This window comes from Nesoenas mayeri (assembly GCF_963082525.1).
Source record: "Nesoenas mayeri genome assembly, chromosome: 2".
In the NCBI taxonomy this organism is placed as follows: domain Eukaryota; kingdom Metazoa; phylum Chordata; class Aves; order Columbiformes; family Columbidae; genus Nesoenas; species Nesoenas mayeri.
In genome coordinates, this window is record NC_137543.1 from 127897298 (window position 1) to 128474013 (window position 576716).

The window sequence follows — 576716 nt, forward strand, 5'->3', positions numbered from 1 at the left end:
GCGGGGGGACGGGGGGGGGCCGGGCGCACTGGGCGGGGGTGCGGCCTGGCTCGGTCCCGCCCCCGGCGGAGTGGGGCGGGGGGCGGAGCGGGGGTGAGTCAGGCTGGAAATAACGTCCCGCCCCCCTCGGCGGGGTCCGGCAGCGCCCGGCCGGGGATCGCCCCGCGGCGGGGAGGGTGGCTCGGGGACTGGGATCTGTGCATTTGGGACCGTTCAGGCCGGGAGAGAGCTCCGGAACTTGGCTGCGTGTCCGTCAGTCCCGGCGGGAGGGGATGGGGTCGTGCAGGGGCTGCCAGTCCCGTCTCCCTCCCCCGGGCCAGCAGCTTAACCTGGCGCAGCGGGGTGGTACGGAGGGCCGGGGGGAGCCGGTGCTCCGGTGAGCCGGGGGGATGCTCTCGCTGCCCGGCAGCGGCAGGGGAGACCCGCGCTCAACGGGGACTCTGTCCTGCAGCTCCGAATTCATTTGTTTGGTTGGTTTTTTTACCTAGAAAATGGCTCATAAATAACGCAATGTCCGAGAAGGGGGGGAAGCCTCCATCCCGAGCTGCAGCCCTGCGAGGTGTCGCCTCCGCCTGCCCAGGTGTGCCCGGTCCACGCGTATCCTCCCGGCGGGGCTCGGGTGCCGGGCAGGACCAGGGCGCTGTAGCAACGCAATAATAGAGTCTTAACTTATGTAGTTAGGTGTTTCACTGCTTTTCAACACTTAACATTCAGTGTGTCTGTAATTATCTGGGACGATGACCAGTGACAAGTTTATTATGCCACCCTGTAACTACTTCAGTGCCTCGTTTTCTGGGTTTTCTTGCATTAAGAATAACTCTCAGCCTAATGCTCCCTGGTAGTGCATCTAGCACTTAGGCTTGGAGGTTCTTCTGGCACCGAACTACCCATGATGGAGTTACCCAAGAGATGCTCTTACCCAAGATACACGTGATAATTAACTGGATTTAGCTGCTGATTCATGCCAGAAGGTATGACTTAATTTCGATGCAGTGTTTTAACACCTAATGCTGGGATGTCTTCTCAGGAAACCTCAGTGTTTCGAGGCAGGATCTTAGAATCTGCAACGTATTGCTCAGCTTAGTTTTTCTCTGGTACTCAACAGAGGAGTAATATAACATGTACTGCCAAAATCAGGAACTACTTTACAAATCGCAATAATACAGCACTTTACTCCCAGTAATACCATTCTTTTGCAGGCTTATATTAGGCTATCTAATAGTCATCCTCAGCTTTTAACAATTCACTGGTGCTTTATGCAGGATTTAAAGCAGATAGAAGCGGATCCTATCAGTGACTGATGATAGGTTTTGAACTCATTTAACTGCTTAGGATAAGGCTCACTGATGCTGTCACTGTAAGCCTTGGTTTTGTCAGGTATTATCCTTGGAAATTGCATACCAAGTGCAAAGTGCCTTACCTCTAAACGTCCTGAAATTATAAACTACAGAGATGACTGAACTAATAATTGCAGTTACTTCTGTCACACAGGAAGGGTTTTAACACACAGAAACACCGCAGTTTTTTTAAGGCCATGACAAAAAGATTTAAGCACAGGAAGCAGCTCTGCATCTCTTATTGAGATTTCATCATACAATTTATGTACTCACACTTCTTGCAAATGCACAGCTAGGACTGTGGCTGATTGATGGGTTTTCCTGGGGTAGGCACAGCGGTTTTTTCTCCAGGTTTCTCAATGAGACCAAATCAGAACTGGCAATTGAGAATTCAGATGCCAGTCAAGGATAACAGGGCCCAAATCCTTCAGGTACCTGGTGTAGTAAGAATCAGTTACGGCAAATTTCACACAAACAAAATGCTATGTGAAGTATTAGCCATAGTTTTATGTTATCAGTCTAGTGGTGATGCTTTCTTATGAATGATATTGTAGACAAACTGTGACTTGTACACATATTATTAGTGAGTAAAAAAATGGACCTACTTCGGGTATGCACTGTGCTTTAATAACTTTTGTTTGAAGTTCCTGACTTGGACATTCTGCATGTCCTTCTGTCTTTTCCAGAATGTTGTGCAAAAAGAATCTTAAAACAAATAGGACTGCCACATTAGTCAGATCAGTGACTCTATGTGCCACATACCTAACTGACCAGATCTCTACCACTTAAAGAGACGGGCAGCTTGCAGCAGCGGTTTGTGTGTGTGCCTGCCGCTGGGAAGGTGGTGACAAATGCTTTGATAAGTGGTTACGTTGTTTTTTGCTGACAGCAGAGCAGAGAGATTCTGGATTCCTGAAATGAGTCTCAAGTCCTGAGGGAAGTCTCTTGACTCTTGAAATGAGCTGTAGTCCTGGCGGGGAATGAGTATAGAATAAAGTCAACGGTTCCTCTCGAGTTTAAATCTGCTGTAATATAAGTCACATATTGTTGCTTCCCCCCCTGCACAGCTTCTGCTTCACTTGTTACCCTCACGTCCTGTTGCTTTCCTCCCTTTTCCAGCTCTTTACTTGCCCATTTCTGCTTTCGCCTTGCTCTTGCCAACCTCCTCTCCATCCTAAGGCAACTACTCTGATCTCTGAATGGGGATGTGAAAAGGAGCACTGAGAGAGGCAGCTTTATTTTGTTAAACATTCACTTTAACACCCGGTTGCGGAGCAGTTCACGGAGGAGAAAATGTGTTGATCCCTCCAGCCTGAGGACAGCGAGCAGAGAAGGGACATAGAGAAAACATAATGTTCGAGTCCTTTCTTGATGCAAACTGCAGGGTGGTCACAGGAGGAGACAAACTCCCCTGCCTGCAAAGCTGCTGCATTCCCACTGAGCTGATGTCTGCTTGCGTGTTGTCACTGTGAAGAACAACTCCTTAATACGAACTCCTATAAAGGTGGTTTAAATTAGCATATTTTACTCAGCAAGTGAGGAATGTATGTGGAGTCAGTTACCACAGCTCAGCTGACAAGCTGTAACTTGAGAACATGCTCTGTATGGGGGACAAATTTGGGCAAATCTTAGAGGCTAATGAAAGGCATCTCCTGCGACAGTGAGACGATCATTCTGCAGAGCTTCAAGTTCCTGCTCGAAAAGCACAAAATGTTCCCAGCAGAAATAAACAAGCAAACAAACAAAAACCCACCTTGTGAGATTTGGGATAATGTTAGCCAAGGAAACTCAACTTTTCTGGAATTTTGTTTCTGGAACGATTGCATTTTGGAAGCAGCTTTCCAAATGACTGCTGCCTAAGGCAGGCCCCTGGCATGGAAAACTCCATCCTGAATGGTTCAAAACTTGGCAATGTTTTTAAGTGATTGAAGAAACATATAATGAAAAATACTGAGCAATCAACTACGTGAGGCACTACGTGTTTATCTGTAATCTTGTTTCATAACTAATTTAAAGGTAGAAAGTCATATGCTGCTTTTCTATTTTTATACTCGAGCTTTTATAAAGCTGTTTTCTTCTGAAGGCAAAACCCCTACTTAAATACTTTTCTGTGTTATAGTTCTAATAAATGTTTTCCAGATAGGTCTTTGTAAGTTTTATTCTTCAATTATAAAACCCCAAAAGAAGAATATACTCTTTACAGCAGTAGCTTAATTGGTGTGAAAACTACTCAGAATTTTGCAGTGAAATTAGTTAGAATGACATTTTGTTTGATTGATAATAAATGACAGTACTGCTGTTTCAGCAAACACCTCAAATCTTTGTCATATCATTAAAATCATTGAGATGTAAAGATGTTAAAATAATTATAGGAGTTTTGTATGTCAAATATCAGTCTCAGTAAGACACTATTGCTGTCGCATAAAATTAATATTTACTGCTGGCACAGTTGAATATTTTACATACCCATTCTCCCTGTAACATCATTAACCACATGTTTAACTAAGCTGCTGCCAGCGTTGAGTGTTACTCTCAGCTTTGGCACTTGCAATTATCTTGTTGCAAGTACTTTTCAGCAATGTCTTTTAGCCTAATCGAACAGTAATTTATTCATCTCCTTACATGCTACTAAACACTTTGGATCTTCTCATTTATCACATGAAACTACCCACCAAAAAAAGTAAAATAAAAGTCATTCATCACTCTTTTCTCTTTACTGAAGATCCATACTAGTCACACAGAAGTGAAGCCTTAGAAATAAAACAGTAAGGAGAAAAATTGATATCCACATTCTAACATATGCCTTAATCCTTGGTCATAGTAAAATCCATTTCAAAAGGAGGTACAAATTATGCTATGTAATGTATAATAATCCTGAACAAATGTAAATCTGATGTTTGTATGCAACACAATTCCTTCATTATTACTTCTCTGTTTGGATCTCATCTCTACTTAGTTTAGTAACATACTGAAAGGGATATGAGCAAAGGGAACCAAGTATTCTCTATGGTTACAGGGGCTCACTAGGAAGTACCATATTAGTCTTAAAGCTGAGACAGAAGTTGGAGAATAAGTAGAGTTAACCAGAAGTTAAGTAGTATTCAAGAGTAATAAAAATAAAATAAAATTTTTAAAAGACCCAAAACACTTCTGTTAGCTGAAATATAAATGGTAAGCAATGTTCCTGTTCAACTGTGTCATTTCTGCAGTGGCCTGGGGAGGAAAGGAAGTGTGATACATCACTGGGATGTGAAACAGCCCTGTGGGATACCAAGCAAGTCGTATCTGTGTTTCTTTGCTCTAAGCACATCTCCTCACCCATCCATATGGCAGTGCCAACTTTCCTTAATGACATTCCTCTGTCTTAAGCAAGTGACAGAAAATAAAGGGAGCTGGGTCTCAGTAGGAACACATGCAATGCAAAAAAAATGCTTTGCGAGTGAAAGGTAAAGGGTCTACAGCACGGGTTTACGTGGGAGAATATTTGGTCCCATAATACTATTAATTGCCACAGTTCTGTGTTTCTGGAAATACAGATGCCTAGTGGTACCTCCTGGTTTTACAACATAAAATTGAAATCTTAGTTCTCTCCTGCTTCTTGAATGATGTCCTAAACTCTGTCTCTCCTACAGATACTGTGTGACACTGAAAATTGATCTAATCAAGGATTCACATTCTCTTTGACAGTGTTTAGCTGTAAAGGCAAAGTAATTTGAATATGGATGAGCCAAGCCAGAGCTATCTGCGTTTCACCACTTGTACACTGCAGAAGGCCACAGCCCAGAAATGTTGCCCTTTCTTTTCCATTTCCTGGAAGGTTCCCTATGAAGTATCAAATCACTTAATGCCAAACTCCCTTGTCTGAACTGAACTGAGTGTGTGTAGGACAAAACCAATGTGCATCACTACTGAGAAGCAACAGAGCTATCAGGTGGAAGGAAGCTTGTTGTAGATCTGCAGGCTTTTAACCAGTGTTAAAGATGTGTTGATCAGGTATATCTTTAAGCAACACTTAAAATTATGGCTTTTAGTTCTTCCCAAATTACCCCAAATCAGTCTTATTCAATGTTTCTCCTTACTCTTGGTAAATTTAAAAGAAGCCATGAGTTATGCTTGTGCCATATAAAAAGAATGGGCAGGAGAACAGAAAGGCACAGTCCTTCCCGCAGATGGAAGCTAATCCATGTGGAAAGGTGTGTGCTGGCCTCCCCAACACGGTGAGAACAGCTAGGGTGCACACAAGGTCCAGAACTGCAAGAAGGAGAGTTGTCTCTCCTTTTCATTCATGGTTTCTCTTACCCCACTCGTGAGGGACCCCAGTATGTCAGGAAGAGCACTGTGTGTGTCCAACCTCCTCTCCTTCGGATCTGAGCGTACGTTTGTTCCTGACGCCTGTGCTGAGCACATGTGTTCTCTCAGCTCTGACATGCGATGCCATGTAACTCTTCACCTTCTTGTGCACCAGTGGGTATGCAATGGTTCTCCACGTGGGTCTGGCCTCAAATACCCAAATGACCTCTTCTTCATAGCTCTGTAGGATGTGGTCTATTCCAGAGAGATAGAAAAGGCATACTTTGTATTCCCTTTTATATTCACAATCGTTCAAGGAACACTTTGTTTCCTCCATACTCGGACACCATTATTTCATGCTTTTTAGGGATGAGGTCACAAAATTATTCTCATTATTATTCCCCCACAGAGCTCCCTCATAAAAATCATGGGGTCATGTGGCAAAAAGATCCTATAGGTATTATTAAGTGCAATTAACTTTTTTTTTTTTAACAGACTTGACTTGTCTCTTTCCAGTTCCCTTCTTGGGCACATATTGGAGATATGAAGGTTGCTCTTCCTCCTTTAATTGTGCTATAAAGATGGCTCATTCACACCTTCATATGACTCACTTTGAGTTTTTTGCTGCTTGAAACAGAGGGGGGAAAATATTTTGCGCGAGATTCTGCAGGTAGTCTATTTGAAATGCTTCTACTAACACTGTCATTTACATCAATAGTCTTAAAAATGCAAAAGATGAGGAGAAATACATGAACTGTCCTAACAGAGATGTCCCACAGAAATTCAAGTTATGTTGATCAAGGCTAAAGGTGTAGAGTGTCAGGGACTCATTTTCTAGCCCACAGATGAGGGCTGCAGAGGGGTTGTAATGGACCTTCCCCACCGTTATTGGGTCTATAACCTTTCTTCAAGTCCTCTGCATAGTCTGCTTGGTAAGACTTGGTGCAGGAAGAGTCAAATTTCTGCCTTATGTTCTAGCCAAAAAGCTGAGGGAGTGACGAGGCATAACTTCAGTGGTTCCCTTGCAATTGCGAAATTCATAATTGTGATGCAGCAGGAGAAGTAAAAGTGTTTGGTACCACGCAGCACTGCCGGTGTTTCACACAAACCTCAGTACAGAAAGTTAATAATGCCTTTTTAGTGTGATTTGGTTTAGACACATGTGAAGAGCTGCCCTATCAGAAAGAAAGAAAAAGGCATAGCGATCCAAGGATTAAAATAATTTTTTGAGAACAAAATTACTAAAAATCACACAAAGTAAACCAAAAATCCATTTGTGCTACTAAACCTCATCTGCCACCAAGAACTTAAACTATATGTAACATGCGGATGTAACAATATGCAGACATCATGACTATATAAAGGACACAGTGCTTTCACATGTGACATAGAGATTATATTACTAGTGTATGAAAAACAAACAAACAAAAAACTTTAACTCCCAGTGTTTTAATTTAGGATTAACTACTGCAGTACCTGTTATAAAATCAGATACACGTATCAAAACAATGACTGCAATGTTTGATTTTTTATTACTTTTAGCCCAACAGGTGCAAAACCATTCATTTAATCAAAAGTTTATGGATGCACAAAACCATTTTTAGAAAGGGTATAGCTTTGCTTTTGCTCTTGTAACACAGAATGTGGCATGGCTTTCATTTTAGCTGAAGTACAGAATCAGGTTTGTCGGGTTTTGCTGCTCTAAATCCATGGGTAAAATCCCAGCTTCACTGAAGTCAATAGGAAAACTCCCATGGATTCAGAGGGCCAACATTTCATCCCATGTCTGTAATCAATCACTAAAATGTAGCAGGGTCCAATGAGTGACTACACTGGAAAAAAATTACAACAAAATACTTGGAGTAGTTTGTAAATATTTTGGAGACTTGGGACTCGGGCATTAATGCCTCTCCTAGTTACTGCTAGAAAAACATTTACAAAACTTGTACGTAGGTGACTTCCAGATTAGATTTTCAAAGCATGTTGCATATTTGACGTTAAAAAGTATGTAAGTTTTAACTTCATCTCTTTCTCAGTTAGTTGCTTGTTACTTTTGCAAGTTTCTTTTGCACATTTTGTTCTTTGGTTGAAAAGGAGAAACATTTGAATATATTTACTTCTGAAATGGAGATATTAATTAACCTTAGATGATAATGCAAGAAAACAGGACAGATAAATATTTGCAAATCATGTATTTTATTTTGCAATGCATTAAATTTGTCCCCAAACTTCAGCATAGTAGTATGAAAAAGAAGAAATGACACACGAAACTGACAGAAAATTGAGAAGTATGCCAACAGACACAGTACACGGCATGAACCCTGATTTCCTCTTCTCCTCCCCCTCCTATCATGGCTCTGCATGTGCCGATGACTGTTCTACTTTCAATGTAATATTCAAGATGAGAAAATTTTGAAGGGTTTCTAAACTACAAGGTATATGAAATGAAGTGAAAGCTCAGAGGAGAGGTTTTTCTTATATATTACACAGAGTTACAAATAAGACACTTACTCAGACATAGCTGAACTTTAGCTAGTAGCAACTCTAGCAACCAAATTCATGTTATGTAAATGAAAAAGAAGTTCCAATTCAGACTTACCTGATACCAAATGACACAGTAAATTAACTTCTTCTTCTGAAAGTGATGTTTTTCATTCATAAGAGCAACAATGAAGGCAAATTCCCAGTACATTTGTCATCATAAAAGTCTCTCAAGGCCCTGTCAATAAATTACAAAGAAGCATGGGTGAATGGGGGCTCTATATGAGCAAATAACAGGGAAGCATAAAAATTCAATCTCATCCTTCTGGCTTAACAAAGGCCAGCTTAAATTCAAGGGAATTTTACCTGAATAGCTGCCAGGCACAGAGTACCCTTCGTCCCCACTTGTATATCTGGAATGGACATATCACAGCTTGAAGAGAAATCAGAATGGGGAATATACAGCTTTCCATATTCACTGCTGCTAGAAAAGATGAATGCACTTAAATATCCAAGATGGATTACCTAGCTCCTTTAAGCAAACAGCACCACTAAAATAATTCAACTATAGCAAGGTTGACTAGAAAAACCTTTAGGAAATACAGGTGCATCGTGGAAAAAGAGAGAACTTGTTTTTCTGAAGCTGTAATTCAAAACGGTTTCAAGTATTGTTTTAGTAGCAAAGATAAATAGCTAATGTCAGGGGAGAAAACCGACACAACTCTTGCCAGAAGATCCAATGACACTCAGCACAAGGTAGCATGTAACAAACAGTGCTGTAAAGATCACAGGTTAAGAATGGAAATTAAATGGCCATACCCTGATAGAGCTGGTTTTCCTTAGCAAAACTACCTGGGAAAATAGAAAGATGTAACAGCTTAATTGTGTGCAGGAGAGTAGAACAAAAGAATGCAATTGCAACTGATTGAGACATCAATTTGTTTGTGGAAAGCCCGAAGAGATGGCAAAAAGCCTGCTGGAAACGCAAGGGGAAAAAGGCTTACTCTGAAATCCTAGACTCGGTGATGCTCATACAAATTGTACTATGAACTGCTGACTCAGTGTTTACATCCCAGTTTTTCCCCACTGGGGAGGACATACAGGACACACCAGGCAAGACGATCAGAGACAGTGAAGAAGTGCAGTGATTTACTAAAATATATACGCAGATGAATGCCGAGGCCGTCAATGACTCAGGAATGAAATTACAAAGAGAAAGTTTGTCTAGAGCTCTGTCGCTGGGAAATATTTCTAGAAGAGAGAGACTCCGGACAAGAGTAATTTTGGAACAGGGAGCTAAGCATTTCCTAAGGAGTTTATTAATAATTTCTTTTGGAAGTACTGGGCTTGAAAGTGGAGCAGAAAATAGCCAGGCAAACAACGAGATGTAGCATGTGGGGACATCTTCAGGGAATCAGAGAAGAAATACAACTGATCAAAGCTTACTTGGATATTATTAGATACTTGGCCATACCAAAGTCATCCTTCTTCAAAGATGGCAAATGCTAGCATCTAATTACATTTTTTTTTACTGTATATAAACACATGACAATTTTTCACACTCTGTACCTGGGAACTTTTTCACTGTATATAAGCACTAGTTTGTATTTTGTTAGAGTGTGTTTTAAAAGCAATATAGAAATTAAACAAAATATACTAAGTTATTGAATTTGAGATAAGTTTTAAAGACTACTGTAAACTGAAGGAAAACATCTTTATTTTTTTTGTTTTAAAAGTGCTCTTAAAAACTACTATCTCATCATGCAGGTTGGTTTGGGTTTTTTTTAAAAACATCTGGTAGTTCTTAAAAGTATCTATAGACTCTGCCTGCACAGACACAGCCTGTATGGGGTAATGCAAACTCTGAGCCAAGCCTACAATCAGAGATATTAACACAACTGATTACGCTGATGGAGTGAAGCCACTATTTTTATCTCACCTGAGATAAGGCCCACAGGATATAAATTGCCTTTTGAAAGGCAAGTGGTAAAATTTAAAAAATGAAAAAAAAAAAAAAAAAAGAAATAAACGTTTTCTTTTAAAGGTGCAGCAGCAGTAAAGACTAAAAGGGAGGGAAAATTATATTAGTCATATTCTCTGTCCCCACAGAGGTCCAGAAGGCCACAGCAGGAGGGAGACACAGCAGCTCCATTGGGGCTGGGAGCTGCAGAACCAGCTGCAGCTGCACAGCTACGCGTGGGGCTGCCTGTGGCCGAGAGCACCCTGGACAAACCAGTCTCCACCTTAAAACAATAAATAAAACCACTTAATCCCCTTACTCTACAGAGCACTCAAGACACATATTCAAAAGACGCCTTAAAAATAGCCCCCCAGCACCACTCCTGCCCTCGTGGCTGGTGCTGCAACACTCCAGGTCCTGCACCCTGCAGGGAGGCACCACCAAAGCCTGGCAGCTGGAACAGAATTAAAGTTCGAGAGTTGAAGGATTTTTGATCAAAAATTACTTTCCTTTGTCTTTGGTGCCTTCCTGTGTGGTGAGCATTAGCCAACATATGTGTCTAGAGACCAAGAGCCAGATCAGTTTGCTGCACCGAGTTTTTGTCGTAAGGGTTGTGCTTAACTTCCACAGAGTCTGCATTTTCAAGACATGATTTCTCCTCCTGTTGTTTCAGAGCTTGTGAGGCTCTGGATCAAAAGCAGGGTTTGAGTTTCTCTGCCTCTGGCTTATCTGGGATTGATGGCGAAAATGTGCAAAAGTTTGTGTATGATACAGGAATTTCTGGGATAATATAATGTTTTAAAGCGAAGTTCTGGCTCCTCTGAAAACAGTAGTAAAATTTACCTCTGAGCTTGACGGTGGGAATACCCACTGACCTGTCTCAGCTGCCGAACCAAGCACACAAACCTGCAGGCAAGAGTTTTGTTCTCAGCTACTGATAGAGTGACATAAGGCAGACACTTCGGCCATGAAACTTTAGCTTTATTGCAGCTTTCAGAGCAAAATGTGACTCCCAGATTTTGTATTAGCTTTTCCAAACTAATTCCTTCAAAGACAGGAAACAATGATGAAATAAACAGAAGTAGTAGATATAAATGTCAAACAAAACCACCCAAATAAATCTGCTAGGAACTGCAGAGTAATGCTGTATCTGATTGTTATGTGGTTTTGGGTTTTAATCTGGTATATGTAAATGAGCTTCCCTTTTAATTGTTAGCCTAGTTGCAACATCTTGTTGCTGACATTTTCAGAAATTTCACTAACCAGATTAGTTAAAATAACTGCTGTTTTTAAGCTAAAATGTTAATAATGCTTGTATTAGAGCCTCAACTACAGAAGTCAGAGTAGGTCCATTGATTTCAGCAAAGTTTAAACTACTACCCCAGATGAAAGTACTGAATTCACAAAATAGTTTTCATTAGATAACTTCTCAAAGTAGGTCTTACAGACTTGCCTTCACCTAGGACAGAGGACAGTGGTAAAAACTTCACAATTTAAAATGTTCATTTTTCTTTTAATAAATAAAATCTGCTGTGCTTTAAGCACACACTCCATCCCAGAATTATTTCACAAGTACAAGGTATTCTAGAAGGTGAGCCCTCCTCAGCTTCTCCAGTAAAGCTGTACAACATACATGATTTATCACCAGGTTATTTGGGTATGTCTTTAATAGGTGCATCTTACCATTTTCAAGATACAGGTTAAGACTGAGGCTCTGTTTAATCTCCAGTGGTAACAAGTTCTGTAGCTCCAGGCCTTCTGTTAAGAATGCTTGTGCTGTTCCCCACCAGTTACATCACCCCGTTCATCCCAATTACATATACTGCAGCTGATGTAGTACTTTAATAATTTGTTTTATTTGTGCACTGATTAAAAATTTTTAGATCAAACATTTAATGAAAAGCTCTCCAACCTGACAGGTTTGCTGCTGAATGCAGTCATTTACAACTCAAACCTTATAATAACCAGAGCAAGTGTTGGAAAAGCTGTTCATGCCAAATGCTCAGCAACTGACACATATAATCTTATATCTTTTCATTCAGACCTTTAAAAAAAAAAAAATCTGAGACCTAATTATATTGGTTGTAACTGTTCTGAAATGAATGGTGGCAGGAACTAACACTTGTTTATTTTCTTTCCTGACAAGTGCTCTGAATAAAAACAGTTTCTAGACATGATGGAATGACTTTTCCTATGACTCAGACACGTTCAACGAAATAAGGTTTGAAGAAACTGAAGCTTGTTTTCTGTCTAACAATAGTAATTGAAAATACCCAGAACTTTTAAGTATTTATACCATCTAGAAATGTCGGACTAAAAACTACATAGTGAGGCCAAAAAGTCTCCAGCAAACAAACTCTTGCCCTATGCTTTTTCATTTGAGTGAGATATTGCGCTTATTTACTCAGGCTTATTTCAATTTAATTAATTTCTCTTTTCAGTTTGATTTTCTTTTTCATTTTTAATTTACAGGTGCTACTTAAAGTAAACAGTCATATTTCCAGTTGGCAACATATTTAATATTCTTCACAACTCCAGGGCAAACTGGTGTTTTAAATATACTACTCAATAATATAGGAAAGGCACATAAAACTTTGTGTTTATTTCCATGTTGCAGAGCTCTAACTAGCACACTTTTTGCAAGCTGCTTAGCTCTCAGTACTTCAGTTATTTCAGCTTTTCTAAGAGTAAGCTACCTAGTTTGTCTCTGGTTTGTAATAAAGTTATCTTAAAATTTTGTTATTGCTCTGCACTAAGTAGTTTAAAAGAAAATAAATATCAGTAAATATTATATGAAAACTTAGTAAAGTGTCTGCTGAAAAGAGAGATATATCTGGTAATTTAAGTACAGTAATTACAAAGGCATGAAAACCCACTTAGAATACAGATTTACTTCTTCTAGAGTAACTTATGAAATATCATTGTCTATATTCTTCCCTTATGCATAATTATACAAGCATATTTTCTGATACCAGGAAAGAACTCAGTCTGCTAACTGTATTCATGCAGTTGTAATTAAAGCCATGTGGCCTCTCACCTTACAGCTCATGCTGAAAATGTGGGAGATGCAGGACCTGCAATGCACACTCTGTCGCATTTCGTTGCTAAGGCTGCCCGTGGCCCATCTGCTATAGCAATGAAATCCCACAATCAAGATTTCCACACCAATGCCATCTCCGAGCAGCCTTTTTGTGGCTAGCACTAAAGTATCAAACTCTGGCAAGGAGCTATGTCCATAGGCCCAGTTTTGGGACGGTTAGGATGCACCGGCCACACCGCTCCTTGGCAAATACGGGCTCACAACGCTGCATATTTACATGAGGTAGGGGTAGGTTTTGCCGCGGGGCTCGGGCGCGTTTCGTTTCCAAAAGGGCGAGAGGAAAGCCGAGCGAACGTGCGCTTGGCTCTGCCCGGCCTCCCGGGCCATTCCGCATCGGAGGGCTCCCTCTAGAGGGGACCGGGCCCGCTGCCGCCGGCCCGCACCGCCGGGTCCCGCACCGCCGCCTTCCGCACTGCGCTCCCCGCATCCACTGCTCCCGCACCGCCGGACCACGGCACCGCCGGGCCCTCCGCACTGCCGCTCTTTGCACCTCCGTGCCCCGCACCGCAGCCCCGCCGGCACCACCGCTTCCATACTGGCGGGCCCGGCACGATCGCTCCCTGCAGCTGCACTCCTCGGCACATCTGGCCATGCTCCACCAATGGCCTCCCCGACCCTCCTCAGCCAGGTTTGGGGCTCAGCTCCTCAGTGCAAGGCAAAGGGGAAATAACCACAGCAGATGTGATGGGATGTGGGCAGAAAGGAAAAGCTGAGGGAAAGTGAATTGGTACAGTTGTCCGCAGTGGCGTCAGCAGCACAGTTGTGCTGTTACTGAAGTTACCACTGACACAAATACAACCTGTGAAAATACCCATATCATTGGAGTTCGTGCCATTTACAAGAGAGCAGTGACAGTATGTTGCCCCAAATTATTAAAATACAGCTTGGCCTATAGGATGGGTTTTGAAATAAAAGAACACATTAAAACCACCCTGGATAAATCAGCCACTGAGGTAGACTGCAAAAATCTCAGAAATGCAGCCCAAAGCCACCTTTTTTCACACTCCTAAAATCCATGGTGTTGAAGAATCCCACTGCCTGCTAACATGCTTCTTCACCACCACCACAGAGATCAGCAGGTGGATTTTGAAAGCACAGGGAACTGAGAGGTGGATCTGAGAGGCAGGTGTTTCACAGCAGACTGGAATAAACATTTCTCTAGTAGTTGCAAGAAATGGTTCAAGATCAGACTTTCAAGGCTGAATAGGAGCAGCATCCCTGTTCCCCCACTCCACATTTGGATGATAAAACATTTGCTTCATGGGCAAATTCCAACCTGCTCTATGAGTACTTACGCTGTGCTCAGCACTGTGGTGGCTCAGCACCTGCCAGGGGAGACTCATTCACCACCCTGACCTCTGCTGCATGCATTGCTCTCTCTCATCCCAAACAGACTTCACCTATACAAAACACATATTCCCAATCACAAACCAGAACAACTTTAGGTTGTTTCTTTGTTTCTACATTCATACTCAGTATGGTAGTACCCAAAGTATTGTTTGCACTGAAGTACCTGAAAAATATTAAGGCCTGATGTTGAAACGGTGTGTCAGGTAATGAAGAAGCTTGCTGTAGCTACAATACTTGAGGCATTCTGAAGTAACTAAAAAACTGTTCTGCAATAGCAACACGAGATAGTATAGCTGTCTACTACTCATGTGGTAACTCATCCTCTGGAAGAGCACCAGTCCCTCCGCCAGCTACAGGAAGGTCTGGATGAACAGCATAAATGGGCTTCCCACAGATTTCAAACACACTGAATGGTGAAGATGAATCTCACCTGTAGTTTATACAATACTTGCAATTAACTACTCTGTTCCTGAAAGTCTGATCTCTCTGTACCAATACACATCTATACTTGTCCACTCTTACTTCCTGAGTAAGAATGCAATATTGCTCAACACACGTCTCCCCCATGCAATGGAAAGGCAAAGGGAAGGCAAATCCAGCCAGCATTAAATAGCTGCTGTGTCTGCATGGAGGGGTACAGACCCCAGCTCTGTCTTGAAAGCACATGGAAGCCGTGAATTCAGCCTCTTACTAACGTGTATCAGCTCAGGCACAACATAATTACTTTGTTGCCTGTAATTTTGGTAATCATTAGCCCAAGCATCTGCACCGTACCTGTAGCCAGGCTAAAGCAGACCTAACAGTTTTGGACCAAAATTGCTACTTCGAGTCTATAAAGCTGACTAGCTTGGATCAATGCATAGTTGATGCTGTATCTGTTACGCTACAGAATGCCCCAGGTGAAGGTACTCCAAAGACCATGTCAATAGCATTGTTGAAAGAAAAAACAGAGCCTCAAATATAAGCTGAAGTGGTCCTAACTTTTCTTATCTGTGTTCAGTTATTTTCTGTTTATTTATAGATGACATTTTTGTTATACCAGAGCTTTATTACACGTTGTCCAGCTTCCAGAGAACAAAGGAGTGTGTTTATTGAGCTCTTACCTATAATTAGTGTCACCCAGTTAAACAAGGCACCTCTGTTTTATAACTTCCAAAGCTGTCATGCTTTTTTTTTTCAGAGTGAATTTCAGTGATGGACTACTTGAGCCACAGTTTCTTTAAAAAGTAGCATAAAAATGTGTTAGTACTCTAGACCTGCTATTCTAACCAACCATATCATGTGGCAGGCTCTGCCACAGTGCCAGAGCACAGAAAATGCTTCCTCTATTATATTTCCACTTAATTATTCTTGTACTTTTCAATAACTTCGTGTCATAAAATCATGGCATATAGTCGATTTGGATTAGCTTTATCCTACTAGGTTATGACAGACTTTCAACTTAGTCATTAATCTGTCATCAAAAGTTTTGGAATCACATAGACATGAGAGCCAGCCATATTTAAATTGGGAAGGTATAGTTTTTATGAGTCTACATTTAATTAGAATTCCAATAAAAGTGACATATCCATTTGAGGCAGGCTTAATATGCTGAGTTTAACATTTCTTCGAAACACCTTTCTCTGAAAGAGAAATGTCTGCAAAGAAAAGCAGTATTTTCTCCAGACATAACAATCTTCTTGGCCTGTCCCAAGGAAATACATCCCCCCAAGGCCAAGGCCCCAACTGATACTGAGGCTCAAGAGGAGACTGGGAGGTTGTTGAACAACTCGAGTCTGTCTTTGTCTTGGCCATTTACTCACCTGCTGTTGCACTAAGAAATGAATCCAAGCTTCATGGGGACAAATGCAACAGAGCCGTGTTAGGTGTTACCAGAGTTGCTTCTGCTGTGTAAGGATTTCTCAGTGCTGTTTTAACCAAAACCAGGACTCACCTCTGCTTCACACAGATCTGAGACATCCCCTGGCTGCTGCTGCTGCATCACCTGCTGCCCAGGCTGCTCCTTGCAGATGAAGGAGCAGGGAGAAGGTGTTGAGGATGAGTTTGGATGGCAGAGGGCACAAGCAGAAGGGGCAAGCCACAGTTACGGAAACATTGCACAGGTAGGCTCTGTGCCTATCTGCTTCCACAAGCCACCGGGACTCTCAAAGGCATTTCCCTGTTCTCCTTCAAATGAGGATGGGGGTGGGTTTCCAATCTGATCAACCACCCCCTACCAAGCAAATGGGATTCTGGTCCCCTGCTTTTCATGGCCAGTCTATCAGCTCCCATAGCACTTTCTTATTTTCCTGGCCAAGGCAACAAATGGCCTCTCTGTCTAAGGACTTCAACTTGATCAGTCTCCAAGCTTGAAACACCCACACCAAACTCACTGTCTGGCTACCGTATCTTAAGTCCCTTGGACACAGGCTGTCAGCAACACCAGCCTCAGCCAGTCAGATAAATTTTAATTTACATGAGCCAAAATAACCTATAAAACTGATGCATTTTTAAACAATTCTAACAGGATGGATAACATTTGCTGCTTTATAGCAGCTAGTATTTTTTCCCATTTAAACATATTTTTATTATTAAAAATAGGCCTGCTCAAAGTTACATTTGATTTTATAACACTCTCCATTAAGGCCAAGATTTAATACCTGAAAACTGTTTACGTACATTTTAAAAATATTCTGAATCAATGAGCTCTCCTTAAACTCCAATGAGATAAAAGGTGCTATTCTTTGGTTATATGTAGTTAAGAAAACTTCTGAGGTCAGCTCACCTTATAAATATGTTGCAAAGTTATGCACTATATTAAATATTTACATTATTTTCAGTCTTTGCAATTGAGCAAGTTCTGATATTTACATTTCTCATGACTGAAAGCACTTTCAGACTCTGCTGTACCTTAAAAAAAAAGTTTGCCTGAATGTGCCCTGAGCATTTAAGTTAGCTCACAGGAGCGGGAAGAATCTTTACTTCATTTGCACTGCTGAGAAATGCATGAGAAAGTTGGGGTAAAAAAAGAAAAAAAGTAAGAACATTTATTTCCCTATTGAAATCATTGAACAGAGTATATCCTTCATTGGGATTAGACCTTGGAGAAAAGGCACCCACTTTTCACAGGCATGAGAAGACACGAGAGTTCCAGAGGGTGTGATTCCCTTTGGCTTCATCCCTCGTTGATGGCTGTGAGCACAGCTGGGCACTGAGCTCGCTGAGCACCTCCAGAAATCTTTTCAAGAATGGAGGGTGACTTACATGACTCTTGGACACCACACCTGTGGTGCACGGACCTGGTCTGTGATATAATTACCTGTAGCTGCTGCTTCTTTCATAGAGGCATTAGCCTTATTCATTCCACAGGCAAAGCTATTATTTCATTAATTATCTTGTTATTTACACCATACTTTCTGACAAGGAAATGACTAAAATTAATACCATTGGCTTTTGACCATTAACGGTCAAGTTACAATTTTCACCTAAATGCAGCTTGATAAAATCTCCTTTAAAAATTACAATGCTGTAAATAAGAAAATCTTCACTTTCTGTTTCTTGAGATGGAAAAAAAAAAAAAAAAAAAAGAAGTAAACATGGAGAATCCGGATAAACAGTACACTATTTAATTGCTTAAATACATTTTTCTATATGTATTGTGTCCTTTATGGCTAAAAGCCCCACAAGTACCAAATTGAGTATGAAGTGTTCGTTTGTTTAAATTGCTTTTCTAACCAATGAAAATGAACCTTTTATAGGAAAAGCAGTAAGGAAAACAAAAAAAAAAAAACCAAAACAAAAAAAAAAGAGGGCAGAACAAGTTTAAGCATCGCTATTTTAAAAATAGAAGCTTGCTGCTTATATCATTGTTAAAACTGGTGATTCAAATTACCAAGTATGGGATTCCTCTGATCAACCCTGATATGTATCTACATCTGAGTTTAAAGGGCTCTAGCTTTCACTGGGAATAAAGAGGTACTTTTAGGGCACAATTCTTCTCATCTGAAAGTAAACATCTTAAATCAGATGAGATGTACAGTACTAGATATAGAATAGATTAAGTCCAGCTTGAAGGGACCTACAACAATCATCAAGTCCAACTGCCTGACCCCTTCAGGGCTGACCAACAATTAAACCATGTTATTAAGGGCATTTCCCACATGCCTCTTAAATACCAACAGGCTTGGGGCATCGACCACCTCTCCAGGAAGTCTATTGAAGTGTTTGAATTTATTTATCAAGAGCATGCTAATGTCCAGTCTGAACCTCCCCTAGTGCAGCTTTGAGCTGTTCCCACACGTCCTGTCACTGGATCTCAGGCAGAAGAGCTCAGCATCTCCCGCTCCGCCTCACCTCCTCAGGAAGCTGCAGAGAGCCATGAGGTCACCCATCCCAGGACATGTCTTCCAGCCCTTTCACCAGCTTTGTTGCCCTCCTCTGGATGAATTCAAGGACCTTCGCATCCTTCTTAAATGATGGAGCCCAGAACTGCACACAGCATTCAAGGTGAGGCCGCTCCAATAGACTAGACTAGACTAGACTAGACTAGACTAGACTAGTTATACACACAGTATTCTATTCTATTCTATTCTATTCTATTCTATTCTATTCTATTCTATTCTATTCTATTCTATTCTATTCCCTGCAGTCACTATGGAGTTGAATAATGATGAGACCATTATTTGTCTGAAATGTCAGGGTTTTTCTGCTCCAAAAACATTTTCAGGGACAGAAATCAGAAAGGTTACAAGTGATAACAGGATTTTATTTTATTTTCTGAATCTGTTTCAGAGATGATGCTCCCAAGCATTAACACAATGCACCTGTGTAGCCAGGAGCAGGCTCATATTTACATTCAATTTAACTTGAAAAAAGCATCCCTTGCAGTTTGGTGAAGGAAGGCCACAGAGCTACAGAAAGCAGCAGCAGGAACACAGGCCAAGCAGCCTCTGTTTCCTGAAGAGTAAAAATTTGAAGAAGGAGGATTGGTACCAATCACACACAAAAGAAGAAGTGTGTGGTACTGTGGGGTATTTTCAAAAGTATTACACCTATTGAGGACAATCATACTTTTTGACTTCAAGAAATTCCTCCACTGTGCTTCTTGGCCAGCAATGCATGAGAAGTTCTCTCATGCCTGCCTGGAACTTGTATTGGATGCAGGGAGAGCTGGAAAGTGGCAGTTCCTAATGGTGCAGCAAGCCTGGACCCCTTTTGCTCAAGCCAGAACCCCTGGGGAAATGGAGACAAGCTCGGTTCCACTACAAACTTGCGACTAGAAAGAGCCCAAGAGAGCCAGGGCACAACTGGTGCCATGGTGGTGCAAGAGCAGCAGGCAAGAACCGAGCCAACATGGCCCAGGGAAGCCCTGACAGGGGCTGTGCTCAGTGCACAGGTTGGTCATTTTCAGACCTAGAATATTTGGATCTGTGCCCCAAGCACAGCCAGGCAAAGATGATTCTTCCAAACTACAAAAATAGCCCATTGCTGCTATCACCGTCACATCAGCTTGTCCAACTGGAGCCAAGTTGCACAGCTCCTCTGTTAAACATGCCAATGAGCTGTGGTTTATGAGGGATACAAAATGCACTTCAGCCATGAGGTAAAACTTTCACAGCTCACTGGTGACTTTAACCTTTCCCAGTGATATTTGCTTACCTCGTTTTGTGGGAGGGTGCTCAGATCTTATCTAAAACCCTGGCAAATATTTCTTTTTTCCTTTAGGATTTAGTGGTTTTAATACTGAAAGAGTAAGGGAGGTACTATTATTGTAATTTTGTATGGTTTAATCATAATTACCTGGGCCAAAATGTTCAGTGTCCTTTGATTTAGCCTGAATAAAGAAATATTTTTTTAAAAAATGGTTTTAAACACACATATTCCACTAGGTTTGGTGTTTGGTTTTTGTTGTTTTGTTTTGTACTTCCACTGCACTGAATTGGTATCTATTGAAGCCATCTCTGCCACCAGCTTCTTAAAGATATTCTAGCAGGCATGCTCATTTTAGGCTGGTCTTCCTAATTTGCAGTAATTACTGAGTAACCTCAAGAAGCTCACCTCAACTCAGGCGAAAGCCACTGGTTAATCAGCAGCATGCTGAGAGGAAGATTTCTCAAAGCCACCTCTGCTAAAGAGCTATGCAGAAGATTGCACAGACTCAATCACTCGACAGATACACATATAATAAAAGAAAGAGAATAAGGTCAGGAAATACAACTCTGGAGGACTTTTGGGTAGGTAATGATGTGCTTTTGGCACTAAAGAGAGTCACTTTTATCTGCATTATCAGGTAAAAGAGCTGCAGCCCAAACTGCAACCTGGATTCTGACTGTCACTCCCAAACAAGGAAGTGAATATGCCCTCAAACAGCTTCAAACCCACGGGTTATCAGACTACCACATCCTGCAATGAAAACACCTGGGAATACTTTGATACTTCACAGACATACCCAGAAAACCTTCCTGCTTTGCCGCCAACACAAACATTTACCGTCTAATACTATACTATTCCTATATGTAGCTCTCTTTCTGCAGCCTGACTCAATGGCCTTAAATGTCCATTTTTGTTTGGAACTGAATGTTCTGCCAACCAGTTACCTGTATTCATGTGATTTATTTCCTTGCAAAATGTAAGCCTCCTCAACGGGGTGTAGGAACTTTTGACTCGTCAGGATGCTCTTCATTTTGCATGAAACCTCAGGTGAGTTATACAGCTCTGCCCAGACCTCACAGGCCATGGTGATGAGGTGCTCTGTCCATCCCACCACGCAGTTCCTTAGCTCATTACACTAGAAGTTTCATCCCAAGTGATTAGGCAGCAGTGACACCTAATGCACAAATGGGTAATTCCTTTTAATACAAAAATACTGAAGGCCCCTCTGCCTGCCCATTTCTAGAATCAGGCTGTACCCTCATGGACAGTCTGCAAGATTTAGTGAGTTTCCAAGCGGCTGGTGCATGCAAGAACATTGGCACAATTTCTGAGCACTTGCTTATTGTCAAAGTCAATAAAAACTTCGGAAAAAATAGCAAACATGCTTCTGCCATATATATATATAAATTTTTTTTTTTTTTTTTTTAGTACTCTCCTTTTAAACCTTTAACTGCTTAATTTGAAATTATAGTCATCTACTTATCTCCTTTAACTTCAGATTAAAAAAATTAAAATATTCATAATAAATAAATACATATTTGCTGATGAAACTTTTATTTCCACAGATACCAAGTACTGAGTTGCAGGAGTCTTTCCCACACCCTACGGAAACAGAGTATGTTAAGGGATAAACTTATGACCAATATAGGCATTTTTACAGCTCCAGAGAGAACATCCTCCTCATTTCTATCCAGTTTGGCCAAGTCAATAATGAGTTCATTCAAACCGAGAAACTGATTTGGATTTGAATAGTAGGGAAATTTGTTTTCCTTTTCCAAGCTACAAATAAAAGGTCTGAAGAGCCTGAATGTGGTGTTTCTAAAATTCTGAAGGGTTGAATGGCCAGAAATAAAAAGTTGACCATTTATTGGTAAAATTTCTTTAAAAGAAATCAGGTTTGAATGAATCATATTTTTTCTATGCATCCAGCACATTCCACATCTTTTTCTTTTGGCAGATCAGATGGTTTTCGAAAAGCCATTTTTATGCACTGTTACTTGAATTTCTCTTTTTATCCAAAGGCATTTCTAACCAACAGTGAATAAAAACAAGTATTCCAATAAATAAGATATATCATTTACTGTTTTATAACATTAAGGAGTTTTCCTTCACATTTAAAAGGAAAGTTCTATTTGCACTTATATGTGAAAATGAAACACTCTGCTGGTTAGCAAAAAGAAATACTAGATGAAGCATAAAAGCAATCTTTAATTGTAAATAAATATATACTAATATTTACCTATCAAATACCTAACTTTCTTAGGAAAAGGACTAAATTGTGCAAAAGCAAAACAGGATGAATGTTGCTTATTAAAACCATGGTCTTCTGAAGTTTAAAATCTGTTATTTAAAACAACGAGTTCTGCTTATTACAGATAAGCTCTTTGGGAATAAAGGTATTTCTCTGGGCATTGCTGTATCCGTTTCTGTGGTTCTTTATATTTAGTTTGGAATTTTGAAGGCTGATGGTGATTTTGAAGGTTGATCACGATACAAGGCTTTCCTCCATTACGAACTATTATGTAAACCTAGCTTGAATAAGCTACATAATTTTGCCAAATGATTCCTGAACCTTAGCCAATAATCTGATTAAAGAGAGCAAGAACTCACTTTTTATATTTAAAAAGTGTTTTTGGAGAAACTCCACTGGTCATTCAGATTTCATTAACTTCCAAGTTAATAATTCACATTCTGTCCATTATATTACATTCTGTCTTCAGGCCAAATTCACCCCTGGTATGTTCAAACTTCAGAAAAAAAGTCACTCAGAACAACTCTATTTGCTCAGAAACAAGTAAAACTAGAACAAAAAGAATGAAAACATTACATTTCAGGGCCTTCCCTTACACTGCCACAAACATGCTTTGCTGCTGCAAGTCTCCTCTGGAAGGTAACATAGCAGCAGCTCTCAGATGAGAAGAATAATGTAAAACAAAGATGCCCAAGACAGCAGAGCGGGAGCTGTAGGAAATAGCTTTGTTACCTAATGTGTACCCAAAGTGTTACCAGCTATGCTGCACTGAATCCTAACACTGTTAGAGGAGCAATGATGATTCATAGAAAGATAATACACTGAGCTATATCCAACGGAGCCTGTAGCAGATCTTAACAGATGGGACAGCTCTCCCAGCGTGCTCCCCCGCCAGCATCCATTACCTCTCCTGTAAATACAGAGCCAAAACATTACTCAGTGCATGACCTGTCCATTCACAGAAGTCATATGCTCCTTTGAGAAGACCCAGGGAGTAGAAGCAGGAGGGAAGGCAGATTTTACATAAGTCTTGCTTTCTTTTTTTTTAATGCTGTCCACAGTTTCCCTTGCCCTGAATCCCAAAATGTGTCACTTCCATGTTCCACTTCTTCACAGTGCAATAAGTATCCGGCCTTAAAAACATGCTGAGCCTTTTGCAGAAGAACAGATTCCCTTATGCTCAGCTACCTGTGTGAATAAGATAAAAGTCCAAAGCGCTTCAGGACTATTCTGCAGAAAAATCTAAGTATTTATATGTATTCCCAAAGTTTCAAACTGAAATATTGTGCCTTATCCCCAAGGTTTCCTTGTTCTTACCTGTCCCCATCAGGAATGGGGATCAAATAGATCCTACACAATCTTTGAATGACTCTCAGAAATAGGGTATTCCCTACCACCTAACAAAAGAAAAAGCAGTTCCTTGCTTATTTTTGTTGACTAGATCACAAAAATCCAAGACACTATTTCAATGCAGAAAATAAACCAAGTAATCTTCAGCCAGCATTTCTGAGAGCAGGCTAGACTGGAAATGGGTAACATATAGTTTGAGGCTTGCAATTTTTTTCACTTGTCCACTCCCTGCCCAAACATTCAAAATCAAATGCATCCATATAATCTACTTATAAATGTTTCCAGACTTCCAGACAATGCAAAATGATATTCATACCCAGCTCTGACAGCCTTTTTCAAAGACATTGCAGAACATTGTCCAAAAAGTGCTGATCTGCAGACACTTTTCGTATTCAAATCTAAGCAATTTCACATCAAATATTTCTTGCAGGTCTAATTTTAGAAAAATTCCTGAAGACTATTATAGTGTAACAAAATCTAAAGTGAATTAATATGACCCAGCAAAGTGAAGTACAAAAAGCCTATATTGATATTCAAAAGCCTGGATATTCAATTCTTAGAGGTCTTGGCTTCCCATCAACTTTTGCGATGCTTTAAAAAGTGAAAGTAGGACCTATAGCCAAAAATTAGAAGGTTGGGGTTTTTTTAATGAGCTAATGTGTGGAAAAAAATTAATAGATACCTAATACACCTGGATGAAGTATTCATACACATGGCTGCCTTATGTTTCTGTGAAAGTGCTGCTCTCATAGGAGTCTGTTTTAAGGCATTTTGGTATCTGGCTGTTAACAACATTTAGTATCAGAGCAAGTCTGATTGACATTTTAGTGCTAAAGACCTTAAGAAACCATCAACGAAAACAAAATAGTATGTTTGATATCTACCAACCATAAGAAATTAGTGTTATGCTGCCATTTTTCCCGTGAGGATGCAGTGTAACGTAGCACTCACAAGAGTAAACTGTCCAGAATATTGTTTATTGGGAATTTGTACTAGAAGTTATCTGATTTGGATCTAACAACATGATTATAAATACAAAAGCATGATGATTTGACAATATAAGACCATTGACAGAAACCAGCAAGTCAGTCATGAGCAGCTTTCAAAGATATTCCCCATCCTTTCATTTAAAATTCCTGACTATGGTATATATACTGTAAACCAAACAAAAATGTCATTTCCATATTGTCAAGGTAAGCAGACAGTGTTTGTTTGGAAATTGTTTTATTATGGAAAGGCATGTATATATTTTGTAATACTTGTGTTTCATAAAGAGCTGGATACTGGTCCTTTCCTTATAAAACTGAAGAAAAAACTGACAGACCTTTTACTACAAGAAGTCAGGAAAATATTCCTGAAAGGGGAAGAGGACTTAAAACATGGGCATCACCTGAAAAGCTGCCTTTTCAAGCAGGAGGAAGCAGGTGAAGATGCTTCACAACCCTTCAGACTCACGTAGTCGACACCGAATATATTTTCTCAGAATATAGGGATGCAAAGTGCAAACACAAAAAAGAAAATAAAATTTAAAAGGGAAAAGCAAGCAAAAACAACAGAGTTGCACAGCAGCCCTGCTGAGTCAATTCTCACAGGCTGGAAACAGGACCCTATGCATTAAATGAGAACTGACAGATTACCCGCTAATTAGACAAGAATTTAGAGCGTTGGAGGATTTGAAGATCAATTCACAATAAGAGAGCCGGTGCACATCACCAAAGCTGTGGGTGCCCCTGTGGCTGGGATTATCAGTCTCCGAACGGATCAGCATGAGCAGAGGCTGATGTGCAACTCCTGCTGTTGTTGGGCAGGGACTAGAAATCACAGTCTGAAAGGTTGCTGGGCACTCCAGCCAGACGGCTGCCAGCATTCGGAACGTGTGTAACTCTTCCTAGTTTCCCAGTTTTGTACTTTGAACACAAGGATTCTTCAGCTGCTTTTCAACATCTGGACTGTCTGCCTTTTGAAAGGGGTTGGGGTATTTGTCTTGGCAGATGTTTATACGATCGATAATTTCAGCCAGTCTCAGGAAAAGGATAAATCTGATATTGAGGAAGTACTCAGATGTAGGATTGACTGAATGGATGAAGGACAATAACAGAAGTGGATTATCCCAACGGTGGAATGGGAAAAAATCAACTCTGAGCTAGAAATGAAAAAAAGGCCTTTCATTTAGCCGTATGTTCATGTATTATCAAAAACGGTGTACTAACATGTTATGTTTTTGACTGCATACACCCTGCAACAAAACACACAATAATGAAAAAATTGTAGTAAGTGGACCTCACTAAATGGTAAAGCTTTTGTAAGACCTAACAGAAGCTCTGAGAAATGTTCTGTTAAGTGTACACAAACATTTTCCCATTATGAAAGTCATCCGAAGACAGCAGCACTTGACTAGGGATGAAGAGCCAGGAATTCCCTAAAGAACCAACCCCACTGTTCTTTTGGCTGCCCTTAGCTAAGTGTGTATGCAGATAACTAGATCTATGGCAGAAAAAATAATTATTCCAACTCAATCAATTATTTCGACAATGAACATGGGTAGGCCTAGAGGAGGACCAGGTTTAACATGCATTCTGCTACCTCTAGTACCTGTAACCATTGTGAATTTCAGGACTGTCTTAGAATTTACCTGGTGTCACAGCAAATTATTAACAGATAGACAGAATGTGCATATATACATATGGAGATATATATATTTATATATCTGTATGTAGCAATCATAGTCTACCTGTCTCATACATATTATGCTTCATAAAGGTGTTTCTTGCTTGTGATTCACAGATCACCGAGGTGTCAAAAGCTTCTGAAGGAAATTAGTGCTGGAATTGTACAGGGGTCTCCATGTTCATTAGCAACATTTGCAGGTCTACAAATCAAAAAAGTTGAAACCTCTCCACTTAGAAGCAACAAACAAGAAGCAACTTGTCTTACTTTGTAAACACAAACAGGTCGAATTCACCATGGCATAACTGTTTCATTTTTATCTTTTTACTCTTTGTTGTTCTTTCCAGAGAATAAATCAAAATACTTGAATAAAATTGGTTGAAAGAAAATGGGTACTCAAAAAAAGAAAAAGAGTAGCCCAACTTAGTCATAGAGCTCCAACTTTAATTCATTGATTATTGTCTATGCCTTAGGTTCAGAAAAAAACTCTATCAAGAGTGTCCTTGATAGGATTTGGGTTATTAGGGAGAAAGGGAACTGCAGTTACAATACAGGACACACAAAAGACTTCGGTTTGTACTCCACAGAAATACAGAGGCTGTTTGCTCAATATTTATACTCTCCCAAAATGGTAACATCCTCCCTCCAGTATAGGAACTGGTTAATCGTGACAAGATAAGTTGATCAAAGGTCTGCAGATCCAAGTCACTGGGAGCAGCTGGTGTTTAGCAGCCTGTGTGTTAGATACCAAGGAAACCTTAAAAACAGGAAATATCAGACACAACTCAAGAGAGTAGAACTGTTGTGAATTTGTACTTTTCTGATTCGTTCAATGATTTGCAGATGTCCTCCAAAACCTATGGCCAAGTTACAAGAAGCTAGGCAAGCCTAGTCTTTAAATGAAGCTGATCCATCGGTCCCTAAGAGCAGATCCAAGCTAAAATGCTACGGATTTTTTTCTGGCAGATAAGACAATTAGTTTCTAAGAAGTTTCAAGTTATTTTTTTCTTAAAAAAAACTGTCCCCCAAAATCTACTGGTTAAAGAAATGGTGAAGCATCTGTCACTATTTTTAGAATTTCAGTAACTAATTACATTACAGAACATCAGCCAAATTCAGACCTGCAGCCAAAATCTGCTCTGCTGCATTGGTGTAAATCCAAAATAGCTGACCTGCCTTCGAGGAAAATTTAAACTAATTTCACTGAGATCAGAATTTGCCCCCTAAAATCAGCAAACACAACCCTTTGTCAGCCTAGTTTGACCCCATGCTGTTGGAAAGGTTGCAGCAATCTACTCTTGCTTTGTCGTCAGGAAATGTTCAATAATTTTAAAGAAATCAAAGGACATTACCAAACATCAATGGTATCAAGAAAAGTCTCACTATTAGCACTGGCAAGGGTTGCTAGTCCTTAAAGGAACTGAGTAAGCAATACATACATGACAGAGGAGTTGGTTCCTGTCTGCCAAAAAAAAAGTTAATGATAAAATTCCTGCCTCAGGAGAGGGAATTTGTGTGTTACTTCAATATTAAGCACTGGGAATAGAAAATCGCTCCAGGAATGCAATTTGTTTACTATGCTTTCAGCTGGACAGAATTTGTTTCCTCCAAATTCGGAAGGTGGGGGTCGGGGGGGAGGAAACAGACACCCACCTTTGTTCTATTTTAATCAGAGATATGTGCACACACATGAAGATCTGCAAATCCAGGTCTTTTCTTCTTCCCTTCCCCCATTGCAAGAAACTTAAAAAAAAAGAAAAAATCATAATTTTGTAATTAACAACTACACAGGAAAGCAATAACCTCAATATCTTACTTTGCAAATGAGCTATTGTTGACCTAAAGCAACCTTTAATGTCTGAGAGAACAGTATACTGAATTAGAGCCGAGTACAGCACTACCACCCTCATATATAATGCTGTTAGAGATCTACTTACCCTACAGGGAATCAAACATTCTTCCTTTCTCTAGAGAAAGTTCTTCCTACCAGCTCAGGAGGTTTTTTGACTAGTTATTGTGAGAAACATTAAAACTATTATGAAGCCTCTTAAGCAGTAAATAAAAGAACAATCAAGGAGTTTTGGAAGAGACCCCACCATTCATGGGCAGACAGATTTAAAAACAATTCCCTAAAGACTACTGGGTTCTAAATAGATGGTTTTATTTAAAGAGAGGACCCAGACATCGCCCTGGACAGCCAAGTCACTTCAATGCCCAGATAAGGTCAAAAAAAACCCAAACAAAAGGTAGGAGGGCACAAAAAAGGGGAGAGTTGAGAAATGTTGCCATATGAATTATGCCATTATTTGTATCAGGAGTTCATGCTCCTCTCAAATGCAGTTGGTACTATGAATGCTATCTCAGTAAAGGTACCACAAAACCAGATGGAATGAAGAACTGGAAGCAAGAAAGGACATGAAGAAAGATCTCATAGAAAAAGAACTGGAAAATGTTGGAGTTGTTTGCTTCAAAGGAAAAACTAACTGTGAACTGTCATATCAGTCATCTAGGAAAAAAAATACAGACATTAATTTACATTATACATAACTAAGTAGCAATCAGAGAAAAACCAAAATGCAGTAAATGTGAAACTGCTGAAGTGGACTTTCTCCATGCACATTTCATCTGCAGAACCTTTCAAAGCCAATAATTCAGAAAGCAAATGGAAAGACAAATGCAAGACAAAAGATTCATAGAAATATTTTAAAGCATAAATGCTACATTGATACTCCAAAGAACACAGTACAAGTCCTGATTCAAAACCTTCTGAAGTCAATGGAATGTTTTTCCATTTGTCTTGAACTCAGATGAGCCTATTGTTATGAATTTCCATTATTTGTGAGAGAGGGTATAAATCTCGACTTTAAAAGAATACAAATATAGTTTGTGTCATTATTATTATTTCAAAAGTACTTGTCTTTGTTTCTCCCTTGAGATAGATAACGGAAATGGTACAAAAAGAAACATAATGAAAATGAAATTTGGAAATAAATTTACCAGAAAAAGAAGATATATCAAATAACAGCACTCCCAAAATTGAATACAGTTATGGAAAGTTGCCATCTGAAGAGCTGACTTGTTCACATCCATTACTCAGAAGGCACTTCGAAGATGGCAGATGCCTAAACGTGTGATACTTATTACTTCATAGAAATCTACAGTAGACTCAGACACATGTAAGAAGTATTTCAGCTGTTTAAACAATCTGTTTTGCACAGAAAAGCTTTTGATCTTTTGGCTGGTAGTTTTCATGAAATATGGGGAAAGAACTCAAATGTAATACCACCATTAGTGAAAACAGTACTTGGAGGCACCTGAAACAAAAACAGATTGGTAAAATTAACCCACACACCAACAAACACAGAGAAAACCTGAAACAGAAAATAAAATAAAGATAATTATGCAGCTCAGTTCACACAGCAACTGGACCAAAACCTTCATTCTTTCAAATACTCGCAGCACGGTCCTCCAGTGAGTTGGATGTGTGAAAACTGTCTTCATGACAACTGAAATCTGTTTTTACCTTAGTGACTAATAACAAAATCAGTCCTGCTTTGTGCTGGTAGCAAGCGTGATGTGGGCCTTCATCTCAACCCCTGATCAGCCAAGAGAGCAAGGTGGAGAAAGACAGCAGGTGGAACAAAGGAGCAAACAGCACAAGAAATAGGAAATGGAAGAAAGTGGGAAGAAATGAAGGCGACAGCAACATAAGCAAAAGACATTAAAAAAATGAGAAGCTAATATAATGTCTACAGATGAAACGACGTTTCACCTCACCCTCCATTTTTTGAAGTCAGAAATGGATTTCCATGGCCCCTTGACCTTGTGCTCACCCTTCCCAAAGGGCTCAGTTTCATTCACGGTGCTCTACAGCTACAAGGACTCTGAAGTTTGCTTAACAAAATTTTGCAACAATGATGTTAATTACTTTGCAACTACTTTCACCAAGTACTGAAACCATTTTTTGTACAGAAGCTGTTCCCCACCCTTATTTCTTTTCCTAATGTACTATTGAGAGGAAGGAAACAAAACAAAAAATATTTGCAGAAGAATTAATACACATATACTCAATGAAAACTAGGTGAATAGAAATAAATTAAGATTATGGGAGGGAAATCAGTCCTGCATAGAAAGCAAAATATAGGAAAAAGACTCAAAGGGTTGTGGAAACTAAAAGAAAAATAAAATATGACACAATAAAAGACAGAAGGCAACAACAGATGATTTCATGAGTGTCTAGAAATACGATAAATATTGTAGTAGCTACTGAAATCTGAGATAATCCTGAATCTGACTCCATAAATTTTCCAGCTTGATTTAGGAAAATGCTTTAAAATGGGGGCTTAGGCATTTAAAAAACATTTTCAATCAATGCAAGGCATACAATCTTGAGTTACCATGCAGTTACAGAGGGATACAAGCGAGCAGCCTGAGGGGTAAGCTATGGCAACATGGTTACTTCCATGCCACCACCCCAGCCAGGAGCAGGACAGCTGGGGGGCCGTGGGGACAGCCCCAGCCCTGGGCATGAGACCTCTCTGGGGATAGGGACAGGCTGAGGCTGGACCAGGATGTACACCCAGGGGTGGGGATCAGAATAAGCAGGGTCTGTGGCCTGGCAGGGCTACTGGGGCTTTTCCAGACCCTCAGCAAGGGCTTGAAACACAAGACTTACTCCCCCTTAGTGTCTTTCCTGGCCTTCTTCCCATGCCGGAGAAGAAGTGGTGCCTGTGCTTGGAGCATTAGAGGAGAGAAGAAACAGTCCATGATCCCTGCAGAAGATGGACTCTAGAGAAGAAAGCTTTATGCTCATGAAACAAAACTGAAAGGGGGTCCCAGAAGTAGAGACACAAAGAGAAATCTTCTTTCAAATCCCCAAATCTGTCATCTCTCTAATTGACTCCTCCACTCAAAATACTACTAACTTCACCAAGTCCATTCCCTCCACAAAATCATAATACAAAACTTTGTAGCCCCCCCATGAACAGCACTTCAAAAACCCCAGTAACTGCCCCAAATCCCCCTTCCCTCCCTCACTCTCCTTTACCTACTCCAAAATTTCTCAGCCACCCCTGCAAGACTGAGTCATTATGCTGCTGAGAAACTTCGAGCCAGCTCTGGGACCAGGTCCAGCAGCAGCACAGCTGCTCTCACACGATGCTGAACCTGAATCATTAAGCTCTGCCAGACACGAGCCACAAGGGTACCTCGGCATGCAGATCCCCAGTGCTCTCACTTGTCAGAGAGTTTATTAGCCCAGGCAAAGTGCCAGACCTTGGCAGACCCAGGGGTCTGTGGGGTGCAAAGCTTCAAGGTGTGGGAGCACTTCATGCTTTTCCAGGTTTTCCATTAATTGAGGTTAAACTGATTTGCCAAAGGGGTGACTGATCTTGAGCTTTTTTTCCCTTTTGGTTATTTTCTCTATTAAAAAGTTGACTTAGCTGAGCACCTATTATAATTCTTCCCGTAAAAGGTTAGAATAGAGAATTCATGGATTATCACTGAAAATTTTTGTGTTGGTCTTTCCACCTGTTGCTCTGGTACCTGGTTCAGCCATGCTTTTTATCAAACTGGTAGTCTAGCTGGCATCTCCGGTTCAAACCCCTGCACTTATGTGAGCAATTCAGTTGTTCAAAGAAAATCTTGAGAGCTCAAAAGCGATTAATGCAAAGGATCCAGTGCACAGATCTCCTTCAACCCAGTGATCATAGGCTCAGTGTCCACTCTCCAACCACACTCCTAAAAGAAGAGCCTGGAGCAAGTTAATGACCTGTACAGGTCTGATATAGTAAGTACTGAAGTTACCGAGCTGTGGTGGTCCTCCACCCTTTTATTCAATTTCTGTATCGGTCCAGTTGTATATTATTTGGATTAATTTGTTTGCAACACACCTAGATCTAAAGGAAAACAACATAATCATCAGAGAATGAGCTGTCAGTGTGCTTTCAGAGGTTAGTCGGAGAGAGGTCTTTCAATTCAGAGGATAAACACAAGACATGTTTTGCTTCCTTCAACAGACAGAAAAGTGGAGGACAAACTCAAAGTATAATGTGAAGCTACATAAATAATAAACACAATTGAAGTTACATGCTTCTATGTTATGTCAGGGGAAGACTATACGAGCAACAACGAGCCCTTAACCCCTGGAAAGTTTAAGAAAACTATGTATTTTTTTATTTTATGAACTAGGCTTAATTAGACAAAATGGGGCTTGCCTAGGATTTCACTATGGATTCACAGATGTAGCTTTACCTCGAGTGTTAGAGACTAAACTGACACATCTTTGGAAAAGGAGACAACAAGGCAGCATGTCCACCTGGTGAATGAAAATCTACTGGATAACAGGGTTCGTGCTTTCAAATTAGTTCTGCAGTGACAAAATATACATCTTGTTATCATTTCTAGAACTTCCCCCTCATGTCCCTACCAAAAGCATATAGTTGCAAGTAACTACCATTACCATCACAGAATAGAATTCCTCCATTCTCAATGTGGAAAGCATTTTATTAATGGTAAGATTACTCAGTCAGAATGGTAATGATTGTAATGAGATCTACAGTACATCAATTTAGTCTAGAAAAGTGGTTTTACCACCCCTGTGTATAGAAACTACAATTTATGTTGTTGGTACCTTAAAAAAAACCATCAATCCCTAACTTTTAGAAACTTAGCACTCTTTCCCTCACTGAAATTTTATATTACTTTTATCACCATGGTATCCAAACACAAAAGGCTTTTAAAGTCTCTCTGTAGGAGCTTTCAGTGTTCTGCAGAGAACAAAACAGATGCCTTGTGAGTAGAGGAAGGGTAAGAACCACAACACTACCGACAGCACCAAGGAAAGGTGGAATTTCAGGGCAGCATGTCAGAAGACAGACCCCTCCCTGTGCCAGCTTTTCCACATGCATAAAGAGCTTACAGAGCACAAACATGTTTCTAGAGTGCTTTGAGCTTTACAGAGGAGAATTATTATAGAAACAGATAAATTATTACCCTACCAATAACAAGTCAATGACAGGAAAATGTGTAAGACCCCTTCTTTGTTGCTCTTGAGCTGCATTTCTAGTTTTCAGAGTGTTGCCCATAGTGAATCTCCAGGTATCTGTTTGAAGAAGGCACACCAGCCCTCTCAACCTACTCGTTCTCTCTCATTTTTACTGTTTACAGTGAAATAACTGCTGCTGCCCATACTTTACATCAGACAAAACAACAAATCAAACTAACTTTTCTATCTCAGGTTTCTCCTAAACATTATACTTTTGATGACTACTGACTATCGAGTACAGACTAGAGTTCCAAAGTTTTCTGAACACCTTATATTCTCTGACTCACTCCCTACCAACTGTCTTCCCCAAAATCAATACAGTGCAGAAGGTAGACTTTCCCAGACACTTCAGGGAAAGCATATTAAAAAGCTTTTGCATGCCAGAGGGGGAAAAAAATAAAAAGTGTTTTATAAATTAAAAAAAAAGGAGGAAATGTGACTACTGGAAAATGTGCTGGAACTTGTCTCTCTCAAAGTAACCCTTGTGGCATCCTTACTTTTGGTGCTATAATCCAGATATCCACTTTTCAGTGGCACTGTGCCATCTTCTGTGAAGTCACAAGAGGGTTTATGTTTTAAGCTATATAAATAGTGGGCTCTTGGAACGCAGGAGGATGTCATTACACATAATTATCATTAAATAAGATGATCTTACTCTTTTAAGTTAGGACACAACATAAGCTAACACCCAATATTGTCAGAAAGCTAAGGAACATAGCAGACTGAACAAAAAAAGTGATTTATTCCTGAAGGGAAGAACGAAGACAAAAAGAAGTAGGTAAGTGGATGGGTGCACTTTGTTTATCCTCTCTAGGAGTACTTCCATCTACCTTCATCTAGTTAGCTGCAGAATTCTAGCAGTTTCTTATTCTCTTATTTAGCAATCCTGAAGACAGATCCATTTTCTTTTCAGCTTGGTTTATTTAAGAGACATTCCTGCTCTGATTGACTACCAGTCACCGTGTACAGTCACTAAGCAGCAGCATACAAGCTTTCTTAACAACACTATCCCAAAACTGTTCCACAACAGTGACTTTCAAGAGAAAAAGACAGTGTAATTCTAGTCTTCCGTCTTTGCTGAGACTTGTAAAAGAGCAATTACTGAATGGAACAGCTGCTGTCTGAGAAATGGAACTACAAAAGTGTATGACACACTATCCATACAGACAGAAATAATTTCATTCCAGAGAATTAAGATATGGTTTCCAGGACAGACGTGAACTGCTGATCTAGAGGTTAAAAGCTTTGAAGCTCTATTGGGTTTGCGTGGCAAGGTTTTGGTAGGGGGGGGGGGTTGGGCTACAGGGGTGGCCATAAAGGACTGTGGAGGGCTGACAGTGGCTGGATGCCAGGTGCCCACCAAAGCCTCTCTGTCACTCCCCTCCTCAGCTGGACAGGAGAGAAAATGTAACGAAAGGCTCTTGTGTCAAGATAAGAACAGAGACAACACTCATCAGTTTCTGTCATGGGAAAAACAGACTCAACTTGGGGAAATTAGTTCAATTTATTACCAATCAAATCAGAGTAGGGTAATGAGAAATGAAACCAAATCTTTAAACACCTCCTCCCTGCTTCCCAGGCTTAACTTTACTCCTAAATTCTGTATCTTAGTGGCACAGGGGGAATGGAAATGGGGGTTGTGGTCAGTTCATCCCACATTGTCTCTGCCACTCCTTCCTCCTCAGGGGAGGAGTCCTTACACCCTTCCCCTGCTCCAGTGTGGGGGTCCTTCCCCAGGAGACAATCCTACAGGAGCTTCTCCAACGTGAGTCCTTCCCACAGACTGCAGCTCTTCATGAACTGCTCCAGCGTGAGTCCTTTCCACGAGGTGCAGTCTGTCAGGAACAGGCTGCTCCAGCATGGATCCCTCATGGGGTCACAAGTCCTGCCAGCAAAGCTGCTCCAGCCTGGGCTCATCTCTCCATGGGGGCACAGGTCCTGCCAGAAGCCTGCTCTAGAATCGGCTTCCTATAGGGTCACAGCCTCCTTCAGACATCCATCTGCTCCAGCCTGGGGTCCTCCAAGGGCTGCAGGTGGGTCTCTGTTCTACTGTGGACCTCCATGGGCTGCAGGAGGACAGCTCAGCCAGGCTTATCATGGTCTGCACCATGGGCTGCAGAGGAACCTCTGCTCCAGCACCTGGAGCACCTCCTGCCCTCCTCCTTCCCTGACCTAGGTGTCTGCAGAGCTGTTTCTCTCACATATTCTCACTCCTATCTCTTCAGCTGCAGCTGTTCAACTGGGGTTTTTTCCCATTCTTAACTATGTTATCCTAGAGCTGCTACCACCGTCACTGATGGGCTCAGCCTTGGACAGTGGTGGGTCCATCTTGAAGCCATTGGCATTGGCTCTATCTGACATATAGAAGTTTCCAGCAGCTTCCCATAGAAACCACCCCCTTCTACCAAAACCTTGCATACAAACCAAATACAGGAGCTTATTATGCACCTTCTTGCTGCACAAGTAATAAACTATACATTGGGGATGTCTCTGACCTCTGGAGGAAGAACCAAAAGTATATCAGCATGTTTTGAACAAATACAAAATGCAGCTAATAGGAATACACAATTCATCCCTCTGTCGTAGTTTGGGGCTTACAAGCATTTCAGGTTAACTCTCTCTGTATACAATGCGATCAAAGGTAGAATAATTCTTTCTGGGAAAACCAGAGATATCACTATATTAATTTGGTTTTTTTGCTAAGTGCATACACATATCAGCTGATATTTTGTTATTATCAGATCCCACAGTTATCCAGAAAGGGTAATTGCAAAACATTCAAACTATTTATTTTTTTTCAATGAGTAAGGGTTGACTTGTTTCAATTTGCTAATGAAAAAAATTATTTAAAAAATCTAAATATATTTTTTTCCTTACTGATTCTGCTTTATAGGTGAAATGATGCAACAAATATTATTATCCCTATGTATTTCAGTTGTTGCTTTTCACACAATTTGCAATCCAGGCTCTGAGATTTTGCAGTTGTCTTCCTCAAGGCAACATCTGCAAAAACTGTATGTTACTATAACTCTGTGTAAAATCAAAGTCAATGATAAAATGGAAAGTGGAGAGGGAGGAGGAAGTAACTAGAGTAGATCAAGCCTGCTAAACCATTGATTTATTAGCATATAATACTGAAAACCTTCTTTAAAAAAAAAAATGTCCCACAAGGTCTGTTTTTGATAATTTCGCCTAGAAAAGAAAATTGACATATAGGGATACATTTTCAAAGCACCACACAAAGTTTTAACAACATGATTCCCATTGACATTAATGAGTCACATGGCTGAAATCCTGCACAGCGCTTTGAAAAATATACCCTTCAGCCTTTCAAGCCTGCTTTTGCAAAACCAGAGCACTTGCCTCCTAAGTAACCTTTTGGTTGCAAGTCCAGATTCTAACTACAGGCTCTGTTCTTCACCCGCTGGGGAAAGCTTCCTCCCATGCTGTGTGACCAAGGCCACAGCAGAAGTGTTTCGGGGGTGTCCATGGAGCTGCTCCAGTGACAACCTCTCTCCTCCATGACCAGGAGGGGGTGTGTGTAGGGAGAGGAACGGGGTCTGATGGCAGCTGCCATAATTGGAAACAGCTTCCAAAATGGTTTTAATTACGGTGAGATTTGGCCTGGCATCTACTCTAGCCAGAATCAAGATTGCCCAGGCCTCTGTCTTGAGCTATTCTCTCACCTTTGCAGTGCAAGGTCTTCAGATCGGTCAACAGGCTCAATAACTGAGATTTTTTTTTCCCCTTTTCTATACCAGATGGGAAGAAAATGTGGAAGTTTGCAGGGAAATGTGGCAATTGTATTGTACCACCTGCTAATTTACCCCTTCACACAACCTTGCCTGTGTGATAGCCTTAGTCCACCACAGCAACAACTTAACTAATTTCTTACCAATAAAATGAATACTTGAATTGAAACAACTCCTATCTAGTAGAAATAGGAAGAAGGAGTTTTGTCTCCTCCTTGGGGAAAAATAAATAAATAAATAAAATAATAAATAACTAGATAAATAAATAATGGAAGGCTTAACATCTTCAAATTAAGAAACGGACAATGCCAGTAACAGAGCAAGTCTATTTGCAATGTGCCTTTCCTGATGTTAGTTAAACTGGATGCTACTTACGTCCTCTCAGACACAAGGAGAGGATCTTGCAAACCTTTGAAACGTTAGACTTGGATAATCTATGGACATGACAGAGGAGTGTGGGCTTTGTTAAGCCTGAAAATATTTGGTCGTGCAAAAACTGTAAATACTTCAGGCATATACCAAAAGATGATGTAGTTAATGACTAAAAAGGATGCAGACTTTGGCTAAGCTCCATGGAAAAAGTACAGAGCATTTTTGGTGAGCTGCTTAGTTAGATGCCTTAGCATACCAGCTATGCAGAGAGGTGATATTGTCTTTGTGTGGGACATGGGCACCTTTCAAAGGCTGTCCCAGGATTGCTTTCTGTGAAAGGCACAGGATGGGTTAAAGCAAGAAACACAAATGGAGGTTTGGATTTTTGCTGTATTCTCTTTCCAGCAGATGGATGACTGGTGCTGCTCAGGTATTAAAAGTCTATTTTCTTTATTCAAAGAAATAACATTAAGCTTGCACAATTAGTTATAGACAAAAAAATTACAGAATCAGTAAGCAACACTGATGCCACCTTTCTGTATGTTAACTATAAAACTTATACTTTGAAGACAGGTTAATGTTGATATGTTATATAGTTACACATAGATAGTTTAAAAGTGCAGCATTCATCTTCCTAAATGCTCATGAAACAACAACAGAAAAATAAGGTATGTTCACTCTTAGTCCACAGTCCATGTAGCATAATGCAGCTTAGCTTGGTTCTCAATAGGCCTGTTCCCTTGCACCTGCTGGGGACGTGTAGCACACCTGAGGACAATCACTGAAACTCAACTGGGGCTTGACAACAGGTTACCTTGGTCATACGTTTGAGAAATTGTAGAATAAATAGCAAGGTATGTGCACAATAGGCTAGAGGTTAGCAACAAGCATTCAACCTTACTTCTTTGTCTTTCAGGGTAATCTGTACAGGTAAAGTAATGACATGTAATTTTTACAGGGCAGTGGCATTTGCTTGCATTGCAAGTGTTAATTCTTCCTGTATGAACTTGTTTCAATAAACCGCAATAAATACCAAGTAGAATGTTCAAATTAAAGCACTACTTCCTTCTACAAGAGTATTTTTCCTACTTTTTCCAGTTTTCGTGTGAGTGTGGTTTTGTTTCTTCAATACACTCACTGATACATGACATGGGCACCTCATTACAAGGAGCTTTATTTAAAGAAAACAACAAAAAAGCCCCTTTATTTTTATTAATATTTTTTTTTAGAAAAGGTCCTACAATGTAATAGTCCATTTCTTACTTTACATGTTGGCAACACCATATTCCCCAGCAAGCTGCGGTCAGCAAATTGCAAAGCAGACTAGGAGACCTGTGATATGACTTGGAACAATGTATGAGGTTACCTGCATTTACCTGCTAATTACTGCCTCTCAGCAGAAGGTTACTGATTCCACAGACACAGGACCTGACAGCATGAATGCTCAGTCTTCTCAGTGGAGAGTAAACCACGTTAATTTGGGTCATCATCTGTGGAGGAAACCATAATATTCCTACAAGTTCTGTTTCTGCTTTGGAGATAAGCTTCATCTAAGGTAACAGTGCCTGTCAGTTTTAATAGCAACTTTATAGCAGTACTGTGTTTAAGACCTCTGTGACACAGACACATTTAATTAACAAATAAGATAAGTAATAATTCTTCTGGAATAATATTTTCTTTAACATTTGTCTGAAATTTTCCATGTTTTGGCAAAACCTGGATGTGAATGTTCCTTCTACTTTAAGAATTTTTTGTTCAGTATTCTGGGTTGACTTTCAGAAACAAAGGAGAAAGGGAAAGACAAAAAAATCTGCTTCTGGCTTCAGACTTGCAAATGTAAGCACAAACAAACAAACAAATTTGGTGCTTTGCTTTACACAGAGGACAACACCACAAAACAGATTTTGCGAATCATTTTTGTCAATATTTTGAGGAGAGTCAAGGACTTAGCCCAAAGTCATAATTTTGTAACAATCCTATAGCCTTGTGTAACAAAATGTTCAATTTAGATGTTTTAAGTACAGGGAAACAATATTCAAAATTGTGGATGTTCCTAAGATGCATTCATTCTGTCTATTTTGAAATAGCATAACAAACTTAATAAGCTGTTAAATGTAATAAGGACTTCATATTAAACAGCTGAGAAAGCAGGGAGAAAACAGCAAGCTCAGACTTTATCATCTGAAGAAAGTTGCAACACATAGTCCTGGTGAGCAATCTTCACAACCCTTTCTAGCAGCATTAACATATAACAGTGTAATTTTCTCATTTCTAGAGTCCCTTAAACAACAGCAGATGCAATCAAGAGAACTGGCCATTGAGTAAGGCCTCATATTCTAGAATTTCATTAAAAAGATCATGTCCAAGGATGATGTTACTGTGTCTGTCAGTGCAAATCAAGTTACAGAACTACTAACAGTTGAAAGTAGTAGCACAAAGCAAAGAAAATTCACACACCTCTAGAGATGGCCAGTTCAGAGCTTTGTCTTGCAAAAAATCCTCAGGAATAAAAAAAAATACATTGTTTTGTCTTTCCTACAAGACATTGGTTTGGACTACCCTGCAGTCCAAGCACTGGTTCATAGATCCCTTACAAAGCCTTGGGAAAAGGAAAACCCTGTGAGTACCAAATACAATGCCTGTGCAAAATGAATGTCCAGCATACTACATGCACAGAGCAACTACAGCAAGCAAATGTAGGCTGACACTGCTACCAACAGCTCTGCTGACTTTAGATATCCACGTCCTTGTGCACATCCTAAACCCATGCATGGGCTCGAGCTTTTTCATGAAGCTGAAATGTGTTGTACCTGGTAAATCTGCCGCTGCTTTGAACAGCAGCTTCATCTGAAATATTTTATTAAATGTCTGTGCTTACCAGGCCTTCTAACAAAAGGTGCAGCCATGGGTGGACACCAGCTCATTCAATTTGACCCAAGCTTGTCCAACTCTGAGTCTGCTCTAAATCATTTGCAATACAAATGATCTGCTGTAAAGTCAGACCTTTTGTCATTGCCCATCTACCATAACCTGTGGCCCACCCAGATTTCTGTTCCTAGCTAGGCAACTGTTTCCAATGGCAAAGTTACAACATTATAATGTACTGAATAACACATTTCACTTGTCTCAGGTGATTTATGACACTAATACTTTTGAATCCCTCCTCTCATAAATAGTGGAAATGGAAACTTCTTACTCTATTTTTCTTTTCTACCAGACTTAACAACACTAGTATGTACAAAACCATCTGAACTGGTAAATAACTAGGACCTATTCAGAACAGCACGCATTTTTGGTTCAGACTATAAAACTTTTTATTTTAATTAAAATAGAAAGCAGGCAGTTAACTGTGTAGGTCCTGCCTGATTAGATGCAGACATCACTGAATAATTATGATTAAACTAGGGCTATGTTACGAGAGGTTGAGAAGACAGTGGTCATTTTCCACTGAGTGTGGTTTCAAGGAGATGCCAACTATTATTTTTTCCTGGAACACCAAATATAAATAGAGCAATATTTTTTGCTATATTATATGGATATTTGAATACTTTTCCCCACAGTCCAAAGCACTGCCTCAGAGCTATACAAAAGAGAAGAGAATGAGCAAGAGTGCACAAGTAACCTGAGAAACCTGTGGATGGTTTCCCTTTGGCCAGATTCCCTGCATACAGAACAGAATTCAGCAATATGTCCCATCGAAAGCTTCATGCAACACTCATGAAACAACCTACTATCAGATGTAGACAAGAGGTGGCTCCATAACTTCGATAACTGTTCCAAATCACAATGAAGATTCAAGTCTTATTTGCTGTATAAGCAGAAAATAGAAGACACTTTCTACCCCAAAGAGATCAGTTGGTGCTGCAGTTCCCAACTGTGTTAGGAAAACATAACTATTATTCTTGCCTAAGCTTTTGTCTATCTTGTCTACTGAAATGGTGATCTCTCCTAAAATACTATTCACATTACAACATACACCAGCTCAAAACTTTAAAGTAGGTTGCTTATGTTGTGGTGCACAACACTTAAATACTGTGGTGCACACACTTAAATCACACTGTTACCTACTAAATGTCTGTTCACAGACCCAAAGGGATTACAGCAATGCACTAAAGTTCATGCTGCCATTCTCAACAGTTATGACTGACTGAGCTAATTTAAAGTTAGCCCACATAAGTAAATCCAAGCTGCAATTACACCTCCAGATAGAAGTATACCTATTCTCAGTGACTTGCCCAATGTAGGAAATAAAAAGACTGCAATAAAGCTAAGATCTGAACAAGGATATTTGAGTTCTGATCCAGTGTCTTGCAAGTCTACCCTTACTCTCTACTGTCTTTTTAGGTGCAAAAGTTCATTTCTATATCTGTAAAATTCGGAATGCACTAATATCTCTGACTGTGGTGTATGGGATGTAGGAAGTGCATGAACTCAACAGCAGGGGAAACTCTTTTCCCTCACTCGACACTCATGACAAAAACAGTTTCAGTGTCAAGAAAGCCACATGACACACGTATGAATGCCTGTATAATTTGGGTGCCGTGTTCCATGTTAGACCCTCCTCTGGAAGGCATTGAAATGGGAAGAGGGGAAGGACAACACAAATTAATTTAGGTTGTCAGTGAATGTTCTGTGCACTTGTACTCTTTATAGTTTGCTGTTACTTATAGATATATTTTTTTAAGTTAATACACTCCATAAAAAGGCATGCCTTTTAAACATTATTATAGCTTCCTTTAAAATAAATTAAATCTCATGGATTCTTGTTGATTAAACCTTTAGCTTTGTGGAACACTTGAGCAAACAATTGCAGCAAATTTCTGGCAGCACTATAGGCAAATTTCTGCATAATTGCTGCTGAACTACACTGGGTGATAAATTCCGTCTCTCCAGTGATGGCAACGAAGGCATTTTCCTGCACATCACAAGGTATGCCACCTGGCAGCAATCCTCTTCTGTTGGGACTCCAGGCCCCTGGCCTCCTCCCTGATGGACACTGGAGCAGGAAAGATGCTCTGAGATGCTGGAGCAGGAAAGATGTCTGAGATGCTGTTCTCAGGTAGAGCTCCCTGACACTCAGTGAGAGCCGTGTTGAAGAAATATTAACTTTTAACTATTTATAGCACTGCCATTTAGTTGCAACATTTTTTCTTCCCAACAGGGAACAGGGGGTCAGTATCCCTCATCACTATTTCGACAGCTTGTGAGACATGAATAGAACTGGATGACACATTACAATTCTAAAGTCCTACACAAAGGGTGGTGATTTCACATTCAGAAAACTGCATGATGCTTTACACTGGTGGCCAAAGGATTAACAGTAACATTACATTTTGATAAAGAAGGAAAATTATCTTTTTCAAGACTTCCCATCTTCCAATTTCAGCAAATTCAAATTTTCTCTTTGTATTTCTTTTTCTACTTTTCCTAAAGTAAAATATTTTTTTTTTAATCATACTTAGAAGATTTCTTCAATCATTATGATTCCTTAAAATATGTAAGATGAGCTCTTTAAAGATATCCACAGTTCTTTAACTTTAGTTAATTTCTTTCTCATCTCCAACCCACTAAGGTAAGTCACTAACAAAAAGCTTAACTTTAGGTCACACTTTTGTCAAAATCCTCCATTAAATCAGCAGGAGACAGATCATCTACTCAACATGTGGTTCAAAGAATTCGACATGGATATCTTCAGTTATGCAAAAAACAAGTTCTTGAGAGGCAAGAGCCATCTTCTTTCTGTGCCCAGAGGGCTCTGGCGGGGAGTGTTCTTCAACCACCTTCACAAAACAGCTCTCCAAGGGTGGCCATTAGGTCCCTGCATCTGAACTTCTCTCCAGAGCCACTTCTGATCTTCCATCCAAGTGAGCTGCATATTGTCTTCTCGGCTTGCCTGCGAATGTTGCCTCGTGTTATTCTACATTCATGCCCCACACCTTCCACCTCTTTGCTCACACTTTTCATCGTGATGCCAAGTGGTGGGATGGGATTCTACCACAGAGAGCAAGCAGCTCCAGCAGGCTTGGCCATACACCTCCCAGGGTGAGGCTTTCCCATTCACCAGGAATGGCAAAATTCACCGAGGCCGAACATTCATTCGTCCTCTCAGGGACACTGGGGCATATTCAATTTAGGATGCACCTGTGATAGCCAGGAAAAATGCTGTCCATGTTTCTGGAGGGAACTGCACACGGGCAGAAGGGAGGGCACCAAGTGGACCTGGAGGCACAGGGGCTGTGTTATGTTCTCTCTCCATCTTTCCACAGGCACATGAATCATAGCAAAAGCTTGTATTATAGAGGGACCTGCCAATTGTAGCAGAAATCTTCTTTCAGGCATTTTTGTAGGGAGAGAGGAAGAGCCCAGTCAAATTGGACTGAGACTGGTTCAGGAGGCAGACTTAGATAATTCAAAATCATAACTGTATTTGATATTCAAGACCAGTCCATAGATTAACTTTATTGAAGAAGCACCAATTCCAGCTGGAGGTATGACAAATAGTGACCAGGCCACTGAAGATTTACATGCTTAGTTTTGAAGGCTATTATGCTTTGGGTATATTGCACAGTCTGACTCAAATGGGTGTTAGTAAACACATACAATCGAGACCTCTGTATCAATTTTGCAAAGCTGTTAAAAAGCACTAGTATCTGTTTTTTTCTAAAAATACATTGTTAAGGTAAAATGACTTAATAAATGATAAATATGCTCAGTGTCTTAGATCACACTCGCATTCAGCCAGGAGCGACAGACACCTTTTTATCTTCTTGTAAACTCTCGTGTGAAAGATATTCGACTGTCTCTGATGTAGGAAGACAGAAGATAAATACAGTAAACCCAAAGATAAATACAGTAAACCCAAAGATTTTTCAGGTAGAATTTCCTTCAGTGGTTTCCAAACTGTGGCCAATTTGTGCCACAATTGTGCCTCTTTTGCCTGGAACATCAGCCTGTACTTTAATGTTTCTGGGTACAACTGACAGAAAAGAGCAATTGGGAACTACCCATGTTTAGATATGTAGCTGCAGTGATCTGAAGCTTATGCTGTATGCACTACCTGAGAGGTACTACAGTGCCCCTGCTCCTCCTATTTGAATGACTCACACTGAAGCAATACTTTCATTCAGATGTGAACTTCTGTGGCTGCCACACTGTTCTGTGGATTAGTCAAAATCTGTCCCTTTCCATAACAAAACACCCCTGTGTGCTGATGCACCATTCGTGAGTGGTGTTGGAAGTTCAACCATACCTCTCATGATGGAAAAAAAAGCTGTCCTGTAAGGGCTGATGAATGAGGTATGCAACACTGTACCGGGATGTTCAGTTTGACCACACTGAAGCATGCATGAGCAGATTTTGGAAATCAGTATGGTGATTTAGTTAAATGTTCAGTTTGACCACAATAAAGCATACATGAGCAGGTTTTGGAAATCAGTATGGTGATTTAGTTGAATAGCAATGAGTTGACGACATGTTCCTCAAGGAAACTGAGGTGTGCCTACACAAGCATATCCACTCCCAACCCGACCTGTCTGAAGTGCTGCACAGGGATTATGGGACTCCTGGGTGAAGACAAGGCAAGGAGGCTAATGGTTGTAAGACAAGTTGTTAGATTGGGCTCCTTCATCCAGGTTGCCCTTTCTTCTTACTTAGCACTGAATTTGGCACTGAGATGGCCTTTGGCTGAATGACTTCACTACTGGGCAAAGAGTGGCCAAAGGACATCCACAAGAGTGAGAACTCAGATCTTGATAGGAAGTGTGAAAAAATAATTTGGAGTCAGCCTAAGTGAAAGAGGTGTACCAGTTTTCCCCACTGGAGGTGGTGGCAGAATATCAAATACAGAAAGGGGTGCATGTTTATAAAAATCAGGACATTTTTGATGTAGCTAGTTCAGTTGGTATTAAGCTACTTGTCTTTATCTATTCAAAACTGTGGCATTTACAGTGGTAAACATTAAAAATACAATACTCAATAGTGACCAATGTTTGTGCCCCATAGTATTCAGAGGACAGAAGCTCCTTCAGAAGGTCTGATGATTGGCAGCAATAACGCTTTCATTTATACTGCTTCTTTGTGTGAATGTAGCAGCTGGAGAAAGTCTTTGACTGGTGTTCTTGAGACTACAGATGCCAGAAGTGAAAAGCATGCTCATATAAGGAGATTTGTTTTGCTGCATTGCCAATATGACCACATTTTACTAAAAGAATTAAAATTGTTTATAGAAAAATAAATATCATTCTCATTCCTTTGTGTGAGACAGGTGCATGCTCCTCACCCTCCCTCTGAAGGCCAGGCTTTCCAGTGGTTCCTCTTGGGAAGGCACAAGGAAAACTCTCCCTTTTTTCTCAATCTGCTCAAGCCATAACCTGACCTCAAACTGCAATGAAAGAACAGTGTTTTTATGAGGCCCATTCTGTGTTTGGTTTCTGTGCTGAAATCACCAGCAGCCACACTGCCCTTCAGGATGGCTTTTCCAAGGACACCTCTACACTCTAGAACTTGCAAGACTAGCGTTCTCTGCTGTTCTTTAGTTTGCTCTTGCCTGTTTGGTGGTTTTAGGCTTTTTTGGGGGTCTTATCAACTTAGTCAACCTGACGTAGCAGGTGTTGTATCAGCCTGTAACTTGGGTGACCTCAAACAAGGCTGGAAAGCAAAAGGAACGTGGTAGAGGTTACATTGCCTATGTAGATGAGACATGGATCTTTCAACAGCCCTGGCCATGCATTTGGGAAAGGCTACAGAGACGGAACCTGCTTTACTGGTTTAAGTTACTAGGACCACAAGTGTTATTGCCAAAGGTGCTGCACCCAGCCTAACCTGTGAGGTTAGGGTGCAAGGGCAAGTTTTTCATATTTCTCTTCAATATTCTGACCACTTGAAAAGAACAAACTAGCAACACTGTAACAGAGATGCTTTACTTAGCACTGAAGATGTTATTTCTCAATTGGACAAGGTTAGATAATACCATTTTAATTGTTTTACCTATATTTTTATGGCACTCAGAAGAAGCCCGACTGCCAACCTTTTACATCTCTGAGCAGAAGAGGGGAAACCAAAACACTACAGTGGTAGTGAAAAAGCTATTGCAGAAATGCAATTCCACCAGCTTGGCTGTTGCATACCTGTGCATCTTCAAACGGTGAGATTTAAAAATTACCTTGATTTTAAAAATTGGTTTCAATAGGCCCCTTGTTCTAAAGCTAATTGAAAATAGACTAAGTATAATTTAACTGTTCCACTGCCAATCTTCTGGAATTGTTCCAGGACCATCTGAGTAGGTATCACAGAGCTGAACTGAAAATATTAAATATCCTAATAACTTGATCTGCCCATCCAGATGGGTCTAGAAAATCCATCTTTGTCCTTCAGCCTCAGACTTTAGAAGGAACAAGTCATTTAGGAGAACTAAAAAGTTACAAGGAGGTGGGATGGAAGAACAAACTTCTGAGAAGCACTGGGAGTTAGGAAGTGTCTCAAAGAAATGGAAAAGGGTGACATTTGGGAACCTTTTTGGTTTTATTACAGGCCACCATCTGCAGTAACATTTGTATCCACCTCCGTGCAAGACGAACTCAAACCACAAGCAAAAGGCTCACCTGGTTGTTACACTAGGTGTACAGCTTGGCTCCTCTCAGCTACCAGAGCTATTTTTTATACCATTGGAAATGACACAAAACTCTCAAAAATACAATACATTTTGTTTTTAAGCTCCTTGTCTTTTGACAATTTTCTTCAAGGTGTTTTTGAATCTTAATAAACAAAAAACCCCACAAAACCACAGCTCGTACTTTCTACCATTAGTATCAGCTGTTTTTTAATTTCCATATATTATTAAAAAATGCATACAACTACCCTGAACATGGGCACTGATGTAGTCCAGTTCCTGCTAAAAATAACAGGCTTTTTCAGCATTTGGTTAGTTTACAATTTCACATTAGCATGTTTAAAGTACAGTACTTGACACAGATTAGATGCCAGCTAAATTTAAAGGTCTGCTGATGTAAATTATTGCAGTCCTGCCAAAGTCAGACGTACCAATTTAGGCTATCAGATGATGCAGCCATCAATATTCTTAATAGTGCAGGCTGATGAAAACTGACCTACAGATACCTGTTTTTAATTTTGCTGTTCTAAAATCGCTCTAACTTCACTGATATGCATAATATGAATGAGACAGGTCCTGACAACATCACACTTGGCTGCTTCTTGGGGTGCCCATGGACTGACACCGCTGCTGGTGATTAGGCTGTTGCTGGTTTTCTGACCTCAAGGTCAGCTAAACTCCAGGTATACTGGTCCAGCCAGGCTTCTGAAGCAGGACTTCTTGTGTCCGTACGGATGTCTTACGAGGGCAAGGCTTCTGCTGTGACTAGATCATATTAATTCTGTAATAATCCTAATGCTAATAGTGAGTACTGACACTGGTGTACGTTAACTCAACACAACCATTTCTGTACACCAGAATCAACTGTTTGTATCAGCAGTCAGAAAAGCAGCAGAAATATAACTCTAATCTATCTTGAACTGTAATATTATGATGTCATAATATTTGTGACGTCATACAAGTATAATAAGCAACACGAGAGAACCATTTGCCACTTGCATTTTCTTAGTAAATATTACTTCTGCTTGGACTCAGAAATATTGCAATTGAGAACCAAAGCCATAGTATAAATAGTTCAAAAGCCTTTTATCTTTCATACACAGTCCCAAGCACAATGCAGAACAATAAATGGTCCTGCTTTATTGTATTTGTTTTTTGTTTGTTTATTGTATTTGTTGTTTGTTTGTTTGTTTATTGTATTTGTTGTTTGTTTGTTTGTTTTCCCTCAGGCATTTCTTTAAAAAGCACAGCCTATACCTGAAATGCTGGTTTAGTCCTCTGCAATGACTTAAGAAAAACAGCCTTTTAGTTACTAAATTTAAGTGTTATACAATCTACATAACCACAGGCCTAGCCAAAGACTGCCAAAGGACAAATTAAATTTTACTACCATTCACTTCTGCTTAGAAAAAAAGTGTTACATTTCACAGAAGCCACATGAAGATTGTTGTTTAAAAAAAAATCAGGATAGGGTTTCATGGTAGTAACCACTGGTGAGTTTTCACAGGAGCTACTAGAACTGTGCCAGTTACTTCATCACAGAATACAGCCTAGAATTTCTAATTATTACATTAACTTTTGGGTAGCATTAAGTAACACATGATAATTAAATTTATTCTCATGAATGCTGAAATCTCTGCAGGCTTCTAATATTCTGGTTAAGTGTAAAATTTCATTATTAGAAAAGGTTTAGAATATCAACTGACGTCTCATTTTGGAGGCAAGATCTGGGACATAAGCCTAGAGTTTTGTCCTAAAATGAACAGAAAAATCTTCTACTTCTTTCAAAAGGTAAGTTACACAGGCTTTCAGAATAGACTGAAAAAATGAAATCACTTTTGATTCCCTTTAGCCTCTAACTTCTGAGGGAAACAACTGAGCTTTAATATAACAATTAACTTCTGAGAGTCCACAGGATAGGATTTTGGTTTGGTTCTGTTTGTTTGTTCCACAGGTAGGACACTTCTTTCCCTACACCTACACAATTCAAGCATCTGTCTGTAGATAGAATTGGCTGCATTTCATAGCTCATGCCAGAGGAGTTCCATTTAGAAGGGTGTATCTTCCCAATGCCATAAGTTTATTTTCGTGTTGTGGAAGAAGGGCAAGAGTAATAATTATGTGCTCTCCTTCTGAGTCTCAATATACAAGTCCTCATCCTGAACAATACACAATCACAGATAGCAGAAACCTACAATTTACTAAAGTTAAACTAAATTTGAGGTGTGGTAGTATACGTCTGCTAGTGCTCATGCCAGTCCTTGCAAAGCGGGGCACCATATTTTGGGGAACTGTTCTTTGTTTGGTTGACAAGAATTTGACTTTATTAAGAGAGCAAGCAATAAATGTAAATGCAATACAATTATTTCTTTATTATTTCTCTGGTTCCAGAACTTCTGTGTTAAATCACAATTCAACACTCAAATAGCCTGGTGAGTGAGAAATTCTGCAGTAAGTAAACTTCCTATTCGAATGAAGAAGAGATTCTACTCTTCTGTTATCAGACATACCCTTTGAGATATGCTTAGTGAAGCCAGAGTGATTTTCAGTGTGTGAGCAATCGGTAGTGAAGAGCTCTTGCGGTCTCGCTTTCTGTCACACTCTTAAATAAGTCAGAATTATATTTTTACTGCACTTACTACAAATTCTGAGAAGGAAAGAAAGGCTTTGGATTTGTGACACAGTAATGAATGGTGAGAATTTCGTTTTCAGTGGCTGTGAGAGCAGCAACTCAAACTGAGGAACTTCTGAAAAGACACAGTTCTCTCTTGACACGAGAGCCTGTTGTCCCAGCAGCAGGCAGCATGCCAGCTGAAGCCCAGGACTGTGTTGAATTAGCTGTACCTGGTCCTTGCTCATAGCTGGCTTGCAGCCAGTAAACCTGAGTGTGGGATGAGCATCCCTCTGTCTGTCTGCAAGTCTCTATATAGAAATACCCTGAGGCTCCCTGGAAGCAGCTTCCAGCTTCTTCAATTTTCAGAGCTCATATAGGCTTAGAAATGCCTATGGGGTACTTTCGGTGATGATATTTAGTTATTCTTTCCAAGCTAAGGAATATCAAAATGCAGCAGTAGTCCATTCTTATTTATCTCACTTTCTGTGCTCCAACTCAGGAACCTTTGACAAACACTGCTTTTTCATCACTGAGTTTTCCACACACACACTTAATGAGTCTCATTGAGATAACAGGGTTACTTTGCCTCCCTGCCAATCTCAAAGGAGCCGTAAAGAATAGGAGGGGCTCATGGCATTGTGCATGTTTTTTGTGGAATGGGGGTTCAGAAGTAGATCACAATGAAACACTCCTGGAAACTAAAATACCAAGAAAATAAACATCAAATTAGTTAAGTCTTAGTATGTCATTCAGAAAATTCTAGCACACACCTCAGCCAGCTCTAGTGGTCTTGAGAAAGTTTGTACAATGCAGTGTTTGGAAGAGAACCAGTGAGAGACCTTGTCCCTTCTGAAGAGCTGCAGAACAAGCCCTGGCTGCCTCCTGCCAGCCACCTCCTTTTCTTCTCAAATACATCCATTTGTCACAATGGTAGGACTTGAGAATTAGTAATTACTTGATAGAATAACAAAGAACAATGAGGAAGAAAGCATTTCTTCCCCCTTATCACCAACTGATATGATGAGCATCCCTGCATCACATGATGTAATCACACACCACAAAGTACTCCTCCTGTTGCCCTACAGAGTTTCATTTGCCAGGGTAAATGTAAAGCCACTCTTAAAAGGCATTTTTTAGCAAATAACATTATTGACATCAATAATGTTAATGCATAGGATTTAGTGCTCAACAGGCTAAGAGTAAGGCAGGCTAAGAGATCATTACATCTATTACTTAGTTGAAGTCTCTGTTTCCAATAGAAAGTGCTAGGACTGCAGTGCATCTGATGTGCATCTTTCTCTAATTCCATCATTTCACCTCTCTTGGAGTTGCACCCTCAAAACTCATTTGCCATCCCCCAAAATAGGTAAGTCAGCTGAGAAACACCTTAAAAATCCACTTGGAACAGAGAACTTGTAGAATTAGGAGAAAGGACTTTCCCTTCAGACTGTTAAAACAACTGAGGAAACTCCTAAGAACTGACCATGTTGTTCATGACACTAAGATGTCTTTCCAGGGCTGCAACTAATTCTCAGCCTCATCTAACACTAAAAATAGATTTCAGAATTACTCATACTAGGAAAATACATTCTGAAGTGAAACTTGACTCGTGACCTTATCCCACATTTAGATAACAGGAAATACAAATAGTCAAGAAGTCTCTGAAAAAATGCAAAGTAAAAGTGGAAAGATCAAAAAGGAAACCACAAGAGGGCAGATGGACTACATAATGGATGATGAAATGATTAAATACAGAAGGAAAGAAAGCAAAGGTGTCCTATCTCTTAAGAGAAACTTCATCTGGGGAAACAAGTATTTTATGCAGAAGAAGACAAGTTAGGAGCATGAAGGAAATTCTGTTTTTTCCCACTTAAAGACTCTGGAATTTTTAGTAGCTGAATAGTGTTATATCAATGGTTAGGGAGATTTTAAGGTCCTCCAGTTATCCATGGAAATGACTGACACATACACCTTTGCTCCCACACTCTTAAACCTCTCTGGAGGGACTGGCAAGCAAAGTGACAATTAAATCCTTGGTCTTATGACAGGGACTTTTAAATACTCACCAGCTATGAAATCAGAGGTCAAATGATAGGCCAAGTCTTTATTCACACAGAAAGTCACAGGAACCTAACCATTTAGAAGGAGACTAGGAAAGGGATTACTTGCAGGAATAAGACATAGGTGGCCAGGTTAGCATTCACCGATATTTGTTTTACTCCTAGAGAGATAGTCAACCGCTGTACAGGAAATTTTTAGCATCTTTTTCCTTTCCTTAATGTGCTTGAGCTCTGGATCAGGCCTTTTCAGATTTTGAATCCTCTAGGGGACGTGCAGCTTTGGGGCACTCTGCAGCAGGGATTGTGCCAGTTGCCACCAGCACTTTGCTCAGGGAAATAGTCTGGACCTGCAGCTTTCCTGCCAAGGCAATCTGGCAGTTCTGAAGCTTTCTTTAAAAGGATACTAGCAATGTTGCGAAATTGGGTGATACTATGATGTGGAGAATAAAGAGAAGGCTCCATTTATAACTTGGATGATGTAGGTTAGAGACCTGCTTAGCTATTTCCAGGGTCCTTGACTAGAAAAGCCTAAAACCACCAGCTCCCACTTCTACCAAATGTGAACTGTTCATCTTTTGTTAAGCACGGCTATGTTCTCTGCATTAAAATATTACAAAAATCTCACAATCACATTTCCTATCTGCTATGTATCTCACTGTAGATGTATTTGAGTAATCTGTAAAATGTCTGACTTCAAAGGTTCTTCTTTTGTTTTTTTGAATGGTCACTCTTGTCTTTTTATTCTTATACTTATTTCCCTTTTAATCTTAAAGTCATACAATAAAAAAGAAACACATGCCTATGCTAAAGCTTCCGTCCAAGTTTTGCTTTCATTCACAAGAGTCTTCCTCTGGCTTCAGAGGGAAGGGATCCAACCCCAAAAGAGAAAACAATGGTTAAGAAAAGAAAAAAAAAGTCAGATTAAACCCCACATTTCTTTATATCAGTTCACATTGCTACACAGATGATAATGTGAAGGTCGTGTGCTCTGAACTACACAAATATTCTCAGCATAACACAGTGTATGGCAGCAACTGTACTAATATCAAAAGCTGCAATCAAATTATTTGGAACTGCTTGTACCAGGTGTAAAAATGGGAAGTATCCTCCACAATGCGTGGTGTCTGTTACATATATAGATATAAAAATGAAATTGCCAACACAGTAGGAGCAGAAGGCTGGATTCTTCCCTGGTTTACAATGTTTTAAATCAAGAGTTTTCATTTCATTAAGTATATACTGGCTTAATCAGGAGTCAAATTTGACACAGAGAATTTCAGAATGTAATGCAGCTTAGTCCTTCAAAAAAAAGACACTTATACAATGTATTACTATTGTCACACACAAAAGCACAGCAACCAGTGGAATGAAAGCTTTACATTACAAGCGGTGGGACTTGAGACACTTAGGCTCTCAGCTGCTTGTTCCAATCTAGCCCAGGTAGATGTGATCAAACTACTTACTAGCCAACGACTGTCTCACTATCTCTGTAAAAAGAGCCTCTTGTTAGCTCAGCTGCTAGGGGATATCTGAAAAACACCACCACACCTTAAGTTTTTATCGTTAAGTTTCAGGTGAGCACTTCTAAACTTCAGAGACAGCTTCTCCAGATAAGGTTTGAGATACAGTCATGGAGCAAAATAGAAAACCCTGGACTGCTGATTTCCAAATTCATATGATCCATGCCAGTGAATGTGAAATTTCAGGGGCTGTCAGAGTGGCATGTCTGATGGAACTGATGGAAAAAGGTAGATTAAATAATCATATATATCCCAGGGTAATGGAGGAGCTAAGGAATCTGAGATAGTTGAGCTTGCCTAAATGTTAGCAGAATGTTAGTAAGAGCTCCTGGGATGTTGTTCCTCATATCCTGCTGACACACAATCTTTCCACGAGTTAGCAGAGTGCTCGTGAATCCCAGCCGCTGTGCTCTGCTCCCACACAGACCACTTCCTCAGGGGGAAGGATCCATAGAGGGATATCTCTCTCTCTCTCTCTCTCTCAAGCAGTACAGAAAAGCCATCATAACTTCTGATCCTCTGTCCAAAGCTGGAGGAAAAGGAAAGATGGGGAGAAGACTGCATGTGGTCATGTCTTAGTTGATGGCACATGATTCAGTTTAGGTCACGAACTGAGATTCAGGTCCAAGTTACAGGGTATCAGTTGGATATCCCCTGTATAAATGTGGTTTACTAACTGAACAGCTACGTTTGGTACTTTTTAAAATATATATATTTTTATTGTAGGGCTGTGACAAACAAGCTTATACATAGCTCTAATACTCTGTTTCAAATTTCTGCTTTCAGTTGTTCACAATTTTGATGCAGTCAAAACAATGTTAATTAAGTTGCCTGTGTAATAAATACTAAAAATGTCACAATTAACTCTGACCCTCTGTGTATAGCAGAAAACAGGACATCACATAATATTTTGTTTTGTAATTCATTTATTGCATTGAGCAAACAGTAAGATACTGTTTCTAGGGCACTGGACTGGTTCCAGGAGATCTGTTTCTCTCCCTAATTCTGCCATAAATGTGTTATAAACAATATCATAATGAAGGTGCTTTTCCATGGAGTCAAAGCACCACTTCAGATTCTTGACAAAATCCTGAGACCATCTTTTGCAGCACTTCCATGATTGTTTTATCTAAGTAAATAGCTGAACACTCAAAGTTTGATTTTGGCCATTTTGCTTGCTTTGTTTTATGTACAGGAAGGAACATGGGTGAACAGTTTTGCAAGCTTTATAGTCCATCAGTAGTTAACAGACCAAAGTTAAAAAGCATGGTACTTCATGATTGACTTCAGCTTTTTGTAGCCTTAATTTTGACATTTACTGAATGAGGCAAACTTGACTTTGAAAGCTTAACATTTTAATGTTTCTTTGCATGTTGTCAGGGGTTTTGCCTACAAGTTTTGTAGATGGCTGGTCTTGACCCCAAGACATAATCTCTTTAGCTGCTTCACCTCTGAAGATATCAAGGCAGCCATTTCCCTCAAATTCTTACATACAGATAGGACTAGTTTAGCTTTGTACAGTACGGCAGCTATTCACAGAGAGCATCATCAAAGAAAAAAAAACAACTATTGCTGCTTTCCTATAATTTCCTGTATTCCTATAATTTGCCTTCTTTTTCTGTATGTGATACAACTGGAGAAGATTCTTTTACCCCAAGCAGAGGTAAAACAGGAACGAATGACTGAGATTCTGCATTGTCTCTCACTTCAAGACTCCTTGAAGTCCCTCATCCAGGAGGTGAAGAAATCTTGCTCTAAGGGGTAGATTGTACCCCTTGGCCCACCAATCACAGAAAATCCTTCCATCTTGGGGAGTTTTCTTAGTACATAGGTAGCATCCACGCAAGATCCTGCTGAGAAAAAAAAATGTTATGCAATTTGTAGTGCAATCACTTATTGATGGACACCTCACGGGCTCCATACAACTTACATACAAAAGCCCTCGAGCAATGGTCATGGGACACACCACCCTCTCCCTCACCATCCATGAATTTTAATTCTCATTCCCCTGTGATTAAAGGCAAGTATCTTGCCTGTAGGAATCCAATCTTCTATTTGACATACAAAACTATGGCAAATTACTTCATGACTATCAGAAGACTATTCAGCTCAGGTTGGAAGTGTAACTTAAAACAATTTATAACAACCTTACCCAGAGTGTTAAAAATGGTCTTCTTCTATCATGTATCTTATGAAAGAACATCTTCAGGAATTAGAAAGCCCTACAAAAGCCATGATGCTTTTTAGAAGCTTATAAATTATTACTTATATTGAGTTGTGAGACAAAGTAAAAATCGGAATTGAAGTGCATGATCTCTCATGTCAGACAGCTTATACTCTTGATGTGTGAATAAAAGGAAAAATAAGATGATGCTGTGTTTTCCGTTGATTCTAAAGGAGATTCCAGCAGAGCTAGAGTCAGAATCAAATGGAATGTACTCCTGTCATTATACTGTTTCTGTGTACCTGGGTTAGCAATTTTTCCATGGAAACTTTCAGTTTAAATTTCTATTTTTTTTATGTAACCTTCCTTTTTGAAGTTACAGTGAGGCATGTACTGAATGTACTCACTCCAACAGGCTCATGTCCTTCTTATGCTGGAGGCCCCAGTGCTGCAGCACTCCAGGTCTCACAACAGTGAAGCAGAGGGGAAGAATTACCTCCCTGGACCTGCTGGTCGTGCTTCATTTGATGCAGCCCAGGATACAGTTGGCTTTCTGGGCTGTGAGTGCACATTGATGAGTCATGTTGAGGTTTTCATCAATCACCACCCTAAGTCCTTCTCCTCAGGGCTGCTCTCAATCCATTCTCCACCCAGTCTGTATTTGTGCTTGGGACTGCTCCAACCCATGTACAGGACCTTGCACTTGGCCTTGTTGAACTTCATGAGGTTTGCGGGGGCCCACCTCTCAAGCTTGTCAAGGTCCCTCTGGGTGGCATCACTTCTCCCAGGTGCGCCAACCGCACCCCACAGCTTGGTGTTGTCAGCAAAGCTGCTGAGGGTGCGCTCAGTCCCACTGTCCATGTCACAACAACAATGTTAAATAGTGCCAGTCACAATACTGACCCCTGAGGAACGTCACTTGTCACTGATCTCCACTTGGACATCGAGCTGTTGACCACAACCCTTTAGTGCGACGATTACAGCCAATTCCTTAACCACCAAGTGGTCCATCTGTTGAATCCATGTCTCTCCAATTTTGAGACAAGGATGTCATGCAGGACAGTGTCAGATGCTTTGCACAATAATTAATGTGCAAATTAATTCATTGAATACTGAATATACTATCTAGTTCAGCTTATAATTTTATTTTTTTTATGAGTAATTTCATACCACATATATGCAATCCATGTCTTTAAGAAAAACATGAGACACTTGATTGTACAAACCATTTGCAGAATTGTTTTAGAATGTCTTGGTTGTGTATCCACAAGGTGGATTTTGTAAACACAAATAAAAAGGCAAGTCTTGATTTAATAAACCTTCATTTCATGAAAGCAATACAGAGAGAATAAAGTTAGCATTTCCTTGTGGCTGTTGCATGTTAAGTACTGCAAGTGAGGTAGAACAAGCCTACTTTATTCATTTGGTGCTTTCTGTTCCACCCAGGAAATATGATAGCTGGAGAAGCCAAAACAGAGACTTAACATACAAAGGTTTGAACTCTCAGACATATTGAGCAAAGAGGCCAAAGTTCTGCAGAGATTAAACTGTTCCCATAGAAGGGTGAGGCATGCTGTCAAGGCAGCCAGTATAGGAAGTTTAGTGCAACAGCTGTCCTGTAAATAAATAGAGGACAATATTTTCCAGAGATCTGATATCTTCACCAACACTTGTCAAGACTTAAGGCCATGGAAAAGCAGTCCTCTGTAACAATGACTTTTTTTTTGCTCTGGGCCATGTATATTTATTCACCCAGACATGTTTGAGTTTGCAGTACCCCCTGCTTTCTTGCACAAATCCACTGAATAATGGTTGTTCCTGTATCATCTGCTGGTGCCCCTCAAACACTGAATATGCTTGTCTCACATGCATATATGGCATCGGCCCATTTTCCTGATCTATTCTTTTCACCTATCTCAAAGCAAAAATGGGCTATCTTCCTCAGCAGTAAACCTGGAGTCTTTTAAAAGTGAAGACTATGTTTACTTTATGCAGTTTATTTGCAAATCCACAAAACAGCAATGAAATGGTTCATAGCAAAATATATGGATCAACCCTCTGGCACAAAAATTAAGCCACATTTAAGCCCCAGCGAAAAAACAAAACAAAGTCAAAAACATAAGACCCTAAAAATCTAAAACGCACATAGCACATAGGCTGAAAACTTCCATGGGCCTTGAATGCGTTGAAAAAGTTATATACCTTATTTACAGTAAATTACAGTTTTTGCTTCAGTCATATTGTCATTCCCAGGTGAAGAAATGAGGGAGGTAAAAGGTAAAGGTCTACAAACTCCAGCATAGCCGTTTGGCATATACTGAAGATCAATAGGTCCTTATTCAACACATTTAAAGTCCAATTTCCATATTCTAGAAGCTCATACAAATATACATATGTCACAAGAAAGGCTTTTAACTTCTTTAGAAAACCTGCCAGGATTTTAGTTTTAACTGGTACTGGCAGCGAAAATATAAAAGCCAAGAATCTCTGCTTACAAAATGTTCAAACTGATATTCTTAGGCCATACTGCAACCCAAACTCCCATGGTTTCCAGGGACTCCAAGCATGAACAACACTTAAGGAATGTGAAGTATACTGAATGTACTATTTCAGCAGACATCTCAAATAAAATTCCATAGTCCAACTTTTCCATCGGAAGGAAAAAAAAACTATTTCTCTGAAAGAAAACAGTACTTTGTGAAATAACCCTTAAAAGATGCCACCACCTGTCTCAGTAACAGACTGTTACTTCAGTAGTTGCAACTTAAACAGGATTTTTAAAAATACTAACTAGACTTTTAAAAATAATAACCAGACTTTTAAAAATAATAACTCCATGCTGTATGTTGCAAACTATTGTTCGTAATTTTTCCTGTGTCACCTTTACTGTATAGAGAAGAATTGCGATCTTCTTCGCAGTTTGAGATTTTAAAAAACTTTTCAAGAAGAGAGGAGGTGGGTAGGACTTCCTAAGTGCTGAGGCTTAGAATTTGCTTAGAGCAGCATGTCATGCATCATTAAAATCACAAAATCATAGAATAATTTGGATGGGAAAGGATTTCTGCCAACACAATGCTCTCCTGAGAACAGGTTTCTTGGAGCACTGTCCAGTCTCTCTCCAAGGACAGAGGTTGCTCACCCATTCCAATGTTTGACCACCCTTGCGGTGAACAAGATTTTCCTAATACCTGAGGGGCATTTGCACTATCTGACATGTGTCTGTGGTCATTTTGTGAGAGATGTGAGGTCCTCTCTTCTGCAGGCTGAAGAAAGACTCTCCCTGCACATCATATGCACCATAACTGGGCATCTTGGTGGCCCTCCACTGGACTCACTGTCCTTACATTGGAGAGTCCAAAACTCACAAGTAACGGCTATTATATATTCTATATAACACATGTACTGCATATTAATATATATATGTGCAGAGAGAGAGAGGAAAGGCAAAAATACATTCAGAAGTAGTGCTGTCTTTTGATTAGGCTTTCATTTTTAGGCCCTCATCACTTAAAATATTTTCACTGTAAATTTAAATTTAATGACATTTAATTTTCATTTAAATAATTGTATCTGAGAGGAAAAAAAATCAATATCTATGGGTCTTAAACTGCAGGCACATTTAATTCTGGGTGAAAAATCACACACACTGTAGTTGCTTTTCCCAGTTGCAGGCAGAAAGCTTGAAGTCAAACTCTGGAAGTGCTCAAATTATATAAAAAACCATTAAGTGGTTGGGAAATTAGCATTAACCACACCATTATTCCAGAACACACAGAGTGAATGTTCATACAGTCACCACACATAACAAACGAAACCAAAAAACCACCGATGTTCAGCCATGTGGGCTGGCAGTCACAAGCGAGAGCGTTCCCCCATAGAGAGAAGGCCCTTTCTGAAGCTCCGTTCCTTCTCAGATAGGATGGCTCCTCGCCCCTGCTGGCAGCACATGAGGTCTGTCCAAAGAGCTTGCTGTCAGTTTTGTGGTTAATATACTTCCAAGAGTTATTAGCCTGACTGTGAGGGGGAACACTTTGCTTGAGTGATGTAAATTACCTTTTGCAAAAAGTGGTGAGGATGGTCTTATTCCGGACCAGGCCAGGCTTATTTCAGTTTGTGGTACATCAAGTGGTTTAACCAAATGGAGACCAAGCCATCCCTAAACTGAATAAAGTGCCTTTGTAGAGGTTTATGACTGCATAAACTAAGCAGAACAGTTTGGGGTGGATATAATACAGCAAGCTATAATACACCATTTCAGCATAGCAATGAATTGGGATACTATTGACACTGCCTTTTTGAAAAGTCAAAAGCTTCCAGAGCTTTTTATTTGAAAAGACAACTTTATCCTTTTTTGTTTATTATCCATGTATCACTTCAAGTGATTCAAATGAGTCCAGAATAATACTGTAGGTATTTGCAGAGATGCTTGAGATAGTACTGTAAGAATTTTCTGTAGGCAGAATTCTGTCTTCTGCATGTATTCATGATTTTACTTCTCTAATACCTTTTTCTCTCTCTGATCACATCGGTAATCTAGCCTCTGTTCATTTTAGAAGGAAAAGGCTCCTAAAGCACATTGCACCTTGCCTGGGTACTTGTTAATGCCTGTTCTTGTTCAGTGGTTATACAAAGATTGTTTGTACAAAGAAGTTGCATTGGCTTGAGTTAAACAGGGTTTTTTTTTTTTAAAGAAAAGAATAAACACAATGTATTTAGGTCAGTACAAATTCCTGGTTGGAAACTGCTAGATAATCTTAAATCTTTAGCTATATAAACTTTCAATACCTTACTGGAAAAAAAAAAAAAAAAAAAAGCAGTATCAACAAAAATCTTGTGATAAAATAACAAAAGTTCATTTTAAGAAACCCAGTTGCATTTCTCAGTAAATCAGGCCTGGCAAGTTCCCCCACTCAATTTTATTTTCAGAGAAGGAAGCATCTCTTCCCGCTACTAGAGTTGTACAGCTGTAACCAATTGCTTCATGAGCGTGCAACCTGAATGCTTTTCTTTTGTTTGAGATGGTGTTGAAAGGAACGGCTTCAGCTGTAGGTAAACTAAATTCCTGCTTATAGAGATTTAGTGATTTTTGCTTCTTGTTTAAAAGGTTTTGGGATCTTGCTGAAGGAATTCTTTAATTACTACAGGAAAAAATAGGTTATTAGTGAGACAATGACTAAGATGTGTTTCATCTGTGTTAGGCAACATATAAGCCTAACTCAACAAATTGCATTTGTAGTGTTTTATACAGATTTGTTTAAAATTATGTAGTTTATAAGTTTTACCCCTACACTTTTTGCTGTATAGAGCCACTGCATCGTTTTTTTTTTTCTCCAAGTTCTTCTAGACTCTGGCCTTATTGAGGCCTTCTAATAGGATTATTTCTTGACTCCCCAGTTACCTCTGTGAGAAGGAGCAAGGCATTGTTCTGCAGTCTGGAATTACAAACTATGATCTTCTCCCCCTGTTACGTTAAATGGCAGTTTGACCATTCTGTCAAAAAATCCAGGCACCCCACCAAAGAAATAAGCAGACTTATCAAAACCGTATCACAAAAAAAATTTTAGCATATATGTGTGTATATATGCATACTTTTACAGATATATCTATATGCATATATATATATATGACCAATATTAAAAACCTGACCTTGCAAACAATTCCCAGAATCCCAAACCTTAAATCCCTGCTTAAGCAACATTCAGCTCCTACAGGCAAGGGAGAAAAGGTAGTCCTGAAATAGAACAAGCTTGGTCTACTATAAACCAAGGAAAGAAGATCCAGGGCCCTGTGGGAGTCTGGCTTGTCAGAACTCCTTCCTTAGACCAGTCATTCTCAAACTACCTTAAATTTAGGGACACCAGGGATTCCTTATGCTGAGTATGATGAGTCCAAAGAAAACTAAGAAAAAACAAGCCCTTGGTCTGTCTCTCTGCTTAAAAAAGATGTAAAGGATCTGAAAACAGAAAAAAATGATGGGTTTTAAGCTGGGCCCCTCAGCTGGCCTCAGGTGCATCATAGAGTTGGAGTAAATATCTCAGATAAGTAGAACTTGGGTCATTTATGGTTTTACAGGTCACAACCAACAGCTAAAAATGAATCCATAAACCAGAAGGCTGACAATCCAGGACATAAGGAAGACTCATAATGTAGCTGGGAAAGAGATAGTGCTTAATAAGCAAACTTCTGACTTTTTCTGCAGTGGCTCAAATTTGTCTGAGATGAAGTTTTCTAATGGAGCAGTCTACAGGAAAATGACCCGTGTGTATAGCAGATTACAGAAATGCACTGTCTTACTGATTTATGACACCCTCACAATCTTTGTATTACTTATGTGCTCCCCTTTGCATTGGGTTCTCTGTCCCGTGAGCTCATGTCTCAAGATGGAATGAGATTGATCACCCCCAAAAAAGAGTACAGCCTAGCCATCCATGAGCAGACAGGTTCTGTCCCTTCTGACAAGAGAGGAAAGAATGAGCAGATGGGTGTCTAATGAGGTTATCCAAACCTCCTGAAATCAATGAGATGGAAACCATCATTATCTCTTCCAGTTGTTGTACCACCTTGCTCTTGCCTTGACTATGTCACAACTGCTGGTCCATGTCCATCCCAACCACCCCTGCTAGTAATAGAGCCAGCGTGGTTGCCAAGTGTGAAAATGGGGTACACTGAATGTCTACTCTCAAGTGACCACTTACATGCATTAAATGAGGGGAAACAAGCAGCTACTGTAAGGAACTAGTGAGGAGACAATCTTTGGCCACTGGAAATGCTCAGCAAGGTGAGAATACCACCACACCTCATCCATTTTTAGTAGCAAATGAGATAAAACTATTTTGTGATTCAAGGCAGTGAGAGGCTTAACACCATCAGCACAGATGTTAATCCATCTCCAGGGGGAGGTGCCAGTGTACCCCTATTCTATTCACCACTCAGCAAACAAACAACATGAGTGAGGCAGCACTGTGGCCAGAAGATAGCGTGCTTTCTCCATGCAGTCTCAGAACCGAAATGGAAAAACAGTAGGTAACATCTGGTAATAAGAAAAGTATTAGGCAATAATTAGCAACAAATTATCACTAGACAGTGAGAAAATTCTTTGCTTCTTCAGGTCAAGGGTTTATGGTCATTGAAGACACACTGACAACTACTAAAACTACAGGACCCAGCACTTCCAGAAGTAAAAAGGAGATGAGTCTGAAACATAAGAGGGAATTAGAAGTGCTCCCAAAACTTTTACTCCAGTGAAAACTGCTGGCAATGAGGAGTGGCTCTCTGCACTTCCACTCCTCCCCTGCAAACAAACAGCTCTGACAGAATTGAGCAGCATCACTCACAAAGTAAGAGGCAGTTTTCTTGCAGTAAAGCATATTCAAGCAATGCTGGTCTGGACTTACTTAGCCTGTCCAGCAAAATCCAATCTGCTGATTATGATTATGCACATGCTGTGGTGAGAACATAAACTTCCCCGTTTGTTAAGCATGAGAAGGCTGGCCTGATGACTCCAGAAATAGATTTAGCCTGGAGCTTACTATGAAATAGACCTCTCACCTGAAAATAGCCTGCACAAGCAAAAGTCTACTTGGTAAAATGAAGAGGTGCACTGGAAACATGCTTAAATGAATAATAACGGTAGTTTTCAGAAATAAATAGTCCTTGGATTCACTAAGATCCTTGAAACAGGTCCTTAAAACTCACTACTATGTGAAATGCTCCCACCTGGAACAGTGGTGGAAAAAATAAAGGCCATTTTCTTCCACTTGACCAAACTGTTAGAGAAATACTGTCACCTACACTAGCCTTCTATGGTTCTCCAGAGATGATTCTTTTTTCCCTCAGACACACTGCTGGGAAGTGGGGGAATCCAGTGTGCAGACCCTTCTCTGGGCTTATTGCCACCCTTCACCAAGGAAATCATGCTCTCAGGAGTCAGGTTGACCCATCATCATTGCTGGTCTGTAACATCAAAGGTGCACAAGACAGATACTGCAGAGTCAAGAATATTGCCCGAGTACTAGTGGTCTTTTAATATGGTTATCAAACAGACCAACATCCTAGAGGAAAGAGGATAAAGTATTTGGCTCCTGCCTTCCCATACAGTAGAAACAAAAGAAAACCAGCACAAAACCGAAACAAAGTGAATCATAAACTCCCCGCTGCCATCTTGTTAGTTTGACACTGCAGATCAGACAGAGAACTGTACTGAGAAAACATGAATGCTGCAAAGCAGCTGTGAACTGCCTGTAAACTCATGTAGGTGTGGAACCCCTCTGACTTCAGCTGGGGTTCGTTAAGGGACGGGGGAAAGGAATCCATCTGCTTTCCATGAGCAGGGCCTAAATCAGCAGTGGAAAGCTTGCAGCATGGAAGTTACGGTATGGCCAGAGCTCCACATTGCATTGTCTGATCTACTCTTTTCTCTGAAATCCTACTCCAAATGAAAGCTCCAACAACTTTTATGGATCTATGACAGTTTACTTCAGCTGAAAGAGTCCTCATAATCTACATAGTACACTAAGTTTAAAGATTTAATTATTTTTTTATCCATATATAAAATTACTGCGACAACGCTCAAAGGACAAAGCAATTACCAAAAAAGGCTAATCAAGCAACATCTATTAATCCAGTGAGGAGGTAGAAAGACAGTATTGTTACACATGAAGAGTTTTTAATTAAATTATTTTTCCACGATTGTACATCAAAGAATAATTTCAGGTTTAAAATTTAAGAGGCAATATTTGCATGTACTTCCAAGATAACACAATGTGAACATGCAGTTTCTCAAGCTACAGTTAAGCTGAAAATTTGCCACATAAACCAACTGAAGGCAAAGTGTGAACCTGCCAGTGCTTCTGAGTACATTTTTACTGTCATCACAAGGAGTCATATCTGTTAAACACGTAAAAAGCCTCTAATTCTATTATTCAATTGATTCATACATCTGTATACTCCCAAACTGTACAAAATCAAGTAATAAAAATAGATGTAGAACAAAATAAATCATCACATGTATGCATTGGTGAACTTCTTTTAAATAAAAGCTAAGAAAGTGGTTTTGTTTATTAAGATCCCCAAGTCTTTTTTCTGGTACCATATTGGTTTTTCAAATTATATGCTGGGAGATGAATTGGTACAGAGAATGAATTAAGCACAAGCAATCTGAACTCCAAACAAGAGCAAAATGAAGTGAGTGAGCTTTTGCAAATAAATAGTATCTATTCTGTTTGATCCATGTATGGGAAAAAAGCAGGGATAAGGATTTCTTTTTCACTACATCCTTTGATACTTTTGTGAGGCTGGCTATGGTCTAGTTACAATATGAACATGAAGAAGTAGGAAAAATAACCGAAGATGTTGGGACTGTTATCTGTAGATATACACAGACACTATTACTAAGATATGGGCTTAAACTCTGCCAGGGGAAATTTAGGCTGGATATTGGAAAGAAATTCTTTACAGAGAGAGTGATCAGGCATTGGAATGGCCTGCCCAGGGAGGTGGTGGACTCACCGTCCCTGGAGGTTTTTAAACTGAGATTGGACATGGCACTTAGTGCCATGATCTAGTAAACAGACTAGAGTTGGACCAAGGGTTGGACTTGATGATCTCTGAGGTCTTTTCCAAACCAGTCGATTCTGTGATTCTGTGATATACTTCCATTAAGATTTTTGTAAGAAAGAAACTGAAAATTAATAGGGCTTAGGATGCGCCTTTTTTTCTTTTCCTTCTGAAAGATTAAGTATCTCTATGCCCACAGAACATTGTTTTTTATCTTTTACACGCTGTAGTCTGAGAAAGTGGTTGGACAGTCAGTAATTTGTTTAGGCTGAAATATGGTCAATTCGCAGGATGCAGATATAAAAGCTGGAACTAACTGATGAGACACTTCAACATTCTGCCAGTGCTTTATAATACCTCATTAAAATACCACAAATCTATCGTCTTTTATTTCACGCCTTCCCTCACTAGGAGCTCCTGGCATCTAATGTAGAAGCCTATTGGCTCCTCTTGTTTCATGTGAGATGATAACTAAATCAGGAGATGTTCTGAGGAGTGAGTAATGTCCAAGTTTGTTTCCAAATACTGCATTATGTATAGGCATTTTGGGTTTTGTGATTGTTTGTTTATGAAGCAGACCCATGACTTTCTGAGACTATGATGAGTATTTTTTTATGTAAAGCAGGAGCTTCCACAGCTGTTTACAGATGAAATTCTGCGAAGCGCTGAATACCTAATACCACACTGAAGACAGTGGTTATATACAAGTCAGAATCTATACAAAATGAGTGAGGGTTTGAAGTCATTAATTACCTTACAGCTTCCAACCCTTATACACTGTTATGCAGACAAGGTCAAAGATAATTTTTATTGAAACATGCCAAGTTTTTCTTTTTTAACATAAGATTTATGATATAATACTTATCACAAGGTATCAGAATGATGCTTAAAGACAATCAGACAGGAAACACTGTCTTTGTGGAAGTGTTAGATCTCCATTCTTGATAATTTGTCCTTTCCTATGTTTCTCTCAGAAAACTTTTCACATAGTTTCTCCCCTTTTTATTTTTAGTTAGTACTGTACAATTCACTTGTGAATTTCTCCATTTTGGATTTTTTGCATGGCACCATTTTAATAGTTCATTTTAGTATTCCAGAGATTTGCTTCTTTTATGCCTGTCCAATATCTACCTTCAGCGACGCAATGTATTTACAGATTTGAACAAGTGATTCTAAGTAAAGTCTGTGTAGCCATCTACTCAGTGGACCCTTGAGTCTCTTCAGACGTCCTCAGCTGCTACTGGAGAACTACACAAATTTTCACTAGCGTATGTTCTTCTGTTGTTTTTTTTTCAGAACTTAGTGGCCATATTCAGTCCTCATGGTCTGTGTGATGATAACAGGCATGTCATTTGTATCTCCAATTTAAGCTGTGACAAGAAATGCATGTTTATTTGACAAACCACCCTCAGTAGTGATTGCAAGTGACTGGCAATATTCCTGCAGCCGAGCTTCTGACAGCTCCTTCGCCAGAGATCATTTGAAAGGTTTAGTAAGATGGGGGTTTCTTTCATTTGAAAACTGATTTTACTCTGAACTGTGGATCTCCTTTCCAACAATGTCAGGCTCCACAGTCAATGATTGTCAAGCCTCCTGTTAACAAAGTTACCTGATTTCCGTTTCTTAGAGACTGCAAACCATTCCTCGTGCTGTACGTTAACTTTATGCCAAAGCCACCCCCTCCCTAACCTAAGAATGTAAGAACAGCATGTATTTTAAGAACAGGAAGAATTCTCTGTGTAATTACCTGCTGGAGCACCCGGGATTCTCTGACCCTACGTATGATTTAGCGAGTGGATTTTTGCTGGTATCTATGCCTCAATGCAGAATTCTCCCTGTCACCAGTATTCTTGGCTCAATGAAGAATTTTTAAATGGGAAATTCTCAGGCTAAACAGAAGAGAGTCTGTTCTCAATTTGCAGGCTCTAAAATACACAGCTCCCTGAGACTAGGAGATCCAGAAAAGAAGGACCTAGATTTCCCCAGGTAAATTTTTATTTAGGGCAAAGGAACAGGCAAGTAGGAAGGAAAACATGAGATGGCACTTAACCATGTAGGAGTTGTGTCCCATGTCCTTGCATTTGGGACCACTGACATATGCTAGAGCCTTAGGATTGCTTTCAATCATCCTGTAACTATAGCATCCTAAATGATCTTCAGGGTCAGAGGATAAGAGAGTTTGACATGTCAGTTGTGATGACACTTCAACTCCAAACAAAGAAAACTAGGAAGTTCTTGTTCTAATTTAGGATTTATTTTTATTTGTGAAAATGATAGCATAATCTCAATACATTTTGTAACAAAATTGCCTTTTAAAAATTGACTCCATGAATTATTATGTCAGTAGATGCCATGAAATCTGATTACAAGTTGGATATTCAATTTAGGAAGTGAAAGTGGAAAAGGCAAAAAATTCAGAATTATAGACTCCTGCATTTTTGAGATGCTGTAAAAGCTACTAAACTGAAAGTTTCACTCTATACTATTAACCTTCATTAAAGAACAAGTTTACCATTCATTGAGATAAATTTACCATATTGTGTTATTTTTCTAGCCAGTTATTTTAAAAAGTATATGCTAATCATCTCCAATTGTCTGAGTGAACCAGCATAAAAGGTTTTAGTAAAGTGTTCCACTACAACCCATAGTAAGAACAGAGTAGGTTATTCAATACCTGTGTAATTGTGGGTTCTTACAAGAGACCACTGAAATAGCTTAGATTTTATAATTCCAAGGCAGACTAACACTGTAACAGTGGTTTTATGCTATAACATCATGTTAGCTCAAAACTTACTGAAGTAGTCAAAAGAAGACAAGAAAATTCCTTTTTCCTGGATTACAGGTAACTGGAAATAGAGAGGCAGCTTTGATCTCCTGTTTATCTGAAGCTTTGTCCTTCTGAAAACGTGGAAATCACTCAGAAAGTTCAGCTATGCAGGATTTCTATCTATTGTTTTGGGGCATCTGGAACTAGTGGTGAATACAGTGCTTTCCCAGCTTAACATTTTTGTTTTCCACTGCACCCTGAAGCTACACAGTGCACTGCCAAGAGAAAACTAATTCAGCAGTATAAATTAAAAATAGGATTCTCGTGACACAAACTGCATAAATATGTTTTACTTGTATAATGATTATGCAGCAGTGATAAGTCTTTGTTACGAAATCTTCCCAAATTTTAAGATATTTCTTATATGACCAGTATGCAGAGGCAAACAGAAATAAAATTATTAGAACTGTTATTGAAAAATGAATTAGTAATTTTTTAGGGGAAGGTGTTACCAACCATTTCTTTGTAAGAGCCAATTATCCTTGGTTTATTTTTTCTTTAGCACAAACATAAGTAGATATTTTTAAGTATGACTTCTATAGTGTAAAAATTGGAACTGTCATAAGACTGTAATTTGTAAAAGTTTCACTGATTCATGTTGTCCTTATGCAAGACTCATAATAATCTTCTCAGTGATGGCCCACTATTATAAATGCAGCTGAAAAGAAGTACTTAAACTATGCTTCAAATAAGACTTTGAAGCAAGTGTTAGCTTTTCCTTACTATTTGACAGAGAAGTGCTGTCTTCAATAAAAGCCTTATCACCTTCAAAGCACCAAGGGCAGCGACTACCAAGTTTTTCAAATTCAAACCTCTAGCCTTCCAGAGAGCATTAGGACAGGATAATGAGCTTTCGGGAATCCAGAACAGTGTGAGTGGCTGGTAGAAAGCTATCCTCAGCTAAGGTCCAGCAATTACAGCAGTTAATTACCACGGTATAACTACTAAGTTACTAGCGAAAATTAGCTACTAGAAAGACCAGGAGTCAGAAGTAATTGAAAAAGGTCTAACAGCCAGACCATCTAAGGAGACAAAGGATGCAAGACCCTAAACCATCAGTTTAAGGAAGAAATGAAACAAAGTTACTTTAAACACGTTTCTTCCTTTACCAAAATAGACTTAAAATGAGGCACAAAGATGTGACGTTAGTGAAGAAAAGATGTAGCTGTAATATATGCATTTAGAAGCAGATAATCAGATCATCTAGAAATCTACTCCATCAGCCCTCAGCCTTGTACGCAGGTCTGAATAGCAGCTCATCTTTCTCACGCGAGCCCTGCTGTAAGTTGCACCTAAGAAACTACCTAAGCTGAAATAATGGTTAAACTAAGGGTCCTTCAAAATAACTTCAAAACCAAATAAAACAGGGCCAAACAGCCATTTGAGCTTTTTCTCAGCTTCATTTATTTGAAGTATCCTTTGAGATAGTTATTATCACCTCTGAAATGGACCTACTCAGCAATTAGCCTTGGCTTGACAAATCACTTGGGTCTAATTTCCATTTATTTCTCCCACAGGAAAAAATGGGGCATCTTCTGAGCACTTTCTCTTAGTTTGCCCGTTTGTTGTATGGATATTCCAGTTCTCCATCCTAGTAAAGCTTGAATAAGAAAATAATAATTTGAAATAAAGAACTTTAAAATATATTGGATCAGATAACTCCTGAAAAGAAGTTTGATAAAACTACTCTGTCTCCCAGATATTTGAGGAAAGAACAACAAGTACATGGGAAAGAGTATACGTTCTCTCTATAAACACTACTTATTATCAGGACATAATGTATTTTGACTGTAATACATAGATGATAATATGGCCACAATGGTGAATCAGGAATGTGAAGAGTTAAGTTCAGGGCATTCTTCACTGGGTTTGTTCATGCCTGTCTGGCACAGCTTGGTCCCTTGCCTTGACACTGAAACCAGGGGCAGAAGGCCCTTAACTGTGCTGGGCAGAAAACCCTCCTGGCTTTATGGAAGAAACAAACAGAGAAACAAAACCAGGGAGACTGTTCCAAGTCCATAGGGAAAAAATATGAAGTGGCTTAAGTATTTTAACTTCTAGTGAAGCCAGGAAAGCTGAATAACTACAAAATCTGGCCCTACAGAGTAGGAGGAGTACTTGCATAAAAGATACTGACCTGAATCCTTACCCTGTGGGATACTGAACAACTCCTGAGTTTTCAGCTCTTCTCAACTGCTGCAAGTGTTAAGTGCTCTCCCTAGCTCAAAAGGTCTCAAAAATCCAGAGAACTTAGCAAACAATGAATGAAAAGAGACCCACAGCTAACTGAACAAGTTCACACATCAGAAAGCAATCATTACATTGTCTGTTACTAGCAAGTGGTTAACCATGAATGTTTATTAGTTGACAGCTACAAAACTACTTCTATTTCTTTGTAGGTGACACATGTTCTTTTTTAATAGCTATTAAAAGTTATTGATACCAACCCCATGTCCATCACAGTTTTGTTTCATAATGAATAGATTGAATCACACATCTGTTGACCTTGATAGATCAGCCACATTATATTTTTGTATTTAACAACTCATTCTGATTAATCTTGATTTTCTGCCTTAGAAATTCTGTTTGAATTATGATGGTGATCAATGCTGAGCGTGCCTACTCATATGCAAACAAAAATGTAAAATCTACAGTCCTGATATTGTTAACAGTGCTGAGGATCCACGCTTACCAAAACCACCAGGGTCTGAAAAAGGCCCATCTGTCTGACTGTACAGATAAGTTTCCAAAACTGCAACCTATTAGGGAAGATGCTTATCTTACCATTTTACTCCTCTTTCACACTCACTATTTCTTGCTTTATGTCTTGATCCACACAGGCTCTTGCACATATGTGATTTTGCAGTATTATTCATGACAGCACCTTGTGTGGCATGAGTTTCCAGGATCATGGTCTCAAGCAGGAGCGACTCCTCCTTCGTTGAGTCAACTCATAGTGAGCAATTTCCTTCAATAACATCAGAAAGGCAGGCGAGAAATTACAATAGTAACCTGTGAAGCAGCTACGCTTGAAACAGGTGGATCAAACAACAGATGCCTGATACCAAACTCTTTTGTACTATTCAAAAGAATTAGACATTTTCATGAAATGCCTAACAGCAGCAGTGCCCCAGCCCTCTAAACTACAGGCTGACCACGGTGAATCTTGGAAAGGTACTGTGGGCTACCATGTGTCCATGTTATGGGTTTTTTTAAAGTGCAAACACTACAGTATTGTTACAGTTCTATGGTTCAGCATCACATGGCTGTACAAACTCCGCTTATTCTGGGTTTATGCTTGCTTTTCTTCCATATAAACTAAACGGAGTGGATTCATACATCAAGAAAAATGCAACTGGAAGAAAGACAAGATAAAAAAATATTAATGTGAACGTGCTAGATAATGACTAAAATAAGCCACAAGATAAAGCTTGTTTTGTTTCCATGAATGACAGGTTCTCTGGTATACAGGACACCAGGAACCAGCATCAGGATTTTTCATACTTTAAATAAATGAGCAAATGCTTATCTTTCCATTCACTAGCCATTCTCTGCAGTTTTAGGTATTGCTGTTCCTTGGCTCCCAGAGCAATGCTAGGAACATCCCTACCTGCAATAGTTACTAAAATGGGCAAAGACTCTGCTTATTCTTATGCACACACTTAATTTCACAGAGATGAGAACAGCCTGGGACTGTTACCCATCAGCAGGATCAGTGGAATCACTTATATCTGTACAATTAATAGAATCATATGTAGATTCTGAGGCTTTTTTTTAGTCACACTTTTGCTCAAAACTAATAATATTGTAGAACCATATAAAAACAGAAAAAAAGAGAGAGGTGATTATAAAACAGAAATGGGGGGGAGATCCTTCCTGACAAGTAATTTTTTTTCTCTCTCTCTTTTAATTTTAAATAAAACTGTCTGCAAATTTGAGCCTAGGGAGACCTTCATTAAAATCAATTAATCAGTCAGCCTCTCTGCTGAATAGCTTTCTGGAGACAAGAAGTCAAACAGGGTTTGGGAGCGAGGGGTGTGCGACTCCTGCCAACTTTCCCCCGCAGGTCCGCAGCGTCGCACCCCTGCTTCGCCCCAGCGGGCTCGTTAGCGGCCGCCGGCGGGAGGGATCCGGCCCGCGGGCTGTAACCGGCTGCTCGGGGGGCGCCGGAGCCCACCCAGCGGCGGGGAGACCCCGAGCCCGGCCGGCCGCAGGGCGCGCAGGTGCCCCGGGCCTCCGGTTCGCCGCCGGGCAGGTGAGGGCTGGGTCTGGCGGCCTGGGCTCCCCTCAGGGAAGGCGCGACCACCTCTCGGTTCAGTGATCTGGGCGAGGGTTGGCTGTATCCCCACAATGCGGAGGAGGTGACAGCTGTGCCAGGAGCCAACTCCCGGCGGCCGGGACAGCCCCTCGGGGCGGGCACCACCTTCCAGCCCTAGCCCCAGCTCCCCTCACCCCGCCGGCCGCTGCAGCAGCCCCCGGCCCCGCCGTCGCCGGCGAGAGGCAGAGGGGGAAAGTTAGCGGCGGGGCGCGCCCTCCTGCCCTCCCCACCCCCGCTCGGTGCCGGACGGCGGCTTCCGCCGCCCCTGCGGCGAGGAGGCGCGGGTGCTCCCCGGCGGCGGCGGGCGTGGAGGGCGGCCCGGGTGCCCTGCTCCTCCCGCTGCCGGCGGCCGCCGCCGGGGCAGCACAGCTGTTACAGAGCCGCGCTGGTCCCTCCTCCCAGCTGCGGCTGCCTCATCTCCCCCCACCCAGCCCGTCCCTCCCCTCCGCCGCTCCCGACGCTGCTGCTGCTGCTGCTGCCGCCGCCGCCGCCACCTCCTCCTCCTCCCCACCCCCACCCCCACCCTCTCTCTCTCGCTCCCCATCTCTCTCTCTCTCCGTCCCGTTCCCCCCTGCCCCCGCCTCTCCCCGCCCTGCCGCCGCCGGCCCTGGCAGAGCAGGCACCGCAGGGGGATCTCGATGTAACACCATGACAGGCATCGCCGCCGCCTCCTTCTTCTCCAACGCCTGCAGGTTCGGGGGCTGCGGGCTCCACTTCCCAACCCTGGCGGAGCTCATCGAGCACATCGAAGACAACCACATCGGTGAGTGCCCCGCGGGGCAGGGGCCGCGGCCAGGGCAGGGCGGGCGTGGGGGGCGTGGGGGCCGCGTGTGCGGCGGCGGCGGGGCGAGGGGGGGCACAAGGTGCAGTGGGAGCCGGGGCGCGGCGGCGGCAGCCGGGGAGGGAGGCAAGGAGGGTGGCTGGCGAGGAGTGGCAGGAGGGGTCCTGCGGGCGACGTGGAGGGCTCCTCGGGGAGGCGGCGTGTGGCGCGGCGGCGGCGGCATGGGTGGGTGCGGGGGTGGCGTGCAGCCTGCCGGCCCTGGCGAGGGGGAGTTAGTTTGCATTGGCAGGAGGGAGCGCAGAAGCCCGGAGGAGGCGGTGGAGGAGGGAGGAGGACGGGCACAGCACGCCGCCTGCTGCTTCCGCCCCGGCTCTGGCTGTCAGGGCTCCGGGGAGGGAGGGAGCCGCCGCGGCGGCAGCCATTCCGCTTCCTCCTCCTCCTCCTCCTCCTCCCGCCGCCGCCACTGCGTCCTGTCAGCGCTGTTGCTAGGTGTGGTGGGGAGGACGGGTCGCGCTCCGGCCGCACCGGCCGCCGCAGCGCGGGAGGCGCCTCTCGGCGGAGAGACGGCGTGAGGGAGGCCGGGGCCGCCGGCGCGGTGGGCGTGGAGGGAGGGCTGGCGGCGGGGGACGGGCGGGAGGCCCGGCGGCGGCAACGGGGGGGGGCAGCGGCCCGCGCCGCCGGTGCAGCCCCCGGGGCCGGTCAGGCGGGAGGCGAAGGTGGCCGTGCTGGCACTCACTGCCGTTAGCCGCGAAGCCCATGCCAGGCCGCGGAGGACGGGCCGGGCAGCGCCGCGCTGGATCATCACCTGTGGGCTCCCCCTGCGCCGCGACACGGCCGCTGCCCGGGCGGCCGCCGCCCCCCGCTCCGTTCGGCCGCCCGTCCCGCCGGGGCTGCGGGGGCGGGGAGGCCGCCGGGCCTGCGGGCGGCGGGGCGATGACTCGTCAGTGCCTTCCCGGCGAGGGCGCCTCATGGGCGGCGGGCGGGAGCGTGCGCAGGGGCCGCCGGGGCCGCCCCTCGGCAGCGCGGGCGGCGCCCGGGGGAGGAGGGGGCGGTGCGGCGGCCGGCCGGCCCTGGGCGCCAACTTTCTCTCTCCCTTTTCCGAGGGGACCGGCCTGCGTGCTCCCGGCCGGGCCTGAGGCGTGTCGGCGGGGGCAGAGGGTCTGCCGGCCGGCAGCGTGCCTCCGCTCCGGCTTCTGGGCAAAGCATCTCGTTCCCAGCCGGGCACGGCACCGCCGCCCCGCAGCTCTGCTCTCTTGCCTCGGCAGGTGTGCTGCCCTGGCTTCTAGGCGACTTCCCCTCTGAAACTTCCCAACTTTCTCTTGTTGCTAATAAAATACAGAGCTTAAGCTGTCAAAAACGGAGCTAATTCTTTGAAAGAGACCCAAGTTCGAAAATCTGGGGAATATATAGAAGTTTTAAGTACCCCTAGACTGAAAGCTCATGTGTTTCGCTGGAAGTGTAAGGAAGCCACATGCTGCTACAAAATGATGAACCTACCGTGCATTTCAGTTTAATAAGTTTTAATACCTGAATACCTGAAAAAAAATCACTGAAGTTTAAATTGCAAATGTAACGTTACATTAATGTAATGTTACAGGTCAGCGAGATGAAAGGTGTGGTTCTCATAATTATCACAATGCCTAGTATGAGGTAACAAAACCACATACCACAAAACTCTGTAATTTATGACTCGACGTGGTGCGAGCATACTGTTGTGATATTGTTGGGTTTTTTTTAATCTCCGAATCTTAGCTTTTCCTACACTGTGCATCACATTACACCCAAAATTAAAGTTTGTAAGTCATCTTGAGTGTCCCCCAAGTGGATTATCAGTCCCTAGGTGCCACAGCCCACAGGGTGTCAGAAAAGATACAGTCCAGCCTGGGTGGTCTGTGTGTTGCTCTTTAATCCCTAGTCAGCGGTTCTTCTCCACAGAGAGGAGAACTATATACTGAAATACTGTAATTTCTTAATAACTGCATGTTTATAGCCAGTGTTCATTACTTTTTTTCCTATCTCAAAATTAAGAAACTGTTACAGATCCAGCACACGTATACACTTAATTGAGTGTAATTTGCCAATACTTGCAGGACACAGAACTGAAACTTTGCACGTATGATGTCACACATGCAGCTGATTGAGCATGAACTGGTGGAGAATGACATAAGGTTGCTTATGCTTCGTCTTTAATGTTTCACCTCAGGCAGGTGACGTCAGGTTAAGCTTCACCTGCTTGTGAATACAAGATGTGGGTATGTTGCTCACCTGTATCAAACACTGGAAAAATCAGCAGGGAGTTGTACCAGACACCGAGTATGGACCCCAGTTCTCTTGTGGAGGCTCAACTGTGTGGTTTGGTGCATGTGGGGGGCTCCTGGCACAGCCTGAATGAGGAGGATCTATGAAAACTCACCAGATAAGCACTCATTCAAAAAGTGATTAACCTTTCTGGAGGCAGCTGGGAAATAAAGGAATAAACGTCTGAATAGGAGCTTATGTTGGAAGTACTTTCTCAGTCTGATGCAAAGTGTCCGATGTGTGCCGTCATACAGGTCTAGAAATGTGCACTGAAATTTGTCATGTTAAAAATTGACTGTAGTTTTTGGCATACAGAGCAAAGAGTAAAATGCCATGTAAAACATACATTGCTTTGGGCATCCAGTGTGTGCTGCAGCAATATAGAAAACTTGATTGAGTTATTTTCCGTTATTAGTTTAAACTGAAGTGGGCAATTGCTGGGCAGACGGTGTTACAGCACAGATAACAAACTTCATGCTGCAAACAGCTCTGTGTGGGGAGGTGCATGTGGCACGGGCTCTTGATGGTCTGCATGCTGCAGTGCTGCTGCTCTGCCACATTTCATGAGATGGGTTCATAATCCTTCACATTATCAGTGGAGAGATGGAAAGAATTTGGTTGTTTTTCAGAGCTGTATTGCATCTCTGAAAAAGTGGGAACAAGTACTTATCAAGGGATCTTTTTTTGGTCAACCTTTCAAAAAAGGCTAAATTTAGTATAAGGAAACACTTTTGTAGCATTCTGGGGACAGAACATATTTGGTTTCTGAGGGCTTCAGTAGTTGGTTTCCTTACTCATAACATAAATTCATAATCACATGGTAATGAAATAATTTGGTGTACAGTGGTTTGTTTGGTGTTTTTTTTTTTTTTTCTTTCCCTCTCTCCTGTTTCTTAGTGGCCACCTAATAAATTGCCAGTTACTTGAAAAACTATCAGTGTGGATAACCTTAGGAGAGTTGTGCTCGTTGGATGAAATATTCAGCTCTGAGATGGTGCTGCTTGCCCATCAGCATATCATTTGCTTTCTGGGTCTTGCATTTATGTATTGAAGACTTCTGAAGAGTTAGGCTAGCTCAGCAGCGCTGCTCTAGGATCTTCTGGAAGGCCTTACCTGTGTCCTCTGCAACGCAGTCATGTTCGGCAGGAGGAGCTCTTTTAAGTCTGTAAAATAGACATTGGTTTAAAACTGCTGATTAGTGAGCCTTCCCTAGTAGCGTGTTGTTACCTTCTCTGCCAGTGTGCTGAGAAGGGGGCTTTTAGTCTGCCTTGCTAGGCTGTCTCCCTGCCTCTTGGTTTTGGCTGCTCTGATCCCTTACAGGTGGTTTGGTTGACTTTCCTGATGTCTCTAGTCTGTGAGCAAAAGGCCTAATTTACTGCCAGTTGCCAGATTCACACTGTACAATGGAAGGGACTTAATCCAGTCAGTTCCCCAGAATACTGTCAAGAGAGGAATAAAAAACCCCAAACCACCAACCCTCAACTGCTGAGTATTCAGCTGTGGCAACATGGCAAATTTTATTGCATTTCTGCAGTCTTAGTAGTGTCTTCAGCTGTGATGTTAGGAACGGTACCTCTGGTTCCACAGAGCATTTCTGAAATTACATTTAAGCCTTAACTTGGTATAAGTAATCTTGGGCATTCTTCCCCAATCTACTCATAGTCAAATTGCATCCTTCAGAGTGGGGGTCAAGTAGCTCCCTATAGCTAGTTACCAATACAATACAAAGTTTACTCTGATGCTGAAGAGACATTATTTAAATGGAATCTCTTAAGCAGATTTTGACAACATCAGCTTATTTTAATATTTGTTTTGTATTTATAGTCAAATAATATTTTTAATCATGTGTGCAGATGAGGTTGTTGCCTCTGTGAGCCACTGTGTGTTCACTTGGTTCATGATGAGTACTGACATGCCCTATGCACCTGTGTAGCTGTATGGTTTGTTGGAGCAGTCCTGCTTCTCTGAAACTCATCGAGCATAGAGGAAATGGATGTGAATAAAATGAGTTGTCTGAACATGGGCCCAAAGAGATGGAAGAGTGGATAGGAAGAGATACAAAGAATAAATCTGAAGACACTCTTAACCTTAGTGGATGTAGAGTTTGTTAATTGCATCACACTGAAACTGCTAGAAGAACTTGAAGACAATAAAAAAAAAAATGCCATCTTCTTATACAGTATTTACCTAGACTAATAGGATCTACTGTCACTGAACATTTCATCATAACTTTGTGAGAAGTCCTGGTGTTGGATAGTTTCCAGTGAAGTATTTGTGTTGTATCACTGTCGGAACTGAGAGCTGTGATGCTTCTCATCAAAGTCGACCAATTCTCAAATATGAGGATGGGACCTGCAGCATAACAGCACAGCACTTGCAGTGGGAGCAGAGGCACCTGCTTTTCTAAGTGTTAGGATGAGTGGAAAAAATAAGACTTCTTCAATAAAAGAATAGTTGCAGAAGACAGACCAAAATCTTATGTATAAAATACTACCCATCTGGAAAGTTCAGGTCATATGGGGGAAAAGAGGCTTCTGAAGTTCTGTGTCTGGTGGTAACTTTGGCATCTGCTACCTTCAGAGACTTTCAGTTCTTATTTAATATTAGGCAGTCAAGGGGCCAAATTCCTCAGCAAGGACGTCAAGTGGTTTCATAATCCATTGGCTGAATGTATGCAGCTTGCTTAAAGTTGGCCCTTTCTATATTTTCTCAGAAATGCTAATAAGGTTGGGCTGTGTCCTCACTTTGATAGTAAAGGGTGTTGGGTTACAAGCTGGCTGTGAGCACATGCGAAAATGGCATTTGGTATTGCTAAAATGTTTGCTGTGCTCCCTTCTCTTGGGTTGCCCAAACTTCCACCAGCATATTGGGTAAAGTGCAATAAATATAGATGACAGGCTCTGTATTGGAGGTCATAGTATGTCATGTAAAACAAACATTAAAAGATAGAACCTTTTTATGTTGCTGGTGATGAGGACGAGGGGCTTCAGTAGTCATGGAAGGCCTAGTAAACTTAAGTCTGTATGAAAGATTTCATTCACTTAAAGCTGAGCTTTTTAGAAGAGTGTGAACATCGTCTAAGTGGCTACTGTGATGTACCTCTTTTTTAGCATTTTGCTTAACGTGTAAATTAATGTTCAGAGTTGAGATGGGTTTTTTTTAAGAAGTGGTAGATCTTAAACCAAGGTTTTTTACACTGAGAGTGTATATGGGATGTTCTGCTCAGTGTCTGGAAATCAGATGACAGACCTATGCCTAGTTGCCATGCTATGTACTATGCATAAACCTGCGGCCTTGCAAAATGAATGAAGAATTACGTGTATTTACCTAAGCAGTAGTACTAATTGTTGTTCATGGAAAGCAACTAGAAAAACCTAATTGTGGCTATGTTGATTTAATGTTCATCCTCTGCCCAGTACTTCTACAACTGTAGGTTTTGTTGTTATGCAAAAAGCCTTTCACAGTGATATGGAAGGATGTATATTCCAAGGATGTTGCTCGTTCACTTCGCAAGTTGGTGTGGTGAGGAAAGCTCTTCTACTTCAGGAAGGCTTTTCTGTCAGAGTCTTTTTTGACTAACAGTTCTGTAGATTTTCCCCTACTCATAATCTTGAGCAGAGCAGGAGTTTGGATTATTTTGCAGTTCCAGGTATGGTTTCCTTTGTTGTTGGAGTTTTAATTTAAATAATGATAAAATGTAGGTGCAATGTTTGTAAGAAATTCTAGGAGGTAAATGGAATTGCCATTTAACTTGAACTAAAACATTATTTTTGATACTTTTGTGACATTAAATACATTCTTGTTCTGAGGTTACAAAGTGCACTTAGGCTAAAGCAGAAAGAGTTTTAATGGCGTAAAGTTTGAATGGTGTATTTCCTGGGAAGACAAGGCTGAAAACAAACATCTGTGAACATGCTGCAAACTGAATTTTCCTTTCTAAGACTGAAGGCCTCACATAAAGCCAGCAGAGATCTTGTCTTTTTCGTCTGTTGGCTTGAGTGGCTTTGGGTGAGGCCCTTTGCAGGGCTGCATCCCTGCCCTCGGCAGGGATCGCTCGTCTTGGACACCAGCAGACCTAAACAAATTCCAGTTAGAAAATGAAAAACTGGAAGAACATCAGACAACTTGTAGCAGTTATGTTATACCTCATGTGTGTAGGGCATACTTACCTTTGGGGGGAAGTTTATGGTGATTATCATGTCTGCTCTTCAGAACATGAGAGGGTGTTTTCATAGCTAACCTGCAGTCCTTACGAGAAATGTAAAATAATCAGGTGGCTGCCAGTCAAATGATCTTTTTTTCACTTCTTAGTTTCTTGAGGAATGTTAAAAGAACAGGGATTGTATAACAAAAAATAATTTGAGGAAGAGATGATGCAAGAAGATGAAGAAACATACCTGTTCAATCTGGAGGCAATCTTACCTACCATTCCTTCCTGCAAAGCCAAGCAAGTAATCAAAAATATTTTGTGTCAAGCTGCAGAATACTTTTAATGCAAAAGAAATAAGCACTGGTGGCCAGCTGCTTCCAGTGTACTCTCTGTGTTGCTCATGAATGGGCTTTCCTTTATTTATCATTATTTTTTCTTGAATAAGCCGTATTTCACTGAGAATTAATTTTCTTCGTCTCTGGTAAGCACAAGTAATTCAAAGTTTAGATGTTAAACATCTAAGTAGCAACTATATACACTTTGAAAAAGGCGGAGACAAAGACTTTAATGTTAATTTGAAATGGTGGCAATTAGAGAATTGATTTGATAAGTCAGCTGTATTTAACAAAAAAAGTCCTTGGTTTTAAGGAAATGTCTCTGAATAATTTCACAATTAAAATTAAACAAATGATTCCTGTTACTCAGTGTCTAATTCTATCCTGAGACTTCTGCAAATACTTCAGGGAACTACATATGGTTTATTAAACTCATCTTTAGTTACAGGAGGCTGGAGCAATATTCTGGTCTGTAGAAGAAATACTCTGATTCATGGTTTAATGATTTTCTTTTATTTTAATTTTTGTGGTTTTCACCCCAAATTCTTAGGAGGCTTCTTCTTAGCTTAGTGCCATGACAAACAAGGGGAATAGATTTCTTCATCAAAGATGCTGATGACACCATGGTGCTGTTTGTGTCTCCAATGAGTGCCCAAGATAGAGTACATTACTACTGTGCAGTTTAATTTAAGATACTGTAACTCATTAAAGAATGAATTGACTTAAATACAGGTGTTAGTTATATCTTTTTAATGTTCTGTCTTGTGTTACAAAGGATGGAGTAGAAATTGAAGAAATTGTTGTTTAATAGAAATTTTAAATTTAGAAGAAAATCAGTTTTAATGGAAAAAAAAGGTGTGGGATATTGAAGCCAATCTGGTCAGTTCTCTGTGGCTAAAAAGCTTAGAATTTAATTGTGGATGAATTTTGAAGTACTTCTTCTGATTTTGAGAAAGACTTTACTGCATGGTAATAGAGGCCATCTTATGTTTTAAGATTTTTTTTGTGAAAAACTGAGCACTTTCATTTTGAAACGTTGGCATTGATGAAACTGCTCTTTTTCTTCTTCTTCCTTTTTTAAATTTTGGAAATATTTGGACACTTCTGAGATTCCCTCTTGCTTTTTTTTTTTTCTTCTTTTTTTCCTTTTTTTTGTTTCTTTTTTTCTTTCTTTCCCCAAGACTACTCTGTCAAACTTGAGTAAGCTACATACATTTATTTTCCTTCTGGAAATACTTTTTTTTCCCCCAACATATTTTGACAGATAGTAAATATTCATCAAAAGAAAATAGAACTGCTGAATAGAATATACTTTCTCTGTTGGAAAGGACCTATAATGATTATCTGCTCCAACTGCAAATATCTGAGTATGCCCTGGAAAAGAGAAATAGATGTAAAGTATCACTTATTTCTTCAGGAGTGTGAAATGTAGTCACCATCTTATTATACTTTCTGGGAATTATCCCCACAGCAGCAAGTGAAGTTGTAGACCAGAAGCCAGGAGGTGGAACATTTGAGACGCAGGATCCAGTTTCATTGCTAGATGAGATTGGTGTGGGTACAAAATGTGAACTCAGCCCCTTTTGTGGTTGATGGCAATAACATTCAGTGGAGAAAACAATACCGTGTCATTTTTTCAGTCATCTGTTTTGATGCAGTCCTGCTTTGTAGCTTCATCAGGAAGTGTGCGTGTATTAGCTTTATGGGAGCAACCTCCAAATGCATTGAAAGGCTCCTGTAGACTTCAGGTGCTCGCCTGCTTGAAGGTGAAAGCTGCACACCAAATTACTGAGGTCTACCCTTGCTTTCTTTGTCAGCAGACCAAAGGACTGACATTGATACAAGTAAATTTGGTGACAAAGTTACAGGGAAACCCTGCATTGCAGAGAGGGACCTGGGAGTTCTGGTTGATAGCATGTTGACCATGAGCCAGCAATGTGCCCTTGTGGCCAAGAAGGCGAATGCTATCCTGAGGTGCATTAGGAAAAGTGTGACCAGCAGGTCAAGGGAGGCCACATCTGGAGTGCTGTGTCCAGTTCTGGGCTCCCCAGTGTAAGAAGGACAAGGAATTACTGGAGGGAGTCCAGCAGCAGGCTACAAAGATGATTAGGAGTTTGGAGCATCTTTCTTATGAGGAGAGACTGAGAGAGCTGGGTCTGTTCAGCCTGGAGAAGAGAAGGCTGAGAGGGGATCTCATCAACATTTATAAATATCTCAAGAGTGGGTGTCCAGAAGATGGGACCAGACTCCTTTCAGTGGTGCTCAACGATAGGATGAGGGGCAACAGGCACACACTGAAGCATAGGAGGTTCCATCTGAATATGAGGAGAAATTTCTTTACTTTGAGGAAACTGGAACAGGCTGCCCAGAGACACTGTGGAGTGTCTTTCTTTGGAGACATTCAAAATCCATCTGGACACATTCCTGTGCAATCTACTCTAGGTGAACCTGCTTTAGCAGGTGGGTTGAACTAGATGATCTCCAGAGGTCCCTTCCAACCCCAGCCATTCTGTGATTATGTGAATTGTACATATTTTTTTCTAGGAATCTGTTGGAGAGGTGTTGCAGCTTCTGTTACTTGCTGTTGAGGAGTGTTAGCTACCTCGCAGGCATTACTGATGGTTGTTTAACTGGGTGATGTGAGAGTTATTAGACTCCCAGCTTTGATGCAGAAAAAAAAAAATAAAAACAAACAAGCTCTCAACCAAACAAAACCAAGCAAAACAAACAAAAACTCTGCTTGTATACCAGTCTGTATTTCAGTTTGGGGCCATGGAGCTTTTCTTTCTGTTTGTCCCGTTAAGCTCTTGGGATGCCTGCAGAGGCTTCCTAAGGAAGCCCCAGGTCTTCATTATGTCAACTTTGGTTTTGCATAGGGGGAGGGAAAAGATATGTGGATTTCTGAGGAAAATCTCAAATAACTGCTTTTCTCCGTAAATTTGTTTGGGCTGTATTGCAAGAGTGTCCTGACTCACTTAATGACTATGCTAATGTGGAAAAGATGGATCTGTGGAAGGGGAGCGAACAGTCTCCGCAGCAGCAACAGCACAGTAAGGGGAAGAGGCTCAGGAGCTGCTGCTTTGTGCTCTCATGTTGGGGGTTATTCACCCAAATGCAGAGTACCATGGATGTGGCAGAGTGGACCAGGCAGTTGACAGCTTCGTTGACAGTAACAAATTCTGTAAAAATTGCTGAGAACTACTGTGAAATGTGAAGGGAAAAGGAAAGCTAAAAAGTATTTAAAATCCCATGGTCACATGGCCTTCCAGGGAGGAACTAGGATGGTCTGGGGTCCTCTGCTGTAGTTTTAAGTGCTCTGTGCTCCTGGTAAGACACAGGGGGAGGTAGTGGTGTGGTTGTGGAGGGTGGGAACCCTCCACATTACTTGGGTTTTTCTATATGCACTTTGATTTCACAAGACTATGCTAGGGAGTCTTCCTTTTTCCGTGCTCAGTGTAAGCACTTGCTGTATTTTAGAGTGACTTTCTAGCTGTGCTGCAGGACTCCTTCCACACAGTCCTAGCATAGTTAATAGTTGCATTTTCCTTACACCTCAGAAAATCTCTTAAATTGACTAAGTACTCCTGAACTGTGTGAATGCTCTCACAGATGCGAAATGCCAACACTGTAGCTGTATTAGTCCTCATGCTTTATATTCAGCAGCCAAGCTTAACAGCGGTTCCAGATCTTGGTCTCTGTTCTAGTGCAGCTATCCGTAGAGTTAGCAACCTGTACCTAACATCTTGTTCTCATTTCAGCTCTCCAGAATAACCCCTTTCTCGCTGGCGAGTTTTTCGTGAGGTTGTGAAGAGCCTGTCTTCAGAACAGAGCAAATACCCCGTCTTTGCTGACAGGTACCTTGGGGCAATTACCCAGGGCTCTCTTTAGACCAGATTCAGCGGGGAGACAAAGTCTGTGTTGGACACCGTGATCTGGAACATAGTTATACACCAAGGAGTTTTACTGGCTTGCTCAACCCGCTTCCAGAGCCAGGGTAAATAATGAGAGCTTGTTCAGGTGTGCAACAATAACTGGATGCCTAGGATGGAGAGAAGGTATTTGTTGCCATTACCTTGCGTGGCTATTTTTAGTTGCATTCTTGTATTTTAATATTAAGTGGTTGGGTTTTAATTAAAATTGCCTTTGAACGGTCTTTCCTGATTAATTTTAGTTTTGTAGCCATTTTTGTACCTTCACGTTAGAAATCACTGTGAAAGAGGTGGGTGAGAAATTCTATATCTGCTTTTGCTACACCTGAACTGTACATACAGCCTCCAATGCATTTCACAGGGTTGCTCACTACCACTAAGTATCGTGGAGATGAAGAAATGCCTCTTCCCTGAACCTGCCTATATGGAAGCCATAGCATTCGCATTATTCTCCCCTGACTCCCCGAAGCCCAAACCCCTGAATATTGGAAAGGACTTTTGGCTGCAATGGTATGAGTGGCTGCTAAAGGATGCTTGGTACCTCATGAATTCAAGTTTGAGCCCAAACACATAATTTGTAATTGCTTATTCTGTAGTAGCAGGTGTACATAAATATTGAAGGTGTGTTAGTATTTGTTTATATTAGGTTGGTGCAAAAGTAATTGCGGTTTTTGCATTGTTGAAATTTGCCATTTGATATTGGAATACATTCTTAAAAAAATACGGCTATGCTATACATCATTTTAATGCGCCTTTCTCGCTTTCTGTTTTTTGGCCACTGACTTATTACATGCTATTTATTTTATATTTCAGACTATGGAAATGATGTTAGACAAAAATCAAATTTGAGCTGTTTTCTTATTCGAGTTCAAAATGGGTGGTAAAGCAGCAGAGACAACTCGCAACATCAACAGCGCATTTGGCCCAGGAACTGCTAATGAATGTACAGCGCGGTGGCGGTTCACGAAGTTTGGCAAAGGAGAAAGCGTTGAAGGTGAGGAGCGTAGTGGCCAGCCATCCAAAGTTGATAATGACCGAGAGCAACCATCAAAGCCGATCCTCTCAGACCTATACAAGAAGTTGCCAAAGAACTCAACATCGACTGTTCTACAGTTGTTTGGCATTTGAAGCAAATTGGAGAGGTGAAAAAGCTTGAAGTAGATGCCTCGTGAGCTGACCAAAAATAAAAAAAATCGTCATTTTGAAGTGTCATGTTCTCTTATTCCGCGCAACAACAATGAACCATTTCTTGATCTGATTGTGACATGCAATGAAAAGTGGATTTTATATGTCAACCAACGACGAGCAGCTCAGTAGTTGAACCAAGAAGAACCTCCAAAGCCAGACTTGCACCAAAAAAGGTCATGGTTACTGTTTGGTGGTCTGCTGCTGGTCTGATCCACTCCACTTTTCTGAATCCTGGTAAAACCATTACATCTGAGAAGTCTGCTCAGCAAATTGATGAGATTGCACCAAAAACTGCAATGCCTGCAGCTGACATTAGTCAATAGAAAGGGCCAAATTCTTCTCCATGAAAACACCCAACTGCACCAGTGCTTCAAAAGTGGAACGCATTGGGCTACAAAGTTTTGCCTCATCTGCCATATTCACCTGGCCTCTCAGTAACTGACTGCCATTTCTTCAAGCATCTCGTCAACTTTTTGCAGGGAAAATGCTTTCACAACCAGCAGGATGCAGAAACTGCTTTCCAAGAGTTCATCAAATCCCGAAGTACAGATTTTTACGCCACAGGAATAAACAAACTTATTTCTCAGTGGCAAAAATGTGTTGATTGTAATGGTTCCTATTTTGATTAATAAAGATGTGTTTGAACCTTATAATGATTTAAAATTCACAGTCCAAAACCGCAATTACTTTTGAACCAACTTAATCTCTGGTGGTGGTGTGTGGCTAGAACCGTGGCATGGAATTGAGTATACAGTTTTCTAGAAAGTATTGTTAGCTTATGTGTTGTGATAATTTAAAATTTGTTATGCAGTCATTGTATTCCATTAGACTTGTTATATCAATAATTAGGGACAATAATTCACAGTGATCTTTCTGCATGTGTAATTTTAAAATATTAGTTGTAATTGAAGACCAAGTAAATGTTTCTTTCAGAATCCTGCAGGTATGCAGGTGGTTAAGATAAAAGGTGAGAACTGAAGAGAGGTGGTTAGGAAGAGCCCACATATGTAGTTTGGTTTTGGCAAATTGACACAAGGTAGTAAGCTGCAGTGGCGAGAAGAAAAACCTTCCAGTACCTGTAATTTGGGATGACAGTTGCGTGGGATTAATCATCCTTTCATGACTGAAAAAACACCATATATACTGGGGGTGGAATGAAAAAAAAATAGTTGTTTTCTATTCTATGATGACCTGTGGAACAAAGGCAGACTTTTACATCTTCCCTCTGTTCTCTCCTAGCTTTGCTTCCTAAACCAGGAAAATTCAACTCCTCTCTCATCCCCTGCCACTGTTCTCATCTGCCAAGCTCTGACTGGTGGTGGAAGGAAAGAGATTATAAATTCTATACCTAGCTGTTACTGTCTGTGGAGGAAACTCTGCTCAGGCATTGTTTAACTATTGATAAGCAGTTATGTTCAGCAGAGCATTCTGCTGTGTGTACACACAGACCACAGACTTTTGTTCAGGGTGTCCCCAAGTGGTTTGCCCTTTGCATAGTAATTATCCACCTGGAAAGGCATTCTGTATTAATTCTGTGGTAGGAGTTGGTGAGTACCTGGTTTAGAGTTTTTAGGCAAATCAGAAATTGCCTACTGTTCTGTTACTGCTTAAAAAAATAATAACTCTTCAGGCAGTGTCTGTGCTCACCTGCTGCTGTGCTCACTTCCAACTGTTCATTCCGTTCTCTCCTCCCGTTGCTCCACAGATGAGTGGTTTATTGAAGCCTTTACCACAGTGGCTGCTGCTGTTCCCCTGTCCCGGAACCGCTGAACCACTGCATCCTGTAAAATCTCAAAGCCTTCTTGTGAATACTGATTGCTTCAATTTGTTTGTCTTTGGTGCTCTCTAGGACAGGTGTGTCTTAGGAACAGGACACTTACACTGGCATAATAGTATGATATACTGTACTTGTACTGTTTAGGCCTCTGTGTTAGTACTTTAACCCTATAAGCACTGAAGGTACCTTTCTCATCTTCACCACCTGTGTGATGTTTGTCTTTACACCTGAAGAACTAATGCTGAAACCAGAGGTTTTGGGGTTGAGGAGACTCCGATCTGCACATATTGGCTCTGTTCTTTACTAATGACTGATATATTTTTTTCCTAATTTTCACTTGCCTCCTTCTAGAGAAAACAAACAGAACATAGCAAGGTGTAAAGATGAAGAAATCTGAACTTGAAGCAAGGAAGGAAAGGTGTTTGTGAAAGACAAAGAGTCTGCTCTTTTAATGAGCTCTCTAACAGGTGGTCCTGGTTGGAGTTTTTGAATCTCAGAGGCTGGGTAGAGTTACCTGCCTGAATAGAAACTATGTTTTTTTTTCTTGCTAGTTAGAGACATCCCTAATTAAGGAGCAATTACACAGGTCACCCACTTTCTCCTGACTCATTTTGGGGTTGGATGCTCAGGGCTGTTCATGCAGTCTGCTTGAGGCATGTACTTGAATGAGATTTGGAGCTCTTAATAGATGCTAAAAGTATCCTCAGTGCACTGGCCTCGAAGTCCTTATCTAATTTATGTTGAAAACACCTCTTGTTCATACTACTAAACACTTCCTCATGTTGGATCATTTCCATAGGTTATTGTAGCTGTCGTTTCAAGCTGTCTGGATTCCTCATAGTATTTGGAATTCCCCTCCTCTGCAGGTGACCTGTCGTGGTCCTATTTAAATTCATTTCATGTAGATTACACTCCTGAAGAGCAGCATTAATGATCTGGACGTAGATTACTCTCCTCCATATTTTCATTTTGAAGCAGAATTTTACATACCTGAGACTTGAAATGTTTTGCTTGGCTTTGCTGCTCAGGATGCTCAGAACCAAATGCTCTACCCAAAGGGGAGGGTTAAAAGCTGGTTCTCTGCTACTGACTGTGTATGCTGAAGCAGTCCTGGTGAAGAAATAAGCAATGTCCTTCTCAGATATGATATATCCTCTTGCTGCTCTTCTGAGACTACAGTAGACTTTCTCTTAAGGTCAGTTTTAAATCCATTCTCATTTGGATTTGTTAAACATTGGACTTGTGGCCTGCTCCTCCTCAAAAAACACTGTTTTGTTGCTGTTGTAGCAAAACTGCTTTTTGTCATGGTGTTTTTTCGTTGTTTGGTTGGTTTTGTTTTTTTACCTCCTTCCCTTTTGCCTCCCAGTGGTTCCACAGCAGAACAGATCTTGAGATTATAAAGGCCCTCCCTTCTGGGTATCCTTTAGTTGCTTTCTACCTTGTTCTCCTGGGTAGGTGGCTTAGTAGAACAGATTTCTTAATAATAGCTTCTCGGGCAGGCAGTCTGCAGCTAATTTTGAGACTGTTTTTGTGGACCTCCTCTCCAGGCTCACCATGAGCCCATTGCAGCTTCCCACCTTTCAACTCCTGAAGTTAAGCAATCACACAATCACACATTTTGCATGATGAGAGTTTTTAGAATCCAGTAGGCAGAGCTAATGACAAGCACTCAAGAAAGCAAGGTTTCTGTGTTTTCTTTCTGGTTTTTTTTTGGTGTGTGGGGTTTTTCTTGGTTTTTTTTTTTTTTGTTTATTTGTTTGTTTGTTTTAAATTTTTTTAACTTTCTACTGAGAGCAGAACATAAGCATGAAGACCATTACCAGAAGGTTTTATGTTTGTATTTTGGTAGGTACAAATCTGATTTGGTTTCCTTTTCAAGACTTCTATCTCACAAGCATTTGAGACAACAAATTTTGCTGTCCCTTGTTTTAAAACAGTACACCAAGTTGAACTGCTCTGTGTTGTGTGTTTTGAGCCCCAAAGTGTCTTACAACGTGGCAAAAGGAGACCAGCTTTCTCTGTCGGTATCCTTACTGTGCAGTGGAGTGTCGGATGTTGGTGATCATTAGGTTGATAAAGCTGAAGTCTTGTAGTCCCATCTCCTTGTTTTCTTTTAGTTGATGCTATGGAGTCATGGCTGTGCAGTAGGATATGGAAAAGGATTCCCACCAAAAAAAACCAGCTAGTGAGTAATTATGTCTTAAGGAGTATGCGTTTATCTGGGCAGAACAACATACCGCCACTTCCAGTTGAGCATTTGTCTGTGTGAGTTTTACACAACAGGAGCTTGCCTGTGTTGATGAGGCCTTCTATAGATAGCTGAGAGCAGCCTCACATTCACAGGCCCTGGTTGTGGTGGGGGATTTTAACTTCCCTGATGTTTGTTGGAAGGACTATTCGGCCGCCAGCCACAGTCCAGGAGGTTCCTCCAGTGCCTTGACGATAACTTTCTGATGCAAAGGGTGGAGAAGCCGACTAGGAGAGGTGCACTGCTGGACCTCATCCTCACTAACAAGGAGGTCTTGTTGAAGCGGTAAAGGTTGAGGGCTGCCTTGGTTACAGCAACCGTGAGATGGTGGAGTTTAGGATCTCATGTGGCAGGAACAGGACGGCAAGCAGAACTGCAACCCTGGACTTCAGCAGGGCAAACTTTGGCCTTTTCAGGCAATTGCTAAGGAAAACCCATGGGCAAGGCTGCTTGAAGGTAAAGGGGCCCAAGATAGTTGGTTAGTGTTCAGGGACTGTTTCTACTGCGCACAAGATTAGAGCATCCCGACACATAGGAAGAATGTATCCATAGATACATTCTGAGTTCTCTTTATTTTGAGAGAACTAGTGATTTGGGGGATGACAGCACACATCTTACGTTTTTTTTGCATAATCAGCATAAGACACTTTCCTGGAAGGGCTAATGTTTAGGAAGCGCTGAGCTTTTCACCCTCTGCAAACTGATGGTCTTTTGCGGTGTCTACTTTTGGTACTGGGTGCTTTTTAAAACTGATGTGTATGGTTTAGTTAAACAAATCTGATCAATTGTTACGTGGAAAACCCCTAGTACTTATATAGACTAAACTGAGCTTGGCAGCTCCTCCTTCCTGATGGTCCCGAGTAAAGAGAAGACATGGCAGCAAGAGGCAGATCTGCATAGGGGCAGCTCCATCCTCCATTCTTGGATTCTGTTTCTGGAGATGGCACAGGGGAGAGCACTGAGCTGTTCTGTGCTGTCACACAGATTTGGAAACATTGCATTTCTAGTGATTTGATGGACTTGTTAATATAGTAGGAACTTGTTTAGCTGTAGCTTTGTTTCTGTTGCTTAGAATGTGTTGTAATATGAAAGACATCCAGTAATGATGACGTGACCTTATGAGAATGGCTTGAATAACACATTAGCTGGCTTGGGGGGATGCAGACTTGAGCAGATATCTTGGTTGCAGGAGAACAGAGAAAAGCCTGTATGTTTGACTGCCACAAAAATGTAGTAATAATCGGATATGTTGCTAGTGCATGTTCGTCAGTTGTGTTCAAGTGCACAGATAACCGCAGTGATGGTCACAGTTTAAGGAGTTAGATAAATGGCATAGCGGCTTGCGGTATTTTAATGTTTGTTTGAGGCTTGAATTTGAGGATCGATTGTAGGCATTTCCTTAGAAGGAACAAGTTCCTACACATTTTGAGATCTGTGAATCTCAAGCTGAGTGAGCGTGCGTATGCAGTTGGCTGATTTTTATCAGTTCCAGTTTTGAGGGAGCAGCTACACAAAGGTCTTCTGATGAGAAGTAAAGATTTTCAGATAAATACAACCTTTTCCTGCTGATGTACACTTGTGAGCTTAGTGGTACTGTTCTGAACTGGATATAGGAAAGCAAAAACAGTGCCCCTTGCTTCTTGTGCCTGGGTTACCAGCACCGCACTGTGCTCCATAGCTTGCTGTGAATACAAGGGGTCACTGAAGACTGAGTTTTCCTTTTCAGCATATATCCAGTGTTTTCAAATAACTTAACACACCAAAGATGACTTCTAAAAATCTTACCTTAGCATTACATAAAGATTTTTGTATTGTTTCTGGCTTCCATTGTTTCTTCTGTGCACCCTGCTTGAAAGGTAGTTGATTTGGATTGAGGATTTGGAGTCCTGTATTTGTCTCTGCCATCTCCCACTGCTTTAGCTTACTATAAGTGAACAGATAAAGCATTGCCTGTAAGAGGTAGCCAACATCTTTCGGTGTACGTATGGACCACAGAGGAAGTGAATCTGTTATTAAATACAGTGTAGAACTGGAATTTGCATGTTTTTGTCTTTACGTAACTGTGAACCAGCATTACTGGTGTAGATTCTGTCTTAGTGGAGAAGTAGGAAGGCTCTTTGCAAAGTAGATTGGAATAAGATCCAAAGTACTTTTGTCTGCACAGTTCTAATAGGCCTGTCTTTTTATAAGATTTGTGTTACTTGTTTTGCCATCTGATCTCCTCCTTCATGGCTATTTCATTTGGTGTAACAGATCTCAAACTTTTCCTTCAGCAGTAATACTGTAAAAGAGAAAAGAATAAAATGCCAGCTCTGTGTGGTGGTGTAGGGTGTTGTGTTTGAGGGTGTGTAGGTTTTTTTTTCGTTGGTTCGTTTTTTGAAAGCTGTGCCACCTTCCTCTTTGCGAAATCTTTCAACAGCTCTTAAAACTGGTAAAAATCCTAATTCTCAGCTTTCCTGCATCTGGCCATGTCACTGTAGGAGTGAAAACATTGTTCCAGACCTTGATCTGATTCATGAGCATTCACCTTGATTTAGGTGGGAGGAGGAGGGGAATACTTGATTATAAAAGAAAACGTTTGAGCTCCTCAGTAATAAAGTAAACATACCTTGCACTTAAGCAGGAAAAGTGTTGGTGGATAACAATGGTAGAATTATAGTTCAGTTGATTGACTGTAATAATAAACATTAATGTTTGGCAACGTGTCTTTTCCATTAGAAGTGACTGCAAGGATTACATCGCTCAGCAAACTATGGAGGAGGAGAACCAGCCCGAGGAGGTGGAACCAGTCCTGGGCTGGTGGCTGGGCTGGGTCTTCTCCTTACAGGAATTGTGGTGAGATGCCAGGGAGGTGTGTGGGCAGGAAGGATTTGTGCATCTAGGACATAAGGAGGTAATTTGCACCTCTCAAAAGCAAAACCTTTGGATGATTCCTGGCACTTTTGGATTGCACATGAATGATTTCTTTGCCAGAAAGACCCAATGAGCATATCAGGGGATGTAGGCTCATAAATAAGCCTATACATAAATACATAAAAATGAACATATACATATATGAAGGATGTTTATCCTTCCTTTGTCTACATGTAAATATGTTACGTGTAAATAAATACTGGGGTTTTTTTGGGGTTAGGAAACTGAAGTCCGATTTCCCTTTCAAGGAAGTGAGATCACAGAATTCTAAATGGGTTTTACTTCAGAGGGAATAGATAAATACTTTCTGATTGACTTTGTTGTTAAACAGATGTTTATAATAACTGTACTCTTGCCATTGTTTTTCTCTATCACACAAATTGTGCTGCTGAGGCTTTGATTACTATCTCCTCTCATTTGTGAAGGAGAAAATCTTACATGGTCCAAATATGTGGGCAGGTGAGGTGAACTATAAATACTTAGCTCAACAGCCAAGTATTTTAACTTCTAAGCTTCATGTTGTGTCTGTGAGCTTTATTTTCAGAGCATGTCTGTGAGATCATTTCTGAATACAAAGTTTATTAAATACTCCAAGGACTTATTTTTATTAGATGCTGTATTTATTTCTTGCTGTCTTTTGAATTTTCTGTTTAATTTCTTTGTTGTTGATTTATTGATTTATTTTTTAATCTTTATTTATTCTAAAGTTTATCCGGTTAGAGCTTTTGATGTGGCAAATGTTGAATAACTTTACTATACATCATCTGACTATGGATAGGACTTGATGACTCTTACATGCTCTCACTTGTGGCTCCAGAATTGGGCAGTCTTTCATTGACATTTTGACATTGGTAACCAGAAGCTGCTGTAGGATGTGTATTAGTAGTATGCAAGCCTGGCTTGAAAAAAAAAATAATAATAGTAGGAAAAAAATGAAAAAAAATCATAGCCTTAAGGAGATGGTGGGTGCGAGAGAGAAGTGACAGCACATCAGCGCTGTGGAGACCAGCAGAGCATTGTGTGGTAGAGCTGCTGGGGCAGCAGAGTGGGCCGGGGAGCACTGAGGCAGCAATGCGCAAGTTCGAGGGGATGGTGGCTTCTCAGAGGACTGCAAATTTGGCAATGAGCTGGAGGTCAGCAAAGGGGAAACCACCTCTCTGCCTCCGTTTTTCGTTCAGTGAAGTGGTGGAACAGTGTTTCTGTTCTGTGTGCCTGGACCAGAAGAGCACGCCAAAAATAGCCCCAGGAAAGTGAGGGAGAGATGGAGACCCTAGATGGATAACAGGGTGCTGTTTCTGACTCTCTTACTAGAGTAGCTGTTGGAGGAGGACTTTATCTCATTTTCAGTGATTTAGAATTATATTGGACTTTTTACTGATTAACAAAAGTATGATGCTGCAAGGTAGTCTTCGCAGAGAAACTGGAAGAAGAAAGAATCGATGTAAGCAGTGGTTGGGCTGAGACTATAGAAGGAATGCTCTTTCCTGCAGTTAGCAAACTATTTTATTTTATTTTATTTTATTTTTTTTATTTTATTTTATTTTATTTTATTTTATTTTATTTTATTTTATTTTATTTTATTTTATTTATTTTTTGTGACTCAGGTATCCTCTCTATTCCTTATAAACTACAAGAATTCAGCTAAACAGAGTCTTCAATGCTGAGGTAAAGGATTACATTTGTTAGTAAGAACAAATTAGCTAGTCTTTTAAAACAAAGCCATGTTAAAAGATTCCCAAATGATTGTTTTTTCACCCAGAAATCAGTGATGAGTTGTGAAGTTATCAAGCATCAGAGTGGGTGCTGATGAGCAGCTTGTCCTTTAATGAGTGTCGCTTGCCACAGCTTTATACTCTTAGTGTCCTTATCCCACATTTGCCTTTCTTAGACAAGTGACAGTCTGGTATGTGGTTATTTTTCTCCAAAGTTGCTTGTGTAGTTGTGTGTGGTATTACTGTAGTGCCAATGATGGGGTAGCTGGAAAGGAGTGTGCCCATGATACTCAGTTAATTTAAAGATGCTTATTGAAGCTATATGTTCTTAAATCACAAAGTTTAGCTACTGGCCATTAAAATAAGCTATAGCAGAAATGACAGGCTATGGACATACCGTAGTTTCTCTTTTTGTGAATCAAAACCATATCGTGGTCTGGTTTAAGGCCACCTTGTAGAGTCTGACACTGCTGTGAAGTGTGCCCATATTTATTTTCTCTTCTGCCTTCTCCCCCCCGGCAACACACACACACTCTTGCCTTCTGTCGAGAGCGTGGATGGTGACAGGCTGAGGCCTTCTCCACCATGAGGCAGGGCAGTGCTTCTGGGTCACCACACTGTTCTTCAGCAGCACACACAGTCCCACCTGGTTTGCCTGTAAGAGAAGAGATTAAAGTGCTTGCCAGGGTCATTTAAAAATCTGTGTGGTTACAACCAAGTTTTTATATAAACACCAGTCATGCCCTTCCTCAACCTGTGTCACTTCTTTCACATGAGCACTAATATCCAAAGAGCAAAAGAGGGTTTTCTAGTAACTCATAGGTCACGTTAAAGGTAAATGTTGCCCTTGGTGTTACAGGTGAGAGTTATGTTACCTTGATCATATTTACCTCCCAGATGAGAACAGGGGTTTGGGTTGATTCTGTTGGCTATAGGTGCTTACAGTTGAACTATTTTCTCCTACAGTGCACTAAGAGAGTTAGGAACTTGCGTTAATTTTTTGCAGTTGTTTTATTTTTCCTTCAGTCTGTTCTCTCCTCTGACTTTGCTGCTCGTCACCCTTAGCTGCTCTTGCATTGATCTGCCCTTAATCCTTTTGTGCCTTGGATTGCGCTTTTCTCTGCACAGGACTGAATGAGATCTTCTGGATAAAGTGCACAGGCAGTTGTGTCTCATAGTCCTGTTTATAAGTGTTTTGGCTTCTATTTTGAAACATTCTGATATGGCCTCCCATTGAAAATAAAAGGTGTTAAGAACTAATTTGCTATGATGATTACAAATCTTATTCAAATTTCCAGTCCAAATCTGGTTAGTTCTTCTTGTCTGTGTTTTTATAGTTTTCCTATTTTATCATCCAGCTTACCAAGTTTTGCGTTCTTCTCTGTTGCATATGAAACTCAAGAAGGAACATTTAACTTGACCTGCTCTGTTCTTTAAGAGTGCAAGTAGTAAAAAACCTTTTTCAAATGAACTTTGACGTTCTTTGTTGTAAGTATCCTGAATTGAATGCTGGCACCAAGTATATGTGAATGGCAGTTATATGTACATCAGGTGTGTTTTAGTTGGGCCACTGGTTAATTTAAGGAATGTTAATTGTCTCTAAACTGGGGACCGTAGTATATAATACAGTTTGAATAAGTATACTTTGAATTTTTAGGAGTCCTGCAGCACCTCACCTAAGGTTGAACAATTCATTTGAGATTATTTCTATGAGATTGTTGCTTTCTGTTAAGGTGTCTGTACAGAAGTAAAGGTCAGTGGTTGGTTCACTGTCTGCATTCTACTAATTTCTGCTCATTTTTAAGTTCCAGTTGTTTAAAATCTTTGTCCCTGGAACTTCTTTGGCAGTGATGGACCATATGGTGTTTGTGCATGTCTTGCCTTTGTTTTGTTTACATAGTTTTGTTCTTCAGCAAATGTTTCTCATGTTACTTGTAAATGTGCCTTTTCTCCAGGAAATTTGTATGCTGTGTAAGAGTTAATTATTTTAGTTCTCAACCGCAAATGTCCTGCTGGTTCAACAGCTACTGCTCCATCTCCTTCAGTCACTTTGTGGGTATGAGTTTCTGACCTGTTGTTTTATGTTCTTGAGGTGAGAGTCCAGTTAGCCACTAAATCACACGCTAATGGTCTTCCCATGCATAGCTGTCGTATCATGTACACTGATAATATATTTAATGGTAAATAATGCATTCCATCATGTAGGTCTTTCAGATTTTTTGGGTGAGGCTTCTAGCTAAAAACATAGTTTGGAAGAATCTGGTTGTTAGCCATCTATTCAGAGAGAGTCATAAGATCAGAGAGTATTTTGCTGTGTGTTTAATTATAGTACCATATGGTCAAAGTTACTTTTTCAGTGCAGTGGATTGTTGGAACCCAGTGCGACTGACCTTTGCTCTTAGACTGTAGAAGTCACTTGAAAAAATTTATTAATAAGGAGAGAACAGTATTAATTTTCATGTGTATATACTATGCTAAAAGGGTTTCTGGAAAATTTCCAAACAAAAATAAAATAGAGTATCTCAATGTTTTCACAAAAGTTGACATAACTCTGCCTGTTTCTCCTACCAGAAGTTAGATTTGGATGGAACAATAATTGTGCTGCATAAGGGTGAAGGATCAGTGAAGTAAGGTCTAGAGATCCTGCTGCTTCAGACTTTGCTGAAGAAGACCAGCTCATATGAGATCAGGATCCATCTCCAGACATGAGCTGTGTCTTTGAAACCGGACTCTGACTAATCATTGCCTGGCACATGTAAGAAGCAGTGGAGAAGCAGGCAGGAGTTGGCACAGGAAGATGAAATATTCTTGTGTGTGTTATCCTGGGTTTCCCTCCCTTCCCAGCTCTTGGTAAAGCCCAAAACTCGCCTTCCACTCTGTCCCAAATCCATGGTTTTGAGGCTGGATTGGCTTTTTGAGAAGGGGATGATTTGTGTTTAATGTGGATGTAAATGTTTTTACTGATCGTGCCTTCTCTATACTCGTCTGTTGTGCTCAGCTGTTTCTAAGAAAGTCTTCTACTTCAGCTTTTAGGATCTGATATTGCTAAAGTTTGCAGCCTAGGGCTGTGGAGGCAGGGGATTATGTCCTGTCTGAAGTACTTAAAGTAGCAACTCTAATGTGGGATAGAAAAGATAATCCTAACAGGCTTGTTATATTTAAAAACTGTGCAGTGGAGCAAGAAAGTGCTCCTACTTTTCTCTAGAAATGTAGCACCATAAAACATTAAAGGGTGGCTGATGTATGCTAAATGATCCATTTTGCACTGGTGTAGCTGATGCTGGTCAAATCCTGGTTGTGTAAATGTGCTGGACTAGCACATGCATGTCACAGGGCCATCAAGACACCTGCACACATCATTATGGAAACCAAAATTCACCCTATTGCCAGACCTGTGTAATGTTTGTAGATGTTAATCTTGTTTAAGCCTGGTGTCCTTCTTGAGATGATTAAGAAGAGAGGGTGGTGTTTTCTACTAGAAAATATTCTAACCTGAAGAGGTTAATTCTGAATACTTGCATTATGCTGAAGGTTCGCTGCATCTGTTCTCAGCTTCCTGCTGACTTCTGGTTAAGTAGCGGTAATGTGCATATTGTAAATCAATATATTATATTATAATGCCCTTATTGTGGAATGCTGCAACAAGAAGGAATGTTATAACATTCTCTTTGAAGCATCTTCTGTGTGTTTTATGCAAAAAATAATCTGGTCCTGAATGAATGCATACCTAAGGTGTTTGAGTCCCATAGCTGATTAACTGCACAAAGAATAAACTTTTAGACTTTGGGAGTAACATATGTTCATTTTCTCCCCTACCTCCTGTTGTTTTTTCATGCAACAATTGCAGCTGAAAGAGGCAAGAAAACTTGCAAGCTTCCAATGGCTACTTGGCATGATAAGTTATAAATTCTGTGACTGAGAAATAGAACAGAATTTTTCTCTTCATTGTATTTATTAACAACACAACATTCAGATACAGCTCATGCTTTGCACTCTTAAACTGTTGGAATTTTGCATGCAATCCAAAGGGCTTTATATTTTTGTCTGTTTTGCTCATAAACAAAGCGGGAAGGAAGGAGGTGATGGAGAAGGTGATTCTCTATCCAGTTTCCATTTTCTTCTGTCTTTAGAAGGTTTGTAATAATGTTGCTGTGTACATGCAAATGATGTTAATCAGGAGATTTTCGTATCAGCTTTGTCAACGTTTACATTCACTTTACACATTGAATTTGCATTTGAAAAGGGCTGTTATAATCAACATTTAAGGGATAACATAGTCAAATTTACATTTGATTGAGTCGAAATGTTAAGTAATTTTAGCTGAGCTGTTGCTAGGAAACAAGCCAATGTTTTTGTATTTTTTTTCTTAATCCATACTGTCTTTCTATTTAATCAGCGATTCATCTGATAATACAAGAATACCAACACTCAAACAGTATAACTAATGTATTTACTATAATACATTTCTAGGTGCATAGTTTCCCTACTCGTCAGAACTTAACCTTAAGTTTTGGAGAAATGCTTGTAAATGGTCTAATAATCATCCAGGACTACCTTTTGTGTATGTGATCATGGGTCAGATCAGCTGTTTGACTTGTTTAAAAAAACCATAAATTCTGGATGTTTTTATGATAAGCTATCTTTTTGCAAGTATACTAACGCATTTCCTTTTTTCGTGGTCGATGTTTATAATGTTAGTCACCACTCACAGAACATCACGCAGCTGCCCAAGAATTCAGCTGAGTTTTGTGTATGACTCCACAGGGTTTGTGTGGTACACAGTTCTTGTCCTTATCTCGAGTGATCATTTTGGCAATGGCATTATTTTCATTCAAGTGGGCAAAACGAATCGTAGCTGCAAAAGGAAATCTTCTGAATTTGGGTATATTCTGGCCATGGGTTTTGTATCGCTTGGAACTTGCAGGAGGACTCCACAGCTTGGCACTTCGTAACAGTGTTCATCTGGCAAAAATGCTAATTAAAGGGAAGAATAGTTCCTATTCATATCAGTCCCAAAGCATTTCAAGTGCATTATCTGTGTGGTGCATATAAATGTGGCTATCCCCTGAAACTTGGTACAAGGCAGTTGAAGGAATGTAGCTCCTTACAAGGCCAAGTAGAGACTCTTTTGCCTCCCCATCCTGCTGAACCAAACTGAACACAATTTTGCTGTAGATATAATGTCCCCCTTGCTTCGTGTACTCCAGGGCTTTTTATAAGGCTGACTACTCAGAAGCTGGTGGTCCTGTGACTCTGTAATTCACACATCAATAGCTCACAGGCAACCCTGGGCATCCAAACTTCTGCAAACCCAGGAAGAGGGCTGGCCTGATAGGATCCCATTTTAATCCCTTCCAAAAGCAGTGGTAATTCTTACCTTTCCACCTTTGTGGCCAAGTGAAGTAGGAAGATGGGCTTCTACCTTGCATGCAGAACTAAGGTTTCAAATTTCAGTGTGATGTGTAAACCTTTCTGCTTTCTTGCTGGGGCTAGGAGTGCTAGTAGCTTTAATCACGTTGACAGTAATTTTGGGACTACTGTTATTGTAAAACTGCATAAACAGTACTGGCATTCCAGATTAAATGCTGCAGGAAAGACCGTGGGCTCCTTATATTTTTATGGTCTCCCAGCGGTATGGGTTGCATTCCTCAGGTTCTGAGTAATCCATGCATGTGCAAAATATGTATTATAAAACCTGATCATGCAGGGCCTACCATTGCCATGGAGCAGATGTGGGTTTCCTTCTGCTTTTAGCACCTGTTGCATTCCTTGCTGGAAAATACTGATTAAATTAGCTTTTTCTCACTACTCATTTTATTTGTCTTAAAAAAAAAAAAAAGTCTTCTGTGGTGCAATGTGGTTGGAAAGAAAGCTCAGGCAGCTAATTCCCGATTGTGTACTTTTAATTTTCACATCTTGGTAGCTGTGAACATGCAGTTCTTGGGCGGCTTTCAGAGCTTTTGAGTCTGGGAAGAAAGGTGTACAAGCTGTGTAGCTTGAGCCCCACTATGGAGCAACTGCAAGCTGAATTTACCAAGGGAAAATGAATTAACTTGGTGGAAGAAGGTGGAGAAAGAACAGAGGAGGAGTATATCTGTACGTTGACGTAACAGAAAGAGTTCTTTTTCACACAACAGCGATAGGAAGAACAAAACCCTATGCTTACACGTAGTGAAGCCCAGTAACTTTAAATAGCCGGGAGAATTCAGATGCTCTATGTAGCTTTTTAACACAGTCTTGTAACATGTTCAGACTGAGTACAGAAAACTAAGGGAGCAAACTTGAACAGAATGTTGAGGACTTTGGTGTGGAGAGCAGCGTGTAGTGTGTGTGTACACAAGTGGGAGCTCACATGTCTCACTCCTCATGTGTCTTACTTTTGCCTCCTCTCTCTTCAAGACATAACTTCATTTGGCTTTCTCAATATGAAATCTTGGTGAAGACAAAATGCACTTAAAAATGTCAACTGCATCTACATAAAACTTCATGTAAATGGCTATCTTCATGTACCTTTTTTTTCCACACTGAAGCCTTACAGCTTCAAGGTATGAACAGGATCTCAGGTGGGATGCACAACAGCTATCACTTAGCAAAAGTGTCTAATAGTTTGTTTAAATACTTCAGGTGACTGTTAGAAACGTTAATACCTTCCACTGCTCCCTTGTTTTAGGTGAACCTTTCAAATAACGTATGCAGTTGCCTTTTGGGACTCTTGGTCATTGATAATTTATCTATGTTAAATAGTGCAAGATCACTGTGTACTGCTAGCTCATGCTAACTGGATGCTTACAACTCCTTTAGGACTTATGGTATTGACTGGTTGTGGCTTTTTTTCCCTTGAACAGTGACTGCAATACAGAACAGAGTTTCCTGGACCATTTTGTACTAGAGATTGAAACACTATCTGATTTTACAGGCATGAAGATGCACAGAAAATGTTCTTATCTGACTACTCTATGCTAAACTTTTATCATGTGTGCTGGATTGATATTTTTGTCATACTTGAACTTGTCTGTTGCCCACCCTGTTTCTGGAAAGGGGGAAGGTAACCTCAAGATGGATGCACAAATGCAGCTTGTGTTGTACTCTTGTTATTTAGAAAGATTTCTTGACCTAGCAAAGTCTCTTTAAGTAGATGAACTTACTTGTTCAACACTTAATTTTCATTATTAATAATAAAATATTCCTGCTCAATTTTTTTTCAATCGATCTTAGTGCCATATCTGAACCTCTTTATAGTTATTTTCCTGAGTCTGAAGCAGTGCTTATCTGCTCGTGCATTCACTGTGTTTTATCTTAATCTCCAGAAGCCCAGGACTTGGTATGTGTTTTAGTTGTGCTGATCCTTCAGTGGTTTACTGGCTATATATTGTTGCAGTCTTGTAGAGCCATTCATATTATTACTTGTTGCTTTGTTTTAGCTTCGAAGAACTCTCATTGTTATTCCTCTATCTCACCTATGAGCTTCCATTGTTATAGTTAATAGAGGTTGCTTACTGTCAGGTGATGCTACTGGTTTTACTTTCTCCCTGTGCTTACTGTGTAGTTGTTTCAATGTGTGACATTTCCAGCTGTTTGTATGCACTTCCTTCATGGGAGTTTCCAGTGATGGTACTATTGCTAGCTGCTGGCTGGTAGAAGTTTACATGATTTTAGTAAGGCCAATTTCTTTGTGGGTATCCTGCAGAATGACTAAGGGCACAGCAGCAATGGACAGCCAAGGGGGACTCCTAATACAATTGAAAAAAATGACATATAGAGTCTTGAATGTTTACTGCAGTAGTCAGGTGTTTAAGGCTAATGACCTACTGGATTTATTGTAACAGTACTTCAAATCTTCAAATGTGGAGGAAGCAAATATATATATATATATATATATGTGTATATATATATATATATTTTTAATGACTGTTCAATCTTTGTGCCTCATCAGTGTATTCCTTTGTGTTAAGCCTCCTCACAGGAGGTAAGCATGATTGCATAGCCTGAAAAAGAGGATATTCATTCTTCTAGGTGACAGATTAATTAATTGTTAACAGCAATTTAAATACATCATTGAACTGTGTACAGCTTGAGATATCCAGCATATTTTGTTTGAATGGCTGCACTGTAGAAAGTATACTCTAACATGAAACTAAAAGGATTTCCAACCTGCTTCCTCATAAAATGTTGCAGCTTAATGGGTATAAAAGGCACAGTCTACTCTTTCTAACTCTGATGAAGTGTCAGTATTTCTGTTTGAAATAGAAGTCTGTACATTTCAGCTCAATGGGTACTTAAGGGAGCACAGAAAGAAAAGAAAAAACTTTAAATCTCATTAAAGTCTGTTGCTGATTCTTGATTGGAGTCAACCTCTCCAAAGCTCTCATGCATACTGTTAATATTATGGGCAGGTTGTGTTTGGCCGAAGTCTGTAATGTAGGGGAGAGGGATTTCATTGCTACTTTTATTCTGGTCTCGTGCACTCATCTGGGTTGTCATTGAGAAGGACCACTGCAAATTGCATCTAGAATATCAAAACCCTGCTTTTTCTGTGTGTCTTTCAACAGCATATAAGCTTTTTTTTTTTCCTTTAAGTTAATTGCAGAATATTGTCAGTAGAAATCTGTTAAAAGAAACCGTAAAAACAATAAAAAAATCCTAAATTTAAGAGCTAGGGGATTCTCCTACTGTTTGCTGTGGCTCCCTGGCTGCCTGGACTGTTGGTCTTGTTGCAGGTGCCCAGTAAACCAAGTGCGAGGCCCCCACTGTAAACCAGTTGCTGAGGCAGAGCTGGCTTGGCCGTCTCCAGGGTTACAATGATACTCCTGAGAAATGAGGAACACCTTCAAATTACTGGTGGGATCCGAAACCCATTCAGGCTGGTTTTTTTTTTTCCATTCTCTCCTCATTTACTTTCCATTGTTTTCTTCTGAGCCTCTGTGCCCAGTGGGGAGCATGGAAAGCCATGAGTCTGTGCTCGGAACAACATTTCAGTGCACTTGTGGCACCTTTATTCCTAGATGTGAAGAAACTGAGGTCTCCTTCATTCTGGGGAGGTGAAGAGTCTGCCTTTTTGCTTGAGTACCTGCCCTCTCAGATCTTTTGGGCAGGAACCATTATTTTGTGTCTTTTAAATACAATACAAACAAACTCTTTTATTTGCAGCTTACATTATTTAGCTTGTAAAGATGCATAACTGCATTCTCTCCTGCAGCACATGGTGCCAAAGATGCTGCTTGACACTTCATTGGCAGCATCTGAACTGTTTTTGGGAGGTGGGGAAGAGGATGGAGGTGAAGCCTCTTTTCAAGCAAAACATTCCTAAAGCAGATAGCTTTATGGAGGAAGAAGCTTGTCTTCCAGTCTGCTCCTGACACAAGTGGTCAACACCATGACTTAGTAAGGCACTGAGCTAAAACGTCATGACAGCAAGCAGATTTTTTTGTGGATGAGATTTTGGCATTTGGTTTTCTCTAGAGGTGTTAGGAGGTGATCATTGTCCCCTGTGTGCCATGCTCTTGCCTATGGGTGTCGCTGTGCCTTACTTTTCAAAAGTGAAGTTCTATGAGTTTTGATCAGAATCACAGAATGTTAGGGATTGGAAGGGACCTCAAAAGATCACCAAGTCCAATCCCCCTGCTGGAGCAGGAACACCTAGATGAGGTTACACAGGAATGTGACCAGGCGGGTTTTGAATGTCTGCAGAGAAGGAGACTCCACAACCCCCTGGGCAGCCTGAACCAGTGCTCTGTTACCCTTATTGAGAAGAAGTTTCTTCCCATATTTAAGTGGAACCTGTTGTGTTCCAGTTTGCACCCATTACCCCTTATCCTATTATTGTTTGTCTCTGAGAAAAGCCTGGCTCCATCCTCACCCTTCACATATTTATAAATGTTAATGAGGTCACCCCTCAATCTCCTCCACTCTAAAGAGCCCCAGCTCCCTCAGCCTTTCCTCATACAGGAGATGCTCCACTCCCTTCATCATCTTCGTTGCCCTGCGCTGGACTCTCTCCAGCAGTTCCCTGTCCTTCTTGAACTGAGGGGCCCAGAACTGGACACAATATTCCAGATGTGGTCTCACCAGGGCGGAGTAGAGGGGGAAGGAGAACCTCTCTGGACCTATCAGAAGTACTTGGTTCCCCTCTCTTTCATTTGATTTGATGGATTATTACTTTTCAGCTTGGATACAGATTATTGAACTTCTTTTTTCCCCTTTTTTTCTTTTTTTTTTTTTCCCCCCCCTATCATTGATGCCCAACTCTCTCTCGTGTTTCAAGGAGAAGAGTTGGAAGCTGGCAGTGGGAGCCTTAATTTTTATTTGAACCAAATCCGCGTCGCTGGGCCGCGGGCTGGCGGTGCCGACACACGGCAGCCGTGCTGGCGCCGCTCCCCGTGAGCAGCGGTCAGAGCGGGGACAGTCACGCGTGGCCCTTCGGGAACCCACCGTTCCGCGGGGTCACGGCGCCTTTAAAACCGCCGGTCGCGATTATCACGCGGCGCGGGCGGCCGGCGCCCCCTGCTGGCGGCCTGGGGGTGGAGCAGCGCCCCGTGTCCGCCGGCGGCCGCCCGGCCCGCTCCGCTTCGGTTCGACCCGGTTCGGTTTGGCCCCATTCAGTTTGGGCCATCCCGGCCCCGGCACCGGCTGCCGCTCCACGCTCGGTGCCCTCCTGCCCAGCGGGAGGTTGGTCTGCCAGCATTTAGCTGTTGCTGCTAATAATTTGGGTTATTTTTCGTGTTTTTTCTCTTAGCATGGTAGTTCACGGTATAGCAGGTGAAGAAAAACATCATTAAGCCATTGTGAGATTTATTCGCTTTGCTTTCCAAACAAACTGGTTTTACAAAGCGAGAGCGTGTAATTTCTTTACTTCAGAATGCTCGTTATATTTTGCCTTTGTCTGATTTATTACAGCGCCTGTACTAGGTATAAATATTAAAACAATTTATCACAAGTGGAGTGTTGTGAAGCCAACATCTGGTTTACATAATGCTTTTTTGAGGCTAAACTTTCACTTTAATCTGCACAGTTCATAAACTACACACAGATTTTAAATCCCTTTCTTTAAACTCAGGTCTTTCATTCTGTTGTTGAGTGGACTGACACTTGCAACATTTATTAGCACATTCGTATCCTCTGTCATGGTGTTAGTGTATATTTTTGGAGCTGAAATGTTAAAATTCCCTAGCTAATGTGTGTGTGGGAGGATGCACTTTATGATGGGATTCCCTGGTCCATTACTGCTTTCTGTCTGCTGTGGCTCCGATGCTGTTTTGTGCAAAGTGTTTCTCTCCTGCACACTTGGTCAGGACGCCAAGTACCAGTGTTGTGGTAGGGTTTATGTACTACCATCAAAATTGACACTGCCACGTGACCCCTACTTCCAAATTCTTCAGTTACACTGATAACATCCTAAGGATAAAGACAGCATGTAGTTTTCCATTTATATGTTGTGGATCTGTTTGCTTCTATTTTTAAGTTCTTAAAGGCTCTGCTTTCCTGTTTCCTGTTGGATTGACAGTTCAGTATGCTCTAATGGGTTCTTCCCCAGATTTGAACTTCTGTAATAGAACAAGTGTTTCTGTCATACACTGTAATGCTGCTCTGAGATATCCTGAGAAACCTCAGAAATGGCATATCAAAATTGTAAACCACAAAGCATAACCCCTAATATAGCCCTGGGGCAAACCTCTGTCTTCTGAATTGTGTGGCACAACCAAGATCATAGAATAAAAGAATGTTCTGCCTTGGAGGGTTTTCCCTTCCTTTTCCCAAGCCAGTTCTAGTATTTACAGTATCTCTGTTCTCTGCAGATTTAATTGAGTCAATTAAGATTCTTAGGCTCAATTCCCCCAGGTGTAGGTTGAAAGTTTCTTTTTCTTTTTTTTTTTTTTTTTCCCCTTCTTTCCTTCCCCCTCCTTCTTACCAGCTGCTGCTGCTTCTTGTTGCCTGGTTGTTGAGGAAGCAGCTTTGCTGGGATTTTGATACGATTTGAAAAGCTCCGTCAATTGCAACGCGCTGATCTGCTTCACATGCAAGCATGAGTAACGGCTGACTTCATTTGCCTTTATTTCTGCTTCCTTTTCTGCCCTTTGCAGTGTTTCAGCTCTTTGAACTGTGTCTTCCCAATTTATTTTTTCTACATAGAGTCTCTGTGTTTTTCATTAATTAGTCTTATCACCTTAAACAGTTGCTGATTTCTTGTGCCTTGCTGCAAGAACTGGCAGTGGGCATGCCGATATTTCAGCCCGTCCCATGTTCACTTCTGTTCCTATCAACACCATTACCAAAGAGCTAAGTTGGTAAAGTCATATAGCTGTTGATGACCATTGATGGTGGAGCAGCAAACCTTTCTTGGGTCTGTACTTTGTAAGCCAGGTAGTCCTTTTAGATATTTATCTTCTCTGCTAGCAATGTGACATCTCTCACTTCTCACTTGGCTTCTTGCTCTGCTTTTGGGCTAACTGAAAAGACCCAGGTACCCCCACAGGTTGCATTTTCTTGTGCTTCCAAGCATGTGCTGCGCTCCTGTTGAAGTGTAGCTGTCAGAGGTTTCAGTTTAGTTGCTTTCAGGATGTTTGGTTGCCATCCATGTCTTGTACATCAAATGAGATGCTGCTAATGAGCACTTCCTTGGAAGCCCAGGGTAAAAAGTGTTGTGACTGTGGGTACTAGGAGAGTTTTGCACACAAAATAGCACTTTCTCTTTTCTAAGATTAGTCTTCTTCATTTGGGACAAAGAATAATGTTGTTCTTGGTGTTGTACTTTGCACGTGACTTGGTTTGTTGTATTTGGATTACTCTTTTCTTTTTTCCCCAGTTGTGATATTTTAAATATGTGTTCTCAGAACTCCATAATCACTTGTTTGGGGAAAAGTGAAATCACATACGGTTTTCAAGAAAGTATCACTCTAGGTATTGATGCTCATTAAGATTACCTCAACTAATTGTCAGTATGACAAACTGAGCTGGCAATAATGTAAATTCAAGGGAATATTGGTGGCAGTCTGTGTTATGGCTTTAATTCCAAGAAGAGCATCTTAAAGCAAACCTTGGTGGTGGTCTTAGTTTATCCAGTAGGTCCAGGCAATAATAAAAAGTCTATTCTTAACTTGGAGCCCTGTTTCTGAGGCCAAGTTAGTGCCTTGTTTTCTGTTACTCTGTCTTTGGCTAAAGATTTGAGAACAGCTTGCTCCTCCTGAGTTTCTTGCAGAAGCAAGGTTACTGAAGATACTTGGTAAGTTTGTTACTGGATTGGCTAGAGGAGCAGATGATAACTCTGCTCTAAACAGGAATACGGGAAGAGTCAGGGCCCAGAAGACCCCTGGATGTGGTTACAGTGTGTATAAAGATGCCAGGTTTGCCGTGTTCAGGGTTGGAGGGGTCTTCTTTACAGAGAAGGAGGACATGGACCTGTTGGAGCGAGTCCAGACATGGGCAATGAAGATGATCAGAGGGCTGGAGCACCACTTCCATGAAGACAGGCTGAGAGAGTTGGGGTTGTTCAACCTGGAGGAGAGAAGGCTCCAGGGAGACTTCATAGCAGGCTTCCAGTACCTAACGGGGACCTACATGAAAGCTGGAGAGGGAGTTCTGACAAGGGCATATAGTGACAGGACAAAGGGTAATGGCTTTAAACTGAGAGAGGGTAGATTTAGGTTGGATTATAAGGAAGAAATTCTTCACCTTGAGGGTGGTAAGGCACTGGAGCAGGTTGCCCAGGGAAGTTGTGGATGCTCCATCCCTGGAAGTGTTCAAGGCCAGGGTGGACGGGGCTTTGAGCAACCTGGCCTAGTGGAAGATGTCCCTGCCCATGGCAGTGGGATTGGAACTAGATGATCCTTAAGGTCCTTGCCAGCCCACACCATTCTATGATTCTATGAAATGTTAGCTTGACTGCAAACTTTGCTAGGGATTAGATGCTGCTTTGGGACTTTCTTCCTGTTGTAACCTGGTATGGAAATCAGCAAAGTTCCCACCTCCAGCTTCTGTACTGTTAAATACTGTTACAAATGACAGCTGTCAAAAACCAGCCAGCAAAGGTATGTTTGTAGTGGACTTATTTGTAATGGTTTGGGTGTTTCACTTGGACAAAAGTGGGCTACTAGGAATCTTATCCTGCCCATAACATTGAAAGTTGGCAAAACTGTACAGCATATTAAAAAAAAAAACAACAACACAACAACTTGATTTTGAACAAATGGTAGGATTGAATATCTTTATGTCAGGCGGCAAAATCTGTATGTTATATCTAGAACTTGAATTTCTTTCAAAGGACCAGATTTATGAGAGTGGGATGATTTCTAGGGAAGGGCAAGAGAGGTATAAACACTATGCAGACAGCTTGGGTATATGTGGGAATGTACAAGCGGAAAAAAAAACATTTGCAATGGGGTTTCACCCCAATGAAGTACTTGCTCTGTCCTGTGCAAACATTCATGTCTCATCAGTGACATGGGAAGCGTCCAGAAGTGTGGTGAGGTTGGGTGGGTTTGGCCTGCGTAGAGTGAGGGAGGAAGAGGTTCATGCCTGTGTGATGTGGGTTCTTCTGACTGTTTTTGTTGTGGTGACGTCTCAGATCGAGAAAAAACATTGCACGTTGCAGCTGGTTGACAAGTAATATTGCGCTATTCAAGCAGAATTCCCCAGTCTATCAGGTTTGCTTGAAAATTGCAAACTAGTTATTCATTTATTTGTTTGCCTATTTATTTAATGGTTTTGGATTCCTGTTGCATAAGAGAAGTCTCAGCTGTTCCAAGGCTGACCCCATGCTCCAGAGAAATGAGTAGTGAGGTAGGAATTTTCTGGGCTTAATAGTGTGTTTGAGCAGCAGGAGTTTTAGCTTTGCTCAACGTGCTTCTGTAGATAATCCTGGCTCAGAGGCACAGATAAAAGTGACTGTGTACAACTGCGATTTATGTTTAGTCTTCAAGACCAAGTATTAGACAGCTGTCTGTTCTTCCCTAGGGTGCAGTGGCTGTTTCAAGTTTGAAAGTTTAATTTTTAAAAAGACCAACAGAACACTCTTATCAGATGTTGGTTTACAGACCAGGAAACTTGGCTGTGTTGATCTGCTCTGAGACTCTTGCACAGCATTGATGACAGGGCTTCTTTGCTCTAATACTTTTCAGAAAGTGTGGATCTTCTGATCTTAGCTTAACATTTCTAGCACCCAGTCATCTTAATACATGGTAGGCTCTTCTAGTGGTTTATTTTCACTATTAAAAATGTGCTTTATTAAGAATTTGGACTCCTGTGAATTAAAATTGAAATCCCAGTAGCTATCCACCTCGATTCCCCCAGTCTTTCCAAAACATGTTTCTCGGACAGACATCCCCTCTCCATCATGCTGTTAATGTTGCCAGCATTCTCAAAGGGACTTCTCACACATGGACCGGTTTTGGTTTCCTTCACCCTGATTCCCCTGAGCAACATTCTGCAATTTCTCTCAGTATCTGAGGATTTGTGTCTTTGGCAAACATGTCAGTAGTAACTTGCTTAATAACATAAACTTTAAAAAGTTGCATACTAAGGGTCTGAGAACTAGTGTAGCAAAGATACAGCTCATCTGCTTGTGATGACCTCTCAGTTACAAGAACCTTTTCAGACTTTTAACTAGTACTCAGTTTGTTCAGTTAGTAAAGGGGGGATTTGAGTTTAAAACTCTCTTTAAAAATTTATGTAATACCGTGGCAAGTTGTTAGCTGAGTAACCAGCACCCTCACCTGTTAGGGAGCAACAGAAGTGTTAAGACTTCATGATGGGCAATTAGTTCTTTTGAGGGTGGTCATGTGAGAGAATGAAGAATCACGGACTCCTACCAGCACAGGTGAAGCGAGTGGTTTTTGGCACCTCACTTCTGCTCGACAGAGAAATAACGTGGTTTCAGTTCCTCACCCAAGAAGGGCTCCGTTCTCCTTGTCTCTGTGCTAGAGTGTGGAGCAGAGCCCTCGGGGGCTGTGTCCTGCCGTGGTGACAGTGACCAGGAGCTTGTGGCTGTGTTGCACATCTATGCCTGCCTTGGCCATGGCAAGTCAAGGGTAAGCAGGCAGGGTAGTCAGCCCTGTGGCTCAGGGTGTCCATCCCTGCTTGGGTTGGTGCCAAGGAGAGCAGCCACCGTGCTGCATGCACAAAAAGGGAATCAGTGAGCCAGGTCTTGTGGGTTCTTCATGCAGTTCATCCCAGCTATCCCATGGTGAGGAGGAAGGGACATGCCAGTTTGAGCTATGGGAAAGATTGTATTTCGTGTTCAGGCACTTATCTAACAGGCCAGTGCATTCTGGTGGTGCTGTTCTGGTACTGCTTCTATGGAGGAAGACTTTATTTTGCCTGCTGTAATGATCACTATGTCTGGCTTAGGACAGTCACTCTGCCACCAGCTCTCTTCTGTTTGCCCAGCCAGAGACCTGTGGGAGATGTGCTCCTTTCAGTCTACAGCCTTCAGTGCCAAGGCTGTGGTTGGAGAATACTCTTTTGGAGTTGCAGGTTTTCTTTTTGTCCTCCCTTTCTTCCACTCTTGTGCATCCCTGGATATCAGAAACACTTACTGTGGAGTTTCATTTGTGACTTAAATGCTACTGACTTTGTAAACAAGGCGTTTAACTTTGTCAAAGCAATGAGAAAGCTATTCAGTATCTGGACTTGATCTTCTCTCTGTAAGTCTTTAGTGATTTGCATTAATTATTTTCTCTCTCTTTAAATCTTTTACGTATAGAATCCTGCTTCAGTCATTGTTGGTGTCAACTGAATATGTTAATGACATGTGTTACCGTTCTTTAAATGTTTTATTTCAAATTTTCCAAAACTTTTTGCTATGTTCTTTGACTTGTTGAAAATAAACTTAATGGGTGGATGCTGAAAAAAGGCTTGGGATGCTGCTGCAGTCTGATTCATTCCATGTCTCCAATGAATACAGCTACCGTATTGGTAGCAATTAGGAGATTTTTCCAAAAGAAATTTACTCAAGACTACATTGGGGAGGAATATTTCTAAAATGGCTTTCCATAGCTTTTAGCAGAGTTTCCACCACACCATTTATTGGCAATACCCATGTGTGCTGATATGACAGGAAAAGGCTCACAGTTGGGCGAGGGGCTGCATGGGGTGGTCAGTGCTCCCTAATTTCAGGTTTAATACCTGATACAGCGTGGCATCCTGGTTTGAACAGGAATTGGCTGTCTCTCTGCAGCCTGTGCACTTCTGTCTGTGCTTGGTGCTTTCTCTCTAACGTGAAAGAAATCCTGCTTTCTCACTGCAAGTTAGTAATGAAGAATAATGCTTTCAGTGTTCCTTGTGCAGCATTAAAGACCAAAGAGAACTATTACTGCATTTGTCAACTTTAAGAAGGCGTGCTTTTAAAATCGGTTCACATTTATAAAGGCAAAATTAAGAGCAGCCACGTGTCCTATTGGCAGAACTTTATCATGGCTGTGAAAATGAAGCAGGTAGTCAAAACCTTTCTCCTTGACCTGCCAGAGGGAATAAATGTTCTTTACACCAACACAGGTCATATTCTGAAAATACTTGAAGATTATTTATTATTCAACTAAATTAGGATGAATGTCTTTTTAATTTATTTCTACTAACAGATGTCATGCATACTAAAGACCTGTGAAATGGCTTGGCTAGCCCTAACGTTATGTTTTAAAACCAGACTTCAAAATACTATCCCTAGTGGTATTTTATTACTAATAGTAACACTAATTTCTGTGTCGCTGTGAAATGTTGTTAATCCTTAAGAAACCCACATGCATTTTTTAAAAACAAATGAACACATACACACACACAACAAAACCCCAACTACACCACCAAAAAAACCAGCACCAAAACGGAACAGAAAAAACCACTGAGATTTATTCTAGTGAAATTCCTGCTCTAATGGTTGTGGTTATCAGCATGAATTTTGTTCACTTAAAAGTTTGACAACACTGCTTGCAGCTCTTACTTTTGAGATTATTATTCTTCATGTGTAATGTTGTACTGTCTTTGCGTGCAGCTTACAGCCTCAGCTTTGCAGGAGGGAAGAAAAGGAATTACTGTGCAGGGCTGCTTTCCCACATTTATTATTCTCTGAAGAAGAAGCAGAAAAATCTCTTCCTGTACTTCTTGGGAAAACGGGTTTCAGTGAAGTATGACTGTCTCTTCGATCATTGCCTTCCTCTCCAGGCTACTGCTCTGCTTAGCCAGAGCTGGTGGCCCCTACCTATAAGCTGGATGTTGTGCTTTGTTGCTCAAAAGGGGAACTTTTTACAGAGTTCTGTAAAGTGGCATCTTAAAAACATGCATTTTAGCTCCTGGTGTGTTAAAATATTTGTGCTCTGTGACATAAATGGTGGATTCTTGTATTTTATTCTTGTATTTTACCTACTAACTACTCGACCTACTAACCACCCCTTTTCTAATACACCCCAGGATGCCATTGGCCTTCCTGGTCACAAGGGCACAGTGCTGGCTCATGGTCATCCTCGTTAATGATCATTTTAGAAAGTGATCCATTTTTTTATTTGGGGTTTTTCTTTTTTCAATTTTTTCTTCCATTATTGAACTACCTGGATTTTCACAGTTGTAAAATAGGAATACAGTGACTGCAATTCATCCAACATTACCAGCAGTTTTATTGTCTGTTTTACAAAGATTCTGTCATGTTTTTGCTGTCTGGAATTCTGAAGAAATACTGAAATAATGCAATTGAAAAGAATTATTGTAAGAGGAAGAAACATTTGAAAATACTGAACATCTTTCACTGAAGTGGAAGAGGCGTTTAATGGAAATACTTGTGGCAGTAATTGAAAGACATGTTTCACTAGATGCACACACAAAGGAAGTAGGTTTTTGTTCAATGTAGGAAGAGAACTAATATTAAGAGAACTTAATAATTCCAATTCAGGAGTTTGTTTATTCCTGAAACCTTAAGATACCTCTGCCTGATGCTGCTTGCAGCTTCAAGTGCATATAATTTGTGATTTGAGAATCTTCTGGCATAACTAAATTTAGAAATACTATTCTTTAAATGCTTTTTTGATGCGATAAGCTTAGCTTCTGAAGTAATTTGTAGCAACAGTTGATGATTAGTGGCTAAGACCTCTGCTGCAGCATTGCTAGCAAAACTGTTGGAAAAAATATATGACCTTCCCATATGGCTGCAGAAAACTTGAGATGCACAGGAAGAAAGTTGTGTTAGGCCATTTATATATATTATTTTTTTTTTTAATAGTTGCTTTAAATGTTCATAGAATCATTTAGTTTGGAAAAGACTCTTAAGATCGAGTCCAACTGTTAACCTAACACTGCCAAGTCCAGCACTAAACCATGTCCCTAAGTGCCACCCTGACAGGTCTTTTAAACACCTCCAGGGATGGTGACTCCAACACTTCCCTGGGCAGCCTGTTCCAATGCCTGACAGCCTTCTCCATGAATCCATTTTTCCTAATACCCAACCTAAACCTCCCCTGGTGGAACTTGAGGCTGTTTCCTCCCATCCTATCAGTTGCTACTAGGGAGAAAAGACCAGCACCCTCCATGCTACAACCTCCTTTCAGGTGGTTATAGACAGCGATAAGGTCTCCCCTCAGCCTCCTTTTCTCCAGGCTGAATAGCCCCAGTTCCCTCAGTGCTCCAGATCCTTCACCAGCTATTCTTTGGACACACACCAGCTCTTCAGTGTCTTTCTTTCAGTGAGGGTCACCAAATATTTCTGACATTCTGTGTGTTAAGGAGGGCAGAGAAGCCCAATAGAAACGCTGAGCCAAAGCTTTGGCTGGCTGGATGTGTTGTCACGAGCACTTGGGCTGACTTCATCTCATCTGCAGGATCTGGGGATTGTACAGCTCTGCATCCTTGAGCTAGTGATAATATTGCCCGTGAGTTTAAGGATGGAGGCATCAGTGCTGCCTGCTTCCAAATTTTGCCGTGGAGGTGCTGAGCTTACTCAAAAAATCCACCTCTATTTATCTGCTGAACTGGTGCCTTCCTCCTGGGGAGCTGGAGGTGCTTCCACTGGGAAACTGGGCACCTGGGGCTCTTGAGCTGCATCTGGATTTTTACCTCCTGATGTGGCATGTGCCCGTGGAGTAAAAAGGTGAAGCAAACCAAAGCAGGATAGCCCCCATACTGCATGCGGACTGCTTGATTAAGTCTTTCCAAAGTACTCTGAAGGGTCTTCAGGAGAAGGAGCTTTAATAATGTTTTTAATTTGGAGCTAAGGGCAGGTTCTTATTGGCCCTTTGTGTTGTTTCAAAAGCATCTCTTGTCATCGTGAAAGTATCCTCTTGAAAGCATCCATCTGCATCGTTTGTTTAATTTTCTTTTTATTTGTGGAAAAAAAATCACAACATGACTGGCATTGAAATAAAGCATTACTGAATTTCTGTGGTTAAAGTTATGGAGGTTTATCAGCTGGGAGAAAGCGGATTGTGTTCTTTGTAGATCCCCAAAACCAAAAGAAGTATGTGACCTGGAGTGTTGTGAACAGGTGGAAATATAATTCTGACCTTCCCTCATTGCATATTTTTATATTCAGGGATAATTTGCTGGATGCTCCTTTTCCAGGCAACAGTTGTGTTGTAGGTTTATATTTCCTTGTGGAATTTTGTTCAAGCGGCGCCCTGTGCGATTTGCAGCGGTTTTCCCACAGTTACGCTCTTCGCATTAAACGTCTGCATGTGTGACTGTGCAGAGGCCGCAGAGTTTTTGGCGGGGGGGTTTATGACACCCGTGTTTAGTGCTGTGGCCGGGGCGGGGGGGTGGCGGTGGGTGCTCTCTGGCGCTGCGCTGGGCGCGACAGCAGGGGGCGCTGCGAGGCCGTGCGCCGCTCCCCTTGGCTGCCAGCTCTGCAATTAGCTGGTTGAAACGCTGTGATTCACTTCTGCAGCGCTTTGTGAAGCTTCAAGAATCATTTGTAATCAATTATTAAAAAAAAAAAAAACCAAACCAAACAACCCACCTCTATTTATAGGCCGGTTTTATTTATCATCTCCAAAGATCATCCTGAGGTCACTGAGGAAAATAGGGCTGGTAGGAAAAGACAGACAGACAGACAGGGCAGTTATGATGCCGTATTAAAGCCTTAAAAACACTGCCTCCAGTTTTATTTGTGAACAGAGCAACTGTGTGGTGTGTTTGTCTGTTATCTTGCTTTCTCTCAGCATTTTGAGAACCTTTATAACAGGAAACCGTATTTCTTCCTGTAACGTTTGAAACAACATCATTCAACTGGAGATTTAGTTAAGTAATTGAGGAAACTATGTGGAAACTGATACCTTTGATTTATTTTTAAAAATGATTTTAAACTTATTTTCATGAAATTTACTGATCGTCAGACTAAGCACTGGAGTTTTTAAGTGTACAGAGTTTCGAGGGGAGGGTTTTTTGGGATCACATGTGTTATCACTTGTGTTATTCAACTGTCTTACTCAAAACCTAATTATAATTGTTTTAAAATTGGATCCTATTTAAAAATAGATATATTTTTTGAGATTTTGATCATTGTTGCCATTTCTCTTGTGTAATCAATACTAGATGACCTGTTTCTTGAACCTCTTGATTTAGTTAAGCACATTAAAGCATTGCCAGTCTAATTTTAAGAGTGAAGAAATTCTGAGATATTACAGATACTAAGAATATGTTCCTGTTGATACTCATGAAATCGAAGGATTTGTCGATTTTAGTGATCTTTGGTTTAATATCTTGCTGTCTTTCTACCTTCATTTTATGATGATGTTTGACTGTGCGTGTGGTACTTCACTAATCCATTGAAAGGTGCAGCAGTTTTAGCAAAGCGTGTGATCCAGCACAGTTTTCTGTGTATTTAAATATGTGCCTACATGCTGCCCTCCTCAGGGCACTACTCACTTGCGGGAAAGCAAAGCAGGTAATTTTCTTTAGGCTCCCTGTATGCCCGTACCCACAAGCTGCACTACTGTTTCATTTTGCCTGCAAAGTAGCGCCTTCAAAAAAGTAAATGTATGCCATGTTTAATTTCAGATTATAGAGTTTTAGGAATTAATGATGGCTTTTTAAATTGGCACACAGAATTATAGTTCTGGTTTCAAACATCTATGATCTTTCTCTGACCCGCCCCCCCGGCTCAAATCTGTGCAAAAGCCACAGAACGAGCAGAGGCTGGAGTTTAGTCGTGGCTAAATCCTATCCATTTCAGTGGTGCCTTCCTGTTAATGATGTTGGACTGTCATAGATTTGCAAAGTTAAATTTCTGATCGGGGCTTTGAAAGAGTTCAGAATACAAATCTGTGTGTTGAAGAGCGTGTCAGGCTGAACCTGGGGCATTGGGCAGGAGAAGAATGCGGTGTGATGTGTCCTTAGCACAGCCGCTTTGCTGTGAGCTTTCCTGCAGAGGAGGCTGTAGTTGGCCAGACCTGAAGTCTCCATTAAGCAGCGTTTTGGCACAGGCTTCATTGAGGGTTCCTTTCTGGACAACAGGAATGGGGGAAGCTTGTGCTAATCCTGCTGGAGAATGTTCTCCCAGTCACCTGCAAATTGTGGCCCAAGGCCTTCCTGAGCAAAGGTGGCATCTCTGTATGGTTTACAAGTAGGAAATGAAAATTAACAAATGCTGCTGTGAGCACCTAAAAAGAATCCATGTCTCTGTTTTCCATTTTCCAGAAGTAAAGCCTCATGTGAGAGGATGACTTTACAATGTAGTGGAGAAGCTCAGGGCCATACAAGGCCTTAGGTCTCATCCATGGGGAACTGGACAGCTCTTCTGTCCCTGAGCTCCTCAGGTCCCTGGCGGTAGCTTTGCCTCCTGAGAAAATTCTGTGAGAGGAAGTGTGGGGAGGTTTTCTGATGCCTCTGGCCACGGGCTGTGTGGTGCTCTCCATGCTCGACTTCATGCTGTGTTGGAGTAAGATTCACACGTGAAAATGTGTGTGAGAGCAGGAAGATGTATGTACGTGTGTGTGTGTACACATGCAGAAGACCCTTGCAGGCTGATGACAGTGGTGTCACTTCAGAAAACCTTCCTCTTGTGACCTAAACCACAGGCACTGGGCATTGGCAGCACTTTGCCCAGTCTACATATGCTTCAATAAAACACAGCTTTTAAAATCAGTGTAAATGGTGTTAAGTCAGCTTGATTTAAAAAAAAAAAAAAAAAAGTTTTCAAGTAATTAAAAAAAATTAGCATTTTATGGAACACACATTCACAACAGTCTGGACTTTCAGAGTAATGACATGATTGCATTCAATTCTTATTCTGCATTTATATATAAAGACTTTGAAAACCAGCCCAGATTTTCTGTTTTCAGACAAGTTTCACTCAAGCCCAGCGAACCCTGTGACTGAACTGAAAACTCTTTCTGCGAACTTATATAATAGTTTCTTATTTCCCTGTTGTGCTGCTCTGACAAGTTGAGAAATAAAGACATCGGGTCCTGTGAGTGAGAGCATGTGTGTGTAAGCAAAAAAAATCTACACGGGTTATCAGTCAGTAATAGTCAGACCATGGAACAACTGAAAACATGGAAACAATTTCCTCCCTAATTTGGGCAGATTGGAATGCATCCCCAAAATCCAAACGGAAATAGTAAAATTTAAAAACTTTTTATTAGTACCTAACCCAGCTGCACCTGGCTGGCCTAATTGCCTTCAACCTGGTCATTACTCAAAGGCATGAAGTTTAGCCACCAACAGCACTTATTAATGTATAATAGGAATTTACTTGTAAAACAGAATTATTGGAACGGTGTGATATCATAAAGACTGAGGTGCTGACATTTTAGATTGTTTTATATAGGGATGTTGAGTTATAATTTAGGAGCTGGATATTCTTTGGGTGATTAATCATTCTTAGGTATAATTTTAAATGTCTGGTGGATATATGTAGAATTAATGTTTGTAATGACCACCTCATGAAGCATACTTACATGAATAAGGTCACATTTGGTTTCTGGACAATCTACTTCTCTAGCATTTTGCGAAAGGTTGGTACAAAATGTGGAAATGCTGAGGCTGCAAATTAATGAAATGTTTCAGCAGGACAGCCCCTCGCTGATTTCTGTAAAGATGTCAAAGCCTAAGCCCATAAAAGTGCCTGCAAATCGTCCCCTTCATATCGATGGTGTGAGAAGCTGAATACATTAATTCTGTTGGACCTCAAACTTAGAATCTGTCAATATGATTCCAGTGATTGATGGTTACAGACTTTTACCTACCTCATAAATATAATGTGCCTTGATTACACAGGCACGGCTAGTGCTGCTATAGTTAGTTATGTCAGCACTTCCATTGTAAACCCTGTTTCTTTAGGGGTTTATAACTCCCATCATAAAAATTCACTCTGGGATGAAATTTATACCATAGGCTTCTAGAGTGTAAGCAAGTAATTTGAAGTACGATAACACTAAAAAAAAAATCAGTTGAACAAAGTAAAAAACCCGAGACTTGCTAATTTTGTCATCTATACGTTGTATTTCTGGAGCTGAGAAATTACTTTGGTTTTAGGATGAAAGGTTGCTACCTTTTGCTCCCTGGTGGAAGCTGGGCTCTGTGTGGGTGTCTGCGTATATACACATACATCTACATGTATGCTTCTGTCATAAATATTTTAAAACACAGTATGTGTGCAATAGCTTTAAAAAAAAAATTCTTGTAGTGTTAAGTCCTTGAAGTTTTTATCCACAACATAAACCAACACTAAACACCAATTTATAGATAAAATATAATTGCTGCAACAGAGTGTGAAGGTCAAGGGGAGAAGCATTAAAAACATATTCAGTTAAATAGAGGGATTTGGGTGTGATCCTCACCTGGGCTAAGTTAACTTCAGTAAACCACCTACTTCTACTAGCAAAATATCACTGACCCCATGTGTGATCTTTTTTTGAAAGGATTAATTTTTTTAAAAGCTTATTTTAAGCAGGCTCTAATGTGTTATCTTAAAAGCACAATTTTAAAAAATATTTTATGATTCCCTACTAGAGGTTTTACATTAGTTATGTTTTATGTTCCTCATGTCTAATGCAGTAGAGCAAACCTAAAGAGGTTTCTGTGCTGTTGGTGGTAAACAGCACTGTATGATGTGAACTTTCTTAAATTATAGTAGAATTTTAAATGCTTTTTAATGGTGTTCAATATTACATTTTTTAATTTTTTATTTTTAAAATAGGCATTTGTGGTTTGATTGGTTTGTGATGTAATTTATTTGTTTGGTTGGCTTTTTTTTCGCCCTTTCTTTTACACTTTGTAAAGCTAGTCTTCAGATTTCAAAGAAAACTGTGAACTGGGTACATATATCAGAAGGGTATTTCCATATTCAAGCCTGGTGATATGGTAAATTATGATTGGACTTTAATATGTGATACATCTTCCCAATGGGGATGTTTTTACAAGTAGTATAAAATTGGTCTATTACAATATAATTAGTTAATTAGTCTTAAGTTTTATTAATCTTTTCTTACGGTGCATGTAACTGCTTTTCAAAGACTACTGAAAAAGGGAAAAGGAAAACTTCATTACTACTTTTACCCATTCTTTCCCATTACTGGTTAAAACAAAATGTCTAGCCAGCTATTCATTTTTATGGATTAAAGATAGAAATCGCTGAAGAGGAATCCATTAAAAGATACTTCTTTCTCGAAATACCTTTAAAAAAAAAAATCTAGGTGATTCTGAGATGATGGTTGTTTCCATTACTAGAAGTCCCGCTGCTTTGAAATATCACAGCTTTTGATAAAGAATTGAGCTTAGCCTTTTTGTTTGTTTGTTTTAAAGCTAAAAGTTAAGCTCAAGATGGATGCCTTCATTTCTTTCACTGACATTAGCTCTATAGTGTGTTCACTCTTGGCTTTTTGGCATATAGTTTCCAGGAGCCTACAATTTTTCCATTTGTAGTACGAATTGAAGCAGCGTAGCTATGATTCCCTCCTCGCGCACCCTCCCTCCTCCCCCTACCCCCACCCTATCTGCAAATAAAAAGACCAATCCTCCCCAAAAGCAGCTTGCATGTATCAAAGAAGGAACCTGGAATCTCAAATAACTTTATTTATGAAAGAAGAAGGAGTGGGTGGTGAGACGCCAGCACTAAACCTTTTGAGGGCGGGCATCCGGCTCTTGCAGTTTACTTGGCTGGTTGGATATCTTGAAAGCCTTAATTTAAAAGTCATCTTACAATCCTTTTTAATTGGCTCCAAAGTAAGTAGTTGAGCATTCGCTCTGATAAGGAGGTTTTTGGTTCTATGTGTGCCATAAAATCAGCAAAAAGAGGGATCTGTTTAATACAACAGTGATGCTGGGCTTTTTTGTTTCTAGGGCTTGCCCGGAACAGGATTTACCCCTTAAGGCAGCAGTAGCACACCATAAAAAGGCCATTCTTTCACTCCACAGCAACAAGGCTTTAACTTTGTGGTTTTCAGATTTCTTTTTTTAATAGGCAGCAATAACAAGACTTCCACAGGGTGGTTGCTGTAAGTACTGTACATGGTGTCTAAGATCAGAATGCTTTGCCTACAATGTTTTATTGCTTTTGGTTTATAAAGGCCTGGGAAAGAGCATCGAGCAAACTTCAAGGTTCAGCTCGTGTTTCTGGAACTTTTTCTGGGTGGGGAAAGCTTGTAGACGGAATAAAGCCAGCCTGGTTTTGCTGACTTACACTTAGGTTATTGCTTTAGAGTTCTCAAATCTGTGTACTCCCACGCCCTGATAAATATCCTAAGTAGTTTGCATTGTAACTAAAAATCAAACAGTGAAAGCTAGAGAATTTAATTGAAAATGTAGAAGTAAATACTTCCACGCACCATTAATTCTGTTGCTATAGAAATGTCAGCCTTTCTTTGCTCCCACATATCTATTCATTAGAGTAGATGTGGTTTTTATCTGAGGATTTGTTCCTTCTTCCCCAGGAACTTGAAATCTAGTTTACAGCTGTGGAGAGTGTTTATTTGAAAAAGCTAGTTACTTTGTACCACCCTCTCAGTTCCATTTATCATCTCTATTTCCCTAAGGTTTTTAAAGTGTCCTGATGATGCTGTAGGCAGCTTTAACAATATGTGTGTAGACCCAATACATGTATGCACCGCTGTCTGCTTCATGTGTTCAGTGTGCACGATGTGAAATTTCATGCAAGCCCTATGATGTTATAATTTCCTTGTTTGCATAAGAAGATTTTTATGTTGCTTGCCTACCAGGTTGGTCGAGATTGTTCATTACCTGCTCATTAAAATTCCATTGGTAAGCCCTTTGTCTAATAGCAAATTAATGTTATGAACTGTATGGCTCTCAGAAGTCTCCATCTGGAATTTCATGTTTTTCTAACACAATTTTAGTGTGATGAGCATCCTGTAATGTTGATGCTAGTCAGGTGAGCTATCCTCATGTGCCACTGAAGCACGTTTGAAGGTGCAGCCATGCTCCGGAGGACAGGGAGACTTTTTCCTCTCTTGCCGTGTAAGCCCATGGTCCTGAGTGCTCATGGTGCACTAGGTCATGCTGGTAAAAAGACAACAATTTCAAAGGGAAAAGGGTCATGTACTAGAAAGCAGTTCTGACCCAAGGTTTCCTACTCTTCAAGTAGGATTCTTGGAAATATTTCAGTTTTCTGGAAGTTACTAGGACCTCCTGTTACTGAAAATTGTTCTTGTCTGTCCCTGTGAAGTTGAAGCTGTATGAGCTCCTGTCTTTTTAGTGCTTGTTCGCTTATTCACATCCAGTTTCTCTTAGTTTTGATTTGCACTGACTGATTCAGAAAACGTGGCAGACTTTTTCTGATGTTCATTTGAACTGGATCATCTTATTGCCATGGAGTTCTTGGAAAGGCTAGCAAATCAAAAGGACGCTCAGACTGGTACAGGTGAAGTTATGCATCTTTCCCCTTCTCCAATAAAAATGGGTTAATTGACCTTCCCTGTGCCTTCCCTAAACCTCTTGAAGGATTGGTGTGTCTGCATTCTTTGCACCTAGAGGTGCAGCAGGCCTGCAGGAAGGAGGGGTTATATTCATTCTGGCAATGTGGGTTATCTTGGAGCACTACATGGCATGTGTCCTATTTTTGGCTCATGTGATGGGCTGTAAGCTGAGCCTGTTTCTCGGAAGAGGCAAGACTATTCAGTGGCCATAGGCCAAAGTACGTGTGAGATCTGCGAAAACGCTCTATGAGTCTACATTCGTTGAAACTGGTCACTCTGAGAAAAGCTGGCATTGTTTGGGAACCCAGGTGGTATTTAAGACTGGGGGACTGCCCTCTAATGCAGCCCATGCTGCCTGTTTTCTCCAGCTACCCTGATGTCTTTAAAATGCCCAGTGTAACAGAGGGTGCCAGGAGCCTTGAGCTACTTGGAGCAGTGGCCTTTCCTTCCTCCATAAGGCTCTGTGTAAATGCTGACAACTTGGCAAGATACCAGAAGTAATGGCATACCTGACTATGGAAGAGATGCTTTTTCTGTCTTTCAGTCCCCCACCCCTAGCATAACATAATTCTGTTGCTGTACCTAGCAACAAAATGGCCTGTCAAAATGTCTTCTGGTGACACTTCAAAAAATTTTGGTGACATTTGGCATGAAGTGTTAACAGTGAGAACCTGAAGGGCATATCTGAAAGGTCATTTAGATATATGAGAACAATGTGTCAGAATCTAATGATCTTTCAGATGACTGTGAGGGCCTCAAAGAGCCTATAGGAAGGTAGTCTGGGTGCTAATGAACTTTACAAACTGTCCAGCATTGCAGAGGTTGCTTCAACCTCCCACTTAACTGGTGCATTTCTTTTCATCCTGAAGTATGGATGTCATTTGAATGCTGACAAAATGCAGGGGAGAAAAATGCAGTGCTTTTGAAGCTTTTCTCTATTATTTTTGTGAAATCAGGAACTTTTTTTTACAGCAGGCAAGTCCTTCATTAGCTTGATGGACTATTCCGACATTTTTAACTCAAGAATAACTGTGTCCTTTTCCCCTCTCAAAACTGGTTCATATGCAGTAGATTCACCGTGACTTTTCAAGCTAGGTATTTTTTTGGAAGGCCTTAGGATGTGGAATTCTAGAGATGGTGAAAGAATTAAATACACTGATCATCTATCCTTTACTTTAAAAGAAGTAAAAATGTTTGTGTGTGTTTATGTACATGCATGTATACATACATTGTCTCCCATATGAAAACTGATTTTCAGATCATTTAGAATATGGAAAATACTTATTTGGTGACTGTAAAGTGCACATAAAAATTTTGAAGCTTCTTCTACAGAATCACAGAGTGGTTGAGGTTGGAAGAGCCCCATGGAGGTCATCTGGTCCAAGTCTCCTGCTCAAGAAGGGCCACCTAGAGCAGGTTGGCCAGATGGCTTTTGAATATCTGCAAGGATGGAGACTCCACAACTCCCTGAGCAACCTGTGCCAATGCTCGGTCACTCTCACAGTGAAAAAGTGTTTCAGACAGAGCCTCTTGCCTTTCATTTTTGTGCCCATTGCTTCTGGTCGTGTCACGGGGCACCACTGAAAAAAGCCTGGCTGCATCCTCTTGACAGCCTCTCCTCATGTGTTTATACATTTTGATGAGACCCTCCTGAGCCTTCTCTTCTCTGGGCTAAACTGTTCCAGCTCTCTCAGCCTTTTCTCACTAGAGAGATGCTCCAGTCCCTTCATCATCTCAGTGACCCTTTGTAGGACTCTCTCCAGCATGTCCATGTCTCTCTTATATGGGGGAGCTCAGAACTGGACACAGTACCCTAGGTGTGGCCTCACCAGTGCTGAGCAGAGGGGAATGTATTGGCTATAAATACTTTGTCTAATGCAGCCCAGAATACTATTTGTCGTCTTGGCCACAAGGGCACGTTGCTGGCTCATGTTCGGCTTGGTGTCCACCAGGACCCTTAGGTTCTTTGCTGTCCATCTGCTTTCCAGCTGGGTGGCCCCCAGCATATACTGGTGCCTGGAGTTGTTCTCCACATGCAGGACTTTGCACTTCTACTTGTTGAACTTCATGAGGTTAAGGATTCTGGGAGTGACCTACATAAGTTTCATAAGCTGAAAATAATTTCCAGGCTCAGCTATAAAGTATGCTTTATGTGGCTTCATTTTAGTACGTCCAAATGTTAAACCAGTTTAAATTTTTCAGTTTTTCTGGGGGGTGAAGGGGAAGGCATGAACTTTTTCGTTGTTAACTACTGCTATTATGGAAGTTTTAGCAAGTCAGAAATGTGTGCTGTAATTTTTTTTTCCTCATCCAAGCAGTCTGTACAAAAATAAATCCCGTAGAGTCTGGCTATAAATGTTTGCTTTTGAACTGATACAGCTTAATATTTTAAAGCAGAGTAGACATGCTGTTGTGACTGGATTATCCTCTAGATTTAATTATTTTACCTTTGAGTTCAGTGTTGGATTTTGCTCTGTTGTCATCCATCATGCACAAGATGATGGCAAGACTCTTGCAAGTAGCTTGTGATCCAGAGATCTGCTCAAAACTCAGGCTGAAGAGGACCAGGTGGAACTGCTGAAGCTGGGGGTTAAAATGTGGCATTCATGCTTTTTTCTAAAAATTATCGATGCTTTTTAAGAATTCAGAAGACGGAACGCTTCATTAAAAACACATCAAACGTATAGGTATTATACTGCAACAATTTGTTAATGTGTCTTTTTCAGGTACTGTGGCCCATAAGGATGTTCCGTGCAATTCTGAAGCGCATTACTGTTCGTGGCACTTTTAGGAGTCAAACATAGTAGCTACTTAAATCAGGATAATAATTTAGAGTGTCAAAAGGGTAGTGTACCTTCTCAGCATTTCCATTTGGTATTATTTTACTCCTTTAATAGTATTTTATAGTTCCCAACCTTACCTCAATTAGCAATACTGACAGATGCTAGTTCAGCACTTTACCTCTACCCAGTAGGGCTTTCTTTAGAATAAATGTCAGTAATTTTATGTTGCTAATTTGAGGTGATATACCTACATGTAAAATTACGTTTTAACTTTCTTGTTATACTTGCAGTGAGAGATGGCAGCATAAAGAAATATAAGTGAATGCGCCTGAGAGATACTTCAGGACTAGAAGGTTCATTATGGAACTTTTATAGCTCATTTTGAGGTGTACTGCAGTTTTTGTTAACTCTTTCTTCCGCTATCCATCTATGTCCCCTGACACATCTTTCCTCATGAGATTTTTCTATTTTAAAAACTGTTTATTTCATGAGAGGCTTTGGGGGAAATGTGGGGTTGGGATTTTGATTTTTAAAGATCTTTAAATGCTGTTAAATGCTGCTTCTTAATGACAATCATTGCTTGTTCAGTGAAAGCAAGACATTTGTTGGAACACTAAAAATTTGTATCTGAAAAAAATTCAATGTAAGTGCTATGTAGGTAAAATAACGAAAAGTGATGTTTCCTGAAGTCAGGCTGTTCTTGAGAAAGACCTTCAGGAAACTTGTCCCGATTAATAGGAAGAAAGCAGAAGGAAAATATTTCTGAGAAGCGTGCTGCTATCAAGAAAAGTCTGTGTGTGGGCATTGTTCTCTTAATTCACCATACAGAGATGAAATAGAGGAAAAAATAGAGGGAGAATGGCATGAGAAGGCAGAGCTGCAGTTTAAGATTAAAAGAAATGGCAGTGTTAGCTATTCCATAAGTTACTTGGGATTCATTTTTAAAGGTGGTGTATTTTTACCAGTATAGTTATGTATTTCAGTCTTTCTTTAATGAGGTCTTTTTTTAGTAGTTTAGATTGTACTGCAGATTCTCTCAGTCAGTTACTAAATTACACTTTTATCTGTTTGATAAAGAAAAATACCATATGTGTGCATGCTAACAACTTTGTATGAGGCAGCAAATCTGGCCATATATACTGATTGTTAAAGTAAGCTGGTAATTGCCAAGTAGGAGGAAATAGATGCTTTCTACTGCAGTACAAAAGCCAGCATACTGATTAAAGAATTTACTTTTTCTTTTTTCAATATATTCTTATACCTAAGTAGGAATTTCCAAGGCACAGAACTCAGATCTTTATTATAGGTAATATGGAATTGCTTAATGTAGAATAATTAGTTTATTGTTTGTGCAACATACATTTGAAATTGTTCCTAAATGTGGTTATTTATAGTTAATTGACACTTCCTATGTCATTGCATAGTTGTGAGTTTTTCTTAGTCTTTGCTTTACTGTGTGGAAATGCACTGATTATTGTGAAGCAATTTCAGTGTTTCAGTTTCTAAAATAAAATAACTTAGTGTACTGTCTAATCTTCAGTCATTCTGTACATCAAGTATCTTCTATAAATGTACATAATGACTGTAATTTTAATTTAGTTGTAGCTGCAGAAATAAACTTGGCCTAATTTTGAGTTGAACGGGAGTGTCATGTCCATAAAGGTTTGATTTTAAAAAAGCAATAGTATTTTTCAAAGAAATTGAGAAATGTTATTAAAGCCTCTTTAACACTAGAATAAATTTCTCAATAATTGTTCACTCATCTCCCAGTACCGATCTGAAAATTTTATAGTATAAGCCTATGTGCATCTCTTCCTGCCGCCCTAGTTAATCTGATGTTTAACGGGGCGGGATGGGGGGAGAAACGGGTACAAACCAGACAAGTTAACATAAAAAGTAGAAAAGATTTTCAGTTCATATCATTTATCGTTATTCTGCTAAAGCTGAAATGTGCCACCATTTTAGGGTGCAATGAGTGGTGGTCATCTAACAGGATGAAATATGTCATTTTTAGTAAAAGGTCAGCATTTCTTTCAAAAAGTTACAGATTTTCTTTTTTCTTCTAAGTTAGCTGCACAGATTTCTTCCTTTCTCTGCCTTGAACTTTTGGCCTTGCCCTCAAGAATATGGGTGGTATATGTTTTAAAATTGATATATTAACGTTGAATTTTTATTGTCACCGTTTCTGCTCGTGCGCCTTTCAAAATCCTTCATTTGTTTGTTTCTGAACTTTGGGCATATCGTAAAAATGTCACCATTGTAGCTGAACATTAAGCACCTTCCCATTTTGCTCTGGGCCGTTGAAATAAATTTGGACCAGGTGCTCCTCTCATAACAGAAGTCCTTGATGTGCCTTGATAGCGAGTGGGAGAGCGGAAGCCGTCAGCCCTCAGCTGGCTTGAAGAATGCAATTAGAGCCGTTTTAATACTGCTGAGGGACTCCATCCAATCAAAGCTGTTTGACTTAAGCCAAGTCTAGGATCCTAAACGTGTACTTTAAGCACGTCTACTTTGCCTTTTTAGCTGGAGCGGATCTGTTATTCCCACACATTGTGTGAGGGTGTTGTTCTTCTGGTTGGGGTTTTTTGTTTGTTTGTTGTTTGGTTTTGTTTGGTTTGGGTTGGGTTCTTTTTTGTACTAGGAGAGATACTCCCATTCCTTACCAACTTGCTTTTGTTTTATCTGTTAGCTTTGTCTTTATGGCATTGTTAATACTCATGGTTCAAAGCATTTATTGTCAAATTAAGGTTTAAAATGCATTTTTAAATGTCTAGAGTGCCTATGTGTTTACATAAACCCTAGATTATGTAAATTCATAAGAAGTTCACTACTGGGTTTTCCAGATTTGGTCAGGGAAATAAAAGGGAAGAACATTAGTACAGATCAGAACACACAAAGTATGTAGAAAAAACCTAGAAAGCAGTACTACAATTATGTACCGTTTTTACTGAAGACTTAGTTTGAGTTTGTTTTGAAACTGAGTGTGATTCACTGATACCAAAAGCAAAGGGTTGGAAAACTTGCAGGCTCATCCTTTTTTCTTTTTTCCCCCCCGCTTCTCCTCTGTTTAATTAGAATTTTCAAGTTTGCTTGATGCTTTCTCCATTGCTCAGTGTTAGGGTTGACTTCACTGCAATTAATACTTCCCTGAGGGATATTCCTCAGCTGGATATTTCATTTGTTTCCTTGTGTTTCCTTTATTGGTAAAGTTGGGGCTCAGTTGCGTGTTTGAGCCTCACTACGTTGCAAAGTAGATAATAGAAGTAGATAATGAAAAGAGTTTTTTGGTAAACTCTATATAACAGGGATTTTTTTTTTTCATTGGTTGGGTTTTGGTGTGGTTGGGATGGTCTTTTGCATAGTCTGACTTTCAAGATCTACCTAAAAGATCCCCCCTTCCCCTATGAAATTCCAGTTTTTAAGATGAAGATGGGGAAGGGAGTAGAAAGTGAACTTAGTTTGTTTGGGATTTGATAGACCAAATTGTATTTTGCTGTAACTTTGTCTTTAAAATAGATGATTGTTGTCGTATGAGTTGTGATTGCTTAGGATGAAAACTCTTTAATTGTATTAATAACTGACTGCATAAAGACATGTCCAAGGCTTGGTTCTTTATGTGGAAGTTGGAAAGGGAGGTACTTTGTGTTTCCTAAGTATTTCACAAATCTTTGCGTATGTATATGGAAACTAGAAAAAAGCCCAAATTATTGCCTCTCTCTTGCTTCTCCTTTGTTTTGTTCACGCTGAGCCTTTTCGCACAGCTTCTCTTGAAAGCACCAAGCAAGAGGTATGCCAGACTGGAAGGGAATTGGCTCCAAGCAGAGAGTGGTGGGCAGACAAGGTTCTGGAGAGCTTTGTTCTGGGCCAGATACTCATTCTGTGCTCTGATTTGCAGTGCTGCAGGCAGTGAGAGTTAGTACAGGGAGCAAATCTGTGGACTACTCTTTCCATGTGTTCTTACTGCTGCTTTTCCTGCTGCTGGTGACTCATTCTTGACCCTGTCCAGGGGTGTCTGGACTTTTCCCCCTCAGTGTGTGTTTCACTGCTGTTAGTGGTGCTGGGAAGGCCAGAGTTGGAATGGTAAGTCCAGCTTTGAGTCAACAAAAGAATTAGACCAGCCAAGCTTAGTCCCAGCTCCCAGAAAAGCCCTCAATGGGTCTGACCTGATGCTTTGTAAGAACTGGGGAGAAATTTGTGTCTTTTGACACCACCCCTCCCAACCCATATGCATATTTGGACAAAAAGTGGTGACCCGAATTTGAAGTAAGAAAGATTTAGGTGTGATGGAAATAGTTTTGAGTCTGGTATCTCTGTTTCTGGAGGTTATTCAAGCAAATGCCAGGAATGATGGAGCTGATCCTTTTGGCAGATGAGTGGACGAGTTAAACACCTGATGTCCCCTCTCATCTTTTTGGTCTCATCTTTTGGCCAATTGTAACTGAGGTTGCCATTGGGATGAAGATATCAGAGAGGTGGTATTCCTATCAAATATTCTGCAGAAAGATTCCTTTTATGCCCTTGGGTGATGGAAAGGTTGTGTGGTGACCTGTCACCTTATTTTGTCATCCAGAGTGATGGAGAGATGATGAGTGCTGTAGTCAGGAAGAAATAATGCTGTGTTAAATATCAAAGAATGGACTTTTCACGCAATAGTCCTCGCTGTATGGATCATGTGGTGTTCGTTCATGTTTTCGTCTCAGTCAAAAGTTCTTTTGCCACAGGAGATGGGTTCATGGGGAGTTCTTGAGCCTCGCTGGAGCTTGTGAAGCTTGGCTTGTTGTCTTGTCGTTGCAGAAGGCCTGTCCTTTACAAGAACTGTGTGTCAGGCTGTACCACAGGACTGTCTCAAAACCAGTGCTGTGAGCTGAGCTTGGGCAAGCCTGCAAGTGAAGTCAGTAGCCCGTTTCCAGTTCACAGGATAAGGTGTTGTCTGGCTCAGTGCCTAATGGGGCTGTAGTAGCTGGTGAATTGTTGCAGCCAGCACATTGTCCACAGGCACGGTGCTTAGATCTAAGAAGTGCTATCGATCTCTCATTTAATAAAAAAAAAGGGAGGGGGACACTATGTATTAAAAGTTCATTACATCTCCATAAAGCAATTATTTTTTTTAAGTATAGGAGTCACACTTTTTTTTAAAGACTAATATAATTGAAACAAATATTAAATTAAGAACTGAATGGATTTTAGACAGAACTAATATTAAATCTGTTTCATTTCTGTGGAAGAAAAAAAATTACTTGCTGCATTGGATTTGACTTCCTTCACTCCAGTAATTACTGAGCATTTTAAATATGCAAGAGCTGTGTCCCATCTGTAATTACAATTATTTGCTTTCCTGATACATTGAGGATGGTGAAAGTAATGATTCCACTGCATATTTAAAGCAGGTTCTGCTCATAAATTATTTTCCTTCTCTGTTGCAGATCTGTCCTTGCAAGCTGTCTGCCATTTGAGCATATTTTTCTTATCACTTGCAAACACTTTAATCAGCTGTAAGTGCTGTCGCTGTGGATTTGAGTATTTGCAGTGCACGAGGGCACAAAAAGAGGAAAGGAATTGCAGGAAAAATACTTGGAATCAGCAGAGAAGTAGCTTTGACATGTCAAATTATCAGTGCTTCTGCGCTCCAAAGCAAATAAAATGTTGGAGCTCTGCAGAGAAATATACTCAGGTTCTGCTATCATAACTCAGAGGAAACTCTATAACGGAGAGGGGGTCGCCAAACTGCTGCTTGTCTGATGCAGAGATGGGACGTTTTCCTGAGCGGCAGAAAGGAGGAGGAGGGTGGCAGGGGAGGCAGCTCTCTCTGCCTTTTAGCAAGTTAAGATAGGAAAGCCAAAAGTCCCTTTCTTGCTGAATGTGATATATGGCTCAGGGTTGTTGTTTGCGTAGGATCAGTCAGGAGGTGATGAATGCTGGTACAGGGTTTTACTCTCATAGTAGGGATGGTTCCTGTCTGACATGTGTACCCATATGTGGAATGGTTGACTGTCCTCTCCTTAATCCCTTTGCTGAACTTGACAGCAGTTAATACTGTCTAAGCAGTAGCTGTATTTTATGGAGGATATAGAGGGAATAGCTTTATGTAACATTTAATGTTGCCTTTCCTGCAGTAGCAGAAAACCTGACTGTGCCTTCTGCTTTGTGCACAACAGTGCTTGGTAATTCTTAACCATCTGCAGAAGCACCAGTGCTAGTGATTTAGCATTTGCAGGGCAGCCAGACCTTGATGAAAAGCGCAAGCCCTTCTCCTTAATAATACTGTGAGCTATAGCTCTGAAGTTGTAATGTATAATGTAGTGACCTTCCTCCTCATGCATACCTACCCAGTGTTTGAACTGTAAGTTCAGTTTTATGATACCTCCACAGAAGCTGGAAGTTATTGAAATACTAAAACCAGAAATCCTCAGTCTGTATTTTCTAATGTTCCACATTTACATGATGCCCTTTGTTCACCTCCACGTGCCACAGGAATGCTATATCCTCACACTTAAAATGCCTTCTGAGTTCCTGTAATTTTTTTAATGGTGTCCTGAAAACATGTGGCTTATGAAGTGGTAATCTGCCCATGAATGAATGTGTGCATGCATGTGTAGGTGTGTGTGAATATATCTATATATTTTGTCTGTACATGTGTACATATATAGATACACAAATGCAGTGTATGTGTGCATATATAGGCATATATATCTACACACAGATAAGTTATTACCTAGTCAAGAGATAGGATGATACTCAGTGTTCTATATCTATCTTTATATATGGGGCACCGAGACAGAGAACACAGCCTGGGTAGAATATAAGAATCTGACCATGAGAGATCACACTGAAAGCCTTTCTGCTTGGCTGGATAAACATGCAGCTTCATTCATCAGGGCAAGTTAAGTGGAACATGATGCTCACAGGCTTAATTCGGTGTCTCGGAAACTAAGATAACCTCCTTCGGCTATGATACACCGTACACATCAACAACAAATGCAGTCTGTCCCTGCATTTAGCAATCCTGGATGTAGAGTGTGCCATCGCACGTTGAAGGCCACTGCTGGTGTGCATCAGGGTGTTGTGTGTTTGTTTTGTTTGGTTGATTTGGGTTTTTTGTGGATTTTTTTAACCTGCCTCAGATAAATAGCAGTTGGTAACTCAGTAGCCACCTGAACATGAAATGAGTTTTCATTTTCCTGGATTTCTGAAGTAACATCTTCAGAAACCTCTTTAAATGATATGAATTCAAAACTCAGGACAGTTTCAACCTCTTGAAACTCTCAAGAGTCTTGAATTCGTATCATTTAAACTGTGGCATCATGTTCTCTCCCTGATACCAGTTTAAAATTCTCCTCTCTTAAGCTGAACAAAGATTTCTGCGTAGTGTCTTGTCAATGACTGTTCACTCTTAGAATAAATACCCTTTATTTACTGTTCAAAAAAAGCCAAGAGTAAAATATCCTAACCTTGTGAAATACTGGTAAATGCTTGAGATTTTTGTGTAAGAACTGGTAGCAAGGTCTGTAGTTGCATTTGTGTAAGCTGTTGCTGTTAATTTAAGACTTGGTTTTACCACAAGAGTAATTTGATCTGCTATCAAAGTTGTATAAATCAGAAAACCAGGCGTGTATTTTTATCAGTGGTAAACCAATAAGATAATTAAATTAGGTGAACAATAATAAGCAGATAATAAAAATAAGATCAGTACAAGTCTAAGAAAGAAAACAAAACCCTAAATCCAGCAGCAGTAACTTTTAGTAGACTGTTAAAACACCAAGTTATGGTTCTTATTCTCTTATTTAGAAATAGTAAATGTGGGAGTCCCATGAGTAAATATTGCTGTCAGTGTTTACTGCTATGGAAAAAAAGATACATCTACAGGTTGAGGGTTGTTTGGAATTTGTTTTTTTTAGAGGGTTTGCTCTACAGTGAGTTCCTTAGTTTTAGCTTTAGGAAGGGTATTAAAGAAGTCTTTCAAATTCTGGGTTGATGGTATGTTCTTGCATTCAACCTTTTCATGCCCACCAGCCTCAGCGGTAGCGTATGCACGTGTGTTTATGAAGGGACAGTCCATCAGTCATGCCGACCCTTTAACACCAACGTGGTCTTCAAAACATAGGGGACTGTCTATGCTTTTGTGCATGTAAGTGATTGCAAATATTAATCTTTATAGCGGGAAGAGTTCCTATTGGAATGTGTATAGATGGTTCAGTGGGACTTATTAAGGTCCCCCAAGCATTTCCATTTGGAGAGTTTCAGAGTTTATCTTATTTTCTCTTGTCTCTGAAGAGAAAAAGAGAAGGCTTATGTTGTGCAGCTTTGCCATGTTATCTTGTATGAGCACGAGGAACTCCAGTGGATGAGAGATGACCTTTATATGCAGAAAATGCTCCTTTGGATTGAAAGAGAAACAGAAACAGCCTGAGCGTGGGGCAGGCAGAGAAGCTTGTGAGGTACAGGGGAGAGGAAGTAGGAAGATAGAAGCAGAGATCTGAAGGAGGGAGATATGCTGATATTGGCAAGCGAAGACCCATACTCAAGTCAAAGACATCACCAACTTCACAGTTATTTTATGTATAAAATGCCAGGGATAAAAACCAAGATATCACTGAGCAGGATCAGTTAATAAACCAATTTAAATAATAAATTTTAGAGTTAAATAATCTTACGTGTATCATGTTCCATGCTAGAAGAGAATTACCGTTACTATCAGTAAACTGGGCAGGATCAGATGGAATCAGAATAAGTGAGTTTAGAGAATGCCTCATTGGAAACAGGTTTCAAAGACTTTCTGGAAAATGATTGTTTTTCTTGGTAGCTCTTTTTAGCATTTCAAGAGGAAATCAGATAACGATATCAAGTAATATCTTTTTTGCAGGAAGGTAGTGAAGCATTATCTATCAGTGCCTAGCAGTCTCCTCTTCGAAAGACCAGAGCGTTTCAAGCTAAACTTCACGCTAGAATAAGCAATAATAATATTAGAAGAAATATATACAATAGGCAGATTCAAAAAAGGTACATTGGGGTATTGGCGATGTGTGTATGCGTGTATGTTAAGGAGATGTGTGCTGTTGACATGTTACTCGAAAAGTTTAAGGCATTCGTTTTGTGAAAACTGTTGTGAAGCCAATTTTTGAAAATTGGAGTGCAGAGAAGTACATTATTCAAAACAAAGTTTACTCCAGTTACAAAAAGATAGATACATATTAATTAAATACATGCTTCTTTGTTAGTTGGTACAAAAATCTCTCAAGAGTCTTCCAATTCTTAAGTTATTTCAAAATATGAGGAAGAAGCAGGCTTGCCAAGATGCATTGAAGTGATAAAGACACTTGAAAGTAATTCAGAAATTCAAGGCAATAAAAAGCATGCACAGTGGTGTCACTCCAAAAATAGATTGTATGGAGATAAATATGTATATAGTCTTTCATAAACCTGTGTGGACACATGCTTTCGTGGGAGCGCATTGGTATGTGATCTATAAGTGAATACTCCGAATTGGTGTGAAATACGATTTGCCCTTTATGAGAACTTTTCGTAAACATTCTAGCAGAAAATGAAATGAAAAAAGGAAAATGAAATAAGTACTCTCATCTCATTTGCAGAATTTACTGGTAGCTTTTACTTGGGGAGAAAGTTCTCTGATGGGAAAGGAAAAGATGGTTTTAAATTGCGAAACCTTCAGTAAAAAGATGGATCCTTGCTGTCAGAATTTGTCTGTATTGTAAAAACATTTATTTACATATTTGTTTGAAAAATACTCCACAGAGGATAAACAGGTTATTAGGTGCTTGGATTTTCTTCTGTTGAGTGAATGGAGCATCCCGAACATTGCACTTGGCTAATAAAGCAACGTCCTGTTGAAGTGCCTGATTGTTACTTCACCGCATCGTGTCTCTTTTAGAAAAAAGTAAGCTGTGACGGCCATTTTTTGTTTTGATATTTAAATAGTAACAATATCTATACCAGCTGACTTTGTCTGCTTTGTAATAGCTGGCTTCTCCCTTAGTTTCCACTTTCATCTCTTCAGATAGGGAGGAAGAGGCAGTGGTGAATATGGACAGGTTCCTGCTTCTTGTAAGGTGTGTTTCTTTGGCGTTAAATTCTGTGTGGATGTGTGTGCTGTTAGTTGGTTTTAGCATTTCGCAGCTGGTTCGCACTTAAACATCGCTGATGACGTACTGCAGTACCTGAATCTCGTGTTCTGTCTGGTGGTACTACTGAAAACACTGGTCCTTCTAAGGGATCGTCTGTTACCCTGAAACTACAGTTTCAAGACTGTGACATTGCTTTGAAGTGTCCTGCTCATATATTATCACGGGCAAGCTGCCGTGCTGCTTGACAGGGACTGTGGGGTGAAGGACTCGGGGTCGGGGGGCTGCTTTTTCTCCGGACACAGTTTTGCACCTCAAGTGAACATTCTTTTCCTGGTTACTTTTGGGGCACTTCTTTGAGAGCAATTCATAGTAGGCATAAAATTTTGACACAGGCTCTTTAAAATGCTGGTTTTATTCTTGCTGTTTGTTAACTCTCACAATTGAAACCCTAAGGAATATTTGAAAAGGGCTGGTCACAATTTTGCAGGTAATAGGATCATAAATAAACATCTATATGCAGATAAGGACTTAGCAGAAGTCCATCCCTTGACAGAAAGCCTACTCTGCAGCTCTAAATTGCTGGGTTTATCTCAATAACATGCAAAGTACTACAAAATACATGTGCACAACTCCCCCCTAGACAATTAGAGACATCTGTCCTGTTGTGGTAGGATTTAGGATTGGAAAACTGAGGTTAGATTGAGTAGATATTATGGGGGAGGGGGAATCTTGAGAGTGTCTTACACTTGGAGTGATTGGTTTGGTTTTTATTCCTGGAGGTGGTAAGCACCTGCAGTTCCCATTGAATTTCCCTCTAGGAATTGCGCTGAACAAAATACGACTTGACTTACACACATCCCTTAAAAAAAAAAAAAAGTTAAAGCTTTTTGTAAATTTTAACTCTGGTGTAGTTTGATACTAACATGTAGATAAGTGTGAACGGCCACGTACATGCATGGACAAGCAGACAGCAAAAGTTGTAGCATTTTGTTCTAAACTGTATACTGACTACAAAGGAAGAAAAAAGCTGAGTGGGCCATGAGAAACAAGAGTCGATAGAGGTTCATTTGAACTCACTGGAGAAAGATGACTAATGAGAGAAATAAATGTACAATGGTGTTCCCCCCCAAGTTTTACATGGGGAAAGTGGGCAAATTTTGGCTCGACTCAGCTCTGACAAAATAAGCACCATGATTAGTGATGCCCTAGTTAAACCAAAGTATGATCCAAAAGTAATCTGACAAGCATCAATGGGCTAGTTATTTTGTACAAAAGTAATTAATTGCTCTTAACCAGAAAAAAAGAAAAAGAAGGAAGAGTAGGTTAAGAGTAGGTAGCTCTGCTTCACAGTCTAGTTTGTGCCTAAAGAGGGGGCAGAGGGTCTTTTTTTTGCATAAGAGCCTCAAGAAGATCATAAAAAGCTAAAGAATGCAAAAGGCTAAGGGGAAAAGGTCTTGTTTCTTGGCTGTTGTTCCATTTTACTTTAAAATACTGTTAATTTGTGTATTGCTTCTTGTCCACTGAGAAGTCTGATGATTTTTTTTTTCTGTTGTGGATAAAACCACTGTGGTAAAGACTGAATTTTCATCACTGAGTGCATGAGTTGATAGTGATAATGGACTTCTTTGTGAAATCTCATAGAGACTAGTAATGCTTTCAAAAATATGGAAATGGAATTTGAAGGCCATCCTTCTATTAAAGGTATTTCTTACTTAGTGTGTGGTATTTTGCATCTCAGCAATTCTTGGTGGTGTAAATGTAATGTAACAGCCATAAAAAAGAAGGTGCTCATTTACTGCAAATAAATCGAATGTAAGCTCAACGAATGCCACTGAAATTCAGTTGTGATCGGAATTGGTAGGGAGCTAAGTCAGGCTGCTATAAAATCTGTCTTTGGTTGTTCATGCAAAGGTAATAGCAGAAATTACTGTTACTCAGATTTTTTGCTAAATATTTAGAAAATACTTGAATTTCTGAAGTTCCAGATGAATTTCCTTGATTTTTTAAAAAATGTATTTTAGAGAGATAGATAGTATAAAATTCTAAATATAAAATGTGTATGTGAGTTGGTGGGGTTTTTTCTTTGTTTCCGAGCTAGCCGATAGATAAGCAAACATTGCCAGCCAGCCAGAAAGAAATGTACCTTAAGTAGCTAAAGCATACACAAATAATAGTTTTCCTTGGCATTATTTGGTGAAGATATTTTTTTTCTCTGTTTGTGTGTGCTTGTTCTGTGTCTGTTATTTCATATACCACCCGAAATTTATCCTAGTACTCTTTTAAGTATGAATCTCTTTCCACTTGTAGTGTACTTCCACTTGTGCCATCTTGAAAGGAAGAATTTTCCCCTCTCATTCTGTTTGCCTGAAGGCCAAAAATTTAGCAGCATTTGCAATCCTTTTTGCATTAATGTTTCTAAATTATCACCCCATGGTTTTTACATTCCCATTAGCAGAGGTGACTGGTCAGGAGGTCGTATTTGAGGACCTTAGTAATTTCATCACATTATTTTAATACTGTTTACAACCACAATGATTATAAAGACCTCTAATGTGTAGGCTGATTTTTCTTCTGTGATTTCCCATGTTTTTGAAACACTACAGCAATTTCTTATGTAAGATGTCTAAAATAATTATAATTTCTGTATGTATTGGATACCTAATGTTCAAGCCTGTAATATTTGTTGTGATCTTTAATACTTCTAATGTTTCTCTGTAACATATTTACTTGAAATACAGTGGCTTTAATTTTAACAATGTAAGTATAAAATGAGTTCTTGCCGGTTTCTTCTTTCATGCTGCAACTGCACCTGAGCCTTGGAAAATACTACTTATATTCTCTCATTTTGGCTCTCTCGAGCAGAGGCTGCCGAATAGTTCAAATTCCTCCTTGGTTTGACTGTGTCTGTAAATGCAGAGCAACTGCTCCCAGCTTTCTGCACTGCAGTCCTAGAAGGAAATTCCCTCCCTTCCTGCCCCCTCCTGGATACTGTCAGTGCAGGGATAACTGTAATATTTGAAATACCAAGCAAATCTATCCCGTCTTTCAGGATGGAGTGGTGGGAGCTGTGATGCGCTTTCAAAACAGCATACCCCATGTCCTTCTTTACTAGTTGATCCATATTTTAAGAGGTAAAACCATTGATCCTGTACATGAATCCTGAGAAGATCCTACTAACTATAGTTAATGAACAGCTATTGTAAGTCTGCAGACAGCAATACTAGTGCCAACATCTGCAGCGGGGCAGGGCGGGGATCCCTGTATTACAGTAGCACCTCATCAAATGTTTCTTGGGTAGGCTTTGTAGATTTCTAGTAGGAGAAAAGAGAAGCATCGAACATGTCTACACTTGTGATTTAGGGCAAGTTTTGCCCAAAAGAAAGCATGCTTATATTGGGATAATTCTACTTGCAAGAAGCAGCATATTCCCTCCTCGTAGAACATCTCCTTTAGTTGTACGATGCTATTTTCAGCTGAATCCTATGGGCTAGCTGGTTGGAATCTCCCTCCTTACTGCTTTGAAGGAAAATTAGGCCTGGAATAGCTGAAAATACTGCTTATTACTTCACAATACGTCCTTCACTCTCCTGCTTGTAGATGTTTGGCAAATAGAACACAGCTTCTTGCCCTTCATAATACAACTTACTTAGTATAACATACTGCTTCTGTCCGTATGGTCTAGATTTGGGCAGGGTTTGCACAATCTAATTATTGCCAGGTATTTTAATTGTTTCAGTAACCCTCATTGGTCAATGTCCATATTGCTGAGAGTTCCCCAACTAAGAGTTGTTCTTGCAGTCTTTCAAAATTAAGTCTCCACTACTTCTGAAGAGGAGAAAATGGAATTAGGAGTCCAATCAATTTATTTACCTTCAAGTCACAGCATATACTAATAACATACTCTGAACATGCAGACATGTGGAGTATTACTCTTAGTATTTTATGTATGGTTGATGACCCAAGAATTTAAGTAGAAATAGAGTAATTTTCTGATGTTTTTCTAATATTCTGATTTTTATATACTGAGAAGTAATGTATTTCTTCTGCTCCACTACAGTTGCTGTGACTATTTTGAGACATTGATACACTGATCAGAGTGAAGAGAAGCAATTTAAAATCTGAGCTGTCACTTCACTAGAAGAGTCCCCACTAGAATAGCCCCTCAGTTTGACTCAATATAGTTAACATACGGGGACTGAATTTATTTTTCTTTTTCTGCTGAAGTCAAATGCAACTTTACTAGGACAGTGTTTTCAGATGTACCTAAAATCAGATATGTGTATTTTTTTAATTGTTCTTTGTGGTATGCCATGTGTGATTCCAGATCAAATAACTGTTGATTCTGCAATTTTAAACATTTTCTGCTTTGCTCTTAAATCATCAACAATATTTTAATGGAGCATTAGCATTTATTAGATTTTTTTTTTTCAATTATAAGTCAATGTACATTATATACTTTACTGGTGCCATTTTGTGTATTCAAATAAAAGTGAATTTCTGTTTCTATACAATATTTTTTTCTACATAGCATACTTATAACTGGTGAAATCTCCCTTTTCCCCATAGGAACTGTAAAACTCCTACACTGTATATAGTTGTCCAACTCTGAGTAGTCATTGTATATTTGAACATCAACAACTGTTGGCTGTTTTCATATTATTACAGCTGCTCCAACTTCAGATGCTGATTATTTTTTTTCTTAAATTAACTTTTTAAATAAAATTCATAGTGAAATACGTTCCCTTTCGATTTCAAGGAGTGACATTATTATGTCCTGGTGAAAGCTGTGTGTATAGAAATATACATTTAACTTCTGTTGCGTTCCTTATGTCCTCACCTCCTCCGTTTCTATTTGACCCTCTGCATGTTATATAGTAACAAAATTACATTACAAATTCTTGTTTGCTTGTGTTTTTTCAGTATATGAAAGTTAAATCCATAGTAGAAATGCTAAGGTTTTAGAACTGCTATGGTAGAAAATATTCTGCAATCAATATATTTAAGTTGTAAAAGGCATTTCCATCCAGTCTTTACTCCATTAATCTTTTGTAATTTGCTATCGAACCAAGCTCGTTAAAAATACTTGCTAAAAAGCTGTGTTAAAATCTTTAATAGATGAACCTTTTAGATTCTTTTTGAAGTATCTCTAGTATATTATGATTTGCAGTAATAGCAATCTGTTATGAAGAAAGACTGGTTGTCTTTCATAATGGAATGAAAATTTAAATTATGGCAAACAACACTGGTAGCTAATTAAGGTTATATTAAATTGGTGGTAATACTTCAAGTTACTATCCTTCCCAAGCTGACATTGTGATGGATGACTATTAAGGAGATACACGTGGTAGCTAAATGCCAATTCTTGTTGATTTTATTGAGTCTTTGGAATTTAATTAATGTTGTGCCCTTGAAAATGTCCATAATACACCCTCCCATTCTGTACATGCTTTGCAAAGGCATGTATGGTAGCACTTATATACAGTATGGTAATCCCCTGTATAAGAATGGGACATGTTTAATACCAATGTAGTGATTTCTTTTTAAATTGAGCAGCATTATTCAGGATCTACATTTTGCCATTTTTGTTATTAGAATTGAAAAAGTTGTCAAATGGTCTGCATTTTTTACGGTATTGAAAGAGAAAAGTCCATTTTATACTAAAATATAATGTTTCTGAAGGTAACAGAGAACTCTTTCTAGGATCACCTGCCAAACAAAGCTTTTGTGATTATTGCAGGGTTGTAATAAATTCAAGGTGTCTGTATCTGTGTACATTCTTAAGAAATTAGGGATTTCTCTGTGGGGGAGAGACCATTAAGTCTAAGCAGATCTGATTCCCTACACAGCCACCCATATACCTACCTGAACATCTAAGGCATCTCTATGTGAGGAGAGGAGGTGGCATAGGATACCGGGATGCTATAAATTCACAGTTAATATGATGTGGTGGCTTGGAAAAGCTCAAGACTGTATTTTACTTCCATGGGAATGAGCACAGATTCTCTCCTCAAGTCCATTAAGACCTTAGATTTCCAACCTTTAATGAAATGCACTGTTGGTATTCTACCGGCAGAAGCATTCATGGAACTGTTCCATGAATGATCGTGGGTGCTATTATTTAACTTCATGTTTGGTTTTTTTAATACCAGAAGAAATAAAGAGCACAGCATTAGGTCAAGTCTAAGGGTTTGATGTAACTAGAATGTGAATTTGGAATAATTTAGATTTCCAAAGCTTGTAATACGTGACCATTTTTAATCACACTAGCAAGCCAGCCATCTTTCAATGTTGACATGATTTACAGTATTGGTATTAAGCTTTGCACTATACCAAAGGTAAAGGTGATTTACCAGCTTCTAGTTAGGATGTTTCTCCTGATTATGCAATAAATATTTCATATTCTATGACAGACTAGTGTGAATCATATTTATCATTAGCAAATATTTATCTCTTAAAAGAAAAAGGTGAGCAACAGTACCAGGAAAGAAACCCTGGCAAAACAATGTCAGTGAAAAATGGGATATGAACCAAGATTCAAAAGAAATATTGGTAATTAGAGATTGATGTAAATCCCTATATCCAAATACGGGCTCCATATCCATAAACCTTATGGGTGCTCTGAACAAGATTAAAGGAGTCTAATAATGAAATTAGCCATTTTGCAAGCTGTTTTTCGATATTAAAGTACTCTTGCCTTTCTCTTCACTTTTCCTGAATGTAGAATTTTTAAAGGTTGAATGTTTTCATTTATGAACAGCTAAATTACTGTAGATTACTATTAAGGTTTGATATCAGGCCAAGATTCATTTTTACTTGATGTCTAGTGTTTAAGAACAAGAGACGTCTGATGAGGGTACCCACTCTTTCTTGAGTGCCTGCCAAATCTTGTATGTCAGCTTTCCCTCTGATCTTTTAATGGGGGTTAAAAGGAGAAAACCAAGGTTTTTATTGCAAGTGGAAAGTAGTTTGCAATAGAGAGATTTAGTTTTCTTTTAGTTATTGTAATGATGGTAGTGCATCAAATACCATTTTATTTTTATAGGAGATTTTTTTATCTCTTTTTTTTTACACGCTGAAATATGGTAGAGAACAGGAAGAGGGAAACCTCTGAATTTTTGTCAGATAATGAAATGCTTTAAAAATATTCTTGGAGGTGAACAAATGAATGTTGGACCGAGCTTCACAGTTGTTTTGGGACATCAAGAAAGGCAACGGTTTGGCACCTTTTTAAAATACATTTGTTAGCGCTAGGGATTTGTTGTCTGAGCTGTTTGACCCTTTCCATGGAATGTGATGGGCTGCGCCAGTGAACCACACTGCAAATCTCTGTGGCCTTTTCCTCTGTCCTTTCTGTTATGGCGAAGTCTTGGGCAGAGTGGCAGGGCACTGATGTACTTACTGAAAAACTATGGTATCTTTCTCTGTAGTACTTAATTGAGACTATAATCCCCTCAAAGATTTAGCATCTCTTTTAATCTATTAATACCATTTTCCTTTCTATTTCATTCTACTTTCGAATAATGCTACTGTTTCATCTGAATGAAATCCTTCAGGTTTGATGGTTTTGGTTGCTTTCCCTCCTGCCTAAAAATGGGAACTCAGATCTGTCTGCCATTATACCACGCTGGCTGTCCTCATTTTGCTTTCCAGCACCACCAGCAAGAAGAGCAGACTGGGATCCTGCAGCTCTTCCTGGGGCTGTGGAAATCCATCGTCTCCTTCTCTGACCAAATGACCTGAAGCGCAAGAGAGGGGAAGTTGCTTCTGCTGGTGTGTTTTCCTGTGGAACAGAATGGCTATGTTTGGTCAATTAAAACTCCACATTTTCAGGCAAAAGTGTGGGGGTTTTTAGACTACCAGTGGATGAGAATACACTGTGTGCTCTTGGAAAACAGTTACAGCATCAGAATTTGTGTAGAGTATGTCAAAGAGCTGCTGTTGTCAAAATTGCAATTTAAAAGCAAACAGACAAACAAAAAACCCAACCGAAAAACACCCACATTTAACTTCGGGAAAATATTTGAGTCTCTCCCATAGGTGGCTAAATGATGTGATCACCCACACAGATTCCTACAAATCACCCAAAAATTCCTACAATTTTTTTCTTTTTTTTGCTTTTTTCTTTTCTGTTCAGCTGAGGTAGGAAAAAAAAATAACCTGAAGATGCTGTTTCCTAAAACTGCATATGTATATTCCCCATTCTGGTCCATCTGGCCTGAGAATAAGCATGGCAGGTTTCTGAGACTTCTCATGAGCATTTTGCTGTACCTTATTGATGACACCACTAGTGCTCTAGAAAACAGTTTAGATTGTGCTGCCTCTGGTTAAGCAGTTCAAACGATCCTCTGCGTAGATTCAGTGTATTTAAGAGGACTGTACCCTTCATAGGGGGCCTGTTCAAAAATCCGTTGCTAGGATCCACTAATCCTACTAATGACTTTGGTGAACCTTGTCGGTTCATGGGGTTTTAATACCCATACGCTAAAATAATTCTGCCTAAATCTCATGACCCCACTTATTCCAATAAATATGCAATGTAACTAATAATAGAAAAGAACATGGAATGCTGTTGCTGCTGATTTCAAAGGGCAGAAGGATGGCAAAAAGTGTGAAGCAAATACACTGAATAAAACCCTGGAAATACCTGTGGGGGGCAGCAGTGACTCAGTTCATTCAAGAATGGGGCGGTAATTCCCTTAAGAACCTTGTGTCTAGCCGGAGTTTGCAGAAAGCACCTTAATTAAAAAAAAAAAATTAAAAAATAGAATAAAAGAATGAAGAGCAGTGCAACCCTTGAGTTGTTTTGGCTCTTGGGAAACCTTGTGTTTTCTCTTGGGTTCCCTTGCTGTTCCTGTGCTGGCCCGAGCAAGCAGGACTTGGGCACCTTTAGCATTTGGCTCCAAGCAGCTGCTGGAATAGCTGCTGTGCGGCCCGTCCTGCAGCTCTGCTGAAGTTCAAGAGATTTTCTTTTCAGCGGCAGCTGGACTGCTCGAATCTGTCCTGCTGTCAGTGGGCTTGTATGTCTCCCTTTGTTGGTCGACGGCTGGGCAAGAGTAATTTGTGTGGATGGAGAAAAAGACAGAAGCGGTATAAAGTGTGCGGATGATGTAATGTGGGTCAAACCCCTGCAGAAAGAGGTGTCAGAGATGTAATGTTGATTTTATGTGCCATAGTTGGGGGGGTTTTTTGGATGCAGTTCCCATTGTACAAAGTTGGGAGGAGGAGATGCCTAATTTTTAATACGAGCAGTTTACAACCATTCACAGTTAAACAGTTTATAGGATTCTTGGTAACAAAAGGTGGTCTAATTATAGAGGAAAGGAAAACAATATAGTGAGGATATTTACAATGTGTGACCTGTTTGAATTATGATCTTGTTAACTATGCAAAAATGACAAAGAACAGAACCATCCCAGTGAATTAAATGTTTAGCCTTTCATTAATGAACTTTTTAATATAGAAGATATGGATGAGGTTAATTTTTTTCCCTTTAACATCAAAAGAAGTTGCACTTTGAGTGAACCTTTACTTTCTTAAGATTCAGGGCACTAAACTTCAAACTGGAAAAAAAAATGACAATATTTTTTCTTTACAACTACCCCACACTAGAGTGCTTAGTTTCTGCCAGTAAATCACATGCCAAGGTTTCTACTGCCCTTTTAAATCAAGTGAAGGTGTGATTCCTTTCCCTGTGATTTTTGCTTAACTTCCCTTTTGTAGTTGATCTTAATTGTTCTTATTTGCAGGCTTTAAATGTTGATGGACTGTGTCATTTATAACCCTTTTTCATTGCACAATGACCTTCATAGGGAAATTTCATACATGTTTTCATTGGGCTTCAGTGGCATTTTTGTTTTATATATGTAAGCGAAACTGGCAATAAAAATTAGTACAGAGAAATATGGCTTTGTGATTAAAACAATGTTATAAAAAAATCTGGTTGCACTATAGATAGAAACATTTCAAAATGTTTTACAAACCTACACTAAAACTGTGCCAACACAGATGAGCAAATGTAATGGCCCCAGTGAAATAAATTTTGGGTGGTTTTTTTGTTTGGTTTTCTTGGTTTTGTTTTGTTTGTGTTTTTTTTTTAATTTTTTTTCTTTGTTTTTGTGTGTGTTTTTTTATTTTTCCTGAACAAAAGCAACTAACTGTGAATTTTGCCCCTAGATTAATGCTTCATGTAATCTCAGTTGCAGTACTTGTATCCATTGTGTCTTCTTATTGCTCTGCTTGGTAGGAGTTGCACCCTGTACGAACTGAGGTGCAAAGAAACCCCATGTCCCACTAGAGGCTTTATTGGTCAGCTTGTGAGGATAAATGAGTTTCACCCAAGGTATCCTGTCTCTGCCACGAAGCTCTGGCCAAACTAATGAAGCGATAAGAGTGTGCAGAGGTGATGGAGAAAGGGGAACGGAGTTTGCTACGGTGCGGTGATAGTATCGTGTAATAAAGTTAAGGTAGTTTTTGATGTGCTCATGTCAGGTGTTGTAACAGCAGTCTACGTGTGTCAGCTTGTGGCTGGGCACAGCAGAACAAAGCAGAGTCAATTGGAGTTAACCTCCAGGTAGTCAAAACCATCTTCACATTGGCTCTTGGATAAAATTAGACACAGAAGTCCAGAATTAATGATCTGCTCTGATTATTTTCGGTAGCAGTGGTCAAAACCACCACTTTTGTATGTTCTTGCTCATTTGCCCTTATCTACCCTCTCTGAAAGGGTATGAGATGGGTAAGCATGACAGTCCTTCATATTTTTTTGGCTCCATCCACTCCATGCAATTTTTGAATCACAGACTTTCTGGCATGTAAGGCAGATCACATGAAAGCTTTAGCACGTGGACTGGGATGTTGTAGCTGGTGCAAATATCTCCTCCTTGCTGAAGGTTGATTCATCAGCAACTCATCCCTGGGAACAAGATGACCCTCTTCCCCTCTTGGAAAGATGCAGCTTAACAGTTTGAAGTTAGAAAAATAGAAACTAATTTGGGTTCAGTGAATTTATAGATGTGCAAGAACAGAACTTTCTCATCTTAGTTCTTCCTTGCTGTACTTTTGAGAAGTCTGTTCCAAGCTTTTTTTTTTTTTTTTTTTTTTTTTTTTTTTTTTTTTTCATATTTTGGCGAGGAAGACATTAGCTGACTGTTTCTGTTCTCTTGGTTTTGGTTTTGTTGTGGGTTTTTGTTTGTTCTATATTATTTTTTAATTTTTAGGAAGCAAGGCAAATAACATGCTCTATCACTCCTTTTATTTTTCTTCCTTCTAGTTCCAACTTCTAAATACATTGGCTAGTTTCAACTAATACATTTTCCTCATAATAGCATTTTCTTCTTTAATACATTCTGACTCCATCCACCATCTCATAAGTTAAGATTGTTTTAAATGGGATAGATATCATTCATGACGCAAATACAAGAAGTTTGTCCTAGCTGTTTAGAATGAGCAGATTAAGGATGAACCACGGTCTTGTAATTACCACACTAGTCCCTTCTCACCAGATGTTCTGGTTTTTTTAATCTTCCTTGTATTCTTGCACTTTCTTTCGTGCTGACATCTTTACTTTGCGTTCTGCTGAGAGAAGGTAATGATGAAGATTGCATCATATGATTTATAAAAGGTCATTTCACCTCAGCTAAGAGACTTCACTGTCTATGTATTGTTGTTTCCAGACTCAGGAGAATGACTTAATTGACCAGACATGGAAATGGCCATCAGTCTTTGTCCTAAACAGACTTACCTAGACCACAAGGCTGTATTTTGTTTGACAGTAATCACAAACGTAAAGCTTTACACTATGCGAGTCAGATTTGTTCTGAATAGTTCATTTAAAAATCACTTAAACCTGTAGTACATGTCATAGATCTTGAAGTACTGCATGTTAAAGAAACTATTGAATGTAATTTTAAGTGTTTTCTGCGTCAGGTTCTTAATTTAGAACATTAAAGGAATTTGCCTTAAGAGCTAGGTGGAATAATAAGTCTTCCAGGTAACTTTATTTTAAATTGAATTGCCTTTGCTGCCTCATATGTTGCTGGTGGTATGACACTAGGTAGAGTCCTAATGGAGAATCTCCTATGGGACTCAGATTTTTACTGTGAGGTCATGTACTTAACCTCAGGGTCTGAATTGTTGAACCATTAAAACAATTGCTTTCCCAAAAAGTTGATTAGGTATTAGATTTGGAAAGAAGAAGAACGCAGTGAAATAAGAGCTTAATTATCATTCAGTCTGCTGATAATACCGCAGTTTCATTGTTTCACTAGTTCTTTGTCACTGTGGTCTGCTAGAATAGACGAGACCTGAATTTTAAGACTCAAGTCGTGATCAACCTTCTCCGACAGCTTTTATCATCTATTTAAGGGTGTGAAAAAGCAATCGGTATTTTTTCCTTAGTGTATTGCTCCTAAAGCTGAAGTGTTAATCAACAGAAGCGAGATGGAAAAAACCTGTTATGGCATGTAGTACAAATACCCTGTAACCTTTCACACAGACTAGGTGTTCAGCTTCCCCCTTTTCCCCAAGTCTGTTTTCAAATTGTTCTGTGGTTGGTGACTCGGTAACAGCCGGGTGGCTTCCTATGTCGTTCTCTAACCTAACATAGCTGGAAGCATGCCAGGGCTATTAGGAATCATACGCAGCTTCATGACCTTGGGCTGTGTCTCATGAGTGTTTGTTCCCCATCAGCAGGTTCACATTCCAGCACCAAAAGGCTGAAATATTACAAATTATTTGCAACAAGCCGCGGTTTTGTCATTAGTTATTTGTCCTGTAACTGCAGGAAGTGGATTGGGTGTATGAGTACAGCAAGAGAAAGTGACTGAAAACATAAAATAACTGGAACAATTTCTCAGGTTTAGTGTGGTTGAACATTCTGTTCTGTTTGCCTTTAGAAGCAGGAAAGGTGATCTTGCACTTGTGCCAGGAGTGAGATGCCACTGTGTGCGCACTCCAGGCAGTGGAGGCTTCTACTCCACAGCAGATGGACTGAGAAGCATCCCCGGGATGGCAGTTGTGCTGCTGCAAAGATGCTTAGGGAATAAGAGGCTGCCAGAGCAGGCAGTTGCCCCATTTAAGGTTTTGAACATTGCTCCTTTTATCTTTATAGTTACGCTGCAATAGGTCATGAGGGAGCAGACGAGGGGAGGCCATGTCAGGGTCAAGTCACCATTGCTTTTACATTCTCTACAAAGCTTATGGCTAGAGGAATTAATACATCATGGAGGTGGTAACATGCTAAGCAAATTTTTTCCTCTCTCTCTCTTTTTTTTTTTTTTTAAAAACAAACTGTATGCACACATTTGATTACAGTAAATCTGACTCAGCTGTTCCTGGAAGGTGACAGCAGTTGGTTACTTTCCTAGGTTCACTAGGAGTGAAAGTTAAAGACTATGGTATCTCCTTCTAATGGCTTTGGAATGTGTTGGCAGGTGTACGCTACCATTCAACTGTGAGGTTGAAATCTCAAAGACAGTAAGTTTCCAGAAACTTTGTGCAGGCTTTGCTAGGGGATATTACTGCCTCTGCGGAGTAAGTGACAGGGAGAACTGTCGAGTTTCCCTGTATTTGACAGTCAGTTGGTGTGTGTGGAGCTCAAATAGGGCTGTTCCTGCCTGGCCAGGCATTTAAAGCAGTGTGATGTCTCGGGGATCTGTGTGGAAGCTGAGGAAAGATCCAGAGTGGATGTGCTGGAACTAGCAGGGAAGAGTGAGGACCGTAGAGGTTCTACTCGGGAAGTGGGGTGCTCACTGAAGTGGAGACAAAGGTATAAGTGACATACGACAAATCCAGTGGAACTTGGTTTGGTTTTTCCTCATGTTCATAAAACAGTCAATATTCTAAGATGAAGTTGGGGATAAAGTCATGTGGGTTCAGGCCAGAGAATTTTTATTCTGGAAAGACCACTAGAAGTAGCTATAGAGGTGCTTTTGAGAGGTAATGATGAACAAATGCGTAATTTGGTCTCTGAAGCAAGAAGCAGGGGATATTTGCTGACTTTAAAGTGCTCAGAAATTCTGCTGTTGAGGGATACAACTATGCTGCTCAGATTTGACACAGAACTTGGAAACTAATCATGATGTTCTTCCCATATAATTGCTGGAGGTCTGCAAAGCAAGATTATTTGTTAACAGTCTTTCTTAAATCAATAGAGCTACTGCTTTTTGATTTACATTTCCATGGTTCAAATTCTTCTAGAATCTCTAGATTACAAGTAACTTGCTAGATTGATGCTGTTTAATCAGTTTTGTATAGGAGAGTTTGCAAAACAGTCTCTCATGAACTGCCAGCGTATGGTTACAGAAGAACTGAACCCATTAGGTTTGGCCCAGGTTTATGAGAGTTCATGGGGGTAAGGAGCAGTTGTTACTGTGAATGCATTTGTCGACTTCATAAAGTGTGTAATGACAACTGGCATTTCTTAGCCTGTTGATATCTGAAAAGAGATATTATTTGTGACGCTTGTAGTTGGAGAGTTCAGAGTAGGGAAATCTAAACCACTTGATTAAAACCTGCTGTGCTAATTGTTTTACTCTTGGGGAAAAAATACATTAGTGTTTTACTTGAAAATATTTTCTTTGAAAATGTTTACTTTCAGAGGAATGTTGGATTACTTTAAATAAATAAGTAAAACTGAACTGTGATAATTACCTCTCCTATTTGGCCTCGAGTGCATGAATTTCAGTTTAAAATGGCTACAAATTGACTCTGAGCAACTTTTAGCTTTGCTTATGGTAGTAACTGCATCTTATTCCTTCAGAACTTTTATACAGCTGGTTTAAATAAAATAAATGCAGATTTCCTTTAATAGCCTTCCAATGTATTTAACTACTATTAGACTTTTCTGAGGCTTCTTGATGTGAAGTTCCCTTGCACCATCATTAATATAATTACAACACGGAATTACTGTATTTAGTGCTCCCTAAATTGTTTTAATAGGTTTGGAGTATGTGTTTGTTCTTCTTGAAACTCCATTTGAATTTCTAACTTCCTTGGGCACCTGAAGAGAGACTTAATAAGTATGTAAGTCTCCTGAGGCATGATCCCAAGCTGATAAAAAAGCACTTACTGACTCTGAGTTTCAAACCAGACTGCTGTGGGAGAGTTCATTTTTTTAGCTGATTTTTGGATGTGTCACGGTAACAGGTATGAGATTACTTAGACTGGAAACAGACCTTACCCATCGGTTATTGTAGCTTTACTTTTGTAACATCTTATCTGGGAAATAAATATTTGTATTATTCTATCCTGTGTCACATAATACATCGGAATAAAATATACACTTTTACCTTAGTAGTATAATGGTTGTCTTGAGCGTGTTACAACTCAACCTGAAAATGTGAAGTGTTGTGATGCTACTGCATGAAGAGAGGGGTGAACAAAGGGATCTGGGAGGGAAAGACAGAAGTTTTTGTTGTTATTGTTTCTTTCTGTGACTTGAACAGCCTATGTCTAATTTGATTTTTCCTTTGTCTGTCTTACCTTGTGCCCTTGTCTGCCCTGGGCCAATCTAGAGCCTTGAGCTCTGGTGTAGAACAATGTTTAATGTTTTTGAAACAAATGCTGGCAAGAAATTTACAACTCTTTGTCTGAGAATGTGACAGCTTTGGAAAGCAAGATAATTTTAACCTTGGGCACCATATATTGCATTTGTGTAATTATATTATTTTCTCAGAGATGAAACCACAGTTCCTTTATACATGTACTGAGAAGCATCATGTTATGTCTGTGATGTGGCTCCTAGCTCCATTAAATTACAACTGTGTGCCTTATAATGTGCATTTCTCTGTAGTCTGTGTAGAACAGATTATTTGGTTCCCACTAAGAACATCTTGTGTAGATGGTGGGTTATCTCTACATCATGATTCTTAAAAATGAAGTCTTGAAACTCCATTTCTGTTTCCAAGTCTTTTGAGCATCCTGAAAGGTTTCTTCATGTCTAAGAAGGAGGGTGGATGGTGTTTGCAGAACTGGTTGTGTTTACTCATTGCTAAATTCTCCAAATCAGGTATTTGAGGTGTTAATCTTAAAAGAAACGCCATATAAAAGAGAAAAACTACTTCCTGTGGTGTTACCTCTAGATGACTTTGGAGAAGGGTTAATTAAGTTCTTTCATATGTAAAACTTACCAAATATATATCTATAAAATCACAAGATATGAAGAAATACAGATAAACTTTTTTTTCTCAATAGCCTTTTGCATTACACTGGAATTGAGAGTTTTGACTATAATTTTGAGACTTCTCTAGAGGCTTAGCACATGAACTGTAAAAGAAAATTAAATGCTAGGAAGATATGTGGGAAATCGAGGGGGAAGAGTGTGAAAACAAAATCCAGAAAAAGCTGACCAGCTGCATAGAGTAGTATCTGACATCTTCTATTAACACAACTCAGAATATTGTCACTTATTCCTTGAAACATTATGTTTTTCTGAAGAAGTTACCTTTGGGACATGTTCTAGGTCTGTGTCAGAGATCTGCCTTTTGAAATATAACAAAGAAAAATGGCTAATCCCTTAAACAATCTTCATCTCATTTTGCTGTGCTCATTAAAACAAGTTTTTGCTCTGAAGTGTTAAACTCTGGGTTTCAAAAGCTGATGAACAAAGCACCCAAGTGCTTATGTTATCAAAACATCACAACCAGATTTTATTGCTGATCTAATGAAAAACTGGAAGTGCGCTTTTTCTGGCGCTTCCCATCTACTTCTGTAGTTGAAAACACTTTGTATCAGTTGGGTTTGTATTGATTCTTAGCACTGTCAAGTTTGCATGTTATTTTAAAGGTAATAAAAATCACTGAAAATACCTGATTGCTTTCTCCATATCTTGATGTACTTATCTTGGTCCTTCTTCTAAAATACTGTGCAGGCATCATATTTAACACATCTAAAACACACTGTCACCATGAAGACATCTTTGCGGCTAGTCTTCGAGGAGCTGCCACTGCTTCGGTGCTCCCCAGTCTCCCAAACAATGTCTGGTGCAAACAGAGATTGCTGGAATGTACCCATTTGCAGTATGTTCATAAAGAAAACAAACAAGCTGAAATGAGGTGTTGTTTATCTGGCATTTTTTGCCCGTGTGGAATTCAGACCTGTGTCACGTGGATGTGGAGCAGGACGTACATAGCAAGATGTCTGCTGGAAATCAAATCAGTGCCCCTAATAGTGAAAATTCCAGTAATGAACCTTTCCGAAAAGAACATAAGCAATCACAGTGAAAACACTTTATTCACCGAGGGTGTGTGGTCTTGTCACTTCCACAGCTGCTTGTTTTCTGAGCCACCGGTAAAGCAACGCAAAGCGAGACCGCTCCAGATACATATGTCCTCTGGTTTTATGTGAAACAATTGCAGTCTGATTGTTGACAGCAGGTATTTCCATCTTCACAATGATTCATGAAACCCTGCAGTTCTCTGCTGATAGCCTTAAGACAAAACATTTCAACTCAAAAATGCTGTAGTGAAAGGTGTCATAATCCTTTACTGAAGGGTGTAAGGCCGCAGCAGGACTTCAGGCTGCTGCAGCACGCTACCATGAGCCACAGGAGTGGTTCTGTTGGATACCTAGGAAGGGGAAAATTAATGGGAAGTATGAAAGTGGGATAAAACTTAACACTTTGTGCGAAAATCAAGGTCATGAGAGCTGATGAGCTCACAAGATTTATGGGTATACTCGTATATCTCAGTGCTTGTATTATCCTGCTGTTGTCCCTGATGATCATTTCCTTGACATTATTTTTTTGGGCTACTGGTTTCCTGCTCCTTAATAATGACATGTTCTCATTTTCTTGCTAGTTCTCATCTGCATCACCTTTCGCTGTGCAATCACTCAGCACAAATGTAAGCAGACATATAAAATTTAATTTTCATCTTAGTTGAAACTTTGAATGAATTGTGACTCGGAAGGAAGCATGTTCTCAGAGGCACTGCCACCCTTGTCCTCTCTTAGCCACGATGTATTATGTATCAGAGGTCTTGTTTTTGCCTCATGAACTTTTCACTGAGCAAATTACCATTTATCTGAGGCTTTGTAGGGTGCAGTTCCTGCATGCTTCATTTTATCCTGGCTGATAAACTCAGTAATGACAAATTAATTGCTTCCATTTTTGACTGCTTCACTGGAGAGGTCTGACCCTAGAGTCCTTTTGCGTGACAGCAGTAATATTTTGAAAAGTAAAAACTCTGCTCTGTTTCTGTAGCTGTGGCCCAGTGCAGTCTACCTATTTTCCACTATGGCAGCTGTTTCAAGAGTTGAACTTTCACTATATTGTCACTGATGTGCTATGGTGCTGCCTTGCTTGCAGTTTAGAAGGCGGTGCCTGATTTCACAGGGCAGTCTGTGTCTGTCTGCCACTGCCGCAGTGGTTATTTCAGAGAGTGGGACCATCTGATAAGAGCCCTCTCTAATTCCATCTTCTGTGTTCTGCTGCCCATGCTGTCATCATGGCTTCACAGCCAAAAAGATGAGTGTAATGAATCACAAGAATTCTAAAAACAAATGTCTTCAGTCGTATTTGTACCTAGTTCTCAACCAGTTAGACTCAGTTCTGATAGTATTTTCACTCTGGCATCTGTCTGAGTTATTTGATCTCAGGGCCTCCATTGTTTACCCTCTTACCATGTATGTTACTCCTCAAAGGAAGTAAGATTAAGTGGTGTGAAGAACAGTTGCAGGATCAAGCCATTTCTTCTAAGGTTATGCCAGAGGCTAGAGTATATAAAACAAATCCATCTTAATAACTGTCTAACATACCCAGAAAATATTTTTGTAAATACCTGTCCCTTTTGTTGTATCTCTTATTTTCTGAGCTAATTTTGGTTTTGAATGGAATTGCTTATTCTCATCCTAGGAAGGTAATGGCATCAAAGATGGAAACAGTTTTCCATGTGACATGCAGAAATTTCTCACTTATATATAGCATGCTGTAAATTGAATTTGCATAATTACACTCTGTCCAAACTTGTGATGGAGAAAGTATCAAAGTACAGTTTTTCCATAATTTGTTCTGCAGTTTTGAGTTAGTGTGCTGCACTCTGTGATTTCTAGAAGTCACGAGAAATGAAGGATAAAATCTTATGCTCAGTTTCAAATTACTTACTTTTATGACTTAAATCTGGTTTTGCAAGATTATTACATTCAGAAAGCCTTTTTCTCCCGTTTGTGTTCTTATCCTAGGCTCCAGCACTTCCACACTGTTACTGTACCTTTTGTTCCTGCCCAGCATTTTGTCTGGTTTCTCTCTGAGGTCTCCAAAGACTGGCTGCTCCTCCGAACAGGCGAGCTGCTCTCTGTCCTGCCAGCCTTTGCGAGTTCAAATGTCTGGCTTGTCTTTTGCTGACAGTACCTGTTCATTTGGCTCGTCAAATACAGGCTAAAAAATTGCTGCATAGCTGCAACAAGCAGGTTGGAGAGGCGAGAAAGAGAGACAGAGAAGAAACACTTTCGAAGGGGTAAAATAAATAAGAGTTATAGCACTTCTCAGATACAGCAGTATTTTCCACTTGCGCTTGGAGCCAAATGCCAGTAGCTTGTCAGGTCCATGATGTTCCAGGCATAGCAAGACTGCAGCAATCACGCTGAATGTACGAATTCCTGAAACTGGGAGTCCTCTCAGAAGCAGTTGTGAGATGTGGCTGAGAGAGGGGGAAGAAAAGCTGCTGTTTATCCTACAGAGTCAGAAGTTCTGTATGGCACAATATTGCTGAGAACATGGGAGAACAGCTTCAGGGTTATTCATCATGATGAGCGTTAAAGAATTTACCTCCACCTAGAAGATGCACCTGTCTTTTGGAACTGGTGTTTTCAGGAGTCCTGTTTGTCTCAGTAGGCCGACATTTCTAGCTTGAAATTTTTTCATGCACTTGAGACGGTTTTAGGAGCGCATGCATTTTCAGGTTTTGTTCGTTGGTTGGTTGGTTTTTTAGTCTTTTTGTGTATGAGGTCAGAATTTACAAATAAATAAACTGTTAAAATATACAGCTAAACTAACTGTTAAAAGCATTGTTTCTTTAACTTCAGCAATGATTTTTTTTAATATATATTTTTTTGCTACTTCTGAGTAGTAGTGTATTGAAGTTGAGTACTTTTCTGAAGAGTGTGCCATACTTTTGGAATTAAAGCCATAATCTACTTCCTAACTAAATCTCTTCATGCAGCTGAAAATCCTATTTGAAATACTACTTCTGTATAAGTCTGATTTTTATTTTTTTCCCCACATTTTATTTTGTTACTTTCAGTCATCCATCTCGTATGTAGGTGAATGGTGGTAAATTCTGTCTGTGGCAAATTATTTGGGGATCTCATTTAAAGCTTTAAAAATAGCAGGACTTGTATTAAAAGTTCGGTGGATCCTGAAATTGCAGAAGTGCTGCAGCTGATTGTGATGGCAAAATAAACATTAGATAAAATGAGAAAATACAGATGTCTGAAACCTTGCTGTCCTTTTGGTCTGAACTGATGCCCTTTGCCATCTCTGTACTTCAAAGAATATTTCAGATTGTGAGTATGTCGGTAGCTGAAATGATGGATCCTGCAAAAAACAAACTCAGGGAGCAGTCAAATAGATAAAGGAAATTTGAAAAAACAGAACAAGAAGTAAATGCTGATGGTGCCAGTGTCTGGCACAAACTAAGCTGGGAAATTCTGAACCAGGAAGGATTTAGTTTCCCCTTCCTAGAGATTGGCTTCTATTAAATAGATAAGGTGCAAAGTTATTTGGCAGGTTTTTCTCTCCACTCTTGTTTCAAAGTAAAGGAGACGGATTGAAGAAATACTTAGGAGAGCAGAAGAAAGAAAGGTTCTGCTAGATAGTATCTCCTCCTGTGTTCGTGTTGCCAAGATCCTCTTTTTTGTCCGCAGACTATTTGTTTATGATTGTTCCTTGTTCTGTACCTGTTCAACAGATAACTTTCAAAATACCAAGCCACCTAAGATCTGTGAAGAAATTGTGCTAAGACCTCTCAACGAACTTCTATTTTCCATTTCAAAAATGTTTTTAATTGTATCCTTGCCACATCTAAACAATTTGTACTCATATTTCTGTGTTCCATGTCTGCTTTTGGACACAAACTTTCTTTGTAATTTTTGATTAAAAATTTCATGTGATTTTTGAAGAAAATTAGGAGAAAATGTGTTAGAAAAAGGACACCCATTTCATTCGGATGGTCTGTATCTCTGTTTTGGAACAAGTTTTAGAATCTAAGAGGGCAAAGAGGACATTTTAAAATGAAAACTCATAAAATCTGGCCAGGTCGCAGGTCTCTGAAAAGTGTTTGTTTTAATGTAGTAGATGTTAGTTAGACATTGTAAAGATGCAGAAGTTTCTAGAAATTTGAGTCGTCAAGGGCTGTTTGTTGAAGAGGCTGAAAGGTGATTTCCTCGCAACTCTGCTTGTAGGCGGCTGGAGCCTCTTGGGTGCCAAGTATTGGAGAGAGAACTGAAGGCTTTCTTACTGTTTCTGTGTTGTCCTTTGACCAAAACATGCACATGTGCTTACACAAATTACCTTTACGGACTGCTGACAGGTGACAGTGAAGGAGAGGAAGAAAAGTTTTCCAGGCTTGGGTTTAAAGGAGAATGGAGATCCAAGGAAACAGGCCAAGGTTTCAGTTTAATGTCGTGCATTTCAAATCATGATCTTTTGAGGTTTGTAGGCCCATAGTTTCCAAACTATACACATTCTGCATAAGTCAAACTTGCAAAGTTGGCTTCACTGGGATAAAAATCTAGGAATCTGATTTTTTGACTTGACTGATTTCCAAATCTGGCAAGCTGGGGTGTATATATGTATTTAATACCTAAATATGACAAAGTAACTTGTGGTTTTCATTTAAAAATACTAAACACATAAACCAGCTTTTTCCAGAGCTGTTGGATTTACCCATCTAAGAAAAGGGCCTATAACACAGGCTGTATCTTAATAGTAACTGTGAGTTTTCTTATTGATATTAAAATCTACTTTAAAAAAAACCAAACCAAGTGAAACAAAAAATCTCAACAAAACCACACAGCTGGTTTCAGATGTATATCTTATATTACAGGGTATCAGTAGCAAAACTGACTTGGAGTTTTGTCTGACAGTTGATTCTTCTGGTCTTTAGAATGTTTCCTCCTATCTTTTACACATACAAAAGAAAACATATAGAATATTATTGTATTTCTAGCTTGTGTGTGCCTCCTGTAGTAACTGTGAGGTCATTAATGATGGTTGGGATTTTTTTCCCAGTACAGCGTCAGGCACTAGAAACTCTGGTTTTCCATTAAACTCATTGCTTGAAGGTATTTTGTGGCAGACAAAAGCTTATAACATAAAACTTAAACTTCTACACACACCCCCACAAACTCCAATGCAAAATAAATGAAAACTGAAGGTTACATGCAGTAACACCCATTACTTATACACACATATCCATAACTAGTACTTACCTCAGTGCTTTCTGCTCGAGGATGATGAGCCCATATATACACTGGTTTTTCTCATCAAGGCGTACTGTGTTTTCATAAAGCACTGTAATTGGAAATAGCCTGGCAGGAGCCTTCCAAGTCTTCATCTTGGCAGTGAATTTGGCTGCAAAGCGATTCTCCTATGAAGCATTTGAAACTGTTTATCTCTCACTGTTGGTATTCATTGATTTGTTTGTATTTCTTCGGTGCCTCCTCTAGGCCTATAAAATTCTCTGCAGTGCTTCAGCGGACATTTTGCCAGGAGCATGACAGGGAACTCAAGCTTTTGATTTTTCAGGCTGGTAGTGGTGGTTTTGGGTGTCATCTTCCCCAGCCACCCCAAACACTCTGTTTTCCTGGCTCCAAGCACTTGAGATCATTGAATGCTTGGGGACAGGCAGTGGTTAGTATTATATACATTGACAAGATAGATTATCTTGCATTTTCTCCTCAGCATTGTACCTTATGGCTTGAGTTCTTTGTGTCTTTATTTACAGTGGTCCACTGTAAATTATGACTGTCTGAATACTACTGGTAATAATGTAGGCAAATGGCATTTTGTTTTTGTTGGAACTATGAAGTGTGTTTATAGCAAAGATTTTTAAGTGCAGTTGCACTCGCATCTCACTGTCTGTAGATACTCTGTTGTGCCAGCAAATATAATGTAGCATAAGGAATCTCATGTTATTTTATCCACAGCAAACAGAAGGTGAATTGAGCAAAAAGAAATGAGTTTGTCAGGACTTCGAAGCAGTCTGCGGCTGAGCTGCAAATGGAGCTTGTAGCCTTTGATCCTAACCAGCACAGAACATTCATGCTGTTATTCCAGTTTTGGACCAAAATAAACTTAATCATTGTCTTCAAGATAAGCTTTACCATTAGTGATGGTGGACTAAAACAATATTTCTTGTGCAGTGTTTTCCAGTTGCCTCATGACAATTCTTTTACATCTTTCCTTTAAACCTGTAGGAATGAAGCTGCTTCTTGTTATATGAATATCTTTATACCTGGACAGAAAACAAGGCCTAGAACAGAGGTGTCAAACTCATTTTCATTGTAGAAGTAGTTACATTTATACAGTACTAAAATTACATTTGGCCCTTTGAAGGCAACCATGAGGCTGATGTGGCCCCCGGTGAAAATGAGTTTGACACCCCGGTCTAGAATGTCTTGGTTACACTGGAGACCAGGACTATGTCTGGACTTGGTGTAAGAAGTAGAGAGTGATATAACATATAATCTCCTAATCTGTTCAAGAGAGTCCATGAAACTCTCACATCTGCTTCACTACTTAGGGGTTCCGTCTTAGAGATGTGGCATCGCTTGTTACTGTCTCCACGTCCAGTGTTCCAGACAGTGTGCTGGCTAGCAGGCTCCCTTCTTGGCTCATGTCAAGCATAACTGGACTTAAAGAAAAGTAACTGTGGTTCTTCTACTGACGGCATCCATTGAGAGTTTATATCATGCTCTTCTCACATTCCGAGTCCAAGTCTCAGTGTAACCACGGAGCAATAATTGCAGCTATTGATCATCGTTACCCTGAGAATTCAAGGATCCTTTAATGGTCACGGCAGACACAACGATGTTCCTTTTGCCTTTCCATTCCAAACCTGCTCTTAAATAACCGTGTCTCGTGTACAATGGAGATGCAGCTTGTGTAAGTAACGCATGAGGGGAACTACAGCTGCTGTTGAGTTGTAGAAAAAGTAATCTACTTTTCTTTTTGGTAAATGAAATGATCAGCTGCAGATTAAGAGCCACTTGACTTCATATGAGAAAAGAAACAGATTAGCAATGACCTTTTTGATGCCTGTGTGAGGAAGAGCTAGTCTGTGGATTCCCCAAAACTCTAGTTAGCCCACTGATCCTTTTGACAAATACCTCAAGCTGTATACCCAATATTAACTTGAAGCGCATTAATAGCAATGGGGAGATGAGACCTGGAGATGTTTTTGTCTTAAATCAAATTAAAAAACATCACATAGAATACAAAATACAAAAAGCAGAGTTAAAACCTTTTATGAATGTTTTCCTCATGGATCTTACTGGCTTGATCTGTTAATTAAATAGCTCATACAGGTCTTTTCCATCTTCTGTAATAGAAACCAAACCTGAGGCAGCTATTTTTACAGCTGTCTATCGTTCTTCAGGAAAGCATCGCTACTGCCTGATGCTGTTCAAAGGTGCACTGAAAAGAATTTATGATCTTGGTTCCTTTGCAGCTGGAGTGGCTTTTAATATTGCAAAACGTGCTGATTTATAATCTTAGCTGGTAGCTGCAGCGGGAAGGCCATTTACTGGAGAGACATGGAGAAGAGACTATTGTCTTTCCAGCAGACGCTACCTCAGGCTGCATCATGACTGTAGTGCAGTCTGCCTGTCATCCTCCTCTGTCCTAGTCCACTGATGATTTAGGCTGAGGGATGATAGAGTGTGATGTATGTTCCTGTGCCTTCCTTCCATAGCCCACCTCGCGAGGTTTCGTTCTGTTAAAGTCAAATTGCAGCGGGTTGTTGCAGTATTTGGGTCTCATCCTGTATTGGAGTGAAATGCCAGTACATGCCTGCAGACTTGGAAGCTGGAAAGTGTTTGCCCCAGTGATACAAGAATAGAAAAACCTGCATTTTGACTGCTCACATCGAAATTCTGCTTACCAGGGCAATACATTTTTTTGACAGCTGTCAGTCTGGTACATTTCATTGTTGCTAAATTTAGTAAAGTGTTTTCCAAGTATGTAAAGGAGAAAAAAGGTAGATCTAATTAAGAAAATATGTAAGCAAGGCTAATTACCTCATCAAATTGGCAAGCTTGGCTTCTGAGTTGGTGCAGTGGAGAGCTTGTGGGAGGGAGCATCTGAAGCCAAATTGTAGGACTCCATTACCCCTTTAAAAACAAAACCAAGAAACCTTCAGCCTCAGTATTTTACATTAGTACTTGGCATGGACAGATTTCAACTAGCAGTAAATGTGATCTTTTTTAGATACTTTTGTTTGTTTGTTTTGGTTTCAACCCCCTTCTCCTAAGAAAAAAGCAAAAGACAATTTATGAATGTTTCTGGCTTCAGGGGTGGTGCTGACACGGGAACCCTCGAACAATATGCAGCTTTTTTTTTTGTTACAGGGCTTTTCTAAGCATCTTGTCTGCAGTTCCTTGGCAGACAGACAATGTCAGTCTCCCACTGAGGTGGTTTGTTTAAGGTGTTTATTTCCATACTCTTTAATTCATGTCATCATTCCCACAGTCTTCTGTCATAGAAGACATTTGTCTTCATTTTGACTGGGCTATTAGGTAGTCTTCTGACTGTAGTGAAAAGCTTTAGAGCTAGAATAAATTATAGGGGAATTACTAGGCATTTCTCTACTTCTCACTGCAAATCAATACCACTCTGTAGAGCAAGAGGTGAGCACACTCACACTGCATTAAGAAATGAATGTTAAAAGGTGCTAAAATCTGAACTGAATGCAGAGGAAGATATTTCACTTAGCCTTAGGAGAAACAGGAGTAGGGAACAGAAAAGGCTTGTGGGAAGGAGCAGGGAAAATTTGTTGGGGAAGGGGGAGTATTCTTGCCCGTGGTCTTAATTTCTCTTGTAATCCAACTACCACACCTATTTGCCCCATGTTAGTCCTGTATACAAAGAGAGTTCAAAGCAACTTGAGCTAACTATGGCGAACTAACCCCGGCAGGAATGCAGTTGTATTGTCCTGATGCCGATACACAGCTGTCAGTTCAACCTGGAGAAAGATTTGGTTTTTGCCAGTTGGATTATTTTCTTAGTTTGTTTAGAAGCAGCAAACCTTTAGAAGCAGCTCTTCCTCTGAACAAGTACCCTTTTCATAGGCTATGCTTTTTTAAACAAGTGTCCCATGGAAATGTTTAGTTAAACCTTTCAAGCTGTTTCTTGAGAAGACAGAAAGTTGCTATGAATGGGATGCTATCTGCTTTTGTATATACTAACATACTTGGAAAGGATTTTTTTTACAACGTTATGTGCAATTACATTTGTAAGATGATTATTGAAATATGTTTTGAGAAAGAATTAATATTTTTAAAGTTGAAAGTGTCTTTCTATAGCCTGGTAGTCCTTTTGGGACAAATTATTCACTGCTCTTTAGGGATTTTTTTAAAATTGTGTTTAACAGTAGCTCCAACAGAGTAAGTAACAGCATTGAGTGAAATTCATCAGAGTTTAAATTATCCTTAAATTTGGCATCAGAATCTTTATCTGCCCAGTGTCTCCACTTTATGATATCCCTTAAATAAGTTTGATAAATATGTGCTGTCCTTTTTATTTCATAATCAGCTGTTGATCAGAGGAGGAACAGTACAAAATAAAAATAATGCTAAGATTTACTGCTATAATAATGAATACTATCAACTTCTAAAAGTTAATTGTTGTTTAGTGTAACAATAGTAGAATTTAGATGGTACTAAACCATCACTTTAAGAAGTCATTTTTTTGTGGCATTAAAATGTAAAATTTGCAGCTACATTGTTTAGAGGAATGTGCATATTTTCTTTGAGATATAAGGAAAAGTGTATATATACAGTAAATATTTATGTCTCAAGACCTGAGAAGGCCTTGCTTGAGGTTTTCAATTTCTCTGATGTTCTCCTTTCCCCTTTACCTGTTTCCAAGTTCTTCTTGATTCTATTTACTTTTAATACATAAGAAGAGCAAAATAACTGATGTTTTGGTGATTCTGAATAATGTTTTACAAATGGCTGCAGACTTACAAATACAGTAAATAGAACAGTTTTGAAACAGCAGTGCTACCTTTTGAAGTTGTACTGAGCCAGGAGTGAGGCATTGCTTGTCTGCATTTTAACGAGACATCACAAATACACAGCATAGCAAGCTCATGTGCAAAAATGAGCAAACAGATTTTCTTCATATGTAATTCAGTGCAAAGAGAAAATTTACTGTTGTAGGAAATTTTCTCTTTTGTATCTTTTGTGTCTTTTATCTTACGATAACTTAATTAAAACAGATTTTTGATATGTCAGTGCAGTTATTAGATTGCTTGATCCTCGTAGGTGTTTCTGAGCAGAAAATGAACTTTCTCTGCTGAAAAGCCTTCCTGAGCTTGGCTTGTATGGACCTGGAGCACCACTCTTCACCTGCCAAAAGTGCAGTGGCCTTCTGTTGCTTTCTGTTACATGAAACTTTAAGGAAGTACAGACACTTCAGCTTACATTAATATCAGGCAAAACTGTAGAAGCTGAAGACTTGAATGTAATGTTTTCAGAGCTTTTTTAGTGAATAGTCGTCCTGTTATCTTAACTGTAAATAATGGGAGGAGGGTGGGTATTATGGTAAACTTTTTATTCTTTCATGTGACTATTTGATTAATAATTACAGAATCACAGAATGTTAGGGATTGGAAGGGACCTTGAGAGATCATCTAGTCCAATCCCCCTGCCGGAGCAGGAACACCTAGATGAGGTTACACAGGAAGGTGTCCAGGCGGGTTCTGAATGTCTCCAGAGTAGGAGACTCCACAGCCCCCCTGGGCAGCCTGTTCCAGTGTTCTGTCACCCTCACTGAGAATAAGTTTTTTCTCAAATTTAAGTGGAACCTCTTGTGTTCCAGTTTGCACCCATTACCCCTTGTCCTACTGTTGGTTGTGACCAAGAAGAGCCTGGCTCCATCCTCGTGACACTCACCCTTTATGTATTTGTAAACATTAATAAGGTCACCCCTCAGTCTCCTCCAAGCTAAAGAGCCCCAGCTCCCTCAGCCTTTCCTCATAAGGGAGATGCTCCACTCCCTTAATCATCTTTGTTGCCTTGTGCTGGACTCTCTCCAGCAGTTCCCTGTCCTTCTGGAACTGAGGGGCCCAGAACTGGACACAATAAAATTATGTATTAAAATTATATGTGCGGGCAAGGAGAGTATTAGAATTTTAAAGGAGTTGGTAACTTACTGTATTTCCTTTGTGTTCACACTGGGAAATTCTTTTTTGTTTGTTGAATACTGCATGTTTTTGATTGGGATAATAAAGTGAAAATAGAATGTGTGAGAACGTGCCTTGGCCTTAAAACAACTTTGATTTTAAAGCTCATCGATTTCCCTAAATGTCTACTTAATGCCAACATTTTTAGGCTTATCTGGATTTCTTTTCTATTTTAAACAGATCATTCATTCCTCCCCCGCTTAGGTTTTGTAGTTTTGTCTTTCGAAGACATTGAGGCTCAGCTTAATTCAATCTGATTTGGGTTTTCTCTACATCAAAGCTATTTGAAGTAGAAAAACTATCTCAATACTTTTCTGTTTTGAAGAAATGACTGGAAAGAAATAGCTGAAAGAGGAGTGATGCACTTCATATTTAAGCGGTATTCCCCTGACAGGAACGGATTTATTTATTTGTCGGTATTGTTATCAAATGTGGTGCCTCCCCACCATCCTTGCCGCCACCACTGGTGTAGAGTGGCCAGAAATGACAGGGAAAACTCCGCTGCTGCCGCTGGTTCCTTGCGAGGAGAAAACCCTTATGGGTGAGAAGTGTTTGGGAAACCCCTCCTGCTGCAGGAGGAGGGATAAGGACTCAAACAGCAGTTGTCCGCCGCTCCGCACCTCAGCGCCGCTGTGGGAGGGGAAATGGTGACCAGCGCCCTTCGATCTGCGCCGCGCTCTGCCCGCGGGAGTTCGCAAAGACTGTGGTGAATCCAGCGCAAACCAATCCTCGTCGCTTTCACAGCCCGTCCCCGTGATGTGTCCTTTCACGCCACAGCGGGATGTCTCGTTTCTCTTTAATCTTCTTACTCTTCTTAATCTTAACTTACTGTTAAAAGCAGCTTTCCCTCCATGAGTGGCAGCTCTGGCGTGCGGGTGGCACAGCAGGGTGAGTCAGCCTGTGGAAATCTGCTCTGCACCTAACGACGGGGACAAAGTAATTTGGCTGTGCTGAAAGTCTGAAGTTCTCTCACCAAAGGAAACTGGCACGGCCTTTCCTGGGACAGAAAACATCTCCTCTCATCCCTCCACAAGTCTCGCTTTGTGAGTGGTTGGGTGAGGGTGAGACCTTGGTTTTATCTTGGTGTTGTATCAGTTCGGACCGTTGTGCTGAGACAGCAAATTTCAGTCAATCTGTGACACTTCACTTCTCCCCCGCTCTGCCAACTCTTGTCCTCTAGGAGCTGGACAGAGGTGGCCCAATGTCATTCAGTGGAGGCCGCCAAACCACTGACCACACTTCGCTTCCAGTGGCTGGAGATACTGGAACCCAGGTGCTAACTTTAGCGCGTGAAATAATCTATTTCACCTTACTAGTTCTCAAGGTAATTTGAAATCCTCTTTCAAGAGTTGGTATCAAAGGTACAGAAGTGCAGAGGATCTGCTCCATTTTAGTACTTAAGGGCAAACAAAATACTCTTGTTGCTCAAGGCTTATGTTTAACAGCACTTGCAGAGTTTGTTCCATACCAGTCCTTGTCATCCCAGTGATTATATATTAGACTTCTAAAAGGTGCTACAGAACAGATATAATAAACCGAAATAAAAATAGTTGCCTGTTTGCAGATAAGTAGATTTTTTTTGCCTCACAGTAGTCTACAAATGTGAACCAGGTATCTTCAGTGCTGATGTCTTACCCAGAGAGAGACAGAAACTCACCCCCTGCAAGAAATGTCCTGATGAATGATTCGTGCCTGTGTTCCTTGTTCCCTGTGGGGTGGGCTTGTTGCTCAATGTTTCATGCGCAGCACTGGTGACAAATGTGGAGTCATTCATAGTCTGGTATAAGACACACTAGTGGTGAAATGATTTCCGATAAAATAAAATTATGTAAGACACTCTATGTCCAAATGAATTTTGGAAAAGACGTCTCAGGAAATAAAGATTATCTGAGCACCTGGAATTCTTACACAGTCGGTTCTCATCCTTGCTCCACCAGCCATGGTTGCCATCTCCTGGAGGGGGCTTCTCTTGAGTCATGTGAAGTAATGATGCTGTTTCCTTCTTCCTCGCAAGAAATTGCTTAGTCTGTCTCCTACAAACTGTGCAAAGTAGTAGCACATAAGATAAGCTTCTTATAGCAATTTTGGTGACTCACAAGAAAAATATGTATTGTTTCCTTCTAATACAACCCTCAAAAAATAAGCCAAAAGATCCCCGTTACTACTGTTTGCAGGGGAGTAAAGACACAGTAAATAACTTACAGTAAAAAGCTTTCCTTTTTGATTCTTGGTAAAGATGAAGACGTTTGATTTGTGAAATACTAACTGTGTTGCCTGTAGTGATTCATTTTAGTGTTTCCAGCCAAAATTAGAAGTGACCTGTTTTCAATGACACTTGAAAATTTAGTGCTATGTTCATGGTCTGAAATGGAGATCTTCTGACATTGCAGATGAAATATGTGCCACTGAAGTTCACTTGTGGTTTAGCTGGCCATGGAGTTGGGATATAATCATATTATTTTAACTCCTGGAGATCATTACGACTTTGGGAAATAAAACCCTCAAGCATCAGAACTGTCAAGATATATATTTTGAACTTTTATTTAAAGTAATACTAGGTTTTATTTATTTTGGAATGTTTAGCCAGGTTTTCATTATTAAAACTGGATGAGAACAAGGGTTTGAGTATTTGAGTAATAATAATAATAATAAAAAGGCAAAACACAAACCTATAAATTTTCAATATTTTTTAATAGGAAAACTAGCGGTTTTGAAATAACTGTTTGCTTTATGCAAAACTGTTTATCCTAGAATGTGGATTTAAGCATGTAGTGACCTCACATGCTTTATTTGAAAAAGCACAGACTTGCGGTTTATGTAACGATGGCTCTTCTGCTACTAGTTAAGCAGGTTTTGCCCAAAGAAAGCCAAGCCTCCCGATGGATTTGCCCAGGCTGGCCTGGGTTCTCATAGAAACCCACTAAACTCAACCCTCAGTCAATCCCTTGCCAACTCTGAAAATTATTTCCTCGTAATTTTGGCAAAATGCTGAACGCAAGATGAACGCTCCTCGTTTTTCTTTTTTGTCGTCTTCCAAATGTAATGGGTAACGATGCGTATGACCTTAGAGAGTGGAGAAATGTGTGAATTTTGGAAACGGAGGGCTTTTTTATCTTTGACTGAACAGCTAGAAGATCGCGCGCTCTGCCAGCATCGCTGTGGTGTTACCACTCGTGCAGGGGGCACCGAGTGTCGTGGGGGCCCACAAAAGGGATTTAAAAAACCATCATGCTGCTGTGTGTGTGTGTGTGTTTGGGGGCCGTGCCACAAAGCTGGTTCTGTCGTTGTTTCAGTACAGAATAATATCCCTAAATTTTGGACTTCTTTTTCTTCTAATTAATTTTGGGGACATTCCCCAGTTCCAGTGAATTAAAGGTGAGTGCCTTTCCATGGTAGATGGGTTTTTAAGACTCTCAGACAAAAGAAGCATCGCAGTGCAGTGAGGAATAAAAATACTCATTTCATTATTGAAATTGGATCATTTTAGAGATTACTAATGGTATATGTTATGTCCTGTGTGCTTGACTGTTAAGTGTGAATGGACCTTTCATTTTAACACTTTCCAGTGGCACCTCTTGGGATTATTTGACTTGAATTAACTGTTGAGAAATTCCATGAAAATGGAATTCTAATTTTTCCCTATTTCAAGCTTCATTAAGTATATTTGCACTTAGAAGTTGCAAGCAAGATGTTAACATTTCAAATGCTTAAAAATCTCACAATTTAAAAAGGAAAATAAAATAACATAGTAGCACTTCTATTTTTTCCCTTTCTTAAGGGACCTTTCCAGCACTCTGCTGATCTCCTGCTGATTTGATTAATGAATATTTTACCTATTAAAAGTAACCGTTAATTATTGCAGTTGATTGCAGCAGCAATTGTAGGTTTCAAATAAAAACTAATTAACATAATAAGTGGAAAAGCATCACAGCACACGGAGTGTTCTTGCAGTTCACTACATCTGAAATATCATGAGACGCCTTTTTGACATTTGTAGCTCTGCAGCTAGCTACCGGCAATTATGTTCCGTTTGAATAGAAATTAAGTATCTGATTTACAACATTTGCTTTTTTATATTCCGAGACATGAGCTACCAAGGATATGATGAGGATGTCTGCCATCACAGAGCACAGGAACATGCTCTTAATGAATTACAGTCATACCCTCCTACACAGCTCCTTGCTTTGTAGTTGCTGCTGGAGCTTTTGTTGGGTTTTTGGAGGAGGGGGTGCAGGGGAAGGGGCTTAAAAACGGGTTCATCAGGTGCCATCCCTTCTGCCAGAGACAACCACAGGAGGTGGGGGGGTGCCTATTGTTGAGCTATGCTGGAGGCTTCAGGAGGCCCAGGGCTGTACCGCTAATCGACACCACTTCTAATGGGAGCAGGAAAGGCCACAGCTCGGATTTTTGTGCTGAGGGATGAAGGTGATCATGCTCAGTTGGCGGAGTGAGAGGGTTTGGGAAAGGCGCAAGAGCACAGAGAGCTCGCCCACCTTGTAAGAACCAGAAGGAGTCAGGATGTTGTTCCTCACAGGCTGTGTATCACCTTCAAGCTTCCCACTAAGAATGCTTACAGTATATGATTTTTTATTTTTTTAATCTTTTAAATGAAGAATTTTGTGAATTCTGCATGTAGTTTACAGTACTATAAATTTGTGAATTCTGCATGTAGTTTACAGTACTATAAATTTGTGTAAAGCAAGAAAGTAACTCGTAGGGCAACCTCAGGCAAGTTCCAGTCAACCAGGTTTCCCCACTGAGGAACAAAGGGACAGGTCAGTTGCTTGGATCTGTCCAATTCCTCGCAGTCATCCTCTCACGTTTGATACTATCCAGCTTTGGTTAATGCAAATCATTTGGGGGATAGAGGAACAGAAAGTTCTTTCAATTTCTGGCAAGGGAAAACTCATTCTTAAGGCAGTAGATTGTCTATAATAAGCACCATAAGAGTGGCAAAGTATTATATTTTCAAATAAACAGATGGAGGCATGACTAAGTTGATCAAGTGTTTGGGCTGAGAACTTCTGTCCTGTTCTTATTTGTGTGTTGTGTAATTTGTATATAATATATGGCACTGCAAAGTTATGCACACTCTCATTTTTCACTTTAATTGCCTGTTTGAAGACAGCATGACAGATCCAAAGGTTGCTCTCAGCAACTGAGGAGCATTGCGGTCACCTACTAGTGTGCAATAATTAACTTAATTGCAGAAATTAGCACATTTTAAGGACTCAGGGTCCATGATTGGACTCTGTGCATTCTTTCTCTTTTCTGTTGTCTATATCTGAAGTATCTTTTTCTTACATATGGTTATATATTTATATATATATATATATTTATTTTTTTTTAATTAAAGATACTTTTCAGAAGATTTGCAAATCTTTGTGTTTACATTTACTTGGCTGTTTGGTTTTTAAATTTAAACTGAAAATATTGCGTTGCTGAGTTACCATTTATCCTGAAATCCTTTTAGTAATTATGCATTACATTAGTACATGTGAAGCTGTAATCGGAACCCTGTTTGACTGGGCAATGGGAGGTAAGGGATGGCCATTACTTCTAAGAGTTCACAGTCTGAATTAAATAGTGGCAGCTTGCAAGGATGAAACAGGATTGCTCGGTAATAGTGTTATATAAAAAAAATGTTATACTCTTCCATTTGCTTACATAAAAAATGTTCTGCTCTTCTGTTTGCTGTAAGACCAAGGCACAGGTTTGTTACACTGTAGGTTGTCTGAAAAACCATATATTACTTTGTCACCCAGCAAGATACCATTTTCTAGTACAACAAAGCTCTGAGTGCTTGTGTCTTAGAGAGTTTGTTTTACACAGTAGAGTTTCATATATGCTGCTTTGCAGCAATAAGTGGATGCTGTTCGTTGTGGTGTTCTTGGAGGTTTTTGTGCTTCAGTTTTCAGCAGGCTGCTTTTGAACTTTTCTGACCTCGTTTCTTATATGGTCCCTCTTGCAGTGATGTGCTATGCCTACTTCCTACAGGTTCTGTGGTCACAACACTCAGCAAAGGTAAAATGCTGGAGTGGTGTCCTGGCGATCAGGGTGTGTTTCCTATGAAGAGGCAGTTTTTACAAATTCCCATTTTCTTTAGGAACTTCCATGAATTCTGCCTCTCTTCCTTGTGAGGGGCGCCTGTGTGAGGAGGTTGTGTGTGCTAACCCCGGGGTGTTAGGTCAGCACATGCTGCTTTTAGTGTCTTCCAGCTGCCTGTGTGTGCCTTCCCAATGTAGATTTGTTAGCTTTTTTTCCTGAGGCAGCCTTCATTTTAATAAACCTTCTGTTTGATATTTCTTTTTGCTAACCACTTGCCTGCATGCAGAATACGTAACTTGCAGTTGTAAAGATGAATGCTGACTTTTGCGTGCTTGCAGGCCTCAGGAGAGGTCCACAGTAGTTTAAACTTTGGGCTGTAACCTACAACACCTTACCTTGGCTTTGGACTCCATTATCTTTCTGTGGCAAAGCAGCAATTGCAATAAATCGGTTCCTGAGTGGGAAGTTCACAGGCCTGGTCTGAGCAGCAGCACAGTGTCAATGGGGCACTGTCAGCCCCATACAGCTGTCTCCCAGACGACCAAAAAGCCTGGAGTTTTCTGACCTTCTTGTAGTATTTATGTGGCCTGTGTCTTTCAGGGTTTTTTGTGGGGTTTCACTTGTTTGGCTTGGGGTTTTGGGGGTGTTTTTTGTTTGTTTTGGTGGTGTTTTGGTTTTGGTTTTTTCCCGTTTTTTCGTGCACTTAGGAACAATTTAATGGGGGAAATAAACTGTTATAAACTGTTACACAGCTAACTGAGAAATGTTTGCAAGTCTGGGATAGACCAAGCAGGGAGAAATTTGTACTAAAAAAAAAAAATCCTGAAGCCTCTAGTGTTCACTGAAGCTGTGAAATTTAAAGTAAGTACAGTGTTTTCTTGCCTGAATGTAGCTTTCTTAGTCATCTATTTAGTGAGAGCTTAATCTGGAAATGTGGAAGAGTTTGGTATCTAATTTGTTTCACACATTTTCCTAAGTCCATCTCTGTGGCATTTAACACCTTGAACTTGGAAAGAAGTTAAACTTATACATAAATATTAAAGGTGTTCCTGAAGGCAAGTAGATTTAAAACGCTTGTGGAATTGTGGTATTTATCATCTAATGTCTGTCTTTGTAAGGCATCCTCTCCTTTTTTGCAGATGAGGAAATTTTTTTTTGTATTAAAGATATAACTAGGGGACCATGTTAATATCTGTAAAATCATAGTTGTCTGTGATCTTTAAATTCATAAGAAGACCTGAATAACACTGCATTTGGAATTGAAACTGTGAAATTCATAATGGCTTCCTTGTAATGGAGGGTTTGGACAGGGAACAGTTTCCAGTAACATTGAATTTATCTGTTTCTGGCTTTTTAAGCTACATCCACGTAAGAACAATTGCGGACTTTTGAGGAAGCCAACAGAAATGTTTGCCTTGGCGTCGTTAGTGAAGCGAGCCCGTTTCAAAGGAAGTGTAGGTTTTAATTAATTAGCTGAGCTGACTTATATCAGCCAGGTTTCAAGGCCAAGTGAAATACAAGACAGGCGCTCTGCAAATCTGGTGGTGGGCGAGTGGAATGTATGTACAGATGTTCTAAGAAAACCGGCTGTGAGTCTGAGGTCCTCTGCGTTGGCAGTTCACCTCGGTGTGATCTTGCCCTGATCTTCACAAAAGGTGAGATTATCATAAACGTCTCCAAGTGACTTGGGAGAGAGACCATACTGTAAGTCCTCAGTCCTTGTAAATATGAGTTTTAGTGCTTTTAAAATCCTTTGCAGGGCCATTATTTTAATAACATTTGAGGCATTTTGTTGCTCTTTCTGAGATTAAATAGAAACAGAAACAGCACCCTTGGGGTTGGCAAGGGGAGTTGTGTCTTGTTACTTTTGTTGCAACCATTTGACCTAAGTAACGGTGTGGCTGAGAGATGACATGTTCTTCAAACCTACGTCTTTTTAAGATACAGACATCTCCCCTATCTCCCCAAAATGTAGTATCTACAACATCAATGTAATATGGAGGGTTACAGCTACCAAAAAATCTTGACAATCCAGTCACTTCCTTTCATATGTCCTCCGTTAGGTACCTGGATTCCTGTCAGTCCTGACCTCAACTTCTGCCTGTTAAGTGATGACACAGTGGGGCAAAAGCAGCATTGGCCACTTCATATTCAAGATGTTGAACAATAATTTAAATTTTACATCCTTTAAGGCATTATTTTTTCTTCTGAGGCTATCTTTACCACATTGCCCATGGTAATGACATTCCCTAGTCTCTGTAAGAAGAAAACTTGTGGTTGTAAAATAATGCCATTGAAATTTGTTAGCACTTCTCTGTGTGCCCTTTATAAGGTGAACAGTGATTTTTCACAATTATTTAAATTTAGGGCCTTTATGAAAATGAAGTTCTTAAGTGAAGTTTCTTGTGATAGCTTTCTTGTATCTTGTAGGGCAAAACTTATTGCTCCATTAGATAATAACGAAGATGTGGCATGTATTTTTGTGCAGAAATACCAATGTAGAACAAAGTTATATAACTGAAGACTGTACTTACACAGGTTGCATGTGCTTTTTTTATCATTTGCTCTTTTTAAAATACTTCACCAGGTTAGGATTCTGCAGTGTTTTCAAGCTGTGAGTTATTTCTGCATAGAGTGAGGTGATTTAGTGATCACAGGTTGATTCAAAAATCAGTGATAGGTTTTGTTAGAACACGCTCCACAGAAAACGCCTGGCTTCATGTGAGCAGTTCAAAGATAATGCAGTGGATTTATGGTCTTGGCCTTAAATATATGCTGATACTACTTGTTTGTTTGCCCAGTATGAAACATGGTGAGGATGTGAGAAATTGAAGGTCCTACAGATGATTAGTTGATTAACTCTCTTGTGGGTGTTAGCACCCACACTTTGGTCTTTTAATAATGAGGTGGGAAGGGACCTGGAACAAAACATAGTTTATATGAAATGAAAAAATTATTTTTATAGTGTTTCATTAAAGATAAAGAAAAAGGAGGTTTTCTAAAATCTAACACCATAGTAAGATAAGAGAACATAGCTAAAAATTCCCTATAGCCTTACGGAAAGTACATAGTGCTTTCTCTTGTCCTGCCGTGGAATGAAATCAGTGGAACATAATGCTTATGAGAAGAGACAAGTAATGAAGGCAGCTGATGTACAGTGGGTGGCAATTTGTTCTACCAGACAGAAAGCGTTACAGCAAAACTAATACAGTAGTGAGGCTTTGATAGGCCGTGCTAATTCAAGAAGCGACTGTAACTAGTTAAAGTAATGCTCATCAACCAGTCCCTTCAAAATCTGTAGTTGTTTCGGTATGTGTGCTGTCTGGGTATTTTTCTTACAAGAAGGGGAGCTCAGATCAGTCCTAGGTTGTACTGCTTAAATACATTTCAAGAGAGAGATTTGTCATCTGTGAATGTTTAATCCATTGTAGGTGTCTGTTTGGAAACTATTTAGGCTACTTTTGGCTGACTGGCCAGCCTACGCATGTTTGCAGAAACATTGACTAAACATTTTACATTATACAGGGCCATTTTGTGAGATTGACAACAGATTTTTGCCTCCTCCGCTCCTCATCCCTGGCTCAGATAGCTGAGAGTGTTGGCTGATGCATAACAGCCTGGTCAGTGGGATAACACGTGTTTGGAGACTGTGGCTTTGGGCAGGGTGTGTGGTGTTAGAAAGCGGTGCTGGTGTCTGTATGAATGTGCTTTAGACATGAGAGAAGCAGAGCACTGGTAGTCCAGGCTTGAAGGTTCAGCATCAGGGGTATTGCTGCTTCATCTCCCTATAGCTGTTCGCTTTTCTTAGAAAAAAAAAACAAAACTATTTATTATATACATATATTTTTTTTTTTCAAGCAAGCCTGGGATGGTTGTGGCCTTTTTGTAGTTGTTAACATTAACGTATATTCACCCTGTGCTCAAAAGTGTGCTAACTAACATGAAAAAATTAATTTGAGACTGTCTAAATTAGAAGTAAGAGACAGTAAGGGGTGGGGAGGAGTTGGCCCACAGGGAAGAGGTCAGTACAGAGAAAGAATTGTATATATGTTTAGTCCTGTGGTAGAAGAGTGAACAAGTGATAATACACATCTCCATGGGGTTTTTAACTTGTTTGTGTGTTGGGACATTTTGAGTGGAGAGGAGTGGGCAGAAGAGAGCAACAGGGGAGGTGGGATGAGTAGCAAGAACCAGGGCTGGGAAGGTGGGAAGGGGCAGGAGAGAGGAAAGGTGCTGGCTGAGTTTGGGCAGAGGATGAGGAAGAGGGAAAAGAGCCAGGAAGGAATGAACTGGTGGCATTTTAAAACAGTGAGGAAGAAGCTGGCAGTGGTGAGCAAAGCATCCGTGTGTCCTGGACAGCCAGGCTGTGCAGGTTTTAGGGGGGTGCAGTGTGGCCTCCAGGACCTAGGGAACGGCTGCACTGGGGCCGCATGGCTGAGGTCTCTGCTGACCTGGTCTCTGCTCTTTTCTCCTCTTCTCTGAGGACTGTGCGGTGGCCCCAGTGCAAGTTTCTGTGCTTTCTTTTTATCTTCTGCTATTATAGCTGGGGAAGAGAAAAAATATCCAACAGTGTCAGATATAGTTCCTGCTACGGTGCAGAAGTGATTGTGACATTTTCATGACCAGCAACCCAGCAGGTGGTTGCAAGAGGAATAAAAATGTGTCAAGCATTCTGAATGTTAAATTTATACAAGATTTTCTTTACCACCTCCCAGATTTTTTTTTTTGGTGGAACTGGGATATACAACACAATTGACTTAAATATGACATGTGAAGTCTGAGAACTGGGATATACAACACAATCAACTTATCTATCACACATGAAGTCTGGTAAGTGGAGGGGGAAGGGACAGATACGCTGAATAGACACTGTGTGCAGGGCATTCCTTGTGTGTCAGGCAGCATCTACTGAGAGATGGGACTCTGCTTTGTGCGGGTGCCAGCAGGCGAATGTCTGTGTGCTTTGAGAACACACTCCTACAAAAGCTTTAGGGCTTTTGGGGTTTGCCCTTGCATTTTCATCTTCAGCAGCGGAAGGGTGGTAGACTCTCCATTAGAGCTTTCCCTTGTCTTCTCCAACAGATATGTGCAGCACTCTGATGTAAAACAGCCCCGATTTTGTCTCCTTCAGTCACAGAAACTGTTGTTTATAGGTGGAAGTTAATCCCATTTAAGAACTGGATTAGCAAAAACGTAGTCATTTAGCCACAGATGTCTAAACTTGGGTTGAGGCAGTTCTCAGATAGTTCTGTCTGGCATTAATGCTCTGCAGACATTCTGGATTGAGACAGTTTCATGGCAGGGCGTGCACCACTGAGGTGTAAATCTAACGGAGCTCACCATGACAGCGCTTGAATGCTTGGCCTGCTAAATGACTATGGGTTTTGTAGAAACAAAGGCAAGTAAAAGATCTTTGTGTGTTGCATGAACCCAGCTTCCTCAGAGAAGTGAATTACAAAGATAACACAGAAGATAGCTGATGCTTTGCTGTCTTTGGTTAGCTTAATATGGAGCATGGTGTGCTGGTAATTACTGCAGAATTTCGCCAGGCACCGGAAAGATCTGCTCCTTTTAAGGACGACAGATTTAGGGTTTCAGCTTGGACTGGCACTTGTGCTTTTATCCCTCTTCTCAACTTCCTTAAAGTATTTATCTCTTTAGGGACATGGCAATAATGGCATGTTAGCAAATCCTGGAACCTGAGCTCTGCAGGAGCAAATGTAGGAAGAAAGATTAGGATCAGTCTGAGCTTTGAAGGGATGGGATGGGAGATTCCCTGCTCACTGAATAAAGGCACTGTCTGCTTCAAGCAGTGGTGTGACAAATGCACGTACCTCTAGCTCAGTCCCCATTCAGTTCAGTTAAAAAATCTTCCTTAAGGCAAGGCAGCAGAGACAGATTTCTAAATAATTGTATCATGTTTTAAAAGCAAAACAAAAACCACCAGAAGCAACTGATGGGGTCAAACAAATGTGGCTATCAAGATAATAAACTTTTTAAGATTAGCAGTGCTTAAAGCAGTGCTTCATCCTATAGGATGAAGTGACAACAATTCAAAATATGGATATTACTTGAAGTTCCTTTCCCCTCTTCCACTCCCATTCCCAATGCAAAGTAGATATTTCTCAGAAATAAAAGACGGAAAATAGCAGTGCTGTGAGGATCCATTTAGTAAAAGTAGTTTGTATTCTTCATAGTTAAAACTCAGAAGTTGCACCCAGAATTACTATTAAAGTAATGCATGAAATATGTTGTTAATGGCTATGTAGTAATCTGCACAGGCATATGATACATGCTTTCCATTACAAACTTCTGAAGCCTGTTTATGCTCAGCTCCTAAAGATGCCTTTCTACAGTGTAGGGCAAGGCTGTATTTGAAACCTCAAAATAATCCTATTTTTTTCTATAAGAAAACTATAATACATAAGCTATAGGCATACTTTCTTGGGTTTGGTTTCAGAAATTTAAACCAAGACTACATCTTTGTTAGATAAAAGCAAAACTTAACTGAAAAGGACAATGAAAACAGTGACTGAGAACATATTATTTCATTTGAGTGGGAAAGTTAGCAGTCGAGGGAATTGGATTGTGTTTGCTTCAGGGCTTTTGGTGGGCTATGCTCTGCTTGGCAAGCATTTTGCTTCAAGTGCATTTTTGTGTTACTTTTCTGATTGAGAGCTTCAGAAAATAAGCTGTAGAGAAGGGAGAAAGCAAAACTCAGAGATGCAGAAGAAAAGTATCAACTCGCAGTTTAAGACATCTAATCACTCTTGAAACATCTCAAAATGTGTCAACCAGATTTAGAAATAACTACATTAAGAAAGAAAAAAGCTTGATCCTTTTAACACTGTAAATCATGGAAAGCAGTGAAAACTAATATTTATGAGGGGGATTGTGAAAGTTTGTGTGACAGTTGGAAATTACATCACTGTTGATGTTTCAAATTCTTCTGCAAAGTAATGCAATACTGTGTTTATGAATGAATGAACAAAAGATTGTGCTGTGCTAAGCATACTCTACATGGATAAACTTGAGTTGAGCTATTTTCTCTCTCTTGTCTTCGCTTATGATACTTTGCAGTGTACAGTCGCATGTGTTTCAGTGTAAATATACAAAACTCAATTTGGTGTATGTATTTTTTGTTTCAGATACAGACCCACGTGTATTAGAGAAACAAGAACTTCAGCAACCAACCTATGTTGCTTTAAGTTACATTAACAGGTAAGTGTGTTCATTTTTCAGGTATGGCTGATCTTGATTTGCACAATATGTGTATATATGCATGTGCCAAAATGGTATGCTTATGTAAGCATTCTGTTTTGTTTCATGTTATATGACACTATGATAACACCTGTTTAGGAAAGACAGTTGAATTAAAATTTAAAAGGTTTTTTTAATCACTTTTATATAGGGCACAAGTAGCCCTTCAGCTACACTGCTCAAATACTTAGGAGATGAGGTTTTAACCTTTTTAAGTTAAATCTTTTGCAAAACAAGATAATTTGTCTTTGCTTAATTTTCTGCTTTCTTGTTGTCCACACAAGTGAGTGGAGAAAGAATTTTTTTTTTCAATCAAAAGCAAAATTTAACTGATAATAGTCCAATATACAGCACTTTGGAAGGTTTTCAACCACAGTATGTATCTTTAAAAATCTTGCTTACCAACCTTATATAACCTAAAACTTGAAAAAATTAAGAAATTAACCCATATTTTTAAAGCATTTATTTAAGAACAGAGCCTTGGCTTTTCAGTTATTGACTGATGCCAGGATACTCCAGCATGGAGGAATGGAAGGGTTGCTTGTGTCTCACACTGTGTCACAGTAAAGAGCAGCCTGAGACCTGCTCCTTATTTTCCCTCTCACCTGAGCACATCATAGAACTCCATGGCAGTAGCTCTGGTTACTTTTCCTCTGGGAGGAGCATGGCCCATGGAGTATGCTGCATGGAAAGGAAAGATGGCAAGGTTCTGTGCAGTTTCCCAAACTGTCTTCTAATCCTAAATGAACACTGTACAGGAAATGTAATTCCTCATTTAAAACCCTTTTTCATGTTCTAGGTAAATCAACATGCTGCAATTCTGGGATTATTTTGCTCTCTTTTACATCATACTGTTTTTTTGATCAGATGTACTGTGGTTGAAAGTTCCAGTTAGTTGCATTTTGGAAGTGCATTTCATGGAAAGTATTCTGTATAGGATTATTGGCTTTTACACATGGGCCACCAGTTTCCTTTTGTATCTTTGTTGTCTAGAGGATAAGATAGAAACTCACAAGGCTGGCAGATTAACCCAAAATTTAGTTCAGGATAGACTGATTGGTCATTCATAATGCAAGATTTTTCTTTTTAATTCTACTTCATGTTAATAAAGGAAAAAAAAAATCGACAAACTTTTGCAAATATGGAATCCACCATTTGGCTTTGTATAATATTTGCTCTAGAGAAGGGCAGAGGGAGAGAAGACTTTGAGGTATGAAAGGAAGAAGTGGTGTTCACTTGGTAAAATGAGGACATTTTCTCCACTGCATGAGACTATGATGATTAAGAATAGCTGGTATTGACATGATTTCCTACTTGGCAAGTAACTCCTGTTCTTCCTGGAGACAGTTCTAACCTTTAAAGTTTTAAAGTGTATTTTGAAATTAACCATGACCCTTTTTAACATTTATTTCTGTTGATCTCATTTAATGTATAAAACTTTTTCTTTTTTCCCCCAACATGTAGGCTTGGTATGTTGTTGTATATGTTGGTATGTTTCCCTCTTTCCATTATATACTTGAGCATTTTCTCTTGTTGCTTCTGTGGTTATTTGACTCAATGTGAGGGAGAGGGAAGTTTTTCTGAATTAGGGAAAAGCTGTTTTAAGACGACAGAAAGTGTCATGGTACTTGATTGTCCAATTTGGAATCAGACCACTTTTAAAATAGTTTGAAAGTGATACCTCATCTGGATTTCATGATTTTGGTACCCTTTTAAACTGAGTTCTGTGTGACTGAGACAGTTTTAGTTATTCTGCCTGTTTTGTCCAAACTTTCTTACTCTTTCAATTCTGAGAAATAATTCTGCAGAACAGAATTGAGTTGTCCTTACAGCAGAACCCAATCTGAATTGACTCTTATTTAAACCAGCTGCTATTTAATTGCTCTTTTAATTGTATTTTAATTTTTTGCAAAGTGCTGATGTCTTTCATTGAACCACCTGCTCTATGCAGCTCGAGCTCTTGTGGGAGCAGCAATATCCATTACACTACGAGACATGCCTTCCTATTTCCCACTACATATGCCAGAGCCGAGTTCTGCTTTGTTGTCCCAGGCTATGAACTCAGATTTTGTAGCCTAATACATGTCATAAACATGTTGCATACTGTTAGATTTCAAACACCAGATACTGCTGCACTTTTTTTTTTTTTAAACCCATGCTTTTATGACTTCCAAGTGGAACTGAACTTAGCTTTGTTCCTGCTGTGAGTTCCAGACCCTAAAACAATCTTCCTCTGCAGGTTTGTATATTCAATATGTTCTGTGTGGGCCATACGCTCTCGTGGAGCCTGGGAAAATAGGGACTTCTGACTCTCAAGGACTGCCAAAATTGTATGATAGGATGCACACTTAATATACGTTGTGGTAGAAAGATTAAGTGGGTGTGCTTTATGCCCTGTTGTATGATGGCCATTATAAACTAAAACAAAACATAAATCTGGGTTATCTGGTTTGATAGCTGGGAGGATAAAGTATCAGTAAAGCAGAAAGTAGAGGCGTAAGGGTACAGGAGTCTTTGTTTCCAACCTGAAACATACTCTTGTTTCCATTTCCCTTCTATTCCTGGTTATTTTCTCAAGCATATTGATAACAGCAGTATCGTATATGCCTTTAAGTTCTGAAACAACCTTGTGGACGTTGGAATCGATAAGGCTCCATCTCTTTTTTTCTGCTGGAGATTTACTGCCATTACAGCCTTCAGTAACTACACACAGATGCAGCTTCCATAGTGTGTGATCCTTGTGTAGACAGATAACATTCCTTTTAAAGCCAGTGGACAAAATATAAATTATTGGTCTTAATGGTTTATTATCGCTACATCAAACACTTGCATCAGGCACTGACTGAATTGCCGCAAATCCTTTTCTCAGACAAAGTTTAGTGTAGCCTTAATGCTGTCCCCAGTATTGATGTTTGCTCTCTACTTACTTTCCTTTTGCTTTCTTAGAAGTCAAAATTTGAGTCAGTAAGGCACGCTGCTGCCAAAGCAGATGCAGTTCAGCTGCTTCCATCCTGTAAATACAGGAGTGGTTTGTCTGTAAGGAGTTCAGTGGTGCTACTATGCACATGGGTGGCTGTGATCTGTCAGGAGTAGCTGCAAATGAGCACGTGGGCCAACATCCTTCCCTACTTCTTAGAGGTGTTCCCTCTGTATATGGATCGAGACACCTTTATATTTTGTATCACAGTGAAATGCAGTGATTAGCTGCCATAATTGGTATTGCTCATACTACTACTTAGATGCAGTTTTTATAGCTTTAAGTTATTAACATGAGTATGTTCCTTGGTGTTTATTGGAATCTACATAGTGCTGGTTTGTGCCTCTGTTAGTCTGAGACTTTGGCAGCAATGGTTCTTGAGTTTGCTGAATTACTGTGGAATGTGAAGCGCTGGCGTTCCAGTGTACTGTTAAGTCTTTTAAGCTGGTGCAGTCTAATGGAGAGAGACTCCCCAGTATTTGCATACTCTAGAATTTGTTTAATATGCACAACTGAGGAGACAACAGAGGTATACCAATACTTCCTTTGGTTAAAAAGGTAATACTAAAAAAATACTAAAAGTAAAAAGCTTTGATTCCAAAACCTAATGAATGAAAAATCCTTTACAGTTAACTTTTAAAGGAGGTATTTCAACTCTGAGATGGTAAGTACCAGAAATAGGAAGAAAGCATAGTTTATTGGAGTAAATTCCTTTCACCTTGAAAATGGAAGGTGGGAAGTGCAATAGTAGCTTGTATTATTGGCAGCATATGCTGTAAACAGAACAACTAAACGTACATTTAATACGGTTTCTATAAAATACATTTTTGTTAGATGCAGAAATTGCTTTGATTAAAAAACTTTCATCATGGTGGGGAAACAAGGAAACTAGAATGCACCCACAACTGAAACTAAGCTGCCCTAATTATATAGTGCTTCTACTGCAAATCACATAATAGCTATATTAGAGAAATGTTGAAAGCAAAGACTGTTGTAATCTTAAAATCTTTTAAAAAACCTACCAAAATACTTTTGATTACATTTATCCTAGGTTCTTTTTTTAGTAGTGGTTTTCTGTTGGCAATTGAGATGATACAAGAAAGGTTGTTTACTAAAATAGGTTTTAAGCATCGATCCTACAAGCAGTTACAGCACAGTGGGGTGAACGTTTTCAGTGTCTGGTGAATGAGGCTGTTAAATGTCTATAAAGTTTATTCTTGTGCTCAAATGAAGCCTGTAATCAAAAATGGATGGCATTCGTGGGTGAATATAGTCCAAGATTACCCTTGTACATCTCTGAACCGGTCCTGACATTTTTGCTCCTCCCTCCAGATTTTATTTTTAACTACCAGGATTCTGCTTTACTGTCACCATTATAAATTCCTGTAGGCTCCAGGCTTCTCCTCCCCTTTCCTCTTACTGGTCATTGACTTCTATAGGAACAAATTTCCCTACTCGGCTTCCTTTTATAATACCACTAGCAGTAAAATCAATCATTTATGTGAGCATATGCATTTGTGAAAGGAATTAATTGTGTGTAAAGTCCTAACCACTGCAAACTGTCCCTGTGTCTTGTCCAGCTCACTAACTCTGGTTCTACTGCTATTATCTATTTTTTCCAGGAGTAAAATTAACAGCCAACACCATAGGATTTAATGATCATTTGAAAGTTATTTTTAAAAGTGGTAAGTCTTTAGGTAGTAATATATTTAGTATGTGCTATATTACTAATGCCATAACAAGAAGAATGTTTTGGATTTGGAGGCAGTGCCCTTTGACTACATCCATGGGGTTTCTTAGAAGAGCATCCAAGCCACGTGACAGGTCCTTTATTTCTTTGGCCCTAACTTTTTTTTTCTTTTTAAGGTACTTTGCTCAGTGCTGGATAGAAATTTAAAGTGTTTCTCAATCCTTTCTATACAGGAGGTTCACTCTTGCTATTGGCCACTTCTGTCCATATCCATTCTTTATCACTAGAGTTATCTTCTGCTAGGTTTCCTCTGACAATGGGTTCTGTGTATGGATTTAATTTTAACAGTTAAACACGCTTTCTGTCAGTACAGGGGTTTATGATAAAGCTACCTAGCAGCATCCACAGCTTTTGCAACACACTGCACTTTTTCCTGTGGTTCTGCTACAATAGATTCTGGGCTAAGCTATTAGCAGTAGTTAATAAGAACAACTGTAGCCTCTCAGAGGTCATACATAATAACTGGATGTGCTACAAAAACTCTATAGAATGTTTTCTCAGCAGCAGTGCAGATCTTGTTGCGTTCTTTTTTCTAGGAGCATGAGCATTAAGTTTTTGAATAACGTGTGGAAGGCCAAGATTCAGCTTCCTCCTCTCTGATCCCTTAGGAGTGTTTTAATCATAAGACTATTAACTGGCTTGGGGTGGGACATAATTTATCTTCTTTTGCCTCTTGGTGTTTGTGTAGTGTCACTGAAATGGTCCTTGAGGCACAGTTTGGAATCAAAGCCATGAGTGTGAAGAGAAGTAAGGTTGTTTCCCTTTGCTTGCTTTCTTAATGGATGCTCTTTCAGAAGGTGTTGTCAAAATTGAACAATTCTGAAACAGTGAGCACCTTCCTCTAAAGTAAGTACTTACTGCATGATTCACCTGATAAGCGTAAGATCAGACTTCGAGTCCTGAGATTTCGACTTTGAAGGTGTATTATTGGTGGTACATTATAGATTAATTGAGGCATACTACAAATAAATATATAAAACCCCTGAAAACTGAGCTTTTGATCTCAAAATAGTTAATTTGATTTTGAGAATAAAAATCAAAATGTGGAAAAAAAAAAAAAAAGTGTAGTAACTAAAAGAACTCCATCCTTTTTTTTTTTTTTCAGTATAGCATACACTATCTTAATTCCCACATCATGATTCAGAAGCAAAAGGGTAGAGAAAAGAAAGACTTTCCCATTTTAGCAGTCATACTGGAGATCAGGTGTTTTTGCACAAGAAAATCCCAGCCGGTGAATCTGATAAACTATTGCTGTGCCACCTGTTCAGACTTGCTACATTTTACAGTGCCTAGTGCCGCAGTTCTTGCCCTTTGTTTTAAAATTCAGCTTTTCCTTTCTGTAACGTGATAATGTCTTATTTGAATTCCATGTCACGGCTCTGTAAAAGCTCAGTGATTCCCTGCTCATCAGGTTGAAGGTGCATGCCGATGCTTCCAGTAGCTGCTGGATTGAATGCGTGTGACAGAATACAGAAACAAAGGGATCAAAGTAACATGTCAATTGCCAGATAATACTTTTCTGTCAGAGCTTCTTTTTAGGTTTGCAGTGACCACATAGATCATGTGTTTTTATTCATGTAGCCATATCTTTATGCTCTGCTGTTTGACTTGTTCTGGAGATGGAACAAGACAAACTTCAGATGATAATGCAAACAAGATGTGCAGAAATGCATGTTAGCTAGGGTAGGGGAAATGCCTTTTGGTTTGGAAGGATTTATGCAGTTGGCTTTGTTTTCTCTTTTTCTTTTTTATCAGTTTTAAGCTAAGCAAAACTGAAGATTTATATAATGTACAGCTCTTTTATTTCATGTCAGCAGTAAAGATCAAAAAGCAAGTTGGCATTTTAAGGAAAAGCTCTAATGCCATGCCCTGAAATAAAAATTACATGGTCAATTAAAACGTGTAGGACACTGAAAGAATGTGCTTTAGTTGTGGGGTTGTTTTTTTGTTTTTAATTGAGAGGTAATTAGCTTTCTTCTGGCAATGCTCATATGGAAGACTCAGACGGAAAAAAATCCATCTCATGAATCTCAAGTGAAAAGAAGCGTTGCCAAGTCAGCATCGTTCCTGCAAGTGTGTGTATGTACACCCCTGTGTGTGTAGTTTAGTTAGCAAACACTACAGTTGTCAATATAAATCCTCAAGACTTAAGGATTCTTGTCTTTATCCCTGTTTCTTCATCTTTGGTCAATGTGGCACATCAAAATTGGTGAAAAAATCATCTTGTCTTTTTGGCGCTGTTTTTTGTCTTGGCTGGTCCTGTTTCAGTTTCCACATTCTGCACAGGTCATTTCATTTTGGGAAGGGAGGGAAGAAATTCTTCAGTATCCTTTGCTCTAAAAAGGAATGCATTCATTTTCTATGATGTTTAAATTTGATCATAAGCAGGTAGTAGTGCTCTCAGAAGGACTGTGTTTGCTGTACGAAAAAATAGTACTCAGATATTTCACTGTCAGCTATATGGAGTAACAGCTCTCTCTGTATCTATTTCTGTGTGTGACAGCACAATGAGGTCCTTATTAGACTCTGATAATAACATAAGTTCATTCTTTATATTGCAGTTATTTAACATACTCACAAAGCTATTTGAAAAGCACACTAATGTGCCAGTTTCATATCCTCTGCAGAAATAAGAATTTGTGGCAACTTGTCATTATGCTTTGATTTTAGAGTGAAGGATGAGCAAAAATTTTACATTTGTGCATTAGTTTTCTTTCAAGTACAGTCTGAGATAAAATGGCTGAAAACTGGCTGTTCTTCCTATCTTACCACTCAGAGAAATGGCTGCTCTATACAGCTAGTTACCTCCTATTCTGATATGGTGTTTTTTTGCTTAAATCACCATTAACAATGATAACAAAACATTATATGCACAATTACAGGCAGAGTAAGTAGATAACTTTTTAGGAAAGACCCTTGCTGTCCAGTGATTTGCTAAAAGCTTGTTGTGACCATCTGAGCTACACCTGACAACTTAGAGATTGGGCAAACTTACCATCCCTGGAATCCTGAGGTGATCTAGACCAGGTACTGTTAATATTCACTGGCTGTGGCCTGATTTTTAGATTCTGAAGTTTACTTATCATCAGTATTTTGTACAAAAGTAGTTATGCTTCTTTTTCTAACTTTACTGATTTTCGAAAAAGGTAACAATATTTCATGCTAATGCTACCCGTTTATTGCAAAAAAAAATCCCAACATGCATAGGATTAATCTACAGCAAGACTATTATAAAATAAATTTAGTAGTTCAAAATGAAAATTATTACATTACTTTTTATTCCTTCTATTAGCTTTTAGATATGTTAGTATATTGTATGTTCTTAAGATTGCTTCCAGTAATGAATATCCCACTAATCCATACTTTATTAAAATGTAACAAACTACCTTCTGAAATAATTCCTGAAGTGTCTATGGGCATTTGATGTTTCCCTCCCTTCTCCCTCATTCTCATTTTGGCGTATAACACTTGCGGTAAGGGCTCTCAGACATCATTTGCAAAGTCTGGCCTATTCAATGAGGGATGGGGACTGTGAGCAGAAAGGCCACATAACAAAATAGACTTGCAGCACAAAATATGTCTTTGTATGTTGTTGTAGACATTCAGAAGTAGGGCTGCAGTTTGGAGGTTGCATACCAAGGCTGTCCAGGTCATGCTTTAGGACGGCCTATAGCCTAGTCCACAGATTAAGTGCAGATGAGAGAATATTCTTAGTGCTGGAGAACTTGGCTCATGAGGAAAGAATATTGATGTCATCTTCCGCTACATAAAATCTACTCCAAAGTATTAGCCTCAGCCTTAATTTTCATTAAATATTTTTGCGGTTGGGTTGACCTCTCAGTTTGATTTTGAGCCAGAGAGAAAGCTTGTATATCCTGCAAGGATGCATTCATTATCCCACCGCTTCCTCTGCAATACTCCAGTGTCCCAAGAAATGGAGACCAGGTGGAAAGCTTGACTGGATTGGCATCTTCCCTTATGTTCCCAATGAGGCCGCATGTGCGTTCAGCAGCTGACAAGGGCGTTTTGCTGTCCATCGAGCAAAATGCTTTTGAGGATGGTTCTCCACCATCTACGATGGGAATAACACAGGTTATAACAGTCACCCAGCACTTTCGGTGCAGAGCTGGAGGGAACCTGTGTTGTGCACTGGAATCCCAACTCCAGGCTTCGTGCCATGGGAGTGCAAAAACAAAATGAAGGTTAAAGCTGAATTCAGCTGAAAGCAACCGGTGGATACAAAACATAAAGAGTACAAAAGACCAGTAAGGATATATATAATGCCAAGCCATTCATGAAGCTTGTCTGCCTTGATTGTGAGCAGGTATTATATAGTAAAGGGACTTTTAACATTATCGAAAGAGAAGTAAGAATAAATTGTTCCAGTGTAACTGTATTTTATTTGGCTTTTGATTTTCCTTTGGAGCTGCTCTCATAAGCTAGCAAAGTGCTATTAGTGCTAAGAGAAGGAAGCTCTGCCACATCATCTGTGATTTTTTTTTTAATCTAGATATTTTTACTAAGATAGTACGGCATCACATAATCAGAAAATAATTTTTCAACAGTGTCGAGACATATGCAAAACTGTGGGACTACCTTGAGGTTTTTGTTGTTATGAATGCAAAAACAGGATAGATCGCTCTGGTCTTTTCCTTGGATTTTTCTGAAGCTTCTTGTCCCCAGCCCAGGAAGTGAAGACAATTCATAAGTATCTGCTGATGAAGTAGAAATAATACCATGAAACTGGTGTGCGTACCTGGGCTACTTCTGATATACAACTGTTGAACATGTTTGTGAATACAGGTGGACAGTTACATACACTTGAGTTCTTAAAGCCTCACTCTAAAATCTAATTCAATGCATTTTAACAATAGCTGTTGTGTATGTTTGCATTACACATTGTTTAAGTGGCCTAGGCTGGATTAAGGCAGCCTGAAACAGTCAAAGAGCTTGCTTCGTTCAGCAAACAAATGCTATCGAAGAGAGGCTTTATTCAATTAATTCAGCTCAGTTCTAGTACAACTAGGTTGATGTAATACTTTCTGAATCTTGGTTTCCCTGAAACAATGCATTTGCAGACATAAGATTATTATTTTTTTTAATTTCCCAGAGAAGTGAGAAAGGGTTTTTTTCTTTGTTATTGTTGGACATTTGTTTGTTTCTATTAAATAAAAAAGAAATTCAAGCATATCTTTTTTTCCCCAAATGGCATATGAGGATACAGGCAGAGATGGAAATAATTACAACAGTAATTCCATCTACAGGTGTAGGTGTTCCACAGGGGTAGGCACAGCTGATTTGTTCTTGATTTGCAGAGGAATCATTGCGGGTTTGCCTTATGTGGCTGTCTAATATCTAGTCATCTCTAATGCGAGTACCTTCTGCAATGCATGTGAAAGACACTGTAAGAGAGAGGGAGGCAGCCATGGTTTGGGGTACAGGGTCTACAGCCTGGGGACTTCCACCTGCACTAACATGGAGAGGTGTTTTGGTGAGATTAGCTTTATAATCCTAAATTTGCATGGCAGCCCACGTTACATTTTTTCTCCTGTAATAGTGTGACCTTCCTTTTTCAACATACTGTTATTTCTTTGGTATCTACTGCTGTGTTATACTGCAGGGAATTGTGAAGATTTGAGTGATTTTCCTCTTTCTTTTAATACTGTTAGGCTGAAATAATTGAATTTAGGTTTTGGTGTGTGGTGGTCGTGTTGTTCTTCCAGCTTCTCCTCCCTGTAATCTCTTCCTGGCCTTTCTTAATGTGTCAGGTGTGTTAATCCGTATTTCTAATGAAACTGTCATAACGAGGACTGCAGCCTGTTTTGTGAAGTGAAGCTCAGGGATCACTAACATGTTGTAGTTGGCTTCTGCTCCTGCTTTCTTCTCTGCTCTTCCTGCTGCCCTCAGCCTCTTGAGGCTTCTGCCACTGTCTCCTGTGTCCCGTCTGTCGCTGGCTGGACAGTGCAGCAGTTTATTGGCTTTGAGGAGAGCGTATAACCTTGGTGCATCCTTACAAGCTGATGAAGGGGCACTGTGGGTGGAGGTGCAGAAGACACAGGTTGTTCCACAGCTGCCTACAAGTAGTGTTTCACATTTGCCACCATCAGTGTTGGGGATTGGCCATGTGCCTTGAATCAGTAACTGCTCACAAGAACTCCTGAGCTGTGGGGATAGGTTGGTTTTATTACTTGTTTTGTAGTGTGGATAGCAAGACTGTTCCTGTTAACATCCAGTTCACCCATAGCTTCTGTGGTGGTGGTGCATTCCTTGACAAGCTGTGGTAGTTAAGTTCCCCTGCTGCTACACACAATATAAAGTCATTTCAACAAAACCACAGGCTGGTTTGAAAGCAGCTTCCTTCCCTGCATTTACTTCCAGTGTGAAACATCCCTCTGTTTAAGGTGAGTCTGTGTAGATATGTGTGATTCTGTGTGACTTTTCTACTGTTTCTTATTTCATTTGCTCACATGCCATTTCTAAAAGGTCACTATTTAACAAAAGTTGTTAAGCAGTTTAAACCAGGTCAGTTGGGCAATGCTATTTGTAAGAGGTAGCTGAACAGTTTCTGTCCTCTGTAGAGAGGATTATCAGGGTTGATGCTGACTTTATAACTGCAGAGCTTGAATTTAAGAGCCTGCATTGAATATTTCCAGCACTGAAACTTTGAGCTTATGCTTTTAACGTGATCTTTAGGATTTGACCAACTACAGAAATACTGTTACCTATGTTGAAATCCTAGAAATGCTCTGATTTTGCACCCAGTACTATATAGCAGCTCTAATAAAAAGACAAGGAAGAGTGTTTCCATTTTCAATAACAAAAAAAACAGTTCTTGCTAAACGTAATTCTTATAATCTGCTAAATATACTGTAAAAATGACAGTTTGTGGAGGTTTTTACATACATGAAGGGGAATACTTAGGTTTCTTGTTCCCATTAATTTTGGCATGCAAAACATAGCCCTTTATTTTTAAGAGGTTTTCTACGGATTTGTCTTTCACAGTTCTTAGTCATTATGCACCCAGAAGTTTCCCTTTTTCTTGTTGTGCTTGTTCACCATTTAATGTAGAAAGCTGGAAAAAGGGGTTTTAGAAACCTGTAGAGTAGTTATATAAAATTAATGTATTTTTCCTTGTGCTAGTAGAAGAAATATACAATCAATAGGTAACAACTCCTAACTTTTCTTTTAATGCTTCATGTAGTGCAACCTCATTTATTCTTATGGGCATCTAAGGTCCCGTGCATATAATCGATCATTTTCAGCGTACATTGTAAGGGCCTGTGAAATGTTGCTGGTAGTTTTGATTTTGTCCATCTGGTTGAAGCTAGAACAGCGTAACTCAGCACAGCGAGGCTGGAAATTGCAGACAGTGCCACAGCTCTACTGTAAACCAGCACACATCCCTTCCAGTCAACAGTGATTTCCCTTTAGACTGAGGGCCAGTCCAGTAAGGGCCCTTGGCTGGAATAGTACATTGACTTCAGGTGTATCCACCTCAAAATCTGTTATGGGAAACTTCCTGTCACAGTTTGTAATTGGCTTTTTTTCTTTTTACAAATCACATCTTCATAAATGAGGACTAACTTCAGTCATCTCAGCATGTTGCTTGTGAGAGAGATCAGAGTTGACTTATCTTCCTGCATGACTTGGAACATTAATATTATGAAGCTTATTATTTCTTTAACATTTTTTGCACAGATTAACCAATTCCCAAAACTGGACGCAACATAGATTTATTTTTTATTTCCGACTACAAAATTTACAAGATTTTGCTTAAATTATATGCAATATAAAATAACAACCTACATCCTTTCCCAAAAGTGTAGTAAGTCTAGGGCTTTTTTATTTTAATTATTGTTTTAATATGATTTTGAAGTAAGGAAACGTAGCCAGTATTACAGGCTTTATAAGAAAAGATGTCAAATGTTCAGTGAGTTAGCCAATTAAGTGCATTTTGGCTTTACATTAATGTGATCCATAAAAGATGTTCAGTTACCTCATTACTATTTTTCCTTTCCCTTTGCTACCTCAGTGATGGTAAATGCAGGCAGACAATACCGCTTCAGTAAAGTTTGGGCTTAGTTATTTCACATCCCAAATGTTTGAAAAACATGCTGGGGGTTTTGTGCAAGTGTTGTGATGAAAAGGCTTACAGTTTCATAGTAAATTGTTATGATGGGGAAAGAAAAGAACTACAGCACAGAGGTATTTAATCCATATTTCTTGAAAATAGTTTCTTGGCAAAAATGGTAATAAAGTAAAAGTCCATTAACCGCAAACAATTTTTGATTTGTAGCAGCAGTAATTGTATGCATACTGCTTGTCAATGCATGTTCTCACATATGGTATAAAACTAAAACATGGCTGTCTGAAGAGCTCTTAATTTTTGCTGATGTCCTCATTTTGTTTGAGACATCGTTTATTGGGGCAGCATGTAGGGCACAGCGCAACTTTCACGATGAAACCTGAAACTGGATGAAACAAACCTGAAGTTTGGATGAAGTTCACAAGAACATTTGCTGAGGTTTGTAAGTCTGGCTTGAATTTGCAGCCAATCTGTGCTCACTTACCGTGCACTGAAAGAACCACAAGAAATGTATTGGTTTCATATGGTTTCAGCCTTCAGTCATTTCACACTCCTGGTGACTTCCCTAAAAACTGGACATCACTTGCTCAAACTCCAGTGAAAGTGAACCATGGTAAAGTGATTTAAAAACTCAGGTGTGGTCAGTGGTTTGACAGCATCATCAGGTAGGAAGGAGACAGAAAGCAAGAGACGATTGTGCACCCAAAAGCATGCAAAGACAGGTGTGGGCAGGATCTCCATCACGCTGGAGAAGCTCCCACTTGGTCATTCCCAGGCTGTGGTATGAGTGTCAGGACTGGGCTGTGCAGGAGAGGACAGGGAGAGGCTGATGAGCAAAAGTGAGGATAGCTTCCCCTTGCAGGTACAAACGTGGGAGGATTGTGGAGGATTTCTGCAAGCCAGAGGAAAATGAGGGAGAAATTTTAATTGCATGATATGAGTATTTGGGGGGAATAAAAGACTAGATCAGCTGCGTTATGTCTGAAACATAAAGAAAAGAGCATTGAAAGGAGAGGATACACAAACTGAGTCCAGGAAGAGTCCTTCAGTGTGTTGGGTGGGAGCCAGGATCTCATTTTGGCAGGCACTAAATTTCTCGTTGAAGGGTTATTTCTGGATCCTGATGAGTGGATGTAAAAGGAAAGCTTTCTATTTTGAGTCATCTCTAGGAAATATAATCTCGCTGCTGGGTGTCACTTAAAAACTTGGTTTCCTCATCCTCAGAAGATACTTGCTGGGATTGGTGCTTGCAGCTCTCCCTTCTGAGCACTGTGTCACGGGAGAGGTCTCATGGATGCATGTTTGAATATCCAGGACTTCTGAAGTAATGCCACTAACAAATAGTTCTCTTTTTATTTCTCTCTCACCAATGCTGAAATTGGCTAGCACTTGAAGCCACTGAACTTCAGTTTTAGTTCCAAAGGGTATGGAAATGTATTTGGCAAAAGAAAATTCAATAGTAAATAAAAAGTGGTCTCCCAAAACATATGTAAGCAGCCTGTTTTCTGGGAACCCACCATACTTCATGCCAATCAGAGTTGTGGAACCTGCTGGCTATTTTTTACTAAGTTTAACAGTAGGGTAGAGGTCTTTAAAGTTAGAAAAATTAATCTAATCTTCATCTAATAAGTTGTTGGCTGGGCAAGAAGGACCCAAATGAGTGTTCTGGGTACTGAGGGAAAGGACTCAGCTGCTAAATGCTGTCTGGCAGTGCAGCCCTCGTGTAGCCTTGGCATGTAGGAGTTTAGAGAAAGCAGGTTTCCATTATTTTTGCTGGTCATAGGCAATTTATTTTCTGTCTGTATCATCTGATGGAAAACTCTACAGCCTTCTGTTTGGCATTTCTTGCAGTTCTTCCCAGAACTACTGGTTAGTCCTTGGGGAATTCACTAAACTTCTATGAGAAATTAAGTGCCTTGCTGTAATGTAATGCTGTCTTCACATCAGTGGGAGTTGTAAAGAAGTGTAAGGTAGCAACAGTTCTAGGAGGAAGTTAAAGTAAGAATGATCACCTAGATATCCAAGAAACCTCTCAAATCTTCCAGTTATGTCTCTTCGTCACCTGTTCCACCTGAGGATACAGCGCGCTGCAGACAAAGTCAGGCAAAGTCTGTGTAGCTGAAACTGGGACTGGGGATCCCATGGTAGCCATGGCAGATAATGTTATCTAAAGGGATGAATGCTATCAGTCTTGAACTGTGAGTCTATAGATGGGTCTGTGTGCTTATTTCATTTGCAGCCAAAAGTTTTTTGCTAACTTTCAACAACTAGTCCATGGTATCTGGACGATAACCACAGTTTTCAAGTGACAGATGCTGAAGACTTGGCTAGATAATTAAATTAACATTTACTTTAGGATATAAAGTCTAAATGCTGTACGTACAGAAAGATGGCATACTGACGACGCTTTTACATGAGAGCAACAGTTCACAGAAAGGAGCGTTTCCATGATTATGTCTGTGGTACAGCTTTGAGGAGAACAAAACCAGATCATCCCTGAGCAGCAGTTCAGCCAAAGCATCTCAGAGTTGTAAACACTGGCCATTAGCCTTGTAGCTCTTGCAACTTGACTCATATTTGTAGTCTTTTATTTTATTTTATTTTTTCCCCCCTCCTGATTTGCTGTGAAAATGAAATTAATGCAACTCGGACTCTGCCTCTGTGGTGTATTTTTCCCTGAATAACTTTATAGCATTTCTAGTAGTTCTCAGGGCATTGAAACAGCAGGGACAGAGCTGATGACTTAGATTTGATTTGGTGAAATGCTCTGTGATTTTAGATTTTATGAGATGCTATGTGATTTAAGAAGTGTCATGCAGGTTAAGAGGTGGCAACAGGATATCTAAGACTCATTGCTGTGAGGAGGAGTATAAGATCTTGCCAGACAGGACAGAAAAGTGAAAGGAGAGTGGGGTCTACAAGGAGGCCATATTTGCTCTTTACCCCGGTTCATGCATTATAACTTTGAGACTAAGAATATCTATCTTTCAAATGCTTCCAAGTAAGTTGCAGAGGGAGGGAGGTGTTCTGCATTAAATTCCCTTTGTTTTACCTTCTTTTGTTGAAGACTGTTTCAGTCACTGTTACTAAAGAGAAAATTACTGACAGTAGCCAAGATGAATGTACACTTTCTGTTCTTCTGTTTACCTCATGTGGGGATGTTTCCTATGGAAAATGAGTATAATAAATATTCCAAGTTAAATGTAAAATAGCTAAATACCTTTTTCCTCAAATACCATCTCTGTTAATGTAGCACAAGTTACAAGCTTCTCTTTCCTTGCATCATTTGATTTTGGGAAAAGCTATTAGCAAAGGTGTGAAGCTGTGAGTCAAGATGCACAGGTTCTTTTCCCCATCCCATCAGTTACCTGCTTTGCGATCTGAGGCGAGTCATTTTTCTGCCCCTGTATCCCTTCCTAATCTGTCAGATACTTTGGCTGACTGCTGACAGATCCCTCCACGTCTATGATAAAAAGTACTTTATATAAGACAGGTGGTGTTGTCAACTGCATCCCTCTAGTTGGTGTCTGTTCCTGCAGCATATTGAGAATTACAGTTAATAAGCTAATCAAATAGAAGTATGTTAATTTAATTTTAGTGAAACAGATGTTACTTTAAATTCCATAATACGTAACATAGAGATTAGTTTTTCAAGACTGGACATGACGGGCGATTTAATGTGGATTAAATACTGAAATTTCCACTAACTAAGTGGTTTATAAAGGTTCGGTTAGTTTTTCTGCCCTCGATTGTCCATTTTCCTACACATTTCTTCTGCTTTGGTAGTCTGGTTTAAACAAAACTATCAAGGTGCTCTGTTACGGGTTGCTTTATAGTGACAGCCTGCACAGAAATATGCAGTACTGACAGCTGTGTGAAAATGTATATGCTGGGAGACTACTTTCAAATTTCAAATTCTTCGTGCTTGGCAGTCATGCAATAGCTTAGAACTGTTGGCTCCCTGAACTTGCCATTTGTCAGAAAATGGGCATTTATGAACTTGAATGTATGGTATGTATACAATACAACTAAGAACGGGCTATATAAGCTCCAAAAATTATATTCCAAGAAAATTCCAAAGTTAGTTTGTAGTCCATTCTCATATTTTCATTTATTTTTTTAAATGATGATTGGTAAAAAGCCCACACATCAAAATATCATTGTCCACACTTAATATACTGTCCTTAGTTCTGTGGAATGAGTGAGCTTGAAATCCTACTGACAGGAGAATATTTTTGTCCAGATGGCCTCAGCTTTGTGTAATTTACCTTGTAATGTATGTCTTGCCAGCTGGGACAACTTTGCTTTGGGTGACATTTGCATAGCCATCAGATATTTGTTACATGCCTGGAAAGAAAAGTAGGAGCAAGTTCTGGCTTATGCTAATACTTCACTATCACCACATGCTACCACTAAAACAGCAAAAAAGAATTACGCTTTGTATTTATTCTCAGCAGTTAAATTATGAGTCTCTGCCTTATAAAGATTAGATATTTCTTCCGTGAGCTCTTTAGTACTGATGAAGCAGGCAGTGCTTTAATCATGAAATTGTTTCACCTTGTTAAAATAATGCTGTTCTTGTTGAACAAATTAAGTTATAAAATGCTGAATAGGTGCACCAGGCATTTCCAGACTTCAAATAAATTTTCAGACAAAACAAACTAAAACATTATGGGAATTCACTTTTTTAATGCTTATTTTTACTCTAGTTGTATTTTTGTTACAGTAGTTTTAAAAGATTAGACATTACTGGTTCAAAAATAGTGCCATAATATTCTTGTAAGTGTCCCAATAACAACAATAATTAATATCCCCACATTTGCATTTTAAGCCACTCCATTTCCCTAGTCATCCATTATTTGGATGTAAAAAAATCATTTCTAGTCAAAACTTGGCACAAAATACCTGAATTCCATACTTTTTACCAGATGTAAAAATAAAAGTGAATGAATTCATCTTTTTTCCCCCCTCAATTAAAGGGTTCAATAAAGTATGAGCTAAATTTTGTCCTTGTTTTGATAAATTGTTTTCATTTTTGAAAGTTCAGAATAGCTCTGATTTAAAAAAAGGGGGGGGGGTGCAGAAGGGTAGATTGGAAGGGGGAAAGAAGGATCTGCCTCACAACTGCTAATATTAATAACAATGAAACATGACACCTTCCAATATGCCAAACAGCCTCAGCTCAGCGGTGATTTCAGAGGAACTCACTTTGTACAGCGCAGCACCGTAAGAAAACAGTCACCGTCTCCCTTTGGCCACCACTTGGACAGGTTTGGTCACAGGCTGTGGTGGGGTGCTGATCACATCTGTCTCAAAATACTTCTGAGTGGTTAATTCAGGCCAGTGGCCTTGTCAGAGGTCCAGCTGCTTCAGAGTGATATGTGTCCTTGTTTTCCCTGAGATAGATTATAAACGTTTCTCACCTGTATCAGTTTCTTATGAAGACCCTGGTTTGCCCAAACCAGCACTTTAGTACAAAAGCCTGTAGTTTCCTATTGAACTTTCTGGAAGGAATCTACTCAAGCCCTTGATGAAATTTCTTATGAAGACCCATTAAATGATGGATTTAAAATTGAACTTAATGAGATGCCAGTTTCAGTCTGTTTTCACTGTTCTAATTTTAGTTTTCGTTGGGGGATAAAGTTGAAAAATGTTGAGAATCTTCAGAAAACAGCAGAAGCGTCTCCTGCTTTGGGTCAGTGGCTGCACAAAGCCCACTAGTGTGCTGACCCTGTGACACTGCGAGTGAGTGGGTGGTTGCTTCATACAGAGCTGAAGGCTGGTTTTCCTGCTGGATTGGTAAAATTCTGTTGCAATAGTACTTGTTTTATACCAATGAATCATCTCCAGTTAGAAAAACGTTTTCTTCTAGCCTGACTTCAGCGGATGCAAATACCCCAGCTGCGCCTCCTGTCATGGGCATTGCACAGTTCTGGCAGACTTGCGTCTGGAAGTGCGAGCCCAAGGTGTAGGTGGGAAAGTTGCATGTAACTCAATTACACTATTTTCTCTTCAATCAGTATGCGTTGCCACCACCTGAGGAGACCAGGACAAACAATGGCATGTAATGACCAGACCAGGTTTGAAGCCTGCTGTCCGTTCCTGTTCTTATTACCAGTGTGGATTTTTGTAAACCTTTGACTTTGCTCCAAATTGAGTTGAGGTTTCAGATCTATCTTTGAAAGTGATGTTTTTTGAAAGCTATAAATGTGTGGATGTACCCTTGTTGAAAGGGTGAGGGAGCTGGGTCTCTTTAGCTTGGAGGAGACTGAGGGGTGACCTTGTTAATGTTTATAAATATGTAAAGGGTGAGTGTCATGAGGATGGAGCCAGGCCCTTCTTGGTGACAAACAATGATAGGACAAGGGGCAATGGGTATAAACTGGAACACAGGAGGTTCCATTTAAATTTGAGAAGAAACTTCTTCACAGTGAGGGTAACAGAGCCTCGAACAGGCTGCCCGGGGGGGTTGTGGAGTCTCCTTCTCTGGAGACATTCAAAACCCGCCTGGACACCTTCCTGTGTAACCTCATCTAGGTGTTCCTGCTCTGGCAGGGGGATTGGACTAGATGATCTTTTGAGGTCCCTTCCAGTCCCTAACACTTTGTGATTCTGTGATCTGCAGAAATGGAGCGTCGGGAACAGTGTCAGCCTGTGTGGCTGGAAGCACATTCCCTCCATGAAATTCAAGGCGCTCTGCCCTGAAGTGCCCGCTGCTTGCCTTGAGAGAGGATGAGATAGATGCTCGCCCTCTAGGGCTGGTCTGCTTCATGCTCTGCATGAAAGAGGACACTGGTCTACTAAGACTGTCTAACACTGACACAGTCTTGGTAAGGGTAAAATACTCATTAAGTGGATGAGGAGTTAGGCAGATACTGAGCCTGAAGAAAAAGGAGAAAAAAAGAATTAAAATTTCACCCTTGCCCTAAATACGTAAATATTGGCATACAGGAAAAGACATTTAAAATTTATCACATAAGTGAGAGTATTTTGCAAGGCGGTGCCCGTCAGAATGACAAAAGAACAAGCATGTTTTGTAACTTGAAACTCAGGATTCCTTCCCATTTCTGTCTCTAGTGGTTAGAGTTCTTCGCTCTTGCTAGATTACAAGTCCACAGGGACTTTTAAAACTACTTATTCAGACTTTACTGTTTTGGATGTACGAGAGTTAGTTGCATTAAGCTGTAGCTTGGAAAAAAAAAAAAAGAACCAAACCCGAAACCATTTTTATAGCATTTTTAAAATAACTTTATTAAAGGATAGCATGAAAGATCACAGTTTCTCTATTTTTACAGCTCTGCTTTGAAAAGATAATAAAGCTACTACACAGGAGATGTATTAGGCTGGTGATGAATGTCTCTGTGTGTTACAACTCTGAATACTCTGAAACTTACTTTATATTGGAATGAATGAAAATGTCACATAATGAAACCGCAGAGGAGAAATACAGTGCTAAGAAAATAATGTACACTAGTCTCTCACTAGGTAACATTTTACATGTAGCAGAGCAGGCTAAACTTTTTTTGCCTTCCATATGGGGATCTTAAAGTACTTAACATCAAAGAGGAGCTCTGTTTTGATAGAGTAATTGATAGAGCCTGGGTAATCCTATTACCCAGACTTTGGCAGGAAGCTGGGGCTCTTGACGTACTGAAGAATACGGTGGAAGTTTTAAAGTGGTTTTTCTAGGACTATTCTTTAATCACAGATCAGTATTTCAGGCACTTGAGTTTTAATGGCTTGGTTTTAAGGTGAGATCCAGAATTTGATATCTAAGTGTTGTTATTGGGAGGGAGATGCTAGGACAACCTCTCTTTCTTCTAGAGAAGGAGGGATATCTGTCCTCTTTTAGACACTGAATAATCCAGGTTGCAAAGGATTCCAAGAGGTTTTGTAGTCCAGCCGCTGGCACCAAATAGGTTTAACCTCCAATTTAGATGGGGTTGATCTGGACTCACTGTCCCTGGAGGTTTTTAAACTGAGATTGGACATGGCACTTAGTGCCATGATCTAATAAATGGACTGAAGTTGGACTAAGGGTTGGACTTGATGATCTCTGAGGTCTTTTCCAACCCAGTCGATTCTGTGATTCTGTGATCAGGACCTTGTCTCTTCGGGCAGCCTTTTCCAGTGCAGAAGTGCTCTTGTGAAACCTTTTTTCTTGATATAAAATTGAAATTTTCTGTGCTAAAACTGCTGTCTGTGGACTTTAGCCCTTTTGATCTTCACACTCCTGCAAGGAGAACTTGGTCCAACCTCCTTGCTAGACAAAACCAGCCAGCTTGCTCAGCTGCTTCACATCTTGTACATTCCAACCTTCACCATCTTAGCGCCTCCCTGCTGAACCCGCTCCCATTTATCACTTTCCCTCTTTGTTGGAGTTGCAGAGGTGGACGTACTCTTCAGATTGACATGTTCTCACGAGTGCTTCGTAGAGGAGAGTAATGGCCTCACACAACCTGCTGGCTGCCACCCTATGAAATCCAGCACAAGCCACGACCAACCTTTGTTGCTGCCTCACTTTCTGCTCCGAAGACCCAGAATCCCCAGATGCTTTTCCTGAGAGCTGCTGTTCATTCACCTGAAGCCACAATCAGTACCTCAGCATAGGGTTATTCTGTCTCAGGTAGCAAGACTTTGCAGTGTTTTTTGCCACCCGAGAAACCTGCTGGGATCAGTTGAAAGGGCAGTAAGCACATCCTGTATTGGAAGCCAAGGTTAGGATTGTTTGGGAGTGTTTGATACAGTTTTATTAAAAGAACCCAAGCACCCTGGCACTGCTGCAGAGGGACTCCACCAGCTGTGGATTTTTTCAGATCTCCAATGCTGCAGACAGCAGAACATTGCAAAAGCAAAGCTGTGGCTTTATAAGCGGTCAGTGGGAGAAATTCGATGCTTCCCTGTCAGTCTTCAGATGATGTTCAGTACTTAGCAGCCATAAAGACTGTGTGTGAGCTGGAGGTTGCTGCTGCAGGGCCCTGGTTATTTTCTTTGAAAGGAGGACAATGTTGTCGCATAGGGCTAAGATGCTTCTCTTCCATCACCACTTCTTTGCTACGAGGTAGTGTTTCCTAAGACCTTACTAGCTGCAGTGATTTGTAGTAACAGTGTTGTACTTAAAAAAAAATAAAAATAAAAAAATAGAGGGAGCTCAGATATAGATGACTAGTTGTCTGTTATATGTGGCTGGCTGTTAAACACCAGAAGTTGGAGTATCAGTCGTCAAGTATTCAGTTGCCGACTAACCCAAGTTCACGTGAGGAATCCTTTGGGCAATGTGCCTCTGAGAGTTTGCTGTAAGAACAGCTTGGGTAACCTAGTCAGCTTAGATCTGATGTGAACTTTGTCTCAGTTACAGATAAAACTGATAAATGTTTTAATAAGTATATCACTAATACTTTAAAAAAAAAAAAACCAATACACACAGGATTAAAGGCAATATGTTCTCTTAAGCATGTGAATCTAACTAATGCAGCATTTTGCAATAAAAACTTTTTTTTTTTATGTAGCCACTCCATCCCTTTGCAGAAACCTGGTTCTATGTAGCAGATGCACAGGCTATAGGGGAGGGTGTGTGGTCCTACAGCAGCATGGGAGGAGTCTGGTCAAAGGCAAACTTTTATATATGTGCTGTGCTACTGAGGGGAAAGGAAGCAGTAAAGCAGAGAGGACTGCCTGCCTTCAGTGCTGGCTCTTCTGGTTTCCCCTTCTGCAGCTGTGGAATCTCCCTCCCTTCTCTGCTTCTCATGTAAGAGCACAGATGCAATATTAGAGAGCTGGTGGAGCTGTGCTAATAGAGTTGAAGTTTAAATGAAGAACCCATCCTGCGGAGCTGACACTGTAGATTTCGTTGCCTGAGATGCATTATGTGGAATACAAACCATGTTGGATGTATGCACTATATTGTATATGAAAAATAAATCAAGCAGAGAGGGGAACAGCATGGGATTTTCTGGACAGATCTTCACTTCTGGATGCTAAACATGGTTGCAATAATCTAAGGAGTACAAATTGAAACCTGATTTGAGTGTAGCCTGACAGTATAATTATTTAATTGACACAGCCAGTTTGCTTCAGAAATATTGCTCTTTGCTGGATGTGGATGTGAATTGAGTGTATTTTCATTATTCCTTTTGAATGTGTGTAAGCACAAGAGAGAAGGGAACAATGTGGTAGGTTTAGTCTGATCCTTGATGCTAAACTTCCAGATTGATAAACTTTCAGCAAGAGTGTGAAAGATGCCTAGTTACACAACTTTCATATTTTTTTCCTACTGAATCGTTTTATACTGTCTAACATTCCTAGATGTATGGGAGTATATGGGAAGTCCATAGTATTATCACAGTGAGGAGTTGAGCTTGCAAAGAAAAAAGAGAAACTTTTGTTTTTAAGTCAGAAGGCAAAATGGTGTCAATCTTCCTGTCCATATTCAGCTTCATCTATTTAAAGTGGGATAGTTGTGCTTGCACACTTCTAAAGCTACAGGAGACAGCTAATAGTTCAGCAAAGGAGGCAAACAGACAACCGTTAAAGAGCAATCAAGAACATTTTCTTTATTAGGGAAACAAAAGAGTATTTTTAAAGGATGATCGCTAAAGGTTAAGTGCAGCCTGAAAGAAAATCAGGCCATGTAGAACTTGTGAAACACTTGATTTCTATATTTGCTGTACTAATTTGACACCCTATTGGCACAAAGATCAGGTCGTTACGCTGATCTCGCTTATGAAAGAAGAAATAATGCCGTGCTGAAATATCTTCCTTCGAAGCTTTTTATATTTTTTTTTCCCAAAGTTTTTGGACTTACTTCACTCCATTTGCAGCTGGGATTGTAATCTTCTCGCCTCATTTCAGAGAACCATCGCGTCTGAACCAAATATTCTTCTCTGCTGTGGGACTGTTTCAGAGGATACGTTATTGGAAGAATGTTATGCAACTTGATATAGAATCTGTTTGAATCTGTTCCATCTTCTTGATTTATAAACTGACACAATCTCCGCAAGTTTTTCATATATAGTGAGATACTCTCATTTCTCAGCATTTGGAATCATTTAACTGAGGAAAGAACCTAACTATAAAATAGCATGCAAGACTGGGCGGTATTTTAGTTTTGTTTCATGAGTACGAATGTTGCTTGTCAGTCCATTATGGTCTGTAATCCTGCAGTTCCTGCTACCTCAATGTTTTGTAGGCTCAAGATGGAACAATGAAAGAACAACCCAGACAGAGAACACAGATGCGTAAATGAGAACTACCTTGGACACAGTGACCGTCCCAAGTATGGCAGTGGACAAAAATGTAGTGAAAGGCGCTTTTTTTGTATGTTAGGGGTTTTTCATAAGCCCACACTTAGTTGAAATATTCAGTGTCCGCTTCTTGGCTATCTTTTTTTCTCATGTGCTTCATACATGTCCTATCTGACCTGTAAGCTTTCTTTTTTCCTTGCTTGCATCTGTTTATAGTAAGAAAATATGTCATAGTCTTTATCATTCACTTTGAAATCAGTCCAAAGAATGCAGTCTTTCACTTTCTTCAAGAAAATATTAATTTTATCCACTTTGGAGTTGCAAATGCATATTGGCAGTTGATTGAACTGAAACATTTTTTTTTCCTCTTCTTATTTTTCTCTGTGGTGCACACACATCTTTTGCAGGAGCTGATGACATGGCACTGCCAGCTGTCAGAGTCACATAAGAATATCTTCCCAAAATGCAACATATCATCATGGTTTATTTCTTTCTTGTACTGTATCAACAGCCATATCCTTGGTAGCAAGACTGTAGGAGTTGTAGCTCAGTATGCACTCTCCAAATATCTCATTGCGTGCAACTGAGAAAATCCTAAGTAACTTTAGTGGCCAAGTTGTGCTTTCAGAAATAAACTGTATTACAAAGCAAATATGCATCAACATCTGAAATGGCAGGGGTTTGAGTGAAACTGTGTGCCACAGAGCCTGATACTTCTATCAACTGCAGCCAGCCAGAAGGTAGCTGGAATGGAGTGACTAGTGCCAAAATCAGGGCAGACTTTTCCAATTTCAAATCTCTAGTGCAACATCTGGATGTGTGTTGTAAACTTCTTGGATAATATTCTGGTGTAGGGGGTCCCTGGAAAGCTCTGAGGGAGCAGAAAGATTGAACTGCAATGAACAGTTCTGAAAGTGTTTCTCCCTCTACCTTACTTGTTAATCCTATTTGTGTATAACATTTTCATGGAGGCTCTGCAAGATGTTGTGAGTTTGCAGGATGGTTCTGAAGACTGAGCCATATTTCTCTACAAAATGCCTGTATGCACGGGTAGAAGCGTTTTGCAGGATCCTAATCCTGTTGGATTATCTTTGTGGGTGACAGGGTTATTTGGTTTTCATGTTTCTGATACTTGCTGGCATTCTTTTTGTTTGCCTCAATAAGTTGTCAAGGATGGATGTCCCACAGTCTTAATCCGGTTCTCACCTGAAAGGTTTCAGTTCTGATTCAGGTTTACAGTATGGTAAGGCAATGGGAGGGAGTTCTGTGGTGTTTTGATCTGACTGTGATGCTCTAATGTGGAGAGTATCTCAGTTTTGTAAATTCTTGAAGATCATTCTTTGCCAACACTTACTTATATGTATGTTACAACACTTATTTATATGTATGTATTAAAAAAGTAAATTATTTCATCAGTCTTCTTAAAAAACAAATGATGGGAATCATACTGAAGAGGAAAAACAAAGGATGGGTCAAAGTTACGTTGCTGTCCCCTTCTGATGTGAAATAAACGGCTAACCCCACCGGTTCGGGTGACCTGTAGGGTCCATTAGCAGGGAAAGTCAATAAAATGCATCACAATTAACAATGTCTTGTTGATCTCCCACGGACTGGAACTGTAGTGGATAATTGTCTCGTAGTGGGAGTTTTGCCATGACTAGCTTTATCATTTTGTCAGTTTGCTAATAAAAGGTCACCAGGGGTACAGAGCATGTGAGATTTACATATGGCAGATAAGAAAGCGTTCTGGGGAGCCGGCTTTGGAGAGAGGCCTGAGCGTTTGTTACAATTGACACCCATGCTGTGATTCCAGAATTGACAAGAAATGCTATTACTAAGCGGATCTGCCGAGATAATTAGGATTCAGGGTTGCATTTTTAATCTGACTTGAGTCAGATAATTTATCACAGCAGTAGCAAGCTGTCAGGGTCACACAATAAATACTGATTATGGAAGAATAAAGATTAAGTGCGGTCTTGCAAAAAAATTAGGCCAAGTAGTACTTAAACATTTTATTTCAATATTTACCATGCTAATTTCATGTAATATTGGCAAAAGGATCATGTCTCTAAAATGAGCTTATTTATGAAGGAAGATAATGCTGTGCAGGAGTGTCTGTACTCAGTATCTGTTTCAATTTTAAATTTCATTTCTAATTGATTGCAAAGAAATATTAATTTTGAAAAGCTGTTTTAGCATGACTGTTCCATTCCTGTCACCACCATAATAATTTGACACATTAAAGAGAGAAATACTCTGTCCTGAAGGCAGACCTAATTTGTTAGCATTAGTAAGATACTGCACTTTTAATTTAACACAGCTCTTGTTTTTGATTCACACATGGACAATTTATGGCACTTTCATTTAATTAAAGGAACCCATTTATTAAAATATGCAACTTTGAAAAATGTTTTTGAAAGCCATTTACAAACCAGTGAGTTAAGGATTCAACACTTCCATGCTCACTTACAGCTTCGTAAGTATGCAAAATCAACTGAGAACACAGCATTTATTAACATAGTATGCTTTCTTGAAAAAAACCTAGTGCAAAGATTAATAATTAATAGATGTACATTGTATTCAAAAATAAATTTCAAGAGATGCTGAAATGCTACCTATAGGAAATGGTTTCCTATGGCAATACAGAGCACCATCAGCAGCCACGTTTAGATTATATGTGCTATTTGTTGTATTGCTTTCCTTTTCTTCTGTAGGATCTTAACTTACTATTTATCTGTGTTAGAGCTCTTTAAATAAGTAGTTTGTTATTACTGAAATGTCTGCAACTTAATACGGTCACCTCTGCTCAGCTGAAAAAATGTGTTTTGAAATTAGCAGCATTGCATTTTAGATTCCTTTTTTATTTGCTTTGTGGCATTGAATACTTCATGTAGAGTGGTCGCTGTTTCTGCTTTTCTATTGGCAGCATTTGTGGTTGACTCATTATTTTGGTTTTGGAAACAGAGTTCGTGGTTGTTTTTTAGAACGATAAGGACTCCAGTAATCATCTGCTCAAGGAGAGCACTAACTGCTCTGAGATTCCTTCAGGTACACTTGAGAAAATGAAGCATGGATGAATGATGCTTTAAAAAGTAATGTTATAAATCTTAGTAATATATACATTTTAAGGGTTACTGTAGGAAATGTAAAATATGTTGAAGTGTTATTTCAGTTCCAGAAAGTAAGTAGATAATTTGCAATTATTAAAAGCTGTTAGTAACCTTTGAGTATAGATTGTCTTCTAAATGTTTATGCCTAAATGTGTTTTTTCAAGATATGCTGTCTTAGGAGACAGCAAGGGAGGTATTGCGGTGTGAGAACACAGCTTTTGCATCAGGAATTGCAAAATTCCTCAGTATTGACTCTAAGGCATAGTTAGAAAATGTTTTCCCTTGAAGTCATGAAAACGATGAATATTCATAGATGCATCAATAATGAAGTACCTTGTTTGTGGAGAATAAAGCACCTGAATTTCTCTTTTGTCATGCAAGTCTCATGACAGGCACTTGAAACAAAACTTCTATGCCACTGACTCTTCTGCTTTATCTAGTAGAAAGCTTTAGTCTTTAATCTTTTGAAATACCTGATTGTAATTGTGTACAATTTAACCCTTTTATGTTATTTGTATGACTGCCAGGAAGACATTCCAATGCTAGTACTACTACTACTAGTACTGATTTTTTATTATTATTATTAAAGATTATTTTCTAAGTAATGAAGTCACCTGCTACCCCACTTGAGTACTAGGGAGCAGAAGTGTGTATAACTATATCATTCAGCCTCTTGCTTGTGGTAACACCACACTGTGTATGAGACTCTGATGCTTGGGCCACAGGATATTAAACCAAAAACTGAGGCCAATGTCGAGAGTTGAGCACTACTTTGACCACAGCTTGTAAATAGTTTGTTACTATTACCATTGGGCAATGAGTGCTGAGGGCCACTAGCCTAAGACACAGCTTTTATGGACCCAGCAGTCTACCCTGCCCAAGTCTGGAGTAGAGTTTTCAAATTAGCGTTGTTAATGTATTGTTAATTTTGTGTTAATAACATAAACAAACCCTGGGAAGGTGTGAGCTTAAATTCTGCACAGTGAACGAGCTGTGTTTGCAGGCAGGTTGGGAATCACATCTGCTCAGAGGGCATTATTTAGGAATTTGGTTTCAAATAGTTTCTTTCATAGTCTAAGTACAAGGGACAGTGGCTGGAGTTGTGCCTGGAATAAAATAAGAAAAAGAAGGAAGGCCATTCCCTGGCAGCCTCCGTGCCTGGCAAAACCTCTGGGCTGCTGTTTCCTGGGTGCGAATCTGTCAGGTGAGGATAAAGGGGGGCAGGCAGAGGGGTGCTGAGAGCCTGGGCAATGAGGAGAGCACACTAGCTCTGGCTTACTTGATATACGTGTCTCTTGGGAATCTCTTTGAAGAGCCGTCTCTCCCCATCCACACGGCTCCTGGAGCTGTTGTCTGCTCCAAGTGGCCTGTAACTCATGTGGTGATGTGCTGAGCACACCAACCTTGGCAGTGGTGTGGGCAAATGCCCCCGGTGACTTAGTTTTCCACATAGAGCCATCTTCTTGGCCAGAGCTGTTTTTGACAACATGAGGTTTTGCACCTGACAAGTTGAGCAACACACGTAACCCCTCCTGTAGCAATATTAGCAGAAGATGTGGTATCAGCCTCCCTTTTCCTAATGATTATTTATTACATGAGCCTTACATTAGCAGAACTCTCTGAAACGAGTTACATCATTTACATGCATGTTTGTCAGAAAGGTTGCTTGGTTTTGGTAGTGTCGTGATAATTTACAGACGAGAAAAGAAAAAGGTCGGAGGAAGAGAGAACATTTTTCTGTCTTCTGTAGTGGTCTCACACTGATTAATCGATGAAGTCTTAAACTTCCATTATGTCAAACATTATGACAAATTAATTCATTATAAAGTAATAGGAGGATAAACCAAAAAGTGACGGAAGTGTGCTTGTGTTCCTCACTAGGAACAGACTTTAAACATATTACTGAACACTGTTCAGTCATCCTACAGTGTAGCAATTGACGTAAATGTGCAAGTCATAAAAGACCAAATGGGATGTGTTGGAAGAGGTATTTCCAGTGGGAGTAAGGTGAGACCAATGCTGTTGGAGTGAGCACTGGCACTCATTTGGGGTGGGTGTAGGGCAGCAAGGTATAGTGGAGGGAACAAAGTCACATGTAGTAGGAAGTTAGATCTCCTTTAGAGTCTAACCAAGGCTAGGAGAGAACAGCTTCGTTTTCATAAATGTTATACAAAGAGTAAACAAGCAGAGAAGGGAACTATCCAAAGTAAAGAATCACATAGCTAGCAGAACAAATGGCTATAAATTTGTTCATGGGTGTACTCGGGCTGGAAGCTGGAAGAAAGTTCTTCACTTTAAGACTTGTAGTGACATTGATACTTCAGTTACTTTAGGAAAAAGAAATTCTGCATCTGGGGGCACTTGTGTGCTCGGAAACTTCGTCAGCGGTGACTAGGCTAGATGATTTAAACAATGGTTTAAAATGCTTTAAAAATTCTCTTGGCCATGATATGTTTGAAATACAATATCACTTAATTTCAGAGTGGAAAAATCAGGACTATAAATGTATTTAGCAGTTGAACCCACGCCCTTTGATTCATATAGTACTGTGAGCTGTATGGAAATCTAGATGTGAATAAATATGTATCAGGATTTCATTAGCAAACACTCAAGCCATGAGGAAATACCGTGCCACAATTTTATAATGCATGTTACAGCTGTATAAATACGAATAAGGAATCTGCGACATCTCGGATGACTTTTTGCACTGTTTTAGATGGGCATTAGGTGGTGCTGTTGCATTTTTTGCTCTCGGCTGTTGCTGGGTTTAGGGCTTCGGTCGTTTTTATTCCGCTTTACTTTCTATTTCATACTGGGAAACTAAGAATAGTTGGCTACACCAACTATTTTGTTTGTAAAATTTACCAAAGTGGAACACTAAAAAGTAACCACTTGTAGGGTGCATTTCATTTCCTAATTTGAAACACTTTAGCACCTTTATACAAGAACTAAGTAATACTGAACTGTGCTCATAGCATAAGGCGTATCTTGTTCTACGTGTGTTATTTTGTCTAACGGTGTATAAATGCGAGTATAAAAATAAATTAAAGACACAAGATTAAGTAAAACCTCTCAGAAATTAAGCTCAACATGTGGGATTGATGCTGTAAGTTCACAAGTCTTTCAACTTTCCATATGGCTAATTAAAAAGAAAAAAGTGGCTGAATTTTAGAAAAGAAATGTGTATGTCACATTGGCAACTTGCAGAGTGCCTCCTCTGTTAAAGGACCTATGCACAGTTTTACATCCAATTTCCTGCCCTTATCTTCCTTATGCCAGCTCACAGTGTGGTTCATTGGGAAACAGTTTGCTTTTTTTTTTTCCCCTTTCTTTTTTCACGACGTAAAAAAAAATTCCCATGAAGGTTTTTTCCACTACAACTGCCTACCCTTTATGTTTTGCAGCCTGCCAAGCTTGCCAAAACTCAGCAGGTAGCCCACATGGTATGCATGTCTGTGTGAGAACGCTCCCCTGATGTGGACAAGATGTTGGTTGTAAAATGAAGCCAACATCTTGTCCACAAGTGTGCAAAAAAATATCCTCAATCTGGACAGACATGTTTTTGTAGGCTGAATGCATTGACTGTACTAATTCAAAGACTCAACCTTTTAAAACCAGGGAAAAATAATTATATAGTTACAGTACCAGTAATGCTATCAGTAATAGTAAGCTACAGACATACTCGTTAATCTGAGACCATTTGGTTAGACTTTTACTGCCCCTGTATTTACAGTAATTCTTTTGGCATCTGTAACTTCAGGGGGTTTATCGCTCCTATTTTAGTCTCTACAGCCTGGGCAACTAATGTAACCCCAAGATTGTGGGCTAGCAACGTATGACCAGGGAGGGACAGCAGTGATGGATAATCTCAAACCAAACTCCCTCACTCCAAACTCTGATATAAATGCCTGAGGCAAAGTTGGTTGCATAACCAAAACAAAACCAAAAAAGCCCCACAGGGTTATTCCCTGGAACTGTGTATGCCTCATATTTTCCAAACTAAAAGTGTCAAGATATTCTGATTAGTTTTAAACTTGGAAGTATTAAATTTAGGCTTTTCTATGGGAGCGAGCTAAAACATCGGCACAAAGCTTAAGGCTAAACTTTGGTGTTTTCACTTATTTTGGGCTGAAATATGGAAAAGGTAAAAAATTGGTTTAGTTTTCACTTTGATCTTCTCAGCTTAAGTTTGTGGTTTAAACTTTTCTGAACTATCAGATTTTGAGCGCTTGTATGAGTTGAAGATGTTCTGAAATAGCCCAACTTTGTCTAGAACCGTAGTTTTAATCTAGACCCACGTTAAGGATTTTTCTAGTGTATTTTTTGGTCAGAAATTTAAAATGTTACACCTAAGGGTGGACATAGTGACTAAGTCTATCTACACTTCAGCTCAAGCCCACAGCTCCTGCTGAACCACACAGCTCACCTGCTGAGCACGTTACGGGGGGAAACCAGGATTCACACTTTGCTTTAAAACACCCCTTTCTATACAACCTGATAGTATATGCTGAGCTTAGTTGCTTCTGTTTCTCTCATCTGCCATTCCAGCGTGTGTATCAGGGTTTGGACACCTGGACTGCAGAGCGTTTCCTGCACTCGTGTGGGTGCTCTGCAGAGGAACCTCGGAGCCCCAGTTGCTTCGTCTGGATTCCCACTTGACGCCAGTGGAATCTGGGAATGCTTTGCATACCTGGACAGTCCCAGTAATAACGATTCATGGCACTTACTTCAGGCATTTCATTTGGTTTTTTTTGTTTTGATGCATTTCTTTTTGAAATAAAAGTTCTTTGCTTTTTACCTAGCAAAGTACATATTGCATATTCTCCATTTACTTGCATTGTTGAGTAAAAGCCCATGAAGGTTTAGGCTTTCTAAATGCATTTCCTTGGCATGTGCACGCATCTTTTTTTGTAGGCATAATGGTCAACATCTTTGAAAGAATGTTCAGCTGTTTCACATTTGCAAATTAATATCTAGTGAATGTTCAGGCATGTTCTTCTATGCAGTGCTTTTTATATCTGGATCATCAAGGTACATGGTTGGTGTGCGCCTGGTTTAAACAGCTTCTGGTTTTGTCTTGATTCATTTTCGTTTGAAATTTCATGTTATGCAAGATGTAAAAATTAAACTTCAGCATAGCTTTCTAATGGAGAGACAAGATTAAGTGGAATGTATTTTTTTTTAAGAAAATATGAAACTTTATACATGTTAGGGGATTTTCTTATTAATATTTTATGCTCTATATCAAGACAAAAACTGGAGCTATTTCAGGGAAGTAAATTTTTTCATTCTTATAAAAGATCTTTTTTGACACACTAATATGCATGACTCATGAAAAATGACTGCATGCTAGCGTTCAGTATGCAAGAAAAAAATTATGGTGTGTGTAAAACTCCTTCTTGATTGTGCATGACATTGCCCATTTTATGAGATCTTGCGACTAAAGAGTAATCTATTTTTAAGCATGTAATTGTTTTTGGCAGGCAGGTATTTCAAAATACATAACTTCAGCTTCCTTCTGTTCTGAGTCTACTGCAGACTGTGTGCTGTGCCCATTCTTGTGGTGAAAAGGACTTTTTCATTTTTCTTCATAAATGTCAATTTTGAAGTTTCATTTCAGTCTATTACAGGTGAACGTGGCTTATAATTTATGTGTTACGCTGACAGACTACAAAAAATAATGTCTCTTGGAAGAGCAAGTCAGAAAATCATCCAGCGTATTAATTACAATTGTCAAGCAATGACTGGTCATAAATTTAATATCAAAGACCCAGACTTCTTAAGAAAGCATCTTAAATGCTCCATTAAAAAATTTGCCCTTGAAATTGCATGTTAGATAGTACACATTAAACTGTAACAGTGATTTTTTTAATTTTTATTTTTTTCTTCCCCCTGGAAATGTCTTTTTAAATCACAAATCAGTAGAAAAGTTGTGGGTTTTTTAATCACTTTGTTACAAAACCAGTACAGGAGTTCTACACCCACATGCCAATAAGAACAGATCATTAAAGTTAGTTACTGGGTGTCGCGGTTTAACCCCAGCCAGCAACTAAGCACCACGCAGCTGCTCGCTCACTCCCCCCCTGGTGGGATGGGGGAGAGACTTGCAGGGGTAAAAGTGAGAAAACTCTTAGGTTGAGATAAGAACAGTTTAATAGGTAAAGCAAAAGCTGCACATGCAAGCAAAGCAGAACAAGGAATTCATTCACCACTTACCATGGGCAGGCAGGTGTTCAGCCATCTCTGGGAAAGCCGGGTTCCATCACACATAAAAGTTACTTGGGAAGACAAACACCATCGCTCCAAACATCTCCTTCTTCTCCCAGCTTTATATACTGAGCATGACACCATATGGTATGGAATATCCCGTTGGTCAGTTGGGGTCAGCTGTCCCAGCTGTGTCTCCTCCCAACCTTTTGTGCACTCCCCACCTTCACCTTTCAGCGTGAGAAGCTGAAAAATGCTTGAGTACTTAGCAACAACTAAAACATCTGTGTATTATCGACATTATTCTCAATCTAAAGCACAGCAGTATACCAGCTACTAGGAAGAAAATGAATGCTATCCCAGCCAAAACCAGGACACTGGGTTTAGTTATTCAGTAGCACTTCAGAAGCACCTGAAAAGCTTAACAAGGCAGAGAAAAGGCCAGCACCCTCCATAATGATGTGTGGCCTGGCTGAGCCACGGTCTCTCCTGTGTGCCCAGATGTCTCTGTATTTACAACCTGTAAGCTGCACGCTTTTGAAGAGCGGCACACATGCCCTGCTAGAGGGGCAGTCGGTGCTTGGTCATCCTACATATCTGCGTGGCTTCAAGGCCATGCAAGGTCAGCTTCTTCAAAGAAAGATTCCAGTTGGACTTTTCTATCCAGCATAGACCATTTGATTTTGCTCCATCACTGCAGCAGCACGTGGTAGGAGATTCAGGCATGGAATGTCTTGACCACCTCACGCGTGCCTTATAAGTGTGTCACACTAGTTCTGCATGAGAAAGTTGTTCAGGTTTACGCTTCTCCCGCCCTGCTGTGGGTTGGAAGTTGCCTGCTGCCTTATCTGCACTGTTTGCTACCAGGATGAGAGACCAGGTCTGGTTTTGAGTGCAAACCCCAGCCCACCCTCAGAAAGTTTCCTGGAGGTCCTGGCTGAGATGGGGTGGGAATTTTGGGCTCAGTACCAAGAGCCAGGAGTTTATATGAGGATTTCTAAGTGACTAGCAGTTTGGAGGACCCAACTGTAGATGCCTTTGTATGGGCCTCATTTTCAGAGAACATTCCAGCTACTGGGATTCAGTGAATATGTAGAGATTTGTCTTAGGTTCCAGTCGTGGTTGAAACGGCTATAAACACTGTGAGAGAGGAGCTGGGCCTCGGTGTGGGGGGAAATGGGTCACAGAGGAAAATGAAGATGAGAGGGGGGAATTGCAGAAGACACAGAAGGAGCTGGTGTTTATTGCAGTAGGAAGTTGGAGGAAGTGGTTTGCATGTCCTTAAGAAATCCAGATTCATTAACTCTGTTCTTTACATATCTTTTTAATTTAAACTGGATGGGTAGTGAACTCATCATTGGGGAATGATGTTGTGACAAACAGCTTTTAGGTTTTTGCACAGCTGAAGTCCTTTCCTTTTCTCCAATGTATCATCGAAATCGTTCCCATGGTGTACTTCCAGCCCAATGTCTGAATTAGTATATGGGAACAGGCAATGGAAAGGCTTGTCATGCAAAAAAAATTATTTGAAGAATATTTGGAGAGAGTCTGTGATGAGGCAAGTCAGCCTGAAGTTGTCATCACTTTCGTTTGGCATAAGCCGGTGCTGCTGCGGAAAGGGATGATTGCCTCTCCCTGCTCAGGATGCCTGTTCCCTTTGTGTGCTGTCTTTCTGCATCTGACGTGGTTTTGGTTGGGTTCGCTTTCACTTGGACCAGACCCATGTTCCAGCTTGCCCACAAGTGCGCAAACACTTCTGCTGAGAGGAGACGATGGTGAGAACAGGCAGGTTGGTGTGGAAAGAAAGGTGGAACTGGCTGCCTTTGCCTGACGGCAGCGGGGAGTTACGCCAGGCAGGGCCATTGCGAAACCGTCACCTCTGCAGGGACAGTGGGAGAGTTGGAGACTGGGTCCAAGAGGATTGGTAAAGAGCAAGAATGAGCAATAACATTTCTAAGTGTTTCTCAGAACCATTAAAAAAAAATGTCATGTCACTGAAACTATTTCTTTTTCAATAATTATTCAGTAATTATGGTGTTATTGACTTCTGACATCTAATATTGATAACATAATAATGGGCCTTTCCCCATTCCCTCTTTTTGTTTCTAAGTTTTAATTTTACTGGGCCCCATTAGGGCACTCCTTTAATATTTTGGACCGTTGCACTTCAGGGTACAAACCTCTGTTAAAAGATATGCCTTGCACTGGGAGCTAAGCACCTTGCATAAACCACAGTGCTGAGGGGGGTGTTGGAGACAGATAAAAGACACTTGGGACATCCATATGGGGTCACCAGCAGGAGTTAGACAGAGACTTCCTTTAGTTTCTCTTGAGATGAACTAGTTTGAAATAGGTGATGTCCAGGAAAAATAAGTAATATCTGCAGATCTCTTACCTGGATCCAAGGCATACTTGACAACGAGGCTGACTTTTCAGAAAAAATAAACATTAAATTCAGGATTAGCTTTGAAATGCAGGCAAGCAAACTTCATCATATTTGCAGTCCTAAACATATTGCAGAGAAGAGCTCTGCGGTTTTTAATGTCGCTAACCAAAATACAAAGACTGAATTGTGGTAAAACAAGATACTAGCAGAACACTTCAGTTAGTGTTACTCATTCTATATTTCCAGACCCATAACGAGATTCTGGTCATGGTGCAGATGTCTGTTTTCCACTCCTGGTAACACACAGTTTACTGATGGGACAACCATCAGCTACTGGATGTTTTCCTCACCTGGGGGAGATTTCTTGTGCCCTGATGCTGTCTCCGGTAGCAGCCCCATGTTACAGTGACACTGCATCTGCAGGGACTGAGTTTGGGACCTGATGTTGTTAAAAATTTTGTTAGTTTTGGCTGCTTCAGTATGAAAAAAAAAGGCAGGGCCGTCAGCTGGGAGGCATTTGTAAAATCCAAAGTTTCCACAATTTAACCTTATGGAAAGACAGAGTTACAGTGCAAGAATAGCTTACAGGGGCATGTAAGTTTGTGATTTTCTTACTGAAAGGCAATGTGGAAAAATGTGAGACTGGGTGCTGAACCCTATACCCTGTTTTCAGCTCTTCTTGAGTAACTTTCTGCAAGTGTTCATCTCCTTTCATTTGCAAAGCAGAATGCCAGTTATCATGAGGCCTTGGCGGGTAATAAAGATGCTGAAGAATGAAACAAACATAAAACTAACATAGTGCGTAAAAGTAGCTTGTTTTGATCTGTTGTTTTCCAGATTTAGCCATGAAATTGCAGAAAGGCTGTTTAGAACTAGAGGGGTTGTTATGTTATGTTATAAGATGCTTCTGAGAAGTGAAAATGGGGAGGACAGAGGGAGGCTGAGGCTGTGCTCTTACCTCTCCCATGTGAACTAGCTGAGGGAGTTTACATGAGGAATATATAACTTATCCTGTAAAGCTGTTTCTCCTTACTTTCTGTAGAAGTACCTTAGGAATCTTTAAAGATAAACATGTGGGGGCGTTTTAAAATCAGTTTTGATTTAGCCAGCCCGATTGCCTGGGCACTGGGGAGAGTCCTGTCACGCTTTTGGGTAAGTGGAGGACCATGTCAACAAGTGGAAAAGGAACGTGGGACCTGAAAATGGATATACGATTGCCTAGTTCCAGATGCGATTTATAACATATGAGAATAATCAAGCCCTGAAAGGGTAGAAGTAGAACAAGAGGTCCCCTTGCATTCTTTACAGAAATCTGTTGTTAGCGTGGTCTTTTGCGCATAAATAGCTGAGGGGTTCTAGACGGGAAGCCTGCTACTTAAGAGCCAAATAAAATCTGTTGTAGTGGATTAGGATAAAATGTACTAAGAACAGCCCCTGTTAGAATCATGTTTATTTCTCATTAGTGTGTAAATTGCAAAGGATTGTCAGCAATAAATTTGGAATTAGTTTGATAAAAGGCATCTTCTACAATTCGTGAAATCTAATAAAATTCATTAATATGCCATGGTCCAAGATTTTCTATAAAGGTTAAGAAAAATATGGCTAAACCTAAATAAAATATTATTAATCATGTGTTTATTCTAGACTTAAGCCATGTTAGCAATTATATTTTCACTTCCTTGTTCAGTAGTTGCAAATATACCAAAAAATATTGGCAGAAGACTGAATCTTAATTGAAAATAGATACCCTTAATCTTAGAAAAGACCTGAAGAAAATATGTTTAACTGTTAAATATGTAAATTAGCCCATTACCATTAGGAAGAGAAAGCAAATTATTCTTTTCAGATTCTGTTATGACCTTGCAGTAAAATGCATAATTTTAAGCACTGAAGAAACTGTTTGTACAGTGCAAGTCATTGGCTTGAAGGCCAAGGAATTTCCTGAAAGAGCTTGTTATTTGGGCAGTAATTTTGTTGCCATTGAAGGTGGTGAGTTGGCTGGTGTAGACTTTGTCTTCTTGGCTTTTAGAAGTGAATAGCAGTGGTTTTCTAGATAAGAAGTTCTCTACTGAGGAGCCAGAGGAAACCTAGAACTGTATAAATAAATGAGGAAAAGGCATCTGGTTTTATGAAGGCAATATAAAAGTACACAGGTGTGTATGTTAGGCGAGCAGCCACACCCCAAAACTCACTGAATTTGCTGAGAAAAATTAATGAAATAGTGGCCAAGTCATCCCAGAGGCTGGTTGGAATTGCTTGTTTTAATGTGGTGTTGCCTTTCCCTGCCATGTTTCTACAGCACAGTTGGAGAACATTCCCAGTCGAGTTCAACAAGTGGGAAAGAGAGATTTAGGTGCTTTCTTGTACTGCAGTTTCGCCTGTAAGTAAATACAATAGAAACTAGTTTTGTTTGAAATATCAACAGAGGTTTCCTCCAGCAAACATGAAGTTAGTTGCTTCTTGCTCTGAACTGGCATCTCTCACACTGTAAGAGGCGTTGCCCCTGTTTCACTGTATGCGAGGAGAAGCTCAGAATTTGACAGATTTGGCTTAACTTTTATACCAAAATTTCTAATTAGCCCTTTTTTACCCCCCACTTTTTTCATCACAGTCCTACATGTCCTGGTTTTAATGATTTAATATTTTTCTTTATTTTTTAAAGAAGACAGATAGTATCTTATGAACCCAGAGGTGATGATTATCCCAACAGAGAAACCAGTTGTGGGCCCTTTCATCAGTTCCTGGACGATGATGATAGAGGAATGGAAAAAGTACATTCTGATTCAGCTGTTTATTCCCACATGTAGTTACTAGTTTCTTAGTGATGTTCGTTTCCTTGACTAAGAATTACAAAACCAAGAACAACAGTGTTGAAATAGCCAGAATATTTGAAAGCATGTTATTCCAAAGTGGAAATAAGACATGTGGAGAGCTAAATCTTTATGGTTCTTTGTGCTGATTGTCTTGTTTATCCCCAAGTTCTGCATTTTTTAAAAAAGTGAAACAAAACCATCACAGAACCAACTATTCTTCGTGTTTCTTAAAAGGCTAGGTTTTGTACCTCAAACCCTTTCTTTTGTTTACCTGTTAAATCAAGTTATTGTGATGACAACAAGAGAATCACCATGTAAAGAAGACTGTAGTATTGATGTTATATATCTTTTATGGTCTGTAATTTAGCATTTTTGAATGAAAACTCTTACTGCATCTCTTCTGTGCTAGAGGAAGCTCTCTGAAATTTACCAGAAGTGCAAACACATGGCCTCATCTTTTGTAGTTACAGAAGTACTTTTCCCTAAGTATTTGATAGCAGGAAGGTAGTTCTTACTTATGGCCTCATGGGATAAGCTGTATTCAAGCAACGTGCAATTCAGAGGCCAACTCTGTAGACTCTTAAGAGTGATAACACTCACTTCTTGTCTTATGTGTACTATACCTGAAAAAATAAATGGGAGGTTTAGGTTTCTCTTTCCTATGTTACCTCTTCTGTGTAATTTCCATGGCAAAGTGACTCATAGTTTCTTAATAAAAAACAGGAGAAAAAAAAAAACCTGCTGATTTTGAGGGTTAAACAAATAGTGAGACGGGAGGTGGCTCATCTGCTCAGTTGTATCTTCTTGATCAGTATCTGGCAGTTGACAATGAGAAGGTGTTCACAGAAACCAGGTATGAGACTCCCCAGGAAAGGTGTAAATCATCTGAGAAGAGAGATACTTCTCAAAGAGGTAGTTCAGACTAGTCAAATTAAGCCCTTCTCTCTGCATCAAGAGCAATATCAGTGGCATAAACCAGCAAGATGAGGTGAGTGAGGTACAGTGGACTGGAGAGGTAGATTAAGAGGTTTATGTGTATTGCATGGACATGAGTTGGTGGGGACTTGGAAAGATGAATTTGATCTCAGTAGCTAATGGGAGGAGGTTCTTCCCAATCACACAGCAGTGACTTCCAGCTCATCTCATGAAGGAGTAATTCTCTCAAATGGCTCTAGAGAGATATTCACAATTAGAAGTTGTGAACAGTTGTGAATCATCTGTACTGAGGCTTACAGTATGATAGTACAGGATGGATCCTTATGGTTACCAAGCCTTACTTCGGGTATAACATAGGCAAGGAAGTTGCCTCAACACTTCTGCAAAGGAGTTGTACTCTTTCGCTGCATCAGTATAGCCCAAACTCTGTAACTTGTGATTTGAAGCTGAGCATACATTTTAGAAAAATAGCCAATATTGGTTTGAAGACAAATAAGAAGCTTCATTTCACTTGGTAAATTTTCCTTACTGTTAACTAGGTGGTGGTGTTTTTTTTTTTTTTAATTTGAAGTCAGAATGTTTCCAACTCCCATCCATTAGATAACGTTATCCTTCTGTTTATGTAAATGCAAGAGCCATTAGGCAGATTTATAGACCACAGTGAACGGATCATTAAGTTATTCTTTGAAAAGTTAAGAGCTTTTTAAGATGCCCATCTAAAATAAATTTTCAGACTTCATTCTGTGGCTGTAGTGGAGTTTGTGTGCTCTAGAGAAGACTCCTTTTTTGATGGATAAAAATAATGAAGAGTTATTTTTTAATTTCTAACTTACTGTGATAGCCAAAGGCTTGAGAAGACAAGTCAACCACTGAATCAGCTCTTGGAAAAGAAATGAGCAGAACATGTCTTTCTGGTTTAGGACCAGACTTTGGCAGTGAGGCAGCATTCTCAGTAGTAAACTGAATAATATGGATAATGATGTTTAGCTTGCATAATTGTTTTTTAGAGTGTTACCAGCTAATGGTAGTCATTAATCCATTGGTAAAGTGAGTCTTGAGCTTTCTGTTCTCATCTCTATTTTTGTTTATTTACTTGAATGGATTTTAATGTGATAATGGCCAGATTGTTTTTGATAGCCTGATGTCATGGCTGATTGAACTGTTCTGTTTCTTCCATTAGCTCTCACATTAGCTCATCACTGCCAATATTACTCTCAGTGGCTTCTCTCCTCCACTTCTACATCAGTTGTGTGTATCAGGGAACAGGAGGGTTAGTGTTATGTTTGAGGGTTTGGTTATTTTCTGTCAGAGTTTGCTTTAAACTTTATGCTTTTCGTGTTTCTGCCATTAAATCATGCCACTGCGGTGTGGTTTTCCTCCGCTATGCTGAAGATACTCAAATTTTATTTTCCCTTAATCCTTATCACCTGTCCTTTCCCATATTCTGAATGAGGAAAGCCTTGGTGTTGTGGAAATTACACCCTGGCCTGTGAGAGTCAGCAGCAATGCCCCTGGGAGGGTGGAGGGACCAGCCTGTAGATGTTGCTGGGACTTTAACCCCATGAACTGTGTTGGCTCTTATGCAGCTCCTGTTCTCTCGGCAGTCTGCTATGTGGAGGCACGCAGTGTGCTGAAGTGTTTCTCCAGCTCTGCAGTGTCGGATCGGACCAAGCAAGGGTGATGCCCCACTCCAGTTGGGAAGTTATTGGGGGAATGGAATGATCATGATTGAGAAAGAGTTTTCTCAGTGAGTTCACTGGTGTACATGGACACAGTCATTTTTTAACCGGAGAACTGGGCAACATCTTACTCATCTCGATGACTTAGGGACAGTTACATGAGGCTATCTGTTTGGAATGAGAATGTCACTCTATCTGTTTATTTTTTAACACCGAGCTTCCATTGTGGTAGTTGAGTTTTAACCAACTCTCCTTTTCTGCTATCGTGGGACTATTGTAAGAGAAACACCCACCTTAGCTATGCCTAACTTCTCCATCCTGCCCAGTTCTGCACATTTTAATTCCCCATCTTGTCCCTTCAGGTTGCCGTGTGCTGTTTTGAGTCACTGGTGACAAGAATGTGAACACCCCCAGTATCAAGTCCTCCTGCTGTCACACTCCCATCTTACTCTACTCACCGTGGCTTCCACTCAGGTGCTGCCATGACCCTGAAGGTTTTGTTCTGCTGCGTGCAGGATTTGAGCAGCGCTGGAGCTTGCTGGTGTTTGCATTTGATTTTTGCACGTTGCTGAGCATCTCTTGCAAGTGTTTTCAATTACTCCGCTGTCAGTAGGAGATGATAAAAATGGTGCTGAGCAGCTCCAGCAAGTTGCTGCTATGTCGGCACCGAAAACAGATCAGCCTGTATCACTGTGAAGTTTATTACTTAGGAGGGAGTTAACTTTTGGGGGAGTGTTAACTTTTGGTGCTAAGTGTAACAGTTTTTACCACAAATATACGTTTCTTCTTTTTGAATTTTGATAGACTACAGTGCTTTACAATGATCTGCAGCAAAGGCACATCAAAATATTACATCTATTTAGTCTTTCAGTGCTGCTAGGGTAAAGAATACTTCAGCTCAGGAGTATGTTTAGCAATATCCAGCTTCATTCTGATACATTTAATATGAACATCACATTTAGGGTTATCAAAGTAGGGTCAAGTGTTTGACAGCTTTTCAGTAATTACTCCACAGCTATTGAAAAATTCCCTGAATCTGTTTGGGTTTAAGGGACAAATAAGGATTTTGAACAATAAAAAAATCAATGTAAGATTTTTTTTTTTTACTAATGTTTTTATAGTTGTCATTAAAATTCATCAGGATTGTTAAATTCATATTTTGCCTGTAAAAAATTCAGACCTTTCTGATAACTCCTTTTAGAAAAAGTATGGACCCTGCATATAGGATTTCATTATTCTTTTCTCTCAGCTCTGCAGCACAAGAGACATGATTTATTATGGGGGTAAAGAGGAGTTTAAGTATTCTAATTGATTAGATGTGAGCGTTCACATACAACTCATGTAGTAAAATACTATAAAGGCAATTTCAGAATTCTTCCTTTTATAGAACGGGGTCTGTGTCAAGGGGCAAGCCTACCCAAGCGATCCAGAAAATCCCAGTAGCTTTAAAAGTTATTGAGTAAAAAAAGCACTGTTCCTGTATTGTTTTGTCATGCTGACAGTTTATTATAAAGAAGTGGCAGTTGAAGTAAAAATCAGATTCCGTGAATGAAAAACTTTTATAAAAATAATTTGGACAGAAAAAAAAAAGTATACTAACATTGACTGAAAACGTAATGATTAAGGGAAGACAGTTCATCATACAACTTTTGTGTTTGCAGGCATTAAAAAAATCCTTCTTCCTTCTTTCAAATGCTTCTTTGTCCCCTGCTACTTGTGAGAGACTAATCAGAACTGTCTTTCAGAATTTCTGGGAAATCAGCTCCAAGAAAAATTGTGAAGTATTTATTATCATTGCATTTCGTAATTTCGGTAGAAAATAGGTTTAAAAAATCCATTCAGAACCATGATCTGAGCTCTACCTTGATCCTATTAGTAGAACAAACTTTAGAATTTTTTTGATTGATAAATACAGAAATGGGAAAAAAATCCATTTAAGGAGCTGGCCTTAGAAACAACTAAAACATTCCTAAGGAGCTGAATTAAATGAAAGGATTGTATTTGAAGATTAAAAGCTCTTGCCAAAATCTTACTAGAAGACTTGCAAGAGGCAAAGTGTTTAGTGTTGGTGCACTCTGCAAAAAGTGTGAAGTTTTTTGCCATAGGTCTTGATTGATGAATGAAAAGCATTAGGGGTAACTATTATTGACTTATATTGAAAGCAGTCCATAGGTTGTTCTGCAGGGCTTGTAGGCTGTAAAATGACTCCTCTGGTGGTGTACATTTGGGGGGGGAAAAAAAGGACATGTATCTCTCCAGTCTCTCAGTATTTGGTGGGTAGTTTATGTGGTAGGAATATGCCAAAACGGACTTGGAAGGTGGACAGATGGGGGTGAGCAGTGGAGAGGTAAAGTAGATTTTTAGCCCCAGTGAACAAAATTAAATCAGAAGATCCCCAAAATTTAAAAAAAAAAATAGTTTAAAAAAAGTCCTCCCATCTCCAAAGAGACTGCTATGTTAGTATGTAAAGCAAAGTTCGTGAATACTTGTGACAAGCAACAAGAAGCTATTTTGTTGTCTGCGTCTTAAATCCCTTTCTACATGACATTGCTGACATGAGAGAACTGTCCCTTGCTGAGGGGCCACTTGTCCCAGGCCAGGGTTTTGGGTGAGAGGCACAGCTGAGAAATGCCCTCACAGAGGTTCATCTCCCATATGAGGAAAGGCTGAGGGAGCTGGGTCTCTTTAGCTTGGAGGAGACTGAGGGGTGACCTCATTAATGTTTATAAATATGTAAAGGGTGAGTGTCAGGAGGATGGAGCCAGGCTCTTCTTGGTGACAAGCAATGATAGGACAAGAGGCAGTGGGTACAAGCTGGAACACAAGAGGTTGCACGTAAATATGAGAAAAAACTTCTTCTCAGTGGGGGTAACAGAGCACTGGAACAGGCTGCCTGGGGGGGTTGTGGAATCTCCTTCTCTGGAGACATTCAAAACCCGCCTGGACACCTTCCTGTGTAACTTTATCTAGGTGTTCCTGCTCTGGCAGGGGGATTGGACTAGATGATCTTTCGAGGTCTCTTCCAATCCCTAACACTCTGTGATTCTGTGATTCAAGTATGATGCTCAAGGAAGAAGCCAGAACAAACCCTGGCCCTGGGCCTTTCAACCAGGACAGTGGTTCTCGGCAGAGCACTTCAGCAGACCAGAGTCAACACCCAATATTTTTCTCAGACCATAATGCACGAAATTTTACCCTCTGGCTTCTGATGAACTGCTGTTCAATATAATTTTGTAGACCATCAAGGAACCACTAAGCATATGCCTGTAGGAACGACTCTGCCAGCTGAAAGCACCAGAGGTTTCCAGTCCCTGTAGTTGGTCAGGTCAGCTATTAAACATGGCTTACATCTGCACAAAGATTGATGGTGTGGTTTAGGATGTTCATAGGATGAGCAGAAATGTGCATTTAAAGCATTTTATTAAGCTAGCTTTTTGCAGGTAGTCGAAATAAAATAGGAATTTGAATATGCATTGGAAGATACCGTGGCATAACAGCTTAGGCACTGACTGAAGAAGAGAGATAGTGGTAGTGGTGTTTTGAGGTTGTTTCTGAATTTTCTCTGCTATGTTCCCTCTCTTTGCCTTTCCAGAAGCCAAAAGGGATGCAGGGAAGTGTTCTGCATGTGTGGTATTATGTTTCATTATTGACAACCTCAGAAATTAAAAAATCATGTCAGACCTGAACACAATTTATTACAGAATTTCGAAATTTGAGCTTATCTTTTCTTGCTGTTTGTGAACTTTAAAAATGTTCTCAAAGTATATTGTCAAACTTCTCTGGAGTTTAAACCACATTTAAAAACTCTGAAACTACAGGGATTAAAACACTTCCCTTCTTTATATAAATGCTGTGATCCTTTTCTCAAAACAGACTCTTCCATCAGGGTTTACCTTAGAGAACCATCAGGAATCACACAAATTGGTAATCCTGTTGTGTGTGCTGAATCCTAGTAGGTATGTTCTGCATGAGTAAGAACTCTCTAAAAGCTGATACAATGGCTTGGCCGTATTGGCCACAAATTGTTTGAACCTCGTTATTTAATTATTTTTGCTCTCAAAAGCAGTGATTTCACTTGGCCATTAAAATGAAGAAAGAATATGCATGTATGTTTAATATACATACATGTACTTAATTCATTTGCATGCATATGGGTGTATATGTGTATGCACATATATGTGTATATGTAGGTGAACATATGTACAAGCAACAATATAATGCTCCTTAAATTCAGTACATGGGTTCTTCATCAGGGCAGAGACTTAAAGCAGAGCAGAGGTTTGAAACGGTGAGGGCTGAGGTCAAAAGAACCCTAAGTCAAAAGGAGTGGTGGAAGGATATTGATAATGCATAAAGTATGCACATCACATGGGTGGAGCGACATTGTCAGAGAGCAAGGCAGAAATGGAAGTATGGCTTGCTAATGTATGTATATGTAATGGGAGTGTAAAGAAAGAACTGTAGAAGGTAGAGCTCTGATCTTTTCCAGAAGTGGTAAGCGGAAATGATGGTAAATCTACCAAATGAACTGTGGAGACTGACTGAGAAATCTGTTTAATTATCTTCCCCATATTTATTCATACAGCATCAAAAACTGTGGAGAGATCAAGGAAGTAGATAAATTATATGTCTTGGCACATGAACCAACTTAAAAATAATATAGAATATATCAGTCCCTGGATACCAGCTGTATTCGAGCTGAGATGGATATTGCTTTAGGCAGCACCATGTGCACATGCCATGTGTATTTATGTATTTTATACACTGACATTGCAGAAGGAGTATTTTGTGTTGTTGAAAAGAAAAAGTGAATGCTGGCGCTTTTGGATTTCACTAGAGGACATGAGAGGTCAGATGCTTTTGCTGTGCCCTTTGTGGTGGGTGCTGCGGGTGACGTTTCTGAAGGTGAAGCGTGTGAAGCTTTTAGGCTTTGCTCCTCATTACTGTTACAGACACGGACTGTCAGATGTATGGAGTTGCATGATGCCAAATTATCCAAAGCATCTTTGGGTTTGTCCGAATCTACCGTGGTATTTTTGTGGTGAGTGAGCCAATGTGAAATTATCTAAAGCATCCTTGGTGTGTCTGAATCTACCATGGTATTTTTGTGGCATGCGATCCGATGCTGTGGTGGGGAGCCATGGCGTGAGGGGCCCGTCGGGGATGACCTAAGCCACCAAGCCCCTTTCCCTCGCATCGCCGGGCTTCACAAATCCACGCTTCGAAAAAGCAAGATCTTTGGGGCATTGCGAATTCACAGGTGCAGTTGGCGCAGGACTTTGCCGCCTCCCCGTAACGAGCACTTTCCCGCCTCACCTGCCCTTAAGGCCCTTACCAGACCCTTCTGGTAGACGGCGACTGTTAACAAAGGGCAAATAGTTCGGCTTGGTTTTGCAGTGGTGGCGGGCCGGCAGCAGGGAAGCGCGGCGGGTAGACGGGGCCGCCCGGCGGCGGTGAGGCGCGGTGGGTAGACACGGCCGCCCGGTAGTGGGGCGGGGCGGACCGGCGGCTCGGCGTCGGCAGAGGGCTCTGTGACACCGCTTTTCCCCCGGCAAATCGCAGTCAGCGGCGTGGAGGGTGTGGAGGCGGGGGAAGGGAGCGCAGGGGTAATGCTTCCAACAGTCTGGTCTTAGTCTGGTAAACAGACTAGGAATTGTGGGCTAAATCCTTTTCCTCAGGCTTTGCACCAAGGCTGAGATCAGATGACTCAGTCCGGACTCATTATTTTAATAGCCTACAGCTAGTTCACATAGCAGCGGGAGTCCACAAAAAAGGCATTTAATTGTTGAAACTCAAACTGGTACATTGTAACTGCAGATTATAGTATTCAGATTTAAGTGATTCAAGTAATTTCTAAAGCTTTTGCACAAGCAAACTGAAAGTTAAAATACTGATATTGTAATAAAAAGTAAATAAAACATACTTTTGTACATTAAGACCCAATTAAAGAGCATGATTTCATTTCGCAAACTTTAAAACAGGCAGGTGATATTTGCTGGCATTACTACAGCTGTGTTTTACATTAGGAAATTAATTAAAATAGTCATTTATACTTTTTTCCACTTGCAGGTCTTAGGCCTTTCTGGATTACACCATCTATTTTCTCTTCAATCATTGTGTTACAGTGCATTTGTAATCTCGCTTAGCAGGCAACTTTTGTTGTTTTGTTTTGTTTTTCTTTTTTCTTACCTAATGAAAAACCGGCTTTCTGCAATAAGGCCGGCGAAGCAGATCAAACAGGGCTGAAGGAACTTCCCTGCTGTCTGCCTGAGAGGCAGCGCATTGTTAGTGATTCAGATGTCCGTCCTGTTCTTCCGCACCCTTGCAGGGTTTCACTGGCTTCATCAGATCGCCCTGCGCTGGAGGTGGGAGGCTGGTGAGGGACATGAGGGAATGGTTTCTGTTAGACCCGGGGAAAACTGGGGGGGGGGATTTACTGCTCTCACATCCGTGCCTGGGTCTGGTACAACAGCACACCCCCAGAGTAATGGGGATGAAATTTTAAGATGCAAATCAACGTTCTGCTTTTGTACCTCACCACTGAATAACGGCACCTCGGGAATTATTCTTGGTTCTTAGGTACTTCCCCCAAAACTACTAACATGGTGATTACATAATGCACGGTTAAGTTTGTCAGTCATTTGTTCCTCCAGGCAAATCAGCTTGAAGTGTGGAAAGGTACATTTTTAAAATAGCACATAATTGCACAAAAAAAAGTGTTTCTTTTTGTATGAGACAGCAAAACCACATATGATGATTATCTTCTTCCTTCTCCACTTTCCCTTCAGCCAATCTTTCTTCCCTTTTAGGGGGAATCTTTCATATCGGCTGTTATACGGATGCATGAATCGTTGCAGCAGAGTCTGAAGGATTTGAAGTGTTCAGTTTGCCGTTTTAGTGGGGCTGAGTTGTTTGTTAGTTGCTATCGTCCTTCCAAACAACTCATGATGCCTGAAAATTTTGTTTATTAAGACCAGACATTTCACATTCCTAATGTTAAGATTGCTGCAATTTTCCATTATAAGCTTTACCCCACCCAGTCCTCTGAATAGAGATTTATAATACAATTTTTAAAAATGCTTTTCCATCTAAATCTTCACGTACGTTTTAAGCTTGGGAGAGCAGCATTTGAGCCGAATGCTTCTTCCCAATGGTGTGTCGGTGTTCTCCCAAACAGATTTAGTGTTTCTTTAAAAATCAAACAGCTAATGCATTTTAAGTGACTTTGGTGTCCTTGTATTTAAAAGAAACTCAGCATCTATAGGTTTTAAGAATTAATTTATTATGCATCTGACTACCACCGTTTCTTTTTACCAAATTTTTGCTGAATGTGTGTTCTGGATTGCCTACCATATCAATGCTGCTGGAGGAGCGACTGCAGAGAGTATGTGACACATTTCTGAAAGACTGAAAAATGCGTTGGTTAATATGTTTGACTACTACTGTGTAAAATACCGAGGACTGGCTTATTCCCACAGATTGATATTAGGCACCCTTATAGCTAATAAGCAATGCTGTGTGATAATATCTATTTCTGAATTCTTGCTTGATGAATCTGTCTTTGGGTGTTGACTTGAATTCTCAGTACTCGGTATGAAATGACACAAGAATACCCGAACATAAATGGAACATTACAGGAATAAAATATCTGACATTTCAGCTCCCTGCTCCTTAAAGCTAAAAGTCCTTGAGGCATCAATAAAATCAAACCAACCCGACGGTAAAAGTACGTATCATGCGTACACAGATCTATTTCTATGTAGAACTGACTGAAATAAATTGGTTTTACATAAATAGTTATAATAAGCTCTTCAAGAAGGAAAGAGGGTGGACCAGTAATGGAAAAAAATATGATATTTTAGGTTAAGCACATCTGAAAGTAAAATGTCCTACTGGAATTAGGCAATTTGACAACATTGGAGCCTGTGCAGAGAGCCAGAGCGGGGCTGGTACACTACTTAGTCCCACGTAAGAACTATTTTAAGAGTCAAGTCAAACTTAGGAGATACAGATCCCTTATTTTTATTCTGTGAGCAGCTTAATTCCATCTTCTCCAAGGAGATTGAAACTTTATAATGAAGTTTCCAATTTCTACAAATAAAAAGGCAAACACAATTTAACTCCCCCTCACTTTCCGTCCACTAAAATAAAAGTTAATTTTTTACTCTGCCTTCAAGAATTTTGCACTTCATTCATGTGAAAGCACAGAGTAGTCTAATAAGTCACAAAATGCCAAATAACAATATTTAAAATACTTAAACTGAGTAACTGATAGGTTAGGTTAGAGTATCACTGAAAAGATGCTGCGAGCAATCTTTCATGTGAGACCATCTTTAGGCATTACAGTAACTTCATACTAAGAAAATTAATTTGGGTATTTTGTATATGTGATGCAAATTTTAAAACTGCCAGAGTGCTTTTTTTAAAATTCTGTGTTTTAAAAAAATACTTTAAATATACAAACATGCCTTTGTATTTCATGTTATTGATGTCTGCTAAGATTCTCATTTTAGTCTGTGTAATATTTTGCGGCCATGTGACATTACATTATTCTGTACATTAACGAGGATATGAACTGAAATGTAAGGATTCGTGAAGTTATATTCAACAATTAATTAAGCAGTAATCCATAAAGTGTCTGTTGTTAGCAGCAGGCTATGACTGGTGTGTTCGTTAATGGCTGCAAGCAAAGCCAAGTCTGATGAATGTCCTAATAAGCTTGTTCATAAATGCAGGGAGGATGATTTCTGCAATGACGACCGCTGCGTTACACTAAAGGCAGAGGTTTGCTGCAGCCTTTTGCAAATCTGCCCCAACTGCAAGAAAGTCTGAAGTTCTATTTTTTTTTTTTTTGCCAATGGCAAAACTCTGGAATTAGTTTGATAGGAAATAAGTTGATATCAAGGCAGAGCACAGCATAGGGAGCGCTTTGATCGGGTGTGCCTGAGAAGGGTTGGCACAACTTTATTTTGCTTAACTGTTGCCTCTCCATGGAAGCTACAGAATTTTGGATTTGCAGTAAGTTATAGCTCCTTTCTGAAAGTCACTCATTTACTTCAAAATAGGGTGGAAAAGCCTGGGGAAGGAGTGGGAGGGGAAAGGAAAAGAACTAGCAATGCGTCTCTAATGCTTTGGAAATCACTGTTGCTCTCTTAAGTTGATTTTATTGAGTTCTAATTTCGTTCCTTTTAAACACAGAGATGTCATTTGTTTATTTTAACAACAGCAGAAAAATGATGTGGACTTCTCCTCAAGTCCCCATCACCAGTCTAGTAATGAATTTTCATTATGAATGAAAAATCTAAAATAAGACTGCATCTGTCCTGATTACATTGCTATTCTAATCTTATCCATCTAGTGTGCCTTTTTTCTGACAGTTTTTAAAAAGTACAAAATAAAATGCAGTCCTGGATTTTGCATTTGCTGCATGATTATGCAAATTCAAGGGGGAAAAAAAAGGCGAAAATAACATGTTGATTTTTTAAAAAAAATCCTTCCTCCTTTGGAAGACTCAGAACAGAATATTCATTTATAAGTAAACAGCTGTTTTTATGGTGGTGGGTAACATACAACACTGATTTAATTATTTTAAATGAAAAATTGCTCTGGTGCTCCATGGAAAGTAGATATAGCGCTATAAGTGTGAGCATGGTGCTAACAGAATAAAGGAGGAAAAAAAAAAGAAACACAGAAGAAAAAGCATTTTTCCCAAACAGAAAATATTAAAATAAATATATTAAATATATAATAAATGCATAATACATTAAATAAATATGAAATGGGAAGGTAGGGCTTATGTCCAGTGTTTGGGATTTCTGTTAACCTAAATGTGAAATGTCATTCACACTGATGTTTTTGTCTGTGTATTCTGGAAATGAAGAGATACTAAATTCCCTTCCACTGCTTGTATTGATCCACAGTGAATAAACACATATGTTTTACTGTAGGCAAGTATATGGTTTGGGATGGTTAGGTAATTGCTGCTTTATTTTTATTCCATTTGAGTGCTAATAGATTATTTGGCATATCACCATCCGTTAGCTCCACTTTACATATGAAATTGTTCAATCTTCTGAATCTATTTTCCATGCTAGAAGCACGAAATATCTACTTGGTGGATATTTTATAGTGTCTTATTGTATCCTCTAAGAACGTGTGAAGCGCAGGCAATTAAAGTAAACCCACTGAACTCTTGTTCATATTGAACAGATTTCCTAAGGTTGCAGCCCTGCGTCTGCTGACAGCAATACGAGATTGGCTGCATGTTGTGTTCGAGCTTTTTCAGTGATGAGGCAGAAATGCAATGCGAAGTCTGCTGTTAACTTTTGTTTTTTAAGGTACATGTGCATCCAAATAATCTCTAGGGAATCTGTTGAAGATGCACAACTTCAGAAGAATGCGTATTATACTGTGGCTGATTTTGTGGGGATAATATTTTTACATCTTGAGAAAACAGGTTGAATAATGGAAATAATAATGGAAATGAAAGAATTGTACCAGCAATAAATTTTCCCTAAGACTAATAATAAAAAGAAATCTGATGATGTCCTGTCTCTCTAAGATACTCATCAGTTTGTCATAAATATTCCTTATTTAGAACACAGGGAAAGCTTTCAGTAGATGGGTCTGAGTACAGCTGGCATTGAGAATGAACGCTGAATTCCTTTGTAAGACTTGAGCTCAGATGAATGTGTATGTTGAAGTCCAGCTTAGTTGCACGGTGTTCCTGCGGTAGATATTGGGCTGGAAAAGTTCTTTTCAGAAACTTAGAAATGCCCTTTAATGATTTGTTTGATCCGGTTAGAGCCTGTTGTGAAATGTGATACAGGTTTGGGGGAATAATTGAAAGGGGATTATTATTTTGTGCTATTTCTTCCCCATTTTTAATGGTTTTTGTGAAATCAGCAAAAACAAGACAAGCAAGAGGGAGTTTTTATAAACCATATGCTTTAGCACTATGCAAATACTCTGTAATTTAAATAGCACGGAGGCATGTGTGTCATTATGCGCTCATCTTTATGGGGCTTTTTCACACTGACATTTCTTTTTAGGGCTTGGCTAAAACTGTAATGGAAGATTTCTAACGAAAAAAAAAAGTGGTTGATAGCTTCTGTGAAGCCAGAGAGGTTTGTACAGAGCTGCAGAATACTTCTGTTTCCCCCACACTGCAAACAATGGTATGTGAAAGCGCTCAAGGGTGTTTGTCAAATAATATGAGTTAATGGATGGTATGAAACTTGCTCATCTATTTCTTTCCTCGTTATCACATACATAGTGTGGTAAGGCATTACTGGGGGCATTGATTGTCTTTGCTTTGGCCCAGTTTTGTGCAGTTCAACTGAGAAAAGCCTTTCACCCTTTCCAAGAGACAAGACAGCCTAGTGCTGAACTCCCACTATTTAGATTCCACCAGCCTTCTCCTCTAACCCAATAGTCATTCAACTTAACAGTTGTCTCCTCTTGCCAGCATTAGATAAACCAAACCACGTTGCTTTGTCTTTGCTTGTAAAGGTGGCACAAGGTACAGAGGACAGTTCCTGTCATTAGTGCATTTCAGGGTCCACAGAGTCGCACCCTACTGAAAAGGGGTCCTGCCTTGGGAAGTAGGTCCTCCTAATCCCTCTGCAAAGTAGAGGTCTCCTAAAGTGTTAAAATACTGTACAACCAGAAGTGCTTTCCATCCTAGCCATTTTTTTCCTCCTAAACACTGCTAATGGAAGGATGGCTGGGAGTTAAAATTACCATCCCCACCTCCTTATTTTTCTTGGTATAGCACTGGCAAAGAATTGCATTAAGATTTCTAAATATAAGTGGGAGGAGATTGAGGGGAAATGCAGATATATCCAGCACCTTGCTCTGATAGGTGTAAAGAGTAGCAGGAGAACTTATGTGTGGCTTTCATGTATGTATGTAGTTAAATATGTAGTATGTAGTTAAGCTAGTGTGTGCCCTGTCAGTCAAGTACGTTTGACCACTTTTGATCTAAATATAATACAACTAGAAGGTAGCGCAAATCTGCTACAAAGCACCATGGATTTTTTTCCTCCTCTTTCCTATAAATCTTGAAGCTGACAAAGTGTTGGTTAAGGAACAGTCTCCTGAAATGCAACTGGTGGAAGCTCAGCAGCACAATTTCTTATGTTCTGGGAAACGTGATGGGCTTTTTTCAGTACAGCTTAGCCAAATTAGGCAAACATTAATATGAGCTGAATGTTACTGTCAGTGTTTTCCCGTTTTTACCTCTGTGATAACAAGAAAAGGTCAGAACAAATTGTGTTCTACCTTTTCCCATCATGGTTTGGTGCAGCTTGTCAGCGGCGAGGCACAGGACAAGGTGTGTATGTTACTGTCACGTCCTGCTGTCATATTTTTAAGCCGATGTACAACTGGGCGGTACTGTGGAGCAGTCCTGGGATTGGACATCTCCGCCGCATAACCTGCTTGTTTTGCAAGTTCAGAATAATCCCCCAGCCCTCTCTAGTGTGTGTGCAGTAACTGGAGATGATAGGCTTGTGATTGCATCATCTCCTCTATGCATGTTTTGGAGACCAGATCATGAAGAAGCCAAATGTAGCAAAGTAATATTCACATCCCACAAGGTAGCTGTGATGCACCTTTTTCACTGTCTCTGTAAACATCTGCAGGCATAGGCACAGATCTTGTCTGAGCAGAGCTAACGGTGAGGAAGAGGAGGAAAGGGTTCCTCATTCCCTGATGACCATTATTAAAAGAAGATATAGTTCTGAAGGTCAATCTGTTTGGGTTTTTTTTCCCCTTTCCAGTGAGATCTCACGTAACAACTTCCAGTTTATTTGCTCACTTTTATAACTACCTTTGCCCTCCATCTGGGTGTAAGAGTCCAGAGCTCTTAAACTGTCTTAGAATTGTGTGTAGTAAGAATTGTATGACAAACTCACTCTGACACCACCATGTGAGTCATATTGGGGCATGATCCTGAAACAGCGGGTACACACTAGTAGCTCAGGGAAGTTTCTGGGTGAGTGTGTTCTGTGTCTGTTCATTCTTGATTCCAAAGCTTTTGGGGGCAACAGGACTTCTAAACATTGCAAAGGTTTGATTTGAAAAAGACTTTTTAAAAAATTTGAACACGCCTCTGCTTGCTTTTTTTTTTTTTTTACTTTTTATGTTGGTAACAACTGCTAATGCTGGTTGTCTTATATTGCCACCTATATGGAGGTTGTGCAACAATTTCCATTATAAGACTCTCAGTTGCTTATTATGTTGCCAATATTGAGCTGTTTGAGCTGAAATTTTCCATTCTGGGTGTCTCCTTCAGGCTAAATTTCTTGGGAAAGTTTCAATAAAAATACTTGAACCATTCCAGGGAATGAGAGGAGGGGGAAATACTATATTTTGCTCATGTTTATTAAACTTGCTGCAAGCAGTTGATTCAGAAATCATTGCACCTACGTGTTTTGGAGCAGGAGGTTGAATTATTAAGAAGGTGAAAGGGCGAGGAAATTAAAAATGGGGGTAGAAGAGATTTCTTTCGAAGGAATGGGCTCCTCCCTCATGTTTTGAACCATCTGCAAGAAGGCACACAAACCCCTGCTTGTCAAAACAGGGGCAGTGAATGGCTGGGAACTGAATGATTCTTCTTGTTCCACTGCGCCTACGTGGTATATTAGATTTGGAGACAGAGGCTTATGAGGTGTAAATACAATTCTATGCAACAGGGAAGATGGCTAAAATCTGTGTAGTGGTAGAAATAAGGGGGCAGGGTTATGGAGTTGAATAAGAGTTGAAAATAGCAGAGGTAGATTTGTTCAGCGAGGAGATGGTTCTGAATATGGTGAGAGAGGCTATTAAGCAAGGATATGGGATTTAACCAAAATGATCTTAGAGCAGCCTTTGTTAGTTACAGTTCATTTTCAGTTTCCCACACATCTTATGCATTTAAATGAGGCAGGGAAAATTGTATGCAATCATGTAATTTAGAGACCAGTATTCAACCTTAATTCCGGCATGTTTCATTTCTGAGCACTTGATATTGCAACCATAATGTACTTTCAACATGAAAATTAGAGCCTTAGTTGGAAATGGCATTCTATACCCATCATTAAAACGCTTATATTATAAGCTTTGAAGACCACCACCATAGCTAGGCATGAGTCTAGTACTGCATTTCAATTCAAATGCTGAGAAATGTTTTATTTTAATACATTTAGGAAAGTTTCCTTTTCAAAACGATAGCACTGGCAGTGCTTCAGCAAACATGTATGGGACTGTTTGGATCTGAAAAGGTTAATTGAATAGTTAAGGTATCAGGAACTGAACTTCTTAACAGATTCTGCCTTCCGTTTCTCTCAGGTTCACAGTGTAGACAACAAATGATGTTTTGGAATATACCCAATTTGCTTAGGCCAAATGGGAGCGAGTTAACAGGACAGGGAGATGTTTCAGCTATAACTTCAGATTTTCCTGATTTTTATGGACTTCAACCAGACTGGTTATACCTCAATATTATTTTAACATTGTTATTTGTGGCTGAGTTTATTAAATAGCAGCTTTCATGCTGCTGCTTTTAATGTCTCACACTTGAGGTTATCTTCCAAGTTTTCAAGGATTTATAAAGTTGCCATAACATTTTCTTAAGGAATAAGGCTTCCCATCCAGAAGCAAGCATACTTCATAGTACACATTCCAAAAATAGTGAATTAGATGTTTCCTAGTTAGAGGAAAGCAAATATGTACTGAATGCCCATTTTATTAAGATCCTTTTACTTCTTTTTTTCTTGAATGAAATGTAGACTCCTGTTTGGGGGCCGTGTTGTCAATGATGTCTGCTCCCTTTTTTAGAGAAATTTTAAACTGAGCTGTTGCTATGGCTATCTGCTTTTTAAATATTGTCTCTATAAAGAATGCCGCATCTGGATTTGACATGATGTATTGTCTCTGTTCAAAGAAGATAAGCTGTCATCTCATATACCTGTTTATTAATGTCTGCGGACTGTGTGCTGATGTTACGTATCATGGCAAAGATCCACTTATTAATGCCTTCATGGTGTGGATGGACAGGATACATCTTTATTGCTCTAATGGAACTTAAAATGTTATGCCGTGCTGTTTTGAGGCTGTATTAAAGCACACAGATGTCTTTTGAAAAAAAGCTAGGTTTAGATGTCTTTTCTATTTGGCACAGATGCCTAAAACCCCGTTCTTTCATTCGTGGTTTGCCGAGGTTGCAAAGGCTCATCATGTAAAGCTTGTGTCTTGGCTAAAACCTGTTTTACTCTTTGTAACCTGGTCAGACCAATGTCTAGTTGTAACTTAACTTCTTATTCTGTGTCACAGGCTGTTGTTTTGGTCACTGGTGGGTGTAGTTTGTACTTCAGCATGAAGGACAGAGAATTACAATGACCAAGGTGATTTACTTTAGCCTGTCTTCTCAAGAATCCTTCAAGATGGCTCCTTATGCAGAGAAGGGGAAAGAGAAAGGATTAAAATACTGCTTGAATGCTAAGTGAATGAGGTCTGAGTTGCAGAGAACCCATTGTGGGAGAACCACAAGCGAGAGTTAATGCAGATACCAGCAGTGATGCTTTGAATGCCACCATAATGCACTATCAGGTGTTCTGGTGTAACTTTGTGTAGGCACTTGGGATAAAAGTGGGTTTTTTTCACTTGAATTGTTCTTTTTTGGAAGGAATCAGAAGAAAAGTGAAAAAAAGCTATTTTTATTCCAAGTGAGAGAGCTCAGGCAAACAGTTGCGCTTCTGTCATTCCTGCAGTACTGGTGCACGACTCATGTCGTGCTGCTGGAACCACCACTCAGCATCCCACAGACATGAACCTGGAGCATTAAGCCTTCGGCAGCACGTACCAAAGCTCTGCTGGGAGGCCTCCTTTGGTTTTCAAGGGTTTGGAGCTCTGATTTGAGGAATTGCAATTTAATTGGACATCTTTTATGTCAGGCAACTTTGTCTAAAACCTTCAGAAAAAGGAAGTGATTATCCTAAATTGGAAATTATGTATCTATACAATGTAATTCTTACCATCCCTTTGGCCTTCAGATTCAGTACATTTGCCCCAAACATTTTTATCCTTTATATCTACTCAGCCAATTTTTCACAGAAGGATTGAATGTACTTACTGTAAAGGATTGAATATGGTTATTTTAATATTGTGTGCAATGCTGATATCTGGTTGGAGTTTAAAAAAAAATTGTGTTCACACATGATGCGAATGTCTAATTTAAGTTCTATAAAAATCAGAAGCAAATGGCACAGATCTTCAACACTGAAATAAAGCTGTTGATGGAGAAGTTTGTATTCTTGAAATCTGTGTGTTGCAGAGAACCTTTTCATGGTTGAGTTTGAAGCTTCATTTGGTCACTGAGGGTGAAAAATTATTACTTTACCTACAGCTTGCTTGTGAACAGTATTTCAAGCCTCTCACTCTCATGGTTGCCCTTGTTCTAGATTTATGACCGATGCAGCTCGACGTGAGCAGGAGTCTTTGAAGAAGAAGATTCAGCCGAAACTCTCTTTGACTTTGTCAAGCACAGTGTCCCGTGGGAATGTATCTACTCCACCTCGCCACAGCAGCGGAAGCCTTACTCCTCCAGTCACCCCTCCAATCACTCCTTCCTCTTCGTTTCGCAGTAGTACTCCTACAGGTAGGCACCTACCCTTTGGTTTATCACATATCAACTAGTGATTTTGTGACATGAAGAACAATAGACATACTGAGGCATTGGGAAGAGGATCCCCTAAAAATAAAACAGAAGAGTTTTGAGCTCTTTTATTTGTGTTTGCTTTGCAATCTCTAAAATGTGTTTGAGCATTTGTTTCCAAACTATTTGCTAAAGCAGAGAAGGACATTAACTTTAAAAATCACAGCTGAAATTATTTCATGAAGAAACGAACCCTACCAGGAATACCAAATGTGCAAAAGACCCCTGATGTATCAGTCGGAGAGCTCTGCACATGGTACAGGGCCAGTTTAAGATGCAAGTAAAAGTGATTGGGATCTTGCTCAGGTCCTTTCTTCATTCTTTTTTTTTTTTAATTATATTTTTTTGAGGGGGAGTTGAATTTGTAGGTAAACAAGTGGACAGGGAGGAATGTTCAACTGCTGTCATCATGTAGACATGACTGTCATTAGGAAACTATGTTCAAAAAAAGTAATGTATGAGTAAAGTGATCCGTGTTTTCTTCAAAAGCAAGTATTCCAGTGGTTTTCCCAGGTATAAAACTCCTGGGAATTTTTTTGCACTGATCGGAGAAACTGAAAATTGCTTGCTGAGCTGAACCAGATCTCTTGGCCCAAGTCAGTCTGGTTTACATTAGGTAGAGATCTTGTGCAATAATTCTGATACACTTCAGATTAAATACCAATATTTCCTTCTGAAATACATCTATTCTGTTCTGTAGTAAATAGGTTCAACATTTCATTAATAGGAAATTACGAGAATCTATGCTTTGATAAACTGCTATGCCATGTGTTTTAGGTAAGCTACTTAATGTTTTAGTCCTAATAATTAAATGGAAAAGTTGTAATGGTCCTTGTGACACTCTGGAAGTTTTGAAATTAATTGGTTGTTCAGTGTGTCTCTGGATAAGAAAAAGGGAACCATGTTGAGAACAGCTAAATGATAAAGTCCTAATGTAATACAGAAAATTTTACAAGTAAGATTTTCTTAATTATCTCCTGTTCAAAACAAACTGATTCATTTCCTTGACATCTCTAGGATGTCAAGGAATTTCTGCTTTATTTTGTTTTACTTTTTGTACAGCTCCTCCTGGAAGGCTGATTCATGATGTGGTCAGGTAGTATAACTTCGCACATCTGTCAGGAACATTAGTTAGCAGTGTACAGTTTGAAACACGTTCAACCAAATACTGAAGAAAAAAAAAAGCCAGTATCTGTCTACTGAAATACTTCTGGTTTTATTATTTATATATTTTTCAAACTTTTTCAGTTACTCAGAGTGTTGTTTTACCTGTAGCTAGGAGAATCAGCTTGTTTTGGCTAACTGTGTTTTTGGGAGTCCTGCCTGCCAGGTTATAAATAATACCACCTTCCATTTTCTGCACCCGTTGTTCCGAGTTCCCCGTTGAAGCCCTGTTCCAAGGTTAGGGTTTGTAATAGCCTAGTGGCAAAAACTGTATATTCTTTCTTGAAGATTTTTTTGTTGTTGTTTTTATTAACTATCAATTTCCATTTTTTGTCATCTTAAAAAAGTTTCTCTGTACCTAAAATAAGTGTTGAGGGTTTTTTTTTCTGATAACTGCATAATTTTTCTCAGTGTTTGCTTGGCGCAGGACTTCATTCTCCATGATGGTGATGACTTATATAGATTAGGTGCTCCAGGTCCTGCCACAGCTGAGTTTCTCTCTCTGTCAGTGCAGTGCCTGCTAAGGGAGCCCAGGAAGGGCAGCAGGCTAATTTTAGACAGGCAGCTCACATGTCTGTTACTGGCTGATGTGAGTCTTTTTCCCTCAAGTGCAAGTATATACAGCAGTCAACTAGTAAGATGATAAAACCAAGGATAGCTGGGCAAGATCTGTTTCAGGGAAACAATTTAGAGTATGTAAATCATCCTGCATTTCAGCCTTGCAGCGCCTACACAACTTTCAAGCCCTGCAGGCATACCCTCCACTGCATCCAGTGAGAATGAAGAATATTGCTGTATTCCTTCTGTGCGATCCTGTTTGATTTATGCTCCGAGCAAACTCTTGTTAACTCGTCTTTGAATACAGGTAAACATGTGTGTTGTGGTAACTTCAGAAAATAAAGAGGCTGTTTTTCCTTAGGTTGCCTGAAAGGGCATCATCTGGGTTGGTGTTGTTATAATACAAATATAATGGTTGTCATCATCCTTCTTTAGACCTATACTTTGTCAAAAATAAAATGGGATTGCTTTGACCCAATTTGTTAATGAAGCATTCAGAATGGCAGTTTTTCTTATATTATCTCCCATCTCAGTTGTTCGACACTTTGCTAGGGCATGAAATGTCAGCGGTGTGCCTGGCGTTACTGTCACTGCACGAGGTGTAACTGCAAGACGAGGCCACTGTAGATGCGAGAGAGCAAGCACACCTTACAGGCTGGTAAGGTGGCAGATAAATACACACGTCCCTTAGCAGAGAGCGGCTGTTTGCCATTCTCATTCAAGGTAGAAAGCAGGAACCTTACAGATCTTTAGGGTCCCATTTTCAATGTGCTGTCCTCCCTTTACGTATGCTGCTTGTCTGGCTTCGCTAGGTGTGGTCGTCTTGCCTGGAGTAAAGCCACCAGCTGTCTGAATCCCAGTCACCTTTGGCCATGTCCTTACAGCTAAGTCCTGCCATTTCCTCATGCTGTTAAGCTACTGTTGTCATTTTTTCAGCGAAGCGTAATTTCATATAATGATCTCTCACCCATGTATTGACCAGACTCAGACCCACTTAGCTTGTGAAATTTGATAAGAAACAGTTCAAGGTGGTTTGGCTGCAGAGAACGTATGAGCTCTGCAGTAAAAATCTGTGCCAAAAGACTACGGGCCAAATTCGCAGACAGAACTGAGCAGCTTCCAAGCTGACACACATACATGCCACAAACATTGCACGCATATGTGTAGCACCTTCTATGTTAATGAGATTACTCATGTAGAGGCAGAAATATTCAGCAAAGTGTGCTCTTCTAAGACTCTTCTCAGGTAATGGGCTAGGCACATATTTATCTGCAGACTCTGTATGTGTTAGTCCCCTGAAATGGCCCGTTTGTGGTTTTGGTGGGAAGCAGAAATGCAGCAGTTAATTTTCTATACCTCCTGTCTGTTCCCTCAGGGGTGACTGGCATGTGCTCTCCACTTACATTTGGCTTTTTGTTCCCTCTACTATAACAAGTTTTCTCTTCTTCGTAAGACCCGCGTCGTCTAATGACTGCAGAAAGTTCACTTCAAAAATTTATTCCAGTTTTTGTTTTAACAATAGTGTCTCCCTGGAGACGTTGTTTAGCAGGCTTAAATGCTCTTGTTAGAGTTCGCAGGCAGGATTTAGTGAAAGAAATGGCTTCCATCAGCAATACACACTCCTTAGGGTGATAGGGAAATATAGCTAAGTAGCACCAGCACATAGGTTATTTTGGAAAGACGTTAACAGTCTGCAAACATTGAAATATCTCTTTATTTAAGGAGCACTCAATTAAGTCACAAGAACTTATGTTGCCTTTATTTTTAAATGTCAATTTTAAACCCACAAAACTAATTAAGTCTAGTTATGGATAAAAACGGGGCTGACTTCGCATCTTTAACATACGCTGTTAATTTTTTAAATGTTTTCATACATCTGTGTGGCTCACAGATGAAATTTCCACCCCTGACTTCCTGGCTTGCAAGTGTGAGTCAGAGCACTGACATTCCTTTGAAAACTATCATATCTGTTCATACTGAAAAACTTTTTAAAATAGACTCAGTTCTAATAACTTATTGGTAATTAATTATTAAAATAACCTGGTCCTAATTTTAGTCACAAAAGCAATTCATATTAATGAGTCTCAGACTTGTAAAAACAAACAAACAAAAAATAATAAAGACAATTTTGCATTGAAGAAGTGCCAAAAATCATCTGAAACCACTGGTTTGTGTTTGTTTGGTTTTTCTTCCATATTTATGACATTTTTTTTTTCCTTTTTTCTAATGATTCCAGGCCTGGAATAGTAAATTACAGCCTGGAGTGAATTTTCAGCCTTCTTATAAATCCCAAAGCAAGAGTTTAATACCACCAACTGGCTTCTTAATGGCTCAACCCTAAGTTGTGCCCACTCCCCCCCAAAAAAAAAGCTGAAATACATGGAAACCTCATAATCAGCATTACACTTTGCCCTGAAGAAACTGGCTCTCAGACCTCCTTTCCTGTTGATTTTTGTTTTACTAGATTGCAAGTTATAACATTGATGCTGTTTTAATAGGTTTATAGTGGCTGGTGGTGCTGGGCAGCGATGGCAGCCGGGCCTGGCAGGGAGCGCTGAGGATGCTGCGCTTGGCTGGAAAAGCGTCTGTCGGTCCTTCCACTTATAAAAGAGGTGAAGGAGTCAGGTTTTCATGGGTGGTCATAGCTGACCCCAGGAGAGAACTGGCAAGTCCTGTTTTGATTTGCAGTTGTCATTTAAGTAGGTGGCTAACTGTTGGTTTGTCTTATTAATTAGGATAAATGCCTTTCTGGGGAGTTGTATTTGATTGACTGCATTTGAAAGACTTTGCCCTTCCTTAATATATCCAACTTCCTTGAAACTTCCACCAGCTCAAACTCAGTATATACAAAAACGACCTCATTTTCTACCCACAGAAAATACCTAACTTTTCAATCGTGTTTTTCTTTCTAGTAAAACATGAAATTAATAGTTAATTTGAATTTGGAGTAAAAAATACTTTGTAGGATTGGCCTTAACCTTTAAGGAATCTAAGATATAAACAGTGTTACTGTAATCAAATACACCTAAAAATTCTGTGCAGTGATATTTTAAGACTTTAAAAGAAAACAGCAACTGAGGCTTTTCAAATTACTACTCTTGATAAAATCCATTACATTTACCATCTGAGGATTTTGTCTGAATGATGATTTAGTAGATATATAGTAACTGAGTAGTTTTTTAGATATATAGAGCATATTCTTAAACTGAAATCAAGACCATTTTGTAGCTGTGGCAGTAATCCTAAAGCTGGACTGTTTCAGACACTTAGAACATATCGTGTTAAATGGGCCAATTTATTTCTAATACATCATACAAGTGGTGAACCATGACTTTATGTAATGTGTGATGCAAAGACAGGAAGTGAAATTCAATATATTTTCAGGCACCAAAAAATGTCTTCAGCTACTGTCTATTTTCAGAGCTTGCTGTAATTAGAAATAATTTTGATACCTAGTGTGACTGCCTTCTGAAATATCTATAATGATTTTACATATATTTATGTTTGTTGTAGGTTTAGTTAACAAACTAAAGAGTCACGTCCCATTTACATCATTAGGGAATATCTTAGAAGATGAAAAAAGTATATCTGTAAACTTTTGTTCTATAAAATTAATAGATTCTTACAACTTAGACTATTAATCTTTTATTCAGCTGCATTTTGTTCAGGAGACAGATGAAACTACTGGCAAAAGAGTGACCAAAAATTACAGTGTTAACGAGACCTCTTGCTACTGATGAAATAATTTAGAGCTCCATTGTTCCCTCTATGGGCGACTAATTTACAGGGGAGGAAACTCTCCGTATTACAGCTAAGGATCTCCTTTGCCCTTCTGCCAAAGACAACTGGGACTCAGAAATGGATCTGTGAGGATCCACCTTGCTTCTGGTCCATTAAGGATTTGTCTGTTCTGGGAAGCAAAGCACTGTGTGGCCGTTTTGACTTTTCCCAATAAACCTTGGTGTCTCCAGTGATGTTCACCTCAATTACATATTGTTTCTATAATTCTGCTGTGTAGCTTTTGCCTTCATGGATAACTCATGAAGGAATCTCAAGAGCTTTCTCTTGAATCTGTTCCCTTTTCTTTTCCAAGAAGGCAAAAGTTGAGAGAAAACCACCCATTGTTTGCTGGTAATAGCAATCAAAAACACAATAGCAACCAGCCGTTGGAATTGGGCATTGAAATAGAATAACAGGCATGCCGGAAACTAATATGTTTTTGATTCTAAGTGTGTGTTTAATTTCTGTTACTTTAAGTTGTTTAAAAAATGTGTTGTCTTGTTGTAATGCAAAAGCTCATTCCTCTTCATAGATATCAAAGCAGCTAACATTTCAGTACAGTTTCCATATGTTACGCTTTCAGCAATGAAGTAATCATATGGCACAGACAGCTGCTACGCAGAGTGCTATAGCAGCATGTTAAACAGAATCCAGCAAGAAAAAGAGACACGTTTGGCCAATCTGCTTCTAAACTCAAAGGGGACAGTGGAAATGTAAAATAACAGAGTGTCCCCCCACAAATGAATTGTGGACCGAGATGAGGAAGAGTTTAGGTGCTCAGACTTCTTTTGTTTATGATTGTGCTATTAATACGTAGCCAAATTAATCTGAATTTGTGGCAGAACTGCTATTTATATAAGAATCTCCAGCTTCTGTCAGCAGGTGGCATTTCTGAACTCCATGTTAGGTTGAAGCAGAGTGGACTGCAGATGGGCTCACTACTGCGATGGCCAGAGAGAGACTGGCCTTTTGTGGTGGGCTGCTGCTTTCAAATATAGTGAGCTGCAAAATATTCTTCGATTAAGGTTTTAAATGTGCTTGAAATCAGACTTGTGAGTCAGGACAAGTCAGTAGAAACAAGCACGCATTGATGGCTTTTTGAAAATCATGCTACAAATTCAGGTCATGTGCACTTAAGCATATGGTTAATGTTAAGCACCTAATACTCACTGAAGAGGTGAGTGCCTGACTTCAGGCACATAACAAGCGTTTTGTCAGACTGTAATGAAGTATTCTGCACTTGCAGAGCTGCAAGCTCAAGAATTTATGTATGCACAAAAGCCTAATTTTAGCCATTCACTTCAAAAACTCTTCACCTACGTTAGCATATTGTAAATGCTCAGGTTTAATTATTACACCTTATGTTAATGTAGCGTAATATCATGCAGAAGTAATTGAAAAAATAATGAAAAGTAGAAATATGAGATCGAATCCCAGGGCTCTTTTATTAAATCATTGCTGAGAAGTGGGCTGAGAGTGCTACATTTTTGTGTGTTTGACTTATGGGGTGCCTAGCACAGTAAAGCACGAATCAACTGAGTTCTACTGCAGCTTGAAAAAACACACTTTCAGATGTCTGAGGAACCATCTCATTAGTTGTTCAGATTGACAGAAGTTTCTACTTGCTTAATTGCCTGTTCAGAGACTGAAGAACTTGTATGCTATGTTTTTATTAAAAATTAGATGTATTGACCCACTCTTGTATAAACACTCTGGGCAAATACCTAGGCCGTACTTCACAAAATGAAGAACAAATTCTGTTCTCCAACATAATGAAAGTTTGTCTGAAAACGTTCAATATTTCAGCCCTGCAAGGTACGATAAAATCTATGATAAAATATCTTGAGGCAACTGTATTGTGGTCTGTGGCAAAACTTCCCTCTGAGGGACTTCACTGGTGCCAGGATTTCACATTTCTGTGCAGATGACGAAAGAGAACTTACTTTATAATTATCAGAGCCAAAATGGTTCCATCTAATTGCAGGTTTTGGGGGCCTATATTAATCCTGCACGCTAATTAATAAAAACACATGTTTGCCCAGCATTTAGCAGTCTGAGGCACCTATTCTAACAGAGCATTATGGGTGTTCTTGTAAAAATAAGTACATAAATAATAATTTTAAAAATAATGAATGGCATTGTGCAAAACAGTTGATCAACATATGAGTTAACTATAATGTATGTGTGCTTAGACCATGGTATGAGATTTTAACATGAGCTTTTGGCTGAGGTCGTGACTGAGCATGAATAATAAGTAAAATCTGTGGTAGTTTCTAGTTTCTGCCTTAAGGAATGAAGCTATAGTAGGAGGTTTCCAATAACAATGAAAAATAATAAGTAAAAGTGCAATTATTTCCTATAGGGGTTTTCGTAGCACAGGTGGGATTTGTTCCCAGCAACAGCTAAAAGATTTCATTTTTTCAGAGCTAGATGCCACATTCCCCTTGTAGGGAGCCAGGCATTAACCTCATACATGTTGAGCTCTTCCAGTAATCCAGGGTGAAAAATGCTCAAGTGCTTGTCACTGTGCTTGGCTAAGTGCTTCAGAAATGGATCTCTTTTTCTTCTGGTTGTCATCTGCTGTCAGGTGGCTGGCTGGGTTCCTGAGGGAGGCAAGAGTATCTATTATGTTGGTTACTCACTGACAAAACCAAACCAAAAGAATTGCATTTTGCCTAAGAAATCTAAAACGGGCCAAGTGAACTTTTCTATTTAAGTGATTTCATTTGTATCTTTGATCTGCCAAAGAGTATCTTGAATTTTCTCCTTTGTACCATTTTGTCACATGCCATTCATTGAACTCCAGCTGTGTGATTACCTGGGTACCTGCTCTGCAGCTTGACTGGACTCTAAAAGAAGGATGAGATTTGGCCCAGGCTTGATGGCTGTTTCTCCTACAAGGGATGCCATGGTGTCCTTTTCTTTATCTTCTAGAGCCTTCAAAGACTCTGCAAACCCCAGTCCCTGTTTGCCTTACAGGAGTTACCATGTGTGTTTTATGGTGGGTTTGGGACTTCCCAAAGGCCACCTCTTTTAGTGAGGATGGACCACACAAGAGAGGAGCACCAGTTAAGTATTTGCAAGGAGCACAGGGCCCCAAGCACACGACTTCAGTTCTTTTGATGTCCTGTAGCTCTGGGGTACAGATCCTGGGCTATTTCTGCCAGGCTGTGCTAGACAAGCCAACACAACCCATGAGCATCTTTCTTGTTCAAAGGTTTGGGATTCTTACTGGTCTGAGGCTGTAAGTTCATAATGATGGAACGAAATGATTGGGATTGTCCTGTACTTAAACCATTCTCTGGTTTTCACAAGGACACATATCATGATCAGCTGCACTGCTTAGACCTTTTTCTAAACTCCATCCTAAACTAACTTACAAAAAGGCCTATTCTATGTTCACAAAATGGAATTATTTTGAAGTGGTGCTTATAACAACTGAAAATATTTTGAAAGTTAAAAGGCCGCTTGCAAATGTATGTAGAGGAAAGTAAAAATCAAGTAAAATAGCCAATGGGGGAATATAGGGCTGTACTGTGAGGGGAAAATACATGAAAGCTTTTCTTTTAATCACGATTCTTCATATGGCTTTCTTCTGCATTTTCTGTTTTCCTTCCTCTTCCTGCTTTATGGGTGCATTTCCCTTATAATTCTGTTAAATTTCTCATTTGCTGTTTAACTTGGCAGTAAAAATGTGTTGAGCCCAGTTTGCTGTAAAAATACGTTCTGAGAAGATTGACTCAGTTGTCAGATTTTGTGCTTTCCAGTAGCACTCTGCATCTTGCCAGAGGAGACGGCACATGAAAAATTTAGCATTGCATCTTATTTATCTCGTCTTGCTCTCTACAGGTAGCTTGACATGTAACCTCCTGCTTGTTGTACTTTGTCTTCTCAGCCACTTCAGAGCAGTTGTGGTTGGTTTTTTTTTCATACAGACATAAATTGCACCAGCATTTGTAAAGCTACTGTGCTGTAGAATTGTATTTTAGTTGCACATACCTGTAATTAATTGTATGGGAATTTTCACAGTACCCTCCCCAGGGAACAATTTCATTGAAAAGCAACCGAGTTGTCTAGACTATAGCAACTCATAAAATCATCACTAGTTTTGGGTTTTGAGCTACAAAGCAGCAATAGAAACATGGCTTGTAGATTTAAAGTACTTCCAAGCACAGTAACTGTTTTATAATCCCCATCGTAGTAGTCTAACCTGGCAAACCGTTTTTAACAGGGTCGAGAACAGAAAATGTACAATAAGATTAAAGATTATCTCTGTGTTAATTTGCAATAGGGTTTTTTTTTGGTGTACAAGCATACTTGCTGTACCTTTCTTCCTCCAAATGTGTAAAAAGTACACATTTTGTAGAAAGCACGTTGTGCCTGCCTTTCACAGCTTGTGGCACAACTGGTTTAAAGTAGGAATAGCTTGATACTCAAAAAGGGACTTGAGTGGTTCTGGGTAACAATGACAGCATTGATGTTGGTGTGTTTATACTGCAAGGGTTGGTGGATGGAAGGATTATTTTTTTCTATTTAGCTTTATAAGTAATCTGCTAATTACCTTGAAAATTACTAACAGCACAAATGTTTTTCAGAAAGCTGGAAACTAGTTGGGCACATGGAACTTTAGGTGCGTATTTAAATTGTGTATATGTATATGCACATAGATATACATATATCTAAAATATTACACTGTAAGATTGAACAAGATTTATTCGTACCATTGTAGTTCCTTGAGAACTGAAAAAAATCACTCTAGCTATACTGAAAGCAGTTACGGTTTTCAAAGAGTTTTTACAGTGCCTAGCAGAAAAAACCTCACTTATTTAGGCCAGCACTTCAGTGCGCCGAAGATGGTGAAACTTAAGCAAATGTTTGCATTTTCCTTGCACTGTAGCCAAAGCAAATCAGAAGTAGAAAAAAGCAAAGGACTAAGGTACCGTTTCACACTTGATGACTTATAACACAGAGAGGTTTATTTCACAGGGGAAACTTGTATTATGAGTCGATGTTAGCCAGTACATGATCATCAAAATGATGTAAAATTCTGGGAAAAACAGGGTATTTTGTAGCCATTGTGTATTACCAAGTGAGCCGAAGTCTATGAAACATTTGCTGACCCCCAAAACCATACATTCGCATGTCTTTTTAGCACTTACACCCTGGTAGGTGAAAAACACCACCCTAATTCTTGCTGAAGATAGAGGCTGGTGCTTTGGCCATGCCTCCATAGGCTCCTCTTGTCAGGTTTTTCCATACATAGTCACACAGCATCATTCACGGCAGTTTCTCAGCACTTCTGCCTCTAATGCCAAAGGGTACAAGAAGCCAAGGAGCAATGGAAAATAGCAGCTTGGAAAGTACTTTCATTTCAGCTTCAGCCCAGTGATATGTCATCTGAAACAACTCACACCTGCTAGCATATGTTTTGTACACCTGATTGAAACAGTGATAGCCTCAAAGAAAGGTTTGTGGTAGTGTGCCAGGAACAGTGCAGATTCTGTTTTAATCAGAATCTTCGTGTTTTTAAAAAGAGAGAGGAGACAGAACCCCCCCTGAATGTGTTCTTATGTTTGGGTGTTAAAAATGCATTTCTTTCTCAGAAATGCAAGGTAGGATTAGTTTTAAAAAAAACCCACACCTCTTTCCTGTAGATTTTGTGCATAGGCAGAATGACGAAAGCCTTGATCACAGCTTGATTATCAGGGCATGTTAGTCCTTCCTGGTAATTCTGAGTCTTGTCATTAGGGCTATCTTTCAGATTATGCTGATGGAGTTTCTTAAATCTAGATGCTCAGAGCATTTAAAAGCAGGTAGAGAGAAGCTTTGAGTCTATTTCCATGCAAAATAAATCACACAGAATCACAGAATGTTAGGGATTGGAAGAGACCTCAAAAGATCATCTAGTCCAATCCCCCTGCCGGAGCAGGAACACCTAGATAAGGTTACACAGGAAGGCGTCCAGGCAGGTTTTGAATGTCTCCAGAGTAGGAGACTCCACAACCCCCTGGGCAGCCTGTTCCAGTGCTCTGGTACCCTCATTGAGAAGAAGTTTCTTCTCAAATTTAAATGGAACCTTTTGTGTTCCAGTTTGTACCCATTGCCCCTTGTCCTATCGCTGGTTGTCACCGAGAAGAGCCTGGCTCCATCCTTGTGACACCCACCCTTTATATATCTGTAAACATTAACGAGGTCACCCCTCAGTCTCCTCCAATCTAAAGAGCCCCAGCTCCCTCAGCCTTTCCTCATAAGGGAGATGCTCCACTCCCTTAATCATCTTTGTTGCCCTGCGCTGGACTCTCTCCAGCAGTTCCCTGTCCTTCTGGAACTGAGGGGCCCAGAACTGGACACAATATTCCAGATGTGGTCTCAGCAGGGCAGAGTAGAGGGGAAGGAGAAGCTCTCTTGACCTACTAACCACCCCTCTTCTAATACAGAATCCACCATTGCCTCCCTCTTTGCTGGGTAGGGGTTTGTAACCCTCCTGGGGCTCAGAAGCGTGAAATTCCCCCATCTCAGAGCTGCTGAAAGAGCTCTGAGCTACCCTGGGTCCCGGCAGCTCCGCCTCACCCTGCTTCTCCATGGCCAGCCCACCGCTGGATCCCTTCCACTCAGCCCCTTCACACCTGAGGTTCTGAGGTCCATCCCAGGAGCATCTCAGCAGTCCCCAGGTAGCTGAATCCTGCTGACACCAGCGGCGTTAGGTGAGTTAAATCTGCACGGTGAGGGCAATTCCTCGTATCAGAGCCTGGTGGCGGCTCGGCGCGTCCTCGCGGGGTTTGTGCTGGCGGAGGCGAAGCGCCCGCAGCCCAGTGGGTGAGGATTGCAGGAGCACTCACAGTTTTATGGCCTGGCCTGTCCATGGCCGAATAGCTTTTGTACAGCCATAAAGCGTGTCTAACCCAATGTGGTAAAGCACGTCTCAAATGTATTTTCATAGCTTCATAAACTGTACTTCATTTATGTAGGCGGTTTTTATTGTAATCCTTCATCTTAAACATGAACCTCTTTCCTGATAACCATTTCTATTTTTTCATTCATTTTAATGAAAAAAGGTGAAAATAATAACTGCCTTTTTGTTATAAGCATCAGGATAGTCCTTAAGTACAGTAACAGTGGCCTGAACTTGTATTTTTGTATTTCTAACCTCAGAATGCAGGCCGAGCAACTAAAAAGCCAAAATAACATTAATTATGACTGTTCTTCGCTGTGGTTTTTGGAGTATAAGTTTGGAACAGATGTTTGGAGAGGGTGGAGGGGGGAGGAAGGATGAATTGTTTCTTTTTCTCAGCCCCAACTGGTTTTAATTCTTTCTTGAACGTTTTGAGAATATCTTTAAACATTTGCCAGAGTTCAATTAACATCCTGTGACCAAAGGTGGAAAATGTCCTACTTTGTTTTTCTTCAAGCATATACCTGCTCGTGCTGCTCATGCTGAAGCCAGAGAATGAAAGGATTCCAGCTGGCATAGGTTTTATTACTGTTACATTAATTTGCAGGTTAAGCCTTGAGTTGGGAGGGGTCTGCTGGATTGATTTATTTATTCACTTTTTTTTATTTTCATGATTTTTAAAAAGTGCTGTGTTAAACATGGCCATTTAATTACAGGAAGGTTATGCTCCTTTTTTTGGTGAGACTTTAACAGCTTATTCTTGTTTACATGAAGTTGTAGAAATGTAGTTTTAAAATATGTTTAAAGTAGAGATTGTGTTGTCGGGTTTATCATGTTTTCCCTGTACTGCGTATAAACAGAAGATTGTACATTATTGAAAGCCCTTTTTTGTGGAAAACAGGATTGGGGAAAAAAGTTTATATAAGAATGCAAAATAACTTCCTGAGACTATTGGCACAGTGTGGCCATAAAACCTCAACAGCACATTGTGCAGTGACATTATAACAATTTGCTTTAGCACCTCTGCAGCGTTCTCAGAAAGTCCTGTTCTACAAAACACATGCCGTGGTATCAGTTGACTGTTTTTTTCCAGAATCAGTTCTCTGCATGCATGTTTTTGTGATTAGTTGCTGTTTCTCACGTAATTGGAAGGAGGGACTTTTTTTTTTCCTCATTTAGTTTATTACCTGTATGTTTTATTTGCATATATTTATACATTCAATAAGTTGTACTATGTCTGCTTATATAGGTGTGCAAACACCTTTTAGTAGATTTATAATCTCTGAATTGGGATTTTCTGTGGTTTAGTTTTAAAGATTGTTCTTTGATATACCGATAGCAAGATACAGTTACCAAGATGGAAAATGGCACACGATTGCTTCTAAGGCCAGATAGAGTCCAGCTGCTCCACCAACCCCTATATTGGCTCTGGAGGACTATTTTCTTTTAACCTTAGTGTTATTAGTTCCGTTTCTCTTGTAGCCAGCAATGGTGAGCAGATCTCATATGTGAATAGCTCCCAATTTTACTGGTAGTGAATAAGAATGTATAAACTAATGTCATACTAATGATACGTTAAATAAAAACCTTTATGTTTCTTTTGTACTTTTATCATTTTAGCTTTACCCTCAGGATTTTAGGGTGGTTTCTGATATAGACTAACTCAACTGAAATCATTCTAAAACAAAACACAGTATATGTGCAGTTCTGTGTTTCACCTGTAGGATCTGAAGTGTCTGCATGCTTTCCAGAGTGGATTCAAACCTTGTGATTAAATATCTTTTCAATCACTTAAAATTCAGCATGACGTTACGCTGAGCATTTAAATGAAAACTAAAGGCGATTTGAAATGTTGGAATCAATCTGTCTACCATTTATTTCATTTAGAACACCAAGGTTATCTGTGGGTTCGGTGCGTCACTGCTTTGGAGTTCATCGTGTGGGGTTCATTGTGTTGGGGTTCCTCAGCCTCCAAAATAGCTGTGGAAACGCTGTCTCTGTGACTGTGCAGGCTGTAGTTGCCATTTCTGTGGTGACTGCTGAGAGAGGGTGTCCAGAAACATCTACCTACATCCTTGCTTGCTTAAATGTTCCCTCTTTCAGAATAGCAGACCCAGCTGGCTGAAAGCCACTCTTCAAATGATGCAAACAAGAAAAAGTGTGTCGTATGTTTTTTCTAACTTATTTTCTTAAGTGCTTTTAAGTACCTTGTGCATAAAAACAAAAACCATACTGCTCTCTGTGTTTTAATCCATATTCACATCATTACATGAGGTACGTTTTTAAAATTCTCTTGGTGCTTGTTCGCTACCCGAGCCTTGCTTCAGCCACAGACAATAGAAAATTAGTTCTTCTGAGTAGTAACAGTTGCTAAATAGCTCATTATTTAGCGCTTGATACTTGATCTGAGCGTGGAGAGGGCTGGAAGGAAGGGTGGCTTCTCCAGAAGACGTTTTTCTGGCCGAATCCTGCTCTGACTAGTGCCGTGGGGAGGAGCGGGACGCCGGCCGCGGTGCTGGGGTGGGACGCGCTCCCGGCAGGAGCGTGTGTGGGAGCAGCCCCCGCCGCAGACCACACAGCCCGCGGGACCCGCTCTGCGCCAGCCCGACTCACTAACAACTTGTAATTGTTATTCTGCTGGCTCTTTTGTGACCGTGCAGAGGGACGGAGGTCTCTGCCAGCCTTGGCAAGTGCCCCTTTGACAAACCATAACCATCTCCAGCAGCTCCATCAGGCAGATCTGCCGAGCATGCGGTTGGCTTTGGGAACAGATTTGCCTCTCCCAGAAACGAGGTTCAGGATTATTTAGTGGGATAAGAGAAAAAACTTTTACCAGCATGTGCTTGCACCCATTGGCTGAAGAAAGGCTGCAGCCTTCACCATGGTGAACCCAGAGCTAGCTTATGGAGGTGCTTCATCCAGACATGGGAATTATACTTGCAGTCTGAAATACCAGTGGCTGCAGCACTACATGGTGCTCCGTTGAAGCTGCACTGGGTTTTCTTCAGTCATATTATGTACATATTTACGTCATTTTTGTGGATGTGAATCAGATAAGTATTTTTGAAAATACAAGAAATCAATCTGAATGCACCTTTCACAAAGACTGAAAAACACTTTCTGTCCTCTGAGTCCCCTTCTTCCCCCACCCCCAAAACAAGCAAGCAAAGGAAAACCCCTGTTTTAGTCTGTTCGGGTGATCCAGTGTCTGAAATGTGCTGCCTGAACTGGCAGAGCCAATGTATTTTGCAACCTGTATCAGCTCACAGCCGAGAGGGTCCTTCTACAGCTTCTAGATAAGGAGACCTGCATAGCAGCCGTGACGCATGCTATTTAAATGTTTTGTATGTCGTTGCCCCTAGCAATTATTTCCTGTGCTTTATGTAGAGTAAGAATATTTCATTTTGAATGACTTGATACGTCTTTAGACCAGCAATGAGTATCAGCTGTGTAGGAACGTTCTCCCTGCTGGTGAGCATGGAGGAGACTCTGTGCATCCATAGGCACAAAGGGAAGAGCTTTGACAAAGCCATAAATGTGCTTCAGTAGTTAGACCAAAATTGACATAATATTAATAATTCACCGTTATTTTTTTTTGTATCAAGGAAGCTGTCACAGTATATGGGAATGCAAACTTCTTAATGTAAGAAGTGCTCTCGTAAAACTGTTTCTGTCAAATACAAACTACAAGTCCCGCATGGGACAAAGTGTGAAGCTGAATTTTTATGAGAGATCATTGGAATTACCATGAACTTTCAGTGACACTAGCAATGTTGGTTCCCACTGCAGTAAGCTATTTGCTCATAGTTATTCATTGTATACTTAAATGTATGCTTTCTGGTCACGAAAATAATTGGCAAGGATGCTTTGGGTTTGTTTTTCTTCATGGGAGGAGAAAGGAAAAACTCGTAATGTTCTTGATCAGAGGTCAACATAGATCGTATTCATTGTAATGGCACATGCAGCTTGTGCTGTTTTTCATCAGCTTTGTCTTTTTTATATTTCAAGGCACGGTATAGAAGTCTTTAGATTTAAAAAGTGACATAACTACAAATGATGTGCACCTGCTAGAACCAAGATTCATTCAGAGTTGAAGTAAAAAGATCCTCTGTATATCTCATGGTGGCATTAATTTACTCACACAAAAGGCAGAATTTATCTTGGCTACAGTGGTGTGAATACCAAATAAACCCCAGAAAGATAAAAGACAGGGCTTCAGATTTTCAGCAGTTGCGCTAGGATGTTGTCTGTTCCAGAATGGCAGGTGATTAACTCTCTGCAAAATGTTCCAGAGCTATTTAAATTACTGACTTCATCTACTGCAAAAAGAAAAAGGAGTGGATGGGCGTTCAAGAGGTGAGATCTTTGCTGTAGGATTAAGTGACGTTCTTGCTGATTTTGATGGCAAAACTGACTGGAAGGAGAGGCGGAGCGAATCTTCATGGTGCAACTTTGCTGTTCACCGCACTACAGTAACGCAGTCCCTTTTCGTGCACGCGTTTACTTTTGGCAAATAAACTGCTGTGATGCAGACAGCCACCTTACTTGTGATGGGTTGTGTTTAAACACAGCATGAAAACGAAAAGAGAAGTAATTTGCTGGAATTCTTTGTGACCCGGTATATTTTCGGTATTTTCATAACTACACCAGCTTTGCCTACTGGTGCCCACCTCAAGTCCCATCTCCAGCAGTGGAGCCCACCTCCTCATTGAGGAGCAGTGGCGTTGTCTCAGCATGGAAAATTCCAAAAGAAAAACCCCCAAACTAGCATTCTTTCCTTGCCTTCGTTTTGTTTTGTTTCTTTTTTCAGTCTGTGGGGGGCAGCACAGATGAAATGAGCCTTTTGGCAGGGCCACTGGAATAGGAAAGGGGGAAATGGGCCAGGACTGAGGGAATATTGCATGCGAGGGCGGGGGCAACATTAGGAAGATGTTACTGAGTCATTTGGATGATAAAACATTGGTTTTAGGCTAGACTGAGGCAGAACTATGTAGGGTCTCTGAATGAAAGCCAGATGATGAAACTGGATATGGTAAAAAAGCAACGAGCTGGCTAGCAAGGAGCCTGAGAGAGAGCATTGCCGGAGGAGAGAGGTGGAGAGGGCAGTTTCCATGCTGTTGTAGAACCAGTATTTAGTCACGGTACTAATATTGTGTATGTGTACACCACCTTGCTGAAAGCACGTGCTTCCCTATCACCCTTTCCCCTCCAGATATTTAGATGCTTCACCTTAGAGAAATGTGTCTTGTTGACTTCTGGGGGAGGTTTTTTTGCTATTCAGACTTCTGAAGCAGCAGTCAGATATTTTTCCTTCAAGTCCTGCATGGCAAGGCCATTAGCACACGATGCTGCGGGAGCAGCTCAGCTGGGTCCCCGGCAGAGCCTCCTATTCCCCCCGTGAGGTTATCAGCGAGCCGGCTCTCTTGGACCTCTCCTAAGAGTTATTCCAAATACCCCTCCGAGGAACGGGCCATAGGTTACATGCAAAGGTGCTTAATTTTAAATATTTACAATTATTATTGTGAAACACCAACCAAGTTTAAATATATATATATATATATATATATATAAATAAAAGAAAGCAAGCTGTATCTTGATCAAAGTGCGCTGCCGCTGCCGGCACCCTGGCCGGCTGCCCCGCGGAGCCGGCGGCTGCGGTTCGTACACCTGACGTGTTGTTGAGGGCCAGGGACCCCCGCTCGGCGTGGGAACAGCCTCGCCGAGCCCCCGTCCACAGCCTGGCCGTACTTAATTAAAAGACCTCATCCAGGGGCTGTTTATTATGGCAGCGCCAACCTGTGTGTTGTGCTTTTTGTTTCTCCGCCCCGTCTCTGATGTGTTGCACACAGTCAGTGAGGCACCGCATGGGCTGCCGCGCTTAGACACTGACAACTGAGGAAATTAAATTCTGAGGCAGAATCAGTTAAAAGCCTGACTAAAGCGGTGTTGTTTTTCTATGGCAACTGAAACAACATAATTATTTAAGGGATAAATTTTTATTGCTAATGAAATTTTTCAAAGACAGTAAGTTTCTTGCATTTTTTTAATGCTAGGACCCTCTAAAATACATTTTGGGCTTTAATTCTTTATTTTAAGAGAGTTCAAGCAATTGAGTTCAGTAGGACACGGTTAGATAAAAGCAATGAGAGACTGCAGTTCCAGCTTTCATCAAAGCAACACGCCCTTCAGGTACTTGGCACCATTAGTGTTGCTGTTTTGTGCAAGAAGAAATATGTATTTATATGGTTATTCATACTTGCAAGAGCTCATCAGGTTTGTAAAATCCATAGTGACAAGTCTGGTTTTAAAAAACCTAAGACAACGGAGCATTTGTTTATACTGTTTAAACAACTCTTTTGACTATGCTAGACAAAATCTTGCATTTTTGTTTCGGTAAGCTAATTTAAAGAGAACCATAATGATGGTCTGACCTCACAGATGCTTACGCACGCGTTTTGGCTTCTTCTGTCTCTCTCCTTCAATGTGTCCACCTGCAAGTGAGGCATGGGCGAAAGTTGTTACAGAATTGGGTTTTACTGTACAAAGCTATCATAAAAATTCAAAGGATGCAGGAAAGTGCAGGAAAACCTGTGGAAACACAAAATTGCCACATTTGTTTCTTCTCCCCACTGTTCTGTGTCTCTTTTCCTTTATGAACCACATTGCATATTAAGTTTTGTAGAGCACTGATCGTTATCCTTGTTATCACTGAAGGTAGTGATATATCCTTAGTTAGATGTCATACAGTCTCAAATCGTGTTTTCTTTGGGAAGACAAAATTCTATTTGGGAGGACATCACCCCCTATTAAGGAGACTTACAAGGGGGGTGCTTGTAATGGCAGAAATTGTTGGTACGAGTCTTTGGAACTGTTGTGTATTTTCTCATCCTGTGAGTGCACATGTATATTTACAATAGGGTTTTCTGTTGCGTTTGCTTAAAAAAAGCCCAACCCTCTGAGCTAGAAAGTTTCAAAGGAACAGCTTGAGGAATTTTTTCCATCAAGATACAATCAAGGGCAGGAAATCGTAGAAGCAGAGTTGCGGTTTTGCCTCCATTTTTTTTTTTACTAGTTAATTAAACTGTAACAACTCTTAACTTCATTTTAGGTTAACTGTTCCTAGAGTTCAGGAATATTTTAAGAGGTCAATAATGCTTTCTTTGGCTGCCGCTGGTTCGGTGTGGGACGCGGAGCCGCAGTCGGCGGGGCAGAGGTTTCCAGATGTGCCGCGGAGCCCGCGTGCGCGCGCTCGTGTCGACAGTTGTCGGCGCTGGGACGCCGTCCAGCTCTCCCCATCTGCACGAACGCCACGGGAAAGGAACGCGGGCAGCCCCGACATCTGCCTGCCAACCTCCAGCATCTGATTAAAGCTCCGCAGCCCCGAGGACTCGCAGCTACCAGCTGACACGCGGTTTTTAACTCCGTGACGGAGAGGTGTCGAGGCTGAGCCGAGAGCGCGGGAGGAGGGGGAGTCCAAGGGGAAAACTTGAGGCTGTAGGTGTGTGTTTAGTTTCACCAGAAGAAAAAGAAATACACGACCAAAAAACACATTGTACACTGCAGCATGGAAGTCGGGATGTTTCTTTTTTTAAAGCACTGTGAGGCATCTATCTGTGTTTTCTTCTGCGTCCGTAGAGCTGCTTGGAGGCGCGGGCCTAAAGGGCATGTGAGGGAAGCAAATAGAGCTGTGCAAAGTGTTGCAGAACTGTCTTTAATAACGGGAGCTGTTCCAGCACTCCGAGCCAAATTGTCTTTCAGCAAGAAAGGATAAAATTTAGCAGAGCTGGGAAAGGGAAAGAAGAAAGGGGAGGGGAAACACAGTGCTACCTCCTGCTGACACCACAGAAGTTTCCCTCAGCTTTCCCTCTCTTTCCCTCTGTGCGTGTATTTTCTTTTTAATCAGCTGGGGCTCTTCCCTCCCCTGCTTTTTTGGGGTTTTTTTTACTGTATTTTTATAGTTGAAATTCTGCTTTCCTAATTTCTCCTGTTTCACATTTAACTTCTTCAGAGGATTTCATTAATAGTTATTGCAATTAAAAATAATAAATAAACTCAGCACCAGCTGCTCAAATGGCCGTCGTAGCATATCTGGAACATAATGTGGTCTGTTCAGGGCAGCCACACAATGCAATTTATCCCCACACCTGAGGGAATGAATTTCACAACTATAATTGCTACAATATAATTCTTATTAATGTTGTGCTATAATTCCTATTAATTCCAAAGGGCTAGTAAATGCATTAGGACTTGTCAACATATTATTTTACACTGTTTATGATCTGTAGAATTACGCTCTTCAGTATTGTATTGCATAAAGAAAAGCCTTAAAACTGGCTTTAATTGCAGAGCGGGGGGAAAATGCACATTCTGTGTTCGGGCACTGGGAAACACAGAAGGATCCTGGTGTTTGAGGAGTAATGAAACTGCATTTTAAAATCAGTCCTTTGAACTTTCGGTGCCACACAGTTAACAGTTTCTGAAGATATATTAATAATGCCTTCCCTGTTATTAGAAAAAGAACCACTAGTGTCTTTATGAAGGAATAAACAACTATAAGAAAGATGCATTTATAAAGTTAAACATAAATATCTTCCGGCAAAGGAAAAAGTGGGGAAATTACAAGTCATTGTAACTGGTGTAATAAACGTGGAATGTGTTATCTTGCTGTGCTTTTATTAACTCTTGTTTTATCTCACTACCCTCCTTTTCCAGGTAGTGAATATGACGAGGAGGAAGTAGACTATGAAGAATCGGACAGTGATGAGTCCTGGACTACAGAAAGTGCTATCAGCTCAGAAGCTATCCTTAGTTCAATGTGCATGAATGGAGGGGATGAGAAACCTTTTGCCTGTCCTGTTCCTGGATGTAAAAAAAGATATAAGGTAAGTGGTAGCATAAACCTGCTTTTTTTCCCTGATGGTGCAGTGGGGAGAAGCTTCTAAAGTCAATGTGTATCTTTCTTGTTTAATAGACTTTTCACATTTATTTTTGTGGTATTTTAGCAGAGTACATATTTTATTCACTGGTTTCCTCTCAAGCACAGGCAAGTTATCAGTTTTACAGAGGATGCGGCCCTTTGCATCCCTGCATGTCAAGAGAGATGATATATAGTGACTCTTTTGCTTTACACATTTTAACTAAATTTCTATTATCTAGACAAAATAACTGCAGAACACAGAAGGTACTACCAGTAAAATAATAATCTCTTGGGTACTTTTCAGAGATACTAAGTAAAAGGTTTCTTCCCATCAGCGCCAGAATGAATTATTTCTGCCTCTCCTTAGTAAGACTGTGCGTAGGCTACTTTTCCTGGTAAAGACGACGTGTGTAAGGTGATGGTTGATGTTTTGGAAGGCAGAGCTTCGGGGAAATTCCAGCATTGTTCTGTCCTGAGTCCCTGTGACCCATCTGCACGGCGATCAGTCTGTCTGGCCCCGAGCGCAGGGCTTGCGTCCCAATGCATGACACACTGGGAAGCAATTCTGGCACCTCCCCACCCAACTTTTTAATTACTCTCCATTAGGATAAATTTTTGTTTGTTTATGGGGGACGGAGCATCTTTAACTCTGAACCTTAAGCTGGCTGCTACAGACCATGCCGTGATGTTGCGATGGCAGGAGTGTTGCTTCCCATGAACCAGAGTGAAGGCCGATGAAATTGTATGGAACACCTTGGGTTTCAGTATGGTATTCTATAGCCATTGACATTTAGGAACGGAAATAGTATGTTGGCACAGTTCCTCTGAAGCATTTTCTGAAGTTTTTGCATGAAGTACTAGAAAATTCAACCACTGACCTATACACTAGAAAAAGCAGCGGTGGTTGGGTTGGGTTTATGCTGGTTTTATTTTATGGCTTCTCCTTTAAGTAACTGAAAAGTAGGGAACTTAAAGAGCACAGAAATGTGAAAAAGGAATATAGGAAGACAAATAACATTTGAGATAAAAGAGTTGTGACAAGAATGAATAAACTGCGTGGCGGACAAGAGCATGTTTTGGTGACACCGCAGCTGTTCTGGGCTGCAGCAGCTCCCATAGCAGCAAGTCGCAAGATTCAGATTCATATTCAGTTCAGTTAATACTGACCAATACTCAAAACATGAGCAAGAAATCAGTGTGCTTCTTTCTTAGTGACATACGAGTCTTTTTTGCAGAGATTAACCTGAGCTATATGTAATGGTTACTCTCTTCAGCTGCAGGAAAAACTGAACGGCCTCTCCAGGGGCAGGGCAGAGGGAAAGATGTTTTCAGCCTATTCGCAAGTGTTACTTCACAAATGTAGCACCATCATTCAAGATTAATACTTTTCTTGTGTGTGGTAAAAGCCGTGCCAGATGCAGAGTATAGTCTGAAAGCTAAATCCCTGGCTCAGGAAGCAAACAAGCCATGGTGATTGTTACAAGTCCCCGTGCCCACAGGGCATCTACCCGTTGCAGAAAGCGTTCGCTTAATGGCAAAGGCTGGAAGGAGAACCCTGTAATTTGCTATATCCTGTCTGTTCTCTGTTTGACTGCCAGCCCTCTGTCTTTTTATTGCCCAAATAAGCTGTTTCTGCCTGCTTCTGCTATCTCGCTGCCTTCATCTCAGCTGCGTCAGGACCATCTGAGGGAGATCCCGGACACCATTAACGTCAGACCAGTCGGACAGGGAACAAATTAAAGACCCCCAGAGACGCTGACAGGCAGGGAGCAGCAGCACATAAAATGTGCCGCATTTTCCCAAGAAACTCACCTCTGTTCAGTCCTGATAGGAAAACATGTTTCCTTAAACTCTGCCTCACCTCGTTTCTCTTTTCTGTGGGCTCTGTTTCCTCCCTTTTTCTTTTCAGCCTGATTTTCTTTCTTTTCACATGTTTATCTTTGTTTCCTTCCTTTTAGCTTTGTGTCATCTGTGTTTCTTATTTCCTCTTCGTCTTCCTTCTGCTTAACCCCCTTCCCTGATGAATTATTTGCGGAGTCTGGGTAGGGAGTCCAGTGATCAAAGCCCTGGGATTTTCTGGTGGGTACTGCATAATCACAGGCAGGGCTGTAAAACAATTACAGAGCTCCAAACAGGAACACGGACATGCACATACAGTAATTGCCAGGCTCACTTTACGGCTGAGAAAGGATGCATTCCTTTAGGGAGTGAGGAGGAAAGAAGGATATACACAGTTTTCTTTTGTCTGCTCTTAGGTGACGTACGTCGGAGAGGCAGAAATGTTATTTTTAGAAGGGTTATTTGTATTACAGTGCTGCTTAAAGGACCCGGTAGGGATGTGGCTCGTTTTTTGCAAACAATGTACGATGATAAAAGATGGCCTCTGCACTGAAAAGTCATTATGGAAAGGTAAATAAGACAAGAATGAGTACAACAAATACTCACAAGGAAGGGGCTGGGGCGGACGATGGAAACTGTAATGAGAACATGTTTATACCCAGATGAGTATCGAAGACCCCACTGGCCTCCTGCCCAGCTGCTCTCTCTTGCTGGTTTCCCATAGGCAGCGCAGGAGAAGCGAGTCATAAACATTTAGTTGTTCTTCAGGAACTTTCCTTTTGTAAGAAATAGTATCACTTGCTTACAATATGTGCTGTTACTCTGTAGTATGGCACAGATGTTCTTGAGGAGCCAAAGTTTTTAGGGAAAAAAAAACCAACACCTTTTTTTTTTAAAATTATATGTAGATTTGTTTGTGGGACAGTTAGAAAGAGCAGAATAGATCTGAAGTACTCTGACTTCTCAATGCTTCAAACACAAGGTTCTGAACTAATTTCTGAAGCTTCTCTAATTATGGTTACTGACCTAGAGAACCAATTGTAAGTATTGTAGAGTTTGCCCTTGATGGATTTTGTTTTCCTTCATGTGATTTGTATTTAACGCCTTAAATTTGATTTTTAGAAACTCATCCGCATGATTCAAGGGAGCCCAGAAATCTCAGCCTTGTTTCTGTGCCGTTCACTCTCACCAGATTCAGATTTACATCCCCATTTAGTTGCCCTGTCCAGAAGTGTGTGGGTATTGAGTAGTTAACGCCCTTGATAAAATGCCACCTGTAGGAGCTAAAGTGTGGGTTTATGGAGGTGGCAATTAGTTTTCCTGTTAGTCAATACCACCTGTATGTGCCAGTTATTTGGTCTTTAGCTCTGGAGAAGGACATTCAAAATGTATATGTGATGTAGGTAAAGTTATTCAGCAACTTCCAAAGAGTAAATGAAGTTAGTTTGTTTGTTTGCTTTAATCTTTCTATTATATATCAAACCCATATATACTATTATAGAGAAAACCCTAGAGTATATGTCATAATTTTTCTAGTTTTTGCAAATACAGTAATAAAAGGATAATAGATTTCTGTGCATACAGAATGTAGCTTATATGCATGAGTGCATTTTGGCCTTGAGCAAGAGGAGAAGTGTTACCTTCCAAGAATGCTGAGGCGTTGGGCTTGTCCCTCTGGCAGGTGATGGGACACGAGGGTCCTTGGCCGTCAGGTGGGACAGACCCCCCAGGAGGCTGATCTGAGAGCAGTGAGACTCGGCAGAGCTTCGGGAGGGAGAATATTGAAGTGAGAGAGGGAAAGAAGGAAGTTAACTTGAAATAAAGGAGCCAGGTAGAGCTTGCAAGTTGAGCAGAGGAACTGGACCCACAAAGTGCTTGAGGAGGAGCAGCCAGGAGATACAAAAACATATCTGAATGTCCAAGTCTGAAACAAGAAGCCCTCCCACACTATCCCTGACATCTCCTTTCCTACTAGAAGGGGGTGGCAAGCTCTCTGCAGTGTGGGGGCTGCGCGAGTGCTGCCGTGTCAGGGCAAGTGTCCTCATGTCCATGCAAACCAGGTGGTGCCAGCCTGAACTTCTCTATCTCCTTCTGATCTGGTCCCAGGTTAATAATTGTTTTCCTCCTGTTTAAGATTTGAGAGTGCCCTTCTGCACTGCCATCTCCTTCCTCAATCGTTTCTGAGAGTAAATAATGAGCAACCTAAGTAACCAGAGCAATAAAAGTGATGTATGAGTTTGGCAGTGGGCTTTGCCGTACCGCAGCAAACTCGGCCCAGACATACAACAAAGTGTTTACATTACAGCAGTGGAAAAAGCGCTGAAGAGTTGACTGTAATTCTAACAACAGTTTTCTTTTTAGACAGGAGTACGGGTCAAATTTCATGTTATACTACCTCCTCATACTCTGCGTGGTTTACCATTGCTCAAACCTTCCATGGCCCAATTCATTGCACGTAGGTTTCTGGTTTGGCATTTCCTTAACTTTTTTCCCCCTTCATCAAGGCGCGTGGTGACTTGAGGCTGAGCGGATCGTTAAAAATCTGGATCAGGAGAAGGCTGCCCCTGGCATGGGGTAGGGAGGATATTTGTGATTGCGGATTTATGGCATCTGTAGCAAGTGGTAGTAGTTTAAAAGTAGCTTAAAGTGGTTTCTCACAAAAATTAAAAGTCTAAACAGGTTTCTGTACTTTCCAAAATACATGGGGGGTTTGGGGTTATAACTTTGTTTTAAAAATTTCACTGCAGTAGCAGAAGTTTAGCAGGTCATCCCCAGATTGTCTGGTCTTGGAAGGTGCGGGTCCTTAGCGGCACTGAGGTGTTGGCAGATGCCTGATGACGGTCCTTGTGGCACCGGTGACATTCCCAGCCCCATCACCCTGATAGTCCTGCAGGTGCTGAAGGTTGGACCTCTGGGCACAACCACCTAAAAGCTGCCTCAGCATCTTAGAAGACTTGCAGGGAATTCATTTGGGTGCTCTTGAGGATAATTTGTCACTTTGATGTGCCCTTGTCTGTCTTGGTGGGACAACATTCTGCCTTCTCTGAATGCTCTTTGCCCAGAAGTGACCTGCACTGAAGGCTCATGTTCATGTCTCTGGTTTGTGGTGGACGCTGAGGAGTCTCGTCTCCCACATCTCAGACGGCAGCTGTGCTGGAGTTGTCTGGTATTTTTAAGGATCCAAAGGACAATTTGGGAGCTGGACTTGCAACTTCTGAGTCAGGATTCGGTGCCTGGATGCTCTAGAGGAGAGAGGTGTGAACTTGCAGGCAGAGCAGGTGCTTCAGTCGTGCACCATACCCTTTTTCCAGGTATGTTAGGCGAAATTATTCTTTCTAAAGGATTTCCACAGATCAGCCTGTCCTGGGCACCCAGCCTGCCCTAAAATGCCACTTTGGTGGCACAGACTCCCCCAGGCGTTACAGGTTCTGACAAGAACAGCACCGCACTCAGCTCTCAGGTGGGAACCAGAGAATTGGTTTTGCTCAAAGGTTAAAAATACATTACTGCAGTGGCTCAGTCAGCATGCAGTAAATACGAACCCGCATTTCACGCTGCGAGGTGAGAACACTGTAGCTCCCTGGGAGCCTGGGGGGGGTTTCCCTCGTGATTACACGCCTCCCAAATTCCCTGATGGGACTCGCATGTCCCGTGTGGTTCTGTCGCTTGTGTTTGTGAGCGGTGGTGGGAGCAGGGCCAGGGGAACGTGTCTCTCAGGAGCGGGACATGAGACCTGAGGTTCTGCCTCTGCAGAAGCTGGATGAGGAGGTTGGGGAAGAGGAAGGGAAGTGTTGGCAGTGCAGACATTCACCTTGTGCCTTCCTGGGGTTTGCTCTCTGGTGGATATAGAGTCTTCGGAAGTTTTAGGAGTTGTAGCTCTGTTCTGTTAATGAAGGCTTTTTCTTTTTACTTTTTTTTTTTTTTTAAACAAATGGTCTGACTTGTTGAATTGCGGTGTGTTCCAACCTGGAGCTTCCACTTGCTGTAAAGCTGCGTGGCTGAGGGAACTGGAGCTGTTCAGCCTGGAGAAAAGGAGGCTGAGGGGAGACCTTATCGCTGTCTACAGCTACGTGAAAGGAGGTTGTAGCATGGAGGGTGTTGGTCTCTTCTCCCAAATAACAAGTGATAGGACAAGAGGAAATGGCCCCAAGTTGTGCCAGGGGAGGTTTACATTGGATATTGGGAAACATTTCTTCATGGAAAGGTTTGTCAGGCACTGGAACAGGCTGCCCAGGGTCACCATCCCTGGAGGTGTTTAAAAGGCGTTTAGACGAGGTTCTTAGGGTCACGGTTCAGTGCTAGAGTTAGGTTGGTTATGGTTGGACTCGATGATCCTGAGGGTCTCTTCCAACCAAAATGATTCTATGATTCTACAATAAAACTGAACTTGCTGCTTAAAAAGAGCCAAGGGGACTTTGTGTAAAAACAGGCAACGGTTCAGCAAAGACAAAATCCCTGAAACCTTTAGTGGCTTAGTTATTACCCATGTTGTTAATGGGTTTTGGCTTTTTTAAAATAGCTTTAAAAAAACCCTGATGTATGTATCTGGAAATTTTAGAGGACACAGTAGAGCCTCAGAGCTGTGTCCTGTCACAAATTGTCTTGGCACCCATTTCTCTTCGTAGGAGAAGCTCTAATGCAAGTTTGTCTTTCCTTGTTTATCCAAAAATCCCAGCTCTTTTAGAGGAAGCAGGTAAGACAGACTCTGGTCAGATGAATCCTATGTTAAGCAGTTTCACATACCAGTGAGACCACAACAGCATCTTTCACTTTTGCCAGAAAGACGTGAGAAGGAGAGTAGCGCCGTTTTGCTTGATGTTTAGTGAGGTTCCTGATTCATGTCTCAGAAGTGTTGCCCATTTCCCAACCTCGCCAGCATCAGGGTGTGTCGTGGTGCTGGTTTTCGTTCTTACTCTCCAAGCAACAGTGGAGGTCAGTTCTCCAGTTCTAGCTGTAGAATATTCCCTGTTAAAAACAATAGCTATTTTGAAGACGGCTTCTCTGGATTATTTTCCAAGTGCCCTTTGTAACTCTTTAAGTTAAGTATTTCCTGCAGCTAATTCTTTGGAGACAATGTGTAAACTATCAGAATTTGCTGGTGCCTAAAGACATATCTCGAAACAATGACACAGAACGGAACAAACACACCATGGGGGGAGCTTCAGCTTTTTGAAGGAGTGTGACTCGAGTCTTCAAGCCAATTCTTTGTTTGCTTCTAAATGAACCTCTGAATAAAATTTGTCAATGCTCTATGAAAAAACAGAAGAGTCAGGAGGCAAAGAACGTCCCTGTGTGAGCCCAGTAAATGATGTGGGTTTGGGAAGTGCCATACGTTGGGAGATAAAGATCAGGATTGGTCAGGTAGACACATTTCGTGCGTTAGAACCACACAGATTCTTCTCCTTCTTGTCCCACCGTGTATCTTGAAAGCCCAACACCTGTGTAATATCCTGGCAATTTGTGTGATTTTGCCTGTAATGTTAATCAATTTTTGGGTTTTTTTTAACAGGAAGCCAAGTCAATATCAGACCACTTGACCACTAACGTTTTGCTTTCTCGCTCACAGAATGTGAACGGTATAAAGTACCACGCCAAGAACGGCCACAGAACGCAAATCCGCGTACGCAAACCATTCAAATGTCGCTGTGGAAAGAGTTACAAGACAGCTCAGGGCCTGCGGCACCACACAATCAATTTCCACCCCCCCGTGTCTGCTGAGATTATCAGGAAGATGCAGCAATAACATGCTGGTCACAAATGTGCCAAGAAATCCTCACCAGCAGTTGCTGATTCTCAGAACAGCCACCTTTTTCAGGGGAAGCATTCAGCAACCCTTTAAAAACAAAAATTAAATGCATGCTTTAAAGTTTTCTGTAATTTTGGAATGATGTATCTTTGTAGAGTTAATGATTTTGTACATTTGCACATGTAATCATCATACCCATTTTCATTACTTTGAGATAAGGTGCTATAAAAAGCTATAGGTTCTTCAGAACATTTTTCTCCAAAACAAAAGAGAAATGGGGGGAGGGAGGGGGCGTTGCATATTTAGTTGTACCCGAGTGTTGAAGGGGAGCGAGATGAGGAGAGCTTGGCGCTGACACCCTGTCACGATTGTAATGTGATGATGAAGACTTTTTCAACGCGTCCGTCAATGTGTGTGCAAAACCAAAACAAGACCCACCCTCGTCAAACTAGAGTTAACATGCCTTACGTAATGGAGTTATCAGTGGAGTAGCAAGTCTTTTAGGTAATGGAAATATAAATATGAAAGAATGTTTAACATAATATGCTAAAAATATTTTCATACTTAAATAACATACGTAAAAAGGTGTGCTTGCTGTATTTTATATTATCTTGCAAATCTTTGGGTTTTTTTTTTTCCCCCTCTTGAAATGCTGAAAATCTTGCCATTCGAACTAGTGAACAATCACTTTAGTGTTAGTAGAAATTGCTACTTTTTTTTGGGTTGGTTTTTTTTTTGGTACAAGATGTCATATTATGTTCATGCCCATCAAACTTTTGAGGACCAACATCCCAGTCCAACTAAATAGTTACCCCTGAGCTATCTCTTAGAAAGACACTTGGAAATACTTAAGTGCAAATTTATGTGTGTGTGAGAAACAATTATCTTCATCTCAGATGAAGTTCTAAAGCACTTTGTAGTTCTATATTGCCAACAGATTTAATGTTTTATGTGTTGCCAATTCTTGCAACTACTGTACGAGCATGTGCCCGTGGTTGCAAATAAAAATGGAAAATTCTACGCGTGGTTTAAGGAGGTCCATTATTTGTGTGGAGGGAGTTGCTAACGCCTCTCCCTCACATTCATCGTATTTTGAGACTTATTTTCTTTGTGCATTTATTTTGCTTCTCATTGTAGGTCACTGCATCCCATTTGGAAGTGTCTGTTTAGCTTTACGATTAATTTTGCTGAAATATGATGTATGAGCCTTACTGATGATTTAAAGTGCTTCTTGCAGCAGGTGGGCAGAGACTGACTAAGAACAAAAGCCAACCTGAGGGCGGTTCGTGTCTGGACCAAACCTGAATGTTTGCTCCTGCCTTGCGTGTTTTTCTCTCTCAAGTGCTATTCCTGGAGTTTGCGGGGTGACGGGGGGGCACCGCCTGCCCTGCCCCAGCCTGGAACCACATCTCACGTGGTGAGGGTCAGGGAGGAACTCACAGTGTTAAACACAGTAATCGCCTTTGCTCAGTTCCTGTTGCTTTAAGTGCAAAGGAAAGCTCAAATAAGACAGACAGAATGAGCCTTCCCTTCATTTTTTTTTTCCAAAGCTTTAAAGGAAAACTTGGTGAGGATGACAATTACCTGCAGAGCCTCAGTCTCATTTAAACACTTAGGAATCATCCTAATGAATAAGCCTTTTGAACATGCCTGCTCGACCTAAACCATGAGTTTCTCTGATCCCATTGAGGTGACAGCGCTTGTACCGCCCAGCGCTGTGAGCCGGGGCTGAAGGATGATCCAGACATGAGCTGCTGGTGCACACAAGGCCCCAGGTGGCCCCTTCCCACCTTCTGCAGTTTTGGCCAGCACATCTGGCCGGCAAAGCCCTTCTGGCTCTGCTCCTGGTGCAAGAAACCACAGGCTGGGTAAGTTCCTTCAACAGCTAAACAGTCATAAAACATCATTGTTGCATGTAAATTCCTTTCAGCAATGAAAAAAAGAAAAAGAAATTCCAGTTTCTATTTACCTATTCATTGTGACAGTATTATTAAACAGGTAAAGATGGGACTATTTTGTTATACTGTGTATAGTGAATGTATTGTACTGTGTCTGTGAAAAGTGTGCTTTAAATTATATTTTCATATGTTTTGTTGGGGACAAAGTACTTTAAGTTTGAAAGTGACAGAGGTTTGTTTTAGAACTGAAGGCAACTTAAAGAATTCCTGTCAAGAAAGCTGCTTATAAATGTAAATCAAATCACATTTAAAATAAACTGCCTCTGACCTAAAACATCTGACCTTTAAGTTCTTGGGCTGTATATAGTCTTTTATTTGTACATTCTACTTTGGTATCAAAGTCCGTGTTCAATAAACACCTGAAGCAATTGAAGCTCTACACCATGGATGCACAAAGTTCCACAGAATGCTACAGCCTGGAAAGAAAGAAAACAAGAAAGGTATTTTGATGTAATCTGTCAGAAGGACTTCAGGTTTCCCGGGCTGCTTTCTGCCAACATCACAACAAGGCTCTGTGAGACATCAACCTCTGAGATTTCATAAGTCTCTAATAATGATAACTAATCATATTTTGGTTTTAGAGCCTTTTCTAACTAACTGTTTTCACATCATACTACTGAGTTATGGTAAGAAAACAAAAGAGACAATATACCCTTTCAGGACTTCCATGACTTACACCTTGCACCACCCCTTGACATGAAGTTCACAGTTGAAAAAAGCAAATCTAAGACTTAAACTAGACCACAGAGGACTGATGGAGCAGCTGCTGCTCAAGACACTGCGATTTATCTGTGTCATGCAGCTTTTAATAAATCCTGCATCAAACAGGATATTGCACATGTTCATGAGAGAACTGCAGACAACAGAAGCTCCTCAAAACCTTAACCCCGTGAGCAACAGTTAGTTTGTCATACAGAGATGAAACCTCACTTGCGCTAAGTGTGTAAAGCCTAAACTCTGGCTTATTTCAAAATAAGCAGCAGGAAAAAAGGACCACTGACTCCATGAATAATTTTGCTTTTAATGTAACAAGACTACTGTACAACAAGTGGAAAGCAAACGTACTTAATACAGTTAAAGTAAATATAAAATGTTTAGATATACACACATGTATTTACTTACGGAAAAGAAATACATAAAGTTAAAATGCAGAAGGTTTTAAAAGCCCTAAGCCAAAAGGATAACAAGTCACTGTCATGAAAATAGAACAATATTTCCTACTGAACGCAACTGCAAAATAATGGCAATGATGTTTTTAAACAATTCGTTTTAGGCATTTAAGCACAGCAGTTTATTTCAACTCAGAAATACTGCCTTAGGTATAGCGTACTTAATTTAACACTATCCCTTAAGGCAAACATTCTATATGTAAAACTGAAGTATTTGCCATTAATTTTGGTGCAAGCATGTAATCTCACAGTACATGCATCTACAGTTCAGAAATGTACTAGAAAACTATATTTTCATAGGGTAAGTTATGCAACTTTCTGAGTTAAGTGATACTCAAAGGAAAACTACACCCATTTGATAGAATAAGCATCTGTTTGTTACGCTTTTAATCGTGCCTCAGTTGCCACAGTCAAGAGAAACCACAGGTCTTTTGGTGACTTTATGTAGCTGAAGAGCATCATGAAGCTCGTCTCATGTTGCCTGAGTCAAAGTCATCCCTGTGTCCCTACCAATTCCACTAAGTGGGGGAATAAATAGCTACATACACAACGAGGTGGGGGCTTAGTGAGTTGTTTTAGTATCACGTTAGAGAAGATAGCCCAGGAGCAGCTGACAGCCACGGCTCAGCGAAACTCCCATCAGAGTATATCAGCTTTTAATCAGAAATTTGCACTTACAGGAAAGCTGCGCTGTTCTGGCTCTGTAGGTGGACTGACTACTCAAAGTGGTGGTTTTCTTAAGCTACACCGCAAAAGAGAGTATTTAGTCAAAATTTAATACGTTCTGATCGAAGTGCGTCTGCACGTGCCTCTCGAAGCCTTGCTGGTCGTAGTCGGGCGGGAACTGCTCGCTGCACATGGGACACACCTTCCAGTGACTCTCCACGTGCTCCTCAAACTTGCTCTGGTCGTAGTTGGGCGGAAACATCACGTCGCAGAGAGGGCACTTCTTGTGCACGTCAAAGCTGTGCGGGGAGGCGGGCAGAAAGGAAAAAGGAAACTGTTATTTCACCTGTTATTGCAAAGGATAATGTAAAAGTAGGATCCTGTTGCCACCAATGTTAAGAGTTTTACTACAAACTGAAATTTGAGCAAATTTTGTATCTAAGCGAGTATCACACAGTTAAATTAAACGGCTTTGCTGAAAGTGCTCAATACAATTAAAGCAGTTTTACACAGGAATTCCAAAATAATCTGGTATTTTAAAAGTGACATAATTTTGACATAATTCCAGCTACCACCAAATACAAATCTATTGAATATCTTAATGGCCAAGCAGTTTCATGGGAAACCACTCTCTCTGCTCATAAATGCTCGCTCTTAGCAAACATAACACTTTATAAAAGCTCTAAACTTAGGTTCACAATTAGGTTGGGAAGGGGCGGAGGGGGTAACAAAAGTTAATTCATTCATTTACTGAAGAAATTATCCACATTCCATCAAAATAAGGTATAACACAAGTAGCCTACCCAGTCTAACAGCATATTCTCTGACAGTTAATTGTAAACCAAACAAACATTCATTGAAAATGCTTAATAGTTTTTCATCTCCACGCCCCCACCCCTGAGTAAAAGAGTTCAGTTACACAGAAACCTGTCCATCCTCTAAAGACCAATAACAGAGAACATTTACCTGGAATCAAAGCAGAAACCTGTTCCACGTTCATGCAAGAGAAGACTTGGAGGATCAGGAGCAGTAGGTACAGTGTTGTCATCATCCTATTGAAAAAAAATAAATTAAATTAAATATTAAATGGTGCCCACTGGAAGAAGCCTTTTTTTTTTTCCTCTCTTCCATATGCATTTTTGTTATCAAGCATAAACATGAACGAAATTTACCTTTCAATTTTTAATCTCTGCAATGTAAGTTTTGGTGTACAAAAGGGTGACACGGTTAAGGAAGGTGAGAAGCTGAACACCCTTCTGACCACGTCCCCAGAGCAGAAACCAGCGGCAGAACGTGGGAGCGCGCTGCTCGCACGGTGACCGGGGACACACAGGTCGCCTCGCTGTGACTGCCCGGGGGCGGCTTGAAACACACAAAAACCCGTGTTCAACCGAGCGCGGGGCAGCACGCCACAAACTGCAACCGCGTTTTATCCGCAGCTAAACTCCAATTCTACACAGTAAAATGTCAAGTCAGACTTTAAAAACACATCGATTTACATTTCAGGAAAAGAGATGTGGATTTCGATCCACACGCTCGCCTCCAGCAGTCGGTTTGGGGCAGCGTGCCAGCTGAGTGTGTCACACGTGTCATGCTGCCATCAGGATCAGCAGCAAAATCCCTAAATCGCCCCATGTGGCCGCTGGTGTCCCCAGCCCTGTCAGCGTGCTCTGCCCGCAGGGACAGGAGCAGTGAGGAGCTGCAGCGCTGGGTGCCGCTGCTCCTCGCTGCTCTCAAGGGAAGAGAAGTCTGCCCACACTGGGAAATCATCCAGCACAAAAATGAAGAATGCCTACAGTGACCGGGCTCTGACACGCAAAGGGTCAAAGCACTTGGTTTTGCAGGGTTTTGCTCGTATGTTGCTTTTTTCCCCTATGATGACATTATTACAAATGAAGATTTCAATAAGCGCAGTGGCACAAGCAAACACAATTATGGAAAGAGAATGGCACAAGAGGAAAATAAGAAAGTAGGAAGAAAATCAGAACTGTGTTTGTAAACCCATTTTTTGTGCAGTATGAATTCTTTTATTACACATCATCTTGGTTCTGTTCTGCTATTAGATAAATCTGCACAAAACCTATTCATATCAAGGTGGGAATACAGATAAACTCAGCAAGATTTCTGAAACTCCAACTCCTAGATCATTTTCCTTTTCATCCCTAAGACACTTCATATGCAAGAATTACCAGTTATCTAGCAGATCTTCAGAAACGGTTGTGCAAGGGACTATATGTAGCAGTATAAACGCCATATACAGACAGCTTTTACATATATTCAAACATATCTCATTTTTAGGCTGACATACTTATGAAGAGTTAAAGGAAACAGCAAGATGGGAAGTTGCCCTCAATATCTGTCTTCTCCTGACAACAGCTGTTCCGTTTCAACAATTTAACATTCCCATTAAGCAGCTAGTGGGGCTTTGCTGTGACAGATGCCACCAACATTCTCCTGTCTGACTTGCTTTGCACCTGCAGTAAAAATGGCACACAGGTTTTACAATATTATTTGTTCCTTCTGTCACAGAAGAGAGAGGATGTATGTGTTAAAGAAGGAAAAATATTTAATGTACTCTTGTGTTACAATGCTATGGCTTATACAGAGCCAAAACTGGGATAAATTTGCTGAATACCTGACTGAAAGCAGACCAGGATTTACCTGAGAAATGAACGTGCATCTTCCTTAATAAGAGTTCAACTACAAGCACCAGCTTAATTAACATTTAAATCCCTAGAAAAAACTTTTTTGGTAATTCCTTTACTGTTTGTCACTCAGTTACTTGCTGAACACAAGGCATTTTTGTCACAGCACTTCTTCATACTTGGTTACAAATGATGAGGTGGGTGAAGTGCTCCTCTGGTGAAAGGGCTCTTCAGCCTCAAATTCCTTAAGGAAGTTTTGCTTAGGACAGAGTAGCAGACTCGACAACAACTGTACAGGTTATTCATTATATTAAGGGTTATGAATTTCAGTTGAGTAGAGTCAGGATTTACCAGTGCGAAATAGTCACTTGGTATATAAGGGCATTAACCTAAATTATGTGTCTAACACTATACAGATGGGTCTTTTCTTATTAGAAATAATCAATGCATTCAGCAAAACCCCACTTTTATAAAGGGTCTTTACACAGGCCTGAAAGAAACTGCTGATCTGAACACTGTAACAGACCCCAGAACTGATCATTCCTGCACTAATCCGCCTTCCATACAAATGTTAGGATATGTTAGAAATTTTGGTTTCCCCATCAGAAAACTCTCAGGCTTTAAGCACAGATTCCATAAATATTAAGATGTACTGAGTGGAAGAAGAAACATGTTCCTAGAACACACCACACAAGTAAAAGTGACATTACCAATGCCCCCCATCCATCCGTTTCCATTAGTTGTGTCAGGAGAAGCAGATTCCTTCAGCATCAGCATCCCCACATGCATATTTCTGCTCTACTACCACAGCCCATGAGAGACCAAATATTTTAACTGGAATCAACAAAATGCCAAATGATTTATACGAAGGTTTGCCATTTAAAAAATTTATTTTAAGAAAATCAGCACTCTCTGTCCACCTTATATAAAGTTTTCACAGGTTAACAGGTTGGGTAGGGTTTTTTTAGTTTGTTTTAGGTGGGTTCTCCACATTTTTTACTCCAGTTGTTTTGGTTACTTGTTCAGTACTCCCCTCACCCTCTTTTTTTATATCTTTTAATTGCGTTGCTGCTAGGTAAGATAAAATAATTTACATTTTTGTCATTCCTTTCAGTTTCTGGTAACTGTGATACCCTACTATGTACATATATAACATTTCTCCTCACTCCTTTTTGAAATAAAAGATGATTTGAAAAAGAGAGAGGCTCTGCTAAGATATGGCAAGTCTGTCTCCTCAGTGCACTTCTGCTCTTGGCCAAGTATATAACAGAAGATCAGTTCTTAACCTCTTGTTTGGGTTAAGCATAACAAAAAGAACACCAATCTCTGTTGTGCATACCTCGACATGCACGTTACAGAGATTGCTGTGTAATGAAAGAATAGTCCCAACAGTAACAATGAGAACTTCATCTTAGCCTGAGAATATTTGACAGCTATTCCAATTACAAGTTACAATAAACAGTACACAATCACCAATAACTAAAAATTCTCCTGCACTGCCCTGGGGTAACTTGGAACTTTTGGAAAACAGAGAAAATGTCCCATAGTGTTGGACTCTGACAGCTGTTCGTTTCTGTCACTAGAAATGGATAAAACTGCCAAAGTATACCCTGTAAAATGGAGAACTCTGTACAAAGGGAGGACAGATCTGACTCACCTTCATTTACAATCACTTAGTGCTCAATTTCTTCCAGCTGGTATAACCAACGATACATTCTTTGTTCTTATAAATGATTTTATATATGCTTTTATAAATTATGTTACATATTCTTTCCAGTATGACAGGTAAAAACTGCTCAGTGTCACACGGAAAAACAAACCACGCCCTGAAGACTCAAAAGCTGAAAGGAGAAGTCCCACTGAAGCTGCTTTACAGAATGAGAGTAACAGGACCTGTCAAGAGGCCAGGTCTCAGTAGCCCAGCCTAAACTGTATTTTAAGCACAGGCATCAGCTTAATCTCAAGACCCCATGGTCAAGTCATCCCAGTTATTTGGACAGAAGCCCATAGTCCATGTTTTGCTAAAGGGACAGTTTGATCTGCCCTCCATGCAGACCCAGAGCCAGTTTCCTGTGCTCCAGACTGATCACCAGGGACATGGCTCCACATACTTGGTTCCGAGATCTCGACAGTGCCCTGCAGTGAGGTGGCACAGGTCCTTACAAAAAGTCTGGTATCAAGTACCCACAGGCTGGAACCATGGTTATGTAGCATAACAAACGCCAGGCCTTCTGAATTCTGAAATGTGCATGTCTAGATGAACAAATTATGAAGGATGCCTTTAACAATATGACTTAGCTATTAGCACTGGACTGTAACTCTGACTCTTTCAAAACACCACACTGAGTTCTGCAGATGATGTGAATCACAAAGATAAATACAGTATTACAATAAAGCATGGCAAAAAGGAGTTTGCCACTAAAAGAAGAAGAGAAAGCCAGAAACAAGTACAACCCACCTACTTCTACCAAAAGTAACCATTTTTGTCTCAAGCAATAAGTATAACTTTCACAAGTGCAATTAAAAGTTCATGTAATGAGTCTGAAGACTGCCAAACAGAAATCAGAAAGAAAGCTGTGTGATACTGTACAAAAGCCACAGAACTGAACAATCCCCGTCTCCGATTTCTACAGATAATTTTAACATGCAACAGTAAGCAAGGCAATATGCACCTTAAAGCTTTAGAAAACAAATTACCAGCCAATACCACCAACGTATAGCACAGGTAAATTGGAAAGAAGCGCACACACATTTTCTTTCTGTGACTCAGCTCTGCAGTGTGAACAAAAATCAAACTCTTTAGGTTTCTCTGCCTCTCTGTGAGCAGTCTGGTGTCACAAGAGGAACCAACTTCTCTTATGTTTATCTTAAAGAAAAGACAGTAACTGGCTGCCAGTGTAAGATCATGCTAATCAAGTGTAGTGGGGTATTTTTGCTAGAAGAAAGGCTATTTTGGATTAGTCTCAACAAATATCCTGATGTGGTTGTCAGTTGCCAAAAGTTACAGCCCAAACCCCTCCCCAAATTTACTGTGACTAATAACATTGTTTAAGAGTCTCAGGATAGTTATTCTGGGCTCGCTGCCAACTGTAATCAGCACTACATTTCTAAACCTCACACTTTAGTATTAAAAACATATATATGTTTTGTTTATGGATCTCTCCCCCCTACATACTTGCTTCTAGAAATTATTTGCTCCAAATGATTACATTTTGGTCAATTACGGGCACATGAACAAATAGAAAGTTAGTGCTGCATAGACGATGCCAGTAACTTCTGGCAAGTCAACTACTCTACACAAAATCACCACAGTGTGTGTGCTCATCTGGCACGATTAATACAGACCAGCTTATCCCTCTCAGAAATCACAGCTCAGTTGGCCTAGGAGTTCCAAAAGCCAGAGGTGGGAAGAATTCCAGAACGTCTTTGAGTCACTGGTGCTTCTTCATGCCGACCAAATGCACAGAAGTGTCCATTCCCAAGAAACAAAGTTTTGGGAGAAAAAATAAACCAGAACACAATAGCAACGTTAAACAGAAATTCTGATGCACTTGCAGATGTACCCTTACTTGGTCAACAACTCCGTGTAGCTGAAGACAGTAAAGGCAGCCTAAGTTTCAGCATAGCAGGAGTGTCACCAGCACCTGATCTTATAATTAAGGTCATGTCTGGGAACAAGAAAGTTTTCATTGAGAAGCAGAAAAGGAAGCCTACACACTTGGGGTAAAAGCAAATAGCATTCTCCTTTGGAATGTGGAAACTGAGTTCAGGTCACATTAGGAGCAAATGTCTCAGCAGAAGGATCACCTCAATCACGAGCTTGAGAATTTTTTAACTTACGAGAAGGAAAGACAAAATGACTTTGCAGAAAGATGCAAAGACAGCAGCTGCACTCCACAGAAGCGAAGATCAAATCATTAGTTGCAGGTACAGAAGTGTCTCCAGAAAAATAATTCACGCGCAACTTTAGCATGAAAACAATCCTCTTAAAGTGAGCTTAGGGTGCCTGTGGAGTCTTTCCTTCTCTGAATGGGGACGGTTCACACCCTGGCACCATCCACTACTGCGAGGCTGTGCACAAATCCTGGCTCCCTATGCCAAGTGTGCTCTTAAGGAGTGCACAGAACTTCTGACAATAGAATGCAGAAGCAGCAGCGAGTGAACAGAGACAGAGCTGGCATCCCTCTTCCACATCGCCAACCAAAGTGATAGTAACTATCTTGTGCCACACTTCTAATCTATTAAAATAATTAACTGAAAGACTCATGTTTCCTCCTTAGGATGGGTAGAAAGATCAACCAAGGCTGTATCACTGAGATTTTTAAGAGCTGTATTGCTAAGAAGTACACATGACAGCAGCCACATCACCTCAAGAGGCTGACAGTCTCCATCAGTCTTGTAACAGACTTGTTTGAGGGACTGAGTTTACTTTTGCCGAAAGGAATCCTGTGTTCCTGGATAATGATCAATTTACATGCTTTTTGTATTATTCTGAAAGAGATCAAACTCATAGTACCTTGTCTGCAATAGATGAAAAAAGATCATGTGTCTATACTGTGTCACTAGAACTGTAAATTCATTACTATTATGGATCAACTATAGTTTTCTACATCAACAGGAAGGTTCTTCTACACTTTCCTTCTCAATGAAGATATTTATCATTTTGTATTTGCTGCTTCTTCTGCACAAATGACAGGTTCTCCTTTAAAATGAATTACCTACATATATGGATGTTTTTCCTGGATATTTTTTAAAAATACTGCATTAGAACTGTTTTATCCTTCGCAAATTACTAAGTCTCTCTAGAAAGATTCTTGCAACTACTCATTTCCATGTAAATTTGTAGACTACACATAGAATCTATTTTTGGAGAGCAAGCAACTGATTCTCATTTGAAAGTAAAAAAAATAAAGATATAGATTATTCGATTTAAAGGCATCTTTTCTCAAGTTGAACTTTATTTAAGCCTGTTATATTCTACCTCATTACAAAAATCCAAGCTGTGTCAGCAAATGAGCACAAGACTCCAGCACTGTTTCTCCTGAGTTTGCAAGAGGGCAAAGCACACAGATCAGAAAGAACACCCTGCTAATTAAACTGAAGCAGATGACTACAGAAGAGCTTGTCATATGTAATACCGACCTCAAAACCCATCAGATTAAATATGCAAAATGTGAAGTAAAGGTGGGCAACAGCACTAAGCTCACATTCTAGTTCTCCAACAGGCTGCAGAAGTTCTGACAGTTCCTCTAATTATTCACGGTAATGGACACTGGGGGCAAAAGGTAGGAGGGAGAAATACATTTTTCTCCATTATAGGTGCTGAGCACCAGGGCTAAAATCATGCCTGCCTGAACACTGATCAGTTTCTGCAAAGGTTAATAGCAATTAAATGTGGCAAACTAGACTAAATGAGAAACAGGTCATGATACCACTGTACTTGCAAAGAGCACAATACTTTGCAGAAAGGTATTTCTTGTTTAATATTTTTGAAGGTGCAAGAATACTCAGAATAAGAAAGAATAAGAAGCCTGCTCCTGTTCAAATGAAGACATAGAGCCTGGTATATTACAGAAGCCAATTTACTAAAATAATTTTTTAATAACAGAACATGCAAGTTCACTGTATTAAAACGTTAACCAGTTTCCACTTAAAACATACAAAGCCCTAAAAAAGACTATCAGTGAGAATCTGTCAGTTCCAGCTTAATCAGCTTTATATAAAGTCAACTAGCTCTTCCAAAGACATGTCTAACAGCAAAACCCATGCAAAACATAAATTAATAAATGCAGATTTGCAAAAGACAATAGAAGATTAATACATTAGAATGAAGTATCTAATAAGATACCCATTTTCCTTCAGTATTTAACTGAAAGTACTGGTATCAAAATACTTCAAATTTTTATTTGTTCTGCTACAATTTAGTTCCCACATACAAATTATAAAATGAGTGAGACATAGCTAACATTTTGAGCCGTCATTCTACCACACAGCAGAGAGAAATCACGAGTGAGATTCCCTGGATTTTTCTACTTTAGTATGTAAAAATATTAAGAAGCTACTGTCCTAACACCAAAATAACCGGTTGGTAACTCAAGAGACCGGGGAAATGGGTATTATCATCAACTGATGTGCAGAGTTTCCTCCTTCAAAGTGAGCAAAATTCACCTAACACATTGCTCAGAGAAAAGAAAAAGCAATTCTGGATTTACACGACAATAAATCAGGCTTATCAGGCACCAAAAACCTCTTGATTACTCATTAGTAAATACATCAAGGAAAACAAAAAATGAAAAAGGTAACTTGCATTGCTGTCCTCGGGATCTTCCAAACCATCAGGCCGACTAAGGTTGCGTGAAGGCTGACTACACACCACGTCATCTTCCAGCTCCCAAAAGGACGTTCTAACAGGTGGCCTTTGGATCTCATCAGGATTAAAAGCACCATCTGCTCCATCTGAAGGAAAATTAGAGCATCTTTGTTCAGTAGAGTTTGCATTTTGAGATCACAGATGTGCTAACTTACATTTAAAAATCAAGACTTAAGCACATTTTTGTTTACCTTATCGATTCTCATTAGTAAAGGCACTTTATTAAATAAATTCTCAATCAATAAAGGCTCTGTGCACCAGCATAAAGATTGTTGGTACTTGACCTGCATTAAATGAGTCTTCGTTTTTGAAACAGTGAGAAAGAAATTATACTGGGGGGGGTGAGGGGATGGAATTTACTTACCTCTTCTTTCCTGAATTGCATAAGGGTTTCCGTATTGCAATACTGGTAGTCTGCCTGGCACTGCAGGAACTGGTCCATTTTCCTCTGAATACGGGTTGCGAAAATGTAATGTCTGTTGTGAAACCTGTCCTTCCATTATCCTTCCAGCTTGACTTCCTGGTGTCCTGCCAAGTTCCTAAACAATGCAAAGTTCAAAATGTAATTAACCTATGGAGTCCAACCAAAGTTCAAGATTTTAAAGAAAAATTGATATTTGTTTTTAAAAATACATCTGCGAACCTTTCCACTGTCATTTCATCTTGTTTTAGTGCCAAATATACCATACGTAACAAAAAACAGTCAGTGAAGAAAACAAAATACAAATAAGATATTCATGATATTTGAATAGGGAAGGAAAGAAGACAGAGAATGGGAGGTCAGGAAAGACCTGGAAAGCATCTTGAAAGCATAATAAGTAACTCCTGATCCCTCCAATGTAGGTTGACAAGCAAAGCAAAGGGCCAGGAAAGTGCCATGTACCTTGCACCGTTCTCTGAATGAAAACAAGTGAGAAAAGGTTTCTCCTGTCAGGGCCATAATGGGCTACAGCAAGTGTCACAATTCTACTGAAATTCTGGGCAAGATTTTTAACTTGATGAACAGCTGGAGGAGACCATGTTACAGATACTTTCCATGGAGAGGATTTAGGTAAACACTGGGATAACTAAAATTTAAAAGTGGGTCAGATTGAAGACAATTGATTCTAGGAAGGAAAACTATTACTCAAGGTTGGTATCTTCTATCTATGCTAACAAACAGAAATTAGTGCTATTGTTCACTAGGTTACTTATTTCAAACAATATTTATACTACAAGCATCACGTGGAGCAAAACTGCACCTGTACCACTGTCTAATCACAAATAAGTGGATTTTAAATCCATGAGAAGTTGTGTTTTCATGCACAGATTCCAAAGTTATTACACTGCCTGTGGAAAATAATTTGTTCTCTATGAACCTAATGAGCAAAGTTCTAATTCATCCTCCTTTATAACCTCACCTGCTTTGTATATAGACATACTCACAGTTTAGCAAGCATATGTATATATCTTACTTCGAAAATTCAGCGTTTTCATCCAAAATATAAAATTTTTGAATTTATTGAGGTGCTTAAGTGGTTATTTCAAAATTTCTATCAGAAACGCAATTAAATCTTCCTGAAAAGCTCAAAGAGAATTTTTCAAAAAAATAATATACTTAAAATCCTAGATTCATAGAGATATCAATTATTATACATACTAAAGGGTTTTTACCACTTATAAACCATTAAAACTGTAAGCAAACATATGTAAGACGGTAACTAAACGACTTAGGTGTGGTTAGTGCATTGGCTGTAATTAATTCAGAGAAAAGTCTTTCTCATCCTTCCCTGTAATAAAATGGGTTAAGGGAAAGAGAGTCTCTGTGCCGAGAATATCCAAAGGAATGTGACATTTACAGTTTAGACCCAGCAAAAAACTCTGACAAGTAAAAATGAAAATAATAATTAAAAAAATTGAGACTTAAGATAAAAAGGCTTGCCAATCCTTTTGTTCTTTCTGGTTAGTATTTTGTTAAGAATTCTCTAGGTTCATATTTAATATTTGCTAACGTCATGTTAATAAATTGGAAGTGTGTGTTTTTCCCAAAAGACTTCAAACAAGATTTCAATTAGTGATTTAACTACATGAGAAGTAAAATGTCTCAGACATTTAAAAAAAAAAAGAGTTGTTCCTTTTAAAAACAGGTAAACTTCAGCTGAAACATTAGAAACCAAAAATGCAAAATCAAGTAGCAATAGCTACTCTGAAAACAAAGCACCACTCAAATGAAAAAAGACAGAGAGCATACATTTATTGTTACATACACACAATGAGGTTTCAGATATGAAAGACTTAGACCCCAACAGCAATATCATAGGATCATTTTGGTTGGAAGAGATCACTAAGTCCAACCATAACCTGATTCCTGCACTAAACCGTGTTCCTAGGAACCTCTTAAAGTCATTTTCAAATAGCAAAAAAGTAGTGTCCACAACTGTAAGGCAGCTACTTTTTGGCAACACTGGCCATAAAAAGAGTAGTGTGTTTTTTCTTGTAGAAACATCTTCTAATACAAGATAAGACACTTCCCGCATAGCACCCTCCAATTATCCTCATGCAGATATAATATAAAACGATGCTAGCATTACTTTAGATTTATAGACTAAATTGCATATATGATTGAAATGGTTAAGGTTAAATAGTCAGGATTACGTCTTAAAGTTTTAGTGAGCATGTAAAATCTAAATAATTAATGTTTAGTCACTATAAAGCAGGAACAATTAATTATCATCCAAATTAAAATTTTTCCTTTTTATAATCAATTTCTTCTCCAATATGGATGCAGTTTAGAATGAGAGGCAGTGGCATTAATACTTTAATTTTAGCATCGTAGAAGATTAAAACAGAATGTAGATCAAAGTGACTGTAAAAAGGTGCTATAAAATAGTCTTGGCCAGAAGTGGGACAGCTAGGGTCCTGAGACTGATGGGAAAAAAAAAGAAGGGGCTATATAAGTATGTAAATAAAATAGAAACCAAGAAATTTTATAGGTTTGAAGAGACAGCAAATGAACATTTTTCGCATGCTATGTTTGGTGACATTTATAAACAAACACTGGTAATGGAGTATAAATTGAAAAGCTGTTTACTATACTGTGCATAACCTTTTAAATCATGGTTCCAGTCTAGCAAGGCACTTTGATTCTTCTTTGAATGTAAATATCCATAAATTGGGTAGACAAAGTTCTAAGCTTTTATAAGCTCCATACATTATTATTACAGTTGTTCTCCTTCTTATGTGCGTTGTTTAAAATTACTCCCTCCAGCTAAACTAGATTCATAAAAACTCAGCTTTTATTTTGCTTTCTTTTGAATTAGAAAAATATGAGAGAAATCTATTAAAAATTACATCTTTGGCTAAAAAAAAAAAGTAAGATAATTTAAATACCAACTACTTGAGAATCTAGAATTTTACAAAAGACTTCACTAGCTTTATCTGAAATAAGTTTAATTTCAATTTATCAGTAATACAAATTGCTGTTCTTACTAAGTATCTGTTCACACTGGATTTTTAAAGTAATCTGAACAATCCTAACTTTTCCACAGTATCATGCAATATTATCTGAATGTAATAGAGACATTTTATTATTCCACTTTTCAGTAAAATCTAGCTTTTATTAATTGCCATATAACACCTTAGAGGTACTTCCAACATTAGAACATTACCTAGTATTTCAGAATGTCTGGTTTAACAGTAATGGTAATGAACTTTATTTGACAGTGAACTCTTGAAAGCAGCAGTCCATTTTCTTCTATCATATATTTAAAAATCAGGGTACTATTTGTGTACCTTTTCCAATAAGGATTATTTTTCCAGTTGTCATTTACTAAAGTCATTACTGTCACATATCAAGCTGCTCTTACTATTATAAGCAGCCGATAAGTGCAGACATCAAAAGGATTTGGTTGCATGCACACATCATGTAAACCTGGATATTATACTGTTGAAATGTCTACATGTCTTATTCTAGGACAACACTGGATAAAAGCAAAAATAATCCTAACCAGTGATGGACAAAAGAAACTGTAAAGCTGCGTGTTGTACCATTCATGTCTTATGCCAGGATTCCAAAGGGAATAAGGTTTACTAATTGTGCTGCCTGTCAGACAGTAACTCCTGAAAGTATCAGGAAGAGAGTCTGCCTCAAATAAATGAAATTCCTGCAAGTTTTGCTAACTGATGCTCCCTTAGAGGACAGAAAGGCTGCAGCATGAGCTCAATAATAATCATCTCTATTTGACAGCAGCACATGCACTAAAAGTGGTGGTATCAGCCTCCAGACACAACAGGGCTGAACTTCTTTGACCAAGAGACAGGAGTAAAGCAGGAAGGAGGCTGGAAGTCCACTGAAATCTTGTAGAAAAACAGTGATGCTGCTGAGATGAGAAAGGAATATGGGATAAAAACTGGTAGGAATCCCTATTTTGTGTGAACTCTACAGCTAGTTCCAATTTCAGATAACTGATTTACACAAAGTAAACCCTATGTGCAAACAAATAACGATTTTAGATCCTGGATGGAATATGACTCCAGACAGGAACTAAGATATAATTCTTGCCTCTGTAACCTTTTTTTAGAATATATATAGAAAATATTCTAGAACACTATTACAGAACAATAAATGACGGTATTTTCAAAGGCCAAGTCAGTTCTGATGACTTAGTATACTATGGTGTACTTTTAAAATATATATATATTAGTATTTATAAGACAACTTGTTACTAACTCATTTTGGCAAAACATATGAATACGGAAAACTATGTTTAAAGAGCAAACCAATTCTCACTTAAAAATAAATTGTGATTCCTCCAACCAAAGAACCTCACAAATGTTAATTTACAAAATTTAGCAGGAATCCTGTCAATACCTTCTCACTGGTAAAGAGTTCCAACTGTGATGCCAGTTCCTTTATTCGTCTCTCTTTTTCCGCCAGCTGAACCTGTATGTAAAGAAGTTTAAGGTTCCTATATTAGTGAACAGAAACTACTTCCCTGGATGTTACGTTGTGAAAAGAAAGTTAGTTCAGTGACGATCTAAGATCATCTTTCAGATGGAAATTATTTTGTCTACTATAGCTACACGCAACATACAGTACCACTACAAATTAAAACCAACAATTCTCCTTAAGTTTATCTACTGGATAACAACAGGACATTGGCAGCCTTTTCTTGCCAGTTTTCAGAAAACAGTCGTAGAATGATAAAAGCCTGGGTTAAAACCCAGGAGTAGCATCAGTAATACTAACGGCAGGGGAGACACTGCTGCCCAGAAACAGCTGCACGTTTGCAAGCCTTATCTCATTATTTCTCAAGGAATCTGTTGGCAAGCGGGTCGGTGACTTTTTTCATTCCCTTCTCTCCAGCTCTCACATCCCCCCTCAACAGAACTCAGAGAACCAAAACCTCCTCCTACCTCAAAGACACTAAATTTGTTTCATGAACCTTGTATTTCTGTTGGGTTTTCCCAGAGGAGATGCAACTAACACATTTCACAATTCTTCCAGACTTCCTCCTTGCTTCAAAAGGATTATTTAAATAATCTTTCTCTACAAAGGGCTATTTTATTTGGATACTGGTTACTTTGGAGACTGCCTCTCCATTTGTTTTTCTAGCATATAAACTCAATTCTCTGCAGAGTTACGTATCAATGTTTTCCAGTCCCTAAATTCCTGCTCCTAATTCAGGTCTGAGAGAAACCTACTGCCTGGGAAGAAAAGTTCACCTTTTTTTCCCCACCCAAACCCTCCTGAACAATGACAAGTTTAGAACTGCAGTCAAAATGCTTGCCGTTTTGGAACTAATTATTTATTACTCCTGGCATTGAGAAGCTAAAAACAAACCAATTTTACATTAAATTATGCATGGTAACTGATCACTGATAATTAATAATATTAAATAAATCTTACAGAGCAATGCATTTTATAAATTGAAATGAAAGCTTTAAAAAGTATCAAAAAAGGACAACGCAGCCTACAGAGTGCTGAAATGAGCTGTACAGTAATTCAGTATTTTACAAAGAAAAAGTGCTGTAACTTCTCATGGAAGGGCAGGTCCTACCACAACTGATACAGTCACAGTTAAATTTAATCCCTGTTCATTACAGTGGGCAAAAATGGGAAACAAAGAATATTCTGTCCTGTCAACTGCCATGTCACCATTAGACTGAAAACAAGCAGAAAAGCTGGTCTTATGGAAATCTGTTGCTCTTATCTTGTCTTTGTTAACCTAAAACACCACATCAACATATGTACTATCACATAACCTCAAAGACTAAGGCCCCATGTAAGCTAAAGCTGCCCATTATGCTTGACTTTCTGGTGTATGTGTTACATCACTTCACCAAACTATAGTTGCGATACTCCAAAATAAGTGATTCTCTCTTGATGATTTTAAAAACAGCAAGTCACTCATCTTGTATCTCTCTAGTTAATTCAGATAAAATGCATTAAACATCACTACACTGGTAATACAGCATGCAATATGAAGATTTTAGACAAACATGCCAAACAATACTGCTGTTAATATTACAGTAAGCAACGGGACATTACAATTCTCTAACCCTTTTTCCTCCTGTAATACAAGATTAACATCATTTAGAGTTTTGTCTAAATCCACAATATTAAAAGACTGATGGCCATTTGGTAATATACTTAGCAGATCTGGCTTTAAAAGAAGCGTTACAAGACTGCATTGTTTCTACAAGTGCAGAACACAATTCCTATTTACAGCAAAAATACATTTAGTGTCTTTTCCCCATTAAAATCTTCACTATTTGAAGGACCAGAAACAAGCAACTATGTTAAGAACAAGATACCAATCATTGTCATAAACAAAATCTGTAACTTACTTTATACTGATCCTCCATTGCTGCTAGCTGTAATTTTATACCCTCATTGATTTTCACTTGTTCTTTCCACTTCAGCTCCAGTTTAGCAAGTTCATCAGCATAAACGCTGCATTTCATCTTCTCCTCCTAAAGTAGTTTATACCACAGCATGAAATATTTACCATTTTAAGAGATTTCCCCCACCACCTCCAACAATGACTCTGTGTAAACTCCATGCTTTTAGAATGAGACTATTTGAAAATGGCTTCCCCAAAAAATCAAGCCTGACTCTAGACTTTGAAGAGGACAGGACCACTGAACACTGCATAAACCATGTTCAGTACATTTTTTTCTTGCCTGAGTTTTCAACAAGTTCTTTAGTTTCACAGTTTCTTTGTATCCTAATACTACACTGTAATCATAATTATCGTTTGAAAAGTCTCACCTCAATACCATACCTTTCCCCATGCACTTTTTACAACCTACATATCTTTCATCCAGAAGGTCAAAGGCAAACCTTTCCTCAAGCATCACTATAGAAGAAATAGCCAACAGAACCTAACACAGGCTCTCCATAAACTGGGTAATGAGCAGAATTACATGACAGTTGTTACATTTTTGACATTAAAACAGAATTATGTCCTTCTGATGAATTAGAAAAACAAGATTATAAACTCAGTTCGTAGCAGTGTGCGAAATGTATTATGACTATTTAAGAACAAAACATACAGAAGCAGAGAAAAATTCCACGTCTATAATTCTAATCTTCATTCTAACTGTTCTGACTTCATAATGTTGATTAATCTTACTTTTCTAATCACCAAACAACAAGCAAACAAATGAGCAGAGACAAAGCAATACCCAGAAATCATTTCTTTAACAAGTCTACAATAGTCAACTTTTCACCACCACCACTGATTAAATACTCCATTGTCATATGTACATCCAAACGGCTTAAATGAAAATAAAGTTATAACTGGCAGGTATTAATATTTGAAGAGCATGGCTAATGTGGCACTACGGGTGCCAACTTTGGTCCAGACGACCACATAAATGCCTTTATGTGTGACTGAAACCAAGCTAGTTGGCAGAACCCACTCCGATATCAAAACACTGTAAAAATCCAGGACAGCCGGATTTGGAAGAGCTCTTACGCTTGAACAGCATATCAGATAAACATTGCTATATTTGTTCTGGACATCAGCTGGCTTATAGCAACATGCCGTATTTGATTTATAAAACAATTATACTTAAAATATAATGGAAGAAAAAAGTATTAACAACATTAAGCATAGAAGCAGTAGTAGTTTTGTTCATTTGTTTTACTGCATCTGGGTTATCCTGAGGGGTCCTCGCCTGGAGCCTCTAACACCGCAGGTAATCAAGAGCTGACTTAATAAAAAATGTGTTTCGTAATGTTAAGATTTCTACAATAATTGCAGTGTATCACATAAACAAGCAAGGAAACTCAGCTGGGTAAGCTTTGTAATTTTAAGACTTAGCACCTATAGCTACTTTGTGTTCAGCTTTCCAAAGCAGCCATTTACTTACTGCCAACATTTGCTTGCATTTCTTATACTTCTCTGTTTTCTCAGCAATTTCTTTATTCATTTCACGTACTTGCTCCTTTACCATGAATTCCGAAACTATCTCAGATGAAATGGGGCTAACTGTGAACATTGAAATAAAAATAAGAATATTGATTTTTTGTTCCATAAATGAAGTTTTTATAAGACAAAGGACAGGTCAAATCCAACAGTACATCAAGAACAGAGTGCTCCATATTATCCAAGCAAATAGTTAATCAGAGACAATCAGTATCATATGACTAGTGATACGTAGTGATCAGCACTCATAAACGCAGGTCTGCGTTCAGTTCTCTCACATACTGAAGATGAACATAAATATACAGATAAATACTAGAAAAGGCAATATCAAACAAGCAAACAAAAAACACAACAGAACAAATAAAACACCAAACAAAAAAATAATACAACACCAACAGACATCTCTCCCCTTGGTTCCCAAGAAAGTGAACAGCAGAACACATATATTATGATATCATACTAGATATTATATTCTTCTGTAAAAACATTAAATGCCTTAGCAATCTACTTCATCGCATCACATACTAGAACAAGTTTGCTGGACGTTTATTTGTTTTAGGAAACACTTGTATTTACTTAAGACAGGAGGAAACTGACAGAAATTACAATCTATAGTGACTATAGACAAAAAGAATGTGTGAATTATAGAGTAACAAAAACAAAATTAGTCAGTGTTTACTGGCATTTATCAATTTAAATTGCATAATAAACCAGGCTTAGTTTTAAGCTATTACATGTTTGTGTTTTAGAAGATTAGTTTTGTAACTTCATAACTTAATAGTTAATAAAAATTAAAACCCAGTCAAACATTTTCTAATAAACCACTATTGCCTATAAATCATGAGAATAATCTATAGACTTGACCTTGCCATCACATAATCAGAACGTTTAAGTTGATTTGAATTTACAGTAGAATGCTACATTGGACAGTAATTATAACAGGACTGCAAAATTAACAATGCTATTGTATATAATTTGCAAATTTGGGGAGGATTTTTTTTTAATGAATTGTTTATTAGCTTGGCAAAACCAGCTCTGTGTCAGCTATCAAGCAGACACTCAAGAGTTCAGTCATACTGACACTAACAAATAGCAACTGAACTGTTTTAAAGTTATTTATGAATGTTACCGCTTGAAAAAAGCAAGATTTTTTGATTAATTTTCACATTTCTAATCATCATTTTAACTAAAACAGAACAAGTCTACCTACTTTATGCTATAAATACTATTAGAGAGTACTCCACATAGACAACACTTTCAGGCTGATATAAATAGACAAAATTTAAACTGTTGATACCTGGAGACGCAGACAACTTTTTGTCTGTAACAACGGCAGTAGCTGTCTCACTGTTAGATGCATCTGTCAGTTTCTGTTGATGTCCTGCAATTTTCTTTGTGAAAAGAAATTTTGTTTTGGTATTTAACTACATGAAAGCCAAAGCACAAAGTAACATATATCTTGCATATCATCTCCAAAACTGGACTAGATAGAATTGCTTATTAAAACAGGAGGTAGTAAGTACACAAACACACTCAATTCTACTAACACTAGAATTGCCTCAGACTATTATTTTTATAACTTTATATTCTAAAGTTATTTTCCCTGGATACAGTAACTTCTACACAGATTATAAGAAAAATCTTATTTTCCAGAGAATCAGTTACACTTAACTCCATCAACTTAAATCTAATATTCCATTAGAAAATGCAGTCTGTAGTACCAGCGAGTGCTGGACTTCTGATACCAAAGTAGTGAAATTTGGTGTTTGTAATCAGATGTAGCCAGATGTACAACACAGCCAAAGGTGCAGAAGATTTTTAAGGAAAAGCCGCAAGCATTTTGCTATGACACCTCATTCACCATTGACCTTCTGGATGAGAAGACTTTTTAAAGTAACCTGTGGATCAAAGACGAGTAACTATTCCATTTTTATGTAGATAGCAGAAACACTTAAGTCTGTTTTGCTTAAGAATACACATTTGTACATCTTGCCATTGCTCACACACTTTTTCCCGTTTGAGCTCCTCTCTGACTCAAGTCACTAATTTCACAAAATTCTGAAGAACTCTGCTCTCAAAACTGTTTGAAATTCACTAACAAGTTACCAGGTGGCATAACACTCACATGTCATTGCAACAGCCTCATTTAGGTTGGATATTAGAAAGAAATTCTTTACAGAGAGAGTGATCAGGCATTGGAATGGCCTGCCCAGGGAGGTGGTGGACTCACTGTCCCCGGAGGTTTTTAAACTGAGATTGGACATGGCACTTAGTGCCATGATCTAGTAAATGGACTGAAGTTGGACCAAGGGTTGAACTCGATGATCTCTGAGGTCTTTTCCAACCCAGTCAATTCTGTGATTCTATTTATGTAACAAAGCTTTGACTAGTGATAAGAATACAAAATACATACAGAATACAACTATATGCTGTGTTGTTGAAGCCTTCTCCCCACTTCACTTTGAAATCCTCCTCCATCTCACCCATTTTTGGGTTTGGAGTTTTTTTGTTGTGGTGGTGGGGGTACTGAACAGAGGTAGTAATTACCGATTTTTCCCCGCTCCAGTTTTAAACTTCTTCCTTGAACAACGTTATGCTTATAGGTTCACCCAAACTCTGATAGCTTTCTATATATACCAGTGACTATAAATCCCATGCTTGCTTTTGACAACTATTTAAAAAGAATCATAGAAGTAGCTTAGCTTCACAGAAGAAAATGGTAGAGAGTCATTGCTTACTGCATGTTTTAATCCTTTTAAAAAGTGCTGCGTTTTGCAGAAGGAAATCAAATAGTTGCTGAAAAGTTACAAAAGCAAGTGCAATTTCTCCCATTCTACTTACTGCCTGTTCTGTAAACTTGTTTACTTGTTTCTGAAGTTTTTGACATTCTTTGAATTTTTCCTTATAATGGTCAGCAGCCATTTGCAGACGAAGCTTCAGATCTTCAACTTCTCTGCGCAGTTCCTGCTCTACTGTGTTTGAAGTTTCCTTAAAAAAAAAAATAAAAAATGTTCTCCCTTTTGTTCAAATATCACTATTTCCCAAAAGCCTTTTTGCAATTAAAGAAGCATAACGTTCTGTGTAAGTACAGAAGTTCCTGGCTTTTTTGTGGGAAAGAGAAGGATAGAGTAGCAGAGCACAGGGCATCTGTGCTCAACTTCATTCCAAGCAGGACACACTGAGGGAGTCAACAGGTACTTCTACAATACCAGAGCCAGGTAAAGAGGATTCTTATTCTATGGGCTGATGAATGCATACCAAAAGTCTGAATGTATACCTAAAGTCTAAACACCTTCCAGAAGGTGTTGTATCTTATAGACAAGTATAGCCACATGGCAAAAATGGACACACCACAACCGTGTTCCATCACCCTCCCTGTGTTTCTGCTGGAAGTGGTTCAGTTGAGCTGCAACATTGATACGTAGGCAGAGCAAACTCCATTTACCAACTGGATATATGCCATATTCACATACTTTCTGGTAACTTAGGTCATTCAGATTATCTGCCACTTCTTTCAGGATTCATTTCAAAGATATTGTACACAACTGAAATTCTTAGAAAAACATGTAATTCTTAGACATTTTAAATATAATAGTTATTTTGAGGGTTGTACTATTCACTTCGTATTTAGTGCACTATTTTCATTAGTGTTCAGATCAATACATACATATATTTTTTCAAACTGCTACATCATTACAGCAATCCTAGTAGCAAATGAATCCAATATAGTTGTAGTCATGGAAGATGTGGCACAAATCTCACTTAAGTCAGAATGATGAAACTTACATTAGCTCACTAGATTTTATCCAAGATGAAGAAAGTCAAGACAGTTTGCATTACATCAATATTTTTGTAATTACTAAAGCAAAGTAACTTTGACCACAAGTATTGGAAGGACTTATAAGAATTGAAATAGAATCCATCAAAGAGGAAAAAACATTCTAAAAAAAATTTCTAACAATCAATTTTCTCATCTGAATGAATTTCCAATGCTGCTGTGTCTCACATAAAAGAAATAAGAAAGGTAGAGGATTCAAAATACAGATAAATACTATACTATTCTGTGAAAATAATCTGGGAGTGGAATGGAGTTCCTGTAATTCGTAGCAGAAAACTCCCTTCTCACCAGCCTTCCAAAACAGCTAACATGCACTTGACCTAAGGTAGTATCAAGTGTCAAAAGAGAATTTGATAATAATTTCTACTAGTCATGTAGAAACCTATTTTATTATCCAACTTTATCAAAGCTAGCTCTGACAGATTTTAAATACAGATAAACTTCAGTTCTACATACTGACAATTTACCTGTTCATTTTTCAAAGCTGTGATTTTTTTAAGTTCAGCTAAAGCATCAGCAAGCTGCTTTTTCAATTTTTCATTTTCCAGACGCGCACTGTGAAGATCGGCCATTGTCTTATCTCGCACATTTACTGCATCACTCAGCTCTTTTGACATTAGGACAGCTTCTTGTTTGCTAGCCTGAATCTGATCTTCAGCTTTCCGAAGCTGTTCTTTTAAAATACTTGCATCCTCCTGGGGAAGAGAACAGAGAGAAGAAAACCCATCATTTTTAAAATTCAAAGCTTAAATAAAGGTTGGTATAGGGATTAGAAACATTTGGAAGAAAAACAGTGGCGTTAGCAAAACCACTAAATCAAGAAGTTATACAAATACCATTTTCCTCATTTGCGTTCTTTGCTAACAATGGAGTGCAAACATATTTCTCTATGACATAAGAGCAAATTTAAATACTATTATTCCATCTATAATGGATTTTTGTTTTATTTCTGGCTTTGGTTTTAAGCATATGCCAAAACCAGTCCATTTTCCAGAACATCTTTGTTCTTATCACCATAGAACTCTTAATGGGCACAAATGGCCATCCAGCTTCAAAACCAAAAGTTCGGCCCACAGTAACACAGGGCAGCTAACAAAACAGAGTTCTTACAATGACTACAAATAGTTGACATAAGAAACTGTAAAGGAGCTTTGGGATGTTTTTCTCACAGCTTCATTTCCCAACATCTTGCACAATAAGTTTTTCAGAAGGAACTGAGAACAAAAAGTACTGAAGAGCAAGCTGCAGCATGCAGCACTAAGACTCTCAGCACTGATGCAGCTCCATAGGGGAGCCCAAGGGCCAATTGACCAGGCTGCACTACTGGCCTCTCATTCATCAGAGAAGCAAAGAATTAAAGAATTCAAAGCTACTATAACCTACTCACAGTCTCTGGGCTTCCTGAAGGCATAATCATCTCATATTCTTGAGTCTAGACATAACTTCAGGCATCTCTAGTCCATTATTTGTTAATTTTTGAATAATCACTTAGCATAGCAAGTCCAGAGGAATACTAGTATATTTTGTAAACATTCAAGAAGACATATGAATGAGGAAATGCCCTGAAGTCATAGAATCACAGAATTTTAGGGACTGGAAGGGACCTCGAAAGATCATCCTGTCCCTTAGCTATTTTTACAGTGCATGACACATCAGTTACATATTTCAGTAAATATCTACAGTGTCACAGTGTAAGACAAAAAATGTTGATGATCCTACCGGAAACATCACAATCACTTCAAGATGAATAAATGACGTTAAGTGTTTGGTTGCTTCAGCGCTGGCGCACACACCCCCCCCACACACATTTTTACTTCAAAATAAAATACAGTAGTAGTTTAACACATTCAGAAACAAAACTGCGGAGCAGTCAAGAGACTAAAACAAGATAAGCTGTAACTTCAAGCAAGATAGCATGTTTTCCGTCTTCTTACTATTTCCATTCTCAACAGCACTACTTTTCTGCTTAAACTTTGCATTCGTAATTCACGTTGCTTTAACACAATTTATATTCTTCTAATATCTAGATTGTTTTTTCTGTGAGAAGACTGGCAAGATACACAAAATGAAGTCACCTCCATAATCTGACTTTTCCATGCTGGCCTCAAAGGCTGTGTCTAAATAAACTCTTCAGTTTAGATCAAGGGCACATTTGTGAAGCAAAACTCTCAGTCAATTCCACTATTACCTATCGCACTGGAGATCATAGAACAGAACAGTCTCAGGGCACAGAAAGTAAATTCCTTTTGGATGAAAAAACACAGGCAGATGTGTATCAGGAACAAACATCTAAAGGGTATTCTTCATCACACCACACTAAAACTAGTCTGGAGTAACCCCACCTGGACCATGGATAGCATAGATACCACTTCTGCAGTACTTTGTCTCTTACTAAAACACAATGCTAGTACACCGTGTAGCAAAAATCCACTCTTCCTCTGAAGTCCACCTGGCACTCTTACTGCTGAGTTATCGGTCAATTTAGTCCATTTCTGTGGTATCGTATCCTTTCTCTTGATAGTATGTTCACCTAACAAGTCCTCCACCACATCTTTCACAGTCTACTCTTCTCTATAACTCTCTGCAGTCTCAACATGCCTACATTCTTAACTTATTTTCCTCAGTCTCCTTCCTTTTGCATGAACTTAAAAGCAACTCAGAACAGTGCACCACTTCTACTGGTGCACTTTTACTGAACTCACAAATAACTCTTTCACACATAGTTCATCTCACAGTTCATCATGTGAGACACCTCAACAAGCTCAGAATGTGCCAAACTAAAACAGAGTTCACTCTTCTGCTCATTTTCTGCACCTACTGAGAACACTATAATCCTCTTGGCCTTTCAGTCTATAGCCCTGTATCTTCAGTTTCTTCCTTTCTCTTGTCAAACACATACAACCTTACATATGTTTATTTTAAACCAGGCCAGTTATATTAGTAACGCTTACCTTGTTTGATGAGGTGAGCAAAAAAGCTTTCTTCATATTTTCTTTTTCAGCTATCAACAGCTGTAATCTGCCAACCTCCTCTTTATAATAGGATATCATGTTTTCTTTGTTTGCATCCAAATTCTTAAACGTCTGGATTTCTTTTACTAGTTTGGTGTTTTCTATTTCTGTATTCTTCAAGTGTATCTGTAATGATGCTAAAAAATGTCAAACTCTTCTTCCACGTTATGAAAACGACTGTTCACCTGTTCACTTAAGTGTTCACTACATTCTAACTCATCTCTGAGACAGATCAGAACAGGTAAAGACAAAAATTAAACATTTTATTATATCACTGCTCTCCAGCACAAATTTTCTGACTGGAATTCTTTCATCTTGATCATCTAACAACAGCCTCGCTCACTCTACACCTAGAAGTCCCTGACTTCTGTCCACATCAAAAGCTATTCAGAATTCACTCCTCTCTACACAAATGCGAGACAACTAAGGGCAAGCAAAAAAATAACAGACTTCAAGAAGACTAGATAAATTAAACTTCTAGTAGCATCTACTTGCAGCCATCTAACTGAACAGGACTGCATCAGCAAGGTTCATTTCCCAAGACATCAAACTACTTCAACAACTCTAGAGTGGTTTTTAAGATATCATGAAGCCTATCCTAGTATGCCTAATAAAGGATAACTGTTGCCCTCAAGTGTATCCACTCAAAGACTAGAAGATTCCATGCTTGTGAAAGATGGTTTGAGATTTTATGATTTCTGGTGCATATCTAATACTGTCTGACACAAAGACATTTTCCTATAAACAGAAATAAGCTTGTAAATATACTTGATTTGTTTCATAGAATCTAAGGGTTTCATTATTTTAGCATATAAGACTTTTTGCCTGCCTTTTTGGGGGGGGAGGACACACCAATAAATGTATTTTATTTTAAATATGGGTGTCTCCCAATACCAGTAAAAGAAATCAGCTATGCTAGTAAAAGTCAATGCAATAGAGATCCTACTAAAGATTCTCAAAGTTATGTACAAGACTCAAGAATAGTGATCTAGGAAGCACAGCCTGGAGGGAGAACTTAAAAGAATAAAAAGTGTGTTAAGAAAACCAGTTACTAGGTGATACACTGTATAACTAAAGAACTTCCTCGCTAGCATCTTTTTTTGTTGTTGTTGTTACTATACCCGCATTATAACAACTTGGTGATCCATTCTCCTTCATAGAGACCTTTTTTATCATGGGATGAATTCAGATGCTGTTTTCCTCATTCATTTGTATATGAGAATGTCTATAATGGTCTTAAAAAAACCTGTTCACGGATGTTAACCATTTCCTTTTTTTCCCTTAACAAATTCAATTTATCAGACATCTCTGTGAAACATTAATCCCTTTCTTTCAAACCACTTCATTTCAGTGTATGGAGGTACAAAGAATAAAGTTACCTTATAAAGTTCTTTTTCATCCTTTTCTGTCTTTAACACACATTCAAGTTGCTCCTTCTCAAGCATCACTTTCTTCAGTTTGTCCTTCAGACTAAGACATTGACAAATTAATAGTTCAGAACTATTAATACAGAAAACCAATGCATACATTAAAAATGGTTAGTTTAAAAAAACACCTATGGAAAGAAACAGCAAAATAAGGAAAGTAAGGATCAAAATTACTAAATACCTGTCTAACTCTGTTTCTTTCGCAATGGCTTTTTGAGTAACAGTCATGATATCTTCTTCAAGCTGGAGAACCTTCGAAGCAGCCTCATCATGCCTCTTCTTCAGATCATCAACTTCAGTTTTAAGAGCTTCTGATGCCTGAATATTATTCTTTAAAAAAATGCAAGTAGATATCATTTAAGAATGCATATCTTCAGAACGACAACATGCTATTTGAATTAATGCTAAAATATGGTCATTAGATTTCTTCTCTTCCTTAAAATGCATGACAAGCCCATTTCAAGTATATATAAATACATCTAGATATATAAAATATGTCAAAATTACTATGAACAGTTAATATATTAATAAGGAATCAATAAGTAGTTTGTTTTGACGCAAGCATGCAGTTACACAGAAACTACCAAAGACTTCAGAGCACAGGAGAAACAAAGCTATGTTTCATATCTTTTGCCCATCTCCTTTCTACAAACTAACCATCGACTGCCTAGCTTAGAAAATCATACAGAACTTCTGTTTTGCTTTGTACTTACTTTTACTGAAAAGAAGGAGATCTTGCATTGGACCACACAGTTACACTATTCAAGTAAGTCACAGTCAAGTTAATTGCAGGCAAAAGGAGAAAAGATAGAAGAACTCCTGATGAAGAGATAGTTACTACACTACGTTCTCCTAGACAGAACATGTGGAAGGTCTCACAAACCTCAAGGAATCTCATGAAACAATTGCAGGATTTATGTCTTGGATACTGGAAACTCAGAGAAGATGATGACAACATCCAAAACAGACTCCTTTGTCAGAAAACTGACAGACGCAAAATAGGAAGGCACTTTCAAGTACTGCATTCAGTATCTAATTACAGTCATGTCCATACCATTCTAAGGCAATGGACAGTGAAACATCACCTCCACAACAGCTAAATGGCCATTTAAAGTCATGTCATCTCAAATAACCCAGAAAAAACATTATCTTCAATATAATGCTCTTTTCTTGAGAAAAGACATTAGTAACATTAAAGTAAACCCCACATACCAAGATAATATGCTGCTATTTCTGATATCTAAATTCAATAAAGCTCAGCTTAGTATCAGCCACGACGGTGGTATGAATCAAAGTGTAAACCAGGTCAAGACAGACTGACCAACATGCCTGACTACAGCATGACTTACAGTGTTTGTGCAGATCCTAAGGTACAAGTTGTCCTTCTGCTCTACATTTGGAAGATTAAAGCACTAGCTCATCTATTCGTTTTTAAACAAAGCTTAATGTCTTGAAACAACAAGACTGTACTGTTACATCAATCGAAACACATCAGCCAGCATTTACAGAGAACCCCTACTGGCCAGATTCCAACCTAACTATGTTTTAAGTACAATAAAATATAATGAGGACTGTTTTTACTCATTAATTGTCAAAATACACTGTTCACAAGTGTAATTAAGCCCTGCTTTTACAAGCAACTAAACAGAAGTTTGGGCATGATGATTTGGGCTGGGGAGGGAGGTTTGAATTGTGAGGGGTGGCAAATGTAACTGATGACTCAATCACTTCCTCAACACTATACCGGCACATGAAGTAGATTTTTTTCTGTTACATATGCCATAAAAAAAAGAAGAGGACAAATACATTACAACTATTTAAACTCTAAACGGCTTTCTTATATGCCCTAGTACCTTAATATGATAAATAATTTCAAGGCATCATGAATGTACCATCTTTTTTCGAAAAAAACATTGGAGAACATGACCCACAATTTTCATAAGGTCTTTATTTCTGAAGAGCTATCAGTTTCATGCAACCAAAATATACGTACTTGTGTAACGAAGGCAGGATTTTAATTAAAGTCAGTATTCCAAGTAAAACTTGCTTTATAACCAGCAGCAACAACACCACCACACATTATAACTGCTTGTTCTTCCCTAGTGCAGTGGAGACTAATTACTTGCTTCTGTTTTGAAAGTCTAGTATAGTAAAAAGCCTATTTCAATGCATATCTGTGTTTTCTCTAAACACCACTTTGGTGTAACTGTAACTGTTGTAACCTAAGTGCCTTCAAAAGAATTTAATCTGATACATTATATATACAAACTGTACAAACAGTTCAAACAGGCTGCCAAAGGTAACATATATTAAAAGGAATTAATGGCCTGAAAAAAATTCACTCCACAAACAGCATTACAATTGATGCTGCTTTGCTAGTTATTCTGAAGGGACATGGTACTAAAATGTAAAAGTTCCATACTTAACAGATTCTCACCTAATAAACTTGTTTAGATACAACTAAAGCCTACAGTTTCGAAAGAAAAAAAGGATTAATTTTTAGAGACTACTTGTTATTTTACAGAATTCTTAGCAATTCAATTTAGATACTGTAATCCTAGTCCCATACGCTCCAGTTACAGCAGTTTCAGAGCCTGTAAAATTTAAAATGAGTGTTCTTAGACTATTTTACAGGTAAAAGTCAACTGCATTTTAGGAGGAGTCTAAAGGGGAAGAATATAATAAACACATCAACTACATGTACAACCTCCATTACAAAAATGACAATTACTTTCTGTAATTATTGTTTACTTAATTTCTCTTTAATTCATTTGGTAGATCTACACATACTATATCCTTTCTTCCATTTCTTAACAGAAAGAAAAGCACAGTAAGAGCATGAGTCATTTTAATGAACTCGTTTAAAAACACCAAACAATTTTAAGGTTATTTTTAGTCTGGATTTTACTTTTAAACCAGTTACAAATGCATTTCCTCCTGTGCCCCACTCCCTGGAGCTGCAACGGCATTATGGGTGGAGGGGAGAAGCAAAATGCACCACAAAGGTTGGAATAAGCAGCCAGAAATTACTTAAGTCGGCTTCACTGCTGCAAAATAAAGAGCTACCAAAATAAAAATTCCTGGAACTACTCTAAGTCTCACTAGTGAAAGGAAACAAAGGAAATTTAATGTAGTTGTCAACTGAATTTATCATCCCCAGAATCAAAATTCCACTTTGAAAATTTTTATGTACCTTCAAATAGGGAAAAAATAAGAAAATTGTAAAATATTTAAGACTGATAATAAAAATAATTTTATCGTAATCACATGAAACACTGTCCTCCCTCATAAAGAACTGCAATTTCATATAATGTAATTTGTTTACAGTGCATTCCAAACAGGTGCCAAAAGAACAGAGTTTTTACATCAAAAAGTTCTAAATTACAGATCAGTTGCTTTATGTTTGTGTAAACTAATAGTAAATACACTGATTGAAATCCCATAAAGCTATTATAAGCTCTATATAAAGATCATGCCTGTGCTCCTCGAAACGTGTTTGAAATTCATTTATTAAGCTTCTGCTACAAAAGGACTAGTAATCTTCCATTTGAGAACAGAATAGCCCTAAGGCTTATAGATTTTCATTTTTGTAATGATGGCAAAAAAATGCATGTTCAACAACACACTTCCCCTACTTATTTCTTACTTCTAAACAATTTCTGCAACACCAGTAAAACATTTCAGAGTACAGTCCCATTAATGGAATCAAAGTGGTACAGACATCCCTTCCCATCAATCAACATACACAATGTATTTTTCAAACATACTTAAGGCAGAGAGATATTCAACAGACAGAACACAGTACTTGAAAAACACAACCCAAGACTATTTTGAGCTGTCACATCTTGCAGGATGGCAATGGGCAGCATGGGATTTTTTATGCTTCATCTTTTCTTTTCATCACATGTAAAACTCCCTATCCACTTTCTAAAAGCCATTCCACACCCAAAACATTCACTTTCGATTAATGGCTAATATCTGCAATCATTATTTTACTTTTCACAGAATGTATACATTGTAATGAAGAATACGGAGTTAAAAATGAGCTATGCAACTCTGAAATCAAAGTCAATTCAAATCAAATACAAAGCAACTTCTTAAAAAAAAAAGCAGAAGCACCTTTCAAGCTTCAGTTACATTAATTTATCTGGACATAATTTAATGTCAGGGGAACAATTATGCTTCATATCCTAAAGAGAATTTAGGGGATCTAGATGAATTATCTGCAGAAGTCTTTTGTTTATCCCATTGACATCACAGCAGCTCCAATAGAATTGTGTAAAATACTTGGCTGACATCATACTCTGTTTAAAGGACCTGTGAGGACAAATGATGAACACAACACAGCACGACTGCAGCCACTGCAAAATCTGCGTGTGTTCATAATACAGCATCCCTGTGTTCTGAAAGGAAACCTCAAGTTGTAATTTTGCTTTCTAAAATAAAATTTAAGCATTCAGTAAACACTAAGCCAATTCTAAATAATGATACTAAGCTTTTATCTTTGTGACTATGACTGGCAATAGAAATACTACTTTAAAAACACTGAAGTCTCTCTATTTCAAAAACTTAAAATATCACAGTGGCTGTAATTTGTGTTGATTTCTTCAACTAATATTGTTAAACAGATCAAAACTCTACAAAACTAAAGCCTACCTCTGTAAAAGTTCAAAGTAATGCCAGTTGCTCAAATACTGTCGTGACGACTATAGATACACAAGTTGTTGCAGGAGGCAGCTGAAGTATTTAGACACACTAGGATTTTGCACCATGTGTTTATATTTCAGAATGTTAATTTGTGAAAACACCTTATAATTTCATTATAAGATCTCTCTTTTGCAAAGAGTCATTCTCATGAACACGTAATTTGAATTGAAATACAGGCAGGATACCTCTCTAAAACATTTAAGAATCTCTCAGATGAATCTATTATATCATCCAGTCAAATAAATTTCAATTAATCAGTTTTAAAAAATATTCATACACAGAACAGTCACTAAAACAATAAAACAGCATTTTCACAGGATGTTTATAGCGCCCTTGGGTGCTATAACTGCTGGTTACAACCTGAGCAATTCGGAGTGTTTAATTTGTATGTTTAAAACATTATTTACATGGAGTTTGGTGGGGTTTGTGTGGGGTTTTTATGGTTTTGCTTTCTGGATTGGGGGGTGGTTTTTTGGTTGTTGTTTGTGGTTTTGCTTTTGGGGTAAATGGTGGTTTCTTTGGGGTTTTTTCTGGTTGGCTCATTTTTGTGGAGTTTGTTCAGTTTGGGGGGTTTTAAGGGGCTGCTTCTGGTTTTTTGCTGTTTTTTTGTTTGATTTTCCTAATTATTATTTTGGTTTGGGGTTTTTGTTTGGTTTGGTTTGGTTTTGCATGTTCCTGACCATCATATTTTCACACATGTAACATGCATAAACAGTATCAACATAGCTTGATTTAAAGAGGCACTGAAAAAACACTTGATTCACTGACTTTCATTCATGCAGTCTGACCTGGGCACTTGTACTGCTGACATGTCCCACTGCACAACAGTGTTTTGTCACTATCGTTATAAAATGGCATCGAAAGCCAACTTAAATTAATCCCTGATACCTGAATAAAACTCTCAAATAAAGCTTCTGTGGAGGTAGAACCTCTCAGTAGAATGTGGATTTAGACAGAAGCCCTCTTAAAACTCCCCATCAGACAGATCCATTAGCCCACTTTTTGAAGTTAAATGGTGAAGTAAACTTTCAAAAAGCATGAAAGAACAAGTTTATCAAGTCAGTACATTCACTTCTGCCTCAGTTTATGCCAATGTCATAACAGAAACACTATTCAAATGTTGACAGAATAAAAGCAAGTGATCTGCAAATACGTTGCCTCTAACTCAAGTTAAACATTTACAGAAAGTACTGCCACGGGAGTGAGACTTGTTACCACTGTAACATTAAAGAAATCCTTCAGAAGTACTCTCTTCCCACTAGAGGGAGACAAATGATTTCAAAAGCACCATCCGCAAGCTCTGCGCCCTACAGAAGTGTAAAAAAACCTGTGTGCACAAAACTGAACAGTTGCCAAGCATCAGAAAAGCAAGGGATGAAAGACTGACACAATGACTACTGCATGTTTCTTTTGTTCAGCACAGTAATATTAACTCTTAAAACAAAAGGCAAGTGCCCTTTGCCAGATAGCTTAGGCACGGGGTCTTTTGCAAACATTCTTTTTCTATGATGGTGGCGATGACAACCTGAGAAAACAATGTCTACAGAACCACTAATGTGCTGCATACAAATAAAAATACAGATTTCCTTTTTTTACTCCAATATGACAACACACACACAAAAAAACCCACACTCACACAAACCTATAAAGGATTGAAGCCTTTAGAGACAAGCAATGACTTAGAATGCCGTAACATGCATTAGAAGCTATGTTTCAACAACTAATAGCACATTATCTCTTTATGCATTGAATGCATTTGTTCCTTCTATCTTTGAGAGGTAATGAGATGGCCATCTTGTAAGAAGGCAACAAATGACTGTGTACCTCCTGAACAGTAAGGGCACTGTTAGCAAAACAAAATATGTAGTTAGTCGCAAAGTACCACAAATGCAGGAACTCATCTGTTTTTAAAACTCGACAAATGGGAATCTTTTCATCACTTAAAAAAATGCATAGAACCCAATATTCAAACTTTGTGGAACACTGATAGTATTACACCTGAATGGATGGTTTAGTATGCTATGTTCTTAAAAGCCTGATGTACTTTTATCTTGTTTATTCCTAGTATTTTCCCCAAAAAGCCTCTAAGGGACTACTTAAAGCACCCTAACTAGGCAAAAAGCAGAAAGAGAATACAATAGTTCCACTGCCCAGAATTCTATGGCAGTGACTAGGTGGAGAAGAGGGATTAAATAATGAAGAGTGGGAGGGAAACACTAATTGGGATATAGCTGTGACATCGTCTGTCAACAACTATCCTGTCTGTATTAGGAAACCAATGTTTTTCAGACATTTCGCAATGATCCTAACTACCCCTGAGCTATTCGTGAAAACAAAGGACTGATAAAAATCAATACCAAAAGAAGAAAGTTGCCTAAAGGCATATGAATAAAAATTGGATTTTAAGAGAAATGTGTTTTAATAAAACATTTTCATATTATGAACTCAGAGCTTTTCCACCACTAATCTACTTTCTATTCATTACACTGCACCACAGTGAGATGACTTCTAGACTATGACCCCTAACCACACCATCCACATTCTGTTTGATTCAGTTAGGAAAGGTTAAAAGGTAGCTTAATAATGTATTTGATCAAAAGACAGAGACATGAGCTCAAATACCCATATTATTTGCTCTGAAGAAATCAGTAAGATTTTTAGAAAAGCGGCAGATTTATGAGTATTTTGTATAAAAGGGCTCATAACTCCAGGGCTCCCTTTTCACAATACAAATAGTAATAAACCAATAACAGTTGCCAGTACATTAGCAGCATAAAGAGCTCTGCACTCAATTAGAATCAAGTGCATGTATCTGTACAGGCGTATCTACTTCCTTTGCTCATGCAATTGCCAGGGTTTAAATACGGTACTTTGTACTATTATGTTTTTTCAGAAGGCTCTTTGGACAAGCAGAAATATCTGTGCACTTCTTGATGGAAGCACTACCAAAAGTAAAAAAAAAAACAAAACCAAACACAGCATGTTGTTAATAGATTGTACATGGGCTAAATGTAGCTTAATTTTTAACAGAAATAAAGGCTTCTATACTTATAGATTACTCAAACTGCAATGGTAGTGTTTACAGTAGCTACATTTTCTTATATGGGCTGTTTTATTAATTGTTTTTCTTTAGCCTAATATGATCTGAAGTATATTGAAAGAATTTTCTAATAGAACTCAGAACAGTTAAACTTTCACCTAACTTGAACATTTTAAAAATACACATTTTTAATTAATCAACTCTGCTTTTATCTACTTAAGCGACGAAAGCTCATAGCATAACTAAAAGTCCACCTGTATGTGACAAAATAGCACTGGGAAGAAAAAAACAAACACCAAATTACTTAGTTAAAAGAACCTTTCTGTAACTTAAAGGAAAAAAAAAGGTCAAACCAAAACAACCTAGCTCATACTCAACAGTGGTGAAGATTCTGCTGATACATAAAACATACATATATTTTTATTACTTAGCATTTCAAGGTTATCACATGTAGTCTTATATAAAAACCAGCCAAGTTAACATATGGTTTAGGTTTATCTCAAATAACAAGATTCAGATCACATGAAGCTCACTGTATTAGCCAGGGGTTTCTTGGGGGAGTGGTTTTGGAGGTTTTGTTTGGCTGGTTGTTTGGGAAGGGGAATATTTTGGGGGTTTTTTTGGTGTTTTGGGGGGTTTGAAAATAAAACCTAGGTACTGTAATCCTACCAAGTGCTAATACAACGCTGCTCAGGAATCTTTAAATCAATCCATTAATGCACTGTACAGTGTTCTCAGCAAAGATAAGTCATATAAGACCTTGACTCATAGTTGTATTTCATGTATTGGGGTATAGAGGCAAAGAAACAAGGGAAGTCAGTAAGATAATAAAGTTTAGAGGGAAAGCCACATGTATTGTTTATTAAGCTTTCAAATGATGAAGAGTTAACTTACTGCACCCGACTTAGTAGATGCCTGTTTAATTTTCAAGAATAACACTGAATTTTCATTTATCTACATAAGCAGAATATAAGATGTTTCAACTCAGCAAATTTTTTTTAAAACTAGGGGAAAAAAACCATAAAAGATGTAAAATAAGACAGTGACAAAACTTAAGAGACAAAAAATAATTGCATGAGTTAGAAAACTAGTATAGAATTCTATATAGGTGAAGAGTTGCATTAGCCTCAGTTTAAACATCTATTTATAGCTCAGCTAAATGTAAAAGAGAAGTTCTTCACTTGCATCACCACTTCAACAAAACTCAAGGCAGAAACAAATAAAAAAATAAAACATTCCTGAAATTAAATTCTAATTATTCAGTTCCGGTATCTTAAAGGCAAAAGTATTTTTTATTATAGAAACTCACAGGAAAGTGTGACAAAGTATCAAGACATTTTTGTCCCTATACAGTCTGTGTCTTTGCTGGACAGCCCTCAAAACCCCATTCCACAAATCATTCTAAAATGGCATTGTAAAACTAATGTGGATTAGAACTGGCAATTTACTTTCATACATTTTTTTAAATGAGAATCTCAAATGACAATGAAAGGTAACTACGCAGCTCGTTCAGATTTATCCACCAAGTTTGTGATTCTACAAATCCACAAAACGCATACTTTTAAGTATCTAAATCCCGTCTCACTGATTTAAACTGGTTCTCCTATGTACTTGAAATAAAAATCATTCTTTCATAGGAAAAATCTTTTCCTAAACAAGATCTTAACCTTTCTTTTTTTCCTCACCCAACATGCTAGTCCATTTCATTATGACTGTTCAAAAGTAAACTACAAAGTTTCAACAGTTTCAAATATCCCTCAACAAATTCCTTTCTATTAAAGGTGTATCATGCAGAACTGTTGACATATACACACTAGTACTTCGAAATAGCCTATTAACTGCTGTCCACAGCTAAATTATATAGGCTTCATTACTTCAAATTTGTCCATGTCACCACCTCCCTCCCACATGTTTTTAATCTTCTCCCAAAAGTTGTTTTTACAAAGAAGCAGCTTAAAAATAGATTAGGTCCAACTTTTTTGTGCCTTTTTAATATTAGATTTCCTCCTTACCATATGTAGAATTTCAAATTAAGCTTGCTTTGTTTTAGGGTCAATTTATATCTTCACTATCAATTAATTTTCAAGTTTGCACTTATTTTCCCTTCTAAAATCTTCAAGCCTTTGTGAAGCCTTTTAGAGAAGTGACCAGTTACTTTTCATTTTTTCTGTGTCCTGGCAAAAGTATTCTTGGTTGAGTCTTGAGTCTTACTATTTTCATTACTCCATGTTCTATGCAGTTACTCCTTCTGGGAGTTTTTTGAAAATCCTTCCTCCATTTTAAGTTAATATAAGCACACCTTAAACTATCAACTACTTTCTGTGATGAATACCACAGTTAAGTGTCCAACATCTGGCAACAGTTGTCATCTATTATCTTACCAAGCCTGGTACCAAAAGCCTTAAATATTTTAACCATTTTACGACATAAAAGGAATAGTGGCAGAAGGTTAATAGGAATTGACCTATTCTAGTGTAAATGTCTACCTAACTGCTGAGGGGTTTTGATAGCTGATTTTCACCGAGTTTAACTGGTTCTTGGAAAAGGAGAATTACAGACATTATGAGTCAGCTTTAATCAGTTAAACAACTAACCTTTTGCTCTGTTTGCAGTTGGTCATATCTCTGCTTTTCATGGTTAAGTTCTTTTTCCAGTCTTTCAACTTGATCTCTGAGTTGTGCCGTTTCCTTTTCCAGAACAGAAGTTACCTTTAATAGCTCTTCTTTTTCTTTTATTATTTTTTCAATTTTAAACTGTAAAAACAAAAACATTCTTTTTTGGTAATTTTTCTCCCCTTCATTCCTATCAAGTAAGTGGATAACAAATTACTGCAGTGTTTGAGCAGAAGCACAAAATGTGTGTCCTCTTGCTAGGTTATTTTATAGGTTTCCCCTTATTCCCAAGTTTCTGAAGTTTCACTGTGTTACTGAACAGCACTACATGACCATTAGCACACTTTGCAGTGTCTTTATTTTTACTCAAGTTTTCCCTACTTAAGTGAAGTGCCTTTACTGTTCCGAAGTGACAGCAACCATGGAGGAGCTAATCATGATGATGACAGCTTGGTGAAAAAATGGCTGCCAAGCGCAGAGACAAACACACACTTTAAAAAAAACAAAGTCTGAGTAAATTCACCAAAAAAATGAATACACACACACACACAGCGCACCAGAAGTAAGGACTGACACATGAATCATAGTCTTTCAGTACTTAAAGGGAACTTGTAAGAAAGATGGGGGCAGACTTTTTATTAAGGACAGCAACAACAGAACAAGGAATCATGGTTTTAAACTAAAGGAGGGAAGATTCAGGCTGGACACGAGTAAGACATTTTTTAAATGAGAGTTATAGAATACTGGCACAGGTTGCCCAGAAAGGTGGTAGATGCCCCATCCCTGGAGATATTCAAGGCCAGGCTGGACAAGGCTCTGAGCAATCTGATCAACTTAAAGATGTCCCGGCTCATTGCAGGGGAGTTGCACTAGATGACCCTTGAAGGTCCCTTTCAACCCAAACCGTTCTATGAACCAAGACAATCAAAAAGGTTTGGAAAATATGTGCTATGAGTACATATCTGAAAAGCAAAATATCCCACATGTATCCCATACCAAGTCTCTTATCCTTAAATTTTGAAAATTGCAAGTTATGCATCTGTGTGCCTAGATGCAACTGACAAAAACATAAAATGTCTGGTGGCAAGGGAAGGAAACTGTACTGAGCAACTTCCCAATAAGCAACACTTAACATCAAGTTGGTCTGGTTTTGAGGTGTTTTGTGTTTTGTTTGTTTGTTTGTTTGGGTTTGGGGATTTTTTTTGTTGTTGTTTGGGCTATTTTTTGTTGTTATTGTGGGGTTTTTGTTTTGTTTGGAGTTGTGGGTTTTGGAGGGGTTTGGTTGGTTTGGGTTTTTTTTTTAACCACATTCATCTAGCAAAGAACATGAGGCATAGAACACTGCTTCAAATAAAACAAGAGCTGTTCTAACATACTTATGCACATGCAATTATTCAGCTTAGTTTCCAGGGCATTTCACTTGTGCACAAATAAAAATATACTGGTTCCGTAATTTTTTTTTTCCTTACAACAAGCACCACTTCACATAAAAGTGATGTTCTCCCCTCCAGTTAGCTGGAGAGCATGGATGTGAGAAATGGGCAACTATCTACTCTCTTATGGTTTCCCAGTTTATGCTTAGTGCTACACCACACCTGTAATCAGTGTAAAATCTTTACTTATTTAAACTTGCAAAGGTTCTGAACTCCAATCAAATACTGGAGAACAGGCAGAAATAAATACATTGCATGTACCTATATAGTTTTTTTCCTTTCTGGTTTGTTCTTCAATACTATATCCTGTGAGTGTATGCATATATGTGCATATAAAAAAATTAATGAGAAGATAACATTTTAAAAATTGTTGAATCAAACCTCAAGAAGTCCAGCTTTTGTGGTCACCACTAACATATCAGAGTTGCCTTCATCTTCCATAGTGAGCAATTCTTCAACAGGGGAAGAGGTACGAAACTGGAAAGGTGTACTTGCTCCACGGATTTCTCCTTTATGAGTCACGTAACAAAACTGGTAAAATTCTCCATCATCATTTGGTAGATAATATCCTATCAAAATAAATTCATATTTGAAGAAACATTCTACACAACCATATGAGTCTCCATCTGGAAACAGATTATCAGATCATGCTTGACTTACTAAACATCATGCTTGTTACCTCAGTAAGGCACAGATAAATCACCAAAACAGCAGAAAGGAAAAGTCATCTTACTTAGTAACTTTCATTCCCCAACACTTTCTCCTAGCTTTCAAGACAAATGCTAGAACAGTGTCAAGGGATAGGTGTTATACATATACCTCACCTTACATACGCTAGATAATAGCTGCTGTTTATATATTTAGGAAACAGTATTATTGGCAATGAGATGTCATCAAGCTGGATCAGAACCACATTATTATGTAACTGTTGTACAATCACAGAACAAAGAATAAGCAATATTTTGGCTTTGGAAGACCTATACAATCAAAACCAACAAACAAAAAGATAATAACATGCAATGACAGGACATCTGTAGCTTTACCAGGTTCATTTTTCTTGCACATTTTTGTTGGAATAACCACAATCTGCTTTTGCTATTTTTAAATGTCAAAGCACAGGAATGTTCTGAATGGATGACACAATATCAACAAGCTACAAGTATGGAAGGCAAAGAGCTGGGGGGGTGAGGGAGTGTGAAAAGAGCGCTTATTTTTCAAAACTGAAAAATAATTATTCTGGACTTTGCAAGGTAAGAATAAATAATCTTTCTTGTACCTATGCAATGCTGCATGCTGCTAGCAAAGTATTTCAGAAGTTCTGTGTGACTATTCAAATGAACTACTGCCCTCTAAAGCTTCAACACCAAGCCTCTTATATCAACTCAATTTGTGTGGTAATATCTGTGGAGGTTAAACAATCATTTCCACAACTAACAAGATTTTTTACCTTTATCAGTAAATGCAAGAAAACATGCCTTACACAGTTTAACAGTAAGAAAACGAACTGGTTTAATTCAGAACGCTAAATTCTAGCCAGCTTGAGTATGATACTAGCATAATAAATCCTCACTCAATGTTCAATCCAACAAGTGATGTCACCAATTTCTTTTCATATTTCACCACAATTCGATTTGCTCCCTTTCTAACTTTATCATTAACTTCTATTCACCAGCTTTTATTCTATATTCCTAGAAGATTCTTCCCAGCACTCTTACCTACTTTTCCTACAAATGGTAAACCATCACGTTGTTATACAGACAGCATTTGTATCAAGTACTTAATGTTTCTACTAGTCTTGTATTTTATTAACTGTAGCTCAGGGAATAGTATCTTAATTTCAGGATTCTGTGCTTTTGGACCTGACTACATTTTTCCTACATGCAGTTCAGTTTACCTGGTTCAATGCTTAATTAACGTGACGCTATGCAGAAACAAATTCATCTACTTTCCAGCTCCAGCAAGTTTTAATATTGGTTCAGAGAAACTGATTTTAAAACTACTTACAGTCTTTTTTTCTTTTATCTAACATGTACTGGAGAGAACAGAGATTCCTGATTATATTTTTTCAGCACACCTACTCAACCACTTAAAAAAGCATGTTGCACAACATTTACTGTTTATCTGTTAATTAAGCTCCTGTAAGCTTTACTGAACTCATCTCAGCAGCACTAAAACATCTTGCCAAACACAAGTCGGGGACTGTCTGAATGGAGATTAAATCTGGGAGCTCTATAAATGTGGTGGACTGTCAGGATGGAATGTAACAGACAGGACAGTTACCTGGTCTCTTCATGTGTGGTAAAACTTTTAAGTACAAAGAACTGCTAATGGCATGCAGAGTCCTAGGTTTCTAGGTCACTTTTAGTTTCAGTTCAACTCATTCATACAGGGAATTTTGGTAATTCTAAACTAAACTAACGTCTTCGTTCCAGTTCCTATAGTGCACACTTTTCACAGATTTCAAGGTTATAAAATCGTCAGATCACACGGATATGATCATCAAAAGTACCATAAAAAATGACTTTGAGTAAGAGAAAGAATAGTGAACTCATCCAAGTTATGACTATTTGCAGCTTTAACAAAACAACAAGCTAAGACAGTAGTCATTTGAGGACTTCAGTTGTTATTTTTCTATATATTTTAAGCAACAAACATGCACAAAGACTAAAAGCCAACTCTAGTAAGCAAAAAAAACGATAAGATGGTGCATAAAATTCTGTTAGTAATTAGAAAAACATTAAATAATTTTAATGCACGTTTTTGACATTTGTAATGTCCTGTGTCAAGAAGTTCTGCATGTTGACTGTGTTACACAGGTATCATCTCTATCTCCGTTTTGAACCTGTCACTTGGCAGCTTACACTGACGGCTCCTACTTGGTTGAATATGAACAATGAATAATCCAGTCATGCCATGGGTAACTGGTTTTAGAGAAATCTGTCGCTTCCCATTACTTCCATTACTCAGGCTGAAAAACCTGGCAGAAAGAGGTTCTGAAGGTCACCTAATCCAGCTTCCCACTCAAGAGACTGTTGGCAGCACCAGTTTGAGACTACCATGGCTGTGGCTAATCAAGTGTGTGGAATTCCCAGCCTTCCAAATCCGAGATACCTGTTCAAGTGCTGCACTACTCCCTCTTGGCAAAAATGTTCTTCCAAATGTCAGTTATAAACCTCCCAGGCCACAATCCGTGGTCATAGTCCCTTTTTATATTTAATGAGGAGAATGTGGCTCTGTCATCTTTGTAACTCCATAGCTTTACACAGAAGCTATTTTTTAATTCTGATCTTCCTGGTTACACTTTGTTAATTTGTGCTGCTAGATCTTTTTTGAGACTGGGGAGGGGAGGGAGAGGATATGATCTCCACATGGTATTGAAAATGCAGTTATACCATAGATTTGTACAGTGGTGTAACAGTTCCTGTTTTGTTCTTTATTATTTACTAAGAAACTACAGTCATTTTCATCAATTCCTCACTGCCAAAAGGTCCTCTGCTACTCTGACAATACTGAACCATCAAACCACCATCTAAATTACTTATTCTTTCACAAGAATTACTTTACATTAAGAATTATGTTTAAAGTCCAGAGACTAAAGACAATGTAAAGACACAATGCATTAAGAGATGTCAAGATTAAAAAACCCTGCTGACAATTAAACAAAGTAATTTTCTGTATATGAACGGTTTCCAGCAAAGCTTCTCTATCAGTCATGAATATTGTCTATTACTGTGCAAAAACTTCCTAAGTCACATACAATTCCCTTGACATCTATAATAACACTGAACTTCACACAGTGAAGTGTGGAAAATTCTCCTCCAATTTGTATTTGCAAAAGTCTAGAACTGCTATACAACTCTCAGCATTGTAACGAACAGGTAAGTATTTGAAAAGCTGTTCAGGCTGGAAAATACAGGTAAATACTGCTTTATATTCACCTTGAAAAGTCAGCACACAGTTAACAGTTGATCCTTCCACATAATTCTCTGGCATAGGTGACCAAAGAAATGTGTAATAATCTCTTGCAGTACTCCAACCAACCTAAAATAAACCACAACAAAAAAATAAAGAGAAAACATTAAGGAGAAGAATTTGTTATACGCAGTTAAGATATCACAGTCTGGCCTTTACAACATACTGTAATATGCATATTTCTGCTTCAACACGCAGTAAAAGGATACTTAACAATGTTTACACATCAGGAATATTTTAACAAGCATGTCAAAGATTTAGCATGAATTTTATTAAGCTTGTTACCTAAGGCAATAAATGGATCTAATGCAATAAACGAGTCTATGTAAATTAAAACACCAGACAGTTTTTCACTGTACATTACAGTATTTGGTAATTTTTTTCTATACAGATACATATTTTTATATTAAAGATATAAAAATATTATTCTGAAGTTTATAGTATAAGATCTGACAATGTTGACTATTTTGTGTCCACAATCCAACAGGTTCATCAAAAAACAAAGAAAGAAAGAAAAAATGGCACTCTGTTCTACTGAAAAGCCCAAATTTGACAGGGCTAAACTAGCACTCTTTGCACAACTTCTGCAATAGTGAGGACCAGCATTTCACTGGAACCCTAACTCTTCCTTTCTCCAAGGGAAAAAAAATCCATGAGAAGCTATCTCAGCAAAGTTGATACAGTCTTCCCACTAAGATAATAAATATCTGCTTTCAGATTTTCCATAAGCGTGCAGTTCTGTACAGTAAGAAATGCCAGCCTCTGAAGAAACATATTCCAGCAAGCTTGAAATACATGCATCTGAACTCAAAACTCAAAGAAGCTACTGTAAAGCAATGGATATTAATAATAGGATAACTGTAAAGGAGAAGGACAAATATGTCTGGCTTATTCCACTGACTTTAAAACAAAATACCAAAAACCTTGTCAAAAGCTAGTAGGATTTATCAGTAACTGTCTTGGAAGAGTTAAGAAGAGGAAAATGGACCAACTGTCTACAAACTTCTATCAGGTAAGACTGCATTTCAAGATGGAGAAGAAAAAGAACAAAACAACATACACACCACAAATAACCCAACAACCAAAAAAAGATGAAGTTACCAATCATGCTTTCTATTACTTCACTAGACAAGACTTCTAAAATTAACTTCATACCAAATCCTCCTTTATGAAGGATACATTGCAACAGTATTTTAAAAGCATCAAGAACAGGGAGTTTTTAAGGAGTTGTCAGCTTTAAAAAAGAAGTTTTAGGCAATGAGAACAGTGGAACTGAAAGTAATTAAATAGTAATTATACATATTATATATGTATACAGCTATACATTTCACATATAAAAATTAATAATACGCATTACTAAAAAAAAACTCCAAAGAGATTATTCCATAGCTTCCCCTTACACTTCTTCGCCTAGTATTAAAACGTGTGGGAAAAGCTGATATTTGGGGGAAAAAACAACCACACAACCAACACATAACTGCTGATGTGACCAGGCCTTTTCTTATATTCTTAAAAAAATAAGGATAAACAGCAAAACCAGGTGAAATTTTCATTTTGCTAACCAGTCACTTCTTTAAGTAACATTCATTAGAGAGCAGCAGTGCAGACTCTTGAGGTATCCAGCAGAACAGAATCACTCACTACATCTTAAGCCTATTCTTAGCCAAATTTTGAAGATTCCTGTGATATCTCCTACCACGGAGATTTTAAAGATGTGAATAAAATGAAATTTCCTAGGGTTGTTATTTGCACATTGTTAAATATCTCAGAAATAACAAGGAAAGCTCCTCGAGTTAATGTGAAGGGGGATGAATGCAATTTTTCCCTTGACAAAAGTTCACAGGGAAAGCATTTTGCAAATTTTCATATTAGCCATGTCTTCAAATGCAACTCAGATGTTAATATCCATTTTTTGCTGAACCTGCTTTTACCTCAGAAAAAGGAAGAATATACCATTACTTGTTACCCTGAAACACAGAAAGCAAATAGCTTTTTAAATGTAGTTCTCAATCAGTGAAAAATTCCCATCTTGTTCTTATTAATTTCAGAAGGGAAATTGCATTATGATGTCCAGAACAAATACTGTATGGAACTGATGTAATATTTTCATCCTACTCTAGTTTTCATTAAAAAAAAAAAAAAAAAGGAAACACAAAAAACACCACCACTCTGATTCTGATGCTATTTTCCTGAATAAAATAACATCTTTCCTCCTTTGGATAATTAACACTTTGGAAAATGTAAAGAGAAGGAGTAAAACCCAGCGAATATAAAAACAAAAAAGGCCCCTCTAGGAGACTGCAGCATATTTAATTTTTTTTAGATATCACTTGTTGATCTGTAAATTCAACAATCTATTCTGAAATCAAAAGTCATTTTTATGGATATTTCCCCTGTAACAGTAACGCACAAGAAGATTTTTTTTAATGTCATTTAAAACTCGAGTCATACTGATACAAACACACACAGTAGTTATGCATAGAACAAATAACTCTCCTGGCCTGTTTCTCAGCAGGTGCCATATTTTCAAGTGTGACTCTAAATCTGTGGGTAAATCTGTGTTAAAGAGAAAACTGCGACACATCAAAAGCTAGTGGGCAATACTCTGGGAGTTTTACCCTGCACGTATTTCGTCCAACAATTCCCCCTCTTCACCGTCATCCATCAACCTGCATCTACTCCCAAAGCTCCTCTTCTTACACTCTTATGATCCTGAGAAGATTTATTTCTTAATGTGGCACATGCAAGTTATCAGCAGGCATGGGCCACCCAATGGCTCTTTTCACTGTACGGCATTTCACAAGATGAGGGTTTTCCTTGCTACAGGTTGGACATGTCAAAACATGACAATGCAGGGAAGGAAATAAGCATCTCATCTTCCTTGCAGTTGCATACATTTAAAAAGGGGAAGTTTGTGTATTCTGCAGCAAAGCAAATTAACTTAGCAGCATTACTCAATGTCTTTCCTACTTAACAATTTTCATTAACTTCTATAGGATTATTTCTCAGATGACAGAAACAAGGTGCAAAAACAAAGTAATGGTAAGTTGAGAAAAAAACAAAAACAAAATTAAGGAAGTTTTAGGCCTAGGATCTTAGGGGGGGAAAAAAAAAAAAGATCAACAGATTTTAATGTAACCTTTATTTTAGTACTTTATGTCTTTCAACAATATTCTCTTTCATAAGCCTAGTACACAGTGGTTCAGAAATACAAAATACTCCAACACAGTCCTCGCCTTCTCAATGGCAACAGATTATACTTTCACAGACTTAAGACTACAAATACACATTGGATGGCTCAGCAATGATCTAAATGTGACTTTTGACAAAGACATTGCTTTCAGCTCAGAAGGAAACTCAATAGTTGCTTAAAAATTGTGTTAAAACTATATAAAGAAATTTTAAGATTGCGTAAGTGAAAGGAAATAAAAATTGAGATAAACAAAAACTAGTGGCAAAAGCTACAGGGGAAATCATCAAAAAGTGAAAATTATCACAAGGAAGACAGGAATACTTGTCAGTAGCCCACAGTGATTTTATATGAAAACCAAAACAAAACCTTGTAGCTCTGGAAGAAAAATGAACAGCATTCTAATCATCACCAGACATACTAGCTTAGAAAGAATATTTTCTTTTTAATGAAAAGAATTTGAAAAGCTAAACTGTTTCTCTGACTATTGATCAAAGCAACAAATCTTATTACAATTAATACAGATTATCTTCCACATTAATCTCTGGAGGGAGAGAAGAGTCCAGATCCTCCACAAGAACCCATTTTTTGTGAAGACCTTACCCAGACTACACTTCATTGACAGGAGATAAATGGCTATTTAAGGCAGATGTCCACATAAGGCAGCTTTGTTGGGTTTTTTTGTTGTTTCTTTGTTGTTATGGTTTGTTTGCTGTTTCTTTGGGTTTATTTGTTTGTTTGGTTTTGGTTTAGTTTGTTGTTTTGGTTGGGGTTTTTTGTAGTTTTTTGTTTGTTTGTTTTCATTAAAAAGACCATTACAGCAGCTGGCTCATAAAATTCTGCTTGGAACATAGTAAAAAAAGGCACGTTGAAGCTTTTCTCATAGACATAAGAATTTGTGCTTTATGCATCTGCCTGGTAATAGTGCAGAATTCAAGAAATCGGATGATTCAACAAGTAGGTGTTGTTAAATACAGTTAGGATGGGGGTTTCAAACCAAAAGAGGGGAGATTCAGGCAAGAGATGAGGAAGAAATTTTTTTTTTTACAATGAGGGTGGTGAAACACGGGAACAGGCTGCTCAGAGAGGTAGTAGATGCCTCATCCCCAGAGACATTCAAGGCCAGGCTGAACAGGGCCCTGAGAAACCTGATCTAGTTGAAGATGTCCCTGCTCAGTGCAGGAGGGTTGGAACAGATGAGCTTTGAAGGTTTGTCCCAACCCAAAATTATTCTATGATTCTATGGAATAGTATCAATCAATAGTGTACACTGGAGAAAAACAGGATACTTTAAAAAAATAAGTGTATTTACTTATCACATATGTAGTTTTAAGAAAATGCATATTGCAGTTACTTAAATGCCACTTTCTGTGAAAGCTAGAGAATTTGAAGGTAGCGATACTTGAGCACAGACTAAAAAGACTTCCCCAGCCAGTATATTTCTTAATTTCATACACGGAAAACTCAAAGGTTAAGTTTTATTTAGTTAGAAGTAGATAAATTAATCCTACTCTTTCATCTTCAGAAATATGTTCTCCACAGAACCATGTTCAAGAAGCAAATAAAGGTTATCCTGCCACCTCACAAAGCCCTTTACAGCTGACACTCCAGTTCTTGGGGTGACGGGGTGCGTTTGAGTTCACTGTACTTGCACTGACACAGGAACATAGAATCTACTCTGTAAAAAAAAGAAATTCAATCCTAAATCTATTTTGATTATTCATATCTCCAAATTTATCTATGCAAGAGTCTCCAGGTAAATCCCAGAACAGTAACAGAGTAGAAGAAAACATTCAAATGAAAATTAGAATTGGAAATTACTCGAACAAGCAGAAGAGGAGAAATTCTCCAATATTTGAGAAGCCCTCAACGTGAAAAGAGAAAGAAGCCAGGCTGCTTCTTTAGTTTGTGTCTAGACTCTATCTAGCACTCTACTAGAACATGAATGCATGTTAAAAAGTAAAAGCAGATGCTATTTAAATGTTCCTTAGAACTTTTATCACAAATGTGTGTCTACTAGTCTTTTTCACATTATTCAAAGCCTAGTTGCCTCAAAGTTTAAAACAAGCAAACAAAACCCTAACAATTTCACAACAAAGCATAAAACAATAAGTGGTTAAGTATTTCATTTACTGATATCTTGCAGTATTATTTCTATTAAAAAAAAAACACAAAAGAAAACCAAACAAACAGCACTGGCAGAACACATGAGAAAACAAGGGCAAATTGCAAAGTCTTATCAGAGAAAAATCTTCAGGTCTGCAACAACAAGAGTTCGACCATTTCAACTGCTGAAACAGCTGATACGACCAACAGCGACCATCTGCGTTCCTGAAAACATTACAGGAAACACACAGATGCTTGTAAGAAACAATCAAAAATTTCATTTCTGTCTTTGAACTTCAGTAACAATGAAAAAGAAGAGTCATTGAGAGGAAATTGCATTAGAAAAATATTTCAAGTCAAGTCTTCAATTACATAGTTTCATTTTTTGTTTCCATTTGCTGATCAAGTTCTAAAAATGTATGATCTAACTACTCAAGCTGCAAGCATATTTATTTACATTAATAATTAGAGCTCAAAAGCTATTAAAAAACTGGAAATAAAAGTAAAGATGTGGAAATCCACACTTAACTCCTGTTTAGGCCTCATGTGAAGTTACAGTCTTGTGTTGCAATGAAACATATATTCTGATGCACTAAAATGTGAAACAGAGATTTAAAAGAAAAACAACTCACTTTCATTAGAGTGCTAACTAAAATGTGGCATATAAACAAGCCAGATACAAATACTTTCATAATATGCTTTTTCCTTTTTAATTTATACTGTTAACTGGAAGAGCATTTTATTTAAAAAAAAAAAAAAAACAAAACCTAAAAAAATTAGAATAAGACTTTGAAAGTGAAAGTAACTCAAATGAAACAGTATCGGGATCAAAACAACTACAGGCTTTGTTGATGTACAAAAACTCAGTTGGAATTCCTTTAATGAAAATAATTTCACATACCAATTTTGAAAAAAAAAAAACACATACAAAACAAAACACACACAAAAAAAAAACACCTCTTGTCAACTACTAACACAAAACCAAGTTCCAACCAAAGTGCTACAACTGAAACAAATGTGCACTACTACTTTCTACCATCAGAAATCTTAAATAAATGAGAAATTTCAATGGGACACACTGTGAAACCTTCTGTGCACCAGGAGGAGTACAAGAAGGACATTTTACTAGTTTAATTAAAACACTTGGCATTGGTAATGGCAGACATTACAATATCCATATTCAAGCATGCAAACATTACAAATTACACAAGAACTTCAGCACAAAACCTTCTGAAGTTCAGAGAATGAAAAAGGAGAATGACCTGTTGAACTACACAGAAGACTAATTGTGAACTCTGGATGCAAGTTCATCATCAGATACATTGACTGGTTGTGCTGACACCATTACTTTTTAAGGAATTAACTAAAAACTCTGAAAAAATTTTGCTTATAGTTAAAACCTAAAAAAATATGAATGTCTTTATCTCTTAGACAACAGAATAAATTAGACTTATATGATGCAACTGCCCTAAACCCGTAGGGAAAAAAAAATAATCCATTTTATAACCAGAATTATAAATAGAAACATCTCTGCTAACCTCCTGTTTAACACATTTTTCTATCTTCTCCATTTCTCTACATTTAATACTCACAAACTCCAGTCAGAAATCCATTTTGAAATTCAAAAGCTGTGCACAAATTCCAACACTCTTGCTTTCCACAGGTTAAGAGATTAATAATTCAGAAACCGAATCCTACTTTTACCTTCTCAACCCATTTTTAAACCAAAAACATATGACTGAACATTGCATCTCCTACACGTCATATCCAGATCAAGTTATTATGTACAAACAATGTGATGCTCACACAATCCATACTTTATTTAATTCACTCTCCATAAAATTGAAAGCTTTAATAGGCCATCACAGAGTAATCCATTCACTATATTCTTATTTCCCACTTTCAAGCAAAAAGGCTTATTTCAACTTAGGACATCATAAAATACTTTTCAGCTATATAAATAAACTCTGAAGTTGCAGTAGAAATGCTGAAGTCTGGTAAAGGTGAAGATGTCTAACACCAAGTACTTCGCCATTCGGCTGGACAAGAACGGACAAGTCAACTGTTTGCAATACTCATACCAGACAGACTTTCCTTCTACTTATAAGTAGATATGTAGTCATTGTGAAAGTTTTTTCTTCTTCTATGTCACCCCACACATACAACCCCCTTTCTTACTGAAATACCAGAGCACGATTAGCTTCCCCACATTTGCATTTCACCAACGGTCCATTTCCACAAAATAGTTAGAATTAGCTGCCTAGAAAAATAAATGGAGGGCCAAGTGGGAGAGCACAATTTGTGTGCCTGTCTGTATACCAGTCAATGACTTACCCAATATATTACGGAGGAAAATTAATAACCATTTTATTTTACTGTACCTCCTTTAAGTTTCATGGGATTCATCTTGCAAGAACGTAGGCTTTTCTAAGATGAAAGCTCTGCCTTACAACTGCACAGTGTTTGTAGTGTAAAAAATATTTCAAACTTCATTTTTCATTTCTTGAGTTTCAGATGAACATGGAAAATAAACACTTTTCTGTTTTTCTATTTTGTTCAATTTCTTTCTTTTTATAATGCCTTGGTAAAGTCAGTTAGCTCAATCTTGAGAGACAGTGTTTTAAAGAAACACTACAGTAATGGAAGGTCACTTGACATTTTTTTCCCTGGCCTCAGAAAGCTGGTATGAATCTTCATCCTCTGGTGGATGCAGAGGGAGCCATAGTGACAGATGACGAAAAGGCTGAGGTACTAAATGCCTTCCTTGCCTCAGTCTTTAATAGTAAGACCAGTCATGCTGCAGGTACACAGCCTGCTCAGCTGGAACACAGACAGCAAAAAAAGGCCCCAAGGGGAAACGGTTAGTGACCCCCTACACCATTCAGACATGCACAAATCTATGGGGCCATTCAGGATCCATCCAAGGGTACTGAGGGAGCTGGTAAAGGTGCTCACCATGCCACTTTCTATCATTTCTGAGCAGTTCTGGCTAACCAGGGAGGTCCCTGTTGACTGGAAGTTGGCAAATATGACACCCATCTACAAGAAGGGCTAGAAGGAGGGTCTGGGGAACTACAGGCCTGTCAGTCTGACCTCAGTGCCAGGGAAGGTCATCCTGATCAACAGGATCATCCTGAGTGCCATCACATGGTAGATACAGAACAACCAAGTGATCAGGCCCAGTCAGCATGGGTTTATGAAAAACAGGCCCTGCTTGGCCAACCTGATCTCCTCCTACGACAAGGTGACCAGCTTCGTGGATGAGGGAAAGGCTGTGGATGGTTTGTACTTAGACTTCAGTAAAGCCTTTGACACTCTTTCCCATAGCATTCTCCTGGAGAAGCTGGCAGTTCATGGCCTGGATGGGTGTACTCTTCGCTAGATAAAGAACTGGCTGGATGGTTGGGCCCAAACAGTTGTGATGAATGGAGTTAAATTCAGTTGCCAGTTGGTCACTAGTGGTGTTCCCCACGGCTTGGTATTGGGGCCAGTTCTGTTTAATCTCTTTATTAATGATCTGGACAAAGGGATTGAGTGCACCCTCAATAAGTTTGCAGATGACACCAGGCTCGGTGGGAACGTTGATGTGCTTGAGGGTAGGAAGGGTATTCAGAAGGATCTGGACCAGCTGGATTGATGGGCTGAAGCCAGCTGTATGAGGTTCAATAAGGCCAAGTACCAGGTCCTGCACTTGGGTCACAGCAATCCCAGGCAGCACTACAGGCTTGGGGAAGAGTGGCTGGAAAGCTGCCTGGCAGAGAGGGATCTGGGGGTGTTGGTCAACAGCCACCTGAATATGAGCCAGCAGTGTGCCCATGTGGCCAAGAAGGCCAAAAGCATGCTGGTGTGCATCAAGAACAGAGTGGCCAGCAAGACCAGGGAAGTGATTGTGCCACTGTACTCAGCACTGGTGAGGCCCCATCTTGAATCCTATGTTCAGTTTTGGGCCCCTCACTACAAGAAAGACATTGAGGTGCTGGAGAGAGTTGAGAGGAGGGCAATAAAGCTGGTGAGGGCCTGGAGCATAAGTCTGATGAGGAGCAGCTGAGGGAACTGGGGCTGTTTAGCCTGGAGAAAAGGAGGCCCAGAGGAGAACTCATCACTGTCTACAACTACCTGAAAGGAGGTTGTACCATGGAGGATGTCAGTCTCTTTTCCCAAGTAGCAAATGACAGGACAAGAGGAAATGGCCTCAAGTTGTGCCAGGGGAGGTTTAGATTGGATATTAGGAAAAATTTCTTCACCAAAAGGGTTGTCAGGCATTGGAACAGGCTGCCCAGGGAAGAGGGTGAGTCACCATCCCTGGAGGGTGTTTAAAAGACCTGTTCTCAGGGACATGGTTTAGTGCCTGAGTTAGGTTAACGGTTGGACTCTATGATCTTGAGGGTCTCTTCCAACCAAAATGACTCTATGACTCTGGTGCATGAAGAGTGCCTTACCTACCTATACAACATATGTACTAACACCAGCAGACCCAGGAAAAACTTGTTCAGGTGAAACAACTTCAGCCTAACTAATGCACCTTTATTGCAAGTGCCCTGTGATTCTGTAATATGACTCAAAACAAAAAAAGGAAATCCCACATACCCAGCCGCAATGACACAGCAAATAAACCCACAAAATGCTTCAAGAGTTAATTTTATGCTTTTTTTTTTTTTTAAATTCAGAAGGTAAACTACATAGTTCAGAAAGTAATTTGGCCAAGTACCCCAAGTACTGCAAGAAAACTGTAATGAATGAATTCATTACTGCAAGAAAACCGTAATCAACTCTGAATGAAGCAAAATTACAGGCTGTAGATAAGGTTTTGGACATACATTATACAGTATAATTATTACTGACAGTTAAGTTGGCAGCCTTGACACATTTAACAAAGTAAGAAACAGTTATTTTGACCCAAACCAGAGAAAACACAAGTGCTATGGAAGATGCACTTGGGCCCAGTTTCCTAGGACGTGGCTTTTCCACAGCAGGCTTGGTCAGTGCCACAACCCTGAGTTCAATAAACTTTGAAGTCACAGCACTGCTAGCACTACTGTAGCCTGTAACAGTCTACAAAAAGCAGCTACAGGTAACAAGTTCTTCAAAGCCAATTAACAGATGAAAAAATTAAAATATTCAGGGGCAGAAACATTGTTATAGGGCAAGATTACTGACAGTTTACTGTTAACACTGACATGTCACTGATGTGATATACTTCTAAACATGTTTGTCATCAAATAATGATATCTATATACCAATTCTGAAAGAATAAAACTGTACAAAAAACTTCAGAACACAGACATGAGGAAGAATATTTATTAAAGTAGTAAGTCCACTTTAGTAACATCGAGGCACAGACACGTCAAATTTTAGTATGTCTGTGATCACCTTACACCACATGCAACTTTGACTTACCTAAGTCTAAGCCATTTAAGACTTCACTTCAGACATGACCTCACTGCTCACACCAAGATAAAATTTGTTACACAGCAGGAGCCCTAAAGCTGAAACTCTTTGGGATAGGTGACAGCTGCAAGGTACTCTAGACTCTTTATGAAAGGTTGTAATCCTGTTATGCTCTCTCATGCCCAGACCTGAAGAAGTCTATCTCTGCTGAATGTTACAAACACGTACAGGCAAACTTGGACTATTGAGAACATATGGGACTTGCTGCAGTATCAAGGTACTATCAGGATCCTAATCTATTATCTCTCATGGGTTGTATTTCTAGCCCATAGTTCAGAGGAATATGTCAAAATGACACTGACAGAGTGCCTAGACCATAGGATCAACTTTCTCTCTTATTAGGCATAAATCAAAATAAATATAGAAACAATATGAACATATGAACTCTCTAAAAGAAAACCCAGTACATATGTAAATGACTGTCCAAGAAACATTCTGACAGATCAAAGAGTAACAAAGATACTGTTTCCTTTAAGACATAAGCATGAAAATGTATTAAAAAAGGGTGGGTGGGGTTTAAGTGAAATATTCATTTACTATCACATTTCATGAAAACTACAAATTAGCACAATCTTTTACTTCAAAATTGCTACCAGGTACTGACCACTTTGTTATGCCAGTTCTGCCTCTGACCACACAAACTCACCATAGTAAATATTTTTAGAAAAATCAATGACACTTGGAATTAAACACTGAAGTTTTTTGTCAAAGGTAACTTCGGGTAAACCCAAATTCCATTTAGTACAGAAACAGTGAACAACATTTTCACGGACTTCTTTTTCTTAAAAAAAAAACCAAAAAAAAACAAACAAACAAACCCAAAAAAAAAAAAACCACACCACAAAGAATACAACACATACAAAACACCTCGAGGTATTCAAGACCTGTCTTTCCAAAGAGGGTAAATCAGAAACAGACAGAATCACTCTAATTTGTGAATATTGCAATTCTCAAAACATTCTGAATTCCAGTAATTCTATTCCTGATTGGAATTCCTGCACAGGGATGATTCCATGCCAGAAAAACTGTATTTCAATATGTGTGGTCAATAACACATCCAGCTGTTGTGCTTCCTAACATGATCCGTATATATGGAAGTAATTGGTATTAAAAAAAAAAAAAAAAAAAAAAAAGAAAAAAGAGAAAAAGAGAAACTATCACAAAATTAGAACACTGAAATAATTCAGACAAGTTGTACTGTTATTTGCAGTTCAAAGGAGACTAAATAATTCAGAGTACTAAACAAAAACACATCTATATTGTCCTGATACAACATAACCATCAAGCTTTCTTAGGTGTTCATTAAATCCACCATTAAATTCTGTTCTAGAGGTTTTTGACTGCGGACAAGTTAACTCCAAGCTTTGCTATAAATCAGAACATTGAAAAGACAGAAATGAAGTTGCATGTAAATACAGGTACTGCACTGATGCACCAACAGTAGGTCAGATGTGACATCCCAAATATTGAGTACCCTTTCACAGCAAGCAGGCACTTCTCCTGTTCAAATAAGTTACCAAGATCTTCCCAATACTGGTTATGCAGCTTCTCCCATATGTTAAGCTACCAGGGTGTCCGATCATCATTTCTAAGTTGTATATATTAAAAATGTGGACATTGAGAAAGAAAACAGAAAACTTTTGATGGAACAGCTAATTAATGACACAGCAAGACCAAAGCGATTAGTTTAACATATGTAAGATTACCTGCTGATACTGCAGATATTTCCAGCATGCTGGCCTCAGCAAAATTAAGTTTTCAGAAACCCAAGAAGTATTATGATATAACCCCCAAACACCCACACCTTTAAGGCCACTCTCTTGAAGTAATATGTTTATTATGCCCATAACATTCTTTCCTGTGCCTTTGAGACATATATTAAACCTGCCTCCCTTGTATACTGAACATCTGTCAGTCCTACTTGCAAGCATATGCCATAGACAGAGGGGTAAGCAGTTCTTCTTAAAACTAAGCAGGTTTATCAAACACTTCCACAAGTCTGGACATTGTGCATTAATAATGCAAAAAAAGATATGTGGCCACATGATTATTTCACTTTATTGTGAAATAAAGTCAGAAGATATAGACTTCCCCACCCGGAGATTAGGGCCACCTACCAGACGGACCATTTCTGTAACCAGATGTATTCCACATATTAATTATATTTCCTCATTTCAAAGGTTTAGATTTGGATTACCATAAGTGCCTCTTCATATTTCAATAAATTGGAGAGAAATAGAAAAGAATAAAAAAGGGAACACTGGTCTTGGAACATTCTGGGAGTACAGATTTCCTATAAAATCTATCAAGAATGATAAGCCTTCTCCCCTTTGACTCCTCAATAGGAACCATCAGGTTCCTCTGCACAGAAAAAACTGCGTGAGGAGGGACTCAGGCTGAGGATGCCCATGCCAACTACTAGAAGAACACTGATCTGTAAAACTGTCTTTTCTTCTCCTGGTAACAAGCAAGGACATAACTGATCAAGATCTTTTGGCACTTCATTACAGGTGACCCTCCACGATGTCACGAAAGCACAAAGGAATAGCAGCAATGAGAGACAACAGTCTTCAAGACTGAGTAAAACCTGTTTAAGCCTCCTGTAGTAGACAGGGAAGACAGTTGAATATATACAAAAGTAATAAAAATGCTGCACATTCAGAACTTCTGCTCTGAAGGGTTAACATCATCTTCATTATTGTACTTCCCAGCCCCTCCAAGTTTTTGCCAAAGGTCCAATCCCAAAAGTAGTGTATGCCTTTAGATATACCAATTTTCTTACACACTAGGTGTATCTGAAATAATTCTCCTACATGCAATATTATCCCTTCAGTTTATGAAAGTTTACCTTTTCAGTTTATTCAGTTTGCATTTTTATAAACAATGGAGGATTATTTTCTTGGGAACGGGTTTATATCTACTACAACCAACATGAAGTGCCTTGCCCTCAGCATTATGAAAGTTCAGCATTAAGCAACTTTAATCATGCTGGGAACAACAAAACACACTTCACCTACAGCACCTACAGAGATATTGGTAGAATCTGTTAAATTTTAAAAGAACTGATACTTGTTTGCTGATTTGTTTAGTTCTTTGTCATAATGCTGTATGCCACAAATCCTTAGCTCAGGTTGGAAGTCCTAAACCTTTTCTACCTCCCAACAAGACCTTTTTGATGCCTCTGATGGAGAGCAGGGAGGTAGTACTTTATCTTGCCTTGGTTCCTTATTTTAAGTTGCTTTGTAAAATATCCTTTAGAGAAGATATCTGTAAATAAACAACCATCAACATGAAGGAACCTGCTGTGGTACATTTTATTGAAGCCATTATCTTTCCATAGTACAAAATCAAAGCCACTGCTCAGTGTAGTGAAATACTCAGTAGATGCAGAAAACTGGAAACATTCCTAGTGAGGGGGGAAAAATGCTCCAGCATTAAGTCTAGCAAGTGAAAAAGAATTAATATGAGGTGGAAAAGACCGATATAATGAAGGGCAAAATTAAGTTCTGTAATAAATACATAAATGAATAAATAACCATAATAACGACAAGTGGAAAGAAACTCTTAGAAGCAATTTATAGCTCGGTAGGAGGATTCCATTTCTAACACTGCTTCCTGTAAGCTCTATGACATTAGAGGCAACTACAACAACCACAAATGAAAATGTACATGGAATAAAAAGAGTCTATTAGACATGTAGTGTATACTATGGAAATATTTTAAATTTAAATATTTTAAAACTGATAAGCTAGAAATTAAGAGTATATGAAATCAGGTTTTGGTTCTGAAACTATTAGCTCCATTTCAATTTAAAAATGAAACAAACTGACAAACCAAACCCTTAAAAGCTGTTCTTCAGAACAGAACTCTAAAAGGATTTGAAAAAGAAGCTTCAACTGTCATTCCACATTAAACAGCCAGGCCAATAAAGCAGGCGTAGCCCTTCTCCCACACTCCTCCTTAGTCCACTTGTTTCCATCACAGTTATGTCAGTACTGAGTTGCCCATTGCATCACACAGTAATCAAGCTGACAAACCAACCAGTTGTGAAACAAGCTGGTAAAATCTAGGGCAGGAGGGACTGTATTTTCCTGGCAGATCACTTCCCCGATCCATTTCCCTGTGCAGCTGCACAAACTGCCAGACTAGCAGAACAGGATAGAAATAACCAATATCTACTCAAGACAACACAGCTGCTGAAGAAATGTTTTTGGACTTGCAACCTAAATGAAAACCATTCACTTAAAAAGGCACCTACAGATTTTGTTCAGTTCAATAAAAAAATTCTTAGCTAAGCAGTTCAGCAAACACAGGACAGAAAACAGCTAAAGCCACTGCCCCCTAAAATGTTACAAAAGTCAACATTGGAATCAAAACCAGCACAACGTTCACACTGAAGAAAAAAAAAACATGCTTATTTTCTATACTAATCTGAAATTACCACTTGGTTTTTTTGGTTGGAGGTTTTTTTTGTTTTTAAACTAGGTGACTCTTCACTCTCTCCAGTATTCACTATTACAACACTAGTAACTTTTTGTGCAATTTCAGGCAAAGGTTAAATGACACCAGCTTACACAGGTTTGTTTTCTAAGGAATTTATTCACCTCAGAAAGACAAGGTGGACTTCTATTCCCCCTGTGTGAGCAGTCACTGAATTGATGCTTTGAGTTCCCTCACAGAAGCCTCGATTTCCTTTCATACTAGGCCAATACAGAAGGTCATTAATTACTGTTCTCATAATTAGCCAAGATTTGGGTTTTTTTCCTTAAATACTGAAAACCACTTTACTCAACATGCATTACATTCTTCATATCTTTCTTATGTGTTTTAGAAAGGTAAATGATAAAAACCCTGCCTGTTTCATCAGTTTTCAAACTACCTCCAGGTGGCTAGTTGATTGTCCAAGAACAATAAGTTCTCTAGAAGTCACTCATTTTTACACTCAGATCACAGTATACTACAACTTCTGTCTATTATCTATTCCAAAATTACTACATTTTCACAATTTATTTTACAGTAAACATTACTCATACACATTTGTAGACACAGATACAGTTGGGACAGCTGGCTCCATTTAACTCACTGTACTATAACTACGCTATGACAGCATATTCATCACACACTCTGAATAAGCTGACATAGTCACAGAAAGAAAATTTTCATCTCTCATTGCTTCCTTCCCTTGCATTGATGACAATTAGGGGAACTGGAAGTTCAGTTGGGGAATTCCATTAAAAAATATCCAGTCCCAAACTGTTGGTCATAACCTCAATCAATTCCCTGATTTGATTCATCACACAAGAACTTGTTTCACGTAAAGGAGAAGCAGCACAAGAAATAAGCCACCCTGCATAAAAGATGTTTCTTTTAGTAGTACTACTACTTTGTGCCAGCTCAACATGTTCCTCAAATTACTGCCAAAACTGTACTACCTGCCACTGCTAAGGTAGAATAAAAACTCATACCTCAATAGTTTATGAAACCTATCATCAGAGTCAAGATGAAATCAAAGACACCCATACAATGTACAGAGCATTTTGTGTAGTTGCCAAAAAAAAAAAACCTGTTTCACACTTTTTTTTTAAGTTTTCCTAATTAGTATTTTTAGGGTCCTGTCTGATTGCCTCCTCACAAAGACCAACAGACAAAGCCACAACATTCAATTCTCAAGTTACATTTTAAATAATTTCAAAACTTCAAAATGCTTATGTGTAATATGAACAGCACCCTCTTTAAAGTTCTGATAAAGATTTTCTTTAATTTCCTTAATGCTGTTAATTAAAACTTCAAGTGTGCTCAGTTACACTATTTGTCAAAACTTTGCAGATAATCAAGATAGATATACACATATCTTTAAAAACTTCCCACTAGAGAAATGTGCCTGTTTATAAGTTAATGCCTCCCTCACACAATTTAGTGACTGTAGAGTCATTGCATGTAGCATTAAAAATGCTCCTGCATTGTTACAGGGCATGGTACTTCTATTTTGCAGAAGAGTAACTTATCTTGAACAATGACAAACAATCCATTGGTGATCTGCAGATTACAGTGAAGTCAAGCATTTATCTCCTTAAACAGTGGACAGTTCTAAGGGAAAGGTACTCCAGTACCAAGACAGCCTGTTACCTTTTTCCCTTCGCCAATGCCAAAGCATCGCTTCTTTAAAGCCTCAATCAAAAGTTATCTTAACCGTTCAAGAAAGGAATTCAAGCATCATCTCCCAGTAGCTATACAAAAAAAAACCAAGCAGATCAAGGTCTTCAACAGAAGCAGATGTAAGAATTAATCAATTTCTAATCCCAAAAATGAAACTTTGTAACTTCTAAAAACAAATCAAATCACTAACACGAGACAACTTAGATGTAGCCTCACCCCTGCTCCTTTTTTCAAGGGTCTGTTTTGAATAATTGTAGTGATCCATACTGTTCAGCCTGTTCTAGTAACAAAAAATGAGTCAGGGACATCAGTCCCTGATATATCCAGCTTTTCTTTCCACACACATTTCACACTTACTTTGGCTGTCTTCATACAGTCCTGTTCAAACGTGCCTACGCATCTCTTCTCAAATCACCTTCGTTTCATTCTACATGACACCACCACATCACACTTTCCCTTTACTCCAGCAGACTTAAAGTGTACTCATTCCTTCAGTTTTGATTTCCAGTTTGATCTCTCTTACAAAACTCACGCTCCAATAACAGGAACCAATACACATCACCTAAGCGATGTTTCACTTAAGCTTACAAGACAGCTTTCGCTGTTGTTGGAATTTATATTTTTTTAACTCGTAAGACAGAAGACAGTAAACATTTGAGAAATCACAAATAAACAAGCTTTACTTACCTTGAAAATACCAACCCAGTCTTTCTGATGAGGATGGATAAACTGGGTCAGAGTGTAGTGACATTCAAGGTGTGTGTTCGGAAGATAACTTTTTGCCACATTTTGAAAAATCACGTGAGCAAAATTGGAAGTCTGCAAAGTGTTAGTTGAAGACGGAATTTCTTGAAAGGATGACATGACTGATCTGTAACAAAATTGTACAAGTTGTTACTTCAATGTAGTGGAAAAATTAGTTAAGGTTAAAAATTTCATCTATTTGAAATATACAAAACAGAGAAACCTAACAATTAGTCCCTCTGTTCTGCAAACAGATAGCTACAGACCAAGTCCACTGCCTCAGCATCACTCCAAAACAATCACCTCTCAGAATAAAGGAGCAGTCATTTCAGTGATGACATAAAGATGGAGAGAAAGTACCGCTTAGCTGAATGCCCCCAGTATTATAGCTCAGATACAGTAGCAGAAAGTGGGAAATAAAAGCTGTGGTGTGAAACCAAACCAGGGTTCTAACTTAATGAAATACTCTTAACAGTTCTGGATGTGGCAGGGAGGGAGAAACAAAGCTTTGTAGCTTCTCTAAACTTTTCTTTGAATCTATAATGCTCAGTGCTTTTCACAGCATTTTTATATGTTAATTTTTAATTCCCCTCTCAGTAGAAGAAACAAAGTTTAATTTTGAGACATTCTTTAAAAACAGAAAATTTTATATAAACAAAAGGGTTTTGTTCAGGGGTTGTATTTTTGAGGTTGATGGGTTTTTGTTGGTTTTGTTGTTTGGGGGTTTTGGGGATTTTGTTTGTTTTTCTTCTTCAAAAGAAGTTTTCTTGCCTCTGTTTAGCAGTTTCTGGGCATCTTTTACTGTTCTCACTGTAACACATATGCTCCCAGCCTTGCATGTTTAGCTTCGTTACCATAAATAATGGACTTCATTGATAGCAGGAACATTTAGATATGCAGGCAGTTTCACAGATTAACACTAATCAGTTGAACTGCAAAAGCTTTTAATCATGCTTTCCATTCACCACCTCATTCAGGATAGACAATGCTAAAAATTCTAGCATTGCAAGATATTTCACAAGAACATCCCTTCCCCATAGTCCATCATACCTGCCAGAAATAAAAGATCAGCAACTGAGAAGTTTCAAGTGTTTGATTTCAGTGTACAATCACAAGTTTGTCAAAATATTTGATATTAGGAGGATTTGGGCCTTATATATCTAACATTTCCAGAAAAATGAGCCATGCTATTCTTGCAATCACTATTAAAAGTAACTTATACTAACCAAGCAAATTCATATCTTGAATGAGGTAACTGCTAAGCGTGTGACGTATTACTTTCATTGAAGACACATGTGGAAACAAATCCCAAAAAGGATGAGCCACTGCAAGTCTCAAGAAGTTCAAAGATTAAAGGCTGTCTGTGTATTTCCTATAGACTTTTTAAATGTCTTTTCAGCAGTTAAAAAATAAGTACCAAAGAGCTCAAGTCTTCTGAAATCAACTGCACTATGAAGTAAACAGATATTCATCATTCAAAGCAAGGAGAAGATAAACAGGGATTTTTTTAGGTTTAAGCCCTCAATGTCTTAAGCTTATTACTCCCCAAGTTAATGTAACACATGCAGTACATACAGGCAGCCATGGCATTATTTTTATGTATCAGATGTTAAATAAAAAGCAGTTTTGTACCCTCAACAACACAAGTAATAAGATGAAATGCCAAGCTTGTGAAGATTAACAGATATAAAGGACAAAAACAAGAACTTACACAAGCAAGAAACTGAGTAAAGATCAAAAGACAGCTTTTCAGAGACAACAGGGTACCCATAAATCCTATCTGTTATCTGGTTTCAGAGTCCAGAAGAGCGTAGAAAATTTTATAGCATGAAAACTCCTACACCTCTCAAAACAGAGGATTACATTTAAGACATCTCTCAAATTCACTCTAAACTATACATGGTATGAAGCAGCAGTTTCTACAATTCTAAAAGAAACAGGATACCCTTATTTTTTTTGAGTGCAACAAATTAATTCCTTTTCAGTAATTCACTAGTACCTGAAACCAATTAATATTAATATGAAACAGACCATTTCAGTTGTTATTACTCAGAATAAGCAGAAAAATAGATAAAGCATTAATAACGAAACCAATTGAACTTTTTTTTTTTTAAACAGGTCTATTTTAAATATTGGATAGTTAATTCTAAGCACATATTTAAAAAAAAAAAAAAAAAAAAGGCAGCAAATATTCATTTCTGCACACTGGCTGCCAGCTACCACAACTGAGTACTGGCCTTAGTGAAACCACTAAAGGGAGGCTGGTTTCCAAGCCCAAAGCAGAACTATCAACAAATCTGAATTTGTGCGAACCAGCAGCACCGTCTGGGATTACTGTTCACCAGCAGGAAAATCCCCAGAGCTTAGGTGAAGCCGAGATCTACTTACAGTTCAAGGACAGTTTAGGGGATGCTGCGTGCTTGCTTCCCTAGCTCACAGCTACCGGTTGGGAAAGACAGGAGGAGGAGGAGGAAGAGCTACGCTTACGCTTCATTACCAACATGACAAGCAATTCCCTCCGGGAGGCTGGACGACGCGTTTGCTTTTACGCACCGAAAAGGACGGCAGCAGGAAAAGCTCGTCAGGCAGGAAAAACAGAATCAGGACGAGCCGCACCGCCCTAGCCAGCTCCTCCCGGAGCCCGGCAGCTGCGGCCCCGGCGGGGCGGGCGAACCTGACACCCCCCGGGCCCCTACCTGCCCTCGCCCCGCGGGGCCGGCCTGCGCCCCTTCCCTACTCCCCTGCTCCGCCTCACCTGCTCGCCGCCGATCACCTTCGCTCCGGGCCTTCACCACGGCGGGGGAAGGGAAGGCAGCCCCGCCGCCTCCCACAGCACGAGCGCCCGGGCCTCGCGCAACGGCCCCACGGCGGCCGCGGGCTGCCCCGTTCTCCCCCGCCGACAACGACCGGCCCAAGACAGCTCAAGGGGGCGGGGAGGGCCGGCCTCCCAGTGGCGCAGAACCGAAGCCCGTGGCCTAACGGCCCCACCCGCCCCAGTGGCTGACGGAAGCCGGCAGGAAAGAGGGTGTCAGACCTGCCCGCTCCCCCAAGCCGGGCCCGGGAGGGCCCCTTACCTGGACAGGCGCGGAGGGCGCCGGGGACATCAACATGGGGCCTCCGCCATCAGCGCCTCACAGCCCCGCCCGCTCACGTCACTTCCAGCCCCGACCCTGCCCACGCGGGGGCGGGCCGGCGGGGAACCCGGAGCCGGAGCCGGATTCGGAGCCGGAGCCGGATTCGGAGCCGGCCAGGGGTTCCCGTCAGGCCCTCCCCGCCCCGCTTGAGCCGTCTCAGGCCTTCGCGCTGTCCCCCAGGCTCACACCTTCGGGGGGTCCAGAACGCCTGACCAGGGCTGAGTTCCCAGCGTGCACAGCGTTGTGCAGCTGTTAGTTCCATAAAGTTCTTTTGACCATTATATAAGCTCCTTCCCTTCATGGTTGCTATTACAATGTTATCTCTGTAATACTCATATACCCCAGTTTAATAATCTCCTCTATCTTACTTCCAAAACACAGATGTACTTGCATCTTGTAAGTTGCTACCATAGAGCTCCCAGCCTTTACAGGTCGTTGCAAGTCAACGGAGGCATAAGACAAGAGTAAGCATAAATGCTTACACACAGTTGTCCCCATTGTGTACATCAGTGGATGTCCATGAAAGTACATTACCTCATAAACACACTGAGTCTGTTGGATTTTCATCCAAAGTCGAGTCATAGATCATTTACCAGAGTAACAGGGCTGAGTAACAACAAATGGTGATGAGTGACCATCATGGGTATGTGGGACTTCTCCCACTTTGCCAAACGTTGGTTGCTGCACAAATCTTCAAGAGCACCTTTAGCTCTTTGCTACCGCTGCTTCTTGTTTTCACGTGTATTCTCAACAAACAGGTTACGTGGAGAGACATAATATTATTATTAGAATTTAAATTATATTATAGAATATTACAGAATTAACTATTAGAAGTATTGACTTAGGTTTTAGACAGGTTAAGCAGCTTTTTCATGGTCAGTCCTAACAGAAATGAAACTAAGCTGGAGCACAGAAACTGTCCTTTTAAGTAATTAAGATTATTCACTGTAATTGTTTCTGTTTCGTGCTTCTTATTCCTGAAAACAATCTTATGTCTTCGGGTGTATCAGAGGTTACTCAGTAATCCTTTGATTTGTTTACGCAATTAATAATCTCCTATCCATAAGTTCCATTTTCTATGGAAAGCAATAAATTCCCTGCATTGTACTAATAGCTCGTTTTAGAAGACACAAGAAGTATATATGCAGCACCCTCTCCTTTAAGACCATATCAATTTTTGTAGCAGAAAATGAAACTGGTATGTTAATGAGAAAAGCAATAACTATTCTAAGGAGGTGGGAAGAGCTATTTGTTCTTATCTCTGCTCTGCATTTCTTCTCTTCGCTGCTCTTTGCTCTGTATTACCTGATAAAGGGCTGTCTAAGAGTCACAAGACCCTGTTCTCATGTGGGCTGGGACTTGTGAAGAACTGGAGTTTACAGTCACTAGCTGGGGAATATCAATTTTGGTGACACTAACAAGTAGTTTTGCTTTCATTTAACACCATTATAATGCTGCTTTATGGGAATATAACGGGAAGTTTGAAATAAAAATGTTCTTTGGCAGCTAACGTAGTTTTTACAGTAAATGCTTGGAAAAAAATGTTTCATAATGAAAAAAACTGTTTCATAATGAAAAAAATTATCCCCAATTCTGAGTTTTTTAAGAAACTCAAGGTATTTCCATGCTCAGTTCATAATTGTTCATTCAGTCAAAAGAGTTAGTTGTGGTTTAGTCATAATTCAGTATTAAGTTATTATTTCTATTGATAAATGCAATGTAAGAGGTAAACTACCTATGCCAGTTGTCACATGTACAGTGTAAATATTAGGACAAATAAATCAAGAATAACTTTTTTTTGTACTTATATCCACAATTTCCAGGAAAAAAAAATGCATTTTAAAAGTCTATATCTTAGCCATATATATGTAGTGGTTATAATACATGTTAATATAAAAACAGTTCTTCAGTTGTTCAAATTAACAACATTTCTTACTGAAATACATGTTTGATTTAAGAAGTGTTCTCATGTATGTATTTGTATCTCAAGTTTAGATGCCAGACTTATCCCTTCAGAATTTATAGCTGTTCTACAGAAAGACAGTGCAGAGCCTCTTCTCATTTTGTTATTGCCGCTTTGAGAAATGAAGGACTCAAATGGACAAGTTGTGCACTGTGATCCCAGGATCAACAATCAATATGCTTCTACCAGTTCAAATAAAGATTTGGATCAAGAAAAATGTGATTGGAACTGGTGAAACTTGCACTTGCTCTGAGAAGTAATGATTGAGTGCCTTAATCAGTCTGAATTTTCTAGGCAGGGATCATGAGATACAATTTCCTGAAACTCATCCATGTGATATAAACCTTTTGGAAAAGCCTGCTCTTTCAGAAAAACAAACAAACAAACAAACAAACACAACACTTTTTCTATCTTTGCCTATATTCCTTGCAAAATATTTAAAACTGTAAAATAAATAAGTTTGAACAGCATTTCTAGTGAATCCCTTGTCTTGTGAGACTCTGTAATTACACTCTAAGACACTAATTCAATTATAAAAGCTTATTACAGGTATGACGGCAGTAATCCCATCTCCTTCTGACTTGATTTTCATCTTTCCAACCCCACTGATTTCAGTAATAGGAAATTGTTTTCATTCAAGACAGCATTTTACAACAAACAGTATACTTCCCATATATATCAGAACTGTACTCTATACACATAGAACGAGTGTTTAGCCAATATTTAGATTTTTTTTAAGGAAAAATGGTGAATGTCAAGTATCTTCTTGATGGAATTCTTGCTATATATGCCATAGAATCAGAACTGTGGAGGTTGGAAGGGACCTCCAGAGCATGTTGAAGGAGAATGTATTGCTCAGGGCCTTTCCTGGCCACAGTTTGTATATCTCCAAGGATGGAGATTCTACAATCACTTAGAGGACCTCTTCCAGTGTTTCAAAACACTCATTGTAAAACAAGTTTCTCTATATCAAATTAGAACTTCCCATGTTCCCATTTTATCTCTTGCCTTTTCTTCTTTCATTGTGCGGCTCTGAAGAGTTTGGTTCCATCTTTCTATACTCTCTCCTTAGCTGGTTGTAGATAGCAATAGAGTGTCTCTGTGGCCTTCTCAAGGCTGAAAAAAATCAGTTCTCTCTCATTTTGTGTCCGTATGTACAATTCCCAAAGAACATACGTCTCAATTTCTTGGCGAAAAACATTTCATCAGGGTATTTATTTGGAAATAAAAAGCTGGCAAAACCTTTTTCGTAGTGTCGCAATTTCTTAAGTGCATAAATATGAGGACAAATATACAATGGCAAATTAAGATTTTGATTTTGATAGGAAAAAAAGGTAAAAATGTATATGAATGCTGTAACTGGATTTGAATATTACTAAACACAAAATAAGTTCAAAATTCAGTCTGAGATGTGAAAATCCCTCTGCTTTGTGATTATACTGAGACTTTCTTTGCCAGGATAAGACTTAAGTCCCTCTTCAGGCACAAGATGAATGAGGAATAAACACTGTAAGCAGCTAACCAGAATTGCCAAAGGAAGTGTGGGGCAATTACAGACTCTTGGGGAACAGAGTTGAGCATGTTTGGAAAACTTCTACTATTTTAATAAGCACACTACCTTTTTAAACCTCTGAGATCCTTTAGCTATTTGTAGCCTTGAAATTAGAAATGGGTCCCCATCACATCTGTTTAACCTTGGATATATTTGAAGTGTTATTCAGATCCAGAGCATAGCATTTTTTCTGTTTACTTTCTGCATTACAGCCTGAACCAAAGCCATGATGAGTTTTGGATCCAGCCCTGAATTCTTCCCCTGAGGCCCATCTTTGCTTTGTATAAGCGACAGAGAAATTATATATTTCTAGTCTTTATTACCAAAGAAAGGTACTTTATGTTGTGGATTTTCAATCTGTTGGTGTGACATGGTGATATTGATGAAGTGTGCTAAGGAAATATTTCAGTTCTAATGATTTGATTTCATTTTGGTTTGACTCCTATTTTAACACTCCCAACGTTTAAAAGTATTGGCCATGTGAGATGTAAAAAATATATATTGATGTCACTAATCGGAAGCTCTTTCTGGTCACGTTGTAAAGCACACTTAATCAACTTCTTTAAGATCATGTTACAGAAAGCTATTAACTATACTCTTAAAACAGTTAAATAGTTATAAATAATGTTTTATATTATGGCTGACAACACTGAATTGCCCAGCATTTAAGGAAATCTAATCACAGGGCATGCAGACTTTGCCTTCCAGTAAGATGGCGTGGCAAAACTTTGGAACATATTAGAAATCACATACTATTGCTAACATTTCCTATTAAGGAGAAAGTCTCTCTTCGTATATTTTGGATTTCTTTTCCAACACTTAATTGCAGCTGATGAAGAAAAGCTATTCAAAAGCTGCCAGGATTTTTAAATCTGTATGAGTGAGATTGATGAAATTTGTGGGTTTTCCCAAAAGAGTATAGGTGAGAGCAGACATGTAAATTTTGTGTGTGTGTGTGTATGTATGTGTGTGACAGAGAGAGGAGAGAGCAAGAGCTTACTCCTAAGGTGTGAGACTTGGCAGCGCTGCACCGTACAATGGGCACAAGAAACCACATGTCTGTAAATGACCGCATTTGAATTGCTGTTATTCCACTGCTGGGTTACTGTATTGTTAAAGTGAAAAGGAATGTTTTTAATAAATGCAAATAATGAATTAAATGCTTGCACATACTGAGGCTTTACTCTCTGGTGTGTAATTAATACATGTGCACGGGAGACCCAGGTCTGGGGGAGTGTTTCATTTCTTATTTATGATGTTTGCAAGGTTTTTTTTTTCCTTCCAGCGTACCTCATACTGGCATGCACAGAACTGCATGTAAATGACCACTGAGTAGGTGTCACTTAAATCTTAGCAGATATAGAACAGGTAAATACCTTCGTTTTGTGTGCTTTGGTAGATTTACTGTTTCTCCCAGCCCTTTATCTTTGCTATCTGAAAGTAATAGGAAGCTCCCAAATGACCAACATTTTGTTTTCAGAGGCAGGAAAACTGCATGTGGCAGGAAACAAACAAGCAATGAGATTCCAAAGCTCTTGTACCTCAAGGCACAGTGCTTAACTCTGAGGGACTGAAAGCAAAAAGACTTTCCACAGCCACCTACAAGCGTTCTTCTTGTATCCCCTTCTGGGTCACCCTCCAGCACTGGCTGCCACCGCTGACAGAGCACAGATGTGTCTGTATCTGCAAGAAGCTTGGCAGCTTTCTGATTTTCTCTTAGTGGTACATATTTTTCTCAAAGGATCTAAAGATGTCTGAGCCCTCATACTAACACTGTCTCCTGGTCCCCTATCCTGGCTCTTGCAGTTCTTGTGTCTCCAGTGCTTTACTCGTTTTTCTCACTCCTTGGCTCCCTGAGCAGCTGCATCTTGTCGCATCATGTGCTCAACCTGGGGAGCTTGATGCTGCCTCACATCACCCTGCCCAGCCCAGTATCACCCAACCAATGCAGAATGTCATGCTCAGGCTTGATTTGGCACCAAGGAGAAGGTCTGTCAGGTCACACAGCGCCCTTGTGAGTGGTTGTGCCTGTCCTGGGGCTTGAGACAGTGACTTGTGCTGCTTTTCCCCATAGCTGTACGTTCAGCTTGGAGAGGGGTCTAAACCTCTTGTGTAGCTATTTGTACAGAAAACTTCTTGGTCAACAGATCTTGAGTAGAGGTTCTCACCTTCTCCTGCTGCTGGAGTTCTGAAATTCCTACATTATGAGTCCTTAAATGCCATGTAAAAATAATAACCATATGGTTACATACATTACATACAAATCAATTACTAGGAAGTACAGTGCTAAAATTAAAATCTGTCTTTCATTCATCCCCCTGATTATTTTTTATTCTATTGTATCTGTTAATATTGTACAGAGCAGAATGTTGCATTTGCTCTGCAAATTTACATACAGAAAGTAATGCAGTCTTTCTGATTTTATGTGATCAGCCCCACTTAGAAATTATAACTATAATTTTACCACACATATCCTATATTTTTTTAAAAAACGTTCATACCTTTTCTTATTTCACAAATTAATTTCCTTGTATAACGAATATTTTTAAAAGGCAGAATTCTACAGTGCTTACTTTTCTACAACTTTCTACAAAAAGAAACATTTAAGAAATGGCTCCTCCTTTTGCTAATAAATATTTTACATTATAATGTAACAAAGTTAGCAATATTGTCTGAAATGTGGTCACACGTTGTTGTGATTTGGAACTGGAATCTTTCAATCAAAATATGATTTACATTATTAATGTGGGTAACAACTCTTTTAAAAACACTGTAGTGTCACAGCAATGACATATGGCTGTAGTTCACTAGATGAGAAAGGATCTAGAGGGCCTGTAGTAAGTGTTTTGTACAAAACCACCATGGTTAGAATCTGTTTTACAGTGTGTATTTCAGCTGTCTCTACTGGCGTATGTCAGTGGGCAGCATTTGGTCTGTATATCTGCATATTTTGCATATACTATATTTGTGTTGAAGAAGACTTTTTAAGGTTTTATGAAACTGCCTGTTTAAATGCTACCAAGACCTCACCAAGCTTGCCAACAGTATCTGTTACTAATACTGCCTGTAAGTAGTGCAGCTTTCCCTTTAAATTAGGTGATAGAGGCATACGAGTCTGAAAAACAGCAAGTTATCGTCACAGTTTTTGAGAACTTTACCTATAATAAACCACACATTGAGATTTATTTATTTATTTATTTTCACATTCCCAGAATCCAGGCATTTTCTCTCCCTGTAAGAAGAGATGCCTAAAGCAAATTCAATCTGTAGCTCTCTCTCTCCTTCCCAGACCTTTGTTGACTTGCGGTCCCCATTCTGCTGCAATTAGTCAACTGCCAAGGGAGAGTTTATTGGCTGAATATTCTTCCTAGTCCTCTTCTAAATTCAAATAGACTTAGTTTTTGTTTTATTAATCACAGGGTTGCCAGTGCCAAATCAGCTCATTTGTCAATGGGAATTTGAACAAGCTTCCAAATGGTATGAATTCTTTCCCCACAAAAGAGCAGATTTTATGAATGGCACCGACTGGATGTCAAACATCATCCTGATTTGCCATTTGCGTATTGCTTTTTGACCATTTTACACCCAATATTTCACTTAGAAATCATTTATATCACAAGAACATTTGGCCCTCAGTGTTATTAGGTAGCATGAAATATACTCAGTGATGGTATGAAAGTTATTTCCAGTAGGGCTTATGCAGAACAGCTGAGCAAGTACAACCTCCTGACCTCAAAGTGTTTGTTTACTGGGAACTATATTCCAATTCTTTAAATTTAATCTGTCTTGGACCAGACTGACATTCCCCTGCTAGATTTATTGTATCTCTGGAGGCTATTACAAACACAACATTGTCACTGCTTATCTAATAAAATGATAATAGGATTATATTACTTCACTGATAATGATACATTTATGTTCATTTTTAATAGTAACAAACCAAAGTTTGATTTCTTGTTCGGTGAAGATAATGTGTTACTGGGGGAAGGGGGCAAATAAACCATTTAAAAAGTTGTGGGTTTTTTTCAAACAAATCAGTCATGGAAAATATTTTTTAGTCCTTCTTATTTGTAAATCAAAACTTCAGTTTGTGTACATAATCAGGCATGCTATGTCAGTTTTACACAAATAATAATAATGAGGAAGTCTGACTCAGGAAACTCTGGTTTTCCTAAATCAACATCTCTGGATTTTGGAAGACTGTAACAGTTTTTCTTGTGTATCTTTTCCTGGAAATTGTCAGACATCAAAAGGCAGGCACAACAGACCAGATTTGCATTCCAGTTATACTTAATTATATTCAAGGTGTCCATAGTACAGTAATTTGCTTTTAGTGGTAGTCTATTTATTTATTTAGTAGTAGTTATAGTATTAGTAGCAGTACGCTTTAAATCATAGCCAAGTTTTAGTTTAGTACTGTGTTTTAAGGGGAGGCTCTTAAATGTATTTCTCAACTAGATTTAACTGGTTACTTTTCGTGTAATCAACATCTCTCTTTGTAATGTATGCTCTTTATCTCCCAGCTGAGACCAAACCAAAAAAAAAATTGCTTTTTAATTTCAGTAAGTTGTACAGTAACAAATGGTTTGCATTTTCTTAGTTTAGGAAAGCAAATTATTACATCTTTCATTTTTTTGTGGTTGTTTTTGTTTGGGGTTTTGCTTTTGTTTTGTAGAGCTCTGACAGTATAATGCCAACCTTTACCAAATTATCCTATTGTTTTGGTAACCAACACCCTAGTGACTCTGCTCTACTGGAATTCATATCACAGCACAGATGAAGCATGGATCATTTTTTAAATGAACAAACAGCATATTCCTTCTAAAAAGTATTGTTTTCTGATAGTTTCTTCTACAATTTTTCACTGCAGCTGACTATTACTTTTCTTGTGTTGTTACTTTAAAATAACCTACAAAAATAGTCTGCATTAGGGAAGTGCATACATAACAGAGAATAAAAACAAAATTAATGATAAACAAGCTATTCCATAGGTATGCATGCCACATGGTGAAATTATAGCGCTAGACTTAAACTAAATGTGTGGTTTGTATTTACGAATCTTAAATATTACATAAAGTGTAGTTGTGGATGGGTCTTGATAGATAAAGATCTGTTGCTGAATTAGTCAGGCTCAAAGGTATCTCAAGGCCACTTCGAGAACAGAGTCTGCTGTGAGAAAGAGAGGTGTTCCACAATCACCCAGGTCCTGGCGTGGCGTGAATCATCGGACCTATCATCAGTGAGAGTCCAGAGCACGGACAGCCCACGATACTCATTTAACGAATCCATGCTTGGAGCGTGGACGCGTGATTAGAATATAGTTACGTATATAAGGAGACTTGTTTCTGTAATAAATGGCTTAGCGTGATTCACATTGAATCGACTTGTTTTGCTTGGTCCTTATCTCGCTCTACATGTAGTAATCTTAATTTTTCAATAGGGCAGAAAGGAGAATTGTTAAAATAAATATTCTGCAGCTAGTGGTCTCGTATCAGTTTACATTCCAAATCTTCACCTTACAAATACCTTTCAAAAATCTTTCAGTCAGTCTAGGCAAGGCAGGCGATATAGACAGTACAAGATCACAATAATTGCAGTAGTTTTGTCTTTGTGTGGAACAGAGGAGATACGTTGATCCACATTGATTTGTGTGCACTTCTTGTAAGAGTCTTCTCCGTCCTTTTGCACATAAAGTTGATGTTTCCTATATCCTCTTTATAGCTAAAATTCCAAAGGAATTAAATTTATTATTAACTGCATGTACAAAACATGTAAAATTGAGTCCAAATTTTGCAACCAAATATAGAAAATAGAAGCTGGTTCTTTTGTGTTGAATTATATTACTTAAGTAACAGTGTCTCTTTGTTGAAAGTTAATTAATTGCTCTCTTGACCTGCAGGAGGTTATGTTCCTGGGTACTAACTCTACTAGCAAGCAAGTGATGAGGAATATCCCCTAATACACATTAGTTCTCTGGGGACCTTATGGTGCTTCCTCTAAAATCAAGAAAAAAAAAAATCTTAATAATCTCAATAGGAACAAGATCACCTCCCATTTTGGCAAAGCCAAGACTTTGCTCGGGATCATGCCACATAAAGAAAATGTTTCTGAAGCAATGTGCTTTACGCTTTCGTGTAGGAAAACCCAAGGACTGAGTTATTGCCAGGATTCCTCTTTCTGTATCATAAGGAGGTTAGTTCCGAATTTTACCAGAGTAATGTGAGGTTGATGCTTTCAAATTGATATACAAAATTTGGGTGGAAAAAAAGGTACCTATTTTTTCTGTGTTTTATATGCGTGCATCTTTTCCTGGGCAACAATTACCTCATGCTTACTCAGGCCCCTCAAGTTTGAGACCAGCTTACCATGTAACTTCTCCACACTGCTTTTCCACACTGCCCTATCACATTCATTTTCTTTTCCTATGTCAGTACGCCATCAATGGTAGACGGGCATTGAGTGACTGTTTTGTGCAATTCCCACATCAGTATGTTCTATATGTAGTGCATTACAGGTAGAAGTCTAAATAAAATTATCATGGCTGATATCACACATTTATCATATATACCAATATTTCTTCTGGACTTTGTTTCCTTTCACAGCTGCTTTTGCAAAATCTGTTCATCTAAATCTGAACCAAAGTCATCCTCCTCTTTGCATTTCTATGTCATGAGAAATAAGCATGTAAAAAGAAGGTATTGTACACAAACATCATCAGATTCTAAATAAATTAAAATAATCTGAAATGGATTTTTCAGTTAAAACACAAAAAACAATAGCGAATTGCCATGGGATGCTATACAGAACCTTACACTTAGAATTTTTTTTGAGATAATTTTCCAAATGGAACAGCTCTATATTGTTCATGGTACAATCTATACACAATCACCAACATACAACATCCTACTCATTTGTGAAAGACAGTAGTGATTGAATTTGCTCATAACCAGGACTGTGAGACATTTCATAAAGCAAAATGCTGTGATTAAAAGGACTTGTTCTCCACAGCATTTTCCAATGAAATTCATCCAGCTAAAGTATCTCTATTGCATTTTACTTGGGTGGGATTTTGAAGAGAACTTGAATGAGACGATTGAATTCTTCTGGGAAACGGGTACTTGAATCTCTTCAGCTCTTCCAAGAAACCCAGTCAGCACAGTCTAGCCTAAACATCTTAATGGGATTTATCAGGGCTAAAAAGAGGGCAAAAAACTCTGGTGCTTAACTGAAATTGGTATCATTTAGTACAAATACATATGCATTGGTACCCTGCCATAACCTGCCCTTTCTAACATTCGCCTCATGTCCCAGTGAGATGCAACCACTTTCCAAACTACAGTGCAAATGCTTCTGACAAAACAGAGAGTGAATGTTCATACCAAAACAAAGTTTCTATGCTCCCCTAGGGCAATACATTCACACAGAAGCCTGGAATTTGTTCCCGTTAAGTATATGCAGTATTCAGAATATCACACATAGTCAGGTCAGGGTTGATTACCAAATAACATAATGCTGCAGAATATATCATACAATTCAGCAAGAAATAAAGCTGTTCAGATTACACAAGTTTTTGTTTTATGTTTGGTTGGTTGTGTTTTGTTTTTGTTGTGTGTGTGTGTGTGTTGGTTTGGTTTGTTTTCAGTAGGCAAAAATAACCACTTGCGTTGATATTTATACATTCCAGTTAGTTATCTAGTGAAGTGCACACAGCTAGGAAATGAACACTGCTCCAAGAATTCCAACTCAAATATTTACAAGTGTGAAGAATGTCTTATGTTGGACACAAGGTCCGTCTAGCCCAGTAGTCTGTCTCTAGAAGTGACCAGTCAGAGAGGAAATATGCAGAGATATTTCTCTGGAATGCCCTTCCAGCTCCAACTATTTGCAGCTCAGGAATTCCTGAGCAGCTTCACTGCACTTTTATTGCATTTTACAAACATTATGAAAGCTCTCCTATGTAGATAAGTAAAGGCAACATATGCAAGATGAAAGGTTAGAAGGAGAAATAAAACACTGTAGACTTGGCTGCCAATTTATTTTGAATCAAGTCTCAAATGTACTGTTGCATCCACTGCGGTTTCTTTTGGCTACACTAAGTAGTGTCAATGTCAAATTTAAATATCACTCTGCAACAAGGGTCCTATTTTATAGGTCTCGTATGCTTGTAACTCTTGCTAAATTCAGTGAAAATTGTGCTTGGTTATCAACCCAGACTATAAAACTCTATGTCCTGAAAAGGAAATCTTCATAAATTAATGAAAAAATTAAAAAAACCCCACCTGATCAAATGTCATTATCCCACATCAATAAAGTTACAGTCAAGAGCAGACTCTAAAAGTGAACATAAATACCCTTAGTGTAACATGACATAGTGCATATATTTCCATTTGCTTTCCTTATTAAGGGAAAAAAATCCCTAAATCTAATAAAATTCAAAAGGACCTAAATATGCTATAAATATCCTGCATTTGTAGGAGGATTTTTAATTATTTGTTTTGTCTTCCCATATGAAACCTTAAAAGTAAAGTAAGATGGCCACTTTTCCAGCACTAAGAATAAAAATAGTAGCTTTCTTATTTTCTGTTTATTTACATGTTTATGTTTCTCTACATATCCTGGAACTTAATGGGCACACAGTACCAACAGGTAGAGAACTACCTACGTACTAATGTACTGTAGCACATCAACAGCAGCTGCTTTCTGTATTACGAGTGCTCTGACAAGTTCTCATGTTTTAACACCCATGTTTTAATGTCACAAATGTTAAGAAGCACACCTAAGTCTACGCATATTTCTTACAGCGTGAGAAAATAAATGTCAGTCACTTAAATACCAAGGTTTATATGTACAATGTCACTAAGCATTCATTGGGTAATGTTGTAAGTAAATATACACAAGTTTTTGATGACCTTATGAGGTGGGATATAGGGATACAGGGCATGCAGTATGAAAGTGCTGTACCTTTTTCTCCACATTTCTCAAATGCTGCAGAAATGTGCCAGTAGCACTCTACAAAGCAAGGTGATATGGTAACTATGCATTAATAATAGCAAGGCAATGTGGCTTAATGAACATGCTAATAATGGTAATGGGTGTGACATGGTTATACGATGAGAGTGAAGAAAGTTGCGTTTCCTTTCCCTTTTCTGTCACTGACGTGTTGTGTGAGACTGGGAACCTCATTAGTCTTCCCATGACCAAGAACGTGGTTTTACATTACCAAGACCAGTAGTTTAGGAGCTGATTTAAGAGCTTTCCAGCTTGGCCCATTCAGTGAGGATCAGCATGTGCCAGTGCAAGCACTTTTTGATGATGTGAAAAGAATGAAAAGGTGCAGGTTAACAGCAGTCACAGCGGCACACCTGAGAGGGCCGTAAACTGTAATGCAGAGGTGGGGATGAGCAGGTGGGGCAAAACCAGTGAGGATTTTTTTTAAATCATGCTCATTTCACAGGTCCACTATGGAAAGGTGTCAAAAAACAACTGAACTGACTGGACTGACTGGGGGTCCTGCAGGTATATCTAGGTTCAGGGAGCAACTGACTTAAATGGCTTTGGCAGCTAAAAGATCAGTTCTTATAATGACATTTATACTCTTTTTTATATAGCACTATAAGATTTACTGATGAAAACAAATACAGGCCATTTATATGTTTATGACTTGTCATTCTCATATACTATTTTTATGCTATTCTTTTTGATATGTTGTACAAACTGAACTCTTTACTTACACTAGAGGAACAAGAAGGCTAGCAAGTTTTCCTTAGGAAAAATAGTTCTTGCCTGCCATAATCAGTCAGATATTTTGAGGTCTCATTTCATGCCTCAATCATGAGGCTGGCATTACTGCTTGTAAGATACAATACACCATTGACAGAACAAAACTTTAAAGCCAATTAAATGTTGGCAATCTTCCTACCATTGGCAAAGGCACACTTGTTAACAGTTCCCCTTTGTGGCATGTTTGCGGTACAGTCACTGATTTCTGGAAACCTTTTTTGGCACTTCAATGTATTTTAAAATATCTAATGAGTTGGGGTTTTTTTTATAGACAACTTTAGATTTTACTTACATTACTTTAAAGCATTTTACTTGAAAAAATAGGGGTTGTATGCACTCAAATGAGGTATGTATCCCCATTTTTAACACAAGGAAAATTAATAATTTGTAGAACCAAGCTATACAAGTAATAATTTATTTACATGTTAACTAGTTAACGATTTCAGAATAATGACATACACATCTTTATGAAACACTATCTTACTAGGTGTGAGTAAGAAGATACTGCTGCTTTGTTGTGGAAAAAGAAAAAACGCCACCATCACCACCAAAAAACAGAACATTTTTATCCTGGGTTTTAATATCAGTAAAAGCTTTCATGGCTATTTACTTAAAAGTATTTTGAAGTTAACAAAACTTTTTTTCTTCATTTTATGTGGGAAGAATGTTATTAGGTTGGCAAAGAATAAGAAATACACAAAACAAAATTAACCAGGAAGGCTTAATTTATAGTGAGATAAACTTTTACAAAAAGCAAAATTATTTTTAACAAAATGAGCTAATTTTACTATAAGCCCACTGAAAGTACAAACATCTCTAGAGTGCATTGTGGAGAAAATAAAAAACACAACAACACCATTAATTTAATTTTCTGTTTCCTCCTGAAAATGCTCTGCAGTGTGGTGACCCTGCACCATCTGGTCCCGCAAATGCTTCCTTCCCGTGCTGGCTACCTTAGAGGTACTAAACCACTAATATCCATTGCATCAGTGTTCATTATATGAACAGAGATTCCATTCAGTCTAATGTCAGGTATTTCATCTGTCTGCAAAAGCATGTTCTGTACAAAAGAAATGTAAAAACTATAGTAAGTTAACAGCAGACATGTCTGTAACAATAGTTAGTCACAGGTATTTTGGCAAAGTAATATAAGGCTGAGTCTACTACACTTCTATCAATAGGACTTTCATTTTTTCACATTCTCATCCTTTGTTTGCAAGTGTATTTTTATTATGCTGGTACAAAGTGAAATTCTCCTCATACACATTTTAAACAAATAATGTTTTATTTATATCTACACAAATAAAACCCTCTTAGACGTGATACATGTCTAGAAAAAGATGCAGCTATGTAGGTAAAGCTGCATCTTGTAATGAGGGTTAAAAATCTGAATGCAAGGACCACATGTAGTCCACCACACTGATCCACCTCTCTATTCTTAAGCCATCAAAATGTTAAAATTAATTATTATTCTAACTCAGTTCATACTTGGTAGGAATCTACAGCCAATTAGAGAAGGGTCAATGACTCTGAAAATGTAAGGCAGTGAAGAACCATACCGGAAGGCAAAAAGAACCCCCAAAACAACAAAACCAAAAACCCCACAAACCAACTACAAAAACCCATTATCAAAGTTCTGTGTGACTACATATAAAATTCAGGTTTTAATGTCTTCCAAAGACCTTATTTGGACTACATTTTAGTACAGATTTCAGCCAGTATCGCTGTATTGATGAGGAATTACACTCCTCCTCATCCCAACAAAATTTGTGCTCAAGATGGTTGTCAATCTCATCCCCATTGAGGAAAAAAGTAAACATAGCTCAGTAGCTTCATTCACTTGGCACACTTCAAATGGCACAGTGGAAGAGACATGTGTGCTTATGAAAAATATTGGTATATATGAGTTGCTGAGGCTTCAAATGGTTTGCAAAGTGCTTACAAATTAAAGGGTTTCTGGTTTTGTGTGTCTCTTTCCATTGCCTTAGCTGCAGAGATCTTTTTTCCTTCTCAAGTCATACTTAGTGCTCAGCTGAGAGGCATCAAGAGAAAAAAGCAACTGGGTGACAGTTCAAGATCAGCCTGTTGAGTGGTAGTACTTGGTCATGCCAGAGTAAAGCTACTGTATAATCACAGCCTTCTTCACTGCCCACAAAATTCCTTTATGTCGAGCTGGGTTAATTTAACTGTGTGTCATCCATTGCTTTATAGGGCCAAATATAAAAAAATATAGCGTGGTACTGAAGAAGAGTCAGGCTCATACTGTGCTAACATATAACTGAGTTAATAGTTGACTTAAAGAGACCTGAAATCTATTACAGATTACATTTTCCCAGAAGTCTGTGATACTGCCTGACAGGTACAAAAAAAACCTCCGATGTCTCAGAAGTAACCTAATCATTGAGGGAGTACTCAGCATTTCTCCACAACAAATTCAGGCAAGTTTTGCTGTCAGGAAATTAACTATTTTCTTCACAAGAGAGAAAGGTGGCAGTTGCAGGCCTGGCACTGAAGCCTTGTTCTGAGGAGGCAGTGAACCTGCTGGAAAGCAGCACTGCAGAGAAGGACTTGGGAGTTCTGGTTGACAACAGGTTGACCATGAGTCAACAATGTGCCCTTGTGGCCAAAAAGGCCAATGGTATCCTGGGGTGCATTAAGAAGAGTGTGACCAGCAGGTTGAGGGAGGTTCTGGTGAGGCCCTGGTGAGGCTGCATCTGGAGTGCTGTGTCCAGCTCTGGGCTCCCCAGTTTAAGAAGGACAAGGAATTACTGGAGGGAGTCCAGCAGCAGGCTACAAAGATGATTGGGGGTCTGGAGCATTTTTTCTCATGAAGAGAGACTGAGAGACCCGGGTCTGTTCAGCCTGGAGAAGGCTGAGAGGAGATCTCATCAATGTTTATAAAAATCTCAAGGGTGGATGTCAAAAAGATAGGACCAGACTCCTTTCAGTGGTGCTCATCAATAGGATGAGGGGCACAGACTGAAGCATAGGAGGTTCCATCTGAATATGAGGAAAAACTTCATTACTTTGAGGGTGCCAGAGCACTGGAACAGGCTCCCCAAAGAGGTTGTGGAGTCTCCTTCTCTGGTCACATTCAAGACCCGCCTGGACTAATTCCAGTGCAGTCTACTCTAGGTGAACCTGCTTTAGCAGGTGGGTTGGACTAGATGATCTCCAGAGGTCCCTTCCAACCCAAACCATTCTATGATTCACCTGTCTCCAGCCTGCCCTCCTTTAGAGTCTGGCCTGCTCCCTCACACTCCTGCAGGGCCTGAAACTCCCCCTGACTGACAGCGAGGTCTGAGTCCTGTCAAGTGCTGTGCTGTGGCTGAGCAGCACAGCTCTTAATTGCTCGTTCAAACACAAATGTAATCGATGTCGATGAGCCCCGACAGGCCTTCGGGAACCGCGCTCTAGGCAGGATCAAGCCGGCCAGGAGCTCCAGCGCCCATTTGCCTCGGACCGGGCCGCGCGTCCCCCAGCGTCTCGCACCACAAACCGCCTCCGCCAAAATGCGAGCCCTGCCTTCCGGCCCTCCCCGCAGACAAGCGGCCCTCCCGGCGGCGAGCAGGAAAGGGAGGCCGCACCAGTCAGGCACAGGCAAGTAGGAGGGCTGGAAGGAAACGCCTCCCGCGGGAAAGCCACAGGCAGCGAGATACAGTTACCCACCACCCCGTCGCCAGCTCCGCTGCCCCAATAAGGAGCCCCATCGCCTGCCCGGCCCCCGCCCCGCCCCGCTCCGCGCTCCGGGAGAGGGGAGCGGGGCCAGCCCCATCCGTTACGGGGCGGCAGGCGGGGCCGGCCGGCCGCGGAAGAGACGAATGCGCGCTCCCATTGGCCGGGTCCCGCCAAGAGGCGTCTGTGGTTGGCTGGCGCAGCTGCCGCTCCCAGCGCGCGGGCGGCGGTGTCGAGGTGCCAGTGCGGGTGGCGGCCGGCCGGAGGTCACTCGGCGCGGGGGCGCAGCATGGCCGCGGCTGTGGTGCTCGGGGGACCTGCGGGCTGGTGGCGCTGGCACAGGCGGGTGCGCGCCGCCCGCGCGGCGATGGGTAAGGAGCTGCCCCTCCCCTCGGCTCCAGCGGCTCCGCTCTGAGCGCCGGGCGGTCGTCGCCGCGTGGGGAAAGGCCGGGCCTTTCCAGGGGCTTCCCGGGGAGCGCGGCTGCCGCGCTGCCCTCGGCGGCCGCGGGCCATCCGCGCCTGGCAGGCCCCGGAGCCGCCCCGCCGTGCGGCGCCCCCGGTGAGGGCCCCCAGGGGAGCGCTGCGGGGGTGATCACCGGCACGGCGCGCTCCCGCCGCTGCGGTGTCTGGGGCCGTGCGGGAGCTTCGGAGTGGCGGAGCTCAATAAATGTTCTCACTCATTTGCTTAAAACAGCGTGCCTGGAAACTGTCAGAGCCCACAAGCGTTTCCTGTGGCACCAGTGACGTGTTAGCAGTACCTGTCACCTAGGTTTGGGCAGTTCAACCCTCTCCATCATTGTATCCGATTGTTTTCCTTAAATCCAGTGGTGCTTCCTCCTGTTCCAGCTCCACAGGTACTGGCTCGCACATGTGGTTGATCCATGGGCAGTGGAAGGAGCAAACGCCTTTAAATGTCCTGTGGGTGCAGATGGATGAAGAATGTACCTGCAGAACCGGAGCCCAGACCTTTTCCCTTTTCTAATGTGGAAACCACTCTCCTGTTTACAAGCATTTTGGCTGCTGAAGTAGATAATTGAAAATATATCTTCAGTAGTTTTTTCAGGCTCATTTCAATAGCTGTCTGTTGCTCATGTAGGTTACTTTATAGTTAGGCTACAAACAAATAGGTGTAGACTTTCCAAGTAGTGAAGTGGAAGAAATACATTATTTTAAATGGTATAAGCTTCTAAAATCTTGACACTTAACAGAGCATTTCAGGAATTATTTAATTACTTTTAAGTAACTCCTTAAAAACTGTAATTCCCCTTTTAACCTCATTGAAACAGATCAAAGTGTTTGACACAATTTTGAAACTAGCTTTCAGTGTTGGTTTTGCTCGACTCTGTCTTCTGCTAATGCATGATTTGTTTTTCATAGCTGCAGCTCTAGTGTGGTGCTACGTAATAGCTCAGGTGCAGCAGGTGTACTGGTCACATGGTAGTAAAGTTAAATACCAGAGACCTGTTTGAGTATTTGGTACCTTTTGTGACACCATGATTGAAAGCAGTAGATTTCAATGTATTTTGAACTTTTGGTGCTTGGTAGCTGTCAGATATTTCTGCAAGAGCTTTGAAATCTGCTGTCTATGTCAATGTTCCAATGGTCATGTTTAATGTAGAGAAGATGGAAGGAATCTCATTTCTTGGTGTAAAAAGCAACCCAAAACACTGCACTAGCCCTTAAAGTTGAAAAATATAGTTTGTCTTTGCCTGAAGACCTGAGTGAGAAATTGTGACTAAGGAGAAATAGTGACTCTCCCAAGAAACTTCCATAGCGCAGAATCTCACACGCAGCATTTAATCTCTCACTTAGTCAGTAGTGACTACGCTGAAAGTCCTGTTGACTCTGAGGAGTGTTTATGGGATGAAGGTCTAAGCATTAAGCCTTCTTAACTGCTAAGCTCTACTGCTTAGTTATATGTCGAGGTTTCCTTATTCCAAGTGTGTTTATTCAGTTTGCCATCCTTTTCTTTAGTTTTGACTCATCTTAGAGTTGTTGTTTGAGTAGTGATTTCATCAGCTGTCAATTTGAGTAAAACGGCATCCCAGTGTAGGAACTCAGCCAGCTTGAGGGCTGTCCATCACCACCGCTTGGTTAGCAAGGGGCTGTCTGAGTCATTTATTGAATGCTGTTTAGTTACTTGGTCAGTTGCTCTTTACAGCTGGCACAGACCATGATGGATTATTTCCTCTGTATGTTTATACCAGAGGCTGTTAAATCATCTGGGAGGAAAATAGCTGAGGAGAGATTTTGAAGGAGCATCTTGGATATGTATGTTTGTGTATGGATGGTGTTGGATGGAGACCATGTAGTCCTGTGATCTGCTGCTGGCAGTCACTGGCAAAAGTCATGGAGAGGGTATACATGACCTTACTTAATAATACTTTTTGATGAATGTGGATAAATCCTTCCTGGGGATTGCTAGGGAGGATGAAGTGAGAGTTAATGAGGTATTGTGGCGAGAAAGGAAGATTTTCTGGTGAATGAAGATTTATCAGCTGAGGGAGCTGTTCATCAAAGAAGACACTACCCTGCTAGATAACGAAAATGTCCCTACAAATAGTTTTGGTTGAGTAGTAGAGACCCATTCAGTTAATTATTAAATAGTACTTTTGTTGATGCAGGAGCTGTTGAATGATTCCATGCTCTGGTGCAGAGAAGCATTAATTACTAAGCAAGGATTATGACAGAAAGACCTGCTGCTCTGAAGGCTAGCACATTAGTTAATTAAGGGATCAAATGTACAGTTGATATTTTTTTTAGATGACAAGTACATACTACATGTTTTTGTCTTAATGTATTAGCAAACAGTTAGAGAGGTATAGCTACAGATAAGAAAAATGAGGTAAGACGACTCTTGACTGTTACAAGCGAGCATGTCTGCTTTTCATCAGCAAACCTTTACAGAGGCAAGGAAAAGCAACTAGGTCGTTTTCAATGTAAAGCTGGCCAAATGTAGAGTTGTAATCTTCTTAAATTATGATTTTGGCAGAGTGCAATTCTCAAAATCCTTGCATAACCTTTAAAAGTCTGTGACCCTGGGGCAATTTAAATTCCACTGGCAAAAGCTTCCAGGAGGAGAAAGACCTGATTCTGCCTGTGTACAGCTGGCCTCTCTCTATCATCTGTATTTCTCCATCTAGTTCCCTCCAGGATCTAGTTCAGTAGAGGTTTTATGAGTTTCCATAGAGAAGGCTGCACAAAACACAGAATCTCTCTCTGATCCTTTCCTTGAAAGCAGGAAGGAGAAAGAGATCATGTCTTCCATCGTACCAGAACTTAAGATGCTAAATTAACGTCAGAATCCTTCATTTAGTGGCTCAAATTGATTTGTCATCATGTTTCCCTCTCCTTGTCAAGTTACTTCATATGCAACTGTACTTTCTCATAAAGCTCTGAGCCAAACCAGCAACTTCAGTAGCTGAGCTTCCTCTGGGCATCTTCCCCTGCTCCTGTTACATCTCACCTACTGGGTTGGAAAAGAGCTCAAGGTTCATTGATCCAGAGAGATCAAGAATATTAATATGACTTGCAGCCACTCTGGTTAGGAAATTCGTATGGGACAGGAATATGTGAGCCGTTATCCCCTGTGCCAGATTTATTGGTTTCATTTGACTGTGGAGCTAGGAATTCCATCCCAGGAGCTAGACATTTTGGTGGATATGCTTCAAAATAGATTTTATAAAAACAGAAAGTAAGTCATACAGGTGAGATTACAATTTGAGAGTTACTGGTTTCTCAGTGCTGTTTTTGGCCAGTTAGACTGTGCTTTTCTTCAGAGTACAAGCGTGTTGGACCTTCTCCAGCTCTGCTGTCTGTGGTCCTGCTCAGCCATTAGCTCTTTTTTGTTTGAATACAAAGAGGTGTCCTCTGCACTGTGTATTGTAGTGCCTGTGCAGTCTTTGCAGTATTTGCAGTGAATTCAAGGCACTACTGGACCTGAAATGCTTTCTTGAAAATGTAAGAGTCATTACTTTGGAAGATAGTTTAAGATGAAATATAAACATATGAAATGAGCTAAACTTCTAACTGTCATCATTCGGATTAAAAAGAAAATTGCATTCAGTATCCTTACATAGAGGCTTGAACAGACAAGTTTTAGGCCATTGACAGGCCAGATATTCTAAAGACAGGTTTGCAATCTGTACATTTCTGAATTTACTCTCTTAATGGATGTATTTTGTTCAAGAAAAGGCATTCAGATATTCGTAAACTTTCCCTGATATTTTTAATTAAATTATTTTTGAGGTAATATTCTCATGAAATTGTAGATTAGGTCAAGTGCTTCTATTTTAAGCTGACTTTTCAAAGAAAAACATTTTAATCTGTATTGTCTGTAAGTGCCCAATATAGCAAGAGGGTCATAAATTGATCCTTCTCATCAATGGAGTCTTCATAGGCAAAGGGCTCTGTGAGCACACATTCCCTCAAAAGAATAATGAAGGATCTCTTGAGAAAAAAACAAATCCTTTGGAGTCAGCATAGCTGTAGTTGGTTTTGCTTGATCTATAGATTAACCCGTGTTGCTGTTTCTGTTCCCAGTGAAGGAGAATTAGTTTCAGATAGTACCGGTGATTATTTTAAAAGTAGCTTCTATTGCTCCTACTTCTGATGTTCTGCCCTCTGTCAGAAATTGGCTGTGGACTGGGCATTTTTCCAGCCATGTGATCACAGCAGGTTACTGTAGGTTTTATGGCTGAAGTAAAATGGACTCGGTACCACAGGGACAGTTTCTGCAGATGCTTATAGCATTGATGGGATTAGTTAAGCGTAAGTGTATATGGGTTAGCAGAATATCTATCCTTAAATGTCTGAATTATACAGTTATTTCAAAAATGAGCCTGTGCCATTTATCAAAAAGTAAATAGTGCCTAGATATTCAAGCTGGATGTCTCTTTCCATGGTAGCACTGGTGGAGTTTCATGTAATATGAAGATGTGCAAAAATGTGTCTTCTTAAACATCCTCCATTTGGCAAGCCCCCACTCTTAAGTAGTCATTAAAAACTATGCCATAATTCTAAAACAATTGATTCACATTTAATTGAAATCAGCTCTATTAGGTGTGTCTGTGAGCTAGTTTCTTCAGTCCTTTAAAGTCAGTTTCCTATATTTGAGTACCTGGGGACCTAGACATTTTTCAGAGCTGTTAATCAAATTATATCATTTTAAAGTGGCTAATTTAACACCAGGCTGTGAGAAATTAAACTAAGAAGTCAGAAACTGAGTGCGGAATTGGACTATAACAGGTCCCAGTTGCTGTGGATTTGAATAAGTTCTAGTTAGCACAGGACAGAAAATGGACCCTGATTAATGAACTAAGACAAGAAAAAGTCATCAGAGACAGACAAAAGGAGAAATAATGGAATACATGACACAAAACTAGTAATACCGATCAGTGTGTTGCCTCATATTCCATCCTAACTGTTGCTATGCCTTCTGGGGATGTTGCAAAATGAAAACTTTTAAGGAAGGCCTTATAATAGAAGGATGAGTTGGTTTCATGGATGTTTACATTGTGAGGAGCTGCCTTGGAGAAGTAATAGAAATGGTTGTTGGCAACAGGTCTGTCATTGCAGTCCAATTACCAAATGTTGTCTTAATAGTAAGACATGATGATAGTCATGAAAAGTCATCAAAGCAAAGCAGTCATATATGACCTGGTAGAGAAAAGTAAGGCAGGATGCTGAGAAGTATTGTCAGAAGTTCAATGGGCAAAATGTCCTCCTCAGTTCCCAATATTTCCATGAAGATCAAGGCAAGATTATGTGTATTGAGGCCTGTGGCCAGCCTCTGAAGTATCTGAGATCTCAGATATGATAAAGGAGGAATCAGCAAGGTTTAAGCAGTTCATGGATGGGTCTTCTGGGCTGCAGGTATGAGTGACAGGCATCACTGCTGGTGTCAGCACTGATAGAGAAAAAATGTATCAAGAAAGGTTGACTGCATCTGTTGTATATTGTGCTGCACAGAGCAGAATCACTGATTTATTTGATTTGTTGGGCGTGCTCTGGGTAATATAGGGCAGTATCTAAAAAATCTGTTGCTGCAAGGATGCACTACTGACGCATACTCGATTTGTCTGCAGGAATCCACAGGCCCTTTTCTGCAGAGCTGCAACCAGTCTAGTCAGTCCTCAGCCTGCAACGACATGTCATGCTCCAAGTACGGGACATTGTGTTTGTCTTTGCTGAACTTATGGAGGCCCATTTTTCCAGTCTTTCTGAATGGTAGCTGTGCCCTGCAGTTTTTCAGCCATTCCCCACAGTTTGGTGTCACACATGATCTTGCTGAAGGTGTTCATGTCCCATTATTATAGTCACTGATGGAATTTTTAAACAGCAGAAGCCCCAGTATTGAGCTGTGGGGAATATCCCACAAAAGTGCCTGTTGCTAGTCTTTGAACCATTAATCACTGTTGTCTAAGCCCAACATTCCAGACAATACTTCTTCCATCAGGCAGTCTTGCAGTCCAGTCCAGTGTGTACTTTCCCTATTTGGCTACCAGGATACTAGAGGAGGTTGTTTTGAAAGTTTTACTGAAATCAAGGTAAATAAGATCCACTGGTATTAAGGGATAGAGAGATGCTGCAAACCGGGACTTGAACCTCCACAGAAAGCTGGAAGCTTCAGGCTAGCAAAAGGAGCAATTTTAGCTTAGGGTAAGTGACATAGTGGGGAGGACTGACTCATAGAAACTTCAAGAAGAAAAAAAAAAATAAGATGATTGCTATGGCTGATGATGGTGTTTTAGGTTCTTTGTTAACTTGCTTCCTAGGTTTGACATGTAGCACATCTTAAAAAAGTGGTGTGCTCTTCTCCTAACTTAACGCAGTTTGCACTAAGTGTTTTCCCAGTGCAGTTTTATTTTAAATTGTGCTACTTCACTAGCTATGTAGTTGCTGCAGGCATCTGTGGAAACTGTCTCAGACCAAAGTTCTCTCAACGAACCTGATTTATTAGATGTGGCACTTCCAAAATAGTGCTGCAAATGAAAGAGCATGACCGTTGCTGGCTAAGAAGGAGCTTGAAGTCAGAAAGACTTTAAAGTGATTAATCAAGTGTTATTGGCTAAGAGAGGATTCTTTGCTAAGCATTGAGACCTCAGAGTCTAGATCCAGCTTAGGCACATTTTCTGTACGTTCTGTACAGAGTTACAGTAGTTCCATAGTTAGTGAGCCTTGGTTCTGGCTGCTTAGTTGTCACATGCCTTAGTGTTTATTCCGCATAACTTTTTCCTTTGCTGTAAAGGAGAAATTATTTTATGTAATCGGCAAAGAAATCTTGGCAGTGCCAAATTGTGCTGCCTTTGAATTAGGCGTGTTTAGAGTGATGAGACAGTGATTGCAGTAGATGGATGCCTGCAACGCTGCTTACTGTCCAGCACTTGATACGCCTGCAATGCGTATCCAGCATTTGATACTCGCTAACAACTTGTAAAAAGTAACTGACTGAAACGGTAGTATTTTCTGTAGATTGTAGATTATGCTTTATAGTTCTATATTGGTAGTACAGCAAATAGAATACAGTGGTTATTCCTATAAAGACTTCATTGTTTTGTATTTATGCTGTAGTTTGTTCTAGTTTTTAGTATTTGCTTTTAAACTATAGTGCAAGTGATTACATGGCTCAAAGAATTGGCAGTGATTTATTATTGAGACTTTTATGTTTAGGTTAGTGGTTTATATCTGGGTGCAGGATCAGAAGAGTCTAGTAGTTATCTGTGAGGGGCAGCCTCAGTCCATTTCTAGAGAACAGGTACTAGATCCCAGGGCTGCAACCAAAGCTGCAAGTAAGGAGTCTGTAAAATATATATAAAATTTGATATTGCATTTCCAGTTTAATATCTAGGTACATAACAAAACAGAGACAAGGCTGCATATTTTAAGTCTGTGTTTGAGCTCCTCTCAGACTAAAATTCAGAACTTAACTTTCAGGGATGTTACTCAAGTTTGATTATTACTATACTTTTTGAAACACTCACATTTTCATATTTAAAACAATTTTCTTTGCTATGTAAAAAGTCGTTCAGGGATAGTATTTGTGGCCCAATGTGAAATATAGTCTACGGTTTAAATTAGTTGGAATAGAAATCACTTTTCTGCCCTTTTAAATTATTTGGATTGTCTAAACCGGTGCAAGCCAGTTACATGCTAGCTTTTGTTACCTCATTGTTATGCATTACTCTAAAATATAAATATATTGATATTTATTGTTTTAAAATCAGTGTGTTCTAGGGCAATGGCTTCCAAAACCCCAGTTGGATTCATTGGGCTGGGTAACATGGGAAATCCAATGGCTAAAAACCTGGTAAAACATGGATATCCAGTTATTGCATATGATGTGTTCCCAGAAGCTTGCAAAGAATTTCAAGACTTGGGTGCTCAGGTATAGTAATAAACTTTCTTTATTCCAACAATAACTGTATGTATTGAATGTTTTTTGCATGTGATATTTTTAAAATAATCTGATTTTTTTCTTGGTTAAGATCACAGTTGGAACTAAAACAGATTAATAAACACAATCTGAATCTGGGAGGTTTCACTTAGAGCAAAGTAATGATTCTAGTATTCAAGAAGAGACTGGACAACACTCTCAGACACATGGTGTGAACTGTGGAGTTGTCATGTGCAGGGACAAGAGTTGGACTCAATGATACTTGTGGGTCCCTTCCAACTCAGGACATTCTATGATTCTACTCTAAGTCATTTTCATGCCATTAGCCAGAATTGCTAGCTTGTTGGACTTTGCTAGCTGTTGTGGGGTTTGTTTGTTTGTGTTTGGGGATTTTGTTGTGGGTTAGTTGATTGGTTTGTTTCGGGGTTTTTTGTTGTGGGTTTGTTTGTTTGTTTGTTTCAGGTGTTTTGTGTGTGTGTGGTGGTTTTGTTTTTTTTTTTTCCCTTTTCTCTTTTTATGAGAGTAGGTTGATGGGCTGTTCTTTCACCCCCTCCTTTCTCCTGCTTCCTCCTCCCCCAGGTCTAGATGGCCAGTGGATGCTTTTCATCTGGTTCCTACTTTGACCTTTTCAGGTTAGGTGACCCTAGTTAAAAATTCCTGCTGGCATAGCTATAAGGGTAATAGGGACATATGAGCTTTCCTGCTGCTTCAAGGTGCAGTCCTCAGGGGCAGGGGAAAAATCTAATTATTTAAGTGCTTACTCTCTTGGAGGTGAGGAAGGTTGTGGTGAGAGAAGAGGAAGGAATGAAAAGGAAAAAGAAGGGAAGGAAATTGGTCACATTAAGGAGGTTTACCTTCCTGCCATATACTCTGTGAAATCTTGGCCCCATTCCAGTCACTGCTGTTGCTTTTGTCAGTCTGTTAATACACCCAGAAACCCATTCAGTCTCTCAGAGGGTTAGGACTATCTTTTCTAAGTGTCTGAAATGTATTTGAATGTTGTTAACATACTTCAAAGCTACAGTAGTTCAGGTAGTTGTGTTGGATGGATAGGTCCATAAAACACTGAAACAAAATAATATATTCAAATAATCTGATGTGACAGTGTAGAGGAAAGGAGGAAATTTTGCAGCAGTGGTAAGGAAATCGTAGGTAGAAGAATTGTATGACTTGAAAGTCTAAACTGTTGGAGCTAATTGCAGTTGTCTTAAATAACAAGGTAATGTCAAGATTCCCAAAAGATAAATTGATAAAGTGCACCTGTTGATAATTAATTACAGTTCCCCCCTGAATAAGTACCGAATCTTGGCCTTAAGAGGGAAAGTAAGCTTTTCAGCTTGTTTTCCTAGGTGCTGTTTTTATTTTGTTAAAGCAGCTGAGACTCTCAGGCATGAACCAGACCTGCCTTGGTAAGAGGTTAGGCCAATGGAAAAGAAGTTCATTTTGAACAATTGGTTGTATTTTTAATTTACGTTCTGCAGTAGGATCTCTTTGCTGGAGCTGACCGTTTGGATAGCTTATTACCATAGTAATGGAATCCTTGGCATCTGCTGCAGAACTTAATGTGATATTAAACGTGAACTGTAATGCTTTTAAAAATAAAGCCCAAAGTACGTTTTAAGATTGTAAATCACTAAGAGAATACATGGGTAGGCTTAAATACAAATAAAACACACTTAAATAAAATATGTGAACATAACTTCCTCTTCTTGATCTATAGGTGTAAATCCTACCCCAACATTTTTTTCGGGACTTGGAAACTTGTAGGTCCAGGGGGCCTTATAGAAACTACTGTAGAAAGAACATTGGGCTCCAAGGGCTGCTTTCTCTTTGGTCTGGCTGGTAGAGTAAAACCATCGGGAGTGTTACAGAGGTGAAAAGATGCCCCTCGAGAGACAGTAAATCTTGTCAAATGTCCATTGTTTAAAGTCAGTGCTAATCCTAAGGTATATGGAGGATGAGGGATGTTTGATCATAAATCTGTGTATTCTGTGACTCCACTTTGTTTAGCCTCTGAAGTAAAGAGCTGGGAGGTATCAATAGTGCATGTCAGGAGGCAGCCACTTGCCTGCTGGTGGTGAACAGTAAAGGGAAAACGGGCTGAGCAGGAGCATATGGAACACTTGGGGTGAAACCTGGAGAAAGTTGCAGGTCTACAAACAAGGGAGGATACTGAACAGTGCTGTGAGCAAGTAGGCTGCATCTGCGCTCTTCCCCTTCCTCATAGTTATCTCTTTCTTTCTCATACAGTGGAGTGCATATATGTTACACAGTTACTTTGCTTCACTTCACACATCTTTGAATCATCTCAAATTTGCAAGTTTGAGAGTGTTACTGAAGTAATCTAATGCATAAAGCAGCGTAAAAATGGATTTTTCTTCAGTGTATTCAGTGAGAATGGCATCTCAGGCAAGCAGAATTATTAATTGACGGATCATAAATATAAAGAAAAAATAGTGAAGCGTTTTGGAACAAATCTAAGCAGATGTGTATACTGAAGGGCATAAAGCAATGACCAGTATGAGGAAAACTTTCCCCTATCCAGTTGTATACTGCAGAACTTTGCTTGAACCAGCAAGTTATCAGAATATGTACAGAACTTACTGGCCTGCTACTCTGAGCCAGTATGGTCTATACTAGTAATCAGCAATTAGTATTTGGTGAATTTTTTTAAAGTTACACACATACTCTTAATGATTGCAAATGTTTAATGTTTTTTAATAGCTTTCAAGTCATTTAACTTCATTTCTGAGACAGGAAGTCCCAAATAAAAAACAAGTTTTCTATGTTGCTTGTTGAACCAGGTAGATAGGTTTCCTCTGGGATTATTAATGGTATTTGTTGCAGTACCCAAAAGCCAAGAATGACAATTCCCACTTTAATTCCCACTTTTTTTGCTTCTTCCTCTCTCCTCTTCTAATAATACACATTGGGACCAAACCAAACTAGAGATACTTGGAACTAAAGACAAACAAGTCATACTCTATTATATAAAGAGCTAGGCTCTCTGGTCTCCAGGGGAGCAAGTCATAAAATTAACTAATCAGGGATAGAAGCTTTTCTACTCATAATTGCCCCATTTATTCCTCCTAACCTTTGTTCTTTAGACTAGAGTATGTTTCCTTTAGTAATTGTGTATTATATTTTGTGTAGTATTAACTTATACTTTCAAAACAGAAACTGCATGTTTCTAAGTCACATCTATGTCAGTTTCTTGAGGTTTCTTTGGGGTTTTTTTTGAGAGAGCGGGCTTTGCTCAGTAGGTATGTACAGTCTAGCCTTCTTTTAATTTTTTGCAATAAGTAAAACAAAAATCACACTGTATCTCAGAAATCCTTCAAGATATTTATTATGCAGCATTTCTTACCAATATGTATACACCTTGCTTTCTTTGATGCTGAGACCTTATAAAAGAATTGTCTATAAAAAGATAATATATTTACATAAATGCCTTTGGTACCAAAATTAACAAAAATTATAACAAATACCTGTAGTTAAAAACAGGTCAGGAATGGTGAAATGAGTTCATAAAGTTGTTTATTTGTCTACATTATGGAAAAGAAGCAATTTTTGAGGTTGCTGTTAAACTGCAATGTCTTCAACCCTGCAGTCATGTGATGTGGAAATTCTATTTTATTGACACTAATAACTGCATTTTATATTTTGCTTATGACATTTTTTAAAGTTTAAAAACTCAAGGCATATAATATATCTAGAAGAATAGATAATTATAGTGTTAAGGTTCTTCTTCATCATTCAGCCATAATAGCTGCAAAATAAATACTGTAAGCCCTATCCACAAACAAAATCTACTTTCTGCTGATCTTAATTCCTGCTCAGAACCTAATTCCTTTCAGTAAAACTACCTGAATGAGTGAAATCAGATTTGATTTTTGTGGACTGAAGATATAAGAATGAGCTGTAGGTTTTTTGTTGCTGTTTTGCCTGAGCTGTCAATGTGCTAACAATGCATTTTTTTAAAGAAATTAATTATTTAAAACTAATATTGGACAAAAGTATCAGTGGTAGATGTCTTCTGGGTAAAACTCTGCGTTCTTTGAGTTCATTGGCAAAACTCAATACTTTAGCTGTTGGTATTTCACTTGCTGTGAACCTTAAATACCATAGTGGTGCCTCTGAGAATGAGCTGGGGAAGGTAAGTTAGGTGTGTTTATTTAACAACAAGTAGTTAACAACATATTTTGAAACTTATTCAGACATTTTGGGTGAAGTATGCCTGAGCTGATAATTTTCTTTTTTTGAAAATGTCAGCCATAATAGGAGAATTATCAGTTTGTCTGATTTTTTTAAGAGAAGGCTTAGAGGTACATTAAACCTTTTTTTTTCTTTTTTTCCTCAGTCTTCCTCTCTTCCAGTGCTGTATATAAGCCAAGGAAAAGAGTGAGATTTTTGTCATTCTTAGTCTTGTCCCTCTTTAGAAACATTGTAGAGTGCTATTTTGTACAGATGCATTGTTTATAATAAATTGAAGATACAAGAATGGGTTGATGTGATCCCTACTGGCAAGTGTTCTGGAGGAACTTCTGTAACATGACATCCTTTTCATTTTTTTAAATTTTTCTCTTGCTGTAGCCAATTAATCGACATTTCCATTAGGAAGCCAGAGTTTGTCTTGTATTCTAATTTTTCACCTAGCTTGGTTGTGACTGGTGGCCTGCAAATATGAAAAACAAACCCAGCAAACATGTTTGACATTTCTTTTTCAGAAAACGTAAGCTTATATAATTATTTCTTTTTCTTTAAAAGGTAACGGAGTCCGCAGCAGATGTAGCAGAAAAAGCAGACAGAATTATTACCGTGCTGCCTTCTAGTCCCAATGTGGTAGAAGTTTACACAGGAGCAAATGGAATTCTAAAGTAAGAATTTGCTATAGTCTGGAGAATTCCCACTCCTACTCAAGGCTGTGTTAACACAGTTTGTCAAATGATGGCTGTTGCTGTAACTCTTGCTGTGCCTTCAGGGCCCTTAAATTGATGTCCTACTCTGTTTTGTCACTATTGATATTTCTAATTACCTGAGTTCTCTTAAGCTGTGCTTGCTTTTGAATGGCTTTTGGCTAAAGTATTAATTATATTTTCAGTATAATATAATAAAAATTATAAAAATAAAAAATATAATAATAATTATATTTTCAGTAGAATAATAGTTTATGTGAATTTGAGACAGCTTAATTGACTATTATCTATCTTCTCAGTTGCGTGTTTCTTTTATGGTAATGTGCTACAGATGAGTAGAACTACAATATTTGCTGGCAAAAATTATTTGCTTAAATACTTTTTTAACTTGAAATCCTATAACTGAAATGTTCTGAAGAGATGCCACTGTGTCTTGTAATATTAATGTGCATTAACATAGAATACCTGACAAGGCTTTATTAAGTTCTGCTCTTATTATCTGTTTATTACACAAGAAATTATCTTAAGAGTCTGTTTAATCTGAAATGGTGCTTTTCAGCTTTTGCGGAGGGATTTCCACTGAGCCTAAAACCCATAGTTTGCAGAATTCTCTTACTCAGAGTCTTTGGACTTGCCAAATTAAAAAACAAATAGTATTTAAAAGGCTCTTCTGGCCACATGTGCACTGCTCCTAGCAGGCTGACTAAGACTACTGAATACTTTTGAGTATCATGTCGGATCTTACTGCTGTCCAGGTTAATAATGTGAAGAAACATTGAGCAGACAAAAGTAAAGTAGATTGTCTAAAACTGATGACAGCTTTTTTAGTTATTGATTATAGGCAATATTAAGGTTCAGTATTTAGAAAATCAGATAGAAGAGATGGATTTTCCATTCTCCTTCCAATATAGAGAGTAATAGCTCCTTCCTTCCCTTCCTGTCTGTGGTTTAATTCCCCACAAAGCAGGGCTGAGCAGATCTAAGCATCCGCAGCTTAGACCCTCCAGGGAAGAAGGGTAATTGGATCAGTCCCACAAAGCTGGGCAAACAGCTGTGGGAGAACTGGATCCAGGATGGCAGTGCTTTGAAGACCGATCGCCAGTGCTTAACTGATATAATACAACCAGCTAATCTTTTGAGTACCTAGATGTGGAAAATCCTGCGGGGGAGCAGAGGATGTGGCGAGCAGTCCTGTACTGCTGCAGTTCGCAGCCTCCTTGTTCAAAAGAAGGAAGGGTAATTTGACAGTAGTGGTTAACTGTCACTGAATCACCTGGTCATTGGTCACTGCTTTGACTTTGGTCATCTTCTGAACCTTTTTAAGCTTTACTGAAGAAAACATTGATACTCTGGAGTATTTAAGGGTTAGCTTAGTCATGTTGGTGTGTTACCAAGCAGCCTGTGCCACTGCTCCTTGTCCTGAGCATAAGGAGAGATGATGTAGTGCTGTCTGTCACCTAACTGCAGCAGCTCATCCCTTCTGTGAAAAAGGACCAATTCTGGGTTTACGTATTGCTGTTTGTCAGGAGCTATAGTGTGGTCCACAACTGTGTGTATATCTATCTATCTATCTATCTATCTATCTATCTATCAATCAAGAGACTACTTCCAGCTATCTAGATAATTTGATTCAGTGAAATTCAATGTACTGCCAATAGCATGTAAGGTGCACAGAGGCTCTTCATATGTCAGGTGTAGCTTTAAATTATTTATCTTTTTATGACTGAAAAATTATGTTGTTTTATTTTTTGGTGTTTGCTCATCCAGTGGACAATAAATCATGGTGCATTTGAAAGGAAAGGGGGACAAAAATATAATAACATAATAATTTTTTTTAATTGTTGAGTGCATTAAAAAAATTTAATTACTTTTTTTTCTGTAAACACATATCCAACTTTTTGTGTTCTACAGTTTGAGATACAATTTTTCTGCCTAAGTTTACTAGCTCACAGTGGGAAAACTTATCGTTTTTCTCCATGCTTTGCTCTAAGTCTGCAGTGGGCTTTTATGGTGGTAGTTATGATCTTTATGTAGAATAAACTGTAGCAATGATTAAAAATTCAATCAGGCTATTCTGATAAGAACTTCAAATATTCCATATCTATATAGAAGTAAAATTGTATTGTTATATATGAAACTTTAGGCCATATCAACATTTAATTTGGTTGCTTAGAATATATCTTAGATGATCTGCTTATGATATACTGCTCAAGCTTGCCTGATGGAAGGTTTTCCTAATGCACCCTTTTTGTGTTATTTTTTGTGTTATTTTTTAATAATACTGTGTAAGAAGTCCATCTTTTTTAGTGTTCAGGTTTTATTGTGTTTTGACTTACCCCAAATTGTGCAGTATGCATACTCAGAAGTATACATACTGAGGAGATCTTGCTCAATAGTTTAAAACTTTGTTTTTATTAGTGTACCAAAAAGTGCTTGTACATTTATCATGCTGAGGAAAGCCAGTGCCATGGTAATAGTTGCAGATGTTTCGTGCAACAAATACTTACTAATTAATCTTTATTTTAGGAAAGTGAAGAAAGGCTCATTGCTAATAGATTCCAGTACTATAGACCCTGCAGTTTCAAAAGAATTAGCTAAAGCAGTTGAAAAAATGGGAGCTGTTTTTATGGATGCCCCAGTTTCTGGAGGTAAGTCTTCATTAACAGTTTACCTCATACAGGACATGTCTCTCTGTTTGCAGTCTCAGCCACCAATTTGTGCCCTTGTTGGTACGTGTTGCTTTTCTTTGCTGTATGTAGAGTATTATTTTTGTTTGTCTGTTTTGTTCCATTACATTAAACAAATGTATGTTATTTTGGGCATATTTTTAGAGTATAGGATTATTCTTTTGTGCTAGACCTGGAGAAATCAAGCTTTCATGTGATATCCTACAGTGGTCCTTTTAATTTAACTTCTGAAAGAAAATTGTATTTTTATGCAGGTAATCATATATCTTCTGTCTCCATCTGTTTTGTTTTGTTTTTTGTTTTGTTTTGTTTTGTTTTGTTAAAGAAAGACTGTTTAACATTAAGCAGTTCTGCTACTTTTTGATTAATTAAAAAGGAGAGAAGGAATAGGGAAGAAAGAAATTTGTTGTCAAGAAAAAACAGAACTTTCCTCTCCTTTTATAGCAGTTGGAAGAATGTAGGTGATATTTGTGTATTCTTGAAGTTGCTAACTATTGATCCTGTATTTAATCGCTTGTAAAAAATAGTATAGAGCAGAGAAGTCTTTCATTTTATGGACAAAGGAAAGCAGAAGCATAAAATTGAGGTTTTGAAACAGAACCATACCTGATTGTTATTATTGTTGAATTCTTCTCTAAAACCCCTAGGACTGGAAGGTGAGAAAACCTAATTTTTTACAATCCACTCTAAAAATTAACGTAAGTGGCATCATAAGAATTCTTTATTTTCCTGTCTTTAACGAGGTAATTCAGAGAGTTATACCTGAGAGAGAATAAAAATTGAAAGGGTAGAAGAGAATTTGGCCTTACAGAATTTGTCAAAGATATGATGCACAAGCTAGAAAGATCATAGCCTGAATTTCAGATAATGAAAATGAATGTGAGTGAGGAGCAAAAACTAACCATCTTTTTAATTTTCAACTGAACACTAAGGCAGTATTTGGCTACACACCAGACGCCAAAATTTTCATCCAAATTCTAATGTGAAAAGAAAGTAGGAAGACCCAGGTAGGCGATATTGAAGAATATAATGGGGAAGATAAAATTGTTGCTTCCCAGCCAAAATATTAGTCTTTGTTTTATAAAGTTAGAGAACTTGTCAGCCTGGAAATAAAAAACACAGGAAAAAAGTCTATTGTGGGTGGATTATATATCTACCTGATCCTTTTCTAAACATAGCATGGCCTTCTACCTATCTGTTGGGCAATTCTGACATCTCTTATGTCAGGGGTGTCAAATTCATTTTCACCGGGGGCCACATCAGGACTGTATCAATGTAACTGCTCCTAAATTTATACAGGCCTAAAATTACATTCAGCCCTTTGGAGGCAACCGCGAGGCTGATGTGGCCCCTGGTGAAAATGAATTTGACAGCCCTGTCTAAAGTGGTTGTCTTCAATCCCTTTGCCCCAGATATGTTTACCTGAGGGAATTATTTACCTTTTGGAAACATCTGTAATTTGTTTTTACCTTTAAGTTTTTGCTTGGAGGCTGACTACGCTATAGCTCCAAAGAAAAGAAAAAGGAAATAAAAGTTTAATTCTAAAACAACCCTAGCTGTTTCGTGGGTTTTGTTCCTTGATATGTTCTTTAATAGTAATGCCGATACTGGGTTAATATGATACCATACAGTTGACTAGGCTGAATACAGAAGTTGGTTTTGGTGTTAGTGGTTTATCTAAATGAAAATTATTTGCTGTTTAGTGTCTGTTACTGGTTGAGTGATATTCTGAAGGAGGGGGAAAGAATTGATACTTAGCTTTCTAGTACATACTATGTTTGTGAATGCCAAGGAGTGCTCTGTACAAATGATGTTTAAAGCGGGCAGCTGCTAGAAACGTGGAGAAGTATGTTTAAAAAAATGCTTTAATGTTATGCTTTGTTCTTCTAATATTTCAAGACCTAATACATCAAGTCTTTGGGGTATTTTTGTGTCCTGACTGCATCGTTGGCCTTCAGACAAAACACTAAATGGAGAAATATGCTCAGCTCTCTAGAAATTGGCAGGCGTTATGGTGTTGCTGTGCAAGGCAATGGGCTTGGCAGGAGCGGGAGGGAGGGAGGGTGTCTGTGGGAGGCAGCGAGGAGGAGGAGGACATAGCAGCGGGCCCCAACCGCGCTCTTTAGACCTGTCTGTTTACCAGCTGGTTTTGGCAGACTATTCCACTTGTGTTTTTAGGTATTTGGGTGTTGCCTGATGGACATCAATGTTTATTTACACCGTGAACATGTTATTTCACGAACTAAATAATATTTTGAAAATTGCTTTGTCTGTAAACCTTATGGAGAAATAGTGATGATTTTAATCCCGTCTCGACACTGCAAATTAAGTATCATCTTAAGGCCTAGCGTTAGTGCCAGATTTTAGTGGCTCGTTTTCAGCCCTGCCCCGAAAAGATTCTCTCCCTTGGTCTTTTTTGGATGGGCCTGTGTGCCAATGTAGTAGTGTCATCTTCATATGATCAGCCTACAGTGTTTACTTGCAGCTCACAGTCAGGACTCATTAAGTAGAAGTTGATGCAGCAAGTTACTATAGTGTTATTATGTATTAACTGACTTCAGAAAATACTTCTCATCCCAGTAGTTGCATGCAGATTATGCTGCTAATGCTGTCCAGAGATAGTAATCGCTTGCCTCTGGGATTAGGATCTTTTACAGGTCTGCATGAGAAAGTTGTGTCAGAGCTCCCAGTGCTGCCCTGCTTTCTGAGCTTTGTGTGTGACAAATGAGGAAACATCTTCAAAATCTGTGTTTATTTAATATATATATTTTTTTTAATTCTAGAGGAGTAAATTTATCTTCTTGCGAAGACTGGATGCTGATTCTTTGTATGTATAGAAGGCTTTTAAAGCACACATTATCACAGAAGCATATTTAAAACTGACTTCTGTTGGCACTGAAGACACTACTGGCTGAGTAAGGAATCTAAATTTAGCCTTTAAGAATTGTGTCAAGTTTGTCCTCCCACTGATTTCACTGAAAGTATTATGCAGATTCTCAGCTTGCAGTCCAGAGCAAACTCTAGCAGTAATGTCTCTCTTCTTAATTCAGTATACAAAATATCCATTTTCTGAAGTACAGTAGGTGAAGTATTTTCCTTATTTCTGATGTGGTGCTTTCTTCATTGTAGGCATTGTTAGTGTTCAGATATTACCTTTTCAACTTTTTCCCTTCCACTAACTGTTGAAATTATTTCAACTCCTCTTTTGCTTTAAATATGTTGTACTGCATTCTGCTGGAACTTCACAAAAAGATGTGACAGCTTGATTTCTTTTTCCGGCTTTGGAGTTATGCATAAACTGTTTTCAGTTCTCTTGTAAGTATTGTTCTTTAGGTCAGATAATGAAACATAGGTAGATCTTTTCCCTCACAATCTACTTTAGCCAAGATAGTCATCAATAAAAAAGTCAGACTGTTAATTGTTAATAAGAGCTGCCATGTAGAGAACTGTAGTCATGCTAAAATGGTAATAAACAGTGGAATAAAACTTTTTTTTGTAGGAACCATGGGCTGGAGCTGGTTAGAAAAGGTTGGAGTTTCTATTCCAGCTGTCATTTCAAACTGTTTCATCTTACAGTACTACTTCCATAAACTCAAGCTAACTGTTAAGGGACGGAAAGAGGATCAGTGGTAACATAACAAATTGAGACTTCAGCTCTCTGGTAATGAAGTAAAATGTGAGCCCTTGAAGAGTGAATTACAGACTTATTCCATGTATGGCCAAATCTGTACTTAACATGGAGCTAAGAATGTTTAGAAATACTGTGAAGATCTTTTCTTTGATTTCCTTTCAAAGAGCAATATATGTCATGGTTTCAGCTTTAAATAGATAGATAGATAGATAGATAGATAGATAGATAGATAGATAGGACACTCTCTCAAAACTGGAGAAGAGAATGAGAGAATGTATTTCAATGGCATGACCAGACTGAGAGCAGAGATGAAGCAGGCCAAACAGAATAATTGGTGAACATGTTTCTGTTACTTGTACATTGAAGGTTTGATGCAGTGTGTTTTCCAAGGGAAGAAGAGGAAAGGGCCTTGCAGAGGTGTTAAGACTATGTCTGTGCACACTAGTGCTTTGAAAGATTGTTTGGAACACTAGACTAAATAATAAAAAATGAGTTGTTCAAATGTTGCATCTCTTTGCTTCTAAGTTTTATTGTAATAACAAAGCATGGTCAATATGTTTGCCAGAATAAACTGGTTAATAGACCTCTCTTCTAGTGGAGAGTCTTCATAGAGCTACTTTTTAGCTGGCTTTCCTAGGCTGTATCTGTTTATTTAGCATTGTGTATTTTTTAGAGAAGTGCCATCTTATGACTTTATAGGAGTGGAAGAGTTGGTTGATTGATTGAACATCTCTAATTTGAGAGATTAAGTACTCTTTTTAATGAACAGAAGACATGAAATAAGGATTTTCCTGTATTCAGTGATATAGAGGGGTTTTTTTGCTTTTGGCTTTTGGCTTTTTGGTTTGCTAATGCAGTGATAGAATATCTGTCAGGATCCTTGAAACACTGTAAAAACAAACCAGGTTCCTTAATTTAGTGCTAATAATTCTGACTTATCCCCTTCAAGGGCAGGTGTTCTTGTTGGTGAGGAAAAGATCTAAAAGTGTAGCAATATATGCTTCGTTGTTATTTCTGAATTTATGCTTCTATGCTTTACTTTTAAAGCCTGAGTGTGTGTGGAGTGGCCACAATGTTCTCTGTGCTCCGAGTACCAAGCATAGCATTTTCAACTTGCTGCTGCTCTTCCTCAGTTGCTCCGTGTCTTGCCCAGTGTTTTCGTTCTTGACATATTTCTTAATTTCTGTGTTTACATTTTTGCTGAATGCATCTGATCACTTTTTTTTTTGGTGAAGTTTGTGATCTAAGGATGGTAGTAGAAATTAAGATGTACAAACTTAATGTTAAAGGTATATGAAACATGTTATTGAGTTATTCTGAATTTTAAATGAGGTAAAAAGAAGTAACTGATAACAAAAAAGGGAAAGATTGGGTGGACCAAAATGAGGACAAAGAAATACGTAGAAATCTGAGATGCATAAAAAGCTTCTGATTCCTAATAACTTATGTTGAAAACTATTTAATAATAATAATGTTTGTCCAAAAAAAAAGCTGGTTTAATAGACCTCTTTTGTTGGAAAGAAGATGGAAAGGAATGGAGATCTTGAAAATGTTACACATTGGCAAAATGTGTATTTTGTCACCAGGGAGGGAGGAAACACAAAGCCTGTGCAGAAACCACAATGTTGGCAGCAGCAACGAGTTAGATAGTACATTTACTGATTTGCTGACTTTGCAAGCGTATTTTTCTTCTGTGAGTCTATTATGCTTTTTGTTTTGTTTTATGAAGACTGCAAAAGGTAGCAGAAGGCAAGGAAGAATAAACAGATTTGTTGAGACTATCATCTAAAAGTGTTCAGTGGGGTGGAGACAATTGTTCCTACAATGACTAAAAGGGTGGAATGACTGATCTTATTAAAGTGTTGTGTATAGTTTGGCTATAAAACTGTGTATAGTCTGGCCAACTAGTGACCGATGTGTGGGGAAACGTATCTGTCTCCGTTTATTCGAAGGTGTAAAGATGAGTTATTGAGGCTGGCCCAATGAGATCTAACCAGGAATAATAGGCTGGAAATTATTAAGGAAAGAAAAATGCATGCGGCGTCTACCAGGAAAAACTTCCTAACAACATTCTTCATACACTGTGGAATAATTTTCCAAAGGAGATGGTCGAAGCCAAATATCTCGACATGCTTTAAACTGTAATGGTCAAAGTGCTTGGAACTATTCTGTAGGGAAAAATCTTTAACTGGCAGGAGGATGATCTAATAGGTCTTTTCCATCTCTAATGTCTACAATTCTGTTGTGTTCTCACACATGGTGTTCAAAAACAGTTAACAGAAAACTGTCCAGATGGAAGTTAAAAATCCCTGTGGCACTCTTTGAAAAAGAATAAGGGATAACTGCAGAATTAGAGCCAACATTCCTTTTCTTAGTAAAACTGGTTCTAATATCCATGGCTGTATATGAGCTGTTCCTGCATTCCTAATAGTGGCTCTGTTTGTTTGTGGTTACTTTCATGCTAATAGCTGGCTCATCCTGTCAAGTGTTCTGAGATACAAATAGCAAGAAGTATCTTCACATTTCAGCCTGCCATAAGTCCCAGGGAATAAAAATTAATTTAATTTTTAAATTTTTGATTACTTCATTGAGAGAACTTTTAATGTTAAAGAGTTGCAGGTGGTGTTTGGGAATGTTTCTGGAATGCAGTGATGACTTTGAAGCTTTCTACAAAGTTTGTTTTGGTTTAAATGTTCACAGGCTGCTTTTTCTCTCTTTTTGCTCTTTAAACGGAGCTTCTTGTTCAGAGTGTGTATTTTTCATTTAGCCAAAAAATCTAGCATGACTCCTGTGCTTGGGACACTGAAGATGGTGAGCACTGGACCTTAATAACCTCCTGACTTCTCCTGATTCCTAATTCTGTACGATGCTAAATGTGGATGGCACATGTGTGGCACCAAGCCTGGCACCACAGCACAGCTGAGCAGCAAGTACAAACTGGAAGGTGCAGCACAGAGTAGACCTGGAAGTGCACTGTGCCTGCACGGCAGCCTTCAGTGTGGGGACTGTCCCCACCAGCTACAAGCATTGGAGGTGCCACAGGAGAAAATGCACTTATTCTGAATCTTAATGCAAAGCAGGTTTACTTGCAATTCAGTCTTGACTTAAACAGGCTTTCCCAGACTGTAGATGCAAGTCCTATTGTTAAAAAAAAAAAAAAAAAAAAAAGTCCAGAGAAACCTGACTTATTTAATTGGATTTGGCCACTGTAGACTTAGACTTGCATGTTTTATTTTGTCTCTTATTCAGCAAGGGAGATCTGCAGATCTTACTCTAGACACAAGAAGAAACATTAACATCCTAAGTACCTGAACCAAAGTCTTAGGACACATTTGTGCAAACTACTCTGTGTTGAAGGAGACTCCTTTGTAGGCCCATTAAATACTTCAACAATTTTAAAGGAGTTAAAAAACCCAAAACAAAACAAAACAACAAATGAGGGATACTTGGCAAGCAGGAACAACTGCCCTTTTCTTGTAGTGCAGACCTTGAAAGTAAATTGTTTGATCCCCTAAGTGGCTGAATCCAGGATCAGTAGGAATGAAAGTTGATCTGTTATTGACCCCCATCTAGATGAGGTTAGTAACTTGGGTTACTTGTGTTTCCTTTTTAAAGTCAGGGTGATGGGTTTGGCAAGGATGGGGTTTATATGTGATGATATCACATGATGATCTGGAACCACTCTAAGTCACTGGTTCATTGCAGAAAGTTCTCTTGTAGTGGAAGGCATCTTTATGTCTTGACAAGTCTCTTAAGTTGTGCTAATAAAAAAGAGGATGTTTGAACACTCTTCCCTCTGCGCATTAAACTAATATCTGAAAATTACTCCATGTTCATAGTACTTACTGCAGTTTTGCTCATTGTGAGACAATTAGATAGACTGAGCTTTTGTCCTTAGCAAGACTGCTCCTGGTTAATCCACAGAGAGCTCATAGAAATATAAAGATTTCCTAACTTTTTCCCCTCCAACCACATTTTTAAAAAAACATGATTTATATGATTAAATAAAAGCATAAGGGAAACAGTATTGCCTTTTACTCTTGATAAGCATTTAGGATTCAGCTGTGAGCATAGAAACTATTTAAATGTTCGCCTTTCAGTTTGTGCAACAGTGTTTAGTCCTGTTGGCTCACCACTTCGATCCACTGAAATGCAGAGGACGGAAGAGAGTCGTGCAGTTCCAGAGCCGAAGAAAGAGTTTTTAACTACAGTTCTCTTCATGCCAAGCACAACATAGGACCTGAAGTGAAAACAAAATTACTTACTGCACTGTATTTGACCTACAACTTTAACCCTTAAAACTTAGTTATCGTGTTCATTCCTGTACTTTCGCTGGGACAGAGCTCATGGAATTTTCTGGACCTTAGACAGCTTTAACCTGTATCTGTTCATAAGAAGAGTTAAACAGTGGCATGACAGGAACAGCATAATGCATGGAAATGTCACCCTACTGCTGACCCTTCAGTTTCTGTTCCTGGTTCTGTAAGCAGTTGTATTGTAATTATTCTATACTGTGGAAGAATGTTAAATTTCTTTGCAGTAAAATGGGGAGGGGGAGCATGAAACACTGTGTAATGCTTTATTAAAACCTTTATGTATTTTAAATAAATCTGTGTAATGATTTTGTAGTATCCCTTTGTGTTGTTTAAGTGTTGGTAAACTAATTTTTTTTTTTTAATATGTACTTGAGGTCATTGGCTACAATACTCTCTTACATGCAGTTATTATCTATTTGCTTCATTTGATATGGGTTGCTGCAAACTGTGTAAGATCCTAGTTACTCAGCATCTATATAGTTTAGCCATATGCAGTCAGAAACAGCACATTTTTGCTGTCATTTTGTTTTCAATCTGTGCTTCCTTTGCTTTCTGAGAATGTGTAGTGGGAATGTGTGGTTGGTGGCTCTTAGTGTATTTGCCAGTGGGAGTACAGAGAAGGTCACATTGGCTTTGTACTACCCATGGTTCATTTGTGTTAGATTTCTTCGTTTTGCTTAAAATCATGACTTTTGAGAAATCAATATAAAAGTAACTTGTAGATAATCTGTACAGGTATATGACCATACATAGCTCTTCAAACTCAGTTGATTTCTGATGTCCAGCATTTTTCTGATTAAACTATTTCCCAGAATTGCTACAATTTCTAGTAGTCTGAAAGAAGTATTTGGGAACAGCTAAATGCTTTTTGTCTTTTTTGTTGTGTATGCTGGAAGCACGGAGATTCCTCTCTTCTTTAAAAGTTGGAGGACAATTGCAGAAAGGAATTTTCAGTAGTGTTATCAGCATGTGAAACATTGTAGTAATAGAGCTCTAGTTAGAGTAAAGTAGGAGTGTGTATAGCTTTCCTATTTCTGCAGATAACTCATCTTACAATTAGTATTAGTGGGGAGCTAGGGGTGATGCTGGGGCAGTGGGAAGGTTTTGTAGCGGAAGCACTAAATGAGAAGCTGATGTGAATTTGGCAAGCAGGAGAGTTTCCTGAGATGGAGCATCCTCTCAGCAGCCTTGGCCTGGATCCTGGTTGCCTCTGAGGGCTCCCACCCTGTCCAAGATGGAAGTTCCCGCAGAGAACACTAATGGCATCCCTCACTGCCTCAGTGCATCATGCTAAGGCGAGGGGCTTGACTGCTGTGACATATTGCAATAGATGCCTTCCAGGGCCAAAATGAACATACCTGATCACTGGAATACATAATTCCCGTGCTATAATGAACTGGAAGGCATTTCTATTAGTGGTGCGGTGACTGGCACACATAATAAAGAAGGAGGTGATTAATCTGTTACTGTTTGTTCACTGGCACTTTTTTCTCATTGTATTAGTATGCTTAACAATTCTTAACACTAAATGTGACTACTTGCACTTACTAGGTTGTTTTCCTTAGTAGACAATTATACCAATCTTGAATGGCCCATTTTTTGGTGACTCGGTTAAAGGATTCTTAGAAGATTGAAACAGTAGGCAGCAAAGCTTGTTAAGGAGTTTTTATTTTACAAGCCCTCAAGAATTCAGAATATGGCTTGGTTACTACTTTAAAAAGTCCAAACGTCCCTTGTAGACTCCATTTCAGAGCCAACATCAAATCTATGCTATACTTGTCTAAAAATCCAAACATGCACTCTTGGCCGTTACTGTTTACTGAATCAGAACCCTACTGTTTCCACTTGCACTGTATCTAATTTATCATAAGTGACCACAAAACCTAAAATTATTTATATGTTGGCACCTAACAGCTCCACTATAGTTAAGGGTCTGTTGGCATTTCCATTATAAACTTTCCCTTTGAGAGGTTTATAACTTGGCGGTTGTACTTTTGCTTCAGGCTCAAATGTGCTATTTTCATCCAAGCACAAATTCTTCTACAGAATTTCATTTAAATCAGTTTGGCCATTATTTATTTTAGAGTGTATATGTTAGGGAGTGGAAGGGAGCACAGTATTTAACTTTGGTTTCAGAAGCTTTTTGGTCAGACTATATAATGAAAGAAAAATGGTGCTTTTTATTTTATTTTGTAGGTACTTAACCCTTCCTTGGATGTGTCAAAGTTACTAAACATGCTTTTTCAGGTTGCTCCCAGTGCTCATGTGCCACACATCCACTCCCACTCACCCACCCGTCTCGCCTGCCCTTGCCCAGTGACATGCTTGGAGGAAGCATCCCCTGGCTCCTGGCAGCGAAAGGTTTTTGGGAAGGGGATGCAATAACACGCAGTGGATGCTCTGTTGAGAGGCCTCAAGCCAACCAGTCCAACCGAGGAACAGATGGAGCTTAATTGGAAAAAGACAGGCCGAATGCAGTTGTCAGTCAAATGTAACTCTGTGTGGTTAAGAGTGGCATTTCCTATGGCTCTGCCATTTCTTGTGGGATGTGTGTAAATTACTGCTTGGGTGCAGTAATCCTCAGAGTCTAAAAGTGGTGTGAGTTGCAGTTTTCCTTTGCTCCTGAATGCTGAACCACAGAGGAATTTCAGCTCTTTCTTAGTCATAAATTCTTGCCACAGTACTGGATTATTATGCTAATTAAATTCTTGCCACACGAATAATAGATATCTATAATGCTTCAGTACTAGTCATAGTAGCACAGTACGTGTTCTTTTACATCGTGGTTTAAGAATACAAAGAAGGGAAATTGTGTACAGAGAGGCAGAAGTTTTTATTAGACCAAATAATACAGCTGAAAATAGAAAACAAGTTTCTGAGTCAGTTCTTTCATCACATTGTGCAAGAAGCAGTAAAGTACAATAGCTTTTTTTCCCCCCCCTTGCTATTGAATTACTCACAAGAAAAAGATACTCAATGGAAAACAAAGTGGGGAGAGGATATGTGGTTTGGCAGCTTCTTGTGTACTCATCATTTTGACGTCTTCTTTTTTCAGGTAGTTAATGCAGATTACTGATTGAACAAACAAGTAATAAAATGGCATTTTTTGTATTTTGTCTTCTGTTTATTAACAAGAGGGAGAAGGGAAGCAGGAGTATAATTAATTATGGCAGTAGATACTAAAAGCTTATTGAATGCTTGAAACATTTGAAAGTCTTCTCAATCTTGCCTTTTTTTCCTTAATTCCAAATGTTAATGAATTCATAGATCAAACATTCCAAATTTTGAATGTTTTAGAGACAACTAATTTAAAATTTTATTAGTTTATTTTTAGTTTGTTGACATAAACGTTTAAAAGCACTGAAATCTGAAACTTTAGTATATATTAAAACCTGCTATTTTCAGCTTTGGATTCTGGAAACAGAAGTTTACAGAAATAGCAAATGTCACAAGACACGTGATTAGTTAATCACTATCAAAACTTTAATTTTACTGGTATTTTCACTGGAATCACTTTATTTCACTGATATAACTTTAGTTCACTGCTATCACTTTATTGCTAAGGATCAAAAAATGTTAACTATATGCAGTCATATGAAAGAAGATCATTAGAAGTACCTTAATAGAGCACATCTATAAAGCTCCAATTCAGTATGTAACACTTAAGCATCTATTTAAGTCTGTCAATTTCAGTAGGAATTTAGTGCAGGTTGAAGAGGTGTGTTCTCAGTGTCTGTTAAGTTTCTGGGGGGTAATCTGTCTGTCCTATACTACTGAGTTGCTATCTTTGAAACTCAAGAGTTTCAAAGCACGATGTAGAGCTGACATGCTGGGCATGATTTGGCTGGACTTTTCATGCAGCTATAAGCTAGTTGTTTTAATTATTTGGAAATGTCCTTCATCCCAGCGTAAACATAGAGGATTTATTATTTGCTGTCACCTAAGTTCAAGGATTTGTTGTTTGCTATTTTCAGCATCTAACCTTACTGATACATAATTTAAACCTTGCTAAAATGTAACTCATCATAATGACTTATACTTCTTCCTGCCTTTGTTGGAAATGGGATAGTATTGGGTTAGAATATTTTATAGTTATTTTCAAAACAGCGTCTCCTACAAACATGACCTTGAAGCAAAACTATGTATTTAGGCTTTGCAAGTTGTTATGTTTCATTGCCACTCTATTTGTGTTTCTTCAGCACAACAACGGCTGACTCACTTTAAATGCTTCCTAACTCTCTAATTGAAGCAGAAATAATGTCCATTTTCTCCCTCCCTTCATCCACTCTAGTAGGTATACTGCTCTGTCTCATGAGGTCGCAGCTGGGAATGAGCATTCTTGAATCTCTGTCACTTTATTCTATAACAACTTGAGTATCCTCTACATTGGCTGATGAAATAAAACGCTTTTTCTAAGTTCCAGTTCTTGCCCCATGTTTCCAGTGACAAAATACACAGGATTTGGGGGGGGGGGAAGAGAACAGGAGAAGGTTTATTAGCTGAAAGGTACTTGTTTGGAAGTTCCTGGCATAGACTGCAGTTGCAAAAGCAGCTACAATGTGTGTTTCTTTTATTGATGCCTGGCTTTACTGTAGAGTTTTTACTGTTTGTAATGCTCGTGTAGGTTGCTGAAACCACTGTACTTTGCAACTTTGCCAAGTGTCACTTTTCAAGTGACAGCTCTCCCTAGGAAGGTACCTGCCTGTTCTTGGTCACCTGCACGTGCTGCTTCAACTGGATCTGAACTTCCCAAGCTCAGGATAAGGGCAATACAACTTGGATACCTTAGAACTCTGGAGCTAATTTGTGCAGCCCATCATTACTCTGCCTTCCTAATCAGATAGTTCCTGTAAAAGCCAACAAATTTAATTGCGACTACGAATAAATACTCTCTATGATGAGATAGAACTCCATCGTTTTTATGTATTAAAATAAGCTGCATCAAAATTAAGCTTAGGGAGAGGGAGAATTAAGCTGGAGAAGTCACAGTTCAGGCATGAAGACTCTCTTTGTAAGTGTTGCATATAGGCTCTGAACATTTTTCTTTTCCTTGAAAACCAAACAAAAGCAAACAAACTAAAATGGCCAAAAAGACAGAAACATGCTCCCCAAAAAGCAGTCTCTGATTTCCTTTTCTCGTGTTAATTTTCATATACTCATGGAAACTTATGTAATTTTTCCCACTATTTAGAAATTGTCAGGATTGGCTCACCATTACCCGTGGTTTAGTGTACTATAGAAGAATTTTCAGAAGTGCATGAAATACATTACATTCAGGCGTTCCTCTTAACTCAAATGGGAGATTATTTCCAAAAAGAAAACCAGTGGCTTAAATCTGAAGTGAGAGGATAGACGTACAATATATCTGGTGTATTTAATTGATGGTAGTGGAAAAGCTAAATATAAATAACTGCTGCTCCTTCTAAAATATAAGATATTCTAAAAGAGTAACTTATTACGATACAGTAAAATAATATCACTTTATATGAATTAGTGTTCTAGTTATTAACAGTTAATATTTCATGTCTCATTTTCTCCTTCCTCTTCACTTTGACTCCATGTACAGCTCAGTCAGCAGCAGTTTTGTAGTATGAACATCTTAATGAGCAGAGATGTTGCAAAATGAGCTTTATGGACTTTTTTTCTTGCTTTTCCTAGTACTGTAGCATATTTTAAACCTCTTATTCATGTAGAAAAGTAAATAAGAATTATTTGCGGTTCTCCACTCAATGCTAAGCCAGATACTTGGCATACAACTGTCATAGGGTTTCTTTCCTCTGCCTTGCAATGACCTTAACTTGACCTAAAATGAGCAGTTTCTGTAGCGATTGCAATGTCTCGGGCTTAGAAACATTCTTGTCTGTGACTTGGTGGTTGCTTCGCATATGTGTGTATGTTTTACATGACATCATAGTATCTGTACTATCGGTTCTTAACAAAGACAGGAAGACTAGTTCCACATATTTTAATGCAATTTGCATTAAACTGCTTCCATATACTCAGTGGAACAGCAGAGACATCTTGACACTGTGTTTTCCTTTTTAAATAATATATGCTGGAAATACAGTAGGTTTAAGATATCTGTCTATCTATTTCATTTCAAATCCATTTAAAATACTGATCATAATTCATGTTCCCTCATTCTTTCCACGTTTAGGGGTGTTACCTGGGTTTGGAATAGCCAGCTGTCTCAAACACTGTCCGCATTTTTAAAGGAATAAGAAGTCTTGGCAGACACTGGAACAATTAATTGGCTTTTTCAGCCAAGTCAGGTTAGGAAAGTATTTTGTGGGGAGGGGGCTGGGTGGGAGGGAAATACAACCTCCTGGTTTCACATTTGAGTTCTATTAACCCTTTAGGAATGGTAGTCAGACTTTTTGCTAAGCACAATTCTCCATCTCTGACATTTATGAAATTTATTTCTTAAGTTAAAAGAGTCTAAACTATTAATATATGTGACAAATACGTTTTCTGAGGAGGAGATGCTTGGGATGAGGTGTCAAGTGCTGAGTCTAAAACATGATGGATTTAAGAATATCTGAGGTGAAATAAGCATTAGAATCTCTTAAAGGATTCTAACCTCCTCCTAATACATAGTTTTAGAGGAAGGTAGAATCTGAGGCACAGGATGATGCTGTCTTCCTTTTGAGTTAGGATAAAATATTTTGGTGTTGGACTTGCTGACCTCATTCCACAACTTGGCTTAACCACAGATGCTTAGTTAATATGTAATTCTCAGCTCCATAAGTTTGCTTGTTTTCATTCTATTATAAAACCAGAATGAGTACTAAACACCAAAATTTAATTACATATATGTTCTGGCATTCCTGAAATGTTTTGTTTGAAGTATTGGAATTGTAATGCAGTCTGCTTTTTCACAATTCTGTGTACCCTTTGGTGCCAATGAATCAATTTATGGCAAAGAATTTTCAACACAGTTGCTTTTAACAGTTGGATGCTTTTGTTCCGAAGACTCTTTGTTTGTTTGTTTATTTCAATTGTCCTTTATGGAGTAAACTACTAGTAGTTTAGACTGGAAACTGTAAAGTTAAACTTTTTGGAGTTGTTAGTGCCCCAAGTGGGAATATAAACCATATTGAACAGAATTTATTTAGCCTATTAAAAAGTCAGCCTAAAACTACATTTAATTAGTTTACACTATTACATCACTTCTAGTGGGGAGTAGAACTTATGCAGAGTAAAAGGAGCTCTATCAGGTGAGCTGACTGTGGCCCATATGGGGCTTTAAGATAATGATGAGTTTAAATTTCCTCTTAGAGCTAAGTGAGAATAAAACTGGAGGCAATAAATACTCTTGGCCAAAGCCATTAAATGAAAAAGCTGGGAATTCTCCAGCTCTTGACTTAAATTGTTTGTTTATCAGCTGGCGCCTAGTCTGGAGTCAAGAGCTGGAGATTTCTATCTGTGACAGAACTTTGAAACTCTTGCAGGACACTTTCATTTTAACTTAAGGTAACTTGAGTTTATAGCTTTGGCTTTAAAGATTACTAATGATTTACTCATTTCCTTACCATTTAACCAGAGAGGACTTTTTCCCAGGAAGGGATCTGTGTTTATTTAGGGCCTTTGTCTGCGGAGGGATTAAAAGGCAGCCCACCAGCATTGTGAACTTGATGGTAATAAAAGGTCACCAACACACACCATAAAAATGTTCTTACTATGGAATTAATTATACAGTGTAATTTTACAAAGCATTTCAGTAACCTTCCTTTTAGACTTCTGTGGTATTTGATTTTTTCCTCAGATGGGGAAAAATTCAACTTTTGGCATTAATCGTGCAAATTAGACTCTGTGTGTGTGTACAACCATTTACAGTATAATATACTCATCGGCAAGTTCAACTCGCAATTGAAAACAATTGTAAAATTCCAGCTGAGGTTAGGTCTTGACATGTGAACTTAAAAACTTAAAATACTGCACGCTGGGAGCAGCAGAATGAAAAAAGACTTGTTAGCTAAGAAATGCAAATTATTAACTTAAACATTGTTGCCATGTTTGGTATTTTTATAGAATATTTTGTGCTTTCCAAGCTGTTAAACACTGTTCAAACAGAATTCTGTTATTTCTTCTGAGCCACCAGGTGGCATTGCAGCCTAGCCTGCTCAAAATTGGCAATTGATAATTCATAAAAAGATTTGTACAAAAGACATTTCTCCCTTCCATCCCATTCATATTCTCTAACATTCAGGGCCTAATTTAGAATATTTGATAATGAGGATTAATATTCCTAAAAACCAAAGTGATTTTATTCTAGACTTTGTTTACAAAACATAAGAAGTGTTAAAATTGCTATGTCAGTTTATTGGCAAAGCTTTTTTTGCTTTGGTATGGTGATAACAACAGAATCATGTTCCTGTTTAACTTAATGAATGAGCTTAGATTCACTCACGGTCAAGATCACAATAATTTCTTAAAAGATGTGGAGTGGACAGGAACAGAAGAATATGTAGAGGAATCCATGTGGTTTCCTGTATCGAGTGCAACGCTATCTTGCTATATTCAAAATAAAGAAGTACAATTATGAAGTTGTTTTTTTCTTCCTCTTCTGCCTTAAGAAGAAATCTTTCCTCCTTTTCCAGTTACCATTTAATCATACGCTCCAAACTATTGTGTAAATGGTCCATGAAAAATAACTGGAAAGTCATAATTCACCTATTAATTAATTATTAAATACCTAGTAATATGTGCCATGTGACCTGTGTGACAAATTTAATACAATAACATAGTCAAAAACATAGTTTCTAGTTTGAGTAAGGTGGAATTTTCTTCCCCAGTTCTGTATTTTTTAAATGTGTACTTTCATGCTTTCCCCTGAAATGGATGAATTTGAAGTGCTATTGCCATGATTTATCTGCAGTTAGTTACTAAGTGCCAATCCTCTTGTCCCATTGCTCTTTTTCTTATGCCATTTAATGGGCATAACCCGTTTTAAGAAATGTATATGTTTTCAAAGTAAGTGTCTCTGACCTCCCACCTTGTTGAAGTCCAAACATACAGGTTTTGCTGTAGTCTGAGTATCCAAGATGCATCATAACCAAAATACTGAAAGTTCTGATACTAAAGGAGTAAGAAAAGCCCCATTTGATAATTTAGTTAATGCTCCCAGCAAATAATATTTTAACCTTGATTTCTTCACTAAGGAAAGTAGTAGTAGAATAGGTAATTGAGGCTTTTGACCCTGGATATTAAACTTTTAAACTTGATACAAGTCTGCCTCTAAGCTTTGTTGTATACTGATATTGCTGCTAACTTAACATCAAAAAGCTGTGGTAGTTTGCCTTTATAGATTGTGCCTGTGTTCTGGAATTGCCTCCTGCTGTCCTTCAACTGTTTCTTAGTTTAACGTGTTAGATTTTCTCATCAAAGCTTTTAAGCACAACATTTAGTTAACACTTGTTCTATCAAATCTGGTACAGTAGACTGGTTTGGAATAAAACTGTTATTTTCATTAACACACACGATAGCTTGACAGGCCTCTTTCCCAGCACATCATGGAGTTTTTTGTGTAATGATATGCACATGCAGATTTTACATTGCATGTAATCTTTATGTTTGCCCAGTTTGCAGTCATTGCTCTAGGACTAGAGTAAATGACTGTTTTTTGCCAAGATTCCAAAAGTAAACTGGCCTCATTAAAAATAATGATTGCTGAGAAAAGAATCTCTGTATGTTGGAGGGGTTTGCTTATAGACCTGTTTAACCATTACACAGTTTTGATTCCCTGTCTACCGGTTCCGTTCAGTGTGACACCGCTTCTGCTGAGCACTGTTACAGGATTCACAGCACAGAGGTGAAAAACAAGAAAGTCTGGAAAAAGTAAAAAAATATAGAGAGAATAATAATATCCATTTAGGATTTGGTGCATTGCTTGAGGTAGCTAGATAAAAATTGCAGAGTGAAGTAAGAGAGAAGAACAAAGTAGTAAAACATCATTTAGTGACTTCAGAAAACAGAATTCTCTTTGACTTTTCATTTGATGTAATACGTGTGTGTATACATATTGTGTCAAAGCCATGACAGTGCTGTTTATCACATTTTTTAAGTAATTTGAGAAACCTCTTCTTTAAAATAGAAAATTCAATAAAAGTGTATAATGGGAATGTTTAATTACTATAATCAGTTACAGCTACAGTCATTTAAGAGTGGCTGGATTTTATAGTATTTGTATACTTAGTTCTTCAAACTTTACTAGTTATTTCCAACATAGACACTTCTGATTTTTTTTTCTTCCTTCTGTTTGTAAATGTTTTTGGCTTGGATCAGTGAAAATGGAAATGCTTAAATATGTAGCATGTGGTCTTTAGAAAATCTGAAAAGTGTTTGGATACTTTATTGTCAAAAGTTGGGGTTTTTTTGAAGATACATTTAGATGTATACAAAGGATGTGGCTATAGTTTAATGAAGCACTAGTTAGTGGCAAAGTGAAGATACCACACTAATGGAAACATGTGAAACTCCTGACCTCTGGTTTACACTCCGGCTCATATGTCCTTGGAAGTAAAGGTAGAGGAAGAAATTAAAGCTGCTTCCGTAGAAAACACCCTCAAGCTTTTAAAGTAGATGCTCAGGACCATTGGCTTTGCTATTTTCTGGGATAAGAGAATTACCATTTTGTAAACTGGGTATGAAATTGGTAAGTAAAGAGATCGTAAGGGAGAACCTTAGAAGCCTCAGCGAGTCTCAGCACTGAAATCTGTAGAGTCTGCATTAGAAGCAGAATTCTCAGCTGGCATATGTTGGGTCGTGGCACAGGACTGAGAACAGTGAGGAACAGCATCTTCAAGAGGCGTAGTAACTTTTCAGAGTTCAGCTCTGGTTCTCATCTCAAGTTTTTCTCCCGTAGTTGTGCTTCCCTGCACCTCTTTGCTCAGGGCTGTGCCTGAGGGGTCAGAGCACGGCGAGATTGCAGAACTTCCCCTTCCCAGGACACCAAGTAACTCTAATAAGAAAATCTGTTTTGTGAGGAAGTGGAGTGTGGGCTGGTGTGTTTGTGAACCACGAGGTTACTGTGTTGAACAGTGTGGGGAACACGAATATTAGAGTAAGAACTATTCAAGAGCAACTGGAATATAAATTCCTAGTTCTTTTGTGGTCTTCTTGTGGCCCACTTCATTTGATGAGGAAAAGGGGAAAGAAGGTGTCAGATAACATCTTTTATATGCGTGTTTGTATATCTGTTCCAGATTATTACTCTGTTGAAAAAAACCCCAAAAATACTCATTAGAGGAACAGGCGAGGGGTTTCCTCTCTATGAGGAATAATAAGCATTGTAGAAAACCATGCATTTATGTCCTTTGTTGGTTTGTGAACAACATAGCTGATAAAAATACTTTTGGATTTTTTTTGTTTTCTTAAAAATAAAACACCTATTAAACAAGGTGACAACCAGTAAACCGGGAAAATTCGATCTTGAAATTTTAAGTACATCATTGCTTTTTCCTAATTTGACCTTTTTAATGACTTCAGAAATAATGTTTCAAGCACGTAACAGTGTACATAAACTGTTTAAAGTTCTCACCTATGGACTTTCTAGGTGCTAGCTGATAGGACATATTAAATAGTGTATGTGTGTGCACTTGTATCCATGTTCTTTTCTGTTATCTTACGATGCCCTATCTTACATGTCAGAAATGACCCAATAAAATGAACAACAAAAAGTGTAAAATTTTCTTACAACAACAAGAAACTAAAATAACAATTTTGTGTCGTCAGTGAGGTAGCTGACTATACATTATTGGGTAATAAGATATTCTCTGATGTATTTACTGCATTCAGCGTTTCAGACAAATATGTATTGAAGCTGGAAAATGACAGTAATTTTAGTAGCATGCACCTTACCCTCTTGATGAATTATTTCTGTTGCATTAAGGATTATATAGTGAATTTTTTTTTTTGCTACTATAAAAAGTTTATAGAAAGGAGAACTGATAGATTTTCAATTTCTCAGATACAAATTTTGTGTCTGTGTTAAATCATTTAATGCTTAAAAGTTGCAACACTGCAATGCCTTACAAGACTGAGATAATTTTGAAATTATTTTTATATAAATAACATATTTATTATATATATAATCTATAGTACTGTAGAAAACTCAGGTTAATATGCTTAGTCACAGTCGAAAATATCTTTGTTACCATTTTTTGCAAAACTGGCATTCTTTGTCAGCTCTACACAGTGTGTTGAATTAGGGTGGTTGTGTTCTAAACATGGTATCAACGTTTTGCCTTCCTTAATAATGCTGGGGTTTATAACATTTTAGATAAAAATAAATTCATTTTTAGTTTAAAAAAAATCAAAGGTTTTTTATCCCTATTGATAGACTATAAGAAACTTTTTACCATATTGATAGTTTTGAAGAAAAATTCACCAGCATAGTACAAGCTGTATCTGTTAATTAGATGAAGCTATACTTTGTCATTATTTAATACTTAACAATCTTTTTCAAGGCTGATTGACCTGATTCTAGAATGTGTCTGAGTTCATCTGTTAACTTTTTCTTTTGAGCAGCACACTTGTTTCCTGTATTATGAAAAGAACCTGTATCCTTTGAAGACCAATAGAGTAACACTAAGAGTAATCAACAGTAAGTGTTGAACAGGAGGAGTAATCAATACTATATTCAGGGTATGCATGGGAAGCAACTAGAGGTAGCAACTGGGAGTTGTAGGTACTGAATGATGATGGATACTGAACAATGTGATTTTCTTCTACTGACGAGTCCATTTGAATGACTGAGAGCATGAATGTGTATGGTGAAGGAAAGTCAGGATGGAAAAGTGTGTGCTTCCCAGTAAAAGTGAACAGGCAAGTAAGGTGTTGGAGACTGGTTTGGAGGAAGAACATTCTCTGAAGGCAGGAATTCAAAAGGTGAGGAGAAATAAGACTATCCTAGAAGTCTTAGCTTAGCCTAAATTTTTCTCCTAAAATTTCTTGGGGAGCAGAGGGTGCTTGACTTTGCGGGGGGGGGGGAATTATTTTTAAAAGTGAGAACAGCGTGCTGAAGATGCTGCTTTGTTTCACCTGCAGTTTTTTTCATGTAGTCTCTGAAGCATGCAGCTTTCCTGAACAGGTGAACTTCGCAGAAAAATATCTAAGTAGAAAATGTTGTAGTCAGTATTGGGAGGAGAGTGTGACACTGCTGGACTGTGAACTGCCCAAGTAAAAGCTGAAGTGTCATTCATGTAGGTGAGACAGATCCAGAGTCACTAAGTGGTACCAGGAAGGGAGCGTAGGGAAGAGAGAGGACTCTACACGTAGGGGTGCTGGCTTGGAGAATTGTGTACTGATGAACTCAAACTGCAAAGGGTTTATCTCTCTCTCCAAATATAAAATGAGGAACTTTTATGCCTTGCTTTTGTGGAAGCAATTTGTCTGAATGAGAATATTATACCCTAAAGAAATAGCTTGGTTAACATTAAGCTTGCTTTGGCTAACAGAAAAGCTATAGACCTATTGGATGAAGAATATAATTTCCTCATGGCTTTGTCATGGGCATAAACAACCTGAGGAAGCATTGCAAAACTAGAGAAACTAGAGGGAAATATAGGTTAGCACAATCCCAGACTACTTCTTGCACTCCAGAGCTGTTCTGAAATCTGGTCTATTTGAAGGGGACGTTTTCCATCACTCATTGGGAAGGAAATACCAGTGTGCTGTCCTGGTGTCTCATTTTCAGAGAAGTCCTGATTAACAGAGAGTTCTGGAGATCATCTAGTCCAGCTTTCCACTCGAAGCAAGACTGTTGACAAGACTGGATGAGGTAGTCTGTGGCTTTCTTCTGCCAAGTGTTGAAATCTTTCAAGGATGGAGATTCCACTAACCCCATCTCCTTAACCAGGTCCTGTGCCACCCTCACATCCCAGCTAAGAGGTTTTGTAGCCAGTGTGCAGAGGTCAGAGATAGATGCCAGAGTCATACCCCAAAATGCTGGGGAAAAAAGTACATGGAAGAATGAAAATTCTTTGCAGGTATGCTCTTCTTGTCAGTGCTGCTTTTTTTTGAGGTGTGACATATTTGAAACTTCTGGGTCTTGTTTGATGAATGCTATGCCTTAGACATGTTTTTGGAATTTTAAACACAACAGCTCTGAGAGTCTAAAAATTGGTCTTAACATATAAAAGTGTGCAAGTGATCCAAAGGCACATGTAGCTGTAGTTCTGATTCTGACTGAAGTAGTTTTGAAAATAGGCTTTGCATGTCAAGTTGTGTTTGGGAGCCAGAATTCAGACAAGTTGATACATGAATCTATAATTTCTTTGACTATGTGGTTTTCACTGCATGGATTCAGTCACAGATTTGGTGGCTTGTCTTTGCCTGGATTGATGGTGACAAAGCCAAAGAAAAGTAAATAGGCAATATGTAGTTCTTTTTCTAAGTCTGCAGCTTTCAGGAAACTTGACATATTTAGTCAATGACCTCCTAGGATGTTTCTGTGAAAATGAAAAATCATGATATTATTAGGATGTCTATAGCAAGCCCGTGACAAAGCAGTTGTTAAGTGGGTCTTTTATTGTCTAATCATAAGTAATCTTTTTCGTAGAGGCAGGTCATTTTATCACAACGAAAAAAAGCTTCTATTCTTCTTTTTCGGGGTTTTTTTGTGTGCTAGTATTAGTAAGTCCTGGGAAATCTTTAAGAGTAGAAGCCTAATAATTATCTCTTTGCTGTCAAAGCTAGTCTAGATGATGCTTGGTTTTTGCAATGTCTAATGTCAAGGTTCTATACCAGTAATTAGTACCAACACTTCCCACATACTGAATTTATGGCACTGTGACCACATTTTTACATATGTTGAGGGATACTTCAGTAGCCCTCTTAACATGAGGATAATACGAAATATGCTCTGTTATCTCTCCCTAGAAATTTAGTTTGCTGCATTTTTGGTTTTTGCTGTCCGGCAGCAAGTGTAATGAGATCAAAATCTCTTATTCTGTAATGCTTTTCACCTAATTGTACATGCTATTTAAAACAAGGGGCCTTACCATGCTGCCAGTATAATGTGGAGATACAAAATAACTTCTGTTGAAGGCACTTTTGACTGTTAGAAGACATTAAGTGGTCACATAAAGCAAAGACACTGTCCTGGAGTCCTGCCAGAATGCAAGTAAGTTTTTGATATTGAATCTTTGACTTTATGATATTCTAGGAATGGATGCACAAAGAAGTTACTTCTTCTCATGAACTGGTCCATGAGTTATCAAAGAAAGTTGGATAAAAATAATATTTTTTAAAATGCTATCTGGAAGAACTTCTAGTAGGGTCTCAGAAATTAATTTATCTTAATTTCTGACTGAACTAGAGTTCAAATGTTATAGGAACGTATTTAGAAAAATGCCTGGCAGAAGCACTGTCTGTAGCAAACATGGATGCATTATCAGTCTTAACAGCAGTGCCAGTGTATTTTTCTACAGGTCAGACAACCAAGCCCTTTTCTGACTATGAACAATAAATGAGCCATAAATCGTGACGCCTAAATTTTAGTATCACAGACTGTCTTCCTCTGTCTATTGCCATAATAATTGAGCTGCTTCTGCTTTATTTTTAAAGCAGAAAATACAATAAATGTCTTCATTTGAAGCTCGCTTAGTTTATAAGGGTTTATTTTTATTTATAAGGGGGAAAACCCACCAAATCTATCTTAGTTCAGAATGCATTGTAGTTAGGTGGTGACTTCATATTTTTTTATTTCATTTTCTTTTAATGGGACTGAAATCCACAATTTTGGAGTAATTGCTCTACAGTTTCCATACCTTGCATACATACATCTGCTGTAGATTAATATGGTAGATGGCATTTGTTGGAGGCTGTATTTATCAATGGAAGGGCATGTCTCTTGGATAGTTAAATCCACAATTAGGAACATCTCTAGAAAAAAAAAATGATAAAAATTGTGAAATCAGCTTAGGTCAGTGAGGGACTAATGCAGTGAGGTACTATTGGGAGAGGAATGGGCATGTTTGCTACTACATATTTTTTTAAGTGTATTTGGCTGTTGGTTGTAGTTTCTGCATTATACTGTGAGGTGGGGATTTTATCTGTGGCTCCGCTGCACCTCGTTCTTTATTTGCCACCACCTCACTTCTGTGACATGGAAATTCTGTCCTGATTTTTATATGCAGTGTGTTATTATACTGTCTCCAAAGCCCAGTAGACCAGCAGACTTCTGGCTAGCCACACATTGTGTCTATATGTTCTGCTGCAGAGTCTTGGCAGGATTTGGTAGCTCTGATACTCCCCTTGTCCCCTCTACTGCACTTACGCCACAGAGTGCAGGCTTTTCATATTTTCATATTTTGATGACTATAAACATTTGTTGCTAGTGGCATTTATTTTCAGTCAGCTGTTTTTCATTTGAGCTCTGAATCTGGTTTGCCTCCTTTTAACTTTGAGAAAGGTGGGCGATTATCAGGAATAAATATAAAGAAAATGTAGTTCTGAGCTTCCCTTCACATATTCCTGGTGATTCAACCTGTGCTGTTTCATTCACTTTCCTACAGATCATAAATACAGTTGGAGTGAGAGCCTTAGAGAATGACTTTTAAGTCTTATGTAAATGGTTAGTGCCTTATTATTCACTGAAAAGGGCAAGGAGTAACAGGAGATAAGGGTAAAACTCATGAGCCTCTCTACCTCCATAGTTAAAGTACAGATCATAGAGGTGGTTTTTCATACCTGGTGATGAGAAGAGTTGATGTCTGTCTGGTTTGATGACATCAGTACATCTTGTTCTCGTGGGAAATAATCTCCCCAGCAGATCTGTAGGAAGGAGCCTACGTGCCCTTCAGCTTAATATAGTCAGTGCTATGCATAGATATGGAGATTACTGTAGGAGTTTCTAGTAAAGAAAACTTTGCTTTAGGGGTTTGAAACTCTTGATGGAGAAGTACTGCCTGGGTGAATGCTGTGACTCACTGGGTTGATGAATGTTAAGGAATATTTAAATTCATTCCTTCTGACATAGCCTCCAGTTCTGGCACCTGAGGTTTAGCAGCAGTTCCAGGGAACCTGGAGCACAAGTACTCTTCTTTATGTAACTTGTACAATTTTACTGTGGGAGCTAAGGTGACTTTGCAAAAGTTCATCTTCTCCCTTCTCTGATGACCAGGGAGATGTTCACAGAAATGCTTCTGTGGGTCCCATTTTTCACAGTGGCTCTACCTCACCACCAAGACCAGCTCTGTAAATTTTAAGTCATTGAACATGAGGGAAATGGATTCCATATGAGGGTAGATTTGGAAAGTTGCTCTTGAGAACAAACACAAGTAAGTAATTGATGTCCATTTCCATTTCCATCTCTGTCCTTGCTAGGAATTATGAGAGCATTTATTTAAATGATTGCTATCCTCTTGCACTTGCTGCAATCGTTAGAGTATCCAGTGTGGCTTTGGGGGGACTGGCCAGGTCAGCTGTTCTTTTGAATCGATCTCTCAGCTAATACAGCTAGAGCAGAGACTTGATTAATGTAAATAGGATGACAGAGTGACGGGACAACAGGGGAGACATGGCCACTCTATTGAATGGAGTAGTACCAGACCACCATTATATGGTGGGCCTCTTGCAGGACAGGTTTGGGGAGAACTGCAGGAGGCTGGCACATGGTTCGTTGCATGATAGTGCTGTCCCAGACCTATGACCCACAGTGTGTGTGTGTTCATCAGAACCTTGAAAGGGAGTGTATTACACAGCAAGAAATTTAATACAGTGCTTCTTGCTTTGAAACAAAGATGACCCTGCTGTAGGATTTAATTTTGCTTGGAAACTGAGGCAGCAGCCTGTACCCGCAGCCAGTGTAGAAAAAATGCTTGTAGCATGATAAAGCAAGTTGCAAAGAAACCGTTTCAAGGGGGCAGAAGGAAGCTTTCTCTATTTCAAATGATGGAAAAGTGTGACTAAAAACTTTCGGACTGTCATTCCACGAGACTAAATTTTCTCATCCACTATCCTTTTTTTTTTTCCCCTACTGGGTTATCTTATCTGTGGTATAGCTATTGCTTTGATGGTTTAATTGTACACATCTCTTGCCCTCTTTAATGATAGGCCTCTGCTGACCCACTCTTCTTTGTCTTGTTCAGGTGGCCATATGTTGTTGTCTTGACTTCCTCCAGTGAAGTGTTTCAAGGGGAAAGTGCTTCTCCCAGGCAAGAAAAATGTGCTGTAGTATAAATCTCTCTCCTTGGTCTTCTTGGGTCTCCTATTTGTGACTTGGGTCTCCTGGGTCTCATTGTGACTCTGCATTTTCTTCCTCCCAGTCTCCTATTTGCAAATCGGCCTCAAGCCATCTCTGTAGTTTACCATCATGTTCTGCTGATATTACGGGGCTTTTTCCGTGTTTGTCTCCTCATTCTTGGGCTTTGTGGCTTGTAACTTCTTTTCTACAGTTCATCAAAGTTCAGTAGCAGATGCTGGGAGCAGCGGAGAAGCTAAGAGTTTCCTTTGCCATAAAGAAGATATGGTTTGTCAGGCCTGGGAAGTATATCCATAGTGGCTTTACTTAAATCTTCCTACTTAATGCTGCCCATTAAGTGGTTGAAATACCAATCTCAGATAACAGCCTGTTTGGCCACAGCAACCTCGCAGAGGAAAGTGTGACTTGTAGTTTTTACTCAAACAACAAAAATAAATGCTAAAACCAAATTTCTTAATTTAGTTAGCATAAATATTTTTTCATATGAGACCTCAGAGACTCTGTTTGAAGGAATTGCTGTTCCAGAGACCATGACTGAAACTGAAAAGATGTATGTATGGTTGGCATCAGCCTCACAACTGGGTGATGTACCATTTGTCCTTTTTTCATCAATGTAATAATCATTCTTGTTGGTCCCAAGAATGCTCCCATGTCCATGTATGTCTGTTCTTCTGTGGTTTATGTCTTGATCAAAATTACAGTTTTCTCTGGATAGTTCTTTTCAGAAGGAAACTAACTGCATTTTGGGTTGATTGCTTTTTTGGTAGTGTGTGAAGTCATACTTACATGTCAGGCTCTGTTGTACTACATAAATACCTGAGTTAGGTATAAAAAGGAGTAGGAGCTTCATGGTGCTCTGGTTGTACATTTTAAATATGTGTATGAACTTGTTTTGTAGTTGGCTTGTTTGTCTGACCTGAGGTGTAGATTGTGCTGTAGAGATGCTCAAAGCAGAAATCTAGAGACAGTGACACGAAGTTACAAACTGGAAAGTAATTCAGTATGATTATAGAGTTTTTATTAGCCAGTCTTGATAATATTTAAATGCAAAATCAAAAGGCAGAGTTGAAAGAAATGGAAAGTCAGTGTACAGAGTGAATTTGTGTATTTCTTGCCCAGACTTCCTTTCACAAAGGAATAAAACACTGGTAGGGATGCACTATTGTCATGTAAAAATTATACAAATAAAAGTTTGGGGCAAAAATAAGTTCAGAACTTTATCAAGCAGATCTGCATCAGTAGAGTGTATTTTTATTAAATGTTCATTATTGTAATATAGATTGTATCCTCAGAACAATTTCCAGAGATATACCTGTAGTAAATATTCTTGTACTTCTGTGATTTAGTCTCTTTAAATGTTCCTTTTATGCAAGTGGAATAGAAGATAAATGTAAATATCAAATTTTATGGAGAAAAATATGGTGAAAAAAACCTGTCCCTGGATGTTCAGCTAATGATAAAGGAGGGAGCAACTCCTGGTTCTTTTTAATATTTAAGATTTGTATATTTTTGGAGGGAGCTATTATAAAATTCGTTTTTGTTTTCTTAATTGCACTGTCCAAATAATTTTTGTCCAGTGCCATATCTTTACAGGTGCCTCTGTTAGGCCTTTTCTTTGCCTGTGTGCCTATGTCTGCAATTATTTTTTTTTCTTTCCAAAGTATCAAGTCTACATCTTTAAGCAAGTTCTGTGACATGCTGGGAAGTGTTTATTATTTATTCATTTTCTTGGATCATATGTGTTAAAATCTTGCAGATATATTTGTGGGTTTTTGTGTGAGTTGGATGGAAGCTTGCTATATGGAAATAACGGCTCCCATCTGTTTTGGAATAAATTACTTGTCATAGTGTCTTTACAAGGTGAACACTTGTCACAGACATCCTTCTGTTTCTGCCTTGATTATAGTTCTGACTTGACCACTTCAGTTTTCAGAGAACTTGAAAATTACTGAAGAAATGACCTTACAGACTCCATTATTAATCTCACGTACATGAAGGAAGGGTTTTCACAGAAATCATTCAGCACTCTGCTCATAATGAGCTGAGGCAAGGAACATACGTGTTCCTACTTTGTTATCTTCTTCCTTTGGCTTGTATCTTGGTATAAAAGGCTAAAATTTTGTAAAGGCAGATGAGCTAGATTTTTTCACCAAATGAAATACTGAAAGAATTGCATTCAGGTCCACATTTATATTCTCTTCTTCTGGGCTCATTTGATGTCTGCTCTTAATATTTTTGTGTACATTTGGTCTACTCTTAATTCCTCTATGAGAACGGGCTCTGAGAAGCAGCATGGTGGCTGCTGGGAATGTGGAACAGCTGGCATGGGAAGGATCCCAACACCACGCAGAAGCCACCTTCATTGCAAAAGATCTCTTTTCTCTCAACAGTATCCCAGCAAGCCCAGGAAGAGCCTTGGCTACCGTCAGCCAGTGACTGGATGCAACAGGCTGGGTAGCCAGAGTGAATCATTACAAAAGGAGACGACCAAACATTTTCTGACAGCCCAGATGAATAGAAGCTCTTGCTAGACATAAAAGTTGCTTTTTTGTAACCCTTTAAAATGCCCTTTAATCAGTGGCAGTCGCCCTAAGTGAACTGATTCTGATCTAAGGAGAGATTTACTTCTCTAATCTCTCTGAGATCTGTCTCTACCTTCAGAATGGGAAAACTACAGCCTTCTTATCCTTCCTTTCTGTTCTGCGCTATTCACTACCTGCTGGGGCTCTTTGAATCTAGAAATATTATGGGTGGTAGAGTTCCCTCCCACCCCCCCAGTTTCATCTCTACATTATGAAGTGGTTATCTGGAAAAAAAGAAAAAAAATCTTTTATAGGTCCTTCAAAATTATTTTGATCACTTGAGGGTAAGAAAAACAAGATACATTGGCTTTTGGGGGGACATGATGACAAAAGTACATTCAATTAAATTGTAAGGCAACAAATTAAGATACTTGATCAAGAAGCATGGAGTCAAATGCAGTTCAATGTTGATAAATATTAATATAAAGTGGATTCACTACGGAAAAAACACTTGATTAACTCCTCATTGCTGCCCAATTATGAATTAGCTGAATGCACTTTAGACATTTTCTTTTTTTTAAGACAGTCACTGTATATCCTTGCATGCTAATTAGTGAAAGCTGCTTTTTAATATGGATTAACATACAAAACAAATAAATGTTAGAGTATATGAGAAGTAGGTCTGAAAAAAATAATACTAAAATGTAAATCCAGTATAGAGATAATTGATCAGCCACACAGCTCTATGGCTAACATGTTCTGGTTGTATTGGTTTCACAAGGATGCAGCTAAAATGGGGAGACTTTCAGACTGTTGAAATGGAATTTAAAACACAAGGGAAAGGATGAATATAATTATAGTTTCCTTTTAAAATTAGGTATCTGATAGTAGGTAGTGGTGGAGGTATATACTGACACAGTGTAGACTGAATAAGGAGCCTGTCCATTTTTGGCTTTTCTCAAGGAGTGATGATAAAGGGACATTCAACCAAATTCTAAGGAAACAAACCTAGCACTCAATTCTTTTCTAATGCAGTTCAGTATTGATCTATTAAATTAATGCACTGACACAAGTTATCATTTAGTGCAGAAGCTTGTCAGGATTAAATTAAATAATTAAATCAGTATATACATCTACGAACCCCCACAGCTTCATTAGACACAATTAAACAAAAATCTAGGAGGCATATACGTTTTCAGACTTCACTGCATCAGGCAGCAAGGAAATGACGAAGGTTAAGAATAAATAATTATCATTTTATTCTCATGTAGGATTTCAGCCCTTCAGATTAAAAAAAGAAAAAAAAAAAGGAACTCCCTGACTCTTCTTAACTCCAGAATTTTTGAATGTATGTGTGGGGGAGGCTAAGCTGTTCTACCAGTTTTAATGAGAACCTTGAACCATGTGAGCTTTAAAGCTGATGTTTTATATAAAACATCAGTGCAGAATCTTGCATAATGCAGGAATAAAACTTGCCGTGAGAACTGCATGAACAAACTTTCTGATTTCTTTGGCATTTTTGGAGGAAAACCACAATGCTTTTATAGCTTAGTCCAGAAATACCTGTGTGATGCACCTGTTCTTACATCTGGTAGGAAACAAGAGATTGAGATAGAGGGGTCAACAGAAGCAGCTATTTCTCCAATGTCTACTTGCATTCAGTCTCATGGTGGGAAATAGTTATGCCCTTTTTCTTAGCAAGAAACTGAACTACTAAGAGCTTGGCTGCCAGTTCTGTGGCAAAGGAATACAGAAAGTGAAATTACTCGTTAATGTAATTAGAGTGGATCAGTACTGGATAATACCAGTGATGGAATCATATCATCTTGAGGGTATCTCTCAGGTGACTGAGTTAGCTGACATTAGGTTTTCTCCATATTGTTGAAATACCTATCTTAGGATTATCTGTCCATGTCTTTCTTGCTGATGGAATGTGGGTCAGTATTGCTGCTTTAACTTCGATTTGTATAGTTGTATCTTGATTTGTAATAAATAAACGTTAATGTCACATAACTAGTGATTAATAGCCTGAGTCTGACAATAATATTTGCATTATCGTTACAGAAATTTTGTAGCAAAGTTGACTTGGTTTTATCAGATAGCAGTAGCCTGAGGGCGGTGTCATCAGAGCTGTCCATATTGTTTCATGTGGAACGTGTCATTCAGGATGACTTCAATGAAGCAGAACTTTCCCAGAGTGCTAAGTTACCCCTAAATAGGGATACTGTGTTTTTTGTGGATAGAAAGTAGAATGAAACTCATTTTAGATTGAGTGTTCTCTTACACTATTCTACTCTCTTTCTCAAAAAAAGAAAACCAGACTTTTTCATGCCACCTGTTTAAGAAGGAGAGAGTGGGGAGAGAGGCGTCTAAGTTCCATCCCTTGGTTGATTTTCACAAAACTATATTTGGCTTTGTTAGGATTGAGTTCTTAAAGCTCCTCCAAAAGCAATGCTCCTAAATCAAAACCAGATGTGCCAATAGTGAGCATTTCCATTATACTTCTCTTTTGCTCTTTTTCCCATCTACCCCTGCCTAATTCAACAAAAATAATTTAATTTGGGAATGGTAATCTTTCTGATTTTTGGGGGGTTATTTATACCATTTATTAGGGTCCTTCAGTAAGGCTGTTAAGTTTTTGTTTAAGTTAGCTTGCTTAATTGCATTTAGGTACCTTTATAAAAAATGAAGAATAAACCTAAAGGTGATTAAAGATCACTTTTTCTGTCTGTATCAGTTTTGTTCTGAATTTAAACATCCATTTTCATGTGTACTTGCAAATGTATTTTCTTTATCATGTGCTCTGTTTTGCAAAAACATCTTTCCATCCCTCTCACACTATTTTGCAATCTTAGAAGGTTTTGCTGTTGTACAGTTTTAGTCAGTCGTGTCCATCCCCATCACTAGTACTTTTTCTCTTTCATGCTCCAGTCCCACGATCATATTTGACTTTTGTTTTTCTTTTTCCTATAAATTGGGTGCACTTTAAATACTGCAGATGATTAACTTAGATTTGTTTGAGAATTTTCCCATACTATTGGTATGACGATGGTCCATGACCCAGTTACCTCAGGGCTTGGCCTCTCAGGATCCTTTGTCTCCTCCTTTTATCTTTCACCTAAAGTCTTCATTTCTTGCAGTCTGCTGTAAATGTATTCCTGGAATCCTTTTCCTCGTTTCTGATCTCTGTCTGCATCGCATATCTTCCCCTTTCAAGACTTAACACAACAATGCCTCTCAAATATATCTTTCTTCCCATCTCCCTTGCTCATGCCAAGTGTTCTGTGTGCTGTGCGATGTTTCCAGTTTCTCCCTAAGCTTGACTCATATCTTCCTCACAACAGCTCAAGTTCCTAGGCATTAATAAACTTACAGCCTTATTGCATCTTAATATTTTTCCCCAGAGTCTTCCAATGCTGTGGGTTTTTTTCCATTTGTTTAGCAGTCATTTTCGAAGACAAAACGTTTTGAGGGTAAATGGTAAGTTTTTGAAGTAAATCTCCCCAGAGTCCTTTTTTTCTTTACCAAAACTCACTTAGAAAGGCAACTTCATTCCTGGGAAGGAAAAGTGTACCAGTTTAGAGAGACTTGGCTTGATTTGTTATCATCTGCCCCGAGACCTGAATTGGTTGTAAAACACGCTGTATATTAATCTAGCTGAGTAACCATGCTGTAGCCTTGTGCTCAGTATAGCTGAATTCTTTGCTTTAGAAAACATCTCCAATATTCTTGTTCACTAACAGTATTTCTTTTACTTAGTAGTAGTTTGAAAAGCACAAATATTTAAATTTTTCTTATATGCTAGATACAGATACACTAGTTTGTTCTAGAATAGCTGTTTTATCTGCTAACATTTCTCATGTCAGCTTTTGAATAACTTTTCATAATGAAGCCATGCAAATTCACAATGATATTTTGAGCAAAAACATTTATATACTGAGCAAATCAGCGGTATGATGCTTAACTCTTCCTTTCTAAATCTTCATCAAACTTTTCTATTATACATTTTTGTAGTTACATGATGAATTCTCTAAGTAAAATCTTTCCTCTCTGTCAGGGAAAACTACTAATAGCTCAGACTACATCTAAATAGATTCAGTAAATAAATATGTGAAAGAAGTGGGAGGTTATTGCTGTAGCAGTCGTGCTAGTTGAACAAATCTGAACACCAGCGTGCTGGATAAAATGAGAAATCTTACTTTTCATTACCTGTATGCCTGTGTTAAAGCGATTACCTCAAGCACAATTCACATTTTCCTGAACATTCTGTTTCATGTTTATTTGTTTGCCTTTTAAAATATTTGTCAGATGAGCCAGAATTCTGTTAAAGTTTTATAATACCTGTTTCTAGTGGTAAATTATGTAGATAGTGTGGCTTTAACTCATGTTTGATTAGATGCTCTATGTTTTTAAATTAATTTCTCTCTAAGCTCTTTGCAAGGAATAGTAACCCACTGCAGAGAGGTTACAGTACTGTGGACTCTGTCTGTTCTGCCTTAATGATACAAGGGAATAGTCGAGCAAGAATAAATGAGGTACTTTTGGTGGGTAAAAGTGTGAGCTGACTGTCAGTGTGAGCCTGGTGCTAGGAGCAGTTAGCCAGCAGTAATAGGGCACACTTGAGTAATTGAATTTGCATAACAAGGCTCGCTGAAGAGATCTGACAGGCCCAGAGATTTGTCTGGCTGGAGATCTCCAGATGGACGTGACCACACAGCAGCTGGGTGGCACGTTTCTCAGCATGGTCAGCAACACCCAGACTGTCAGCTGGCCCCTGCGATTGCAAAGCCCTGGCAGGCCAGCTGGTGGCTTCTGACAGCCAGCAGCCCCGTTAGAGAATCTTTTCATTCTGCCTGTCAGGGTACAGGACCTGCAGGGACCACTGGTAAGATGTAACCAGTCACCAGTGAGAGTTGTTAAGATGCTTCAGAAACCTGCTTCTGTTAAAAGAGCTGCTGCTTTACCGCTGAGAGTGAACCTTCTGAAAGCTTTTCCCATCCTTCAACAAGGGCAGGACAAACCTGTTCTCCAGCATTGTGTTTAGAAATCTATCACTTGGTGTTAGTTTCTACATGTTTAGTTTCAATACTAATAATTCTGGTCTAACCAAGCATGCCCAGTCAGTAGCAGAAATGCATTTTCATGTGCTTAATACACTTGTAAGACAAAATACCGAAGTGTTTCCCTCCTGTGTTCCTTCCATGGCTACTAATATTGCTGTATTTTAGATTTCGCAGGTTCAGTTAAAGGGAGCAGTTTTGGGGAAAATAGTGTAAAGGAAAGCATTAGTAACAATCGAGGCAACAGCCATTTTACTTCGGTAGTGTGCACAAACAGGTAGGACAAGAATATGCATAATACTAGAAATCTCTTCTTCTGTCATGCTCCAAGAAATTATGTAAAAAAATAGGACTATCCCTCTCTTGTTTGAAGTTGCTTGATCTCAACATCCCTGAGCCCCAGACACTAACCATTAAGCTGTTGGATTTAAACTCTGTGTGCCCTCCCAAACTTGGAAGAGTTCCTGTTCACTGGGATTTTAGAATCCATGTGATTCCACTCCCAAATTAGTAATAAAACCACGAACTGGAGTCATCAGCTCTCATCCACTATTTGTGTCCCCATTGATGTTACTTTTCCCTGTTTACAAGGTGATATGGTCAAAACACATAGGTGCCTGCTGTCTTAACATACAGGCTACTGATTTGGGCAGTTTCTCCTTTGATGTATGCAAATCCCCACAAACTGAGGGAATTAACAATAGTTTTTTTATTGGATGTAGTATCCGTAGACATCCAAATGCCTTAAGGATCTTCTTGCTTCACTGAGTTCATTAATTGACTTTATTTTGGGGAGGCTGGAGGAAGGACCTGGTTTTTGCTGTTCTCCAAGCATCAGTGTCTGGATTGTTCCGATGGGGTATAGTCATCCATAGACTTCTGTCAAATCAGTAGCCCAAACATTTGCCTTTTCTTCTGAAAAATTGTATGTCAAAGTTGAACATTAGTTCCTTCCTTCTCATTGCATTCTCTTTCTGACAAGTAGTGTTCAGCCTTTGTAAACCTGACCAGTCAATTCTGCCACCAGGTTTTCTGCCTTCCTCGCTTGATTAGTCCTGTCACTTATGATCATGACTTATCTTGTCACGACCTTTATCTAGTCCCTGCCTTCCACCTCTGAAAGCTTAGGTATCTTTCACAGTCATGTAGTTCTGTAGCTGTTCTCTGTTACCACTCCCAACTCAGGGCAACCTGGCTGTAGGCTCTTCCCTACCCACTTTGAAGGTAATAGGGGAACCCCTATAAGACTCCTTATCTAATTTAATGGTTCATATCTCTGCAGGTGGGCTGGGATTCCCTGCCTGGACTTCTGCAGCCTGTTTTTAGTCAGGCTGGAGTCTTTGGTGAAGGAGGATGTTGTACCCACCTTTCAGGGTACTTAGTAGCAGCAAAGGCCTTCTTGGTCACAGAGGACTCTGCGTTGGCGAGAGTGGTATGAAACAGCCTCACGAGGCATCCCATTCATCCAGTTTTTGAGTCTGCTGGGTCCCTGTTCCATTTCCTATTTAACGCTGGGTCCCTATTCCATTTCTCCATAGGCTGGCTTGAATTCCCTGCCTGAACTACTGCACACTGGATTTAGCAGGCTGGTGCCCCTCCGGCACTGTCTGAAATCAGCTGTATAATGTCCTATTGTAATTTATCTGTTTAATCCATCTTGTTCTGCTGGAGGATGTATGAGTTCCCTTTTGTCTCAAGAAGAGATAGATTAGACTGTTAAAATAAGACCAAAAAGTTCACAATTTGGTGGGTGGATTTCTTTTTATCAAGAGCATTTTGGTACCACTTCAGAAACTGTCTAGAAAAGGTTCTCTCTTTTAAAAGAACTCCATATGAATGGAGAATGAAGACCACTTTGTTTTATAGGCTTTAGAAATTTTTACACTAGTAAATGCTTAGCAGGCAATGGGTGATTTACAAAAAGTTCCACTGTGAAAGAAGTGGAAGAATGTCATTAAACCTTTTAATTAATTTTTATATCTATTCATCAAAGAAGGCTGAAATAACAGGTTATAATTTTGTTGAGTCCTCTGATGCTGCAACATAAAACTCGAAAATTTGGCTTGTAGAATGGGAACCTCAGAGCGTTTTTGTTCTAATAGCAAATCACTGGTTTGTGACCATCAGATTAAAATAATAAGCATGTAGGGAACATACTTAACAAAACCATCTTCCCTTACCTCCCTGAGTTTTTGTTACATACATTGCTTTGGAGTGGGGAAATAGTTTAGGTCTGATGTTTATATAATCCTTGTACGTCCTTATGCTAAATAAGCAGAAACCGTTTGAATGCACTTTCATCCAATTCTGGAAATGCCCCTTTTAGGACATTAATCTACCATTTAAATTTTTTTACATTAATTTAAATATCACATTATTGGGAAATATCATTGATGGACCAGTCTCTCCTGGCACAATAGTGCAAATATAGAGCCAAAACATTGAACAGCTACCTCAAGAAGGGAGACCTGGCCACATTTGAAAATCCTTATATTATCATTTTAATGTTTCCTATGTTGAGTTCTTGCTAACCCTTGACACAAGATGGAAAACAGCCTTTTTAAAAGTAAGTGCTGCATCTTTGCTTCCTGTAGGTGATTCTGACCCCTTTTCTTTTTTTGTGTGTGTGTATTTTGCACAAAGAAAGTGAGGAGTTGTACTTGAGATAAATATATAGAGGCTGCACAGGGGCAAGGAATGTAGCCTGAAAAACTCTACTCTGCACACAGCCAAAGGGATTGTTGAAATGCCAAAGTGCATCTTATACGTTTAGCCAAAAGTTATTAAGGTGCTTGTATTTAAAATGTTGTAGCAGGTATGATTACCTTCCCTGATAAGAGTGTAATGTTAGGCTGTATTTAGCAGATCTGATCAGTGTCTGTGTGTACTCTGTGCCAATTTTAGTAATTTCTGGTATGAATGCTTTACTTTTATGCCAGTTGTTTAGTAGCTGGTCCGGGCATTTAATTTTATGTCATTTTGAATATTAAATTCAGTTATTTATTTAAAGTTATATAGAATTAAATACATTTTGTAGGTTTCTCAATAAACAACTCTCGTCTCTCTTCCTTCTTTCCCCCACTCTCCAGGAAAAGAGAGATGTAGGTGTAGGTGTAGCCTCTTGTTTGAGGTTTATCAGTACAGAGAGCACAGGTTGGATTCCTGCTCAGACTCTGAAAATGTAGCAAAAAAAGTTTATATTAAATATATTGGCCTGACCATGTATCTGTATTTTCCCTCCTGAAGCTCCCACTGAACTGCAGTATGGTGATAAACAGGGGATACAGCAGGAGCCAGAGCCATTCTTCGTGTATATTATCTCTCCCGTTAATCCAAGAGAAGATGCACAGTACAAAAATTAGGAAAAACTTTGTTATTTGAGGATGTTTATCAGAATTAAGTCAGTATTCTGAAAAAAAATGCATTAGTTCCCTTGTTCTTCCTGGTTTCCTTATCATTCTTCATGAATGGAAGTGTAAATCTCTGACTGAGCTACCCTTAGAGGCAAAAAAACAATGCCTCCAAATTACATATTCTGAGACCAGAGGAAGCATGGAAGGATTGCAGGATAACCTCTTAAAAACCTTATTTTCTGTGTTTATATCAGGCAAGTGCTGTTCTTTCTTCATCAACATTCCTGTGTACTTAAAAAGTTATTTTGAAACCATAATGTTATCTCCCTCTGAGGGCAAATGTGTTTTTTATTTTAAGAGTTTTTTAAAGGATACTTTAAAAATTCTTCTAGCCACTGTTTTCTCTTTTGCTAACATTTCAGAATGATCTTGGGCATTTTATAGATAGCTATAAACCAAGTAGAAAACATGCCAGGTTACATTGTTGATTCAGGGTTCTTGCTTCCTCATGATTTTGTTGTGAGTGAGGAGGAAAAAACAGTCCAAATCTATGGAACCAGTTACATGCATGCCAAACTATTCTAGAGAATAATTGAAAATGGGAGGTTTTGTGCTACTCTCCAACTTATTTCTTCAGTGTTAGCAAAAATTATATCTTTTCAGTGCATATGATTCAATAAATTTCTAATGGAATCTGATTTTTGTAAATCAAAAATTTGAAAATAGAAAATAAATGTAGCTTAAGATGAGAAAACTCTTTACCCTCAAGGATGGCTGTTTCTTTCCTTCCACTGTGTGAATCATGTAGATTTCACTAGTTCCAAGGTTGTTTTTCTCAACAAGTGGCTTTTGAAAGGATTTTGTTATTTATTTAGATTTTGCTGCTCATGCATTTCTCTCTTCTATTAAGAGGAATGTTTCTGTGCCCTCACTGGTGGCTTCTTCCTTGTTGCAGTAACTTGAAAGTAATTCTTGTCTACTATTACATTTTCCATGCTTAATTTATCTGATTTTTTGTATCAGATTTATGTTCTTTAGGATTTTTTCCTTATTTACTGTTGTTAAGGTTGCTTCATATGGGTTACATTTTTATTTCATAGTTACAGTGCTTTTTTTCCATCTGATATAAATTTGAGATCTCATACTCCAAACCAGTCACCTTCATAATCTTTATTTTCATCATCTGTGAGTATGTGTATGTGCAAATGTATGTGCAGCCGTCATCAATGATTCAAGCTCATCTCATCTGTTCCTTTAAACTTTCACCTTTATTTAAATTTACTTAGGAACAGACAGTGCTCTGGTGAATCTCTACCTCATAATTGGTCCTTCTTTTCAATTATATTCCTAGACAGGATGCAGTTCTTTCCTCCATCCTTACCTCTCCACCTCACAAACCCTAGTTATCTCCTTCCTTGTTTACTACATGCACCTCCCCTCTAGAGCTGATATCTGCAATTTTACTGAGTTTATTTACAATGCTTGAGTTGCAAAATATGTCTTTCTATCATATTTTGGTTCTCTTGTTTATGTCGCTCTCATGTGATGAGGAAAAGTAGAAGCAAAACAAAATAATACAGTGGGTAAATAAAGCGGACTGAACTACACAGGGTTTGGAAAAATTGAATTATTTTGTTATCTGCCTGCCTTCAGGCAAGAATGGCAGGTCCCTTTTCTCTCTGAGTTCATCAAGGCAACCTTCCATGTTGCCACTGTTGTGGTAAGCCACCACCAGCTTCAAGGTTTTTCTAAGATGTTTTGGGATTCTGTCTGTCCAACATAGGAAATCTGATTAAACTGCTATTTAACACGTGTCTTTGATACCGTTTGTATGCAGAATCTGCTACTTGATGTGACTTAGCATCAACCCAACGCAGTCAGGACTGTGGAGGGTTGTTACCTTAGTCTGAAAGGACTGCTCTTTTGCTGAACTTTGGTTGTGTTAAGGAGCTATTTGGAACAGGGAAAAACAAGTCCCTCCTCTGTTTTTCTGCTTCTTCTCCAAGAGGCAACAGTGGTGAAATGGCTTTAACTCAAACACAACAAAAATGGCCATGGCAAACTGTATTTGAAGCGGTTTGTAGAATGAGTAGACAGTGTGGAACGACAAAGACATTGGAGTTTTAGATAGCAGAAGACGACTACATGGCTTTGTAAGAGCGGAAGATGCAATCTCACTGCAAGGCCCGTAGGTGAGCTAATTTGCAGTAGAGTAAGAGGGGCGCCATGATCATGAAGGTGGCCTTCAGTTACAGATAGCAGAAAGGCTTTTGGACATCCTAGCAGACAGGTGTACAGTTTGTGCTTGATGGAGACCTAAATACAGCCTCTCTGTGTTAACGCTTCTCTTACAAGGCCTGATGTTTCCAGGAATGAGTGTTCCATGGCTATGCTACTGTATGGCAAACCCCTCTTTTCCTCTGGGGGCTCAGAGAAGGGGTGCAGAAGAGGTTTTAAACTGCTGTCAGATGCTGTTACCCATATGGGCACACTGCAGCTGCCTGTATTTTCAGCTACACGGGACAGCCTTTGCAAAGGAAACTAACATTTACTAGTCAGCTGGCATAGGGGAACTATTTGGTTTCTGAATGGAAAAGCAGAGCCTAAACATATGGCTGTGCTGGCAGCATGAATTACTTTCCTGCATAAGTGTCCAGAATCCCTTCATTCCTTCTTTACATTTCCAGCAGAGCTGTTAACTGGGAGTTTCGGGCATCAGGGTTCGTGTTTTGTCCAAGTCAGTTTGACATGTTCTTCCTTCCTTGACTGCCAGTTGTTATAAGTCACCACTTGGAGTTATCATTCTCCTCTCACCCACAGTCATTCCGTTCATATGTGGGCAGTTCTGGGGATTTCACTCAGTTGTTTTCCAGTCTCTTGTCCTGAGAGTCCCTTAACCCTTTCAGTACCAGGTGACGGTAATACAAAGTGAGGGGTAAAACCATTGCAGTTTTCATTTTAAAAATAACTGCAGCAGTTTTCACCCATTTTGCAGTACTGTGTAAACCATATTCTGTGCTATGCTTGTGTCAGTTAGTATAATTTGACAGATAAATGCCATGTAGTCCTACCAGCTTCGATCTGGGTTATTTATATACCATGATGTACAGAATCCTGAAAAGCTGGCTGCATTTTTTTTATAAGTCTTCTGGCCAGGTTTAATTAAAGGGAGATGTGTAGAAGATAAGCAAAATTGTACCAACATCATTGTGACTGGTAAAAGGTGGGGTTTTTCCTTGTTTTCGTGGTTTATTCTCCACAGAAAATAGATAAATACCTAAAAATTGTGTTGAGTCGGGCTGTATCATGATACGGAGTTACATAAGGAAACACCTTCACTGTAAATGTAATAACGTGGAATTTTTCCCGTTATACTCATTAATATAACCAGCACAAGTTTCTAATCTTCTTAAAGTATATTGGTCTTATTAAGCTAAAGTAGCTTTCTTGCATGAGCTATGCAGCGTCACTCAAACTTTCCTATTTGCAGATCAGTATTTTTATTGCCTCGTTGACCTTAGAAAAGCAAGAACAATTTCTGATCCTTTCCTGGTAGGAATTGACACTAGCAAGTCTTACACTAGCATGTCCTAATTTTTTTCTTCTTTGTATCAACCTGGGGTTTGTATTTGGACAGCCATTTTGAAATGTTTCACTGTAAATCAAAATAATAGGTCCTAATGGATTGCTTCCTGCTTGACTAGACAAAAGTACTTATTTAAAAAAAAATGTGCCTTAGCAAGTTTAAAAGAAACAATATAGCAAAATAAAGTAGATTTTCTGTTAATGGCTTTGCTTGATCAAGTATTTATATTCTGTGTATGGTTTTATTTTATATTAAATTCTCACAATAAGGTAGCTTTTCCTCTCTGAGGTCAGTAGTGTTCAGATTAATCAGGTTGACATTTCATGCCAGTGGGTCGTGAACTGTTGATAATAGCATTAAATGGTGATTCACTTGCTGCGGGGAGCACAGCTCATTATCCAGTCACTATATTAAATTATCGCCACAAACAGCTCGAATCCTCGGTGTGTGCATGCACGCATCTGCACACACACACAGAGGAAAATCAGGAATGGGGGTCTCTATCCATTTGTTATCCATTTCTCTGTTTGTAGCAATTGTTAAAGCTATTTCCAGCATACAAGGACGGTGGGCTCCTCCCCATTTGGGAGACTGGAATAGTGCTACCTGAAGAATCTATTTATTCATGACACAGGACCATGCAGTTTATTTTCTGGCTTCTCTCTGATAGAGGGGCCTGATTTTTGTAGCCAATTCCGTATTAGACAAAGGCGAAGAAAAATACATGCACATCATTTCTAAAATGTTGCTGTTGGAAAAAGAACAAGATGCATAATGGGAACAACTGAAATCTAAATTGCTTGCATTCACCAAGTATGGATTTTTATTTAATACTGTGTTTCAGAGGCTTCTATATTAGTTTCAGATGTGCTACTTCCTGTTAAAAACATTTATGCTTCTAAAAAAAAATTGCTACTGCTCAAGTGCAAGAAAAGGCATATCTATCAGAATGGAAAATTTTAAAACAGAAAACTGGAAAATAGAAAAATAGACAAGTGGATTAATGATGTTGAGTGAGGGGAAAATCCACTCTCTAATGCTTAAAAGATTTTGCAAGTTAAGCGCAAATCTTACTTAAATTTAAGTTGCATTCTTTAAAAATGAAATTCAAGTTAAAAGTATTGCAAGGCATGTGTTTAGCAATTAATAATGTTTTTCGTCTTACCTGGAGCAGAGAATTGTGGAGTTTTCTCCCTCGCTGTCTTCTGTCTCCTCCGTCTGAGCCAGTATAATTTGGTTTAGTGCAAAAGTGACTATTGTTCAAAAGCAACGCTTGAGCACTTTAAGATGTGATGTGGGCTTACTTAAGTATGAGCTTCTCAAGGTAAATGACACTGGAGAAGTGATTTTTTTAAAGTATATTATATATATTTTTCTGTAATACATTAAGTTTAATCATAATATTAATTAGCATGAGAACTGTGTTAATCTCAGTGTTAACTTTAAATGTGAGAAGTTGGGGCTTTTTCATATATATGGACATTTTTATACTTTTATATAAATGGCTACACAAAGAGAAACGTTTTTTCTGAAGCAATTAGCACACTATATACTCTAGGAGAAGTTTAGAAAAAATTATGATGGGAAACATTTTAAATTCTTCGATTTGCCTTTTTTGTTGTTGTTGTTAGTTTAAATAGCAACTAAAAACTGCCAAGAAAAACACGGTAACATGAAGAAACTCTGGGCCACTAGAGGTCACTGTTTGGTAATCAACTTCTAATGAACCAGAACTGTCAGGAAGGCCAATAAATTACACTGTGGATTTTTCTAATTATGAATTCATATTTAATCATTCAATGACAAGTTAACTGTGGCAGTGGTTCTATGTACTTTGCATACACAGTTATGTTAATGTACTATTATATTTCTTAGGATGGAGGTCCTCCATCACTAGAGCAGTTCATTACCAAGACTCTCTTATCTAATCATAATTACTGATTATGAGAAATAATTAACTTTCTTACCCTCTTGATTCTGTTCATAGGCAAAATGCATTCTTTTTTATTTCTTTTTTTTTTTCTTTCATTTTTTTTAAAAAAATGAAAGACCAGGGCAAGTATTGACTTTAGATACCTTTATATTAAAGAAAAAAGGCTAATTTCGTTTTGTGCAAAACTATTAATTTGGTTTTGCGCAAAAAAAAAAAAAAATGTAGTGTTGGAATAGTTACAGTTACTGGGGAAAAAAGAGGTAAACAAATTATTTTATATTGGGTCTCCTTAAGTTGTCGTTCAGTACAGTCAAATGTGAAAATGTGTTCTATTTCATGAAAGTGCAGCATTTGGAGCATGTAAAGATTTGTAAATTTAAACCATATGATTGCATATTTTCTCATCCTAAAACAATAAAAGTAATAATAAAAATAGTATCTCGTCTTAAAAATATTTCCGTACTAAACTTAGAATTAGTTCATACATAAAGAAGTATGACTTTTAATAAAATTACAAGGGTTTGAACTCATTGGATAAGTGGCATCAAGTACGTTTGAGAACACTGAAAAGTACATTGCATTTTAGGCTGGAGGGCAATGCTAAATCTGGTTCTCTGAAAGAGATGTGCTATCTGTTTTGCAGAGGCATAATAATAGAATTACGTGAGGAGGATCCCTAAACAGGAAAACAAAACTGGGAAAGGCCTTATAATGAAGAGATTCCTTAAGTGGAAGCTCTATATCTTTCCAATTTCAGCTGCTTTTCTAGCAGTTGTTGTCATGTTGCATTATTATACTGCTTTGCCTTTTCAGTGCCAAAGAAAAGCTTCAAGAATTAACTGTGAATATGCTGAAACTGCCAAAAATGCTTTGTTATTTTATGGATGTAGAGTAAGGCGTGATTGAAAATAAGCATATCTTTTGAAGGAGAAGCTGAAGGATAGACTGTGTCTGGAGGCAAGATTTGATGCTGTAGCAGATCTGAAAAGGACAGATATATCTGCAGCAATCCATTGTGATGGTGGTTCAGATTATACAAAAAATTCTTGGTCCTCATACCGCTGATGGCATTTTAAGGGACAAGGTTCAAAAGTTCATTCAAAAATGTTCAACAAAGTCTTCAGTCCTAATTTTAAGAATTTCTTTCCAATATCAGTTGGTAAAGCTGTATCAGTTGTCCCGTCACACACTGTACCTGAAATAGATAAAATTAAAACTTGCAGCTGGGCAACTATCAAGCAGAAAATACTGGAGATGCATTTCTTTTAAAATTACCTGCCTGACACTTCTTTCTGGCTATTGCATTGCTATTTTATTCTCAAATTTTGTAAGAGCACTTGAACCCGTACCTGTTGAGCAACGCAGTTTAAATGCAAACCTCAATGTGATTATTTATATATATTTTCAGCAATGTGCTTAATGCCTTCTTTATTCAGAAAAAAAACCAACAACATGGCTGCAGGGTTTTGTTACTTTTGGGGGCCTATATGAGGGTATCATGGTAAAGGATATCCTAAGGGACTAAAGTGTTTCAAGTATTTTGTTTTTGTAAAAGGGGATTAGTATCTTGTTACTTTTGTACTAATACTGGAGAAATATGTAAACAATAATATTAAAAATTCCTAGTTTATTTTTCCTTCAAATGTTCTTGTTTTTCTGTTATACTACAGGATTTCAGTTATTGTGTATCCATTCCACAGTGCTGTGTAAACGTACTTACATTTTGCTGTGGAGGTAAGGTAGAATGGGCAAGTATTTCATGCTTTCCAGATAGAGATATTTGAGTCCAACTAGCAAAATCTACAAACATGGTAGCATATGGCTGTTGTCATTTAGAGGACTCAGCAAGTTTGGCCACACATCCGGTTTTGTTGATTATGAATTTGCATGTATGTTGCTCAGTGAAAACAGATGAGACGAAAAGCTGTGATGCCAAGATGGACTGTGGGTTCTATTTGTGGCTTTTGCTATCCTGCACAAATGTTAGGCTTTTGGCGGTTTTGATGTTGTTGTTCATTTTGATATGGTGTAGATTCTAGTTAGGGTAGACAGAATAGTTCTTCTGGGATTTTACCTTTTATTTTTCAAAGGAGATGTTATGAATGTTCATCCCCTTGAGCTTTTTCTCCTATAGTCCCATAACAGTCTATTTGCTGGTTGCTGTTCTTCTGCACAGAGTGGAAGCTTCTGAAGAAAGTAGGAGGGTGATGGCCTCAGTGGGTGTTAAATATGCAACTCTGTCACCTTTCTAACACTAGACAAAAGCTATTCTTGTTTTTGCACTATGTGATTGAGATTAAGTTTTATTTCTAGGACTTGAAGCTTTCTCTGGACAAGATGGTAATTGTGCGAGAGCCTGTCTGCTGAATTTTAGTTGTGTGAGGGTTAACACTGGTCCATGTAGTTGAAAAGCTGTGTTCATGTTCATGTTTCATTTTTGGACTTCTCCTAAAAGACTAGAAATTCAAATGGTAGTGCTGGACAAGGAGGCGATGGGTTATTTTCTTGGTTTCTCTTGTATTTGATGTTTCTCTTGTATTGGATGTAGTGCTTACTCAGAACCTAGCTATTGTTACCTAGATAGCTTAGTGCCATGTGCTTTCACATTTGGACGGACATGAAGTCTGCTTTGAAAACTTGCCATCTTGAATAGATGGGATATACTGCTCCCATTCTTCACTGGCTGTCCAGCCTTCATACTAATGTTCAGATAAAAACTGACGTACTTCTTCTGAACTGTGCTAAGCTCTGTGCAGTTAGTTTTGCTGTCCAAGGCTGTAAATATTGCAATCTTTGTTGTTAAGTTTTAATACTTTTGTGTTAGGTCTGCAGCCCCAAATGAGATTTAGACCATGTACCTAAATATTAGGGATGGATAAAGGAGTAGCTAAATCTGGTACTCCAGCAAGAAAACCTAAGGTATTTTTCTGTTGTTTAGGGTGAAGTGTGGATTAAAGGGAGGGAATGGAATGGAATGGAATGGAATGGAATGGAATGGAATGGAATGGAATGGATCAGGACATTTAACATCATCAAGTCCAACCATTAACCACTGTCAAGTCTACAACTGAACCATGTTCCTAGGCACACATCTACACATCTTTTAAACACCTCCAGGGATGATGATTCACTTACTTGGGCAGCCTGTTCCAAAGCCTGACAACTCTTTCCATGAAAACAATTTTTCCTAATATCCAATCTCAATCTCCCCTTGCGCAACTTGAAGCCATTTCCCCTTGTCCTATCACTTGCTACTCGGAAGAAGAGACCAACACCCTCCATGCTACAACCTCCTTTCAGGTAGTTGTAGACAGCGATAAGGTCTCCCCTCAGCCTCCTTCTCTCCAGACTGAACAGCCCCAGTTTCCTCAGCCGCTCCTCATCAGACTTGTGCTCCAGGCCCCTCACCAGCTTTGTTGCCCTTCTCTGAACTCTTTCCAGCACTTCAGTATCTTTCTTGTAGTGAGGGGTGAGATGACTGGTGTGAACTACTGTTTTAAAATGGTTTTGGTACAATATTTTAAGTATTAAAATAAGGAAATAATTTAATCAGTCGTATTTTATTTCTTTTCTTATTGCAATGCTGTTAACCTTTTTGCTTGGTAACTTTTCAGGTGCTTTGATATTTCTCTTTGACATTACAATGACTAGAACTAAATGTAATGCTTTAAAAAAAACTGCCGCAGACAGAACGATCTCATCAGGTCTTTCAGCTTCTTCTGTTGAAACAGTTCAAGTGTCGTCTGTGTGTATTTGCCTTTTGCAACTTATTTTCTTTGGCTAATCTTTTTGAAGGCATCGGATGCTTCTTAATACCGTCTTGTAAAATTTTCCTCATGCATTCCCTTCATATTAAACTGCTTTAACAACAGCTTCTACTAGTTATTACATGATTTATTGAAAGGGGCATATTCTTTTATGGTTTTTGGGATCCTTCTATTATACATCTAAATTAAATTGAAGATTTTTTATTCTGGCATCCATGGCCAAGTTCAAGTACTAATCCCTATAGAATTCCACTCAGTGCTTATGTTAAAATCATAAAGCTTCTCATTACCATTTTGCCTAGTTTGTCTAATTGGTTCTTTATCCTTCCCTCTACAGTACCTTCTACCTTCAGTATCTGATGATGTTTACACAATTTTTTCTGTGCCCAAAAGAGATATCCTCTGCTGCTGTAACACATGCATGTAACTATTGTTTATATACATCTCCTCATGATTGCTGTAAATCCCTAAGCATGTTCTTCTTGAGGTCCCCGAGGATCATCGCATGTTCAGCAACACTTCTCAGATTGCCATACGGGACTGGAGAGTTTGATGCTGTCTTTTGTCTTCGGACAGCACCTACCAAAATAGGGACCCAACCGTGACAGCAAGGGAAGTGCTAAATAAAGGCTATTAAAGCATTCTCTAGCTGCATTTTCTGCTTTCATGTTATTCTAGGAGGAAAAAAAAAATCTGTTTAATTACTCCCTCTCATGCTGGGCTATCCAGAACAGGTAGCATATTGCACAGCCCTCTTGCATCTTTCTTTCAGTCTCTGCTACTGCTAGGAAAATAGCTGTGTGGAGCATTAATGCTGATGCACACAGTCTGAACAACTCGTCTTCATTCTTGCCTGTGCTTGGGGGAGGCGGGGGTGGAGGAGGAGGAGGGAATTATTATTCTGCTGCTGACACAGGGAGAATGAGAGTGGCTTGATGCAACAGAAGATTATGTTCCCTGAGGATAAACAAACAGAAGGAGATAAATTAGGAGAGAGGATAATCCTGTTAATATGTGCATTCCTTAATTCTGATTCAGTTTCTCAAAACGTACGATTTCACAGAGGTTAGAGATTTAATTAGTACCTGTAAACCATCTCTTAAAGTTTATCTTTTAGATTGAGGAGTAACACTTCAGGTTGGCATTTGAGATGCACAAATTTGCCCATAAACAGGAATTGTAGTTTGTGATATGAATGTCGCGTGAAGGAAAAATAATAATGTGCACATCACCATCGCTTCCTCAATTAAAATAAAATAAAGTTTTGTTCTCCAGACTTTTTCCCAATACTGTTTATTAGGAAGTCAGAGCTGCTTATTCCTTGCAGTCTGCTGTTGCTTTTTCAGCAGAAGCTGAGCCATTGTGATATTTATCTGAATTCAAACAAGGCTAATTAAAAGAGCTGCTGACAGTTGTTGTGATCTGACTTTGACTGGAGCTTGATGGTCATTATGGGTAAATAATGAACCAGGTCTGCAAATGTAGCAGCTGCCAACTTGGGATAGAAGAACAGCTATTGCGTCCAATTTAAGGATCTATCGACCGCTCGCCTTCTCCCTGCAGATCTTCTTCCTAGCAGAAAACTAATGTTTTCTACTGCTTTGTTTTGTGGTTTCAGCTATTTCTGATATAGTCTATAATTTCCTCTTAAATATTTAACCTAGTCCATTATTAGCTTTCAGAGTTAACAACTTTTCCATTGGGCTTTCTTTACATTTTTATTTTGTTTTGTTTTGTGGGCGGGTATTTTTGCAGTTTGCTTTTATGTACAGTGTAACTGCTTAAATAATGATGATAATGTGTATTTAATTTGCCTATTGCTGCAGAATAAAAATCCACTAGGCTTTTTTCTTTGCACAGCCATAATTTAACAAATTGCATAATTGGATTATTCTGTAAAAGAGATGCTTCTACTTCCTTAAGGATGCTTTTGTCTGGAGTAATACTGAGTGCTCGTTGTATAAATCTTCAAAGCACTGACCTGAACCTCTGTTTCCATTTTTGTTCAAACATCACTAGTTTATGAGGTATGGTGATGCAAAGCTCTATTTATCAGAAGAGCGAAACAGCAATGACTTTCATTAAGGTGCACTTCCAAGTACGTTGTCGCTTCATCACAAGCTTTGCCTTGTCCCTTTAACAAGCAGGAACGGGCGCTTTAAACAGAAACCAGCAAATTTTAGTAACAGATTAATTCAAATTTCTTCTAGAATCCTTGCTATTATAAACACAGTGTAGGCATTTAGAAGTCACCACAGAATTTGATATACACAAGAACTTAGTGCATCTACCCTGCGCTTGCTCAGCTGCCATTAAGAAAGGCGGCTTGCGTGATGTAAAATGTACGAAGGCGCTTCTGCATAGTGCATAATGTGGCAGAACTAGGGATCTTGCTGGGAAGAAATGATCCCAAGCGTGCCCCTAAAAGACAAGTCTTGCTTTGAGATATAATGATGAAAAATTGCCCTTTTTTGTGTGTCTTTGCGTTTCAGCAAAAAAGAAACTTTGACTCGTTGTCTGTGGCGCTGCTGCAGGGGTTTTCTGCATGTATGTGTGCGTCCGCGAGCGTTTCTGTCCTTGCTCTGGAAAGGCCAGCGATACGTTAACAAGGGGTTATGTTATGCTGGTTTATGTTAAACCAGATCACCCCCTAACATGTGCGGAGCCATTCATCTGTGTCACCAAAACCCAAGAGAACATCTGACATGGACTTTGCAACAGAAGCAGTGATCACTTACAAATCAAACATGGCACGCTCTAAACCGATTGTGCACGGCAATCTTTTCGAGAAAGGACAACTAATTGAACATGATAAAGTGTAAAGTTAATTAACACCCTTAAATTTGTTGATTACTTTCACGGGATTATATTGTTCGTTGAGGAGCAGCTTTCCATCCCAGCTGTCGCCTTTTTAGCGAGTGTCGCTGGTAAACAATAGAGACACCATAACAAGTCGTAAATGGTCCCTGTGACAGCAGCCCCTTGTGAGGCTGCATCTGTAGAAAATGATTAGAACAATTGCATTTTAAAGACGGCTCACATTGCAGCCCGGTCCCATCGGCCCTCTTCTTTATCTCCTCTGATGGCAGACTGGTTAAAACATTTAAGTTCTTTTGAGCAAATTAAGTGATTTACTGTGTTTTAGTTATACAGCAGCAGAATAGCTTCATAGGTCTAGCTTTGATGCTGATTTTTATAATAGGGAGAAACACAAGCCCTTTGAGTGGTGGTGTGTTGTGAGGGTTTTTTTCTGAGACTGTCCCATTTACTTGTTCCCTGGAAATAGATTGAGGATGGCAGACGTTGCCTATGAAGCAAGTAGAAAAAATGATACCCTATTTATATTTTTAGAAATAACTAGTCTTCCTGTGGTTATTTTAAATTTATAGTATGATTTTAAATATTCTGCTTTTATTTCCAGTAGGGCTTTGTAGCTGATTTTGCCTATACATGCCTTTTTATTTGCTTTGGATTTATATGTGTAGCAAAACAATAATAACCTTTTCAGTTAATCTTTCCTTGGTTTAACTTCTTGTGAGTTGCAAAAGTATTTTGTGTGAGCTGGCAGGTACTTAAAGAAAACAGCTTAGTCCTTGAAAACACACACACACACAAGATACACAGATTCAGGCTCTCAAGTTCAGCCTATCTGAAAGAGAGCAACAATGAGAAGAAACTGCTTGTTGGAGGCAACTACAGTCACTTCAACTGCGTTTGTGCAAAAATATCGGAGTAGAGGGCCGGTGTTCCCTTGCACTTCCCAAAGCGTTGCATGCAAAGCCTCAATGCTTATGCTTCAGGGTGCAATATTGTAAAACAGGAGAGGATTAAAACTCTAGCACTGTTTTTCTTGCTTATTTTTTCATCCAGTTTAGATTAGTTGTTAAAATTGCACAGTGGACTACATGTTGAATAGAAAAATGACAAAATAGATGGGGTTTTTTGCCTAAGCATCTTGATGTTATAGCCCTCATCTCTAGCTTGTCCTTTGGAGTCTCTGAAGCAGCTGTATTCACGTTGTTTCAGTTTTTCTTCTCACCTTTGTCAGAAACAATTGGTTTTTTATCTACAGTTGCAACGCAACAGTGATTTAAATATTTTGGCACAGGGATTTGCTTGGGGTGCTCTGCGTTTTCAGCAGTGTGACTGTTTCCAGCATCACCATTGGTGATGATAACCACTGATGGTGCTCTAATGCGTAACCTTATAATATGACTTCTTTTTAACTCATCTGCACTCTTGCTTCTTATGGCCATGTAATAAAATTGAAACCAAAAGTAGATACTTTCACGTAGCATCTTTACGTTAACATATTTTATCTAGCAAATTGTCTTCTTAATAAGCAAACTGGTTGAAACCACACTGCTTTTATTGATGTAGCTATAGAGGTAAGATTTTTTTCTTCTTTTTCTTTTTTTTAACTGGAAGCATCAGTGGCAAATTACAAGACTTTTTCAAAGACATTAGATGCTGTTGTAATAAGCTGTGGAAAGTGAATATGGAAGGACAGGGTGGCTACTGAACTAGGCTGCCAGGCCTGGAGGCTGAAACTTGAGGTTGTCTCCATACTGTCCCAGGATGGCTGCAACCAGTTGCTCTTGTCATATGAGAGGTCCTAAGCCTCCATTCACATTTCCATCTAAAATTTTGAAATTTTGATGCTCTGCAACAGTTTCACTGAGCAATTCATTGGAAATCAAAGTGAGAATCATGTGGATTTAACTAATCTTTGCCCCACAGGTAGCTCAGCCAGATATGACATGATGCTTTGAAGAGCAGTTCTTGATGTACATCTTCTGATAAAATAAATTAATTTTTCAGATCTTAGTCTAAAACCTTCTAGTACCCAAGTGGGAAACCCATCTCCAAGTGGGTATGCCATACTGCAGTGCTACTCTATAAGTTCGCACCATGCTTTTCCTGGATTCATTTTTTGCATGCCCCCTCACTAGCTAGATCACTTAGCCTATTTATTTGCTAACCCGGTCCCATCAGTTTATATCTCTGGGAAAAACTCTGATGGCATAATGACCTACTGAGTTGGTGCTGAGCTACTCTGCGGGGGTTGCTGGTGTGACCTCCTTTAAGGATTCTGCACACAGCTGTTGGGGGATGGATCATCGTAGAGAAGCTGAGCGTAGGACTGCAGCCACGGGCTCCAGCAGCCTTGCTTTGCAGAGGAAGAAATCGTACACATGCCAGTCACAAATGCAGTTTCTCAGAAGACTATTCCCTCAGGATGAGAAGAAGCTTTTTGTATTTTAGAAAGAAGTAATAGATTCTGACGGACTTTTGACACTGATCAGCGGTGGTACATAAGCCATTATTTTAGGTGTTAAGAGGTCTTTAAAAAATCAAAAGATAAAAAATAATCATTAGCTTTTTAAAATTACATTAGCTGCTCGGCTTTCTCCCCTGCTCTCTTTAGTGGTGTTAGAAGCCGATAATACTTTACCAGCCTGTGTTGTTGATATGGAATCTGTGATTGTGAAATAAAGCTGTGAATTCTTGTCTAATGATTTTTTATTTTTATTTTTAGCTGAAGTTACAGTTCTTGTGCTCCTAGGCTCCATGCCTTTTTTTTTTTTAAATTGCCAGTGTTATAGACTTGCTACATTGCTTGTTTAATTCTGATAAAATAGCTGATAGTTGGCAAAGACCCTGGATGATAAAATTTGCCATGGACTAAACAGGTTTTTTGTTTTTAAAAAGAGAATTTTCCAAGCTTTCTGCATTATACAATAAATTGCTCTTTTTTTTTCTACTTAACTAATTTATTTTTTCTACTTGAAATGTAAGTGTTTGAACAAGTGAGAGAGTGCAGCTGTCAGAAGATTAACCAGCTGAAAACTATTGTCAGCATTAATTTTGCTCTAATAAATGACTCTCTGAAGCTATTTAGCAGTCTGTAATCTAGATACAAGGCTATTGACCTATGATGGATAGTACTGGATTTTGTTTGTAAGCTTTGACTTAAATTGTCTACTTAATTTGCTGCAGGTCAGATCACAGGATTAGTGGTAAAGGCCATTATGTGGTTTGAATAAAAATAGCTAGAGGAATGGAATGAAAATCATTGTGTTTATTAATGTAGCAATCTTTGTGGTCATGTACATAGCAAACCCGTAGCCAACAAGATGACAATGACTGTTTTGTGTTAGCTCTAAATCTATGCTTTACTTTTAGCCCAGTTCTTGTGAGTTGCCCAGGGAGGAGTTGTTCAAGTGGGATTAAGGACTGGCTGCAAACAGGGTGTCTCTCAAAACCTGAACAGGAAGATCTTTACCACTGTAGCTACTTTGGTTCCTCAACAGTGTTGCTCTAGGAGCAGCAGCATTGTATATAGACTGATTTTTTTGAAGCTGTGGATCTGAGTTCTCCTGGATGCTCCAGTTCTGGGGTCACCAGCACAAGGATACGGGTTTACTGTAGTGAGTCCAGCTAAGAGCTACAGTGATGACGAGGGGACTGGAGCATCTTTCATATGGGGAGAGACTGAGAGAGCTGAGACTGTTTAGCACAAAGAGAAGTCTCAGGAGAGATCTTATCAATGTGTACAAAAGCCTAATGGGAGAGGATGAAGAAGAGGGAGCCAGACTCTTCTCAGTAGTGCCAGTAACAGGACAGGAGGCAGTGGGCACAGATTAAAATGCATAAAATTCCATCTGTAACACGAGAAAACACTTTTTTACTGTGAGGTAGCCAAGCACTGGAAGAGATTACCTAGAAAGGCTCTGGAGTTTCCATTCTTGAAGATATTCAAAAGCCAACTGGACACCATCCTGGGCAACCTGCTCCAGCTGACCCTCCTTGAGCAGGGAGGTCAAACTACATGATCTTGAGGGGTCCCTTCTAACCCCAACAACCCTGTGGTTCTAGCTGTAGTATAGGTTTATCAGCCACTTAATCAGTGAGAGCCTCTCTCCTCTGTTGCCTATATTCACATAATTGGTAGGTATTAACTATTTTTGTTTGAGACCTTAATGTATCAAGTCTGAAATACTTCAGTGACTTCTAAAGATGGTGCATCTTGGGTGCCAAGATGGGGGAAATAAATACTTGACAGATACAGAAAGGGGCATTTTTAGACATAGTCACACAGAGACAGTGCATCCACTGAAGTTTTTATGAGAAAGCAAACAAAAATTCTTCAAATTCTTCAGTGTGGGGAGCTGCAGTGTAGCTGTCCTTGATGTTGGAAAGGAAGACTGATACTGACCTGTGACACAGCACTTATATGGGCTTAAGGATTTAAGTTGAGAGAAGCTCTGATTAGCCTCCTATGGTTGCCCCCCTTATCAGAACTTTTTGTACACTTGGTTGCCAGGATTGGTCTTCTTTTTTTTTCTTTCTATTGTTATTTATTGCCGCATTTCCTTTATTAGTGGGGAACAAGGAAAGAAGAAATGACGTGTTTGAGTGTGATATACTTCAAACTGAATAACTTTTTTGTTATTTGAGGGTAGATTGATCATTTTGGTTTGTTTTTAAAAGCACTGTATCTTCAGCTGAAAAGCTTTATAAGAATGCATTTTCATTTGTGGCTATAGAACATCTAGCTCAGTGAAGACAGTTCCAGTTACTCTCTAGAAACTATTTCAATAAAAACATTTATTAATGTTTATTATGGTAGCTAATTGGTGGCAAAGAACTATGAAGCATGGCTGGAGAGCAGCCTAACTTACTGTAGAAACAGAATGGTGCACCACGTGGAGGAAGAACAAACTGTTTCACATGGGCTTTCTGTTTTTCCGAACGCTGTACCAAGTTGAGCACATTTAATTTGAAAGTAGGTTGTTATAGATATAAAACAGGGAATAGTGTATTTGTGTGTGTGTGTATATATCATTTGACATTGTTTTTTACATAGTTCTTTATGTTGTTGTATATGTGTTCAGTTTATGTGTAGGAAACTAACACAAAGTTTCTCAAATTAACTAGAATTTTGCTTCAGATTAGAAATATAATAAACTTGAGATTTAGAATGCTTGGTTTTATATGTTTATGTCTTTTAGATGTTCAGTTACACGAAAATCAGGAAACTCATAAAAATTAGGTGAGGTTTGGAAAAACTGATAAAAGCAGAGTTAACTTTGAGCAGTAGTTAGTTAATAGTCATATGCGAAAAGTAGTTTGACAAAACATACTTTATTTAGTAATTCAGATACAGTGAATTTTGTGTGGTGCAAAGATGCAGGAAAGGTTGATTGTTGAAATTATATGAAACTATAAAGAGTGATATTGTCAGTTTTCTTTAAGTCTTGTGAATTGTTTATCTGCCAGTACACCTGAAAGAGAAAGTGATTTTATCTTCATCAAATGTTTGAGAATTAAGATCTCTGATCCGGTAAGTACTGGGACTATAGATTTATTTTTACATAGGCTTAGAGAGGTCCATCATTAAGCACAAGAATTTTACGTCATCAGACCCTTTCTGATAAGATAAAGTTCTGAAGCTTTTTTTAAAATAGTGATTTTAAATCCAGCGTTGTCTTGATTCAGGTGTTGGAGCTGCTCGAGCTGCAAACCTTACTTTCATGGTTGGTGGAGTGGAACAAGAATTTGATGCTGCCAAAGAGTTGCTGACATGCATGGGTTCTAACATAGTCTACTGTGGAGAGGTCGGAACTGGCCAGGTAATGCTTCCTGAGAGATTACTAGTTATCTCAGTCTTTTCTTTTTGTTGCTTTGTTTTTCTTTAATGGTACCTACTCTTTTATTCCAGAACTCAATGCATTACAATATATCTTCATACTTGTTTGCTTGTTTACTTGTCTTTAACCATGTGTTTATAAAATAACTCTCTAGCATGTTGTATAGTTTAGTGTCAAAACGTCTGACCTGGTGCTTGTCCACATTGGCTTGTTGAGATTATGCTTCGTAGAGAACACAGATTTTAATTTTGTTTCTTCTAAATTTAGATTTACTAAATGTTCTGAAGGACAAAGAGCCCTTACATGCCGTGTATACTAACTGAGATACTATACTAAGGTAAAAAGTATTTCCTGATCTCTGAAGGAACCTACCTTTAGAAGAGAGCTGTCGGAACATTGTCCTGGACCTAGTTAAAGAAGATTCCTCCATATTAGCTCTATGAAAATGCAGAAACTAATTGACAGTTTAACTTACTTTCAGGCTGCAAAGATCTGCAACAACATGCTCCTGGCCATCAGTATGATTGGAACTGCTGAGACTATGAATCTTGGAATCAGGTTTGTTTGATTTTTGCATTGAATTTAAGCATTTTTTCTGCATTAACAGTTTTCATGTTTTACATTTGACTTTGGCTGAGACAATGGTAATTAGGTGGCATAGATAAACTCGTGCCAGCAATTCACTTGTGAAGCCATTGACATGCTACAGGGATTATTTAACTAAAGTAGAGCCCTTCAGAACAGGATTATTCCCTTGTATTGGTTTTGTAGATGGTTGCATTCTGCATCTGAAGTTTAGCGTTTATTTGTTCTGCTGTAGTGTAATGTACAGTAATGTTTGTCTTGCATTATAAACATGCAGAGGTAATATAGAGGTAACTTTTTATTTGTATTCTAAGCTAATGTACAGTGTATTCAGAGTGTTATACTCCCATATGGCTCCTGTTGGCTTTGCTTACTTTGTTAAGTTGTTCCAAAATATATTTTAAAGTAAAACTTCTAGTATAATGTATATATCAAATTAAGATCAAACCATAAGAAAACATCTGCCTTCCTGACTGATTTTATCACTGCTGTTGGTCTAAATGCCAAACTCCTGTTTTGTCAAAAAGCTGGAGTATGCTCCTCTACACTCTTGTCAATGCTAAGAATACTATTTCTTTTCTAGCAGGTGATGCATCTGACTTGTAAGTGGCAGCATATTCAAACAAAATTATTTTTCCTTTCCAATTCTAACCTATTTATTTTGCTGTGCTCTTTGAGATTTTGTTTCGTTTTCCAATAAAGTGCATGCAAGTACCAGTTCAATATCACAGTATTTGAACCTTCAGAAATTTTCTTAGTAAGATCAAAATTGTTTGCAAGTCTACGCGCAGAGAAGTCCTATGTTTGAAGAGATTATCTTGCAGTTGTGTATCTTTTAAGGGCTCTTCGTGAATTATTTATGTGCACAGTTGCATGCTTAAAATTCACCTGCTAAAACTACAGATATTGTAGATGCTCAGTTATCAGCTGGGCTTTAGTCCATGTGCTTATGTGGATTTGATACACTATAAAAACAGCAAGAGGGCATCAAATAAATAAATAAAAAAGGATGCCTACATGTGCGCACTCGAGGCAAGGTAATGGATTCACATTTCCTCTTAATTACCATATCAAGATGCAGTTGTTTTATTGAATTGCCCTTGTCTCAGATGTTAGACTATCTTGACCTATTAAGTTGTCATGTTGTAATTGAGATAAAAGAGGAATTTGCTTTGCATCAGTGCTAATTGGTTTATCAATATCCTGTACCATTTACATTTTAAAATTGAGAGTCTGCTAGATACTGAAGCATGTCTGCATCAAGCCATAATAAAAACAGTAGTATTGTATACAACTATTGTTATCCAATGTAGTGTAAAGCTTTCATCAGGTTCTGGTTGAAGTCATGGTTCGCTTATTAAAGTGTATGCAACTGATTTTTCATTATATTTTTATCTACATTTGTAAGAGTGATTAGAGTTAGAATTGAATATAAAATAAAATCAAGAGGTTTGGAAGACAGAATGAGTTGATGTCTGCAGCCACTGTGGCTTGAAAGTGTTTAGCATTTTCTCTTTTCATTTTATCCTTTTCCAATTTAAATTCTAGCTGAATTTCTATTAAGCATTTGTAGACAAAAATCCAGTGTAAAGGCAGCAGTATACAAACCTTCCTCCCCTACTGTCATGGTAATCAAGAAGGAACTGTACTTACTGTAGAAGAAACCTGCTGATTGTAACCTGAATTATACAAAGAGCAGAATCTCATTTAGTCCCAAACTGCATGAGGTTTAAGATAGAGGCTGTAATTTAAAGCCTTATGAAGTAATTTAGACCCCTTGCATTTATTTTAATTTTAATTTTAAATCCTGGAGAAGATTATTTCTGCTTATAACTAGAAAAAGGGCTTTCCACTTTTGGTGTGTACAAATTTCTAATGTACAAGTTAACCTTTGTAATTCTAATTATTAGAGGTTTTGCTATATTAATAAATTTATTAGGGTTTTTTCTAGTCTAAGACTCAAAGCATAGTATGGCTGCCTAGTCTGGAGAGTGTAGGAAGCTGAACTTGATTTATTAGTTTAACGCATATCTAGTAAAGAAAGTCTGACTCTGACCTGATAATGGCAAAGGACACTGGAAATCTACAAAATTCATAATGGGAATTGTGGAGCTTAGACATGTTCTTAACTTTTAGATAGAATATAAAATATCTTCATGTCATACACCGTGTGTATCTGCTACATCATCTAAATCTTGAGTTTTAAGGACTTTGGATAATTAATTATTCAAAGTATCTCTGACTGAACTAGATGTAACTAGAAAGCTGTATTACAGCATCTTCCGGAAACTAGTATATACGCTGAGCTTAGTCTTCAAAATGGTATGATATTAATTCTGTAAATAATCTGCTTCTTCTCTAATGTTTTCATAAAGCATATGGCCCAAATTTTCATTTTCTGAAGCTGTGAGTTACTGTTTTATTCATTTCAGATTTTTAAAGTACATCTGCTATTGTTTTATTTATTTTATATTTGAAATGATAGAATTTTTCCAAGCTTCAACATAAGTAGCAAATAGAATGGGGTGAGGAGGAAGGAAAACTGGCATTAATGAGCAAAAATTCCACAATAAACACCCAGAAAAATTGGCAATATTGCTATGTAACTTCTGCATTTGTATTCCACTTGCTTTTCTACTTTACTTTAACATCTTCATTTACTAATCATCTTCATTTACTAATGAAGATGTCCATTTTCACTGAAAGTGATTTGGTTTAGATTACATAACTCATTAAAAAAAAAATCATCCCGAGTTCTGACCAATGAAATGCTTGTTTTGGTTTGGTTTTTTTCAATTAATTTCCTGATGCTTTATGAATGTTGCTACTAAAAGTTAGAAAGTGTGGGAAACTTTGTAGGAACAAATTCATGTTTTTATTTGAATTTTCTTTTTTTTTTTTTCTTAGCATGATTGTGCAGTAGGAAAATCTTGAGTAGATTTTGCTATGCAGTTTTATGGATAATATACATATTGCAAAACACTGTAGTGACTTATTGTGTCTAACTAATACACAAAGTACATGTAAACTTCACAAATAAGAAATATAAACATTAATTGATACTGTCCATAGCCATAAACTATTTATCTTTTTCTTTTTACTGATCATTTCAATGTCAGTAACTTTCTTTTACTGGCCCTTGAGGTCCGGTGGAACGATGTCTAATACTAGCAAAATAAAGCTTGGGAATGAAGTATTGCTGGTGCCTGGTTTGTGTTTAGGTCAGATGGAAGTTGCTGCCTATCAGGCAGTTTGCGGTCCCTTCAGAAACTACCAGCACGGACTCAGGGAAAGGCTTATGTGGTGACACAAGACAGGACAAGGTTGCTTAATGTGGTTGGGATATAAGGGACCAGGAGAGCAATAAGAGCTCAATGACAATAACCTCAGTGCAAAATCAATTTTGTACTTTCAACAGCAGAGAAAGTCGTCTCTACAAGGAGGGACTGTGGCAGCACCCAGATTTATGCCAAAAGCTGCAAATACAGTTCTTTCCCAGGCAGTTTTACTGTATAGGGGTTTGTGCCTGTTTGCTTTTTTAGATTTACGAAGTGAAAAGACGGTAAGAGAACTTTGCCCTCTGATGCCAAGTCTAAGCGTAGTTTTAGTCTGTGGTTTCGGTGAAGATGCCTGGGCTGTGCATGGAAGACACGAACAGAAAGAGGAGTCAGCAGAGGGAGGAGCGTGTGCTGCAGCCTGAGGGACGATTAACCCTGGGTACGTCCCCACTGCAAATCTTAGAAAGATTGCCTTGAAAAATAATTCCTCCAAGAGCACCGTGGCTCTGCTGCCTTCATGGGGCTATAGCTAAGTCTTATGAAAACACCTATCTAGTTTAAAATGCCAATGGCAAAGTCATTTTTAGCTCTGTTAGAAGGGTCCTAAGGTTCTGCTTAAACATGAGCAACTTCATATGGTATTTATCCAAAGCACCTTGAGATGGGAAATTCTCAAGAGTTCGCTACTTCAGTTGTTGTACCTTAAAATGAGACCAGGATGTATCTTTTTTTTGTGAGATGCCATTTCAATTTTTCTCTGCTCCAGACTGAACTCTTGGAGGAGTGTACAAAAATTTCAGTATGTTGTTTTATCAAAGCTCAGCAAAACCTGATTTTTGAGCAGTGGCTGGAAGGGATTGTGTTTTAACCATTTTTTTTGTTTGTGTGTCCATTGCTGAGTTTCTGCTGTTCAGTTCATTAGGAGTGTTATTGAAGAAGCATTGATTTGAGGGGTGGAATTGTTTTTGCTCTATTATAAGTACAGTTAATACATTAACTTATTTTCTGCTTATAAGGGAGAGGAACATTTTGGTAATTGTAAATTCACATGCACATGCACAAGCTCTCACCACATCCCATGGCAAGTTGTTACGGGGACTGGCAGACTGTCATCATTTTGGTAGCTTGAGCAGTATATCTCTTGAACAGCGATGGAGCTCTTATGCAGAGAGTATCATATGTTCCCAGCCAATTTACAGGGAAACAGCAATAACATTTTATCATGGTTGAGAGCCCAGTAGCTGCTTCCTATTAAACTTGCCCTTTCAGATACCTGTCTTGGATTAATTTGTTGATTTCAAATGGAAACTCAGTCTTCTCCACTGAAGCGTGACTTTCTAGGATAGACTCTCACTGAATGACAATTACTGTATATTGTAGCTGGTTTCAGACCATTACAAGCTTTGGGCACAGTGGAAGACAGAGGACTTCCTCAGTAACTGATTTTAATATATGTCTAATTTTAACTGTCAGTTATATATGCACCAGTGGATGGATCCTCAGAAAGATGAAATGCAAAGCACTTCTAACTTGCTCTTATTAATGATACACTTGCTGCAAAGGAGAAAAAAAAATAGGTTCAGGTCTCCTGAAGAGAATCTGCATGGTGTTTAAGGGCAACGAAGTTTGAAGAAGTGGGGATTTAAACTGACACTATCGTCCTTTTTCTTTTCCTAGAGCAAAAATGTGCCAGATCTAGTGCAGACAATATTTTCTACATCTGTATAATACACTTGTATCTTTTAAAGTATATTTTCACAGAAGGGTCATTGGAACACTGAGAAGAGCATTCTTTGGGAGGGTTATATGCATTTTGAAATAATAAGCTCTCTGTCTTGCAGTTTACTCGCTGCTGTAATTACGGGCCTCTGCATGCAGCTACACACAGCACAAGCAGGCACTACACTGCTAGATATACTGATCTGGATGTAACAATGACAAGGAAACAAACAAGCCAAGAGTTTTGCTTTGGCCAAAAAAGCAGCTTCTGTGTATTTGAAAGCTCAGGCATTGTCTGCTCCCAATGCGTTTTTTTACATGACAACAATAAAAGCATTTATTCAGAATGATTCTTCATTAAGGATTTGATGCACTATACAAGATAAAAGTAGAATTAAAAAACTGTGAAAACATATTGGTGCTGGAAAATACTTTTTCTTTTTTTTTCTTGTTTTCTTTTTTTTTTAATAAATGGCAGTTGAAAGCATTCAATTGAGTCAGAGGGTTGGAAAAAAACAGGGAGGAGAATTAAAACTCGATCCCATCCAGGCCAGCTGGGGACTTTCCATTGAACTCCAGGGGCTGCTGCAGCAAGTTATAAATAAGACCGCAGAGCAGCAATACTAAAAAGCTACCTCTGCAGTACAGCAAGTGATCTCGCTCTGCATCAGGAGGGCAGAACTGCAGGAGATACATGCTGTTGTGGGAACAGAAATCATGCTGTAGGGCCCGCTGTCTTTAATGTAGTTTTTAAAATCCAAAATGCCCACTGGAATAAACAGACATAAATTTTAGCAACTATTCCATTGGTAATGAGCTTTACTTATCTACACATTAAAACCTTGAGCACTGCAGGGCCTGGAATCAGTGTTAGGATCCCCATGGCTATGGAGATCTGTAGGAAGTCTGTGGTATAAGAGCTAATGTTTGACTTCTGTAAAGGTTAAAGCTCAGCTGGAACTGTGTGGAAAAGGTGTTTTATTTTTAACCTGTTTGCTTGTCGGTGGCAAAGTATGTTGTGATATATCCCTTTTAAAATATCCTTTTCTGATCTTGGATTATTATTGGAGATAATTCCCTTGCTTGTTTCTTTTTCATGACCGTAACTGAATATTCGTACAGAGCCAGATAAACTGCTGCTGCTCGTTGTTGGCATGAATGCAATTCATGCAAAATTAGCTTGCAACTTGGTAGCAGCGTAAATGTGAATCTAGTATTGAAGTGCTTTCAGGGTCCACATTGAGCAGCAGTTTATGCCATGAGCTCTGTGATAGAACAAATGACGTTTCTACTTGGACAAGCTTTGTTTTATCAGGATCAGTAACCTTATCAACAGTTGACCCAGAACCGTAATGTATGTTTGAGAATAGATAACATATGTCACAGTGAGAGGCAGGCTTGCCTCATAAGCAAGAGTATATAATGAAGATTTAATAATAGAAAAGCAAAGAATGTGCAGTTATATACCATAGTAATATTTTTTGAGAATTGTAGTGTGTTTGTTCACTTATTAGAGCAGGATCATTTGCATTATCTTGCTTACATCAAAAATGCACTAGTGTGCATGTATGAACACATTGCACAAGTACCTTCACACTGTCACGCTTGAGAATTTTTTGCCTTGTTCAGCTTTAAAGAATATAGTTTTGATACGAAGAACAAGTATGTGACCTAGAAGGCAGCAGAACAGACAATGCGTTTTAGTAATTGAAATATGAGGGAACTGCTCTTCTCTGAGGACCTTTATTTTGCTTGCACTTCCAAAATCGCTGGGTGAAGGGAGTTTATTTAGTGCAAAGGGAAAAAGGCTCTGAAAACCTACTGCTTAAATGGTGGATTGATGCTCTTTAATTTAAGATACAGCGTCCCTACCCCCAATATCAATACTCTGTCATTTTTCATGACTTATAATAAAGGGAGAGAAATGACGGTCGGGTCCTAAGATATAAAACAAGTCACCCATGTCTTGTGCATTTTGACATTAACACTTCTCTTCCTTGACCTTTGACAGATTAGGCCTTGACCCAAAGGTGTTGGCCAAAATCCTAAATATAAGCTCAGGTCGTTGTTGGTCAAGCGACACATACAACCCTGTTCCTGGAGTGATGGAAGGAGTACCATCTGCTAATAATTATCAAGGTGGCTTTGGAACAGCACTGATGGCTAAGGTACATAAGACTCCATGTAAAGTGTGTACAGTCGCTTCTCTCTGGGCTTCCAGCAAACATTCTTCTCAGTGAAAAATTATTTATGATTACAGGGAAATATGTGTGCATGAACAGAGGGGAACCCAACCTCTTACTGTTGCTCTGAATTAATGGGTCGTGTAGGGGGCTTTTCCTTAGCCTTCAGCCTCTTTATAGCTACTATCACTGCTGAGCCACTCAATGAGATTATATGCACTGTCTTCTTCAATTCTGCCTTAATCCAGGAGTCCTTGTGTGTATGGCAAGTGTTCAGCAAGCCATTTAGGTGCCTCTTGCATGACTGCTCTAGAACTTAGGAGCGTAAGCTCAAGAGGGCAATTCAGGGAAATATAAGTGACCTAATTAGATGTGAATAGTGACATAAGCCTCTAAGATTTTGGACACAATCTCTTCCAGATACCTTAAACTGTGCTACTGGACATGCCCTCTAGCATCTGCTTCCTTGCTAAGCAAACTGCTTATGTGCTCCTCTTTCTGCCCGAGGCTGTTTGGAATACAGAAGGTAGAAAGGTTTCAACCCAAACCCCTGCAGACTGATTTTTCCACAGCTTTACTTAGATTTTGGTGGGTTTTTTTCTTTCAAAGCTTTAGTTTATAGAATGAAATTTTAAAAAATAAAAAAGAAAACCAAACACCTTCCTTCCTTCACTTTGGAGTCAGAGGAGTCAGGGGTCCTTGTCCATTTAATTATTGAGATGTTGTCTGATGTTTCAGACATCTTGGAGCCGGAGTTGCATTATTAAAATGAAGACACCTGCTTTATGAAATTGTATTTGTGCTAGCAGTCTGTTCAGAATTTTCTGTGAGTGCTCCTTCAGAGAGAAATAGATCACAATCACCGCTACCAAAACCAAACACCTTCAGTAGTTTGGAGTTAAATGATTTTGCCATTCTGCTATTCCATGACATGATTTAAGCTTTGTTGAATAAATTGGCTAATATGTCGATACGTTTCACAAAGAGGATTTAGAAGAGGCTGGGAATATGCCATGGAATATCTTATTATTGTAAGTCGGGTTAAAGTAACTGTTCCTAGATTTATCAGGTCATCAGGCTTTCAACAGAATTGCTAGACAAAGAGGAATGATCTGCTGTGATGTACATGAAGAATATTTTGGATCCTGTGACATCTGATATGTATGTTTTTCCCATTTTCGTAGATCTTGAAGTCATTCAAGGGTAATAGGAAGAGTAACTATAATTCTGATTTGTATCAGAGTGACCTTTATAGAGCCGATTTACAGATAGAAGTGACATTTAGAGAGTAGAGTAAGATCTTGAATTTCCTTGTGCTAATTCAAAGCCAGACACACAGGAAGTAAAGACCTGTCTTGTAAGTCATCCCTGAGAAGCCAAAGGTGCTCTCAGGAGTGCTATAGTCTCTCAGTTCTTCTGTATCAAAGATTTGTTATCAAAAAAAACCAAAACACACAGAACAAAATTTAAAAAACGCTACAAATTCTATGAACTGTCATAGTTCTAGATGGACAGAAAATCCAGGCACTTCCTAGTAACATTTGAGAAGTTCTTTTGCAACTTTCTTGCAATGTGAACTGGAAAACTGATTTCTCTAGCAAGACCTTATAAAGGCAGCCTTGAGTGCAAGCATCACTTTCGTACTTAAACAAGAGATCTCTTTATATATCCAGGCCCTTACCAGCTTTTCCTTTGATTGGTTTCATGTCTGACTCAGCTTAGAATTCAAGACATCCTCCAACCTCGCTTGTCATTTCTGTCCAGCATGCATGCAGCTCACTATTTCTAGCTAACTATGGCTAGTCATAGTAACTGGTACTTGCCTTTGAGTTGTGTCCTATTCATTTCAGCTGTAGCTGTAGCTGACCAAGGACTCTTGGAGGACAGGTTTCAAATTAATCCTCTTGTAACCTCCCCTCCTTTTTCCCTGCCCCCATATTCAGTGTTTAAAAATGTGGTAGAATTATTCTCTGTATCCCTTTATCTTCAGTTGTTAAAGAGAACTTTGAGTTGTAGCAGACCCAGGACAGTCCCCTAAGAAATTCTTTCATACATCCTTCCAGTTAGGCTGCAAACAATTCATATTCACAGAGTAGCCTGTGCCTCTCATTTTGCTATTAACTGGCCACAGTACAGTAAATGTATGTAGACTAAGTGGCTTCAATTTTGTTATTATTCAAATCTCTCCTGCTTGATTTTTAACCTGTTTTTGGAAAGGAAGATATCCTCTTGCTCAAACAAGAAAACGATGCCATTAGAACCTATGTGAAATGCTTAAGTGAACAGCCAGGGGAATTTTATTTTTGGAGGTGACATAACAAAGTGAGGAAGAACAGTCTTGAGTCTTGCTACTAGGTTATATAGTGATTTGGAATGTTAAAATTCCTCCTGTCCAGAAGCACGCTGCATGCCTTGAAAAGTTTAGAGATTTTCTGTTGAATAACAATTACTGTTTTAAAAATGAAAAACTAAACAAGGCTTCCTTCTGCCAGGATTGAAATTTTAAGGCTGGAGTATTGTGTTTGTTGGCAGCAGAGTTCTCTTCACAATGGAAGCCAAATAACCTATAATATGTACATGGTTGTTTATATTCCTGCTGTTTCTCCCCTGACTTCTTTGCTTTTTCTTTTCTCTGCCCTGTTCTTCCTCCTGCCTCTCCCTCCCCACAGGATCTTGGCTTGGCCCAGATTTCTGCCACCAACACAAAGACACCAGTTCCTTTGGGATCCCAGGCACATCAGATCTACAGGATGATGTGTGCAAAAGGCTACGCCCTGAAAGACTTCTCAGCCGTTTTCCAGTTTTTACGTGAGGAGGAAACCTTGTGAGCTGTCCTGTGGAAATGGACACAATCACGAACCACCTTTTTTTTTTTATCCTTGTAGCTCATTTGAGAAGTATGTGGGTTTAATCAAACACTGCGCATACTGATCCCGTACAGACTCATCATCTTTGGTTGTCTAGATCACAACGAACTCCAGGGTTTTTTCATAGCTCTTGACAAAACAAGCCAGAGGAAGGGACTGTTTGGCAATTAGCCAGACAGTGATTTCTTTTTTTTTTCTAAGAACCATCAATTTTTTTTTCATTAGATGCAATAAATAAATATTTTTTTTTTATGAAACACTGAACTGTTTGCATATAAAATAACTTACATTATGGCTACAAACTTAGGTGAGTCTTGAATAGTAAGAGAATACTGTATAGTGATTTTATGATATATGGTGATCTATTAAAATTTAAAATAAAAACTTTATGGAAAAAGGGAAGATTTGTTTGATGCAGAAACACAGCTTGAGATGGACTTTTTTCTTCTTTGGACCTACTAGCCTCCAGTTGATCAGTAGTGAATTTTTCCTGGGATTCAGGTTGAAGATTAAGTGTATAGGCACGCGTTTCTAAGTGGAGAGCTGTTACAGCGTGTTTACCTGATAGACTTAGTTAAATAACATAGAATGTCTGTTCGTCTTGTAAAGCTCCGTTACTGTATTTTGCTAACCCAATTTTATATTTTCTTGTATTCTGGCACACATTTTCACAACTCAAGAACAGCGCTTACCAGAAGTTCTAACAAAGTATACATTTGTTTTAGGTAATTACTGAAGTATTTTAAGTCTAAACCAACCCCATTATTTTGAAAATAAATAAAAATCTATACTGTTAAATACTTGCTATATGATTATTTGCTTTTTGTTTTGATGCACTCTCGGACACACACAATTAACCAAAAACTTGTGCTAAATGGTCTTCTTTTTTAATTTGCTTGGTTTTCTAGATTGTCTTGCAAACCCAAGCTTTTCAAGAGCTCTTGTTGTGAAATGCAGGTGGTAGTATATTTGCACGGGTATTACCTTAACCATTCACCATCTCTCTAGTCTAGCAAAGTGCAGGTACATTCTTGGCTTTCTAAATATAAATACTCGAGTTGATTTTGCTAGAACTACTCAGATTTACTTGCAGGCTCTAGGCTTAATGGTCAGTATGTGTTTGCATTCTTATTTTGATTGTATGAGGGATCCTTTTATATGTGCACATTTCGGTAACAAAATTGCGTGCTTGAATTAGCTCAAGTCTGTGAATGATCTTCTGAGAACTTGGACATCGTATTTTAACACAGTAGTAACTTCATACAGTCATAGACAGTACTAGTTGATCTGTTCTCCTTTCAGTTTTCTTTGTAAACTGTTTGACATTCTAAGTTATTCAGGGATTTGGAGCTCATTAATGTTACCTAAGAGAAACTGGGAGAAATCTTACTTTTAAAAAATGGTTTGTCTCTCTTTTGATAAAACCACTGTTTCTATGGCATTGCATTTATTCCTTGAAATTAGACACAAAACTACCTGCGCTAAAAACTATTAAAATTGCAAGGTCGACCACTCAAATGCTGGAAAATGCAGAAACATGGAACCATAGTGGCAGATGTGTGGTTTGACCTTTGAGAACAATATCACATACTTCAACATTTTTCCTATGGATGTCCTGCCCCATATAATAGAAAGGATGGACCTAGTCTCATAATTAATTTGAGGTCATATAGTGAAGGGTGTTTTTTCCCAGGAGGACCCTTGTTCATTTTGAGGTTTTATAATGGATGAGGTAAGGAATTGTAGGAGAGTCCTGGTTAAGTTTGTCTCCTCTGTATTTGACTCTGAGATCTGACTGGCATCAGCAGGACTGATATTTCCTTCTACCACCCGCCCCAGCCTGTAGCACAGTTTGCTGTTAATGTGTTTGCTGGTAACCCTGAACTTGCAGGCAGCACAGTCAGTTGTTTTCTGAAGACATTATATGCACATGTACATGTTGGGAGCCATGAGGAAAGCGAATACGCTCAGTGAGGCACGCTCTTTGAAGCTTTTAGCTTCTGAAATCATAAAGTCTCTGTTAAGCATGTGGAAACTTTGTCGTTATTTTTATGTTTCTCCCAAAGGGTTGTAGCTTAGGCTTCCCGGGGTTCGTTTCTCCTCCCCCACAACCTCTGATCAGATTTTAAATTCCTACTCCAAAGCACAGGGTGATTAAGTTGGAGTAAAGGCTGCCAGAATGCTATTTTGGCAAACCAACAAAATGTTCTGTGGTCTCCTTCTTGGAGGAGGATGTTGGCTGAAATTATAAACAAAACAAAAAAAACCCAACACCACAGCTTCAGGGCAGACAGCCAGCATGTAAAATTTTAGAACAAGCAGTTAGTTTGGCAAAGTTAGAAACAACTTTTCATATAAGTCTTATTATGGAAAGTGCCTTCAAACCTTTAATGATGTCCAATACCTGACGCTAGTAATACAATTTATATTAGAATATACATTCTTTTTCCAAATTTTGCAGGGGAATATTTCATGACCGGGTACATACAATGGTGGTGATATTCATGCTAGCTTTGGCTACTCTGCATGTGCATATGTATATAATGTATGTTTTGCTCTGCATGGGCTATGCTTCTAGTCTGTGGAAATCAAGCAAGTATTAAGACCATTGTCACTGCCAGAAACAGGTGTTGAAAACAGTAATTTGTTGAGTTCAATAGAAAGATTGTAAAATCGTTTGAATTTCTACACTAATTACCTCCCAGTACATACACACAAATTAGGTGCACCAAATTAACTGCATATTTTGTGAATGTCCCAAAGGGAAACTTGAGGTAACTTCTTTTTAAATTAGCTTGAATGTTAAACTAGCCCTCCCATCATGCTTACTTTGGAAAGTCACCTATATCAAATGCATTTATTGACTAACAGGAAAACATTGACAACCCATAAAAGTAGTGATGGTTTTAAAGAAAAATCCTAAGCAGCCTTCTCTTGTTTATGATTTGGTATAACCCATCTTAAGCAACTATTTTTGGTGGTCGTTTAACAGAGGAGGCCTTCTATTAAAACTGCTGAGTACTATATTGCTTTAACTTTATTTATGGCTATTACAAGCCTCGGGAGGAAGAGGAGGTATTCTGACCCAAGTAAAAGTATTATACGTGATATTCTGGCTCTGCTTTAATCAATGGGAATTTTGCCATTAAGTACAACACTGCCAAGACTTCACAGCGTGTGCTGGATGCCCACGTGATTCCAGAGCAGATGTGGCCAAGATGCAGCTCTGGAGGAGCTCAAGTACATCCCTCAGGTGGGGATTGTGCCACATTACTGGCGTCAGAAGCACGAGAAGTTGGGGAGAGGAAGGATCCAGCAGGAGCTACTGTAATCAATATTGCTGGTCTCTATCCCAGCCTTGTCACCCAGTGGATGACAGAGATGCTGGGGGGGACAGAGTAGCTGCTGTCCCTGCCTGCCTGAGAGCAGAGCTACCCATCTTTTCAGCTGTTTAAATCTTACTGCCCTCTGCCACAAGAAGATTTATGACATAGTTTACAGAACAGAAAGACTGGGGCTTCCTCTGGAGCGAGCTGGGGAGGGCTTCCATCGCACAAGGCTGCTGTATTTAGGCAACAGATGTCTGTCTATGCTTTTAGTCAACCAACTTGATCTGCAAGACCAAAGTTATCCAGGCACAACTCTGAGGGTACTAACTTGATTGGTAGTGATATTTGTATCTTTTTTGATTAATCTTTATACCATCATCAGTGTCTTCTCCTCCTTCATATAAAAATAGATGTAATTCACCTTTTGCCAAGAAAAGTTGAGAATATTGTCTGTCTTTACAAGGCTGTCTAGGAAGTTATTGAAGTTCTGATGCAGTTTAGAAGCCTCTGTTGTGTTTCCTTGGTGCACGGACACAATGTGTAGAGCAAGGGTCCTCTGCAGCATTTTAGACTCATGGTTTGCTAAGATGCTCTTAAAGTGAGGGCACTTGCAGAGGGGAAGCCTTTTTATTTACCTCAGTATCAACTTCTTAGAACTCTTACTGCAAGCCTTGCAAAATTGAAAAGTTAAATTTCAGTAGTGGGAGAAGTTTAGTTCAACATCTACAAATTAGAATAAACGGTGCTTTTGAAAAGCTGAAGCTTTCAATGGCAAGGACGTCTTTGCCATTCTGTGCAACAGCATAATGGATGTGTGGTCTTTAAAAGCTGCTGGTATTTTTAAGATCTGTTGCTTTCTATGTATAATTTATCACAACCCATTCTGCCTACTGGCAGAGTTATTTTTTTCCAATAAGAATGATAGCAACAGTTACGAAGTTTTCTTAGGTGAAGAGAGAATGAGTATTTGTATGGTTGATGTGTTCAATAGATGTATGACATGGAACTAGGCATCTATATGGCAGTGATTTTTTGTTGTTGTTGGCATTCATCGTGGATTGTGAGCATGTGGGATAAATTGAAATAGGTGAGTAAACCTTTCTAAAATACTCTGTGTCTCATACTAACTACTGTATAATTAAAAGCCATCCAGCTCTTCCTGTATTTACACCCAACACTTTCTTTTGACCTTGACCCTGAGATGAGTTCTGGATTTTCATTTGAGGTCACAGATAACTCAGTCTCGTTCTTCTTTTAGTTTTACTGAGCCTCCCTTAGTGATGACAATGTTGTATTTGTGAAGTAAATGCCCTATCTGGAAATAATAAGCGTGCTAACATACATTTTGTGAAATTCACTGATTTCAAAAACACTTGTAGCTCTGGACAAAAACAACTGAAATACAACTGATACGAAGGTAAGTTTGCGCACACCTGAAATTACCTGCCCTGCAAATAAATGCAAATATTGTTACAATAAATTTCAGTCCCTACTGTATTTTTAGAAAAGAAATTAATTGTATTTTGTTGCTTGAAATTAAAAGAAGAAAGCAGACAAGTAAACCAAAAGTAATAGCCTTCAAATATGGTCAGACACGAGTTTTATTTTGCCAGAATCAAGTGTTACTGCTACGTTCATAGAAATTTTTGTCTTCCAGTTTGAGACACACGACAAAATTACCTTGGATTTATGCAGGCAACTTACAGCACCAACAGCTATTTGCGTCTGTGCAACTCTGTAGCCCCGGAGGCTTTCCTGGGAAGCTGGGCCAGTCCTGGGACAGCAGTGCTGTGCAGACAGTACTGAAACTGGCCAGTGTGGCTAGCAATAGTAGGTCATTTTTTGCTCTCCAGTCATCATGCATGTTATTCCATAACTATAGATCCTAGAAGCTTTCAATGACCAACATTTTGTAGTCTAATGCATTGAATGTTGTTACTGTTACCTGTTTTACAGCTTCATCTTGGCAGTCTGTGCCCTTTTTTTTTCTTCCTCTGTTTGTACGTTGCCTGGGACAAGTCCCCGTGGTGTTGTGTAATTGTGTCTGGCAGCTGTCAGTCTGCAGTCCACAAAGAAATGACTTAAATTCAGTCACTCACAACTGATTGAAGCTGGAGCTTCAGATGCATGGATTTAAGACATGCTTGGATTCCTGTGCATTTTTACATACAAGGTTTTAATACAAGCTCTACCTTGTTTGAACCCATCTATTGCGCAGCACCAGTATGTCAGTTGGTTTGGGTTTTTTTCCTGCATTTGACTATGCTAGAGCTACATTTGCTGTTCCTGCTCAAAAATAGCCAATTTCTGGTTCCTGCCATGAGAAGGAGGAGAAAACACTGGTAAGAAACTGGAGATAAGTGGTCATAGGACCCAATGCCAACACCATACTCTCACTGGAAAGCCACTGGATCCTGTCCCCACCTCCCATTGCTGTGACTTTTCTCCGCTGCTTGTCACTGAGTAGATAAATCTCTTAGCTTATGTGATGCAGATGCAAATGAGGTCTGTTTTTAATAAAAGAGAAATAGGCAGCATCTTGTGCCTATCAGAGGAAGGTGGTTCCTTGTAAAACAGATAAGAGAACCACAATCTGCTCCCTCCAGCACCATGATAAAGACAGAGACACCAAGTCCACAGACATCTTTAGATACCACCGCTGAAGTCACAGCCAGCAGAATGCGGTTCCTGTCCCGCATCGCACCACCCAGTTCTGCTCTCTGAGCAATAAAATCACACCAACCTCTCTAAACTCTCCCTGGGGCTGCCTGTGGCTCTAGTTTTGGCAGCTTTGTCTGCCTTGGCCCTGGCTGCCTGGAATCTACTGCTGTGCTTCCTCCCGAAAATTCCTTTTCCAGCGCTGTGCCCAAGCTGACTGTAGGCTTCAGTGTGCCTGCAAATAAGATGTTAGGTCTGACTTGCTTTCCATGTGCTCCCAGTAGTGCCAGAAAGCACATAATGAATGTGTCTCCCTTGTTTCTTCCAGACTTAATAAGTAAACGGAGCTATAAACAGTGAGCCAAAAGGATGGGGATGGCAGGCATTTATGGGGTAATAGGAATTTGTTCATTGAACTGGTTGTTGTGCTACTTCGTGACTGTGGTATCTCAGCTTTTTCTGAGAGTGGGAGCAATGTGTGTTTCTTTTCATATGAAGAGGAGCCGGAACTGGCTCTGTCCACTGGTCTGTGTCTGTCATTTTGAAACAGACTCATTGTTTACAGTAAAAATGAAAAATACCCATTTTCGTATATTAAAATATAGCTGGTTTTCTTTGTTGTTTATTTTTTAATCCATTTTCCACAAATGGATGCTCTAATATATTTGGTAGTGTTTTACCTCCTTCTCCATCACTGTAGCAGCCTGTAAATTATAGGCTACATGTAACATCGAAAATCACGTTCAGGAATCTATGAGAAACTCAAGTCTTAAGGAAACCCTGCCATGGTGCTGTTAATAACACATTGCAAACAAGAAAGTAGTAAGTGGAAATAATGCACTCATTTAGAAGTAATAAATCCTTTGATCTTTCTTTGAAGCAAGGGTATATGCTTAAACTACCAATTCAGGGACAACCAGATGCCCATAAAGAATGGTTCTTTGCTTTGATAGAAAATCGCTGAGGCCTGCCCAGCAGCTCTGGTCTGTAAACAGATTAGTTAAGTGCTCATCAGCTCTGATTTGCATAGGACAGTCTTTGCACACAAACCCTGCTTCCAGCCTTAACGAGCTATTTACTTGCAGGAAAGCTACTGGGTTCCTTTTAGTCAGAAATCTCAGCAGAAAATTGCTTTGTGAGGAGGGGCAGGATCCTGGTTGGGAAATAGTGCCTTTCCTCTGCAGAGATGTTAACAGGCAATTGGTGACTGGCAGTCTGGCATGTTTGCTGAGCCTCTTTAGTGCTGAAGTGTGGGAATTAGACAAATACTTAGAATTTTGGGAAAAAAGTTACTTCTCTCTCCTTGTTGGTGGCTTTCATGCTCAGCTGGATAAAGGGCGTTCATGGGAGAGGATTGGGAAGCAGACACTTGTGTCTACAGGAGAAGGATCCCAGAGCTGAAGTGTTCACTGAAGAGGATTTCGTTAGGCTGTAAAATACTCATCACCTTAGAATGAAAATAAATGCCTTGTGGATGCTTGCTGGTTTGTGTGCAGAAATTGTGTGCAGCCTGCAAATTTGGCGCTTATGTTTGTCCCTGTTTAAGCTTCTGTCAGTCCCCACAATTACTTTTGTCTAATACAAAGGGAGGTCAGTCTTAGCCACAAACGTAGCAGATGGTGAGATTCACCCTAGAGTATAGAAGAGCTACAACACTTCAGTGTCCTTTGCATTTTAAAGTGCATTACTTCTCAGCTAATTTCAGCCTGGCCAACAGCTTGCTATTCTACTGAATCAAGAAAGCATCAAAACTACAACTTTTTTTGATAAGGAAACAAAAATATGAAAAGGAGAAAAAACCACAAAGTATTGCTGAAACCCGTGTGAGCAGTTTCAGTGCAAACCTACTGCAGCTGGAAGGGTATTAAAAGTGATAGACTAGATTCTTTCTATATTAATGATCCCACAAACTTTGGGGTGACAGGTATACAAATAAGACTATAATGTAGGTATGTGTGTTTTACAACAGAATGCTGGTGTTAGAGGAAGGTTATTCGTGTAGTTCTGCCTTACCTAGTTAACAGTGAAAAATGTTATGGATCTGGTTTTTTCACTGCTTACGCTATTTCCATTTTATGTCCCCTTTTGCTTGAAAAGTAAACTTACTTTAGTGTCTTTGTGCCTGAAAACAGAGGGTGAAATGCTGGACTGAGGAAAATATATGTCATTTTCACAGACTAAATATAGTTAGAAACTCTTCCCTGTAAGTCCCTCTTTGGTTTTCACTTAATTATTTCATCGGCCAGATGCTAGTTTTTCACTGAAGCTATGATAAGAACATTATCCAAACACTTCCTCCAAAAATAAAATCTACATTATTACAGCACACTCTGCATTAGCCCATCAGCCATGTGCCTTTGAAGGCTTGTGTTCAGCCCCTTGGTTTTATAGTGCCAAGATTCAAATATGGGATTGCTAGAGGAAATTAATTACTAGTAAATTTAGAACAAAGGAAAGAACCTGCAATTTCACAGCATGTAAAACACCTTTTGGAATTCTTTGCTCTCTTTTTGGAAACCAGTGTGTCAAATTCTTGGAATTATTTTAAATGGCTTGGTAAAATATGTAGCTATCCAACAAGCCATAATAAAATCTTATGCTTAAGGATATAAATAGCAGGCAGAAAATTATTTTGTCTCTAACCACTTTAGACCACGTCTATTCTTGCTTTTCTGATTGCCTGGGTGCCGAGTATGGCTGCGGGCAAAGAGTGGAACCTGGTTTGGGACAAAGTTGTGATCCAAGATGGGACATCCTCTGTGTCTGAACACTGATCTCCACAGCTGCTGCCTCCTTCCCTTCCAGCCCAAGTCCCATCAGCCACCAGAGTCCAGCCAAGGGTGGCACTGGGTTTAGGGACACATATGGTGTCACACATCACCTTTCCCACATGTCCAACACTTCCCAAGCATCTGCATCTTTCTGAGCTCTCTGGAGCGCTCTTCTGACTTCAGCCACTTTGTAGGTGACTGTATCTGCTCCTACTGCTTCATATCACCTCCAAAGTGGACAGAAAAACCTTTCCAGATTAGTCTGTATAAACCTGACCCTTCTATTAATTCTCTTGCTGCTGGTTCTCAGTTCTCCCTCCCTGACAGTTCTCCTTTGCTTGTTATCACCAGATCACAGTTGGTAAAAAGTGTCTCCCGCTTGCCTTCTCCCATAGCCACTCTGTTATGTGTTCTTCTTGCTTCTTCCATCACACATATGCACATCTTTCTCTGTCCCAAAACATCATCCACAGAGACACATCATTGTCATCCCTAAAAGGAGCACATTTTTCTGCCCCAGGCATTGCTATAGTTTTCCTTTCTTTTTCCTTGTGAATATGTTTTGTCTCCCTTGGCTCTCCTGCTCCCTTTGAACCACACTTTTTTCCTCTTGTAGTTGTGCAGCCCCTAATACTCACACAGTTGTTACACACACTGTGTAGTCAGTTTAAAGAGTGGGAATAGACAAAATTCAAAGCACTAAGGAGTTTAGTTTTCATGTCATCACATTCACTCTTGTTTTCACATTTTGTGCCTTGTTCCTGCACCCTGAATTTGCTTTTTGTCTAAGTGAGCATCAAGTCTCCTCTCACTTCTCTTTCAAAAACAGCAGCATCAATATGCAGCTCTGTCTAAACCAGGGATGTAGTCCAGAGCAGGAACTGGCTTTACAGGGTATTTTTCTGAACATGCTCATTTAGCATACACTGATTCACATTGCAGAGCAATCCTTGTACACCAGCGTGTTTTCTTTTGGATGAAGCAACGGAGCAGGATGGTGCTCTGGGTCTGTCTCAGGCATTCTGACTTGCTCATGGGCCTTCTGTGCACAGGATGAGGCTGCAGCTGGTCTGCAGAGAGCGCCAGGTGTAAAACACAAGCAGCATGGGCACTGGCTCCTCAAAACCAACTGTGGAGCTTTCCAGGTTTGCTCCCACTGTGCTGCTGGTGTAGACAGATCCTGTACACCCTTTCAGAGGGGCCGATTTTTCACTGCCACTCTAAACCTCTGTTCATTGTTTTGACATTTGAGAACTACCTGTGCCACATCACATCGATGTGAGATTGCAAGCATTAGCCTTCCAGCAGTCTAGAGCTGATCCTTTTCTTAATGGCACTGGTTTTGTATCCAAGCATATTCAGGGACTTCTGTGAGAATTCTTTTTGTCATCCAAAGTGAGATCCACACTGAAATGTATCTTCTGCTTGGTGAAATGTCATGTCTGTGTCCATATTCTGCATATTGTAAATGCTCGCTCTGGGAACCATATTGATACTGGTCTAAATAGGTGTTTTTCCAAGACAGGAGCTGCTGCACTCAGCTTCATATTCTTATAGAGGTAACCAAGTTGTCTTTGTGGAAACAAGATCCATTAACTTGATTTAAAAACTGTTCTTTGTGGGGGCTTTTTCTTATGACCCTGGATTTTAAAAGATTTCAAAATGCATGTGCATTCATGAAAAATGTATTTTAACAACATAATGACTGCCAGTCCTGCTAGTTGTAAGGAATTCCTTTGGTGGTGAGCTACAAAGTCCTCAGTAGCCTTGGTAGAGATACAAGGTTTCCAAACAATTAGTGTCCCCTTTATTTTATTTATTTATTTTATTTGACAGCTTCCCTTCCCAAATAACACAAAGGAAGAATAGGAAACAATCATCAATGTGGAGGTGACTTTTCCACTTCCTTCTCTCTCATGTAGTTGTTAACAGTAATTTACAGTTGCTCTGTTACATTGAGAAGGCTGTGAACTTTCTACCTAAAGTAATAAAAATCAGTGTGTAGGTCTTACTAATTTACTGCATGCTATAAAGGCTAACAAATTGTACTGTACTAAAAGAATATTGCCAAAGTATTTACTAAAAAGCCTGTGATATCGAAAGTAATTCTGCTTCCCGTGGATGTCCTTACTCCTATGGGAAAAATTGTTGTAGCATTAAGCATGTTCATCAGCTGTGCTGTATGGCAGACCTGAGAAGCATTGTACTTTTCTGAGTATGAAGGAGAAAACCTGCAGCAGCTATTTTTGATGTAGGCACACATCTTTATTTCCATCTTTGACTCAAGTTGTGCCACTTGGACATGGTTCTGCCTTAAGCAAGTAAAAAAAAATCTGAGTGCTCCTGGAGCCAATGGAAATTCTGCCATCTACGTCAGTACAACAGGACTTTTCCTCCGATATTAATTTTTTTGGCACGATTCAAATTGGAATGTGGCTCCTCAAGTTACAAAAAGTGCCACGTGTTTTATAAAAATCAGATTGTATCATTAAACCAAATAATTTTGCAAGAAATAGTGAATATGAGGAGTGCAGCTGACTTCTGAATTGTATTGTTGTATGACAGGATCTCTCAAAAATGAACAGAGGGACAAATTGTTTGGACTTGGAAGTTAAGATCAACAAAATCGGTGATGAAAGCTAGCCAAATATGAAATAGCTGGAAGTCAGGAATTACAGGGTGACAATGAGGAACCTGGTCTATTTAGCATTTTCATAGATGAAGAAGCAAAGGAGGAAAACCCATTGCTGAAATTTGCAGCCACTGAGTAGTAGTCTGTCGTCCCTGTGGCCTCAGGTGTGCGGAAGAATCCCAAAATCCCAGAATGGCCGAGGTTGGAAGACACCTCTGGAGGTCATCTGGTCCAACCCCCTGCTCAGTCAGAGCCACTTAGAGCCAGTTGCCCAGAACCATGTCCAGATGGCTTTTGAATATCTCCAAGGATGGAGACTCTACTCCCTGAGCAACCTGTGCTCAGTAAAAAAGTGTTTACTGATGTTCACACAGAACTTCCTGTGCTTCAGTTTGTGCCCATTGCTTCTGGTCACATCACTGGGCACCACTGAAAAGAGCCCAGAAGCTCCATTCTCTTTGCACCCTCTCTTCAGGTATTTATATAGATTTGTAAGATCCTCACTCAGCCTCCACTCCAGGCTGAACAGTCTCGGCCCACTCAGCCTTTCCTCACAGGAGAGATCCTCCAGTCCCTTCATCATCTTCATGTCATGTTGGACTCTTTTATCATGTACAAAAGCACATATCAGCATAACTCCCAAAGGCAGAGCTTCTCTGGTGTGGAACAGGGACCAAGCCCTGGTTCTCTGCGCATCCTCTACCAGCTTGTTTCCCATAGACAGCCAAGCATGCTGGTCTGCAATGAGATGGTTTCTTGCTCCTCTACGCCATGATGAGGTTAAAAACCTGTGGCTTCACTGTAGCATTCTTCCCATGAAGGGACCACTTCACAACTAGTGAGATCCCCAAGTGCTCAGTGAATGACTAAACTACCCTTTCTAAAATAAGACACTCTCATTCTGTCCATGCTATAACCAGAACCAGCAAAAACTAGTCTCTAGGTGAAAGAGCTGTGCTGGTGGCAAAACCAGCTGCATAAAACGATCCACAGTGAAAACAGTTTGAGGTCTAAGTCAGAAATTCTTCCTAGTATTCAGTGTTTCTAACTGTTAAGTTAATGCTTTTTAACATGAGAAAGTGCATATGTCTGATACTGTACTGGGTGCTACAAATTTGTCTGTTTCCCTTTGTGGGGAGGTCTGGAGAGTCATGATAGTTATAATAAAGGTGAAAGGCAAACTTTGCCAGGCCACCCTGAATGTAGTGGCAATGTCCTATATGAAGGCTTTTCTGCTAATGGGCAGAAGAATATACTTAGAGTTCAACAGGCAATGATTTCATTTGCAGTAACTTGATGAAGTACAATGATTTTGCACGTGACAGCCTAAATCTTCCATTGATCTAGGCTGAACTACTATCCCTAATTTGAGATAACAAATAGCAAGTTGATCATAAACAAGTAATGAACAGAAGGAAAATTTGAATTGACTGGATAGGCTATTTGCTGTGAAATATTCGCTCAACTCTATAAATAACATGTAGTTTCTTTCTAGAGGAGGAATGATTTACTTCATTGAACAGGTAAAATAGAATAAATAACAAGACCCTCTACTACAATGAATCAAATGAGAAAATAAAAACTGTGATGGACGTGACCTTTTGAGAAATGTTCAATTTTGTCTGTCACTTCTTGGGAATAATACAATGTACCTAAAAGGAGTTAAGAACGAGGCAGCAGAAATGTCACTGTTTTCTGTTATTACCTTAATGTGGAATTTAAGGGTTTTCTTAACAGATCAAATGTATTTTAATAGATTGCTTGTTTTATTTGAGCATTCATAGAGTTTTTGTATGTAGGATCACAAATGGGAGTATCCCTTCAGCCCCTGCTTTATCGTCACTGTCACACATGACATCAGTATTGCTATAATGTGCAAATGTGTCTACAGATTTTTCCACAGAATTCCTGAGCCTTTAGTGTGCTGATGAGCTGGTTTTATACTTTGTTTCTTCTAATTTAGATCAAAAGGATGACTTGCACGTGGCTGAGCTCCTTGCAATATACTTGATGCGCTTCCAAAACTGTGCCAGGTGACAAATCTCTTTTTTTTTCCCACTGTTAGTCTGCAGGTTCAATATGTAGGGATTTTTCAGAGTCTTTGCTCACAGACCTTATACCTCCCAAAAATTAAGTCTCTGTTCTTATAAAGACCCTCCTCCAAAGAGCCTCTGGCTACCTTATGTTCCCTCTTCAGTTACCCTCTACCTTTAAGGGAGAGACATGCTGTGTATTGACATGCAAAACCAAGCTCCAAAGAAGCGACCTGCTGTGTCTGGCAATTTCTCTACCAAGTAGCTTTTAAATTAGAGTTAACCTGAGGTTTCGGCCAGTCTGCCCATTTGCACATCAATGTTCCTCCTCCTTAGCACTGGTGGTGTCCCAGTGTTACTTTCAGGATAAGGTGGCTAGCTTTGATATTTAGAGATATGCGCACATTAGAAACCTGGATGCAATCCTGGATAAAGTTCCAGGAGCGTTTTGGCCAGCTGCATGGGGCGTATGTTTTTACAACTAGAACCTGGAAAGCACTCATCACATGCATGCATCTCAGACAGAGATGTGTTTTGGACAGCTATAGACAGATTACACCAGAAGAACTGTAATTTTACTGCTGGAACATCACCTACTTTGAAGTTTCTGCCAGTGCTGCTACATTGGCCAAAGGCACCTCTCTTCCCCACCTGCTGGGCTAATGCTGCCAGTGGCATCCTGCTGCACAAATGTGGTCTTGGTCTGTGGAAAGCGAACCTGAAGAGCAATACTGACGAAGCACAAGTCAGCTGGCTTTCCAAAGAAGAGATGAAGAGCAGACCTGGTTGTGATGGGAGAACATATCCAAGACTGGCCAGTCCTTTAACCCCACAGAGGTGCCAACTCCAGTTCCCTTCCAGTGCTCGACACTGAAGCCTGAAAAATTCAAGTGAGGGAAACATAAGTGGTGTTTGCTGACAGTGACAATAATTAATCATCAGACAGTTCACAAGGAAAAGTGACAAGTCTATCCTTGGGAATGCTTTTAACAAATGCTCAGTCACCCAGCTACTGGGCTTCACAGTCAGAATCAACACAGGCTGCGTGACAGCACCTTTGGATCTTCTTCTTTACATTGAATATTAAATAAGGCTCTGGCCTTGTAAAGATGTGGTAATTACTGTTCAATACATTTGTCCTTTAGGATTTGGGATAGGTTTTTTAGCTTTTTGTTCTAATGATTTGTGGTACCAATGCCTGATGATAGCTAAATGTGATATACAGGTGCATTCCTGCTGGATTTTGGCACGTAATGCTATGTCATAGCAATAAAAGTTATTTCTGGGTCTATCTTCTCAGCGATGTCAAGAACTGAAGTTCTTATTGACGTGAATTAGGTTCTCAGCTGTGTCTCCAGTTCTTCCTTTCTCCCTGTTTAGATGCAACAGTGCTTATAGAATTGCTTGGAGAATAAATCTTTAAAAATTTGAAGTTTGTACCTCTTGGAAAGATGGCTGTTAATAAATGCTGTGATTTATTTCCTACATGAATGTCTGCTCACATTATTGCAGTGAAACAATTAATTTGAAATAGTTCTCTTTGAACTACAATCTTCTGTAAGTATAGAAAAGCACCAAGTCAGGTCTGACCATATAGCTCTGCATCCTGTCATAGACAGCAGTAACTGATTGATGTGGCGAGAAGAGGATGACAAGGAAAGCACACCATGAAATTTCTCCAGTCTGCTCCCCTACACTCTTGCTGGTTTGTACCCATTTTTCTAGTTTTCTACTGGCCTGATCCTGTGAGTTGAGGGCACTCAGCTCCTCTCACAAGGTGCTTTATATGACTTCATGAAAGGCATATTAATCTCATCAGGTCCCCGGCATTTGAGCTGAAAGCTGCAGAGAAAGGTGGGCCACATGAGCAACTACTAGGTTAAGGTGGGCTTCCCTTGGGGACAAAAGCCACAAAAGAAGTGGTCATGTAAGTTGTGGAGGGAGGTAACATGAGTATGACTATTTCAAATTTTGCTATCAGGGAAACTGCTTGTTCTTAATCCCACTTGTGTTATATGCACAGAAATAACCTCTTCAGATTCTGGAAATGTTACATTTCCTTTTAAAAGCCCAGCGGGGGAACTCAAACACACAATCAATGGTTGTGTTCTACTGGTCTCAATTTCCAGACTGTGTTTCTAACTTTTTAACAGCTGCTTCTTCCATTTTCCTCCTATACTTGCTAAGCAAGGAGTGGAGAAAATGTTAACAAATTCCACTGGTGGCCCTCTTTTGTCTAGAATTGTGATTGCTAGATAACATTAAAGTAAATTTTTTTTAAAAAAAAAGCTTCTGAGATAGAAATAGTATCTTGATATTACCAAAGCGTGGTGGAGTTGTACCTGCTTTAATGAACCCTGTTGTTGCCATTAATGGGCCTTATCCTCAGTCAGGAACCATTCCTAACCATCCAGCAGACATCCTTTGAGCATGGAAATGTATGTTACAGCGTTTTCCTACTTAATTGCTCTAAATTTATTTGGAGAGGAGGTTAGAGTATTACAAAATGCCTTCAAAGCAAGGAGGAAAGATTAGTTCTGGGTTAGGTAGGAGGCTGTTTTCTCACTGGGATCTTCAAAAAGCAAAGATTTGTAAAGCTTTCAAGATGACTGGGGACAGGACTGACTTCTTGTTAAATCAGATAGGGACCTAATTAGAGATTTATGAAAGCAACAAAGCACCCTGCAGCAGGCAGTTTCCCTGCTGGGAGAAAACTCACTGAAACATGAGGGTAAGGCTAATAGCAGCTACTAAAAGGAAAGAAAGAAAAAAGAGAGAACAAAAACAAAAACAAAACCCACCTTTTAACTGTTTTAAACCCTCCAGCAATTGGACATTTCTGGTTAGGGGTTAGAGGAGATAGCCTAACTTGCCTGATATGAAGACGGGAGAAGAAATCTGTTGCCAAAGGCCACAGGGAAGGGTTGAAAAGAAGAGTAAGGTGGTCAGCAGATGAGCAGATATTTCCCCTCCAAGTAGAGGGGTGAATTAGCCTTACAGTTGCTAAACTCAGGATAACAAATCTACCTAAAACCTTGCTTCCTCATTGGGAAAATAACCCTTGAATGGATCTCTGGAGCAACAGAAAGAGATCAAGGAAAATGTGTCAATTTGGGATAATAAAGGAAGCAGAAGGGCCATAAATAGAGCAGATATGCATCCCTAAGCAGAAGCCACCTTTTTTTCTTTTAGCAATTGACGGTGGCCCTCAAGGTGTTGTTACACATGATGGGTTCTCTGACTTGATACTGCATTTCTTCTTATTGCCATTTGCATAATATATGACCCTTTGCTTTTGTGTATATGAAACAATCTTGTGATAGAAATGTGAACACACGGGGGGAAATTATCCAGACTCCATCTGTTTTGGTGCATTTGGATTTGAAACAGATATTTTTCTGAGTGCATTTTTACACATGGAATACAAAGACTGGCCTGAAATCTTGATTTGGTGTTTCCTTTTCCTATTGCAACAAATAGAGGCTGAAGTCTGGAAACTGAGAGAGCTTCAGGCCAGAAACCTGAATAACTTCACTTAGAAACATTTTCTCATAGAAACAGGCATTCATAGCTCAGAAACAACATTTCTGTGTTCAGTACTCGTTGAGCAGCCTGGCATGGTGGACCTTCTTTTGTGCTGAGTGCAGAAATGCTAGTTGTTGTTTGTGTGGGTAAAATTATGATTATTTTAATACATTGCAGCAAGAAAAATAATGTTCTGAAAGTTTCTTTAATGGGAAACAGTAAACAATGAAAATTACTTGTTGCCACCTAGCATGATAAGCTCTCTCACGTAGCACTAAAGAAGTGACGTAAGTCATGCCTATATGTGATATTATTTTAGATTAAAATGGAATTTCCACTATTTTCCCTAATAAATGTTGAATACTTCAGTAATGCTTTCATGCTTAAGTAATATATGCATGCTCTGCTAGTTTAATTTTCATAAACTTGATTGATTCGAGTGTTGACTTTACTACCACAGCTTTTATATCCTCGTCTAATCTAACTACATGTTCATTATTTCAGTTTTACATATTTTAGTAATTGGATTGTGTACCTTAATGGTACAGTAAGGGTTTGCATAGTTTACTAAGGAAAAAGCTGACTTGATACTGTTTCTCCTATTTTAGTGCAGTATTCTTAATTTTTTTGGCCAAGCTAAGCTCTTCAGAAATTACTTTGCAGGAAAAGTATACTATCAAGCTGAAAAGAATTAAAGGAGATTGAATTCATTAGCATTTGTATCCCAGCATTTCTCCTGTTTATCACTTGGAGCATCCTCTGCAGCTGCCTTAGCCTGATCCAGTGATTGTAGCTTTCCACTTTCATGCAAGTGGACTCAATTCCTATATTATTCTTATAGCCTTATGCTTGGAAAATGAAAATGGCTGAGTTCAAAACTTGCAACAAATACTTGATTTTGTCTGCTCCTTCCACTTTCTTATCATAGATGCAATCCACAAAAATAATTCATTCTTTTTCCTTTCGCTTTCCAGTGAAAATATTCAAATAGCATTTGCAAGTTGGAGAGCAAAATTCAAGACCTGTAGTGAAAATTAGAGGTGTATCCAGTTGGACTTATAAAAAATGACTTGCTAGTCAGTCTTGAAAAACTTAGCCTTCAGCTTTAAAAATGGTAAGCCTTGTCATTTCAAATGTATTTTGGCTTTGTTTGCTGGTCTGCTCATCTGCGCTTACAACAAATACTTTTTTCACTTTTTGCTTACATAATAGAACTTGTATGCATGTAAGCCATATAAATATTACAAAGATTGTTTTTCATCTCTGCCTGTTTTTAAAAGGTTGGTGATTAAAAAAAGTTAAGCACCTATGTCTGAGTTTTCTCAAAATGCGAAAAGACTTTTTGTAGATAATTTGTCATCAGAATATTCCAGTTGATTCAGAAATTTATTTTTACTAATGTAATATCTGAAAAATAGACAACCTCAGTGAGCTGCCAATGTTATTGGATGAGTCTAGGATTTCTGAGGAGAGACGTAATGTAGGTACCGTTTGAAATGTATACTGTTTTTGTTAGTGTTTTATATTACCAGAGGGACTGTTATGTTTATTTTTTAATAGATTATGTGATCAATACATGAATTAATGTAATTTATTAGGCTTTATATGTTGATATCATGACTTCTATGCCTCAGTGGTATGTTTTAAGCAAGTTACTTCATGTGATTTTTATAAACAAGATAACTGAACAGGCTGATTCTGTTTTCTCAAGAAGGAAGTGTAGATTGGGTGGCAAGTATTTCTTCTTGGATATTGTTCTCCCCTTTACCACCCTTTCTTACACCTTCTAGTGCCAGCATATTGCATCTCACAGGTTGGAGTGGATTTGCAGAGCAGAAAGGCTCCGAGGAATGTGTTGGTGCTGCCATGAGGAGCATCCATGATTTAGTAGGTGGCAACCTCTCTTTGGAGTCGGAATTGAACTGCCGACCCAGTCTGGAGCTTAAGAGACTGTGCTGATAAAGCTACTGTGTTTTGAGTGAAACCTAAAACCAAGGTCTTGTCTGATTGTGGCCATTAAAGACCTTAGGCATGCATCCTCTCCTAAGCTGCTATGTGGTATTGCATTAAGTGTTGTGTTTCAGAAGTAGATTAAGAGATCCTTTTGTATGGTTTCTAATGCACTCTAGGATTTTGGGGATAAAAAAAATATTGTATAAATGAAATTTACTATAATAATAAAATAAAAACACTTTCTTTTTCACCTTTCAAACAAGAGAACATCACCTTAAAAAAGAACAAAACCAACTCGAGGTTTCTTTAGTATGTAAACTCAGAAAATGTTGACCCGATGTGGGTAAAGATCAACTTTAAATGAGAATTTGGGTTTCAAGTTAAAGGCTGAACCTTAGGTGAGGTTCAGATTCTGGTTTAGTGGCAGGGAAATCCCACAAGGGTCTCCAGCATTGTGAAAATGTCATTAAATCATCTGTTCTCCTGAGATACTCATATTTGCCCTCTTCTTCAAAGAGAATCCCCCATCCCAGGTTGCAAAAGACAAGATAGTGGTGGGACTGGATTTAAGTCTTTTAATATGACTTGCTGCTAAGGTGGCAAGGATTCATGGTAGTCTCACTGAGGCTTGGTTCTAATGCCAGACATAGAAATCAGTTTGGAAGGAGGGAGAGAGTGAGACAAATGGAACAGAATATCATGTATCTTTACTGCTTCGTATTTACCATAACTCTGCAAGTCGTCACTGGTCATTTTTAAGAGCCAGTTGGTAAGCAAAACTGTGTAGGTACTTAGGCAGCACTTAGGCTTAGATCTAAACTAACCACGCATCATTTACAAATATTCACAGTTAGCACTTTGGTAACCCATGGAAACACATGCCTTCAACCCATCACTTTCTTACTCTACAATAATCCATTTTGCTGCATACTTAAGTATCCTTGCACAGGTCAGCACATTTCTGGCTGGCAGTACTTGTCTGGGCAAAATAGTAGTAGATGGACAGTATCTGTAATCATAGCATGAAATGGTCTGCATGCTCCAAGTTGGTCTTTGCCTCATCTCTTCCATTTACTGTAGGATCTGTGGCTGAGGAATTGAAGTTTTGGGACAGAATGGAACTACTTGCTAACTGGCAATTGTAAAAGGGGCTCCATCCAGGTGAGCATGTCAAAGTTTCCCTCCAGAAGTTAAAGACCGTGGGTTGGAAAAAGCTAATTTAGGGATAACTCCGACAGCTGCATCATAGACTACTCTTGTGCTAAGCAACTGTTGGCAGAAATATTTAGCTATTTCAAAACACAGTTGGCTGCTAATCATGAGCAACAGGGATCGGCTCAGGAAGAAATGCTGTCCAACAAAATAATGTAGTATTAAATCAGAAAACTCATGCAAATAAAAGATGATGGGCTCATCAGTCTTATTCACTAAGGTAAGGATGACTGGAAAACAGGAACTCTGTTCTGGAAAAAAAGCCCTGATGTTTGACATTTCCTTTTGTCTTGCAATGCATAAAGCCTCAAGCTCAACCAGTTTTAAAGGAAAGATAAAAAATCTAGCTCAAAAGATCCAGTATTTCAATAGCTGAGTCAAACCTATGTAATGTGGATGTTTGTGAATTTGACCCTGTGTGTTCACAACTCACCCCAGTCCCTCTGAACAGCCATTCCATTCTGGATGCCTCAAACCTTTGTAATATTTATGTAAATGAAACCTTCTCACAACATGTTCTGATAGGTGGATCTGCAGTTTTCCATTAAAAATGGTTTAAAACATTCTTTACCTAATCTTATATTCATTCTTCATGAAGAAGTGAGTGGGTGTAAAGGAATGTTACTGTTTGGGCAGCAGGGCAATATTCTGTAGGATGAGATGGCAGTTCATTAAATATGCAACCTAATCTCTGTCTGCCAGCTGACAAAATCATGAACCCACTGAAGACAGTAAAAATCTTCCTGGATGATGAGTCAGGCTCTTTGATAGAGTGTTAAATAACCTAAGTTGCTGTTGAAGCTGCAACTTGCAACATTGTACCCTGTGTATAATAGGTATAACCTTGGAATATTTGCATGACCTTTTCTGTGTCTCTGGAGCCAAGGAGTACATCACAAGGCTGGGACCAGGAACATCAGAATACATTTGCACGTACTTCAAGTTGTTCCAGTAAAGGAAACTTGCTTTCATTGAAGTGCTGTAAGTTGATCTGAGTGTTCTGATGTAATGAACTTTATCACTTTGATCCTCATGAAGAATCCATCTGAGTCAGAGCCAGAAAAACATGTAAATCTGACACTACAATAGGAACATTTGTTTAAAATGAGTAACACATCTTGATAGTTTTTTTGATAGCTAAAATAAACTTCATGCAGTACAGGCTTGAAAGCTGTTTGAAAAATGAATGGATAAAACATGTTTTAGCTCAAGACTCAGCTATTCAGTCAGATTGCTTCTTTCTTTTTGATTCAATATAATAAAGTGTTAATTCCTCTGAAGAGTCATTGTACCAAAGAGACAGAGTCTGTTTTGGTAGAGCACATATTATTGTAAAGAACCAGTTTCATACAGTCAATTTTTGTGGCAATAGACACTGAAGCAGAGACACAGATGCTTGTTGTGTTCTGCTAGTCCTGCCAATGGTTATTTGGAAGTCTGCAATCAAGGAGAAAGATGAGAGTGTATGTTAGAGTTCTTTCCTACCAGGTCTTATGCAAACAATTAAAAATATATATTATCGAATAAAGCTTATACTGCTTCTTTCCATTTTTATCTTCTATGAATATATCAAAAACAAGCCCCCGGCAACTGTAGATTTTGATAATAAAATGTGCTAGTCAGGAATATGTTTAGCGTATTCATTTCAGAATGTTTAAATGTCCATCAGTTTGTCAGAGTTCTTTACAAAAATAAAAAATGTGAACCTTAATGCAATCATAATTGTTATCACAGCTACCCGGCTCTCAACGAGAGACATCTGCAGCCAGTTCTCCTGCAGGCTGTCAGCTGATATATTATCAATTAGCCAGCAGACTGACCAAACACATCTGTGCTATATTTTGCCTGAAGATTGCTGAATCACATTGCCTGGCACTCTAAAACAGTGATGACTAAGTGTGTTAGAAAGGGCAAGATGGTAGTCAAGCAAATACAGATAGAAATCTGCTCCCTATTGTGGAAAGGACCAGTTTTCAAACTACTCCGTACACAGGTGTGTTTATCATATTTTCTGTATGGCTTACTTGGAATTTCCCATGCTGTGACTACAAGTAGTCTTCAAGCAGCACCACTAGAATGCTGCAGTCTCAATTTTTACGTGGGGGCAATTTAAAGAAACTTAATATGTAAATACATTTTAGAAGGTAAAGTATTAAGGGATGATGGTTTCTGGAATAATCTGTGTTAATCATTTGTGAAATACCTCAGTGAACTGAGTCAGTTCAATAGCTCACATTTAATAAAAGTATGAGACTTGAATGAAAACTGGTGGAAAGAAAATGTAAAAACTTAAATTAGAAACACTCATTTGTGCAAGAGGCTGTGAGGTAAATGTCGGTAACAAAATTCTGAATGATTATTTTGGCTCAGTGGTATATGAACCTCGCTACATGCCATAATTTTTTATTTCTTATAGGGAGTGTGGTGCTGGCCTAGCAAGAAACAGTGACTGAGGTGAGTGGCTGACAAACCAATTTAAGAGGATGATAAGCACGGCAATGATGAGAGGATGTGCAGGGGTGAGACTTCCCCACATCTTAACTCCAGAAACACTGATTAATGAGTTCAGTGTAAGCCCCTTGCTTTTGCAAAAGCTTCGGATGAGATGAAGTATGAGCAGATGAGTAACAGAAGAGGGCAGTGAAACAAGACAATAAAGAGACTAATCTTTCAGCTGAGATGGGAAGGCTTTGTGGAAGGACTAATTTCAAGCCAAAAATGTTATGAATAGTAGAGATTATTTCTATAAAGAGCACATTAGTTTTAAGTCTACAGGGATGATTTCTAATAATAACACAGGAAGAAAACTAACAGAAAACATCTTAATTTTTTTGAGGCGTATAATTGAAACCATCAATGCGTATGGGCAAAAAGCTGATAAAATAGCATCTTCCATAAGCTGAATTCACTTCTTGACTCAAAGTGAAAACAAAATTCAGAAAAATATGTTATATTGATTTCTCCATCTTTATGTGTAGTATGTAATGTAGCTGTGGTCCTGTCATTCTGTTTTTTGAGGAATTCAGATTTTTCAGCTCCTTGGTCAGCACAGGGAAGGAGGAAAGTCAGACACGGGAAGGATTAAGACCCCACTGTGACTGTGGGGACATCACTTGGTTCACGAAGAGACTTAGGCAGTGTTTTTTGCAGAACCTGTCTGTGGTGTGTATGTTAGATGGCTGTGAAAAGTTTTGCTGGGCGCTGCCTCTCGTGCTGTGCATGCATATGCGTGCACATGCGCAGCTCTGTGTGTGTGTGCATGCAAATCCTTTGCAAATGTGATGAAGTTGATCATGGATCCCATCTTTTCCTTATGTTACTTTCTTGATTTGACTGAGCAGAATAGTGTCCTCCCTGGTCTGGTCAAAGTATTTCAGAGCAAACAAACATCCCAGGTCACCACAACCAAAGCAGTGGAGGACATATGCAGATGCAGAATGTTACCCATCTGGTTCAGTTTGCTGTTAAAAATTGAAATGCCAATAGCTGTAGATGAGAGTTTCAAGGACTTGAATTCCTGTGTTCTGCCAAGTCCTTTAAGGGTCCATAAAAGGACACACCGCTCCTTTTGCTGTGTCTGCCCTGACAGACGGAGCGGGGAGGCAGCAGAGGCCGGCAGTCATCCATGCTCTTTAATTGCCAGCACACTCCCGAGCGCAGTCCTGGCTGTGTGGGTTGCTGTTCTTCCAGACAACACACAGACACGCTTCAGGGGAGAGCATGTGCCAGGGACCATTCCCAGCAGGCAATTTCGACTCAAATACCCAGGGTCTGAGGGGGTGGGGAAGGGAAAGAAGAGAGTATGGTATGTAGGGCTGGGCCATGTTGGGCTGCCTGGCCTCGGGGCCAGCGCATGGTCCCTGGTTATTTTACTTACGAGACATTTCCTGTGTGTCTCAATTCTCTGTCTGTTCAAGAGCAATAGCAGCACTTCCGCACTTTAAAAAAAAAAATGTGTCTTTTTAATGTGCTACGGGAATAGGTACTTTTTAAAGTGTTCGCCAGAGATCAATCCAATATTTTTCCAGTCCGCTGGGATAGGGAATACACGATAAGAAGTCTTTATCATGCAGTCAAGATTTTGACTAGGTTTCAACCTGCAGTGATCTCCAAATCTGTAGCTGTTTGAATTCGCTGTTTAAGTTTGGCCCACTGTGGTGACAGCATTTGTGCAAAGTTCAAGCTTGAAACCAAACTGGAGTGGAAGGTGAGAAGGGTTCAACTTCACTGCTCTGCCTGTTGGATTGCTTCCTCTCTGGGTAATGCAGAAAAGTCAACTGTCTTGTTTTTCCTTTTCCATAGCCAGGGCCAAAGAATGTAGGAAAATTAGCCAGGAGCAGGGGGGAAAAAAAAGGTGCTTTGCTGTAGCTTCAGGGATCCAGGATACTTGCCTTTCTCATCAGAGAGAGAACGACCAGACTGATATACTATTTTCCATCAATCAAGTCAGCAAAGCCAGCCAGAGCACTTCCTTTGACATCAATGCAGTGGTGACAGTTGTAGAGTTAATGCATTCCTTCTTAATGGAATACCATAAATCTAGGTTCAATGCTGCCAAAATAATGGCTGCACTTCTCACTGGAGAAGTCAGCTCTCTCCCTGCATTCCCATGGGCCTGAAACAGTTTGGTTATAGAACTAATAGTAATCATTTACTGTTATTAGTAAGGATCTCTAAAACAGCTTACAGGGATGGTTTACCTGCTCAAAGTGATGCTATTGCCTCTTCGTTGTGCACACCACAGCCTTTTAATTATTGCACCATATTTAACAGCCTCAGAAGAATTAGATTTCTTGTTTAAAACTGTAGGATATATTTAGAAAGGAACAGTTTGTATTTTTCCAGGAAGATGTCTGAATTATGTCAGAGATTCCCTAAAACAACCACAGCTTCCTCAGATTTAGTGTCTTATTTATAAAGAAATATATAAGGCAGGATGTGAATGTGACAGTAGGATGCAGTACTGATATGGAAGGGAAAAAAATTCATTAATTCAGTAGCTGTATTGTATCTGGGTACTAAGGGGAGGAAAAAAACAGGTATACCAGGATAGTCAGGAAATATCAGATCAGATTTAGAGATTCTTTGGAAGTTCAAATGAGAGTCAGAAGATCACGCTGCAATCTAGGAGAGCTGCTTTGCAGGTGGTGTGCATAGCCCAGTGGCTCGTGGATGGAGGAACGATGGGCGCACAGTCTATGTCACAGGCAAAAGCCCTGACACCACCAGCAGCACAGTGTCTGCTGAGCGTTTCCTTCACCATATCTTCATCCTCTTCCTCCTCTCCCACAAGAATTTACTCAGCCCCCAAGGGGATATTATTTGAGATTGTCTAACTTGCTAAACAGCTTTATAGCACTATTCAGGCTCAAGGCTTTGCCTCTCACTTGCAAGTTTATTTCACTCTGCAGGGATCATAAAGCACCTTTCAAATTACCAGCCAGTATTGCTGGGGCACAGCAGAAACCGTTGTGGTACAAAGTCCATTGAGCATAGGATGTAAGCGTAGCAAAGCTTTTAACTCCCTGCTGCATGGGAGGCTGGAGACAGATGGTAAATGCCCAAAGGATAGGTGGTGCTGAGGCAGGGGAAGAAGGTGGACCATGAGCATGGAGTAACCTGCATTTTGCTTCAGTGCACTTCCAAAGTGCAAGCACATGGGCAAAGCTTTCTCAGAAGGGACCCTCCAAACGAGAGCAACAGCACCTCTGCCTTCCTATTCATGTGAGGGGACCTCATCGTTGTATAGACGGTGATGAGAGCAATGCCCTAATGTCACCCACTCTCTAAAGAAAATGAAAATTATTGCCCATATTTTACAGTGGCCTATTAAATTTGGTGTTCTTTTTAAGCATCCACAACTGATCATATGAAAATTTCAGCTTTGGTTTTGTTTGCAGAGCTAGACACTTACTTACAAAGAAAATGTGCAGGATGCAAATAAAACATAAGGAGAAGGTAGCCTTGGGGTCCAAGCCCTGAAGGCATATAATGTGTTGATTCAATTTTTGGAAGAGATTTCTTGTTTATTAAACCAGCCACTTGAATTTAATTGGGAAGGGAAGGCTTGATCTTGGCACATCTAAGTCATAAATATTCAACTTGCATTTAGTTCCCAAAGAGAGCCAACAGTGAAGGTCGGACTTGGCGAGGGATAGCAGGACCTACATGCTGTGGGTCAGTTGAAAACTGTTTATGTTGGTTCAGACAGTAGGACTTGAATGGAGGAAGAGTGACACTGGCTTTAGTTGAAAAGGCTTTAGACCCAGGTATATGCAGGTCGGCCTTTGGTCCAGAGCTATGAAGACATACCAGCACAGAAGCAAACCACATTAGGTTGCTCATGGCACTGTGCTGATGTATTTGGCTTCTGGGCCAGACAAGCTTGCATCTGTCCAGCTTAGAGCGTGGGCTCATCCAGGCAGGCATGCACTAAATCTGATCCCAGGGCCATTCCCCGACAGAACCGCAAAATAAACACATGCGCGTTCCCTGCTTTCTGAAGCATACCGGATGTTAATAAGCAGAATAATTTGCAGTGGCTTGACTACTGCCTTTTTTTTTCAGCTTGTGGCTAATGCATGAAGGCATTTCTGATCATAATTATGCCAAAGATCTATTGTCACATCAGCTATTGCAAACTGCATTTACTCAAACAAAATATTGATGGTGTTCTTTTTTATGGGACTGAAAAAAAAAAGTGGGCAAGCTTTCAAGAATCACAGTCAGAGTACAGTATGTCTGCATTTAATTATGGGGTTGGAGCAATTAACACTTGGGTTCTGCTTTGTTCTGTGTTCCATGGCTGGTTGTTCAGAAAATACAATTCTCAAAAGCTTGCCATTTAAAATGTGTTTAGCCTATTTTTAGTTAGTGTGGAGGGGTTTACATACAACTGCTTTGGGCCGTGAATGTTGGGCTAGGACTCAGGAGACCCTGGTTCAGTCCAAAGTGTTCTTTGTGACAGTGGAAAAGTCTTAATTTGTGCTGATATCTCACTGACATGCTAGAAAGTAATACCTTGCTATAAGTCAGGGACTGTTAGCCATAAGGTGCTCACAATGCCAGCTGCTTAAAGTATGTCAGTCCTTTCTTAGCATGTATTTTAATGTTTGTTACTGACACGATTTACATCAATTTTGTTTTCTGATAACCAGAGACCCTTAAACCAAAGCATTACACAATGTTCAGCGTATATAGCTTTGCCTCTCATTCATGAATTCTCTTAAACACCTAAGTCTGACCTAATTCAAAACAATATTTCTCAAGCATGTACCTTAGGTTAAAACATATGCTTCAGACCCATTGAAGTAAGGAAAAAAAAAAGATACTAAAGACCTCCTTTTTATTATTTCCCCTCACAACTTCACCTTGCAACACTTTCTTAATTGCAAAACAATTTTGGCTTAAACTTCGGTGTGTCAGTCTGCTGTACTGTGACCTAAAGAACAGTACATACACATGCAGAAATTAACTGGTCCCTTAGGAACATTCTTGCACTGGAGAGTGAAGGAGGAGAAGGCGTATTTGGAAATAGCTATATTTTCTTTCACCAAGTTAATTGCTTCTGTTTAGAACTTTAAAAATCTCGCCTTACCATATAGTCATTTCCAAAGTGAGCACAGCATGACTGACCAAAAAAAATCTGTTTGCTTTTTTATTATAATTTTTGTTGTGATATTTTATTAGTGGAGACTGCAACACCCCAGAGGAGTAACAGTCAGCTGGTTGTGGCACTTCTAACATTTCCTAGCTTACACTCTGATTAACTCTGCTGTGGTTTTAATATGCTTTTGTGAGAGTAATTTCCTAGGGCTTTCAGGAAAGCACATGGGAAAAAAACCTCCATCCCATGACATCACACACTGACACTCCTATGGGTCATCAGCAGAGCTGGACCTGTGGACCACTAGTAGGTGAGCTAATGGAGTAAGTGACAACAGTACTAAGCTGTCATCCTTCTGGGAGGTTAATAAGAGAAATATTTACCGATTTTCACAGTTATTTGTTGATGGAGGAATAGCAATGCTCAAGTCGGGGATCTCAGGTATTGTTTATGGCTCCGGAAACACCTTCATCTCCTCTTCTCAAATGCAACTCTTCGCCAGGTGTCCTACACCCTCCTTGTCTCGGTGCAGTATCCTCCAACCCCACCACCCTTCCTCACTGAGCCGGGCAGCTTCTGCTCTTCATGTTCACCAATCAATCATGCCTCATATCTAGGCTTTTCTTTCCCGTGTCCCTGTTCAGTCAGACCCAGCATCCCATCTGGCCCTTCAGGCTCACTTCTGTTTCACAGCCTGGTAACCTCAGTGGTGCCTCTGATGCAATCTCTCTCCTTTCTCCCATCCTGCAGTTCCTTCTCAGTCTCCAAATCCTGCCTCTTCATCCAGCTAGTTCCCTTCTCCCTGTCTTACCTTCACTTCTGTTTTTTCCATGTTTCCATGGCAGCCCCCAGTGTAAAATTCTCAGTATTAAACCACTGGTCCACTTTTCCCCACAACCTTCTCTCTTCCTTAAAATCAGAAGGCACAGTTTCCATTGCTGAATTGGCCTGGCTTAACCTTTGCCCGTAGCTTGGTACCTGACTCAGATCAGCCCAGAGTTAAGAACTATTTGGAAATAAGATGACACGTAGTCGACGGTTGCTGAGTCTTCATGACAGTTTCTAGGTCACTGGAAATGGTGGATGCCTCTTATGGAAAATTGTCAATTTTAGCAGCCCTCCAATATTATTTTTCCATCTACAATCCATGACATTTCAGTTAAAAACAAAGGTAACCCAATGATAATGGTGGTACAAAGAAGGTTAGCGTGACCAAAAGAGAATCTTTCAATTTTTTGCAGCCATGCTCACAGCATTTCTTATCCAGTAGAGTGCATAAACTGCACTCAGATTGCCACAAATGTGTGACCCTTCGCACAGTTCTTTGATCTTTGACAGGAATCTCCAGACACCCTTTGGACTGGGAGACACTCAGAGTCTCCTACAGTTGCAGATATATTTTTGGTCTGGAGTAAACACTTGTTCTAGTTCAGGGAGGTTTTCTTATTCTTAAAATATGAAGTCCTCAAAAGGAGATGAAAGTACATCATTGTAGCTTTGTACTTGTGGGAATATTAGCTGTTTATCATTATCTGGAATAAAATAGAAATGGAAATACAGAAAACATGATGCATAGTAAGCAATCACAGACCTGTAAGACATGTATTACTCATGAGCACAGGATCAAACAGCTGCCTTTCCTGCCTTTTACAAAGAGTTCCTGACATACTGTTCCCCTTGGTAAACCTTTACTGTATTTATTGCCCTAGTATCTCACTGAACCCTTGGTGCTGATTCTTCACCTCTTTCCATATTTTTTTCTATTAAAATTTAAGTGATTAGGACATTTTGTCCTGTAATATATTACCACACTTTTTTCATCTCCGGAGATCTAAATCTACAGAAATTATTCCTCTTGTGTCCATATCTGCCTCCCATTTAGTGGGTGGGGGTTTTGCCTAGCTCTTTAAAACAGACTTTTCCTCCCAGCGTGGGAGGCATGAGACTCTGCTCAAGTTCAGAGTGCAGCACATCAGGAACCACAGTTTGCAAATTGTCGCCTGATTCTTTTTATCAGATCTCCAGAGCTTCCATGCATCAGAGCGTGACCGCAGCTGCCTCCTCTTGGACTCAAAAGGGACAGAGCTACAAGAAAGCAGAGAAACAAACCTCTGTTGCCTTCCCTGATTACAGCTGCAGAATGATTTCGAGAAATTGCTATTGAGAAATACATCAACATATTGTTGATGCCTTTGGCCTAGTGAGTGATGATCTAATTTTTGTTTAATTGACCAGCAGCCAATTTACATTTAGATCAAAGTTTGAAATGTGGCTTGTTTCTTATTAGGGTAAGCTGGTCATTATAAATGTGAGTAATAACAGCCCTCAGTTAGAGATTAATCCTGCAAGAAGCTGAACACACTGTGTGACGGGGCAGGTACTCTGTATACCACTTGCCCTATTGTCATCAAATCGCACCATTTCTATGAAGCTGATCTGACAAATCATTCATGAATCTATCCTGTAAATACAGACATTCATACAGACGAACATGTTGTACTGTTCACTGAGGAAGCAGAAATTAATTATGGTCAGTGATCCTCATTCACACCTGCATTATTGCAGACCTAGGTTAATCTAAATCCATTACTAACTCAAAACTGGTGGTAAACAGTCTTTCAATTATTCATCTAGTTTACTCCAATTTCTATCAACTAGAGATGGCAAGAATAAACCAAATGTGTTGGTCAGTCACAAATAGATCTAACCTACTTCTTTCTAAGGAAAAAAAAATCTACATTAACCTAATCAATAGTAGCAGACTCCATAACACAACCTAGAAAATAATTGGAATTAGTTAAGATAATAAAAATACTGTGTTCCTCATTAAGGGTCTTTACAAGGGCAACTAAAATTGAAAGGAACCGTTGAAAGATTGGAGTCAACAGCCGTTTCATTTTTGGCTGTTTTAACTCCAGTTCTCAATTATTTTAGATGCTATAAGGGTTAAAGGACCGAGAGCAATGGGAAGAAGACAGAGTTCTTCAGGGGAAAATTCATGAGTTAATTCAATGCACAATATATGAGAAAAGAACAAAGAGAACAGAGTTCTCTTGATCATAACTAATAATAAAGTTTCTAGCCAATGTTCAGGGTAGAATCAGGCCTTCAGTGCTTTCAGTTTCTGACTGGTCACATATTGCTAGAAGTCTAGCACACATGGAGAAGAGGTGGTTGTCATCAATGGAAGCAGCATTTACAAGGGCCACTTGCAATGTCCCAATAGGCCACGTTTGGTCCCACAGTGCCCCCAGGCTCACACCACTTTAGTTTGGTATGGAGCTAAGGGATTTCAGTGAGGAAGAATAGCTGATGAAGGTACTTGTGCAGTCAACAGAGGCAAAGACAGGGAACCCTCCAGAGGGTCAGTCAGGTTTTTTGTGGGATGAGATTAGTTCGCTTTTTTTAGCCTGTAGACAGTGCAACGTCATTTAACTTACCTCCGTGCACAATAAGGCCTTAAAGAGAAGTTGAATGACTTCTCATGGCCAGACCAAAAAGAATAAGAAGGGAAACTCTTCTGTCTTCTCCTTAGTCTAGTTTCAGCCTTGGCAGATGACTGGAGCCTGAAACCTCTAGATTCAAAGATAGAAAATGGAGCGTGTTAAAAAGACGAGTTCCTTCTCTTCTTTCTCTGTGGGGACTTTTCAGGCTCCCCTTCACTATGTAAAGTGGAGGAATCTAGCTACCCCTTTTTCATTACAAACTTTGCTAATAAAAACCAAAATCAGACAATAAAAGCACACTTTATCCTGATGCTCTATTTTCTCTTCCTTTCCCTCTCTCTGGCCCCACCTGTACTAACACAGTCACACTTTCAGTAGCCCTTACTGGAAGCAATGCCAGCTTTCAGTTTTTATTAAGAAAGTTAAATCAGGAGTTTATAATAGTCCTTTTATACTTTTAATGTTGCCTATTTTACTGCTGCTTTAACATTCACTGCCCAGACCTGGCTTGTATTCCATGTTCCCAGCTCTGAAGAACAGAACACCCCTATTAATTTAACCAAGTCCTTTCTATTCCTACATTTCTTTAGCAGTACAGCTGTGATTTTGTCTTCATTTCCCTGCAGCCCTTAAGCATCACTAGAGTCTGTACATGCAATCAGTGCAAAGGGAGAAAGGCAAAGCGGAGTTTGCAGTGCCCTGTGCCTTCAATAAATCTGCAATTGGACACTGCCTTTGCACTGCCAGTGTGGAAAATGTGTCCTGTACCAAAGGGGAAGAGCCATTAGGATGCACTCAAGGCCTTGACATGCCCAAGACAAGGCTCACCCAGCCATATGGGTACTTGAAGGAGAGTCATGGGTCTTGATATTTAATTCTCACTGAAAAACAGGTTCCAACTGTTTTCCCTACTGATTTCAGTATCTGATTTCAAACTTCTTCCTTGCATCTGTCTCTCAGGTTTGAGTGTCATTCAGCTCCTCAGTGTTTCCTGCAGCTGGTGAGGATGTCAGAAACAGGGAGATGGGGAGGAAGAACAGAGAATTTTGTTCACGTGTCAGTTCCCTGTGCTTTGGTGATGGGCTGTAAGATGCTTCTCTGTTTAACTGATTATGGTGCCAACCTTCCAAAAAATATTTAGGCCTCTAAAATCAGAAGTGGCTACAATCTTTCTCAGAGGTACACTGAGCTGTAATTAGTATTACAGCTAGTGGATGTACCAGCATCCAAACTTCAATTCAAATAAGAATTCAGGCCAAAACTGAGATGCAGAAAGTACTGGTTCAGATGCTGCTTCCTGAGATGTCTAAGCTTCCACCGGGGCTGCAGTTTGCTGCCACAGCCCTTCCTTGAATGTAGCTCTAGCCATCTCCCTGTGTTTGCTGGTATTCACAACCTCAGATAACTTGCCTGTCTGGAATAAAATGCCTGAAACAAATATTGATAGAGTTTGTGATGCAAGCCACTCCTTAGGCACACTGTTGCTTAAGGCAGGTCAAAGATTCATCGTGCTCATTCTAAGGTCAGAAATAGCAAAGAGAAAAACATTTGCACAGCACTGTTCGTGAGTGGAGATTGCTCCTGCTCTGGGGTTACGCACCGATGTACCTCTCCGCCCTCACCACACTAATGAAAACAAATAGTGTGGTACAGTGTGACCTCCCTACAAGCAGAAAACAAGCACTATCGTGTACCTAAATGACAATATATTAAGATCATTATTGTATTTAATATAGTCAACCCTGTAACTAATCAGTAAAACCAGCAGTGGCATTATGTTCTTTTTTAAGTGACAGGTTTGTCAATAGAATTAAAAAAAACATTCTATTGAGACATGGCAACACAAATACAGGCATCTTAATGGAATACAAAAAATACAAAAATAACAACTGGCAGAAAGGAGATCTCTTTTGCCCTCCCCAAAAAAAAAAAAAAGAAAGAAAAGAAAAAAGCTCAGTTATTGACTTATCTGCTGTAAATCTGTCTTTTGCTTTCTAATCAATCATTAACAATCAAAGGCCACCTGGCTTAATTGAGGCTAATTTTCAGGAAGCCTGATCTGGCATTCTTCGCACACTGCTTATTTGAAGTGAATGTAAGAATAGGAAAACAATAGCACTAGTAAAGAAATGAAGAAAACCTGACATTAAAGTATCTTTTTAAACATCCACAAAGACATTTTTTCAGTAGCAGACACAAAGTATGACAATTGGTGATCATTCAATAAACTAGCAAGAAAATAATGTTTTTCTTCTCCTAAAGGCTTTTAGAGAGTGCATACACACATACAAAATCACAGCTGTATTTGTTTTTTAAAGCTGAAAAGCAACAGGCTATCATATTACCTCTTAGCTACTGAAGTGAGTGGTTTTGTACAACCACCATCTAAGGCATGTAGCCTTAGAAAGATTTTGGAGGTTTTCAGACTAACAGAGTAAATGAATATCCTAGATAACACATTTCCTCTTTGGCATTGGGAAATATTTTAGTGGAAGACTAATTAGAGCCCAGCAACTCTCTCCCTCCTCTGCAGGAAGATCTCCTCCAGTCTGGAATCTATCTCTCTCCATCTTCCTTGCAGACGCAGAAGAGCAGCTCCAGCCCTCGTTTCTGACAGGACACAACACTGTTTTCAGGGGGCGAAGGTTTTGGGGGCCTGGTCCTGGAGTCATTGAAATGGTCTGACTGCAGGCTGCCGATGGATGAAGCCTTTGTTTTATATTCTGCCTGAGTAATTGTAATAAATATTGATAGATGTGCTCTGTTATTAATTTATTTCGGGCAGAGCATGTCTCTGAAGCCACAGAACGACCTTGACAGAGGAAGCAGTGCTTACCACGCATAAGTATCTCTGCCGAGGGCACGGCAAAGACCAAGGGGCCCTGTCAACACAGATGAAAGATACCACTACTCAACGGTAGCCTCCTTGGTGCTGCAGAAAAGTAAGGTATTGCTTAAAGTCAGAAATTTAAAAGTATCGCTTAAGTATTTTTCAGGATTTCTCCCAAATGAGGTCATAGAATCAGAGAATCGTTTTGGTTGCAAAAGACTTTTAAGATCATCAAGTCCAACTGTTAACCTAACACTGCCAAGTCCACCACTAAACCATGTCCCTAAGGACCTCATCTACATATCTTTTAAACACCTCTGAGGATGGTGACTCAACCACTTCCCTGAGCAGCCTGTTCCAATGCCTGACAACCCTTTCAATTAAGAGATTTTTCCGAATATCCAATCTAAACCTGCCCTGGTGCAACTTGAGGCCATTTCCTCTTGTCCTATCATGTATTACTTGGGAGAAGAGACTGACACCCTCCATGCTACAACCTCCTTTCAGCTAGTTGTAGACAGCGATAAGGTCTCCCCTCAGCCTCCTTTTCTCCAGGCTAAACAGCCTCAGTTCCCTCAGCCACCCCTCATAAGACTTGTTCTCTAGACCCTTCACCAGCTTAGTTGCCCTTCTCTTAACTCGCTTCAGAGGATGTGTCATTCCTGACCTCGTTTGCTTATTTGAGATTGACCCTGAAGTCTGGGTTTTCCTGCAGCCATGGCACTGATCCTCAAGCTGTTCAAGGCCGTGCCATCCATATGGGCACAGCACTGTGCTTGTGTGATGTGCCCTGGATGGATCCTGGCTCTGTAGGCACAGAGCACTGCTTAGTCTAGTCCTTTTATAAGATCAAGGCTTTAATCTCAATTTCAATTTTCTCCATAAAATTTGTAAGCAAATATTTTTCTAGCTCACAGACCTATTATGAATGGGATTGGCCTCTGGGTGGCTGCCATTCAGCTTGGCTGCCTTTACTATAGATTTTACTGGTTGGCATCAGAGTTGCTTTATATGGAAGACCCATCTGCAGCTGTAGCAGCAATTTTTTCCCCAGCTTTGCCAGGTATTTTCACATTTCAGAGACGGCAACCTATTTGTAGCACTTTGTTCATTAATGTGCTTATAATATGGACACAGCTCATTTACTCATGGCATCACTGAGACTCAGATGAAACTCAGAAACATATTTCTTTCCTCCTCCCCAACACTGAGGAGGAAACACTTTGTGAACAGCTTTTTCAGCCACTAGTTGTTTCTCTGTTAATTAATATATAGTGAGGGGTTTGATTTTTCTGCTCTACCTGACAAAATCAGCCCCTGTCCTGAAATAAGTTACTAGTAACTCATTCATCATCTCCCCAAAGTGACCATTAATTTAAATAGCCAAAATGATCGTGCTTTGCATTAAGGTTCTATTTATGAGTAACAGATAAAGAACTATTAAATGGTTAATAGATGTTGTAATAATTTGTTAATGGAGTATTATAGAGTCCAACAAGTTAACTGTTTTCAAATAACCATGGCTTAAAACTGTCTATTATTCTTTCTACCAATGTCCTTAGTAGACATACTTAATTTAAGCCATAATACGTAACTCTGGTGACAGTGATAAGTGTATATATGTAGTTAGTCCTCGTTAGTGCCTCAAATATGGAACTTTGCAACCCCAAATATTTTAAAACAACAACACACACACACAAAATAAAACTAAAGTATTATGAAGCTAGTGAAATTTTGTGGAAACCTTCTGCCATACCTTTTAGATCAGATTATTGATGGCATTTTTGAGGATGGGCAGTCTGTGGCTTCTCACACCAAATAGAACAATTGTCTTTTCTATACGAAGCTTTGCAATTCCTATCTGTTTCTCCAAGAGCTGTGTCACTACTTCAGTGACAAACATCTGAATGCTCCAAAGAATCATGCCATCTGCATCCTCTTTATCTGTTAGATACCTAAGTGTACCTCTGGCTGATAAACATAAACTATAAAAAAAGTGATGTTCACAAATGTCCCCCTCCTCTCCACCTTTTTCTTTTCCATAGCAGCTTTGTTATAGGAATGAAGGTCTGAAACCTCTGCACGACTATCAAGGGAGACTGAGTTAGTGACTGGGCAGAACAATATATTTTCTGAACAGAACTAATACCAATGGATATCTGATCACACAAATGTCTTGTATGTCTCAGCTCCAATGTACCCATGAGTCTTACTGTACCAGAGATGGTTCTGCTGCTCTGTATTTCCTACATCTGGGTTTTTACTCTGTTTCCTCCCTTACCCAAGCAATGCAAATGAGCCATCTGATAATGAAAAATCTCATCCACCCTTTTTCAGTATGAAGAAGAGCTGAGGCTAAATTCTGATCCTTACTGCGAGTAGCAAGTGTCTCCACTTAAGCCATCACGATGCCACTGCGGGTGTGGAAATGAAACTCCAGAGTGACTCTGACAAAAACAGAGCAGGAGAGACTCAAAGTTACACAGGAAAGGTGTCACACCTCTTTTCCAGGAAATTATGCACTGTTGATGAACTACAACCAACTAGACTTCACTCAGTATTGCAGATTTCCAGCAACTGAATGCTAGCATTTATTCATGTCCTTCTGGTGAAATAGTTCATTAATAGTGACGGGGATGCTGGGACACTGGGTCAATCATGGTAGCGTTCTGCAAAAACATCTAGGAGAGCACCTCAGTATACTCACACCAGCATAACCGATGGAGGATAATTTCTATTATAAAAAAGACAACTGCTCTATTTTAAGGCCATTCCTATAATTTGCTTCATTCGAATCTGAAGGAGAGAAGTTTATACAAAATAAATGCTCACTTTCTTCACTTGCCTCCTCACATCAGTCACTGTCAGCTTGATGTAGAAAATATGGCTGTTAATAGCTTGCAGTGGAACAAACATTTGCATAACTGTTACCTCAGAGCCCATAACTCTGAGCTAATTGGCTGATGGTGATTAAAATGATTAAGTGAATGTAATTTATATGATTAACCAATTAAGCCATTCTCTTGTGATTGGCCATGGGTAGGCTCTGGGATGTGAGCTTGTTTCCCAGCATGCATGCCGGCAAGGCACGGTATTAAATATTCTTTTAAATACTTGCTGTTGTTTCTGCCAACAGCACTCAATGTGCTTTAAAGGTAGTTTAATTACTCCATATCATTTGTGCAGCACAGAGAGTCATAAGTTGAAGGCAACCCATGAATTATTAACAAAATAAATCTAGCACTGGCTAGGATAACACAGAATTACTGAAGGCAGTAAATAGGACAGTGAATTTGATCATCCAGAACTGATGGATGACTGACTGGTGTAAATGCAGGCAGTATCACTGCCTTGAACAGAAGTTACGCTGATTTACCCCAGCGTGACATCCAGATTTTGATCCTTGAAAACTGAAAGTTCACCAGCAGGTCTGAAAAAAAGGCAGAGGAAAATAATTACAAGTCCTTCGAGGTAAAAGAAGCAAACCAACTTGGTTAATTTGTAACTGCTTCCATTAGATGTGCATTTGCCAAGGAAGTGAATGTTATTTGAGTGAGCTCTGTTTCTTGGAGGAACTAGGCAGGTGGGCAGGAAGCAATAATTAAGCATATTCTTTGTTAATCTCCTGCTAGGTACACTGAAGAGGAAACTTGCTGTGGTTTCATCCCCCTCTTTCCTTCCCCCTCCCACCTTCCTGTGGGTTGCTGTTGCTGAAACAAGGGACTGCTGCGTTTCCAGCTTTTTCCCCTCTCACCTCCTACCAGCAGACAGTTTAATTCCATGCTTCCTGAGGCTAAACACATCAACTTCGTCCACATTACTTTCAATTTCAGCTGCTGTGTGTCCTGAAGCCTTAAATTTGTTGCCAGTTAGCCTGGACTATCAGTTCTGATGCTACAGCATGGTAGTCTTTTCCAATATGAGAGTCAATATGCTTTTCTTTTCCGCATACCTCAGAATGGACTGCCATTTCCTTTGTGTTTTCTCATCTTTCTTGACTGGTTATTAAATGTCAATATAATGCAGATTGCTAGTGTTTTAGTATCAGGCATGTTAACTAGTTCCATGTGCAGTTTCATCCCAAATGGTGGCCTTGGCATATGGACAAACATTACACTTTGTTGTTGTTGTACTGCTGCTACGTAACTGTATTAGGCACCGTTGTGATGCTGACTGGGTATTCCCAGTGCTTCAGTAGATGGTTTCTTAGGGTACAGTGCTGTATTTTTGGAGTAGCAAGGTTTGAAAAGTGAATTGTTTCATGAAAGAGGTCTAAATCTGAACAACTGCTTTTGATACGAGTGTTTTGTTCAAAACCGCTTTGGCAGGATGGGTCTAGCGTCAGAATGTCTGTTTTACAGTACGCTGCAGAAAAATCAAATAAATTGCCAATACTCCCATGCTGAGCCTATGGTGGAGCCAGAAATCCATCCTCTGGCTTTGTGTCTGCTAGATGACATTGTCTCCATGCTGCTCACAGAAAATGCCCAGCAGAGGTCTAGGGATAACTGTAAATCACTCATGAAGCTTCAGTCCTGAAATTTGTGTCCATGTGTATCTGTCTAACTGTCTGTCTATCACATTACTGATATGCCATGAACATTTTTGACTTGACTCTGTGAAGTGTCGTGAAAGCTTCAGCTCCCACTGAAGTAAATAGCTAAAACTTAAGCAAAAAGGAAAGCAGTAGCTAAGGCTGAGGCATGGGAGATTCTGCCTCAGTCTGTGTGTGACCTTGGCCCGTCACCTCGCCCCTCTTTGCATTGGTCCCCTGTTGTCAGAGGGAGGAATCACACTTTCATCACTCCTAGCATAGCTTGAGGACAAGGCCATTAATATACATAATGCACTCACAAAGTACCAGGATGACCTCCATAGAAAAGCTTATAAATAAACATAAATAAGGACCTGATGAATAAAAGGCTGGGTCCTGCCCAGGCTTCAGTGAGACTTAGAAAGACCACACAGAAAATGCATCTTAAAATAGACTATTTGAAGGTCATAGCCTCCTACCCTTACCTGTCAAGACCTGAGCGGAGGCTTTGCCTGCAAAGTGATGGCACTGCTGATGACATCAGCACTCTCCATGCAGGTTTTGGCAGGTGTTTTAGCCATTCATTTCACCTTTGCTACTGTTCACCCAGGAATTTCTTCAGAGTCATGACTTGCCATGTGCTTTCATGGCAACTACCATTTAGTTGTATGAAAAAACACATTTCTGCTGAAGATCTGCTGCTGTGATATCAGAACTTGAGAAAAGGCAGAACCTCTAACTGATTTTTTTTTTGACAGGTTATAAAATACTAAAAGATGGTAAAGTTTTAAAACTCACTTTTAGGTACCTATCCACAGCCAAGTCCTGTTGGCCTTAGGGATCAATCAATGAAACAACATTACATAGAAATGCTAATTCATGTTATCCTGGATAATCTATATTTCAAAAATGAGACTGAGCTCTTAAATGACCCGCACATGGATTTGATCTGTTCCTCCCTTTTAACTTGCACTTCAGTAGCCTGGCTTTAAAAAAATTAACTGTTTCAGTAATGTGGGAGTCCTTTCATTCCTACAGTCTTCTGATTAGTTCCAATAAAACTGGATAGTAATAAAGTTAAAATCCATTAGTGGATACAAGACACACAACAGAACTCGTACTGGTATTTTTAAAAAATGTCAAGCCATTATAGCCTCCTGTGCAAGTTTGAATTTACACAAATAATTTTTTCTTTTTTTTTCTTCTTTTTTTTTTTTTAATTTCGAATCTCAGCAAGACGGATCTTGTTTCCCCTGTAATACTATAAAAACTATTCTGGTAGGGTACTAAAGTAGTGCCTCAAAACATGACTCATTAAAACCATTTTAAAAAAAAAAAAGAGCAGAGGTGCCTTAAATAAGAATTAGACTGATTTTGAATATTTAAGATTTCATCTACATGTAAAGTGGTGCAACAGGAATGGGTCTGTAGAGAGAAATGTTTGGTACTGAGTGCACATCATCTGTTCAGGCTGAGAGACAAACTGAGGAGCTTTAAGAGCAGCACTTGCAGACATCCATGAGTGACTGGGATGCTCTGGGTCTCCCAGAGAAGATCTTGCAGTTTGGTTTCATCCAAAATGGTCCAGATGTTGCAGGAAGTCAGCACCCTGATGCAGCTTCAACAGCCTGTGCAGGAGCCCAACCTCACACCTAATGCCACTGCACAGAATGGTACAAAGTGTCTTTCTTCAGCTCCTGGTTCTTAATAGTGCTTCCTAATTATTAAATTGCAAATTTCCTCTGAGATTAGCTCTGGCCTAATGTTGTATTTATACCAACTCCGCTCCCTAAAACAAGAAGGAGGCTTGACTGATGGGCATTTCCACACACCCAGCACTCAACAGCAGGGTCAGGTCCCACACAAAATGCTTTTTGTTAAAAGATGCAACATGGAGAAATCTCCCATTTTCTAAGCTAGTCCTCAGGAAGGGTGGCCAGCTCAGCCCAAGGGCTCAAAAACCTCATCTCCCTCTTCACTGGGCAGCCAGCGGGACTGTGGGGGACATTTCCCTGGGCTTTTAGCACCCCAGCTGAGGAGGAAACTAGCCCTGGTTTTGTCGTTCTCTGGTTAAATGCCCTAACCACTAAACAACTATACAAAAGGACAGGCACCCCCAAACCTCCGCCAGCAGCCAGGTTTTAAAAGGGAAGACAGATTAACACAGTGCATAGATGAAGTATAAACCTCTGACAAGTGCTTGGATCAGAGGGTTTCCTCACAGGAAAAACAGTAGACTTTCTCCTCCTGAGGAATAATTGGAGGCCTGGCAGGTGTGCCTGGTGCTTAAAATAAAATAAAAAATTCCATGACTGCACTTTGCAGTGAAGTCCTCTTTTCCTGGATGAAAATCAATTAACTCTTCACTGTGCCTTGAGGCTAACAGACAGGAAAGAGATTAACAACAGGAAAAGAGACTTCAGCTTTATTGTACAGCAGCGTAGGGCTCCCCATGCTTGATCCACTCCATGAGTCGTCTAATCCAGGGTCCCGTCTCCACCATGGAAGCCCAAGGTGTTTAAGCACATGTTTAACTTCAGGCATGGGAAGATTTTTCAACAGCCTGGTGGAAGTCTAACATTCGCCTCTCCTCCTCCTCCTCCCCCTGCTTTGGATGGGTGTTGCACACCTAATTGTTCTCTACCCCTTATGAACATTTCCACTCCACATACTTTCTGAAACAGAGAACTGCTGAGCTGAAGCCTTCTGGAGTAATGGCTCCGACAGGGAAACTGCATGTGGCTGGCTTTTGTCCTCAGGCATGAGGGTTTATTTGCATGCTTAAGAAAAATTTTTTTAATTTAGTTTTAAATGATGTTAGCTATCAACAGTCTTAACTTTTTCAGTCCTGTTAATTACTTGGCTAAAATGAAGTCTGTGTCACACGGGTCAGGCAGTGTTAAACAAAAGAAAAAGTTGCCCTGTACTTTTATTGACTGTCTTTCATTTATTAATTAAGACAGTGGGTAACTAAAAGTGCAATGTCCCATCTTCTTTATATGAGATAAGGTGCTATATCCTATTATCAGCTGTTAAATTCATCTTCTCCTTAATGTAAATCTTCTCAAAATATGAAGCATTTACATACTCCTCATCATCCTTAGCTGTTTCCAAGCTCTCCAATTTCTGTTATGTCATCTTTGAGATAGGTAAAAATAGAATCCTGGTAAGATTTACATCATGCCACTATAATAGTCCCTGGCTTAGTCTCAATCTTTTTTTTTTTTTTTTTTTTTTTTCTGTTACAGGTGATGCTGATAAGTGATTGCAGAGTAGCTATAGTGAGATCAGAACCAGGTATGACTGTATAGTTCAAATTAATCTTTCCAGTATGAATCACAGAATCACAGAATGTTAGGGATTGGAAGGGACCTCAAAAGATCATCAAGCAATCCCCCTGCCAGAGCAGGAACACCTAGATGAGGTTACACAGGAATGTGTCCAGGCAGGTTTTGAATGTCTGCAGAGTAGGAGACTCCACAACCCCCTGGGCAGCCTGTTCCAGTGCTCTGTCACCCTCACTGAGAAGAAGTTTCTTCTCAAATTTAAGTGGAGCCTCTTGTGTTCCAATTTGAACCCATCACCCCTTGTCCTACCGTTGGCTGTCACCGAAAAGAGCCTGGCTCCATCCTCGTGACACTCACCCTTTATATATTTGTAAACATTAATAAGGTCACCCCTCAGTCTCCTCCATGCTAAAGAGCCCCAGCTCCCTCAGCCTTTCCTCATAAGGGAGATGCTCCACTCCCTTACTCATCTTTGTTGCCCTGCGCTGGACTCTCTCCAGCAGTTCCCTGTCCTTCTGGAACTGAGGGGCCCAGAACTGGACACAATATTCCAGATGTGGTCTCACCAGGGCAGAGCAGAGTAGAAGGAGAACCTCTCTCGACCTACTAATTAATTGACACTGTATTTATAGACAATATCACCCTCTTAGCCTCAGTTATATATCAAAACATCACAGAACTTTTTGGGCATAGTTTTACACTGAAAAATGGTATTTATTTGTCTGTCTGCTGTGACCTCTCAGTCCTTTCCAAAATCACTTCTTCCCCAGTGTTAATAGTATACATTCTCTCTACCTGATTTCTTCCTATCTATATGACCTTGTAAATGACTATGTTAAAATGCATATTGTTTAACTGTTTCCAATTCATCACATTACCAGGATTATAATAATATCTGACCTCTCCTCATCATTATTTAACCACTTCCTCCATCGTTATCAGATGCGCTTCATAACTTTTACATTCCATATAAAATTATTCATATTTCTTTTTAGCAGAGAACCAATCTTCACAGAGCCCCACTAGAAATACTCTCACACATTCATGACTTTTAATTTATAATTATGTTTTGAGATATAACAGATAATTTTTAACAGTAAGATACAGTTTGTAATGACCTGCTTGCATTAAATGTGTATGTTCTGTATCTGGGTGTAAAAAAATATTAGAACAGAAAGAATTAGTGTTTGTCCTTTCAAAAGTTTGACAAACGTAGGAAAAATTTATTGTCATCAAAGTTTTCTACTGAACCTTTTTCACAATGGGAAAAAACTTCAGCAGAACTGGTTTAAAAAAACCCAAACAATCAAATGGGAAAATTGTTGTGGTTGCCTCTGAGATAGTTGAAATGTTTTTATTTTACTTCTTAACTATGGCCCACATATTTAACTTTACACCATAATTTCTCTCTGAGGTATGATGGTGCATTTTGAAACTCCTTGCTTCACTATGTCACAGACAAAACTGATGAATCAACATGGAAAGGGAAGAATTCAGGTGTGAATAACTTGTCTGCAGAGACATATTTGGGGTCTGAAAGGAAAATTTACAGCGCTTCTGTGTTTGGATTTTTTGATGGAAGGATTACATTTTCTGTGGAAACTCTTTGAAGCCCCAGTCTGTGTAACATGAACCATTGTCCTGTGCAGAAAAGCATTTACATGTTGCTTATTTTCTTCTCTTTCAATAAAGCACTTAAGCACACTTACTTAAAAATGAGCACCTGTCTGCTTTGTAAGTAAAGCTGTCTTGCTTTGTGTAGCCCCAAATGTCTAGTCTTGAGTGACTGAGATGCATTATACTAAATCGATTTTTTTTTCCCATTCGTTCCTGATACAAGCTCAAACTTCTAAGTTTTGGTTAACTCAACAGATTTTGTTTACTTTCACCAAACAGATTTCTTATTCCTGCTTAGCTGAAACTCTCTTGGGCCTGTCCTCTGACTGCTTCTCCTTCATGAGATAACTGAATTGACCTGTAAGTTTGTCAAATGGCCTAAATGGGGCAACCTTTTCCTTGGTGGTAAATCGAGACACAAAGCCACAGAGATTCTCTTGTGCTACAAAATTGCATCAAATGTACCTCTGAAAATGCCACTATGCTCTCCACTAATAATAGAGGTGCTTAGCCAAACACATTTGTGTTAGTCGAATAATTTCGCCCTTCTTTGAGAAATATTAGACCTCAATCTGTATGATTGCCTGTAACAACTCTAAGAGAGGTTTCGGGTGGTTCTCCACTTTACAGTTGGCACTTTGTGTTGTGTTTAATAGGCAAAACATATCATTGCAAGGGCAAATATGCTTTCTTGGTATGCACAAGAAAATCTGAACCCTGATATCATCTTACGTGAAACCAGTTTTACAACCACCACTCTTCAGTTGGTTGCGTGTCTCTTTTGTGGTTCCCTCCCTCTTAATGGAGGCAGGATACAGACTTAATTAGTGAGAAAAGGTAGTTTATTCAGGCAAAATAATTTCTTAGCATAGATCAAGAGGACTGGTGATACTGGAATTGTGGTGGCTGGAGCAACTGGAATGGTGCTGGGGCGGGTGCATCTTCAGCTGTGCTAGAAGAGTCTGCAGGTCTGTATGAGTAACACAGGTGCCTAAGTCATGCCCTTTCTCCATCATCTGTCTCTTTCTTTTCACTTGCAGGGTGTGTAATTTATACAAAATACTGCTTAGCTTTACAGTATTTTCTCATTAAAGAGAAAGGTTATATTCAAAACTTTGGTGTGAGTGCAAAGGGAAGTGCTCAGTGAATTAAAGTAAATGGAAAGTAGCAGGGAAGAAAAACAAACAGTTGGCATGTTTAATAAGATATGGACAGGCAAAGGAACAAGGTGCAGGCTTCCAGGCAAAATAACATTAAACGTCATCCATCTTTGACCTAGAAATAAGAAAGGACAAGTGACAGAATATCCAAAATTAGACCATCTCAATGGCACAATGTGGTGGCAACTCTAGACCTAGCTCCTAATTTGATTGCACAGTTGCATTTTACCTGCTCATAAAAGGCTTTTTCCTGGGGTCTTGTGAAATTTCCTCCTAAATGAATGTCTGCGTCTTATCTAATATGACAGATGTGTTTCTTTAAATGATTTTTAAATAATCCCTGTTTCACTTTGAATCGTTAGGCCACAGCAGCCAGAAATACAAATCTTTTTATGAAAACCCTTATAATCAGCTTGCCCTTAGAAGTTTCTGCAGCTTACTGGCTTAATTAACCTGATCCAAAAAGCCTAGAATATGGGGATAATATTCTGCCTTATAAATGCAGATCTTCCTGTTCTGAGATTGAAGCTGCCCATGAACTTTACAGCTGCTCCCCATACTTTGGTCTGAGACCAACTCAGCCAGCCTGGATGGTTCAGAGTGTACATCTATATTCTGAGCTTTCAAGTGCACAGCTAATAACTTAAGTTGACTATCAAAGAATAATGAAATGATGTTACACCTTAGTGCTTGGGGGTTTTTCTGGCATTGGCTACCTAGAACAAGAGACATCAGAAATGGTGCCGCTCCCTTCAGGTCCCTTATCACCTTCAATTGCATTGATTACTCACTGTGGCAGATGATGATCAATTAAACTGTCACAACCAAATGGTCAGAGAAGAGCTCCCTGAAAAACAACGACACAAAAAATTTTCTCAGAGTCTTGCAGCATCTTATAAAAACAGAAATACCACTACTATGACCAATGTACATTTCATTATGGTAGAGAGTCAGGATTAATATCTAAGAGGCAATAGCTGTGGTCTCTACTCCAGCAATTATTTGTATATGCACACAAGTAGGAGATGGAGCAGGAAAAGTGGAGAAATGACACACAATGCCTCTTTGCTTGCCTAGCGATGTCACACTTGAAATATGAAGCACTCTCTGAGCTCATGACTTCCTTGTGCTGCTTATACATTATCCTGCCTGGGCAACAACCAAGTTCTGTGCAACAGTACTTCATTATTTTAATTAAGCTTATTGCAAGAGTAATCATCATTGCCATCAGTATCAATCACTGGTAATATTTCCAGTGATGTCTGTAAGTGATGAAGTTCCTTACTAACAATAAATAATAATGCTCCTGGATTGAGTTGACACTTCATTGGACTTTGCTAGGTTGCTCTAAATACTCCGGGGCTTGCTACAAGAAGAATTATTTATCTGTGACAAAAGCTGGGTCTACATCATATTTACTCTGACTTCCCAAATGAATATGTTCATAATGTTTGCAAAATTTATCCTTTTGATTATGGCAGCTACCATGTCTGAAACACATTTTAAAAGATATTAGAGAGGTCTCACTCCTCTGCTGCAGAAGTATTTTCCCATATATCCTTAATTAATATTAATTTGAGTCATTTATTTATTTTCTTTGAAGAAGATGGAGTATAAAGTTGTTTGGATTACAAAAATGCTTTTTCCATTAGTGGGGAAAAGTATGAAGGGACATCTTTCCATTCTCATCTAAATAATCCCACAGCATCAAGATCTGATTGAAATGTATTACTGACGTATTTAGTCCACACCATCAAGTACGCTTGCCGATTCTCATCATTATGCTGCCTCTTCTGGTTTGTGCTACAAATTTTCTTAGCTGGACAAAGACATTTCTGACATTTTAGGAACAGCTTTCCTTTTCTTATTTCTTTGAGTACTCTGAGAATGATCATTTGGAATTCAACAAGAGGAGACACACACAATTGTTCCGGAAACATAGACCTTAAAATGCCAACATAATATTTCCAAGAAGTTTCAAAATATTAATGCCATGAATAAGAACCCTAAATTACCTTTTTATTATCTCTCATTAAAAAGAGCAAAATCCAGGACTATTCAAGAACAGTCATCCACCTCAGCGATAGCCAAGCTCAGCTGTAAGGTCAATAGCTGACAGTCTGTCCCACTTTTTTCTCTCTGTCCTTCTCTCACCTCTTTCTCTCCCCTACAAAAGGCAGGCACTGAGCAGATGTCGCTGGGGTCTTTGATGGGTGAGAGCGGGGAGGTTTGCTTATTGCATCAAATGTTAAACAAGACTGACATTTTCCCAAGTCAGATTTTCAGGAAATTGAAAGTTTTATAATTGATAAATATTGAAAGGTAACGCAATGCGGAAATTCTCTTCAATGACACGAAACAACAGAAAACACAGTACATGGCAATTTAGAGGACAAGAGCTCCTCTGAATACCCACCTCAGACTGTGGGGGATGTAATTACTCAATAAATAAAATTAAAACAAATAAAACCTGTTGGAAGCAGTCATCTAAAGGGTCACATGATAGAGCACTTGGAGCAGGGCCACACAGCCATCTCCCAGAGCCCCCTTCGGAGCCGTGGGACAGTCAAACAGCTCTGCTCTCCCCAGAGTGGCAGAGATGGGGCTGGGGTGGACTGTGCCTGCTGCCCAGCACTGGCAGTCCCCAGTCAGGGACCAAAGACAGAGTGCAGGCAGGGCTGCAGGGCCTCTCCATTGTAATGGTACGAACATAATTTGAATGATCTGTGTTTGATGAAGCTGAAGATTTCACTGATTTTCAATGTTCTTCATGGAAATAGCTCAGCCAGTGTAGTTTTGAACCAAAAACGTTGCAAAGAAAGCTTTCTGAAAGAGTGAGCAGTAGAGAAACTGAAGGCAAAGCAATTAAAATGAATTATAGAATTTTCCTGGATGAAGTGATTCCTTCTTTCGCTGTCACACCCATTGCAAAAGGACACATATCTGCATGAAGCAGATACAGCACTGAAGATCATTCCCACGTTTCTTTCTTACTCCCAACATTCATTTCATGCATGCTGCCATTTTCCACATGCATTTTTTCTACTGCCAATATTTTTTACGTTATTAGTTTAGAAGACACATTCCTCTGTCTGTCTATCTATTTATCTATCTATCTATCTATCTATCTATCTATCTATTTATTTACCTACCTAACTACCTACCTACCTACCTACCTACCAATATGTCCCTTCTTACTGAGTCACTCCAAAACCCCATGTAAAAATGAAAACAGTTCTCTTTTTCACTTTCGAGGGGCTGAACTTAGGAAGTGTTATTTTAAGATCAGACAATTTGTCCACAAGGGCACTGTTGTGTCCCTCTTTGGGGCTGTTCACTGCTGGGAAGATACAGCCTGGTCCAGCCTGGGTGCGCCCAGGAAAGAAAACCCTCAGAGGTAAACCTTCTGTCTTATGTCAGGAGCTCATCACACCTTCTGTCTTCTGAATATAAACAAAATGCAATTCTGCTATGAGACCCAGCCTGTTCCTGGCCAGTCTGTCCTACTGAGGACTGTGAACACAAAAACAGAAACATTATCATTATTATATGAAGCTTTGTGCAGTGCATAAAACTATCATCCCTTCTCTGAATGGCAGTTGCTTTTTCCATTTTTTCCACTGTAGTGTTGCATCCCACCTTCACAAAGATGTCTCACTCTCCCAGTTTCTTCTCTTTACAGGTGTGAGATATGCCATATATCTCTTTCTATATATCATGTTACAGCGAGTCACACTCCTGGTGCTTTGGGCTCTTTTTAAAATTACATTTTACACATCAGTAAACTTGTAATGTAGGAACTGCTTTCTTAGTGTTATTTATATCCCTGTGTAGCAAAAGAATTTGTCAGAGAGTAATATGAATGTTATTTATCTGACGGCTCAGCTTTATTGACTGCTACATTTCATATCCTTCAGTACTTTTTGGCAGAGGAGTAAATAACAATGCTATTAACCTCTAGCACCCGTATAAAAATAGGCAGTTGTTAAGGGGTAAATATTACTTTGATTATTATCACCCCAGTCTGCTTTCTTTGTAAAAAATGAGATCCCTTTGTGGATCAAAAAAAACCCCCAAATTTTACTTAAGTTGTAGACAGTTATCTGGCCACTTGCTCTGGATAGTTTTTGGTTCCTTCAGCATTAAAGAAGAAATAGATCATGGTTCAGCCATCTGACCGGATAGGATTGAAATAAGGATATGAAAATAGGTAGAACTGGGCAAGTTAAACCACTGTGCTTAGGACTGCATTGTCACCTGTCTGTGCTGCATCAGTGACTGCCTTCTGTGACCCATTCTAACTTCAGATAACTACCAAGCAGATTGATGAAGGTTCAGACCTATTACCATTTAAACAGAAGAAGCCTCAGACATAGCAATGGGAAATGAGTGAAGTCCTAAACCCTGAGCCCTTTCAGCAAGAATTAAAAAGCATACAGGGCTCACATCCTCTGAAGTCTTTTTACATCAAGCCTCCTTTGGTTTTGAAAATCAATGGATGTGATATATGTAAATACACTGGGAACCAGGGTCCCAGCACCTCACCAGGGGTGTTCAGCACCTTGCAGGATCAAGGTCTTTGCATGAAACACTCTAAATCCCCTCAAGTGGCAATATTTCATCACAGGGAAATGGCATTTCTGTTTCTATGGCAATTGCAGCAGCAGGAAGCATTAGGGTTTGTTACTCCAGAGAACTCTATCTGCTGTTGCTGATTGCAACTTTCCTCTTTAAAATCTCATCTGCTTCACCTAGAGTTAAAAAAAAAAAAAATTGCTGGTAGCATAAAGAGATTTACAAATACCTGGTAGATAAAGCAGATTTGTATATAAAATGTAAACATACATATTGTGTTACGTTAAAATGATGTAAAGAACTAAGATACCTATAACCTCTGATGTCTAGTCCCTGTCTTTTACAATCCTAGGTTTAACCCTTCTTTGTAAAAGATCAACACCAGGTTGAAAGTACCATTATTTCAGACTACAGAACATGCTGGATTTTTTCTTGTAGAGTATCTTTGCCCTGGTAGATATTTTCATCCTTTATATTTAATTCCTTGGGTGGCTTATGACAATCGTTTTAGTGATAGCCAAAGCCAGACTCTGCCTGGCTCCATGAGTCATCTTGTGAAAGCAATCCCTGTCCTTTCTGAAATGTGGGACAATGTGCAAGCTGTTGTGAGCCTCACATGGGCTTGGCAGCACCTGGGCTAGTGGAAGGATGGAAGCAGCCTCCATGTTCTTAACCACGGTCCTCCCTGATGGCTCCATGAAAGTATTCAAGCTTTTAGGTTTGAGAATAGCATCAGTATTAAGCACTGGGGCTTAGCCTGATAGAAAACAAAAGAAGAGCTTCTTTGTCTGACAGATGTGGCAGGGTGAGACATTTTCTCCAGTTGGCCTCTGGAGCCCCAAGTGCCACAGAATTTCTCTTTTAGATGTCACTGAGAGCTGAAATGGGCTTGCAAACAGACCACAGGTTCACTCTGGCCATGATGGCAGCGGTAGATGATCTCGTGCTCCAGGGAGCAGCTACCCCTCGCATCCCAGAAGCAAATAGGTCATGTCAGGAATGTAACTCAGGTGGCATACAGAAAGAAAGGCCTGCTAATCTCGGCCAGAAGAGCATCGATATGTGCATGGACATTAAGGTGGGATGTTAACAGGAACATTACAGTAGGAAGCATATGAGGCCGTGTCTTGAGTTTCTTGACTCTTATTTATGAACATGGTCTTGCTAAACAGAATCACCTCTGTTTAAAAGGAAAATTCAAAGATCTCTGGAAACTTTTCTTCTTTTTTTTCCCCCTCCCTTTTTTCATTGTTTTGTTTGTTTGTTTGTTTTTTAAGAATAGGGAATCCAAATGATTTAGCAGACTTATTGGAGACCACATTTACTTAGAGCCAAAACTGATTTGATATTGTGATCAGACAGAAACAACTTAGAATTTTAACACTCCAAATTCAGAAAAGTAATCTAGGAAAGAACAGTAGCTAAGAGAAGTGAGAATTTGGAAATGGTGATTTTGAAAATAACAATGCAGAATGATGAAAACATTTCAAGTGAGCCCTTAACACTGGGTCCAATTTTCTGTGTCTTTTTAGTAGGGTGGAGAAACTTTTGCTACACCCCTTTCAAACAACCAGTCTGATTATGTTCTTTCTGATCAGATAAGAAGCAGATGGAAACCAAAATGAACTTTAAGAAAGCAACAGCTAAAGCACAGTGTCCTTTGTATACAAACTTGTTTAATGATGTATCTGTTACGAGTTTAATAGCTGCAAATCTGATCTTCATCCATTTCAAAAAAATTAGTCACTACTAATAAGAAAAATACATAGTTTGCAGTCTTACTATGTCTACAGAGAGACTTTTGTAAATTTGTTGTCATTTGTTTAATTATAAGTTTACCAGCTTAGTTTGAAAGGCGATTCCAAGTTTAATTAATGCATGCGGCTTTAAAATCATGCATGGAAAAAAATTATATATCGAAAACTTTTGTTTTCTCTCTCCTAGCAAGAAGGCAGGAAGTTAACATGTATTCCACAGGATTTACAATGGAAATCACAATGAAGCATCCTATATCTTAAAATGTATTTTTTCTTCATATTTTCAAGGAGACAGGAAACAATAATCCCAGAACAGTATCTGAAATAAAATCAACATCTGTTTCCCAAATAATTGGGTCCTTAACTAAATGGATCACACCTCTGATCCAGATAACTGGAGCTCAGGAGGAAGGAATATATGACCAGTGGAAAATGAAAGTTCAGAAAGAAGCTACATGGAAACTTGTGGAAATGCTGCAGCTCCATTTCTAGGCATGAGATGTCTTCCGAACAACATCAGGCTATAGTCGCATACATTTTAATGTCCCCAAATAATACTCGTAGTCCTCTAACACTCTGGACTGTTTGTGCTTCCTTAGAACCTGATGATAACCTATTTTTGTTCACCTGAGACAGCTACAGCCACAGGGAGTGTTGCAAAGGAAAGGATCTGGACCAAGATGGTTATGGGTATGATGGACTCAGGTCTACATAGAGTTTATATGTCTGCAGGTAGCAAGCACATCTTTGTCTCTCTGTTCTTCATGACAAGAAAAAACAGATACAGGAAAATAAAGTTGTAAGGAAATGGTAGTAATATAAAGAAATCAGACAAACTGTTGTTGATGGAAGGAATGAAAAGAGATTAGATGGTTTTGTGTGTTCTATTATTTTTTCAGTTTTGTATGTGGAACTGAGGCTTGACAGTGAAAAGAGTCATAGAGTGGATCAAGTGGAAAAGGAGAGATTAAAAGACCCACAAAGGAAAGCAGCTATGCAGAATGTGACCACAGCTTTGTCTACCACAAATAAGGACCATTTCACTAAAATTTATCACAACTGTAAATTAGCCAGCAGAAAAGCAAATACATTTCATAATCACCAATTTCCCTGCTGCTCCCTAATATGTCAGATGAATTAGTTCTTATACATCCTGTCTTGCAATATGAATAATTTATCTGTTAAACTCCCAAAGCATTGGTTGTAAGATATGTTCATTTTATTCATCAAAAAATTAGAGTGGCTACACACATCTCAAGTGCTAAGAGCATTTTAGAGTAACCTTGTCTTTTCAGAGTGCTCTCTTTAGAAATGAGCATGATATATTGACAAAGGAAATACATCTAATGAAGAATAATGTAGACAAATATTACTTAGATTTGTGCACAGTGATAGCCAATCTTTTCCTTTGTGCATGATAAAACTATCATTGCATTTTTATGGTACAGACATATCTATACAATCAGGCCAGTCATTCAGGAAGTACAGTACTGATTATATTGGTACAGTTGACTCAATCTTCAGAACTTTCCATAATAACATGGTCTTCACACTGTTTTACTTGTGATGAACAACAATTTTTTTAAGCAATTCCTTGTAATTTAAACTGTTGTATTTATCTGAATTGATACAGAGAGCTATCCAGCAATGCAATAAAAACATGTCATTTACATCTTCCTGCATTTAAATATATTATCCACACTGAAAATTAGTAAGAGCAAGTTATTTATTTCATACTCAGAGTTTCTGAAGTCTGCAAAATCAGCAGTATGGAAATGAGTAATTTTTGCTCATCTCACATTGTTTAATAGGTTAAACTGTGCATAAACTCAATGGCAGCACTGTGATTCACATCTAAACTAAGCTTTGTTTCGGCTATGGTATACTCTTCTGGTCCTTAAGGGCCTCTCCAATTCCCACTGAAGTCAAAGAGATTATTTTTCTAGACACGAGATTACTGTATAAGATTCTATACATGCATTTTATAGAATGGTTATTGTAGATGCACATGCTGCAGCCCACGGATCTTGGATATGCTATAGTGTGTGCTTATTTCAGGGACTCTAAAAGCTCTTAAGGCAAAATCTCCCTAGGGTAGAAAGCATGTAGTTTTATTGGAAAAATTTTTGTTACCCTAATGGCATTAAGTAATTTTTCACCTTTTTTTTAAAAATAAAAGACTGAAATAATATTCATTAATTACTTTTTTAAAGTAAAATAATATTAATTAATGACTTCTTTATTTTTAAGATTTCTGAAATGTTAAGAAATTGTTCACTTCAGAAAATATTGTTTTGTCATGTTATTCGCCCCTAATGTGGAGTAGTCACATTGTTTTTGTAAGTTACATTAATTGTTTTATTTGTTTTCCCTCTGGAAGCTGTAAACACAGGTATAATTACTGTAAATGGGTTTGTTTTTCATCTAGAAGATAATTACAGCTGGTTCTGCAGGAGGACTTAGGTGCCACCGTCACATTAAGTGCCTTTGTTGCCTCAAGCATAAGGGGATCTAAACATGTTTTGTAAAAGGGCCTGCTCTGTCTGTCCGTTAGCTCTTACAGAGCTCTGGGGTGAGAATGCCTTTCTTTCACCTATCAAAGCTTAATCGCTTTGTATTTGAATTGAATATTATTTAGAATAAATGTTGTGATCACCTGTAGAGATCTTGGGGTGGTATGGCCATCCACTCAGGACAAAAATAAAGGGCTTGGAGCACCTGGGGACTCCTTCTCCCTCCAGCTGCTGCCCATCTGTCTGCAGTATATCCCACACCTCTCACTCCACTCTGGTGATGCCCTGGAAACCCCAGCACCAGTTATCACTCAGTGTCAGGGGCCAAAGAAGGACTTCCAGGAAGAAGAGAGGATGGTGACATTGTGGAGAGCAAGGCAGCACAGGGTACACTAGTATTTCTGCTTGTCTCTCTGTGCCACCAGCCAGCCGTAGGCTGTTCTTTCTCCTTCCTTAATCACCATGAATATTCAACTATCCTATGCGTAGCAGAACAGCTTTGACAGAAGTGGTTGGATCTCACTTGCCTCATCACCTGGAGCAATGGGTCTTTTCAAAGAGGACCTGTGTGCATGTCCCAGGAGCAGAAGAACAATTTGATCCTGGGTTTTTCATGTCTTGGAGGAAAGCCCTGTTTGCTGGGTTCCTGAGCAAAAGGGCACAGCATGACATTGGTAACCCTTGCCAGCTGTGCAAGACATGCTCCGGCACTGCAAGTGTGTGCCTAAACATCAGGCGTTATAATAACCCACGTATTTGGACACTACAAACAGAGCACTGAATTCACCTGGAAAATGAAAAGTTCTTCCAGAATCACAGAATCACACAGAACCACAGAATGTTCAGGATTGGAAGGGACCTTGAAAGATCATCTAGTCCAATCCCCGTGCCAGAGCAGGAACACCTGGATGAGGCTACACAGGAATGTGTCTAGGCGGGTTTTGAATGTCTCCAGAGAAGGAGACTCCACAACCCCCCTGGGCAGCCTGTTCCAGTGTTCTGTTACCCTCACTGAGAAGAAGTTTCTTCTCAAATTTAAGTGGAACCTCTTGTATTCCAGTTTGAACACATTACACCTTGTCTTATCATTGGTTGTCACCGAGAAGAGCCTGGCTCCATCCTCGTGACACTCACCCTTTATATATTTGTAAACATTAACAAGGTCACCCCTCAGTCTTCTCCAAGCTAAAGAGACCCAGCTCCCTCAGCCTTTTAACTTTTAACTAATCTTTAATTTGGGACATTTAGTAGCCTTGAGCTATGATTTTGCACGGGTTCCCAGTCCTGGGACCTAGTGGAGCTCCAAAAGTTTGAGGCACAAAAACTGATGTAGACAACCTGATCTCACTGTATTTTACTTCCTGCTGTTCCTGTATTCAATTAGAGAGCCAGGCTGGCCTATGGAGTGAGGTAGTGTCAGGTCTTCTCCCACTAGTGCCATCTGAAAGGATTATTACAGGCATGAATGGATTGCCAAAATATTTTTGTTACAAATTTCTACTGTTTACCTTATGATTGCCATGGAGGGACACTTTACTGGCATGGCCAGCTAATTGAGACTTGGTAATTCCTGGGATACTCTCGGAAAAAAGTTATGCTGTCATCACATAGGACCAGCTTAACATGCATACTAGCAGTGGCCTGACAGCAGCTGGAAGGCTTTGCGCACTGGGAAGTGCAGTACGGAGATGCAACTCCTCCTTGTGCTGACATTTTCTCAGAATATTCAAGATACATGGTAGGGAGGAGGTTCAGGACACCTGGCACTGCTCTTGGCTTTCCAACTCTGTAAGGATCATCCCTCCTTGGGAGAATACTCCTCAGCCAGGGAGAGCCAAGTGAGATGGTTTTGTTTTGCAAACATGGTTTGTATCACTTACAACTACATTCATGTCAGAAATGCAATCTAAATTCTTCCTTGTCTTGCCAACACAGCACTGGATGAGTAAAGAGAGCAGAGATACACTTCTTGCTTGGATTGAAAAAAAAAGTCTATCAGAGTATCATGTCTTTTTAATAGGTGCTATTCAACTGCAAGTGAGGTTTTTCACACCCTTCTCTTCCTCCCCAATCCAAGCAGTCTTCTGCTTCGAAGTGTCTTTGGTGCTTCCAAATTCTGCTTCTCTGGGAAGGTAAAGCTTTCTGTCTTTAACAAATTGTCAGAAATATGATTCCTGAAAAGTGTAATGAATTTATTCAGAGTTTAGCTCTTTGTACTTGAATCTTTTGCACAAAAAAAAAGGCTGTTTTTTCCCCACAAAAAGGAAAAAAAACCCATGGTTCTTTAACTGTCTGGATAATCTTTTAAATTTGCATATAGTAAGTGAATAATGTCAGGAGTTGTTTCTTCCCCTGCCTTCTCCACTTTCTTCTTGGCAAGATCTGAATTACAGAAAAGCTTTCTCATCTCTTCTTTACATGGGAGAGTTATTTGCTATATTTGATGTACAGAGTAAATCAGGTCCTTGGTACTGCTGTACTTTATATTAAGCCACAAGTTTTCAGGGATAAGGTAATGCATGAGCAGCAGTTGCAAATCAGGATTTATTTTTCAAAATATAAATCTCTTGGGCTAGTTTCCGTCTTCTTTTCTTCAATTCTTCTCATCTTTCTGACAAAATAGTATAAGTAAGGTAAAAATTACGCAATGAGAGTTTGTTGTTGACTTTATTTACTGTTTACCAAGCTGAGATATGTGGTTAGAAATTTTAAAAACCTCATCAAAATTTAACCTTCCCCACCCCTTTTATTTTTATCAAGCTATCTTTCTAGAAGCATATCTAATTTCTCCTTACTAGCCTGCTTTATGTGAAATGGCATGACAGAAAAATAGCACAGCATATCACAAACACACCACCTTTGTTTTAATATATTTATTGACCTATGAATCTTGTTTCAATGGCAGAATATGAAGTTACAATGTGGGCTGACATACAGCAAGCACATGGGATTTACCAGAGAAGACTGCAAATAAAAGAGATGGACACTTGTCTGAGAGGTCATCTTTCAGCAGCTAGTAGAAAACTAAAGTGACGTTGCTGGGTTGGAGGAGAGACTCAGAAGTCAGCCAGGTTCCTTGAGATAGGTCCATAAATGTGTCTGCAGAATATACTAAATGGTAAAATCCCAACAGGTGTAAGCCTACACCACAATATAGCTAAAGGCTGTGTCACCCCAGCTTAGTGATAATGTACCTGTCTCTCAGAAGGTTTTAATTACCTAAGGCACTACGTTCCCTACAGTTACATGGCTGATAGTCAGCTCAGAAGTTGGTTGCAACAAGTTGGCTGTGGCTCATAACACAACAGGGCAAATATGTAGGTGCTCCCTGTAAATGGTCCAAAATCTGTCAGCCAACAGACCCATAAGACATAAGCATACAGGCTTTGTCTCAGAGGTGGGTCTTTTTCTTCTCCCATGTGATCATCAGCAGTGAAGAACTTCTAGACTGCTTTGTATTCTGTGAGGTATTTGTACAGCCCTGATGAGGTTTACACCCAAAGTTTACACCCAGTCCCTGTGTCTCATTTGCAGAGCATGAACGATATATTCTAAAATCTCTAAAATCTACGAAAGTTCAAATCTGGATTCAGATATTATGCTACAGCCATAAAAATTAATAATAACAAACTCATCAGAAACAGGATGCCTTCCAAAGATCTGGAATGACAAAAACATTAACAAAATATAAAAGGAATAGTTAAGAAAGATAAACATGTTACTGATAATCTGAATGAATCCTTTGCATTTGTGGTCACTAAGAAGACCTCAGCAAGGTTCATACAATAGACGTGTTCTTTAATGGGGTGAACCTAAGGATTTTTTTTTACATTTTAGTGTTAATAATACAGACTGCAGGCCAACTCAGTAAACTGAACAGTAAAAAACTGCCAGTCAGGCAATATGCACACAAGAAGTCTAAATGAACTTAAGTATGAAATTGCTTTAGTAATTGTGGTACAGGTAACTTGCTGATCAAATATGCCTTAGTGCCAGCTGAATATGAAGTAGCAAAGGTTGATCATGGGAATCATAGTCTGACTTCTCTGCCCTGCAGCCTGGTAGAGATTACAGTACAGAAGAGAGCTGGTAGCTATATGGATAAATGTGCCGTAACAAGGGAAAGTCAACAAGGCTTTTGTCAACAAGTCACATCTCACAAATCTTTTGGAGTTCTTTGATTTACCGAAGTGCAGGAGAAAGGCACGTTGCACAGTCACCTGCCAAGCATCCTCAGGACAACAGCACACCGGGGCAGGACACCGCTGCAGCTCTGAGGGCTGTCAGGAGGATTTCTCCCACTGCAGAGATGTGGTGCCTGATTTTAACCTTGCTTTGCCAGCACAACATCATAACCACAACAACCAGGATGGCTCCAGTGCAATGGATACCAAAGGTTTGTTGTTTTTTTTTTTTTTCTGGAAAAGAACTCTAACATACACTGAGCATGGGTAAATGAATACAGGAACTTGACTTTTACAGTTGTTTTCATGGCCTTGTTTTGGAGATTTATCATATCCTCTATCATTAGTACTCTATCAATTTTCCTTCTTCTCTCTTTCAGGCTCAATTTAGAAACAAGTGAAAAGAAGGTGCTTTTCAGTATGAAGAAAGGAGAAGGATGCTGAAATACAAAAGCATGCATGTGTGGATCATTTGAAGACATTAAGTTTCTAATAAAACAATAATGCACTAGTGTATGCTTGATGATGGCAGAAGGTGGGCAGTTAAAATGGGGAAAATTGGAGGGGAAAATTGTGAAAACTGAAATTTGAAAAAGACAAAGTTGCCTCTACAGGAAGTAGTCTTTAAACAGTGGATTTTTAGTAACTTCTTCATTTTTTAATCAATATCAATTTTTGTGCCAGTGTGGGCATCTTGCCATAACGCATTTTCACGCACGTGCATTCGATGTTCCTTGTCCAGTGTCAGCCTGAACACAAGAGCCTTGGGATTGGGAGAGGGATGTCAGGGAGATGGGGGTTCTCCAGCTGGATGCTGAATGGGAATACAGCTCCACGGTTACAATTCCAGCCTGGGAGTGCTACGCCTGTTCTCTGCTAAAGGATTTGGTCAATAATCACAGACTGACATGTTGCATCCTGGCACAGTTCTCCTACTCACAGTAGTGCAAACAGTCCCAAACAGAGGTGTGCGCTGTGGTTTGGGGGATATACTGCATGTGTTTCTCTCTGTTAACTGGTCCTTCCTCAAGTCTTTTAGTTCAATCACGAAATTTGCCTCTCCGTGCCAGTTCTAAAACCTTGTGCAGAATTTATGACTCTGATAAACATGGGCTGTGCTTCCTCCCTCTGAGGTGCCTGCTTTTCAGTAAGGAGGGAAACGATCTGTTTATATTTACGGGCTGTTTCTTTGCCAAAAATATCGCAGAAGCAAAGGGCAGTTTTAACAGATACCAAGCCTGTCAGTTTGGCACGTTAATACTCCCATGACTGAACTTGGTGGTTTCACACGATTCTTTTTTGACTTTAAACTGTTTTGCTGCCACTGACAGACAGCGAATCCACATTCTCTGCCTGTCAAGCAGCGGCCAGATTTTTTGGCTGAGGTTAGGGAGCTGGCGGGTTACCCGCCCTGTGGCTGTACTTGCGGTGTGCACAACACACATCGCACCCCCATCCTCCATGAAACTCAAGCTGGGGCCTTTATGGTTTGTAAGCAGTAATTCTAGGAGCTGAGCAGCTATCAGCAAACTAGCCCGAGCTGTGTTAAGCTTTCCTCAGTTGGAAGTTGTTCTATGTTATATATCATTCAACAGATCTATACGCTGTGGCGCTTTAAAGAACAGAGCTCTGTCTTAACTTGTAATCATTTTCTTTGAACTCAGATACTGTGAGAAATGCCAATAAACCCAGCAGAGACTATTTCTTACCGAGAAAGTGGGACTATACAGGAATGTGGATTTGAACAACAGGCTCACAGATCTCATAAGCAGTAGGGTTGCTGGAGGAGGTAAAGGGGCACACACAGCGTTTTGGTGAGAAACAGACTAATTGCCCTTATCCAGATCACTGGCACTATGTAAAACAAACGTGTAAAAATGGGAACATGCAACTGCTGTGTCGTTGCATTATGCTAACCTACATTCACATTCTTGGCATGAGAGCATCTACTTGGGAGACACAGAGCACTATTATACCTGTGTTGGGTCTGTTGAAGCATTTCATCAATAGCGTTATTACATGGAAGGTTAAAAGAAAGCAATAGTAAAAGGGATTAGAGAAGTCTAAACCAAACTGATTCGCAAATTTTCATGGAAGTACACGGGCAGAAAAAAACAGATGACTTTGAGAATGGCATGAGAAAAAGCCTGACCCCAGCTAAATTTCCCTTCTGTATCTCTAATGGATCCCAGCCAGAAACATTGCATGTGATCCTTTTTCGATTTTGAAAGGGTTTTCTAACAAAACTCCCATCCAAATGTTGCTTTTCAGGCCTATGATAATACACGGCTGTCTGTATTTACAGTAAAGCTGCATAGCTGTTCATATTCACATGAGCAATGCCTCATAGCTGGCTGACAATTTAATGAGACATTCTGAATTTTACCTAAGGCATTCTCACCAGTAGGAAATCCTGTTAGATTTACAAGTGTCCATCTGTTAAAATCCTCCAGAGTCATTTTAGATGCTACACTGTTTGTTGGGTTTTGACCTCCTTTGCTGTGATTGTTCAATTAGTTCTGCTGTGTTCAGAGCACATTTGTGCTGTGCATCTTGGAAAGCACAGTAGAGAAAGAACAGCCATTTTTAAAGCTCTGCTTTGATGAGATTAAAATGCCAGACAGGATGTTACATACATTCCTGCTTACTTATTTTCCCGGGAAATGCAAGCTAATGCTTCCTTATTTTTCTTTCTGTGGCTACCCTTGTAAGCAGAAGGGCTGCAGTGACTGAACTGAGTTGGTCATGCTTTGATTAAACATCTTTTTGTCCTATTCATGCATCTTGAAGGCATTAAGTGGGATCAAGTGGATTAAGGTTTCAAGGGTATTTGAATCTATTCATAGACCTGCAAATGACACTCTATTTGCTGTTCACTATCTGAACCAGTTAGCTTATCCGTAAAATGGGTATAATATATATGAACAGTGTGAAAAACAGTTGTGCGGCATTTGAAAATCTTCAGGTGAGACAAATGTCAAACTCCAAAGCTGCCTCTCTTAAAAAGAAAAATCTATTCCAGTTGCCCTTACAAATTAATGACACCTACTCTCTTAGCTTTCCTCCCCTCTGAAAGTGCAAGAACAAAATTCCACCCCTGCTGCCAGAGAAAGCAGAGGACGACAGATCAGCATGGCTTACACCTACACTTCATAAGCTCTTTTGGCAGAGATGTTCAGACCTTGCCAATACTACGCGGCCAAAATGGCTCCACTTCATCCTGCACAGAGACCTCTCTACAGCTCTCTTATCTGCACAGCTCGAGCAAACACTGCAGCCATAAAATACACCCCCTCTGTATGTTCAACATGCTCTGCCTGAAAAGTATACTGAGCAAGCATACAACAATTGCATCATAAGGTCATAAACTTATAATTAACTGTAACTAAATACACAGAGCTGGTTCTTCTGCTCCCCCTGCCTTATGGAGGAACTCTGTATATACCCTTTTCCCCCCTCTCCTTTCCAGCTGCTGTGCAGTGGCTCAGTAGCATAGGAGGACCCTTGGACTGGCATATAATTTAAAATCTTGTGGAAGATGGTGATGGTTTTTGAGGTAGATACTGTTACATGCATTTTGTATGGTTACAGCAATTAGGTATGTCTCAGAGTGCTAGGAGCTATACAAACAGTAAAAATAGTCTTTTCTCTCTTAAAAGACAGGAAACACCAGATGGGGAGATGCTAACAGGGGAGAAGAGCTGCCCACTGTAGACACTGGGTCAAACAGCCTTTTCAAGGGCAGTGTGGCAGAGTAGAGCTTCAAGACAGCATTAGCACATCATTTGGTAAGGATTTAGGGACGTAGCTTCCATATCTGAAGGCAAATAGATAAGAAAGCACAAAATATTTTTGGGGAATGTATACCTGATGGGAAGTGGGAGCTGGGAGTACTAGAAAGGGATGAGAGAGTGAGCACATTATATGAAAATGCAGACATGCTACAAGTGGGAAGTGACATGAAAAAGCATGATAGACACCAAGTGATGGGCTGGGAAAAGGAACCTAACAGCAGCTTTCTCGATGGCCAACAAACAGCCATGAGTCTGCAAGTCAAGGGCAGAATATAAAATAGTACTCCCCTGACATCCACACCCATGCTGTGCATGGGGAGTGTTTGGGGTTGAGCCAGTGCTGCTGTTGTAACAGTCATGAGAGCTGGATGAGACAGTTTCTTAGCTTTTTCTCTACATGCAACCAGGATGCAAGGACTCAGGGAAATGCTGAGTAAAAAAACAGTGTTTGAGCTGTGGACTAGAGCACAGACAGGGTGGTAAAATGCTTCATGGTAATTAAATAAGGAAATAGATGGTACAGGTTTGATTCTGGAAATATACCAAATATTGGATGTTGTTTTCCTGTTGAGGACAGGTTTACTGGTGGGATAGTTCACAGAAAACTTCATCTAAGCTTATAGTGATGTTGTTCTGACTGTGAACTTTGTATTACTGGAGAGTTAAGACCTCCATGTTATATTACCAAGTATTACACAAAGGTTTCTTGAGTGTGTTAGGAGTCCACAAGCAAGTCCTGACTCTGAATCAGCATCCTTTTTCATTCGCAGGCATCTCAGATTCAGAAATAATTTGTAGTATTTAAAGGAGCCAGGGAGATACAGGGTCCCACTCAAGCTAATGTGACTGAAGTAAATGGGGGTGGGGGGAGGAATCTTATTTATCATCATCCTTTTACTCATTACATCTTTCTCCCTATACTTTCTTAAATTTACTACTTTCAATCCGCCGCAGTCTGCCAGTTGTGAACTCTACATAGATCTCTGGATATGTGATCTCTGAATTTGATCTAGTGAATTTAAAAGAGCCCAAGTAGTTACCCAGGCGCCAAAGTAGAAGAGTTAAGCAATAAAATACATTAGTAAGTGAACATTAATGCCAATAAGTAACAGGCTATGTTTTTATTTCAGATGCAATCCCCCAGGGAGTGAGTTACGTAGCTGTGCCATTGCAGCAGGAGCCCCTCGGGGCACTGTAACTCAGCGGCACACCTTCTCCTCTCCTATTCCCTTAGGCAGTCATTTACCTCCAGCCCAAGACAGAAAAAATAATATTCCCCCCTTCTTACACTGGTCCCCTCAAGTGCTCATGGGCTCAGCTGAGCTGGCAAGCAAGAACGAACCCCAGGCTCTACTCATTTCCCACCCTCCAATTTCTAATCCCCAGAGAGGAAATAAGCAGATGTGTGGCCCATGCACCTGGACAAAGCCAGGGTAATCCATGCGGGGTTGTAAGTGGGTTCTCACTCCCTCAGGCAGCAGCATACTACACACATGTGAAACAGAGTTTTGCTTTCTTCTGGCTCCCTTGCATATAAGTTCCACCAGCCAAGGGACTTTTTTATGGCTGAATTTGGGTACAACAACCCTTGCTTAAAAACCCTACCCCACATTCCATGCTATCACTATCCAAGGAATAGTGGACTTCCTCCCCCCGCTAATATTTTACTCTGATGCTAGGACCGGGCTCCAAAATGGTCATGTGGCTGCTAAGCAAAGTGCTGCCAGTCCAACCTGTGAGGCAGGGTCCCAGTTGGGAGAGGGGTGAAATTCCTCAGGAAACAATGGAAATATTTTGAGCAAAAATAACTACAATTGTAAATGGAATTTATTGGGGAGGGCAGGTGGAAAGTGGAATTAGATGGGAGTCTCAGGGTGCCTGTAACAATACAGAAGCTGATGGCAGTGGCCCAGAGCAGCTGGAGCAAAGCTTTCCCTCAGCTTACCCTGAATTTGCTATACTCCCTCCAGATTTTCTCCTTTACCTCTATGGTGCTTACTTTCAGTCAGGTATATGACTTATGGTGGTATGGCATGTGTTTTGTCATGGTATTTCATTCTGGCGAAAAACCCTCACAAGAGTAGCTCTAATGCCCACAAAGCCCTCCAGCGCTCTGCATCTTACTTCCTGTGAAACTTGTACAGACTGTACGGGCAAAATAACTCCGCTGCTAGTGGGAGCAGCAGCTCTGGTGGGAAGCTCTCCAGGGATGTGTGTATGAGGAAGCACCACCACTGCCTGTCTAGAACATAATTCTTTGCACAGTAAGTTGCTGTGGATGGCTAAAGATGAGAATGAACCTAAACAGGTGAGAAAGGATCTGGATTCAGATGCTCCTCCCCTTCCTCTAGAATGTATTTGAGCTCTTTAATTGGTGCAAAGCCACTGCACAGAGGGACCACAGCAGCCCTAATGGGAAAAAGAAAGGCATAGTTTTGTCCTCTTACTGCTCCAGCAGAGAGGTGGAGAGTCCACATGAGCATCAAAGAGATAAGAGCATGTACAGTAGTGCCACAGTCCCACAAGGAAATGACAATTGCTGGGGAGGTAAGGTGAGAGCCCCAGCTTCTCTTGCTTGGGTCACAGGAAAAGGTGATGGAAGTATACCCTGGAGGTCTGGTTTCAGAAGATAAACCTAACAAAAAGCAAATGTAACGATTAAAAAAACCAAAATCTTATACATTTTGTAGGTCTGATTCATGACTCATGGGGTGCTTTGGAGGGCAGGGTCAACCGAGGGCCTGTGTGGAATCTCAAAACCAGATTTTTAATATCTGTGGATGGCAAAACTCCTTTAAAGCCAAAACTCATTTGCCTTACTGCAACTAGCCTGAGTTACACTGGCCAGTGAGGTGGTCATAAGAATTTTTATAAGCTTATATAAAGCTGCCAATCCCACTCTTACTGTGATCACTGGAATACCCATTAACAGCAATACCTTGATCTGCTTTGCACTGATTCTGTGATTCTGTGAAAACGGATTTAACTAACATTCAAAGTTAGGCTGATCACTGAGGCAATTTCATTTTAGTTTTAAGAATAACACTAGCTGAGCCGTGCCCAGAAAAGGCATTTGATTCATTCATGCTTTTAAACAAACAAATGAAAATGTCATAAAGAATGTAATTGACTGACAAAACAAAGATAGAAACAGGTTATGTTTGCAGAAAGGAATATAACAACTTACAAACATTCATTGAGGTTGGAAAAAAATACACATGGGGGAAATTTTAGTGTGTGAAAAAAAAAATTAAAAAAGGCAAAATAAGAAGCTATCAAGAACACGAGAGAGTGGCTAGTCAATTAAGTAGTGTGTAAAGATTTCCAATTTTCTTGTAGTAAATTATTTATTTAGCCCTTGCATGCCATCAATATATTTCACAAGTTTAATACCCAAATTATAGCTACCCACCCATTTATGGCCTTGTAAATGAGTCCTGACTTATCAATGTGAATTCTTGTTCTAGGCAATGTCAAATTTAGATTGGATTTGGATGTATTGCTTTTACCCTTATCAAGAAGGTTTGCTAGTGTGGTATTTTATTGCTATATTTAAAATGGAAAGTGCTTTTAAATAGACTTGCCTGGATAGCGCAACTGATCACAGCTCAGATATGTCATTTCCCAACACAAAAACCTGCCCTAATCTAGGTAGGAGTCTTGGAGATCCAGCAGAACCCATTTATACTGAATGCATTTCTCTGCAAACTCAATCCTTTGCGGTGAAGTGGCCGAGCTATTGTGGCAACAATGACTTTAATCTTAAGTAAGGATGGCTGGAGCTCTTAAGTAATAAAACCAAATGATAATCTGCATGTTTCCTGATACTTTATAAGAAAAACAAGCAATAAAGAATGCAAATGAACAAGTGTGATGACTTCCTAAAGTACATTGCATTATATTTGGTTATGTTTAATGGCTCTTACTCATGTTTCACTTTTTAGTAAAGACAGAAAACTATGCAGTAAAGTTGAAGGAATTATCAGTGAAGGAGAATAATATCTAACTGACCAACTAATCAAAAAGGCACATGAAAATAAGAACATTGTTGTATAAAATTATATGAAAACAACATGAGTATGTGGAAAACAGAAGAGAAATCAAGCAGAAACATTACTTGCATTTAACTAACTAAAAGCAGGATGCGGCCCAGTGCAGCGCTCATTTAGAAGGTTAATAAAAACGACATTTGTATGCATGACATCAAAGCTAGCTGAGATTTGCATCTCTGCACCAAAGGGCTTATTGACTGAGAGGACAAAACAAAGAGGGAGCAAGTAAGGGATAAGTTTGTAACAGATGAAAAGGGTGATCACTGTATTATTGGCTGCAGCCTGCTACCAACTTTCCCAGGCCACAATTTTTTAGAACATTAATTGTCATGAGTAGAAGACCCTGAGGCAGAAAGTGGGTTGGGTCGAAGGCTGCCAGGCAGGCAGTACAGTGTGGGAGGAAAGCCCAGAGGAAGAAAGGGAGGGCTGAACTGAGAGACACACTCAAGGGAGATGCAGAACTGCAAACTGCCAATTGCATGGGCGGCTGTTCACCAGATTATCGCACTTTGATGTCCCAGTGCTTATTCTAAGTGCACTCCTGGGGTTCAGTGAAGACTTACAGCTCCAGCAAACCATACTACATCCCTGTACAGAGCAACAATGGGGAAAGAGGCTATTTGACAACAGTGCAAACAAAGCTTTGGTAACAGACCTATCTGCTGACAGACAACCAGAGAAAGAGTAAATGAGAATTGCCACAGAACAGCACAAGTTTGGCTCAGTAGGGCAGGCTTAACAGATTGCATGCAGCAGTTAAGTGGGCATGAAGACAGCACAACTGGGAAAGCAAACAAAGCCAGGGATTTAAGCAGGCAAGTAGAGATCCAGCTCTCTAGCCATTCAGGCTCGAGTTACCCATTAACGTCATATGACTGCATCAGAGTGGGCAACTGTGCATAAGTAAGGGAGAAAGGAGCTTCCAGGCAGGCAGTTTGCAGCTGTTGACATTGGATGCATCTCATGCGCCATGAGCAGTCCAGAAGCTTGAGATCTCAGCTGCCTAGACTCCTGCAGTTGTCTCCTGGAAGGAGACAAGCTCCTCCAGAGAAGATTTCATCACACCTCTTCTCACACTTGTCTTACAATGGGATGAAAAACCCTACTTCTCTCAATAGCTAGCTTCAGACTAGGAACCTAATTTTTTTAGATAGGTGACAGCACAGGATTTGGATCCCACCCTTACTACCTACACCTGTTCTGTCAAAGAGGTCAAGACCACTGATATCAGCAGCCTGTTACTGGCCCTTCTGCTGGACCTGTGGCTGATATCTCTGCTGTACATATCTCACCTTGCATCACCCAGCCAACTTACTTTGAGAGGACTTTTACTTCTGTGACAGAAGAAGTTGGGGAGACTACTGTTCTTGTTCAGCTTCATTATGCACAAAACCTTTTCTTGAACTCACAACTGCTTCTGCCTGCTGTTTGCATGTGCACTTGCTACCTGTCTCAGCCCGATACAACTGCTGTCTGTTGGAACGTACCGATGACAGTAATCAGCATAGATGACCCCTGTACATTGCAGTAATTTCTGGGTAGAGCCATTTGTCTGATACCTCTTTTGAGGGGACTGCAATGTAGATGAAGGCAGATTAAATCCCTTTTTCTGCCCCTATCTGAAGATTCACAAGGATCCAGCTTTTAAAATAAATACTAAAAAGTTCCTTTTTTTTTTTTTTTTTTTTAACCTACTGACTTCAGTGGGAGCACAGGTGTTCCAGCATTCAGCCCTTTTAATAACTTCATCTTAAATCAGGATTGCATACTGGCAACTTAGAATACACCCCAGTTAATTTGTTATGGGCACTGTCCTATGTCACACTGGTCTGTCTTGTGAATTTACAAATGCATCATAATCCTGTTATCTCAATCAATTCCCTCTTAGATAATTATTTTCCAGGTTTGTTCCTGCTCCTAAAACTCCTCCTATTCCAGTCTTAAAACTCCCATTGTGTTCAGGGGCAGAAAGATTGGTTCATTGAGTTCTACTATTATTTCAAGCTCAGGTTTATTTCCACAGCGTAGTCCACTTGAAGGAGGTGTGTTAGTTGTGAAAGCATCATACAAAGTCTTGTCAGGATCTAGTTCTCCTAGAAGAAATATATGTTGCATAAATGCAGTGCATTGTTCACGTGTTTCTAGTTAGTCTTTCTTATTTCATAATCAGCTCTTTTTTTTAATTACTTAACATGACTGTATAATTGTGGTCACACATTAAGACTAAAATTGTGCCATTGATGCACTATAAGAGTGCAAAGAGGAATGGGGAAATCTCCTATTGAACTATAAATAGCCCTTACAAAGTGAAAACAACCTAATCCTTGTTAATCACAAATTAGGAAGGAGCGTGCCAAAAATAGCACAACGATGGAGTGTCAAATCAAACACCTCTGTGCAGGTAGTTTGTACAATACCAGGTGACTATAACTGTTGTGGGAATATCCTTGCTCCGGAAAACAGTCTAACTCAGTGCCAACCAGCCATCAATGACTGGCTTTCTCAGCGACTCACTTTAAAAGGCATCTATGCAACAGAAATGAGTGATATGCTCCATTCCTTCTGCGTTACTTGGTCTCACTGGCAGTACAGTATAGTTGTTGTAATCTAAAACCAGGCAGTTGTTTGTACAGTAGTTAGTGTAATGAGAATCTAACGACGACTGTGCCAGATTACTCTCCTAAGCAACTTCTGAGAGCACTGTGAATATAAGTTTGTATTAACAATTCACCCTGCAGGGTCTGCTACAATGCTTTCTCTCAGCAAGCTGAAGGTCTCCTGGATTTTCAGGCTTCATGACAAAGCCTTCTGGGACACACTGTTTGATCAATTTCTAAAGTCTCAAGTACGTTCAAATATTTTATAATAAGAAACTGCATTTTTTGCACTCTTAGACTCCCCTCAGAGTGTTTATTATATTAGATACATTACATAAGCTAGCACTTAAGGTACTTTATGAGTTTTCCATAAACCCTTATTTACTAATAGCTAGCCTGACTTTGTGAGTCTAGTGTAAGATTTGACCTTTCATATTAGTGGGAACCTGGCATGAATAATTTTTATTGTTCTTTTAAAAGAAGCATCATAGAACTGCAAAAAAATCATAATAATTAAGATTAAAATATTTCCTCTATATCATACTTCAGCTACCTTTCACTGACTGAGTAGTGTCTTTCCAGAAACTTTCAGTATGTACTTCTATTTTTCTCTATTCCGGGTTTAGAAGTAAAACCCTTGGAGTAAAAGCAGAAATAGGCTGAATCTGTCAAGCTTTGCTGTAAGGTAAAACTCGTTACCTTTGCGAAGAGTTCCACACCCAGCGACCAGGCTCATTAACTCCATCAGGTTTACTGACAGTCTGCCTTTTCATGGTTTAAGAACTTCAAACACACAAAATCTCTCACTACCTTTATAAGCTAGTAGTCCTCATTTTCACAGATGCTGTCACTGGCAGATCCAGAGAGATAGCTGAGATTTTAGTTTGAAAGTAATCCTCTCCAGCTGAATAGGAAACTTTCATCCTATCCCAAGACATCATCACCCCACTAGAAGCTGTATCAGCCTTGCTTGGGTGAGTAAAGGGCAGATAGTATTAAACTGCTACTATTTGACATGCTATCATCCTTGAATTTGACTAGTTGGGGAAAAACAGTTTAAAGAAATTTTTGTGATAGTCAACTGGAAGAACTTTTATTGGTATACACGTGGAAGTGAAGAATTTAGAAAAATGCTTGGGAAAATCTTCCCACCTCGCAAACAAGCATGAATATTTACTAGGTAGGCCTGTGCCTTAATACACTTGCAGTCACTTTACAAAGATGTACTATGGGGAGATCTGCTCTTAATTACCTTAAAATACAGCCACAGGAAATGGCATGAGGCTGTGATAGGCTTTGCAACCTGGAATTCCACTTTTAATCAGCATTAGTCATTTTAAATTCAGCATTTTAAAAGTCTTAGTAAAATTGACCTTAGGGAACAATAAAATGGCAATTACGTATGACAAAGGTATGGAGCAGAAACGATTAGTTATTGTCTCAATAAAAGAAAAAAAGATGGGACCGTGAACCTATGAGGCAAATTCCAGGAAGCAGGATAGATCTCTTGACCTTAATGAAGAAAACCCAAATATTTGGAGAGGATATTTTTGGTGTATCTCTCTAAAGTAATCATGGCATTTCTTAAAATCACCTGATTTACTACTGATACTCTTTTATATTAATTTAATGGCTTTGATCAGTCACTTTGATAAATCGTCATTTATTTGCTTGCATTACAAGTGTCCTAATACATCATCACGTTGCACAGGTTGTGCTGCAATGTACCCTGAATAGTCACTAGGTGGTAACATACACAGACTTGAGCATGCTTGGCCAAATCCTGCACAACCTTATGTAATGCATGCCCACACTAGAAAAACTTGGTCCATCTTCTGATGGAATGATGTGAAGTTTTATGGTGTCTCAGAATGTTTGATAGAGATAAAACCTAGAGAGCTCATCAGATGACTAAAGCTGCCCAGGAGGATGACTGATTTTCATGCTGCTCTGAAGAATCCTGTAGCCATGATCACCCCCATGCTTGTCTGCAAAGCTCAGTGTGTAAGAACCCCTATGATACTTGCTAGGAAAGTTCAGAAAGGTATTTATTTTCTGTTAAATGCTATCAGCCTTTTCCATATGGATGAAGAGGCTGCGGTTTGCAAGGTTCTGCCCTGGTGCTTTTGATATATTTGCTGAGCGTTTCCTGCTAACACAGGGTAAGGTTGCCCCACACACCCACGCCAGGGAATAAGGAAGTGAAGGTCTCCCTGGGTGGCCCCACGCACTCCCCGGGCTGTGCCCACAGGCAGAGCAGGCTGCCAGGGAGCCGGCACAGCCGCAGCCCTCCACTCCCACACCCCAGCACGCAGTTGGAAGTGCATTACTGGTGATCTCGGCCAGGACCAGTCAGCTTTGCTCTTTGATTAATGGGAGAACCACAGAGGAAAGCATCGTTCCCCGGCTCCCGGGGCAGGGCAGCTGAGAGCAGCTCTTTGGCTGTGTTTTAGGAGGAGCTCAGTCTCTGGTGAAAAGCAGGACAAAGCCAAACAGATCTAGACAGAGCTGTGAGACACCTCCAAGTCTCAAAATCCATTTGCCCCTTTTTGGGGGGCATAGGGTGCATGGCAAACTGTAGGCTATTTTTACTGTTTCTATACTTGGTCCTTTCTGAAGGTGTGTAGCAGCTTTCCTGCAAAATAACAGCTAATAAGAAAGAGCAAGAGAGACCTGAGGTTAGCAAAGAATCTACAAGATGATCCAGATAGAGACATCAAGAGGGAGAGAGGCTGATTCCCAACTTTTCATCTGTGCAGAGCTACAAAGATATCTGCTTCTAAACCTTGGTCTCCCATTTCCGAGTCAACAAGCCAGCCCCAAGGAAAGGGAGGTGACCAAAACAGGAGCATGTGAGCTTTATTTGAATTGGACCAGCTACTGAGTCTGCCCTGCAGCTTAGTAAGTGATTGGCACATTAATTAAAAATAAAATTGCCAAACATTTCTAAAACAAACTTTCTCCCCTTTCTTTGACATATTTGTTACCTTTTCAATAGGTTTAGCAAGAAAAGAGTAATCAAGTGAAGGAGCTGTAGAATGATAATTCTGAAGCCTGTTTCCTTACCTTGGTCATGTACATGTGTGGGTTGCCTGATGTAGCAATGCCTAATATAGCAACATAAGAACAACATTTTCTTGACCATCACACCTGGCATGCTGAAAAGGTACATGAGCATCAGTGGGTTTTTATTATGTGTTTTATCATCTGCCAGATATATCTGTAAGAACATAGCAAATGATTATTCACTTATTGTCTTGGTCTGCAGTTGGAGCATTTTGTCTGCAATGTAAATGGAATAACAGAAGAATGAATTAAGAGTAGCAAACAGATCCACATGGCTATTGTATAGAATTATGACTTCATGTTGACTGAGCCAAAGGATTTTTGCCAGTGTTTTTTATTCATGTTCATTTCCTCTGGCATCTATTTGTGGCACTGTAATAATGAAGAGTGGTAATTGTAATCCTTTATTGTAAGTATGTTTTTTCAGTAACAAATGTAATGATTGAAGAAAGTAAATACTGATAGTCAGTTCGTGATGATTTGTACAATCTGAACAGATAGAAAAGAAAATGCAGTACCTGAAACACTCACATTGAAGAACTCAAATCTGGAGTCGGGTTAAATAGGCTAGAACCTGTTTGACTACCTAGAACTTAAAAAAAAAAAAAAATGGTGTGAACTTTTGAACAAGGAGGAGAATCTTAGAAATTGTCAAACACTTGGCTAAAAGAGACTTTGAACATCTTCTAATTCTTCTTCTGACAGTTCAAACACCTCCAGAGTTAATGTTTCCATAGCTTCCCTACATAACCACCAGCAGTCTCTATTGTTAGCCATCCATACTGCTCTTTGTCCATGTCTAGCCTAAACATCCTTTGCTGCAATTTAAATCAAACACTTGCTGTTTTATCCCCAGTGGACACAGAAAAGCTTATTTCCTTTCTGTCTGAACTGCCTTTTACATATTTGAAGCATTGTTAGCATTGCTTTAGAGCTGAAAAGAAACAAAAAGGAACACATCCAGTGTCACTGCAAGGTCTAATTGAACCCTTGACAGGAGAAATCCTGAAGTCCTTTTTCAGTATGAAGGATCCTGGTCATTCCACAGAATTTTGCTCAAGTTCTGAAAGAGGCATGACACTGCCCAGAAGCAGTTACCAGACAAGGAGATGAGGGTTAACTTGACTATTCCTGCACCTGGAACATACCCAGCAAAGCAGGTGGGAGGAAAAAGGGTGCAGGCAGTTCTGAAGATGTCCTGCCAATTCCCATGGCACAGGAGGAGCTCCCAGCTCCTGTCATACTTGGCAGTGGGCAGAAGTGACAGGGACAAGCGTCCTGCAGGGATCCAGTTAGCCTGCGCCTTGCTTGTCTGATGGTGAGGGACAGGCCAAAGGGCAGAATGAGGCTAAGACGTAGGATGCATCTGAAGCACTCCTCAGATCTTCAGGACCCAAACGATGAATTAATTCAGGATGATTTAGATAGATTTCTGTGGCTCTGACCAAAGCCTTTTATGGTTCATAATGCTGTTGATTTGTAAGGGGAAGTTTGCACTTCTGAGAGCTACATGTGACTACTAAAAATATTCTATTTTAATTATAAACAAACTTATGGCATCATTTTCATTTCATAGTGTTTAGATTGCATCTGTGGCCTCACAAGAAAAAAGGTTCTCTTAACAAGCTTTAAACAAGAGCCAAGAAAAATCAAAATGGTTGTCTGGTGTATTCTTGTCCACATTAAAAGGAATTAGCATAGATATGCATTTTTTAAAACAGTTCTTAAAAAGCGATATAATAATTCTCCCTCAGAATGCAAAGATAATTATACAGCATTGTTGTACCAGCTTTGTTTCTTATGTTCATGTTCCAGATAATATTAAGAGCCATTCTATTTGTGAGTGTTCATATATGTTTAAGTATATATGAAAAGCTCCATCTTTGGGATGGAAGACTTAGCCTAAAGTGAGATTCTTATGCGTCTGCTAGAGAGGAAAGCAGGTTGAATTCTTTTTGCCACATGATTCCCCCTATTCCTTTCTTTCCTCTTTTTCTTTTTTTTAAGTTCTCTTTGATTTACACTCTTACTGGTCTACTGTTTTGAGAAGCCGATGTTGTGGAATCCTTAAGTCATCTGTGACCTAGGTCAGTACAGACAGGAGCAATTTAGTAAAAGTATTAATTGAAACTCTTCTGGCAAGCCCTACTTCTGCAGATGAAGTTACACATCAAACCTATACAGACCGCAACTACACTTCTGAACTGACTAAGATTTTCAATATCTCATAAACAGGCTCCTCAATCACCAGAATCTAATAAGGCTATAATCATCATTGACACTATAATGATTAAAATGAATAAAACCCATTAAGAAAAGTCATGTTGAGTTATTAAAAGTTTCGCTCTGTGTGATATGTAATCTTTTATCCATTTTTTATGATGAAATCTGTAACCATCTATCCACAAAAGACCATTAATTTACTGCTCTGTGGATGTTACCATGCTCTTTAGTTTAACAGCTTATCATTGATTTCTTGAGGGAGATATTATATTTGGAGAAATACACATGGAACAAAAGCCAGTATGTTGCTGTAAATTTGCCACTGACAGGATGATCAAAGTATTTTGGTCTACTCGAAGCAGAGGGCTGGTGAACAAGTTCAGAAGAGCCTATGGTCATATCCCTGCTGTTGTAAGCAGACCCTGAGGCAAGGCAGCAGATACATGTTTTCAAGAATCACAAACTCTTGTAAGAAAAGGTCATGTGCACTGCAGGGGGAAAAACAATAAAATTTCCATTAACTAGAGCCTAGTTAACCGGCTTATTGGCATCTATTAGAAACAAATTGCAAACAAAACTGATCCTATTATAAACTTCCCCCTGTTCCCTCAGTAAAATAAAGTCACTGAATGGCCCACAAAAGGCAGGAGGAACACAGTTTGTCAGATTACTTACTTTATTTTCAAGGGAAGTATTATGTTTCACCCACTGAAGGGTCTACTATCATGACTGGCAGAAAATTACATAGTTATGAGAAATACGTGGACCAGTACATCAGAGTAACCTGGAGAAGGGAGGCAATGCACTCCCACTCACATTCTTTTAACAGGGACTTTTTTTTTTCTCCTAGGCCAACAGCAATAAAAAAATGTGAATGGAAGGATGTGTACACAAACTTCTAGTCTAAGTGGTGGGAGAGCACTCTTTCTGAAGTGTACTTTTTCTCATAATAAACTCGTCTCCAATATCTTTATTGCTCATCTCCTTTTTAATCTTATTAACAATAAAGCCTAAAAATGTTTTGAAGAAGTCAAATAAAGGGTGTAGTCTTTCTTCTCTGAGCATTCTTTCCATTTACCTGAGATGACTAATAAAATGTCTTTCCCAAAATTTTTAACACTGGGTCAAATCTTCAGCTGGTGCAAAGTCACTCAAAGGCAATGAGGATGTGACAAATTTTTACTTGCTGAGAATCTGACCCTATGTGTATTTTCCATCTCTCTTTTTTTTCTTTTCCCTTCCTTTAGGTGCCTCTTAGCACTTCGGATATAAGTATGAATCAAATAAAATTCCTCTTGGTTTATCTGAACAGTCAGTATCACAGAAATGTAAGTCACTTCACAGAGGGAATAAAACAAAGAATGTTTGCTTTTTGGAGCAATACCAGCAAGACATTTATAAAAGTCGAATATCACTTTCCCCTTTGCATAAGAAAGTAGGGGATGGAGGGTACCGGAGCACGGAAAATACAATAACCACTGTGGATGTCACTTTGACATAGAGAGGATGTGTTCGGAAGATGCTTTGATTTAGGCACTCAGTTCAGAGACAAAGGTGTGTCGAGAAATTCGTAGAGAGGAGCTTGCTCTGGCCATCCCTGCCCTCTCACATGCTCTGCCAATGCAGGATGCTGCTTATCTGAAAAGCCCAAACTTGCTTGGAAAAATTTCAGCTTCACGGATGTTTGATTCCTTAACAAATATTACAGACCATAGTGAATGACGTCTGCCGTTAGAAGATTTAATGGGGAAAAGTTGTTAGGTAGATAAAAGCTTGTTAAGAAGTATTCTGTGTTAGTGATGGAGAAAAACAGAGGAAATTGTCTCCATCCATGAGGCAACACTTAATACATATTAGACAAAAGGTAAACTGACTGCTAAAATATGTATGATTTTTTAAGATATGAATGCATTTTATTTGATTTTCATGTTATTACAAGTGTACATTTTTCTTTCAACAAGGCAGTGAAGAGTTTGTTACATGATTGTTTCCATGGTATTAATCTGAACCTTTGGGATAACTCTTTTACTGTCAAAAAAAGCGAGGGGGTTCGGGGGAGAGGCAGCGCTTGCAGGAATTACAAGAAAACAAGTCACTTCGAGAGTTTTAGTGAAGCTGTTCATTGGTAAGGGATGATTATGGACTGATGAGTCAGCTGTTCCATAATTACAGGTGGAGAGAGCAATAAAATCTTGCTGAGTTTGACTATCGAAATTATATGGTTTCATAAATAGTATAATGTTGTTCTCAGCAGGTAAATGTTATATTTTAAGGGTAGCCACTTTACAACACATAGAACTATCTGGTGGCTGAAGGTCAACAGGCCACCTGCTAAATGATAGTATAAATCCACAGAATTACTTGATAGGAAAGTAATTGCTGCAGCTTTGTTCTTGTTGTGAAATTATAGTTTACTGAATAGGCAGTATTTTCATTGTAAATATTTTCCTACAAATGTATCAAAGGATAGAGGGCAGAAGAAATTTTTGCCAACATGCGCATCTCGGCAAGAAGTACAACATTTTATGATAAACTAGTTGTAATGGTGGTCCATTTTTCCTTCCAGCTGGTACAGAAAAAACTATTTTGTTTTTTCTTTCTTGTTCAAACTTCACTTTTAGAAAGGTAACCGCAGCACTATCTTTAAAATGGTGATAAAAGTATACAGATGTGACTGCATCAGGAGGGCGGGCTTTTTGAATTACATTTTTTTTCTGAACAGAAAAACACAAAACACAGCATATGAGGAATACGAGCTTGCTTGCCCTTCTTTAGCCCCCAATCACATGTCTTGTAATTGCTCCTGACCCTTGCCTGGTGGGATGCTCCTTCCTCCCTACTCTCTGACTGTGCATTTACAGGCAGAAGAGGCAACACTGCATGGAGAACTGGCATGCCTCACTCCTGCTCAGGGTAGTCAAAAGATTATTTCCTTAGCAAAGCCTTAACCAGATCTTGGGATACCCTCCCAAGTGACAGCCCCTCAGCAGCCAGTTCCCAGACTACATCCCTTCCAGCCCAAAAATCAGGAACATTGTCTCAGTTGGTCTGTAAGACTACTGTTAGTTCAGAGTAGTCTGAAAAGTTAACCACAACTTTTATCAATCATCAATACAAGTGACTCTCACTCTGAAAGTCCAGTGACATCTTAATGATCCAGAATATTGTGTCCAGTTCTGGGCCCCTCAGTTCCAGAAGGACAGGGAACTGCTGGAGAGAGTCCAGCGTAGGGCAATAAAGATGATTAAGGGAGTGGAGCATCTCCCTTATGAGGAAAGGCTGAGGGAGCTGGGTCTCTTTAGCTTGGAGAAGAGGAGACTGAGGCTGACCTCATTAATGTTTACAGATATATAAAGGGTGAGTGTGACAAGGATGGAGCCAGGCTCTTCTCTGTGACAACCAATAATAGGACAAGGGGTAATGGGTACAAACTGGAACACAAAAGGTTCCACTTAAATTTGAGAAGAAACTTCATCTCAGTGAGGGTGACAGAGCACTGGAACAGGCTGCCCAGGGGGGTTATGGAGTCTCCTACTCTGGAGGCATTCAAGACCAGCCTGGACACCTTCCTATGTAACCTCATCTAGGTGTTCCTGCTCTGGCAGGGGGATTGGACTTGATGATCTTTTGAGGTCCCTTCCAATCTCGAACATTCTGTGATTCTGTGATCTTTTTTTATAATAAGTTCTTTTCAAGAACAGTTTTTACAAAAGCACATATCATAGATACTCAGGAGTATCTGCCAGGTAGCAAGCTTATTTCTACACACCATGGTGTTAAGCATGAGTGTCCTCAAATTACAAATGTCTTGTTCTCACAGGGGATGCAAGCAAGGTCCAAAAAGTTCTCAACTAAACCCAGACACTGCAAAATCTAATGCAGGTTACCGCCACAAAAAAACCTGTGCCAGTATTTAAAATTATTAAACAGAAGGGCCTGTGATAGAAATTAATCTTTGAATGCTTATTTCCGCATGTGTAAAGTGCATAGGCTTTCAAAGGAACTATTAGGAGCTGTCTAGGTATAATTAAAATGCCACAAGTCATAAATAATAAATCACTTTTTTCAATTACTCTTCTAACATAATTATGCATCAGGGCTTAATTAATATTTAGCAGCGGTGTGTTCTGTCAGTACCTAGGTCTTTATGTAAAAGCAGGAAAAATATTTTGGGTTTGAGTCCACTTAATCAGCATTTTACTTCTGGTATTTTTCTCACACACAATAAAATAGAGACAATCTAAAATGAGAGCTTAAGTTGCCTATATCACTATGTCAGCAGTGAGAAGCAGGTATATTTGAAGGCTTTTTGCAGGAAAGTTAAGCTAAGCAGCAAGGACTCACCCAAGACTCATATTTCACAGTTTGGTATTAGGTATGCAGAAGACCTTGAAAGATCAGTCTAAAGGGTGTAAAGAGAAGGAGTAACTACAGAGTGGCTACTGATATAGTCTAAGGCACTACATAATCGAATAATTTCCTGTACAGTCTGCTAGAGATCAGTGTTATTTTAAGTGGACAAATAACCAAGAATCATCGTTTTATGCGAAGACTTATCTTGGCATCGACAACCATGCTCAGAGGCAATATTTCCCTCAGATCTCCATGGATGATTTGTAATAGCTTTTTGCTGACCAGAAGGTGTATTACTGATTTCTTTTCTGTTTTTTTTAATTTTTTTCTCATTTATATTTTAGCATAATAACAATGTATCTGCTGGCATATACATTATGTTGGCATTCTAAATTACTGTTGCAATGGCTGGGTTCCTCCTGGACTCTTAAAATGAAAGGTAATTTTTCTCAGACTTGCCATAAAGTCTTGAATTTGACCTCTGAACTCAACATGACTATTCTTAGAGTTAAACAGATGGGAAAGTTGCACCATTGACTGAATCTTCCATTAGGGCTATTGCAAGGTCCTAACAATCTCTGTATAGATAACCGACAAGCAAACCACATACCACTTGGTACTTAGAATCTGATTTGTTTTCATTTATCTGACATTATCTATCTCTGTACGTATCTTTACTGTTGTGAAGATAGGTATCCTTTATGCTCGCTCTATTTAAGATTTAAAGGTTTTTATTTATTTATTTATTATTCTATTTAAATATTCTCTTTAGTAGCTGTTTTGCCTGCTACTCAGGTTAGGAAAAGAATGACAAATATTCAGAACTGTTCTGTTTTCAGCTAACTTGGTCTGTATAACAATGTGGTACCTACTTGTTCATATTTAAAAATTAAGGTCCCACATAATAAAACTTTTAGCATGAACTTCTTTCCGTTCTAATTCAGCTATTGCATACTATCCTGTACATAGTGAGGTGTGTACCATTCCACTGAATTTCAAACACATGCTTGTAATTTGAATGGAAACAGGCCAAATGGTTTTACAGCGAGTGTAGTTCTGCACAGACAAGTCTTCTGCTATGTAAGATGCTTTTTACCTTTTTTAATATAGTAAGGGGAAAACATTCAGCAGCAACACAGGAAGGTTTAACGTCTGCACCTTTGGTTGCATTTATCAACATTTTAAACTTTCACCTTCCAGTAAAAAATTACGTAGGTTTTTACATGAGAAATCCTAGATAATATATTTATATTACATTTGAGACAGATCACAATTTGCAACTGTTTAAACAAAATTTAATATGAACGAACTTCAGCTTGGCTGATCTTCAAGCATCACTTTAAAATACCAATTGAGATAAAAACACCATTTTTCATAAAAATAACAACAGCAATGTAATAGACATGATGTGCATGGTAGTACTTGTGGTATCATTATTGCATATAATTCCAAAGTCAGGAGTTAGTCCTTAAAAATAAGGAGATTTGTTTAGAAATCAGGGTATTTAAAACCAAAAAGTTCTAGCCTTAAGCTGCACACTCCATGTTTCCTTTCTGTTACAGTTTCAAGCTTTACTTCACAAAGAAGAAGACTGGAAACTCACTCTCTTTAAAGAAAAGTCAGGATCCTCTTTATAAAAAACAAAACATTACAGGAATCATGGCATAGTCAGCAAAGCTGGCGGCCCTGTAGCACCACAAAATGGTTACATTTACTTGCTTAATTGACAGTACATCTTGCTAGCCCAGGCTTCACGTGGCCAAAGAGTTCGTTGAGTGTTGCTTGGCCCCAAGAAGGGACCTGATTGTCAAGAAGAGATACAGGCACTCACACAGCCTCCCGTCAAGGCCTTCTGCTGCCATCGCTTGCATATGGAAAATGTTAGAGAAACCAAATGACTAAAGCAGGCAAGAGGAACAAAAAGAGAATAACAATTACTTTCACGTGTCCCATAAAGATACCTTGGCAGTGAATCCATCTGCAAGCACAGCACACTAGAAAATTAGGGGCAAATTTTCAAATGTGTTCTCTTAGCTTTTAATGCAATATTGCATGTCTGGTTTTCATAGGAAAATTTTTGGCCTGTGAAAAACTCATGTTTTTCAGTTGAGTTGCATGTGAAAGCTGGCATGCAAACATTTCTTATGTAATTTCAGAGGCTGTGAAGAGGGGCCTTTGAAAACTGAACCTACTAGTTACCATTCTTATGCAGAGATACAGTATTTTTTCTCTCCCTTCGTCTCACAGGGTTTTCACAAGCTTTAAACGAAAATACGTGTTAACTTCTCTAAGCAATTTTTGCAAGATGTCTCTGGTAAATTACCCGCAAGATGTAAGTAGGTTCATCTGCTAGCTGGAGACCTTTGAAGTGTCTATCAGAAAACTATACCGATTAAAGACTTTCTTATTGATTGCAATCATTATTAGCTCAACTGGCCTGAGACAGCAAATAAATCTGCATTATATCTCTTGAGAAAATAAGTTTCACAATTATACAGATTTTATTAGACAAACAAGATAAAAAAGCATGTATGATCGGCTCCTCTTTGGAGAGGCCTATCCAGTTTGGAATCATTACGAGAGCTAACAGCAGCTCTCTGTATTGTATGATTCATCTGTCCCTATAGATAGCCCTATATATCACTGCAGAGTGTGCTGATTAGAAGGGATGTTACTAGGATCCAGAGGCCTAAATAGCTGTTTGATACTGTATTAACATTTCACATTTATTAACTCAACATACAAACTATTGATCTGAAAACAAAATTAGTGGCTTCTCTGGCACAGTAGTGAAGAATAGCTCTTTTTAATGGAAGAAATTCTCATTCTTGATTGCATAATAGTAACCGTTAAATTTCCTTATTATAAAGGTGTCTAATTAGCAAAGATTTTCATTTTTTCCCTATTCCACAGGGGGCCAATCACTATTCTGAGCACATATCACTTAGGTGCATAAAAAATTTGCATTGTGCTGTTGGTTTTCCTTTTGAGACAATGCCTGGGAATGTAACAGAATGTAAATACAGTGCAATATTTTCTACATAAAATTAATCTTTGGTTCAGCAGAAAGTGTGGAGGAAGGAAATGTATTTGAAGGTTCTGTTTCCTCTCTGTCTCCTTGTTCTTCACCATTCCCAGCTCTGAAAACTTTGTAATAGATATTGTTACCACACACACACACAAAAAAAAAGGCTTTGCTATTTTATATACAATTTCACTGCAAAACAAATAGAGATTTTTAATAAACCTCTGCTTCTTTTGAACATCTTCTTGTCTCACTTTCACTGCAGACACCATTTAAAACCATAGCTTCCATTTCAAGAACACCTCCATCAGAAGGCATGACTCCATTTACTTCAGTTCTCTCTCTACCATGTATTCCAATAGTGTGAAACATAAATGAAGAATTAGAAATATCTTGTTACACACTAACGCCAAATGAATGAATTTGACGTTTGCTTCCCAAATATTTGTGCTGTGTATTTGGTTTATGCTATAAGGCTTGTCAGGCTGATTATTATGGCTGCCTTGTTGATCTGGTTCTGGGAGACCGCTATCAGTATCTCACCTCTCAGTTATACTTAGACGAGCAGGTTCAGCAAGTGCAGCAGATGCACTGAAATGTGAGCAAACTGTTTTGAAAAATAACAATGTAGTGTTCTTTCAGAGATCCTGCACCAAACTTGGAATTATCTCAAGTGATGTTGTCAAAGTGTGTGTGACGCCTAGTGAGTGTTCATCTGTGTACAAGCCCAATCTCTATATGTGGAAGAGTGACAGGAAATATTCATATCCTTGGTGGGTCCTATATGTTTTTATATGAGTGCAAATCAATGTCCATCCTCAGAAGAGAGTTTTTGTGACACACTTGCAAGGCATATAATATAGTACCTGCAATTTTAAAGCATGGTACTATTTGGGGTGTTAAGATGGGGGTTTCGTTTTCTCCTAGTAATACACACCTTTCTATCTTTATAACTGTGCTGAATTTGTATATAGCAAGCAAGATTAAATTTTTACTGCTTATATGAGTATGGGATATGGCTTGTTGTCAGAAGGTATGCATTTAACTCTGGATTCAAAGTATCTCGACTATCTACGGCTGCTTTATTGAATGGCTGAACGGAATGAAACAGCATTATGGACACAAGGAGAAGTTCCTATTTGTTTTGAGAGAAGAGAAAGTGAAAGAGAAGAGAGGAAAATATGGTTTAGCCTGTATATTATTCTTTCAATCATGGCTTGAAAACCCTAAAATAGATGCACAAAGCTACAGTCCTGCCAGTTTCTTCCTGTGACTATATTGATTTCAAGTGAGAGTTCAGCACTATTCGGAATCAGGGGAAAAAAGCGCAAAACCTGAAAGTCATTGTGATTAAATATTTCCTTTCTCAACTAGAACTCCTATTTTGACTACAACACCCGGATACTTGGGAAAGTGCTTGATCTGAGTTTCAGCTCCTTACAGGCAGCCTCTGAATCATCTCTTGCTACTTGTGCATTTCTTACTGTTTCTGGCCTCTGTTTGGAGAGCTGTGGAAATGTAAGTTTTCTCCCCTCCTTTTTACATAGTAAATCCATATTCGAAATGAAGAAAGGGTCAAACTGGTGGTTAGATATATTGTCTTTCATTCCAGGGCTTCTTATAAAAGTGCGGCTAAGACAGCTGTGGTGGAACCAGACTGCCAAGAACGGCTTCTAACACAAGGGTATACCCAAATGGTTTATATAACCTTAATTCAAGCAGCACAGCTAATGATAATTATATGCTACAGTATTATTATGCCAGGAATGTATGAAATCAAGAGAGAACATTTCATTTTAAACTTTGCTGATTTTTCACATTTGCTTAGCATTTTCTCTAATGATTTCTTGTACTGTTTTTATGCCACCTCAGATAAAATGCCATCATACATGATATTTGCACCATTAGGCACAGAGTAGGCGTTAGTTATGATTAGAGGCAATGCTGTGAAGCATTAAAAAATATAAAGGAAATGGTTTTCAAGTATACTTGCAAAGACTCTGAAGCCTGAGTGTCATTTGCTTTCACTATGCCAGCTGGGTGATGTTCTGCATTTCAACAAAGCTGGCTACCATTTCCAAAGAGACCCATACAAGACTTTCATCATTCATATTTGAGTGAGAGGTCCAGTAAAAAATACGTTCGCACACACACAAATACACAGCAGAAATCAAATGAACCTATCTAGAGGGACTTAAGTGTAACAAAATACAATAATTACACTTAATCATCAGTGAACACAATCATAATGACATCCTTTTCAAGGAAAGGAAACCATTTTCTGTCCTAAGCTGCGTCTTGTCAAACAACACCTCTCATATTTGGTTTTTATTAAGTCTCTTGTCTTTGTGGACCATAACAGTGATTTTGACTTACTGCATAGATAAGGGGTGAATAATGTAATTAGACTGAATTAATAAAACTCATGCTTTTCCACTGTTCACATGTCAGTATGGGAATTTTTCCCAGCTATTTCCTAATGCTAGATAGCATCTAATGGAGTGCAGTTCCACAGGATTAAGCCTCTACAATTATTCTGTTCATCCCCTGTCTTGTGAAGAAAAAGAACAAGACTAATTTTGAGCTGCATGAACTTTTCTTTCAGAATTTGGCTAAGTCAATTAGAGTGCAATAAGTAAACACATGGAAGAAATACTGGAACAAGCTAAGGCCAACTGAAATCAAGTCCCTTGGTGTATATGTAGCCCATACGTTTTCAAGCTCTTGTCTCATGTGAATTATTATAATTTTTCTTTGGGTTGGAGTTTTCTTATTTATCCAGAAAAGCTGACCTAAGGTCCAGAATCTGATTTGCTATGAGGTTAGTGTTTGTAGTACTGTAGTGACTCTTTTTGAACCATCAGAGACATAAAAGGCATTCAAATGATTTATTGGAGTGGATCTTGCTGCCAGTATCTACCCTGGTGTGAATGACATGCATGACTCCATCACAGTCCATGGACATTAACGCAGCAGCAACACTCAAAGATGGAAGACAAAAATATTGCTTGTGTAAAATCTTTATGATCCCATATATCCACACTCTTTGTGCAAGAGAGATTTGCCCTAACTTTGCATTTCTTTTTTAATTTTAGTGTTGATCATTTTAACAAAACACAAAAACAAGCAAACAAAAAAAATTAGACATCCAGTTTAGAAGATAAATAACTTTCAGAGTAAAATGACTGGTCATCATCAAAATTGAGGTGATTTTGTAAGACAGGAATGAAATCTTGAATTAGACCTGGGTAAAATAAGTAGACCTTTGCCAAAATCATCTCACAGAATGGCTGACATTGGAAAGGACCTCTGGAGTTCTTCCAGTCCAGCCACCTTGCTCAAGTAGGACAATCTACAGCCAGTTGCTCAGGACCATATCCAGGTATCTCCGAGGAAGGGAATACCACAAGCCCTGTGGGCAACCTGTGCCATTGCTCAGTCACCCTCACAGTGAAAAAGTGTTTTTAAGTGTATGGCCAGAACCTCAGACTCCTTTAGTCTGTTTCTTTGCTTCCATTGAACACAAGGAAGTGTAGAGCTCGTGAGAGCTCACAGGTACTGTGTCCCTCCATGCTGCTGAGACAAGGCAGTATTGAGACAGCCCTTCCTTGTTTCCCTGCAAATGAGCTCAGATATCCTTCTCTAACACTTGCCTTTTTGTAAGATAGTTGCTTCTGGAGGCATCAGAAAAAGAATGCTATGAGCTACCAGCATAGTATAGACCTCAGCAAAGGTACCAGCAAGATATTTGCATCTCCCTCAGCTTTGAGTTTCCTGTCTCAAAAAAAAAAAAACAAAAGAAAAAAAAAAAAGAAAACAATTTTTAAAAAAAAGTTTACTCTGAGAAGAAGGGGAATTTCCCTCCGTTTGTGGTACTATAACTAGGAATGGGATTTTTTTGTCAAAATTTTCAAGTAGATCAATGATGGAATACTTGTAGGGTATTTTTAGTCTCAACAGTCATAACACCAGAATAGTGCAGATACCTTGAACTTTCAATACAGTTCAGAGCAGTATAAATCATCAGAACAGGCTACATTTGGAGGAAACTCGTTGTTATCAATGGTTACTTCAACTAACTGTTACAATTTCAGAAGGGACAATAATATCAGGTTAACTTTTTATGTAATTCTTGTGAATGTGTGCTGTTAAATAGCAAAATCTGTCATTCTACTCTTTCGAAGCAGAGAGAGGTGTCTGAACAAAAGTCACTGCAAATCAGCTTAATCTATCTGGGATTGAAAACACAAATCTGTCTTCCTCCTAACTTTTTTTATTCCATCACGTTACTAGTAGGAAAAGGCAGAGCTGCTATTACATAGACCTGTATTTCCACATCTTGACGTGTTTGCATTGCTTTGAAGTACAATTTAACCACAAATTTCCTGGGCTTGTAATGATCAGCTTTGGGATGATTACAGCACAACCATGGTGCTCTTGTATTATCAATGCACGTTTTTAAATGTCACGGAATTCTAACATTTTTTGGCCCTGAAGGTCTAATCAGATAGGAAGTGTGGAATAAGCAGAGATGGAAGCCTTTGAATACATAACATAGTGGCCTGAGGCTTTTGTCATTCCCATAGTGTATTCAATAGTTTGAATCCATATATTTTTACTGGGATTTGATGCTATGACATGCTTTTGTCCTTCAATCTAATGTATATTCTTTACTAACATGAAAGCCCGAAGCACCCATGTTTTCTGTGAGTCAGGCAGATCACTGAAGGCAAAAGAGCACTGTTTTATCTCCAGATTGCTGGAAGCACTGGCCTTTATAAAACTTCTCTCGTCATTGACGTGCTAGTCTTTTAGCAGTTGTCTACTGAAAGGAAGGAGCCTGTGGAGACACCTCCCGTCGCCTTCCCAAGGTAAAGATGACCCAAAACATCAACCTGAAATGAGTACTCTGGGTTTCAATGCAGATTAGAGATTAGGCAGTGGGGTACTGTTTTACATGTGAATAGGCTGACAGCAGTACAAAGAGAAAGCCAGAGAGCTTGGTGTTAGCCACTTGGTTTTGAAGTACAAATGTAACATCTAAGAGAAAAATATGGACAGTTGCCAGCAGCATGGGTTCAGATAAGTCACCTGGGGAATTTGTTTTGCAGGAACAAATTTTTACATGTTATTTTATTTGAAACACTGATACTTGAATTACTTGTAAAGTCTTGTAATTTATTTAGTTATTCTAGGCTTATCAGAATTCATTACAAGATATTTCATTTTGGCCCAGGAAATGTCTTTCCCTCTTTAAGAGAGAAGATAAAAACATACCAGCCCTCAGTATTCTAAACATGGAATTAGTGTCAGATAAGTGATGGTCAGAATCATCCCCTATCTGAGATTCTGGAATGAGAAGATATTCTTCAGGCTTTAAGAAGGCCACAACATCCCACAGCAAATGAATAGCTGTGAGATTATTTTTTTTCCTTCAGAAGATCTTAGACAAAAGTTGTCATATGCAGAAGGAACAGCTGTGCCATAGATCTTTCAAATCTACAAAACATTGGCGTTAAATCACATTTGAACCTCTAAGAAATAACTTCAGAAGAGCTTGAATTCATCCCTTTCAGGATATGCAATCTAATCAGCACCAAGGGAAAGAAGGAATGGATTAGAAATAGCGGGCTTTGTTTATTTTTGTCTGGGAACTATGGAATGTACATTTATCGTTTTGTTTGAGAGCTCAGAAGTTATAAATACCATCTATAACTCAGTATTCTTGCCTCTGTACTCCTCAAATAACTCAAATCACCAAAAGAGCCATTTAGAAAGAGACCAGTCAAAGCCAAAACTCCAAACCAAATTTCTTTTGTGTTTTAGGGAGCTGAGACATTTCAACTGCAAACTTGCAGGTTTGAATCAGCTGGTACTGGTCCAGTTCTCAACACAGGGGAGTGATTTAGGATTCTGCTTACTGCAGAACAATGTTTTGATTTCTCAAAGAAAAGCCTGATATCCATTTGCAAAGCAAACTTTCAGGCATCTTCCCTCCCTGATAACCATGTGCTCTGGAGTCTGTGTCTTGGAGCTCCGGAAGCAAACTTCCAGGCAAGGCCTGATACCCATCACGGTGCAAACTTTCAGGATTCTTTTCTCCCTGATAACCATTCACTCCAGAGTCTGTATTTTAGAGGTCCAAAGGCAAACTTTCAGGTGAGACCTGACAACTGCTTGCAAAATTCTCAAAAAAAACCCAAAAACAAGCAAACCAAAAAAAGGAGTAGGGCTGGCTCAAGCTGGGTGCCTGCACAGAGGTACAACCTGCGTATAGAAAACCATAGGCTTTTATATCTTTATAGACCATTCATACCATGATTCAGTCCAATAGCAATATTTCTTTTTGGGGTCTTCTTGCTTCTGATTGGATCTTTTTCACTGATCTCATATATGCCTTTGTTTTGTTTAGCTGTAGATGTTGTTTATGATCCATGACCTTGCAGGTGCTGTTTTGTCTGAATACATCCTTTTCTTATCAGCAAAGTGCAAACTAGACCTTATCTTGCAAGAGTTCAGTGTAGTTTGTAATTGCTTTTGTTAAATATGAGCAGAACATTACATCTTAAGATTTCAGCGGATCTAGCTTACTAAGTAGCATGAAGCAGGGAGTATATTCAAAATCATACAAACTTATACTTCTAAATGATTCATTATATTTAGTGTACATTTACTTAAGATAAATTATTGGTATTAAACTTAAATTGGGCTCATCCACTGACCCGTAAGTAATAAAACCATTGGCATACAGCCCACTTATTTAGCAGAGAGAGTTCAAAGTAGGCTCACCAAGGCTGTCATATTTACAGAGTAAAGTGGCTGACTCATAGTCAAAATGCATGCAGTAGGAAAAGTATGCACAAGACTCCCTGCACCCATGACTTATCAGTGTTCAGTGTGTCATTCTACTTCCTTGTGGATTTCCTAAAAGGAGTTATTGGCCTGGCTATGCCTCAGTCCTTTACCTCCTCTGGAGCCTGGACCAAACTGCTGCTGGTTTGACTGGGGAGGGGGGTTGAGTGCATCTGCCACAGTTCTGAATCATATTTTCTGGTTCAGCGTTAGGTGCCTCTAATGTCCTTCAGTAAAAATGGAGATTTCTGCAGTCTTAAGCAAAAGTCTTAGAAATACACTGCAAAACTGAAGCCCAGTTTATACTTAGAATATGCCAAACCATACAGCCCATTTGCAAAGTTGTCCTAATATAAATGTTTATTTAGGTGAACCATTAGTAATGTGGCTGGACAATAAGTATGACTCAACACTTTGGCCTACCCGAAGAAACCAAGTCTACTAAACAGCTTCCTTTTCCCTGGTGTGAAGTGGGAGAGGGAATGCACCTGATGACTCAGGGATCCTGGTAATTTTGGTGGTAAACTCCTAAAGCAATAGGCTGCCTTGAAAATGCCATGCTGGTGTGGCCAGAGGATGGAGCTCTCTTGTTACCTGTCTGTGTTTCTGTGCCACTCAGACAGTTCTTTCTATTTTTTTCATTTTTCTACACTATTTGCTGCTATCACCCTTCTAGCTCTGTTCCTAATCCAACCCAAAGCCTGCAGTCCTTTCCCAAGGTTTCCCAGAAAATCTTCCTTATTTCACCTCACTGTCCTGCAGTCTCCTCTGGGCAGTGCACTTCCTTGCCTCAGAGAGTGGGGGAAAATAGCATAATCGCCTCACCCTCTTGTCCTCTGTTTGCTCCCTTCCACTGTCTTCTGAGGGAGCAAACAAGAAATTAGGCTCTGCCTCCTTCAGCCCTTTCTCTGCCAGCAGAGGCTGAGCCCTGGCCCTATGTTTTCAGCTCAGCTTCATCTCTACTTGACAAACTGCCTCTACCCTTCTCAATATGCCTGGCATGGACCATGTGGAAGAAGTCTGCCCCCAAACACAAATGGAAAGAAGAGAAGGTCACTCTCTAGGAGACTTCTGCACATAGAATCATAGAATGATTTGGGTTAAAGCTAACTTTAAAGACTATCTAGTTCCAGCCCCACTGCCATGGACTGGGACACCTTCCACTAGACCAGTTGCTCAAAGCCCTGGTCAGCCTGGCCTTGAACACTTCCAGGGATGGGATGTCCACAGCTTCTCTGGGTAACCTGTTCCAGTGCCTTACTAACCTCATGGTGAAGAATTTCATCACATGGAGAGTAATGATCAGCATTTTGGTTCAGGAAAATGAAGGCACTGTACTAGTCATATGGAGAATCAGGAGAAATAACAAATTTTAAATGGCAAAGCTTTGTAACCAGGACGAAGATCACCTATCAAAGAGATCGTGTTAAAATGGCTGATTATTTCTGACATCATGACTCCTTCTACTAGCAGTACTCCTCTTCCCACACAGCTTACTAATGGAAAGTGTATTATTTTTGTACATCTCACACACACAGAAGAGTAGCTTTTCTTTTGCTTACAGAAAATTAGCCAAGGATAAATCAGCCTTAAAATGGAAATTATCCCACAAATTGGATTAGATATACATTTTACTGACAAACTCTTGAATGCTCCTTTTATTTTTTTTTCAATTCTCCAAAGATAACGTTCCGTCCAAGAGTGGCTGGAACAAATGATGGGAAAAGTCTGATCAGACATTGCTGGCCCACCAAACTCCATGAAACACGAGTCATCTTTATCACTATAGAAAGCATTCTGGGGAGACTAACGATTTGACATGGATGCCATTCATCCATGCGGATGGAGCCAGCACCCGGCCAATGTGCCATATGAGTTCCGCATAATCTCTCTTCTATAGGTTTCAAGGGTATATAGGCTTTATCCAGAGCATTGAGAGCCAAGAGTTTTACCCATGGGAAGCAAAATAAAAACAATTCAAGACAAACTGTGAGGAAAATGTCACTGATAAAGGATTGCAGGAGCACGTTTGGAGAATGCCCCAAATTCATTGAGCACTGGGGAGTTGAAATGTCAGTACAGGGACAATCCGGACCACTTAACAAATATTGGGTCTGAGCCCTCAAGCAATTACTTGTGTGAGTGATTATCAGCACAAGTAATTCCATGAAAGTCATGCCTAAATATTTGCAAAAATGTCCAAAACCATTTTTTCAGTCATCAAATAGAAGTATATTCCCAGCACCATCCAATGGCAGCAGGCTATGTATAGACAGTCTGGGTAGGTATTTTTTAGTTTGTTTTGTTTAAAAGGTATTTTAAAATGTGATGCTTGGGCAACAGAAGAGGAAACAGCATGAAAGAAGGCAGAGTGTGGAAGCGGGTTCATGTCCAGAGAAATCTTTCATATAAATTCACTAGTAATTGCTTCCTTCTTCTTAAGACACCAAATGATGCCATTGATCACCCGCAAGTGCTGAGGACAGCACAAGGATGGTTAAATGTATCAGTAAAGAAACATTCTTAATGAGACAGAAAGCAGAGTAAATCTTGACCAGCAAATTTCACTACTTTGTAATTTAGAGGAATATTGAACTTATCATTAGTTTTACTTATTTTTAACCTCGAAGTTTGAAGGGAGAGTGAAAATCAGGTAATCATAGGGAGCTGCGTGTTGCTGTCATTCATATATTTTAGCAGTCCTTAATACAACACTTAAAATCCCAAACAGAAAAAGAATTATCTAGTTTTTCTTGCTGCTTCACAATATCATGCTGTGAAAGTTTAGTAAGATCATTGCACATTCACAATTTAAAAGTGTTCATAGTAACAAAGACAGATTTACCTCAGAAGTGTTCATGCTAATATTTTAATTCATGTTTTGTCAAGCTGCTTTAAACAGCCAACCCCTGTTGTAATAATATGCTAATATGTAATTAAACTGCGCTCACGTCATGCCATATGGTACATTTGAAACATAAAACACTCTTATGTTATTTGGGGAGGGTCGTTTGAAAAGCAAAGGAAAAGAAAAAGAGAGAACCCAGGGGAAAAGACAGTTTATCTGTCCTCCCACACTTTATAAGCCAGCTTTAGCATTAGGCATTGTTATCCTGGATGGAATCTGACAGTTTTAGGGTTAATGGATCTTAATATCTTATTGAAGATAAAAGCATTGTGCTGATATGCAACAAAGACCATTGCATGTGGATTTTTTTCTTTAAATTAGGCATCATTAAGTTTTTTGGGAAAATATTTATCTTTTCTATGAAGCCATGAGCAGGTAAACATGTACACATGGAGGAAGTAAGCTTTGGAGCCGGTGGGAGTTTTGCCATTGGCTTCTGTGGGAGCAGACCCTGGTTCTCTGCCGTTTCCCAATCTGATATTAACATGCAAGTCAGGATGGGTGAGAGGGAGAGATGAAGAGAGAAATGCTGGATTCAGAAAGACAGTTTGGCAGTTAGGTGCTTAATTACATAGCGGCATGTGGACAATGTTTAAGCAGGAGTGCAGACGCAGGCAAAAATGATTAATCTCTTGTTTTAATTATACTTGATCGTTTGATTGTGTGGTCATTATTGGAAATGACCTGGTATTTCATTTGGGAACTTTAGAGTAGCAGCAAGGTGAGGAGATGCTGCAGTCTAAGGCATTAGCTTCTTCCTAGTAGATGTTTGTATTTTAATGTGCTTGACAGGTCACAAGTGAAATGAGTGATGGGCTCAGCCTAACCTTTGCCAGATGATCACCTACATTAAAAATCCTTGCATAATTTATTAAAATCATTTAAATACATTTCTTGGTATAGCATTCATTGTCTACTTTTCTTTTTAATGATGAGTCCATGATGCTACCATCTGATGGCTATTCAAAGAGATGTTCATTAAACTAGTCAGCCAGTGTTTTCGTCTTAGTTCCCAGAACCAAAGCCCCAGGTCCTCAGAGATATTTTAGTGTCTAAAAGCACTCCTTGGGATTTGGATACAGACACTCCCAAAATCCAACCTATTTTGAATTTGGTAGGTACCAGCAGAGAGGCCAAAAACTCAACAATGTTCTGCTCAGAGATGTGGTGAAAAACAAGCACCTCTTGAAGTGAACACTTCACAGCAAGACTGTGGCAAGAAACCTGAGCGTCTATACAGAGAATTTTACTTTTCAGAGTTGGCAGGCAGTAGCCTTTCAATGCAGGGTTATTGCACTCAGAAATATGTTTCTGGCCCCATGGGAAGCAACACACTGTGTTAAATTCTGCTGCAGCATGAAAGGGTTGAAAGGTTTCTTTCACATTATATAACCTCTCAGGAAATCTAACCTGACAAACAAAATTAAAATACCCTCTACTCTCCTTGATCAACAAGAAAATAACCACCTTGTTAACCAGTCGAGAGTGTCACATTTTACTTCAGCTCTGCAAAGTGCTTGCTTATCTTAAAGCACGTATCAAACCCCATTATGGTTCTGCAAGGCAAGAAAACAGGGTGTGCAACTTAAAATATTTAAAGCCATTGTGTCAATTGATAAACCAGTGCTAGTGAGAACCATGTGAAACTGTTGTTGGCGTGAGGCTACCTTAGGACATTTTGGCATGTGAGACCTATCACAAGCACACAAGGACTGAAGGGCAGAGGGAGGTCTGGCTGTTGTCCATCCATGGCTAGCCCTATTTTTGATCCACATCCAGGTTAAACTCTTGACCCTACTGAAATTAATAATATTTTCATTTACTTGAATGTGACCAGGCCTTCGCCCATAGGCTTTAAGGGTAACAGTCATCTTGTCTGATGGTCAGTTGTGGAGACTCACCCGGTAATCCCTGCATTAAGCTCAAAACTAGGCTATATATACTTTAGGAACATATCTAATGTTGATTTGAAGGTTTAAAATAAAGAAGAATTCATTGTGTACCTATTAAAGTTATTCCAAAGTCAAATTACTCACAGTCATAAAAGAATCTTACTGCCCATCTTAATTTGTATACATCCAGCTTCTAGATATTGAATATCACCATGTCTGATAGTCTGAAGAACTCACTTCTGTTAAAATACCTCTAGCCATTTATAGATCACAATCAAAACAGCTCTTAATATTTTCTTGAATAAACTGGAGAGACTTAAGTTTACGCAACTTTCAACAAGAGAAAAATTTTATTGGCCAGCCATTACAAAAAAATATTTTCAATGGAAAAAAAATGAAAAGCAGACTTGGATCAGATTTGAACACAGCTGTGCCAAAATGCTTTTATTTTAACATAAGCATTAATACAATGGCATTATATATTTAAATAGGAACCACTGCATTGCCCTGATAATAACACAGCACAGAACTTTTCCATCATTGAAAGAATTATAACACAGTTTTCAAAATGCAGTACGATAAAGATAGACAAAAAATTATATTATAATTGCCCAGGGAAGATAGAATTTGCACACTGCTGGCCCAGAGAAATAAGTGACTCTCTAAAACAAAAAAAAAAAAAAAAGGACTTGAATGAGAAGAGAGAACGAAGAATCTGGCAGTAGGAAGAGCAAGGTGTTCCCTGCACTGGAAAATGTGTTAGAATGCTTGTGTTCCCAAAATGAGAAAGATGAAGTCTTGGTAAGGTCCTTCTCTGATAACATGAACTCCACTGGGAGAAGTCAAGAGCAGTGTGAGATGGGGCATGACTAACGATGCAGATAGGGGCTCTGCAAGCAAGAATGAAGAGTTTGAAGTGGACTTGGGAAACAAAAGGAAGACAATAGACAACAGAAGGGAAGGAAGGATTTTTCTATTGCAGATAGCCAGAAGATAATAGCTTTCACTGCAATATTTTAAAAAGAAAAGAGAAAAGCAGAAAGGAAAAGGCTAGTTAGGCTGAATACAAAATTATCTAGGACAGACGAGGGTGAAAAACAGGTAACTTTAGGAACTATTAGTAAGAAAGGAAGATTTTAGAATAAGGAAGGGTTTAAAGACATGGAGCAGGTGAGCTTGGAGAGAGGGAACTTCTAGAGTCAGAGATCATCCATACAGACAGTTATAGCTAAAGGTTTAGGAATGATACTGCCCCTGAGCATACTTACATCCTTAGAGAAAGGGAAATGGGAAAATGAGAACTGATCAAAGTAGATAATGAAAGGGCAATAAGACAAAATGCAGGAAAGATATGTGTTGTTGAAGTTAGTAAGTTTAAAGGGGAAGGGTGACAAGAAACAAATCAAGAAGGCTAAGAAATACTCATTATATGGGGAATAAAGATCTTGGGTAAGATACCTTCCTTGCAGAAAAGTGGACTACAGTGTGAGCTGGAGGGAATGAAGAGGACAGAAGAAATGTATGTCATTTGAAGCCTAAGGCTAATGATATTTTTGTTGACTTTACTATTGCAAACATTTTAGCCAGAAAAACTTTCACATAGATAAGGGTAGTACAGTTACCCAGTTTCTCCAGCACACTTTACTGTTTCACTGTCCAACATGAAGTCTATAACGAAAGAGGAACTGAATGAAAGGATATAGTTGCAAGATATTCCCCATTCTAAAAAGACTTCTGGAAAGACCTGGCTCTGTGAAGGTAAGGATAGTAATGCTTACTTTCTTTCAGGGTGGTAAAAGGCTTTGGAGGCTTCTAAAAACCAAAATGAAAAATTATAAGCAGGAGAAAATGTATCTGTTCAGTCATTAACTGGTTTAATATTCTTATGGATTATGTTACCAATCAATCTCATCTGAACATATGGTGTGATGTACCAATATGGAATAAAAGAATAACAGCAGGTAAATATATTCTTGATGTTCTCTATAAATGCATTATCTTTACAAATTATTAGGTAGATCTATAGACAATAAACTTATTCAATATGAACAATACAAATGTTTTTTATCTGGACATAAATTGAAGTCATAAACCTTAGAGATTTGTCAAGAGGACTGGAAGTGTGGGCTCTCCTGGATCCTTTTTAACAGACTCACAGCCTATTGTCCTGATTCACCTTTTGAAAGAGCACTAGACACTCAGCAAGTATAGCAAAATGGTTGTCAAAAAGAAGTTGCTTCTTTACTATAAGTGCTAAAATGGATCTCTTCCCTGCCTTTTTAGCTGAGAAGTGCTATTCATTCACAACAATCCTAAGTGCATGATACAGTATTTTGGATGTATTGCTATGCAAAAGAGATTTTGAAGGAGTAAATTAAGTTATCTTGAAAGAAGTCTGGTTGAAATGTGACAGAAGTCCAACAGATTTTGAAGTTTTTTATTCTACAAATAGTTTTCTAGATTCGAAGAATCTAATTCTAGCTTAGTATTGTTTGCAAAGTTAGTTTGGAATTTGGATTAACTTTGTATGAATAGTGTGCTTTTTTTTTGTTCTTCCTTTGCGTCTGCATATTTCAGCATGATTTCAGTTTCACACTAAAATGCAGGTAAATTCATACTGAAGTGCAGGTAAATGGGGACGTGTTGCTCTTGGCAGTCTGTGGAAGGTTAAGGCTGTGTGTTTCTAAATACTGATGGTGAAATGTTGCTGCTGGCCTCTCTCAATGTGCTGCCTGTTCTCTAGACTTCAAAGAAAGAAGCAATTTCAGTTCTACAGATTCCTTGTGTTCTTATTTAAGGGGAAGGAGTCAGTTCCTGGTTACCCAAGTACATTTGGAAAATGTAAACAGTAAACCTATTCTTAAACCATAACAAATTATCTTTGAGGATAAAAAGAAAGAAAGGAAAAAACGTAATTTGCGTGTACTGCAAAGTCAAATCTTGTGTGTCTGTCTAGGTGTTTTTATTGAAACTGCTAACAACTGACCACAAATTATTCTCCTAAGTAGCCTGTGCAGGCCTGGGAGGCTGTAGGTCATCCTAGAAGTCCCAGTCATGCAGGAATGTCTTCTGGAAAGGGTTAATAAATGCTTTGTCTACTCTAGTTTTCAGTTGATTGGGCAATGACAGTCTTACTGCTTCCCCTGAGAGATCTTTTCATGTAACATCAATTCCACAGTAAGTCATTTCTGTTTCTCATTCTCTTGCCCTATAAAACTTTCTGGGGGGCAAAGGAAAAATAATCAAAATGAATGAGGAAGGCCTGCATCACATTTAATTAAAAATATTTTTACCCTTGGAATGAAAAGGTATGGTGATAACTGGAGTCACTGCGGATTCCTGCCAAAAAGTGTTGGCATCATGTCACCTTATTTCAGTACAGATACAAAATTGAACAAAATGTGCAATTATGTCTTAAACAAAAATACAGTGCTAGACATCAAATGCATGTAGCTGAAGCAACATATGAACACATGGCATCTTTGCTAAGTAATTTGCTCTTAATTGTCAGCACATTTAGTACTGGCATTTTTAGATACATTTTTGGTTCATTCTCTAACAAATGACTTTACACTAATTGTTTCTCCCAGCAATTTATTGCACAGCTGGGAGACCAAGTTGCAGAATTGCACACACACTATATTGTATTGAATTAATTTCTTGAAAATGTTTAAAATTCCATGAGGTAGTCAAGAATTATTTTAATTACAGTGTCTACAATGAAAGTATGGAATTAATTAAATGTCTTGCAGGGCAGGTAAAGTATGGCTTTCAGAACCTATTGCTTAGGAATGTTTCAACAACTGTAATAGTATAAATCAAGATATCTTTTAGTAATGGGGCTAACTGTGACATTTCAGAGAGTCTCTTAAAAGCATATTTTTATTTAAAAGGTGAACATCTGCTAAGGTAGCAAACTCATCTGTATGCTAAAGAATTATCTTTCTGAGGATCTTTCCATTATGAAATACCTGTCATGATTCTTTTGTACAAATCTGTTAGGTCCCACAAATCTTTCTCTCATGTCTCTTCTAAGGGACACTTATCTTCTCTGATGAGAGATAAATGTTCATAATTCAAAAAAAATGTTTTAATCTTAAGAGACCAAAGTCTAAAGGCTTACTAAGGAATATTAGCTGGAACAGTATAAATGGAGATGGATCTTTAGAAAATGGGATGCCTACTGTATGTTGGATTAGCTTTCAAGAAGCGCTGATGTCACATTATAAGTTTGGAACAAATTGCTAAAAAGTCCTTCTCTCTTAGCTCATGAATCACACTGCTGTGATGTGTCAAATCACATCAAGTGTGATCAGTCAGATCAACTGACATCATGAAGTGCTTAGTGTTTTGTTTTTTTTCCATAGAAGAACGATCTCATAGCTCTCCAACTTTACATTGGAAGCAACATCTTGAGGCATCCCAGAAAAAGTGGTTGTATGAAGTTGGAACATATTTCAAGTCTGAAATGAGGAAATTCCTGCCAAATTCTTCAGGGCTTTGTTTTTTAAAGAATTACTTTAACAAGCTTTGCCATTGTAAAATTATTTGTATAACTTAAAGTACTGCATTATTTTACTAGTCTGTGAACTGTGAGTACCATGCCTTACTTCATCTGAATACCTTTGAATGCAGTGAGCCCTTTGAAATACTGGCCCCATTTTGAAGACCTATCTTGCAAGGTGAAGTTTTTCTGGAAGGGCTAACATAAGAACAAGGGCTTGGCCATAAAAGGATGAATTCACCTGGTCGTTTTTGATTTTGGCAACTAAGAAGGCCTGGACCTGTGAAATGCTTGGACTGGAAACCCAAATTGCTAGCACAAGCCAAGGCCTTTTGCCAGACCCACAGCAAAGACAAGGTCACAGAAGCTAAGCTGGAGTTGGAAAGCTCCATATGACATCACAGCAATGACTGAGATGATGAGTGGGGAAAAGAGGGTGGATCAGGGACTCACTCATCATTGAAGGGACTCTGGATGTAGGCAATGTCATAAAACAGATCTGCAAGTAGATTAATTCCTATTCATACACAGTCCCATAAAAAAGGAAACTACTTTGTTGGGAGGGTTGTTGAGTTTTGGGTTTTTGCCTTTTTTTTTTTCCAGAAAATGACATATACACACATGCATGTAAATTCTACATGCAGTTTCCAAGATGGATACATGCAAAAAGTAGATATGCAAAAAAATATAGCAAATCAATTACTGGCACATATAATCTCTGATTGTATGCACATTCAGAATAAAAATGTGTGCAAATTCTGCTGTTTTCTTTAATTTTATGTCATATTCACTTATATAAAGTTTTTAAAAATCTTGCTGTCGTCAGTTAACTGTACCCTTTTAAGCTATTTATAACTTTCACAATATACTGTTTCACCCATTTTTAACCACTTAAGGAAGTGATTAGTCAGTATACTTTTACATTTTGTTTCAGTTTGATTCTCTTCTCTGTGTACTCTCTTTTTTCACATAGGACAAACACATCCCTTTTGATTTTAGCTATGAAGGGGAGGACAGCGTTGCAATCTAATAGAATAAATGCAGCCCAAGCTAAATTGGCATAGCTCTGTCAGTGTTACCGAGTGGTGTCTGCTTAACCTAGAGTTGAATTTCCATTTATTTCAATTGAAGAAGGGCTAAGGTCCTTAATGAAAAAGGAGTAGAGCCAAATAGTTCTTAGCCAAACAGTTTTGGGGGTTTTTTTCTCATAAATTTGTAGGCTGAAATCCTAAATTGTGTGGATTGCTTATCAGATTGTATTATCTGCTGATGTTCAGCCTCTGCTAGCTAAATCAACACCTCTCAACAGCAAGACTGCAACTTTCTATAAATCACAGTTTAGTTAAAAGAGTCTGTCTGTGACCTGCATGCTACAGGGATGGGCACAGCACCTGAATAAGCGGAAGGGGAAATGGAGGATCTGGACAGCCCACGATGTCGACACCATCATATGACAGAGTACATGCTACTAGAAAAGGAATAAATAGACGTCCTCTACCCAGTATTGCTGCTCTGTGCCAGCAAAGAAGCTAAAACACCTGATATAATTTTTAATTTAAGATATTTTTGAAAATTACTTCACCTGACAGAACAAAGGATTTGCTGCTCTGATAAAAATTTAATTTTTTTCCAGCCGTATCAACTGGTCCAGTAAAAGTCAATCTATTCCTACAAAACTTACCCCTTTTATCCTCAGGACAGCATTGCTTCCTTGAGTAATAAAGATAATGCTGTAGTTGGCAAGAGGCGTCAAGTACCTTATAGGTTCTGTTCATTTCAACAGGCTACAAGTGATAACCCACCTTATCGCCTGAAAAGTTGGTATCCACAGTGAAGACCTTCACTCTGCTAGCATACTGTCAGGAAAAATCACACAATTTACACACGTGTCAGATTGACATGGAGAATATGATTAATTGGGGGCTTTTGTTTGCAACAGGGAACTAAGGGGAGGTAAAACATAGTCACTTTGTTCTGATCTGGCCCTTGAAAAAAACACCTTAGAGTGGTTACATGTGACTGATCATGTCAGGGCTGCTGTGGGAGAGGACTAGCTCTTGTGGGCCCTTTGCCTACATGTTCTGGGCCAGCCTGAGAGGTGCTGCCCACAGCCTGTTCACTGTGAGTAGATGAGTCACATTTTGCCCCAAGAGGCATTTGGGCTCTTACTCAAGCAGCCATTCCTTAGGTTACCATAAAGGTTACCTCCTCTGTGGCCACAAGCAGGGGCGGTGGAGCTGGAGATAGCTCCTGCTCACCCAGCAGGACCATGCAGTTCTTCCTCTACGCACCACCAAAACTCAGTCAACTCCAGCCTGGCTAGGAAAGCTACAGCTACAGTAGGGCCAGGACTTAACCCAGAGACCCTTATTAAATGTATTTTCTTCTGGAAATTGAAGTACTGTAGTTGGTATTTTAGTTAACCTTTGCAATGACATATTTATTCTGGTGTACCAAATAATTTCTTATCGCAAATTCTTTTCCACATGGAAATTTTTGACATTTCTATTTCCAGAAACAGGCTTGAAACAATTCTGTTCCTACTACTCTGTAGAAGTGTGATTATATTTGTAACAATTAAGAATGCAGTTCCCCTTGGGAAAATGTCAGTGGTAATTATCACACTGATGATTCAGAGAATGCTTCCTTCTACAATTGGCTCTTGATAAATTGCTAGTACTTGTTTGACACTCTCAGTTTGCCTGTTTGATTAAATAATCATTAGGAAAATATCCACATCATCACTTCATAGTCAGATGTCAGTCTCCTTTCACATAGAAGTGCACCACTATGTAAAGCCAAAAAAGCCCCCAAGAACTCATTTGTGTGGCTCGTAATCAGTGTTTGTCAGTAATAACTAGAAGAGGTACACAACTAAACCCACCTTCAAATGAACACCACTTAGGTGGAAAGTGCAGACATAAAACGCTTGCTTTAATTTGGCAGCAGTACATACCAACAATGAAAACTTTCATGAAGCTGCTGGCCTTTTCTCAACTATTTTTCCTCACTGTGTTTTGTTGTGCAGTTAGCTTGCAGCTCACATTGACCACATTTACTATACCCTACACCACTGGGCCAAGGACCAGTCAATAGAAACATTTCCACTGACTTCAGTGGGTGCTGGATCAGACTTTTCATCTCTTCATGAAAATGGATCTCACCACTTCTCCCTGTGGTCCTAAACTCTACGTGTCTCACATCTCAACTCCTCTCCTTGAAATCCTGCTCTCTCAGTCATTCCTTTGTGGATATTCTCTGCCGTGGTCTTCATTCCAGGTACCATGTGCAAATACTAACACATACCAATATCATATTATCATATCTTGCAGTGGGAAATTGCTGTAAAACTTACTCTTTCCTTCTCCTTTCATTACCAACAAAATATCCAGTGTTGTCTAACTGAGACCTAAAGAGACTCAGATCTCTTTCTCAAAATAATGTATGTTGGAAAATAGTACTAATTTATCCCAAATTTCAATCCTTTTGGTAGCTGACTGCAGCTCAGGTTTTCTTTCTCCTTCTGCCTTATTTTTGAGTTCTGCTCTTGCTAAAGAGGCAGTTGTCTCTCACAAACATGTAAGAAATTCTCACATCCCAGACCAAAGCCTTCACAGCTCTAATTCTTGGGTATTTTTGTTTGTTTGTTTGTTTTCTCAGCCACAGGCTTATTTGTATACTTTATTCACTCTGATATGCAGTGAAGCATGTTGGTAGTTTTCACAAGTTGCAATTTATTTTCACTACCTAAGTAAAGTCCCTTCTGTCAATATTAGAACACAATACACTGGTTTCTTTTTGTCTATTTTTTTTCTGATCCCTCCCAGTAAGCAAATGTACTACCCCTTTAACCTGTGACAAGTAACAGTCTTTCATGAAGTAATGAATGGATGAGCTTTCCAAAAATGGGTCAGCAGCAGCAGTTCTGGGTTATGGCCTCCTTTGAACTCTTGATCCATCATATCTGATGTGCTGTCTAGTCCCTTGACTGATTTTCAAACTGCATAGAAGCTACCTACGCATTTGGCCAGACAAATCACATGAGCAGATGTGCGTTGACCCAAACAAGCTACATAAATGATGTGTTTGGGATCAGATTCAGTTGCCCGCTGTGCTAGATGCCACATAAACACTAATTAAAAAGACAGTTGTCACTCCAAGAAGCTTCAGCACTGCAATGAAGGAAGGAAACCAACACCTAGGAAGTGGGAATGATGAATGATAAAAAAAAAAACCAAACATAAAACAGTCTTTGGAAACTAAGAGAATTAAAGAATATTAAAGAAACATCTTTGAAGTTGCAAGGTCAACCAAAGTTAGGAAAAGCCAAAAATTGGATTGGTTTCTCTCTACCTTTTCTTATGTGATTATATGCTGTTTTTTACAGCAGAAATATTTTGTCATTCAGGTAAGAGGCCATTGAGTCAAGAAGCAGGTACTTACTATTTTGTTTCCTCTGCACTGATCATTGTGTGGTCTCTGTGTGCACTTACTGCATGTCATTCAGACCTTAGCCATGAAGACAGAATTATTCACGGACTTTGCCGTCACATTTCTCACTACAGGATCCACAGAGTCCATTTTCACACCTGCAGAGGCCTGTTGTGATAACGCAACTAGGTCTCTTACCTAGCCAAGTTCTTGGTAGCCCTTCTCATAGTGCTTACAAACAAGTCTCTGGCACTTGGTGAGCTGATGGTAGAAAACCATCATGCATATTAGGAAGACCCTAGGGTGGATCTTGCTAACAACCTGGCTAGATCCCTGGTCATGAAACAGTTGCCCTTCAAGAGCTTGGCTCAGCCTATTGTTGAGCCAGGGGAACATTTATGTCCTTGGGAAAACGTTTCTGATACTAGCACTATAGAATATTATAGTCTTCCACTGAAGATGGATTTGGTGGAGGAACAAAGTCAGTGGCTCCTTGTCATAGATGATTAAGCAGTAGAAAGGTCTGCAAGATGGAAAAGCTACCCATGGTCAGCTCCATGCAGGGAGAATCTTCAGGAAATTTGTAGCCAAATCCAAAGAGATACTCTGGCTCTTGAAGTAAAAGTTATGCAGAGTCTAAGCACTAACTCCAAAACAGCAGCTGAAGAAGTTTCTTTGCAAAGCAACCAATCTCTAAACTCCATATGTGCTTTTCTTTTTTACTATAAAGTTCCTCAGGTGCCAAGAGTTGCATCTGGTATCCCAGAACTGTCACAGGTCAGTAGTTCTGGAAAGTTCATCACAGATCTGACTCCTAAGCTAGAACAGTAACTAAAAACTCTGTCCATTCTCACATCCTCCAGGGTGCTCAGTCAGAAAGGTGTTATAGATGTATTCTGCCATCACCTACAGGACCTCACTCTGCCTAAAATGCTGTGGTTCATTTCAAAACCTAGCTGAAAAAGAACTGCCTGCTTTCATATGTATATATATGTGTGTATATATGTATATAAGTGCCTGTCCTTTACTTCCCTTAATAGTATTTACACTCCCTGTCTCATACTTCTCATGCTAGTGTCTTCATTCCCAAGTTGTGGAACATTATGGGATAGAGAAACTTTCTTTTGTCCATGCTCAGGGAAGAAGTCCTGATTCAGTGTGCCAAAGACTGAGAACGCAGGCGAGGTGATGGCTTTGTAGCCCACTCAGCCTTAAAATACTCCTATAGAGCTCCTGAGAGCCATAATTCTTCAACGACTTGCATGATGGCAAGTTTGGGGAGTGTCTCAAAGGGATGGTAAAGGGCACATCCTTGAGTAAAGGCCACAAATGAGTAAAGGATGCCAGATTTCAAGATATGGAAGAGTTGACTTATGTTTTTCCAAATAGAAGGTCAACAGAAATTTTTAGCATGGGAAGAACACCATGTTTTTCTCTATATTCCTTCTTAGAAGTGGCAGTTTATTTTCTGCATAAATATATGTGTGTGTACATATACAAATTCACCATGAAGTGTACACCCAGCATAGAAAATTTCTACAGTGACTGGCAAAACTGAAAGTTACTTGAAGAAGGATCATATGGGAAATATCAGGTAACCACAGTAACAAGCAGAGTTATCAGCCCAGCCTATATCAAAACACACAGCTAGAGATCATTGTGCACCAGCAGATTCTCTGTTTCACATTGGTAACCACATATTTCAGCAGGAAACTAGTGAGAAAAAGTAAGTTGGGGAAGAGGGAAATATGTGGCAGATCTCTGCTCCATAGAAAATATGTATTACTGCTATCTGTAAGAAAATTTCAACTGTGGGCCAGCAACTTGACTTCCAAGAAGAGAGGAACATTTTTTCCTGAGCTTAAGCTGTGAGCTGTGACAAGGATCTCAGAAGTGGGAGTGAATAATGTGGAATGGTTGTATTTGCCCATGTGGTGCCCCTTATGCCTTTCTCAACTAGTCCTGTGGCACACAACTGGTTGAAGACCCCTTGGAGTAAGCGGGAGGGGGCAGAGAAGGCTTTAACTCCTCTGCCTACAAGATGATGAGACCAAACCGAAATTCTGTCTACAAGATATCTAGAGAGAGATGCTCAACCTTTAAGTAAACTGCAGGCAGTTGTGAAGAGGCGCTGCACTTGTACAGAACGTCACTGTTTCCACCAGGCTAGTTCAAGGAGGCAGGGTTGATCTGTCAAGGAGATGCTATAGCTGATGGGTACTCGTAAAGTCTAAAGTCAGTTAACTGCTCACAGTTTAGAGGAAAGCATATTTAGGGTTTTATTGGCATATACAGAGGTGGCAAGTCATTGAGTTATGAGAAATGGAATACCTCTCACTCCAATACTGCAGACAAGTATTACATTGCTTAAGTGTCTCCAGGCCGGACTGCATAATTCCCAGGTAATACCTTACAGAGTTTCCCCAGGTGGAAGTGCCACAAGGTGAACCTGGTTACAGCAATTCTTTCTGGTTTAATTTGTCTTTTGGGGGAGATTTTGGGAACTGCAAGTGTTCTTTGCAACACTTGAAACATGAAAGCTGTGTTTTATTATATCCACCAAAGCTATATATTAGCTTAAAAACAGCTTTTCTGAACTTTTAAGTTCCTATGAATTCTGCTATTTAAAAAAAAAAAAAAAAAAAAAAAGTATCTTCTATACGTAGATAATAGGAAAGGTACATATACTCGATTTGGCATCTGCTGTCAAAGACATGCTCGAGTATGTACTCGTATGCACACAGAACAGTCTTTGAATAAGTAACATCTGTAATGTTATATTTACTCTGATTAATGAAGAGAAAGGCATTAGATCTCCTGAGCCCACAAATGCTGTTCTGCAGTTGTCACAATTGATCTTTATTGTTTCAACTGATTATTTATCTCATCTCATCATAATTGTCTTAAGATGGCTCCTTTATGAATTAGGTCTTGTTATTAACAACAACCATTAATTACCCTTACAGAAGGCTTGTGTCTGCAGAGGGAGATGTTGCACTTACAAGTTCTGTCTTATCCATCTTTGATTTAAATTGTTTGCCGCTGCCATTTCTGTGCAATCTCCAGGGATGATCCAGAAGCCAGTGCATTTATCACTGATACGTCAGAATTTGTTACGTGTAATGCTGAGGTTTGCAGATAGGCTATTAAAAGCAAACCATTTAAAATACAAATATTGTCAGAAACAAGAAGAAAGTTGTTCTAGACACAACAATTTGGAATACAAACTCAACGCCTTTTCAAGGGAGATGGATGAATATTGCACAGAACTGAATCTGATTAGGATGAAAAAAATCATGACTACATTCTAAAGCATGTATCTACTGAGAAGAGCATAAGAGTGGTTGCAAGGCACGTACTTCCCTACTACAGCTTTTAAAATCATGTCTAAAGCATCTGACAGAGCAGGGATATTTATTATCATGTGCTTTGCTGCAAATACTATTTGCATACTAAAGCCACTGTAAAAAAGGTAGCAGGGACTCCAGAGGCACCCCAGGTTCCAGCAGCAAATCCAGAAGCTGGCATTAGGCACTAGGACTCACTCTCCAAGAGCAGAGAGGAGCAGGCACAAGCACAGAGAGACATTCCTTCCTGCAGCTGAGTCTGTGTCCTGGGATGGGGCTGCTTGTGCCATTGTGTCTTCCCATTGAGCGCCACCTGGATCACACCATATACCCTTTCTGTCTGTGCATGAAGGTTTCCTTTAGAAAGAAATGAAAAGTCAGTTGTGTACAGCCTAGTCTCTAAAGCTGTTTGGAATCCCTAGTTACTAGTCCTTGTTACCACAATCCATTTTGCATTGGTGATTGGAGTCTGGCAGCAGCCAAGTAAAATGTTTCTGGCATTAGGCAATTGTTTGGACAAAGTTTTTTGAGGGGATAGGTACCTTAGCTCTGCTAGAGTTAAGTCTGAGATACCTTTACTGGCCTGTAGGCAAGCCTAGTGTGAGAGGCAGAGGGATTTTAAAATTATACTACTGGAAACGCTACAACATGAGGTAGAAGCGCTAGTGTGCTCTTACCTGCAATATTGTGTTACTGCAGAAGGATGCAAAACTAATGAACAATTAGAATTATGGAACAGTTTAACATAGATTTTTAAAGCGAAGAAGATAAATACATGGGAATTGGATGTGTTATATGGAGCAGCAGAAAGAAGATCCATGCAAAAGCAGCTCATTGAAAGAAATTAATCCTGTTTAGCAGAAACTGCCTCCTTGTTGAAATGATTGTCCCATTAAGTCATCAGTCTGTGTGGTAAAATCAAATCACATGAATTCTAACAGACTAAACAAAACTATCTGTGACAAAATAAAGGATAACTAGGTCATCACAACTTTCATGTGAGAGACAAATTCAAAGTTGCAAAGGTATTTGAAACACAGCAGAAAGCATGTTTTCTTAATCCAAGTATCTAAGAAGTGCTGAAAGAACAAAGTGTACAATTGAAAACACATACCCAAGCTGAATGTTAGACTGCAAGGCAAAGCATAGCATAAAGACTGGCTTTGTTTGCAATAACCCTTGGGAGAACTGATACAAAGCAAAGGTGTTGGAACTGGTCTCTGATAGCAAAATGCAGCTGGAGGATGATGCTCTGTTAATGAAACAAAGGTTTTACTAAGTCTCTTAATTAAATCTGCACTGGTATATCCTATAGCAGGTTGGCTTCTGACACTGGAAAGAAATGGATATAAAGTGAATTCCAAAAAGATAGTGGAGCTGAATACAACATAATCACAGCAAGTATGGTGCCCAAGGTTAGAATTCAAAGATCTGCGCATTTCAAAAAGTGAGATGAAAATTAGTCCATTTGGCAAAGCTGTTCTGCCCTGTGTACTAACACATAGAAGAGTTTGAAATGGTGGAATAAAAAGTCCCAAGTGTGCTTTACTGAAGAGCAGTCTGCAAATGCAGATAATCAAACTGAGTAGATAACCTATCTATGGAACTGAATTATAAACTTCCTTTCAAATAAAGCCATGGGACACTGAAGAATACAGGGTGTATTAAAGGTGTGTAGCAAATGTTATAATTCTGAAGCAGTTTCAAAGACAGTGGAAAAAATAAGCATACCAAAGTTAAAATGAATAGTTGCTCCCAGGCAAAGCCATAGAAAAAATGATGTATAATACAGCCAACAAAGAATGAGAAAATGGCAACACAACTAATTGTCACCAAAAGTGGGTTTTTCTTTGTCCGCTTTATTAAGGAAGAATCCTGTTAATAGGATCTGGGTGGGTTTTTTAATGATAGTAAAATTGGTTGGCAAAGATATCTGCATTTCTCTAGCAGACTGTTTTGATTTAATCCAGATTCTGATATAAAAAAAAAAAAAAAAAAGTAATACTATTTGAGTATAATACATATTAAAGAGTTGAAAAACCACATAACTAATAGATAAGCAGAGGAGACAGTCCTCACCTAAGGGACAACTATCACAGATCCTCCAGCAGGTCTTCTTTGGATCCCCACTGTTCACTAATTTTATCAATATTTTCAGGGGCCAAATTGCTGGAAAATAATGTGAATTTCTTTGAGCATAAACATATTTTAAGAACATGTCACTGACTAAATTACCTGGATCACATGGTAAATGGCCCCTCATCTGATCCTGCATTTCACTTCATTATAGAATGTCAATCTGGGACAGCCTGTCATTGAAAAGGCTGAAGTCTCTGAAGGACTGAGAATCACTGAAGGTGAATTACCAAGGTGATGTGGCAGCTCGTAGGGTTAACTCAAATTGAGGTAGAAAGTACATAGAGTTAACTATATGTAACATAAGTCCATCATTAAAATACAATCTTCGCTTTGGAAAGCATGCAGACAAATTGGGAAAAGATTCAGAAAAGGACTAGAAGAACTATTGAGTTTCAAAGATACAATTGCAGATTTGTTTGAATGCATCCATGTACCTTCACTTCTAATTTGTCATCATTGAGCATTGCACTAAAGGTCTCCATGGTGGCACAGAATTACATGACATGACTGAAAGCTTTGAGGAATGCAAAAGTTGTCAGAAAATGACTGAAACAAAACAGACTGAGATCAACAAGTCCCTAGCCTATTGACTAAGAGCTTTGAGGATGTAGCTAGCCTTTGCTAAACCAAATGTTTAACACCGTAGGCTTTCCAAAGCATGGGCTTAAACAACATGCAGAGACTAAAAGTCACAATCAAATACCTGTCAGGTTGCAAACAGCCAAAAAGACATTGAAGTGACCAAAATTATTGTGTTAAAAAAATCAGAATCAATGCACTATACAAGCAGACATGTTAGTGAAATCAGCCTGGAAGTGTCCACTCTGATATTCACTACAACTAGTGGCAGATGGTTAAAGAAAGACTTCAAGAATTCAAAAAGGAAGCAAGAGGAACAGCTAGATAAATATCCATGCAAACCTTTCAGAGATACTTCCATGCTTGCAAGTCACAAAGAGCAGAAAATCTGAAGTGTTCTCAGGAGTTTGCTTCCATTATGAAGCTGAACTTTTGCTTTGGTGAAAGAATGGGACATTTGCTAATAGGAGAGAAGCTGTATGAATAGTGTGTCTTGTTCATGGGCAAGGGAGTGGCTGGGAATCAGCTTGAATAGCAGAAGGGTGTTAGTACTCCAGGGAAAACAGCTAAAGATACAAACATGTTTCCAGCTGCAAATATGGTATAATAAACAACAGACTTCAAAGGAATGTAACAATGAAGAAAATGAATGCTTTGGATTCTTCTGCAACAGTAGTAGGATATGTGGATGACACAGTCGAGGAACAGAAAAGTCTTACTAGTGAAAATATACAGTCAGCATCACTAGCACCTAGTGGGATGAGTCATGTGAACAGAGCATCATATTCAGTTTATAACCTGGATAAGCAGAGAGAGTAGGTAAAAACAGTAAGCGTAAGGAGTGAAAACCAACTTCGTAACTATAACTCACAATTAAAAGGTTTTAAAAGCATATGGGTTGATGTATTAACTAAGACCAAAGATGCTGACAGGGGTGTGTCACAAACCAACAAATCAAACCCAAGAATGGGATGAATTACCTCTTAAACATTTGTCTGCAATATCTAGGAGTAAAAATAGTAGCATCTGGACAAACTCAATCCAGCATTTGTGCTACTTTATCTCATGCAGTTGTCAGTAAACTATCACTGATAGTTTCTAAAAATCACGGATAATTCCCCAACTAGAAAAGCATGTTGTCCAGCATGGGAAAAAAAATAGTTTTTGGACCTTGTTATGATGAATTAATTTTTAGACTGGAAACTGGTGGGTGGCTAGAGGCCGGAACTTACATTGCATATGAGCAAAGCTGAGCCGTATGTACATGGAAGGCAGCTTCTCAACTTCAGAACAGTCCTGGGACAGAGTGAAATGAAGGCAAATATCCTAAGTAAAAAGATCACCATACACTATGCAGAGGGAGCTATATTAGATACCAATTAGCATACATCAAATGCTATAAAATGCTGGTAGTTGATAAGGGAAACTAAAGAAAACAGGAAAAATATCGGGGTAATATATGAAAAAGCAGTAAGAAAAAGCTCTAAAGCATACCAAAACCAAAATAAATTATCTCAATAGTACAGATCTGATACTAGTTGGAAGTGTAAAATCAGTGTTTGAATCTTCATTTGGAAAGCAGGATAATGTAATCTTAACAGAAGAGGAAGACTAAGTACTTTTAATAAGGTTATAAACTGAAGAAGATATTAAATAATGTCAAGTCGGATAGAGAAATAACTAACAATGAATTCACAGCCTTTAAAGAAGTGATCTAGGAGAACTCTGATGTTTTTTGGCAAGAGATTTTTTGAATACTGGTGAAATTTCAAAAGAGATAATGTTGTGCTTCTACTCAAAGGAAAGAAGGAGGTGACCCAGTAAATATGGGCTGATTAGCATGGCACTAATATAAAAGCAAATAAAAGCAAAACTGACATGGAATTAATTTAATAAAGAATTCAGGAGAGGAAAGTAAGTTTTGTCAATCAACATAGTTTTATGAAAAATAGGTTTTGGCACTGCACATTTGATTTACTTTTACAAGATTATGGGTTTAGTTTATAATTGTCTCAACCTCAGCTTTTGTAAGGAAGTTATCCCACAACATTCTAATCTTAACACATTCCAAAACTACTACTCCTATATTTATACAGCCCTAAAGTTACATTCGGTCCTTTGAGGGCAACCATGAGGTTGATGTGGCCCCCAGTGAAAATGAGTTTCACACCCCTGTTCTAGACTATCCCTATATTATACAGTACCCCTAATCAGTAGGTGTCAAAGACTGCTTCAGGCAAGTTAAGAACTAGCTGATTTAAAGAGCACAAAAAAAGAGTTGCCAGTATAGACATCATGGTGGAATGGGATTACAACTAACAAGGTCTTGCACAGACTGGTGTGTTCAGCGCTACTAACTGTTGGAATCAGGTGGTCAGTGGTATGCACATACCCAATGTTGATGAAATTTGTGCCAAGGATGAACTTGCCACATTGTCTGTGTGGTACCTGCACACCTATGTAGCTGTCACCATGTCTATGGAAAGAAGACAGTGTTCAGGGGGCTACAATCTCTTTTTTTGTTTTGTTTTCCTCTAGTAAATCTGTTCTTTAGGTAACAAGGCAGTCCTGCAGCTAAGGTGCACAAATGTCACAGGGAAATTTGACCTGACCAACAAACAGATTCTAAATATTGAAAAACATAAGACATTTAGGAACGATGGATGCAAGCTGTCCTTACAGACTGAGGAACTTGTCCTAAAACACGGTGATGGAGAAAAGCAACATTATAGTGGAGAAATGTGTGAACATGAGGTCCCATGGCTGTGCTGTAGACCTGCATTTGGGCCAGTGCAGTTCTTGGTTGCTTGTACATGAAATATTAAAGTGAAATAAAAAGACAGAGCACTGCTGGAACGAACACTGAATACCCTCACTCTGTGTAGGTAGTTATGGCTTCCACGCTTTGAGAAAGGAAACTGGAAGATTGGAGGTGGTGTAAGAGAAAGCTTCACTCAGAGCTCAATAACTGAAGAAAGTGCCTCACACTGAGAGGTCACACAAATTTCATATACTTAGGCTGTGAGAGTGAATACAGAAAGGTACTTTACTACAGTAAGTAAACTTCGTTCATGGAAAATAATGGATAATAAAATAAAAGCTTGTTAATTTAGCTGAGAAAAAAAAAACAAACAAACAACAACAACAACAACAAAACAGAACGATGAAGTGCCAAACAATTTTTATTAGAAGTAAAGAAAATGGGAGGCTGCTTCTTTATCTTCTTTATTTTGCCTTTTCCCCCCGCCCTGGTCTGTTCTGTTTGTTTTGGCCAGTGAATCATGGTTGTCATACATTACCAAGATTCTCCATAAGCTGATGTGTCAGGTCACATAGGACACCTGCTTTGAAAGTCTTTCACTGTCAAATGCATCATATTTGGCTCAGTAAAAAATAACTGCAAGAAATCTTATGGTATGTGGTGTACAGAGCAAGCTGTAGGTTCTTCTAGAACTAAACTACCGATTTATAAAGCAAAATTTTAACAAGTCTCTGAAACAACTTCTCGGAGACTCACTGAAAAAGAATCAATATGAGGGGATAACAGCAACTCTTCAATTTCTACTGGCATGGCAGATTACAATAGACATCAAGTAACATCTCTTGCTGAAGGGATGCTTATGACAAACTGAAACAATATGCACACAGATGCTCAACCTTACAACTGCTTTTTCAAGGAGAGGCTATTGTGAGAATTATGCTCCTGCATAAAAAAGTTATTTGGGCTATCAGGATACATGATTTTGCCCTTGGCGGAGTTATATACCAATGATACAGTGTTGCCATGTCACCATGAAACAGTGCATCATGGTGTAGAAATGTCACCCTAACTGCCTACCTGGGTATTGAGAAGTTTAAAATCAGACCTTGGAGTATCTTTCTTTTGGCTAAAGAGGGAGACTGGTACTGAAGATAAAATACGGACAAAATTTGGAATCGCATAAGATTCTAAATATGCTAAAATTTCATTATATGGTTCATCAGTACTTGCTCCAAATCTCAGGTGCCTGCCCCTGTGCGGTGTTAGGTGTAATTTGGGTTTGTCCAGGGAATGCTGGTTTGGGGAATATCCTCTGGGACAATGCCAGGGAGATCAGCACTGGGAGCCAGTGCAGTTAGTATCAGCATCTATTTCTCAGTCTGGAGTTCCCAGACAAAACTCCCACAGGCAAATGTAGCTTTTCCTTTGTGGAACAGTGTCAGAAAATGGAGGGTATGTTGCCCTTTTTCCTGTCTATCTTGCACTAGTAGCTTAGAAATGCTTGAGCATAGTCCTTGAAATAGAAGTGGCCAACTATAATATAATACCAAGATCAGTAGGTGTGTTAGAAACATGGGTGTCAGCTGCCCTACTGACATCAAAAGTAGGGAACCATGATTAGTAAATCTTGGAGGACCAGGTGTCATGATCTGAAGTTAGATTAGATTGAGTGGGCTAAATGGATGCAGGAACAACTGCCTCCTTACTAGCAACACACAATACAGTTGCTCAGTGCTGCAGCACAGCTCTATTGTAAAAACCTGCCTTTGTGACCCAAATGACACACAGGCTTTCAGGTGGGAAGCTGGGACTGCCAAAGCAGAGGGTGAGGAGTGTGGGATCAGACACTATCTATGCCCTTTTACCTTGTGAGCCAGTGTTAAAGGCAACACACTGTTCAAGGCTGAGAAAGGCTGAGACACCCAGGCTTGTCCACTCATCCAAATCTACAATGCCTCTGAACCAGCAACAGGTCAGGAACATCATTTGGAGCCAAACCAAACCCTGTCAACTGGTGGAGTGCTCTCCTGCTTCTGGAATAGATCCCAAGCCACATGTCAGCTGGCTGCAAGAGAAGCACAAACATTTACAAAGCTAGGGTTTCCTCCCTCCTTTTTTTTCCTTTTTTTTTTTCTTTTAGATTTTCTGCTTAATTTGTAGTTGTCAGAGGTGGCAAGACTCTGCTCCTTTTTAGCTGAAGGTTTTAGCAAATCGGACCTTTTGGGTTTGTATTAAATTTTACTTCAGGTCAGGTCATTTGTGGAAAGTGGTTTTGGAACCTATGACTCAGTATCTCCACATTAGAGAAAATTTCCCTCCCTAAAGTACACAGGCTTGAGTAAACGTTAGAATAATTGTGGGATAATTCCCAAGAGTGATTCACAGCCTATGGGAGTACAAGGCCACATGTTAATCATGTGGATCTAGTAATAGTAGTAGTTGCTTTATTTGCTCTGTAATTCACTGTTGATCCTGCACTGCAATAGCTGTAAGCAAACTTCCCCTAAGTGGGCGAAAATGCATTCTGGGATGAATTAGGACTTCAGAATTTGGTCCCGGGCAGGCAGAGTAGAAAGTGTTAGGTTTTTAATGAAAATTTAGCAAGGTGGAACCAAGCTATTGGGAGAACTAGCTGAATAGACTGTTAGAATCGTTTTTCTTGGATAAGAAACTGAAAGCACTCATCCCAGTGCAAATTAAGATCGCTCTATAGAGAGTGGGGAAATGGCATTTTCAGGCTGTGAGTTTTGTTGGCAATGCATGATACGTACGGGGCTCAGCTTTCAGGGACTAGATGTAAAAGATGCCGCTAATGTAACACTGGATTGCTGCTCGGGAACAATGTGGCAAAATGACAGTGTTTTTTACACTAAAAAAAGCAAATGCAGAAGAGCAAATAAAATAGTTCAGCTTACAAATATCGATCAGGCATATTTTCCTGTAAAAAGTCTGGTGATTGTGTTTCAAGGTATACCCGGGTACCAGGGATTGATGGCTCCTGAGACAGCCCTGACCTGCCCGCCTTCCCCAGAAACGCCTCCGTTAACAGCGCACTTGAGAAGTCAGCATCACTTTCCGTTCCACCAATTTTATTTCCTTATTAATCAAAAAATCTTATATTCTTCTGCCTTCAGGTGATTTTTTTTTCTTAAAGCGTTGTATGACTACCCAATGGAAAAAAAAAAAAAGGGGGGGGGGGAGGGAAAGGGAAAGGGAAAGGGAAAGGGAAAGGGAAAGGGAAAGGGAAGGAAAGGAAAGGAAAGGAAAGACAGAATTGCGTCAAGATGAGCTTCTAGTGACAGCTGCCTTTTATTTCCTTTCTTTCCTAGCACGCCCCTTTTGAGTGTTCTTATCAAGTACGAACTTTCCCCCGCCTCTCTCTCTCACTTTCCGAGCGACTTCTGATCTCGGAAATGTATTTTATACGTTTGATGGATAAAGCGATCAACTTCTTTTTCGACCGAGCATTTTGGTTTGGAATAAATTGGCGGCGTGTTTTCCTCCCTGGCTGTTTGTGTATTTGTTTTGTTTCCTCCTCCCCCAAGGTAAATCTAGACCGCTGTAATGGCATCTGTATATACCGTCCGTGTCATTTAAATAAGACGTGTTATCAAGCGTTTTTAAATCTGCAGTCAGCCTCATTTAACCTCCAAAATTACGCCTAACAGGCCACCGTCATTAGCCAAATTTGAAGGAACGTGCGGTATGTTTTAAGTAGTGTCATTTCCACACTGATGAACCCTCTCTGCAGCGAAAGAGGGATTTGATTGCGGAGGCTGTGGGAACAGCTATACTCCGCGCCCCTCCCTGCCTGGGCACACGGGTGACCGTGGGCACGGACCCCGCAGGACGGTTTGCAAGAAGTTGGTGTCCGTTTTACAAGGCCATCTCCCCATTCCTTCTCGGAGGGATGCAGGATTTGTGCCGCCTGGTCGGATTATTTATTTGTTACCTTGCAAGAGGGAAGGGCTGGCCAGGAGAGCTCTGGCTGCTCCCGGGTTGCCTGTCCCAGGGGACACCAATTAAAGGCACTAATTGGACAGCGATACATCAAAGTCTGCCGCTGAGACCAGCTCCTCAGAGCTCCTGTAGTCAGGCTTATTGTTTTAGGTACCGACATTGCTCCAGGTTCCCGTGTCGGGCGGCGAATGGGGGAGCCGGCACACACACACCCACGCGTAACACACACACCCTCAGGCTCCCGTGCATAAGGGACGAGGGGCCTGGCCCTACTCCTAACACGTCTCAGGTGCTTCCTTCGGGCTGCCTTCCCTGCGCATTGGGGTGAGCCTCTGTGGGGCAGCAGGTGTTTCCCCGAGCCAGGGATCACCTCTCGAGTTCGGGCAGGAGCCTGAAACGGCAGCCCTTCGGAACCAGGGAGGGGCAGGGCTTCAGGTAAATAGTTCTTGTGTTTGGGAGGAAAGGTGAGGAGCAAGGAGCTACACACTGGGACACTGGGGAATAAACCCGGCCTCTCTCTTGCTTTCCAGCTCTTATTCGAGAAATGCATCAGTTCCCCCGATTACCAAATGACCTGCTTCAACTTTCCAAGAGGTTTCATTTACCCTGAGTTGTTCCTGACCTCGGGCTTTTCCAGGCAAGGCACCGGGAACGCTTTGCCGGCTTCATCCCAAGCTAGGTGGACTCCGCGCCGCGGCTCCCCCGGCCCGGCAGGAGGTCGGTAGTGGGCACGGTTGGCCTGAGGGAGGCGCAGACCAAGGGCCAAAGCAGGGCCCGTGGTGCATATGTATGTATATATCTCGAACAGACAGAGGCAGAAAATGACAGTTCACCCCGCAGCCGGAGCTGGCATCCCCAGGCTGAGCGGCAGCGCTATTTGCCTGTTACTGCGTGGTTAAAAGCTGCTTTTTAAGCTGTCCTTTCTGCGGACATCGCTCTCGGGAGCAAAGCACAGCCCCGCGGAGATGAGGCTGCGTACCCCACGAAGGAGCGGTGTCTGCCGTGGATGGTTTCCCTGTGGAGCGTAGTAGCCGATACGGTGGGGCTGGAGTTTAGCAATGGTCCCCTTTACATCCTGCGTTCCCTTCCTCAGCTCGGGGAGGATATGCCGGGAGAGTGAGGAGGAGTTTGATCATTTACTGCCCACGAAGGCATTTGTTTTTCATTTTGCAAACGCTTCCCTTTAAGTAATTGTTCTTGTTAAGAGCGTATACCTTTCACTGGGCTTCGCCGCGCTATAAATAATCTCGATGAAGATGCAAGGATATGACTTTCACAAGATTGGACAATTGATTAAATCTGTGACCTGCAATTGCGAATAATCTTGGAAGGCTATTTAAACAGATGAAGGCCTAAATTGTCTTGCTTGTATCTGAATTAATTTCTCATTCATCATCATTATGGAGTGATTGGTTCTATTCAGGCTTTGCAGCCTGCTGGAACGAAACTGGATTTAAATGAGACTGTAACACAATTTAAATGCTCCCCGGCTTTAACGAGGCCAATCGAGCAGCTGCAATAAATACAAATATTTTTCTAAACAGCCTTGTTTTAAATAATTACCTAATACTTTCATGTGATGTTCTTAAAAGGTAATTTCTGTCTCTGAAGTCCCAGGCACTTCTTTGCAGAGAGGGCAGAAGGGAAAATAATGTTGTGTGTTGACTTTGTGTGTATATGTGCATGCAATACACCGATCGCGATTCTTTAAAATAGGGTTTGTAAATACTAGTGTAAACCTGCGCTACGTTCTTGGTCGTAGGTGCACTCAGTTTAACATATTAAAACAAAACAAAAATTACCGTGGTGAATGGAGACCAGAGATTGTGATTTATTTCTTGTTTGAAGATTCTGAACTAGCGATATCTTCATCCCTTTATTTAAAAGAGAGAGAGAAAAGAATAAAAACTTTCCAAAGACAGGGACCAGTTTCAGTAGGTACCTGCCCTAACCAACAGTAACCGCACTCCCTCCCCGATACCAGCTCTCCAGACTCGCTCGGAAGTCAGCCCATCCGCGGGTGCTGAGGGGGGACGGGACCCTCCCCCTTTACAAAAGCAACAGCGGGAAGATCTGGAGGGAGCAGGCAACAAACGAGGGGCTCCAGGGTGAAGGATGCATCAAAAGGACATGGGACTAGTTTCCCTTCCCCCTTACATCCACTCAGGAACCTGATGCACCTAAATGAAGCCATTTGGGTTAACGAGACTCCAGGTCATCCTGACGTTGGCTTTACCCCAGGGTGACGCTATTGTAAGCGGCAAGACAGCGGGCCTTGGGGTGACATATGGTGGAGGGTGTTTTCAGGGGCTAAACTCAGTAGTAAAATAAAGCAGCCAGGCAAGCAGGAGAATAATAGAAAACAAAAGGATTCTTCAGATGTACACGCCAAAATCTAAAGGAGCCACATGCCTTTCTGCAGGTGCCTGCAAACGACCTAACAACCGAGCAGAAAATGTGAAATATGAAGAGCCGATTTTCTAATGATTTGAGCGCTGGAGTAAAGAATAGTGCTAGGAAAGCAGATCCGATCCAGTTTAATCATACAACCTTAATAAAAACATATAGCCTGAGACGGGAAAGTGAGTGGTAGGCTCGGTGCTATCTCACTTAATGGTACAGGAGGTGACACATAAAACACAACAGAGATGGTCTGAGTAGGGCCGAAAAGGGCCGAGTGATTTGATAGTAACGGAGCAATTTAATGCGCGAGTTACAGCACTGCTCCGCGGGATCGTTTAGGCTTAACCCATTCTCTAGAGCTCATCTTCTTTCTGTTCTGGTCCTTTTTTTATTAGCAGTATTATTATTCAGTTGTTTAAAATGAGCATTATCCCAAACATATGCAGTGCAATCAGCTCGGTCACACTTACAAGAACACGCTTTAATAAGGCAATCAATCAAACGCTAACAAGAAGGGGAAGGCCTTTCGGAGCTGAATTTGGCTGGCTGGGAAGAGGAGCCGATGCGGCACATGGGGTAGGGACAGCTCCGCGCCCGCTGGTGACAAGGGGCGAGTGCCCATCGCCCGCCTGGCAGCAGCGAGGGCAATTCCCCGCGGGGCTCCGGCCCGGGCCTCACCCTGATTCCCCGAAGAGTCTCATCCCCGGCCAAGGCGAGACAAGGGAAACCTGTCTGCTTGGTGGCAGTGACTCGAGGCCAGAGGCGGAACCTGCTGTCGGCTGGGTGCCCCGTATCTGCTCTCGTCGCCGGCGATGCCCCACGCGTGCCCGGAAGAGGCGCCCGCCTGGGGCTGCGGACACCCCCACCGGCGGCGAAGGCGTTAACGGCACCGTCCCCACGCAGCAAAAGGAAAATTTCATTATGAAGTAATGAGTAATTCCTCCCAGTGAGATGTATTGTTATATCTTCCACTTCAATTTAGAAGCACAGCGGCTCAATTACCTAGAAAATACAGTCAATTAAAGGCTGCTGATTGGACACGAGGACGGATCATCGATCTTGTACTTTCCAATATCGTTCCAGACACCTCATTTTCCCTCCCCTATTAACTGAAAATACTCTTGGCATTACTGCGACCCTCAGCCTATTTACCTGTCGCAGCTAATCTCTGCCCTGTGACCGAGCCATGGAGAAATTCACTGCCACCCTTTGCCGCAGCATCCTCCAAGAACGGGCGGTTGGGAGGGGGGCAATGGCCACCCGGAGCAGCAAGGGAAAGCGAGGACCGTGTCTGCTGCGGGCGAGCCGCGTCCTACGCTCCCGGTCTCTGCCTCCCCGCTGCCCGCTCGAATAAGCGGGGTTATTTCCTTTATGGTAGAAGAGGAACACAACGAGTTAAATATTCTCTCTCTCATACACACCTAGATATAGAAATTATATGTACTTGAATATATATTATATATTGTCCTGCGCCCTACCCGATGGCATTTTGCGAAGTGGGCATTTCGCAAGAGCAAAGTGGTGCCTCGGTCTTTCCGCAGGCGACCCCGGCAGCAGTCCTGGCCGGGTCCTGCCCCGCGATCTCGGCCCAGCAGGTGCCTCCGCCTGGCCGGGGAAAGGGGGGTCGTGGGCCATCCATGACACCGCGGTTTTGCTGGGCAGCGCTGATCTGCCCTCCGACCTCTTCAGCGCTCCGTTCTCTCGGGGTCGCCGTGTATCAGCCACTCGCTCCGCAGCTCCCGGTTTGTTGCACTGGATATTCTCCTGTCTGCTAAAAGACAAAGTGAGGACGGGAAAGGCTTGGAAAGATCGGGTGTTCCTCGTCGCTGCCCTTGGACGCTGTTCGCAATTACTATTTCCGGGGGGAAGAGGGGGAAATAATCTATTCGTGAGTGTCCAAAAAGGACCATCGGTTTCTATGCCCATGAGGACATCTCATTCAGGAAGGGTGGGACAATCTGCCCTTAATGATTTAAAGCTGGTGACTTTGGATCGGGTTTTTAAAAGCTCTAATAAACAATTTTTTTTTTTAATTGGAAAAATATATTCTGTCACGCTCGTGTCTCTTCCCTGCTCTTCATCCACAATAGGGAAATGCTACTATTCACTCTCTCTTCTAAAGACAAAAAATCTCCGATGTGACAATAAACTAGAGGCTCCTCAGCAATTTAACACAAAGTAGATAGCAGAGGTGTCAACATGTCTTTGTTCTGTCCAGCATTTATTTTCCTGCTTGTTGAACTGTAACTACTAGAAACTGCACGAAGGTGACATTCGTCTTAAAAAACAATTTTACTTTTTTTTTTTTTTAACAAACACAATAAAAATGTGAGTGATATGTTGTTAAAACGTGTCTGTTGTCTTTACCATTGTTGTTGACGTTATTGTTGTAGCAAATTATGATAGTGTATTCTTTGGGTTATTTTAAAATAGAACGAAATAAACCGTTCCGGTTTTGGAAGAACCTACTACCCAGCCCGATGTCTTTTTATTTTCTTTTTTTTTTTTTTTTAATTTTAGGTTGACCGAAAGCCAAGCAAAAGCAATGATGAAACCTCCTTCCGAAACACCTGAAGGGGGGGGGGGGGGGGGTGTCTTGTGAAAGAAATCCTCCTCGAGAAGGAAAAGGGACCAGTGTGAGGAACACATACAAATGCAAAGATTAGGGGTGGAGAAGGAAACACAACACCCAACGCATGAATTTAAAAAAAAAAAAAAAAAAAGCAGAAAGGAAAAGTCAGTGAGAGAACTGAAGGCTGAAGTACAAAGGAAGGGAAATTGCCTTTGCTCGAGTTTACAGATTAGTGATTGTCTGAAGGAGTTGTGCTCCCTGTCACCTAATCTCTTCCCTTGGCGGCTTGTTAGCGTTTGGCTCGGGGTCTCTGCTCACAGAGCATTATACATTCGATATTCAAAACCCCTCCTTACATATACATCACTTGCTAATTTCGTCAGTGTGTGCATATTTCAGAGACTGATAATAAGACGTTGTTATTTAAAGGACAAATAGCTCTGACCCACAAAGAGGCAGAAACTCGTTTTTTTTCCCTGCCAATTCCAGTCTGCCTCTTAAAACTAAAAGTTGGAATGAAAGAGGAGATGGAATGCTGGGTTTCTGCTCGAAACGAAGGAGGAGACAAAGGAGAGTAAAGAATACAATTAAACCACGAAAGTAATGTACAGAATGCCAGTGTTTCTTTATAATAAAGCATTTTTTTCTCTATAGCGATAACTGGATAATACTGTTCAGCTGAAATCCAGAAACTTTTTATTTTTGCTGTTTGCTCGTTGTTTTTATTTTCTGAACACTCTGGTAGGTTACATCTTTGCTTTCTTCATGCGCACAAGCCATTTCGTTATCAATACAATGTTTCTTTCAAGTATTTCAGATTTTCCTTCTCCATCTCATAGGTTTGTGCATACGGTTTGTTACTGTGATCTGCAGACGTCCCAGCCCTTGGTAAGAAGTCTACCCATGGCAAAAGAAAAGTCCCAGCTCATTTCTATAGGTTACCGAAGTGACTTTCATTCGGGTTGGTTTTCTTCCTCTTCCGTGCTTAAAATCCTTCTCAGAGATATATCACTAGTTATTCCTTTCCTTCTTCATTTTTTTCCCCCTTGAAATGTAAATCCTTTTAAGACTGAGCTATTTTTAGTCTTTTTTGTTTGGTTTTTGTTTTGTTTTGTTTTTTTTTCCATACGTGTCCACTTATGGGGAGAGAACACGATTAAATAAACATCGGCTGTAGGTACATTAACTGGAAGAGAAAGTCGGGAGAGGGACGAATTTTTAATAACCCTGAGACGAAGGTTTATCTCGTTAAAGGTACTTCTTCTCTCTGGTCCATGGAAACTGAGGTGGCTTTGCTCAGCACAGAGGGTGTGAAAGTGAGGAAAGAGTCAGTCCTGGTTGTGGCCGAACAGGTAAAATCTGATCCGGAGGGTCTCTGTGCCAACCCATTAGACTGGCCGCTGTGGCAAGCCAGGCAGGAGCAGGGGTTGCCCGCAGCGCTGCTGAGTCCATGAGTTGGAGTAGGGTAGAGAGAGGGATGCCTGAAGGCGCAGAGCAGTTCTGGTCTCGGGTATGGGTGGGAGAGGACCCTGAAGGTGTCCAGCGGCCTCAGGGGGGTACTGAAGGGAGTGGCGGCCGAGGCTGATGTGGCTCCGATGCCCATGTGGGAGTAGTAGGGCAGGGGCAGGTGGGACGGGAACGGGTAGGGCAAATTGCCGGTGGCCGCCGCGTGGCTCATCATGTAGGTATAAAACGCCGGGTCGGCCGGGTGAGGCCAGGTCATGGCCAGGCGCTGCCGCTTGTCCTTCATCCTGCGGTTTTGGAACCAAACCTGCGGGGAAAGGGAAGGCGAGAGCCGTCACCCGCCGCCGCCCCACTCCGCCCGACCGCCGGCACCACCGCCTGCCCTGGGACGGGCGCGGGAGGGAGCGGGGCCGGCGCCAGCTCTCGCTCCCAGAGGGAGTTGTCATCACGTACGGAGGGATCAGTGAAGCCCCTATAAATCTACAGGGAGACACAGTGAAGCAGCCCTTTTAGGGTGCTTGTTTTCTTTTCTTCTTGCTAGAGCTTGTCCTGCTGACCCCGCCCGGCTACGGCCAAACTCGGCAGCTCTGCCTCCTTGTTGCACTTTTGCAGTCAGAACTGCCTGAGATTATTGTTATCGTTTTTATTTTCACTTGCAAATGTTTTTGTAAAGGCAAAGCAAAACGAGATCTAAACAAGATCTGCTACTGTCTTCCTCGTCTCTCCCCCAAGAGCTGTGCGAGGTTTGGACTGGATTGAAAGGAGTATTAAAAGTAATCTACTAGGGAGAGGTCGGATTAGCGATGCTGGCTGGGATGACTTCGGGAGCCGTATCCTCTCTCCCGCATTGCTGCTTGCTGCAGGATGCGGGCAGGGCCAGGAAAGGGGCGGGAGGGTTGGGGGCGGGGGGGGGCGAGAGAAGGGAGGGTTGTGCTTTCCCGAGTTTTGCAAGGAAGTTTGGCCATATAGATTTATATCGTGCTAATTGGAAACATGTCCGAGCTGTGTGTACCTTGATTGTGGTTTCTGGCAGATTTAGAGCAGCCGCCAATTCACATCTCCGGGGCCTGGACACGTAGTTCTCCCGGTAAAACTCCTTCTCCAGCCGGGCGATCTGCTCGCGGGTGAAGGCGGTTCGGTAGCGGCGCATCTGGTCGCTGGCGCTGCAGGCCAGCGAGCCCTGGGAGCCGCCGCTGCCTCCGCTGCCCTTGGGGTGATCCCCCCCGTCGCTGGGGCTGCCGGCCAGCGCCTCGGAGCATGGCCCTGCGTGAGGAGCCCGGAGCAGAGACACACGCTGGGAGGCGGGCGTGCACGGAGGGATGCTCCCCGCCCGTCTCCCCAGCGAGCTCCCTTCTCCACCCAGCCCTCCCCACTAGCCTTTTCTGTATCTGTCTGAGTGCACTGAGGATGCTGGGGAGACATTTGAGAGGGACCGGGGAGAGGCAAGAAGGGGATGCAGCACCGGTCCAGGATTTGAAGGGTGCTTATTCACTCTGGCAGGAAGGCTACCTGCCTTCTCCCGCCCCCAACACACACAAATATACACACACCGCCCTGGGAGCGTCTACTCGATGTACCCCCCGCTTGCTTCCCGCACTGTGAAGCCGGAGACCGCCGCATCCCTCGATCCTGAGCGGCTGGGAAAGGCAGGTGTGCCCATCGCCCGAGCCGCACGGATCCGCTCTCCCTTCCTCCAGTCCAGCAAGGGCCCAGGAGCGAAGCAGCCGGCAGGCAGGGACCCTGCTCCCTCCGGAAAGGGGTCAGGCCTCGGGACTTTCCACTCATCCTCAAAAGCCCAGGATGGGATATTTTCAACCAGCGTTTAAGGGAAGAGACAGGGCAGACAGGGCTCTCCGCGCTTCCCAGCTTCTTCTTGAAGTGATGGAGGAATGGAGAGGGGGGCAGAAGTGGGTTGTTGGGGGCTGAGGGGGAGCTTACTGGGCTGGGAAGGTGGGAATAAGGAGTGGGGGCAGGGGTAAAAGGGGCCTGGCCTCTTCATTTGCTTTCAAATGCAACTCTCCCTCATTGTCCCCGAGACCAAAGGCAATTAATTCATTGGGACCATTTCCGAGCTGGCGCCACCGAGACATAGAAGTGACAAGGTAATTTGGACCTGTCCTCTTTTTTCTTTTTTCTTTTTTTTTTGTTTTTTTTAACCCAACGTGCAAACAAGGACCTCTCTGCCGCACTTGTGGCAGGCAGGAGTCGGCAAGCGATTTTACGGTCTTTATGGGCGCTTCCGCACTCGCCCGGGCACATTTCACCCTGCAAAACCACAAACAGCTCTCGGCCAGAAAACCCATTTGATCTTGCTCCCCCTCCTACCACATACAAAAAAACGCGCCCGCGGGAAGGATCGGAAGGGATTTCCTCGAGTATGAACTGTCCAGGCGATGGGGAAGGATTAAAATATATATATATATATATATATATATGAAAGGGGGAGAGTGAGAAGTGGTCTTGCCAAGGGGGTCCTACGGGACAAGCTGCAGACCTGATGCATTCACGACGGGAAGCCTGGCTCCCCTCCAGGGACGCGGGGGCTGCCCGGTGTCGTGTCCTCTGATTCCCAAACAAGCCTCCCCGTGGCAGGAAACTGAGGAATCAGCCAGGAAAGGAGATCCACACACACACACCCCGGCTTCGCTGCCCCTCGCTCCGCTGGCGAGGCAAAGACCACCTCCGGCAACCCCCCTGCCCACCTCCCTCCCCCAGTGCTGCCCCCAGCTCCGATACGGGCGGGTGGCTGGAGGCATGGGAAGGAGTTGGGTACCTTTGCTGTGCTGGTACTCGGCGCTCCCCGTGGCGCAGTCCGGGGTGCAGCTCACCTCGATTTCCTCATAGAAATCCGACTCAGTGTCCGAGCTGCTCTGCTGCCCTTTGCTGGAAGGGGGGTCCGGGACGGGGGGCTGCTGTCCGGCCGAAAGCAGTGCTGCCGCTGCCGAGCGGCTTTCCGGCACCGTCCCTGTCCCTGGCAGCACCTCCACCTCCTCTTCGTCTTCTTCTCCACCACCTTCTCTTCCTCCTCCTCTCTCCCGGGACGACAAGGGGCCAGGTCTGGGGCTGAGGCAGTTCCGATGGATCATCTTCTCCTGCGGCTCCGGAGTGGGGCTCCCCACTGCTTCGGACAAATTAGGTACCCTCTTGCCAACTAGAGCGCCAAGTTGTGTCCCTTCCAGAAACATCACCATCTCCTTCCTGGTTTCCATTGTGGCTTTGCTTAAGGGAGGGGGGAAAAAAATCCAGATCTCTTCCCCCCCTCCCTCCCGCTCCCGCCCCAGCCTTGTGCAAACCCAGCAACCCTCTCCTGCCAATGCAGAGGAGCAAGCGGTGAGACAGGGTGACCTTGTGATGCGAGCGCTACACTCTGCTGTGCTGCTCTGGGAGGGATCACCATTGCCCTCTTCTTTCTAAGCTGTCATTCTCAATGGTGCAGTCGTCATTACAGTACCACCGGTGACGCCACACATTGATTGCCAGTGGATAAATAGAAACGTCTGCCATGGGGAAGATGAAAGGAAGAGCCGGAGCTAATGGGCTAAATGCGTGATGCACCAGGTGTAGAAGCCCGAGATGGAGAGGGAAGTGTGAAAAAGAGATGCATATGGAGTTGAGCTGCAAAGAGGTTGTAACATGCGGAGAGAGTTCCGCAGGGGGAAGCCTTTCCTGACAATTATATAGCCTTTTGACTGCTTTAAGTCACAACCTTGATGTAGAATTGAGGCGAAGATCCCTAGCTGCATCCTGAAAGTGAGAAGATACGTACTCAAGCCTCTTCCTTGGATGCATTATTTATCGCTGGCAATCAGTTTCCGTATAACTGCATATATAAGGTTTTAAGAATCTCTTTGCAAACTTGAGAATAAGGAAACGCGCCGCTGATATTTGACTGTAGAAAGAGCTTTGACTTCTTGTTCTGGTTCAGTATCGGTTCCTATTCCTATGACAGTTATTGATTTATATTGACTGAGATTAAAACGTTAGTTTAAATTTTGGAAATGCAGTTACATATTTATTGCGGTTTACATCTGAAATATACAGCTACTTCACTTCTTGTAACTGTAGTTATTCTGCCTAACTGCTGTTTGTCGTTTACTCTTATTTTTTCCTTCCTTTCCATTTGTTCCACGATCCTTGCGCTTCTAAGAGGGTTTTACGTCTCATTCCCGTTCTTCTTTTCCACTAATTGTTTTGCATAAATTATTATCTGCTTTCAGGAGGAGAAACTGCAAGAAGAAGGTCTGCCAAGAATAATTCTGGCTCAGAGAAATGCAAGTTATCAAGGCCAGAGCTTATGCGAGCTAGCAGATGTTGTTAAAACAGAAGTGACATGGGCAACCATTTGGAAAGCACTTGTCTGAAAATAAGGGACCTTGTACCGGAAATATAGCGGCACACGTCGCCTCTTCGGTGTATTATGATATTTCTAATGAGTGCGGCAAGTATCTGATCTCTAGTTAATATTGACTCACACGTGTAGTGTCAAGTCATTTTCACCATCTGTCGTAACTAGGTTGTTCTAAAATTTTTTCTCAGAGTGTTATTGGCTAGTCAGGTTACAGAAAACATTCAACCAATTACGTTCCCAACCCGGTAAGGAATTTACTGGCATATTTGAGGTGACGTTGCTTCAGTGGGGAACAGGCAGTGCAATAGGAAACACGCTGGGATTTTCTGTCCAGCCCTGTGAGCCCGACGGGCACGATGCAGGGAGACAGACGAACAAACAAACAAACAAGCAAACCGGATTACCGATCCACCTGATGCGAGGATTAAGATGTACTCCCAGCAATAGACGTATTGATTTCAGGGGGATAAACCAGGAATCTTTACAGGGCTACCGCCACCAACCTCTCTCCCTGTGTGGACATGCATGCATGTTTCCACGCACACACACATCATGCGCATACCACGCTCCGGACCGCGCTGCCTTTCATCACAAGTGTGATGCGTGCGCTGCTTCGAAGCTTGCCTATTTGTTGAAAACTCATTGCTAAAACCCCTTTCCCTTCTCTCCCTTGCCAACCTTTAGATCGGTGTGTGCCCTTCCAGCTCAGGATGAGGATCCACCGCCCATCCCTGACGCAGCCAGGCACTGCTCCGCGGGCTGTGCGAGCGCGGAGCCGGGGCAGCAGGATCAGCTCTGAGTGCTGGAAGAGCAGGAGGTGGGCGGGTGGATGGGTGGCTGGGTGGAAGGATGGATAGATGGATAGATGGCGTCTCTGACGCCTGCTCCCAGTGGGTAGAGGCAGAAGGTCAGCGCTGCGCGAAGAGGTGCGGAGCTCTGCGGTAGAGCGAGGCGAAGTGAGGCGGGGGGGTCTCGGGCAGTGCTGTGCCCGTGTCTCGCTGGTGGCGCTTCCCACGGTTGGCGGCACCGTGCCTGCGCTTTGCTGAGGCGGCTGGTTTCTTGCACCTCCGGAGGGTGTGAAGGCTCGAACTCCCCCGAGGCCCAGGACAACCTCAGCCTTGTGAGGACTCTCACCTCAGCCTCCTTCCTAGCTCAGCCAGGTAGCCGTGTCGGAGAAGGCTAGTTATTGTCTGCGGCGCACAGAGAGGATTTTCCCATTGCTACAAGTTTGAGGGCAACAAGAAGAGGTGTATTCATGTCTCTTTCTAAATAAAGCAGTAACCAAGAGCTGGATTCAGAATACGAAGCAGCGCTCCGAGAGCAGACGATGGAGAGGACTGCGGGGAGATTAACGGGAAATCTTGTGTCTGGCACACTGGAGTCCTGGGGATGCTTCCCGTGGATTATGCTGGCCGGTCCTCGCCGGTCCTCACATTTTTTACCATTTTCGTTTACGAGATACTGCTGCCTCCTTCCTCATCCCATTCTTAATCCGTTCCCACCAGGATGCCACCCATCATGTACCTCGGGTCGGAAGTTTTGTTGAGCCCGAGATGCTGATCATTACCACAGACGCAGCAACACAGGCTGCGAAACACCCACGCACGGACCGACGCACAGCCCCGCACACATACACACGCAGTTATTTGCTCAAAGTAAACACAGTGTGTTAAAGGCCCGAGTGGACTCTAAGGAGAAAAAAAAAAAAAAAAAAAAAGGACTCGAAGTGTTGGGTCGATTTAGATTGGACTAGTAAAGACTTCTTAAAATGTCTGGTTATACATTCCCCAGGAAAAGTACAGCCGCGCCAGCCCCTCGCACACCGACAAGCCGGTGTCTCGGCGTGGCAGAGCGAGTAGCCCCGTCCCACTCCCCGCCGCGGCGGCGGAGCTTTGCCTCGCCGGGAATGCGGGGTCCGGCGCTTTGCCTTCTGTCTAGTGTTTCCCACAGATCTGTCAAGCCCGATTTGAAAGGAGACTCCCTTATTTGGCATTAATTTCCAGGCAGATTGGAAAGTGTATCTCTATAGGGTTGTGGGTTTTTTTCTTTTTTCTTTTTTTTCCTCATTTTCCCCTGATTGTTCCAGACCGAGTTTTAAAACCTATTAAGTCTCTCTCACTTGTTTGGTCACAGCCAGGATGTCATAACTATCCTAAAAACTTTTAAAACTGATTTATTTCTCCGAGTTTACAGTTTTCCTTACTGATACACGGTCGAAGCGAGATCAGGGCGACCCTGTTCAAAAGGGTAATACACTGATTTCAGCGTTACCTCCGACGAAAGGTGCCCTGTATATAAAAAGCAAACGAAATACCCTCCTTCCCAGAACAAGAAAATAATAGGGGGACATCAAAATATTGCTAGAGTGATATGCTCAAAAATCAGGTATTTCACTTGAAAGTGCTAAGCCTGGAGAAGAAAAGACACATCACACACTCCTTGCCCGCGGGGTATTTATTTTCCTTTGCCGGTCAACAGTACGTCAATAACTTTTGACCGATACTGTCCAATTACGACTGGGAACCCATCATGCACCTTCATTTTCTCTAACAAACCAAAACTTGCCGTCTGTAAAAAAGGAAGAAGTTTTTAAATGCTGCGGAACAATTTAGTGTCGCAAAAACTTATATACAGTACAAATGTGTGACCAAACCAGAAAGCCTATGGGTAGTGTTAACAATAATGGCATAATTATCACTGTTTTATTAAGATTATTTTTTTACGACATGGTTAGAGGTGGGAGCTTTGGAGAGAAGAGAATAACAGGCGCATTATTCTGTGGTGTAAAGACAAGCCGGAACAATGACAGCACATACCACGTAAGTGGCGTTGAGGGGAGAGAACAGAGCCACGAGTGGGATGCGCCTAGGAGAGCATGTAATGGTATTTACAGGAACCGATTCAAGACATGATTCTGCCTCTGTGTATCTCTGAATGTCGGATCCCGTCATCCCCACGCAAGACATCTGCCTGTTCTTGACTTTTTTTTTTATGTGATGATTGCCGGAAGCAGCGCGTCTCTGCCGCCGCAGGAGGCTCGGGAGTCTTTTGCCTTGTTATATCAAAACTGGGGCGAGGGGGAAGAAGGGCCCGATTCCCGCTCTTAGGACCTTCAGGACAAGTTTGTCCGTGGAAACTAGATCTGCTACTTCACTGGTTGCGCTGAGTAAATCGTGCAGGAATTTGAGCTTTCGATTTCAATTGGTATCGCTTCCAGGCTCGTCGAGAGCCATAAAAGTGCGGCAATCTTTTAAAGCTAAAATAAGTAGTAGAAAGACGATCTGCGTGGCAAACTCCCTGATTTGAAAGCAGAAGAGTATTTATGGCGTGAATTTAATCCGGTAGAAAGCAGAGATAACTTAAAATCGTCAGCATTTCAGTGGCTGCCGTCACAAGGCTTTTTTAATAATTGTTTTCTATATCTAATTTAACACGAATTGAGCTCTCAGCCTTCCCCGCTATGCATCTTGGTGAAACCTATTCGCAGGTCCCAGAATCCCCTGAGACCTGGTCTGCCTCAGCATCTCTTCCAGAAGTACTGAGGGGTCTGAGGGGGTCTTTGAGTGCCCAAAGGAGAAGTCTTAAGGGATAATGTAGCATCACCAAGAGAAAACCGCAGGAATGTCAGAGGCGAACACATAGCCTTTCACCGAATTTAATATTTTGCTCCAGACGTGCAACGGCATTCGGTGTTTTGCTAGTGTTTTCCTCCTGTACTCAAACTCGCCTCTTTTATTCCCATTGTATTCCTACCCTTCGCCTCCAGCAGTCTCAAGACCTGGAGCTAACCTAGAGGAGGGAAAACTCACCCTCCCGAGCTCGTGTTAAGGCTCGGTTTGCTGAAACTCCGTGTCATGCTTAATTAAAACAAACCGGCGGCCCAGGCGGGACTGAGAGAAGCGGTGCTGCCGGCCGGGACCCCACCCCGCGGGAGCCCGCCCCCATCGCCAGGCCACCGCACCCCGCCATTCCTCCGCCGTCGCCCCCGGGCAGGCGGCAGAGCCCCCGCAGAGACCGTCTCTCCCGTCCTTCCTTCCCGGAAGGAAATGGCTGAAACGGGGGGGTGTTTGCAACGCACGGTGTCATCTGTGCCTGCTGTAAACAAGCGGCGCATGGTCAGAAGCAGCGGCTGTCTGCGCCCTCTTGCAGCCCTTCGCTTTCCAGCCCTGCTGGTATCTTTAGGCCTGGTTCTGCCCCAGGTAGGCCAAATTCCGGTATTTTCACAGAGCTGAAGATTTTTATTTTTTTTACACGGAGCCTTATCCGCAAGTGTGGAGAGGGGTGTAGCTGTGGTTAAGAGTATTAGAGACTGACCCTAAGAGGTGGAAATTTAATCCCTCTGCCTAGAGAAAATTGGTGTAAAACCCACAGCTCCCACATCTGCTGGGTCCTGGGGACTCTTTGGCTCTAGAGAGGAGGTGAGAAATCCCTATGGAAGGTTCCATTGGAGACACAGCTATCCAAGGAGTACAGGATCTGCCAAGGGATCTCTCATAGTCAGTGAAATGCCAGAAGTGGGTATCTCACTCCAGACACCCAACTGTGTGCCTCTTGTAATGAAAGCATGATTTCCTCTTTGATCAGAAAAGGACCAGGGTTGACCCTGTGAGAACAAGCTACAGATGCGTTTAAAGAGACTCTGTCTAGGATGGTAAGGAATGGAAAGTTACATACAAAACAAACAGATGAAAATAAGGGGAAAAAACAAACAAACAAACAAACAAACAAACCCCAACAGAACAGGCATCTCAATGGAAAATCCCTCACTCTTCTCTGAGGCTGAGTGTCCCAAGAGCAGTGGTTGCATTGATGCAGAAACCTTGTTCAGTTTTTGTCCATCTCCGCCTCGTTGAAATTCTTCCCAAAATAAACACAATAAAAGCTAAAATATGGACCTGGAAGGCATGTCAAAATAAATTCTTATCTAGTTTTTACTATCAAGAGTCAAATGTTAACTCCATAACCTCCAGCCTCACCTTCTTGAAACTTCATCAGCTAACCAAGCTGAGATGGCATCAGCATTTATCATGGTGCATCCTACCAGCAGGTTTGGCTGCCTGGTTTATTTTTGGCTTGACATCTCTTTGCACAGCCATCAGGGATGAGGATGTATATCCATATGATAGATCTGTCCCAGAAAAACAAAATGTGCTTTCTGACTCCCTGAGCAGTGGCCAAATGCTTCAGAACTACTGTCTGACTCAGAAAAGCTTAGGTTTGCATCATGGGTGCTGGCTCCCCAATGTCTGGCCACTACCTTTCCATTCCCTGTCTGTGAAACCTGTGGTCCACAGGACAAGGATAGAGGTCACTGATAGCCAAGGTGGGCATGGAGCAGCAGGGAATGTGCAAGGAGCAAAGCTGGTGAATCAGACTAACTGTTCTGATGTGGATCCTTTTCCCATGGTCTGTTCTTGCTCTTCGCACACTCAGAGCTCAGCTCTGAGCACACCATGTACGTCATGTCTCAGATGACCATTTGGCTGATGAGATAGTAATAAGGGCGAAAGCAGAGATGTAGGGAACTTTCATGGCAAGTCATGGGATTCTGCCAGAGAGCACTGGGTTCAGCCCACGAATAAGTAGGAAATTCTGAGAGTTTGTCTACATATATATATGTATATATATAAAATCTATAAAACAGGGCAAATAAAATATCTGGAAGCAGATAAATTTATGTTTTTTCTCTCTCTCTCTTTTTTTTTTCCCTCCTCCTTGTTTGATGCATTTTTATAAAGAACCTAGAGATTTTGCTGGAACTACTGACTGACTTCTATCTACCATTATGTATCAATAGTTTCTGACAGATGCAGCAGCTGAGTTTTTCAGTCACTGAGGGCCAGAAACAGTGAAAGAATGAAGTGGCCAAGGAGCAGAACTTGAGTTACCTACCACTGTAACAGAACTGCATCAACCCCTTGAGGCTCATCTTTCAGGCCTCCTGCTTCCCAGGCTGAGCTGAATGAGGAGAAATCTGTCTCCTTACAGATCCCAAGGTGGGTCCAACCTTGATCATATTGCTCCCAGACTCGGAGAGAAAGTTGCAGCCCACATGGGCAACTAGCAAGACGGAGTGTCTCACTGGAGCATGGAACATCCAAGTGTTCCCATGGGATGCCTGGGATACAGGGGGCATGCTGGCACACGGGGAGAGCCCCTGCAACTGCTGGGAGGCTGATATAGAGATTATAATGTTCCTGCTGGAAATTGGGAGTGTATCGGTATTGTGTGGAAAGAAAAATCGAGACATATTTGTGCAATTGCCTGCTGTATTGCCTGAGAATGGGCGTGAGAAAGCACAGCCCAGAGAAGCCCAGCTGCCTGTCTATTCGCTGTTTCCGAAAGACGAAATGAGCACGTACTGGGAAAGCGCGGCAGAGAAAGGCAAGGACTTATTTCTTAGGCAGGGCAGCAGGGCACTGGGCACGGCTAATTACACGAAAGCTGCAGCCAGTAGCCATGGCACACAGACGAGGTCACCTACTCACACTACGGCTTCCATGACTAGTGTGTCCCATGCCGGACGGCTCTATTTCTCAGCCGGCTTGGAGCACACGCGTTTAGAGACTCATATCCCAGGAGTTAATCCCGAAGTCCCAGGCAAGTCGCATTGACGAAGGAGACGAGGAGGGAACACGACCCAGCCCCCGGGCGTGTTGGGGTCCAGGAGAGGACGGGGTCCCTGCCTTTCCCGGTTAGTTCAGGCCTGTGCACAGCCTCCCGCCCCGCCCCTCCCCGACCGCATCCATCCTTCCCGCAGCGCCAAGCGCTGCATCCCTCCCCCCCGCCTCCCTCCCGCCGGCGATCCCCGGCTGTGATCACCGCGGCCCTTCACTAACTGCTGTCTTCTTGCGCCCCCCACTGCTGATGGGCCGCAGAGATGAAAGCCAGACCGCTCACCCTCGCCGCTCCTTTTTCCATTTTTTTTTTTTTTTTTTTCCTGCCAGGAAAGCGTGTGGGTGAAGGAACAAGACGGGCAGGCAGCACCTCCGACGGCTGCGGGGAGCGTCCCCCCGCCTTCCTTCCGCGGGCAGGGAAGAAGCCACTGGGGCAGCGGCCTCCCGAGCGGCCGGGAGGCACCAGCACCGCCCGGCGCCTCCCCGCCCCGGGGCCACAGCTCCGGAGCCCTCGGCTAATTCACTGGTGCATTCACAGATGACATCATCCTCACCATCGTCATCCCTCGGGGTCAAGAACATTTTGCCCCGTCCAACTTAAAACTGTTGGAAAACACGCCCAGGGAGATAAATTGCTCTTGCAAGTGAAACCTGTAGACGATGAACTCAGACAGGTCTGTCTGGGGAGGTACTCGCGGAAAGCCGTGACACATGGCAGCAGGTTGACGGGAACAGCCTGGTCCTCTCTGCCGCTCTCGGAGGGTCTCCGAAAAATCAATGTTTTCCACAGGCGGCCAAGGGTTTAGATGTGCCGAGCCTGGGTACAATCGAAATAAATATGCCTCTATGCTTTAATCGCCTTCGTCGATTTCTTCTAAGACATAATATGCGGTCCCTGTTTAGATCCGTGGTGTGTGCCATATACCACATCTTACCCCATAGGTATATATGTATATACATACAGGAATACACACGTATTTATGACTGCCTGTATACAGACACGTTCTTCCCGTTCTTGTTCTCCCATTAAAATACAGTTTCAAAAAATTGCTCAAACCCGGAAATACTACATCGATGCGTCAGTACATGCCTCCTACGACGGGTACAAGGCAACCTGTAGGAGTTTTTCATTTCTAGTCTATAAAACTCGTTTTGAATGCTTTTAGTCTTGCTGCCAACCACCAGGGAAAAAAAAAAAAAAGTAAAAAAAAAAAAAAAAAAGTAAAAAAAAAATCAAAGCATGTGGAACACATCCCATGCGCTATACTTTTCTTTCAATTTTTCTAGCTAGCCCCATAGGAAACACGACTGACTTTACAGGGCATTGCTGCAGCAAGACTTCCTTGGGCATCACTGTAGCAAGATGGTTCAGTGGGGAAAATTTTGAAACACCTTTACATTTGAGGGTTTCTGCCTCTATAGCTCTTCCACCTAGGAGAGGACCATGTGATCTAGAAAAGGATCAAGAAATTCAGTCCCTGCCAGTGGTTTAGGGAGAGCGGACACCAAGCCGGGACCCCTAAGGAAGAGGGGTGCTCCAACGGGGGCAGGGGGCAATCCGAGGCCTGGAGGGCAATGGGACCCGCTGCGGCACACTCCACACCCTGTGCGGGAGGCGCAGGCCGGTCCCTTGGGCAGAGCCGGGGTCCAGCAAAAGCGAAAGAAGACACTCACGCTTTAAACACGTTTCTACTTTTCTTTTGTGTGGCAGCAGGTTGATGGGCCCTTGAGACGCATGAAGTCTGCCCGCCCGCGCCCGTTTACGGAGAGTCACACTTCTCTAGGGTATCCCGGTCCCTTTCCTAGCTCACAGCTCCCCAGTCGCAAATAAGCACCCTGTGATGAAAAAAAAAAAAAAAAAAAATAAAGGTCTGATCGCATTACTCCTGCTTCCCAAATATGTTTCGTTTCTGTCACTGCAGTTCTTCGACAAAAGCCCAACGTATCTTTTGGAAGCAGTGCGTTTTTCGCGAAAAAGAAAGGGGGCGGGAGGGGGGACGATGCAAAACCCCTCACAACTCGGAGAGAAGTGCGATAAAGCGTTGTGAAGAGGGAGACACTTCCTGGCATCCAGGCTGGGTGCAGGAGAGGCACACTGCAAGTGGCATGAAGCTGAGTGCCTTCCCAAACACTTCCCCAGTGCGGGAAAGGAAAATGCCTGGGAGCTGCAGAGGGGAGACCCTGTAGGTCTCGCGGTTTGTCCCATCACGGGCGGCTGGACACGCGTGGCTTTTGCACTGGAAAAATCAAACCACAAACCCACTCCGACCGAGTAGCAAAGAGCTCCAGGCAGAGTGGTGTGCGCTCGCTGCCCACCGTGCCCCGCGGAGCACCCTCTCCCAGGGCAGCGGGAAGGAAGCCGCCCGCCTTTGCGGGAGATGGGGTATTTTCAATTGCCTGAAGGTCATTATTTCACGCATTCCTCCAAACAGACACAGCGAGGCGGGGGCTCGAAACTGGCGGGCCTGTAGGCAAGAAAGTGCGATTAAGCCCCTGCCGTGCTTTTTTTTTTCTCACCGGGCGCTAGCACGGAGCGCCCTGGGAAAGGCGCCGTCCCCTGACCCGCCGCGTCGCTGACCCCGGCCAGGAGGGATCGATCGATCTTGGGAGTCCGCAGCAGCTCCCGTGTGCTGCCTCCCCTGGACTCGGGCACAGCGCTGCGAGATAAGCAGCCCCCTTTGGAATCGGGGCACTATCGTCTATAAGCGACCTTCTTGCAAGAAGAGGAAGCAGACCAGCTCTGCAGCGGCCTTAGAATGGATAAGAGTAGGGAGAAATCTCTGTTCTCAACCCTTGTCATCCTCCACTGGGCTGTTCCTGGAGCTATTCCCTACACCCCCCCACGCTAGCAGCCACGGGAGGATGTGGCTGGCCCCCCAAGGCCATATTTTCCCCACTGGGACTAAGAGCACTCCCAATGTAGAAAAGATCATCACTGATGCTGTTAATATAAAGAATCATATGAACATCCCACTCTTCTGAAAGCTGCAGGAGTATCCCTGGGTTCAACATCCTCGATATCCCATCAATAGCTCCATGGTCTCCCTGGCCAGTCGGCAGCATCCTCTTGCCCCAGGAGCACTAAGAGTAATGGGCCAGGACCCAGACTGTACAGCTGGTCCCAGGGCCAGTCAGCCCAGGGCCTGGCTTCTGTGACAGCCAGCTTTGAGTGAGACAGCAGGAATGACCTGCCTCCCCTGCAAGCCCTCCCTCAAATGCCAAAGACTCCAAACCAGAACTGGTTTGCTTTACACTGCCTAAGAAAAGACTGATTTCCATACCGCTGGTGGGGTTAGAAAACTTTCTGTCCTGTGGTTGGCATCTCCCAGCAGAGCATGGATAGGAAATACCAAAACCATGTGTCCGAGGTGGCTGCCACACGCAGCACAGAGCAATAGCCATTCTGACTTTTTCTTTTTTTTTTCCTATTTTAATGACAACATCGCTGTGTGTGCTTGTATAAATCCTCAGTGATTTCACAGCTCCCCATGGTAATATCACCAGGCTGACTCTTATGATTTCCTCCACGCCTGCACAGTTTTAGATTTATAGGTCTCTTACATACTCATTCACAGAAATAAAAAGGGTGGGAGAGGAGAGGACTTGATTTCTGGCTGCTCTCTGAGATTTCCATGCCAGATCCATGCAAGATCGAGGGCTTTGGAAATGTGGGATTGTAAACCAACCCCTTAGCTGATTGCAGCCACATTAGGGAGTTAGGCACACACACATGCACACACAGTCATGCCTAAAGAAGGGTTAAAAGTTGTTAAAGTGTGTGCTGTGAAGGGGAAAAATAAAGAAAAAAAGGCCCTCAAACACCAAAAATCCCCAAACAGTCTTGAAAGAATCTTTGCATGGCAGATGCATTAATCCCATGTAATAACCACTCTGGTGCCTGCTAGGTCAAAACTCTCCCAGAGCTAAGAAATCTGAACTTTGTGTGGATTAGGATGAAATCAAATGAGTATATCAGCATGAAAATTGGACAGTGGAAGAGCAGCTGCTGGAGAGAGGCAAATAGTCTGTGTTATCCAAAGTTTAGGGCTCAATCCAGCCATCACCTGCTGAAGGGAAACAGATGCAAATGGTGAGGATGACAGAGAGTCAGGAAAGAAGTGTCCTAAACCTGATAGCTCTTCAAGTAGCGGGGAATTCTCTAACTCATCTTTCTCTATAGGGATGTAATTCTGCTCTCTTTACTCCTCCATAGCTGTGTGTTTGCCGAGTATTTTCTGGCTGATAGCACATTTTGAGAGAGTCTGTTTCTACATTCCCCCACAAGAAATGACTCTGCAGCAGAGCTCCATGGGGTAAATGCTCAAGAAGACAGCAAGTGGATCTTCCTCAGACCTCTGACAAATAAAAGGAGATCTGCATGTTTCCCAGCAAAAGCAGTCTGAAACAGAAGCCAGTTTCTCATTTTTGAGACAGGAGCACATGTATGAGTTAAGGATGTTCCAAATGAAAATATTGCATCTTCCAAGGTGAAAAGCACCAGTGCTACATGAAGGGTAGATGGGCTGCCCACAGACTGTATTTTCTCTGGCAGCAAGCCTTGACACTAGTAAGAGATCCTTCCTGAAGAGCAGAAAAGTCCTATCATACCCCAGAACTGGAGTTTCCGATGTGCAAGTACTTGCCTTTAGATGCACTTTGCATGCACTAATTAAAGGATTAGGCCTTCCTTCTCTCTTTGCCACCTGTCTGGAAGGCTTTGCACACCTTTTGTACTGTAGAGTTTAATCAAAGAAATTCTCATGGTTAGTATAACTCTCAGTCAACATAGCGATGGGCATTTGTATTGAGCTGACACCTTTCAGAGGGTTTGCATACAAAATGACAACAGAATGCTGACTATCAGGTGCCTACCTACCACACAACAGAGAAGGTGGATCTGACCTACAAACCGGGCAAGTTCACAGAGTAATTTGTACTTTGTAATCTGTAGATCTTGGGTGATACATCTCAACATACAGAGCTATTCTTGATGAAGTCTGTGACTGGAGGGTAAAGACTTGTTCACACACGGAGATGCTTAAGAACGTCCACACAAAGGACTTGCTGCTCCACTTCAGATCCACACTCCAGCTCAGCCCAGGTGAATTTCCTGGTTAGACAAACCGAAGTTCCCAACAGAGATAAGGAAGAGCACAGGAACTTGTTCAGAACAAGAATGTTCATGTTTGGAGGTGCTCAGGGAGGGCCATTGTATTTTAAACTCAGATCCTATCTTAATTTGCATCAGCTTTCTAGAGTAGATGCTCATTAACAACAACTTCCTATTTTTCTGAGAGTGTCTTCTGTTGCTTTGCACTAAATTAATCTAATCTAAATGTAATTAAATGAAACAGCTGAGATAAAGAGCTCCCCTAAGTCTCCATGCAGATTTCTAGCTCAAACCACAAGCCAGACCACTTCTACGTAGAGGTTATATATAAAGTCTTGAAACTAATTTCTTCTGACATCAAGGAGCTGTCACCTGAGCAGGGAAGACCCAGCCACCTCCAGTGTGCCTAGCAGGCAACTTAGGCAGTGATGATGCACTCAGCTGCAAGTTACCACCTCACAGCTATGACAGCACAATGGATGGACATGGCACCGCTTAATCCATTGCAATGAAATGGAAAACAAGTTTACAGAAACCACTGCTGGAACACATTAATTAGTCTTTCTGATTCCTGAGCTCTGACAGTTTTGCTGACAAGGCAGAAGAGATGTCTACCTTCAGCTGCTTCATTCACAGCTACTGTTATTAATTAACCTAACAGGATTTTGGTTTAAATTAACACACCAGACACCATGGCTGAGGAACTGGCACCCCTCATTTTATGGCTGGTGTGAAAACAGCAGTAACCTCTTCATCTACATCAGCTAAATCCAAGACCAATCATCAATCATATCCTTCAGGGAAATGCTGCATTATATGGATGCTGCTGCTTATGTACTTGTTATGTACATATATATATGCCCCTGCTTATTTACTTTTTCCTGCTTAAGTGGCTCCTTTCTGTATGAACAGGATTTTAACTAGCTGGAGGGGAATCGGTTTGCTGGGTTTGCAATGGCTCAGGAATGGGTATGTCACCTATCACACAGTTTAACCAACCATTACTTGTGTACTTAGCCTATGCAACTGGATGGTCAAAATCTGAGTTAAAGTGGCAGGGTTTTTCGTTATAGTCAAGGCCTGAATCCTCCACAGCAAATCCACTCTGATATTATACATACTTGTGCAGCCTTGTTCTCTCACTATTTCTGACTTGCATTGGCTCACATTGCAGCTCTCCCTCACAGCCCATTCTGGTTAGTTCAGAAAGCAGGGGCATGTATTTACATGGCATTCACACATTGTGTCTGGTTGTGCAAGGTATTGCAGAGCTGTTCCAAAACACGCTAAATCACATTCCAGCAGTGCCTGATTCCACAATACAGATTTTGGGTAGAACTTCATGACATATTTTAAACATTTCAAAAAAGGATATTTTTTATCTCAGAAAAAAACCCCACCGTTTAGATGTCACTGGAGTGTGGATGATGAATTTAGGAGGAGAGTGGGAGCCAGGAAATCTGGAGTTTTCTTCCTGCCTGACTGCTGGCTCTGTGGCCTTGGGCAAGCCCTAATCTTTCCGACTCCACTCCCCAGCCTGTAAAATAGGGGTAATATTAGTTACTTCATGGTGATGACTGCAGTAATGATCAGTTAACAGTTTTTCTACAGTAAAAATAAAATTTTTAATATTGTTGCCTGTAGTATTTTAAAGAGGAATAAAGTGGTTGTTATTAATTTTGTCATTTGAGGGTAATAAGATAAGAACAACCCTCCCCCTTACCCTGTTCATCAGGATCACTTTACAGTACTCCTCCAAGAGTCTCTCTTTGGAAATGGGACAATTCCAGTTTGTAATCCAATTCATCTGCTTAGGAGTATCCCAAGCATTATACAGCTGCTTTGCAACATCTGAAGTGGAATCAACTCAGTTTTCATTAGAGCAGATTTTGACTGGAAGAAAAACTATTTTTTTTTTACTGGCAAGCTTCATGTTTTTCTCTCACACTTCTGTTTTGTACTGGTTTATCTTCTTCCCCATGTTAATAACGAGGAAACTTATTTTTCTGACTCAGAAAATCAAAATTAAGCTCCCAAAACATTACAGATTTAATGTCTTTGCTTGAGATTTTTCTCATTAAAAAGGCTGTTTGCTGTCAGCTGTTTTCCAAGACACCTGGCTCGTGGCTCCTTGAGCAGATGCTGGTCAGGTAAGCTGCTGTTTCCTAGTTCTCTCCAGTGTTCAGCCACCATCTCTTTTCCTACATGTAGATGGAAAATTCTCCAGGGCAGGGAACATCTCAGTGCTTTCCCCACGCTCCACAAACTAAGTCCTGCTTACAGTGTTAAGAAGCAACGGTAATAATAACAATGGAAAGGCATGATTAAGGGATCATTAGCTGTAATAGTTCCTCGCCACTGGAGCAGTGCCTGGAGGCCTTCTGCTATCAGCCTGTACAAAGCCAGCCTGGGTCTGCCTGACCCATGTGGATCACCAGGCCCATTCCAGAGAAGGGGCAGTGCAGGAATTCCTGGCCACCCTTGCTCCAGTATTTTGTACAGTGGAATAGGAAGCTGAATCAAAGGACCCAGCCATAGTTCCCACTCTTTAGAGGTGGCAAATATTTTCTGTCTGCAATACAACTGCTTGGCTCTGTGAGCACTAAGTACATCTAAAATATAGCCCAAGCCCTCTATAAAAGTAATGTAAACCTCCAAGATCTATAACCAATGCTTTGCACTCTCTTATGTTCTGTTGTAGATTTTACTGCAAGCCTTCACAGAAAGCCATTTATCTACACCCACATCCTGGGTAGGACAGTGTTGTCTGACAAGTGTCAGTCTGGAGGAAACCACACCAAAGACATCGTAACCAATGTTTTGTGGAAAACAGCTTTCTTATTAATTCTATAGTCTCTGGTTACATCCATTCAATTTCTCTGATTCCAGATCTTCCTTGTCATTGCTTCTATTGTGCCTGTATACACTGGTCAGGAGGCTGTAACAGAGCTTGCATCTCTTATGTAACAAGGAATTGCATGACAAGCAATGATACAGCCAAATTCTTTGTCCAGCTTTCCCACAGAAGTCCTAACACCGATTTCACAGTGCCACACACACGAAAGGTCTAACACCGCAACACCCAGCCAAAAAAACCATCCCGTTTCATGTGAATGGGTAAGCTGACCATTGCACAGAGACTGGCTTGGAATACGCCAGATAACTTGTTTGGAAAAGCATTGCAATGTTGGGACATGTGCCCACCAGCTGGGATGAGGAACTCTTCCAGGGACATGAGATGAGTGCAGAAAGGTGTTCAAGTCTTTGACTGTGACCCAATTGGTTTTACAGGGCTGTGGGCAAATGAGTGATTCATCACCTGTGTGGTTGTAGCTGAACAGGTTTGCTGGGTTTGCATTTTTAACGAGACGCACTCATGAGTTGAGTAAAAAATTGAGACAGGAGGAGGGAGAAGCAGCTGCTGGGGCAGACGGCCACTGATCCTTTCCATGTGAGGGGGTAACCCTTGGTAACCCTGTCCCCCTGTCATGTGACAGGGTCAGGAAATAAACCCTGGGCTCTAACCAGCACTCCTGTGTGTTACACCTTTATTGCAGTGATGACAGGTTGATGTCTACACTGAAAGGTTCTTTTCCTTCGGGGAGTCCTGTCCAATGTTCAGTTTTATCCATCCATAAATGCCGTCTAAGTGGTGTAGGGTCGCTGGGAAAGGTTTCCACTCCCCCTCCGACCCCCCCACCTAAAGTCTGTGGCTGGGAAAGGGGCCCCTCATCTGCCTGTCAAAAGCTACTAACTCACTGTCACCAAGCCCAGCTTTCTCCTCCCTGGAAGTCGAGAGAACATACCTCCATGGAAGACTTTCAACAGGATCCCATCCCATCCTATCCCATCCCATCCCATCCCATCCCACTCCATCTCATTGCAACCCAGAGTGCCAAAATACCAGTCAATCCGTATGTGCTTTTCTTGGATCTCAGGAGGTCATATGGCAAAGATGCCCTCATGTTAGACAACTCCTCTGGTAGGCTGGAGAATACCATAGCAGTTCCTCCCCTTTACAGTTAGTTCACTTCTCTATTTTCCTTTCTGACAATGACATCATTAAAGGCTCTTAATATGCTGCAGGGTTACTATAAACACAGAGCTGCCGCAGGGGTATTGGAAAAAAATAAATCAGGAGTTAACTGAAGAAATTAACTAGGAAGAATGCTAATCACAATGTGTGAGTTTACTTTTTTTTTTTTTAATGTTATTATTATTTCTTTTATTCCCCAACCCCCTCCTCTTGCTCTCTTTTAATTACCATTCGTGGGAAAAGTAAGCTGACCGGTTTGATAATTCTCAGCACCACAACAATCAGTAGGAACGAGTTTAAACTGGAGATCCTGAAAGCTTTCCCTTTGCATAAGAGAATTTATAGCTTGGAAACTAAATATTTGTTCAAAGAACTTTTGGAGGTGTTTGAGCACACAGGAGAGATGAAACAGCAGATTAAATATTTCATTTACATGCAATAAGCATGGCATTAAGTTCTACCTTAATTCTTCACCTGTTTTCTAAAATCTTTTGACAAACACAGGATATTTCACCCCGCCATTGTTATTTCGAGTGGCTTTCAGGCTCGTTTAATTATTTTGTGTTCCTGTGTGGAAGTATCCCGGGAAGAGAACAGACTCCAGTCCCTAAGGGGAGCGCAGTGGGCTGCAGGCGGGTTGATTCCTTCTTTAGCAGACATTTCAAACGCTCTGCTGCTGAATAAGGATGGACCTTCGCCCAGGAAATCAGATCTGGCTCCAGCGGGCATGTAGATGGTCCGGGGATGAACTCCACAGGAATGGCTATAAATAGAACAAACAAGCAAACAAACAAGCAAATGGCGCTTCCCATCATAGGAAATGGGTGAAGTTTCTCCGGTAGGAACAGAGTCCGGCGATTTGGGGAGTTTCTGGGTGTTCAAGGCAAGGTTTACTTCTACACGACGAGCCATATGACAAGGACTTTGTCAGAGCCATTTCCACGTCTAGGGGCTTTTTTCTGGTAACTCGCTGAGCTATCATGAAACCGTGATCTACAGCTTACTCGACCAGACCTTTTTCGTGCTCTAATTCCTACAAACCCACCCATCTCTCTATGCATAAATCTGAAAGTCTGCACAACTGCATGGTAGAGCTCCCTCCTATACACACACACACGCACTTGCACACACACACGCATGAACATGCTCTTCCCTTTCCACTTACTAGCAGAAATATGGAAGAGCAGAGAGCACTTCTGTGCTGACGCTAATTTGATGATTTATTGCAGGCTGCTTTCGAAAGGAATACACTTATTTATCCATAGGTTCAGAGGACGATTCCAGGCTAGAAAATAGATGTAAACATGCAAATTTGTACTCCATTCATGGCTGATTAGAACAAAAGTTATTCCTTCCTTGTATTTCTAATAGAGAACATTAAAACAATACCAAATGTGAGCATTAGTGACTTTGGAAAGAGATTTTATTCTTTATGCCCTAAATGCCTAAACTTAGTATTTTGAGGTGGCACACAAGCTGTGATCATAAAACGAGTTTTACTGGGAAGCCATGTTTACTTCTTGTTTATCAGACTTATTTTAATTCATTCTGGGTAGGTTCCAATGGCTGTGCTAGAGATTAAAGGCAACTGCGCACCCCAATTAGCAGCCAACCCTTTCTGAGTAAAAATATTTCTGAGGAGTGAGATGAAAGTGGAATAATTTATGTTCATTAACAGTAGAGATCTGAGGCAGGTTATTTTTCACTAAACGGCTATACCTTGATTTTGAGCGTCTCAAGCTTTAAAACAACTGAACACGTAAAAGTGAAACCCAGTGCAAAAATACCCCTCCAGGAATCGCTTTCGATAGAGCTCATGAGCTCTGCAGTAAAAAGCATACTGTCTAGTAAAACGTCGGGACTGTGCAGACTCCAAGCTCTCCAGCAGAAAATCTAGCTCTGGGGCATTAATCTCCCTGTCTTTCATGCAAAACTTTTCAACTGAAGCCGCGGTGGAGGCCATAAAAATTTTGCTTCCCTTTAAGCAAGGCAACAGAAAATTCACGCTGTTCTAGGGGGACAGTCAGCTGCGGGTCTGAAATGATCGCGTTGAAAAAGGACTTTACCGTCTCTCTCCGTATATGACTGCTCTGTGCGAGTGTAAATCTTGCCTTGTGCACACAGTAAGCGAAACAAGTTTTTCCCTTCGGAGCAATACGGAGTTTATCAACTAAAAATTGAGCAAATAAATCTCGAAACTTTATTTCAGGAGTGCATTTTATACCTGAAAGCCTTGTTTTAATTTTCACATTTTCACAGAGGCCTATAAATCTTAGTTTGCACCAGTTTAACGTTCAGGGTGTGTGGCGGGGGGGAAGAAAGCATCGTCGGCTACAGCAAAACAGCCGGGCTAGCAGAGCCCGCCCAGCCTCGACACGGCGGCGATGAGCCCGGCAGAGCCCCGCGCTGCTGCCTGTGCTCCGAGCCGGAGGGGGCGGCGTGGGCTCTGCCCGGGCGCAGCGCCTTGTCTACGGGCTTCCCCGCCACCCGTAGTCCCGCTTGCCAGACGGCTGTTAGCAAAGGTCTCACAGGTGCCTCGGCCTTGGCAGTCCTGTCCTGTCCCCACTCCACCACCCCGGGGTAAATCTCCGGCGCTTCCTATTAACTTTCTAATGAGCAGAGAGTCGGGGAAGACCAGTTACCCACTCGGGTGAAATCCCCCCGGGAATCACATCGGGGACTCTGATGACTGATTTATTTGCTGTCATTGTTTCACTGGACAATGCGCGCTTCCCGAGGAACTTCGGGCGCTTCGGCTGCATATTGTTTGGAAATATCTTTGAAAATACCCCATCTGCCCCTCGTTTCGGCCAATCGTAACACATCTTTGATTTGAAGGGGAGAAAGCTTAGATCCTGCCTTTTATTGAAAGCAGCGAAAAACCTTGGGAGGATGGGGCGGGAGGGGAGGAGAAAAGGGGAGGGGGAGCAGGACTTGGGGGGGCGTGGGTCGGCATTAATCAGACATCCACTTTATCAAAAAGAGATAGTGCCGATGTGTGCAGCGCACATGTTTTGGTGGCCGCGGTCCCCACGCCTGCGGGGCTGGGAACCCGCCGGGAGCGCGCCGCGTTCTCGGCATCACCTGCCGGGCCCTGAGAGGGGAGTCGCGGAGAGAGGGGCATGGCAGCCGAGCCTTGCGCGGGGAGCCGCGGAGACCAGGGCGGCCGGGCCCTGCGCAGCAGCGGAACTGCCGGCAACTGCGCGGTCCCGCGTCCCACCCGCCGCCGCGTAACACACAGGATTACAGACTAAAACGAGCCTATAGATGCAGGTTTATCTCCGTCTCGCCGGGGCGGTTCTTTGCTCTGACAGCCGAGGGAAAGAAAAGGGATGCGGAGTGACTTCTGGGCGGAAAGTCTTGCTTGTAGAGTTGAAACTGGAGCACTGCCCTGGAAACGCTTCTTCATTAAAAATCTTTTCAAACACGCACACTCCCCGTCATCTACAAACACAGCTGTGAGTGTATAAGCATATTGGCTAGTACACGTGAGTGCGAGTATATGCATATATCTCTCTCCTATAAGTGACCCTTCCTGCTACTACGATTTCCCTTCTTCAGTTTGCCCTTCTCGATGTGTCAGTCTCTGCCTTTAAACATGAGTCGGGAGAGTTTTTTTGGGGCGATCTCTGCAGAAGACGAATTTACTCATCCGAAGTAGCCCCTGCGCTCTGCTCTGAAAATAACATAACATAATATAATAATTGCAGGACTGTGTCTTCAGCACAAATTCGAGACTAGAGCACAGCCCACATCCTGGTCCCTATTCCAGCTGCCCCGTGAATCAGGCGTTTGTATTACCCTATGTGAGTGCTACTTATTCCGGGTTGAACAAAAGTCTCCATCAGCTCGTGAAGGTGTGACACTGGTGGGAGCAATGAAAACGGCTCCTTGTGGGTTCACTGACTACTCACATGAAGGGCAAACTGTCTGCAGGAGCAAGTCGCCTTCGCCGGGAAAGGGACATTAGAGAGCGGCGGGGAGGATGGACAGGGAACACGGAGGGTAAGGATCGTGCGTGGGACGTCGCAGAGCCGCGGTCCCGCTGATACTCGTGGGTACGCAGTCACGCAGACACACTTACACAAACACATACACACACGCAGATGCTCCGCGCTGCCCTGCCCACTCCAAGGACCCACAACGGGGCTATTCCCGTGATCGACCGGCGGGACTGCTCATCGCCACCGGTACGCGGAGGGATGAGTGCATTTCACTGCTCCCTCCAGCTTTGTCCTGCCCGGCTGTCCCAGCTCAAGGATGCAGCTGAAGAAGCTCCACAAGTCACTTTTATTCTTATTCTTCTTTGGAAGTGGCGGAGGGGTGCAAGAGGTCCCACCACCCGAGACATTTAGCATCAAAACTAGCCGGTACACATACATACATTTCTGCTTGGGATGTTGGGACAGAGGAGAAACATTTTTGCTCTGTTAAAGGTGATTTTCCCAGCTATGTCCTTTTCCAGTACTCTGTCCGTGGTGATATGATCCGTCTCACCCTGCTGTAGAGAAAATAATACTAAATTTATTCTCTTTTCGTAGCTTTTCGAGTATCTGTCCTTCTTGCAGATTAAACGACCAGCTTCTGAAAAAAAAAAATCACAAGACTGTGAAAGAAATAAAACTGTAAGTCTATAAAGATGAAATGTAACGAGTATGTTGAATACATAACGCTGCTATATAACAGTTTCAATTAGTTGAGTAAGTCCTCTGTAACGTCTTGTAAAGGTGTAAGGACACGTTTACAGTATAAGTAACATAATGTTCTCAACTGTACGAGTTAATTATTTCCAGATTTTTTTTTTTTTAGAAGTGAGTTTCACAAGTAAAGGCTCTGTCCGGGTATAAAACAACTGACGTATTTTTCCAACTTTAAATATATTGAGTTCATAATTAGAAGCGTAGGAGAGAGTGGACAGTTAAATAATTAGACTTGGGGATTTTAGAGAAAAAAAAAAAAAGAACAGCCTTTGTCTTTCGGGAAGGCGCGATTATGGCGACCATGTCTCCTTCGCTAGGCTTTATCTCCACTCAATAGCAACAGTACACAAGGCAATAACGCCGCCTGGCACAGCCCAGCCATGTAAGGCCGTTGCGTGTAACCAGCGCCCGGGAGGAAGAGGCGAGCAGAGCTTTCCTCCCCCACAATTTATTAAATCCCTAGAAATTTTGCGAAGATGCTTGTTTCTCATTCTATGCCTCCAAACTTCCGGAAGCAAGCAGAGTAAAGTCTCAGGCGTGTCTCAAGGTCTGTGCACGACCCCAGCTCTCTGTTCCCCATCGCTACTCCTCTCCTCTCCCCACGGTGACCTCCGCTCTGCCCGTCCTCCCACAGGGAACCGTGGGGAGCACGGCACCTTCCATCGTCGGTGGCTTTGGGGCAGAGCTCCAAAGGAAGCTGTCGATGTTCTTTTCGATTCCCTTCTGCCGTGCCTCCGAGGCAGACTGTCCATTCGGTCTCCGGTTTTGTGCTGTAAAAGTCGCCAGTATTTTGTTCCTGAGGATTTGAACTTGCACCCGCTCCCGACTGAAGCCGAAATTTCATCCCTTTCCCTGTGAGACTGCTACTCACCTGGACCCGTCTATTTCTAACCAGTCTCCCAAAATGAGCTGTCCGAGCCGGTCTCCCTCCTGCTCGTTTCCCTTAAGATTTCGCTAACACTCAATCATATATTAATTTTATTTGGAGCGCTGTAAAGCCTCAGTGGGTCAAAGAAGAGATTTACATGAATTAAAAAAAAAAAAAAAAAAAGAAAAGAATGGGATATTTTATGCTTAGGCCTTTCCTATAACCGAAACTCGGACCTGAAACTCTATACAAAAGGCTTGGCTTTACCTCCCTGCGCTCCACAGCTTCCAAGGCAAGCATGAGCCGAGGCTGAGCAGAGATCCACTGGCAAAAAAACAACGCAAATATTAGTTGTCACTAATTTTGATTGGCAATAAAAAGGTCCACAAATCCCCCTCTCTCGTACATGTTAACCCAAAGTTGTCTGATTTAAAACCAGATGCTGGCAGTTGAGCAAATACAGATTTCCAGCGTTCCTTAAACATAGTTATATTATTTGTTAGGCTTTTTGGTTTGTGAGGAACCAAGCTCACTTTGGGTTCGTAGTGGGTCTTCGCATCGGGACCCGAGAGAAAGTCTGCAGAGGATTTTTTTATTCTTAAAGCAATCAACTGCAGCATAACTTTCCACAGGAAAGGAGCTCTCATGAAGAAAGATTCAAGCGTCCAGAATCGTTAGCCGAGCTCTAAGGAGAACCTTGGAAATTTTAATTTTCTTTAAATTTTATATGCCTGTATAGATATATGCACACAGACATACAAGAAAACTTGTCCAGATTCCTGAATGAATACACTAAGGTATCCCAAGAGAATCAGAACGGTGCTTAACAGCGAGGAAGGTTTTCCTAGTCCTGTGGGAAGTCTGTAGGTATCTGATAGAATTAGAATCCCGAGAGCTTTGATTTTTGGGTTTGTTTTTCTCTTTTTTTATTTTCTTTTTTTTAAAATAAGGTAACAGGAGCGATGAGTTTCTAATCTCTGTAGGTAAAAGTATATTTGCGCTTCTAAAGGTGAGAACACTGGGAACGTCTCTCTGACCTGCGACTGGGATCATATATTGTTCTAAAGTAGAAATGTCAGAGTAAAGTCATTCACCACCTGGACGTCCTTGACTTGGGATGATTAAAGTTTAATCCGAGGTGTGTGCTCAGCTTTACCGTGTTATTTAAACACATCAAAGGTCATAAAAGGATTCCAATTGCATGAGTCGTACACCGGAGAGCTTTCTCTGTAGAGAAATCCGTATTTTATCCTAATCTAAACTCCAGAACGCTTTTAAAGGGGAAAGAAAAAAACTAATTTTTTTTTTAAATATATATATATATAACTAGGATGATAGGGTTGGGGAAGGGATTTAATTTCTAAAAGGGGTAGAAGATTTCAAAGAGACTGGAGGGTCAGGTTCTAGGGGATACACCCGGGGAAGGACAGAGCCTCAATTATCACTAGCTGTGCAGACATCTAGTGGGAAACCCTCGCAATTGCACCTCGGCCTCCGCCCCGCAGGAAAGCTCTTACCCTGGCTTTTCGGACGCGTCGCTCCCCTCCTCTCTTCTGCTGGGGCCACCGCGAAGCGCTGTCGCCGCCGCCCGCCGAGGAGAGCGGAGTGGGGATGGCGGCCCCCCCCTGCGGCGCGGCCCCCGCTCGCCCCCATTGGAGGCACCCGGTGCCCGTCCGGCCCGGCCCAACCCGGCCCCGCCCGGGCCCTGGCACGGCGAGACCGGCCCCCGGCCACCGTCAGCCCCACAACGGCGACCCTGCAACCCGCCGTGCTGCTCCGCCCGGTGCCTCACTCCGTTTGCCACGGGCGGTGCTCGAAATCCAGGCAAGGATATCCCCCTCCCCCCGCAGCCTCCCGAGTTCTGTTTACCGTCGCAAATACCTGATGGTTATCGCTGGCAGGGGACGGGAGCCGGCCCCGACGCCCGTCGGAGACACCCGAGCAAGCCGGAACACGCGGGGCGCTGCGATCTGCCGCTCCCGGCGGGATGGCGGGCATCCGAGCTTTCCCGAAACGCTTTCTGCTCCTCGCTGTGTTACAGATCTCAGCGGAGCAGTAAGAAAAAGGCGGGGGGGAGGCTCGCTAAACCACACGGGAGAGCTCGGCTCCAGCCTTCCCCAGTGCCACTACAGATATGCGTCTTTATTTACCCCATGAGTTTTGGAGAGCGGACGGAGTATCCAGAGGAGGTGGGACAGAAGAGTGGGAGGTGTTGACCTTGAGTTTTGAAACATGTGTTGGCACCTGAGCGATCTACCATCCCGTAACGGGGGGGTTCCTAGGCTGTCCCCATATAACAGGTGGCTTCTCCTTTGGCACAAAAGACGTTTCCAAGCTGCAGTGGGACCCAGTCCCAGGGTTGCTCCTGTTTTGTGGAGAGTTGGGGGAGATGAGTAGATATTTTCTAAATTGGGTAGTCCCCTCCCGTCCCACCTTTCTTCGTTTTCCAATGAGTTCAAATTGCTTCTAGCTTCGTATCTGGTACCTACTGCTCTTCCAAACCACACGTTTTTCTCTGGGTTTCTTTTTACCAGTCAGGTTTTCCTTGTCGTTTTGTTCCTTCAGTGATTTCTACAGAGGCCACATTTGATTTCTACCCTAGGTATCAGAAATCTCATCAGATCCTAAAGACCCATCATCCAGGTTTCTTTCCTTTTCCTCTCCCTTTTCCCTCAAGTCGCCGGTCACCTGCCGTTCCCAGAGACTTCCCTGGCTTGCAGGGATGCTCTTCACCTCGGAAAGCAAAACCATGGCTTTGGGTACTCAAAAAGAGGAAGAGACATCTTGCCATGAGCACACAAGTTTGAATTATTAGACTGTAAATTTCGTACCGTGATAAAAGCTTCAGCTGTGTTGTTCAATATTAAAGTTTTTGGCAAAAGCTTTTTTTTTTTTTTTTTACTTCCTTTAACCCCCCACCTCAGACGTACATTCCCCTCTCCCAGATTTCTGAGAAAATCTTTCATGTTTTGTTTTAATATCACATATATACGTTTCAGGTTTCTTAGCTGGTATACAAATAAGAACCGACATATGGCAGGAACATTTGATGTTTGCAA

General features: G+C 39.8%; 4 protein-coding genes across 9 annotated transcripts; 2 read left to right on the top strand and 2 right to left on the bottom strand.

Annotated features, from left to right (window-relative positions):
- Window positions 1-72899: 72899 nt before the first annotated feature.
- JAZF1 (JAZF zinc finger 1) lies at window positions 72900-262764 on the top strand (the record flags this gene model as incomplete). The annotated part of the gene is made up of 5 exons (XM_080339556.1): window positions 72900-73014; window positions 175877-175949; window positions 233618-233814; window positions 254978-255147; window positions 262588-262764. 5 exons carry the CDS (start codon window positions 72900-72902, stop codon window positions 262762-262764), a joined length of 732 nt encoding a protein of 243 aa, XP_080195682.1.
- Window positions 262765-265726: 2962 nt separating this feature from the next.
- On the bottom strand, window positions 265727-328866 carry TAX1BP1 (Tax1 binding protein 1). 6 transcript variants are annotated; one of them, XM_080340046.1, is made up of 18 exons: window positions 328748-328866; window positions 325617-325800; window positions 307996-308098; window positions 304439-304626; window positions 302607-302765; window positions 292447-292595; window positions 292218-292308; window positions 290779-290964; window positions 288295-288522; window positions 286831-286977; window positions 285287-285380; window positions 283934-284052; window positions 282404-282529; window positions 280425-280496; window positions 275940-276114; window positions 275513-275661; window positions 267527-267612; window positions 265727-266859 (listed from the first exon to the last, which is right to left on the bottom strand). In XM_080340046.1, exons 2-18 carry the CDS (start codon window positions 325791-325793, stop codon window positions 266658-266660), a joined length of 2451 nt encoding a protein of 816 aa, XP_080196172.1. In that variant the 5' UTR covers window positions 325794-325800; window positions 328748-328866; the 3' UTR covers window positions 265727-266657. The 6 variants fall into 6 exon arrangements, with proteins under 6 accessions (XP_080196172.1, XP_080196173.1, XP_080196174.1 ...); XM_080340047.1 differs by lacking the exon at window positions 328748-328866 and adding an exon at window positions 328429-328581; XM_080340048.1 differs by lacking the exon at window positions 328748-328866 and adding an exon at window positions 328227-328370.
- Window positions 328867-346066: 17200 nt separating this feature from the next.
- On the top strand, window positions 346067-427768 carry HIBADH (3-hydroxyisobutyrate dehydrogenase; the record flags this gene model as incomplete). The annotated part of the gene is made up of 8 exons (XM_080340592.1): window positions 346067-346148; window positions 354003-354163; window positions 358940-359049; window positions 361615-361736; window positions 416651-416784; window positions 417284-417360; window positions 424396-424552; window positions 427237-427768. The coding sequence occupies 8 exons, from the start codon at window positions 346067-346069 to the stop codon at window positions 427393-427395; spliced, it is 1002 nt and encodes a 333-aa protein (XP_080196718.1). The 3' UTR covers window positions 427396-427768.
- A 119564-nt stretch (window positions 427769-547332) lies between these two features.
- Window positions 547333-551187, bottom strand: EVX1 (even-skipped homeobox 1; the record flags this gene model as incomplete). The annotated part of the gene is made up of 3 exons (XM_080340436.1): window positions 547333-548285; window positions 548991-549241; window positions 550752-551187. The coding sequence occupies 3 exons, from the start codon at window positions 551185-551187 to the stop codon at window positions 547755-547757; spliced, it is 1218 nt and encodes a 405-aa protein (XP_080196562.1). The 3' UTR covers window positions 547333-547754.
- Window positions 551188-576716: the final 25529 nt, after the last annotated feature.

What these genes read in the sequence shown, in the direction of transcription:
- TAX1BP1 (XM_080340046.1), bottom strand. Translation starts at nt 325,793, where the DNA reads ATGTCATCCTTTCAAGAAATTCCGTCTTCAACTAACACTTTGCAGACT. An exon ending in CAATGGAGGATCAGTATAAA is followed by an intron (nt 280,497 to 282,403) that starts GTAAGTTACAGA and finishes CTTTACATACAG; the next exon opens with GTTCAGCTGGCGGAAAAAGA. An exon ending in TGCAATTCAGGAAAGAAGAG is followed by an intron (nt 275,662 to 275,939) that starts GTAAGTAAATTC and finishes ATTTTCCTTCAG; the next exon opens with ATGGAGCAGATGGTGCTTTT.